This window comes from Podarcis bocagei, assembly GCF_964188305.1.
Source record: "Podarcis bocagei genome assembly, chromosome: 1".
Taxonomy (NCBI): domain Eukaryota; kingdom Metazoa; phylum Chordata; class Lepidosauria; order Squamata; family Lacertidae; genus Podarcis; species Podarcis bocagei.
In genome coordinates this window covers 83,137,468-83,625,791 of record NC_138125.1, presented here as the reverse complement: position 1 = coordinate 83,625,791, position 488,324 = coordinate 83,137,468, and the positions used below count along the sequence as shown (strand labels likewise).

General features: G+C 44.1%; 11 protein-coding genes and 3 long non-coding RNA genes across 36 annotated transcripts; 8 read left to right on the top strand and 6 right to left on the bottom strand.

Moving 5' to 3' along the window:
* Nucleotides 1-3,921: 3,921 nt before the first annotated feature.
* DDB1 (damage specific DNA binding protein 1) lies at nucleotides 3,922-25,837 on the bottom strand. Its single transcript, XM_081200492.1, has 27 exons — nucleotides 25,706-25,837; nucleotides 25,341-25,489; nucleotides 24,048-24,164; nucleotides 22,337-22,558; nucleotides 20,913-21,027; nucleotides 18,618-18,715; nucleotides 17,575-17,733; nucleotides 16,755-16,838; nucleotides 16,433-16,549; nucleotides 15,371-15,473; nucleotides 14,725-14,800; nucleotides 14,519-14,627; nucleotides 14,048-14,226; nucleotides 13,803-13,966; nucleotides 13,609-13,716; nucleotides 12,664-12,871; nucleotides 11,076-11,171; nucleotides 10,779-10,890; nucleotides 9,982-10,105; nucleotides 9,598-9,762; nucleotides 8,423-8,517; nucleotides 8,121-8,291; nucleotides 7,302-7,411; nucleotides 7,016-7,185; nucleotides 6,394-6,496; nucleotides 4,855-4,978; nucleotides 3,922-4,625 (listed from the first exon to the last, which is right to left on the bottom strand). The coding sequence occupies exons 1-27, from the start codon at nucleotides 25,764-25,766 to the stop codon at nucleotides 4,542-4,544; spliced, it is 3,423 nt and encodes a 1,140-aa protein (XP_081056618.1). The 5' UTR covers nucleotides 25,767-25,837; the 3' UTR covers nucleotides 3,922-4,541.
* On the top strand, nucleotides 25,699-41,008 carry TKFC (triokinase and FMN cyclase). Of its 4 annotated transcripts, XM_081200705.1 has the most exons (20): nucleotides 25,699-25,814; nucleotides 26,349-26,446; nucleotides 27,741-27,871; nucleotides 28,807-28,996; nucleotides 29,278-29,388; nucleotides 29,468-29,649; nucleotides 29,980-30,058; nucleotides 30,840-30,929; nucleotides 31,323-31,357; nucleotides 31,429-31,513; nucleotides 31,849-31,938; nucleotides 33,553-33,669; nucleotides 34,187-34,309; nucleotides 35,133-35,270; nucleotides 36,360-36,466; nucleotides 37,751-37,854; nucleotides 38,002-38,035; nucleotides 38,926-39,015; nucleotides 39,748-39,894; nucleotides 40,788-41,008. In XM_081200705.1, exons 5-20 carry the CDS (start codon nucleotides 29,295-29,297, stop codon nucleotides 40,827-40,829), a joined length of 1,557 nt encoding a protein of 518 aa, XP_081056831.1. In that variant the 5' UTR covers nucleotides 25,699-25,814; nucleotides 26,349-26,446; nucleotides 27,741-27,871; nucleotides 28,807-28,996; nucleotides 29,278-29,294; the 3' UTR covers nucleotides 40,830-41,008. The 4 variants fall into 4 exon arrangements, with proteins under 4 accessions (XP_081056831.1, XP_081056829.1, XP_081056832.1 ...); XM_081200703.1 differs by lacking the exon at nucleotides 27,741-27,871; XM_081200704.1 differs by lacking the exon at nucleotides 25,699-25,814 and having other exon boundaries at nucleotides 26,130-26,446.
* A 5,483-nt stretch (nucleotides 41,009-46,491) lies between these two features.
* On the bottom strand, nucleotides 46,492-54,887 carry CYB561A3 (cytochrome b561 family member A3). 8 transcript variants are annotated; one of them, XM_081200911.1, is made up of 6 exons: nucleotides 54,750-54,887; nucleotides 51,227-51,433; nucleotides 50,498-50,706; nucleotides 49,202-49,356; nucleotides 48,389-48,545; nucleotides 46,492-46,859 (listed from the first exon to the last, which is right to left on the bottom strand). In XM_081200911.1, the coding sequence occupies exons 1-6, from the start codon at nucleotides 54,832-54,834 to the stop codon at nucleotides 46,836-46,838; spliced, it is 837 nt and encodes a 278-aa protein (XP_081057037.1). In that variant the 5' UTR covers nucleotides 54,835-54,887; the 3' UTR covers nucleotides 46,492-46,835. The 8 variants fall into 8 exon arrangements, with proteins under 8 accessions (XP_081057037.1, XP_081057040.1, XP_081057043.1 ...); XM_081200914.1 differs by lacking the exon at nucleotides 54,750-54,887 and adding an exon at nucleotides 54,260-54,549; XM_081200917.1 differs by lacking the exon at nucleotides 54,750-54,887 and adding an exon at nucleotides 53,741-53,845.
* A 336-nt stretch (nucleotides 54,888-55,223) lies between these two features.
* TMEM138 (transmembrane protein 138) lies at nucleotides 55,224-63,404 on the top strand. Of its 4 annotated transcripts, none has more exons than XM_081201255.1 (5): nucleotides 55,224-55,247; nucleotides 56,973-57,223; nucleotides 58,575-58,746; nucleotides 62,400-62,475; nucleotides 62,700-63,404. In XM_081201255.1, exons 2-5 carry the CDS (start codon nucleotides 57,096-57,098, stop codon nucleotides 62,810-62,812), a joined length of 489 nt encoding a protein of 162 aa, XP_081057381.1. In that variant the 5' UTR covers nucleotides 55,224-55,247; nucleotides 56,973-57,095; the 3' UTR covers nucleotides 62,813-63,404. The 4 variants fall into 4 exon arrangements, with proteins under 4 accessions (XP_081057381.1, XP_081057380.1, XP_081057379.1 ...); XM_081201254.1 differs by lacking the exon at nucleotides 55,224-55,247 and adding an exon at nucleotides 55,329-55,622; XM_081201253.1 differs by lacking the exon at nucleotides 55,224-55,247 and adding an exon at nucleotides 56,253-56,404.
* A 724-nt stretch (nucleotides 63,405-64,128) lies between these two features.
* On the top strand, nucleotides 64,129-86,340 carry TMEM216 (transmembrane protein 216). Of its 3 annotated transcripts, none has more exons than XR_014009935.1 (6): nucleotides 64,129-64,437; nucleotides 65,509-65,610; nucleotides 65,920-66,012; nucleotides 67,018-67,219; nucleotides 68,345-68,522; nucleotides 84,245-86,340. XR_014009935.1 is itself a non-coding variant. In XM_081201302.1 (5 exons), exons 1-5 carry the CDS (start codon nucleotides 64,425-64,427, stop codon nucleotides 68,358-68,360), a joined length of 426 nt encoding a protein of 141 aa, XP_081057428.1. In that variant the 5' UTR covers nucleotides 64,129-64,424; the 3' UTR covers nucleotides 68,361-68,991. The 3 variants fall into 3 exon arrangements, 1 of the variants encoding a protein (XP_081057428.1); XR_014009936.1 differs by lacking the exon at nucleotides 84,245-86,340 and adding an exon at nucleotides 70,126-70,149; XM_081201302.1 differs by lacking the exon at nucleotides 84,245-86,340 and having other exon boundaries at nucleotides 68,345-68,991.
* Nucleotides 69,345-76,737, bottom strand: LOC308590598 (fascin-like). Of its 2 annotated transcripts, XM_081200793.1 has the most exons (8): nucleotides 76,312-76,737; nucleotides 75,319-75,568; nucleotides 74,619-74,666; nucleotides 73,495-73,776; nucleotides 72,339-72,457; nucleotides 71,313-71,466; nucleotides 70,184-70,357; nucleotides 69,345-69,595 (listed from the first exon to the last, which is right to left on the bottom strand). In XM_081200793.1, the coding sequence occupies exons 1-8, from the start codon at nucleotides 76,615-76,617 to the stop codon at nucleotides 69,396-69,398; spliced, it is 1,533 nt and encodes a 510-aa protein (XP_081056919.1). In that variant the 5' UTR covers nucleotides 76,618-76,737; the 3' UTR covers nucleotides 69,345-69,395. The 2 variants fall into 2 exon arrangements, with proteins under 2 accessions (XP_081056919.1, XP_081056920.1); XM_081200794.1 differs by lacking the exon at nucleotides 74,619-74,666 and having other exon boundaries at nucleotides 76,312-76,734.
* Nucleotides 77,551-100,423, bottom strand: CPSF7 (cleavage and polyadenylation specific factor 7). Of its 3 annotated transcripts, XM_081200815.1 has the most exons (10): nucleotides 100,281-100,423; nucleotides 99,813-99,923; nucleotides 89,950-90,168; nucleotides 88,905-89,008; nucleotides 87,464-87,609; nucleotides 82,972-83,374; nucleotides 82,478-82,596; nucleotides 82,221-82,389; nucleotides 81,860-82,033; nucleotides 77,551-79,522 (listed from the first exon to the last, which is right to left on the bottom strand). In XM_081200815.1, exons 2-9 carry the CDS (start codon nucleotides 99,864-99,866, stop codon nucleotides 81,865-81,867), a joined length of 1,383 nt encoding a protein of 460 aa, XP_081056941.1. In that variant the 5' UTR covers nucleotides 99,867-99,923; nucleotides 100,281-100,423; the 3' UTR covers nucleotides 77,551-79,522; nucleotides 81,860-81,864. The 3 variants fall into 3 exon arrangements, with proteins under 3 accessions (XP_081056941.1, XP_081056943.1, XP_081056942.1); XM_081200817.1 differs by lacking the exon at nucleotides 100,281-100,423 and having other exon boundaries at nucleotides 99,736-99,861; XM_081200816.1 differs by lacking the exons at nucleotides 99,813-99,923; nucleotides 100,281-100,423 and adding an exon at nucleotides 99,650-99,802.
* A 131-nt stretch (nucleotides 100,424-100,554) lies between these two features.
* SDHAF2 (succinate dehydrogenase complex assembly factor 2) lies at nucleotides 100,555-104,262 on the top strand. Its single transcript, XM_081201293.1, has 4 exons — nucleotides 100,555-100,726; nucleotides 101,065-101,270; nucleotides 102,066-102,175; nucleotides 103,973-104,262. The coding sequence occupies exons 1-4, from the start codon at nucleotides 100,706-100,708 to the stop codon at nucleotides 104,101-104,103; spliced, it is 468 nt and encodes a 155-aa protein (XP_081057419.1). The 5' UTR covers nucleotides 100,555-100,705; the 3' UTR covers nucleotides 104,104-104,262.
* A 4,299-nt stretch (nucleotides 104,263-108,561) lies between these two features.
* SAXO4 (stabilizer of axonemal microtubules 4) lies at nucleotides 108,562-128,831 on the top strand. Its single transcript, XM_081200814.1, has 14 exons — nucleotides 108,562-108,705; nucleotides 112,628-112,777; nucleotides 114,369-114,486; nucleotides 115,240-115,393; nucleotides 118,209-118,337; nucleotides 120,673-120,736; nucleotides 124,349-124,437; nucleotides 125,546-125,605; nucleotides 125,774-125,854; nucleotides 126,480-126,596; nucleotides 126,707-126,801; nucleotides 127,490-127,654; nucleotides 127,778-127,865; nucleotides 128,681-128,831. Exons 1-13 carry the CDS (start codon nucleotides 108,630-108,632, stop codon nucleotides 127,863-127,865), a joined length of 1,386 nt encoding a protein of 461 aa, XP_081056940.1. The 5' UTR covers nucleotides 108,562-108,629; the 3' UTR covers nucleotides 128,681-128,831.
* A 5,176-nt stretch (nucleotides 128,832-134,007) lies between these two features.
* On the top strand, nucleotides 134,008-136,889 carry LRRC10B (leucine rich repeat containing 10B). The gene has a single exon (XM_081200997.1). The coding sequence runs from the start codon at nucleotides 134,685-134,687 to the stop codon at nucleotides 135,573-135,575; it is 891 nt and encodes a 296-aa protein (XP_081057123.1). The 5' UTR covers nucleotides 134,008-134,684; the 3' UTR covers nucleotides 135,576-136,889.
* A 1,963-nt stretch (nucleotides 136,890-138,852) lies between these two features.
* Nucleotides 138,853-154,934, top strand: LOC308590964. The gene is made up of 2 exons (XR_014009975.1): nucleotides 138,853-154,650; nucleotides 154,695-154,934. It is a non-coding gene; the product is annotated as an uncharacterized lncRNA (long non-coding RNA).
* A 1,971-nt stretch (nucleotides 154,935-156,905) lies between these two features.
* Nucleotides 156,906-382,715, bottom strand: SYT7 (synaptotagmin 7). Of its 5 annotated transcripts, XM_081200660.1 has the most exons (13): nucleotides 382,239-382,715; nucleotides 264,605-264,708; nucleotides 238,917-238,996; nucleotides 232,947-233,078; nucleotides 231,563-231,778; nucleotides 225,936-226,298; nucleotides 205,294-205,416; nucleotides 197,620-197,755; nucleotides 181,022-181,292; nucleotides 179,248-179,417; nucleotides 178,894-179,008; nucleotides 175,756-175,955; nucleotides 156,906-159,490 (listed from the first exon to the last, which is right to left on the bottom strand). In XM_081200660.1, exons 1-13 carry the CDS (start codon nucleotides 382,264-382,266, stop codon nucleotides 159,386-159,388), a joined length of 2,043 nt encoding a protein of 680 aa, XP_081056786.1. In that variant the 5' UTR covers nucleotides 382,267-382,715; the 3' UTR covers nucleotides 156,906-159,385. The 5 variants fall into 5 exon arrangements, with proteins under 5 accessions (XP_081056786.1, XP_081056787.1, XP_081056788.1 ...); XM_081200661.1 differs by lacking the exons at nucleotides 231,563-231,778; nucleotides 382,239-382,715 and adding an exon at nucleotides 267,473-267,524; XM_081200662.1 differs by lacking the exons at nucleotides 225,936-226,298; nucleotides 231,563-231,778; nucleotides 382,239-382,715 and adding an exon at nucleotides 267,473-267,524.
* A 37,623-nt stretch (nucleotides 382,716-420,338) lies between these two features.
* LOC308590976 lies at nucleotides 420,339-424,760 on the bottom strand. The gene is made up of 2 exons (XR_014009981.1): nucleotides 424,653-424,760; nucleotides 420,339-420,789 (listed from the first exon to the last, which is right to left on the bottom strand). It is a non-coding gene; the product is annotated as an uncharacterized lncRNA (long non-coding RNA).
* A 2,624-nt stretch (nucleotides 424,761-427,384) lies between these two features.
* On the top strand, nucleotides 427,385-438,530 carry LOC308590943. Its single transcript, XR_014009956.1, has 3 exons — nucleotides 427,385-428,064; nucleotides 429,067-429,121; nucleotides 438,036-438,530. It is a non-coding gene; the product is annotated as an uncharacterized lncRNA (long non-coding RNA).
* Nucleotides 438,531-488,324: the final 49,794 nt, after the last annotated feature.

Below are 488,324 nucleotides of genomic sequence, written 5' to 3'. Positions count from 1 at the left end.
GGATCTGAGGGCAATGAAACAATCGTTGAGACGGCTAGAGCGCCGGTGGCGGATAACTCATTCCGAATCTGACCGGACACAGGTTAGAGCTCAACGTCGAGCCTACCAAGTGGCGATAGCGACGGCGAAGAAGAATTTCTTCACCGCCTCTATTGCATCTGCAGAAAACAGCAGCAGGAGACTTTTTCAGGTGGTTCACAATTTAGCGGAACCACCTGCAACATCGGGGCCCAGTACGGGCCACATGTTCTCCTGCAATGATTTTGCAAAGTTTTTTGCAGATAAAATCGCCCAGATTCGGGAAGAAGTAGACTCCACCGTGGGAGCAGGGCCGGGGCGGGAGAGTGCTAGAGTTCTGTCTAGTCAAGTTGAGTGGGATCAATTTCAACCTGTTACCTCCGAGGATGTGGACAGGCTGCTTGGACGAGTGAAACCAACCACCTGTCTCCTGGATCCTTGCCCATCCTGGCTTATAAAAGCTAGCCGGGAAGGACTGGGCGATGGGCTTCGTGGGGTGGTGAATGCTTCCCTCCGTGAGGGAGCCTTCCCAGACCCGCTGAAAGAGGCGGTTATTAAACCGCTTCTTAAAAAACCATCTTTAGATGCGGCCACGATGGCCAACTATCGCCCAGTCTCAAATCTTCCATTCCTGGGCAAGGTGATTGAGCGAGTGGTTGCTGAACAACTCCAGGCACGCCTGGAAGAAGCGGACCATTTGGATCCCTTCCAGTCGGGATTCAGGCCTCATCATGGGACTGAAACTGCCTTGGTCGCACTGGTTGATGATCTCCGGCGGGCTAGGGACAAAGGTGAGAGCTGTTTCCTAGTTCTGCTGGATCTCTCAGCGGCGTTTGATACCATCGACCATAGCATCCTTCTGGACCGTCTTGAGGGGCTGGGAGCTGGGGGCACTGTTATACAGTGGTTCCGCTCCTTCCTCCTGGGCCGTGTTCAGAAAGTGGTGGTGGGGGATGAGTGTTCAGACCCTTGGGCCCTCACTTGTGGGGTGCCTCAGGGTTCTGTCCTCTCCCCCATGCTTTTTAACATCTATATGAAGCCGCTGGGAGAGATCATCAGGAGGTTTGGGCTGGGTGTTCATCAGTATGCGGATGACACCCAGCTCTACCTCTCTTTTAAATCAGAACCAGTGAAGGCGGTGAAGGTCCTGTGTGAGTGTCTGGAGGCGGTTGGAGGATGGATGGCGGCTAACAGATTGAGGTTGAATCCTGACAAGACAGAAGTACTGTTTTTGGGGGACAGGAGGCGGGCAGGTGTGGAGGATTCCCTGGTCCTGAATGGGGTAACTGTGCCCCTGAAGGACCAGGTGCGCAGCCTGGGAGTCATTTTGGACTCACAGCTGTCCATGGAGGCACAGGTCAAATCTGTGTCCAGGGCAGCTGTTTACCAGCTCCATCTGGTACGTAGGCTGAGACCCTATCTGCCTGCGGACTGTCTCGCCAGAGTGGTGCATGCTCTGGTTATCTCCCGCTTGGACTACTGCAATGCGCTCTACGTGGGGCTACCTTTGAAGGTGATGCGGAAACTACAACTAATCCAGAATGCGGCAGCTAGACTGGTGACTGGGAGCGGCCGCCGAGACCATATAACACCGGTCCTGAAAGACCTGCATTGGCTCCCAGTACGTTTCCGAGCACAATTCAAAGTGTTGGTGCTGACCTTTAAAGCCCTAAACGGCCTCGGTCCAGTATACCTGAAGGAGCGTCTCCACCCCCATCAGTCTGCCCGGAGGCTGAGGTCCAGCGCCGAGGGCCTTCTGGCGGTTCCCTCACTGCGAGAAGCAAAGCTACAGGGAACCAGGCAGAGGGCCTTCTCGGTAGTGGCGCCCGCCCTGTGGAACGCCCTTCCAGCAGATGTCAAAGCGATAAACAACTATCTGACATTCAGGAGACATCTTAAGGCAGCCCTGTTCAGGGAAGTTTTTAACGTGTGACATTTTACTGTATTTCTGTTTTTTATGGAAGCCGCCCAGAGTGGCTGGGGAGGCCCAGCCAGATGGGCGGGGTATAAATAATAAATTATTATTATTATTATTATTATTATTACGCTGTTTTACGGGAAGCTTGCAACCTTTGGCACCAGAAGATTTAGCACCTCATCTTAGTAACAGAATTGTACAATGAAACATAAATAATGAGGCTAAATGTCTGCCAGACTGTCAGCAACAGTGTCTTGGCATCTCTTTAGAAGCGATGGGAAGCCAGAGGCCACAATCATCAAGTGCACAAGAATTTGTACAGGGCATGGCTTCCTGCTATCGCAGGTGATGGGAACTGTTCCATTTATAGGCTGTGAGACGTTTAAGAAACATGCTGCCCTCAGCTGGGCAATACAGGGAAGTGAACATCATTTCACCACCTGCAAATGCGAGACCACACACCCCTCCTCCAGAATACAGTACCCTAAGACAAGTGCACAGAATCCTTTGGTAGAGCTGCAAACCCACTGGACAGCAGGGTTCCCCCTGCTCTGTGCTTAGCTTTGTGTGTAGGGGAAAAATAATGAGGCGACTTTGGTCTTCAAGAGTGGCAGACAACACAGCTGAAGCTGAGCAAGGCAGAGACCCAATAGCTAAGGAGACGGTAATGACATTTGCCCCTGTGCAATTGCCTCTTCCCATGGTCATTTATATTTTATTTTAATTATTTGTATATTAATTACAGTATTCAGTTTTCAGAGGATCAACTGCAGATGCCCCCCCCAAAAAAAACCCTAACTCCTATTCCTTTTAGCAGTTGCCAAAATGGAGAGAGCTCTCCTCCCATGTCTGAGAACTGGTGAAACAAAGTCTGGAATTTGGTGTTGAAGGGGGGGGGGGGAAATGCAGAATTGTAGTTTATGGAGGCTTGATAAAATAAATTTCTCAACACCAGGTGGCCCTCCAGACACCCAACTGCACTTTAGATCTTATCAAATTCATAGGTGCTAACTCATTGAAAGCACTTTCTTGCAGTATGGGAATAAAAATGTTACATTCAATTTACGTATACTAGAAATTTCTGTAATTTCCTCCGCTTAACCTTAATGTTAAACACTGTTAGGCTGCCATTTTTGTGTTGTATTTTGTTTTGTCTTTGTGTTATGTACCCTTAATACTACGAATCACAACAATTCATAGAAATTTTATCTAGCTCATTTTTCCAGATTCTTTTTTGCAGCCAGTGCATAGAGGGCCACACTGTGTTGTAAAACTATTACTGTCACTCAAAAGAAACCAAACGTTTTCTGCCAGAGTATTCCTGCTTGCTTGTGTGAATAAAGGTTTCAGAAAGCAGTATCTTGGGTCTCTATATAATGGCAGGCTAACAGATAATGAATGATGTCTTCCACCTGAGGTTGACCGCAAACACGAAGTCTGTCTGCATATGAGACCTTGTTGTATCAGCCATCCAAGACTGCAGTGGGCATCACTTGGAAACACAGCTAAATAAAGGGATTTCTTAAGAAAACTGGCAAGAGTCTGGTCAGGTAACTACCTCTACAGTGGTACCTCGGGTTACATACACTTCAGGTTACAGACTCCGCTAACCCAGAAGTAGTGCTTCAGGTTAAGAACTTTGCTTCAGTATGAGAACAGAAATCGTGCTTCGGTGGCGCGGCGGCAGGCCCCATTAGCTAAAGTGGTGCTTCAGGTTAAGAACGGACCTCCAGAACGAATTAAGTACTTAACCTGAGGTACCACTGTATATCTATAGCTCAGGTACCCTTGCTGAAATGGAATAAAAAATAAATTAAAAAAACAACATTCCACCTTTCTGTGTAAAATGCTCAAGGACAGCTTGCCAGACCTTCCGTGCTCTTGTGTGTAATGCAATGTGTTACAAGCGTGTGAAATGTAAGATTTTCTCCCCCTGGCCTGATAGAGATACTGAAGTAGAGTGGGGGAGATTATGACAGCCAAACTTTTCCTCTTGGACTACTTTTATTTGGTAAAATTCCAAAACCAACAACAGAATTTTTTATTTTATTTTTTTGTTTTCCAGCCCCTTCTCCCTGAATGAGCAGAAAGGCCCAGGGGAAGAGCAGCCTTCGACCCACTTGAGTTCCCTACCCAGACAGGCACAACTCCCATCTCCCTGACACCAGACACAGCCATCTAGCCATACACCATCCAAATAGATGAAGAGGAAAAAAAGACTCCCACTTCAAAACACAAGGAACAACAAAAAGAAAAATCCAAAAAAAGATACTAAAAGACAACGGTGAATGAGCTGTGGGAAGAGTCTAGGTAGGGGGCGCACCTTTGCCAACTGCTAGCCATTACTCAATGGGAACAACTGGCTGAGACCAGTCCTGGGTTGGTGAGTCCAAGCAGAACCTTATGTCATCAACAGCCAACATTGCATCCACAAGTCCCTTAGCGAGATGGCTTCAGTTCAGAGAGATTCCCCACTTTCACCCAGGCGCGTTGCTACTGCCTCTAAAGTGTTACAGGGCAACTGGCTAGGGGACCCCAGCTGCAGGTGGGAAAGACTCCATATGCTAGCACGGAGGAAGGAGCTGCGAAGTATCTCCTCATCCAGCTAGTGGATACGGGTGAGCTCTTCCACAATCTTGATCAGGTCATCCACTGTGGCTTCCCTCTTCATTCCGCTGCCATCATCAATCTGAAATAAAAAGAGGCGTCAGAAACCACCTGTGGAAACAACAGTGAAGGTGTATACCGCTTCTTAGTTTCTTATTGGGGCAATGCTTTGTACGCTAACAAAAACAACGAAGACTCGCCAAGTTTAATGGTATTTGCTCCCACGCTAGTGAGCACAGCATTATGGCCTCTCAACAATGAGAAAGACTGTCCCAAGAACTTCTAACAGGTGATTAATTTTCCCATCCTACCTGTAGATTAGCCACAACTTCTTGCATCTTGGGTCGGCTGATGTCCAAAAAGCTTTCAATTAAGTCTCCATCAATAAATCCTGTAGCTGGCTCTGTCTTGCGTTCTGTATGAAATGATCTCCAGGTACAGTCATGAATCAAGGAAACAAACCATTTGGCAACACCAGCCTTAAAAGAACAAACTCTTACAGATTCTCATGCTCTTCACAAACAAAAATGGCATGAGTAAACACATGACAAAAGTGGTGCAGTGTAACATTAACTGACCTTCCTATAATTAATTGGGACACCTAAAAGATTGTATCACTGCTTAAACACCCAATCGATCACTGTGGTCTGCAGAAAGCTTTCTGTAGCTACCATCTTATTTATTTCATAAAGTTTATACACTGCTTGATTGTAAAAAACAAAAAACCTCAAAGCAGTATACAAAAAGACAGTAAAATCAAGATAAAATTGTAACCCTACTTTAAAAAATACATAATGTCTTTCTATATGTATCTATATGTATTGTTGTTAGCCGCCCTGAGCCCGGCTTCGGCTGGGGAGGGCGGGATATAAATAAAATTTATTATTATTATCTTATTCATTGCACCCCACTCCTCTCTTAGTTAAGGCTTCCTTTTTGTCATTCCTCATCTTTAACGCTGGTTGCTATCTATGCTCGGACTGCCCTGTCATGTGATGTTCACTTTGTTCATCTTCCTTAGATTTTTAGATCTCTCTCTTCGACACACATCTCTTTTAAGTCCTTTCTCCTCTTCCATTCTTATAACCGTGTTGGTCATTTGGGGTTCAAATTACATTCATGCTCCTTCCCTTCCCTTCCTCCCCTCCCCATTCTTTCATTTATTGCTATGTGTTGTAAAGTCTGTAGGCAGGGACCAGCCTTTTAAAAATATCCTTGTACTGCGTCTAGTATGTCAGTTTGCATTTCTTGGTACAGAAATTACTGATCTGGTGTGTAGAGATCTTTTCCTATTCTAATTAATTCAAGAGGGTTCTGGAAGCTTCTGTGTGAAAGAAACAAGCAGAAGGTTCATGATTTTTCGGTTATTTAGAGAAGCCGAGTACAGCTGGCTTAAACTGGTTCTGTTATCTCTTTCTGTCAAGGTCATGCTGACTATGTAATAAGGCCACTAGGCGCCTGGGTTTCACTCTTTTCTATCTCTCTTTCCTTCTGGTGTGATGCTCTGCATATAGCATACTTAGTATTAAGGTTTAGTCTTACTGTAAGTTATTGTAAGTTTAAGTCAAGTCAGCTGCAACTGGATTTCTTATGGACAGGGCCAATCCTGAATGTATTGGATTTGTGACCATTATGCTCATTTACCTTCAGTAGCAGTAAAGCTCTGCTGGATGAAAGATTAATTGCCTCGAGTCTATTTTTGGGGGAATCCTGCAACGTTTTTAAGTTCTTTTACTCTGCTAACCATACGTTGGAATCTGCTCTGGTTCAATATGCGTGGAATTTATGACATAGTATTCTTAAGCATTTTGCACAATGAATAGGACAATGGTGAGACAAAGAAAGGATATAAGGAGTGTTCGATCTTTCCTACACTCTTAATGACTTTGTTAAGTCGGTTCTGCACATCCAGCAGGAGATTATACCAGCTTTCTGACAGCGAAGTCACCAGTCCTATGGAGAAGGACAACTGTTAAAACGATATTTTCAAACTGTATTCAAGAGTTATCATTTCAATCTCCACCTAAGGACTTTGAGGATGCTGCCTAATTTAAAAGCTGAACTGCAAGGGAGGGAGGGAGAAAGATTGGACAATTGAGGGAGCAGGAGAGATCAGACAGGCAGCAGTTTTTCCTTTGTTTGTCTTTTGCTTTTTGGCTACAGCAGTTTGAGACATAAACCAGGGAGGGAGGGGGAGCAGACAAATCACAGATTATAAATGTTCCAATAGGAAATAATGAAAACCATCAGCTTGTTATGCAAGTGAACCATTTCCTGGGAAAGCATTGTGTTCAGATAGCGGGACGTGCATGTATATTCTTCACCCAAGGTCACTATTACTTCAATTCCTTTTACTAAAACTCCAAGTTAGCAGTGTCCCACCCCATCCCCATATTCCATATCAGCAAACAGTGAATGGGACATTTTTCATTACTACATGGATAGAAGGTCCCTGGCTGGCTCTAACCTTACCAATCATTCCATTGACTGTGCCAAAAAGGACCGAGCCCTGTGTTGGTGTGGATGTTTCGCCCAGATTCTGCATGACCAGAGACCCATGACAGAAGACATTGACAAACTCCCCCAGGTGGAACAGCCCAAACTCCTGCAGATGCTGGCGCTCCTCATCAGTTGTGGCAGCACTGCAACACAGAAAATCAGCTAGGAGAAATGACAGGGCAACCACCACATCTCAATTCCCAGGTGTAGTTGCCACATGCATGCTGCTTCAATCCATCCTTTTGGGGAGGCATCTCACCTGTCCTTCTGGCACACAAACAAGTTAAATGCATTCTCTGCCCCTAAGAAGTTGTCATCGTCCAAAATTTCCACAGCACTCATCCAGTTTGGATTAAAGTCACGAGCGATCTAAAAGGGAAGGATAAGTCATTTGCTGTTGAAATTCATTATATTCCTAGCACAATCAAAACTGCACTGTAGCTATAGGATATTTTGTACCCCAAAGGACAACTAATTATAATGGGGTGAGAGGCAGGACAAAGATAGTGGAATGCAGCACAAGAAAGACTTTGTGTGGAAGAAACCAGCCTCAGCAGAATATATATGCATTTATACATGCATGTAAGTATGTGGTTCCAATCTCTGCCTCAGGCAGAAAATTCTAAGCTACTGTTAATCATCTTTAGACAAATATTTATTCATTCCACAAATGTGGCCAATACTGAACTCCAAACAGCCTTGAATATGGGGTGAAATGAAGAGGGCCAGTCAGCCCAAGATACTTGGCTCCTGAGGTGGGAAGTCCATATGATGCCTCCCTTCCAATAATAAGCACACACTGAATTGACAATTTAGTTACCTTTAAAGACTGAAATCCAAACATCTGCAGCCTGAGGGACACATCTTACACTACTCAGTGATAAGGCCAGCCTTGGTCAAGTAGGCTTGACAAGTCAAGTTCAAAACTCCTCCCTTTAACACGCTGTCGTGAGAACACCGTGGCCAAAAGTCATGAAAAGCTGCCCCTGTTCCTGTCAAATGTTATTTTCTTTTCTGAAGCTCTTCATGAGGGCCTCTTGACTGCTGTACACAATAAGGTAACAACCATAATCAATACCTCTTCAAAGTTCCCTTCCATGGGCTTATAGGCAAGCAAAAGGACAGAGCGCATTAGATCTCCAACTAAGATGAAGTCTCCCTTCGTCTTCACATAGAGGGCCATGATGTTGTTGTAATGATTGCATTCAGTGCGAAGCTCCTTCTCTGCTGTCCACTCATATAGCCGCACCTGGCAGAACAGAAAGGTGTATGTCACAGCTGAGACAGAGCCAGGGGACATCACAACAGGGTCAGGTGCACTCCTGCTCAAATAACCCCAGCCCTGAAAGACATGGATGCGAAAGCTCTGGGAAGCCTTACCGTGCTGTTTATGCTAGCTAAGAGTTTTCCATTGAATTCCACCATGGAATAAACAGCTCCTTTCACTTCTTTCTCAGCCAGACTCTGCAATTTACCTAGGATACACATCAATACAACAGCACTTAAAAAGGGCATGTGCTGCCCACATCTCAATGAGGAGCTAGACTTGGCTATAGCCAGAGCATTATTATGGTACTGATAACACCAAGTTACAAGTTAGATCCCCGTATGGGACAGCTGCATATTCCTGCATTGCAGGGGTTTGGATTAGATGATCCTCAGGGTCCCTTCCAACTCTACAGTTCTATGATAGACTGGCCTTGGAAGCGCTGCATGCATGCATGTGCTTAATGTTTCACTATAGGCACAGTTTAGTGGTGAGATTAGGAAGGTCTGTGCCACAAGATGCAGCTTCCTCCATTGCTTATATCAAGTTCTTTCTGTATAAGAAATATGAGGTCTCTGAAGTGGGAAGAGGCCTAGCCCTGTATGGCATTGGTGTTTGTTGGGATGGGAACTGCTATAGTGATTGCTATTTCTCTGCCTCTCTGAATGCTCTATCCCACTCTTGCAACACTAAAATAGCATGTCACTAAGGATTCAGATTCATGATTTTAATATGTTGTCTTTTTTGTGCAACATAACAACTTCACAGTAATTTCATCAACAGCTTTCATTTCTCCGATGAAAAAGAAATCCTTCTGTGGCACAGTTAGCATATAACTATTGTCACTTTATTTGTACACGTGTCGCTCAAAATGATTCTCAACACCACATTAAACTAGTATTACCCATGCAATCTCCCTAAAGTATTCCCTATTGACGATTGGGAGAGACAAGATAGGCCAAGAAGCTGCTCAAAAATGGCAACAAGTTGCAATGAATTCATGTCATTGCAAGAAGCTGTGATTTTAAAAAATGGTTTCCCTGATATTCTTATTTTTTCCCCACTTGAAGCAATTAAGGCAGTTCTTATAACATTGAAAACCGTGTGCAAGACTTTTACAATAGAAGACCCTGGAAGCTAAAACCTCTCCTAAGCAAGAGACAATTCTGCAGGCAAAAACAGCAATATCCAGAGGGCCTTAAAAAGTATGCAGAAGCAGAGATCACAATCAAGCTCATGAAGTCCCTTGGGGGAATGTGAAAATCTGATTCAAACCTCCAACTCTTACCATCAGAATAGTGGAACACCACAATACGCCCCTGCTTTGGTTCGGCCTCATCAGGATACACCATAGCTGTGCCCACAATAAAGTATGTGTTGGGGTCTTTGCCCAGCTTGCAGGAGACGAGGCTTAGTGCATACTCATTCTGCAGAAACTGGTGAGCATGAAGAACTGAAGACAAAAAAGTGAAAAAATGAGAGAAAGCTCAGCTGGAGCATCTAGTTAGACATAGGTAACTATGAAACTAAAAAAAATGTCTGTTCAGCACATTCTCATGCCAGCATGTGCTTCCAAGTTACCCTTCCCAGTCCCAGTCCCAGTTTCACATGATTAAATGCCTCTCAAAAAGCAGACTTCTCATAAGGGAAATTAGTAGCAGAGGAGGATTACCTTCAAATGTATGCTGATCTATGATGAGTAGGTTGTGCACCTCTACCTCTTCACCAAATGAGGTCTCATGTGGGGCTGTGCTGCTAGAGAACAACTTGCTGGAACTCACACTGCTGGAGAGGGCCTGAAACATGAAGGGAAGAATAACTCTTTCAAACTACTTCTGGAGGCCATGGAAACGGAAATAACCTAACCCCAATGAATGAGGCAAGCATATCCTTTCCTTCTGACCATGAACATACATCAGAGATCAAGATACACCAAGCATATGAAGAATAGGACCATATATGGATTGGAGGGGAAGAAGGCAATGGAAAGGGTCAGGGAGAATTAAGTAGCAGATCTGTATTGCCAGGTTTCCTGTTTACTGAAGAGGCACTTGGAAATTAGCCTAGAAGAAGGGTCAAAATCCCCTGGGGATCTGTTCATAAAAAAGAGAAACTTAAGTAAAGTTATGAGCAGATCCCCAGGACATTTTGACACTAGAAAACTAGGAGACAAAGTTTGAATAACTGGAGGTGCCTCAATGTGTTGGGCAGCCCAAAATATTTGTTCCTAGCATAAAACAGAGACATTGAATTCAAAAGCCACACACAACTATCCACTCAAATTATACTATTGTGCAAGGAAAGGACATGACTAGCCTGCTAAAAGCACTCAATCTCACAAAAGCAGGAATGATCAGAATGCTAAGCAAAATAAATTCCCTCTGATGTAGCTGCAAGAAATCATGATACCAATGCCAGCTGCTTGCATGGCATATTGCAGAGAGGTATCTGCAAGGAAGTTCCTTTCACCTGGGTGCTTGCACTGGGTCTCAGTGCAGTGGTGCCTCCACTGGCATCCTGAACTTCAATGCGACTGGAGAGTACGCCAAAACACTGAGATACTTCCTGATAACAGATCTTCCTGCATGACAAAAAGGGACACATAGGTAAGGCAAGAATAAACAAAGCTACAACTACTAATACACTCCTACCTATGCTGCTTTCTACATTGTCACAGGAATGCAGACAGAAATGATATCACTCTATCCCACCCCTAAAACCTCTCTATTAGAGCCCCTGGAGGTACCCTTTTCTCGCTTTGCTCACCTGGGTGACTCATAAAGGGGAACAGTACGGATGTGCAACTTCTGAATTTCATCAATGGTGCCAATGGTCAAAGTGCTGTTGTTGGCTAAAGCCAGGCTGCAAAATAAGGACATATAAGGCATTTCACTTTAAATTTAAAAAATTGTTCTTCCACCACTACACATAGGGCCTCTTGAATCTAGGGTTCCTATCCACATAGCTAACTAAAGCAATAAAATAACCCACAGTTTAAGAAATGCATCAGTGCTGGTATTTATCCTACCAAGACTTGCAGTAAGTTAAAAAGATAAGTATCATAGCAAAAGAAGTAATATGTGTTAAATGAGATTTCTTGCTTTACCAAGGACTTCCTACACAGACATCAGGAACAAATAAAGCATGTGGATAGTAAGAGGCAGGGGAAGGAAGGTTGTGCAGGGAGTGGAATACAATCCTTGCATTGATAACGTAGACTAGGGATGCGGAACCTATGGGACTTCAATTTCCATCACCCCTGACCACTGGTTATGCTAGCTGGTATCATGAATCAAACAAAACCTGAAGGGCCACCAGTTCCCCATGATAGATAAACCTGTTATAGGGGGGATGATTGTGAAAAGGCAGAGTGACTGTGGTATTGACACCAAGTTTGTTTCTTCTCTTCTCCCAACAGTATTCCCCATCAACCTATCTTTTTAGCTTCCGAAACTTCCTTTGGAAAGCCACAGTAAAAGAGAACATATGCACACACAATGTTGAGGCATAAACACCAACCTCATGCCTGTTCTACCTCATCACTGTATTCTCCCCACTCCTGAAGGAAATTAGTTTATGAACTATCAGCCCCACTTCAGAATAAATGATGCAAAACACTAAGGAGTAGCTTACCAGGCACTCTACTTATCCTGGTTACTTATCAACTTGAATGAATACAATGAAAGATTTAAAAAACACCAGAATCAGTCAGTGGTATTATAGGATGAATAATGATTTCAGGTAACATACAGTTAGATGTTGGGACTGAAATATACCATGAAAACGCAGGTGATTTATTCCAATATGGGGTGAACTAAGGTCCCTCTGATGAGCGGGGGGGGGGGGCATATGAATACATAACGTAACAAACAAAACAATAATCCATCCATGACGCCCCCAATAACTGCATAATTTCCAATTGCTTTCTGAAGATTTTAAACTGGCTGTGGGAGGAATCAGAGGCAGTTCATTTAAAAGCAGGGGAACCTATCAGAAGTTTAAAGGAGAAGAGAAGGAACAGGAAATCAAAAAGCCATCTCCTTCACACTCAAGTGAATAACCCTGATGTAAAGGATTACTTTTTGCTCATCATTTAGAAGACTGCTTTGCTATTTTGCTATTGTTTCAATACTGGATTTTGAAAGAAAAAGCTAGCTTTGTGATCTCTATAACGTCTAAGCAGGCAGACCCAGAAGATTGAGTATTGCCAGTGTTCATTGCTACCATATACTCGCTCTGAAACAGCCAGAAGAGAACTGCCATGTCCACATATCAAGTAGGGCTGAGCAGGGAGGCAGCGTTGATGCTCTGTGGAAAATAGGCTTCTTAAAGAGGAGAAACAGAGCACACCCACCTGTCAGGGTACCCATCTGAGTTGAGAGGGCACATGTAGTTCACCTCCTTAAGATTGACATTGGAGAAGACCAGTTTGTGGTTGCTGCTGTATATCACAGTCGGGCGGTCAGAGCAGGCAAACACATTGGTGGTGGAGAGGGAGCGAAAGGTCCTTAAAACAGTGGGCTGGGTTCCCAGTGTCACTTTCTTACGATCACTCAGCAAACCTGTTGTGGGAAAGTATAGCAGGAGGGGTTACCTACCAAGAGAAAGCAAGGGGGGAAATAAACTAGCAGGAGTGTCACTGCTGTTTGTCCACCACATGCAGATTAAGCCACTAAATTCTCTCACTCGGCTAAAGAGTATCAAGACCACTGTATCTTTTCACTTTCCAGAGAAATCCATTCCAGTCAGAAAGCAGAAAGTTTCACTTAAAACAGCTGCCCAGAAGAAGCAGGCAACAGTCTCTCAGTATAGATATCCTGAGTAGATTGCAGTCTTTTGGGGGAGAATCTCCCAAATGTTCTATTCTCAAGGCCAAACCAGATTCTAGGAACAGAACATCTGCAATTAGACACCCACTGTGTTTGTTTTAAGATAAAAGTGTGTGGGAGAGAAGGGGATCTGGGTAAGAGTCAGGGTGTTTTGTGTGTGTTAACCCTTTCCCTGCATGCTGTTTTCCTTGTTTAAACTCTTTCCCCCATTGGGGCCAACATACACATAGTGTATTAGTATTTGCATGCTCTGTGGGGCATGCACCATTTTGGGGATGATTTAATGTACATAACTGAAATGAAGCAAATGGCGTAAAGGGAAATGGTTGAACTGTTTGGCAGCAGCTGTCACCTTCAATAACAATGGCAACATACATCATCACGAATCTCTGGATGTCATATCTAAGTTGGCCCTCAAAATGACTGTTACAGAGAAAGAAAGTTTGAGGAGGAGGAGCCTAAAACCTCACCTGTCTCAATGTTCAGTCCAAAGTAGAAGAGAGCCCCATCTCCCAGGGCACAAAGCAGGTAATGGCTATTCTCAAAAGTGGTCATCAGAATGGAACGTGGGATGATCTCTGCAGAAAGTGGAACAGAGTTCATTCAGATCGCCCTTAGCAGTATTTGCCTTTCCCAATATAGAAAACACACAAGCCGCTCATACCTCCTCCCAACATCTCCTTGTGTAAGAGGTCAAACGAGGGCAGCTTAAGAATACGGGCTGAGATGTCAGTCCAAAGGCCAATAGCGCACAGAGGGGACATGCCACTGGTGTCTCCCAGGGGAGTGATGTCCAGGCAGGCCACTTCATGCTCCATCTCTGTGCAGCTGACAAGGAGGAAACATGTCAGTATTACAGTGAGTCTAAGAGAGTCAGCACAAAATGTCCCAGCTGCAGTTCACATGCACCTTATCTGCTTGAGTTCCTGGGGGTGGATCTCTAGATAGTACAACACTCTCCCCACAGCCACCACCACTTGACTGCTGTTACAGGAAGCCACACTGATGTTCTTCCCATTTGGCTCTTTCCATTCACTTGCAAGGGCTTTGGGCTCCTGAGTGACAAGCCGTACGGAAGCAGATGTTATCTAAAGAAAGAAACAAAAATAGGTATCTCTTCCTGACTCAAAGGAAAGTTGTTTTTAGGCCTCTGTCCATGCATCACAGTCCTGATATTTCACTCCTGATAGTATGCATAATTTAAAAGCAGTGGTGGCTAACTTGTTGCCCTCCAGATGTTGCCCTTCAGGTCCCTTCAGCCCAGCCAGCATGGCCAATGGATAGAGATAATGTGAACTGTAGTCCAGCAACAATCAGAGGGTGAGAAGTTAGCCACTCCTACTTTAAAGGTTTTATCTTCAAGAAACGCTTGCTTGTTACCTGGATTAGCTGCTGATGGGCTACATTGCCACAGAAAAAGGTCTGCTGATCATCCACAAATCCTGTCAATTCGGTCTCCTCTACTTCCTCCCCATTCAGCATCAAAACCCTGCAAAACGTAGGAAGACCTGGTCAAAATTATCAGCAAAGACATACAAATTTTCAACTCCACTTTCAGCCCTACAAAACATCAGCATTTCTCCTACCTGGTTTGACCCACAAAAGACAGCACTAAGGTATTATCAGTTTCACGGTGTGAGTCTGACCTCAGAGGCCACAATCCTGCAGTGCAGAGACATAAAAAGATATTTTACCAAGAGAACACAAAAGACCAAGGGATCTCGTAACTCAGAAGTACCAAGCCAGCACGTTCTCCTGCCTCACTACTTCTAAAGCACCATACAGTGTTTACCCTGTGCCAACTATTCTCAGTTCTAGGCTAGAATAAATTATACAAACCATTATGTAATCTTCTCCCAGTCTAAGATTTTAGCCTCTACAGAATACAGAACAAAGGTAAAGAACATGATACAGAAGGTAAAGAAAGAAGAGTAAAGAAAGGCAACTTGAAAGAAGGAACAGAAAAGCATTGAAATATACAATCTTATCTACCCAAAACCTGCCAGCCTCCTGTGTAAGTCTTCACTAACCACTTGCCCACCATTTTCTAATCTTTTCTGGACACCCATGAGGGCTAGAATCATGTGTTTGCTTTTATTTAGCGTGAAAAGCTCATTCACAAAATTTCCTATGTGACAACAGTGGCATATTGCTCAAAACACTTTGAGCAATATGCATTATCCTCACTTCAGAGCGTGCCACAAATTATTAATTTATATCATGATGACACACCTTTAATCCCTGGGAGATCAATGCTGGCGTGTTCATGAATCCCAATTCCATTCCGGATGATCCTCAGGGAGCCCTCCTTAAAAGCACCAGAGCAAGTAACCAGCTGGGGAAAGCAGAGAACAGCCATTAAAGCACTCTGACATTAATAATGGCCATATTAAATGGGTGACATTGCATTTAATCCAATTCAGTTCTTGAAGATAAGGAAGCTTTTCCTACAATCTACCAGAGGCATTTAAGCAAACCTCTGAAGGGAGACAATATATTACAGCCTCTGTAGGAAATAAAATATATTTCCAGAATGGACCCACTACTTAGGGGGCTAAGTTAAAGTTCTCAGAAATTGTCTCTCTACTTTAGCACACTCATGGCTGGAGAGGAGCAACAATTTTCAATCTATCATCAGATTAACTAGACAGTGCCCTGGGTCACATTTGGAAACCTAAGAAACTGCCATGTGCACACAAGACACCTATTCACAGAAGTAAATCTGGTGATGGTCAGAAATTCCTCACCTACCACCACCATACAAAAAACATACCAAAACCCCTAGATCCTTTAAAACAAAAACAAAAAGAGGCAAAAAAGGAGGCAACCTTTGCCTGCAAGGGGACCCCCCCCAAAAAAAAACATCTTTTTTAATTAAAAACTGGGAAGGGCATGGGGCCTCAGTAGGTGTATGAGCACACTGTGATGCCCATTGGATAGCATGTCATGGTCAAGTCCATTTTTATTGTATATAGCCAAAGGCCTTTACAAAGGACAGAAAATAAAAGGAAAAGTTTCCTCTAAAATCATGCAACGTAAGGATAGCATATCAGACCCTTGTTCAAAGTTCTGTTTAGCCACTGGATGATCATGGGCTAGGTCATGGGCTGTTTATCACCCTAACCCACCATACAGGGTTGTTCTGGGGATAAAATGAGGGAGGACCTCAGTTATTCCTCTGAATAACTTAAGAGGAAAGATGAGATTAAAATGCAGCATTATTTTTTAAAGTACACAAAACACCACTCCTAGTGAGGTCAGACATTTCATAGGGAAGGAAGAACCAAAATTTACCTGCCCTTGGCCTTGCCTTTCAAGATCTACCACACACATGTCCACAATGGGGCCAAGATTGGTGAAGGTTTCCATGGCGACAACATATGATCCTTGCTCATTACTGTCTACGTTGAGCTAGGAATGAAAATAAGATTAAATTTCTCAAGAAAACAAAAATAGAACAGAGCCCGCCAAAAATACTACACAGAGCTCCAAGAGATGATGGAAATAAATTCAGTGGTCACCCGCCCATAGCATTTAAAATTACATCTGGTAGAATATAGCTGAGCAACTATTTACAGGTGAAAAATTCACAGGTTCACTGAGGGCTACATTTTACCTTCACAAGTTGGGAGTCCCCAAGCCGAGAGCCAACAAACACAACGCCATTATCTAAATAAGTCAGGCATTCAGCAATGGATGTCTAGTTGAGAATAAAATACAGAAAAAGTAAGTCTTTTTAAAACATTTATTTACACAGTTAATTACTATTTATTAAAAGTATTTTAAAATTATTGTTCTGTCCCAAGGGGCCCTCAAGGTGGAATACAACTTTAAAAATACTTTGTTAATCTGTTTATATTTTACAACAAATGAAGAGAATTGCCAGTCTTCAGGTTCTGAAACAAGCTAGTGTGGTGCTGCAGACAGAACCTGGAAGTCTTCTAGAGGAAACCAAGATTCAAATCCTCATGACCATATAACTCGGTGAACAGCCTTGGAAAAGCATGGACTCTTTTCTTGGCCTAATCTACCTCACTGGGCTTTTGTGAGATGAACACACTACTCAGAGCTCATTTGAGGAAGACTAGGATACAAATGTTATAATAAATAAAACGAAGAAATGAAAGCACAATTAGTTCTAAGACAAATCCTCTCACAGAGACAGAGAGTCACAACTGAGGGAAATCCTACATTTATTGATTCTCTAAGACAATTCTTTAGGTAACACCTGAACACAGCACTGCTTGGGTTTCTTAGGGCAAGCTGGGTGCAAATGCTTTATGAGACAGCACTGAAAGTTAGTGTTTGGAGAAAGATTCAAGCTGTCAATCTTTGCTAGGGGTTCTTTCTCCACCTTCACTTTAACTGCCCAAATGGCTTTGCCAATTTGTTTCACACCAAATGCCCCAGAAATGGGAGGAAGGAATAAGAACTACCTCTCCAAGAAGCTCCACACGCAAGTCCTTGAGACTGATGCCACCATCCATCTGCTCCTCCTTCTCCAGTAGTAGCATGAAGAGGCGGCCTTCCATGTCCCCCAGAAGGTAACGAGACCCATTTGGATCCACACGGTTGTGACATACGATTGTACTTTGCTGTTTCACAAAAGAGGCATTATTTAGAACTCTTCAGAGAACCAAGATGGCATTTACACTGAACTGCTCTTTGAATACTTTGATTTCCCTCCTAAAAATGGCGTCTAAAGCATTTGGGAAGCTTTAAAGAAAGTGAAAAATCTAAAAGAATCGCTTAACATAAAATATCCTGGTCTTATCCTTCTTGTGTTGCCACAGCTATTATTGGCAGAGAGACTTTAGTTTTAGCAATCTTGACTGATAGGCCATTACATTTTACTTATTGACCGTTGCGTTTACCATATGTTGCTGTGATGAGGTCAACAGAGATACCACCTGATGAGTCTCGCACATGCTGCCCCTTCAAGGTTCTGTAAAGTTGCTTTAAAACTACACAATCTAGACTGTGCCAATTCACCTGTTTTCATTTCTGTGTGGAAAATTGTGCTTTGTTGGAAGGGAAGGGAAATATTTCCCCTTTTCAAAAATGTTCACTGTCATTCATTCCCCTATCTCCTGCTTAGTTAGGAAATGCCTCTACTTTCCTTAATCAGGAATCACATACTGATTGTGACAACATCACATACTATCTAGCCACATGCCCATATCACAGAAGTCAAAGAGAACTGATTTGATTAACAGCAGTGCTTTATGGGCTGATCACTAAATCAGTTTGCTCTCAGAGGGCAAGCAAAGCATTCAGGATAGGCAAATACTTGTACCTTTCTATAGCAAACCTCAGAAATCATGGGAAAGAAGGTTTTCAACACAGGTAGGTTCATAAAAATATCCCCCCATCCAATTTTGAGGTAGCCAATATAGTAAACCATACCACATTCACACACATAGTGGATGGTACTTCCAGCTTTAAACAAAATATATTTCAAAGAGAAACATGTACTCACCTTGATGATGGGTGGGGCTATAGCCAAATATTTATCACCGTTGTGGTAGGTGATGGATTCTTGTCCAATGATTATAGCCCCTCCAAATGGCTCAGGCACTGTAAGGAATGTGTTTGGAACAGGCATGTGATTTTTTATTTTCTTTTTAAGCATCACAAACAGAAGAAAGGAATATTCAGCAAGAAAAGAGATTCTAGTAAATAAATAAATAAATAAATAAAAGATCTCCCTTTCCCCTTTCTTCTTATTCTGTATGGGATCCTCCCATCTCTGCTTTTTGTGCACTTAATTGTATTCTCACCTAACTGCAGTTTGATACACACAGAATCTCCTGTTGACCACAGAAAGACAGCCACCTTTTCAAGGGAACAAAGCAGTTTGTAAGTAGAGTGAACACATACACCAAGGACTAAGAGAGAAGTAACAAACCAAGAGAGGAATTTAAGGAAGTCAACATGCTAAACATATATCTGGTTGCATAATGTTAGTGATATCTATTAGCAGCAACAAGTGCAGCTGTTATTTCACAACGAGTTTTTCATCTTGCAACTGAATTCACTTTTGGACAGCCTTATTACACCACATTAAATATAGGCTGGCAAGAAAATTAATTAAGTTTACATATTCTTTGCAGGCCTCTAATCCCCCATATGCACTATCTGTCTATAAGATGACCCCCCCAAATTTAAACTTGATAAAATAGGGGGGAAATATAGTATTATACACAGAAAAATACAGTATATCCGGAACTAGCCTTAAGACACTTATCAACTTGCCCATCCGGCTGACTCTGTAGCTTTGTCTAGGAAGTTGCCTGATCAAACAAAGGGGTAAACTGGGGGGGGGGGTGGACCAGTGCACATGCACAAATTCCGCCCACAATATCCTAGGGCATGTGGTTTTCTTCAGATCTTTGCACTCAGAGGTATGTTCCTAAGCATTGGTAAATCTGAAGAGCATCCTGAAGACACTGGATGCAGTTTGAGTCTTTATGTACTCTGGTAAACAACCAAACATAGTTTCTAAGTCTCAGGTTTTTCTTTCTAACCCACTCCTCTGTTTCTCTCTCAGAAAGCCATAGAGAGATAGAATCGTAAAGACATTCAAATCCTAAAACAAGCAAGCACCTGAAATATTCAGGAGCTATAGGGACTCCATGCTCCACCATGCTGTGTTAACACACCCACCAGAACGTGCCACTACGTTATGTCTACAAGGAAAACAAGCCATGTGTTACAATTCACAGGTTTGCCCTGTAAGTATACTGGGTAGTGCTGATGCAGCCACACACGGCTCATTTTCTCTTCCCTCTTGTAGCCTCAAAAGCTTAGTTGCTTTTGGACTTCTTGTTAAATGAGAAGCAAATCTGAAAACCATTAAAAACATTTTTTAAAGCAGAGACAGAGAGGGGAGCAGGAGAGGGAGAGAAAGAGAGAGAGAGAAGAAGAAGAGGAGGAGTTTGGATTTGATATCCCGCTTTATCACTACCCGAAGGAGTCTCAAAGCGGCTAACATTCTCTCTCAGTGGGGCTGAGAGACTTCAAAGAAGTGTGACTAGCCCAAGGTCACCCAGCAGCTGCATGTGGAGGAGTGGAGACGCGAACCCGGTTCCCCAGAGAGAAGAGGGAAAGAGAGAGAGAGAGAAAAGCAAAGCCATTACAGTGTCATGGAGCCAGATTTGGAAAGGAGAAGAAATGCAGTGACTAATGCTCCATATGTCATCATTTGCAAAGCTGTACAAGAGGGGAGAACACGATGCTCTTATAAGCCACTTCAATGAATTGCAGGATTTATGCAATTTCATTTGGGCTGAACTATAAAGATGCTACAGCATAATCAAGAAAATTGGAAGCTCTGGTTCACAGAGCTTCCCCATTATATTGTACCTGATGGTTGCTATACAAGAAGCAACTGCTGTTTTTTTTAACCTCTAGGCAGCTGAAATCGTTAAGTCTGAGCAGTGGCTAGAGATAATTTACCAGGGCTGAAACTAGATCCTACTAGGACAGAGATATATGGCTAACTACTGCAAGAAGTTATGGGCACAAAAGGTAACAAATATGGAGAATTAGTGAGTAGGAAAGTAAGGCGTTCCACTGCAACATGAATCCCACCATGAGAATGGGAAGCAGATGCTGCAAGATGACTGCAGGAGAAGATACAGGGAATATTCTTGAGAAGTATACACAGTTGGCTTCTGAAATAAGAAAAAATGCTGCTTTTTCCATACGCAGGAAGCCGCAAGCTTATTTTTAAGCGTCTACAGATAAAGATATTTTATGTAGATGAACTGACCTGCAATCACCATGGAGGCTTCAGCCTCCACATTCTCCTGTTTCCAGGGTCCCTTGTTAAACTCCTTCTCACGTAAAGACACTTCATATGTCTTGACATGCCGGCCCTGGGGATCCTAGAGATGGAAACAACAGGTACTGTCATGAATGGCACAAACAAATCTGTTCCAGAGGGTTCCCCCAACCCTTAGGAGCATATTTGAGGAGGACATAGCCTGGAGGTCCAAAACTGAGTTCTCATTATTTCAACCAAAACCTTCCACTTCTATATAGGTATTGCTGAAAAGGATTAAGTGTATTTTCTATCACTGGTGTGATCTGCATTGTCCTAGTGGTGCAGCAATAAAACTGCTAGCACATTTTCAAAGCTAAACAGGGTCCAGTATGGTTTCAAATTGGATGAGGGACTGTGTGTTGGGATCTCTGCATTGCAGTGGGTTGGACTAGATGATCCTTGGGGTCCCTTCCAACTCTATGATTTTATGTCTATGTTCTATAATAAGAACACTTTTTTAAAAAAAAAAAAAGTGCAGTGGCTTGGATCCACACAACCAGTTCTACCTGTCCAAGGGATCTTTGAAATTGTGTTTACTGAAAAGCATCCATTTCACCCCACCCACTCCTGGCTAACAGAACCTGTAAAGGCTCCCAGTTTGTTTTGGGGGCTGGATCAGGGCTAGCTGGAAGCACCAGATAAGACAAATCAGATGAGGGGAGCCATACACAGCCCTAAAAAAATTCCCATCCCACTTTTGTAAACAATTTTAAATCCCTTATACGAGAATGAAGAGCTAAAACACATGCCTCTCATTACTGTGAAAAACATTGGCTACGCTATATTAAACAGTTTGTTGGCAGACATGTTGCCTAACAACCATTACACAAGAATGCATGGTTCATTGGGAAATAGGGCAGCAACATCGTTATACTAAGCTGGAAATATTAATACTGTCAGATCTTGCTATTTTATGAATAACCCATGTGATGGGAGTTATGTCTCACAGATGGATCTCCCTACCCCCAGATGAATAGAAAGTGCCTGAACAACAATAAAGCAAGCCAACTTGATACAGGAAAAAGAAGTATCATGATTAAAAGCTTTTAAAGCAGGATTGTCACATAAGCAGGCCATTCAGTTGATGATATCATACGACGTAATGCAGAAAACAGATGATATCATATGATGTAATGCAGAAAACAGAATACCGATATAAAAAGGGACAAGTTTTGCAGTCTACAAATAAATAAAAACTGTGAAATATCACAAACACAGACAAAATGTTTTGCTTTTTACAAGTGTGCTTTGACAGATACAAAAACCTAGACATTAGCAATAGCCCTGAATCAAAAAGTGTTCCGAGACTACTGGCCACCACTTGCTCTGCCAGCAATTTCCATTATAACACACAGACCCAATATTGGTACCTGGTAAACGAAACAGATGGTTGGAGGCTGGCACCCATACAGGAACTTGACATCAATGACCTGCAGCTCCTCCAATCGTATGTTAAACGCCTTTAATTCCTTATTTTCCCGTTCCAGAGGAATGACCTTAAAGAGGCCATCATAGAGTCGCAGTCCTATCATCCTGCACTCTGGGTCAATTATACCAATTATACCTGTCTCCGAGGGACGACCAATACGATCCTAGAAGAAAACAGGGAAAACCATTTCAGCAAGCTTCATGTCTGATGTTGCAGTTTGAGTGAAATATGCAGGATGGAGCCCTCTGAAATCTATCAAATTGGCTTTTGTTCACTAGCTAGTAATTTCTTCTACTTCAAGTTTGAAAAAGTTTTTCCTACAACATACGCTGTACCCTGTTTCTACTAGCACTAATATTTTCTCTGTTGGTATTCCTGTGCCTTATAATCAGTGTCAAACAAATATTGCCAGTTTAAATATGTGACAAATGAATGATGGGTTCTGCCTTTCATTGTTAAACTAGATGCTTTATATAGTAAGTTTGTGCATGCTCAGTCCATACTTTCCAATTCTGTATTGTGTTACCCCTGTATTAGCTGTATTTGAAAAAAGTACCAGTCTGCTCTTTGCCCTTTAACACAAGCAGAATCTTCTGCTGTATGACAGCTCCTCATAAAGATTGTCCTCATGCTGTAAAGAAATACTGGGCTGTACTTCTGTGCTGTCTTTCCATTCACAGATGGCTTGTTGACCCAGCAGAGGCATCTTTGACCCAGTAGGAGGCAATTTTCGCTAAGCCCCCTTTCTCATATCGATTTGAAATAGATTTGAGGAGGCTAATGAAGGCTTCCAGTGTTAGAAACTTAGATATGAAAGCTAGAAGCTAAATGACACCTTAAACCTAGGTTATGGGTGCCGCAATGGAATGTATAAGCATGCTTTTTTATAAGAATAAAAAGCTGAAAATGAATGAACTGCAGCTAAAATCTTATATTCATTTTTCACTTGGTCTAGTCCTTATCTGAAGACTGCAAAAAACAAAGTTGTGGTGTGTGTCTAAGCTGCTCCAAATGCCTCCATATCAGAGCATGACAAAACAAGCCCCAGTTCTCCCAGCAGTTGAAAAGGAGTTCAGACAGCCTCAGAAGCACAACACAAGTGTTGGCATGATCCCTGGCCCCCTTCTCCAGCTCCAATGAGTGGCCAACCAGATACATTCAAAAAGTCCACAAGCACGGAATGAAGGTAACAGCCCTACCCCTATTTCCCCTCCTGCACATACTAATCACTGTGCAAATATCAGCTTTCTGCAGGACAGAATTCGGTCATAGAGCACAGGTTCATAATGACTGTTGGGATCAGACAGCAAAATGTATGTTTGATTTTGGACAGCATGAAAAGCTGGATGAGTAAAAAGAGTCAAATAAATATGAACATTATACAAGTGGTGGTGTAAACAAGCAGAGCTACAAGCACATGACAGTCATCGAAAGAAAATACACTGTAACAGTAAATCGGTAGAAGAAGACCAAGACTCAAACCCCAACGGAAAAGTGCTGAGGAGATGGCCTGTTCAGTTATCTACCCAGCAGATTGTTAGATGTAGCACAACAAGAATGGTTACCTGAACAGCATCGTTCCTTAGGTTGAACATGGACTACACAAAATACACAACAATGTTAAGCAGTCCTAAGCCAATCTCCCCGCTTACCTGCACATTGCCATGGGCTCGGGTGATAATGTCAATGCTCTCCCCACTTTGTTTGTATTCAAGGATGCAGGCATTATATTTTGCTGTCAGAATAAAGAGCAAATCCTTGCTCTCCCCCTTAGGAGAAACAATACAATTAGAAAGTCTTGCCAAAAAGGATTCAACTGAAAAAGCCTCCTCAACCACACCTTGGACCAGAGAACATATTTAACCTTTCATTTATTTAGAAGATTTACACTCCACTTTTCCCACAGAAACACAAAGCAGTTTACAATTTATAATACAAATAAAAAACTTGTGATGTAAACTAATGCTTTGAAAACTCTTCATTGTGTGGTTTGCTTTCCATTTAGCATTTCTTCTTTCTATGATGGACAACAGCTGCACTGACTTTAGCCTGAGTACCTCCTGAAATTTAAAGTGTAGTTCTGTCAATTTTATTTGGATGCCAGGTAGATGCATTGTGAATTGGAAAGACCATTAAAAATTCAATCACCATTTCTGAAGGTTCATGGAAAACTTCAGTTAATGGATGACATCCATCTTGCCCCAAATGCTCCACAAGGCATTGCTCTTTTAACAGGAAGTTCCTGGGGCTACCTGGAAGGCTAGGTAGAGTCAGGGTAGTTGCTGAAATCTTTGACAGGCTGGCAGAGCCAGATATATCTCCTCCCTCCAGAGATCAGTCCAAGGTGGAATCAGTTCCCAGGACTGATCTCCTCAGAAGCAACGAAAAGGAAGCCACTTTGGAAATAGCACTCTTCAAAGTCCAATCACAACTATATTAAACATGAATGGACCAAACATGAATGCAGATCAGCTCATGGCAAAGTGGCATTGAGCATATCACCCTTACGTACTAAATTCAGCCTAGTCACTAGTTGTGAGGACACAGTCATACCATAAAAGCAAACATGCTTTTCAAAGGCACCCTCAAAGCAGAACTGAAACAACTCTTCCCACGTATTATTGGAATATAAGAAAAGATGCAGTTCAAACAGCTAGCAGGCAGGGCCCCCTCTGTTTTGGCTATTTTAAATTCTGAATTTTAAGTTGTTGTAGCTAGTAGTAACACTGCACAATGGGGAGGTGCAGAGCCTATTACAAGGTGCTTACTAAGCACCAACTCTGAACAGCTAGTACAAGCCAGCCAAACAAACAGCTGCAAGGAGAAGATCATGTGGACCCCGATGCCGGGACAGCATTTGGTTGCGGCCATCCAGCTCCAGGACACAACCAAAAGACTCTGGGTGCAAAATTCGCCCGCAGCTCGTCCCTAAGAGCAATGCTCACCTTGGGCCGAAAGAGCTCCATGACGGCGATCTTGCCATACATGCCCACCTCCTTGACGGGCCGCAGCCCTTCCGCAGTGACCACATAGATCTCCAGGCGGGTGTTCTTGGCGATGAGCAAGTTCAGGTCCTCCGCGGAGGTGAAGTGTCCTGGGCCGGAGACAAAACATCGCGAAGTTGCCGGGACCGCAGGAGGAGCCGCTCCTCCCGTCGCCGCCGCCGCTCCTCCCCCTCCACGCGGCCCTCCTCGCTTTGGGCTTCCCCTCCACGCACCGCGGGCCGTTAACCGCCCGCTAACCGACTTCTTCCTCCCGCGCCTCCCCTCCCCCCGCTTTTTTTCCACGGCACCCTCCCTCCCGCCATTACCGGTGACGCAGCTGTTGACGGCCGTGGGCTTCTGTGCCGTCACCACGTAGTTGCACGACATGGCGGTATCGGGGAGCGGGGCTGCTGAAGACCCGCGGAAGGCGACGGGGTGAGGAGGAGGAGGACGGGGAGGGGAAGCGCCAGGCAGCACAGTCTCCAAAGGCCACCAACCACCTCCGGCACCAGAGAGAAAGCGCCAGAGCGCCCGCGCGCCGCGCCGGGCACCACGGGAAATTTGACGAGAGGGGCTGCTGAGGCGCGCGCGGCAGTGGCAGCGCCCTCCTCCGGCCAGAGGGGAGTAAACCTTACCACTCTCCTCCGAGAAAAAGAAAAGGGGGCGGGGAGACTTCCCCCACCCCCTCGCGTCTGACTCCGTGCGGAGCGTGACTGGCCCTGCGCGCTACCGCCAACTGCCGGAGCTCGCGCTGCCGTCGGCCAATCGGCTTCTTCCCTGCCGCCTCTTGTCAGGCAGGGCGCGCGTGGCTGATGCTGTGAGCCAGGCGGAGTTTGGATTGCAGGGCGAAGTCTCTCTCGCCTTCGAAAAGGGAGGCGCGTAAAGGCAGTAGTGACAGGACACACGGGAGTCAGAAGCGGCTTCGCCTCTCGCCCCTGAGCAGCCGCTGTCTCTCTCTCTCTCCCTCAGGAGCAGGAGGTGTCCCTCCTCGCCTCGGCCGCAGGCTCTCGGAGCATCCTGCTGAGCTTGGTAGCCCGGAGTCGCAGCTCCAGAGGGGCAGCATGCAGGTGAGACCCAGAAACGTCTGGTCTCCGTGAAGCTGAGGGAAGGGATGTTATTGCATTTCTGTCCAATTCCTCTTAAAATCCCTGTGAGGTAGGCGCTCGCCTGAGCGTGGCCCCAATTGACCCATGAGGCCCATGGCTGAGTTTGGGTCTTGGGCTAGAAAACTTTCAGCTCTGCTGCCCTTGCACTGCTTCTGCCTCAGTCAGAGCAGAGAATTGGTTTTGGTCAGCTGCGGTTGTGCGATCACTGGAAAGCAAGGGAGAGAGTCCCTTCCATTAAGTCTCTGAAGCCCTGCGGATTGAGGGAAAGCATCCGAAACAGGGTAACTTGTGACTTGGGAGTCAAACTTCAGTCTCTTTGTATCGGTCCCTTGCAATCTTTATATTCTGCCTTTGGGTTCACTCAGGAATATTCAGAACAGCTTAGGATACAAAGAAATAATAAAGCAAGTATATACAGTGTTAGAAGCCCAGTCAAATGACTATGAAGCCAATGGAGCTAACAAAAGAGAGGTGTCAGAATGCTTGGGGTGGGGGCCTGAAGGTTTGCAAAAGTAGAAAATATATTGGGGTGGTGGAAAACTGAACAACTCAATAAGGACGGAGGGACTGAGCATGTGATTAGTGGCCACAGAATCCCACTGATGGGGGGAGACAGAAAAAAAAGACGGGGAGATTGAATACCCTGAAAGAAAGCATAGCTGGCTGAAACTCTGAAAAGGGATATTCTACACTGCCACATTTTGTGGCAGCTCCCACTTGTATAGCTCTGAAGGGCACACTGGCTAATAATTATCAATTAATAATGCAGTCAGAAGACTCAGCAGATAATTAAATGCACGGAAGCAGAAAATCAGGACCAGAGTCCAAACTAGGCTACTACCCATGCCAAATGTTTGCTTAAAGTTTAACAACAGGAGTTTGACCTGATGCCTAAAAGTGAGCATGGAGGGAGCCAGACACATCTCCCTGGGCAGCAAATTGTCAATTCCTCATTTTCTTTTGGTGGGTTATGTCTCAGCTGTGACTATTTGAACCTTTTTGCATTACCTGGATGTGGGGGCCCATAGTATATATGATTTCAGAAGATTAAATCTAAGACCCAGGAGTTACAGGGAAATACCTACTTCTACAGGGTCTATTACATAAAAATGCTGTGGAGACTTCATAAAGAAACCCTTTCACCTTCCTTCTGGCCTTAGAAGTGGCTACCAGATATTGTGCTAGAATGAGCCAGCTGCACAAACATGAAGCAACACTAGGAAAGCTGCACACATGGTTTTGTTCTTCTTTCTAGCCCCAAGCTAAAAGAAAAACCAAAAAAGCAAGTGCAGCATCTGTAACATTCTGAAGACTGGACGTGGATATTTCTCAACCATTAAGAGTCTGCAACTCTTTAGGACTAGGAGGGAATATGAGAAGTGTCAGGTGATGTTGTCACAGACTAATACTGTTGCAGCTGCATGACCAGCTCTTGATGACCTGGAATTAGTTATTTGTTGCTACAGGTGACCAAATGACTACTAAATTACAATACTGTTGAATGACTAACATACTGTTACCTACTTCGCCTTCATGTTCTAAAGATCTCCGAAGCACAGTAACTGGTGTGTCTGCCTCTGTTCTGTGGAACAGAATTCCTGTCAGGCTATGACAGACACCTGCTATCTGCATGTTTGGCTGTCTAATTAGTATTGTTTTTAAATTTATCTGTTACATTCTGTGTTTTTAGCTGTTTTTGTTGCATTTGTACACCTGGTGACGTTTGTGGAAGTCAATGTAATAATAATGCTATAGGATGAAGCAGGCTGGAAGACTCAAAAAGTTAAATGGAAAATATATTGGGTACAACTTTAGACAAAGAGTGGACGTGTCAAAATTATGTTTTCATTGTTACATAAAACTCAGTTTTGATTCACAGCTGCTGCTCTTTCTGCTAATGTGGAGGAACAGTTTTTTCGTGGATGGCTAACAAATTCTACCAATGTAATGGTTGTCTGTGGCATGACAGAAAGCATGGAAGGTGAATGACCCAATCTTCATATTTTTTGAAAGCAATATCAGGTGGTATTGCAAATACTAATGGATGGGTGTGCTAGTTACTTTTGTGTTCTGCCTTTTCACTCTGCTGTTCAGAGGTGTTTGACATGGGAAATGCATGGGCTCAAGCATTATACACAGCTTGCATGTGTCTCTTGCAATAATTCTTTTTTCAGATATTACAACAAAATCATGAATCACTGGTACAATTGCTTATAAGCACTTGTAGTATTTGAAGCTGGTTGGACAGTCATGAACTAGAAACTACCTCCATGTGGAAGGCTGTGCGTATGAGAAACTTTTGTGATGTTTTCCTATTCTAGGGTTCAAAGAAGCTAGTGAACACAATTCTGGGTTGTGCAGACGATGCATTGGCTGGAACAGTGGCTTGTAATCCTCATCTCCAGATCCTGCATGGACACAGAGTGGCATTACGTGCTGACTTGGAGAATCTGCGAGGCAAAGTGGCACTTATTTCTGGAGGTGGTTCAGGACATGAGCCTGCACATGCAGGTTAGTGGGATCAAAGTTATGGGAGCTTTGAGTCTGGGGGAGAGGGTTTCAATCTGGTTTCCCTCACTTCACTTAACACTGGCATTTCATGAATACAAAGAGAAGAGGACATCCTGTGATCCCATATTTCTGGACATCATGAACTGAAAACTTTTGTGCCACAGTTCTGGCAGCTGTACGATTCAGTTATTGGAGTTAAGATAAACAGCCACAGAACTAGAGTGTGAGCAAGATGCTCCCAAAGCAGATGCAATACCGCCATGCCTGTCTTCTTTCCTCAGGGTACATCGGGAAGGGAATGCTCACTGGAGTGGTAGCTGGTCCGGTATTCACTTCACCTGCAGTGGGCAGCATTTTAGCAGCAGTTCGGGCTGTGAGGCAAGCTGGTGCAGGTATGGCATCATTTTTGGTAGATGAACATCTCTCTTGAGGGAGGAATATCACAGAATTCAAACCATCTCTCTTCTGTAGTTGGGACACTGCTAATAGTGAAGAACTATACTGGGGACCGTCTGAACTTTGGGCTGGCATTGGAACAAGCACGGGCAGAAGGGGCTTCTGTGGAGATGGTGGTTATTGGTGACGACTGTGCCTTTACCAAACAGAAGAAGGCTGGCAGGAGAGGTCTATGTGGCACAGTGTTAATACACAAGGTAGGAATCATCCATCCCCAAATTCAGAACCAACATTGTCATTGACTTAGGACCCCACTGTACAGTAGTATTACCAAAGTGCAAATAATGCTTTGAGGCCTAAGAATGTTGTAGAGTGTGAGGTGCCCATAGGCATTCCTCCCTGCATATTGTGCCTGAACTCCTAGCCACATAAAAGCATGATTCTTCACACAGCCATTCTTCTCCGTTAGTCCTGACACACCTGGCTTTGTCCCTGTAGTATGAAGTGAAGGAATGTATGCTAATCTTCTGTGATCCTTTTGTTGAGAAATCAAAGCAACATTTTTCCTTACAGTTGTTTATGTTTAGGTAGCTGGGGCTCTGTCTGAGGCAGGTTGTGGTCTGAGTGCAATTGCTCGCAAGGTTACTGCTGTTGCACACTCAATGGGTAAGTGTTTAAGTAGCTCTCTTTGGGAGGTAAGCATCTGGCCAAAGGCTACATTATTCTTTGACACCTGGCAAATCAAGCAGTCTAGCAAGGTCATGCTGGCTAAATTTATTATGCTGTCTTTTATAGGGTTTATGGTTTTGACATGCAGTGAATGTAGTGAAGATTTAAAATTAATGATCCCTGAAAGAAAGAGAACCCCAATTGTGTGGCTGACCCCTTGTTGTTAATGTATAAGATTTGGACTCAGCATTCACCATCGCCTAGTTTAACCTCCCACACAGGATTGTTGTGAGGATTAAATGGGGAGAACCATATACACCACCTTCAGGTCACTGGAGGAAAAGGTGAGGTATAAGAACTTGAGAAGAGCACTGATGGGTCAGATCGAAGACTTATCTGTCCAGCTATGTGGTCCCTAAGTTCCCAACCAGATGCCTTTGGGAATTCCATAAGCAGAACAGAGGTGCAATAAGACACTGCCACTCATGATCTCTAATAACTGGTATTCAGAAACATGCTGCCTCTGATAATGCAGGTAAAATAGCTAGCCATTGATAGCTTGATATAAGTTTAATTAATATGAACAAATAATGTTTCTGTAATTAGCTGGTGATCCTCAAGACTACACCTTTCAATCCAAAACTACATTGCAATATTGTAGTATCATTTAGAGTTGTGCATTGTAACCGGGGGCATAAGCAGAACATACACTTTTGTCTATTTTCTTGTACTGATGCTGAAACATCTGTATGGAAGGTGGCATTTTATTTTTGCACAGGGACCCTTGGAGTTAGTCTAACCCCCTGCAGTGTTCCTGGATCTAGACCTACCTTCCAGCTTGCTGATGATGAACTTGAGCTAGGCTTAGGTGAGGAATGCGTTTCCATCTACTTCTTTAGAATGTCCTCATGAGCATTGTCTCTTTGGGACTGCATGCCATTTGTTTTGGGACTCTGTCCATGCTCTGAATTATTAGTTGTGACCAGTTCCATTCCATCATTGCAGGCATAGGGGTCAGTCTGAGGTGCTATCACCTATGATGCATGGGTATCCATTATCAGTCAGATACTAACAGGGCACAGATATGTTCTTTTACTATTTTTCTTTTGTGTGTAGTTTAAGTTCAATGGCTATATATCACTGACTAGCATGATTAGGATTTCATCAATTAGTGCCCTTAAACTCAGTCATCTTCTGTTTAGAAAGAAGATAGTCATGGCAGGTGCCATAACTGATATTTGATATCTTGCTCTCTCTGTAGGAATCCATGGTGAAGCAGGTGTGCGCAGGATGAAGGTAAGTAGCCTGTCACCTTTTTGCTAATGAAGAAGTACAACCCTGCCCCCTTACACATGTCCTCTTCACAGATAACATCAGCAGATCAGGTTGTCAAAATAATGCTGGATCACATGACCAGTCACTCCAACGCTTCACGTGTGCGACTCAAGTCTGGTGAGTAACAATTTTGAGGCTGGCCTATATATTATTCCTTCTACTCTGAGGAATCTGGGAATATTTTTTTCTGTGGCTATTTTTCTATAGCTGAACTGTAATATATATACAGTACAATATATACAAAAATGCTTGTAAAATCACGTCATGTAGTGAGTTTCTATTACAATTGCTGGAATGGAGATTTACTGTGTGATTGGTCAGTCATTGATCAGTAGATCCAGATGTTAGCCCAGATGGGGAGAAATAGCCATGCAGAAGCTTTTACATCACCTTTTGCATATTAAGTATAGTGTGCAGATTAGTCTTCAATCTTACTTTGTTTTGGCTTTCAGGTTCTTCTGTAGTCTTGATGGTGAACAATTTGGGTGGGTTATCCTACCTTGAATTAAGTGTAGTGGCTGGGTCTGCTGTGCGTTGTCTTGGTAAGTTTCCCTTGTTAGAATATTGGTTGAGATTGTCTAATTCTGCATTGTGTAAAATTAAAAACTATGTAAAATTACATAAATGAGGCCTGTAAAATACCAGATTGCCTAGATACCTATAAGGTGAGAAAAGAATTTGGAGCATGCTTAATTGTGCAAAACTAGCATTTAATGTTCATAGTGATGCCTAGAAGTTTAGAATACTTACGATGTAGATTATATGTAGTGTGATAAAGCTCATCACATTTTACTTATTAGACCAGCTTTAGAAAAACTCATCTTTTCCAACACCCAAGGCGGGATGATTCAGCAGTAGAGCACATGCTGTCCAGACTAGTATGCCACAAGCTAAGAGTAGGTGCAGTGTGTAAAAAAAGAAAGAAAAAGAAAACATATAGAGCAAATGGCTTAAAATGTATATAATGAAATAAATCACACACTATAAAAAAAAAGACAGGGCACCAATCAGCTACTGGGGACAGTAGCTTCACTGCTCCAAATATGACAGCAGAACATTGAAGCTTAATTTGGTGTATCTCCACCAAACATTATATCACTGTGGGACATCAGTATGCCATGTTCTGCAAGACTGGGATATATGGGGAAGAACCTTTGCGTGGGCAGGCGGAGTCCCCAGATCCTGCACGGTCCCCCCGTCATGTGGAATAACGACTCAAGACAACGTGCTATGGGATTAAATTGGCCACAACTTTATTAAATTTCAAATGTGGGTAGACCTTGGCTCAGGCATTGGGCGTTCTCCCTCCCTGGTCCCCAGCCGGGGACCTAGGGAGCATCAGGGTTATCCAGTGTGTGTGGGGGGGATGGGCCAGCTCTGGAGAACATATGTTCAAGCAGAGATGGCCGCCCCCGTAACGCCGCCGCCGCAGGGGAGAGCAATGACAACCTTTCGGTGTACGGCCAAAGCCTCCCTTCAGAAAACCCCTTTAACGGGGAACCCTGGTATCGCCGCCGCAAGAGGAAGATGGACAAAAGGATTCCGCCCAAGGCCTGATACCGCCAAAGTTGTGACGTTTTGCTATGGGAAAGGCGAAACCTGCCAATGCAGGGAAATTCCTTTCCGGCCTTTTAACAGCGACCTTAACGTAGCAGCGCCCGCATACCTGTGAAGAAAAGTTAACCTGCAAAAACCTGTGAAGAAAAGTTAACCTGCAAAATAAGACATTAACTGAGGGTGGGTAGGGTGGGAGAAGCTCTGGAGCCAAGTGAGGATTCCTAGGTGAGATCCTCCCTCTATTGTGTGGGCAGGTAATCCCTCCCCTACCTGGCCTGGTCTCCTTGGCAACGCTTCCCCCAGGTGGGATTGGACAACTGACTGAGGTAGGCGGAGACCTCCAGGTATCACACCTGAGGGAAGGCAAAGCCAAGCCTATGCTGTTGGGGCCGCTCCAGGTCTAGGGGCTGCACGCGCCCACGCAAAGGGCGCCCCCCGTTTTAAGCGGGGAGCGGTCATTATGATATCAGAGGATCACACAGATGTTCAGGGGGGAAATGCACAATACCTTTCATATATCCATCTGGCTCCACCCTGGCAGAGATGTTATGTAATGTTCCTAATCATGCTTCTTAGTTTCTCTTGCTTCATCACTGCAGAGAGCAGGGGCATCCATATTGCCCGAGTTTTTGTTGGCTCCTTTATGACTGCACTGGAAATGGCAGGTGTCTCCCTTACTCTCTTGCTTGTAGATGATGAGCTGTTGACTCTCATTGGTGAGTTCTTGAGATACCAGTTTTCTTCTCAAATTTGCGACTTGAAAATAAGTTGTGACTTAATTGATCAGGTTGGGGGGTGGTATATGTCTTGAAAATATGTATTACGTCCTGGAGGCTCATTTTCTTTCTGATAATGAGTATATTCTCTTTCCAATACAGATAAAATAGATAATACAAATTACATTATTTCCCTTGATCCAAATGGCAGCATTTCCTGACAGTTTGACCAAATGTCTCCAGTTTGCTATAAGCCCAGTGATGAGACACAATAACTCCAAAATAAATAAATTTGAACTTCTCATTAATAATATAAGTCCTGTCTTGTTAGACTGCCCAATTCTTTTAATGTTGGGCTTTGTTATTTGGGGTTCATAACCAGACTTTTGTGGCTTCTGCTAAGAAAAATGCTGATGATTTTTAAGAGTCCGTGTGTTGATGACTTCATGGATATGAACCAATGGTGTTGTGAAACTATCAGCAATTGTATATCACACTCTTGTATTCCAAATTCTAGATTCCGACACTACAGCTGTTGCGTGGTCACAACCTGCCAAGGTGCATGTGTCAGGCCAGAAAAGAGTGAGAGAGTCAGTAGCACCCAAGGAAGAGGAGGAAGAGGAGTCTTTTCCATTTAAAGGTACAGGCTGAAACATCATCTCTCTCTCTGAGAAATTTCTTGCCATACTGTAACCAGTTTCATCCTGTCCACTGAGACTGTGATTCTGGCTTTGTGATGGCAGAATGTCCTTCTCTCAAGGAGCATTGAGAGTGAAAGTAATCTGGAGACACAAGCAGCACCAACAGAAGTCACTGTGTCCTGTTTGAAGGACTGGATGAGCAAAAGGCTGGTCAGGACAGTAAATGCCTTTTTGCCAGAAATGTTGGCTTTTGTTTTGCTTCACTCTTGTTCTCTCATTAGCTGTATGACATATAAAACATATAAAACAAAAATCCTTTCATACCCCAGTTTCTCCATCTGTAAGTTAATGATAATAGATTCCTAGGTAGTATTTGCAGCGTTTCTTTCTGCATATGCAAGCAATTGGATGTGTTTATCTGTGAGCTGGCCTTTCTGTTTCTGCACCAGTTAATCCATGGATATTCATGATGACTTCAGCATAAAGTGATTTATACACATGACTTGGGCCATCATAGATCAAATATCACATGCAGAATGTTTCATATTACTTTATTCATTTCAAATACAGAACTATTAAGCTGAATCATTACAGATTTTCAGCTGTTTCATCAGGTGCTGAGTAAACAAGTGATGAAAAATCCAGCATGAACTGAAATAGCCTACTAATAAAGTGATATGTTTGGATAGAGTTTACCCTTACACTCACACATTATATGAAAGGGAAATGCATAGCAACATCAGTACTTGCTGTGTAAGACAAAATGTGAAACTGGGAGCCTTACCACTATTGAAATGAAATAGCTATTCCCATTTTATTTAGCACCAGCCACCCCCTACATGAGAGCAGTTCTAGAGAAGGTGTGCAACACACTGCTGAACCTACAAGAGGAACTCAATGATCTAGATCGCGCCGCAGGTGATGGAGACTGTGGCAGCACACATGCACGAGCTGCCAGAGGTTAGTGCTCTTCCAACAAACTCCCTTTCTATTTTTGGAGCACATAACCTCAGCTTGTGTTCCATTATAGACTTGGGGTTGTAAGTTAAATGAATAATGACACTGGTGTACTACTTTTCTGAAGAACAGAGAGAATATGAGCTGGATGGGTTATATATGCTGTTTGATGATATGTTGATAAAAAGTGTGTTGGAATCCACAGGGTTCCATCTTATCCCCTATGCTATTTAACATCTATATGAAGCCTCTGGGCCATTTTTGATTGTAGGTTATTTTAAATGTTTTTAATGTTGCACTTTAAATTGTTGTAAATCATCCCAGGGTGTTGAAGGGTGGGCAATAAATTAAAATACCATAATAATAATAATATTGTTAAGCTAAAATGGAGCAAAGAATATGCTGAAAGGTATTAAATTTGTTCCGGTTCAGGAGGGAACACTAGACTTGGTGGCCTACATAAAATGCCTTCCTGAATCTTCCTGCTGCTAAAGGACTCTTCAGAGATGCCATAGACTGAATATGATAAAAAGGTGTTGGTGTGGGAAAACTATGTACTCTGACTGAAAAAGGTTGTTGAGATCTTTTCCCTTGATGCTTCAAATTACCATACTAATTGAGACATATCTGCAGAATTGCTTTATAGGCTTAGTCTTAGTTTTTTTGGGGACCTGTGTTGTTGAAAAATGCAATTGATTGCAAAATTAGTGAGGGCCCCTCCAGACATCCTTTTTATAGTATATTCATGACTATTTGTGTTCTTGATCCTAATAGAGTTGTCCCAAGCTTTGGGATGGTCACACTGCTTCAGTTCCAATCAGTGCATATCCTGTGCTGAAAACCTGTAGCTCTTTTTAACAAATGTTTAAAATGTTCATTTTTGTTCTTCTTTGTTGCATGATAGCCTCTCCAGACATCAGTAATGTGGTAGCATTGGAGAAGCATCACAGCAGAATAAATCCGCCATTTATGCACTATTACCGTGCTTAAAAACATTTTGCAGAATACACCTGCAATGAACACCAGTCGGGGGGGGGGGCCTTAGCCAGATGGGAGATTGTCAATTTTAACCAGTGAGTGTTGTTTCCTCAGCAATCCAGGAATGGGTGGAGTCAAAACCTCTACCACTGTACCCCTCTCAGCTGCTCTCTGCCCTAGCAAAGTTACTGCTGGAGAAGATGGGGGGTTCTTCGGGGGCGGTGAGTGTTAGAAGAATTTGTACAAGTACAAAAAGAAAAAAGTACTTTTTTTCTTTAATTCTTAAACCTTTAATAAATATTTTTTTTTAAAAAAAAGGGTTAGAAGAATTTGGATAACCTGTTTAAGGTTGCTCCTTGCTCTTATGTAAGGGTGATTGGTACTACTAGAATTTGTGTGTGTAGTGGGAGAAGGAGCAACAGTTAGGAAAAAGTAGCAAATAAGCATTTTTACTGCTGACACATATTCTCTAAAAATGTGGCTCATGTTAGGATACGGGGTGGGAGATGATCAGAATATTTTAAACACTTTCACATGGAGAAACTGGGAGCTTCCTAGTTGTGAGACTTAAACTAGCACTACAACAAGCAACTCTTTAGAGTGCAATACTGTTTCCCTTTCTCATCAATAAATGCTCTTTTGGTGAGAAATTAAGTTTTTAAATTATAATATCTAACATACAGAACCGGCAAATTCTCATAACATAAAAATTAAAGCTTTTACTAAATTGGAGCAAACTTGTATGCATGTAGTAGTTCCAAAATACACTGAAACTATTTCCACTGAGAAATTTAAATGTAGTCTATTCATGCAACAGACAGTTGTAGTAGAATAGACTGTACTACTTCGGAGGTGGGGCACATTTTGGAAAGAAGTTCTAGCATAAAAGGAGTATGGTTAGGCTAATTTCTACTTACAAAATGTTTTTAGTTAGAGCATCATGCACAAATGTGATCTCTTGCCTACAGTCAGAAATGCTACAATCCATTTTACTACCTCAGGACTCTAGTCCATCTCATTCTGTTGTGTTTAGAGGTCAAAAGCTATCACAAAGGGAATTCATGAAGCAACGGTGTTGGACAATGGAGACACAGGTTTATATCCCCTTTTGTCTTATACTCAGGGGGTGCCTTTGTGGTTCGTTAGTCTCACAACATGGCAGATATGCAGACAGAAAAGATGTGCCATAGACCTTGGAACTAGGGTGGGCTGTAATAATTTGTTTTGCTAGGGCCACTGAATTCTGATTTTGATCTGATAGCTCTTAGACTACCTTGACTATGGAAACTTTATTAAAAGGTTCTTTGTTAAGACGCTTATTGCTAAAAAGAAGTTCCACTCAGCTTATTTTGTTAGATTTTATTGCGTTTTAAACTATTTTTTGTCTCAAGCTGTAGGAGTAGATAAGGAGAAAATTGTAATATGCTAAAGAGAAATACTGCATTTGATTATTGTATTATTACCCTAGACTTTATCAGAGATGAAACCACTTTGTTTTCTTACAGCTCTATGGACTGTTTCTAACAGCAGCTGCTCAGCCCCTACGGACTGATGATGAATTGGCAACTTGGTCAGCGGCCATGGATGCTGGTATTGATGCCATGATGCGGTGAGTGTGACCCTTACATGACTGCAGCAGAGTAATTATACATGTGTTCTCTTGTTACTTCCATCCTTGCTATATGAGTGAGACTGCCTCTACGGTGGGAGGGATGCACATGTGGAACCTACACTACTAATTGTATTCATCTGACAGGTATGGAGGAGCTTCACCTGGAGACAGAACTATGGTGAGTAATGTGCCCTAGCACTGTCCTTCATTAAGGCCCCTTCCATTCCAGCTATTTGAAGCATATCTGAAGGCGCCCAGGAACTAATTTTAGGGGATATCTACACAATGTCATGCTTGAGTTGTCGCCTTGTTAATTCAGATTTCCTGTTAATACCAGCATAGATGCAAAAATTCCAAAGGTATGACTTTGAATTTTTGGAGACAGTTTGTTTCTGGGGTGTTATAACACTTCTGAGGGTTGCTCCACTGCCATGCTGCCTCACTTGTGGTTTGGCATAGAAGGACACACTTGAGTCATTGTATTTCAAGGAACAGCCATGGAAGGTTGTTACTCTTGCTTTGATGTGAAGTATGGAGAAAGGAGGGTCTGTGCTCGAAGAAAATGGGTACTCTCAGACATGGTGCAGATGGGGTACCATGAATGCAAAAACACAAAATTCAGGAAGGTATGAGAAGTGTCATGCTATACCATAAGAGCGGAATGAGAAGGGAAAGAAATCAGGAGAAGCACCTGAAATTTCTTCTTCTGCCATGGAGCTACCTCAAGGCAAAAGTGACACCACTTATTTTTTTGCTTTACTTAGCAGTCATGGCTTACAGTCTTAATTATGGTTACTTTAGAATGCTTCACACATCTGCACATGCCAGACACTTTACACTAGCAAATTAGTGTAGTGTTAGTTAGCACAATTTATCTAAACAATAGTTACCAACATTAATTTGCCTTGTCCAGAATGTGTGGAATATTTCCCATAACATTCAGTTTCAGCAAACGGTTCCAGGTGTTCAGGGTTCAGATAGGAGACTATCCCTGCCAAGATAATGACTGTCCATAACTAACCCTGATAGAGCTATTGTCCTCTTAATTATTGTTTGTCTCTTTGCTAGCTGGATTCACTCTGTGCTGCTGCTGAGCAGCTCAGAGCTCTGAAGAACCCACAGACTAATCCACTGAAGGTTCTGACCAAAGCTGTAGAAGTGAGTATGTTAACGTACCTACAACCCAAAGTGTAAAAAACAACAACACCCTTTTGCATCATTTAGGAAGATGAGAGCAGGGAACTATAAGCAAGTTTTCTCAGGTTATAGATATGTAGTATACGTATCTGTAGTTCTGTGCATTCTCGTATTGTCCAATCAGCATAAGTCTTATCAGGCACACAGTATCAATTTCACTAGTAGTCCATCTGCAATCTGAATAATAATAATAATTTATTATTTGTACCCCGCCCATCTGGCTGGGTTTCCCCAGCCACTCTGGGCGGCTTCCAACAAAGATGAAAAATACACTAAAATGTCACATATCAAAAACGTCCCTGAACAGGGCTGCCTTCAGATGTCTTCTGAATGTCAGGTAGTTGTTTATCGCTTTGACATCTGATGGGAGGGCGTTCCACAGGGCGGGCACCACTACCGAGAAGGCCCTCTGCCTGGTTCCCTGTAACTTGGCCTCTCGCAGTGAGGGAAAAATTACCAAACACTTAAAATCATTAGGCAAAATCCTAAAGTGGTTTGTTTGCAGCATTAGGACTAAAAGGCATCACATCACAACAGAAATGGGGAGGACTAGTGTCCAGATGAGGGCTTATGGTTTCAAATTTAGAAGCAAATGAAAGCTTTTGGTGGTATCTATCTACTCTTAATTCCTTGCAAATGGTGAGCACATAGGTATCTGTTTCTCCTCTTATAATGTCTTGCTTTTTTCTACAGGAGGCAGAGGCTGCTGCTGAGTCTACAAAACATATGGAAGCAGCTGCAGGCAGGGCCAGTTACATTGGCTCATCCCGCCTAAATCGGCCAGACCCTGGTGCTGTAGCAGCTGCAGCTATTCTTCGTGCAGTGATGGAAGGATTGCAGGTTAAAACAATTTAATTTAGTGGTGATTAATTTATTGTATATATTTATAAAAGTATATACCACTAAATCACAAAACATATCAAAGCGACTTACAACATTTAAAAGATAAAAACTACATTTAAAAAGCAAATATAAAAACTAATTTAAAAGAAAAAGAAGTTAAAAACAAGCATAAATAAACCATGATGGAGGATGAACTCTTAATTGTCTGCATAAGCCTGGCGAAATAAAAAGATTTTCAGCAGGCATTTAGAAGATGGCACAGGAAGGTGCCTGCTGAAACTCTCTTGGCAGAGTATTCCAAAGGACTGGGCCAATGACACAAAAGGTTTGGTTTCTCATTGTTGTCAAATGAGCCTCACCAACTCAGGGAACACTCCTGCTGCTGTTCTCAGAGGGATATAAAGGTTCAGGCGATCCCTGAGGTACCCTGGACCTAAGTTGTAGTGAAGCAGGCTAAGAGATTATTCTGCTGCCTGTATTGTATCCTCGAAGAGCCATGCAGCAGAATTGTTTTGAGTGTTTCAGAGTATGGTTGTACCAGAAGTAGCAGATGGGCCACTGGAACCTTTGGCAGCATGCTATGAGCAATTTGCACAATGATTTGGGGATAAAATCATGCAGCTCTGTAGTGCCTTGGATGTCACTGTTACTGCAACTCTAGTTGAGGTGCTCATTGCAGTACTCTGTGGGGTCAATTTCAATTTATATGGCCTGATGATGTGGACAGAACTCTTATAATGATGTGGACAGCTTCTTGCTCTTGACTGCCCATCCTGACCGGCAAAAGCTGGTTGGGAGGGGTCCTGGGGGCAGTGATACCTCCTTCCTTTGATTCAGCTCATAATTCAAGACTTGCTAAAATGTTGTATCACCATTCCTCTCCTGTGCAGGGCTCTCCATTGAATCGAAGTAGCTTCAGAATGGCAACATGATGTTCTTATAGTACCTTGCTTCTAATACTTCAGGCTCAAGAGCATCCTTGTAGTGAATAGTATCTGGTGTTTCTGTAACCCCATGCATAAGTACAGGTCTATGCTTTATATTCTTAGTTTTGAGATCATTACTTTGTACTTTATGAAATTTGGCTGTAATAAAGAGTCCTATCTTTGGAGTTGCTTGTGTTGTCACTCTGCTGCTTCATAATTTTTGCAGCAATACCTCCCCACTTAGGAGCTGTTCCTGAAGATCTTTGATTAAAGCCATGCATTGATTACATTTAACAAAACAGGAAGTTTGTACATCTGTTACTCAGCTATGCTGACTGAGGTTTTTAGACACCACCCCACTGATGAAGCCAGGGTGGGCTTTTTTCATAACAGAAGAGAGCTGTGATTTAGATAAATCTGTGGAGGATAAGATAATCCATAGCTACTAGTCATGATGACCATAATACCTCCAGTATCCGAGATAGTGCCTCTGAATAGCAGGGGCTGGGGATCACAAGCTGGAAAGTATGGCTGTTCCCAGGTCCACAGCACTGGACTAGATGGGTCTTTAGTCTGATTCAGCAGGCTTTTCTTATGTTAGTATGTTAATGGTGGGTGGGGCTAGAGGCAAAAGTAAGCAGAGCAATGGATTTTGGACACATTTTGTTTACATTATGGACACACAATTGTCAGAGGTTTCTACGCATACACCCTCTCCATCCAGGTAAGCAAGAGACAGCATTATCTTAGTTCAAGAACACACTCCAGCTAGGAAAAGCACTCAAGGAGAGCATGGATCAAGGCTGGTGATGAGACATGGCCAAGGGAGATGCTTCCATTTGGCTCCTGGCCCTGAGGTTCCCTAGCCCTCTATACAAAGAGGATGCTCCTTTGAAACTACGTTTTGTAGACAAAACTGTTTCATGGGAATAGATAAGCTCATATTTGACTTGGGCTAATCACTGCCCGCAATAAACCAGGTTTGTACTAGTGGCAGTAACTAAGGAGAATGATATGTGCACACATATATACCCAAGTAGGAAAACAGAAATATTCAGACCTTAGAAATATCGCATCTTTTCAAATGTTCATTCTTAGCTTGCTTAAATTGCTTCCATGTGTGCAACAGTCCTGATAAGTTTATACAGTGGTACCTCGGGTTACATACGCTTCAGGTTACATACTCCGCTAACCCAGAAATAGTGCTTCAGGTTAAGAACTTTGCTTCAGGATGAGAACAGAAATCGTGGTCCGGCGGCACGGCAGCAGCAGGAGACCCCATTAGCTAAAGTGGTGCTTCAGGTTAAGAACAGTTTCAGGTTAAGAACGGACCTCCAGAACGAATTAAGTACTTAACCCGAAGCACCACTGTACTTCTGTTTCCTGTTGTATCTCAAAAGGGGGAACAGTGGCTTAATATCTAGTTGACAAATACTGGAATAAAGCAACTCAGCCAATTTATTCATAGAAAGCTTAACTGATATTGAATGGCTTGTCTAGGCAAGGAAAAATGGTATTAGAATTATACTTAGGAGCTAATCACTACATTTACAAAGAACATTTGTCAAGAAGCAGATCACTGAATGGAACTTTCTAAACAGCATGAAGGCTTCAATCCTAACCCTGCTTACCTAAGAGTAATCCCTGTTCAGATCTATAGGATTTATTGGTCTGTAGACATGGTTAGGATTGCACTGCAAGACAATATACTGGTCTCAGGTTGCTTCCAAATCACCTCTTTATGGAGCATTCATCCACATCTTTCTGTACAAAGTTTGCAGGGAGGTTACATGATATCCACTGTTCCTGAGCATTTGTTTGCCAGGAGGTTGTACTATGTTGCTCAAGCAAGTGTTACGTTGTAGGACATTTCCTCCTGTTCTTGCCACAAAAATTCCAACTTGGGAGTGGAAGCGTGTTGATATATACAGCAATGTACAAAATATAGTAAACATTAAAAGTGAATTTGGTGCTCTCGCACAATCCCACCCACAAAATAGCAACACTGCTGAAGTGCTATTAGTACTTTTAAGGTAAAAATGCCAAAAAAAGTTTTAGACAAGAGACTGAGTACTCTGCTCTCCCCCCCCCCACTTTCTTTTTGTCTAGGAATAGAAGAGAAGACTAGGCATGCCCCAACCCTTACCTAGCCAAGGTTGCCTCCAGACGACCTGCATATTGAACATTCAATTTCCTTGCACAATGCATCAACCATGTGTTATCCCACCCTTTCCAGTGCTTTTCCCTATTACTTTCATTATCACAAAAGTATGATTGGAGGTGGAAAGGTTTGTGGTCATGCTGTATCAAATCAACTTTAATTGCACAAACCTAGTTTTCAATTCCCCCTGAAGATAGCAACAGCATTCTCTACTGTTTGCCATAAGGTTCATATATAGAGGCAGCATGTACAAAAGTTCTGAAACACATTTGAAACCAAGAGAAGAAGAAATCATTGCTTATTTTAGAAAGGTGGCAAGAATGAGACTTAGGAGGAGCTGTTGATGACTGAAAGAGTATTATGTATGTTTATGGATGGGTCTGGGGTGGTGGGGAGAATTATTTCACCAATCAGTGTATATTAGACTGTGATGGCCTTTTACCAGTTCTAACAGACTGAAATCTACAAAAAAAACAGCAGGCACCACATGCGAGGAATAACTAAGCCAGATACCAGTGCTCTGAATCAGGTGATATCAGTAAGTGTTATTCAAGTGCAAATTTAGCTTCATGCCAAGAAATAGTTCTCCGCCAGGAAGAGACCATTTCCCACTGCTTGTTTCGGTATGGGAGTCTTTATGTGGTTAACTGTGGAGAAAGCAATCTGTCTTTCATAAGCACCCTCAAACACTACTGACATTATAGTACATAGTTTATAGTTCCAAAAATGATAGATGAGGTGACTCAACAAAACAAGATATATATCAGAGAGAGAAAAGTCACAAGTATCCTATAAATGCTTGGCCTTGAACTAGGAGAGCTAATCTCATACCTAGTTACTAGAATGGCAGGATCGAAATCTCTATATAAAAATTTACATAATGACTTGTCAGCTTATGTCAGGCTAGTTGAAGATGAGCTGTTTAGTAAGAATGCTGGAAAACGGGATGTGGTAAAACATAGTTCTAGAATAATTCAAACATCGTCCTGAATATCACTTTCTAATTTGTACCTCTATATATTCCATGTTGCCATGGGGGGGGGGAGTGGCTCCCCTCCCCAAAAGAAGGTTATGTTAATTTGTTACTGGAAAAATAAGCAGATCACTGATCAGAAGGTCGGCGGTTCGAATCCCCGCAATGGGGTGAGCTCCCATTGCTCGGTCCCTGCTCCTGCCAACCTAGCAGTTCGAAAGCATGAAGTACATGTAGATAAATAGGTACCGCTCTGATGGGAAGGTAAACGGCGTTTCCGTGCACTGCTCTGGTTTGACAGAAGTGGCTTAGTCATGCTAGCCACATGACCCGGAAGCTGTACACCGGCTCCCTTGGCCAGTAAAGCGAGATGAGCCCCACAACCCCAGAGTTGTCCGTGACTGGACCTAATGGTCAGGGATCCCTTTACCTTTACTTTACAGGAAGTATTTAGGAGGATATAATAAAAGCATAAACGCGTGACATCTTGAAAAAGCGGTGTGCATTCTGCAGACTAGACAAGGCATCCCAATACATATTGGGTGCTACCAATGTAGAATCACCAAGAAGTAGCCCCATGTGAGAGCAAGGCCAAAGTGTCCCTCGCTTTGACTCTAATGACAGATGAACCAGATGTATTAAGGAACTCTTACTAGGTGGTAGCTGCAACAAAGTAAAGAAAAAAGAAAAAAGGAAGGCATAACACTTTGTGTAGCACCAGTGGAGGTATGAATCAGGGCACTGCCCCACCAGTCCTAGTCTGCCCCCAGTCAGCCCCCAAATGCCTGCCATCCTACTTTAGCATCCAGTCCAGGGATTGGTCCTGGCTGCCTTAGTATCAGTATTGCTTGTACAACTCAGCAGAGAGGAGGGTGGCTCTGGCTCTATCTTTAACTTTCTATCCTACCAGTCACCGCGGTGTACCAGAGTCCTATGGTAGAAATATATATGCTGTTTATGTGTGTCTACCAACAAAATAAACTACAGAGCTAATCTGATGATGAGTGGAAAAAATGAATGGGGTTGATATAATGACTCCAACTAGAAAGATAACAATGGTACATTGAATGGCAATATTGTTGTAAGCCGCTCTGAGCCCAGCTTTGGCTGGGGAGGGCAGGATATAAATAAAAATTTATTATTATTATTGTCCTTGCTTATAGATCATGGCACACACTGGCTGCTTCCCTATGAGGCTTTCAGTATATGTGTTCATTATGCCTTCTCTGAAGCTTTTAATGTGAATTTGGTATGCCTCCGCCATGCAGTGTTACAGGGCATCTGGATGTAAGCCAAGTATAATCCTCCCATGCTTTCCCATTGCTTCTTCCACCTTTTTTCTTACTGTTAAAGAGGGAAAGAGCAGAAGTGCACAGCAATCTCCTTGCAGTTGTGCACAGGAAAAGTCACATCTTAACCACACTGGGAGTTGTTTTCCCTGACACGTTGGAGATGACCGCTCCTTTCTCTAAGGCCTGCCATGTACTTCTGGTTTAAAAATCATTTCATGTCCTGCACCCCAACTCCTTTCTACCAGATTTCAGTCTTAATAAATTGTTCCCTAGAACGAGGTTCCCTACACACTTCAGTTAGCTATTTTATTGGTAAACTGCATTAAGATAAAGTAGTGCTAACTTCCAAGTACCAAGGTGTAGGTTTCAGCAGTAATCTTGCAAGGCCACAATCCTCCAGCCCCTGTGCTACAGACATTTAACAATTGTGCTGTGGTAAAATACTGCAACCAATCAGCAAGGGGACGGGGAATCAATTTAGCATGCTTTCTAGCTGGGTTGTTGAACTGGCTACACTGGATTGTCCAATTAGATCTGGTTGTAAAATTGACTGAACTAGAGATTAGTCATTCTCAAGTGAAATCCACGGGATTTAGAGCCTGATCTCTAATGATGTTTACTTGGAAGTAAGCTGCAAGCACTCTTTTTTACTTTTTTGCAATTGTGCTAATTGTGTAAACACATTCACACAGGAGGGCACACAAAGCAGGGGGTTAAAATGGTGCTAAGAAGCACCCGCTTCAAAATGTGAGGAAAAGGAGACGTGTGACAGCCAACCAACAGGTGAAGAAACAGAAGGATATAACCTTGTCCATACAGTTATGTCATGCCCACCTTGTGGACAAAATATAATAAGATGCAGACACTGCACCAGAGCACCAGAGGCAGGTGGATAATCAGCTGCAATTCTGCTTATAACGGGAGAGTCATGACTGATAGCAGTAGGAGACCCTCATCTGGACATACTAATTGAAACTCCATCTCTTTAAGAAGATGGATGAGGAATGCTAAGGCCGCAGGCACCTTCAGAATTGTGCTGTTTTTCTGTTATTAAACAGAAAATACCTAACAAGAGTAGGTATTAAACAAATACCTAACAAGAGTCACAGGAAAACACAGGAGGACAATACATGGATGTCAGCACTATATGGATGCCCCATTCAAAAGTGAATGCCCGAAGCATGACAATTCCATGCTGAACACCTAGTGTAGAAGCACCTGCAAATCCAACAGCGAAACAACTAGAAGGAATCATTTATTTCATCTGATAATTTAGGTTTCTAATAAGTCCATGAAGTACAAAAATCTGGGAACTTGTCATAATGGCACAACAGCAACTAAGAAATGAATTGTTCAGAGATACCTGGATTTCCAGCAGCTCAACAACTCAGCAAGAGCAAGCCGGGGGTGGGGTGGGGTGGGGTGGGGTGGAGGGAATTAATAAAGTACCCAGAAGGCCAGACAATTCAGTGCCACAATTAAAGTTTCAACTCTTGCACTGAAAACAGAAGCAAGAATGGCTGAAGATCTCAGTGGAGAACAGGCCACCACACAGGTCTGGATCACAATCCTTCCTGTTTGCTGCTTCATTTATCCTCCTGTAGCAAGGGCTGTAGAAAAAGAACAGAAGTAAATAATAAAGCTTGATTCCATAAGCTTTCTATCTCACTCTCAGATATTAAACTCTCTCAGAACATGTTGTCTATTGCTTATGTTATGATGTTCAGTCTAGGCCTCTTGCAGAGAAAATTCAGACCAGGTTTCTAGGATTTAGCTCCCATACTGTTGCTCCTTTTGCCAGGGATAAGTTCCACTACTATACACATGTGTCATTCTATGTCTGTGTTTTCAAAACAAATATTCTGCAATATAAACCCATGGAGGCTATGGGGAAATAGGACAGAGAACTGTTGGAAGCCAGTCAGACTAATAATCCACAAGGAACATTTCTTATCATTAACCGAAAATGAAATCTCAAAAACACGCCCCACTGTTCGGTTCTTTCCTTCGTTAGGGTGGTATGCAATGAACGTATTTGCGTGTGTGTGTGTGTGTGTGTATAATAAAACCAAAAAACCCACAACCCAAAATCTAATGAAGTTTAACGTCTCCTGTCCGTACTATCGGTCAGTTCTTGAAGGGCTATACTCATACTATGTGTTATTGTCCCCCCTCTCCTCAATTAGTACTTCCCCATTAGTACTTTATAGAACCCCTCCCTGACTTAAGGACACCTGCGGTCCATTATGAGCATTTGCACAGGTATTTGCTTACTTGTGTGCACAGCCATTAAAAGAAATATAGATACACGTTTTCTGATATACCAGATTTGCAGAAAACAGCAGATTTTTAAAAGAAAGAAAAAGAAAAAAAGCATATATGAGGTCATACTCAGCCCCACCAGAAGCCCATTGAGAACTGCCTTGTCATCAGAAGTAGAGGTGATTATGAAAACATGACACCCAGCAAAACATCATCACACACGTACATATATGGGTGTCACCCACATAATGTGCTTTAGTACATTCATATTTGGGTAGCATGTGGTTTTATGTTGGATTTTTTTCCCCTTACTGCATTATCTGTGTATCAAATAAATCTGAATTATTGGGAGGTGGTGCAAGTTTCTACTTGAAGGAGGATAAAATCATGTGGATGGCAGGAAAAAAACAACATGTAAACATGGGAGGCACCAAATCTACTTGGAACTCTTGTGTGTACACAGCGAAAATACACTGTTCTCATCCTAACAACAGTTGAACAAGAGTTTCATTTTCTGAAAAATTCTTCCCCCATCCCTCCGCTACTTTGTCCAAGCTAGTACACACTACCATTTAAACTCAACAGACATGAATTACAAGCCACAATACATTGGTGGGTTCGAGCCAGTATGGTGTAGTGACTAGAGTGCTGGACTAGGACCAAGAAGATCCAGGTTCAAATCCCCTCTCAGCCATGTAGCTCAGTGGGTGACTTTGGCCAGTCCCTCTTAGCCTAACCTGCCTCACAGGGTTGTTGTTAGGATAAATGGTAGTGGGGGAGACAGAAAACCTTGTGTGATGCCTTGAAGGATAGGCAGGACATAGTTGTAGTAAAATAAATAAATATTAAAGGCCAATAATAATAATAATAATACCACCTCTTGGGTATCTTGCGAATTCACATCTGGACGCTTCCATACTGGCATGGCAAGGGCAAACAGCACCAGTAGCCCAAAGACCAGGATCAGCATCCCCAATATGTTGGCAAACCATGCCTCTGCAGGAAGCTGAGAGTAGGGTGTGGTTGTGCTTGTTCTAAAAGTACAGACAAAAGGCAAAAATGCTTGATGAAAAGCCAATAGCACCACAAACACCTCCCCAGAGACCCATAAAGAAGGAAATATCTGGATAGTGCCAACAATCTATATTAAGCCACATAATCTCTTTCACCATATGTAGCATTGCTCCAATAGCCATTCTGCTGTCCCAGACACCCAAGTAATGCATTTGGGCTCGAGGCTGGAGCACATCTTATATTCAAGGAAATGTGTACAATGACCTATTGAGCAGAACACTATCTTCACATTGCAAGCCTCCAGACACTAGCTCCACATTCCCATCTGCTTCTGCTACATGTGGTTTAACCGCATTCTCAGGTTCCCCATTGCCTTGTGGACACATTTCCCTTCTGTACTTCTAAAACAGGGATGGGGAACCAGTGGCCTTTCAAATGTTGCTGAACTATATGTTCCTTATTCCTGGTCTCAAAGCTATCATTGCTTTCAAACTTATAATGACTGCTATCGATCTGGACCAGGCTGAGCAGCTGCCTCTTCATCCCTCATTATTTGTACCCCAGAAGACTGCCAACTCTCTCCAGTGTAAATAACCAGCAACATATTCTCCATTGTCTTTTTAGCGCGTGCTATTTCCTCCTCCCATTATCAAGCCCTCTCTGTTTTGCTACTCACAGTTTGAAGAAAAGCTTCTCATTGATGCCGGAGATGCAGGCGGCCACAACTAAAGGGATGATGGCAGAGCCAAAGAAGACATGGATGGGCTTGTACAAGGCTCGGAACCAGGTGGGAGCCCAAGGCAGCAAGAAAGAAGCAAAGCCCATGGCCCACTGGATGGAAGAGATAAGAAATTGGGATATTTTCAGAAACCCATATTGGAGGAAGGGCTCAGCATGGTATCTGCACAGGGACTGAGCACAAGTAATGCAGAAACCAGATTTGCAGAAGTATTTGTTTTATTATATTCATGATCTAAAATCTCAAACTAGCTATGAGAGCTTGGGAGGGGGGGGAGATAGACAGCCACCAGTGAACAATTTAGGTTAGTTTTTTTCAAATATCTACTGCGCTTTTACAGACAACATTTTAAATAAAACAAATAAAATGTTTGAAACAAACTTTTAATACCGCATGTGCACATGGTGAAGGGGTTAAGGGGGGGATTACCCAAGAGGGAGGAAACCTAATATTTATGAAAAGGGTGGCTAGAACAAATTATTCACTCTCACAAAATACAAGAAGTGTCAGGCCGCAGGTTTAAGACAAAAGTATATTTTCTATGCAATGTGGGTGACAACCAGTGCTTTTTTTCTTTAAAAAAATGTTTAGGAGTACTCTCATTTTCCTATTAATATTGAAATATTGCCCCTCAATGAGGCCAAAATTAAATTCACAAAATGTTTAGGGGTATGCGTACACCTGTGTCCCCCAGAAAAAAGCACTGGTGACAACCCACCAAAATACTTTGTTTTTAGAAGTATTACGATGAATTCAAGGAGGTTAGATCTACAAATGGCAACTTTCTCAGTACTGGGATTCATGGGCTGAGATTGTGCTAGGAGGCAACCACCTTATTTAATTCCAAATATGTCTTTTGCACCTAGCTCTGGTTGGTTGCTCTTGGGATTCTTGTGAAGAAAAACAACCAAAGTAGATCCAACAAACCTGAAGATTGTGTATCCCTCCCGAACACTAAAAGCGGCAGTTTCAGACAGGTTTCCCCCTGCTCCGACCCTACATAAAAGTGACTGGGACTGAACCAAGTACCCTCTGCATGTAAAACAGGGGAGGGGGAAATTTGGCCCTCAGATGTTGCAGCACAGCAACTCCCATTTGCCCTAGCAAGCACGGCCAATACTCAGGGATGATGAGAAGTGTAGTTCCGCAACATCTGGAGGGTGAATGTTCCCCACACCCGATGCAAAGTATGTGCTCTGCCACCAAGCTACAGCTTCTTAGGTTCTTACCCACCTGACAGGAGAAGAGCAGCACAGCACCAAGCCCTAGCCAGCTGTGAAGGGAGTACATGTTGGCAATGCCCTGTTTGTTGTGATATTCAAAGACGGCCACCAGTCCCAGGACAATTAGGATGAATGCTGCCAAGGTCAGTCCTGCATGCAGCAGCTTCCATGGCAGTTTGGGCCCCGACCAAGAGAGGGGCATGCGATACACCAGCACCGCTGGAGGAGAAAGAGGGGGAGAAGTCACTAGAGCCAAGATGGCTCAGGCACCCGTCCCACATCCCCGCCAAAATAGCCAAGTCACTGATTCCCAGGTTTGCTTGTTTTGTATACTGCCCTTCAGCCAATGATCTCAGGCTGGTTCACAGCATAAAAACACAAGATAAAAACACAAGATACATAATAAAATAACCCCCCCCCCCCACAAACACACTTAAAAGGATACAGTGGTATCTCAGGTTACAGATGCTTCAGGGTACAGACTCAGCAAACCCAGAAAGAGTACCTCGGGTTAAGAACTTTGCTTCAGGATGAGAACAGAAATCGTGCGGTGGCAGCGGGAGGCCCCATTAGCTAAAGTGGTACTTCAGGTTAAGAACAGTTTCAGGTTAAAAACAGACCTCCAGAACAAATTAAGTTCTTAACCCGAGATACCACTGTATAGGATGTTAATATCGGTTCTGCTACTGGGGCAGGAGGAGGGGAAATCAGAAAAGGATTGGATCCTCTTTTCACTTACCTGCACCAGTCAAGACCAACATGCCTGTCACCATGAAAACTGGATGCCAGTTAAACATCTGAGAAGAACCATCCCAGGCAAAGCCACCAAGCCAGTGTTGGGTCCAGTAGACTGTGAACACCACACACAAGATCCCCAGAATTCCCAGTAGGATTGAGAGCAGCAAGAATGAGACTCTGGGAATCATCCTGTTCACAGGGAGCACACCTGAGAAGGCAAGAGACCAGCTAGCTGTAAAAGCTATCCAACCATCTGCTGGTTCTGGCACCAGCAAGATTTTTGCCTCCTCCCTTTCCTTACTACCTAGTTCTGCTTTCCTCCCTTCAGCAGAGAACTGTTTTTCTGTCACACAGTTTTGTAACCCAAAATAGGGTGGAGTCTCAGACTCTGGGTCAGAAGAACTGATTTCAATAGTATGTCCACCACAGACCATGAAACATCAAAACTTCACAGCTAAGTGGAAGGTAGATCTGGAATTTCCCCAGGCTGGTTAAGGCAATTCACATTCTAACCACTATTCTCGCAAAAGTCAAGGCTGGCAGTTACCAGCAGCTTGTCCAATGGGGTAACACACCTCACAGACTATATCCAACTGTGTCAGCAGGGGCTTCTACTGTCTGCAGCCCCTGTCCACTAAAAGAAGGAGGCTCAATTACTGATGATTCCATACTTCCCAAAGCCAAGTCGCACAGAAACACCAAAGGAGTACACATGTTACTGAAGAGAAAGTTTCCAGAGAAATAAAACAGTCCCACAGTTGTTGATCAGGAACCAGAACCTACACTGAATTGATCATATGATCTGGCAGGATGCAACTCCAATTTAGTTAAATCTAGTTAGGCAGCAGATACCATGTGTTATGTCCAATTCTGATATCCAAGGCTCTTCTGTGAACCAAGGCAAACTTTTGTGTAAGCAACACTGGCATTCATAAAGTGAAGTTAGATTGGCTACTACTGGATCCAACTTGATCTAAGAGCCATAGCTGAGTTTCAGCCAAAAATAAAGGTTACTGCAGCCAATTGCATATGAAAACAGATAGCCTCACATTAGTTTTCAAATTTATTTACGAACTGTCCCCACAGTGAAAGGTGCAAACCACAGACTTTTTCTACCAACCCAGCAGCCCTGCACAGATGCTGCACCTGCAACCACTGGGTCCTGGAGGGAGACAACGGTCACAAGATCATCCCAACTTCTGCTTTCAAGACAGAAGTGAGAAGCTTGCAGAGTGTGTGCATTAAAAGACTATGGCAATGACTGAAACATTGCTCTTCACAGTGCAAAGGTGGGCTGGAAGTTAAGTGAATGACAATCTAGGGTCTTAAAAAAAAAAGTCTCTTGTCTAACTGCAGCCAGACTCTCAGTTTGGATGGCTGGCATCTTCTACTAGCATCTTCTCATGAACTGGAGAGCTCTACTGAAACTTTTGTGCCATTAACTCACCACGTACACCAAGAGGAAAATGTGCTGATGCAAAAGTGAAAGCTGCTGAGCAGCTGTGTCCTGTGTGATTTCTGTGGGGGGCATAGCCCACAAAAAATTGTTTAAAGTTGCCAGTTCAGTTTGGGGTCACACCATTTACATTCAAAGCTCATGGCTTCCTCAAAATAAGCTTGGGAATTGTAGTTTGCCTCTCACCGAGCTACAATTCACAGCACCTACAACTACAATTCCCACAATTATATGGGGGAGTTTTACAGGTCAGGAGGGCCCTGTTTCTACCATTGCTGCCACGCTGGATTCAAACTGTCAGCCCACATTGTGCTGTGACCGCCTTTTCTCCAGAGACTCTGCTTCCCTCCCAAAACTATTTCCCCTCTTGCTTACATCAGTCCACTGCAACTGAAAAATGGCCATTTGTATTACAATCTACCTCTCTAGAAGGAGGAGGGGCTCACACCCCTCTGCTATCCAGCACAGAGTAACTACTGTGTTTTTGTTTGTTACTATGGCATGCATTTTGGTCCTTTTATATTTTAAACCGCCCTGTGATCCTTGGATGAAGGGCAGTATAGAATTGTTGTTGTTGTTGTTGTTGTTAATGTTAATATTCCAGTGGTTCAGTGCTCGGCAGTTTTAACTCCCCAGTCCTTGATTAATTATAACTTTTATTGGACCCAGGAATTTAGAGTGTCTCTCACCCCACAAATTCATAACAACACACACACACAACCCCCCCATCAATAGATTTAGAACAAAGTATTAAAACACCCTTAGGAAAGGAAGTGTAAACATCAAGGGTAAGTAGGTGTAAGATAAGAAAAGAAATACATAGAAACTACAGCCAACTTTGGAAATGTTTAATTCAAAATATGGTTTTGCTAACATGTTTTGACCAGCTACCCGATTAGAATCATTTATCTTTATGATCAACCTTTTTACTTACAGTCTTATAGCTTTACTGCAAAGTATAAGCCGGGTCAAAGAGAAGAGCAGAAAATGGCCACTGTGGCAATAACTAATAAACACTGATGTACTACCATGCCAAAGAGCCCCTTTTGAAAATCGCACCAGGTGGTTGCTGCTTTTGCTTTCCTTTGCTTCCAAAGAGAGGGAGGACTTTAAGCACTTGTGGGTCGATATTTAAATTAGAATAATTTCTGGCATCGACTGGTGAACAGATTTAACTAGTGACAAACTACTCCGTCTTTTAGCCTTGAATTTCACCGTCTCTCGGTTTCACGAACATAACGGCAGCCAATGCAAAAAAAAAACCCAAAACCCTTGGATGGGAGAGAATGCTAAGATGGCACTACTTATAGCTGGCAGTCTCTCGGGGTGACGCTGGAAGTGAAACGCGGCTGCCAACAACTTATCGCAAGGCGCAGAAGTGTGCAAACGTCAGTTCCATATTCAGGCTGCTCCCTCATGCGTGCTGAACAAGGAACCAACTCCAGCCTCATAAAGTTAACAATAAAGCACAAAGTCCCGTGACGTCCAGTGCTCTGCCGCAAGAAAGCTGCTGGCATTTAAGCGATAAATTGGTTTGCTGCGGCAACAGCCTTCGTAAGCAACATACAGTACAGTTACCTTGCACAACTGGGGCACCTGCTGCTCTCCAGATACTGATAGACTACAACTCCCATCACCCAGGCCACCTCCCCCTTGTGGCTGAGGCTGATGGGAGCTGGAGTCCAGAAGCACCTGCAGGGCTGCAGGATCCCCGGTCGCATCTCTGTTCAACTAGCACACGAAACATCTATTGGATCCAGGCTGTCGAGCGAAGCTGAACCCATAGCAGTTCCAGAGAGCAACTTGCAAGCAGTTTCAAGCACTGCGGGTTTTGCTGCCCAGTGCACACCCCCGACCGCGCCATTAAAGCGCATATGAGGAGCAATAAGGAAGTGACACTTGCTAGATAGCATAACGTATAAATGGGTAGCGGGATCGCCCCTTGCAGGGAAGCGCCTGGGAACAGCCGCAAGAGGGATTGCGCGCACACAAGGGTCAAGGTTTGCTTTCGCGACCCAGCTGCGTCCACGCACTCAAAGAACCGAGAAATACAAGCAACAGCTCACACCTCGCTTCTGTCTGAGTCGCGGGGAGCGCCGGGAAAAGTAGTTCCAAAGCTCCAGGTCCCCTTCAGCTCCATCGTCTCTGCTCATGATAGGAGGCACTTCAGACTAGTCTAGGCGCAGTTTATGGCACTGCCCAGCCAACGCCAAGACGGGTTTCTGGGAAATGTCGTTTTCTCAGCAAGATCTGTACAGTACTGTACAGTATATTGCTGGGCATGAACACGGCGGGGAATCGAGCCGGGAAAGTTCTCATTTAAGGAGCTTTACAAGCCTCTTCGTTTGCTTCTGCCTTTGCAATATACCTAGGTGCACCCGTCATTAAAGTTTTCCCTTGCGTCAAAGAGATGAGGGACTTCCTGGATGCCTAAGTGCCCGGCAAATTGAGCTGGTATAGGTATATTGCAGGTATGTAAACAGGTGTATTAACAGGAAACGCGTCACGTGACGAAGTTTTGCCTGTCACACAGCAAGGGCTGAAGGCAAAGGAGGAGCTTTGTCAGGTTGGCAACCTTTTCTATAACTCCCTGTTCCACGCCAGTAAGTTATTATTGTAGACTGGCAGCGGCGTTATGTGCCCCTTAATCTGCTGAAATCGCGCTGCAGGATTTCGCTCTGTAGCTGTGATATCAAAACAAAAATAGATTTCCGGTGGTCTGATTTCACTGGAACGACTGCATTTTTTAAAAATTGAGGCATTAAACACGGATTGATTTCATCAAATGGTGGAATGCCTCTCCAGCAGCTGGAAGTTCCAGTTTAGTGCGCTGAAGGAGACCGAAGGAAGGAAGGAAGGAAGGAAGGGGAGAATTATTTCTTTCGCACCGAAGTGGTAATAATCCACCAGAAAAGCTCAAAAGCCGGATCAGCGGCAAAGGGTAAATAAAGGCAAAAACAAAAAACACGCTCTCCGCACCATGTATCATACAGATAGGGAAAAAGAGCGCCAGCGGTTGTCGTCTGCACGCGGAATTTCAGCTGCTCATAGAAATCAAAGGAGAAATTGAAGATTTTACTTTAGCAATAGTTGGGAAGCAGGTCCCACATAACGAGCAAAAAATAGTAGCAAAGAGAGGAGTCTATAATTTTCTAACTCGGGGTCTTGTATCAGGTGAGAGGCGCGCGCACACCACTGTAAACATTTGCGAGTGTAGCGCGGAGTCTACGGAGTTTAGTGGACGAGGGTGGCATGAAGAGGCAAATGAACTAGACTGCTGTAACCTGGAAATGCAAATGTTCGTGCTACTTCTGACCTGCACCATTAATAGTGTCCTTGCAGGGCTGTTATAAGCAGCTCTCCAAGCCAAAAACCCCAACACACAAATGGTGAAATGTGATCCGACTGTGCTGGGCCATGTTTTAAATGTTTTTGTTGTTGTTGTTTTTAAACTAAGCATCAAAAAAAGTAGTCCCCTCTAAGCCGCTGTAGAATCACGGGTTTCTTCCAGATGCATTCACTTCCGCCCCATGGAAGACTTTATAAATGGCTTCCAGAGGCAGGGCGGAAGTTTCCTATCCGGGCAACGAGATTCTCCGTCCGCTCTGTCATTTACAACTCTGTGACCGTGACCGCAAGGGCGGCAGCTTCCGGCCAGGCTGCCTCCTACGCTCCCCTGAGTGGCTGCGCCGTCTCCATGGGAACGGGCAACTGCCGCGCCAGGTGAGGGCCGGGAGCAAAGAGCGAGCTGGAGCAGCGACGGGCCTATCTTTCGCGACCTGTCGTGCCCCGTTACTTAACACGGGGAGCGTGAGGTCGAGGGCGCTTGGGAGCCCACAGAACGAGATCGCGTGTACCCGGATTGAAATCTTGATCACCAAGGAGATGAGGTCCGTGGCGCTTGATCCGTGTTGCCCAGGAAGAAAAGGCGCCCTTTCCAGCCCCTTGGAGGTGGCTGTGGCCAGTCAGCCCTCGCCACCCACCCTCGTGCTTTGCTTTCCCCTGTGTAGAAATAGGAGAAAAGCCGCGGAGGGGCAGCAAGAGTAAAGTTCTTAGATCACCGAAAAATGTTAAGAACAGTGTTAGGCAGTAGCAGTTAACGGTGCAACCAGTCTTACTTCAACAAAGGGATTCTTATTCATTGTTTGTATTTCTGACTGGTTTATCTTTGCTCTCTAGTGCTTGACTGTGTGTGGTGTGCTCCAGATTTGTGATGCCCCCCTCCCCGCTATTATTGCAAGTGTTGCTCACCTTATTCTCCCTCTTTCCCCCCCACCTGGTGTTTCTGCAGGTTTCAGGTCTCTGCCCAAAGGGAGCTATGAGTGATTGCGCTGGAGGAAAAAGTTTGTATCCCTCTGTTGTGTGAGCATGAGGTGTCCCTCTCATCTGGGATGCAGACACTGAGGCAAGGAAGATGCTCCAAACCAGCAACTATAGCCTGGTGCTTTCCTTGCAGTTCCTACTGCTGTTCTATGACCTCTTTGTCAACTCCTTCTCGGAGCTGCTGCGCATGGCGCCCGTCATCCAGCTTGTGCTTTTCATGTGAGTATGGCACAACAGTGGGTGCTTGTCACTGTCTGGGGTTTTTTTAAAGGGCTTGTATACATTTGTCTCTGAAAAGATGCTCAACAGTGCTATGAGCTCTTAAATAAGCTGTAGGGATCAAAAACGTAGTTACTCTTCAGGTCAGAACTGTAGACTAGTGCTTGAATAAGTGATTTGGAATGGAGAAGAGATGGTTAGTATGTCTACTCAGGAGCAACAGTGAAATCTTATATATTATGTTGACTCTGAAGGAAGTCCCATTGTTTTCAGTCATGCTTACTGTTGTGTAAGTGTGCATAGGATTGCAGCTTAAGCCTTTATGTATACAAGAGGACTTGATCCATAGTAAATGTGCTTAGGATTACAGAGAATTTGCCACATTGAACACAGTGGAACTTTTTTGAGTAAACATGCACAGGAATGCACTTTCTGTTTGTTTCTGCTCTTCTTGGGACACTCTCATTCAGGAAAATGGGAAGAAGAGAGTGCCAGAGAAGAGATGAATGGAGGAATGAAGTAGAATAAAAGATACCAAGAAAATTATTATTCTTTCCCTACTCCTGAAACATCGGCAGTTAGTAGGCTGTATTGTGTTGAATGATATTTTTAAAGGGGTGGTGCTATTATAATCCATTCATTCTATCTTTTCTCTGTGGGTATTAGCAGCTGTTAGCTCAGTTGCCATTACATAAAGTTCTACACTCAGATTATGAAAATGAGTGATAAGCAGGGGGAAATAGAGATAGCTGCAGCAGGTATTATTTCCATTGTAATCTTCTAGAAAGGGTTTCGGGGTTCCCTTTCCTCTGCAATTAGTGGACTAATGTCTCACTTGGCAGCATGGACAGTGAAAACCTCTGCAGCTATGTTAATCTGCTTTTTGTTCTCCAAGTACTAGGCTTGAGCCACAATTGTGGGGAGCCTGTGGCCCTCCAAACGTTGCTGGACCACAACTCCCATTATCTCTGACCATGGGTGGTGGTGGGGAGCTGGTGTCTAGTAGTATTTGGAGAGCCACAAGCAGCGGCATACCTAGGAGTTGGTTAGGTGAGCCCCTGCCAAGAGTGCAGGCTTGGAGAGTGTGCACAAAAATTGTGCCTCTCCACTCTGGCTTGGAGTGGCTAGGGACTTGCTTGCCTGTTCGTGTGCTCCCTGGGCTGCTCCTCCAATACTATGGGTGGCTGGGCAAAGCATGCAGGCTCCTGTGGGTGCTTCGGTGGAGAAATGCAATTGTGCAAGGGACCAGGGTGTGCGTGTGATGCCAAGGATGCAAGGGAACCTAGGTATACCTCTGTGTATAAGGTATCTATCAATCTCTGTCTCATTAAAATGTTTGCCTGCCTTACAGCATTCAGGATATTGCCATCCTCTTCAATGTCATCATCATCTTCCTCATGTTCTTCAATACCTTCGTCTTCCAGGCTGGCCTGGTTAATCTTCTGTTCCAGAAATTTAAAGGGACCATTGTCTTGTCAGCAACATACCTTGGTTTGAGCATATCCTTCCACATCTGGGTCATGGTAAGGCAGGAGAGGATTGTTTATACTGGTTATCAAGGAAGCCCAGATTCTGAATACAGGAGTAATTGTGCAAGCAAAGAAAACACACGTTGAAACAAACTTTATTTTATGCTCCCCCCAGGTTTAGCACTCTGTAGTTTTTAAATATGGAGGTCTGGATGTAACAAAAAAGCAGTATGGTAAATGGAAGAAATGTTGTGCAAGAGCAGGGATGAATAGAAGAAACTTACAGGTTAGGTTACGACAGGGAACTGTGGAAGAGATAGAAGTGCTCTCTATTGAACCCTAGGAATCCCTTGCAAACACCACCTGTGGATTTCCAAATTTGTTTCAACACTCATTATATTTTTAAAAGAAGCTCAGGTTTTTGTACCATCTTCTGTGTGATAAATAATGTGTGCAGAATTTGTAGAACAGTAGCTGTCTCATTGAACTGGTTGAGGAGTTCCCAGGAATAAAGACCTGGGAAGGAGTTGGATTAGATAAACCAAATAGTATTTAAGACATTTAAAAGCTCGTCTGATGAAACAGGATAAACTGGAAGGGGTCCTAGCTGTTGCAACTGTTATAATGCAATATATTATTGTGGCTTGGCATGCTAATTCACCTTCCAACCTTTCAGAATCTTGTTAGTATAAAGCTAGAATTTCCTACTGATAGGGTTAGCTGGATACAGGAGGTCTTACAGTCTTCTTTGACCAGTCCCCCCCCCCCCTTTGGGCAGTTCTGTTTTTCTCAGCTGTCCTTTGTTCTTCACCATCACACCCTGGACTTCTTGCATACATACCAATCACTTCTTTTTCTAAGATCTTTTTGAACAAGCATACTTTTATTTTGCTTTTGATGAGCATAATTTACAGTGTGCTCCATTATTCTTGTTTTCTTCGGACATCTTGTTACACTGACTTCTGCTCACATTAATTTATTCTTTTTAGATATCTGTGTCTGAGATCCATGAAAAATGATTGGCCTTGCAATAATTGCCTAAGCTGTCATTTAAGTGGTCTATTGTACGTTTTGTTAATACTGTATTCATGTGATAGCAAATCACACAAAGCACCCTAAGTTAACGTATTGTATCGTCCATCATAGTTGCCCTCTTATGGTCTTTACTGAGGGCAAGCTTGTTATGTACATGTGATTATGTGTAAGTTGAGTGGTTATTAACATTTGATTGACTTGGTTTACTGGCACTTTTTATGATTTGGAAGCTGTGTAGGCAACAGCTCATCCTTCAGATTCACCCCACCACCCAATTTCCTGGTTTCTCTTGTTGCTTCATGCACCAAAACATTTCACCTTCATGCTGTCTTCACATCTTTTCAATGTAATGTATAGACTTTGTACCCCTTAACACTGCTCAGTATGCTTGTAGCAGAATCTATTCTTAATCTTTTAACTCTCTTTTTTATGAAGCAAAAACAAACAATCCCAACAATAAGGAAGACTGATGTCTTTTTCAAAAGAACCAAGAAGAAAATTTATATTTTGATTCTTATAACAGACTTCCAAACTTTATCTGCAGTTTTGTCAAAGGCAGCCATACATGACTACCCATGCTGATTTGCAGCTGCAGCTATGGACACAAATGGAGTATTGGAATGTGACTCACTAATTTGCTCAGTACTGGCATTAGTGTAGTCCTAGTGAAGTCTGGTTGAAATGTTATATGTTTGCTACGATTTTGTAATATTGTATAAAGGTGGCCTCTCTAATTTATTGATTATTGGCTGTATAAGTAAGTTTCTTGGCTGCAGCGTTGTTCACAGCCCATTATTCCATTGACTCTTGCTATTAGTTGATTGGGGTGAGCCCATTGGATCATTGCAGTCTCATAGAATGAGCAATATATGCTTTGTTCTGGCTCTATTTGCTCGGTTCTGTAGTTATCTCCTAGGTTTGTCTTGTCCTTCTAGGCAGTGTGCCTGGGCATTTGTCCTATATCACATACCTTGAGCTTTAATAACTGTTATATCATTCACCTTTTTTCCTGGACAGATTTGTGAAGTTTAACAGAGGTCACTGTAATTTGGGTAATTAAAGGGAAGGAGGACAGAAGCATTTGGGACAAAAGATTTGTAGGTTTCCATGGTATTTGGAAGCGTCAGGAAGCTGTGCAGAAGTTGTCTTGGAACAGTGGCCAGGAAGTATATTTGGTCTCTGAGCTTTTAGTTGATCAAACTGTATTTTCTGTTTGACACCCTGATCCATTGTAAGCACTCAGCATTTTTGCTGTTGTCGCAATAGGCAATGATCTGTGTGATTTACTTTTCAAATATCAACAGATGTTGTGATTTAAAAACGAGGTCCTTATTCCTGGTTCTTCGTGTGTCTTGCTGTCCAGCTGCCTAACTGAAGGATACATATTTAAATTCAGTCCAAGTTTTGTTCAGTGGAGCAAACAACTACAATGAACAGGTGTCATTGACATGCAATGACTTACCAATGATGATGGGCTATATTGCCAAAGAGTCATAAAAGTTCGTGGTACAGCACCCTTGGCTTCTTGGAACAGAATGTTTAAATTCCAAAGCAGTGCTTGCATTGATATGAATTCACTGCACTGAAGGCAAAAACCTTCTCATATTTACAGCCTCAATAGTCTAGTACCTCCCTATGGATTTCTTTGGCTCTCTTTAGATGAGTGAGGGCTTTACGGAGGCTAACAAAAGATTTATTTCAATCTTACCTCATTTCCAGTTTGAATAACTTAGTGTGCCTATTTTCCTTTTCATTCCCCATCTCTTTTTTTACTCTTTCTTTTAAGATTGCATGCCATTATTTGTAAATGGTAAACCTGCCTAGAATACACTGGACAAAATGGTACATATTGTAGTTAAGTCCCAGTATCTAGGGAATTAATATCTCATCTTTGAAGTTAGATGAAGCAATCTAGCTTGAAAGTTGGGTACTACTGCTTTCCTAAACCTTGCTTGGTGAGGCAGGAGGATTTAAGAGGATTTTCTGTGATCAGTTGTTGAGAGCTAGAATAGGTCTGGTTGTTCTGTATAAATCTGCTGATCCGATTAACCTTTCTTTGCTCCCTGAGCTGCTCCGAGTGCTGGCATCCATTCCATGTGGTGTCTGGTTGCTTAACTGTTAAGAAAGACTTGGAATAGCCTATTATGACTGGGAACATGAGTTTTGGAAACTCTCTAGTAGTGGAACTAACATCATTACTCTTTTTTCCAACAAGCTCAACAAATATTGTGTCTAATTTTAATGTGGGTCAACTTTTGGTTTTTATTTTATCTGTGAAAATATTTTTATAGATACAGTTGCATAACTCCTGGTTTAATATACTTGGAAAAAATGTGGAAGCTTCCTTGAGTGGGATGTAGGAAGGGGACACACCAATCAATGGGATACCACAGGCCTTTGTTGTCCTGGATTGTTGCATGGTTTCTAGAATGTTTATTTGAGATTGTAACAATCTCTGAACTTTCAAGAGAAGGAGTTAGGAATGTTGCTGCTTCCCAAATATATAAATAATTATTGGGAGTAGGAAAATGGGAGCCATGTTTCTGAAGGAATTTGGTAGAAAGATGGGGCACTGAAGAAAGTCTGAAAGGATGGTTGGTATTGTTTTGTGTTGTTCTGGGAGGAACAGTCTATTTCCTGCCTTTAATATTTCATACATTTCTTTCCCACAGAACCTCCGCTGGAAAAATTCCAACTATTTTGTGTGGACAGATGGGCTGCAGACTCTTTTTGTTTTCCAGAGAATGGGTACGAGGCTGTTTCATTTCTCCCCTGTGTTATGACTTCTGAGCAAAGCTTAAAAATTTATCAATGAGGCTGGTTCCATCTGTGCTTCCCACAGAAAGTAGATGGGACAGGGAGCAGGGGGAGTGTAGCTGGGGAGATAATGGTGAAGTTGAATGTAAGAAAATAGTAAAGTTGATACAGGTGTTGACCTTGCTGGCTTGTGACTTATTTCTGATTGGTTGCAGTGGCTGTGCTGTACTACTACTTCTATAAGAGGACGGCTGTGCACTTGGGAGATCCCCGTTTCTACCAGGACTCTCTTTGGCTACGGAAAGAGTTTGCACAAGCACACAGTTGACAGCTGCTTCTGGATCATTTGGAGCAGAGGCCAGCTTGCTAGAATGTCCACAGAGATTTTACCAATATCTTGCAGCAAGTTCCCCTCCTCCCACTACAATTTGTCTCCTACAGTCAAGTTCTAAATCTCATGTGGTCAAATGACTTCATCCCTTTCCTACATTCGTGCACATTAGGCTACTCATCAATGGAACTGCTCTTTTGTGGATACCCTGCTTGCTACTATATGCTTCTCAGTCTCCAAGCACTCCACAGTCCTCCTTTCAGTTCAGCAAACTGCACTCTGGATTTGGCTGAAGCCTTACTGAGGAACGATTTGAAGTGCCAAACAGATTTGGCTGACAACTCCCACTGAGTAGCAATGCTGCATTTTCCTCCTTGAGAATATTTTCTTGCCCTAAGCTCCCCTGTGGCAGAAAAGGATTCCTGCCTTCACTAGTACCTCTGACAGTGCGACAAGAAATAAAGACTATGGTTTGGCTTTGCAGTATTCAGCCTGAGCAAATGTACTCTCATTGACTTGTTAGATTCCCCTTTTGTACTTGCATTTTTATAAATGGTGAGAAAATAAATCGGCTCTTTTTCAGAAACCATAGTGTGGTGATCTTGCTTTATTGTTTTTTCTCTAATGTGTGGTAGTAAAAGGGTGTTCTTTCCATTCCAAGGCTTGATTTATTACCACCAGTTCTCTGTGTTGTGCTGTTGATACTAAAAATAAACCATATAATTTAGCAACATTCCAATACAGAAAACAAATGGATGTTTTCGTTATGCCTGGCATGTGTGTGGTTTAGGGTAAGATAATGAAATTCACAGAAAAAATAAACTGGGAGGGGGAACAGAAGCTTGTTCCTAAAGCGCAATACCCAGGAAATCTTGTACTCTGAAATGTGGGGCAGGACTCCTAACAGTAGAATTAATTGTGGAACGCTGTGGGCCTTTGATAGAATAATAAAAAAGCTTTCGAGGGCAGGAGGGGATGCTGGGTAACTTGTTAAGTGGTGGATTTGGGAGTGGATTTTCGGATATATACGAGCTACGTGCCATTTGGGCCACGTGAACTGAGCAATCCGAGGTGCTTTGTATGATGCGCGTGTGTGTATGTTGTCCCCACTTCCCGGGGAAAAAACTTGTAAAATCTAAAATAAAAATGTGCGTGTGAGGAAAGGGCGGAAGAAAAACGGGGCCGTTACATAACAAGCAAAGAAATAGGTGTCGCTGTTTGGCAGAAGGTGAGAGAACGGAGCCCCTGCGTTTATTTCCTGCCTCCACAACTCGCGCGGGTAGCATTCATGGAGACGAGGCGACGCCGTCCCCGCTCGGAATCTGAGCCTCCGCCCCAAAGAGACGCGGTTCGATATCCGGTATCGCATGGAGCTTTTTGCCTTTCTAACGGGTCTTCCGGCACAAAGAGGCCAGGGATAGAGCGGCTCCGCTCTGCGTCCATTCGGTCTAACGTGCTGGTTGCGAGCTAGGGAGCGAGCGCGCGCCTCGCCAACCCAGACCTTTCTGCCTCCGCGAACGCTGCGCGCCACTCCGCCCTCTCCCGCTTCCGTGCAGTCAGCTTCGCCGGAAGTGGGTTTCCTGCGTAGCGGTTTCCATGGCGATGGAAGATGGCGCCTCGCAGTAAGTCGGGGTCCCGGCAGCGTTCTAGGGGCCCTGGGGGCTGCGAGGTCACGTCACCGCGACTGATCCCCGTGGAAGGCTCGGCTCTTCTTGATTCCCACCCCGCTCGCCCGGCCCGCCGCCCAGGACACCCCGAGCCCTGGAGCAGGGACGGGAACTGGGCTCCGGCTGCAGCCCGGCAGCGACGGCGGGGATCCGACGGCATCCCGCCAAGCGCTCCCCAGGCGGGAGGAATAGCCGGAGCGAAGGGGAAGGAGGCAGAGTGGCCCCCGGGTCCCCAGAGCCTGATGAGGGGCCTCTTGGCTCAGCCTATCGCTGAGCTCCCCCAGAAAAACCATCCTGCCAAAGGAGGGTGGTAGACTCGGGGCCACGTCCTGCGGGAGGCTGCCGCTTCGCAACCCTCTCCTAGCGTAAAGCTGCCCAAATACGGGGTTTTGGACCCTTCCAAGGGGTTCAGATCGGTGGGCTGGGGTTTTTATTCTCTGCTGCTGGTTGGTTTCCCTTTGCCTGAGGTATGTTAGACCATTTGCTGAGGTTCCACGCTAAGCTGGTGAGGCCGCAGCATCCCAGTTTTGAGCTCACGACGTCCAGTGCACCCCCAAATGCAAGAAAGGCAAAATGAAGATTAGCTGCACACAAGGCTTGTGTTCTGTGCCCTTGTCCAGCCCTGTACAAATATTGGCGTCCCCTAATGGCTGTTGTCATCTCAGGGCTTCCATTTTGACAATCTTCACCTCACACCTGTCTCTGTTGACTGAGTTTAGAACAGAACTGAGACTGTCTCATTGGTGCTTGGCTTCTTAGCAGCAGTTTCTGCTTGACTCACACCCTTTGCCCTGCTCCTTTCTGAGGGAAAACCCACCTTGGGATAGATTGGAACAAATGGCAGTCCTGGGAAAACCAGAATTGCCATTGGCTCTGATTCAGCTGGAAAGCAGGGGGACAAGAGGAAGTGTACATAAACTCTAATATAGTCTCTCAAGAAAGTTTGTACTGCTCCTCTTTAAGAGGTGAGAGTGGAACACAAAATGTGTACCCCATAGATAATCATATTCTGGTTTCACCTCCTAGATCGTCAACTATCCTCTACCCCTCTGGAAATTCTCCTGTTCCTGAATGGCTGGTATTACGCAACATATTTTCTGCTGGAGATTTTCATATTTGTCTATAAAGGTGAGTCTTTGAAGGGATGATATGTTTGGGTTGCCTGCAGGCTTTTTTTACGCATTTACCTTGTGGCTCTCACCTGAAGAAAGTGAAAGAACAAAGTGGATAGTGTAATTATTTTTCACCTAGCTGCTTAAGAGTTCACAGCCTTTTTCAGAACCATCCATGTCCCAGTGTTTGTTGTCATTCTAGCTGCTACATTAGATGTTAACCAACATCAGACACTCTTCTTTTATTAAGGAATTCATTAAATGGGAAGAGGCATCTGGCTTTGCTGTTCTCTTAATGCACATGTCCATTTGTGTACCCGCTTAGGACTCCTGTTGCCCTACCCCTCTGCCAATTTGGCTTTGGACCTGATTATGCTTTTTCTCTATCTTGGGATTGAAGTGACCCGGATATTTTTTGGTGAGTATTCAATAAAAATGTTCCCACGAGTAGTGCACTCACCTGCCATTTTGTGAGCATCTTTGATGGCACTTGACCTGAAAAGATGACTCCTAGGGAAACCCAGCCAGATGGGCAGGATATGAATAAAATTTATTGTTGTTGCTGTTGTTAATGTGGTTCACTCATCGATAAATTCCGCTTCTCCAACAGCAAAGGTGTTTGAGAGTAGAGTAGTTGAGCAGAGTGTAAATTGCTGACAGTGCCTTCACTCCATCATTCCAGGCCTTCCTAATTATTCTGCTGAACTGGAATAGGTGCCTCCAATGAAATGAGGCTGAAAAAGGGGCTCTGTGGTACATTCCCTAATTCGGGAGTAGGTAGGAGGCAAGACATCATTATGTGGGTGGAAATATGAGATCCCATTTATCTAGTCTGACTGTCCTTCCTGACCTGAGACTAGCTTATGAACTACAGTACAAATGTTAAATGCAAAATCCCATTCCTTATTCTCTGTTAAATGATTCATGATTCAGGTAGATAGCTGTGTTGGTCTGATGCAGTCGAAATAAAATAAAAGTTTTTTTTTTAAAAAAACGTTATTTTTTAAAAAATTAAAAAAAAATTTTTTTTTAAATTACAAAATTGTTCAGTCGTCAACAGATTTACCATACCCATTGAGTCAATCACCCATCTTCTACTACCCTTCTGAGAAATACCCCACCCCACCTCCCATTATATATAAGGTTCTGGTGACTTCTGTTTCAGTGTATCTGAAGAAGTGTGCATGCACACGAAAGCTTATACCCAGAACAAACTTAGTTGGTCTCGAAGGTGCTACTGGACAATTTTTTGACTTATTTAGTTAAATGAGTTATTTAGTTATTTTTTGACTTATTTAGTTAAATGAGAACTGATCCCTGAAAAGTAGAGCTATTCATTTTGTGCCCTCAGATTCCAAATACTGTGGCTTTTATGCTGAACAGGTCTATGCATTTTCTTTTTAATATTTTCTGTGTATGGCAGGCTCAAAAGGGAACCTCTGTCAACGGAAAGTGCCACTTGCTATCAGTCTGGCTTTAACCTTTCCAGCAGCAGTGATGGCAGCCTATTATCTGCTGCTGCAGACTTATGCTCTGCGGCTGGAGGCCATCCTTAATGCTATCCTCCTCCTCTTCTATGCTGTGGAGCTGTTACTGGGTGTTCTCACTCTGGCTGCCTTCTCCAGGTACTTTACTTGCCTACCATTATGGTATTTTAGGGAAATATTTTTTTATGTGCATTGATTAGATTTTGTTTTTTAAGACACTGACTGTATTTACATGTAATGTTGGGTTTAGTGCTATATGGAAAGGTCTAAGTGAAGTTTCAGGCTCGTGTGTGAGTCCCCATATCCTCTTCCTTTATGGCTGGGAGGACGTGGAAGGATTTACTTTCATTTTTAAATAATCCCTGTTTAGCGTCATGTTGGAACCAAGGATCCTGGTTTAAAACAACAAAAGTCCTGTGGCACATTAAAAAGTATCAAATTAGTTATGGCATAAGTTTTCATGGACTAGCTTAAGCTGTAATAAATGTGTTAGCTTAGCCTTTAATGTCCCCCCAAAACTGGACAATATTCAACCAAATATCCACACTAGTGCAAGGATTAGTATTAGTACAGTGGGACTTCTGTGCTCCATGCCATTCCCAGAGCAGATTTAAGGGGCATGCAGGTGGGGAATATGCTCAATTGCACAAGGAGAAATCTTTCTTCTTAGCGCTGTGTTGAATGCAAGCCTGACTGTTATACTCTCTGGAAATTGGTATACTGTAACTCTGATCAGTTTAAGAAGCCAACTTTGTAACCCATAGTGTGAAGTTGATTTATTATGGCACTTACCAGAGTTTTAAACCAGGATTCCTGATTCAGACATAATGCTAAGCTAGGATTCTTTAAAAATTTAATTAAATAGAGAACACAAAATCCTGCTGAAGTCCTCCTTGGCTGTTGTGGGAGAACATGCAAGTTTGACGTTCTTTTTCTGATTGATTCAGGCTCAATGTTGTAATGCTAAATTGCACAGGTGGCTTATCATATATTTATGTTGGTTGGCTTATTTCTTCAAACAGGGGAATCAATGGAATACAAAGGGATAAAGTACCCATGGGCTCCCCAGATGTTGCTAGACAACTTCCATCATCACTGATTATTGGCTATGTTGGGAGTTGGATTCCAACATCTGGAGGCCTGCAGGTTCCCCATCCTTGGAATAGGTGTTCAGTCTGTTCCACTGTACTTTGGGTAAGAAGGCAGAGGTATTTGCTGTTGCTGTTGCTAAGATCCTCATGTTTCGCTCTATATTTTCTGCAGTTTGGACTCTTACTGAGAACCTTTGTGGGCTGCAATGTATGGAACTGTGTGCTCTTCAGATTGGAGAGAGGCTGCATGAACCCTCCATTTCTGTGGCTGGAACAAGATGAGGTGTGTGTCCAATTCCCCCAATAAGCTGAAAGAAGGCGGCTCAACTTCTCATTTCAAGCTCATTCAGGTGGAGCACCATTAGCAGGGTCTCCAGTGTCTGGAAACAGTTTTCATGAGATGACGGACCCACACACCCTAACTAAGCTTGCAATCCTCCTGGAGGGCGCCAGTTGATCCATTCCAACTTTGTACCTTTGGTAATTGACTCTTGCAAGTCAAAAGACTATGGGCCAGTGAATGCCACCTAATAATCAGACTTTGCCTGCAGCTGGTGTGTCCTTTGAATTCCCCAGCGTGGTACATTCTAACAACGCAAGACTCTAGCATGTGTGCAGTGACTCAGGAGGGCAGTCTTGCTCATCCTCCCTAATTGTTGTGTTACCTCCTGTGCCCTCTTCCTGAATGTGGGTAGGGATAAGGGCAGCAGCCCTTGTGCCCCTTCCCCCCAAATCAGTGTTGTTATTGGTGTGTATTGATAATTTGTGATACTTGGTTTTCTACTGCACCCTTGGAATAAATATTTATTTTTAAACTACTGTAGCTATGTGGAGCTTCAGACAAACATTGGTACATGGGAGAACAGCTGTGCTCCTAGAAGCATGGGGGACCCCTCTTGGGCTGAAGAAAAGTACACATCTTTAAGATAACTGAGGCTTTGCAAATCATCCTAACTGCAGGAAGGTGCTTCAGAAGGGACCTCATGGGCACAGAAAGTTTTTGCATAAGGAAATTCATATGAAAGGGTCCTGGCTTGGGTCTGCTGTAGGTAGCAGAGCTTTCATTTAGAGTTCAAGTATGTCCTGTGTGAGGGAGGATCTACGGAGGAAAGGTCATTTCCAAGAAGTCTAACACATGGGCCAATTGGGCATCAGTTGAGATAAGCATGAAGTAAGCCCACACAGAAAAAGTTTATTGGTGGGAAGAGCAAGGTCAGATGCTCTCAGAAATGGAACAGTGTTGCTCCAGATGCGTCTGAAGCCCCTGCCCATAGTCGGCCTCCTTGCTCAGCCACAAAAAACTTGTTGTTGGGTGCTTTGATGATCAGGCAGCTGGAGGATGCAAACTGGATGGTGAAATTGCTGGGACGGTCACTGTTTACCAAGATTTGTCCATCGTTATCCAGAGCCCAGTACTTGCTGCCTGCAGGTCAAGTGGCAGAATTAGTGGAAGGAAGGGTGAGGGTCAGGGAAGGTAGAGGTGTGGCAAGACCAGCTCTTGGATCTCTCCGACTTTTACGAGGTAAAAGAATCACAGGTAATTAGGATGTGCTTGTCATGGCAATACTAGGTATGGTTTAGAAAGAAACCATGTATAAAGTGAAAACATGACCGACACCTAGAATAATAGAGTCGGAAGGGACCCAAGGGTCATCTAGTCCAACGCCCTGCAACACAGGAATCACAGCTAAATCAACCATGACAGATGGCCATCCAACCTGAACAGTAGTTTATCCTTAATTGGGCCTAGGAAACTATTGTCCAGGGGTCATGGAGCAAAACAAAGGGCAAAGGGGGGGAAATAGTGATGATGCGCTCTCTTGCATTGTTTTGGTTTGGGAAAGCAAGTTTTGGCCCCCTCCTATGGCTACGTATAACCTAGGCTTGTTTTTATAAAAATCCTTTGATGGCAGCTCCCATTTATGAGTAGGTCATGTTTCTCTCGCAACACAGATACTAGGAGACCCCAACCCCTTGGAATATACTTAGTCCCACCTGGAAACATACTAACCAACTTGGAAGTTGTAGTAGCCTTCCTCGGTGAGCGACAGGCTGCTGGCAACATAGCTGACGCAGTTCCCTTCCAACTTCCTCATGTCAGAACACAGACCCACGTAGCCGGCATCACTGTGCAGGACAAGCAGTGGCCGGTTCACCAGCACCAGCAGGAAATCTTCACTCTTCCCTGAAGGTACAAGGGAAACCTTTAGCATTGGCCGCACCTGGCTTTCAAAGAGAACTATTTTGCCACCCTTCCTTTTGCTCTCAAGAGGGAATCAGCTCCCCAGGGAAAGTCAACTTCAGTGCTAAAGATCAGGAGAAATCACCCCACACTGAGAAGCCAGGCTGAGTGTTGTAACAGGGGCCTAGAATTCACAATATCTCCCTCTAGTCTTTCTTACTTGATTCAAGGTGCTGCTTATGGCACAGAAAGCTTTTAATGGCTTGGACTTCAAATACTGTTCTTCCCTTGGGTTTTATCCTGATTTCTACTGTCAGTAGCATTTGCCCCAAAGTTCATTCAAGTAACCACTATGGACAACAACTGCACAGCTGTTTCTGGTGGTGGTTCCCCCCAAACTGGAACTCATTCTCTGACTGCTTCCCAGATCATATTACAGAAGCAATGTCAACCTACTTGGTATGCAGTTCTGGGGGCCAGGATTATATGCACAGAGGGGCAGTGTTTTAGTGAGTCTTAGGGTGTTTTTTCCTCTTTCATCTAGGCTGTATTTGTAGTGATGTTAGCTACTCCAAAGCGTAAGGAAGGGAGTGTTAACAGAACTCATTCCATCTTGCAAGAGCAAGATTATGAAAGTTTTGGTTGCTGGTTTCCAACAAGAAGCCCTTGAGGTGTTGAAAAAGCCATTTCACAGGATGGGCTTAAGGTTGGCTCCCCATGTTCCAATTTTATATCCAGGGACAGCTTGGTTTCTGTGCAAAGACTTTCCCCACATTATTCCTCTAGAGAGCTATCTAGGGAGTTAGTGCAAGGCTGTCGCTTCCATTCCTTTCCCCTAGAACTACCTAAAGCTAATTTGCAGCTGGCAGTGTGCAGTCTCTCTTCCCACCCTAGCTGTGTTCACCTGTCCACACTGATGCCCTGGTGCTTGTAAGAGAAGCTCTCTACCAACTTGTACCTGCAGCTTTGGGAATTGCCAGGAGCTGTCCATTGGGCCGCATGGACACTTGCTTGTCTGCTATGCGGAGACACACCTTTTGGTCTTGGTACTGGATGTCGAACCAGACATTCCTGTCCTGTTTGGTGTTGCTGTTAATACAGTCATTAGGACCCTGCAAAAGACAGGATGCATTTGTTGGAAAGTGCTTTTTGTGTTTTTGGGTTACTTTGACTGATAGAAACCTTCTGTATCAGTCCCTTTATCAGCTACGTTCTGAGATCCATGTTGATATATTTTCAGTGGAAGGTATTTGGTGCTGCATCAAGACTGAGAATTCCATTGTGGTAGGTGACGCAACCCAAGAGTACAGCAATGCATGAGCTTCTCAATACCAGGGAGGTTAGTCCAGCAGTAGTTACCTCCAAAAGGGGAAGGTTTCTAGCATCAGCAAGCTAGGGATGGTGGTGGACCTTGGCTTTATTCAAAGCCACTTTATTGTTGACTTCACACTTCAAGTTGCACTATGTGAACCATAGCCCAGACTGAAGCCAAACTGTAAGATTTCTAAATGGTATGTTAGATGTGCAGTATAGGTTTTGAAGCACAACAAAAATCTGCAAAATTTCTGACTAGGGTTCATAGCAGATAGTGTATGTGCACACCATGAACAATCTGCACCACAATCTGGGCACAGATGTATCCAGTGGAAGCTGATCCACTTGGGCAAAAGGGGCCCTGCCCCACCATCCTCACTCTGCCCTTGATCAGTCCCCCCATTCTCACTTACAACCAGTCGTGGGGTGGGGCTGCCTGTCAGCTTCCTCCCTCCTTAGTCTCAGTATTGCCCATTGTAGAATATAGTCAGAAGGAGGTTGGGAACAAGACTGGAATGAGTGGCTGTGGCTGAAAAAAGCTTGGGGCTTTCTGCATGCAAAGCAGGTGCCCTACCACCTACGAGCTGCCGTCCTTCTCCGTAGTTAGGAAACATAGTTAGGTCCTGCCTGATCGCTGCTGTTCCTCGTAATGCGTGGCAGGCACACTCACCAAGGACATATATGCACCACTGTGGCTACGGAAGCAGACCTTCTTTGTGGTGTCATCAAACAGCACCTGGAAGATCTCGGTGTTGCCGACAGCCATAGCATTGGCGTAGAGATCAGCACCTGCAGGGGGCAGGGAAGAAACACCCTAGGTCAGCATTCCTACATATGCCATTGCCCACTCCTTGCAGGCTGAAATCAGTGCTTCATGGATCGAAAGAGGAAAACATTGTGCAGAGAATGGGGGCATTGTGTGTCAACATTTGAACCTTCCTATCTTCATCTTTGGAGGCAGGCTGGTTTAAATTCAAATCCTCTTTCAGATCTGGATTAATTGTGCACAAGTTAAATGTGCCGTAAGTTGCTGGCTTGCTGTACTTCATTTCTTCCAAAGGAGTGCAGAGTGTGGATTCAAGTAACCTGTCTCACCAGGGGAGTCCTATGGAAGATCTTTGGCTACATGGCTTCTCCCATGGCCCCCCAAATCTGCTCTGCAGGTTCAAGACAACCCCGAACAATGTATGTAGGAAAGGTGAAATCAGTTTATCTGGGAAGCAGAACAATTGCCTTAAAGTGACATTGAATTCCATCCTGGGTTACTCTAGTCAAAGCACTTTGTATGGTTTTCTTCCAGACTTCTTTCCCCAGTTCTATAGCTACACTATTCATTTACTCAGGTTTTTGCTTTTTCAGCTCACAGCTTACTTAGCCCCATTTCGATTGGCCATCTTGTATTCTGGTTAGCCTCCCTAGCACTTCTGTCACACCACTTTTAATAAGAAATGCTGTGGTTTTTTTCAGGGACCGTAATCTTACTGGATCCTTGCTACTTCAATTGTATGTGCCCTTTTTCTGCTTCTTACTTCTGCACCCTCTTCAGCCATCTTGCCTCTGAGGTCCCAGCATCTAAGCTTACCTGCCTTCTAAGAACTCCTCCCAGCCTTCACCCTGCCTCCCGAGTCAGTCTTATCTCAGTTTTACCCAACCAAACTGACAACTGCCCCATTGCTTGCAGAATGTGGACCACCACTGTGCCTCATTTTCTGAGCAGGTGGAATGGTCACAAACATTCCATCTCATCAGACAGGAAAAGCCAATCAGCTGCAGAGGCTTCACAAAGTGCAATGCAATATAGATAGTGCTGTTTTCTCCTGACTTACCTGGCCTGCAGCAAATGAACTTGTTAGTAGAAGAAGAGCGCATAGAGACCTGGGCAGGGCTGGATTCCATGCTGAAGAGTTCCTCCCGTCCAGGTTTGTCCATCTTTACGGTTCTCATGCTACCCTCTCGCCCAGTCAAGTACTTTCCCTCCTCATCCCGCAGAGCGACCAAGCCGCCATGCACCTCCAGGGAGTACAAAGTTTGTGGGGTAACATCTGGTACCAGTGAGCCGTTGGAAGCCAACAGTTTGCCAGCCCCATTCCTCAATCCATACTTCTTTGCTGGAGACAAAGGCGAAAGAGATGAGAGGTTGACAGCAGCTTGATGTTCAGTCCTGGAAAACAATCTCCAAATCAATTGTCTTACAAAGCAGCATCAGGGCTGATGCTTGTTTCACTGCAGAATTGCCACACAGGCCCACCCTGCCTGCAGTTCTAAACACCAACCCTTTAGAGCACGCTAGTCCTGTTCACCCTTAACATTTCCCATTGTATTTCCCTTACCCAGAACCTCATATATCATTTGTACAACAGCCCCCTGTGCTTTGTTCTGATAGGCAAGTTGAGGTTCATTGGGCCTCAGCTTTGTACAGCATTGGTGGTGCTGATACTGCATTTGTTTCCTCGTAGATTACACCCTATTTTTCTTGCATAGTTACTTTGGGGGTTTACATGTTTGCTTGATAAAGCTAGAGGCCATGACGCCCTACCCAGGTATAGTGAGATGTGCCATGGGCACATGCAGGCTGAGATTGGGATTGAAGTCATGTTCTCATCTGCACTAATACACATCTTTATCCACACTACATGTGTGTTTTAAAAACTGGTTGTATTAGATTCTTTAGCCTAGTGTGCAATTTCACTTAAAAGTGTGTGTGAGAGAGTGGGGAACCTCCAACATCAATACGGTCAGGAAAGAGGATTTGCACTTGGAAACTTCTCTGCACAGACAATTCCCTTTCTTGCCTTATTTGGAAAGTTTGCACTGGTGTCTAACTTACCAGAAAGTCTTGCATAGGGCAATTAGTAGTTCTAAGAATTACCCAGGCTAATTAATGATGTCAAGGAAATCAAAATTCCTGCCAGCCACAGTGACTTTTTGGGTAAACAGAATTTGAATTCACCTGGTATGTATGGGGAAAATTGCCTTCTCTCACCATTGGACTCCAGACCTATTGGAGGAGATGCAAATGACTCAAACTGAACTTTTTCACACATCAATAACAGAGGACTATCTTAGAAGGTGCTTGGGTGGCTTTTGGATAGAGATGTGTAAATAAGGCAGTGTCACTCAAACTTTTTGAATTAAGACCTTCCACTTAGAAGCACTTACTGCCTTCCCAGGCCACCCCACCCACCTGTAGCACTTAGAAATCCTCATGTACAGGTAAAATCACAAGCAGACAAACATCTGTAGAATAAAGTAGCAACTTTCTCACTGTGGGAGGAGAAAGCCTGTGACCAGTACAGACTTTCTCCATCTCTCAAATTTCTCAAGTCTTTCCAGGTGTTCAGACTTACCCCAGGTGTCTGCTCCATAGTTGGAGAGGATAACAGAAAACTTTAAACAATCCTTAGTTCAGAAGAAGTAACTTTCTTGTTAGTATGGTAGCTATAAGTCCTCATCTGCAACAGGAATTACTGTAAGTGTGTGTGTGTGTGTGTGTGTGTGTGTGTGTGTGTGTGTGTGTAACCCTACAGCAGAATGTTTTGCTTCTTTAACACGCTCCCCCAACAAAGGGGGGGGGGAGGTGTGTGTTACAGTATTAGAGAGAAAAATGCACATATCAATTGAAAACAAAATAGGAAAATGCCACCACCCACCTCTGAAATCATAGTAGATAGTGATGACTGATTCAGCCCCCCAGGGCATGTCACGGTCACAGCGCAGCACCCCAGTTTTATCATCACACCGCACATAACGCTTCCTGTTGGGGTTGTACATGGCAACATTGGGGTGGACAGCCAGGTGGAGGGTCCATTTTTCAGTTTCGGTGGCAGCCTGGGCAAAGCAAGTGACGTTCTCCTCTGCTCCACCCAGGTAGCGCTTGGACTGTTCATTTTGCAAGGACACCTGCAGGGAGGGAAGGATGTCTGGTCAGCTACATTGCCCAAGACAAGAAAAGCAGGAATACTCTCAATGAGCAAAGAACATGGCAGAATAAAATTCAGGTATCATTACACCAATTACGTTACACCTTTGGGCTTATGGAGTTGCCATGATCACCCAAATTCCATTGTGCAACAGTTGTTTCCAGTTGTGGATGGGAAGTGGCTAGGGCACCTTGAAGGATACACCCGGCAACTCTTAGCACAGGGACTCAAATAAGCTAGTCAGACACATTCTCTCCCCTTCAGCCCATAGTGGCTATCATACTGTTTGGCCACGGGGCAAAGAGCTTCCCAAGGAGACCATTGGGGAGTGGGGAGAGAGTCCAGGGACATTTTGCACTCTTCCTGATGCACTTTACAGCACTGGAGTGCAGGAATCTGCTGCCTGGACTTACCCGTAAGAATCTAGAAAAGACCCTGCTTCTCACCACAGCAAACTAGTCTGCAAATCGAGCTCAACCCTGCCCTCATTTCTGCCTCTTAATTGTAAAAAACATTTGTAAGCAAAACAAGAGGCCCACATTTGGGCAATAGTGGAATAGTTTTGAGGCCCTATTGAGGCAACTTTCAGCATTGTTTTCCTACCTTCTGCCCTCCGTCTCACCCACCCAACCAACCCTCTTTGTCCAGAATTCCAGCCCGATAATATCGAACATAAGCTACACTTGAGAGATAGGATGCTTGTGCCTGGGTGAGAGACAGCACCTTGCCGTCTGGATATTGATGCAAGAGAAAGAAGGTCTGAGGCCCTGGTTTGTCCTGGTCACAGGTGACTTTTCCATTTGCGTCAGCCGCCAAGTAGCGTTTCAGTGCACTGATCAGGTGAAGCTTTTGGCCAGCCCCTTCTCCTGGGCCAGCTGCCCCAGCTCCCTGTGGGCTCACAAACTGCAGTACCCACAACTGGCGAGGCTTCAGTTGCTTGCCTGTGGCTGCCACCTGGAAACGGAAAGGTTCAGCAGTCAGGTACCGGTTGGCCGCATTAACAAGGCCAAATTCTAGTGAGTATGTCATGGTGAGAATGACAAGAGACTTGAATGGTACCCATTCATCAGACCAGTTATCTGGGCTCACTTTAGATTAATCCTGGTCCCTTAGATCACAATCATCACCTAGCAACCAGGTAAACCCACCCACTCAGCATTAAGCCCCTCCCACAGACTGTTCACCACTCAAGCTGCATTCTGAAAGTACTACCACCTCATCCGCCAGTCACAGGCAAATGCCCTTTTATGACAAACCTTCAGGAAGGTGAAACACAAGCCATCTGTGCAAGCCTATGATCCCCAGAAACATTTCACTGAATACCACTAGCAATCAGGACAATATTCTTGTAACTGAACCTTTTCCTGCCATAGAAAGCCCTTATATGCTATTATATTTCCTTGCATCCTTGCCTTCCTTCACGTGAAAGGCACAATCCCCTTTCAAAGTGTTTGAGTTTCATCTGTTTCCATCATGGCTTCATTTCCCCATCTCTGTTCAGCATAATGCTTATGCCTTTTTATGAAACCTGTGATTTCTGTTCATGTTTTCCAGAGCAAATATTTTTTAAAGGAGCTACTTAAAATGATGCTGAGCATCGAATCTTCATTCAGTGTACTGATTTCACACTGGCAGAAATTCTCAAGGGTCTCAAATCTTTCCTTGGCTTGCTACCAGACACTCCCCTTTAAATGGAGATGACTGAGAGATAGAAGCTTTAAAAAAATCATGTTAATATGTGTACATAGTGGGTTTGGAACTAGTTTAGCAATACATAAAACCATGGCTGAACAAGGGCTACTACCCAGCCAAAATATGGCACCTGTCTTATCTATCCACCCTCTTTTCCATATCAAGGTCTCCCCCCTGCCCCCCGCTCATATTCAGCAGAGATTCTAGAAAACAGCTCACCCAGCATTCAAAATAGTTACAAAATGAAAAGAAGCCATACAATGCAGTATAAAAGATTGACAATATCATCAAGTTTATTACACAATTTCCAACCTATCAGAAAAAGACAAACAAATCAAATCACGAAGAACAGGGGTGAGTTTGAGAGGAACCAAGGCTATGTTTCTGTTGTTTCATTTCTTTCTTTTCTTTCTTCCATTATTTCAAAACAAACTAAAAATGTCCATTATGTAAAAAGCAACTTTTCCAATAATCAATTTTTAATATATTTTACAGTTTAAGTTGTCACTCCATTGCTTACACAACTTTCCCCGTTTTATTTTTTAAAAAACCACATTTAGAGCTGAGCACCTCTGTGATCAACAGTACAAAAGGAGGTGCCACATCACACAAGAACATCCTTTGCCAGACACCACCCCCTCCGCCTTAGGCCACAACATTGTTCCGTGAGACAAAACAGGGTCCTTCTACAAGGGAGGCTTCACCATGCAGCTGAACAATCACATTAAGTGTTCGTGAACACAACAGATGCTTGGCCTCACTACCGAGATCCAGTTGCTGGAGACTGCATATTCCAGGGTGTAATGTGTTACCTTGATTTTAAGTAACTGGGTGCTCAGGCTAGGATGGAGCAATGAAAGCTGAAAATGAACACCCGTAGGGTTGCAACTCAAAGATGAGAGCTTAATCAAGAACTCTGCAGGTGCTTTTGTCCCATAATGCTCCAAACACGCAGGTTTTTGCTGCAACTGGTCTCAAAGGGCTGCCTGGTGACTAGAATGGCTCCAGAAACCCTACTTACGATTACATAACACAGCTAAAAATGGTGGTGTGAAGAGACGCCTCCGACTGTCTCTAATCGTCTCCCTAGACTGGCATGCCAGAGATCAGTGAGGTATGGTGCTATCTGAAGCAAACTCATGAGTGAACCACTCCAAAAAGGAATTCCTTTTAAAAGGAGGCAGGGGCCAAGGAAAGCTCTGGACCTTAAATCAACATGTTCAACAAGTACATCACATAGAATTTTAAAAATGCTTAGGGTGTGCTGCATTCGGTAACTTCCAGGTAGCCCCAGCTTGACTTTGCCCCTTTCCATTCTATGGTCTCCGTTCACAGCACTTCCTCTACAACAAGGAAGGCGGCAATCTGGGAGGGGCTGGCCCCAGAAACAAAGGTTTACATCAGAAGTTACAACTGGAGCAGCTATTGCATGAAACAAAGCGAGGAAAAATGGTTAGCAAATCAGTGGAAAGCGGACCTGCAGTAGCCAGATCTATTTTTTAAGGGAGATTCAACGTTGCGAGCCGGTTGACCAACGCAGGCCCCTCTAGAAGAAGCCAGGTAGAAAGGTGACATTTTCCCGCAACTAAAGGAGGAAGGGAGAAGAGGGGTGACCCGAAGAAGCAGCCAGCCTGCCTTCCATCCTAGCAGGGAAATACTGTTTTCTAAGCTGTGTACAACGGTGCTGGAGGGCGAGACTGAAGCTGCTTGGGGAAAAGGATCAGATTTAAGGAGGAATGGATGCCTCGATGCCTAAGAAAACAATGCAATGTGGCCCGTGGACACGAGTTCCGGGGAGAATAGGGTCAGACATCTCATACTGTGCTGAAGCACCAGTTTTTCTTGCAGGAGACGAGCTGGATGGGCTCCTTCCCCAGTGCTCCTAAAAAAGCCACGGAAAGGAAAGAGGCGAGAGACCTCTGTGGAAAGCACCATTCTCTTTGGGTCCAAGAATCCATGGATTGAAGTGGCCCCCTGGTCACGGTGGCTCAGACAACCAACCCCTCCCACCCTCCAAGTCATTCAGTGCTTCTCCATCAAGCAGCAGCGACAGCACACAGGCAGAGCTCAGGTCCCAATACCATGGTGTGCCAGATGGAGTTCTGCAGGCAAAGTCCCTTCCAAGGGGTCCGGAAAGAGCAGAGGGCAGTGGGAAGGAGGGGGTGGAGAAGCCTCCATATTTTAGTCTTGATTAAGGAGAGGAGATCAGAGTCCATAAAAACACTGAATGCTTCCCACGCTCCTAGAAAGAGACAAAACAAAATTGGCAACGCCAGTAAGTTCTATAGCACTTTCAAAGAGGTTTGTTGAGAATTTTGTTCATTAACCCTGGACTGTAACTCCATGGGGAAGTCACAGTTATTTCCACATGCAATAGGGAACCAAAGCTACAGGGTTGTCTTAGCTCATGGTTGAACTGGACTAGACTCAGCACTTTACCCACTGAATAAAACTTACTCTCAAGTCAGACTCATCGCCACCTTAGGTGCTAGTCACATTCATAAAGCAAAGAGGGTGGTGAGATTGCAAGGCTATGTTTTACTTATTTTTGTAGTTTCCACCCCACTTTTTATTCCAGGGCACCCAAGGCAGATTGCCATTGGAAAAAATTGGCTAATTTTCAAGTTAGAGAAGTTATTCTACCAATACTAGTCTGTGATGCTCCTCTTGAAATAAAAGATCTGAACTCTTTTTTTTTTGCAATTTCTCTCCCTTATGCTAGGTCTGAGAATTCAAAGTAATATAAGTCAGCTGGATTTGTTGTTGGGTTTATTGGTTTGCTTTACAAAGAGGCAAACAAGACCAGCAAACATTAACACAGAGATGGTAAAAACTCTTCAAAGAGATAGTTACGTCTGTGAATCATAGCTGGGCTCATCAGGGATTCCATAAATCAAACACACTAATGATGACCGAATCTGAATTTAATGCTTGCAGAGGTACAGCCTCAGACACAATCAACACAGTCAGGAAGGGCAAAAGTAGCTTTCTGCACAAACTTAAAAACAAAACTGCCCAAGCACTCACACTTTCCCATGGCATGGATGGGAGCAATAAGCCATGGAGATTGGCTTGTCATTAACATGCACATTGGAATCACAGCTTGTTTCTCTTGAACAATGGTCGGTAAGTCAAGAACAAACTTTGGATTGCGGATTGTGTCTTGATCAGATTATTGCTGTCATTCATGGCAGGGCAGCAGCAAACTGGCAGCTACTGAGCAGTTTGCATTAGCATGCTACTAGTTCACAGTAACCAGGACTTATTGCAATATATAGACTGGGCTCTTGACACATTTACCAGGGCATCTGATTCTAACCTACAGAAACATCGTAGTTTTGCTCCATAAGACGCACCTAGTTTTTAGAGGAAAACAAGAAAAAAAATATTCTGAATGAAACAGTGGATGTATGATTTTTGTGGTTCATGCTGTGGCCACAGACGTGTGATTTGACGGCGAGTTTGGGGTGACCCAAAGCAAAAATCCTGAGGATCCATGTGGACCTGTGCTTTGTAACCACATTTTTGCGCCATTGCGGCCCCACGCAACAGTGGGTGCGGGATTTTATTTGGTGCAGGCTGTAGCCATGGACATGCTATGTGATCTGATGTGATTTCGGGTGACCCAATGCAAAAATCCTGAGGATCCATGGGCTTTTACCCCCCTCCTCCCAGGCAGCCTCCTTTATCACTAGCGTCCCTTATCTCCCTCCCGATCGCTTGCCAATCAGCTGCTTCCTTTCAACACTCCCTTCCCTCTTGTTTGCCTTAGTGTCTTCCTTAGCTGGAGCAGTTTTTTGCTTATCCTTTTCTTCTAATTTCTCTCCTCAGTGCTTTAGTCTTCCTGTCTCCTCTCCTTCCAAGTTCGCTGTCTTTACCTCCCCCCTCCCAGACAGCCTCCTTTATTGCTAGCGTCCCTCATCTCCCTCCTGATCGGTTGCTGATCAGCGGCTTTGTTTTAACACCCACTTCCCTCTTTCAAAAAAAAAAAAAAAAAAAAGCATGATCTGCTTTTCGCCCTTGGGCAATTCGGCTCCAGGGACCACAGACATCTTCCCTTACTTTTTAGGAAGAAAAAAGTGCATCTTATGGAGCGAAAAATATGGCAATCCACTGGTCACAGTTCAAGGAATAAGGAAAAGTACCCTAACAAAATTGCATAGTTAGCCTGAGACACACAGTTATTCAGAGCCCAGCTGAATATACTAAAAATCTACTAAGTTAGAAAATAAACAGCTCAAGCATGCACTCAAAGTGCAAGCCAATCAGGGAGCAGACAACTCCCTTATTTTTGAAAAATCTTACCTAGCAGAACATACTGCATGGAGAACACAATACAATATGTATTTGCCCTGGTAGCTTAAGATCCATGCATGACCAGTCCACTCACTGGAGGGAAGTGTGAGATTATGCCATGGAAAGTCTTCCAGAGCATAAGGGAAATCAACCTTACCTAGCCAGCATCTACAAGAGGGATGATACTCAACTTGAAGAGAAGGCACTTTTTTTGGAAAGGAAAATACACTGGGTGGGTCTGGAGGGGATGGGAAAGGTAAAGCAACCTGGAAACATCTCTCACTTCTCTCAGTGATGTCGGTCTCTTTCTCTGTCCCTGTCTCTATGTCGCTCATGCTCCCGGCTTCTTTCCTGGAAATAGTCCTCATGCCGATCTTCATTATGGACGATGTCTCGGTGCCTCCTACTGCTCTCACGAGACCGACTGGGTGATCTATCCCGAGACCGGTGCCGTTTTCTGGAAAACAATGAGGTATCTAGTTACTGGCAAGCTGTAACAAGACCCTTTCCCCTACCAAAAGCACTTATTCCTACCTGGCTGTACAAAGCCCAGGAAGGGGACCAGAGCACAACTGAGACTCGCCCATCAGCAACATGAGCGACAGTAGCTGGATGACTTGGCAATAACTGTGCCTGAAGCTCACCTGGAAGAGCTGCTGCTGGTGCCCATGCTGTAAGACTTGGCTTCAATGCCATGAAGACAATCCTTGAGTGAAGAGATAAGGACTCTACACCGCTCATCATTTGCGACACGTGACTGTTTAATCACAGCGATGGCTGTGAGCAGGGTCTCAATGGCATCGCTGTAGTCCCCTGCAATATAACAGAGCAAAGGCGGCATGGTAAGAATGAGGCCAGGAGCGAGAAATGGCAAGAGGTAGCAAAAGCCAGCTCTGGTTACCTGCACTGGCACCAGACACAGCTTTGGAAATGGCACTGCTGGAAATTGCTCGATTCCTGTTCATGATATCCTCAAATTCAGCTTCACTGACAGGAGGCGGCAATGGGCCCAGTTCCCTGCTGTAGTACACAAACACACACAGAGGATAAACAGCTTCAAGCAGAACTATGACACAGTTCCTTATTCATAGACATGGCAATTCAAGGCCTTTCAAAACAGCAATGTGTGGTTGACCAGGTACTGCCCCCCTCCCCAAAGCAGGTATTAAGTAGCATCCTTCAAGAACCAAGTTGTCAGCTGTCGTGCCCTAGAGCTATGCGAGGCATTTTCTACCACCAACGAGAAGGTGGTTTCATGTCTAGTTGAACCATCACTCTTTGCATAAAAACAAAATAACTGAGCCCTTGCTAAACAAGAGGCTTAGCTACTGTTCTTTGCACTGCTTAGTTTTGATTTTTTTCTTCTCAGATTCCCGGGAATGGGCTTGCTCTCACCTGCTGTGGTTGTATGCTGCAGAGGTCTTGTGATAGGTGTCTGGCGGGGGCCCCATTGCTGCATTGGGTGGGGGGAAGAAGGCTGGGTTGAGGTGCAGCGCAGGTGGCACGGCCCCAGGAGGTGGCACAGTGAGGTGTGGAGGAAGTCGAGGGGGAGGGGGCATGAGGTGTTGGTAGTGGATTCCTGGAGGGGGAGGGGGAACCCCAAAGCTTGAGGAAAGAGGAGGGGGTGGTATGGGTGGAGGTGGCAGCCCCATGAGAGGAAGCGCAGAAGGAGGGCGGTTGAAGAAAGGCAACACAGGAGGCTTCTCAATGCGTGGCGGCGGCACAGCATTCTCTGTCGGAGTGGCTCGGCCATCTACTGAGTCGGAGGAATCCCTTGAGTGAGCCCTCGGAGGCACCCCTGTCAGACATCACAGAAGAGGAAAAGCGCTCAACACTGTAGTAGTTGGGTAGGTCAGTTTTCTGACAAAATAACCCTCTCCCCGCTTTCCAGTAAGTACACCCATGTCAACCATCATGCCTCTGAATTACAATAACACCTTGCCCAAATATCAGAACTCTTATCTCATACATGTGAGAAAAGGTGGGTTTCATTGGTATGTGCACACAGATTTTTGGGTTGATTTGGGCAAATGTTGAGGTATCTAGAGAGATACCTTCCTGCTCTGGAACTGGGCATTCCCAGTCTTGGCCAAGAGATCTGTAAGAGCTCTCTTAAGTGTTGTGTGCTGAGTTGACAGAGATAGTTGTAATATGCACTGATTATGAGTCAGATGGACAGGCAGCATAACATGCTAAATCAATGCTTAACTTTAATTGCAATTTACAATAGCAGTGTGTCCAAACTGAACTGAGAACATTTCATTTACGGTCTTAGAATGTCTTGAGTGTATTTTACACTGTTCACTTTCAGTGAAATAAATTTTGCCTGAGCATTCAAGTAATACTTATCATTCATATAGTGCTTATAGTGTGTTCAAAATGCTTTATGTATTAGCACAGTAAACTTGCTAATAATCCTACTTGACAGGTCTTTATCGCAAAGATTGTAGATAGGTGTTTAGGCTGAAAAAGTGTGGCTTACCTAATATTACCTAGTGACTGAGCTTATAGCCAAGGTGAAATCTGAACTGGTGTCTATGTTGTTTACATCTCAGCCATAGTCAGTATGTTATATTATATATAGAGATATATTAAAATCATTTTTAATGTAACTGATTATAACATCACATACTATCAGAGACAAATGTATTGAACTTTCTCATTTAAGGAAAAGCAAAATCAGGAAGCTTCAAGAGAAAAGAACGAAAATGTGACAGACAGCATAAAAAATAATCAAACCATTCTGAATATAAGGGGAATATTTGACTAACCCACTCTTTGGTACAGTGACAACTAAAATAGACAGTGTTGTATCCGATGCTGCATGAGCAGAGTTCAATGTGTTAATGGAAGCCCACTGTGCAAACGTAACACCACAAATGGGTTATCATTTGATGACTATGAACTTGGAATGTTGACTTAATCCAAGTCAGAACATTTACACTTCTGATTCTGTGATCGACACATCTTGTTCAGTATAGTCTACACTGAGTGGCAGTAGCTCTCTGGGACTTCAGAGAAGACTCTTTCCAATCCTACATGGCGATGCCAGGGATTAAATATGGAAACTTCTGCAGACAAAGCAATTGCTCTACCCTCTGAAAACTGCAGGCAACAGTCACAAAACTGTACATGAATGGCCTTCTCACTGATCTAATTCTCTTAACTAATTATGTAAAATGTGTCTGAAATTCTAGCTAACACTATACAAGCACTGGATTATGCAAGAATGGTCTTCAGTAAAATCACTAATTGGCTATAGTGTTATCCCTACTCCTTTCCTATTATAAGTATTCTAATGAGTGGAAAACTGAACATTCTAACACTACACAATTATACAGAATCCTCAAGACCCATAATTTTGGGAGATATGCTTAACTCCCACTCCTCCCCCGTCCCCTGAAATAATAACCTCAGGAACCTACTGCTTAGTGAATACACTCAGCAGAACATTTGGTTATTTTAGTAGAATTCGTCAATAAAGTGAAATATTAAAACCTAATATGCCAATATCAACTACCTTGCAATATATGAGGATACGTTGCTTTATATAAAGGCAAATATCAACAGGCTTATATACATATTGCTGCTTTTAAGTCACTGAACTACTTACTGAACACCTACTGCAAACTGAGGGTTTTCCACTACATCCAGAAAATAATCAACATTTCCATTCTCATAGAATACAAAATGTAGATGCAGAGAAGTCTCTGAACCTTAATCTGTAATACAAACTGCATCTCCTACATAAATAAGCAACTGAAATAAGCAACTATCTGTGGAATGGAAGAAAACTTATGGTCCTTCTGAGAGCAATATAGTTTTAGATACATCAGCAGATCCTGACTAATGAATTAAACTAGATTCAGTTGCCATGAATACTTCTGGCTACAATTAAGAAATCAACATTCTTAATAAATGCAACGTTAGAAAAACAAGGGGACAATACCCAAGTACTGTAAGGCAATTAATACTATCCACCATTGCTCCACCAGGCCAGTTGCTTGGCCTCAAAGTCAGAAAGCTTCCTAAATCTGGAAACGTGACTCCTTTATTCTTCCCAATGAAGAGCTATTGACCCCAGAGAAATAATCAAGCCATGCTGACCAAAGTACTGTACTTAGAGTCAACTTTATTTGACACAAACCAAGATGGCAATAATATGGAAGGGCATTACAGGAAGTATTTACAAAGATTTACAATGTCTGCGTAAAGCAAAAATATATTATTTCAAAAACTCCAGGTTAAAAAAAGCTGTGTCATCTTAATTTAGAATTTCAATGTACAATAAGCTCAACTATAGTATGTTATGAGATTTGATACATTATTTTTTTTTAATTAAGACCTTTATTCAAGATAGAGAATCTCAAACATAATTGAAAGAAATCAATAATCAAAAGAACTAAAAAAAAATAATGGAGAGAATGTTGAGAAGATGGATTTTGAAACATATTGCGATCTTGTCCCAATGTGGCAAAATTAATTAATTGCAAATATAACTGAGAAACATTTCAAAAGAAAAAAACCATGATCATACAATTGCAATGACACACAATAATTAGGGACACAGAAATCTGTTATACCATCACCACATGTGACTTGGTGACAGCAAGTCTGGGATAATCTAATAACATTCATATTTCAAACGCAGCACGTGTCTGAATTACATTAAAAATTCACTTCATGGTCACCGAACGGAAGCCACTTTTAGGTTTCCTTTGTGATAAATAGGAGAGTGCAATAAAGAGAACTTCAAACGTTTAACTTGTGCATGTGTTTTTCTTTATCGTACTGGCTTGTCTGCTTTACAGTTCGCCACTTTGGGGGCTAGAGAGAGGCAGAGTGTAAATAAAATTACTAGAAACAACAAATTTGTATTTCTCAGGCCCTTTGGGCGAGGAATCACAAAGTGGTGGAAGTCATTAACGAAGGCCTTGTCAAAAATGGTGACGTGCCATGGTTATTGTCAGGCGTTGCCATTCACCAGCGCGACCTCCTAGTGAAGATAAGATAAGCCCCTTTAAGCAGTTTTTCACAGGGAAAAGCTTGATGAGGGCTAAAAGCAGCTCTGCTTCATCTTATGATTCAGCAACACTGACTGACCTTCCTACCACAGAGAAATGGACCACAGCACCATGACACCCCGTGGAGATAAGGGACATAGGACCAACATGACTTTCTGCACTGAAATTCAGTCAATTTCTAGGGCACAACATGGAGGCCATTAAAATGCAGCTGTGCTAAAGCTGACAAGGCTGCAACTCTATATTCAGTTGAGACTATGACAGGATCATACAAAACGGTGGATCCTAACTGTCCAGATTAATTCTGCAAACAACAGAGGAAACTGTCCTCTTCTCCACTTACTAAGTCAGATAGTCCATTCAACAGCATACCTTTCACAGAAATTGACAAACAGGGCCATCGATTATGGTCCTCCTTTGCCACCCTGGGCTCCTTTGGGAGAAAGGGTGGGATATGTGTTTTATAAATAATAGTAAATGAGTTATATGACCAAGAGGTAAGGCCCCAGCTGGAGCACTGCATCCAATACAGGGCACCTTACCTCTTCAGGGCTGCACAAATTCTGGAGAAGGTTCAGAGAGGAGCTGGGGTGGTCCTAGCTATGGCAGCTTCAATAGCTTAAGCCCATTCAGTTTGAAGCGTGCCTCAAATCATGCAACATAGAAGGGGATAATAAAATCTACTTGGGCGTCACTCAGCAGCAACAGAAAAAGAAAATATACATGGACACTCCCTGGATATTCACACACATCCAAATTGTTTCTGGCTTAAAGCTCTGCTCAGGTTTCTCTACGACCTAACCAATGCCCTGTATTTCTGCCTTGTTCCCTACTTAGCAAACGCAACCCCCATCTAAACTTACTTTTTCGAGCCTGAGCCTCAAACTGTGCAAGGTTCTGCCGGGTAGCCAACTTCACTTCCACTTTATCTCCATTGAGAATCTTCCCTGGTAGCAGCTCCAGAAGTTTGTGGACGGAGTTCTCAGAGGCAACCACCACTTCTGCGTACCTGGTCACAAAGGAAAAAGAACTGAAGACTGTCAGCAACTTCTAGTAAGGAAAACCATCTAATCCAAGACAAGAAATCTTCCCCCACCCAAGGTCTACAAAATGTCACTGCTATGTAGCATTGGTGGGTGGGACGGGAGGAAAAATTAGACAGGGCCACACCACTCCCGCTCTCACCCCCCCATCCTCATCTGCTCACACATATGAGCTCACATCATTACATTTATCTCTCTCACATACACACAGATGCATTGAGGGAAAAGCCCGCATTTGTTCCTATGTGAGTGCCCCCCTCCTGGCAAATTGCAGGTGTGGGGGCCCAATCCATGTCAGGAACAAGAGGTAAGGGGTTTCATCCCTTTATCTCCCACTGCAGTACTTATCCAGATGAAGTTCCTGTGCCTCCAATCCACTGCACTTCTGTGATAGCTTGGGAGACAGAGAGCTCATTCCACCAGGGTTTGAAATTAGCGGGCACCAGTCACATTTTGCAATTGGCCTTTTGCAACTTGATGGAGATGTCCAAGCACCACTTTTGGTGCCTAACATCTCCATCTGTCTTTGTTTTTTGCTGCTGCCCCGCTGCTAGGTGAACCAGGTGTTTGGCAGGGTAGAGAGGTAGCAAAAGACTTGTCTTTTGCTGCCACACTACACTGCAGACCTCCTGAGTCACCCAGCAGCAATTTTAATTTTTATTGCTGTGGGGCTGCCTTGTCTGGTGAGGGGGGGAGCAATAAAAATGGCCCACTACACATTTTGGTTTGGCACCCACATGGCTCCAGTATTCCTATCCCAGTTTCTAACACTGCCCTCCACAGCCAGCCCAGGAGCCAAGGACAAGAGGCTGTGGAGGCTGGATGGGAATCCTCTGACGGCCAGATGTGGCCCACAGGCCCAAGGTTCTCCCATTCCTAATTTGATTGATTTCTCAGGCCAACCCCGCTGTCCACAAGCACAGTGTCATTAACAGTGCAGAATTTTCAGCTCCATGCCCCCCAAACATAAATCTGTCATTAAGAGTAGCAGCAAATAGCACATTGACAAGGGATCGCTCTGCAGAATTGGACAGAGCCCACCACCTTCATGAATCACATATAACAAGTAGTCATTTAGTTTGAAGGCAGTGGCATCCAAACCGGACAGTAACAGGGACTTCTAAGGCCACCTTAAAAAAATAGCAAGAAAACCAGACTTATGTGCACACCATTATCAACCACACTGGTCCCTAGATCATTCCTCCCACAATTACAGCCCCTCATGATGGGCCCTTTTATGAAGCAGTCTTGGAGTGCTCACCCTTTGGACTGGCCATTGGCTCTGTTCTCAGCAAACTTGAGTTCCACCACATCATAAACACCCACAGAACGGATTATTCGGGTCAGCTGCTGGTCAGTTGTCCACTATGTATGAAGAAGCAGAGAATTACATTATAACCTGAAACCTTTTAGAGAACCCACATCATCTTATATTAGTAAGAGTACTCGTCCTTCTCAAGTTCCTATACTGTTCCTGGTATAGTCTAATGAAGGAACATTCGATTAAACCCCTCCCACTACAGTCACTTTTGGAGTTGCAGATGTGTGAGCGCATACATGTGTGAACATGTATCTTCCTAGAAGATGAAAGTTCTAGACAGACCTAAGTAATTGAAGGAGCAGCAGCAGCAATCCCTTTCCCAACACATACCACAGGTATTCAAGAGAACTGCGTGCACTTAGGGCAGTGATAAGTCTACACACCCTAAATCATGACACAGCAGGCCCAATATCACTTACTCAGGTCCTAAGAGATTAATTCATAGGAGAAAACTCTCATACCTGTATGCCGGCTACAGAAAATTTTGTGAAAATGTCTGTATCATGGCAGTTTAAGGGTCCCAATTCTACTATTATCATATTTTCTGATGTATCTTAAATGTGTTAAATCCTCTTCTCTTAAAAGTTACCCTGCTAATGCAAGAGCATCATATTCTCCAACTCTGAGGTGTGCTGCTTTTTAGTATAGTACGGAATACTTGCTGGAGAAAATTCATCCACAGTTGCTGCAGCTTATTTATTTGAAGCCGTTTTTGAGTCTTTGTGAGAAAAGCAGGATAAAAATGTCCTAAATAAATCAATGTGTCATAACGAACAATGCTTCTAGTTATTTATCCAATGTGTTGTGAGGACTGAAGTTGGCAAGCAGCATAAAACCTACCCACCCACATGGGGCACTACACTCTATTAACATTAAAGAACAGTGCACCTGTAGTAAGATTAAAGTGCAGATGCAGCCTTTCCACACAAATGTTTTATTTTTGTTAGGCCCTTTACTTTCTGCTCCGATTATGGAACGCACTCACCCAAGAGAAGCTGCCTACATAAACAGCAGCCCTCTTATTACGCAGCCCACTGTAGGTATACAGGATAGCAGGTGATTTGCTGTTTGGCTTAGGAGACTGCTCTTGCCGGTTTTCGGGTGGTGGCTCGGAGCTGCTAGGGCAACTTTCAGAAGGTTGTGAGCTGGCAGCTAGCACGTCGTCATATAGATCCATCTGGTCAGCATTACTAAACTCAGAGTCCTAGAAGACACAAGATATCACTGAGCACACGCAGAGGCAAAGCAGGGCCAATCCTCCACATTCGTTCTTTTCGTCACAGAATAGTAGCACACCTATATCAAATAATAAATTCTAGAATTTAAGTAATAACGTAAAACCTGCTTCTCAAAAAGAAGCATGCTCTTTTTGCTAGTTGCAAGGAAGAGCAAAGAGGGCTAGCTATTTCATGTAGCCCCAAGCATCCCATCATTTTCTCTGAGATGAGGAGAATGCATGTTTCACTGCCATCTATTACTGCACAAGACGTTTTGCCTCTCCATTCTTTGTGGAGGACTGGGTAATCGAACGGCATTTTTACATCCTCCCCCTCCCCCCAATCTACACTGTGTGCAGACCCACCTCATTTTCCTCACTGCTCCAATGAGGGGTGTTTCCTTGTTGCATATATGCAGTGAAGGAGACTATCATATATAGCATAACCACCAACCTCTATAAGAGGCCACTCAACTTGGCAGAAAGGCCTCTTGGTTTCTTTCCCTATTTTGGATTATTTGAGCAGTATCATGCTGTAGGCTGTTGATGAAAGGTGATCAGGTTGTGTCAAGGTTTATACCGAACCCCGCTAGAAATCAGCCTCTACATTTTTCTTCAGAGGAGTTAGGTATCATGCAGTATTATTTCATCCTCACAACATTTAAAGAGTCACTATCAGAAGCAAACAATTATATTGGAACTCTAATGATATTTCACTGGTCTTCTGAAAATGCAGTTATAGTCTACTGTGATTCACACTGCAATCCTTTGCTAGCTAAAAAAATGCACCATAAAAGAATTCTAATGCATGAATATGCACCTTATGCACACACATGTATAATTCCTGTCAGCCTAAAGTTATCTAGAAGCTGGAATGCAGTAACAATGGGATATAACACACACACACACACACACACACACACACACACACACACACACACACACACATATATATATATATATATATATATATATATATATATATATGTTATATCCCATTGTTACTGCATATATATATATATATATATATATATATAATATTTGCTTTCGTAGATTTTCACGGGTACAGGAATGCAGGTTTTGGTGTCTTCGGGTATCTTCCCGTGTAAGAGTTGGGGTGTCTAGGCGACGTTTCGACGAGGTCTCACTCGTCATCTTCAGGCTGGTGCTTTCGGCTTCTTGTTACTAGAACAGAGCCCTGTCGAAACGTCGCCTAGACACCCCAACTCTTACACGGGAAGATACCCGAAGACACCAAAACCTGCATATATATAATATATATATATAAATGAAATCCAGTATTATGTAGAGTGGTATATAAACTTTTCATCTTCCCACGCAACATAATCTGACCCAATTTGTATACACAGCAGCAGCTAGAACATAAAGCTTGTACTGCCTTTTAAAACCAGGGTTATTTTTCAGATTTTTTCCTCTTTTCCTTTATGCCAGTTTTAATATGTGTGTCTGTTTATATACTCAAAGTCGCTTTGTGTTCCTCTGATAAAAAAGCAACTAATAGATTGAATAAATAAAACAAATACACATTACTATTACTGTAATTCACAGATTATTGTAAGGTATGGCTTCCCACCTGAAGGATTCTTCAATGTTTTAAACTAGCAAGACTGCAAAAACTCATGCAGGATATAAACAATCAAATTCTGAATTCAACTATTTGGCCTATGTTATCAAGAACATCAGAATTCTGGCATGTACTGGATCATGGTCACTGTCTAATTTCAGATGGAAGTGCTTAACTCCACTGAAATCAGTCGAACTTTTAATCACAGTTAGCCTGTTACAGTTTTCAATGGGCTTTAGCATGAGTATGCTAAATTGGATTAAAGTAAATATATTGGGATGCAGGTCACAACCATTTGTTGGTTTCATAGAACTAGTGATATGCTTGTTACATTCCAATTATCTAGAATAAAAGAAACTTGGGTGTTATTTTAAACATAACCGCAGCTCCTGCTTCAAGCAAACTTTATAAAGTCAAATACTGGGAAGTCTTCAAGTAGAAAGTGGTACATGCTACAAAAAATTACTAGCAGCAGAAACAGTTTTACATAGTAGTACGAGACAAATCTGCAATAATGAATGGATATTACGCATAAGAAAAAGAAAAGTTACTACTAAACAAAATGTTATCAATTAAGAACAGCAGTGATATTAAAGGGTGATAGGAAAATCAAGTCACTTCAACATCTTCAAGCTATCAGCACTTCAAACTATTTTTAGGATACCTCTTAAATCTGCAAAGCAGAAGATTGGAAACTTACTTATTGTTAGCTTCCTGACATCAAGAAAAATATATTTAGATTTCCTCAGTAAAGACCACAGTACAGCTTGTGATACTCACTTTCAACTAAACTAAGACAGTAGGGGCACAAGGCCATTCTAGCCTTGTAGCAAATACTGACTGCCATTGCAAGGCAATGAAAAGCCCACACCATCAGAAGAATGTCCCCAATAGCCTCCAGGAACCTAAGACAGAATCACATAAGCTACAGGGGAAGAGAAAACAGTGCATATCCAGCAACACCACCCACACATATACTACAAAGTAGTTTCCTGATTAGGATCATCAGGAACAAAGGTAGTGGCTGTTGATGATGCTACTGAAACCTTCCAAAGATCATGTTAAATGTGTTTGAAAGCATTCATGTGAGCAAGACCTGCACATTCTTGGTTATCTGGTCATGTCTCACACAGGTAACACCTTTTATTTTATTTGCTGTATTTCTGGGCAGTTATTGAACCATGCAATAGGCCTGACACAAGAGTTCTTCCCTACACACAATACAGTATAGTCTCAATAAATAATACAGACCTATTTCTTTTCAGCAACTTCCCTGCAACACCTAGAGATTCTTTCCACTGGCCACGGTTCCCAAGGAGACAGTGCTACACGTTGTGTCTCTTCAGACTCAAACTGCATTCTTTTGATGCTACAATGCTGATATCCCCTTTTTCAAGGCAAGAGGGAATTCCAGAGTTTATTCATTTCTAATTCCACAAATAGAGAATTGATGATTTACACAGTTTCTCCCTGCATCCTAGATGGCTCTCAGTTTTTTCCTTTTTTGCCAAACAATATTTATTGGAACTTGAAAAAGTGAATCAAGACCATTAAATGCAATTGGTAAACCAGAGACACAACAGCATACAATTTCTTTTTTAGAAGTATAGGAATAGATTTGGGGTTAATTTTTGTTTTACCCCTACCCTAGTACTTCCAGGAGGAGTCTCCTGAGAGTCCCATGGACTGCAAGAAAATCAAACCTCTCCATTCTTAAGGAAATCAGCCCTAAGTGCTCACTGGAAGGACAGATCGTGAAGCTGAGGCTCCAATACTTTGGCCACCTCATGAGAAGACAAGACTCCCTGGAAAAGACCCTGATGTTGGGAAAGATTGAGGGCACAAGGAGAAGGGGACGACAGAGGACGAGATGGTTGGATAGTGTTCTCGAAGCTACCAGCATGAGTTTGACCAAACTGCGGGAGGCAGTGGAAGACAGAAGTGCCTGGCGTGCTCTGGTCCATGGGGTCACAAAGAGTCAGACACGACTAAACAACAGTACTTCCAAGTGAATCAGGAACTGTTAAGACATTTTTCAGAGTGTGTTTTAAAACTTTTGGAGTAAGAAAAAGCTCCGTATAGGAAATATGCAGCTGGAATTTCACCGGCTTCATACTTTGCTTTTCATTACTTTGGACCCTTTTCAAATTTGAAATATGACTATCTTATTTCTTTTTACAATCAGAGTAAAGCTCAATTCCATGGAAAGCCTGACCCTTTTCTTCAAAATTTAAATGCATGAGGCTTCATCAAGAGTTTCCCTTCATTTGTGGAAGGGATGGCTCCTGCTGGAGGGAGGCCGAGATGGCCATTTTTGCTGATTTCCTCCTGCTGCCACCTCCCATGCGGTTCCAAAGGTCTTCCTCAACACCCTCGCCTCAGAGCAGTTTTTCAGGGGGCAGGAAGCATCAGTGGAGATTGCTTTTCCTTTCCTCCAATGGGAGCACAGATTGAGCGAAGTTCTGCCTGCAGGAACTCTGAACCCAAGCCATAGTATGTGCTTCTTTACTTCTGCATGGCACAGAGGCTTTGAATTCTCTACAATGTGTATTTTTCATGAAGCTGCATTTGCAACACATTCTTGTTTGCACTCTGAATCTGAAGAGGAAACAAATAGTTTGCTGAAACTTTGATCAAATCTTTAGCCTACTTCCATACATTGAGATTTCCATTTCCAAAACTTGATCCTAGAACACAGTGCTATATTCTTGGCTCAACTATTAATTTATTGTAAAAACCTATAACCTGCCTTTAACGGGGGGAAATGGAATCAGGGTGGTTTCCAAAACAAAGTTTCATACAATATCTAAAAACACAAAAGAGCAGCAATTCTAAAAAATAGTGGTAATGAGCAATTGTTAACATGCCAGGTCGAAGAATATAAGTAATTCCTGAAAATCACATAAAGGCACATTAAACAAATTAAACTGAGAGTGGGGAGAAGACAGTCAAAAGTCTTCTTAAAGAGTCATGTTTCTGCCTGCTACTTAAAAACAGTGTGAAGGCCTGACTGATCTCACTGGGTAAGGTATTTAATAAGGTGTGTGCCACAACTGAAAAGGCTCTAAGTTGACAAAGGCCTCCATATGAATCCCTACGTACAGTAAGCTCACAGGCTCTTGGTCCAATTGTTCTTGTTATTTAGTCATGTCTTATCTAGTTCTTCAGTGGATTCTCTTATGGACAAGAAAGCTTACAGGCAACTTTTGCATCTCTGGGTCCAAAGGTGTATTCCCACATCCATGTAATACTACTGCACTAATGAAGTTGTGGTGTGCAAATCCTAATGCTGCTAAGATGGAAGAAAAGGAAACTAATGAGGAAAAAAAAATGTTGCTCATTAGCATTCTATCCAAGGACCATGAGTGTACATTGATAACCATCATACTACCTCATAGGAAACACCCTCCACCGTTAGACAAGCATGAATAACCCTCCTGCCAAAACACACAGGGACAGAACTCTGAAATGAAAGGGTTAGCATATAAAGACAACCCATTGAAAAGCTATGGGAACCAAGTTACTCTTAAACGAGGGGAAATAACATGGGCAGCAGCATCCATTACATCAGAACCCACTCCAGAGAGGATCTGGGACTGGGCCATAGCTGAAAGGTAGAGCATCAGCACTGCATGCAAAAGGTCAATCTCTGGCATACCAGATAGGGCTGGGAGATACCCTCGTCTGAAAATTCAGAGAGCCACTGCTAGTCACTGTAGACAATACTGAGCTACAGAGACAAATGGTCTGATTTAGTATAAGGCAGCTTCCCATGTTCCTCAAGCAGAGGTTCAGGTACAGCCCCAACTGAAAAAAAGAGCATAGCTAATCATCATACTCTTGAACAAGCACATGGAATCACAAGGTGCCACACACCAAACATGTAACCAGACTCAGTACATAAACTACTCTGGAATACATGTATTAAAAAATATGAGCTCTATGCACACAACCTGATCAGACTGGTAGGGCAGATCATGAACTGAGAATTCAGCATCTAATGTGAAGACAGTTCCCTGCTGTCCATAGTGGGGAAAACACGTGATAACTGATAAGTTTTGCACCATGGAAAGGAGCCCTACTCCTACACAAATGGAACATTTACACCTGCACATAGCTCACATCTGTCAAAACCATTGTGGTGGTGCAACTCTGCACTTGTGTAGCAGCCATGAGATGTCACAACTATGGCTATGGGTGAGATTCAAATAAGAAAAAGAAAGGAAGAAAGGGCAGGTGTCCAATGTTTACTATGTTTTCAGGCTCTCCAGAAGCAGCCTGCCTCATTGCTCAGTACACAAACAGATAGGAAGTTCAACTCCTGTACTTACAAAAGGAGATGCACACTAGTAAGCAGGTTCCCATGAAAAGTAATCAGTGTGGGGAATAAGCCATACATAGTAGCAAATACGGTAACCCACCACAAAACACCACCATCCAAGTTGAAGTTGCTATCCACAGCCAGAGTACGCCCCCCACCTGCCCCCAGGGAAGCTCCATCCATGTATACAGTGAAGAAATGGGGAGTACATTTTCACTATTATTCTTATCCTGCAACAGATCAAGTGTGGCTGACGACATCATTGGCAATACATGATGAAGAAGCAACTATAGGCCTATAAATACTGTTCTTTCTTTCTCACCATGTACACTGATAAGGTGACATTCAAATCATACATTTAAAGCACTCTTGAGGTGCTGAAAGTTGTTAGGAGACTCCTATTCCCTTCCCATAACTTCAATTCCTAGAGTTCCCTATGAAGAGGGGCTGATTGTTAAACCACTGTGGGAACTGTGGTAGCTCTGTGAGGGGAATGGGGATTTCCTAACAATTCTCAGCATGCTTAATAAACGACAGCTCCCAGAATTCTTTGGGAGATGCCATGACAGTTTAAAGTGGTATCATAGTACTTTAAAAGTATGCTGCGAATGTGGCCTAAATCTATCCACTGGGGAACAAGCCAATATGGGTGAAGACTAGGTAAGCACACATTAAAGAGGAGAGTGGCTGAAGGTATACAGAATGAAGTGTATGGTAGGAAAATACTACAGGAAACAGACATAGCACACACGATAAATGTGCACAAAAGTCATATAAAGTTTTTGAATTATGTACCAAATACCTGAACAAGAGGATTTGGTCCTCATATTTTATGTTTCTCCTCTTGCCACAACTAGGAATTTCAAATAAATATATAAAACATATTTGTCTGAAAGCTATAATGGTGTCATCTACACCAGTGATTTGTTGTAATTAAAACTTTTTCAGGGTAGAACACCTTCACTAGAACAGATTACCAAGTTTACAAGAACAATCTTTTACTCTAGAAAACTATTGTAGAAATATGAAAAACTCTTATAGATAAAATTAATTCATTACATACTCGTGTTATACTTCTTTTACTCTTGATAGGGAACAGAATATTTAAAAATGGGGTACTATAGGCAAAATACAATAAATTTTCCCTGATCAAGTGGAACATTTAACATACACCCCACGCCTTCCAGAGACAAGCATCCATCCATCCAATGCTTCCAGAGATGAAATGTGGTCATTACCTAGAGCCATGCAGTCAGAAAAAAAGTTAGTGCAGCAGCAGAAACCCTGTGTGATGTTGCAACAACTTCACCAGCATTCATATATTCAAAATTACTGAAAACAGCTAAGTGCCTTTGCACTAGTTGTGAATGCAAGATGGCATGTACATGAATACACCTGAATGTACACCTGACATTGGAGGGAATTAGCACTGGGCACCCCAAGTCAACCCAAAAAAGGAAATGTTCCTACACATCCCAAACCAAGATACAGGAAAGCTGAAATACAGGTATTAATTGTCTCTTGTACACCAATCAATCTAGTGCTATAATCACATACAGGGATACATAATGAACATAAACTAGAACCCTTGTGAAATGAAACTTATGCATAGTAGTAAATAAATCAACAGGAAAGAATGGGTGTGACCAGGAATTAATGACGAGACAAAATGGAGATGCTTGGAGGTGGCAAGATCAAACTTGGGACCTTGACAATATAAACTATATGCTTTATCTTTACCTGGAGTAAGGACTATGAGTACTGCACATGTAGGAAGCCTGTGACCCCCCCCCCAGATGTGCTTAACTACAATGCCCATCATTCCTGAGCACTAACCATGCAGTCCAGGACAGAAGGTAGCAGAGGGGCCCTAAAGCATATGGAGCTATATGTTCTTCAGCCCAGGTTTGTAGGAATATTGGGTGCTGGTTTAAGGCAAGTCAGACCACTGTCCATATAGCTTAGTATTTGCTAGACTAACTGGCAAAGGTTCTCCAGGGCTTCAGACAGCAGTCAGTCACTATCTGGAGATGGCAGGGACTGCTCTTGGGACCTCCTGCGTGGTTTGTTGTGCTCTGCCACTGAACAATGCCACTAAAGGAGTTATTATGAACAAACTGGCTGCTGGTTGCCATGTTTCTGTGGTTACAGTATAATTCTGTTCAGTGTAAGTTTGGTTCCAGTCCTACTGCTTATGGAATTGCACGGCCTTCTTAATGTTCTATTTAAAGTAATACATAAACACACACTTGAAACACATGTGGGTGTTTATTTCTATTTATTTATTTATTTATGTATTTATAATCCACACTTTCATCAAAATATACCAAAGTGGTTAACAGCATATAAAAATAAAAGCAGCAAAAAGCATCAATAAAACATCATTAAAGAGAAAAATTGTATTGCAAAGGCCTGTACTGTTTAGGGTTTTGTGAATTAATGTAAGTACCTTGAACCTAGGCAGGTAACAAACAGGCAACCACAACAGCTCCCTCAGCAGCAGTTGTATGTTGCTCCTTTGAGCAGTATGGCCACTGCATTCTGCACAAATTGAAGCTTCCGGACTAGATAAAGGGTAGCCCCACATAAAGTGTGCTACAGTAATCAAGCCTTGAGGATTGAAATCAATAGGGAACAATATACACCACAAACCAAATTTGATTTCTAGTGCAATGCACTCTCACACAAAGTTAGTACATCAGACAGAAAAGGTTATCCTGTCTTCCCACTTCTTTCTCCCATTAAACACAGTCATTTCAATAACTAAGATGACCCAATTTATAATTGTAACAAAAAATATTAGGTATAAGCAGGCATGAAACGTGGGAAGTAGAACTGTAAGGTGGACTAAAGTTGCTGTTACCTACACCCCTAACATCACTTAACTGTTCACTTTTTAGGCTATAAAGAATATGTACTGCAAACAATGTGTGCACAAAACTGAAGGATCTTTTCCTATGAAGGTGCTAGTATTGCCTGTGATGAACTGCGTAATTGCCTGTCAGTTTCCATGTTTAATTTTTTTGTGTCAATGTGGTGCGGCGAATGGGACAGAATACTATGTAACTTGAAATCACATGCAGGAGCTACTGTACCAACCATCTTGGTCTGCTCACTGACCCAGGTTACATATTTCTAAAAGATTCAGCATCCTCAACTGTTATGTTAACTTGATTCCAGGAAGGCGCCTCTCACTTGAGAGACTACGGAGACTAACATGCTATTACTTTCTATTTCTATCATGCTGTAACTTCCTATTTCCTTTTTTTTTAAAAAAAAGGAAGCCTTCATACATTCCAAAACACACACGCACAAATAGTGATTCAACATTTCTTCCAACATGCATTCATTTGGTTCATGAGGTTTTCTTTCCTGTAGAGTAAAACAATTCACACCAATTGGCAAATGTGAGGAGTTTATCAGGAAATCTCCAGTTATAATACTGATTTAACACTATTCACTTCTCACTCAACGAACTTTTCACACAACGGAATTTGCTTCTACAGAGATTTTCGTATTTCTACCGTGCAAGGAAAGGATGCTCCAGCAGCCTAACAACGCACCTGAGGACAAACCTCTCTTTTGAGACCTCAGCACGGGCCGAAGTTTCGGGGCTCGTGGAGAGTTCGCCTCTTCTTCTAGCGCTCACCTGCCGCCCTTCCACATCCCGCCGAGACGGTGGCGCAGCCCTTACGCCCACCCAGCGGGGTCCGCAGCCGCGCTCACCTGGTTAAACTCTTCGTCGGCGTAGATGTCGATGAGGTCCACTCCTTCCGACATATTTCTCCAGGGGAGCCGCCGAGAGAACCGGGGGTGGGGGGAGAAGAAAGAGCCGCACTGCGGGGGTCACAGAGCAAAGAGAAGGGGGAAGGAGACGCAGGTTAGTGAGATCGCCGCCTCACGCGGCCGCCGCCGGCAGAGCCCAGGCCCGTTCCCGCGCAGCCCCGCTCCGCCGAGGATCCCGCGCAGGCGGCCCCGCCCCCCTCGCCGCCTCAGTGCCACTCGGACGGCGGGACCTTTCACCGGCAGCGGAGAACCCGAGAGCCGGGCCGCCGCCGCCTCCCTCCCCGCCTCCCCTCCTCCGCGGGCCGCCATAGCTGCGCGCGCTTGGACGCTCGCGCCCGCCATCGCCTCCTTTTTCCCGCGCTGCGACGGAGACACGCCGCCGCCGCTGCCCACTTCCCCCGCGCTCACCCCAGCCACGAAGCTCCGCCGCCTCCCCGGCGCCGCTCGGGGCCCGTTATACTGCTCAAGGCCTAGCAATCCCAGGCAGGCCCAAAACGCGCGCGCGAACCCCCACCCCCCCTCGTCCTCGGCCGCCTCCTCCTCCTCCTCCTCCCCTCCTCCTCTCACCGCTACAGCCAGCGCCTCCTCCCGTTGCCCCGCCCTTTCCTCCCTGCCGAGCACCGCCCCTTCCGGTTTGTTGCTCTGCCGCCTCGCGCAAGAGTAAACAAAACCAGAAAAGGCCGCTCTCCGTAGGAGGCTTTTCCGAAGCGGGCGCGGGAGGCCGAAAGGTGGCTTTAGGGCGCATGCGTTGTGGAGAAGCTGAGAGGCTTCCGTAGAGGCCTCTGTGTCTATGGTGGGCCGTGAAGGGTAGAGCGGCTGCGGAGGAAACCAGGATGGCGGCGTTGAGCGTTCGCGTGAGTAAAGGGAGATGTGTATTCTGTATCTAGGCATTTGTTGAATTCGTGCCCCCCGCTTCTCCTCCAAGGAGCTCAGGGTGGAGCGCCTAGTCCTCCTGGTTTAATCCCCACAACACCAACCCTGCCAGGCGGGCTAGGTTGAGATTGAGAGGCAGCGACTGGCCCCCAAGGTCACTCTCTGAGCGTCACGGCCTCCCCGAGTCCTAGTCCGACTCCCCAACCGTCGCACCAGCAGCAGCTCCGGCGCGTTCGCGTAGTAACGGAGTGGTGGGTCGGACGCTGCTTCTGCCGCCCTTGGTTGCCTTACGCCGCTTCCCTGCCTGTTTGTCTCGCAGCGCCTCTTTCTGCTCCCCGCCTGCGTCCTCCGCTCGTCGAAGTGCTGCTACCGCGGGGACTCTCCCTCCGACTCCGGGCGGGATCTGCTGGAGATCCCTCTGCCGCCTTGGCAGGCTCGGCCCCACGAAGCCCCGGCAAGGAAGCGCGCGAGGCTGCTGTACGAGAGCCGCAAGAGGGGCATGCTGGAGAACTGCCTCCTGCTCAGGTGAGCCGTCGCCTTCTGTTCTGCCTTTCCTAAACCTCCTCGTTGCTTTCAACTTGGACTTGTTTCCTGGTAACCAAATTAAGAATCGAGTCTTTAAAATTCCCACACTCCAGTATCTCCCCCCCTTTTATTAGAATTTTTCTGTTATTATTATTTCACTTTATAATGTATAATAAAACAGAGATAAGAATGATGAAACTACCGTATGTTCTCTGGGCAGTTTAGACTTATAAAATGCAACTGGAAATTTAGCTGAAAAACAGTGAGTACAAAATCATTGTTGTCTACTTTCTCCATAGTGTGCATCATTTTATAAACCAACATTTTAAAAAAAAAGAAATGTTGCTCTCTCCTTGCACTTGGAAATACCCTTATCCAAGGACAGCACTAGGAAGCATTGTTATGAAATATTGAAAATCAGCTTATAGAGGAAAAAGGAGAAGATTGTCCATTCTGTTTTCTCTTTGTTATCAAGGGTATAGTCAGACACTGGTTTATCTTGAACTGGTAGAGGGGAACCTGGGGTTGAATGTGGTCTCCCCTCTGGGACCCTCTATCCAGCTCCTGGGTCTCTTCTTCAAAGGCCACACCCCTCAGTGGCCCTGCTTCTCAGTGCTTTTGCCTGGAGAGAATTGGACCTTGAACTGTAATAATGCCTTTTGTTTGTCTGAATGGGTGTGCAGAAATTTCTGACACTTGCATAGCCAGAATGTAGTATTTTTATTACATTGTGGTATTATCTTTTTTTCTACCTAGTCTGGTTTTCCCAGTATGCTGTTTTATTGTTTCCCATAGTTTCTTTGCCAAAGAGAATCTGAATCGAATGAATGAGCAACAGCTAGATCTTTATGATCGCCTGATTAATGAGCCCAGCAATGATTGGGATATCTACTACTGGGCAACAGGTAAAGCAAAACACTGTATTTTGGGGTCACTTGCTATTGGCTCTTATGTGACTTGGGGGGCGTGTCTTATGAAGGGCATTTCATAATATAAAAACATAAAAATATATAACATAGTAACAAACAAAAACAACCTCCCTGCACACAGTTAAAAAGGCCAAAGGCCTGGGAGAACGGGAATGTTTTTGACTGATGCCTAAAGATATGTAAATGAAGACATCAGGCAAGCCCCTTTGGAGAGAACATTCCACAAGTGAGGAGCCGTCACAGAAAATGCTTGTTCTCCTGTTACTGCCCTCTGGACCACACATAGCAGTATAGTACATGTAATATTTCGACCTCTGTCCTGAAAAGGTGTGTGATTGTCCTAGAAGGTTGTCACTGACAATCCGAAATACAGTTTTAGCTATGAGCAGGGTCTAAAAATTGTCATGTTCACCATATAAACATTCCAACTCTAGCAGTCAGGTTGATCAAGAGTATAACTAATGTATACTCTACCTTTAAAACATATGTATTTTTATTTGCAGTAAGCCCATTTTGAATTTAGTAGAACTTAACATCCTCCTTAACAAGTATAGTTTTAGGTTGCAGAACTGCTGTATAGTTAATGATAATACAGTGGTACCTCAGGTTAAGACCTTAATTCGTTCTGGAGGTCAGTTCTTAACCTAAAACTGTTCTTAACCTGAAGCACCACTTTAGCTAATGGGGCCTCCTGCTGCTGCTGTGCCGCTGCTGCGCGATTTCTGTTCTCACCCTGAAGCAAAGTTCTTAACCTGAGGTACTATTTCTGGGTTAGCAGCATCTGTAACCTGAAGTGTCTGTAACCCGAGGTACCACTGTATATTACATATTTTATGGCAGGGGTGGGGAACTGGATCTGGCCAGTAAGCCAATACTCTACTTCCCCCTGCTTCCCACGGGCCAACTTTGACAGATGCATGGGACCACCCAACTGTCAGTCACCTGATGGCATAATACATCAAATGACACCTATCAACATTCAAATGGGTTACTATACAACAATCTTCTTTGAAGATGCACTTTCAGCACCAATCAGCTGACAAGCATTACAGGGAACCTTTGAAGTCCATTTGGAGGTAGCAATTAGGATTCAAAGTGTTTGCTCTAAACAGCTAGTTGTTTTTTCTCTACAAAGGGGAAAATGCTCTGTTTGGAGTGCCACTGACTCCCAGCAGGGCTCCCTGTCTGCATTAATCAGCTGATTGGTGCTGACAGAGAACCCTTCTTTCAAAGAAATAATAGAGAACTCACTTTAAACTCCTGATTGTTCTTTTCTTGCCCATACCTGCCCCATTTCACTTACGACGTCTTGTGGGTTGTGGGCAACAGCCTCATGTGACCTGCACCAGCCTAATTAGGGCCATGGGCCGAGACTTCCCGCTGCCATTTTACAAGAAGTTCCAAAAACATTCTTGCTCCCTGTCACATAAAAAATGTCTTTCGCTTGTTTGCAAAGCAAGCATTCCATTTTGTTTCCTTTTCTGTACTTAACACACTAACTGGGATGTCTTTGAAATGGGGCTTGACAAATAATTTTAAGTCCAGTGACAAAAAGATCTTTGAAAACCTACTAGATCTGTAGACTGTAGTTCTGAGCAGGGGTAGCCAATGTGTTTTCATCCAGATTTTGCTGGACTACAACTCTTATCTTTGTTGGCTGGCACTGTTGAGTTGGAATCCAACATCTGGTGGGCACCTCAGTGTACAGAATCTTCAGACATTGGTAGCACAGCTTATACTGTTGTTTCACTTCTTCCTTTTTTCTCCCCAAAGAAGCAAAGCCTGCTCCAGAAATCTTTGAAAATGAAGTCATGGAGATGCTTAGAGAGTTTACCAAAAACAAGAACAGAGAAAAGAGACTGCAACAACCAGATCTTGAGTATCTTGTTGAAGCTTCACACTGATCTTGTGGTTTCTGGAGAAGGCCATACATCCTTGAAACCTAGAAGCACACACTGTGGTATTTAGGCCTCTTGAGTCCCACTCTTGTGAAATATTTCCTGAATGGTCTGTTTTCCATGCTTTGCTTATCTATAATAAAGCTTCAGTGATGCGGTCCTTTAGATACTTGGTTATAGCTCCCATTAAATTCAATGCAACTTACTTCTGAGAAGACAGGTATAGAAGTGTTGACAGAGTAACTTTTCTGACTCAGAATGCACTTCAGCAATCCCACTGGTATAGGACTGCAGGGTGATTGATAACAAAAGGCATTGTTGCGTGTTCTTGTTCATTGAGAAATGCACATGGTTGTTAAATTATACATAACAAATCACAGTTGTACCTCAGCTCCTGAATGCCTTGAGAGTTGGAACGTTTCGGCTCCCGAACGATTGAAAACTGAAAGTGAATCTTCCAGTTTTTGAATGTTCTTTTGGAAGCCAAATGTCTGATGGGGCTTCTGCGGCTTCCAATTGGCTGCAGGAGCTTCCTGAAGCCAGTCAGAAGCTGCGCTTTGGAAGTTGAACGTTTCAGAAGTTGAATGGACTTCTGGAACCAATTCTGTTCAACTTCCAAGGTACGACCCTCCCAGCAGATGTCAAGGCAATAAACAACTATTTTACTTTTAAAAGACAACTGAAGGCGGCCCTGTTTAGGGAAGTTTTTAATGTCTGACGCTGTATTGTTTTTAATATTCAGTTGGAAGCCGGCCAGAGTGGCTGGGGAAATCCAGCCAGATGGGCGGGGTATAAATAATAAATTATCATTATCATTATTCTTATACAACTGTAGTATTATTTTATATTCTGCTCAGTTCCAGGATTCCTGGGCAGATTTCTGTATTGTATGATTCTGTCCAAAAGGTAAACAAATGATTGAGAATCATAGATTTGTGGAAGTCTATAGTACTCTTTATGCTATAAGTGTATTTTCAATAATGAATGGATAGCAACCCCATATAAGTAATTCATTACTGGACATCTTAGATACTGAGGGTACCTTCCTTAAGCCAATTGCTGGAGTTGGTGCAGTGATCTGACTCCATGCAGTACATGACAGCAATGGGGTTGTCTCAGGCCTCCCCACAAGTACTTACCAGTTTTCAGCTGTGTCAGCCTATGCACTGTTGGATGTGCCCATCACTTTCCTTCCATTCTGCTTGATAGGTTGCATTTGCTACTGCCTTTGTCCAATTGCTACAACTCCTGTGTCCCTAGCCTAGAAGACTTTCTTCTTATTCTTAGCCACAAATATTTTTGCAGGAATTTTGAGACATCAGTTGAAGGCTCCACCAGAACTTGTACATATTGGTCCTGTTTGCTAGTACATCTTCAGTAGATCAACGAGGCCAACATTAACAAGCTGCATATGGAAGATTTGGTCCTTGCATATTGCCCTCGTCTATGTCCTTGGCAGTGTGTGTGTGTTTATTATTTATTTAAAGATTTTTTAAATCCCACTCTTCAGCCAAAAAAGGCTCGCAGAGCAGCTTACAAATCATTAAAATCACTATATATGCCCTCAGCCTTACAATCTAAAAATACAGGACACACACAAAAAATGGAGGGAGCTAGGAGGAAATAAGCAAACTCTGGTTCAAATCCATGTTTTCAAGTTGCTTTAATGACCAGCTGGGATGGGAAAATGCAAGGAGAGGAGGTGCCAAAAGTTTCTGATCTCTCAGCTGTCCCAGTGGAGTGACCCTACATTCCTTCTCTTCCATCATTGGCAACAGGCAGATGTAATTACTGCTACTCGGTGACAGTGGATGCACAGAGGGGCCTAATTCCGTCACAGAGTGGACGGCAGCCCCTATTCTGTGGTACCTTATTTCATGTGTTTTTTGTGGGGGGGAAAGAGTCATATGTTGGGAATTGCACCAGGGTCCCCAACTACCTTAATCCAACTTGGGACTCAAGGTTTTAGCTGGCACTTGTCAGTAAAAACCAGTGGCACATGGTTATTGTTTTCCTCCCTGCTGACCCTATCTGTATCGGTGTCTATTCATTTCACTCCTCTTCCCTCATTTGCTACCATCTGATATAGTGGCAGCTGCTGCATTAAATGGATACTGTCTGTCCTTTGTAGTTGTTGTAATTTGATGAGTTTGGCAGTTAGTGAATACTCACACTGTCTCCCCCCACCCCCAGATGTAGAATAATTCCCACCCACTTGCTATACCAAGCAAAGTTTAATATAAGGTAAAAGGTAAAGGTACCCCTGCCCGTACAGGCCAGTTTTGCCAGATTCTAGGGTTGTGCGCTCAACTCACTATAGGCTGGGAGCCAGCGCTGTCCGCAGACACTTCCAGGTCACGTGGCCAGCGTGACGAAGCTGCATCTGGCAAGCCAGCGCAGCACACGGAACGCCGTTTACCTTCCCGCTAGTAAGCGGTCCCTATTTATCTACGTGCACCCGGGGGTGCTTTCGAACTGCTAGGTTGGCAGGCGCTGGGACTGAACGACGGGAGCGCACCCCGCTGCGGGGATTCGAACCGCCGACCATGCGATCGGCAAGTCCTAGGCGCTGAGGTTTTACCCACAGTGCCACCCGCGTCCCAAAGTTTAATATAGAAGTACACAATATAATGTTAAACAATGAATATCTCCAGCTAAACATTTGAAAAAAACTTTCTGGCAGTAAGAGCTGTTTGGCAGTGAAACAGACTCCCGTGAAAGGTGGTGGGCTCTTGTTCCTTGGAGGTTTTTAATCAGATAGGATGGCCATCTATCATGGATGCTTTAGCTGAGATATTTGCATTGTAGGGGGTTGGACTAGATGACCCTTGGGCCCCTTCCAACCCTATGATTGTATGATTTATTGCATTTTTATAGTGCCTTTCATTCAAAGATCACAGGGCAGTTCTGAACATAGACAAAATGAGAACAAAAAATTAGAAGCTGAAAGTAGAATTTAACTTACAAGAACATTATCATTTCCCAGAACACAAAAATGTGTGCCATTTGCTGACAAAACAAGGTTCTTCACTCCAAATTTCTTATTCCAAAGGGGACCACCCTTCCATTTGACAATTTTATGTGAAATACTTAAAAATAAAAAAGCAAATAGATCAGCCTATGTCTCTGTTCATAAATTTTCATAAACATACACTGTTTATTCAGTCTGCTTGTATTTCCTTTTTTCACCCAATCAACTGCTAGCATTCCTAGCTGAATGAACTTTCGCTATTCTATTTTTAGAAGTTGATGGTGCAAAAAGAAGAAAACAGTACTGTGTGACTTGTGTCTAACCCTGTTAGGCTCTTTTCCACTTTTCAGTCAATTACTGAAAGTCAGGTATTTTCAAAACAGGTGTTTGAAATTGTTCTAGGATACATAAATACTTTTTCTTCTGGCCAGCAGTGACTTCTTCAATAATCATATAAGTAACACTTTCAGACACCCAGGGGTTTCTACAGAACATGGTTTATGTCATGTACTTTTTTTTAATTAAAAAAATCCTATTAAAACTTGCTAGCTGTGTGACAATTTGAAATACAGCTTGGCCCTCCTAGAGTTGGTTTCCCCTCCATCCCTTACCACACAGAACTTTAAAAGTCATGCTTAAGGTTACATGTTTCTTTGCAGCCACCTAGTCTATGGCATTACCTTTAAACTACCACATGGTGTCATTATAAGCATGATGATGATGTTTGCTCAGTACTAAATATTCACATGCAGCCTTGATCAAAAGCGATGTGTAACTTACATATCTTTAATTTTGTATGCTCAGAGATTTCTCTTCCGTGTCAGAGTTCAGATTGCAGATTCTGTGTCAAGCAATGCCACATTCAATGACATGAGTAAAATATAACACAAATACACTTATTTTAGTCCCAGGTAAGCAACAGAATCACACAGCCCCAAAACTCAGCTATCTGAAACCCACAACTCATATTGCTAAGACTTTACAATAACATTTCAATATTATTTCGCAGATACAAATGCAGAACATTGGGAGGTGGGATAATGGTGGTGAAGGCTTAAATTCTCGAGAGTTGTGCGCCGGACATCTAAAGTTACACTTGAATTACACTGCACAGCTGCGACTGCAGACATTTCGTAGGCACACAGCCTTACACATGTTCCTTTCTGGCTACTTGGTGCTGTTCTATGTTTTATGGACATGGGAGTGGGGGCAGCACTGATTCTGATGAGTCTACCTTGTTCAACTGCTGTATTCCTCCCCAGCTCCAATCTAGTATCTCAACTTGAATACAATGGTACAATGGCTCAGGAAACACACAGACCTCAACCCCTCAAGGGCTATATTTAGGAATCCAAATAATCAGAACCATCTCATCTACGTATTGGGCATGTGTGCCCGGGGCCCCTGCAGTCGCTTCCAATACCCTCTGAACTATAAGGCCATTGGAAGGAGAGCAATGTTGTCGAGCTGGTTGCTAGGTGCTGGTTGCTAGGCTACATGCTGCTAGACTTCAGCTTTCTGCATTCGTCAAGTTCCCAACTTCAGTTCCTTAAATAAATGAATGGTTCGTTCCTTTTGGACATCTAGTTCTGCTTGCTACCATCAGCCAGCAAGCAGTGCCTCGTTGGTTGGGACAGGTAAGGACAATGTCATACTCACGAGGCGAAATGGGGTTGGTGGCTGCAGGCTGCTGTCCATGGTGGATTTAGCTTCATGTCTCACAAACTTCTCTGCAGTGTCCTTTGATCTCCCTTGCACTGCACTGGCTCAGTACTTTGACTGGAAGTGACTAGCCAAGGATTTCCCCAACTCTGCAAGCTTAAGACCTTTTTGGTTGGAGCTACCAGAGACTGAACTTTAGATCTTTTGGACACAAAACATGTGGTCTGACCCTGAACTATGCTTCTGTACCTAAGTTAAATAGTCCTTCCCCCGCCCCCTTTTCTGTGCTTGGAAGATTAGAAATATTAATTTTTAGAAAAACGACAAGGGGCAACGGCTAATTGCTGTTTTGGGAGAATCTGTTTAGATGTGGTCATGTGGTTTAATACCTGATTTAGGTCTTTCCCCTACACTCTGTGCACAACCCTATGTAAGGACATATGTATGCATTTCATTTCTCTTGCTGGGTTCCCAGACATGTGTATGCACATGGCTGGTGTGTACAGCAATGTTTCCTACAATGATGGCTATTTTCTGAGACCATCAAATTATTCAGGTCAATAGAAACAAAATGGGATTCCAAGTGGAACTGGCTGAATAGGCATTAAAATGGCAAATGCAGTTCATTTATTTATTCCATTTATATCCCATATTTCCATTTAAGGAGCTCAGGATAGTGTACATGGATCAATTCCTCCCCATTTTATCCCCAGCGACCCTGTGTGGTAGGTTAGACTCTGAGGCAGTGGCTTCCAGTCAGCTTAATGGCTGAGCAGGGTTTTCAAGCCTGGGCTCCGAGGTCCTAGTCCAACTCCAAGCACAACAATGACCACCTATGTGTAAAGTGATGCACACTGGGGCAAAAAGATCCTATATGCTGATGGGGTCTGAGCTGATGGCGACCAACCAGGAAACGCTCAGTGCAAATGTTGAGACAGCTGCGTGAAAATATTAATTCAGAGTTTGCATTGTTACGAAAGGAAACATCTTCATACAAATATGTGGTGTGTCCACACTTTAAAATACAGCGTGCAGTTCTGGTTGCCTTGCCCAAAAAAGGATACAGAAGAGTGGGGAAAGGGCAGCCAATACAAGTTTTACAAGGAATGGTCCTAGCATTCCGGGACTCTTAATTCTGAAAGTGGAGTATTTTTCATACTGCGTATGGTTAAACTATGGAATTCACTACCAAAAGACAAAGTGATAGCTGCTCGATTTAATGTTTTTTAAATGGGAATTAAATAAATTAATGGAGGATAAGGCTGTCTTTGGCATCTAGTCATGATGGCTCCATCCTGTCTTCAGGATCAGAGGTAGGATGGTTCTGAATACGAGTGGCTGGGGAATGGTGGCAGGAGGGGGTCTATTGCACACCTGTCCTGCTTCCTGGCTTCCCCTGCCCAGGAGGGAACATGGGAGCCAGCAGACAGACTAGACAGATGGGCAGAATAGTCTGTAACCACTGTTAATAATTTTGCAGTAGTTCTTATGGTAAAAAGGCATGTGTTGTAGACACATAACTTATTAAGAAGGTAAAAATCTTAGCGTCGGTGTCCCTGACAAAAGGGGCAGTGAATGGCAATAAGTAATTTTCTATCCCATCCCCCCCATCAAGACAATACACAAAGTGTACGACCCATGCAAAAGCACAATAAAACTGTGTGTATGCTATACTTCAAAGCAGGAGGCGTCATCTGCAACATTTATTGTTGTTGTCTCCACCTTCTCCCTGCCTTACTCCAAAGAGGAGAGCCTCGCCACGTGGGTGAGATGCTGCAGGACTGGCCAAGTAGTGGAGCTGCTGGTCATGGCTTCCAAATGCAGAAGATGGTTGGAGCTTCCTTCCCCCGCCCAAGTGGCAGCCGTGCTTTGCCACATGCTGGGAGGTTATTTATTTATTTACTTACTTACGAATTACCTATGTGTGTGTGCCAAAATGATTTAGGGTAGATGCACACCATGCATTTAAAGCACATGCCACACACATGGCTTCCCTTAAAGAACCCTGGGAACTGTAGTTTCCATTTCACAGAGCTGCAGTTCACCCATAAAGAACTACAGTTCCCAGGATTCCTTGGGGGAAATAATGAGCTCTAAATGTGTGTTGGATTTCCATAGAGTTGGAAGGAACCCCGAAGGTCTTTTGAGTCCAACCCCTTGCAATGCAGGATATAATAAAAACAGCTAAAAATTGCTTTTAAAACTAACAATGCAAAAAAAAACCTCCTAGAGATAGGTATTCATTCATATTGCTTTTAAATCTGAGGCAGAGAGGCCTCTTCAGCCAGCTGGGAAAGCTTGGTTAAATTGTCTGTGAGAAATTTCCCCAACAAAACAAATATATTTTCAATTGTTTCTGGAATGTGCAAAAAGTGGCCTCTGCCATATCTTGACAGAAATGCTGTTCTACAGAACAGGGGCAGCAACATTGAAAGCCTTCCTCTCAGCTACTGTTAACTGGGATTCTAAGATCTTTGGAACTTGAGGGAGACTCCTGCAGAACACAATAATCTGCTGTATATATAAGGAGTAAGGTGGTCTCTCAACTGACCTATTAACTGGTGCCATTTATTTTGTCAAGACATGTATAGCACTTCAGGTGTGTTGGGAGGGCGGAGAAAATTAAAATGGAAAGTTCTCTGTGGTACTTCACAACAAAGCAGTTGAATTTATGAAGGAAAAATGCTAAAATAATTGGAAATAGCTTCCAGATACTTAATGGGCTTAGGATTGTATTTATGTTAACTGATAAAATAATATGTCTAATACAAGAAGGAGAAGATTTAAAGATGTTAATGTTTAATTTAAAGGGTATTAAAATTGGGATTTGGAAAACCGTTATAAGGATATGCAATGAAATTCAACTAAGGGGAAACGAGGAAGTTATTTTACAAAGTAAATAACTTATTTTCAATAAGGTTATGATTTATGTTTGTTATGTTTTGTTTGTTGTTGATATTATAAAAACTAATAAATTTTTTGCAAAAAAAAATTTATGAAGGAAAAATAAGAAAAAGTGGTTCCTCACAGCTGCTCACCAATGGACACAAAATGGAGGTTTGGAAACGAATATGGAGCATAACAATTTTGATTGAAAACATGTTGATAATAGTGCAGTGCTACAATCACCACAAGCACTCATATATTGACAGCAGAAGAACAGCAAGAAAGATGCAATAGAAGAGTTCTAGAAAAAGGACAGGCAGAAATTGTGGGAGGGGTACAGATTAGCTAGTGCTTTATGTGGAGTGTGCAGAATCCATGTGCTACAGCATGGGGTGGGGACTATCATACGAACTGGTTCCTGATTCATAGAAGGAAGGACACTCACACCCACCCACCCATCCATCCATCCAGTACTGGGAGATCCCTGAACATTTTACTTGATCTTCAGTGTTTCAAATCCTTCTGGAAGCTTTTCTCTAGAAGCCTCTATAAAAAGGAAAAGTGCCACCCTACTCTTGTGTGGTTCCCCTCCATTTCAACAGGGATTTCCCTGAGGGTGTCTTACTTGCCAATTGGAACTGAATAGCAAGGTTGAATATTTTTACAATCTTCAGGTAAAAAGGTATATTCTGGTATCTCCATTTTTGTGGAAGGAGTTGGTTCCATTGCTTCACACAGTGCACCTGCAACCAATAAGGAGCGTTTAAGACCTGACCCTGATGTATTAAGACCACGAATGGCCTGGTTTGTATCATTAGCTCCCTTTAAAAATCCTGAGTCTGTGACATCACAATGCTGTGTGTGTGACCTCACTGTTTCTAAGGAGACATGCACACAATGCAGATGAACAGTTGCTTCAAGAAGGACTGATTTCTTTGTTGAGAGGCTGAGCCGCATTCCTGCTATCCAGAATGATTAGTGGTCAATCATCTTCCATTTCTATTCCTCCAGGGAAACCTTTCATCAGTAAATCCACCTCTGTATCTTCAGAGAAGATGGGTCGTCTCCCCCTAGGGATTGTTTCTCCTTATGTAAAAACTAGCTCTGGTGGATGTATGGACCCCATGAAATTCTACTGTACCAGCTATGGCACAGCTTATGGTAAGGTCATCTTCAATAAGGGAAGGGATTTATCTTATCTGTGGCTAGTTTGGTCATATCAAACAAAGGAAAGTGTTAACTGCCCAAAAGGATGGTAGGCTGTTCAGGCATAATCCCAATCCCAGGCTTGTTGTTGCAATAATAATAATAATAATAATAATAATAATAATAATAATAATAATAATTTATACCCTGCCCTTCCTGGTTCAAAAACTGGGCTCATGGCGGCTAACCACAAATTTAAAACACTTTAAAACACTTAATTATAAAAGCAGTATAAAATACGGTATAAAAACATGAATAACAATAAAATTATGAGATTCAAGCTCCCATCATGTGCAACATTTAGTAACGTTTGAGCCTTGATTGTTGGGAACCCATTCAAAATAAATTGAAAACTTTTGTTAAAAAAACAGAAGCCTTTTTATGAGGTGCCGACATTCCAAAGGAACAGAAAAGACTTTTCATGTATGCGACAAGAGCAGCATGGATGCTACTAGCCCAGAGATGGAAAGAAGAAAGAGTTCCTACCAGAGAGGACTGGCAAACTAAGCTGTGAAACTCTGCTGAAATGGCAAAACTGACCGGGAAACTTAGAGACCAAGAAGACAAGAAATCCAAGAAAGAATGGGAAAAGTTTATAAAACAATGGCAGGGTTTTAACCCCACTTGTAATGTAACAAATATTATGGACAATATGGATAGATATAAAACATAAGACTATGAAATAATATGCAGTTGGGATTTTTGACATTAGGACCCAGCCTCGATTTGAAGCTTAGATATTATCATAGGTCAAAGCACCAAAGATTACAAGAATGTTCTTGGAGAAGCCCCACCCCTTCCCACCTTCTAACACCTTCAGAACTGATTCTTGCAGTGGCTTTTGCAGAGAGAGAAATGGCAGTGAGGCCTCTGTCAGCTTGGCTGGCACCAATTTCCATTTTCCTTTTTCCTACCAGAGTAGCTTCCATCTGGAGCTATCATACCTGGTGCATTAGGGGGAAAGGTGAGGACCCCTTTATCAGCCTAGCTGAGACAAACTACCATTTGGCCCCTGTCCTCCTGGAACAGCCATTATTTGCAGCTGCCCCATGGCATCTCTCTTGATTCGGTTGGGGTCAACTGCCATGTAGCTCCTCCACTCCTCTGCTGTAGTGATCATCCTACCTGAACATTATGTAACACCTCGCTCCAATCATGCAAGAGTTAGTATACTCAAATTCACTTGGTTTTCCTTTTCCTTCCCCATCTTTTTCCTTCTGTGTCATGACAATTAGATAAAAAAATTGTTTTAAAAAAATTGCCCAGTAGCACCTTATAGACCAACGAAGTTTGTTCTGGTGCATGCACACGAAAGCTTATACCAGAACAAACTTAGTTGGTCTATAAGGTGCTACTGGACAATTTATTTTTCCCTGACTGCGTCAGACCAACACGGCTACCTACCTGAATCGACAATTAGTTATTACTTTATATTGTAAACTGTATTGAGTGTGCAGTGGGAAAACAGTGCTTTATAAATGCAGTAAGTAAGTGAAGATATAAATAGGCAATACAAATCTGCCATTGTCTCCCTTTCCTTTGCCAGGTCAAGCAGGGTTTCGTCCTCGGACTAGCATCCACTCTGGAGCAGGATATAAAACCAATTACCGTCCCGTCGTCCACTACAAGCCAAGCCTAGACAAAATAGATAATCCAACTGTGGGGTAGGTATTGGTCGTATACTTTGTGGAAATTAACTGGGATGGATCAGAACAGGGAAACTGTCTTGTGGTTTGCATACCACCCAACCCACTGCCCTCCAGAAGTTTTGGGCTCCAGCTCTTACCACCCTTGGTGATTGGCTGTGCTGGCTCTGGCAGGTGGGAGCTGTAGCCCAGAGCATTTTGGGGGTAGCAGATTGGGGAAAGCTGTGAAACATAATCACATCCTCATAATGCTCATGTCACCTCTGAGTCAGTGACATGCTTGCATTTGCTTTACTTGTACTCCCTCAAAGCACAATAACAGAGTCTATGGCAAGGCAATTGCATTTGGCACTTCACCGTGGTATCCATATGCAGTGTAGATGACTGGAAGGGCCAAAGACAGTGATCTTTTGGGTTGCCTGGACTAACGCATCACTTTAGGAGATAGAAAGCATGGCTGTCTTTAGAGCACAATTCTAACATGCCTAAACATAACCTGATTAAAATCCACTGTGTCTCTTAAGTTCAGATGCTGTGTACAGTATTTAAGGAAGCTTTTAATGTTTAATAGACTATTGTATTTTAATATTATGTTGGAAGCTGCCCAGAGTGGCTGGGGAAACCCAGCCAGATGGGTGGAGTATAAATTGTTGTTGTTGTTGTTGTTGTTGTTGTTGTTGTTGTTGTTGTTGTTGTTGTTATTATTATTATTATTATTATTATTATTATTATTATTACGTCTCTCATGCTTAGTCTTTTCTCTGAAACCAGGAAGCTCCTTCAGGACAATTATGAATCGACAACAACCAAGCACTTCCAGCCTCTTGAGCTCCCAGATGGGAAATATCCTCTTCCCTGGAGTGTGTACCAGCCAGGGAGTGGGTATGTTAGAGAAAAACCTCTTTCTTTCCCCACCACTAAAGAGGTAAGTATCCCAAACCTAGGATTTGCCTCTGTGTGGTGGATTGTTGTGCTATTGAACATGCTTGTAATGTGCCAAAATTATCACCTAGTGCCATTAATAATGGCTTGGGCTATTTCTTCAGTTCAGGAAGGCTGGAGCTTAGAGCTTCAGCAATGAGGCAGCTCAAACTCCGACATCCATCTAGCAAGTGGCAAGGCCTTTATTCGAGCAGCTTCTCCATCCTTCTGAGTCAGCTCTCCAAGAGCCTGCATCCTGGGTCATAGCTTTTTCTCTTAAAGGGGCCATGTGCCTGATAGTTACCATAACTGATAATGCATACATGAATCACCTGCGTTGTGAATTTCAATCCGATGTATCAACACAAAACTGTGGCAGTGCATGTGTGGAAGGAGGATGTTTTGGAAGACTAAATTCTGATCATTTAGGAGTCATTCCATTTCCAGGCTTCTCTCTATATATCCATGAGGTCTAAGAGAATCTACTGTGATGCAGGGCAAAACACAAAAGCCAGGATGTGTAAACTGATGTGATCTGGCAAGTGTATATGAGGATCCAAAACGAACAGAGCTTCAGAAATACAAGATGTGAAGAGGAGTCACGTTTTGATGGTACAAGGAGCCAGACAGAAGTCAGTAGGTGCAGTGCAATCCCATAAATGCTGGTGTTCAGAATTAAGTCACACTCTGTTCAGTTTAAATATGCTTACTAGCCCCATTAAACACAGTAGAACTTGCTTCTGAGTAAATGCCCATAAAGTTGTGCTGTAATGTGATACATTTATAGATAAAGGCACCATGTAAGTAAATTAAGGTTTGGAATATGGATGGTTATGGGGCAGGAGTGCATAAGTGTACATTAGTATTAGTGATCCATTCATAACCTTTGAGAGTCAGAGTGGACATTCCTGAGTCACATATGAGGCTTGCTACATAGACTAGTAATCATGGGTGAAGCTCGATAGCCTAGGGTTTTGTTGAGACAGATTAGTGGGGTTTTCAGAAGCCTATATACTACCAGACTATGCTTTTACTAGACATATCAGTAAAATATTGTCCAGTTGGCAGTTCTGCACCTAAAGCACTGGGACTCATTAATGAATTGTTCTAATTAAGTGCAGGATGGAGCTAAGGAGAGCTGCTGCTGGTGTATGTGTGTGCATGCCAATATGATTGTGACCTGGGTTATATACCAAGTGGAACATGTTGTGGTAGAAAAGAGGCATTTGAACAAGGATTGCTTCCTTTTAAACCCAGACACTGTGTTGAGAACAGTTTAGCTGTGTGAGGGATTGAGACTTGGGAAGTGTGCAGTAGGACTGAGCCCTAGTATCTGCCAAACCCGGTTCCTCTATAATTCTTGCTTTACAGTTGTGTGAATACTAAAAACAAAGTGTCTCTCTTTTGATTTGCCTTCTACATTGTGGGCTTTCAGAAACCCAAACCCCACCCCACCCCCGTAATCATGTTTTTCAAGGCATTCACTGCCACAGGAAAGATTAAAACCTTTATTCTGTTGGAAACACATAAGCTGAAATTCTCATAACAGTGGTGCCTCGCAAGACGAAATTAATTCGTTCTGCAAGTTTTTTCTTCTTGCGAGTTTTTCGTCTTGCGATGCACGGTTTCCCATAGGAATGCATTGAAAATCAATTAATGCGTTCCTAGGGAAACCGACTTCAGACCAGGTCCGGGGACAGTCTGTCCCCCGACCTCTTCTGAAGGCTGGGGGGGGGGGACAAGGGCTTTTCTTCCCACCCCCAGCATTTTAAAATCGCCCCGGGACAGCGGAGGACTTCTCCGCTGTCGGGGCGATTTAAAAGCCCCTGGGAAGGCAGGCAGGGGGGGACAAAGACTTTTGCCCCCCGCCAGCCTTCAGAAGAGGTCCTGGACCTCTTCTGAAGGCTGGCGGGGGCGAAAGTCTTTGCTCCCCCCGCCTGCCTTCAAAAGCTGTCCGGCCAAGGCTTCGCGGACCTCTCCGCCAGCAGCGGCAGCGCTGCCGCTGCTGGCGGAGACTTGCCGGCATGCCGAAGCCTGCGCGCAGCGCGCCCAGGCTTCGCGGACCTCTCCGCCAGCAGCGGCAGCGCTGCCGCTGCTGGCGGAGACTTGCCGGCATGCCGAAGCCTGCGCGCGCTGACATCAGCGCGCCCAGGCTTCGCGGATCTCTCCTGCCTTCAAAAGCCGTCCGGGATAGCGGGAAGCGCTTCCCTGCTATCCCGGACTGCTTTTAAAATGCTGGCGCTGGGGAGCAAAGCCTTTCGGGCCCCGCCAGCCTTCCTGGACCTCTTCTGAAGGCCGGAGGGGGGGGGGAAAGGCTTTGCTCCCCACCGCTAGCATTTAAAAGAGGTCCCCGGAGATTTCCCTATGGGCTTTCGTCTTGCGAAGCAAGCCCATAGGGAAATTCGTTTTGCGAAGCGCCTCCAAAACGGAAAACCCTTTCGTCTAGCGGGTTTTCCGTCTTGCGAGGCGTTCGTCTTGCGTGGTACCACTGTATTTTGTTTGGAGTGTATAGGAAAATGAAGAAATGAATTAGATATGGGAGCATGAAGCCTTGTAGCTTCACTGATTGACCTCACTGGCTTCCTAATGTTTTAATTAGAGCTGTGATCAAGGGCTCAGCCATGAAGAAGATGACTCCCTACCACTTCTGAGAAGGGGACAGATACAAGATGCGTTTTATATATGCATTTTCCTGCTCACTTTTGACTGTTCTTTTCCCTCCTTTCTCAACAATAGCCCTGAACAGTATCACTTCAGTTCTGGTATTTGTGGTATTCATACTTAACTTTCCAAATTGCAAGCTGGGCTTCATTTTGCAGGTCAAGAAAGTCCATTTTGACACAGCAGACCAGGGAGCCCAAGCTATAACAGGGTTGGAGCCTAAACATACCCCTGACCTGCACAAGTTGTATGGAAGAGGTTCTGTCGATGTGGAACATGCCAGACATGTGAGTCAGCTGCTAGTTCAATGGGCCCTTCCTCATTTGACTGTAGCTTAGGCAGTACCTGATCACAGAAGAGGTATAAAGGGGAGTTTTCATTAGAACTCAGGGCCAGAAGGTCTGGCTTCTTCACACAGTGCGTAAGCTATTGAACTTGCTCCTACTGTATAAGATGTAGTGTCGACTGCCAAATTGGACAGCCTCAAAAGGAGATTAGAAAAAGCCATGGAGGATAAGGCTGTTAATGGCTGCTACCAGTCCTGATGGCTTTGTACTACCTCAGTTATCAGAGACAGTATGCCTCTCAATACCATTTGCTGGGAAATACAAATAGAGAGAGTGCTGTTGCACTCAGGTCCTGGTGTTGGGCTTCTCATAGGCATCTGGTTGGCCAGTGTGGAATCCAGGGTCCTAGGTTTGGCTCTTATATCCACCACCAGATGCAGTAAAATAAAAGGGGAGTTTCCATTTTATGCATGACTTTCCCTACTCGTGTCCTCATAATCCGCAATGGGGGGAAATATTTTTAAAATTGTGCTTGCACTGCTGCTCACAGCAAACCTGTTGAAAACCAATATTTTAGCATACAGTGAAAGTATTGGCAGGAAAAGCTTGACTTCCCTGGGTTACTGCAAAACCAAGTACCTTTCCATATAGAAAGTGATCCGATTTTATCCCCATAGTCCTCATTTTCACTCCTGATCTAAAGCTTGATTCACATATGCCTGTCTCCTTGCTTGATGACTTGCACCAGAAGGTGTGAATTGCCTCCATAGAAAAGTATTGTCTGTGGTGATGTGAGCTAATAGGAAAGCTCTAGTCTGCATTCTTTGATCTGTGAAGCTTGTTTCACACCTACAAGTCATCACTCAACATTTCAATCATTGAACTATGAACAAGCGTGATGTCATCCTAAGGTGGTATGTATGGGAGAGGGGGGAAAGTGTGACAGAATAAAATGCAGTCCTAGAACAGTGAATTGACAAGGGATGTTATAGCACACTGGTCCTTTACCTGGTGGGTCGGGACCCATTCATGGGGCACGGCCTGATCAAAAGTGGGTCATAACAGGAGCACTACTACCATGCAAGCATATGTTAGAGATTTAAGAAATGGATCCCCAAATGCAAGTTTGGATTAAAAGGGGGTCCTGGGTACTGAAAAGGTTGAAGATACCTGGCATATTGGTTAACATGTTAGAATTTGGCTGGTGAAACCTGGGTTCACATCCCTGATCGGCCATATAGCATGACTTCAATCCGACACACAGTTACCTGGAGTAAGCTCCATTGAACTCAGCAATTCTTATGCTGGTTGCATAGGTTAAATTTAGGGGTGTTTTGCTGCCTGAAGGGAAACAGGAAGGTGCCACCCTGTCACTGAAACATCCCCTGTCAAAGCCTCTCTTACTTAGGTTGTGCAGTGGTGCCCACAAAGCATCAGAGATGGTGGTGGGTTCCGGTGAGATCTTGTGGTGCTCTTGCGAGATATTGCAGACTGCATGAAATTGATTTTTGTGAGACTGCACAAGATCTTGTCGCTGCTGCTGTTGCTGCCATCACCGCTACACTAGTGGCAGTGGCAGGATGGGTGGGTCACTAGCGCTGTTCAACTTGTAAATGCAATCTTTAGCTTTTATTTAGAAATGCAAAAAAACAAAAAAACAACAACAAAAAAACACACACACCATTTGCTATTCAAACTGCTAGGGCAGCATAGGAACCCGACCAAAGAAAAGTCTCTCCTTGATTATTTTCCTTATCCTCTGACTTCTCCAATGCTAATCCGTCACAAATGGTCGTAAAGCTTGAATCAGAGCAAGAAGGATTGTGTCAATTACCATGGTACTTCATTGGCTGAAAGAGGCTGTGAAGTTTTGTACCCCCAGTTTCCCTACATCACTGCTTAAAATGTAGAAATTGACATATGGGGGCAGAATAGACCATGTGGAGGGAAATGGCGCTACAGGAAAACATGGGAAGAATATGAGATTATTCCAATTGTGCCTACTTAGTCTTAGTTACAGTAGTGTATGGGGAGCAGGGGGTTGTGCCAAATGCTTCCCAGAAAACACAGGCTTTGAGGAAGGGTTTGCAGGAAGTGAGAGAGGTGGGAGTTCCAGGCATAAGGATCAGTAAAGGATAAATGATAAAGTCATGGGAGAGAGCAAGATAACTTTGGAAAGCTGAGAACTGTTACCCCAGGAATAATTGGTCTGCCCTTAAACAGAGAAGCAGGATGGATGTGGAACAGTGCATTAGAAACCCTACTGGCAGGGCAAGTAGGAGACTCCATCTGGAGCATTTGGTCTTACTCTCCACTGCTGTTTGCACATTTGCAGGGACCTCACTACATGTCCACGGAGCACAACTCAAAGTACCGCTTCAACATTCCAGGACAACCAGGTAATTATTCTTCATAGCTGACAGAGCTTCATCCTCATGCACAATATTGATACTTCACTCATAAGAAAGGGAGCTGTCTGCTTCTTCATAACAATCAACCTGCCAATATCGTGGTCATGGATGATGGGAGTTGTCATTCAACAACATTTGGAGGGCCAAAGGTTCCCCACCATTGGTTTAGAAGGGGGTATTTAGGCAGCTAGACATCACATCAAAGTGATAAATGCTTCTTGTGTTTCTTATGTGACATTTTTCAGGGATGTAATGACTGGTGAGTTATGCCCAAGACTAAGCACACATGTATCATCTAAGTAAACAATACACTTACCTGGGGCCCTCCAGATGCCATCAGACTACAATTCACATGAGTCTGACTTTTGGCTATTCTGTCTGGGACTGATGGGAGCTGGAGTCTAACAACTGGAGGACCACAGGTTCTCCATCCTTGCTCTAAGGATACTTGAAGTCCGTGGTTCTGTTAAGAAACCACTTGTGTTTGTTCAGTCTAGATATTTCATTTTGTATCCAGGCACAGTATGGTTTTCAGGAGATAGGCAGTCTTTAAACAAAAAGGGAACACGAGAAACAGATTCAGTTTGATTCATATAAACTGGTCACCATCTACTAGAAAATTAAGTGTTCTTAGATCTGCATTAAATTGTTACTTTACTATTAAAAATAGACCATATATAATATAGTACCACTTTCACAAAGGTAGCATCCTGAGATATATTCTTGTCCAGTTTTCTTATTCTGTATTTATGTAATGCTGCAATATGTCATTCTCACCTCCGTGTTCTTTGAATTTAAAATTCTTTTAAATCCATATTTAGGAAGTTAAAGCAGTAGTCTGGACTAGATCCAAATCACAAATAACTCCCAGCTGAATTCTTTTTTTTTTTTTAACAGCGGCACATATCAATATTGCCACCTACAGTCTTCAGAAATTTTTAGATTAAAATGTAAATTGGGATATTTGTTTTTTGCCTTTTTCCCCTAAAAATGTTCCTGTGGGGACGTTGACATTTAAGTCATCTTCTGCAACTTGGGGGGTGGAGGTTAGAGATTTTATAATGGAAGTCTAACTTGGAATTCTTGGGACAGCTTGTCACATTTCATGTGCAAGATATAAACGCACAAATCACTCTCATGTCTGAAAATAAATTCACATTGAAGGTGGCAGTGAAAAATCGATGCAGCTCTCTGAAAGAATGTTTTTTCTGTACACGTCTGATTTTTGCTTTGGAATTTTGCAGTTCAGAGGCCTTCTTTCTAGTCTGCTGCAGATTTTCATTTTTGTAACAGCTGTGCTGAATCTGACCAAAGCCCTTTCCATTCTAGCCCAGCCTACTAGATGCCAATGGGAAGCTCACAGCCAGAACATAGAATCACAGAACTGCAGAGTTGGAAGGGACCCTGAGGATCATGTAGTCCAACCCCTGCAATGCAGGAATCTTTTGCCCAACATGGGGCTTGAACCCACAAACCTGTCCAACTGGCTGAACTATCATGAGTAGCCCTCTCCCATTTGTGATCCCCAGTAAGTGGTATTCAGCGCCATACTGCCTCTGATATTGGACAAAATATAGGCATCACCATATTTTCTATAGTGGTCATCATCACTTGCTACATTAGATTACTTCATAATATAGGTATGTGCATTTTAGAGACAAGAGTACAGCTGAAATTGTAACTCCACTAACCTGGGAGTAAGCCCCACTGAATTCAAAATGACTTTCTTCTGAGTATTGTGAGATTATATATTGAGTCATTATAAACTATGGAGGATAAGACTCTCAACAGATGATAAGGCTCTCAGTGGTTACTATATTCATGAAGGCTATATATTACCTCCAGGAGCAAAGGAAATGTGTCTCTAAATGCCAGCCACTAGGGAACAGCAGGAGGAAGCTATTTCCCTCATGTCCTGTTTGTGAGCTTTCCAGAGGTTGGCTGCTGTGAGAAACAGATGCTGGACTAGATGGGCCTTTGGGTTGATTCAGCAGGGCTTCCAATCCCACAGCAACGCTGCAACTGCCCACCAGTCACTATGAAATTCACCACTGATGCGACCACGGTACCCATGCATGAAAGGCATCAGTCTACATGCAGCTTGCCTTTCATGCATGGGTAGTGTGGGCGTGTCATTGGCAAATGTCGTAGTGATTGGTGGGTAATAATCAGCGCTATTTTTCTAGAAAGAGGTACTGGAACTCACCATGAGCACCTCCCTTGTTCTCTTAGAATGGCAACGGTGTCCACCTGAGAGGTGCTGGAACTCAGTTCCTGTGAGTTCCAGCTGAAAAAAGCCCTGGTAATGGTAATGATAATGATAATAATTGATCCTACCCTTCCCATCCTACAGTGTTTGTTTTTTTAATATTTTATTTTCATCTTTTAAACAATATTTTGATACATTCACATCATTTTAAATTTCTATGCTTCTGGGATTACTTAGATCCCTCGGACTCCCCCCCTTTCTGACCCCCCTTTTTGCATCTAATTACATTTTTCTACTTCATTTTATCTCCTTTTTTACCTTAAATCATATTACATTATAAGTGTTATAACAATCCTGCTAACTTTTTAAAGCATCTACAGTTGTCTTTAAGATATTCTATAATTCCCCCCCCCTAATTTTTTTATCATCTTGGTGTCTGATCTTCACGGTCATCTTTGCCATTTCGACATAGTCCATCAACAGTGTTGCTGGGGGGAGTGGCTGCCACAATTGCTACATTAGCATTTCTTTCTAATGCTTGGACTTTAGAAAACTGCAGTCAACATACAGTGACAGCAGGAACATCACTGAACCCAGTCCACCCGCTTTGCCACACATAATGTGCAAGGCTCTCTGCGTAGTGGGCTGGAAGTAATTCACAGCCACATCTTTAGCCACATTCCGTAGGGCTCCCTCAGATAGGATCAGATCTTCTAGCACAGCCAGCACCAGCGCACAGCCCTTTTGACATGGGTAAAGTGCAAGATTACACAAAGGGAAATTGCCCCTTCAGTCACAAACAACACTTAGTCACCTCCATTAGCCCAGTGATTACAGTATTGGCATGTAGAACCTGTGAATGACCGACACCCCCCCTCCACTTGCTTCTAATATCAGGGATTCCACTCAGCTTTTATGCAACAAATTTTATTGCATGGATGTGATGCATAAGCTGTATGCGTGGAAAAGGAATAGTTGTGGCCACATGGGCAAGGAAAAACATACACTACAAGAACAGGAGCAGGAATGTATGTGGTGCAGCGGTCTGGCTGGTAGCACAGTTGGAAAGTGCAATATAATGCAGGAAAAGGAGATGTGGGTTCTTCTCTGGAGAGATGGAATTGCTAAATATGTTTCTGCAGGTCAGAGTGTGGAATTATTAGTTTGACACACCTTTTTATGCTTGGAGCTAAATACCGGGTAAAATACAGCTCTCACCTTTTCACCACTTATCTTATCCATGCCCTCTGCCTTCCTCAGCCAACAGCTTGCTGTCTAATTTTTGTACTGTTATGTCGCCACTGCTATTTACAGAAGTCTTCTGCCTTCTTTTTTTCAGTGTGCTCCTTTTCCTCATGTTATCACTTCATCTCTCTTCTCCCCCCATACAGATTTCCTGCAGAAGAAAACAATTGGAGCCAAAGAAGAGACTGGTTTTACTGAAGGCTGCCTGGCAAACCCCATTATGGACAAATCTCAGGTTTCTCCAGTAAACTCTGTATATGCTGCTGTTCTTGCCGAGGGTCACATTAAGCATTAACCTGCAGAGCCCAGTGGAATATGGTGCTTCTGCTCTAGTTGCTTGTTAGTTTGAACAGTGGATCGATCTCTCCTGACCCCTGTGCTCCTCACTTACTAAGGCATTTGCCCCCACGAGAAGTAGCGATGGGCACAAACATGGATGGCTTTAAAAGGCTAGGCAAATTCACAGAGGATGGGGCTATAAGTGGCTACTAACCACAATGGCTTTGTTCTACCTCCGTTGTTGGGGGCAGTATGCCTCTGAATGGCTGTTGCTGGAAATCACTGGTGGGAAGAGTGCTGTTGCACTCATGTCCTTCCTGTGAGCTCCCCACAGGCACCCGGTTGGCCACTGTGAGAACAGGATGTCCTACTAGATGGGCTGTTGACCTGAACCAGCAAGGCTCTTCATATATTCATTCATATGATGTGATAGTGCCTATTCTTATGTAGCCAAAAAGGCACCAAGCACATACCAAAAAGGGGGACTAGCAGGCTTGGAAGAACTTCCAGGTTTTCCAGAAACCTAAAAGCACCAAGAAGACTGTGCGTGCTCAGTGGGCATGGCATGCTTGCTGTTGAGGGTGGGAGGAATGGAATGAAGTTTCCTGGAGAAGGGGATCACTAGCTAGTAAGAACCCAGAACAAGAGCATTCTACCCTGCAATATTTTGTTACAGGTTCCACTTTTCCTGTACCTGAGTCTTGGTCTGTGGGTACTTTGCTTTTAAGAGGTTAAAGGCAAAAGCAAATCTAGTTTCTCTGTATATTTAGCCATGAATGTTCAAGTGCAGCCCATAGGTCCTTGCAGTTTCACTATAGCAGGAATATGATTCCATGCAATTAAGGACAAAATACCACTAGTTCAACCCTTCCCAACCTGGTTCCTTCCAGGTGCTTTGGATAAAAACTCCTACCAGTCCCAACCAGCACAGTATCTTGGAAGGCTGAACTAGTTGCTCCTAAGACAGGCTTGCCTGCTCCCAAGTAGAAGCTGTAATGGAACCGGTGCTTCCTCTTGCCTACTTTCCTCTCTCTGAGTCTCAGTACTTGTCTTCTGCTTTGCAGAGCAGCGCTCCAGGAGTCAGCATTACCAAGACAGATTATCTGCCATCTTCCTTTCCACATGTAAGGAGACCATTTGTAATAGGGTTGTTAGTGGTGGAGACCTGTAAAAACAGTTGAAGGGATGTGCTTTGCCGGCAGGCAAAAGTGCCATTTTCCCCTTCCTGTATTTTCTTTTGTTGGCTGTTTGCATGTGATGTACTCACCGTTAATATGTCCCCCTCCCGACAGGGTGATGAGTTCCTACCAGTCCTGTCAAAGGGTTCTGAGAGGGGATCTGGATTCAGTCGGCAGAATCTTGGCCGTACCCCAGTAAGTGACACTCCCTTATCACCAGAAGACCTGTCCTGCTTCCTTTAGTACATTCCCTCTGCCAACTGCTTTCCCTACTTACACAATCTCCCCTCACTGCTGTCTAGAAGTCTCTGCCACTCTTTCCATGCCAGCACCTCTTATTTCCTTTTATCTATATTTTCATGTATCTTTGCCTGCCGTGACCTATTTTTCTACCTGCCTTTGTTCTTTAGGCCCTTTTCTTGCTTTCTCTGGGATTTGTCTTCCACTGCCAGAGTCCGCAAACAGAAGCCTCTCCTGAGTCTCTGCTTGTTCCTCTTACTACCATCCGGGGCTATCTTACTCACAGAACCTTCCTCATTTTGATACCAGTCTTCCTTGTTGCCTCCCTTTCTTCAGTAACTCCTACAACCTGTGGTGGCTGGGCCATGTTGGGATTGGTGGGGAGGAAGGCCAGGAGGCCAACAGCAGGCAGTAGTCAAGAGCCAATGACAGGCAAGCTGAGACAAAGGAGGAAGAAGCTGACAGTCATTGCCTCCCCATGGACTGATTGTGAGGAGGCAGGCAAGGTTGGTGGGGCCTTAATGGACCAGCCTCCACTGCCCACAATGGTTCCTTCACTCATGACCTTCAATCTCCACAGACGGTTCCACCAGATGTAGAGGCACCAGGTCCCCTGAGCCACTCTCAGTTCCAAGGGCTTCAGCATCAACCTCAGACACAGAACAATCTTCTAGGTCGGGAACAAGTGGGTCACAAGGTATGCCTGAACTACAGTCTTAAGGCCTTACGTCTTCATAATCTGTTGGGCACTTTGCTCTGCTCCTATGGTACTAGACCCTTACTCTTTTCATGGACCTCTCTATGCAGGAACCATCAGGATTCAGCCTCAATAACCTTAAATATGTGACACCTGCACATGATCCAGATCTGCCCAACAGATTCCTGACTAGCTATAACTCCAAGTAAGTTTGACACTGGTTGGCCACCTGTGTTGGGAGAAGTAATATTCCCAGGCTATGTCTTGTTGTTAAGGTACCATTTTCCTATCTCAGGGGTCCCCAAACTAAGGCCCGCAGGCCGGATAAGGCCTGAGGGACTCATTTATCCGGCCCGCGGTGACCCCTGCTGCCCACTCTTACTGGCGCTGTGCTGCGTGGCTGCCCACTTCCGGGTTGGAGCACCAGAAATAACTTGTGCGCATGCGCGTTATTTCCAGAGCACATCCAGGTTGGAGGCCCATGCACATGCACACAAGCTATTTCCGGTGCTCCTCCAACCTGGAAGTGCGCTGGAAATAGCATGTGTGCACGCGTTCCCACGCTTACCGCGTGATCAGCGCTGGAGACACTGGTCCGAGGCACGGTAAGTTTGCTGACCCCTGTCCTATCTGCATAAAAGCCTTGCAGGTCCTTTATCCTTCAGGTATTTTTCATGCGGTGGCTTTAGAGAGTGCATTGTGGGAGTACTGGAACAGCAAAGGTTTGTGCAGCTGTTGGGCCTGTTTGTGTGGATGGCGTGTACTGAAACAGAAACTTGTAGAAGTGCATTGTTTGCAGGATATATACACACCCCTGATTTTGTTTGAGGGAGAACGGAGGCAGCAGGTGAGTTCGACTACACATGGAATAATTCATCCTTTCTCTCAATCAGGTTTTATGAAAACATTCCAAAGGGAGTGGATAGGGAAGGCTGGACACGAGGAGGGATCCAGCCACAACAGCCTGGTGGTTTTGCTACTAACAACCATGCTACTGACTTAGGCACTGACCCCAATGCCACAGAGACCTTGAGGACAATCCATCCTCATGTTGGCAGGTAATCTTGGATTTGTTGTAGCTCTTCTTCTCTGACCTTCCTTTACTGTATGATTCCTCTTTCAATCCCCCGTTTTCCCCAACTGACCTTTCTTTTGTAATTCTTTCTCCTCCTACATTTCAGGACAATTACAACAGTTGATCCATTCTATCGTGATTCTCCCCATGACCGCCGCTTTGCTGCTCTCCATCAGACGACTGTGCCCAACTAAGTAAGTGACATAACCCATTGCATCATTGGACAGTAGGCTGGCAGTATCAAGCACCTGAGAGGTACCTGCAGAGTCAAAAGGGCAATATTGTGTGTTATGCTGTTTTAATTTGGCCACTGTTTGGAAACTGGAGTCTAGAGCTTCTCAGGTTTAATCAAACCAGACGGCCTTTTTATTGGGCACTCATTCTGATTTGTTTGCAGGGAGATTAGTAAACATTAGTTATTTAATGAGCTTTCACTCTGGTGTTCATGGAGAGGTTAGATGACATTGCATCCAAGCAACTGTTATCCCAGTTTCCAGAACATTTTCCCTCATCACTTTTCTTATTGTAAAATGTCTGATCTTTTGGGGAAGCAGGTTTCTTGTGTAAGACCTCCCAATCAACTATATGCATGCAACCTGAATTTTCTGGTATATGATTGGATTCCACCTGAAAATAGTGACAGACTGGAAACACCTACGGTTTTATGGATGAATTCCAGGAATACATACAGACAACTCCAGCGCTTTTTTTCTTCTCTGAAAAGTAAAATTTCATAGAACCAACTGCACTTTTTCCATACACAAAAATGTCCTGGAAATTTGCCATGGGTTAATTTTGCTGGGGAAGACAAATGCGGACATTTTTCACTTCCATTCTCTCTGCCTTTCAACATCAACCTTCCTGTTAAGGCTATTTATTCAACAAAACTGGTATATTGCTTGATTGTAACTAAAACCTCTATGCCGTTTACACACACACACACGTTAGTCTAACATTAAAGCTTAGACTAAGGTTAGTGATTGATTTTAGTCTTTCTGCCTCTTTACAGCCTCTGTTCCAAACTGGACCCCACACTGATATCTTTGGGCCTCAGAACAATATCCCACATGCTAAGGAAGGAGCAACAGTGATAGCGCTGTCACATCATTCATATTTTACTGTTAAAGGTTGTATAGTTTTAAATAAATTCAAACAATATATTGCTGGTATGTTTAATGGAACTGGCGCAGCATCTAAATGGATATAGAAAGACCCCTGGAAGCAGAGATGGATATGACTTTCATGAAGAGTCTGGTGAAGAAACAGAAGGGTTGGGGTGGAATGATCACAGTGAGGCCTCATGTGCAGGTGCCAGATGTAAGGCAGACCAAAACAGATGCATGCTCTGAACCATGAACTACATTTATTCTTCAACTTCTAAACTTCTCTACACTTGTCCTTCCTAGGATTAGTATATGGTATAAATATTCCACTAATACAATGGGTGGATGAATGCTGTGACCTTGAAACACAATGTCTTGTGTTGCAAAAGCACAAATATCTCCTTCATATACAGTGGTACCTCAGGTTACATATGCTTCAGGTTACATACACTTCAGGTTACATACGCTTCAGCTTACAGACTCCGCTAACCCTTAACTTGGGTTAAGAACTTTGCTTCAGGATGAGAACAGAAATCGTGCTCCGGCAGCGTGGCGGCAGGAGGCCCCATTAGCTAAAGTGGTGCTTCAGGTTAAGAACAGTTTCAGGTTAAGAACAGACCTCCAGAACGAATTAAGTACTTAACCCAAGGTACCACTGTACATCTAGGACATCTTTCTGTTGCACTCTTCCAACAACCCTGCTATGTATACACTGGATTTCTTCAGTTCCCAACAACTATAGTGTAATAAAGGTTGTGTGTCACTCTGCTGAGACTGCAATCAGACTCATTTCAGGCCGTATCTGGTACAATGTCCCCATACCAGTACCACTAGCATGTTATTCTCAGTATGCTAGTTAACATTTGCCTTGTGGCAGCAAATATATTTTATCTTTCTGATCGTGGTATAGAGTTAGAAACACACACACAGAACACTGAAACAGTAGGATCTTTTGTCCCCTGCAGGGTGTGATATAACACCATATAGTAAGGGTTCCCATATGTCCTTGTACTGTGAAACACAAATTCACCCACCTACATAGCTAGTAGGGTACAGCTTCTTTCATGCATTGTGCAATAAACATTCACACAGTTGGGGAGCATTGTATGAAGTAGTGGGAGGTGCATGCAGAGCTGGAATTCCCTGTATCCTTTAATTGTGTGACCCATATGAAAAGCCTATTTCTCCTGTGGCCAGGAATAGTAAAGACGACAACACACACACACACACACACACACACACACACACACACACACACACACACACACTGTACCCTCCCCCCTCCCTGTTACATGAACGCAGTCTCCCTTTCCCTTTTCAGCATGGAACTGACACCTTGATTTCTCTTTTCTTTCAGGTGCAATGCACACCATTTCAGCTCTGGTTCTCAGTTTTCTGCCCAGTATTAATAGGAGTCACAGTGTACTGCTTCCCTTTTTCCATTTCTCACATTTCTCTCTGTGGATGAGTTTTCACTCCTAGTCAATGTTTCATGAGCTGGTGGCACAGGCTGCTCCAACACTGAAAAGAAATACTTCTCTCAAATGTACCACACACGTTGCAGCTTTAAGCTCAGCGTAATGATATCTGGCATCAGATCAGTTTCTCATTGTGCCTTGGAATGTGACAGCATGTCTGATCTCTTCTTCAAACTAGGAGGAAACTGAGATGGTTCTGCCACATACACACCTCAGCATGTTGTTGTCCTAGGACCTAGATAGAACTCTCCTTGAGCTTAGTTGGTGCATGGAATGCATTTGTTGCTTGATAATGAAAGAGTTTAATGCAAGCCAAGATGATTCAAAAATGGGGCAAAAGGAATGGCTGGTTTTTGCATGTGTGTATATAAAGAGCTAGCATGGCTATAGCTTTTAGGACAGCTTTTGGGATGGGAAAAGAAAGCAGTAAAAAAGCAATTTAATTTAAATCCTTAGTTCATTAAGGGTACTATCGGGTTCTCTCTGTGGCCTCATGGTGTGACTGTAATATTGCAAGCAAAGGTTTTCATTAGCCTGATGCCTCTGAGTGCCAATAAAATGTTTCCTTACTTTTAACTTTTTGCTCCAAAACTTTCTCCTAGCCATCCATAGTTTAACTTCTTTGAAATTTTTATATTGTTATCTGATGCCACCTCTTTCCTTTCCTAGTGAAGCTATGCGGGGCTAACTCCATTAGAAGCTCGCCTTTAAAAACCATTTCCTTCTGCTATTTGATCATTTCTGGGCTTGGGTTTTGTTTTGCTTTCAACGTCCTCCTCTCACTTGTCAGCCAGCACATGACTAGAAGAGTCCTGTACGCGAGGATCATCTCCTCCCGCTTTCATAACCCTGACATCTTCATTTTTGCGTACACCCTGCAGAACTGCATTCTCTTCTAGGCTGTTCTCTTACATATCTAATGTGCTGCCTGAGCCTCCTTCACTGCTTCCTCCCTCCCACTGAATAACTGTGTTTATATTTCCCCAGATGGATTAGTTGCATTTTCTGAAGATAGTCAGCCCATGCTGTTTCTTGTCTTCAACTTTTGAGTAGGGGGTTCTTGTCCCAAATTGTGTTTTGTTCTACACACTTGTGGGTGGGTGGGTGGGGAGGAGTGTCTTCCACATTTGTAGAAGCCTATATAACATATGCTGCTGCTATGTGTGCATGTGCGCAAGGGGGAGGGGCAGAGGTACAGATCTGGACACACTGGGCCAAAAGGGTTCCCCATTCCACTGTATGTGGTGTACTGGATGACAATGGTGGCAATTTGCTGAAAATCGGGCTACTGCTTCATGGTTAGCTATACATAGGAAATATAGAAGCTGCCTTACACTTGGTCCATCTAGCTCAATAGTGTCTACACGGACTGGTGGCAGCATTCCATGGTTGCAGGTAGAAGTATCTCCCAGCCTCATCTGGAGATGCTGGCAATTTAACCTGGGATCCTTGCCATGCAAAACAGATGCTCTACCACTTAGCCATGGACTCTACTATACTAGAGGGAAGTTTAAAATGGGTATGAATATATGGATCAGATCTGCAACATCAGCTGGTAACTATGTCTGCAGAAGGCAGAGAAGTCTACATATAGCTCTGGAAAAAGAATCCCCATCACCTTTACAACCATCTGGAGTGAGAATAATTCAGAGCGAGTGTCACTCATGACGATGGAGATATAGATATATGACTGAGGGGGAGTTGGTACTGAAATAACAAGCCTACCAATGGGAATACATTAATATAGTTCATGGGGAATAAGGCAGTACTGATCTGACTGTGTGCTAAGCAAACTCTGTGTATAGAACTCTGAGGTTCTGATGTGCCTGCAAATAAAGTTAATGGAAAAACAACTGCTCATTTTTATGGGAGCTAGACCAAGATCTGAAAGAGCCTTATTTTTCTCATCCTCTGAATCTGCATTTATCATAAATGTTAGCCTCTATTTTATGGATGGGATTTGTAATTTATGCATTTTAGGCAGGTGCAGGAATTCTTTTCTACACAATGTGGCTATAGCCACATATTTACTCTATAACTCATGTTTAAACATCCTCTTTAATATTAGGGTTTCTGTATCTTAAAGTTTACTTCAAGAGCAGAAGGCTGATTTAGGGTGTAGATTTAGGGTGCTTTGCTAGTCTATGCACCAGATTAGAAACCAGTGGCATGTAAGGGAGCAAATCTATATTATTATTTTGAAGTCATGCATAGGGATTCTTTTCACATGATAATCAGTTCTATGTGACAGCTTAGAAATTTGAAGTCACCAAGATTCCTGAAGCAAGTTCTCCTAACTTAAATAGCCAGTCTTCAGCTGCCTGAATGTAAATGTTTAGCTCTTGGTTCACAAACTTACTTCTGTGTGTTAACTGAATGAAATCTAGTGTTTTCTATACTAAACACAGATTTTATATAACCAGAGGCCAGAGTCTTCATACAACTATTGTACCTTTTAATGGTTTGCTTCCTAACCTGATACTATATTTGTTGCACTGACTTCCAGCAGCAGATGCGACGAACTGACGTAATACGACAATCAGTGCCAAATGCGCACAAGAAGTCTGTGTGGATTCGCTTTTTATAGATTGTTGAAGTACTCAAAAAGCTACTTTTGCCAGCAGTGCCTTAAAAACCAGCTCATGCGGAGTTCTGCATCTACTCTTGTGGCTTTTGCACCACAACTTCGGCACATGGCACCACAGCAGCAAATCACTGCAGGCTGTGGATACCATCCAGCGAGGAGCTGTGACAATGGGCCCTCAGTTTCTCAGCTGTAAATTGTGAAGAGCAATCTTTCAGTTGTTACAAGGATCAAGCTCTTTAAAAAGGAGTAAGTCTGATAAGTCTGCTTACTCAAAAGTAAGCCTCAGTGGACACAATGGGGCTTGCTCCCATGTGACTGGGGGCTGTTAGTTTCCAACCAACAGATGCCACCCTGCAGTAGTAACACTCGTGTGTACCTTCTCTCTAGGGAATCTGTGGCAGCAACATTACTGGGAAGCCTTTTTGCTTTGCAGTGTGGACTTTGGGTGCTAAGGGGAAATCGACCCGTCGTCCCCACTGTGGTTGTTGCTGCAGCTGCGGCTGCTTCCCACTCCCGCCCTTTTGCAGCCCCTCGTCACATGGGCGTAGCCGGGGGGGGGGCGCGCAGCTGCAGCTGATAATAAAAATATCAATTGCATCGCAGATAACTCTGCTCCCCGCACTAACATAAAGCCTGCACCCCCTAATAAATCCCGGTTACGCCCATGCCTCGTCCTCTCTCACTCGGGACTCTCCTCCCTGGCTTCTGTACCTTCCGGGCGCCACACGCAGAAATGGACCTCGCCCGGAGGGGGGGGGGGCAAATCTCCACGTCCCTGCATCTCCTAGTCGCGGGTGGGGGCGGGGCGGGGATCGAAGCAACGACAACCTGCACCTGTTGAATTGCCACCTGTTAGCGCAGCAGTTTGAAGGGGCGGGAGCCACGTGTGAGGCGGTGCTGCCTATGGCGGAGCCGAGCGGGGCTTGTAGGGCGTGGAGAGGAGAGAGCCGAAGGGGGTGTGTAGCTGGGACGAGGCTGCCGCTGCTGCGGGCGAGCGAGGGAGGGGCGGGGCCGTTAAAGGAGCCCTCGCGCGAACGTCTCCCTCCTCCCCTTCGAAGAGGGAGCCACAAGGGCCGGGGCCACGAGGCGTGGCTTCTCGCCCCCCCCCCCCCCACTGAGCCCTCACAGCTCAGTTAGCCGGATTGGTTTAAAAAAACTCCTCCACTCTTCGCAGGCTGTGTGTCGCGGGAAGGGGGGCGGCGGCGGCGAACGAGAGCGTAGTCCCGCCCCGTCCGAAGCGTCGGGCTCTGCCATAGGCGGGCGATCCCGCGTGGGGGTTTCCATGGCGACGAGTCGCTAGGCGCCGGGCTCGTGTGTGTGGGAGCCGAGCTCAGACCTAGCAGGGAGCCCCGGAGCGAGAAGCCGGGAGGGCCGAGGTCAGCGCCTGTCTGGACGGACGCGCGACGGGGCCACGCGAGCGGGGTCCCTGCTGAGGGCTGGAGCGGCTGCTCTGTCCCGGTTGCCCTCGAGGAGGGAAAGGTGGGCTGCGAGAAGAGGCGGCAAGCAAGCAAGCAGCTCTGGAGCGGGAGTTTCGTCCGCCCCACGCGCCAAGAAGCTCCTCTCCCGCCCTCAAGGTCCCAGGAGCGCAGGGGGCCGCCACCAGACTCCGGAGGAGGCCCAGCTCCGAGGACAGGGAAGGTGTTCTGAGGGAAGAGGAGCAGCAGGAGGTGGCGGCAGCATCAGTTCCAGCCCTGGCAGGGGGAACCATCATCCAGCGAGCCCTGGTCCTAACCCCGGCAGGCCAGCCTGGTGGTGGGCAGGGACCTCGGTGGTTGCCATGTCTCCTTGGAGCCCAGCGGGCAGAGGTGGTGGCCTTAGTCCTGCTAGCAGCAGCCTGCCTTGGCTATGAGGATGGGCAGTGGCGGGTCCTCGGGGAGGGAGGAGCGGCTGCCCTCAGCTGCCGAAGAGCAGCTGAGCGGCGGGGATCAGATGCTGGAGCTCTCGGGGCGCCACTTGAAGAAACTGCCCTTGCCAGTCTGTGCCCTGGGCACCCTGCAGAAGCTGTACATCAGTGGCACGGGGATAACGGAGCTGCCTGAGGAGATCGAAGGGCTGCAGGAGCTGCGTATCCTGGCCCTGGACTTCAACAAGCTGGAGGAAGTGCCCGAGGCCCTGTGTCGCCTGCCCAACCTGACCCGCCTCTATCTGGGCAGCAACCGCCTCTTTGGGCTTCCCGCAGAATTCTGCCAGCTCACCACTCTCCGTTGCCTGTGGATCGAGAGCAACTACTTGTACCACTTCCCTCGGGTTTTGCTTCAGATGCCTTGGTTGCAGTCCCTGCAGATGGGAGACAACCGGCTCAAAACACTGCCCAACGGCCTGCCACGCATGAGGGGACTTCGTGGGCTCTGGCTGTATGGGAACCGCTTTGAGGAGTTCCCCAAGTCTTTGCTTCGCATGACGCAGCTTCACATCCTCGACCTTGACCGCAACAAGCTGACTGAATTCCCTGACCTGAGCCACCTGCGGAGGCTTCGGCTCTTCTCCTACGACCACAATCCAGTGGAAGCGCCACCCAATGTGGCTGACACAGTCCTGGTAGTGGGCGAAGGGGCTCAGGAGTTTCTGGAGGCTAGGGAGGAACGTCTCCAGGCCCTTCGGGAGCAGGAAGAAGAAGAAGAGCAGGAGGAGAATGAGTCTGAAGTTCTGCAGGCCCAGATGAAAAATGACTCCTCCATGTTGGATGATGGAGAGGGAAGTTACTGTGCCCAGGAATGTTCTCCAGAGGAGACATGAAAGGCTACAACAATTAACATGGCTGCAGCTGTAAAAATAAAAATCTGATGGATGTTGGTAGGCTTTTGGCTCTACTGCTTGACAGGGTATTAGGAGCTGGGCATGCACTAGGCTCAGGAGGAGCCACCATCTTTGAGGCAGGTTGATGGGACCTTGGCAATCCCTTGTAAAGAACACATGACAGCAACTCATCAGAAGGCTTGCTGTCTTTTTTCTATGTGGAGCCATGCTTGACCCTAGCCCATATAGCTGTAATGCACTATGGGTAACTTGTAAGCACCCTACCGAGTCCTAGGACACAAGGGATGGGAATAGGAGGTACTGTATAGGAAAAATTATTATCATGATGGATCATTTCCTTGCATCAAATCTTTGAAATGCTAGTCCTTTTGACCCTCGCTCAAGATATGGGCAATGGTCACATCCTGGTGGAAAAGTACAACCTGCCTCTCTCTGGGCAGTAATCACCTCCTTGGGCTTCCTGCAAAATTCTGCCAGCCGAAGACTTGAAGTGACTTTCCTGTGCTGCTCTGAGAGTCTGGTGTATCTTTGGGCGATTCCTTTCTGGTTGTCTGGTATGCTACAATGAGTCTCAACAAGTCAGGATAAAGCCATTTTGTTCTCTCCCCTTCCTACCTATTCTTACCCACCTTGAACTCTGAGCCCTGGAGGGCTACAGAGTTGAGTGTGTGAATGTAACATCTTTTTTCATCCCAGGATTTTTTTATCCTACTACTGGAATTAGACTTGGAGAGAGAAACGTCCTTTGGACTGCTCCGTCCAGCTGTCAGGTTTGAGAAGAAGCTCATGCGAAAGCTTTGTTTGTGCAGAGAGCTCCCGGTCCAGGAAAGAGCTTTGCCTCCAGTCTTTGTATGGTGGGAAAGGAGCCTTGTGCCTTGCCCTGCTGCTTTTCCTGACTTTTTATTCCCTTAAAAGGGCACAGAAGCAAAACTGGTATGACCTGGGCCACTGCAGACTTCTTGTGGGTCTTGGGTGGATGGGTGGCAGCCACAGAACTTTCCCCCCATCTCGGAAGGTGGCAGGTTCATTCTTGTGGGGGCTGTCAGGCTAGATTTGTATTAAATCTAAGCAATAAAAGCATGTCTAAGAAGGGAGTAAGAAAGGAGGAATGTGGGGAGGGCGGCACAAATTCTCAGGGAGGTTTCTCCAAAAGCAGGAGACCAAAGCTCTTGGGCGGCATCAGGGGCTATTTTTAAAGAGTATTGTAAACAAAATTATAACACCTGGTGAAAGGAAGCAATGTTCTCAGGCATTCATGTTGAGATATATATGTATATAAACGTCTTTTTCCTCTGCCTGTTTCAGCGCTCCACTCTTTTTTGCACTTCTCTTTCCGTCTCCCTGATACCTCTTTGCTTCTGACCCCCTCCCGCTGTTCTCCTCCCCTCCATTGCTCTCCACTGTTTTTTTCCTTCCTCTCTCTTCCAGCACACACCTCTTTGTCAGCTGTCTTCAGTCCCTCTCTGGACCAATTCCACTATGTTCAGCCTCAATCTCGATATCTCTGTTGGCATGGCATGGCTATCCAAGCATTGCCAAAGTTAACATCTTTGTCTTGGAATGAATTTCAAAGAAGCAATGGGTGTTTATGCTATGCTTCTAATTTTATTACAGTTTATTTCTCTTCCATTGGCTGACTGCCACAAAACATTGTGCTACGTATGCCATCTCTTTTCTTTCCCTATATACCGCCCCCACACCCAGTTTTGAAGTTTCTGATGGGAGTGGGGGAAGGATTCCTCTTCTGTGGAATGTTGTGCAAAGAGACTGAATGCAAAATATCTGTGTCACTTTGAGGTTGGTTTCAGAGAGGTGATTCATACAAAATGTTTTCACACTCTTTATCAGTTCAGCCACATGATCATCCTAACCCACGCCTTTAAATAAATCTATTACCCTAGATCTGTGGTTACACACCTGGGAATGTCATGTGCAGAGTTTCCACCTGACAGCTAATGTGGTGGTGTTTACAATTGAATGCCACTGAACTACTGGCAATTATTGTCAGAATCCACTTCCATTTTTAGCATCGTACAGTTAACTGCAGCATGCTGATTGTGTGAATAGGCTTCTGCCTGAACTCTTGGTTTGCATAGTGTCTTGACGAACTGCAGAGTTGGCAGGAACCAGTTTGAGCTTTATGCATTCTACTCCAATTAGGTCAGTGTTTCCTAAACTTTTTTGTTTCTCATTAAGAGTCTCAGCAGTTGTCTTGTTTTTATTGGGGTAACACCTTTGATTATTCTCGCTGAGAAATAATTACTAACAAGCCTGCAGTGCTGAATTACCCCCATCACAACATCTGATGGGAAGTGTTTGTGTGGCACAGATGACTTTTGAGAATGAAAGGCCCTGTTGTTAGCTTGATTTTAATGTTATGTCCTTTTAGCTAATAATTTTCCTTTCTAGGATGCTATACAGTATTCTAAAAGACTTGAAATAAGTCCTTAATGTCATATGTCACACAATTTCTTTGGTATTAAGGACAGTCCACCTTTGACAAAGTTATCCTTGGTAGCCAAGCCATAAGGGCTATGGGGAAAGGTGCAACAGCTTTACTAATAATGTGGTGTGGCCCATACAGTGAAGAACAACTGAGTATTTATAGTACAACAAAATGGCAAGAAAGGGATGATATTCTGATGACTAAATGTTATTGGGGTTTATTTGTATGTTTGGTTACATCCATACTAGTTTTATTTAAAGGTGCTGAAGTATTGCCTTTCTGAAATTAGCTGGAAACAGAATTAAAGTGGTAATTATACCTGGTACTAACGATAGCACTATATTAATCGCAATGCCCATCCCTATGATAACGTCCCAAATATCTAAGATATTTACTCAGAAGTAAGTCCTATTACGCAAAGAACCCATGTGACTTTAATTAGAAGCTTCCACTTTGTAGTTTAAATCTCCAGTTGCTTTATGGTTTTTTTTTATGAGCCTTGGCTTTGCTGATGAATGACTCCTTAATCAGTCAGTGCCTTTCCTCCAACAGGCTTGGGGACTTTAATATCTAATTTCCTCTATTCTTTCTTTCTTTCTTTCTTTCTTTCTTTCTTTCTTTCTTTCTTTCTTTCTTTCTGAAATAGAGCTGTTTTGCAATTAAAAAAGTAAAAGAAATATTAAGGGGAGGAAAACAGTATCTAAAATGCCCACTGGTGGGGAGCAGAACTGATTTAATTAAAGGGCAAATGAATCAATAATGCCCAGACCATATTGAACAGTGAGCAATTAGAGGCAAAAGCTGCAATCACCTTCTAAATCCAGCCCGCAGACAGTCTGGGAATCAGCGTGTTTTTACATGAGTAGAATGTGTACTTTTATGTAAAATGCATCTCGGGGCTATTTCTGAGGCCTGTCTGGTGTTTTTACATGAGTAGAATGTGTGCTTTTATTTAAAATCCATCTCTGGGTTATTTGTGAGGCATAGGAATTCGTTCATTATTTCCCCCCCTCAAAATATAGTCCAGCCCCCCACAAGGTCTGAGGGACAGTGGACCGGCCCCCTGCTGAAAAAGTTTGCTGACCTCTGATCTGGATCATTGGTAAAAAGTGAATGAATGAATGATGGCAGTTCCAGACTTAATGGCTAGTGTGCACTTGAGGCACTTAAAAATATTAAACCCTTTAACCCAAGTACAGTTTTTGAAACCATTGTTGCTTACTGTCCCTGGCCACTCAAAGCCAAGTAAAATCAAAATGTTTTACACTGCTTTGAGAGGATGCTTGCTCAGACTCCCTTAAGTCTTCAGGGGTGTTCCACAGACAAAGGGCAACCACTAGGAACACCTCTCTGTGAGTGCTGTGAATGTTAAACTTGAGAGGGTGCTTCCAAATATTATTGGAGCTTACAGTGAAGCAGAGGGATGGAGGCCATTGGTCAGGTATGTTTGGCCCAGTTTGTTTAGGGCTTCATAAGTCCCAACACATTAACAGTGTGATCCTGCACATGCCTACCTGGAAATAAACCCCACTTGAATTCAGTGGAACTTACTCCCTGGAAAGTGTATATAGGGCTGCAGCCTAAATTTAGTCAGTAAGGCAGTAAAGAGCCAGTGCTGATGGTCTATCATGGGTGTCATATGCTTCTTGTGACCTTCAAAAACTGAGAAGTGATGTTTTCTACCAGCTGACATTTCTGTGCTACTTTTGAGGGGCTTACCCACAGAAAACACAGCCACCTAACGTAGAAATGGTTAAGTATTAATTCTGAGCTGATCTTAAAAGAAAAGGCTGCAATAGAGCTTAAGTCAAGGATTCACTTGAGTGTCTAAATTTGGATAAATAAATCCAGGAGCACCTGAAGACAGTGATCCTGATAGTACGGAGTGTGCTCAGAGTGTCAAATTCTGTCCAGGTCACATGATCCTCCAGTCTTTATTACATCAATCATGCCTGGACATAATTACCATCATTTCACCTCTCACCCAGCTCCCTAAATTGAAGAAATTAAAAAGATAGAACTTGTATGCCATCTTTCCAAGAAATGCCCAGGGTGGTGAACTACACCCAACTTTGCTCATAAGGCAAAATCTCTTCAGCCTTGGCAGCAGGTATTCTTGGCAGGGTGGATGTCAGAGCTGGATTATTCGGAGAGCTGGATTGAGAGCTGCGGTGATACGGTAGCCAGAGAGCCTGAGCTAGGAATTGGGTGAAATCACTAGGTGGCCAGAGGCAGGCAAGCTACGTTCTCTCAGCTTAATAATGGGGGGATAATAGCACTACCCCTGTTTTTCAAGGCCATAATAAAAATTACATCATGATGATAATAATACAATAATGAATATATTTATTGTTTATTCCCCCAATGCACAAAGTGCTTACAATAGTGATAAAGAATAATAAAGCACATGTAAATAAAAATACTGCATGACAAGTGCTTTTAACATTTTGACAGTGCTATATCCATTTTAATTGATGCAGTTACTATTCCTTTAATGACCTTGAGAGTCTCTTCAGCCTTGCTGTGCAGCAGTAAGTAGAGGCAATTTCAAAAGTGCTCCAGCGCGAACTTGCATTTCATGTTGTAGAATAACATTGCTTTGGTTACAAACAAAGCTACTGTTTTATATTGCCTTGGGATCTGGAGTTCTTTGTTTGGGATGGAGGTACCACTGAGTCCTTGTGAGAAGCTGTGGCCAAACAATGTTGTGAGCGACTAGAGAAATGTATTCATTTGTTTTCATTTTAAGTTAGTTGGTTTGGGCATTTTAGGGAAGATTTATTCATGAACTGTTTTTCCAGGCTCATTCTTTCACAGAGGCATTTTCTTTGTATCCAGAAATATTGATGCAGCTGCTAGAGATTACCAAATCCCTCCTGCTAACTGCAAAATACTGGTTCCCATTGCTTGATGCCTTGCAGGTACTGAAGTGCTTTTTATTCTGTGGGAATACTGGGAATTGCAGAATTCACAGGGCCTTGAACTCTCAAGTTCATGTTATCTGTGCCTAGCATTCAAGAGTCATTAAGCCAGAAATGGGGCAGTCAAGCCCTCCCCCTGCTCTGTTAGGAGTTTGTGTAATTTTTATTTTTTAAAAAATCAGTGGGAGAATGCTAAAATAACACTTCCTGGCTTTTGCATCCCTAGGTTCACTTTATTTTTAGATCTCCCACTCTCGCCCTTCCTCTTCCTCCTCTTCCTCTCCCCAGTATTTTTCATACTTTTTGGGTGCTTTTTTTCTCCACCCCCAAGCTTAAAGAACCTTTCAAAATCATGCACATTCCAGCTGGTGAGGCATTGGAATGAAAAGCACATATTGGGAAGCTTATTATAAAATCTGAAGTTGGCAGCACTTCTGCTGTGTTTATTCAGTAGAATTCGCACTTAGTTGTGGCTCTTTGAGAGTCCCGGGTTTTGATCTTCGTTGTCTTGACACGGCATTGTTTTGGCAGCCCAAATCTTTTCCTCTAGCTTGTGTGAACCTTTGGAATGCACTGCACTGGATGTTAACGTGACTAAGTAGCTCATGTAGAAGTCTGTAGGAATCCATGTTGGAGTCTCCGCATCTCATTCCAGGATGACTCACTTTTGCTGTCATTATGCCCACCCTCTTTTCTCTCTCTTTCAGCAACATTATCTCTTTTCTTTCTCAATCCTCTATCTTGTCCCTCCTTCTACTAAAGTCTGTCATGATGTACAAAGATTGTTACACCTTTACGATCATGCATGACTAGGTGTTGTACTGCACAGAGTGGCATCCTCAGTATATTCTTCGTCTCAGAGCTGGGCCATCCAGCCACTGTTAAAAGTATTGCTATTGGCTTTCCCTTGTGCCCATGTACCTCTGCTCTGTACTGTGTCTGACTGAGCCATGTTTTCCCTGTCCCTACAGGGTGTACCCATGACTTTTTTTCCAGCCGGAACTCGCCAGAACTTAGTTCCGGCACCTCTCAGGTTGGCGCCATTGCCATTCTAGTAGAACAAGGGAGGCGTTCATGGTGAACTCCAGCGCTTCTTTTTCTAGAAAAATAGTACTGGGTGTACCCCTCTCCCCATTCTGTTTTGTGTAGAAATACCTCAGGGGGAGCCATGAAGATATGACACCTCAGCTATGCATGCTCACTAAAGGTCAGGCTTTATAATGATGTTTAAGACTCTTACAATGACAAGGTATGCATGCTTAGGTATAGTTGAGAGTGTGCTCCATACAAAACCCAAAGAGATAGAGTATGTGTTAAAGGGTGGGGCATAACTGTCTCTTGCAACTTTTGACAGCTATGTTGTTTTCTTTCTGAGTGAAACTGGGGGCCATTTCCCCCACTCCTTGTTCAGAAATGGATAGGGCTGCCATGGGTCCCATAGAATTGCTTTGGTGGCTAGATCTGGCCTCTCTTCTACCACGTGATCATCCTTTGTACTTATGATCACTAATTCTGAGATGAACGTAAAGGGTATGCATTTTACCTCATGAATTTGTTTTTCAAAAACACATGCAGCAGAAGACTGAAGTCTAGATAGATTTCAGAGGCTTTGTTCCAGGATAACTGATCATGTACCCAAGTCCAAAAGGAACTCTGATTAGTTAGATCATAGATAGCTTTGCTACTGTCAGATTGAGGGATTCAGATCTTACCAATCTTAAACTGGTTGTGTATCTGAACATCTTGAACCATCAGCGCTGGCTTTATTGTAAATAATAATAATAATAATAATGAAACAGGGAAATGTTCTTTGATCACTGGCATGATATGCTTTGTATCTTGTTTTAGTATCAATGCATCTGTTTCCATCTGTGCTTTCTGACTGCGCTCCCAAGGCTACCAAGTAGAAAGGAAGTCTTTGAGAAAAAGCATGGTTTGGAAGGGCTGTGGGTAAGCAAGACTACCAAGATGATGGAAAGAGAGGAAGGTATACTCCTCCTTTCAAGAAAACCCTTTTTTTTAGGAGGGGGAAGTTGGCAATGTAAAGAGAGTTGAGTATTTTCAGCTATGCTAAATTAATATAATGATACAAAATGACCATGATGGCTCTTTGCAAGGAAGGAATATAAACAGGAACATCTTTCAGATGCCACAGCTCTGTTGAAGTCAGTGGACCATCTGTGCCCAGCTATCAGAGAAAGGCGCGTAAGCCTCTTGCAGTTCTGTTTCAAAGGCTCATCTAACTTGGAGGTTAAAAGTAGAGGCATCCTATCTTTTATCTGGAGGTGACATTGGGTAGTTGGTCTAGGATGTATTGCCATAGTGATCCACAAATGTCTACATTAAGCTCCATATGATTTTGGCAATATCCTGAATTGATTCACTGTCTCATTTAGCCAGAATTGTCTGTTCTTGACTTTATATTTTTGCTCTCCTGTTTCTTAAGCAGACAACTTTCCCAGCCAAGCTGGAGTTGGGCAAAATGGAGATGAGCAATTGAGCATTGTTACATGTTGTGGTGTGATAGTTTGCATCACCCCTCCTGCACCCAATTTTCCTACTATAATCACTGGTCAAACACATTCAAAAAGTCAGGTTTCCTTGTAAAAAATACTCTTGCTTCTTCAGGGAAGGTATGCAGACGCTCTAGCTCACAGTCAACATGGAACTTATTTTTCCATGTGGACTTTTTTACACATTTGCCCACACAAGGGTGCTTTCATTTGAACTTGTACCTCAATGTTTTCCCATCCATACTGCTGCAAGGTGCTTGATGGCACGCTTTCACACTGTGTTTTTGTCCTCTTTCCTCTCCCTGAGTTTCAGAGACCTGAGGTCCATTGTGGTGTTTGTTTGCCTATGCACATGGCCATTTTTTGCGGGGGGCAGAATACAAGTTTTCAATAAATCAGACTTGCACAAAACAATGGGTTAACACTTTTTAAAAAAATGTAGGTGTATTGTGGCTGGCCCTACCAGCAACCCACTGAGGAGCATCTCCCCAATGGAAATAATAGATGGCACCCAGGAAAACATCACACACCTCTCTCTCTCTCTCTCTCTCTCTCTCTCTCTCTCTCTCTCTCTTCCCTCTCCCTCCACACAGTTCAGTTCATCCACATTTGAGTGACGCGATTTTATGTTGGATCTTTCTTTTCCTTTGATCTTTTCCCCAGCTCTTTCAGGAAAATCTGAATCAAGCAGGTCAAAGTGCAGGCTGTTAGTTGGATGAGTACAATATTGCGTGGGCAGCATGAACATGGTCTGTGCGCACAGCCTTATAGTTTAGATTTTTCATATCAGGTGTATCAGTAGTTACAACCTGGAGACTTCAAGAGAGATTTTACAAGCAAAAAGGAGATATCTTTCAAAGACTTACATTCCAATGCCCCAAGACTTACATTCCAAAAGGAGAGCCTTAAGGAACTTTTTGTCAAAGTATACAGTCATAGGTTCACCACAGTTACATTAACACATCTGTGACTGCTAAGTCTTTCATATTTCTCAGTCTTATTCCAGCTAATCGTCCACTTCATTGATGCCAAACGGTGGGCAAAGGAGTCTGTTCCATAGACTGCAGTTGAGAAGGGTCAGTCATCATAGTGACTCCTCCAGTGGCAGGACTGTTATTTCAGATTCACCATTCTAGCCGGTGCCATAGGACTTCTTTAAAGCCATGTAAAGCAGTCACTGCTTCATCCAGCAGTGTCTTACTCGAAGTGGTTTTGGCTCTTCCAGATCTTAAGCAGTTGTCTTTCTTAGCCCCACTACCTTAAATCCTTTTAACTGGCAATGCCAAGGATTGAATCTGTGACATGCTGTCACCGAAATGTGAGCATTATTCCTTAGCTATGCTTTTGAGGATTATACCAACCATATTCTGTTCTTATGATCAATGAGCAGAGGTAATAAGCTGTTAGTGAACGTAAATGTGATAGGCTAGATGGAAAAGGAGGACATTTCCTGCCATCCATTGCAACATTTTCATGGTTTTCTCTACACACGTATTCTTTCATACAAGAAAAAAACATGACATTGGCTTTTAGACCTATGGTGCTATAATAGGGTTAATTTCCCCCAACCTTAATAATTCCCTTTAAAATAAAGCAAGATTGCAAGGAAACTGCTGTACAATAAAAATAAACAGATATCTTCTGTTATTGGCAGGTACACGCTGATATTTTCAGTTCATATCTGCAGAGTTTCAGGAATTGAGGTTTTAAAATAAGCATGGGGGGGGGGAATATACCTATATGAACATAATGAGACCCCTGGAGATATTCAGCTGGAATATGAACTATTGGTTTCATATTCTCAAGCATTCTTAATGCAAGCTATAAGTCAAATCTTGTTGCCATCAGGATGCTGTTTCACTTCACCTGTGATTAAGTAACCAGTCTGCCCAACTCTGGCTGGGTTAAAAGAAAAATATTTTCGACTATTCTTTTCCTCCTTGGTCCTTTCTGCTCTGAAGCATGTGGTCAGTTGGCAAACTTGCTGGCACCAACTCCTTTTGTTGCCTCTTTCCCCCCTTGCCCACTCTCCTGGATCTGGCCTGCAATTCTGCTGAGAAATACTCTCGGACCCTGCAGTCAGCACCTCCAAATTTGGCACCTGAATCCATATTTACATAAAGTTTCCTGCAACACAATCCTACACATTTCCCCAGAAGCAAAGCCTACTGAGTGCATTAAGGCTCATTCCCAGATAAGGGAGCCTAGTATTGCAGCCTTACCTGCCTACTCTGAATGCTTTTCTTTCGGGGACACCACCCCATCTTCTATTGTCAGCTTCTGCTAAAGGAGAATAGACAAGGTAAATGCAAGCTAGTTGCAACAGGCATATGGGGTTAGAGATACTGAGGGAGGCATGGGAAAGGAAAGGAAGTTCTCTAAATAAACAGCACCTATCCACCCAATGGAAGCCCCTGTGCCCCTTTCTCTCTAGGGCTCTTTCCATTCCTCATGGAGGCACAGTAAGTTTTCATTCACCTGTGCTTTGTTAGAAGACTCTCCTGATATTTTACCTTCCTCATCGAAGCTGTCGGAGCAGATTAATTTTGGCTTAACATGTGCTGCACAGATGTCATAATAAAGCATAATTACCTTGTCATCCTCTTCACTGGCTTTTCATCTATCAACAATAGCTGCACTTCTCTTCTTCCTAACACATTGTTCTATATATTCCACCTGTGCTCCATAAAGCACATGGCTTTGGGTCACATTTCTGGGTGATTAACCACATGTTGAGTCTGCTTAAAACAACTGCATTGTTTTGAAGACCACCCCTTAGGAAATGTTCATCTGTTCTTGACACCACAACACATTCTCGTGTCTTGTGCTAATGACGCTAAAGAGGGAGGGCATTTTTCTTGGAAGATCCTGTCATTTCAATCTGCTCCTCTTGTCTGCAACTGAAGGATCGCCCAAGCAAGAGCTTAAATCAGAGAAGGCCCCATCGTCAGCCAAAGCTTGAGAAGCTTTCATGAGTAAAGTTCAGTTCAGTTACATGTTTGAGAGCGAAGTTTACTTTGCAAATATTTAGTATGTATATGTTTGTGTGAGGTGTGAGCAGGGTTTGCAATGCAGGTGAGTGACAGGAAGGGGAAAGGAACAGTTCTCTCAAGGAAGGAGAGACTGTGCAGTTTGAGCTTGAATTGGTCTTCCCATTTTCCCTAACATGCATGCCCAGAAGCAGAACTGTTTTGCTCCTGTAGCAACATTCCTTATGTGTTCTGAAGGATCTAGTCACCCAAACACCTCTGGCTGGGCTGTGATCATCAAATAACCAGCCCCTAGATTAGATCTGTTCTGCAGAAGTTGCAAAGTCCACAGAGTGGGGTGGACACAGCTGCTGACTACCACTTGACTGAGATGGCTATGTAAATTGTATGAGTGTGAGACTGAATGTGGAAAAGCCTGTGTTTTACCCAGGAATTGCCTTCTAATCCACCCTTAATTTTTAACCAACAGATCAGTTGGGGCTGGAGATGCACAAATCTGTTAACTTTGGTTTCTCTCAGTTTCTCATTTTTCCTATCTTAAATTGTGTTCTTCCTATTTCTGCAGCAATTTGTGATTTTTTTTTTAAGCAAGCAAGAAAATCTATCAGCATTGTAAGGTGAATTTCTCCTAATATATACGTTTTTGTACCCATTGGTTGGGAAACTGCAGTGCAAAATTAGGAGATTCAAGTATTAAGAAGGGTGAATTAGGTTGTTTATCATTAAAATGCAAACAAATTTCTCCCCCATCCCTAGTTCTGCCTATGGATGCTTGAGAAATGAATTATTTCTGAAATCTGATATGAACTGACTTGAGCCACGTCTCCCAGACTAATGTGCAGATTGGACTGTAGAGCTCCTTTGGAATTGTGCACTTCAGCAAATTTTGTGATGGAATCCTCAGTAAAATTATTTAAAAATATGTTTCATATATTAAGAATACATTTAATGCATGGGCAAAGCAGAGGGTAGGGAAGGGAGAACAGAAGACAGAGAATCCACTTTTTCTTGGGTCGTGCTGGGCTCCTACTGGAAAAGTGGACAGTAGTGATAGGGCATTCTTCCCTCCTTTTTTGTATGTATTTTGAAAGTTATTTTTAAGTTTCACAGCATGGATTCAAATGAGAGAATAATAAACTAAACCACTGCCAGTTCCAGGGCTGGCTTATTCTATCTGCTGTGACTGAAACACCTCCTTTCCCCCACTCTTATGTTGGTGCCCCCAAAAGTTGTAGACCCAGCCATAGATCACAGATCTGAGGCAGCTTATGAGGTTGGATCTCCCTCTCCAGGGATGGATTTCTGTATTTGTTCACTTAAGAGGGAGATAATCCAGATTGTGGCAGCTAGACTGGTGACTGGGAGTGGCCGCCAAGACCATATAACACTGGTCCTGAAAGACTTACATTGGCTCCCAGTACGTTTCCAAGCACAATTCAAAGTGTTGGTGCTGACCTTTAAAGCCCTAAATGGCCTCAGCCCAGTATACCTGAAGGAGCGTCTCCACCCTCATCGTTCAGCCCGGACACTGAGGTCCAGCTCCGAGGGCCTTCTGGCGGTTCCCTCACTGTGAGAAGTGAAGCTACAGGGAACCACGCAGAGGACCTTCTTGGTAGTGGTGCCCACCCTGTGGAACGCCCTCCCATCAGATGTCAAGGAAATCTGACTTTTAGAAAAAATCTGAAGGCAGTCCTGTTTAGGGAAGTTTTTAAATGTTTGATGTTTTATTGTGTTTTTAATATTTTGTTGAGAGCCGCCCAGAGTGGCTGGGGAAACCCAGCCAGATGGACGGGGTATAAATAATAAATAATACTGTAATAATAATTATAATATCCCCACCCCACTGTATTGCCCCTGAGATCCTCCCAAGGACCACATTTCAGCCTTAAATATGTTTAGAAATATGAATTTTAAGGCATATCTGTTTAGAGACTGCGAGAAAATACATCTGAAAGTATTTAAAATGTGATTAAAAACAAAAAACCACCCACCCAAAGGTTAATGCAGAAATGGGATTGACTGGGTTTATGAATGAAAGTGACAGGTACTTGAAACAGACAGATCCATCCATCCCTAGTTGTGGCAAGGAACAAAATCCTCTGAATTACAGGTGGTCATTGTGAAAGGACAAGTACATCCCCCCCCCCCACTCTTAAGAGGGAGAGCCAGTTTCTCTATGTATACCAAGAAGCTTGTTTCAGCCTCTACAGCTGCAGACTTTCTGCAAGGGCTTGTTGCTCTTAAGCAAGATATTCTGGATGAGTGTTCCAGTGCTGGCAGGAGGGTTGGGGGTCAGGTCAAGGGAACACCCAGCCACAAATGTTTTTATATTTATTTTATTGGATGTTCACAATGGTCTTGGGTGTGCAGGCTGTTAGAATTGTGCCTTTGTTGGGAATATCCAACAGAGGCTTATGACACAATAGTAATGAGTGTGTTGCCCACCTAACCTTCTGGAAACCATTAGGATGGTATTCTTCTCCCCCACTCCCTTTTTAATGACAGAAAAAGAAAGCCAAGTGTTGACTTATTTTACTATCCTTTATTATTTAGACCAGGAGGCCTCCTCTACAAAACAAGGGGCCTGGTTCTCCAAAAATATGGTTCTGCAAAGAAAACGTTCCTACCTCGTAGACATCAGTGATGATGAAATCACACTGGCTTAGTAGTAATAGTAGTAGCAGTAGTAGTAATATTTTTCCCATCCTTTTTTGGTGTGTTTTATCAGGTTTTATTATAAAATATGTCTGCTCCATGAGTTTTAAACATCTCCAAACACAATAGGAAGGAGGTGGCAGCTGAGTCTAGCTGGACTGCCACCTTCACTTCTAGGAAAGAAGTTGTCTACAGTGTAGTCATATATTTTTTTTCACCTTTTTTCTGTTTGCACACACTATGTTAGATGGTTATCATCACATGAAGAAGAGATACCTGAACAAGATACAGCTAAGAGCTCTAGAATTAAAAATGAATACACAACTCTCCAAATTCCAATTGTACAAAAGAAACCGCTTCTGGTTTGGGGGAGTGGTGGTAGGCGAGGGGGCAGGAAATACTTCACAGGCAGGCTGGCTGGAGCAATGGCTCAGTTTGCCAATGGTGGTAATAATACTTTGCGTGTCAGTTGTAGCACCTCTAATCAAAGGCTATCCTAGCATTAGGGGATCAGTTTGAACTACGTTTACACAGACTGATGAACTTTCTGCCCCATGATATCAGCGGAGACTTCTTGTGCAATGCCGCTTTATTTAACACGTTCAAGGCCCTGATTTTGAAAGCCTCACACCATCCCCTTGTGAGGTAGGGAAGTATTATTATCACCATTGTACAGTAGGTGGGCAAAGTGAGGCCATGAGAAGTTTGCGAACTAACCCAGAAAGTTGCTCCATGACAGAGATAGAAAGAGAATCCAACCATCCTGGTGCTTTGTGTATTTATCTGTATCTCTACACACAAACACACATTGCTTCCTGTCAATTTGTATGGCTCCAGTTCTCTACCAAGCCACTCACCAAAGCACCCCGGTTGTCAGCCAATCAGTGCCACCATTGCTGTCGGCCAGCAATATGAAACGAGGTTACTTCTGTTTCCTGTCGTGTGCTACCAGGTTTATCAATCTTGAACTTGTCTGATTTTTTAAAAAGTGAAGCTAAGAATGTTTTATGGTGATTGATTGGATTTGACAAGATTGTCTGGCACTTGAGATGACTTCCCTCACTGGCGAGCTCTTTTGCATAAAACGTGCACCTATCATCAGTTTACATAGAGCCTGAAGTCTCATCGGCTATCTACTGAGGGCAGAATTGAAGAGCAAGAAGTAACTCTGACGCCATTGCAGGCATTCATTCCCGCCAGATCCACATGAACCGTGAAAGTGAAGCTGCACAATTCATGGAATGCAGGTATGTTGACAAAAAAGGACCCTCTCCATTTGCTGATGAGATGCCACAATGTTACTGGTTTTTCTCTGCTTTCCACCCACCAATGATGTGAAGGCTTAGTGAAATGCACACAGTGACATCCTAACACAGAGTAAGTACATGATACTGAATGCTACTGGGGAGAGGAGAATGGTGCATGTAGCTTTTTGTTCTACTTTGAGGCTGATGTGGTAGAAATGAACAGGTGCCAGACTTCAAAGGTCACTCTTGCTCTTTAATCCAAGAAGCTCACCTCACCTCACGATCATGAACAAAACAAAACAAGAACAATAGTAGGAAAGGACCCTGCGATGCCAGCTTTATTGTTTCTGTTTTGGATATGAAAGTTAATAAGCTTGTGGAGTTCTGGTAACTTCCTGGTGTTTACCTTGCAAGCATGAGGTAAAACTAGAAAGGTATCTGGTGACTCCGCGGCTTTCCCATTCTGGCTTGTGTTTGGATGAAGAGGAGGGAATATAATTTCACTGGAAACCGCAATGTTAGGCTGGGGGCAGAGGCGAAAACAGGATATTGGCACAGGTGCTCAGTACAAGGCTAAAATCTCTTTTTAAAATATTTCTAGTCTGCTAATCATAAAAAGCATCATAGCAGTTTATGGAAGTAAAGCATCAGTCAGTGCCACCAAAGTAGTACAATCAAAGCCAATATAAAATCTGGCTTGTAGAGTAAGTGGATGGGAAGCTTCTCCCAGTATAAAATTATTTGGTTTCTGTGTGATAGGCATAATAACAATCTGGGAGAAGCCAGTGTTACTAGAAAACTGGACTCTTGCATCACAATGGGGAACTATTATATATGTCCTTTCAGATCTGTCACTGCTTATATCAGGCCTGCACTGCCTGAGATCCAGCAGGCCAAATACTAGCAATGGATGCCACACCAGGTGCACACTACATCTCCTGGCTGCTTGGGACTGTAAAAGCAAAGTTGAGAGTTGGTCAGTGGGTTATCTGACACGTCACCTTCAAGGCTACTGAGCTGTGTTCTGCTTGGCAAGTTAAAAGTTGTGCACAACTAATATAGAATTTTTTCCAACCCGTTTTTCAAGAACGAGGAGTGAATTTCTCAGGATTACTCAGCTGCCTAAAATGCCAAGTAAGCTTTTGCTGATATGGAAAGCCAGTCATCCAACCATCTTATCTGCTATTATGGTCATTGTGTGACTTCCTCCCCCATTAATAAAACACTTGCCACCCATAATTGTCAGTGTCCTGTTTCCACTGCTGTTTATACTTTCCAGTGATAATCACAGTGCAGAATCTGTAATGTCACCAAGGATCTGTAATGTCATGACGAACTAGATAATGATGCTTGTGAGCTTCTCGTGATGTGGAAGATCCAAATTCAGTTTGTTGTGATTTGTACAGCCCTGCAATTTGTGACTATTTGGGGCAAGCCAAGTGTACATGAAAACACCAGCAACTCCCAACTGCTTTGTGAATTTTAGACTGGGATAGAGGAGGATTTTCTTCCCGATAAAAGCACTTTAGCGCTTCAATCCAAGAAAGGGAATAATGGTTTGTGATTTTGATGGCCTTTTTCTCACACTAAATAACAAAACACAAAAACTGATGCCCTTTTGTGGATCGCCTGTTAAAACCTTTACAAAAGATGGCATCAAAATTAAATTGGGCACAATTCACTAACAGTAGAAGAAGTCATTAATAAATAATAAACATTATTATTAATAAATAGCTTGATGGACTTAACAATTATTTTACTGAAGACTTATTAGGAAGCAGCTGAGAAAAAGGTTCTCGCATTGTCTTGGAACAGAGAGCTGATAAAATACTGAAATAGGATGTCATGTATTCCCCAGTTTGCTTTGGCATTAAAAACCCCATTGTTTCTGATATCCCACTATTATAATTATTATATTTTTGCATCTGATTGGCTGACAGCTGTACAAGAGGGGGCACAAAAATAAAAAAGCAGGCCCCTCTCATTTCAATACAATTTGGTTTTATTTCTCCATTAAGACATTACCTATTAAACAAACGTCAATTGCTAAATCATGTCTCACTCTCTCTCCTTCTGCCCTCTTCCTCAACAATGGGATAATAAAGAAACATATAAAAACTTCCTTGGGGCTCTTTGATTTTTAAAAAGCCTGCCCAGCTGAGTGGATGCCAAGAAATGCCATGAGGGGAAAAGAAGACGAAAGAAAGCCAAACCCCAACTCATTTTCTATAAGAGCCCTGATTCCCCCCCCCAACTTTCCCCCAACTAACTGGGGTTTTTCTCCTATTCCTGCAAGCCTCCTTTATTTTCAGCAGTGTATTGTTACATGTATAAAAATGTGCCTACCAGAAATATCATTTAGGCATCTGTACATCATATAGAAAAAAAATACTGTAACACACTGACTAACTCAACAAAATAAAACACCCTTAAATTCCACCCCCCCAGCTATTATACATATTATTACAGTCAACCTGCTCAAGGATAGCCTGAGAGAACAGACCCATTGGTTAACTGCTTGGAGGAAGAAGCTGAATGCCCTATTTTATTTTATTTTAAGTGCTGGAAGTTTGGCTCACACTCCACAGGATTAATGACCCACGACAGAAGGAAGGTATTGAATGCCCTATTTGAGCTTTCCTCTGTACAATGGCCTGGCTGGGCGAGGACAAAGCTCTGGAGGAGGAAGGAGCTTTCATAATCTATCCACTGGTGGACAGATCCCTCCTATTTGACTCAAGTAGTATTCAGTGGCAATGTGCTGCCTAAAAAGATGGCTGCGTAAAAGGAAAGAGCTTCAACTAAGCAGGGTTGTGAAGTTCATTATCTGGAGGGCTCGTGGCAAGGGAAGAGCTCGTGAAGACTTTTCGGTAGGACTGTGAAGGTCAGAAGAGGAGGGGAAATTGGTAAGTCAGTCTGTAGCATAACATGTGAGGATCTGAGCAATTGGAGGAGAGTGAAAGAAGGTGGGCAGAGAGTGTGGGTTGGATTCAAGTCCCTACTCAAAGTAGGCCCATTGAACTCAATAAGCCCATGTTATCCTTGTCTCTTAACATCAGGCCTATTCTGCACAGGACCAGCATTGAATACCATGCAAGGAGCATACAGGGCAATAGTGGGAAGCTGGGGTATGTGAGAATTGATGTGAAGGGGCAGCAGAGCATGATAGGTTTTAGGTTGGAGGCATGGACGTCTCCTCATCCCAGTTTTCCAACCAAATATTAGTATGCAAGTGCTACTCATGTCACTGCAATTTTGCATAAAATCCACATTTGGGGGCCTGGCTTATGCCACAGCTGCTATTCCATAGCTTGGGAACCCCAAGAATCCTGCTATCCATTTGCCCACCTGTGTCTGCATTTTCTAGGGGTCCTGCCAATCCAAATGGCCTTTATCCACTCCACTGCCTTTCTACTACCATCCAGTAATCACTTGGAGAATGCACAATTTAGTTTGGGTGGCAAAATAGTCCAGAGCTCCTGACAGTATCAGTCATCCTGAAACATTCCTGTCACTTTGCATATAAGAGTGTTGCGCTGGCTGTTAAACCAGCAGTCACTTGGGTCTTTTATCACTCATGTTGAGCCAGTGATAGCCCAGTGATGCAGTGTTAATAGAACATGAGTGCCACCTAGTGGGTACTTTTAAGCATGCTTGCATCTTCCTGGCTTTTATTTCTCATCTGCCATGGTGCTTGGAGCAGAAGGCTTTACATTATGATTGCTGTCGGTGACAGTCAGCCTCATATATATCATCTCAAGGCTTAGGAGTTCATATCAGATGGGCAATTTTGTGGACTGGGAAACTGCAGCCACCCAACAATCTCTCATTGGGAACTAGATGGAATAATAGCTACCTTTGTGCTAAGCAAGGGATAAGTGAAAGGCCTGTGACCTGGACAGCCAGAGCAAAAAACGAAATAATGCTTGGCTGGTGAAGAGCCCACTTGGCCCTCACGTTGGAAGCAAATAGGGTTGTATCCAGTGCTCATTCTATGCAGAGTAGCCCCACTGAAGTTAATTGGGCTTAAGTTAGCCATGTCCATTAATTTCAATTGATCTATTCTGAGTAGAAATAACACTGGAAACAAGTCAAAATCCTCTGGAAGCAGCTGACAAAACTGACAAGGCCAGGGGAAGAAAAATCTCATTAGGACTCTATCCCAGCAGCATTGATAGAACCTCTTGCATGCAGAGATGGCTTAAGAAATGTTGGCGCTAGGGGCAGAGAATCCAAATGTTACCACCCCTCGTAGTAAAAATACAGTACAGTGGTACCTCGGGTTACAAACCCTTCGGGTTACAAACTCCGCTAACCCGGAAATAGTTGCTCCAGGTTGCGAACTTTGCCCCAGGATAAGAATGAAAATCATGCGGCGGTGGCAGCAGGCCCCATTAGTGAAAGCGCGCCTCAGGTTAAGAACGGTTTCGGGTTAAGAACGGACCTCCAGAATGAATTAAATTCATAACCCGAGGTACCACTGTATTATATTATGTAGCACTTCATATAATATTAGAATAGAATTATATTAAACAACAGTTTCTCCCTGCCTTTAAGGACTGTGTCTTTCAAATAAGTTAATAGGAGTAATTTTGAGTCTAGCTGAACAGGTTGTTTCAACATGCTTCTTATATTAGATACCATTTCCTGCTGGTATTGTTTTTGCTTCAGGGCAGTTCCACAAATAGTGGAAATTATATGCTGTAACTGAGCTGCATTTCCAACAGTCATCATTACTGGTATCATAAATTCTAGCTATTCTAAGTGGGGTTAAATGCCACATTGACCGTAATTCCTCTGAATTGCCTATATATTTCTAGGTGTCTCTTGAGATAGTTACCCCAATCACTGCTTCCCATAACACAATCTATCTTCTCCCATATGAGTAATCATTCGATATATATGAGGTCTTTTCATTTCCATATTCATTTTTCAAAGTTATCTGCCTAAATCTATAAATTCTCAGCTGATTGTTTAAGAAGAATGTGAAAATATCTATATCCACATGAATCCTGTTTTCCTTAAGCTGTCCCTCATTTCAGGCTTTCACTTGATTGTATGAGGCCAGAAAATGTCTCAGTTCCAGCTTTCTGTCAATTAGAGAACAGGCTCGCAATGCCATTTTTGTTAAAACTGTGGATGAAATAAAGTGGAGGCACCTGGGGAGATTGATGGGCAAAGCAGCAGAGATAAAGGAACTCAGAAATGTTTCTTACTACTTTGATGTTCAAATTGAGAGAGAAGAAGATGGCTCTCCAGAACAGTCTGCCAACCAAGGGAGCTGAACGCACACCTTTTGAGCATGGAAGTGTACCAAACATATCACACAAATCTGTGTTTGGCAGCATTGCCTATGCCTATGTACCCATGGAGAACAGGGACAAGTTAAGACTCCAGAGAGGAACAGGCAATTATGTTTGGATATGGTATTGGAGGCAGATATTACAAAGTGATGAACTTGAATACTGGAAAGGTCAGCACAAGACATGCGGTTCATTTTGATGAGCACAGGAAAGCTGACAAGAGATAGATTTTTCTGAGGAGTCAGAGGAAGAAACACAAGCCCACAAGTACTTTCCTCAATTGATGTCCAGATCTGTTTTCTACTGTCACACCACTTAGCACAAATGATGAGCAGCAAGGAGAAGCAGAGGAGTAGAGTCCAAGCAGCAGTGCTCCCACAGGAGAGGAGACTGATGATGAGATGCCTGCACTTGGTGATGAGGAAGATGATGTGACTCCAGAGACAGAGGTCAGGTGCTCATTGAGACCCAAGAAAGCTATTCCAACTCCACAACTGCCCTCCATCACAAGCCGGCATCACCCCATGAAACCTTCCACCTGGGAAGAGATGGAGCAGGTGGCAGCCGCTGAAGCCTGTCTATGGAAGGAAGGTGCATGGAGATGGATGCCCTGCACCAGAACCAAACCTGGACTTTAATCAAGATGCCCCCCAGGAAGAAGACAATTGGAAGCAAGTGGGTATGCAAGGTAAAGCAGGGTACAGAACGGGAAGATGAATGCCACAAAGCAAGACTTGCTGCCAAAGGTTACTCGCAAAAGTATGCAGAGGACTACAATGAGGTTTTTGCATCTGTAGTGAGATGCACCATTAGACTGCTTTTGAAGGTAGCAGCTTCTAAACAAATGGAGGTGAAACATTAAAACTGGCCATTTCCCTACGTTGGAAGACAGGGCTGTTTATGTTACATGACACGTCCTGCCCCCCTTTGCAACTAGCTTGCTGCCTCTGGTATGGTGAAGGACACTGTCCAATCCCTGGTGCTGAATTAAGACTCGGCCGCGGCTAGAGGGAAGTCGAGGGATCTGAGTAATCCCAAAATGTGGATTTAATATTGTGTGGAAATGTTTTATTTTCTATTTTCTCTTTTGTGGTTTATTCTTTTATACTTATGTGATGATAATGTTTAATTGTGAAATATATATATGTGTGTGTGTGTGTGTGTGTGTGTGTGTGTGTGTGTGTGTGTGTATATATATATATATATATATATATATATATATATATATAAAAAATGACTCAGCCACTGGGCTAGCCAGCATCTGGATGTTGAATGCAGGGAGCTGCCATCTTGTGCTAAGCCTCAGGCAACAAAATGTCCTGCGCCAGCCCTGCACACAATCACCTAGGACACCTCCAAGCCAAAATGAATTGTCTTACGAGTGGTTTTTGCTCTGTCGAATAGCTGCCGCAAATATTTCAATATGTGTTCAGACTGAGGCTCCCTCTCCACAAAACCATTCTGCCTTATCTACCCCAGCATCATTTCCCCCTTGCAGCTTGAGCCTTGGAAATGGCAAATGGATTATATGAATGGTTTGTCACATTCACATCACTGCTCACCTCCTACGCACGGAGGGTCTGCAGCGTGGTGCAAGACTGACCTGCACGCTCATACTGAATCATGCAGATGACCCTCTTTGATGGCACATTCTAGCCTTTGGGGTGGGGAGAAGAAAAGCTGTGCAGAGTGCTTGTGAGAAGTGGCCTGGAGAACTGGCTTGACTTGCTTTCGGATTATTGCTTCTCCACAGGATGCAATGGGTTAGGACACCTGTCAATATATTCAAAAGATTAGCCCAAAAGTGTTTCCCAAGTAACTGAAATAAAACATGTTGCCTTTAACACATTCAAAAAGGGTTGTGCAGATTAATCCTTGTTCTCTGTTTGCAGGAAAAATGTGGGAAGACTGAGATAAAGATCCAGAGAAGCACTGGAATCAGACACAAATCTTTCTTGTCAGTGCCCCTTAGTCCCTGCTCTCACCTATGAAGCCTTGAGATGGTCTCTTTGCCATTTTGACCGAATGTCCGGGAGAGTTGACTTTTCCCTGGTACCCTATCAGGCAATGAAGAATAAAAAGCAGAGAAGAGATGAAACATTTCATCAAAGACAAATAGAAACCCAAGATTTAAGTTGGAGTTACTGCGTGGACAAGCCAAGACTTTTAACTAGAGAGCTGGGTTGTTTTGCTATCATAAAGTCAATTCCTCAACGCCACTTCCGGGAAGTACTGGTTTCGCTGAGAAATCACATCCTTCTACATCATGGGCACTAATCTTCTTGATGCAACCTATATTTGGGGTGTGTGAATGCAAATGAGAGAAGTCAGTTTCTAGGCAAACTCTTTTAACATAGCTGCAGAAGGGTACAGAAAGTGGGCGGCTAATTAACTAGAAATTGCACAGTTGTGTGTTTGCTGGTTTCCAAGGGAAGGGCTGCACACTGAGTGAAAACAAGCTTTGGAATCCAAGAGAGACGGTGATGGGTTAGGGTGCATGTGGCTGGCTGAGTGGAGGAGAGAAAATGGGGAGGCATCATTAAAGTAGGATGGTTGCTTGGGGCCATGTGTGACAAGCACATTGGGATGTTGAGAGGGGTCAGTTTGAATGGCTCCCGCCCTGACCCCCCCCCAAAAAAAATTCAGGACTGCTCAGCATGTCTCCTTTGCCTCTGCCAAACAAAAGGGGCAGTTAAAAGCTAGGCTCTCCCTAATGTTACAACCACACACACTCTAGCTTGTGGCATGTGTTTCATGGCTTCCAGCATGGTTAAGAAATGGCCTCCTTGCCTCTCTTTCCTCTCTCCTCTCAATCAAAGCTCCAAAATCTGTTGCTCCCCTCCTTTTCCACATGGCATAAGCTTCCCCTCAATTCCTGCTGGGCAGTGAGTCAAGCCCCTCAGAGAAACAAATTGTCTAGGGCTGAGCGAGAGAAAGAGAACACAAGTGACACACGAATGCCCTGCACGCATAGTTACAACACACAACACACACACACACACACACGGGGGCTAGGGGAGCTCCGTGGCTCCTCTCCCCTTTGCAGAGAGGCCTGGCTAGGAAAAGGTCTAGCCAGCATTATTATTTATATTATTCTTATTACTCTTACAAGTTTTATTGAATGATAACGAAACCACCTCATGGAAACAGAGCAAGGGATCTCCTTGCAGTGCCCCCTCTCAGGCCAGTGCAGCCGCTGGATGGGGTTAGCTTTCTTATGGCGGAGTAGGGTGCCATCCCAATGGGCCTTTGGCTGGAAGAACTCATAGGAAGTCTTGTATGGCAGTAGCGGACCCCTCTCCTCCCATTGTGCCATTGCTACACTGTGAATCCAAACAAATCAGTGCTGAGGCCACCTTCAGCTGGAGGGCTGCTCTGCTCTGGTCTCTCTCTCTCTCTCTCTCTCTCTTTCTCTCTCTCTCGTTCTTTCTACATAAGGAGTCTGATGGAAAGGCTAAAGCAGGAGGTTGGGTATTAATGGTGCTCCTTGTGATGCTCTGCGCTGCTGAGCCAGCACATTGGGCACCGATACCACTTTCCCAGAGTTTAGTACATGTTTCAGGTTCGCTCCCTTAGCCTGTGGTCATTCCCAAGCTTTTCCCCCCTGGGGGAGACCAGGGTGCAGCCGTTGTGCATAAAGTAGTAGTGAGAGTGTGGCCAGTAAATGTTGACTTGGTGCACTGAAACCCAGAGCGAGTCCTCGGCTCCTGCCTCTCAGGCCTTCAGCTGGTGCCACTGTGCCACAGCCTGCCGGGGGTGTGAAATCATATCCTTCCAGTGCTTCACTTCGCCTGGGCCACTCTTCCATGACAGGTAGATCTAGGGGGGAGGAGGAAACAAATCACACAGGTCAGAAAGCAGGAGGAGTGACCTTCGTTCAAGACTTGTCTCCAATGAATGGAAACCTCCTGGTTGCAACTCCTCCATCAAATGCTGGTTCCACTTGACCCTCTGGTCCTCTATCCCCCCCCCCTTTTCGTTTCCCCTCTACCCTTTTAAAGCTTTACCAATCACAACTTCCCCTACCTCCACTTCAACCCTCATTCTTCCCACACCCTCCACATTCCTCCCTTGTCTGTCTTCCACATTTATCTTTGTTCAGCCTGCTCATTTACATCACATCCGATCCCTCCAACCTTAAGGGTTAAACTTGAGCGAGCATTTTTTTTTTATATGTGTCTATGGCCCATTCATATATAAATTGGGCGTGTATGTCCATTTTTTTTACATCATCAAGGATGTATAGGTAAGGAGACCTGAACCCAGCAAGCACCTAACCATCTCAAGATCTGTCACTGCAGCTCCTAGCCCAGTTCCAGTGTTGGAAGTAAGCCAGGCGGAGGGGAATGCATCTGGGGCAATGGACCGTGGGGAGGTAAGAGTAGGAAGGTTTCATCTGACATTAGCATTAGACCCTCACGCATTGCTTTCTACATGAACAAACAGGGCTGCTCTTGCCACATTTTGCTTGGCCCTGTGTCCGACCTGGAGCTGTTTATATTGGCATACAAGGATTCCTAATGTAAAGGGGCACAATGCATGAAGAATGGAGGATAGACAATGAAGAGTGCAGAAGTCACCCAGACCACAAGGGCTGCGTGGAGGTTTACATTTATAGCTACCCAGCAAGGGCCAATTCACTCAGGCATTTCCCTAGATGTTTTACTTTGTGTAATTGCTCTCAAGAGCCCTGTGATCATACTCAGCAGCAATTTCTATAATCACAGCTGCCGTTTTTTGGACCATCCATGATCATAGAAATTGCTTGCTTGTGTGCATTGGTGCCATTTCACACATTTCCTTTCTGTGGTGTGCAGAAACATATTTGGGCGTGTTTGCATGAAGGAAAGTGGGGGTGGGGGTGGGATGCCTGTATAAACGGCCTCTGTGATTCTTTGATATGCAATATTTCAATAGGAGACTCCATGCTTTATCACAGTATTGGTGGCTTGCCATGTATTTTGTGCTGGTGATGGTTGAGAAGGGTACACATCATCAGGGTGTTGCTGTGTACTTAAGGAACCTGGGGCACACACCCATGAAGCAAACACGTGCATTCTGATGTAATTGTCTAGATATCTCTGGGCAAAGTAAGGTGGTGGATAGCTAGGGATTCACCAACACTGTGCGCCCAGCAGCCCTATAAGCAAAGCTTAAAAGGAAGAATTCAATTTCAACAACGGGAGGGAAAGGGATAGAAGAGCAGAGGCTCATTGTGAAAGATACAGGCAGAGGTGGCCCTACCATGAGGCAGAGTGAGGCAGTTGCCTCAGGCAGCAGATACTGATGGGCGGGGAGTGTGCCGCATGTCCTGCCTTGCTGTAGTCTTATTGCGTTCAGGGGCAGTGGAAGGTGCTGTCCCTTAACCAGTGTCTCCTGGTCTGGTTGGCTTTTGTACATGGAATGGGGAGAGGTGCCATCTTGCATTTTGCCTTAGGCAGCAAAATGTCTTGGGCTGGCTCTGAAGCCAGTGCTCCAGCCCCTACACATTACTCCCTTAGCACTGCTCTCTTTTCTCCACAGCTGTCACTATTGCTAGGAACAGGATCTGCCTCACACTAAACAACTGGATGATCCCTCTAGCCCTGGATTGCCACTGATCACTGTCAGTCGTTCTCAGGCCTGCTACTTGGTAACCTTTCCATTACTGGTGCTACTAGAGCCTGAATCCGAGGCCTTTGAAGTGCCTGAGAATGAAGGCTGAGAGAATGAAGGCATGCAAGGTACAGAGAACTGGGTACTCAGAGGGCTGTAAAAGAAGACCTAACACAGGGGTGGGGATACCTGTAACCTTCCAGATGTTCTTAGACTACAGCTCCCATCACTGGTCATGCTGGTTGGGGCTAATGGGAGTCCAACAGCCTTTGGAGGGCCACAGGTTTTCCCACCCCATACCTATTGGTAGGACCACAGAGAACTGATGGGGAACCCCTGTTGAGAAGGCCAGACAGATACATCTGATATCCACTGGGTTTAAGGAGTTAAATTTATCTACTTGCACCCGGGGGTGCTTTCGAACTGCTAGGTTGGCAGGCGTGGGACCGAACGACGGGAACGCACCCCGCCGCGGGGATTCGAACCGCCGACCTGACGATCGGCAAGTCCTAGGCGCTGAGGTTTTACCCACAGCGCCACCCGCGTCCCTTCCCCATACATAGCGCATTGCAATAATCCAGCTGGGAGGCTACTAACACATGGGTAGCTGTAACCAGGCTATCCATGTCCAGAAATGGCCGTAGATTGTTTTTAATAATGTTAATGTCCGGCGACACATTTCAGATAACAGTACAATCCATCTGACTGTGTAATGTAACCCAAGCAGCTACTGAATAGAAAAGCCCCCGTATTCCAACTTGGGCACGAGGTTTCCTGCAGAGAGAGCCATCTCCAGCCACTGACTCCCACTAAACTGCCTTGGGCTTTGCATCTGCCAGTGAGAAACTTACAGCACAGCCCTGTTTGATGGAGCTTTTCACCCACACCAGCTGCCACCCTTCATTCCTCTTCTGCTGAACAAATGTGTTGGAGGTGTCAAAATTAGTTATGTGGCAATGCAAACAAGTGTTAATCCCTCTGTGCAGCTCTGGTTATTTTTATCCCCTAGCTTTCTATATTGCTTCTATGGAGGATGCATGTGTCAGCTTCTCCCCCGCAATGACAGCGAAGTCTTGTCTTCCAGATCCACTAATGGAGCCTCCTGACTCTCACTCAAAAGAAATGTGACTTCATAACTTGATTGGAGGTTGTACAATAATGGCAATTATTCAATCACTCCTTATTATCACGTTGCTGCAGCAGAGGTTGAGGAGGGTGAGTAATTCTGAACTTTGGTCGGCAGTTGCCTGAAATTTCTTGGCAAGTTCTCTTCGAGCCGGTTCCACATTTCAGGGGTTGGGAACCCTTTTGACCCAGTAGGCCAGATTGTTATCTGTCCCCACCCCTGTGGTCCAGCTTTGACAGGTGGGCAGGACAAATTAGGACGTCAAATGGGTTGCCCCATTTGTCTAAGTCCCTTGTGATGTGTTTTCCAAGTTTCCGATAGTCAGCTGGATGCCAGGCGCTTGGGAATTGTAGCACAGGCACTTTGCCAGCAAAGTGTTAAGTGTAAGGCTGGCAAAGTTGTTTTCTGCAGGAATTAGCTGTCTGATTGAGCTCCCCACAGGAATACATCCCTCAGGAGTGGGGCAGGTATATGAGTTATGGGGAAATGGCCTCAGGGGCCAAATTGGGACCTGTGCTGGGTCAGATTTGGCCTGTCGACTGGAGGTTCTCCACCCCTGATGATTTTGCTTGGTGCTGTATTCCATTTAGTGAGCAATTGACTACGTGATCTGCACAAACACCGCTTTCCTCTCTCCCGCAAGAAAGACAAGTAAGATGAAGTAATAGTGCCACTGTATTCTGCTCTGGTCAGACCTCACCTGGAGTACTGTGTCCAGTTCTGGGCACCACAGTTCAAGAAGGACACTGACAAACTGGAACGTGTCCACAGGAGGGCAACCAAAATGGTCAAAGGCCTGGAAACGATGCCTTATGAGGAACGGCTAAGGGAGCTGGGCATGCTTAGCCTGGAGAAGAGGAGGTTAAGGGGTGATAAGATAGCCATGTTCAAATATATAAAAGGATGTCATATAGAGGAGGGAGAAAGGTTGTTTTCTGCTGCTCCAGAGAAGCGGACACGGAGCAATGGATCCAAACTACAAGAAAGAAGATTCCACCTAAACATTAGTAAGAACTTCCTGACAGTAAGAGCTGTTCGACAGTGGAATTTGCTGCCAAGGAGTGTAGTGGAGTCTCCTCCTTTGGAGGTCTTTAAGCAGAGGCTTGACAACCATATGTCAGGAGTGCTCTGATGGGTTTCCTGCTTGGCAGGGGGTTGGACTCGATGGCCCTTGTGGTCCAACTCTATGATTCTATGATTTAATTTCTATACTGCTGTGACCCCATCAGGTTCTGAGCTAAGCTTCTGCCTCCTCTCCTCTCTCCGCAGCTGTTAGATTTCACTGCTGCTGCTGCACTGTGAGTTGGGAAGGCCGCTCCCTTCTCAGGCTGATCCCACCAGGCCCAGGGGGCGGGGCCTAGACTGACTCACCACTGCCACAGCTTAAGAGGCCGCACGAGGCACCGGAACACCACTGCTGCTGCTGCACTGTGAGTTGGGAAGGCCGCTCCCTCCTCAGGCTGATTCCACCAGGCCCAGGGGGCGGGGCCAGACTGACTCACCACTGCCACAGCTTAAGAGGCCGCACGAGGCACCGGAACACCACTGCTGCTGCTGCACTGTGAGTTGGGAAGGCCGCTCCCCCCTCAGGCTGATTCCACCAGGCCCAGGGGGCGGGGCCAGACTGACTCACCACTGCCACAGCTTAAGAGGCCGCACGAGGCACCGGAACACCACTGCTGCTGCTGCACTGTGAGTTGGGAAGGCCGCTCCCTTCTCAGGCTGATCCCACCAGGCCCAGGGGGCGGGGCCAGACTGACTCACCACTGCCACAGCTTAAGAGGCCGCACGAGGCACCGGAACACCACTGCTGCTGCTGCACTGTGAGTTGGGAAGGCCGCTCCCTCCTCAGGCTGATTCCACCAGGCCCAGGGGGCGGGGCCAGACTGACTCACCACTGCCACAGCTTAAGAGGCCGCACGAGGCACCGGAACACCACTGCTGCTGCTGCACTGTGAGTTGGGAAGGCCGCTCCCTCCTCAGGCTGATTCCACCAGGCCCAGGGGGCGGGGCCAGACTGACTCACCACTGCCACAGCTTAAGAGGCCTCATGAGGCACTGGGACACCATTGCTGCGGCTCCACCGTGGGGGTTGAGGAAGGCCGCTCCCTCCTGTAGGCACACTCCTCCAGGCCTAGGGGGCGGGGCCCACACTCGCCACCGCTACTGTTTTAAGGACACTGATGTTGCCGCGGCAAATGCTTAATATGTTTTTATATATTTTAAAATGTTTTATAGGGGTTTTTATTTTTTACTTTGTTGTCCCACCATGAACGGTGGTTTTTATTGATGTATTTCTATTTTGTTCTGTTTTAGTTTGGTTTGGGGTTGGCTATTGAGTGGGGTGGGGATTTGTTGTGTTGGTACAATTGTTTTGGATTTGACTTGTTTCTACTCTGTAAATGGAGGTTGGTTTGAGGCTTGGGATTGCTACCGTAGTGGGGCGAGGGAGGTATGGCGGTGGGGGCAGATGTCATAGGCGAAGGGGATCGAGATATGGATATGCTCGTACCCCTTCCAATCTGCGCCCCATCCCGAGGGACGAAGGTAGGGTGAGCAAGGATTACTCACCTCCGTCACTGGTGTTGTGCAATGCCAGGTCTATAGGCAAAAAAACCGCCACCCTGCGAGACTTCTTCACCTTGCAGGGGGTTGACCTGGCTTGTGTGACGGAGACCTGGGTGCGCGAAGGGGAAACTGTTACCTTACGAGAGATGGCGCCCCCGGGTTTCTCCGTCCTCCACCAGTCGCGGACTGTGGGCCGGGGGGGAGGGGTGGCACTATTAATCCGAGAAGATTGTTCTTTCAGGGCTCTGCCATCGCCATCGATCCCCGGCATTGAATGTGTTGGCCTAGTGTGGGGCTCCGAGGTGAGCTTGGCTGTCTGGCTGGTGTACCGGCCACCTAGCGCACCAGCAGCCACCCTGTCAGGCCTGTTGGAGGCGGTGGCCGGCTGGGCCTTGGAGTTCCCCAACCTATTGGTACTGGGGGACTTCAACATCCATGCTGATGCCACTCCCTCCTCACAGGCTCTGGACCTGGTGTCTTCCATGGCGACACTAGGGCTCTCCCAGTTTGTTTCGGGCCCCACACATCAAGCAGGCCACACGCTGGATTTGATCTTTGGCGCCGGTATAGATGTGATCATGTCTCCCTCGATGAAGGTGCCATGGTCTGATCACTACGCACTGAAAGCCAGGATTGATTTTCCACCCCCACCCCGCTTAGGTGGCGAGCCAATTTGGGCTCGCCCGCGGAGGCTGATGGACCCTGATAGATTCCGTCAGGCCTTGCGGGACCTTGCTCCCCCTGGCGACTCATTGACTGAGCTTGTTGAGGGCTGGAATACCCAGCTCCTGGCAGCCATCGATGAGATCGCACCTAAGCGCCCTCTGCGACCCCGCAGAAACCGGGCCCCCTGGTTTACCGAGGAGCTTCGGAAAATGAAGCGGGACCTCAGACGGCTAGAGCGAGTATGGCGGGGTGCCCGTGACGGAGCCTCAAGAACATCTTATAGGGTTTTTATGAAAACCTATGAGATGGCAGTGAAGGCCGCTAAGAAGTCTTACTTCTCGGCCTCCATTGCATCCGCTAGCTCTCGCCCGGCGCAATTATTTAGTATAATTCGGTCTCTAACGTCCGTTGAAGGACAGCCAAATTTAAATAACAATCTGACACACAGCTGTGAGGCATTTGCGAGCTTTTTTGCGGAGAAGGTCCTGTTGCTCCGCCATGACCTCCCTGCCAATTTGGATACAATAAAGGAACTGGAGGCCCCTCGACTGTCCTCGGGTCCAGTATTGGACCACTTTGACCGGATATCTCCAGCCGATGTGGACAGATCCCTCCAAGCTGGAAAGCCCACCACCTGTCCTCTTGACCCGTGCCCGTCATGGCTGATTAGAGCGTGTCCAGACGAGGTGCGGGCCCCCCTGGGGGATATCATCAATTTGTCCCTTGGCACCGGGATATTCCCAGGGGAACTGAAGGAGGCGGTGGTGCGTCCGCTCTTAAAGAAAACATCGTTAGATCCCTTAGATCTATCCAATTACCGCCCGGTCTCGAATCTTCCATTCCTGGGTAAGGTGATTGAGAGAGCGGTTGCTGAACAGCTTGGTAGGTTTCTGGATGAAACATCTGCTTTGGATCCATTCCAGTCCGGCTTCCGTGCTGGCCATGGGACCGAGACGGCTCTGGTCGCCCTAACAGATGATCTCCGCAGGCAGCTGGATCGAGGCGGGTCGGGGCTGCTGATTCTTCTAGATCTGTCAGCAGCCTTTGACATGGTCGATCACGAACTCCTGGACCACCGCCTTGCCGACATGGGGATCCAGGGCACAGTCCTTCAATGGCTGCGCTCGTTTCTCTCTGATCGGGGACAGAGGGTGGCGCTTGGGGGGGAATTGTCATCGCGTCACTCCTTGGTGTGTGGAGTGCCTCAGGGTGCGATTCTCTCCCCGATGCTTTTTAACATCTTTATGCGCCCCCTCGCCCAGCTTGTCCGGAGTTTTGGGCTGGGTTGCCATCAGTATGCTGATGACACCCAACTCTATCTCTTGATGGATGGCCATCCTAACTCGGCCCCAGACACACTGACCAGATGTCTGGAAGCTGTGGCTGGATGGTTACGTGGGAGCCGGTTGAAGCTAAATCCTTCGAAGACAGAGGTCCTCTGGCTGGGGCGGGACGATATGGGATCGAGGGGGCAACTCCCATCTCTTGCGGGGGTGCAATTAGTGCCAGCACCGTCTGTTAAGAGTTTGGGTGTAATCTTCGATACCTCCCTCTCTATGGAGGCGCAGATTACAGCTATAACAAAGGCGGCATTTTTCCATCTCCGCCAAGCTAAGCAGTTGGCCCCTTATCTCTCTCGCCCTGACCTAGCCACTGTGATCCATGCGACGGTCACCTCCAGACTGGATTATTGCAACTCGCTCTACGTGGGGCTGCCCTTGAGACTGACCCAGAAACTCCAGCGGGTGCAGAATGCCGCAGCGAGACTCCTTACGGGGTCTTCGCTGCGGGATCACATTCATCCGGTGCTATACCAGCTGCACTGGCTCCCGGTGGAGTACAGGATCAGGTTTAAGGTGCTGGTTTTAACCTTTAAAGCCCTATACGGCCTAGGACCCTCGTACCTACGGGACCGCCTCTCCTGGTATGCCCCACAGAGAAACCTACGGTCTACAAATAATAACACCCTCAAGGTCCCAGGCCTCAGAGAGGTTAGGCTGGCCTCAACTAGAGCCAGGGCCTTCTCGGCTGCAGCTCCAACCTGGTGGAATGCTCTGTCACAAGAGACCAGGGCCCTGCGGGACTTGACATCTTTCCGCAGGGCCTGCAAGACAGAGTTGTTCCGCCAGGCCTTTAGTCAGGGCGCAGCCTGACCCCCTCCTCTGGCAACCTGCACAGAATTTTGTTTAATCGGTTGCCACCAATGTGATTTTAACTAATTTTATAATGAAATATTTTTAGAATGTGTTATTATTTGATTGTTTATTTGATTGTTGTTAGCCGCCCTGAGCCCGGCTCAGCTGGGGAGGGCGGGATATAAATAAAATTTATTATTATTATTATTATTATATATATTTATATGTGCATGGGCATATCCTTCTAGGCAGGGGGCATGAAGGTTATACATTTTTGAAAAACAGCTTATTTTCAGTATGTTAATCATTAGTAATTTACTATTGTCCTTTGAGATTTCTCAGGCATTCTAACTCATGGCAGCAGAAGTTGGAAGAGAACTAGGCACACCGTTGATTTTCTTCTAACTGTGGACAAAGCTCTCCAAACAGGAACAATCCATAAAAATTATGAATGGGTGGCAAGTTATTCTGCAGCATGGGCCCTGAGCATAAAAAGTGGCTGCTTTCATTCCTCAGGAAACTGAAGCACCAGGGCCCTGTTGTGGAGTAACCTGGAGAACCTATGGAAAATCTGGTCGCTGAATGGGAGGCTTCTGAATTCTGAGAGATCTGGCTGAGCTTGCTTTTGCTAAACAATTTTGCTGTGTTAACATTTGCATCCTCTTGATGTTGGGTTCACATTATGCTGATTTTAATTTAATACACATTGCTTGTTTTAATACAGTGCTGCATTAGGGAATAATTGACTCTGCAGTGCGCACACATAATAACAAGATCACTGCATCAATTTGTCATCATTATATTAACAGAATTAGAATTATATATATTTAATGTAAATCAGATTTGGAACTGATTAATTTCTTTTAAAGTGCTGTGCATAATATTACACTTCTAAATAAAAGACCAGATCGCCAGCTGGCATGAATTTGTATTTCATATTCCCTAAAAATAATTGAGCCAACTGATATTCACCAAGGAAAAGCCAAATCACAAAGAACTGACCAAGCTGAATGAATCGGTGCAGAATGACATCTGGTAAAGCACTATGATGTGTAGTTTTCTAGTTGCTTCTCCAGACATCCAGCATGAAACTCATCCCATATTTACTGTGCCTTAATACAATTTTGTTTGTTATTATGATATGTATTTCTGTGTTTTTATATTGTAAACCATCATGGGATCCTTGGATGAAGGGTGGTGCAGAAATTCAATTAATAATAATAATAACTAACAACAACTAACTAATAACAACTAACTAATAAAAAAAATAGCAACAAGAAATTTAATTAATAATAATAATAGCTAACAACAACTAACTCACTACAACTAACAACTAACTAACTAACTAATAATCACAACAATAACAACAAGAAATTTAATTAATGATAATAATAAGAACTAATAACTGCTAGAAGGGGACTGAAGCATGACAAGGCATGTGTGGGGTTATGTGGGTGTGTGGCAAAGGAATTACATGATGGTTTCACTGTGTGCCAAGTTCTGCACGGATCCACTCAAGACTGGCAAAGTGAGGCGGCTGCCTCAGGTAACAGATGTTTCTGGTGTGGGGAAGTGGCACCAATATGTTGGAGGATGGACCTGTGTTTGTCATGTGACCTGTCCCTGCACCCACTAAGCTAGCTTGCTATTCTCTGGCTCATGTAAGATGCTGTTCACATCACCAGCGCAGAAGTAAGATACAACTGCCAGCCAGGTCAGCTTCTGAATATGAAACGGTGAAACATCAAATTTTATTTCCCCTCAGGTAGAAATTTTCTCGAGCTGGCCTTGGATCCACTCAGTCCACGTTCTCAACAAATCCATTTGAGGCAGAAGACACAACCCAAGGCCTTTCAATGCCACCACAGTGCACAACTCCAAAAGAGGGTACTGATCTGGAACTTATCAGAAGGGCTCATTGAAGACTGGGTTTGGGCACTGCTTGATCAGGGCAACAATGGATTGTATTAAGTCTGATTCGGGCCTAAATTCTACCCTGACATCCAACAGAATTGTGTGATAAGCCTAACTGCAAGCTGACGAGAAATTTGTGAGTGGAATCATTGTTCACTGGCAGAACACAATGCATTGTATGTTCAAGGCCCGAGCTTCTACCCAAACGCCTCAGGGAGTTGGTAATGTGAAATACCTCTTCCTGAGACCCTGGATACCTGTTGCCAGTCAGCCAACAGAGGGTGTGATGGGCTGAGTTAGCATAAGGCAGCTTAAGCTGTTCAGTGTGAGCCCATGCATATGAGAGAAGCAGGCCCAGAATTATGCGCACAGCTCCAGCAAAGCCTTCAACTGATTAAGAATGGTAAGATTACCAGACCCAAGCCATTATGCATCCTCATGCATCTCTCTCTTCCAGAAGTTTCATTACAAGAACTGTTTCACTACTGCCAAAATACTACAGTGCTCTGCAATTATCCAAGACTTTCATTTCATACCTCACTATAAATAGTGTTTCATTAGATTCAAGTTTATCCTAAGCAAGTTCTGTACTCCAGAGGGATGAGGATAGCAAAAATGTTTTGAAGGAAAGAAAGATTGTGTATACGGCATAGAACTTGTTCCCTGTGCTGGTCTAATTGTTAACTCTGTTGGCATACATTTGGAGCTCAGTGGTTAAGGTGGAGGCCAGCTGCATCTTGAAAGTACCAAGTTGGAACATTTCCCCAAATTTAGGCTGCAATCCTTTGCACGCTCGCTTGGGAATGAGTCCCATTCAAGTCACCGGGACATGCATAGGACTGCACTATTAGAAGATATGTTAAGCTAGAACTGAATGCACAGCAGAATAAACTTTTGTGCAACAGTACAATTAGAAAGACCTCTGTTGAAGATGAAACGGATGCACAGACACAGGGTCAGTTCTAGATTTACATTAATCTGGCACCTCCAATCTACTTGCATTTGAATATTTGCCAGGGAACATGGGAACCTTCATTCATTTACCGTAATTTTCGCTCCAAAACATGCACTTTTTTGCTCCTAGAAAGTAAGGGAAAATGCTTGTGCGTGTTACGGAGCGAATGCACGGATTGGAGCCCTGGCTGCCGTCAGTCAAGCAAAGCAGGAGCCGTTTACACGCTCTATGAGGCTCTGGCTTTGCTTGCTTTAAAGCGACCTGGAGCCGGGGAGGAGGGAGGGAAGGAGAGCCATGGCAGCAAAGCGGACACGGAGGAGGGACAGACGCTAGCAAAGGTCTGCGCTCTCTCTAAACAGAGCAATGAGGCTGCAGAGGGACAGCAGGAAAGATAAAATTTAAGCAACCAGCAGCAAAATAAAACCAACCTCTAGCTCTGAGCCACGCAGTGAAAACCAGGAAGTAAAAAAAAAAAAGGCTGGGGATGAGGGAGAGGGGAAAACTTCACAAATCCCCCGCGTCTCAGCTGATCCTCTGGGACGGAGCAGCTTGTTTTCAGGCAGGATAGATTTGAGCATTGTCTGGGTCCTAGTGCCCCTATCTCTTTTTTGTGCTCCATTCTATTGCTGCTGATGGCTGCTTATCACTCAGGCTGCAAGGAGGAGCGCTTTTACACAGCTAATGGCGAATCCCCTGCAATCCAAGTCCTCCTCACTTGCTCAAATCTATTCTGCCTCAAAACAAGGAGCGGAAGGAAAAGGCTGCAAACTGTTAAATGGAAAAAAACCCAGGCACAGGGCAAATACCTTAAGTATACCTTTAAAGCAACAGTGCTCTTTCCCTCCCTCCTCCCCGCTCAGCTCCCCGAAAAGCTCCTTCTCCACACCCCCATGCTGCTCCTTGTCCCTTGAGTGCTTTTCCTTCCCTCCCCACTTAAAACGTGGTTACAAAGCACAGATCCACATGGATCCTCAGGATTTTTGCACTGGGTCACCCCAAATTCACCATCAGATCACATGTCTGTGGCCACAGCATGAACCACAAAAATCATACATCCACTGTTTCATTTAGAATATTTTGTTCTTGTTTTCCTCCTCTAAAAACTACGTGCGTGTTATGGTTGGGAGCGTGTTATAGAGCGAAAAATACGGTAGTTTTTCCTTAAAACACATGGGAGCAAACTGTGGCCCACATTGGTCCCCTGGAGACCTTCAGTGCAGCTGGAGCCCAAGCCACTCCCCACATGCAAATTGGCATGCATATTCTGCATGTAAATTGCATTTCTCCCCCTCTACTGCCTGCCAAACAATATGCTTCAGCTGTTTGGCAGGATGGGGAAGCATGGTTGTGGGGAAGGTGGAGTACATGGTCATTCCCATGTGCTGTCCACTCCATATAAATTGCACCACCTCAAGATCATCCTGAAACTCCTTATCTGGATAATATTGACATACAAGGCAGATCACCTGTGTTGTGATTTATGTTGGCTGTAAACGAGTCAGAGAACCTGCACAGGAATTATGCAACAAATGACACATATTCATACTCTGGAATTTAACTGATGCTGTACTCTGAGGGGGTAGACAAGAGGACCTGGCTTCTTTATGCAGAATCAGGGAGCAGCTAATTCAGAACTGTCAGGAGTTCAGCTTTATTTATTTTCTGAAAGTACATTTATAGGTCTCATTATCATCATACAATCTATTATTTATAGATTGCATGAAAGACCTAGAAATTGTACAAGTTAAAAAGAAATAAGGAACCTTCCCCTGAAAAGCAGTTGATGCCAGAGAAAGAGCCTGCTGCTGCTGCTACTGCTTCCAAGGCCTAAAGGACAATATTTCCTCTTTACATATCCCTCCCCTGTGATCTCCAATCACTATTTTATCCCAGCACCCTACACTACTCTCCTTTCCGGTAAAAATCCTGCGACCCTTGCAACATTTGCCACAGGAATAAATCTTGCAAAGTAGATACATGACAATGTATTCAATTTGCATAATTTATCATAATCACAGCATCTTGCCTGGATCCATCAATCTATTCTGGATACAGGAGGTCAAATGCATACAGCGAACAACTCTGCCTAGGAAAGCGGAGGGGGAGGCAGCACCAAAAGGGAAAAAAAGAAAGAGAGAGAGCAGCTTTGTCTTAATGATAATTTGGGCAGTTTATTTTGAAAAGACTGAAGGCAGGATTTTTTAATTGAAAAAAGGGCCCAACAGGTTTCAAAATAAATTCTTTATCAGGAAGTACTTTGTGGTTTTCCCCTTCTTTTTCATGAGACTTTCTCTCATAGACTCTTCTGTGTAGGTGTGCCTTGCAAAAAGAACCCTGTCCAGAAGAGTTTTCTCATTCATTTCAAAGAAAGGAGTTGATCTGTATGTTTATTCATTTATCTAGGGGGACCAGCTCTTTCCACTGAAATGAAAATGGGACAGCTTGTGAGACAAGGCAGATCGCTTCTGAGCACTCACAAAGGTCAGGATCAAGGCATTTGAGTTTTCTGACTACTGATTTGGGGTTTTGAGTTCAGACCTTTAGATGCAGCCGAGATTGTGCTGATGATGTATCCACCTATATACTTAGGTGTTTCTTTCTCAGTACTTCATAAGGAACTTGCTATTCCAAGGTAAGGTAGCTGAAACCCTTGACAGAAGAAAACCAGTGGTAATGAAAGCGTAACACCGCCAAAATCATATTGGCAGAAACACATTGATTGATCAGCCACTGTGTTTCACATTCCAGTTTCAAAAGTCAAAGTGAATGTTAGACAAACATCTGTCAGGCACAGTTTAAATACAGTTGGGCTTGCTTTGGGGTAAATTGCATGCCACACACAAAGACATATAATCGAGTCCCCAATTTTATTTTATTTTTCAAAATGAAAAGCCCCCTCAGGAGGCTGCAATTTAGAGCAAAGAAGTGGTGATGGAGTAGGAGGAGAGTACTTACGGTAGCTTTTTCTCTGCTGGCCAGATAGATACAGTGGTACCTCGGGTTACATACACTTCAGGTTACAGATTCCGCCAACCCAGAAATAGGACCTTGGGTTAAGAACTTTGCTTCAGGATGAGAATAGAAATCGTGCTCCTGAGGCGCAGCAGCAGCAGCAGCGGGAGGACCCATTAGCGAAAGTGGTGCTTCAGGTTAAGAACAGTTTCAGGTTAAGAACGGACCTCCGGAATGAATTAAGTACTTAACCCGAGGTACCACTGTGGTGTTATAGGTTTGAGGGGGGGGGTAGGCTCTCCTAAAATATCAGAATTCTGTAAAAGGTTAGAATTTAAGCAAATCCCTAAATTTCAGAACCTAGTGGGGACTGGAGTTTAAACCAATTTTACCATGTCTAATAATTTTATCTAGTAGAAGAACCATCAAGAGATAATAATGGGAATGGCCGAGTCATTAACCCATTTAAGAAGGTCATTAACGGAGACTCTCTGGGCCAGAGAGAAAATGGGGAAAGCCCCTCCCTAAGGTGAAAGATAGCAGAGACTAAAGGTCAGAGTTTAAGGAGGGAGGGCCAGAATTGCAGAGGGTGATGAGATAAGCAGGAAAAAAGTGCCAGTTTTGCAAGCCGGAGACGATGGGGACAGAGTATGAGGCGGGCAGTCTCTTTTATACTGCAGAGAGGGTCAGACACGGTATTTGGGATCTCTTGGAATTGGAAGCTGTAGCAATGAGAGGAACAGGACGCTCTTGGGATGTAAATGCTTTGCACTCTCTCCACGCAGACGCAAGTTGTACATATGTGTAAATAAACCATATATCCTAAAGACACCACAGATTCCGCTGTGGTTTCCAAAAGGAAACACAGGTCCTGGTAAGTGCACCTGGTACCCCTGGAATATCTCACTGCTTGGAGATTGAGGTGGTGTGTAACAATATTTTCATGTGAAGCAGACCTGCCCACTGACTATTACAAAACCACTTTTGGCCCCAGCATTCTGCTCGTGTATGAAATCATCAATTTTTTTAGAATAGTTGAAGCTTAAAGCAAGCGAGAGGCATCTCTCTCCTTGCCATAACTCTCTACCCCAACAGCTACCTTTCTGCCCATATTTCTCATTATATCTTCACCTGCAACTTTCACTCCTCTAAGTCTACCACCTTTAGCAACCTGAAAGCCTCCTGCTTTCTTAAATGACTATGGCCATTCTCCTCTGATGAACTTAATAGGCTATATCCAAAGCAGCACTACATGAACGTTCTGTCAGCCCAAGAACCTCCTCTCCTCCTTTGCTGCACCCACCCAAATTTATTTTAGGGGTTCCCTCAACCTCAGGGAAGATGGGGGGGGCACAGGATGTGTGCGGGGAGAGAAGAGAGGAGGAAAATTTGGTTGTGCAAGGAGAAATCCTTGCGCTAATGGAATGAGTACATTGGACACAACATGCTGCCTAGAACTCTCTCCCAGAACTATGTGGTGCCAATACCTTCACCTTCCCTCCCTCCCTCTCCAGTACGCAAGGCCTTTGGCTTAATGCTCATCCCCAACAGAAATGAAGCCTCAGTAGGTGTTAGCTACATTTGCTCACATTCATCCTTTATTTCTCTTGACTTTCTCATCTCCTTTCTCCTCTTTAAGTACCCCACACTGTTGGCATTTAGATTGTATGGTCCTTGGAGGAAGGGACATGTCTTCTTTAACTAATGCTTTTGCCAATGCTACTATGCATTATGTTGGCATGTTACTGCCGCTGCCTAATTAACAGTACTACTAACAAGACATCTGCACTCATGGGTATCACTGAAGAGGAACCGTGAGGGATGTGAAACTTAAATCCAGATGGGCAAACATGCTCCCCACCCTTGTGGTTTGTACTGATTTCTTATTTCTGTTGACTTTACTAAATGGTTTGAGAACATAGTAGATCCCAGGGGTGGGGGTGGATTTCAATATTCCCTTTCAAGTTTCATTTTTAATCTACTTATATGGACAAATCTGTGAAGAAATAAACACAGGAACAGAAACAAGCTCCAGTCACTGGTGGCCCTCCATACACAGCTGTGCGTGGAACAACCTCCCTGTCCACTGACCTGCTGCCTAAATTCAGCCAACCCCAGCTGGAAAGGCCTTGTCCTGGGCTCCGGGAGCTTCTCGACTGGGAGGACAACTCACCTTTCCAATGACATCATTCCGGCTGAGCTTGTCCTTATCCATGACAGTGATGATAATGGTCGTTTCCCTCAGCTTCTCTGTGGGGATGTCGAAGATGAAGGACTCATTAAAGACTGGGTTCAGGCACCGCTTCATCACTACCGTCTTCTTCTTCTCCACCCGTTTGTCTTTGTACATCAGCCACACCTTCACATAGGGGTCTGGCACAGGAAACAGAGGATAACATCACTGGGACATTAATTTACTGTGGAGGGGAGGTGGAGTTGTAGAGGTACCCAGAAGGAGCACCCCAGTACCCAGGCTCCAGATGTTATAAAACTGGGTAGCAATGGATCATTTGTTTCTTTTTGCCCCAAAGAAGCACCTACATCAGTTTCAAAAATACAGGGTTCAGTTTTATTTACATGGAAAGGTTCCAGCTGTCCCCTTGCCTTCCACGTGGGAAATGAGCCACTTATTAAATTACATGCCCCAGTCTAAACTGCCCTGCAGTTAATGTTCTTTCCAAGCCATTTATGCCAGTTTATTCAAGTAATCTACCCAGTTATTTCTGTCAATGGCCACTTACAATCAGGTTTCCAATTCTGATGCAGAATGGGCTATGCTGTCCTCGGTTCTATGTTTGAGCCAAGACTGGTGTTTTGCGGTCTCTTGGTAACCAGCAGAGCCATGTCAGTCTGTTACAGCCAGCAGCTTTACAGCTGGTGACAACGCTTTCTAGTTTGCTTGCTTCTACAACCAGCCCTTCAGGCTGAGAAGTTTATTCTTAACCGGAGTTCCCACCATTCCTTAACCATCACATTCCAGCGCAGCACTGCTTATGGGATGTTTAAAAAACAAGGTCAAACATTCAGGTTTTCTGCTTCCAGAGCTTTCCAGGACAGAAAGCCTGTCTCCTCACTAGTAAACTCCATTCTTCTCAATGCAGAAGAGAGAAAAATCAAGCAAGCTTTCGCTGCTCATTAGGTACAGTGTAATTAGAGACTGTAGTCTTACGTATGAGATATTTAGTCTGCAGAAGTGAGATAAAATCTAAGAGCAATAAAACAATTCAATCACAGTACCTTGTGATAACATTTTATTACATTGCACAGTGTTACACACTTGTGGAGGCATCCCACCCTAGAACTAAAAAATGTAAAAGAAATCAAGAAAGTAATATGTTTATATTCCCCCCATTACAAGCTGCAAAAAGGATGAAAGCAGTTTGTCCTTCTGGTACAGACCATAATAGGGGAAGTACCGATCCCATTATAGAACAAAGAAACTTCTAGTAGTTTTTAAACCTAATGGTATGTGCACTGCTATTCTGATGTACCTGCTCTTCCAAGGCCACTCCATTGTCTGTCTTTATGCCCACTGTAAGGAAAATATTTGGCAGATTTCCAAATAAAACTTCACTTTTTGTACACTGGCCAGGACTTAACAAAGACATATGCATGCCTGAAGGGGACCTATGTGTATGGCTGAGGGGCAGGGAAGTCAGATGCAAAATTGGGCAAAGCAATGAATACAATTTTTACTTCTGTACAGTACAGTAGTTTCTGTACTTACTCGCACACTCCTATCATCCATCCATCCATCCATCCATCCACCCATTCAAGCAAGAGGCATTATTAAAGATCAAGGGCACATCCCAGCCAGGCAAAAACTCTCAAGGAAAGGTACATAGGAGGACTGGTCTGAGGTGAGGTGGTGGCCTCGAGAGAGTCCCAAGGGCCAGACAAGAGAGGCCTGGAGGGCCACATTCAGGCCCCAGATTACCATCCCACTGCAGCCGTTTGCACTAATATTCCACAATTTTTTTCTCACTGAGTTCTCAGAGAGCCTCCCACCCGTGCCTTGGCCAGGCCCAGAGCTGCTTAGCTTCAGCAAGGTGGCTCCATCACATGGAGCACACAAAAGATAAAGGACTTTTCTGTTTAACATATAGAAATGAAACTGAAATGTGAGTTGCCCTTTCAGCATCAGACAGAAACTCTCTCTTCAGTAGCATGCTCTGTTATTTCCACTGTAGGATCAAGGGTCACTTAAAAGTATACCTCAGTTTAAGAACCACAGCTCTATAAATCTTCTAGCATTGATCAGAAGAAATTCAATGAAGATATTCATCTGCACATTGTCTTGGTTTTTTGTCAAGTAGGCTATGCTAGTTTCCCTACTCAGAAGGTGAGGCAGGTCAGTTTGAAGGCATTTGTTCTTTCACTCTCTGTCAGCTGGGGATGATGGGCATAACACATGACAGGCTCCTTTGGGAGGAGACCCCAAGCAAGCAAACAAGCAAGCAAACAACACCTGAAAATCAAATAGCTTCTGATTCTCGCCAGGTTTACTTGAAACCAGTAAAGTGCACAGAACTCTAAGGAAATGGTCATTGGTGGTTTGCTTTAAGTCTTTTACCTAAAGTGTTGTCCCAGCTACTTTTGGGGATCCCAATACAAATACAAGCATATAAAAGTGATTTAGATAAGATACACTCAAGTTTCTTGAGACATATCCTGTGGCTCCCAAGTTCAATCAAGTATGAGACGATGTGTGCAGAACTAGGTATACACACGATGGAATATTGGATGCGGCCCAGCACTATAAAATACTGGTTGCATTGCCATTTTCGTTGCCAACCTTCAAGTCTGCTTTCTGACTTACATAAGGACTCTTATAAATCCAGATGGTTCCAATTCTTACATAGCAATATTAGATCTGCTGGTATTGACTTGTAACTCTTGTATAATTCAGGTGAGCAATATATTTATTGCAATATTCAAACCAGATTAGGGGTCATTGAAATACAAAGCATTGAATCAGCTGTAAATAAAAATTGCTCCCCCAAGTTCTAGGGATTAAATACAACAGACAACAGGATCACTTATATTTCAAAATTAATAAATCCAGTCCAACGCAGGGCCTTTGTGTTAGCCTGACTGAATGTTTTCCCCTCAGCTTTTGTCAAGGGAAGATACTTAAACATCCCGAGAAACAATAGACATTGAGGATGTAATTTGAATGTGCCAGACCATATGGATGTTTTATGATGGCCCATATTTGTAACGCCTAATAAAGGTTTGGCAAAGTAAGTAAGAGCTTTAAATCTAAGACTATTTGCCACTGCGTAAGAAGAGCTGCTACGGAACCCCATACCTGATGTTCCCCCGATGTCCATGGCTTTAAGATTCCGAGCTTTGATAATGTTCACAACAATGGAGTTAGCTGAAGGGTTGTAGCAAAGCGATAGGAGAAGCTCTCCTCGGCTTCCCTGCAGAGAAGAGTTAGCAGAGATAGAGGAATTATTATGTAACATCACCCCCCCCCCCGATTCCCCACTGTAAACTTTGAATAGAAATCACCCCAAGACTGTTCAGGATCTAGCCAGCTTTCCTCATTCCGCATGGAATTAGGAATCATATATGGCCAGCCCCCAATGCACGCATGCCCTGAGCCAACCTTGGATATTCTGGATCAGCCCCCTGTTTCAAAACAAAGCAAGGATCTTACACTCCCATCACTGCAGGGCTTTAGTTCTTTCCAGAACGTCTGCATCTGGGTCAAGTCCACTTTGTTGAGGGGAATGGACACCTCCCCAATGGGATCGTTACGACTGAACCGATCATAATCCAGAACCTGTAGATAGAGCACCCGCTGAACCACTTTCTCATATGGGAAACCTGCCAAATGCAAAAGGAGTGGAAGAAAAGATGAGAGACGACATGCAGGCAACCACAGTAAAGGGAGCCCCAACGTTAAGCCTAGATGCAAGTGAAAATGGTTATTCTGCTGCATGCACAGGTCTTTTCCACATTAGCACCTATCACTGTATTCAGGTTGCCAATGGAGAAGTGGTCATGACTGGCCCAGGCCATACATGGGTGAAGGAACCCATGCTTCTGGGCAATCTTGCAGCCTTGAATAACATTTGTAGGTATTCCAGATGAGTGAGTAGTAATCCAACTTCATCAATCAAACCTAATGCTTCAGGGAACTGGCTGGCTGCTATAAGGGCCAGGAAGGAATCCCAGCCTTATCCATCACTGCACTTAGATCACTAGTGAAGGCTTTTGGCCTCTCTCTGGTAGCGTAAGGCTCTGGCCATTCCCCTGAGGTCGAGTATTAAATGTGATGGACTAAGGGCATGATCTGATTTGGCAGGAAGCAAGACAGTAGATAAAGCAGAAGAATGATATGTTATGTGGCACAAACTGGCCCCATGGAATAGATAGACCATGGTATGACTTGATGCCATACTTGACAGATCACAATTTTCTTTAGGGTATGTCTGCATCCTCTCATTCTCGTGTGATCTTAAAACAGTGCAAGGAACTGGTGCAGCCTGAAAGTCATCATTTGTCAAAATGACTGTTTGCTTAAAACTGCTTCCTGGTTTATTCATGTGAAAGAGGGCACCTTAAAGATGCATTGAGGAGAGAAAAATGTATTGCAATGCCCCTCATCCTGGGCATTTTCATACTACCTGATAAGAGTGCGCCCACAAGATGCTTTCATGTAAAAAATCACATGCAGGAAGGATTTACTCTTGCAGAGAGAAGAATTTTAAGTTGCTCCCACAGTCTGGGGCATGTCCATGTCCCATTCATACATAGCCACGGATATAATCTCTGCCACATTATAATTTTTGGGAAAGGACCATAGTTTCAGATGCATATACATGAATAAAATGCAACATGGGAAGTGACGCTAATCTGGTATCACTGTAGATGGTGCCTATTCCCAGAATATGTACACGGCTTCATATTACCAGTGGCGATGCCTTCATGTGATGGCGTTTGGAGGTTACTCTTCATATAGACTACCCTGACCAAGTGGAGAATCTTCATGTCAGTACTGTGTTCTTGGTAGCCTCTGTGACATGAGTGTGACGACTCTTTGCATAATGAGTGGCTTTCAAATGTAACAGTCTCTATGTGCAGCTGCAGACGTGCTGAAGTATTTCTAGCCTATTATGTGAAGTGTGATAACTGACCCCAGCTGTTTGCAGGAGAAGACTGGCACTGGATTAAATGGGTTAGTGCTCTGTTATCCTCTTTTCCTATTTGGCTACAAGTACTGTATTCTGCACAACTGCATTTTTGCTCTATGCCACCACCAACATTGCTTGCCCTTGAAATCAGACATTGAAGGAAAACATGACCACATGTAACAGGAACAGAACTGAGGCATGCAGCGGATTTGTTAAGTACGGTAACTTGCCCGAAGCCAAAGCAAATTCTTGGCCTTCATAACCAGCACCCTAAACCTAGACCATTTTACATACCTTCAAAGAGAAAGGTCTCATTCCAATGTGGGTTTAAATTCTTCCTTTTCACCTTTGTCTCCAGCTTATTTTTTTTATCTGGTAGGAGGTAAATTTTGACGAAAGGGTCACTTGTGCCACTGAAATCCTTGGCTGGTAGCTCTTGAGCTTTCAATATTTTGACAGTTAGGGTGGATTCCTGGAAATTGTAGCCAACGCTAAACTGGATCCGGCCCAGGTTTTCTCGGCTGGCACTGTCATGTCCCTCATCATCCTCAGACCCAGGGGAGAGCTGTAGCGCAAAAGGAAAGAGAGAGAGAGGCAGCCATGAGAGTCTGGGACAGAAGGAGGCTCGCTGTCTGCATCTGGACATTTTTAAGCACGAGAAACCCACAGGGATTTTCCAAGCCAGGTCCAGATTAAATCTAGGTAATTGGTGATAATTTTTCATGGTTTATGTATTACCTGTAAAGGATTTATGTTCAATTACTGCTAGAGAACGTTTTCCTTTACAATCCACTTCATCTTAGCCAGTGACTCTGATGGGGAAAAAGAATCTCTGCGCCTCTTTCCCTTCAGAGAGCTCGAGGCCTTTTCAAACTGTCTGCTGTCCTCAGGTGAGAAACGGCACTTGAAAAATCATTTATCCAATGTAAGTGAGCATTTGAAGGGAAAGGGCTTCTGGAAATTACCACAGGGAGAGATGGGGGGGGGAGAGAGAGATATTGTTAGCACAAGGTCTATTTAATCACAGGCCTAACTAGAAGTGTGCCTGAGGGAGAGGAAATATGACTTCTACTGAAAACAGCAGTATATTCTGCTCCTCATTAGTGGAGGGTGCAACCCCCCATCTTGGAAATACTTCACCCCACTGCCATCGGCCACGGCTCCAGCCTCCTTGTTATGCATCTCACCTTCCAGCTTCTACATTGTCCAGGCCTTCACGTAAGCCTCCCCCCCACCCTGCTGCTGAGTCAGGAACTTGCCTGTCTCACCTTCTCTATTTATGAAGGAGGATATAGCGCTTCCCCGTTCTCAAAGGTCCATATATTGGCAGTGTGGCTGGGAAATGCCACATCTCCATGTTTATGTGCTGTGGCCCGTCATAAAAAAAACAAGCAGCTTGCAGCACCGCTGCTACAATTTCAGCTGCTGCTTGCACAGGCTGCTCCTTCCTTCATTTCTCAAGAGGCACGTGGGCTTCAGTCCTCCAGCAGCTCTTTCCCACTCAGTCCACGCTCTTGGCATTCTGTTTTATTGCTAACATTAATTAAGCTTTTCTCAATTTAATAACTTAATTGCATTTAAGCCCTCAGGTCAGTGGTTACATGGAGGCTTTATTCCCACTTTGGCCTTGCATTGGAATCTGTAACTTTCTCCCGTTCAAAATGAAAAGCTTTCTTGCAGCTCAGCATGCAAAGAGGTGGAAGGGGTTTGACAACTGCCCGATAAAGAAATGAAGGCACAAGACGTCAACATTCCGATTAGCCTTACAAATAGTCAATTTAAATGAACGGAAAGTCGGAAATATGATGGTGAACAAACACAGCTCTGACCTGCCTTCCTGCATATAGTCCAAATAAACAAATGTGCTGAGGTCTTCAGAAAATAGGTAGGCACAATGAGTGGATCCCTTAAAATATATGCAACTTGCCTGAAAGAGCCAGGAACTGTTGCCCTCCTCTGTTTTTCCAGACTTCATTGCTGCCAATTCTTTAGCAACAAAATGCATATGCACCAACATATGGATGTTGGATATTCGCCAGCATATCCAGTGTGGAAAGACAAATAGCTATTAAGGCATTTTCAGAGAGGAAATACTATAATACCGGAGCAATCACAGAAACTGCCTGTTTGGGGATCACTGTCCTGTGATATTTTTCAGTATGTGGTACCATAAGTAGAATTTCCCGAGACGATCTGCAGTAAGTGATCTTACAGGTCCATACAAGGGCAGGTGGTCCTAAGCTTGGTCAGAGCTTTATATGTTAACAACAAAAACTTGAATGTGGCCTGGTAGGTGATTGCCAGCCAGTGCAGTTCTCTCAGTGGAGGTGTAATATGTGTGCACCTCCACTCAGCAACCTGGCTGCAGCATTTTGCACCGGTAGCAACTTCCAGATCAATCCCAAGGGAAGCAAGTATTGAGGTTTGCAACTATTTTACAGATGAGAAAATGATTTGCAGAATAAAACCAAATAGCAAGGTCACTTGTGGCAGGATTACATTATTTATTACTCAATAGAAGACCTCTATGTGGTTAATTTGAATTCTGTACCAAGCTGAGTCCTCGATTCTGGATGCCGCAGGACATAGACTCCTAGCTCTTATTAACAACATAGTTTCAGCCTGTATTATTAACTCACTACGACTCAATATGAGAGTTCCAGAAGTATTCATTAGTTTACACCTCTCCCCCCCCCCCGCCGCCTTTGATGTGAACTGTTTTGGGGGACAATTTGATTCTCAAATACTTTATGTTTGCTCAGTTTAACTAAGGGCACATTGAAAGTTACAACATCTTCAGAAGATTGGAATCCACGGTACACAGGGAAACTAAATGTCTGTGTTGACTCCCACAACAAGGTCAATGATTTCCAATTTTAAATCTCACCCCCTTTTGGCAGCTTGCCCTGAATCTTTTCAAGTCTCTGAAAGACTTTAAGAAATCTTCAGCTACTATTGTTTTCAAAGGCTCCTGAATGAATGTGTACTATCCAAAGGCAAGCAAAAGCACGCCCCTGAAGACAGTGTAGACACTTTCAACTATTGGTGCGGAAGTTGAGAGCATATGACACTGATTCTGCACCAACCACCAGTGCATTTCCAGGCCCAGTTCAAAGTTCCCTACATAAAAAGGCTCTTCAAGCTTCAGCAATGGCGGGAAATACTCAAAAGGGATAGACTGCTGCCTAATCAATTCAATGTTTGGAGACGATGGAGTAGGAGTAGATAGGGCAAATACACACCATCTCCCCTGGTGTTGCTGGCTGAGACTGTTGGCAAATGCAGAGGGTTGTCCTGAGAAGCCCCTTGCGGTAGGAAATAAGGAATCATTAGACTTGCCTGCAATCTGCGGCATACTATTTTGTTTTAGTGTTTCAAGGAGGAACAGCTTCCCTCCATTTCAATGGGAGGAAGAAAAATGAAAGATAGCAAAAGCTAAAAATCCACCTAACAGTTACCTCTTTCAAACCACATTTCACCAGCTTCCACATGAGAATATCACGGGGGACTTTGTCAAAAGCCTTACTGAAATCAAGATACACTATGTCCACAGCATTTCCCTGATCCACCAAGTTTGTAATTCCATCAAAAAAAGAAATCAAATTGGTCTGGTATGACTTATTTTTGAGAAACCCATGCTGGGTCTTGGTAATCACAGCATCCTTTTCCTAAACGCTCACAGACTGACTGTTGAATTAGATGTTCCAGGAATGCTTTCCCATCTACAGTGCCATTATAGGTTTGAAAGAACTTCACACTGTCTATCAACAGCAACGCTGCTGTAAATCAATAGTAGCACTCCAGAGGAGTTAAGTCAGCTTCTTGAGAAAAACTGCAAGCTCCGTAGGCTCCAAAAATGGCGGAGCCTGTGAACAAACATTACATCAATATTGACTGAAGAAACCATTGATATGAAGCATACAGTAGCAAAAGTGGCGAGGAGCTCAGGTCCAAAAATCTCACATTATATCTCAAGGATGTGATAGTTTTTTTCAATTAAAGTGATGCAACACCACCACATATTTCTCCACTTCACATTCCACTTCATTAGCTGCCACTTATGGGGAAGGGGGTGGGAAGTACAGACCTGTAATGTCACATGCATTCTCCCCAATATACATAACAGGCGTGCCTATCACCCTTCTTCCTGCAACGTGTACTTTGGGCTGAAGAGAGGGAAGGAAGCTGAGGAGATGCCCGATTATCTAGCTCTAGTAGATTTCCTCAAGGACATACCCATGGTCTGAAGTAAGGAGAAAATGCATATATAGTTAGCAGTGACAACCCCTCTTAGGCTTGCACATTTCACACCTTTCCTAAAGCAGAAGCCCTTTTTAAATTAACCTTTCAAAATGGTCTCAGCCAGAGGGCAAATGGGACAATCGCTTGCTACACTGCGGAAGACCTCAGATCTGAAGGTGTTTTGGGACCATTCTCCTGTTGGTGTTCCGTTATTCCATGTACTTTGCCCTATCAGGTCTCTAGGCTCCTCAGGTGATTGTTTTGTCTTCTCTCCAGAGAACATGTCATGATAGTATAGCAGGAAGCTGAATCCTTTACACATTTTAAGGGAATAAATAGTCTCTCTTGGATTTCTTGCCCAGGGCTTGGTGCATTCCAGGGAGCTGTCAGGAAGGATTAAGCTTCCTCCCATCCCTGATATCTCTCAAATGGCTCCTGGCTCTGATCCACGTGCTTGCTTCAGCAGGATTGGGGAGGGCCAATTTGATAAATCCTTCCTGACAGCCTGCCTGTCACATTACAGAAGCCACTTCCTCCAGAGCCAGGATGACAGTATGGATTGCCTCTCATTCAGCGCAACAGTTCTTGGGACCCTGGGATCTTTGTATCTCCTGTGGATGAGCGTGGGTGGAAATGAGGCCCCAAGAGCAAAGTTAGGGGGACTCAGTTTTAGACAAGAGGGAAGTAGGAATGATGGGTGTCCATTAGATTCCTGGAAGGGTTGCTGATTACTCAGGAGGCAAAAGATCTTCTCCCAGAGTCTTAATCATCAAAACGGAGATTCATGGATCACAAGGAACAAAGACTCCTGGATCCACTTTCTTATTAGAGACTCAGATGCATCAGCTTCAATCTAGAGGGACAGCGGGGGGCGGGTACGGGTACAGAGAGCCACCCCTTCAGAAAACCTGCTTAACTCATTTTCTAACCTTATCTTCCACCCTCTTTTTGAGATGCTGAATAGTTATTAAACCATGACCTGCACTTTTAGAGAGACTTTACATGGACAGTCTACTCAACAATCCACTCAAGAGGCAAAACAAATATCAGAAACAGTTCACATGGTACAGATCAGAGTGTGCAAATTTATCATCTGATGTGACAGGGATAAATCATGCATGTAAATTGCGCAGAAGACAGGAAATGGACTATAAATGCTATAAAAAAATAAGGCATTAAGAAGTGGAAGAAATGGAGGGAGCATCAAAGATGCTCCTTGCCTGTGGTGCCATTTATTTTATGACTGGCCCTGCCATCATCATCATCATCATCATCATCAGATTTATATCCCATCCTTTCCCCTGACAGGGACTCAAGACAGCTTGCAGCTAAAACAGAGACAGCTAAAAACATAGGAAAAAAGCAGTCATTAAAAAAAATAATGTAACACACATACACACAATACATCTATTAAAACGAACAGATCATTACAACAAAAACATCACAGCACCAGCCCTTTCCTTAAAAACAGTTCCTCAAAGCCTGTTGGAACAAGAAAGACTTCACCTGCCAGCAGTAGAACAAGGAGGCCATTAACTTTGGCTTCCACAGGGCTGTCAGTTCAGACTCAGACAGACAGACCTGCAGCTTGAGAGCTCCAAGGCAGAGAAGGAACCCTGACCGCCAGCTAGTAGGGAGCAGTGGTTGTGGTCTGGCTTGGCCGTGGCAGGGTGGGCCAACCTCCTAGCTTTGGTGTGTACAGGCCTCGACAAAGGTTTATCTCTTTGCTTAAAGCTCATTTGCCACTGTTGGAGAAATGAGAACATTTGTATGCATTCAAAGGAATTATTTCATGCAAATGGCCTAACATTTTTAATGCCTTCTGCATTATGAGCAATATGGAAGGTGTGTTGTTCCATATTTGCTTCAAGGAAAAGGAATACTGGCTCTCGCAGAACACCTGGGCGTGAAGGTAGTGGTGTGGTGTGTTATGCTTAGGCTGTGTTAGACTATGAATGTGTCAAATCCACAATAACGTCTCTGTTTTTATCTTGGAGGCTATGGAATTGCGAAAGGGGGGAGACAAGGAGGGGCCAATGCCTCCTCTTGCCCTTCCCCAGTAATGCCTGACGTAAATTTGCTTAGTGCATGGAAATCTGCATGTTTACATTTTTATCCAAGGAGCTCAACAGGGACGCGGACTTATAAAAAATATTGGGGGGCCCCCGGGAAAGCTCATGAATAATAAATAAGCTCATGAATATGCAAATAAAGTGGCGCCTCCTCCTCGTGAGCGAATAGGGGAGAGCGTGCTGCGCCTATTAATCAGCTCCGAAGGAAATTGGGTGGAGCTTTTGCTCGGGAGGGAGGGCAGGAGGCATGCAGCCCGACCCTGTGCATTTTGGGCTGGGGGAGGGGCGGCGATGGCGCTCTGCTGGAGGGGCGCCGGAGATTATTGGGGGGGCGGAGCCCCCCCAAACGAATTTTTGAGGGGGCTCGGGCCCCCTCAAGCCCCATGGAGTCGGCGCCTATGGAGCTCAAGGTGGCCTACAAGGTTCTCCTCCTTCCCGTTTTATCTCCACAACTTCCCTGTGAGGTAGGTTAGGCTAAGAGACAATGATTGGCCCAAGGTCACCCAGTGAGCTTCATAGCTGATTGGGGATTTGAATCCTGGTTTCCCAGGCTCTACTCTAACCATCTTTCTGGCTACAGGAGCTAAGATTTTAAAGTGCAGAACCCCATCACCTGCTGTATATATAAATGGCAGTTTCTCTCCTGGTGATTGTCATGTTTGAAATCTATTAGTGAAGGATCAAGTGCATGGTCCCCTCTCCCCAATGTCCACAGAGCACAAAGAGAATAAAAGAAAGGGGGGGAAATACATTTCCCCCCTGTCTTTCTGCCGCAGCTATTTGAGACAAGTTGTTGAGATGGATACTGTGTTATGTGAACAACACCTCATGTGGGATTCACTACAAAGCCAAACTGAGTTGTGTTGTGCATTGTTTAGCAATGGTACTCTGTGTGCACCTGACAGTGGAGCCTGGAACATTACCATCTACAAGGACTTGAATAATATGAAGATTAAGGATAGAGTGGAAAAAGGAGACAGAGGGCAAGGAGATAAGAATTATATTAACAGGAATGACATTCTGCAGATTGTAAGATGCTATGCCCAGGGAAAAGTCACTCGTTCTGTATAAAACAGGGGTCAAAGTTCTTCAGGAGAAGTGCATAAGGGATTCTGAGGAATTACAGAGGATACTACAAACACAACAATCTGCACATCTCTTGGTGGCAATGAAAGTGAATGCATACCTGCAAGATTCCTCACCATGCAGCCCTGTTTATCTGAAGACAATTTGGAAACTTCTGCTAATCCAAAAATCCTGCACTGCAATATTCCTATCATTGATGAATTATGAAGATTTTATTGGCTGCCTGTTTGTTTCTGTACCAAATACAAGTTGCTAGTGTTGAACTTCAATGCGCTTTATAGTTTGGGGCTTGGATAACTTAGGGCTCATTAGCATGGGTCCAAGACGTTTTCTGCTAGACCCACACTTTCTAGGCACAAGTCCAAGTGGTTTTCCCTTGCCCTGCTCTTTTCCAAGGGAAAACCTGCTCTTTAGCAATAGATTGGAACAAATGGCAGTGGGGGGGGGGATGAATTACTGTTTGCTCCGACCAAGTGCTAAAGAGTGGTTTTTCCCAGGAAAAGAGAAAGTGTGGATAAGACCTTAAATCAGTGGTTTCAACCAGTGTGCTGTGGCACCCTGGGGTGCCTTGAATGATGGTCAGGGGTGCCACGGGCAACACTGGCCTCTGTCCCTCTTTCTTCCCCTTCTGATGGCCTCTCACGTCTCTGCCTCCCAAAGGCTTGCACAGCTGTTTATTACAGCAGCACTAGCTACAAGCTCTGCAGGCAAATGGTGCTTCTGGGAGGCATCTCTCTTGGGGTGGGGGGAGCAGCTCAGGGACCAGGGGCAGCAGAACTAGCTGCCAGAGCACTCCCAAGGAGGGGAGACGAGAGGAGGCTGAGGGAAGACTCCCCAAGGGGGAGTGTTTGAAAAAGGGTGAGAGGCTGCCGGCTCTGCAGGCAAGGGTGGCATAACTGGGCTCCTGAGCCCCACAGGGGTGCATCAGAAAGAAGGTCAAGGGAGACATGGACTCAAAAAGGTTGAAAACCTCTGCCTTAAATGACTTCCTTTCATACTGAACTCCCCGCCCCCTTGCCAGAATTAACTCAATATGTTCTGTGCTGGGAGCCTTCCCTGTTACAGGTGAGGTTGGCACCTTCTGAGTGTGGTGCTTTTTTGTTGTGGCATCCCATCTATGTCATACTCACCCCCATGAGGTCCATGGGGAGATTGTCTTCATAACATAGGTTAAGGCATTTTTATGGCCCTGGGTCTTTGGGGAGTGCGTGTGTATGTTAGCATTCAGGGCTGCTCCAGATGACCTTTTTTGATTGCAGAGGACCTGTTTATTCAGCACTCATCCTTATTTGATTGCAAAAGCATTTGTGGTGATTAGAGTAGATCTGGTCTTTACTAAGCATTCATTCTGATTTTTACAGGTTGGTTATACGACAGTGAGCATTCATCCTGATCTGCTTGTGGGGTGTTCCCGTTAATCCCTGGGTCATCCAGTACTTTAAAATGCATTTCCCCTTCACTTCCCAAATGGGAAAAAGTCCAGGTTTTTAAAAGAAGCAGATTTGCTGCACTAGGGCAGAAGAGAACTTTAATCTGCTTGAATTGTATCAACCTAAAGTATTTGTATGGGCTTGAATCCCTCCCACAAAATTTTGAGCCTGGAGGCACCCTTAGATTTGTGTGTTATTATTTTAGTGGTTTATATAGAATTGCTTGAGAACAAGGGTGGGGAAGCCACGTTCCAAGCACAAGACTCCCAAAGCCGCTCTTTGTAAGGTTTCCTTTGTAAGAGCCCTGCTAGTTCAGGCCAAAGTCCAATCTGGTCCAGTGTCCTGTATTCACACTGGGCAGCCAGATGCCTGTGGAAAGCCTGCAAGCAGGACCTGAGGGCAACAGCACCCTCCCCACTTGTGATTCCCAGCATTCAGAGGCATACTGCCTCTGTCCATGGAGGTAGAACACAGCCATCAATAGCCTTATCTTCCTTTAGGGCTGCATCACATTTTACAAAATCCCTATGGGCAAGAATCCTGTGTATACACCACCATGTGTGACAATCCTGCACCACATGCATCTTAAGGGAATCAAACATTCAGCTAGGTATCACAAGGTTCCTGCTCCTCCCTATAGCAACTGCACCTTGCTTCTATAGCATAGCTCTTCCTAGTTCTACCACAAGAGGGAAGCACATGACACTACATTGCCCATCTTTGATGTGAGGGATGCCTTTTTTTATATAGCCTAATTAAGAACCGCAAAGCAGCGTGCGTACAGCTGTCAAGAGATATACATGCATGTGTGACCCAGCTCTGAGAAACAAACAACTGCACTGGAGTTCTTCTGGATGGCACTGGGTATGTAGTGCAAAGTCAAAGGCTGTCATAATCTCTGCATGTTCCTGAGCAGTCTGCCCCCCCATAGGCCAGGGAACCTGAGTGCACAGGCCGCTGTTCCTGCACCCAGCAAACTCCCTGGCTCCCAGTCCATTCTTGAAGCTAGATCCTGCAGGGAGGGGTCAAGGGAGCCCTATCTAATGCCTCCTCGCACATGTGGCAAACTCACAGCCTTTATTGATTAGCATCCAGGACGATGGAGATCCTGAAAGGGAAAGGTACATAGATGACATTGCCAAGCAGACGCCCAACAAGGTTCCAGTGCCTTGGACTGCGTCTCGGCAGACAGCAGGGTGGCAGATACAGGGTCTCCAAGCCAGAAACACCTTCACCTGTTGCACAACTGTCTGTCAAAGAGCTTGCAAGAGCTTGGAACAGTGCAGGAGCCTGCCTGGGGGAAGTAAGTTAACAACTTCATTATCCCAGTCCTTGCTGTTGGTCATGGGGTATTTCTCCCTCGTGGCCTGCATAGAACGGAGTATGAGATGGATCCTGCATCTGAGAGAGACAGACAGAGAGCATCAAGCAGTAGTCAGCATCTGGAGCTCATAGTCCCTGGTCCTGGATGCACAGGAAGTGCTTGTGAGGGGGTGAGACAGAGGGCACCCTGTAGCCACCTGTGCTCAGGCTCCCTGCCCCGCTCAATATGGGGGATGAAAGGACTGCAATAGCTGCGTGTATCTATCCCTTGTGTGGGTGGCAGAGGAACTTTGTGAGTTGTGATCCTGCAAGTCAATGGTGCTCATCAGCCAAGAGTGGCAATGGTTGGCTTCTGCCAACAAAGAGCTTACCTGTTTGTGGGTTTGAATGCCTCCTGTGAGTGGGAGACATTGTTCCCCACTGTTGAAGGGAAAGAGTGTTACAGCAATATAGTTCAGACAAGACCAAGAATTCACATATACAGTGGTGCCCCGCAAGACGAATGCCTCGCAAGACGGAAAACCCGCTAGACGAAAGGGTTTTCCGTTTTGGAGGTGCTTCGCAAAAAGAATTTCCTATGGGCTTGCTTCGCAAGACGAAAATGTCTTGTGAGTTCCTGCAGGGTTTTTCCCCTCTCCCCCTTTTTCCCAAGCCGCTAAGCCACTTATCAGCTGATCCTAAGCCGCTAAGCCGCTTATCAGCTGATCCGCTAAGACACTTAACAGCTGATCCGCTAAGCCGCTTATCAGCTGATCCGCTAAGCCGCTAAACCGCTTATCAGCTGATCCGCTAAGCCCGCTAAGCCACTAATAGCGCTAATCCGCTAAGGGGCTTGCTTCGCAAGAGGAAAAAACCGCAAGACGAAGAGACTCGCGGAACGGATTCTTTTCGTCTTGCGAGGCACCACTGTAGCAGGGGTTGGGATTAGGGCTTATGGAGCCTTCCAACCTGGCTTGTGGCCTCTCATCCATTTGCCTCCTCCTATTTTGCCCTTCTGTGGTTTCATCTGGCCCATAGCAATCTAAGCACCATGAGGAGAGAGAGAAAGAGAGAAAGTTTGTCCACACTGGAGTTTACTGTGTGTTTGCAGCTGCTTGCCTTCCCATTTAATTTGCACAGGCTGCATGATAATACCCTCAACAACACAAATCTCTGCACATCCCCCGTGTAAATTCAGGGTTACCTGAGAACAGGGATAATAAAATAAACTGGAGTAAAACGGGCTCCAAACTGCTCCACACAATTTACAATTGGTTTCCTTTCTTTTAGGGCCATGCTTGTAACTATTTCTAATGTGCTTCGGAATGGATTTCCCCCCTTTGGATCCCCCATGTTTGCACAAAACCAGAAAGGTGCAAAAGAGAGGTGTGCTGAGAATTTACAATTGCCTGATGTTGGTGCTTTTGTGCACTTCCTGATGGGGGCAGGGATTCTCAAAAACAAAGTGCATGTGCAGCTACCTGTGCACATGCTCTGTCGGTACTTAAGCAGCATAATTGAATCAAAAAATTAGAAGGCAGGGACAAACACAAAAGAGAGCACCTACTAGTATGAATGAGAAAGACAGAAGTTGCTCCTCATATACAAATTCAGATATGTGCTTGAGTGGACTACTCCAATCAAATTCAAATGGGGGGGGGAAGTGGACTAAACAATGCTCAAATGTCAAATTAAAAATTAAAAAATTAAAAGCAGCACCGTATAGATCAACTAAGTTTGTTCTGGTATAAGCTTTTGTGTGCATGCACAAAATGGGTGCAATGGGTATGGTTTGAGCCAATCACCCATCTCCTACTACCCTTTTGAGAAATACCACCCTCCACCCTCCCACTATATATAAGGGTCTGGTGACTTCTGTTTCAGTGTATCTGAAGAAGTGTGCATGCACACGAAAGCTTATAACCAGAACAAACTTAGTTGGTCTATAAGGTGCTACTTTTTATTTTTTATTTTTTTTATTTCAACTGCGTCAGACCAACACGGCTACCTACCTGAATCTAGAATGCTCAAATATGGACAAGGAGAGAGAGAGAGAGAGAGAGGGAGGGAGAGAGAGAGAGAGAGAGAGAGAGAGAGAGAGAGAGGAGAGACTGATTGGCAGGCTGGCAAGCCAACTGATTGCAAGCTTGGATGGTCAACCACAGAGTGTGAGAACCAGAGTACAGGAAGCTTTCCTGTCTGCCTGTTTGATAGTTTCTCTCTTTCCCTCTGGAGAAAACAAAGTAGGAGAATAATGAAGAAACCAATGGGTGAAAGGTGCAGAGAGGGGAATGAATGACTGAAATGTGGGCTGGGGAAGGCCAGCCAAAACAAAAAAGGAGGAGATAATGATGGATAATGGGTTTGGCTAGGAGTGTGAACCAGGAAAGTGCAGAAGTGGGCAACAGAAAAAACTTGATCCTAGGTCAGTCTCTCTCTCTCTCTCTCTCTCTCTGTGTGTGTGTGTGTGTGTGTGTGCGCACAAATGAATGAATGAATGGGCAAGTATATGGATTGGCTGTGTGTATGGATGGATAGTTGGGTGTGGTGTTTGGTTAGATAGTGCATGTTTGTGAGGGATAATAGAAGAGAGAATATATGGATGGTGAATGAATGGGGTGCATGCCTGTATACACAGAAGTGGGTAGGTGGGATTGTTGTGTGAGAGAAATGAATGGATTGTGAAGGGGAGAAATGGACCCACAGAGAGAAAAAGAGATGTCATAAAGAGAGAGAAAGTGGTGTCACCAACAATTTTTTTTTTTTGTCACCCACTAATTTTTCGCCAGTCTACTACCAATAGGTGGGCCACCAACCATTTCCCCTTAAGGCAATGTGGCCCTTGACTGAGAAAGGGTGCGATGGGGAATACACAGGAGACAGATGCAGCAGTTGTACAGTACTTGAAGCATGCTTTCCCTCTTTCCTTGCTTACCTGTGTGGGGTGCTTTGTCCTGACATCTCCAGGTGTAGGAGTGGAGGTAGCTGTTGGGTGTCTATGCCTGGAATCTCAAGTTCTTGTATGAATTTACACTGGTGGCGGTAGGCTGCGAGTGAGCGCCGAGTCCAATCATATTCTGTGCTCTGCCATGGCAATGTGTGTGGAGCATTTGTTGATGGGAGAGCAGTTATTTTACATGCCTTCCCCTGAAATCAGTGGGGAGGAAATTTCTTGCACCAGGTCTGGAGGTGGTGTCATCAATGGAGGCATGGCCACAGGAGTGTAGAATATGGCATAAATGTGTGGTCACCTCCATCTACCTCACAACTCCACCTTGTTTGGGCCAGTTTCCTGACATGCGTTCACCACCACTGCAGACGCACCAGCATAGCATCTGGTGTGTTTGCCAGGGTAGTGATGCATGTGGTGTTTGGCCAGAGTAGCAGCATTTCCTCCAGATTCTCTGTCCCCATCAGCTGGTGTAACTTGAATTGGATTGCTCTGTTATTTGTCTTTTTTTTCTAAGCTAAAAAGCCCTTCTTCCAACTACAGTCAAAGGAAACTATCAGTACGGAAAGACTAATACTAGAACCATTTTCTAACTCCCAACCATTGCCAGGGGTCTGGCAACAAAACCGACCAAAGAAACATTAGGTACAAATAAATAAATAAATAAATAAATACACGTTGGCTGACATATTAAAAATCATCGTACAGATACATTTACTTTCTGTCTAAAGTGGACATGGAGCACAAAGAGAGGCACTTATGAATTAGGCTTGATACATTTATGAAGGCAAAAGTCCAGAAGTTAATGTTCCATGTGTGCGATGGGACCCTCTTTGACTCCTTGCCTCAGGGCCCCCCTCAAATGGCTGCATCCCAGGGATCAACTGTGCCTGTGATTTAATGAACCCAGCAGACAGTTCCACGCCTGCTGTGTTCTCTGCAGACCAGCTCATTAATATTTCCCAGCAAACAGGAACTAGCTGATGGGAAGTGGGTGGAGACTAGAAGAGTGGGAGTGCTAGAAATAAGGAGACCCACTGGGAAGAAGTGGGGTGGATAGTGAGGGACACAGGCAATACATAAAGAAACACTTTCAAGGCATAAAGAGCGTCAGTGGGAGCACACTGGTATCCTGCACTTCCCCAAGCAGCTTGGACTGGTGCACAGAACATTGAATTCACACCATCTTATCTTCACAGCAAGCTAGTGAAGCAGGTTAGGCTGAAAAAACAGGGACTTTGCCTGTCCCAGTAAGCTTCATAGGTGATCACAAGTTTGAACCCTGTCTCTTCCATTTACAAATCTTTCAACTAAGAGTATTCCACACTAGCTTCGGAGTCCTACCACACACAAGGGTGTCTAGAGAAAGGAGAAAAATAGCTGCTATGGTGGCTTAATAACATGTGAAATGATTCCTTCCAAAAACTTGCCAGTCTTACTTTTCTCTGCAGAGTTCTTAAAATGATGACAAAGTCACTAAAAGACCATTTGTAGCAATCCAGAGTGAATTTTTCTTTGACCTTTCAGGCCAAAAGAGGGGTGTAATAGAGAGGCCAAGTGCAATAATTGTAGCTATCATTTGGTCACCTGAATGCATAAAGTATATCATTATGGAACAGTTGATAATAGATCATTGCCTCTTACGTTAGGGAAGTATATATAAATGAAAAACAAGCAGGAAGGTAACAGGCTTTTTCTTTGTTGAAAATCAATACATGAACTCACCTTAATATGTTTGAAATATAGCAGCTTATTGACCACAAATTTCAATAATGGACCTGACGCACAGCTAGCAATGTTCAAAACAGATTTAAATTTGGATTGCTAGTCACTCCACTGCTTTTATCCCCTATGCAAACACATCTGTCTGAACGTTGTATAACCCTGGAAACTTTGTTTCATTATCCCCACCCCCGAATAAATCAATAAGGATACAGTGAAGAGTTCAAGAGAGGGGTTTTTTATTTTTATTATTTTTGAACAGGGCAAACATAAGAACCTGCTCAGCTAATGGTGATGCAAAGCAGTGGGAGCCCCCAAATCTAGGAAATTAAAATATTGGGTAACCCTGGATGAAAACAGAATGGCTAGTGCTGGGAGGGTTCGGACACAAAGCTGGGAGACCCTTCTCATAGATAGCGTCTGTGTTTCATCGGAGTGTATGTCCCCCTATTCAGCAGAGCTAACGGCAGCTTCGGCGGTGAGGTTTAAGTTGTGGGAAATGGTTTGAGGAGAAAGGCATAATATTTTGCGCTGTGCTGCTTCCCCAGTCAGATTTGGAACCCCAACAGCAGTTTAAGGGTAATAAACAACAAAGGGTGATCCAATCACGGATCTCCTGCGTTTCATGCACTTTGGGCCTGAAACTCAAATAGCCTAGCTGCACTTATTCACACTCCAGTAACTTCTTGCTTAGATTACTGTGATGCATTCTACCTGAGGCTCTCTTACAAAACAGACTAAAAACTTGAGGCGTTCCACAATAGGGAAGCAAGATTGTTAACAGGGACTGGCCAATATGTTCCTACTACACCAGTGCTTTGCCATCTGCACTGGCTGCCAGACTGTTTCTGGGTCAACTTGAAAGTGCCAGTATTAACATTTAATGACCTCAATGGCTTGGAGCCAGGTTACCTGAAGGATCATCTCCTCTCAGATATACCTGCCTGGATCCTAAAAGCATCTTCAGAGGCTCTTCTTCAGGTACTCTCCCAAATAAAGTGAGATGGATGACCACTAGGGAGAGGGCCTTTTTCTGAATCAACACCAGGATGGCACTTTGGTTGCACAATGCCTTCCCCAGAGAGGCTTGCCTGGCATCTACATTGCAGTTTTTTGGCAACAGTGGAGACCTTTTCTTAGTTCCGCACTTTTTTATTTTTAAAACCCTGTTTTTATATCTTGGCTAGTGCTATTTCTCTGCTGTTGGTTTTATTCTGATGTAGATTTAATTTGTTTTTTTTTAATTTCATTTATTTATTACATTTATATCCTACCTTCCCTCCAAGGTGTTGCCACCATTTTATCCTCAAAACAACCCTGTGAGTTGGGTTAAGAGGCGGTGACTGGCCCAAGGTCACCCAGTAACCTTTATGGCTGAATTGGGGTTTAAACCCTGGTCCCTAGGCCCTACACTCCAATACTCTAACCACTATGCCACACTGGCTCTTTTGAATGTTGTGTTTTTATATTTTAAAAATTGTACAACAGTCAGATAACTTAGATAACAGTCAGATGGTATAAAAATGTTGCAAATAAAGCAGTAAGTAGTTCCAATTCCAGAGTCATCTGTGTAGGGTAGGACAAGAACTTAAGACTGGATTTAAGTCTCGGCCTCACTGTTCTGGAAGTGGAGGCTGAATTCATTTAGAACACACACATACACACAGTGGGAGGAATTCAGCTAAGCACTACAACAATCATTCTGTCAGTGCATGCTTTTCAGTTTGCTAGACAGAATGATCCCCTCCTTCCCTCTTGTGCACCGTTCTGGGGGTTCTCCTGACCCCCAAGCCAATTTTGGGATGGGTTGCAGGGGAGGAAAGTGGGGGGGGCATTGCACTAGCAGAAGTCCTTGTGCAGGCTAGTGGGACTTGTTAGTTGAATCTTCCTGCCATGTGTGTGTGTGTGTGTGGAGAGAGAGAGAGAGAGAGAGAGAGAGAGAGAGAGAGAGAGAGAGAACACTTCTGAAACACAAAAGGAATACGGTCAGATGTGCCTAATCCAGAATAAAGACCTTGCTTCCTCCAGACTTTATGGGAATATATACTGTGAATTATTATTATACTGAGCAACCCTGATAGCACTCACCATCAGCATCTCACTGGTCAGGGAGTTTACGAGGTCTGAGACGGATGAGCGAGGCTCTGTTTTATGGTCAGGCTCCTCGTGTTGTGTCTGTCCTGGCACAGGAGCTGTGTTTACCGCTTTGCCACCAGAGGGCAATCTGGGAGAGATAGGAGAAGCACATTAGGCATACACTTTGGAGACAACAGAAATACGTACAGGATTCAAGACAAGGAGGAAAAACATAGCTCATGGCAGAACTAGAGAACTGAGGGCTAAACCTCCAGTACTGCTCTGATAACCCATCTCATTTCTGTGATTCCCCCTACAACTTACCCCTGTGGAATCCCAAACCAGCTTTACGTACTTGCTTTTTCAATGTTTATTTCGAGCCTTTGGACTCAGCAACCTTCTCTTCTTCTGTCCCTTCTCTCCTCTCTCCCTGTCCTTTATTGACATTTAAGTTGTTAACCCTGTGAGGAGATGGGCATGTCCCTTTTCTATGTCACACTCTATGAATAAATAAAACACCCACCATATCACTTCATCCTCACTCAGGGTCTTTCCTGGTTCTGGATTTAAGATTATCACACACACACACACCCCTTCCATTTGGATGGACCATCTCCCCACCACCAAAAGACCCCATATGGAACTACATGTCTTTCTCCTTCTGAGTATTTAAATACCATTTCTGTGCTGTGTCAATACATATGGGATTGAGCTGGAAAGGGCATACTGAAGCTTCATGGGCTGTAGGTTGGTCTGTGCTGGTACTTCTTGCAAACTCTCTTCCTGCCTCTCCAGTCCATTAACCTTCTCCAAATACAAACATTCCCTTTCACAAAGAGGCAACCACCTTTGTTTGCTTTCCTTGACAGGCAATTTCTGAAATGACGTACAGCCAGATGGTTTCTCTGCCAGCCTCAGTGTATGCAGAGTTCCCAAGAAACCTGAGAACTGGATGTCTCACAAGGGCCCAGGGAAAGAGCAGAATTGGGGCACTCTGCCTGGGCCAGGTTAGGTCTTTAGTTCAAAACTTGGCAACAGTTCGTTAACTCTGTAACACCTCATCTTTTGCCAGATAGGTTTGGGCAATGCTGTTTTGGCTAGTCATCAATTATGCCTCCCGGTGCCATTTCATATTGGGCATAACGTGGCAGCTGCTTTTCAAATTACTTTTATTTACCACACAGAGGGAAACTGATAAGTGGTAGCACCCTTGGAAATCCCCTCCATTGATTGGTTTCCATTTTGTTCCCACAGCAGCATTGCTACAAATAAGCAATGTGATTAAGGAAGCAACTGTCTTATTGCATACACATACAAATGTGCCCTCTTCCAGGGTCCTGTGAGCAAAACATTCCACTCCTAGCTCCATGGCTGCATTCAAAACATGCCTGATTTTATGCCCCTCCCCTCATTTTTCAGGAAGGCTATTGCAAGCTCTCCAGAAGATCCAAGGATGATATGGGCTGCTTCAGTGGTCTCATCGTGTCAACTGACACTTATGACACAGTCACAAACAAATCAATGATCTCCCTGTGTCAGTGTTTGCAGCACTCACAAGAATGTGGGAGCTCAAATTATCCAGGGCAGGCAAATTGCTACACCTAGGGTAAGGAGGTGGAGCTCTACAGGAAGCCAAGAGAAAGACATGAGCCAGGAGGAAGAGAGAGGAGCTGCCATTAAGCAGAAGGCTGGAAAGGGCACATAGAGGAGGAGAGACATAAACTTGCTCCTTGCCCAAGGAAAGGATATTGCAATGGATGCACAAGGAGACAGCTGGCCAAAATTATAGACTGCTGGACACACAACGCAGGCATAGAAAGGCCCACACACTGAAATATAAAGATACAGAAGAGAGTGTGTATACCACCTGCTTGGATGGGTTCAAGGAAAATGCAGATAATCAAGGGACAACTCCATGTTACATGTACTGAGGGTGCAGGCATGGGAAGCTGGAAATTTGCCATTTTCTGGATGTAGCCAAAATTGTCTAAGTGAAGAAGATGCTGAGCCCAGAAACACCGACAGAATGTACTTTGCTTAGAATATGCAATTGAGCATGATGAGTGGTTGGGCGGTGTGTTTGTTACTAGCTTGAACAGCTGGTGGGCTGTGGTGCAAGTATTTGGGCTCCGAAACCTGCTCTTCCAATGTAGCTCTGTGCAAATTCCATGACAGAGTGACGATCGTCATAGTGGGAGGTGGTTCATGTGCATCCTAGTGTGAACTGAGCTCCTGTAGGCAGCGGCGTAACCAGCCGCTTGGGTGCCTGGTGTGTGGGGGTCTCCTACAGCTGGGGGTGGGGCGATTCCTGCCCGTGGGGTCGTGGCGAGCTGCCCATGGGGGTGTGGCAATCCACACATGAGGGTGTGGCGAGCCTCTCCGATGTCTCCCTCTCAGTTGTAGGGTGGCTGAGGAAGAGGCAGTAGGCAGACGCAAGTCCCACGCTGCCGTTTCAGGCAGTGCAGAACCTGCAGACGCCTAAACCACCACGTCACTCCTAAAAAGTTTTGTAAGCTCAATTTTTTAAAAACTCATTTTGTCACCCCCCCCCCAGTGATGACACCTGGGGTGGACCACATCCCCCGCACCCCCTTCCTCCGCCACTGCCTGTAGGTTACTGGAGGTAGAGCAAGTTTGTTTACACCGTAGCCGTGAGAATGTTGGGGTTGAACGTGGGAGAGCCAGAGTCAAATCCTCACTCCGTCATAAAGCCCAGGGGTAGTGGTGATGGGTCAAGCTATTGTTGAGGAAAGGATAGGAAATCAGCACACAGTCTCACTCCCCACCCCATGCAGCAATGTAACTAATGAAAAGGCCTAAAGAAAAAAGAATTGTCCATAAGCTTGTCGTTCTAGCCTTCTCCGTGCGTGCATATGTGTGTGTGTGCGCGTGTGCACAGCACTGTGGTGACACACTCCTCTCTCAGTCTATGCACATTCATGTTGAAAATTGAAAAGACATAGAAAGCTGACTTATACCACATCAGACTACTCGTCCATCTCTCCCAGCACTGCTTAATCTGACTGGCAGTGGCTCTCTAGGGCCTCAGGCAGAAGACTTCTTCTCATCACCTGCCTCCTGATTCTTTGAACTGGAGCTAGCTGCCAGGGATTGAGTGAGCCTGGAAGCTTTCGTATGCAAAGCAAGGGCTCTCTCACTGAGCTTAACTGCACATGTGGAGGGCTCTCAGCATGCATTCAGGAATGAACTCTGAAAAATGAAGGTTTCCTAAGATGCAGAGAGGAGCCCTCCACGATAAGAATGACACCTGCCAATAATGGACAGTTTCTGGATTAAGTTTGATCAGCTGGACCTCATTCACACAGGTTTTCTATAGGATGTGGGGGCAGGGGGAGGAGGAAAGCCTAAGAAAAATGCAGACAAGCATTGTTCAGAGGCAGACAAATAATATCAAGGAGATGCTGACCAAGATGGAAAACCCAAAGACATTGATTATATACAGATAGCCTCTTGACATGTCACAAAGATGCTATAATAACCACAAAGAGAGAGACGAGCATATGCCAATGGACTTATGTAATGGCTCATTACATGCGCATCTCCAGGCACGCTGACATGCAGACACATCACACACAAGATCCAAACACACTGATACCCATCAATAAATACAGCAATACACATACACATAAATAGATCAACAAGCATCAGGCTCATGCAGAGGGACAGACTCTCGGGTGGGAAATTCTAGATATAAAGATTACACCCTGAGGCAGACCGACACATACAAAGATGCTGGGTGTACAGTGACATACAGACTAGTACATGCATGCACAGATAAAGGAGACCAGAATAGCTGGAGACCAAAAATAGAAAAGAAAAAAAAGTTAAAAATAAAGTGAGATCAAATGTGTGTGTGTATGTGTGTGATTGACTGTCAGAAGGTATGACAAATCCAGAGTTATTTTTGCAACCCCAGAGTACTGGATCAGCTGCAAGGCTGTCTGGGAGTTGGTGAGTGCTGCAGAAGTCACAGGATAGGGAGAGAGATAGAGAAGAGAGAGAGAGAGAGAGAGAGAGAGAGAGAGAGAGAGAGAGAAGAGAGGGTGCCTTTCATCCCAGGATCTGCAGGATGCCTCCTGCTGGAACGGAAAGAGGGTGGAGAAAAGTGTAGCAGGAGAGAAACACACACCCATATGCACACACACACATACATCCACACACACAAACCACAAAGATTCGTAGAGGAGAACAGCCACCACACACAGAGAACAAGGCACTGGACTGGAGCTGCCGAGGTTGACAAGGGGGAAAGTTCAGGCAGCAACAAGAGCAGCAAGGCTAGAAGAAGGAAGAGGAGAAAGTGCAAGGAGGATGAGGGTGAGGATATATTACACTGGGGTATGGGATGGCAGAACATCGTGTGATTACTGCTGAGGAGAGGAGAGACTGAGGTAAAAGGGATTTCAATGCAACCAGAACAACCCCTCCCTCCTTCCCAGCAAGCCCCCAAAGACTGCATCACAAGCCCCTCTGCAATCATTGTACAATCATCAACATTCCATAGGCCAGGCAGGCAGAAAAGGTGGGTGGGGGGGCAGGCAGGTAAATAAAAAGAGGCAAGAGAATGTGGAAGAGAGGCGTAGGGAAACAAAGAAGCGGTATGGCGAGTGTGCAGAGGAAGCAAGGGAGAAGGTGACCACAGGTGGAGAGGAAGAAGCAGAGGCAAGATTCCACAAGGAAGGCAGGGAGGGGAACAGGTTGAAAGACAGAGCTTGAGACAGATGTCCAATTCAGGCATTACTGAGTCTGGTGGTAGCTGCCAAGATCCTCACTGCTCCATCGCAGGAGGCTTTAGTAATGCATTAGGCTCTGATCATAGATGGGTATGCTGATCACATCACTCTTTCCCACACTGTCAGCCTCCAGAGAGAGGGGGAGCAGTGGTTTGGAAAGGAATGGTGTGACCAGTGGAGCAGCTTGCGATCAGAGCTGAATGCATTACCAAGGAGATGGGGGACCAAACTAATACGTGGGAAGTTGTTTTCCTGAATCTCAGTAAAGTATCAAGGGCCTCACAGGAAAACAAGAAAGGCAGGTGGTAACTATGACTTCTTCTGATTCAGAAAGTTGTTTTTTTTTTAAATATCAGATACAGGAACTGAAGACAGGAAGCTCTGAGAGATGCTGAGTTCCTGAGACACAGACAAATGAACAGTTCATATCTCCCTACATCTCCATTGAGTCTGCTATCCTGCATGAGATCTGCACAACATTTGGGAGAGGTTTAGGTTTCCTTGTCTGACCGGGCTTATGGCACCAGAATTTCTCCATTAAGTTATTTGTTCAGACACAACACAAGGACACATTCCAGATTAAACTGACAACATACCCTCCAATCGTCCCTATTTTCCGGTAACATTCCTGGAATTACAAAAGCCATCCTGGCTTCTGATTTGATTCCAGAATGTCCCAGAGATGAGCTGGTGCTGGCATTTGCAGTGGTGCCGCGCTCTCACGCAAGTCAGAACACAACACCCAAAAATGCCTTTTGGTGCTGTGCTCTCACATGAGCCACCTGACTTACGTGGCACCAAAAGATGTGTGGTCCCTATTTTCATCAGGGGAATGTTGGAGGGTTATGTGACAGCCCTATGTGCAAGATTATGATAATAATAATTTCAGTATGAGCTCTGAGTTTTCTGCTCCCACAGTGTAACTGTAAAGAAGTTAATAGAAGCTTGGAAGTCTAGGAAGACAATCGTTGCATGCCTGTACTAAAGCAGGAGTGGGGAGCTGGTAGTCCAGGGGTCAGATGTGAGCTGGGAGCCTCTCCATCTGGCCCATCGCAACGTCCCGCCACTCCTTTGGTGTCAATGGGAGAGTCTCCTAATCTCAACAGTTGCACAGGGAGTGTTTTTTGTGTGGAAGGGTGGCTTGCAGCTGCCTCAACATCCTTTGGACTGCAGTGCCCCTTATAACCCCGCCCCAAATTAAGTTAATTAGGTTTGAAAAGAGCCTTCCATCAGTGCCAGCTAAAGGCCCAGAAAATGATATACAGTGAGGGCCACAGCTTTCAAAAGAAGTGAGAAGAATCTAAACCCCCTGCTTTGGGCAAACTGGAGAGCCTTCATTTCCTCATATTAACCATGAAAGAAGCTTACAAAAGCACAGCTCTTTCTCCGTGGGATTCCCTCCAGACTAACAATGTGAAATGGAAAAGGCTCTTCAGAGCCAATCCCTGCAAAACATCTCTTACACATACAGTGGCCATGTGCCCAACTCCTTCTTGTCTTGAAATTATGGGAATCATTGTGTGATGGATGCCATAAACACATGTAGGTTTCTTATTACTGAAGCTGGTTACAAGGGAGAATGTTCTCATCAAGTTGGGACTGGGGTGGTGGCCTGATTATGTAGGAGGTAGAGGGTTTTCCCAGATGGGATGTGCACAGAATGGGCATGTGCCAGTAGAAGGTACTTCCTCTCCCCCTGAATTGTTATGGCCTAATAGGACTCTTTATTGACCTGCTACTACTTAAAATTGCAGGCTGAAAAAGCAAGGATCAACTATACAATTGGATGATCAAATGGAAAGTGCTAAAATATGTAGTGAAATATAGCCTCAGCAAGGTAAAAATAGTCAGCAGGCGAGAACGGTGCCAGTTAATTAATGCAATGATCATGTGAAATCTGCTCCTTCGCACCTCCTCTCCTTAAAAGATGGAATTTAACATACACGTGGAAGTGTTTGAGGCCTCTGCTTCTAGCTAGGCACTTCCTCTCCGAGAACCTATTTTGTAAGTCACACAATATGACCCTGTTAGATCCCATTAGTCAAGTGAGGGAGTGTATGGGAAGGGGAAAACAAGGAAGGAGAGACTATTCTTGCTTCATAGGGAGCAACCTGCAGGTCCTGAGGGTAGCTCTGAATTAGGAGTGTTAGTGTGCCTATTGCATCTTCAGGAGAAGGATGTGCTGCACCCAGGTAGTTTGGGATAGGCTGTATTATGATCAAGGTCCCCAATGTATTAGTCTTCCTAATGCTAAATTCCAGACCTGCCAAAAGGGCCCAGTCACAATATTGGTAGCCATGGAGTCCAGGGCAAATATCCTATGTACCTGACAGCAGCAGTGATATATTCTACACATGGTTTCTGTTTGCAATCATGAAATTAATTAACATGACTAAGCTAGGTCCATTAGTTGCAATGGGGCCACTTGACCACCACCCTTAATTTATTATTATTGTCTTTTTACTGCCAGGAAGGCAGAGAGGTGCTTGTGGAATCATCTGCTTTGGGTGCCACTCACCACTTTAGCTTGGTGGGGGTGGGTTGGATACTATTTGCCTCAGGGAGCAAAATGTATTGGCCCATCCCTGCACACTCCTCACACACTTACTATTGGACTGGACAGGGAAGAGAGAAGGAACTGGATGGAGCTGAAGAGATGTAAAATGGGGAGGGTTTATATGAGGATACATTCCCACCAGAGTACGAGCTTGTGAAAGGAATTGCCATTTTCCCCCAAAGGGAGCTGACCATCAGGGAGGAAATGAGGTTCCAAGCAGGAGGTAAGAGTATTGCCAGACTGGCTTAGATGTTGCACCAGGCCCAACGCTGGAGCTTCCTTGATTTCCTGCACCAGCTTTCCAACTCTCATGAAGGACAGCCCCTCGTGAGGCTTTCTTTCCTCTTGCCGAAAGCCCCTGTCTCCTACTCATACCTCTTGTCCCCCTGAGAGTTCTGGTTCTGTTGGTTTCCAGTGGTTTGAAGATCAGGTATATTGGCAAAGTCGTCCTGTTCTGAAAGCCCCAAAACAAGGGACAACACCACCATGCGGCCTTCCCTGTCCAGAGGGGATCCAGCCAGGGGAGCGATGAGGCCCCCGGTTCAGTGAGCAGTAGGCAGGTTGAGAAACGACAGACAGACAGAAAAGAGAAAAAGAAGAACAGAGCATAAGAAATGAAACTGGCGAGAAAAGAGCATCGTAGCACTACAATGAAAAGAGATTTTTAAGATCTATCTGCTGTACAAAGCATTAAATCCTCAGGCTTTCTGGGTACAATTCAGAGGCGAGAGAGAGCACTGGAAGCAGATGAATCACCATGATACCGTGTAGGAAGGGCTGCACAAGACTGTGCCCTTGGAGTGTCTAAATGTGCAAATGTCCTGGAGACAAAGCAAGGTTGCCATTATGGCCTCTTTTTTTTGCATAGAACAGCAACTTCATCTGCCTCCAGAGGCATCGATTTATCCATAAACCACATGAATATGAACTTCAAAATAGACCAACATTATGAAGTTAGCCTTCTCCTGAAATTGTGGGTGTCTAACATGGAAAGACAGTGATGTGGATATCTCACCTAACATCACCTCACCTCTGCATTAAGTAGTGATTCCATGTACTACACCCAGGTACTGATCCAAGAAGCTGCTGCTTCTATGAGAGGCATGAGGGTGAGCTAAGATTACACTTCAGAAGATGAGGAGTGCCTAAAGTTTGGTGTAGAAGGCAAGACTGCCTGGTGACTTTGTGATATGCACATAATTAACACCGATTGTGACTCATTGCTGGTAAAGATGGCACAGGTTAGGAACAAGGAATGGAGGTTAGTGATCTCATACTATTTGTTCATGATTATCATTCTTTGAAACCAAAGATGGCTGCAGGAGGTGACATTGTTGTTAGTTTGAAAAAGCAGCATCACACAAATAGCTGAACAATTTGCTGCTGTTTTGCACAGAATGTTAGCTTGCTGCTAGATTGTTGGTATAGCCGTTAGGTGTGGTGGGGTTCTCAGCAACTAACAGCAGGATGGCTTTGCAGCAGGAGACTATCTGAGCTTCTGCTGAATGTGGAAGCTGTTGGAATAGTGCAAAAATGAGTTAGTATGGGATTAGAAACATTGAATGATTGCAGGTGATTGATACTGGGCAACAGTAGCTGTAGAAGACAATGCAAAACAATGGCAGGGCTGTTTTTCTTTTTAAAATTTGCCGCTATATGTATATCGACTGGAGCTTCAATTCTGTAATGTAAGCAGCAAGCTAGAGTGGCTGGCGCATTTATTTAATGCCTGATTTGAAAGTGGATCAGTATTGAACAAGAGGAATCCCTAAGGGAATCAATATACTGTATTTGCTCAAGTCTAATGCCCCATCGAATCTAATGCACGCCTCAATTTTCGGAACCTTGAAACCAAAAAAACTATTTGCTGGCGAACGTAAATGTGCCATTGAATCTAATGCACACCTTAATTTTTGCAACGTAATTTGGCCAAAAAGGGGGAGCATTAGATTTGAATAAATATTTGTTGTTGTTGTTTAGTCGTTTAGTCGTGTCCGACTCTTTGTGACCCCATGGACCAGAGCACGCCAGGCACTCCTGTCTTCCACTGCCTCCCGCAGTTTGGTCAAACTCACGCTGGTAGCTTCCAGAACACTATCTGAATAAATACGGTATATAGCAAATTGAAAATGACTGTTACAACTTTCAGTTCAGGGATTTCCTGGGAGAATTCCATGTTTTCCCATCCACCCTGTAGTACAGGATGGAGAAACATGCTTAAATCCTTGGGATGAATTTAATCTGCGACTGCACTGAGTGATGTCATGGCAGTGTGAAACCCCATCAGCAGGGCACAGGTAGTCACTTTGAAGCATGACCCTTATAAACTTGTGTCAGCTTTGTGCTCATTTCTGCAGAGGGCCTGGGGGATTTTCAGATCTGAACAGGAACAAGCTCCTTCTTCGTCTTTTTTTTTTTTTTTTGCCGTTGTTTGAAAGCAGCTGCCCTATGTGGCCCCAGGCTGTTGAGGGTGGTGCAAACAAGAAACAGTGCCACGACCCCAGTTCAAGTGCTGTGCCTCTCCCAACAAAGTGTGATGTACCCGCTCTCTGACATGCATGCACCGCTACTCATCACGCCTTGTGAAACCTTTCACATCTCTGAATTCAGAATGGGTCAGTGCACTCATAAGACTGGAAAAGGTGCTGGGGAAAGCTCTGGGCAGGGAACCTGTGTAATTAGATTTGAAGCTGTTGAGCTGCATGTATGAGGGGAGATCAGATAAGCACGATGTTTGTGGAGTGAGAGAGAGCAAGAAATAGCAGGAATTGTGACAGGCCAAACAGCATGCTGAAACCAAATATATCCAGGTAGGAGCATCATTATCTGTTCTTTCCTCTTTTCCCTCAGAGATTGAAGGATGTCTAATAAATAGATCATAATATAGTCCCTTTGATAATAATCAGACAAGGTGCCTGGCTTCAATATTAAAATACAAAGCCACCTGAAGCTTGCTGCATTCTGGCTCAAATCTTGCTGCTGGCTTACAGTCTGACCTTGAGGAAAGACTAAGCCTATCTGTGCCTCATTTGATTTGCCCAGTCTGTAAACAGGAAGAAGATTATGTGGAAGCTCCAATATTGAGAGAAATAATCCATGACAGCCAAAATGTTGGAAAGCAGAACTTCTGAAGAACTGAAGAACTGAAGTTGGCCACTTTCCTGCTCTCTACTGCAATCAAAACCCCACCACCCTGGGAGCAGGCCCCACATAATTCAGTAGGGCACCTCTGAGTAGACATGGTTGGGCCTTTTGGACCCAACTCTCCTCAAGCTGTTTCTATCCCAGAACATACCCTGAAATTTCTGGATGGATTGGTTGCAGTCAGCTTGTTACAGCCAGGAAGTCAGATGAATAAATGGAAATGAAATTGAGTATAAGAATTAGTTTTGCTGCGATAATATTGCCATGATTTTTCAGAAGGGCTGAGCCGAGCATGCATAAGAGTAATTTTCATGGGGAGATGAAATCTGTTCCCCCTCCTCTGAAAAGAAGAACATTTCATTTTATGCAAGTTCACTTGATCATACAAACACAGCTGGCATGATGCACTCTGGTCTATTATCTTTGCATTTCACATACTGTGGTCTGAATGATACTAATAGTTGGGAGTATTGGGATTCATAAAATCTGGCTGGACAAGATGACCTTCAGCTTTCACTCAGCATTCCATAGATGTAGCAGCTTAGATTAGTGACTACTCCCAGGACTCTGCCATTGTGGATTCATAGCCAAAGGGTTTAAATTACTGCAACAAATGGATATAATATGGGTTGGGACTCAGAATAATCTCATTTAACACTACCCAGGTATTTAAATGGATGCAACTACACACTTTCACATAAACCCTGGAAGCTGTCAGCACCAGACAGTGACTACACCCTGGGAAAGGCTTTGATTGGCTGGCTAGGCCTCAGGGAGTTAGGGACTTCCCCAGAGGATTGAGCGGACAGATCAATAGTGGGTCCAATGATCAAGAAGGCGGCTTCTGCACATGCTGCAGAGGGAAGTGAGGGGCAGATGGGTCTCATCAACCTGGAAAGATAACCCATCTAGGAATTGAAAGACTCTGGTCCAAACCTCCACTGCCTTGTGGGATATCTTTGGGAGGAGAAAAGATTAAGGAGTAAGCCCTACACAAATACGGAGTGGAGTCCCTAAGACAGTTGTATGCCTCCTTCCACTAACTCCTGCAGCTCAGCTGGTGCCAAATGTATTGCTCTGCTTTCCTTTGGACTACATCACTGAAGCCAAGAGGGGGGTCTTGTTGCCTGGGCAGCATAGTCCCCGCCCTCTACACACTCCTCAGGCTTGTACCTTGGGGAGGTTACTTCAGTGCTGCTAACACAGCGGTTTGACTTCACCCCCAGAGGCGCACGCCATTGTCTCTCAAAACAGACAGATGCCAGCAACAACAACTTTAGCAGCCTAGTCAGGTGTGTGTGTGTGGGGGGGTCATCTTAATTGCAGCTGAGTGCCTTGACTCTTTGCTTGCTCTTTCAAAGACCAAGATGGCAAGCTGGATGCCCAACACCCTTTGCAAACCACCCCAGGTCTGTCATAGATCATCTACCTGAACCATCACTCTTCTTGCATTGAGACCCAGCTCTGGGATGGCCATAAATAGGAGCAGGCTAACTAGCTTTCACACTGGCACTTTGCTGGTAGACTGTGTAGATGGAATTAATGTGCATGTGAATCATACAGATCCCATTTTTGCATGCATACTTTTGTGCACTTTCACAGACACTTGAGCACTTTAAGTTTAAATCTGTCTCAATGTTTCCCCATCCACACTGTTGGCGTTGTTCGAGCCCACTATTTGCACTATATCTGTTGTCCCTTGTCAGCAACTGTGCTGCAGCATTCTGCACTACCTGCAGCTTCCAGATCAGGTGAAAGGAATGCCCCACATTGCACTGCAGGCATCCAACCTTGAAGTCACCAATGCCAACTACTGTGGCCAAGCTCTCCCAGCCCAGGAACAGCCATGTCAAAACTGTCTCCCTTGTCAAAACAGGTAAAAGGTGCTTCTAGCCTCTGAGGCTCCCTGGGCCTCCAGCGACAAAGCTGAATCCCAAAATACTCCTGAACTGCATGACTGCTCCTTCAAGGAGAGTGCACCCCATCCAAGACAGGCAATTGACAAATTTCTCAGACATGGGAACCACTCACCCACAATGCCTCTACCTTGCCTGGATTCAAGCTCAGCTTATTTCCCCTCATCCATCCCATCACTGCATCCAGGCACTGGTCCAGAGCCCACACAGATTCTCCTGATTCAGATATTATGGAGAAACAAAACTGAATGTCATCAGCATACTGATGGCAATTTGCCCCAAAACTCACAATTACTTAATAATCCAGTTCCTAGCAAGCATTCTCCGGCCTTGGTGTTTAGCTGTGCAGCAGCAGCAGGAGCAACAGCTGTAACATTGCTCATCTATAGGATTATTGGTGTATGCCTTGGGAATTTCAAACTCATAAATAGGCTACAAACACCTTATTAATTATTATTATTATTATTATTATTATTATTATTATTATTATTATTTATCATCATCATCAACAACAACAACAACAGATTTCCAGGTGGTTTCTACTGTACTGTTGAATAATGGTTGAAAGCAGCCTAGAGAAAGAAAAAGTTTTGGCTAAAGATGAGACTTCCCGTTTGGCTCTGGGACCACTGTCAACTCCAGTAGAAATGACCTTTACAGGACAGTGTGAGATGCAGAGCAAACTCTCTGCTTTGAACCTTCATTTGTGAAGGTTGAAAGGAAAATGGCAAAGTGTGCTAGCTCCTCATCACATCCGCATTGAGGTTAAATGGTTTTGCAGTCATGCAAGATAACAGTTGGCTTCCTTTCCCATTTATTTTTCTGTTACAGAACCACTCTATTCCACCCCCCTGCCCAGTTAAAGGCGTTTCTTTCTAATGATTTCCAAAGGGGTAGCCATGTTAAGTCTGTTGTGGCACAAAGAGCAGAGACTTGTGACACTGTAAAGACTAGTTATGGCATAAGCTTTTGTGGACTAGAGTCCACTTCAGGAGGTGCTTCAATGAGTTTCACATTCAGAAATACCACGTGGTATAGCCCTACTAACATGGTACCAAATGGTACAGTCCTCCTGAAGGGAGGATCATGCTTCAGCGTTTCCCCTTTGCAAAAAAACAAAAAACCACCAGAAACATCAAAGGGTAAAGGCAAAGCACCAATCCTTCCCCCTTAAGTACACTATATTTAAATGGTATAAGGTTTTGAACATGAGGCCCTTACTTACGCCCAAAGTTTCGAATCTAAAGTGATACTGAGAATGTTATGAAAAGTGAATATGGAGGAAGCAGGATGCAAATGCGGGGGCTATCATGGTCTGTAGTACACTGAGAAGCCTTGCTCACCAAGTCTTGTGTTCCTTGGCTTCAAAATAAAGCCCAGCAATTGTTCACAGATCACTTCACTGACCTCAGCAAAAGCTGTGGAGACCAAGAAAACGTCTGCTATAAATAGCTTAAATGCTGTTCTGTAGGCACTGTTCGCTGCCAGCCAACACGCAGTCATCTCCACCTTCTGTTCTACAAGGACAACAATCACATCTACGTGATGGTGTCACTCTTCAACAGCGTGCCTAGCAAATGTGTGTGTGATGAATTCAGAATGGTGGCCCCTCTATTCTATAAGAGCACCATCATTCCCATCCACAGTGAACCAATTGGCAAGGCTGACTATAATATGCCAACTGGTTTTTGTTTTTGTTTTTTTTGGGGGGGAGTCTCAATCGTGCAGGGAAAGAATGCAGCAGAAAGGCAAAGGTAAGGGCAAAGGACCCCTGGACAGTTAAATCCATTCAAAGGCGACTACAGGGTTGCAGTGCTAATCTTGCTTTCAGGTTGAGGGAGCCGGCGTTTGTCCACAGACAGCTTTTCGGATCATGTGGCCATAATGACTAAACCGCTTCTGGTGCAACCGAACACTGTGACAGAAACCAGAGCGCATGGAAATACCGTTTACCTTTCCACCACAGCGGTACCTATTTATCTACTTGCTCTGCCGTGCTTTCGAACTGCTAGGTTTTTAGGAGCTGGGACAGAGCAACAGGAGCTCATTCTGTTGCAGAGATTTGAACCGCCAGCCTTCAGATTGGCAAGCCCAAGAGGCTCAGTGGTTTAGACCACAGCGCGACCCGTGTCCCTTATGGCAGTAAGGTATTACTCTCTGCCCATGTGAACCTACCATGAAAACCTACCAAAGCAAGAAAGAAGAATCTCAGGAAAACTTGCCCCTGCTGGCCTTGGCATGAAACCTTGTCTAGGGTTGACAAGGGAAGCTACTCTAAACCATTTAGTGACTATTACCTCTGAGTAATCCAAAGAGCTATATCTGCACAACAACCCACTCAGTTCCACTGCATGACGTGGGAGTGGATACAATCCCTATTATTTAAAACCTGTGGTCCTGCCTCAGAAATCTCAAAGTACTGTCTAGACCTCATTAATGCCCTTGAAGCGGCATCTTATCTCTAGCCAGATGTCTGATAGGTGCTGGACAGATAGTTCTGTTTCATCAGTTTCTACTGAAGAAATGAATTGTTATACATGCCACTAGTTTTGCAGTGGACAGACTATGGGTCTGCCCACATGGCAGTTTACAATAGATTCAATGCATCCCAAACATGCATGTTTTTTGCATAGTCCTCATTCAAGTGGTAAAGGTAAAGGGACCCCTGACAATTAAGACCAGTCGTGAACGACTCTGGGGTTGCGGCGCTCATCTCACTTTAAAGGCCAAGGGAACTGGTATTTGTCAGCAGACAGTTTTTCTGGGTCATGTGGCCAGCATGACTAAGCTGCTTCTGGAGAAACCAGAGCAGCGCACAGAAACACCATTTACCTTCCCACCAGAGCGGTACCTATTTATCTACTTGCACTTGGACGTGCTTTCGAACTGCTAGGTTGGCAGGAGTTGGGACCGAGCAACGGGAGCTCACCCCATCATGGGGATTCAAACCGCCAACCTTTCGATCGGCAAGCCCAAGCGCCACAGTGGTTTAACCCACAGTGCCACCTGTGCCCCATTCAAGTAGTAGTCTGTACTTTTTCTCCATTTAATTTGGATTTTCCCAATCCATGGATAACATAGCGGGGGGGGGGGCGGCGGCACACAAACAAAATTGCATGCTATCTGAGCACTGATGCACTGAAGCACACTGTGTGAGTAGTCTGTTTTATTTTTGTTTTTTTAAGTGTGCATGAGAATTTTTGCTGGGCATTGTCTATTGTCATACCCCATACTTCCAGTTGCTCATCATCTGAGCAAAAACTAACTAACAGTTTTGACTCCACGAACCCAAAGGAAAAGATGTGGTGTGCCTATTGCCACCAGTTGTGGCCAAATGCATGTGCATAGTAACTTTTAAGCCAGCTGTTTTGTGCAGAACTGCTTTTGTGCAAAACAGCTGTATAAAAAAGAAAAACTGCATTTGCAGGAACAGGAGGTGGGAAGAGAATGGCAGAAGGAAAAAGAAAAACAATGTCTCAAGATTCCTCTCCCCCAAATTTAAGGCTAAAATGTGTTAAGATAAATTATGGAACTAAATTTGAGAAAGAGGGAAAGAACTTGCTGGAATAATTAATTGAACTAGAATACAAAAAAGGAGGTGTGAGGAAGTCGAGGAAATAAGCAAATGAAAGATAAGGATATGAAAATACGGGGTTCTTTTTATTTTTGTTTGTTCTTTTTTGGGTTTATTAAATGTTTTTGTTTTTTCTTTTTTGCCTTTTTTGTATTGTTGATGTTTTGTATTACTGTATTTATTTTTGTTTCTGAGGTTTTGTAATTGTTTATTGCTTGTATTTCTTTTTTGTTTCTCTTTTCTTTTTCCTCTGTAACGTTTAAACTTTAATAAATATATATATATATATTTAAAAAAGATTCCTCTCCCCCAAATTGCTCTCTCTGTCCTGCCTTGGGTATGAAATGTACTGTTTATGCGCTTCCACGTTTACAATCTCCTGTGAGCTGCATGGTGGCCTTCTGTGTTCGTGGGAACAGTCAGGAGATGCCCTTGACTCTGCCTGCCCAGCCATTCTTTGCACTAGTGAGGCACTCCCCGATAGGCTGATGGCCCTCTGCCTGGGTATGACATATAAACATATATTTTTATTTTTTGAAACTGCAGTTTGCTCAAATCTGGTAAAGAAGTATTTAATTCATATATAAAAAGGGTTGTTTCCCCCCACTGTGAATTATGGTTGAAACTTATCTTTGGTGAAAGTATTCATGGCACCATTCCACAGACAAAACTTTCTTTTTCTTAAAGGGTTTGTGCACAGAGGTAAAGAGAGAACTGTGTGTATGCCCACAATGGACTTTAGGTTTCTGAAAGTTCTGGAGGACAAGGAAGCAGTAACTGAGTGTCTCTCTCTCTCTCTCTCTCTCTCTCTCTCTCTCTCTCTCTCTCTGTGTGTGTGTGTAGGGGGACGACAACAAAATTCAGCACAAATATTTTCCATAAAGAACCACCCATTAGTGTGGATGGGAAAGAAGCACACATGGGAAAATCAAATCTGCACAACTCGCATGTGCATTAGCACCCTGGTGTGTACACAGCCTTAATTCTAAAGTTGGAGTTGCACTGATTGTGGTTTCCCATTGCTTGCCTTTCTTCTATATGCTCCCCCTTTTCTTTTTGTTAACTTTGCAACACTTTAGAATTCTAAACAAAAAGTGGGGGGAAGCTATGATCCTTGCTTCAGACAGTGAACATTTTCACCCATGGAGTCCTCCATGCTACTTTGAACGGATGACACAGCCTCATTATTTCAGCCTCCCACAGGCCCTGGGGTGTGTGTGTGTTAATAAATGCATTTGCATTAAAAGGCAAGGAGTGATGTAAAAACAAGTTTTTACAAGAAAACAAAACAAAACAAAATGTAAAGGACTTTCTGGGGGTAGGGGTAGGGTCAGGGTGATGGAACTAAAAGGAAGTGGCTTCTTGAGAAAGAACAACAATTGGGCTGATTAGCTAGTTCGCATTCTGTGGGTACATTTTTGAACCAATTAAGGATAAAATAAGCAAATGGTGCTGTGCAAACAGAGATGTCCGGAATCCTCTAGAGACGAAATGAGACTCATCTTTAAATCAAGAATCACACAAACCAAGCAATATGAAGCTGCATATGAATATCTTTTCATCTTAAACTAGGGCATATTCTGTGGTGCAGGTGATGTGGCTCAACAGTAAGGTGTATGTGTAAAATTAAAGAAATGTGGCTGTGTATTAGAATTCATAGAACCAGGACCAGTATGCAATGAATTCAGAAGTCAGCTAGTCTAACCTACTATTGATGAGCTTGTTACAGCTGGGACATGTGTGCCCCAGAACTAGGTGATACTTGTGGCTTTGCTCAACAGGTAACAATGCAATGCATATGGGACTGCAGGCACAACACAGAAAGCAGACATTGGTTTAAGTGGGCTGACCTACCTGACTGGAGATTATTTGTATGCATGGAATTGAAAAATGTGAGAACTCTTTTATGTATGATAATGTTTAATTTGCACCTCACTATTTGTCAATACAGTGGTACCTCAGGTTAAGTACTTAATTGGTTCCGGAGGTCTGTACTTAACCTGAAACTGTTCTTAACCTGGGGTACCACTTTAGCTAATGGGGCCTCCTGCTGCTGCCGCATCGCCGGAGCACGATTTCTGTTCTCATCCTGAAGCAAAGTTCTTAACCTGAAGCACTATTTCTAGGTTAGCGGAGTCTGTAACCTGAAGCGTATGTAACCTGAGGTACCACTGTAGTTAACACAGGCACACACCTCACTAGCCTCGGCAAGAACAAAAACCTACTTCTGAGTGGCACTGCTCTACTGATCATTTAATCAACAGCCATTTGCATCTTGTCCAAAGAGCATTACCGCTACTGTTTTGTGCTTGGCACTCAAGTTCCAAGTTGTCCTTATTGGTTCTTGCCCTTTTACCTGTTGCTCCCTAAAGACATTCAGTTGTCTTGAATCAGGAAACCCAAAAAGGTCCCATGCCTCTGGCTGCTTAGCAACACCTTTTGTTAGAGAATCCTGCCCCTCCTCTAACCTCTGTCAGATCCCATCACCTATTATTTCAAGCATCCCTTCCCCTCAGGAATTATTGGTAGGTTCCTGGATGAAACATCTGCTTTGGATCCATTCCAGTCCGGCTTCCGTGCTGGCCATGGGACCGAGACGGCTCTGGTCGCCCTAACAGATGATCTCCGCAGACAGCTGGATCGAGGCGGGTCGGGGCTGCTGATTCTTCTAGATCTGTCAGCAGCCTTTGACATGGTCGATCACGAACTCCTGGACCACCGCCTTGCCGACGTGGGGATCCAGGGCACAGTCCTTCAATGGCTGCGCTCGTTTCTCTCTGATCGGGGACAGAGGGTGGCGCTTGGGGGGGAATTGTCATCGCGTCACTCCTTGGTGTGTGGAGTGCCTCAGGGTGCGATTCTCTCCCCGATGCTTTTTAACATCTTTATGCGCCCCCTCGCCCAGCTTGTCCGGAGTTTTGGGCTGGGTTGCCATCAGTATGCTGATGACACCCAACTCTATCTGTTGATGGATGGCCATCCTAACTCGGCCCCAGACACACTGACCAGATGTCTGGAAGCTGTGGCTGGATGGTTACGTGGGAGCCGGTTGAAGTTAAATCCTTCGAAGACAGAGGTCCTCTGGCTGGGGCGGGACGATATGGGATCGAGGGGGCAACTCCCATCTCTTGCGAGGGTGCAATTAGTGCCAGCACCGTCCGTTAAGAGTTTGGGTGTAATCTTCGATACCTCCCTCTCTATGGAGGCGCAGATTACAGCTATAACAAAGGCGGCATTTTTCCATCTCCGCCAAGCTAAGCAGTTGGCCCCTTATCTCTCTCGCCCTCACCTAGCCACTGTGATCCATGCGACGGTCACCTCCAGACTGGATTATTGTAACTCGCTCTACGTGGGGCTGCCCTTGAGACTGACCCAGAAACTCCAGCGGGTGCAGAATGCCGCGGCGAGACTCCTTATGGGGTCTTCGCTGCGAGATCACATTCATCCGGTACTATACCAGCTGCACTGGCTCCCGGTGGAGTACAGGATCAGGTTTAAGGTGCTGGTTTTAACCTTTAAAGCCCTATACGGCCTAGGACCCTCGTACCTACGGGACCGCCTCTCCTGGTATGCCCCACAGAGAAACCTACGGTCTGCAAATAATAACACCCTCAAGGTCCCAGGCCTCAGAGAGGTTAGGCTGGCCTCAACCAGAGCCAGGGCCTTCTCGGCTGCGGCTCCAACCTGGTGGAACGCTCTGTCACAAGAGACCAGGGCCCTGCGGGACCTGACATCTTTCCGCAGGGCCTGCAAGACAGAGTTGTTCCGCCAGGCCTTTGGTCAGGGTGCAGCCTGACTCCCTCCTCTGGCAACCTGCACAGAATTTTGTTTAATCGGTTGCCATCAATTTGATTTTAACTAATTTTTATAATGAAAATTTTTAGAATGTGTTATTATTTGATTGTTTATTTGATTGTTGTTAGCCGCCCTGAGCCCGGCTTGGCTGGGGAGGGCGGGATATAAATAAAATTTATTATTATTATTATTATTATTGCTGTGTTCAGGCATTCACCTGAACATGTGAACATTCAAACTATGGATTTAATAGTTACTGGGATTTTATCCCTTCCTTTTCTCACATTTTCTTAGTTTCCTTAATATGACCCTTCTTCTGCCTTCCATTTGGACATTCCCCCTTGGTGCATTTAGACCTCCAGTTTAACATGCCAGATTGTGCTTTAAGGAGCAGGGAGTGGTACTAGCAATCATAGGACTCCCTGCCTCCACCTATCTCTGCCACATAAACAAGTGTAAATGATTGATCCAGGCAACATGGGTTTGGGCAGCCTCTGTTAATCACTCTACATTTGAACTAAACATTTTACTCTTTTGTAAATATTGGGTTTGGCACTTGAAGCCCCCAAACCATTTAATGCATTGATCACCATTTAATTCTGTAAACAAAGGAACATTTTTCAATTTTAAACTCATAATTGGGACTCAGTGATTTCTGCTAATTCCCCAAAATAATTAAAAGCAAGTAAAGGTGCAAAGCAATATTCCCCCATTGTGTACAGTGAGAGCTCTGGATTACAGTTCCCAAATATTATGCTTCATGGTCACATGTATAACTCACACATTTGGATAATGCATTTTGAGACAACTGCAGGCAGGGTAGCAAACCTATGTAAAATACAGTGCTATGTCTATAACAGCCCTACCATTGATCAACCACATAATCTGGACCACTGTGTGCTATAGTCAGACAACAGACGCACTGCATAATGTTGCAAATAGGTTCAGATGACCCTAATAAGTGTATTTGATACAGGTCACATATTTACAGAGTAAGACTTTTCAAGACCTATGGAATAGCCTCTCCACACAGGTCGACACCTAACACCTACTCAAATGTACTTTCAGCACCAGGCAAATACCTCCTTGTTGTTTTAGTAATTTTAAATTATGTTGTAGCTTTGAATGCTATCAGGTGGGTGAGGTCACAAGGAGATCGGGTGACCCATACAAAGGCAAAGGGCTCTGAAGGCACTGTTGATCAGCTGGTTGGGGGTACTAGCAAATCTCTGCTTTTTCAAGCGCCACCGTGACCATTTTCTCTTGCAAAGGAACAGGGCTTTGCAGGCACCACCAATCACCTGATAGAACTGCCTGCAAAACCCTTTCAGCAGGGAGGTACACCAGTTTACATACCTTACACCTAATTTCATATGTGATGTCATATGTAGAGCAAGTTGGCATGGCTTTGCCAAAATGGCCTTGCAGAACAAATAGGCAGGCCTGGCTAGCCTAATTAGGCCTACCCTTGCCCTGCTAAGTGGCAGCAGCACTGCAATTGGGAGGGCAGTGCCCCACCACATTGGGTACTCCTGCTGACCTTAACGGATATTGCTTTAATGTTGCATTTTGTCTTATTTGTTTTTTACAGTTTATTTTTTTAGCTGCCCAAATACATTTTTGTTACGGAATGGCCTATAAATAGGCCAAATACGTAAAATAAACAATTACAAGTATAAGCTGGCTGAAAAAAATATGGAAATCTTTTAGAAGCTAGGTGTGAGTAAAAGCCATGCCAGGGAAACTTTATTCGGTGGCAAGTCTAAAAACAATTAGAGAGTTTGCATGTTACATTAATTCATAAAGGTAAAAGTAAAGGTAAAGGGACCCCTGACCATTAGGTCCAGTCGTGGCTGACTCTGGGGTTGCAGTGCTCATCTCGCTTTATTCACTGAGGGAGCCGGGGTACAGCTTCTGGTCATGTGACCAGCATGACTAAGCCGCTTCTGGCAAACCAGAGCAGAGCACGGAAACACCATTTACCTTCCCGCTGAAGCAGTACCTATTTATCTACTTGCACTTTGACGTGCTTTCGAACTGCTAGGTTGGCAGGAGCAGGGACCGAGCAACAGGAGCTCACCCCGTCGCGGGGATTCGAACAGCCAACCTTCTGATCAGCAAGTCTTAAGCTCTGTGGTTTAACCCACAGCGCCACCTGCGTCCCGCTATGAATTATAGTAAACTATAATTCATGTTAAAAATCGTTTGCTTTAAAGTTCCTGCAAAACTCCTTCTCAGCTGCTGGTGCTGCTGCTGCTGCTGCTGCTGCAGTATAGACAAATGAGCCAGAATCTGGCTAATCATCCAAACCTGGGCTCATGCCTCTGGGCCGTCTTAAGAATATCCCGCGTCATGGTACAAAGTCCCTCAGGCGCCCCCTCACCATTTAGCAGAGTATTTTAGGGAGGACGGCGCTGCCAGCAGGGCTGAAGGAGGCGGGCAGCAGCTGGAGGGCAACTCCTCCGGCGGGGAAGAGGCGGAGGCTGGACGCTGCGCCTCCTGGCTCAGCTGGACACTTCATGCCGCGGTGGCCACAGCAGACGGAGGCTCCGGGTGCGGGGCTGCTTCGGCACAGCATAGTGGAGGCGGGCGAGGGTGGCGAGCTGATGCCAGCAGGCGCCACATCCATCCTCCGCCTCTTCCCTGGCGCTCTCCAGAACCTGGCGCCCCGGCGCCCCACACCAATAGCCTCTATGGGTAAGACGCCCCTGTCATGACTTCCGCCCCACCAAACAAACCAAGAACAGAAAGCACGCTGCTTCTTCCCATTAAACCTCGGTTTCTGTCTATAGTTTTATGTGAAATGGAAACTCAGCCACTATAATGATCCTAATTAAATCATGATAATCACTGTACAGATAAATCGTTGTAGTTTGTTCTTTTCAGCTGAAGACTGCAAAATTATTTATATAACCACAAATTAATTAAACATTGCAATCTACTACTGGAGATCTTTGACCAAAGCATTTCATTACAGTCCCATTTACGCAGAGGTCAGTTCAATCCAAAACAGGTTTTCTACTCTCAGCTCAAGTTGGGCTGCAGACACTACTTGCTTTGGTTGCGGAAGCAGAGAAGAGAAGGAGGAAGTTAGAAGTGTGTGTGCAGAAGCAGGGGAGATGCCTCATACAGCTTAAGACCAATGTTTCCTTCCCAAATCTGCTTCTTAGAATTCAGGAATAGACAACATCTGGAGTATGAGAGCTAGTGCCCAGAAACAGGAAGGAAGAATAGTTGCTATTTCTTATTTCAATTAATTGACAAAATTTATATACTGCTTAATTGTAGTGTAAAGGTAAAGGTAAAGGGACCCGTGACCATTAGGTCCGGTTGTGACCGACTCTGGGGTTGCGGCGCTCATCTTGCGTAAAGCTTCTGGGTCATGTGGCCAGCATGACTAAGCCACTTCTGGCAAACCAGAGCAGTGCACAGAAACGGCGTTTACCTTCCCACTGGAGCAGTACCTATTTATCTACTTGCACTTTGACGTGCTTTTGAACTGCTAGGCTGGCAGGAGCAGGGACCGAGCAACGGGAGCTCACCCCGTCACGGGGATTCAAACTGCCGACCTTCTGATCGGCAAGTCCTAGGCTCTGTGGTTTAACCCACAGTGCCACTCGTGTCCCTGTAGTAAGTTGTAGTAAATTGTACTGTAGTAAGTGCTTTCTAAGGATTAGTAAAAATTTCAATGAAAATGGTTAAAATCAATTAAAAACATTAAGGATAATTTAAATAACAGTAAAAGAAATTAAAACATGTCAGCACCTATGGTTCTGGATGGGCCTAAACAAAAATGTTTTGAGCAGGTGCTTGAACAGCAGAGGCACCTGCCTGGTGTCAACAGGCAAGGCGTTCCTTACTTGTAGGTGCTGCCACGCCAAGAGATAATATTTGTACAACTGTGTAACAAGTATTACGTGGCAAGTATACGTAACTGTCGGTTCCACAGAGCCACATAAATAGGGCTGGAAGAAATACTGCCTAGCTCTGGCTTAGCAAAACCTAGCTCTGAGAGGTCTGCACCAAGCTATTCCCTAATAACTTACATGGGGTAAAATTCTACAGCCTTCCTAAGCAGCCCATGTTCCATTGCTCAGCTGCTTTTATAGCTCCGCCAGTGTTTTACTTAAATATTTCCTGGAGCAAATTCTCCTTGTGTATTATCCAATCTTCCCTGAATCTTTTGAGGAACTCCCAGTCTCTTCCGACTTTTGAATAACGTGCCCCCTCTCTCCCTAACATTCCTGTCACTAGGCTATAAATTTATCAGTTGCCTTCAGCCCTTCCTCATACAATTTGCCTTCCAAAACTGTTGTCATCCTTATAGCCATAGCTTTTTTCCTCTGAATTGTTTCTAATTTCTGTGTCACAGAGATGCCGCAGGCTCAACAGCAGTTTGGCAGGCTTTATAGCATCAGCTGAATACCACTACTGTTTATTAACTCTTACTGAGTGTGTCTATATGACCAAAGACTACAGCAGCTAAAAACAACTGATCATGTCCCTGTGAGCTCAGGAAAGTATTATCAAAGTGACTTAACCGCCACTAGTGGTAAGGGAACAGCACCAATATACTAGTGGTTTTATCTAGCATCAACTTTTATAAAGGAGCTGTCACATAAAGGACTTTTGCTTAGTTTTTTATTGATATTTGGACCTCCTGGGCAGCCATGATTTCACTTTTGTTGAGTACACACCTCTTCCCTGCTCCTTTCCTGGAACTTATAATTACTTAAATCCTCCTTATTTTAACCCAGTGCACCTACAAATACAAAAGTGTTGAGGAGCTTTTTTCCAAATGAGATTCTAAGTCCTGCATTGCGAGGTAATTGGGACACTCCTGGCTACAATGTTAAACCAACTGACTCAGGAGCAATTCCCATGGAATTCAATAGGATGTGTACCTCTGTGTGGTTAGGATCATACTGTAAGAGAGTCAACCTGTTATGAACCCAAGGGATCATGTGCACTGGAGATGTTGCTTCTTCAGCTAATTAAAAGGAGGTCCTAGCAAGATCCCAGGTGGTACATTCTAGGAAACTTATGTGCTCTTGTCCTACTTATTTGTCCTTTATTTGGCTTTATTGTGAGCTTAGAGCCATGTTGAATTTTTCTTTGATGCTCTGTCTTAGCACACTTTATCGGAATCATGGACTTTTGAACCAATGGAAAATATTACCCAAGCTTCTTAGCACTGCCGCTCAACAAACTATCTTTTGCAATGTTTTGACTTTCTACATACTTTTATGGTATTTTTAAAATAAAAACTCTAATTTTATTTTACTTTATTCTTCATCCACTAAGTGCAATTTTTAAATAGGTAATATTCATTTGGCTCACCTTATTCCAATGTTACTCATGGTAGCCTTATCATTACTGTGATTTGGTAGGTGCTCTCAAGGAGGGAATGGCCAGGCAAGGAAACACCCCTGAGCAGTAAGTATAGTGTTTTTGCCTGCTTTGGAGCTAGTGATAAAATGATGGCAGCCACACCCATGTGGGTTGAGGAAGTAGCACAAAAATATCATGAGATTAGCCTGATTTTGGCTTCATTTAAAATATCACAGCTAAGAATGCTAAAGTAAAAGAAAAAAAACAATTATTTGTCCATAGTCCCTTTTGTGAGGTCCCTGATCACACACACTGCCTCAGGTAACTATTTGGGTGGCATTCCACTCTATGTAGCTCTATGCAGTTTGTAAACCCATGCGGAAAGCACACACAGCACCAGTGGCATTCAAAATAAACAAAAAATTCCTTCCAGTAGCACCTTAGAGACCAACTAAGTTTGTTATTGGTATGAGCTTTCATGTGCATGCACACTTCTTCAGATACACTGAAACAGAAGTTACCAGACCCTTATATATAGTTAGAGGGTGGGGAGGGGTATTACGCAGAAGGGTGGTTGGAATGGGTGATTGGCTGATAGGTGTGGTAAACCTGTTGACTACTGTTAACGACTACAATTGGTCTTACAGGAAAAAGCAAGGGGTGAGATGGCTAAAAATAGTTTTATCATGTATAATGAGAATAAGAATTCAAGGGTCTGGTGACTTCTGTTTCAGTCTATCTGAAGAAGTGTGCATGCACACAAAAGCTCATAACAATAACAATCTTAATTGGTCTCTAAGGTGCTATTGGAAGGAATTTTTTAATTTTTTGTTTCGACTACGGCAGACCAACATGGCTACCTACCTGTAACTAAAATAAATTAACTTACTGTTAATCATATGTGCTTGTATATATGAGAGTTTGTGGTTGAGCTGGGAATCTTACGATCTACCAAGTCCTCTTGCGGCATTGCCTGGCCCACAGCTATCCTTCTTCCAAATTCTCACCATGGACTTCCTTAGCCGCGCTGAAAAATCCCACCAACTGAAGAGTATAATGCCCTCCCTGAAGCTTAAACACACCACAACTTCAATTCCCTATGTACCATTCAGATGAATGGCTAATTGTAAAAATTACTACAAGCACGGGCAAATATTGGCTCACGTTATGGCAAAGAGAAGCGCAACAATCCCCCTCCTGCAAGGAAGTAAGGGACATTGTCAAATTCCTAGATAAGGTGACAGTGAAGGCTTCAGCTTAACCATTGGCGCCTGGAATTTAGAAGCTGTCACCAACAGGGAAAGTATTTAAGACAGATTAAAAATCACACGCTTCAAGCCGCTCTGACAAAGCTGCCTTTACAGATCACAGCAAGGAGGATCTGAAGGACCGATAGGCAGGGATTTGGTGGATAAAAAGACCAAACCCCTGTTTGTGAAGGGGAACTGAAGAGTCACCTCTTTCTGGGAGGGTTTGTCAGCTTTGCAGTGATGTAAAGAAAACCTCGGTGCAGGAGAACGGGAGAAAATCTCTCCTTAATGTTACAAGGCAGCTTTCTCCCGTAAAGAGGCAACATTTGTGCTGGGGGCTGTGCGCTAGGTTGGGATGTGGGGAAATTGGGTTCAAATCCCTGCTCAAACATGAAACTCCTAAAGTGGCCAAGGGTCCATCATTTGCAAATTCCATTTGAACTTTTGGGGATGGGATGCATTCACCCACTTTGCATACCACATTCCCCGGTTGCTCAGCTTAAGCAGAAACCTGCACTCATGGGCTACAATATTAACATAGCTGTGGAATGGAAGAAATTAGAAGGTCATCTAATCCAGTCCTTATGCTGAGACTGGACCCCTGTATTTAAAGGATCTATTTCCATTACACTGTGCCAAGAGCTAAGAGTACATGGGTCCAGTCTGTGTCATGGCAGAAGTGACCATGGGGCAAAACAAACGTTATAACATCAAATGTTCTTATTTTCAGAAAGGATAACAATTGAACCATTATAATGGTTATATCTATGTTTGTTAAATGAACAGGAGAACAGCTCTCCCCATACGAACTGACCCAGCCCCCCCCCCGCCGCAATTATCATCTGAGGCCTTTCTTCCTGTTCCTCCTCTGTGAGAGGTCCAGAAGGTGACAACATGAGAACAGGTCTTTTCTGCAGTGGCTCCCTGCTTGTGGAATGCTCTCCCTGGTGCCTTTGTTACTTATCTTTAAGTGCCAGGGGAAAATATTCCTCTTCTCCCAGGCCTTTGGCTGATTAAACAATCTGTAACCTTTTAAAATGTGTGTGTGTTGCAGCTGCTGGTGGTATGGTTCTTCTTGGTTACTATGGTGTGTATTTTTGTGTTTTTATATTGTAAACCATCCTATGATCCTTGGATGAAGGGCACTAAATAATAATAATAATAATAATAATAATAATAATAATAATAATAATGGTTGTAGCTGGAGATTCCACTGTATATAATTAGAAAGCTGAGGAACCCAACAAACCAATGGCTACTAGAATAATTCCAACATGGAAGAAGACAGAGGAGGAGACCCTTATATGTTAAGCTAGTCCTTCTCTCCACCTCATATCCGATTAGGAATAGACAAATTTCTCCACTTTGTTTTTTTCACTTTGAATTTTTCCAGTCTTATTATGCCACATTTCCACATCCATTTGTGATTTTTAAAAATGAAGTTCTCCTAAATATTCATCAACATGTTAGTGTGCATTTCTTGTAACATACCCATCTTTGTATCCAATTTTTCCTAATACACACATTTTTAAAGCATTTTTTCAGAATGTCATGCATTTTGCTACTTTCACTAATATATGCATACTTTCTGCACACCTTTCCCCTAATATACACATTTTTGTACACATTTTTGGTGGCAGAATTGCATCAAAAAATCCAGAGAAGTATGAATTCTGAAGGACAGCTGTGTTTCAGGTTGCAAGTGTTCCAAGAAGGGTGAATTGGGTGGCTTCACATTGAAATGTGAACCGATCCAAATAAGAAGATTAGAATTTGGAATGTGAAACTGGGCAGTTTGGGTGGTGTCTAAGGAGAGAAGGAGAATGCTGATCCTTCAGCTGGTGATGAGCTAGCTGCATGACAGTACGAGCTGACTGTCTCTCTCACATTGCTGCCTTCGGGGCGGGGGCGGGGGGTCAACTGCCTGTCTCAACACAGGGCTCAAAACTAACGGAGCAACAAACAAGTGCAAGAACATGCAGAGAGAAAAAGAGAAAGATAACTTACAGGAAAGACTTCATATCCAAGCCTCGATTCCGAATCTGCCCCACCACATGGTCCCAGCTCCCAGGATTGGAGCGGCTACGACCACCACCTGTCCTGTGCTTGGAGCCAGCAGGGGTCCCTTGCCGTGACTGCGCGCTCCGACAGCCCCGGGGATTGCCACTGGTGGAGGTGGTGTGGGACTGCAGGTGGCCCAGGCTCTGGCTGGTGGTGGGCTGGCTGTGGTTGGGTTTCTGGTGCTGGCTGAGTGGCTGTTGGAGACTCTGCTGGCGCATGAGGGTGCGCGGGCGCTGGCATTTCGGGTCTCCTGCTGAGGTGGGGATATACTCAAGGGTAGTGGCTGTGGACATGGTGGAATCCTCAAAACTTAGGGAGGTGAAGGGCGAGGGAAAGGAGAAAAAGGAGAAGAAGGTAAAGGGGCAAAATTGGAGGAAGGAAAAGCAGATAGTTAGAGAGAAGATGCCCCAGCACAGCACTCTCTCTGCCAGGCACCTTCGGAAGCAGCAAGCCGTCATTTGGGGTTGCAGCTGCACCTCAGCTTCTCCAGCAGCATGGAGCCCCCGCCCTGTAGCCATTTTGCGGCCTTCCTTGCTTGTCAGTCCTTGAGCTCAGTGTGAGATTGCTTGCGAAGCGACTTCTCCTTTCCGTGCTCCTTTGCTTGTAAGGAGGCTCAGAACACCAACTCTCATTTCCGAACTAATTAGGCTGCTTTGTGAAGGCAAATCCCCTGGTGCCTGTGCTGCTGCTGCCTGTGACATGCAGTGCACCCAACAACCACTTTCCCCATTGGCTGTGTCTGAATCAGCACACCTCACCCAAGTGGCAGTGGGAATAGGAACTCTCACATGTCCTAGGAATGGTGTCACGGACACTGATGGCCAAACTGGTGGCATGCTCCAGGGCTCAAGTTTTATTTTTTAAATGAGGCTGTAGTAGTTCCCTACTCTCATCTTGAATACAGGTAGCTTTGTCTTCCAGAGCACATAGTTACACTTAATAGGGTTGCCAACTTTTTGCGGACAGAATTCTATGCCTTTAACAGCTGCAAGGTAGTCAGAAATGAAACTGCTGTAGCTTTTCCTGCTACTGTGTGCCAAAGTTGGCATTGGGATTTGCACTTTTGCCTGTTACATAGCAGTGAAAGGCACAGAAACCTGTCCACTGAAAGGTGGCAAACTGAGGGAGTTGTAATAATTACAATAGACATGTCGGGCTTGGATTTGTTAGGCCAGGCGTGGACAACTTCTCAGTATTTATATTCCTAAAAGTTGCCATATTGTCTTCTCTCACATGAAACATTCCAGTGAAATTTGGGGAGCTGTTTGAGAAGGGAACTAAACTTGAAGGTTGCAGGCCTCTGTTTTCAAACATGTGTCACTGTCAGACAGCTGCAACACAATGTGTGTGTGTGATTCCAGAAGAAGAGGTGAGTGGGAGAGGGGTGCTGAAACTTTCCTCCATACACTGTTTTGAGTGATCAGATGCAAAAGAGCAAAAGGCTTCTGTCCTTTTGTGCAGAAGAGGGAATTTCAACAGCTTGTCATAAAAGCTACACCTGCTGAAATTCTCTTTTCTGCAAAACTATGAAAAGAGCAGGAGTCCTGCCATCTTTGGCATCTGCCCATTCCATCACTGCGCCTCCATCTTCCGAGGCCACTTTCCTCCTATCTGAGCTTCATTCTGGTCTCATACCACAGCTGAAAAAAGGAAGCTGGGTTGCATGGTAGCAGGTGGGGAGGGGGAGGGGGTTAGGAGGCAAAAAGTAAGCTCCCACACCTCCACTTGAAATTGCCATCACTTACTTTTTGGCTGTTCAGTGTGACCTGTGTTTGAAGATGCATGCCTTGTTCTGCCCTCAAAATCAGGACTGAAGCACATCACAGTGAGGTGTCCTCCACCTACTGAGAGTGATGCATGATGCATAGTTTGGTATAGCTATGCCTTACTGCAGAGGTAGCTACTTTGGTACCCTCATGATGCTGTTGGGCTATCCATCTTCCATCAGCTCCAGCCAGCTTGGATGGATGACGGGAGTTGTAGTCCAACGGCAACAGGAGGGCACCACATTGGGTATCCCTGATGTACGCCCCTACAGATGTGTGAGAGAGCCTTGTAGGAATGGTCTGTAGCCTGTGGACAGTGAAGCACAGGACAGAACATATGGCTTGAAAGACAACACAAGAAGTGCAGATTGCTGTCAAAAATACATGACAGAGCCCCACAGCTAACCACACAGAACAAGTGGTTGAGCACACATTCAAAAACACAATGCAGATATTAGCTAACCATTCAGCCAAAGACTTGAGAAGAACAGACATAGCTGATCACACTGTTAGATGAAAGGACAGGAGGGAAGGCATGCAGGTACTCACAAAAAAGGCCTCATGGTCAGGGCTGTTCATTTTCTGATGGTCTGCACTTGCAGAATTCCAGGTGGAATTTGATATGAGCAAAAGGATTTAGATTCCTGAACATTTTTTAGGAACATGGGAAGCTGCCTTATACCGAGGTCCCCCTATTGTTTCATCTATTGTTTAGGGTTTCAGATAGGAGCTTCCTCCAACCCTATCTGGAGATGCTGGGGATTGAACCTGAGATATTCGGCACATAAAACATGTGCTTTACCATTGACTTATGCACCTTTTCCTTCATTTATTTAGAAATGCTTTATAAGCCTTTATGTTTGTGGAATTAGAACTAAGAGCTCACTGGCATTACTGGGTGGCAGAGTGTTATGGCATGCATAGCTAGCCATCCTTCTCTTGTGACCTTTAATCATCTTCCTGCTTCTCAGTTACCTGCCACCACATCTGCTCTTGCCCTTGCCCCAAGTTCTAAATTTTAGCAGAAAGCCGAGTTCAAGTACAGATTTGCATCCACCTTACTGAATCGCATAACTTGTTTTGAGTGCTTGATTTGCCTTTCCACAGTAGAGAATTGGCTTTCCTTCCTTTCAAATTTTAAAACACCATTTCTGAACAGCCCTGCCTGCAGTTTAAGCCAAAGCCAGAGTTAGGAGTGGGAAAACAAGTGCACAGGAAAGGGATGTGTACAATAAATGACAAAGCATGTAATACAACAGGATGGCTGAGAAAGCAGGCTGTTGAAGTCATAACGGTTAAGCTCTGAAGGAGTTTGGGTGTGCCCCCGAAGGACATGGCTGGCCTCATGTCTGAGTATCTCACAGAAACGGCCAATCCCTAAGGCAGGTGTGTCAACATGTGACAGGAGAGAGGTGCACAGGCGGCCGATCACCCACCAGTCTTACTGTTTCCCAGCTCTGCTTCTCCCCAAGCCCTCCTGCTTTCTCAGGGTGGAGCATCTGACAGCAGTCACTCTAGAGCAGCCAGATGGGGCTGACTGTGCCAAAATATTTCACAGGCCACTTTGTGTAGAAATTAAAGCCAACCTAGTTCTTAGGTTTAACCAAGGAGGCACAGAAACCAGGACCTCGTGGCAGAAGGGTTTGAGCGTTCCTTACTTGCTGCTGGCCTGACCTGAAAGCCACCTCCACCAAAAACAGCAAAGAAATGCTGATGCCAGGGACGTAATGGCAAAGTGGTGGAATCTTTTTGTGTTGAGAAGAGAAGAGAAGAGAAGAGAAGAGAAGAGAAGAGAAGAGAAGAGAAGAGAAGAGAAGAGTGAGGAGGAAGAGCAAGAGAGAAAGAGAAAAGAAAGAAAAGGAAAGGAAAGGAAAGGAAAGGAAGGACTTGTGAAAACCTATATAAGCAAAGAGCCCAACACCCCCCTTTTCTTGCCTTGGAAAATTATTCAGGTAGCTCTGCATGCATCTGCTACCAGTGAGCTTGTTTGGATCATGTACTGAGCCCCTAAGCCCAACCCCCCCTGCTGCCAGGCATGAGGCAGAAATGGACCTTTCCAGCCACTGCCTTCTTCACATGCAGTGACCTCATTTCAGTTTTCTATCAAATCCTAAATTAGTCCAATTTTCAACCTCTCAGTCACAGGAAACTAAAATTGGCTCTCCTAGGCCTGGAGCCAGCAGACTATATAAATTTCTATCAAGGGTAATTGCGGTGTGGGAAGCAGTCCCAGTGCTGTAGGGACTGTACCATTTACACCTGGCCCTCTGGCATACCTGTGGGTACCTTATCCCACTTCCAGTTCCTATCACAAGGCTATTGTGCAAGCAGACAGGTAGGCTATCTCAGACAGACAGACAAAGCAAAGTAGCGCTCCATCACAAAAACACACATGCCAGATACAGGGACAATCCAGTCACAAAAATCTTCATTATGAGGGATGTATATGACAGATTAGTTTACTCCACAATGAAAACTTTATTTAGTCAGAAAATGCTTCAATGTCTAGGACTAATCTAGATATGAATTAACATTAAGACTTTTGGTCTCCTGCTGAGAACATGGATTCAATAGGATAGCTCCTTAGATGTCAGGAATGAGGCACCTGACAGGACAAATGAACTACCAGTCATTTCCTGAGTCCACATTGGTTTTGAGAAGCCACATAGGAATGCTCATTCAGTAGTGTCAAGAGGAAGATCTGTTTGGAAACCTAATGGAAGATAAGCCCACTAATAAAGACAGTTATGGGATCTTTCTGCTCAAGACACAGGGAGCATCTGTGAGAGATAAAAAGGTCTGGAATGAATCACACTCTGGTCTCACACTTCTGGACAGCTCACACTAGGATCACAGTAAATTTACTCAGAATCATCTAATAGTGCAGGTAATGCTACAGTTGCTATGGTCAGCCCTTTGGCCTGACCTAGCGTGAAGCCCTTATCTACTGATGGGCAGTCCACTGAAAGCTGCTAATAGAGTCATAGCTCTCTTCTCCTGAGCCTTTAACCTCTAATTGGTTAAAGGTAAAGGTACCCCTGACCGTTAGGTCCAGTCGCGGACGACTCTGGGGTTGCGCACTCATCTCGCTCTATAGGCCGAGGGAGCCGCCGTTTGTCCACAGACAGCTTCCGGGTCATGTGGCCAGCATGACTAAGTTGCTTCTGGCGAAACCAGAGCAGCGCATGGAAACGCCGTTTACCTTCCCACGGGAGCGGTACCTATTTATCTACTTGCACTTTGACATGCATTCGAACTACTAGGTTGGCAGGAGCAGGGACTGAGCAACGGGAGCTCACCCCGTCACGGGGATTTGAACCGCAACCTTCTGATCAGCAAGCCCTAGGCTCTGTGGTTTAGACCACAGTGCCACCAGTGTCCCTTCTCTAATTGGTTAGTATTATAAATTAGCCAACTAAGGATTACACAGTGATAACACTTACTAAAAGTGAAATCCTTTTTCATATGGCAAAATTCTGTTTCTTTTATTGATTTGCATATTCTCAAGACTACTTCCATATGAAGCCAAAGTGTGTGTGTGTGTGTGTGTGTGTGTGTGTGTGTGTGTGTAATACAGCCCTCTGCTCCTGCACAACAGAACTGATCCGAGGGCACAGCAGACTGTTCCATCAGGTGTCACAACCATCACCTATGCTTTCCTCTGCTCTGCCTGAATCTAACACCAAGATGGTAGCTGGGTTTGGTTTCTCCCCCTCCCCCTCCCTGCCCCCGCCCTCAGCCCATCCCTAGCTACAAGGACTTCTGCGTCACAAGGCCAGGCCAGGCCTGTAATGTACTCTCACTCACTTGGATAGGCTGAGCTTCCCTGCTGCTAGGTGGCTCTGCACCGTTTGCCATCGACCTCTCCCCGCCTTCCCAATGCTGGGCTCGCTGTGGGCAGACACGCTGCTCTTCATGCCGTCCTCTCGGAGCTGCTGCCTCTCCCCGTGGCGTCCTTCCCGCTCCCCAGCCAATCCTGAGGTGGCTGAAGCAGCCAACTTTGCACCTGACAACAAGGTGCCACTGGGGCACGTCAGGAGAGGAAGGTGGCCGGTGGTAGTGAGAAGGAGGTCACGCAAAGAGGAGGGGGGAAAAGAGAAAGAGAGAGAGAGAAAGAGAGAGACAGAAAGAAAGAGAGAAAGAGAGAGACAGAGACAGACAGACAAGGGACAGACAGACAGACAGAGAGAAAGAGAGACATCAGCACTGCAAAAGAAAGGGCCAAGGAGAGCCTTTGTCCCAGGCAAAGACAGCAGGCAGCCCTGGCTTGGTTGTGAGGTTATGATTGCAGCCAAAAGTTACTTTATTCCATAGACAAAGAAGGGTTGAACAATGGATAAGGCCATTGGGAGAGGCACTGTGCAGGCGAAGGGAGAGAAAAGCCATGTTAGTGAGAGAGCTTACCACTGCCATCACCATCACCACACAGTGCAGATGCAGAGAACACGCTGAGAGGGTGACCAAAACGGGCAACCCCGTCCTGTGCTGCAGAGAAGGTGGAGGGGTGTGAGGGGTAGGAGAGCCAAAGGAACTGGAGGCGGGGGGCAGGGAGGGAAAGGTGCCGGCCTCTCTTAGGGAGCTGCTTAAGGCAGTGGTTCTCAACCCATTGGGAGCACCGTACAAGCCTAGCAAGCCGAACGTCTGAGCCAAGGCCCCTCCAGAACAACAGGACTGCTCTAAGTTTGTGATTGGGCTCTAAGGCCTTGGGCAATGTTGGCCATTGTTTCCATTGTGGTTGGTTTATGTGACTATTGTGTGTATTGGGTTTAAAGCAGAGTACAGAAGCCAACCACTTGGTTGGAAGGCCTACCCTGAGAGTGAATAGTCAGGAGCTTGACCTGATGCCAACGAATCCAGAAGAACACTATATTGCACTGGGACCAGAGAAAAGGGGGAATCCAGGGCATCAACCACACAAGTCTGTCATACCAAGTACCAGTGCAAATGCCAGAAGTTGGGAACCACTGAATTAATGGATGGGAAGGGGGAGGGAGGGAGGGAGGGAGGGAGGGAGGGCAGGAGGGGTTGCTCGTCTCCATGGCCATTTGTCCATGGGGAGGGGGTGGAGTGTGAGGGAAGAGGTAGAAGGGGGAAGAAGGGGAAGGGGAAGGGGAAAGCAGGAAGGGGAGGTTGGAAGAAGGGTGTGCATATACTCACTATATATGATCAAATTAGTTAAAGAGAGACTCACTTGAGGGAAAGTCGTGGATCACCATACGGGGCGTAAGGTGATATGTTTAGTATAAACTCCTTGGGAGGGTAGGAGCTCCATTTCTGCTGCACTGTGTTGTCATTGTTATTCCAAAAGTCTCTGTCTAGATCACTACATCAGCCGGTGATGAGGGGAGAAAAATAAAAATAAAAAAGGGAAATACAAGAGAGAGAATCTAAATTCCTGCGAGGGGAGGAAGGAGAAGAAAAGAAAAAAAAACCCCAAATGAGAGACAGCGAGGTCAGAGTGGTGATTTCTCCTCCTGTGGAAGGTAAGCTCTGTGCCTCACACCCACATGTGTACACACACACACACACAAACACACACACACACACGGAGGGACAGGTGGGAACAGGAGGTAAAGCTGGAGGAAGACAGGAGCAGGCACCTCCAGAATCTGGTGGAAAGAGAGAAAGAGAAAGAAAGAGAGAGAGAGAGATGGCGTGCAGTTAAAGAAGTTTCCCTCAGATGGCCTTACAACTTGCCTTCTCAGGCCCTTCATTTTGCCTCCTGGGAAGGACAAAGTAGTGCCATTTTGCGTGCACTACTCATTTTTCAGTCTTCATCTAATATGGAGCCTTCTAGAGAAGGATTGCAATAGCACCTAGCACAATGGCAGCATCTTTTTTTTTAAAGAAAAAATAAAAATAAAAAATAGTAGTAATTTCTGTCCCAACCCCAAAATATTGGCAGGACCTACTGCTGCTTCTGAGGAGAGAATATAATCTCTTCCAAGTGGTTCTCTGTGCAGAACGCATGCATCAGATTAGAGATAAATGTAACAGAGAAGCAGCAAAGAATCTTGAGTGTCAAGTTAGGGAGAGCAACTCACCAAGATGGTTCCTGTGAGGCACTGAAGTAGAGTGTTATAATTCTATCAAGTGTATAGCAATGTGGCACACTTGAGCGGTATAAAAACCATGGGATTTTGTTCACGTGTACTGAAGTGAAATTCAAGAAAATCACTGGGAGAGAATTAATTTGAGCAAGGCTTTGGCCTCTGAACCCTTTCCCCATGCCTGCCAGGATGTGTGCCTGGAGCATGGGAAGTAATAATAAAGATGACTCTGGATGCTTGTCATCAAGAAGAGGGCCTCACGTAGCCTGAGGGATGTGGCATGTCCTCACATGGATCTTCTGCTCAGTTGTGCAGAAGGAGCCAGGGAGGGCGATCTGTCTTGAATTAGAGGCTGTGCACTGGCAATATTCTCTAAATAGGCCATGACTCCCACTCTATGATCTGATAGAGCCTGACTAAACCATCTACTCCTGATTTTAGAGCTCATCAAATGGCTACCTAGCACTTGTTTCACAGGACTGAGATCTGACAACAATGGTCTTTGAAGTCAAGAGGCTCTTTGGTAAATTTATTGGAGACATCAAAGGTTCCTTCCAGGGTACACTTCTGTGCGCAGTCCATTCGCTGCTCATTAACTGTCCTCCTTTTGGGCTTGAGGATGAAAAGGCTTTCCACTGGCCTCTTGAGACACATAAGAGAAGAAAATGAAAAACCTGGGATAAAGGGTAACTGCATTTCCCCCAGATGACCTGTTTATTCAGCATTTGTCTTGGGCGTTGAGTTCACAGAAAGCGTTTCCCCACACTTTCCAGTGCATTCTTCTTATTTTCTTGCGCAGAACTTCGCAATCAACTATACGCGCAAAACCTGAATTTACCAGGACGTGATTGAATCCCACCCCAAAATAGCAGCAGTCTGCAAGCGCCTGAACTTAAGGCTCATTCGCAGGGAATGGAAACACAAAGAAAAGTGTTACAAGGAAGTGGGGAAAGTGGAGAGGCAAGCCTCTCTCCACTGTGAATCTCTGCTTGCCTTCCTCCTCATCTGTCACTTGCCTTGTTGAGCTTGGGATCAGGGGTGTCATAGAGGCCTCCTGTAATGCTGCAATAGGACTGTGCAAGGGAAACACTTCTGCTGCTGTGCAATGTGAGAGAAGAGTCCCAGGCTTTCAATATTGCTATGTTTAGTGGCGGTTACTGCTGTTGCATCATGGTGATCTTGACCCACTCATAGGCATAGGCATCCAGTGAGAGCAGAATGTACACAGCCTGCCAGGTCCCAAAGACACCAGGGAGACAACAGTGAGTATCACACATTTATGATAAAAGAACCAGACCCCAGATCTCTGTATTCATCACATATGGTTCTGCTAAGGATTTAGCTAATGGAAAGCAGTGCTACTCAAGCTACAGATGGGTCCGTGCATCCAAGGATGCAGCATCTACCTGTATGCAAGTATGTGCACACATACACACTCACTCATGCAAAATATGAGATGTAAGCACACATCTACATACAGTGCGCGCACGCGCACACACACATATATATGAATAATCACACATAAATGCTTGCACAACACAAATGCACACATACTGAAATGTCACCAATCTTTCTGCTTGGGGGTCAAACTAGATGTCACTATAAGGGCACAGCATCGGGAGCAGTCATGAATATGTTTTTTTCTTTATTGGGTCAGCCAATGACTATGGTATGCAGGAAGGTGAGGTATCCCTTCCCTCCACAACCACAGTCCAAGATGAAAATGCACCCTGTATGCAGCTATAAGGCTTAGAATAAAAGCTCCCACTGGCAACAACAGGAATATTCTTTCTAAGCTTGCAGGGAGAGAAGCGTTGGGCTTGGGATTGTGTCTGGAGAAGGAAATAATAAACTTCACCTCTGTGCATGCTGTGGTCCTGATGACAATTGCCCTCCTCACACACTTGTTAAATAAAGGAAAACCATATACATGCAGCTTAATGCTACATATTTAGTTTGTGCAGTTTGGCCCTCCATATCATCACCCCAGTGGGTTTCTTGGCACCAAACAGGAGGAGATACAGGTCAGAAAGTGCCAGATGTTCACACTTTTGAAGGAAGGAACACTCCTTTCACCAGATCCACATAGTTCCATGGGATGTAATCAAGTTCTCTTATTTCACAACATCTCAGAGTCACCACTGAACTCCTTGGAATAAATGCCAGATCTCTGCAGTGTCCTGTACTGCAGAAAATTTGACTTGGCAGTCGCATAGGCAGATGGCAGCAAGGAACTGAGGGTTAGCTTGTATGATCATACTGGAAGGCAAAACACCAGCCATGTTGCAAAACTGATACTTAATCATGCTCTCGGGAAATGTGAGCTTTTAATCATTCCTGAAGATGAGACAAAATATCAGTTTCGCCATATGGGTGTGCATCTACAAGGAATTGTAATCATGGGATAAATTTCACCCCAACATGATGTATCCCTATCATATAAACTCAACTCATCGTAAGTAATTGTTGCAGTGTGAAAGAAAGGGAAGAACTAAATGGAAGAAAGGGAAGAAATAAATGGAGACCCATCTTCAATTGAGCTATGAGTACAGCTGCATTGATGAGTCCAAAGAATAGCCTAGGCACCTTAAAGGTTTTGTTCCACCACATTGCTCAGCACAGCAGCTTCATGTGCTTCTGCAGTACTCAAATACCGTGATATGCTCACCTCTTCCTTGCTTCTAAGGGAAAGTTCTGAGTTAATCACTGGGTAGCTAGGTGAAAATCCTAAACACACTGACTAGGAAGCAAATCCCATTGGAAACAATGGGGCTTACTTCCAAGTAAGCATGCATAGGAATGCACTGTCAGGCTTTAATCCTATGCCATTTACTTAGGAGAAAGACCCACTGAAATCAGTGGCCTTGAGTCCAAGTTAACATGTACAAAGATCAGGTTATAAATCTTTTCTACACAGAACACCCTTTGTTGTATGTTATAGCCCTTAACCCACCACACCCTTCAGGGACAAAAAGAAGGAAGCATCTACTTTGAAGAAGTCCAGCTCAAGGAGCTGAGCAGAATCATCTCCTGCCAACAAACCAGAAACATTGTAAACATTTGGGGGGGGAACAAGTACAGTTTTAACAAGGGTTAGGTTACAAATGTAGATGAAGTATATATAGAAAATGTTATGTGACACACATTACTTTAAAAAAGAGAGTAAGTGTTCTAGGTCTCTCTCCTCTGTTAGCCTTCAAACCAAATGACAGTAGGTCCTCAACAGTATTTATCGTAAAGGTCTCAAGAAAATGCAATGAAAGAAACATTCAAGTAAAAGCAGGGGTTCCTATGCAGCAAAATTGGGAAAACCTATTCTTTATGTACGACAATGAGAAGAAAGAGACCCAGAAGTGTTTATAGAGAAGGGTGGGCCCTATCATATTATCGGAAAGCTGATAAAGGATAAAGCTTAAGAGAACTCGTCCACAGCAGGCCAAGGAAGAGCAGCATATAATTGGTGGGAATGTGGAATTTGGCTTAGTCCCCAGCTTCCTGCTAGAGAATATTTTCATATAACCAGAGGGGCTTAAATCACAGTGACATGGACAAATTTGCTGTTTACAGTTTGTCCCACTGCTGAGTCTGCCACTTTACTACTACGCAACTCATTGCCAAGTCATTTCTTTGTGTGAACACACACAGCCACAAAGGAACCTGGAGTAAGTCCATAGACCACAATGACTTGGAGTTGTTTCAGAGGAAAGGATTTATTTATTTATTCAGGCTAAAGGAAGACTATGCAGCCAGCATTTTGCCTGGAACCAATTGCCACAATTTGAAAATGTGGGGGCATAGTCTTAAGGCTCAGGAATCTACATACGTAGAGAATATCCATAACCACCTTGAAGCTGTTGTTGTTGTTTTTGCAATCAAGCAATAAATAAAATTTATGAGATAAATAATAAATAAAATAATTATCTTCTCACCCCGTGAAAAGGGGCCAGGAAGATTTTACTAACTTTTACACTACAGACACGCCTGAGACTAAGCCCTGGAGAAAGAAAATATCGATGGTTTGCTTTTCCATTAAGGAGATTTATCACGTGCCCAGAAACAGAAGAAAGGCTGAACTCTTATTTGGACTGGTATATATCAAGTGTGGACATATAAGGCAGAACTGCAATTTGGTACTGATCTCTTGGGTAGTCCGAATCTGTTGACGTCACATGTATAGGGAAGGAGAGAGTCTGAAATGTGTTGAAATACAGGCTGTGCCCAGGGGAAATGTCAAAGAAGCAGATAAAATAGTAAATGTGGGGGGTGGGGGAAGGCTTGCAGAAATGTACCGGTAATAGGGATAGAATTGCTTTTTGAGGGATAGCACTTGGAGTTTTGAGCCTTGGGATGTGGAGGTGTGACTACAGGTGTCAGATTGCTATGGTGAGAGGGTAAGAGTGATATAAAGAGAACAGCCTTATTTTCGTAGGGAAAAGTTTCAGGGTAATAAAAGAAGTGGTGCTACTCTGATGAATGTTGGGACGAGAAATATTTACAGGTGTGCCAAGAGCATTGTCTGGTTGGAAAACATAAAGGTGTATGCACAAGAGTGGGGCATTTACAAAAAATACAGGAACAGTTACACAAACTGAAGCAGTATCAGGAGCTGCATGTGTACAACACATGTACAGTGGTGCAGTGGCAGCTGGTGTGGTGGTACTGCGAAGCTGCCCTCCCAATACTGGTGCCACTGCAACTCATCAGGAGAGGTCTGGGGAGAGACAGAGGGGAGGAGAGCTTGGGGCTGTGTGGACACACTGGGAGAGACAATGTGGTGCTTCCGCTGATGGTCTATGCAGCCCTGACCTCACCATCACTCAGTCCTGACCAGGTACGCTGCAGAGATACCAATGTTGGGAGGGTAGCCATGCCCTACTACACTGGCTGCTACTGCAGAGGTGTGACATATATATATTTATATATATGCATGCTTAAGATTAGAGCAATATGGCAGTGGAGGAGACACGTGACGTGTGCTTAGGACTTTTCAGCTACAGGGTTGCCTGAAGGCAAAACAGCCAACACATCCCCAATGAATATCTTCATTGTGCAGTGATTGTGATCCAAGCACCTCCAGTCCATTCACTCCTATAATTCCTCCTGTGACTTACTTAATGGCTTTCTTTTCACTGCGACCTCGGCTGGAATCTGGAGTTCCCACCGTCTCCAAGGAGTTTTTATAGCGTTTGCCCTGAAATGAAATGGAAAAAGAGAAGGTGAGGATAAGGGTTTATCTGGTGGGAGGAACAGCTTTGCTTCTGAAAGGAGAACAGGAAAAGATCTAGGTAGGTCCCTTCCCCTTGTCACACTTGCAGTGGCACTGTATGTGATTAGTGTTCGGAAACACAAAAGGCCAGCTTTGTCCAGTAGACCCTTTGAAAGTAGAAAATTTGCATAAGTGGACTGTAATATGGGGGTGACCTCCGTAGAAGTTTTTGGTAAGAGAAAATGCTCTGCTAGTCGCAGTGAACTAATATATCTGCTACAGCTAAGGCTGAAAACAGAGTATTGTATAAAGATGGTTTTACTTAGTGCTGTAATTCCACATGCATTTCCTCTTTGTAGATAAAATATATCAGCAGCTAAAGAAGCATTTACCAAGTCAAACCAGGAGTGCTAAAATCATAAAACCAGAATTGCATCTATCTGATGACAAAGGAAATCTGTACTAGAAATACAAAAACGTATTGGGCTTTGTCAATGATCAACAGATTCCAAACATGATAGCAGAATGGACAGATCCTATGAGGTGATCACCAATGACAGCTTCATACATCACAAAAATGCCTTGGGCATGATGTAGATTTAGTAGATCCACAGCTGATGAAGAATGGACTTAACTAGAGGAAAAGGTACAAGACTGGTAATTTTAGGTGTTCTTGTACAGCAAACTCAGGCACCCACCATTTAATCCTCAATTTTTAAAGTATTTACTGAAGTGATGACCTGGAAGTCAAAGCCCCTCCTTTTTTTAAAAAAATAATCAAAACAGTTTTATTGAATTACACTGATAATTTAGCAGCATGAGAAAATATTGTTACCTTAGAATTCCTATAACAATATATAACATATACAATATAAAATGCAAAGGGCAGGAGACAAAAAGAAACTGCAGAGTGATCTGGTTACACTGTTTAATTCAGGATTCATCCACATACTTGTGGATTTCTAATCACGGGTCCGACAAGTACTTTTCTGGTCCCACTGTTGTGCTTGGGAAAACCCACTGCTTACTGCTGAATTGGAACAAACGTCAACTGAGTCTTCTGCAGCTATCGGAGCAAACTGAAATGAAATCTCCCTTGCAACTATCTGAAAATAGCTGAGAAGTTGCAGTCCAAGGTTTCCTTTTTGTGCTACTCCTGGAACAGTTCTGTCATATGTGAAAGTGCCAGAATAACTTCTCATGGGGCAGACAAAAGGGGACTTGACACTTTCCCTAATTACACTATTGAGATCTAACCAGATCAGATGCAGATAACACATTCTTTCCTTCTACCTGTTTTCTTCCTTCTCCCCCCACCCCTTTTTATCACAGTGAAGCAGAAATATTCCTACAGTACAGAGTACTGAATGAAATAAAGGAATGGGGATGGTGTTGACTGGGTTGGTGTGTGCAATTATCTCTAGAGCTTTGAACATATTTTCTCTTCTCTGCTAGTGTTTATTTGCATGTCCTTGTATTGGTTCATTTAAAAATAATGAAATCAGAACCATTAGGATAGCTCAGTTGGAGGAGCATGAGATCCTTATTGCCAGGGTCGTGGGTTCAAGCCCCATGTTGGACAAAAAGATTCCTGCATTGCAGGGGGTAGGATTTAGATGACCCTTATGCTTGCTTCCAACTCTACAGTTCTATGATTCTATGATATATAAAGTATATCAAATAAGATATTGGCATTTGTATGCTTTTAATAATTGTCATTCACATGCAACACTAAGCCAAACCAGTTATGAAACAGGTTAGTGCACAGAAAAACTTGGCTGCTTTGCTCCTCCCTCACAACTGTGTGTACTACCAGGAGACTATGATTTAGCTCAGTGGCGTAGCTAGCTGCTCGAGTGTCCGGGACGGCACAAATGTCCTGCACCCGGGGTCAGGGCAAGCCGGGGCAGAGCACACTGTGTGGAACCTCCACGGAGTCCGCAAGCCCCACGTTGCCATTTCAGGCAGCACGGAGCCTGCAGGTGCCCGAGCCACTGCGTAACTCCCCAGGAGAGATGTGTGGCTCAGGCATGCTACAGGCCAGGCCCCACGGTGACCCCCCTCAGTGATGACACCTGGGGCGGCCTGCACCCACTGCATACCACTTCCTACACCACCAATTTAGCTTAGTGTTATGAGTGAAGGTACACTCAAGCTTTGTCTTCCCCAAATAAACCATGAGTTGTAAGCCAGTAACAAACCTTGGTTACAGCTTGTGGCTTGTTTGGAGCAAGACAAACCACTAGCCTAACACATAACACTAAGTCACATCATGGCTTAGTTCTTGGTGGTGCAACAGCAGCAGAATTGGGGAAGGTGAAGTAGACATGATTTTCTAACTACACACCAGTATACTGATTGCTTCACACTAAGCCACAGTTTAGCTTAGTGTTATGTGCAAACCTGGCCATAGTCATTGTTTACTCTAGTATTTCATTTGATGTTATTTAAGTATTTTTATGCAATAAAACTGAATTGGATTAGAGGGGAGAAGATAACTAGAAGCTTCCCAAACTGCATTTTCATTATTGTCAGCTAGAGATCTGGAACACCAGATCTGACAACTTACAACTACATTCAATTCCAGTGTACTTTGCCTTGAAAAAAACTATAGAGTTCTTGCATTGTGCATTGAAGCATCAGAAATATAAAGGCAAGGCAACAGCTAGGTCCCTGGCATTAGGTAATGTAAGGCTATATCGAGGGATCAAAGTTTGGCTTCAGTGGAGATGACTAATCATAGTTCACACTGAAGTCAATGGGAACTGTTGAATGCCTTTCACTTCCAAAGATCAGGCCATTGCAATTTAATTAACTGCCCTCTAGAAGGAACATGTTCTCTTAATATTTTATTGTTGCAACTTCCTCCAAACCCTGTTGGGTATTTCTAACCACACATTTTCCCTCAGCATAGGGTTCCTGTAAAGTGATATTTATTAGCTAAGGGGCGCAATCAGAGGCACCAGGCTGATCAAAGTGTTCTTTTGTAAAAGTGCTTTGCAAAAACTAAAATAAAAATTGAACATTATCTTAGCAATTGGTTCACTGGCACTGACACATTCTTTATAGAGATCTGGATGTTGACTGGGCAATTGTGAAAGCATTTGTCACTTTCTTAAACAAAATAAAGTTATTCCTTTCTCATTGTTGCTGATGTGAATAGAAAATATGTTGAATGATATGCTCAGATTCACATCAGGAGTCCATTGCTTTATTATTCTAATTCTGTCATTTGCCAGTATGACTTATATTTTTGTTTTGTTTTTAAGATTTAATTTTCAGTTGGAGTAGTAATACTGCTAGAAAGTTCAGGAGTAGCCAATTTGCAAGCCAGAGATTTCCCCCATGCTGCTGAACTGGAAAAGGAAACAGCAGCAGTAGTGCCTTCTCTCACCTGTCTTATCTCAGGTCTTTCATCTGCTTCACCTTTGACCGCAGGTGAGAGACCGATAAAAGGACAGGGTGAAAATGGGAGGGAGAAATCACTGTTGCCTGGTCTCTAATTCAGTGGCAATTCATGTCTTGCTTATATGCTTAGAATCACAGAATTGTAGAGCTGAAAGGGACCACAAGGGTCATCTAGTCCAATCCCCTGCAATGCAGAAATCTTTTGCCCAATGTGGGGCTCAAACCCGCAACACTAAAATTAAGAGTCTCATGCTCTACCAGCTGAGTTTCCCACAGATATCCGGCTGGCCACTGTGAGAACAGGTCATGGGCCTGATACAAAAGACTTCTTATGTTCTTGTGTTAATTTTAAAGGCATGGGGAAGTCTCTAGCTTAGAAACTGGCAGCCACAAAACTATATGCATTTTTTCCATTTCATTTTACACCTCCCAAGCAAACAGAGATGTTCATGGGAGTCCCTCTACTTTGGGGGTCTTGAAACTAGGTAGATGCTTTGGTGCTTCTCCATGCTCTTCAAGGTGAACAAAATTCAGCCTTGAAGGCCTACCTTGCCTCCCCTTGATCACAGTCCCAGCAGAGGAGAAACAGCCAGGCCATTTTAGGATTAATTGAACTCTAATTAATTAAGTTCACAGTAACAAAAAAAACAAAACGCATGTCATAAGATAATGAAGTGAGCATTTTGTTCCTAATTGGGTCTCGATAATAAGGCTGCTTGGTTGTGATTTCTGATGGCAGTCTCAATGTGCTTCATGATTCTAGGGCAGGCAAGAGACAATTAATGCTAATTAGTGAACAATTAGCAAATGAAAACACAGGTGTAGAAGGGAGACAGTTTTTGTGCTACTCTTGGTGCAAGTCTGCTGGCGCAGCATAACCCAGAAGGCCTCAGGCATGCAAGTAGTGCATCCTTCTTCCTTAGACTGTGGATTAGATGTGAAAGGGCAATGATTACAACCACAAAGGGCACCAGTACCAACCACAGATGCCGATGCTGCAGCAAAATAAAATTAGGGACTACAGGAGGGAATAATACAAGACAGGCTGAGGGGGGAAATGATTTGAACAGCATAAGACTGGTGAGGAAGTGTGGGGAGACAACTTTCCATTGAGATTTGGAATGAAGTGCTGGGAATCAGAGGCCAATCGAAAATCAGATGTCAAGAATGAGCAGTGTAGAGGCCTTCACACTGAGAGATGGAGTCCAAAAGGGCTGGGAGGTCTAACTCAGTAATTCCATTTGAAACAACACAACTAACTAATTACCTAGGAAAACCACTTTCTAAGAGTCATGGACTTCCTCCATGCAGACTGAAGGTGTAAATAGGTGAATAAACCATATTTCTTAAAATATTACATTCTCTGCCATGTCTTCCATTATCCAAGGGGACACAGACCCTGTGTGTGTGCCTGGGACCCCTGGTAGGGTCGCCATATTTCAAGCAGTGAAAATCTGGACAGAAAAGTTGTTGAGTTTTTTTTTGGCAAAGTTGTTGGACTGCCATATTTGGGTGATGTATGGAAACTCTACCCATGGGCTCTTGTAGGCACCTTCCTTTTGTAACGACACGTTATTAATAATCTAGGCATTGGGTTTGAAACTGTACTTTAAAAAAATTCTGTACAACTCTCCTTTAAAAAAAGCCTCTCTAAAAATATGTTTCTTTTTAAAAAATATTGTCCCAGATTTTTTTTACCTTCCTTGACAAACATATTTTCTCTCTAAATGTTGTGTGATTTAATAGGTATTTAAATAATGGGAAGTAGTTAACACTTGTTTTCCTGACCCCAAAGAGACAGAAAATCGTAAATATTTTTGACAGAATCTAATAAACTTGGGGATCAGAGGGTAAAAAGATTCTAAGGCAAGGATGACAACTTAAAGTTGTTGCTTGTTGCTTAGACAGGCAGAAGTCACAGTCCATCTAACAGAAACGAGGTGTTTCAAGGAGTCTAGGGTGCTAGGATAAATCTATCAGAAGATTTCTGAAATCAGCTATGCATGAACACTGCGGTCCTCTGGATATCTGAGAAGATCCAGAGTCCCATATGGGATGCATTCATATGACTATGCAGTCATTGAAAGCCATGCAGAGTGTGGCAGGATCTGTAGAGATTTCAAGATTCTGAGATGGGCTTCTAGGAAGTTAGAAATCCTGACAAGCTTTGAATGATTTAAAACAATAAAGAACAGACCATAGTGCGGTCATTATGTCCAGCTGTAGTTCAGAACACTTTGGGCTGGGCTGCTGGGCTGTTGTTGTTTTTAACTAAAAGGTGTATGAAATATGAATTTCCATTGGGAGAGAAAGTGGGATATAACATGAACAAATGGATGAAATGAAAGATTCTTAGATTTGAGAAGACCATGCGCTGTAATTGAAATGCTACTGGAGTTACAGTATTTAACTCCCTCAACCACCTGCTAAAGTCAAAGTAGTTGGATTCTGTAATGACATAGCAAATGAGCAATGGAGTAGATTTTAAGTTTCATTTTCCAAAATGGTCACATTCAGAGAAACTGTAATCATTGCCCATAACAACCTACAAAGCATGTAAATAAAGCTCTTTGTATTAGTTGACTCCTGATATAAAAATGTTTTGCAAAAACTCCCTGCACTGCCTACATGTCCATGGGCAGAACTTGCTCTGAAATTCAGACAATGTTTCAATAACTATGGCTCTGCAACAGAAAAAAATAACAGATGTTCAAAGGAAAATGCGAGTAACACAATTGGCTCCTTACCTTGTTTACTGTTGGTCATGTCCTTTTTGAACATTAGCTATGGATGTTCTTCCCTCCATCAGAAAAAAGCAAAACCCAGGAGGTGATATCCAGTGGTGTACATCCACTAATAGAATGGACAGTCTTTGCAGAACAGATTCCCTCTCCCTCCTGCAGCACCCTACATGCTCCCAAATCTGTTACAGAAGATTAGAGGACCCGCAGAAGCAGATGTGAAGGGCCTGCTAGGAGTGGAGAGGAAGGAAAAGTCTTATAAGCAAGCAGAAATCTGCTTGCACCTAGAAGCTCTAATGTGAGGAAGTGGCCAAAACTAACCAAATGAATGTCAGTAGGGACAAATGTAAGGTTCTACACTTAGGCAGGAGAACCAGCTGCACAAATGAAAGATGAGGGACACCTGGATTGCCAGTAGTACAGTGAAAAGGATTGTGGGGTCTTAGTGGACCACAACCTTAACTTGAGTCAACAGTGTGATGAAGAAGCAAAAAAAGTGTGAGTGTCGTAGTTTCTCAATAAACTACCTTTCTCACAGCCCTACCCAGAGATTCTGGAGACTTAGCTGAGAGTTTATGCATGCAGAGCAGATTTTTCTGCCTCTGAGCTACAGCCCTACCCCAAAGTAAGAAAGCGGTAGTATAAACACTCATAGAATTGGGATGTGCGTGGATCTGCACCATCTGGAAACCTTCCTTACTGACATCAATATTGATTTCATATTAGATGGGGACTCGGCCAGGAAGTTTTAAAAAATGTGTACAGTATTTTCAAGGCTATGCCAAATATATTATGTTTTTCACTAACAATTTTGGCAGTCTATAACTATTTAATCACTAAATCTTCAGTTATTTTTTCAGCAGTTTCCTTGAATTTGTGTTTGTTCACAGTGAGGGCAATTAATCCAAGGCGGCAAAGAATTCACTTTATTTGCCCTCAGTGGCATTCTGCTTGGGTGTCATGATGCCATAGCATTCACTTAGTGGTCTGTGGTTGGCTAGGATCTTCCAAGTAATGTGGGAAGATGTGGGAAGAAGCCCAAACTAGGGTGGGGAATGGCAACCAAGCTGCAGGAGGTTACAGAAACAAATGACAATGATAGAAAGGTGAATAATCACATAACACTAGAATTCCTGGATATCCAACAAAGCTGAATGTTGGAAGGTTTAGAACAGATAAAAGAAAGTACTTACAGTGGTACCTTGGGTTAAGAACTTGATTCGTTCTGGAGGTCCGTTCTTAACCTGAAACTGTTCTTAACCTGAGGTACCACTTTAGCTAATGGGGCCTCCCGCTGTCTCCACGCCACCACTGCACGATTTCTGTTCTCATCCTGAAGCAGTACCTGAGGTACTATTTCTGGGTTAGTGGAGTCTGTAACCTGAAGTGTCTGTAACCTGAAGCGCATGTAACCTGAAATGCCTGTAACCCGAGGAACCACTGTATCCACTTAGCGCACAGGTAAACTTGCTCCCATGGGAAGCAGTGATGGCCCCAGACTTGGATGGCTTTAAAAGAGGATTGGACAAATTCATGGAGGATAAGGTTATCAATGGCTAGAAGACACAATGGCTACATTCTGCCTCCATGGTCGAAGTCAGTAATACTTCTGAATTTCAGTTGCTGGGAACCACAGGAATTGAGAGTCCTCTTGGGCTCAAGTCCTGCTTGCCAGTTTTCCACAGGCATCTGTTTGGCCACTTTGAGAACAGGATACTGAACCAGATCTTATGTTTTGTAATCTCCCGATGATGGTGCAACCTCCAGAGTAGTCTTAAGATTATTTTGTTTTAGAAGAAGCAGTGTCTTTCATAGAAATGCCCACGCCCACGATCAAGACTTGAAGCAGGCAAAGTAATCACACTTCTTTCACTGCAGTTCAGAACAACAGTCCACACATTTCTGCAAATCGCAAGAACAGTACAATCCTATAACAAGAAGAAAATTCCATTGAGTTCAGTGGGACATACTTACTCCCAGTTATATGACTGCAGCCTAAACTGGCATTTCCCTCGAGACAAAAAATAGTCCATATAGTGTTGAATAACTGAAGTATCCCTACAAAAGAAGTGCATCCTCAAGCGAAGATGTCTGTACTGCATGCAACAAATGTATAATAGCAGTAGCCCATCTGTTGTGGAAAAAAGAAGTCTGGATAGGTTGTGTCTCTGCAAGTGTATGTGCTGGGGAATAAATGCAGGCAGGACTAGGGGACCATCCATGTGAGGCAGGATAAGAAGGGTGAACAGAGGACAAGTTGCGGAAGAAATTTGGGAAGGGCCAGGGCTTCAGAAAAGACAGATGAATGTTTATGCCCTGCAAAAACAAACTGCATGTCTTGTGCAATCTAGTCAACTCCACTGCAGGCCTGGAGGATTCAGGGAAAGGCAATGAAAGGGAAAGAATCCCTTTGATCCTCTGGGCTGACTCAGTCTCCTTTAGACATGCTGATTCAAAATACAAACACATACTAACTACTCTTAACAATGGAGGTCTCTTGCAGACTCTCTCCAACTGGGTCAGTAACCCAGCCAAATGGTACTCTCAGGCCAGCATGACTCAGGAAGCAAAGAAGCGCAATAGCTATTATGGGCTACACTCAGCAAATACCCAAGCAGAGAAGACCTGTGTTAGTCACCAAAAGACAACATAATCATCTGGGAATTTCTCTAGCATGCAACTGATTGAAATGAATGGGGCTTACATGAGAATCCCTAGAATGTGCTTATGTCATGGAAATTCCACAGCAACTGAAAGTACAGCTTTGAAAATCTTCCCATTCCCTTTCCTTGCCACACCTTGCCCCCTTTAAAATAACTCCCACCTCTCTTCTGTAGTTTCCACATCCTTGAAATGTGCCATATATTATTAAGTAGCATTCTTCTTGATTATGTGGGTAGCTGAAATGCAAAACTTGCCACAGGGTGGCAGAGATCTTCCAGCTGCTCTTCCAGTTGCAACTTCCTCTTATTCACAATGCTTCCCAAGCTACTCCCTTTCTTGTTGACTGAGTCCCTGACAATTTTAATTTTCCTCTCCATAATGCTGCACTAGAAGAATATTTTGCATTGAAGGAGGACTTGAGAGGGACATTGGCAACATGTAATATTAACGATCACCACATTTCCTCATAAGCATTTGGGGAAGGGCTTTCGCACAAAGGCTCCTGAAGATCCAAATATGCAGCATTTGTCAGATTTATGCACTTGTTTGCTCACAGGACAGCTAGGAGAGTATGGAGTGGATCTTCTAGTATGGATTGAGAAAATGCAGCCAGGCTGATGTATCTTCAGGCAGTATTTCAAGCACTCAGGTCCGTGAAAGTACTTGCTGCTGGGACTCAGGGAGCTTGTCACATGCTGTCAGTTGTTGCCTCTTATTTAAATTTTAAAATGGCAGTCCATAAAGAAACTCTCTCTCACACACATACACTGTTCAAAATGTGTTTCCTAAATGTCTTTACTCCATGTCTACAAAAGCTCTTGCTAAATGGGAATGCAGGTGGTTTTCAGGCATGCTCTGTAGTCAAATCTGGACTGTACTATATGGAAGGAAAGAACCTGCCGTCTCACCTGAGAAATAAACAGCAGTTGAACAGGCAGACACTGCTGAGAATAGTGGTCCCTCTGTCCCCAGTCTGTCTAGGAAGCCACTGATGCTGAAGACAAGAGTATGAGCAAGATGGAAGCTGACTAAGGACAAGCTGCTCATGATTCATCTACATTTTGGCAGAAGGTGAGAGGGTTTCACCTTCTTGGGTTTGGTTCTAAATTTAGCTTGATGGAAGAACATAATCATTCATTAAAATTCCATGCTGCCTGCACTCTATCGTGTGTGCATACCAATGGGCTGCAGTGCCTGCAACCTTTCATCTGCTTCAGCCGTCTCTAGACCCCACTGGGAGGCTCCAAGCAGGTGACATATGTGCCAGCTGCTGGATTTAATTCTCTCATTTTGGAAGAGATCCTGTGGTGCTTGGGAACAGATGTGGCCCTGACTTAAAATATAAGAAACAGAACGGGAATGGGAATGGTGAGGTGGATGATGGGAGTTCATCCACAGAGAAACCTACCTTGGATATGAACTTCCTACCTCTTAGCATGACTAAAGGCTTCAGCCAAGTTTAGCATGCTTCCTTGGTTCAAAAAAGTTTTCAGAAGATCACCAAATTTTCATTTGGCAATTGCTTCATGGAAACCTCTAAAGTTTCTGCTCAATTTTTTCATACCCTCCAGATTTTCCTGTAACTGACCAAGAAGATTGCAGAAAACTCCAATAAATGAAGACAGGTTTGAATCAAATAATGGTTAAATGTATATTCTACACAGTATACTTTTATTATTGACCTTGAATCTTGTTCAAATATCACTTTGTGTATGACAATCCCAGGCATGCATGCTCAGAAGTACTGAGATCAAAGGGATTTACTCTGAAGTAAATGTGCATAGGAATGCTGCTTTAGAGAAGACACTACTATCAGCTTCTGCACCTCTCACCATTTGCAAAATAGGGATAATAGAGGGCCACCTTAAAAGTTTATTTTTAAAACAAAACCAGCAAAGCACTGGACAGTCATCCATGAGATCCTTGATGAATGACAGAGGAATTTGGGCTAAATGATATTAATGTCAGGTGGAGCCACAGCTGGTTGAACAACTAAACCCAGCCAGTGCTCATTAATGGCTCTAAGTCAGCTGCCTGGGGGGGAAGACTCAAGTGGAGAACCACAGGGCTCTCTTTTAGGCCCTGTGCTATTCAGCATTGCTATAAATGACTTGAATGAGGGCATAGAGAGGATGCTTATTAAATTTAAAGATGACACACAGCTAGGAGGGATAGCTAACACCATAGAAGACAGAATCAAGATTCAAAACGACTTTGACAGGCTGGAACATTGGGCCGAAACCAACAAGATTAAATTCAACAGAGATAAATGTGAAGTCCTACAATTAGGTCCAAAAATAAAATAAAGATCAAAGGCATAAATATAGGATGGAGGAGACCTTGCTTGAAAGCAGCATATGTGAAAAGGATCTAAACGACTTAGTTTATTACAAGTTGAACATGAGCCAGCAGCACGAAGTGGCTGCTAAAAATGTCCATGCATTCTTAAGTTGCATTAAAGAAGCAATGGGAGGAATTCAACGTCACACTATTATGACCGTTCCGTCAGCACAAGCATTTCAGTTTGCCAGATGTAACAGTCTGTGCTCTCCTCCCCCCACATGCAGTTTTGGGGGGCTCCCCCAACCACCTGGAGATGATTTCAGGGGGCACAGGGGGCAAGGAGAGGGTTGAAGCCCCAAGGCACTAGTGGGACACATTGTACTAGCTCCTGCTAGCACAGCTGTTTAACGGAACCCAGCCTGTAGCGTCCAGATCATGAGAAGCAATAGTTCCACTCTATTCTGTGCTGGTCAGGCCACATCTGCAGTATTGTGTCCAATTCTGGGCACCATACAGTCGTACCTTGGTTCCCAAATGCCCCGGAACTCGTACGTTTCGGCTCCTGAACAATCAAAAACCAGAAGTGAGTGTTCCAGTTTTCAAACATTCTTTTGGAAGCCGAACATCTGACGGGGCCTCTGTGGCTTCTGCTTGGCTGCAGGAGCTTTGGCAGCTGAACATTTCAGAAGTTGAACGGACTTCCGGAATGGATTCTGTTCGACTTCCAAGGTACAGCTGTACTCAGTGAAGGACACTGACAAATTGGAGCGTCTCCTGTGGAGTATAACTAAGACTTTGAGGGGGTTTGGAAATGAGGTTCTATGATGAATGGTTGAGAGAGCTGAGCAAAACAGGGGCTGGGTGACCTTCTGTCAGAAATGTTGTAGTTGTATTCTGCACTGAGCATCAATAATTCTATGTTTGTAGGCCGAGATAATGTATCATGACTTGAGTGAGAACAGTGGGAGCAAGAGATGTTGTGCAGCACACTTAGACTGAAAACATTTTGTTGCATGGCATTCTATGTCAGAAACACAGCTATGCATAATCAACGTTTGCTACTGGGGTCTGGGATGCAATTGCCTCCTTTCCCTGTATCCCTCCCCTCACCAAAGTTGCAAAGCTGCCAGTGTGCCTAGAAAACCTCACACAGAGACTCAGAAATGGCAGCACAGGGCAAGCATGCGTATATTTTCTTTTGTAATTCTTTTCATCCCTCCCACAATCCTGGAGAGCTCCCCCCCTTCTTATATTTCCTCCTTGTCTTCCCTTGAACAGCACACATACAATGAAAGAAAAGCAAAATAAATCATTAGATAAGCCTTTTGGTGGTGGGTAGGCAAGCAGGAATTTAGGAAAATCAAATGATTCTACACAAAAGGGTGTGAGAATATAAGAGATTGTGCAACTCCTACAGAAACCTCACACGTTCTCACGCATCAAGCAAGACTGGCTTTCACTGAAGGAATCTGTTTGCAAACCTGCTCTCCCCAAAGCCACACAAAAAGCCTACAAGATTATCCTTCTCTAGTTGGCTCACGCAGATCCAGCTGACCACCTTGGAGAGCCGCATGCTGCTCTTGCAGCTCAGCCACACCTTCAGTGTGGTTTGTTTGTTTATTTATTGCACTTATATGCCACCTTTTCCTCTAAGAAGCTCAAATAGTGTACATGGCTCTCCTCATCCCCATTTTTTTCCTCACAACAACTCTGTGAGGTAGGTTAGGCTGAGAGTTGGAGACTGGCCCAAGGTCACCCAGTGGGCTTCATGGCTGAGTGGAGATTTGAACCCTGGCCCAGGTGAATGCTCTAACCATTATACCACACTAGCTAGTGCAGTTGATGGGTGTTTAGACAGGTTCAACTCCTCACTAAGCTGTGAAACTCATTAGGTGACCTTGGGCCAGCCACTAGCTCTGAAACTAACCTACCTCTGAGGGTTATTGCAGTGGTGGACCTTGGCACCTCAAATTTCAGGAGTGCCCTGCGCGGCACCAAAATCTGGTTCCCCCTGCCTTCCGTTGGATGTCATAGTTGCGGTGCCCCAGAAGCTCTGCACCCGGTGCAACCAAACTGGCCATGCTTCCCAAGATCCACCTTGGGTTGTTGTGAGAATAAGAAGTGGGGACAGGGCCCAGATACACTGCTTTCAGCTCCTTAAAGACAGGATAAAAATGTAATGGGTTAATTAATAAGCTACCCACACTCTCTGCAAACCAAAATGGAAAACCATGGCAGGATAGAAACAGCAGACAGCAGAAGCACTCTCTTAGCAAGAATGAAGATACCCAAGTCAATTCTGGGGAAGATGGCTGCCTTGTAGCTCCACTACCTGTCAAGAAAGTCATTCAGCCAGCCAGCATCTATTTTCCCCCCAGCCACTTATCCCTATCTACTCCATCTGGCGGAAGCAAAGGAATGGCTTGTCTTTCCTGTCACCATGAGGGCTTTTTTTCCGTGTGGGGCCCCCCGGTGTGCCAGTCACTGGAATGAATCTGAACTAGGCAAGGCTGTTGTCTGTTTATCTCTGATCAGCGAAATCTTCAATTCATCTTGCTCACTCTGTGGCAGCCAGTTTTATTAATTTGGCTCCCAGATGAGCATCTTTACTTATTAATGGGGTGATATTGCTGCTTAACTCATGAACGTATTCCACACACAACCTCCCATCTTCTGTAAGGCACTGGCAAACTAAGCAGTCTGAATCTGGGAAGCTGGACCTTGTTTCTTCTGAGGGAGTGAGATAGTTGCCAGATATAAGCTGGCTGGCAGTCCCAATATAGACAAGAGGGAGAGTGGGGAACGGTGTCAAGAAAGCAAGTGACTGGGCTGTGTGTGGCAAGTTTCCAAGCAGGGCAGATGAAATGTTGCTAATGCTTGCATTAAGATGCAAGATACTGTTTCAAATTAAATACCAGCTATATTTATTTATCCTAATTATTACTGATCCTGGTTCAACATGTTATATTCCTGTGCTCAGGGAGAAGGAAACCACACAGTTTTATTTTTATCAATGCATTTTCAGTGTTGATAACGGTGGGGGGGAGGGGTTGCCATCTTTGGAACACTTGACCCAGTTTTGAATCCCCAGATGAGCCAAGAGAGGTTTCTTTTTGAGAGAAAACAAGCCACAGCACGATGCTGAATGCCAGGCATGTGGGGTGTCTGGAGCAGCTAAAGGATTTTTCATCTGATTATTTTTAAAAATTGAATGTTATTCTTAGCTCCAGAGAAGTCATGCTAGTTCTGATCCAATGCCAGTACTGTAATGGATGGGGTTTAACCTTACTGCAGTGGTAGGTAGGATAGCTTTGCTGTGTGTGTGTGTGAGGGGGGGTATTTACTTTTAAGAATCAGGGCATATTTGGTGTTGCAGAGATTGAGTACATTGCCTTAACAGAACTTGGTAAAAGAATGAAACAATAATTTAAAAAGCAGAAGGGTACAGAATTGCTACCAGGGGGGGGGGGGTGTTCTGTAAAGCAGCTGCATAGTGTTTTTCAGTAGCATGATATCTGTTGAGGCATGTTATTACTATAACTGTTTTCTTCAGATGTGTGCCTATATTCATGCAAAAATGCAGATTTCTATTCACTAAATGCATGTTTGAAACTACCTTAACAGAGGCTGGTGAGAAATATGATGTATGTGGGTGACATGTAGGATGTGAACTCAGTTCTCCTAGAGAGAAGGTAACCATGTTTGCATATATAATTCATTTAAATATATGCAAATATTTAATGGGATCCATCACACTCTCTCCTCTTCTCCTTTCAAACCTGATCAGGTCTCTTTTTCTTAGGGTTGTGCTCTTTTCTTGCCTTCCTTATTGGCTGTCACACCACGAAATCTCATATTCTCTTTCCCTCATTACGCACAAGAATCCACTACTGCTCTCTTGCAGAAATGAAACTTTGACTTCAGCCTGTCCCCTAGTGTTGCCTCAAAGTCACCCACTTTCTTTCTTCAGATTCTTGCCCAAAAAGCTTTCCAAAAGTTCCACAAAATCACTACCCAAACCCTCTGGCAACCTCCCTTCTCTTTCTAAAGCAAGTGGTTCTAGCCAGCATCCATTTTCCTTCTGATGCCACCTTTGTTCCGTTGGTCACATTCCCCCCCCCCCATTCCAGCCAATATCCTCCCTCCTTCCACTCTCACTTTCTCTGACCAATTTTAAAGCAGCTTAGTTTTTCTATGTGTTTCCACACATGATTTTAGAACCAATAGCTTGAATTACTAGTTTTAACTCTTTTACTAGTTTTAAACTCTTAACACTGATTCACATCAAGTTTGCTAATACACTACTCCTGAGGTTTTCAACCTTTTTGAGTCCATGGCTCTCTTGGCCAACTCCATTCTTTCTGCGGCACCCCTATGGGACTCAGGAGCCCAGTTATGTCACCCCTTGCCTGCAGAGCTGGCAGCCCCTCACCCCTTTTTGAACACCCTCCCTTGTGGAGTGTTCCCTCAGCCTCCTCTCCTTGAGAGTCCTCCAGGCAGCCACTGCTGCTGCCCCTGGTCTCTGACCTGCAACACACACACACACCCCGCCCCAAAGAGAGATGCCTCCTCACACTGCCCCACAGGGGCCTGGGCCTTGTCTGTCCATTCCCAGCAATAAGGGCTGGTGAATAGGCTGGCTGGACTCCCCCGCCTGCTTGCTTGCTTATTCCGAGGCCACCTCAGCTCCTGGCAACCTGCACCCCCTGACCAGCCCCAGAGGCACCATTCACCTTGGGAGCTTGTAGCCATGACTGATGAAACAAACAGCTGCACAAGCCTTTGGGAGGCAGAGCCACAAGAAGAGGAGGGAGGTAAAGAAAGAGAGACAGAGGCCAGTGTTGCATGCGGCACCCTTAACCATCATTCAAGGCACCCCAGTGTGCCACAGCAAACTGGCTGAAAACCACTGCACTACCCATATAAGACAATAAAATTCCTTGAGATTTATCTTTCTTGTTCTTGATTACGGTTGCCATATGTCCAGAATTTCCTGAACATAGCCAGAATACAGCAGTCAAAAACAGTATCCAAGCGGAAATCGCTTAAAAATCCGCATAGCAACCCATGTTGCATGTTTTTTCTTTATGAGATTTTGTATCCAGATTTTCACGTTTTGAAATATGGCAACCCTAGGCTATACCAGCCCCTGGGGTGCCAAATTCTGAGGTGCATTCAGGTTCAAGGTCAAAAGATCCTCAAGCGGGTGGCAGGGTAGCATCTGAGAACTGCAGGCCTGTATGAAAACAACACAATCTGTAACAATACTGGTGTCTGTGTGCTGGGAAAAGGAATGTGAGACAGTGTGTTGACTCTTGTTAGGAGTCGCAGCTGGGGCAGGAGAATAACAATACTGGTTTGGTGAAATAGTAAGGTCTGGCTTAAAGGGCAAAGCCAAGTTTAGGGACACTCACCATTCATCGCTCAGGGGCGAAACTAGGCTTTATTTCACCTGGGTCAAAGACCCAGTTTGGCATCTCCTCCACATGTATTTGTGAACATACACACACAGAGAGGGGGGGCTGGGAGCGTCTGGAGGCTTCACCTGGGGCAAAAAACCTGGCTAGCCCCGCTCCCCCAGCTACAGCTCTGCATCACTAATATACAGCATGTCTCACTGTTTTAAAACAAAATACACTGTTTGTGAATGCAGTGGTGACACGGTGACCTCAGGAAACCACAGGAGTCATGGTGGCAGGGGTTGGGGGAGAAATTCCATTATATTCTGCAAATTCATGGCCCTTTTTGGAGCATGGCAGGCTCATAATGTCTTTTAAGAAGCCAGAAACAGGGACATTGGGCTACATGCATGCAATCTGAGGGTTCCAAGTATGAATGATGGGCAGGGAGCATGGCTGGTTGGGTGGGTGGGTTAGAGTTACCTTAGTCATAAAAGAGTACTTCAAATGCATAAAAATATTGAAAGAAGTAAGCAATACAACAATAGGTTGAAGATAAAGGTAAAGGGACCCCTGACCATTAGGTCCAGTCATGAACGACTCTGGGGTTGCGGCACTCATCTCACTTTATTGGCCGAGGGAGCCAGCGTACAGCTTCCGGGTCATGTGGCCAGCATGACTAAGCCGCTTCTGGCGAACCAGGGCAGCGCACAGAAACACCGTTTACCTTCCCGCCGGAGCGGGTATTTATCTACTTGCACTTTGATGTGCTTTCGAACTGCTAGGCTGGCAGGAGCAGGGACTGAGCAACGGGAGCTCACCCCGGCACGGGGATTCGAACTGCTAACCTTCTGATTGGCAAGTCCTAGGCTCTGTGGTTTAACCCACAGCGCCACCTGTGTCCCATTAGGTTGAAGATACTTAAGATCAAAAGAAACTTCTATTTTTATAGTAAAAGGGGGGGGGAATGTTGGCAAAATATAACAACGGCAGTAACAAAATATAATAATAATAATAATAATAATAATAATAATAATAATAATAATAATAATACCTAAACCGTTATTCCCTCCTCCTCCCCTAGGATCTTCACTTGTACACAGATTATTTTGAAAACTTATTTTCATGCTGCACCAACATTTCCAGCAAAACATTCAATTATCACAACCCCTAACAAGCTAAATAATAAAAGCTGAACCAACCATGAAGATGCGTCACTCAGCAGGAGTCTCTCTCACTGGCTGAAACATCTTCATTCACTGACAGGATTCACAATTGGCAAACTCTTTCTCCAACAGAAAGCAAGCATCACCAGCTGTTGCAAACCCTGGATGCTTGCAAAGAGCCCTTATTTTATCTTTCTGGACAACTCTTATACTTTCTCTCCCCCCCCACCCCCTTATACATGCAAAACCCAAACAATGGCCAAAATTGGGGCACACAACAGTACAAGGACCCCAAGCACACTAGCAAATCTACAGCAGAATGGCTGAAAAAGAAAATAATCAAGGTGTTGCAATGGCCCAGTCAAAGTCCAGACCTCAACGCAATTGAAATGCTGTGTGGTACCTTAAAGAGAGCAGTGCATAAACAAATGCCAACAAACCTCGATGAATTGAAGTAACATTGGGCCAAAATTCCTCCACAACGATGTGAGAGACTGATAAAGTCCTACAGAAACTGAGTACAGTGGTACCTCGGGTTACAGACGCTTCAGGTTACAGACTCCGCTAACCCAGGAATAGTACCTCGGGTTAAGAACTTTGCTTCAGGATGAGAACAGAAATTGTGCTCCGGCAGCGTGGCGGCAGCTGGAGGCCCCATTAGCTAAAGTGGTGCTTCAGGTTAAGAACAGTTTCAGGTTAAGAGCGGACCTCCGGAACAAATTAAGTACTTAACCCGAGGAACCACTGTACTTCAAGTTATTGCTGCTTAAGGTGGTTCAACAAGCTATTGAATCATAAAGCGTACTTAGTTTTTCACACATGGCTTTTCCATTTTGGCTTTATTTCTGTTAAGCAAATCATGACACGATGCAGTATGTTATGTCATATTGTTCACCTGAGGTTGTATTTACCTAATTTTAAGACCTGCTAAGGAACAGATGATTGTTATTATGTCTTCATATGTAAAACCACAGAATTCAAAGAGGGTGCACTTTCTTTTCCCCATGTCTGTATGCCTTGAACAACAATCCTTCCTGATTCCTCGCCACATGCCAAGTCCAAGGAATTGGAGGCTACCCACAAACATAATTAGGGAAAAAGCAACAGAGGTATGAAAAAACCCCTCCCAATCAATTCATGCATTTTTCTCTAAGACTAAGCACTGCCTCCAGCTGTAAGCTAATAAGCAAACTAGATGTTTGGTAGCAGGTTCCAGGTCTGGGAACCTTAGCTGTTGCTGAGCACCTGACATGCAGTGGGGCAGGGCTTGATTTGGAGCTGGGAAATGTCAAATAAATGATGGTGGCAACTTCCTTAACCCTTTCCATGCTTGCTACATCTCTCCTGAACCCCTTTCCCTCAGTCAGGGCGAGATGTGTGCTTGTTGCAGTTGAGGGAAGAAGTGGTGCGTGATGGAAAGGTTAAACATCCCCTCCCCTGCCCACCACTTCTCCCTCCCCAAATTGTGCCCAGTCCCAAGTTTTCAGCTGCTGGGCAGTGTGGCCAGGTTCCCAGACAGAGTCTGTTGTCAAATGTACAGTTCAACCCTAACGTATGAATTGGCCAGGCACAGGGATGAGTCATCCAGGCAGGTTGGGAGATCTTTTGGGGATCCTTCATCCCCTCTCTCCTTTAGTTATAGGTTCTCTTTCCACATTATGTGGACATCTCTGACAAAAACATGAATATGAAGGGGTTTCGAATGTAATAGTATAGTTTTCCTTGAAGCTAAACATATGACTTAAGCCTTTCCATTTTACAGTTAAATGAGCTCAGTGAGTACAGCACATGTTTTGCATGCAAAAGATCTCTATTTGAATCCCTGGTGTCCCTGGTTTTTGCCTGGGGCCCTAGAGAAGTTGCTGCCAGTTGGTGTAGAGAATACTGAGCCAGACAAGGCACTTTCCTGCATCCCTGCAATAAATACTTATAAATAAATATACTTGAATGGAAGCAAATCCAACTGAGTTAAATGGGATGTCTTTCCTAGCAAGTTTGCTTAGGACTGCAGCTCTACAGTGCAATTCTATATGTGTTTGTTCGAATGCAAGTTCAACTTGCTTTCTGTTTCTTATTGTATACAGCATTATATTGTATTGCATATTCAATTTCTTACTGCATTTTGTACTTTGCATTTTTATTGTCCTGCAAATTGCTTCAGGGCTTCTTTTGGGTCTGTTAAGTGATATATAAATATAATGAATAGCTAGCTAAATTAATCAGCTTTGAATGATAGTGAATCTTGGCTCCACTTGCTGAAGTATCAAAAGAAACACTACAGCTGTTGATTTATTTATTTTTTTGCTTTTACACAGATAATCTTGCCTATATAGAATCTGCGACAATCCTACTACCCACCTTGTTCCTCCTCTCTCACGTTACTTGTTAACACATTCTGCTGCATTCAGTCCAACTGGTCTCTCTAACAAGCAGAAAACACCTTTCACAGCAATGTTAAAGTGGCTATTCATGCTAGGATTAGTTAATTAGTTAATTGCTGCAATTTCTGGCATTGCACTGGTCTGCAGAGTTATTTCCCCCTCAGGTAAATTTTGTGGCACACAGTTGCTCTGATGCACGAAAGGTGTTCTGCAAAAGGTATTCATGTTACTATTATTGTTTAACATTTAAATAGTGTCAGCAGTGCCTACATTCGTTTGTTGTTTTTTGTGTGTGACAGTAACTGATACATCCCTAACAAGTACCCCCCCCCCAGTTAGGAAAACAATGGCTGCTACTAAATAAGAGATTTTTTGCTAACAGATACCTAGCTATGTGTTTTTTAGGAACATTAGACTTTCCCTTATATCATTTGTCCACATAATCCAGTATTTTCTGCTTTTCAGAAGTGACCCAAATTGAATATTGACCCACCTCTCCTGGATGCATGCTGGTTTAAACCAGCCTCTGCCAACCTAGTGCCCTCCACGTTTGTTTGTTTTTACTAAAACCCCCAGCAGCTCAAGCCAGCAGCACCACTGGCCAAGGATTATGGGAGCAGTGGTCCAAAACATCTGGATGGCCCCAGGTTGGAGAAAGCTGATTCAAAAACGCCTCACCATCGAGTTTGGCCCAGAGGCTCCACATTAATGAAGCAATTGCTTCCATGTGGAAGACCTACAGTTCCTCCGAGAAGAAAATAAGAAAGTGTTTCTTTCCTGATGGTAAAACAGTAGGTTCACACTTCAAGTCCTCATGTACCTATCATTAGGTGACACAAATAGCAACAAAAATATTGTGCCAAAATAATAAATGACTTATTCACAAGTGTATTTTCTGTCCTAAACATGAAATCAGCGCTGAGGACACACTTCCATTTAAAGGCAGAATAGAAAGGAACCCACCCCAGATTTCGGAAGCCAGGTCCCATTTGCACTCTTTCTGTGCTGAGATCTTGGTCAGTCAATGCTGGGGAAGCCATGTGTATTTCCTGAGGCCTTATTCTACTGAATAATAGTCAAAGGCCATTGGCTTTAAAACAGACAAGCAGGGGGGAGACAAACTGAAGCGGAACGTTAAAGTGATGGCTGGAAGTTGTGATCAAAACCTTAGGTCACGGACACCTGAGAGACAATTACCTTATCACAACACAGACACAAGTATTTCTCCAGATGAGCTGCCATGACCTATTGCAAGAGCTGAGAAGGAGGAGGAGGAGAGATGAAGGGAGAAGGAAAAGAAGAGCTGGTTAAAGAATACAGTGGTACCTCGGGTTAAGAACTTAATTCGTTCTCAAGGTCCATTCTTAACCTGAAACTGTTCTTAACCTGAGGTACCACTTTAGCTAATGGGGCCTACCGCTGCTGCCGCGCTGCCACCGGACAATTTCTGTTCTCATCCTGACGCAAAGTTCTTAACCTGAGGTACTATTTTTGGGTTAGCGGAGTCTGTAACCTGAAGCGTCTGTAACCTGAGGTACCACTGTAGATGGGGCTTTTCAGTGACGTAGATGCCATGCACCAGATTAGTCTGCCTGTTGCTCAGTGAGCTACCAAATGGAGCAACTGTATGCATATATTACTTCACTCCATTCAATCCATACTTTATTTTGACAGCAGGCATGGAAATTAGTCAAAGATTTTGCAGTCACAAAAAGATCCAGGCCCTAGTTAACGCTGCCAGTCTCTAGCTTCCGTCTGTCATATTTTGCTTATCTAACCTGTCTGTGTATCAGTAAATTTAAATCCCACAAACATCCAGGTCTTGCAAAGAGTTGTTTGCAAATACGAGTTTCTGAAAAGGTACAAACTTCTCACCTTTTATTGATGATCTTGATCTTTGCTGCTTTTCTTCCTTCACTAGTATTGAAATGGGGCTTTTATGTTGGGACTTGAGAGAGACCAAGCTGCTACAGATGGATTAGTTAGAAGATGAGTGAATGTCTGCCACAACCAGGGAGCCGGTGTGGTGTAGCAGATAAAGGGCTGGATTTAGACTGGAGAGATAGGGGCTAACATTCTCACAGATCTCAAAGCTCACTTGGTGGCTCAGCTTACTTCACAAAGTTGCTATGTGATGCCCTTAGCACCCTGGGAAAAGGCTTGATATAAATATGATGGTAGAAAGGGCAGATGTGGAACTATCTGGACTTTAGAAGCTGAGTTTGTCTGCCTTGCCCCTCCCACCTCACAGCTTTTTGATTCATTGAGAGCTGCTTGGGCCAGAACTGAAACAAAGGAATCACAGGGTCTTGTACAGCTGAGTCCATGGCAAAAGCACAGGGAAGTTGATGCTCTGGCACCAAGACCTGTCCATTCAAAATCATCTTGGTCCTGAGTCTATATGGGGTTGAATGCACTATGTTCTCAGAATCAGAGCGGTTTGGGTGGACAGGCCTTGAAATGGTTGTTTGTGCTTGTTTATTTGTTGCAATTGATGGGAGTGATTTTGTTTTGTTGCACACTGATGTTGTGTTGTCATTATCTTGTAATGCTACATACAAATTAGATCCTTCCATTTTGTTGCTTAGAATTATCGTTTGAATTGCTGTAAGTTAGCAATGTGAATTTTATTGTCTTATTTTGTGATTCCTATGGCTTGCAATTTGACTTGTACAGTAATGTAGAAAGGCGGTACACAGATATTTAAAAAATCATAGCATTTGTACGCAAGTACCTTAAAAATTAAAAAAGCCAGCGTGCATCACATTCTAAACTTATTGGCTGAGAGTGATAAGCTTACTGTGTTGGGATACTGCTGCCCCCCCCCGCTTTTTAATTAAAAATAAATTAGATTAGACATGCCTTCCAGTTTTCTTGGCTGTTTTAACAATGCCTCAGGTCTTACAAAAATGTTACATTTATGAAAAATTTAAAAACTGTTAATAAAATGAACTATATAAAATAAAAAGAAAGTTTGTGAAAAGGTTTGTTATTCGACAGATAACTACTCCCACGCTGGGAGGGCAGCCTCTAGTCTAAGGCATTCAAAAAAGGTCACAAAATTGCATGAGGTTAGAGGGAGAGGAACGGAACCATTCACATTGCAAGATGGAACTTTCCACTATCTTTTTAAAGGCTGGGTGAAAAGAATTGTTATTTCTCAATGTACAGAATAGTCTGAAAAATTAAATTAAAAAAATGTAGCAGAATAATTTTGACAGAAGACAACTGGAGTCCCTGCACAATTGAGGGTAACCTAATCATATATCTACAGGGATTGCCTGGAAAGGAGCTGCCAGCCACAGTGGCAGTGTGCCCTTGTGCCCTGTAAGGCATGGAAGGGAGTACAGTGGTGCCTCGCAAGACGAAAAGAATCCATTCCGCGAGTCTCTTCGTCTTGCGGTTTTTTCGTCTTGCGAAGCAAGCCCATTAGCGGCTTAGCGGATTAGCGCTATTAGCGGCTTAGCGGATCAGCTGATAAGCAGTTTAGCGGCTTAGCGGATCAGCTGATAAGCGGCTTAGCGGATCAGCTGTTAAGCGGCTTAGCGGCTTAGGATCAGCTGATAAGCGGCTTAGCGGCTTGGGAAAAAGGGGGGGGGAGGAAAAAACCCCGCAGGAACTCGCAAGACATTTTCGTCTTGCGAAGCAAGCCCATAGGAAATTCGTTTTGCGAAGCACCTCCAAAACGGAAAACCCTTTCGTCTAGCGGGTTTTCCGTCTTGCGGGGCGCCACTGTATAGTCAGTTTCCTTGCATAGAACTATTCATGTGTATACAGCACTCACAGTTTCAAACCAGAGTGGGACTGTGCTTTTTGCTTCAGCTCCATATTGCTGCACTAGCTCTGCTTCCAACAATCATGCATTAATAGCAGCTGTCTGCAAGAGAAGCCCTGTGAGAGCAGCAGGAACCCTGAACGAACGAGGGCCCTGAACATAGGAAGCCTTAATGTACAACTTCTCATCTGTAAGGATTCTCTTGCAGAAACAGCACTCAATGCACAGTAGCTGGAGAGCAGCCCCACTCCAGATGGATTATATGAGTGCCTTACATGTAAGCTATGCATGAACAGAGCTCATGCGTGCCACAAATCTGAACTGAACTTTAAGCTTCTTCTTTCTTACATTTTTATTTTGAACATTTATATTCTGCCGTTCTTTCTACATGAAGCTCAAGGTGACATACGTAGTGTTCTGAGGCAATCTCCCATGCTGATATTAACCTGCTTAGCTTCAGCAAAGTGGCTGCACCATGTGGCCTTGACCCAACTGCAGCCCTGCTCTATGAGGTCTTGATGAACAAGAAGCCTCTTTTACTTTTCCACACTGAACTGCCTAAAGTTCGCAACAGCCCAGAACTTTTACCCAGAACAGCTATTCCCATGATCATGGATGCTACCACTTTCTGAACTGCAGAGAAATATAATAAACTCATAGACTGTCCAGCATAAGTATCAGAATAAATAGGAAATGTACATCATAGCTGATTTCATTTGTGGGATTACCAAAGTAGAAAAGAGGCATTTGTTTCTGTGAACCAGTATGAATGGAGGAGTGATAGAGCATATGATACATTTCAGCAAGATATTGGGTGTGTGCCTCAAAAAAAAAAGGGGGGGGGGAGATCACCATGAAACGCATTCTGTCAGCCATGCAAAAAACATACCTGAGTCACTCCCCTCTGCAGGGTGTATTTCTGTGTGTATGTTTGCATATGCATGGAGAACGTTTGAAAGTGGTCTGATGTTCCTGAGAAAGTGTCAGCAGAGTCTGGGTAATCAAATCAAGGCACAAACTGATGGTTACATGGTCCATGAAAGAATCTCCCTATCCCGATAAAACCAGGCATAATTCCAAAATATTTTTGCCTACTATAATAAGCACCAGGATTTCAGTCTTTTATCCAATTCAAAATACCCGTCGTTTGTTCTTCACGTGGCATGAATGATGCTGTGAATACTTTTGTTTACTCTGCATCTAGGGCACTCCCACCACTGGTTGGGGAGCCAGGTGTAGCTTGCTACACATGCTATACCTGCTGAAATGCACAGGTATTGGAAGTGAGAAGAGGAGACCTGTCCTCTTTTGCATCTGACCACCTCATCTCCTTTCCATTCCATATTTGAGGTTCAGCAATGATCTACTTTTCTCTGCCATCCACCTGTTTCCCCCCTCCTCATTTCATACTTGTCCCTTTCCACTCCTTCATTTACTTGGTTTAGAGTCTCCCTACATATAGCTTCTGATCTGTTAATTATTGTTGTTGGAACAGAGCTACAGTCCCACGTTAATTGCTGGTGTTATGCCCCAAGCATTTAGCAGGGACTGGGGGCACCGTATAAACACCATTATTATTATCAACCAGCATTGTAATTAAACTCCTGCTTGACTCTCACCCCCCAGAAACATGCTTCTTTGCATCCTGTGCCACAGTCTATTCCAGCCAGAGGGACCCTGAAGCTTTCAAACAGCTGGCTTGCCCAGAGGGGAAAAAAATTCTACCTGTTTCATTTCCCTTTTCAGCATAGCCAATTGCACACGGTTATGACTTACCAGTTTGCGCTGACACCACTGGCAGATCCCACACAGGACAATGGTAACACTAAGGCTGATGGTGATGATGGCTGAGACCAGAATGACATCACGAGAGGGTGCCCCTGAGAAGAGAAACCCACAGGTTAGCTGTACATGTGCCTCCAATAAAAGGAAACAGGAAAAAGCTGACAGGATTATTAACAGTTTTGTGGGGCTATCAAGAGGCTTGCTGAGACTCAGGGGCCTTGTTAGGGGGTGACCCAAGGAGACTGAGCTCTGGTGGGTTTTTTTTTGCAGTTTCTGCTCTTCTTCCCCTTTTAAAACCTCTTTTTGTTTTGCTTGCATGGCAGCTGGTATGATGCAAAGCACAGTGCTGGGATGACCTCAGACATTTACCAGTTTAATTTGCTCAGAGGCCTACACTGTATTTGTACACATACATGAGCATATACAAATTTGGGTCACGGTTCTGTTCCCTGACTTTTAAGTACACAGCAGAGTTGAGGCTCTTGGTTTGTTTCCTTGGTACTGCACTTTCCCCTGGCTTGCCTTGCAGTCTTTTCCCCCCTGGCCTGGGAGGGTGGGGCCCTGATTGACTCCAGCTGCAAAAGGCTGAGGCTGCAAAAGAGGCCAGATACCCTCTTGGCTGCCTCTTAGTGCAGGCCCAGGTCATCAAACCAGAGCATCCACAGCTGGCAGGATTGGCAGCAATGGGAGCAGATATGTTTGATGCTTATGATAATATTTTATTCTCTTGTTACTTATGCTGTTTTAAATGTGCATTTTATCTTTGACTTCCTTAAACAATGTTTTCTTCTGGAATGTCTAAAATAGCATTTTTGTTAATTTTGCTGCATTAAATGTGCATTCTTTAGTTGACCTCCTTTGTTGTGTTTTATTTTGAAATCTTTAAGATAATATTTTAGTTTCCTGTTGACCAGCAATGCTTTATTCTGGATTGTTTTATTTGATGTTTTAATGTGAGATTTTTTTCCTTAAAAATATAAAGTGATATAGAAATGAAATGAACAACCACAACTCCTGCCTCTTCTTCTACCCTTTTACCTTGGTTTCTCCCCTAATAAACCTAAACCATCCATGTCTTGGTTTGTCCCATAGTGAAAGGTAAAAGAAAGAGAGGGTCCAGTTCACCAAATCCTCCAACTCTAGAGAAAGTGTTGGGGGAAAAAGAAACAAAGACTATCAATTCTTGACAGTTTCAATGGCAGGCTAGACCACAGGCAGACAGATCATACCAATACTTCCAGTTCTGCTGTCTCAGCTGGTAATAAAGGGATTCAGCAGCTGTCCCTAACTTTTACAGGGCAAGTCTTATTGCACAGCATCACAGAACCATAGAACATAATTAGTGTGCTTTATGATTTCATAACGCTCCAGCTGCATGACTCTCCATAGAACAATTATCACAGCGCCAGAACGTTGCCTATTTTTTGAAATTATTCCAGCAATTGTTGAGAGCTATTCTCATCACAGCCAGACAAAATGAAGCAAACAAAAACAGATTGTAGTGAATTTAAATCTGTGGTTTATGATATGATAGGCATCTAAAATCAGTGGTCATTTGGTTAGGAACATCTAATGCTTTTAATAATATAGGTTCTTTAGAGCTGAAGGGAACTGATTCTAATTCAGAAAAGGAGGACAACATCAACAGCAGAAACAAGTGTGAAGAGGACCTCAACAAGTGCTAGGAAACAGTGTGTCATAAGGAGATTCTGTAACACAAAATGTCTCAGCTTAAAACCCTTCTTCAGAGGCAATGTCGGTTTTTTTCCTATCACCTAGAGCAGTGGTTCTCCAAAGGTGTGTCAGAAGAAGATGGCAGATTCAAGGACAATCAAAGATTACTGTAGTACAGGAGGTGAGCATTTTTAGGTGTGTCTAATTGATGCATGATCACTGATATGCGGGTCCTTTTGTACCTGGAAGAGGGCAGAATGGGGGCAGGGCAGGGCAGGGTGGGGCAGAATGCAATGGGCTAGGGTGACACTAGAAGTGGCCACTGCCTGTATAGTATAGTATCTTCCTATCTCTCTAAGCAGGATTTGCTTACCACATTTTCAAGTGAGTGAAGAAATGCACATTAACACCTAAAGAGGAGGTTGACCCATAAGACCATCAAGTTCAGAGTCTTAAATTACCTGGCTGTACCACTGGTGATGCTTTTGTGCTTTGATAGGGTTAGAAATCAATAAAAAAAAGGTGAACTGGTGAGATTGGCAGGTGACACACCACTTATTTAGCATTGTACTTTGTACAGTCCACTTGAAGTGCTTTAGGACATTCAGGGGATAAAGCAGCACAACTGACTATGAAAATCATCTGATAGAAATTCAAAGTAATGGACACTGAAAGGAATGTTTTAAACCACTCAGACACAACTCTGTGTTCTAAATTAACAGTAACCTCTCTTGGAAAAAGGTGAAGCATTATCATGAAAAACCTAATGGTTTGGCTTTTCTTTCTGAAGGCACAGCTGGAGGAGAAAAGAAAAAGCAGAAGAGTAAACCAAGAGTAATAAAAATTGTTATAATAACGTGGTTATATACATCAATGATACGGCTCACCTAGAGTTCTGTGTTCAGTTCTGATAATTCACTTAGTTATCTTGCACTGAGCAACAAAATAGCTAGCTATCCTGAGCTGATAGTAAGAGTATCAAGGACTGGGGTTGAATGCTGTATCAAAGCCTGCCATGGAACTGAAAACACATACCTATTTCCACTATGAATACACTAAAGGGAAGCCACATACATTTTGGATCCACAGTACACTTTTAAACAGCACTGTCCCAAAGGCCATACTGAACGTGTTCTGCCGGAGGAGGAGGTATCCTATACAAAACTTCAGACAGTTTCAACCCACCTAATAGTATTGAAACAATCAGAGCTGGCCCAGCCATTAGGCCGGATGAAGCCATTGCCTCAGGAGGCAGAATCCTCCACCTCTGGTATCAGCGCCAATTTCCAGTGAGATCTTGCATGCTGGCCGGAAACAGGCACTGATGTTGGTGGTACAGGCAGTGGCAGAGGGGGAAGGGTGCTACTTCCTGTTTCACCTCAAGCGGCAAGATACGACATGCTACCCCTAGACACAATATTTCCATTATGCTTCTCCCTTGCTAACCAGAAACAGACACACATTATAAAATGGAAAAGAGTAAGTTACAGGGAACAGGTTCCTTCAGTTCCACTTCTTATAAATACAAGTTTAGATAATTGTGCTTCTTTTTTTATATTCCAGAATCTATAAGACTCCCTGTCACAATAACTCCGAGTTCCTCAATGTGACCCTTTCCCACTGCCACTCATCATGATTTTAAAGCCAACCGGTACCTTGGAGACAGACTGAACTATTAACTGAGATTGTTTATTGAAGATATATTCCATACATAAGGGAATACTGATATTTATACTGAGATCCTAAATGTGCTTGATGACAGTTTGTAAGAACTCAAGAAATGCATCTGTTGACACCAGCGTCCAAAAGTCTTTTACCTCAGACCAAATTCCCAAAACCAACCCAGCCAAATTTGTTCAAAACTTGGTCCAGCTACTAGGTACAATTTGCCTCTGTCATCAAGGGGAAAATTCGATATCATGCTCTTCTGATTTTTCCATCAACACAAGGATTTCTGCTTGCCAGACAGAATGATTCCCCCCTCCCCTCCATGTTCTGTTCTGGGGGTTCTCCCAATCTCCCAGAGTGGAATGGGGGAGGGGATCCCCATCACGCCAGTGGGAACTCTTGCATTGGCTTGTGCTAGCACGCTAGGCTAAGTGAATCCTGCCCCAAAGCTCATCCAGTTGTACTTCTGACAACTAGGGCAGTTTAGCTGATTTTTAAAAAGCCTGCTTGTATAACCTTATTCTGGTAAGATCTTTACACAGTTCAACAAAAAGCTCCCTTCTTCTGATCTTCACCAGCACAATTGCAGCAGCAGGAAATAATATTCAAGCCTTGGTTATCCATTTTCATCTCAAATTTCTCTGGCACTGCCTCACATCTCCCTCAAAATTGTCTTCATCAAATGACAGTTACCAGTAACTACTGCTTCTTCACCTTAGAACCCCAGCCAATCAGAACCTGATGTATCCCAGACTAATCAAAATTAATTTACCTGACCCTGGCCCTGTCTTTAAATACTAAAAGTGATTGTCTCTCTTCATTCCCCACTCCACTCTCAGAACCTGTCACCGAGTAGCTACGGCTCAAACAAAGCAACAATATAAGGCCTCTCTTCCAAAGCAGGAAACATAAATAGATAGACATACATGCAGCATTTCTCCACAGAGGTACACATTGCAATGGACAAATATTTGAAACTGCTCCAATTTTAAATATCAAATATGAATATTTGAAATGGGTGAATTCTAGTTTATGCTCTAGTCATATATGGATAAATTACAAATTGTCATCATTAAAAAAAAAGGAGTTCTTCCATTGGTTTCTTGTCCCAAGTCACTGTGCTAATCCAGTCAAATCTGCAAACGAGTCCACTACAGTTTTAAGAATGAAATAAACTTCAGCCCATGCTTCCTCCACCTCAAATTTGCTTTAAACATCCTACATCAGAACTACACCTTTCTGCTTACCAATACTGGTATGGGAAATAATGCCATAATTTGGGTGATTCCATGAATCCAAGCTTCTGTATGTTTCCAATATGATGTGAAGCAGAATTACATGGGAAACCCATTTTTTCAATGTCTACCATGCTGCTGTGGTAACAAATGAATGGGCCCTCTAAGATGAAAGGGTAGGGCCATGGATGCATGCCCAGTTTGCCCATACCTAGGTTGAGTGTCTAAATATTATAGGGAAACTTTGAAGAGACAGGAAACTAGGGTTGACATACTCAAAATCCAGACACAAAAGTTGGCAAAAAAAGGATATTTTGGAGCTATTTTTAAGGAAAATTGGGGGGGGGGGATGACGACGACACTACTGGCATGGATTGCCATACATTATGACAATTTCCACCCGGACACGGTTTCTGACTGCTGTATTCCGGGTATGTCTGGGAAATTCCGGACATATGGGAACCCTAAAGGAAAGGAATGCAGAGAAGGGCAAGAGAATCAGCCATACATATAGCAATCCCTTTTCAAGAGCAGAAACTGAAGGACTATTTTTGTTTCATTCATTTAACTTTTTAAAAAGAGGTTTTGAGTAGAGGTCTGAAAAATAATGTATAGCACAGCCATAGCAAATCAAGTGTTCCCACATTTTGTTGATATGAAAAAGAAGATGCTCAATTAACTTCAAAAGCAACAAGCACACAGATGATGGGAGAAAGTACCTCTCTCTACACAATGTCATTAACCTGTGGAGTAACTCTTGGCAATAAGAGAATACTGAAGGTTTGGATCAGATTCAAACTAGCTTACACATTTTTACAAAAATAATAATACTCAGAGGCTCACAAAAGAACATTTAAGAAAGAGAAGGAAGAGGGGTAAGGGATGGAGAGAGAATTAAATGGAAATTCTTCTCTCATCATGCATTTATTTTTCTACTCTCATTCATGCCCTCTCCCAGTTTGCCATCTATTGGTCCAAAGGATTTAGGCCTGCTGAAATGGACTGGCATCCTGCATAGGTTTGGCTCACAAATGCACTACTAGCACACACACAACACTAAGTTATAGTAAGTTTGGTCCTAGTGTGGTTTGTTTGAACATCTAATCATGGTCTGTTTTCTGGCAACAAACAGCAATATGAAGCTATGGTTGGTTTGTTGGCTTGTATAAAACTATGGTTTGGCATTATATCTGAACCAAGCAGTATGGCTTGGTTTGTCCATCCTATCCTACATGTTCACCAAAGCTCAAGCTTTGGAGAAACAAGTTGTGACGTGTTTGCTCATCAGCAACTGGGTCTTTTTCTGAGTATGGGTGTATCACAAAGAGCCTTGCCAAAGCATCTCCATCAGACTAGCTCTACTATTGCCTCATTATAAGTTAACTTGGATCACAAATGTAATTTGAGATCTTTTCAGACATACTCCCCCTTAAACATGAAATTCTAAAGCAATACCTGGCTGATAATTCTATAATTCCCAGCCAATTCAATTGAATGACGTGAAATAGAACAATTTCCAGTTCCTTAGGGATATATTTTCTGCAGGAGTGGTATCTTTCCTGATTTAAAAACAAACAGAAAATATACATGCTGGAGAGATTACAGAACTAAATGTGTGTGTGTGTGTGTGTGTGTGTGTGTGTGTGTGTGTGTGTCAGTCAGTGTCAGCAGGCACCTTCTGCATCAACTTTTAAATGCCTGCTGAAAACTTTTCTATCCTGCCAGGCCTATGCAGGCAATTAAGAGTACATCCCCCGCAATGGTCTACTGAACAACTTTCTTTTGCTTTTAAATATATATTTTTTAATTATTGTTTGGTTTTATGTTTGTATATTGTTAAAAAGCTTCCCAAGACCAAGAGACAGCAAGTTGTATTGGAGACAGCAAGTTGTGGCATCTTCAGTTATTTAACAAGTACTATCCAAATGGACACACAGAGGCAACTGATGCGATATTTCCCCACCACACAATAATGGTGGGAAACTGCATTACAACTACTGCATTGCATCTGGATCTCTCAAACCACCAGGCATTTATTGAACAATAAACAAATTGTTTAGAAAGGCCCTTGGTACCCTGTTTAAAGGCTTTTTGGAATGAGTAATGTTTGCTTACTCAAGGGCCTGGGTTTCCTAAAGACTTCTATTATCTACCAGGTTGCTCAGCCTTAAAAATATGTGACATATAGCACATGAAAGAAAAGCAAAACAAAAGTGAGGTTTTACATTTGTAAAACTGTTCTTCAGATGAAAACAATCACAATATTAACATAAAAGCTTTTATTTTTAGGGATGGTTAAATTGCTAGGTTAAAGAGGTTAGCCAGCATAAAAGATATTGGAAAAAACCTGTGGAAATCTGCTTGAAATTAAAGTAAATGATTACAGCAATGTAGAGCATTCATCTGAGGGTTGCTTCACAAATTATATTTTGCTTGCGTGCTGCAGGAAAGACGTACACTGTCACTTATTGTGTGCATTGTTGGTGTTCATTGTGCTGGCAAATCCACAGTTTAGGAATCCTAGTTTAGATGGGATAAGGGTGAAAGAATCTGGTTAAGAGGCCTAGGTAGAAAATGTTGGGTGATCTGACATGTATCCCTTTGGTGGCACTCTCAATACATTTCTTAGGGTTTTGGAATATCCACTCCCTACTTTAAATCTCTGAGGGAGAAGTGTGTGTGTGTGTGTGTGTGTGTGTGTGTGTGTGTGTAAAATCATAGCATAACCTTTCAATAACCATCTACATTCAGTAATATTCACTTGTGACACTAGATAAATAACACTCAATATCTGTTAATAATTAATCTGTGCAATAATTGTACATTAATAATTAAAATTGATGTATTTCCCCTCTGCCCAATTCTCTATATGCCTACAGCTGCTTTAGAAGCAGATATGGTAATTCTGTAATTCCCACGCCATACATTTAAAGCACATGGCTTCGTCCAAGAACCCTGGGAACTGTAGTTCACTCATTGTAAAGCTACCATTCCCAGCACCTTTAACAAACTACAGTTTCCAGACTTCTTTGGCAGATCTAGTTGAACCACCCTCCTTCTTACATTCGGATCCAGCCCTGGGGTGACACTCAAGGGACATGGAGACTAGTCATAACTGGAGCAGGAGATGCATGACTGATGCTGAAAGCAGCAGCATTATGCGTAGTGAAATAAAATGTATTGATAATTAAAATGCCACCATTGCACAGAATTTCCCCATACTCATAAGCAGCATCCATGAAGGAGTGCAGTGACATTGCCTCTTACGTTCTGTTTTACTACGTGTTACTGGGGAGAAAGGTGAAGAGGAAACATGAGTTGTTGTCTTAGTGGCAGCCATGTGGCTCTTTTAAAAACACACTGCTGCTTAATCTAGAGCAGAGATACCACTAGGTCTAGTACACCTGTGGGAGGGATCACCGTCTCCCATTCAAACCCCTCTCCCTACTCATATATGTATACAGGCCCTAAGACCAGTGTCTAGGCTTTTGACTTTGGTGGCCTCTTAGGGGCAGGTTCTCCTGCAAGGCTGCACTGTGAAAAGCTCTTCTCATGGAAAGTTTGCTCAGTGGCCTGGACTCAAAGTGGGGGCTGATGGAAAAAAAGTTTGGGTGGGTTTTTTTTTTTAGCATTTTAAATAAATATGCTGTGCTGCTGCTTGATTTGGCCCTTGGCAATTTAATGTTTATGTTATTGATTTTATATGCTTTTATCATTTCAGTGTATGCTACTCTGAATGTTTTATTACAGAAAGGCAGCTGAACAGAAAGGTTATCAATAAAGAATAAATATTTATGTCCCAAAAAGCTACATACTTGCTCAACACAGACTGATCCCAGCTTCAGCGTTCAATCTACTAAAGAAATAATAAAGCTCAGTAGCAGCAGTTGTGGGGGCTGGTCCATGAGTGCAAATGGAGCACTGTCTTGATTCCTGCAACCAGCCCAGAGGGTGTCCCCAGACTGTTTCCTCCTCCTTAGCCTCAGTAGAATTAATTGGCTTCCCCTGTCCTTGGTTCTAGTTCCACCCACTCATGGCCTTCCTACCTTCCATTTTCCCATTCCCAATGGACAGCAGCCGCCACTGGACGAGTGCTTTTAATAATTCAAGGAAAATCAAATAATCTTAAACAAGAGGTGGGGAAAATACTTAAGGAAAAGAGGTCATAACAGATATACAATCCTCTATTCGCTTACCTAGGAGTAAGCTCTACTGAAGTCAATTAGACTTCTGAGTAGACATGTATAGGATTGCACTGTTTGTACTCTAGATTCTTAAATAACAAAAGTTCTTTAGGACGTTTAAAAATACATTTGTAGGCAGGCCTCGTTCTTCAGAACCCAAAACACATACTCCTCACAGCTTCATGGAAGATGGATTCCAAACAATTAATTCCACCACTGTCATCTCTCAAGGAGAAATCACAACCAATTTATGGGAGGAAAATCTTCATTTTCAGGTATTGATTGGTTCAAAACCACTTGAAGGAGATATCACTATCTAAAGTATTTTCAGTTACCACTCCAGACTATACAAAAAGGTTAAATACAAGCCATTATAGGGAAGGAAGGACACTTGCTCAGTAGCAATTTAACAATTGCTAAAAAGTAGCTTCAGGGTATCTGAGTGATGATAACTGGTATCTATTTGTTAAACATGTATTTGTAGAAGGCAAGGTTTGGCAGCCTGAATCTGTGACTTTGGCAGTTTTTCTACTAAAAAATGGTGGCTACACTACTGTCAAAAGGGATAACAGAATGACGTAAGGTGGCCGCCTACGCATCACCAACAAAGAGGATAAATGAGGACAATAATTTGCATTAAATCTGAAAATGCTCATTTATGTGTATAGATGCAAATTTATAAATGGTTGCTACAATTTAAATAGAAATGTATTAGAGCTCACTGTGGTGAGGAAGACACCAGGTGACATGTGAGCCTGCTCGTTCTGCTGGCCAGGTGCATCTAACTGTTGATGAGCAATTTCAAGGCTTTTGCTTCTTCCTCTTATGGTTTTATATGTTTAGACCAGTCTTGGACTGAATAGCCCTCAAACAGAAGACACCTTCAAATAAAGGGCTGTCCACTGACAGGCATTCAAATGAGAGGATTGTCTGTAAAGCATAGCCCCTAGAACAGGCATAGGCAAACTCCGGTCCTCCAGATGTTTGGGACTACAATTCCCATCATCCCTAGCTAACAGGACCAGTGGTCAGGGATGATGGGAATTGTAGTCCCAAACATCTGGAGGGCCGGAGTTTGCCTATGCCTGCCCTAGAATGAAGGTACCAAGGCACATATGTTTCTTCAAAGCTTCCACAAGTTACCAGGCTTCATGAGGAATGTTAGGCCTGGAGCATTTTTTTTTTTAAAAAAATCCCTATTATACATGGATGCCTCTGAAAGGCTTGTAGGATTTGTGTTACTGGCCTCACAATTGCCTGGTCCATTGTTCCCACCTGTATCGGCAGGAAGTGCAAAATGCCTTTTCCTCCACGCTGCAAATTACAGGCTTCATCTCAGAGAAGGAGTAGAATTAGTAGCGATGCAGGAGACGGCTATATAATTTAACTGCCAAGGAGACAGCAGGAAGGGGAAGCCCTTGCTTATTACACTCTGCAGGGGCGGGGGGGGGGGCAAAGGGGAGTCACTTGCATCTCCTGGGTCCAAGCATGAGGCAGTGCGAGATGAGACACAGAGACTAAGGCACAAACACTTGCACAGAGAACTGCTCCTCTGCGGGATTAAAACTAAGCATTTTGGTTAAGTGAGTATATTTCCTCAGCATCTTTGAGTTAGCAAAGACTTTAGAAAGACAACGATAAAGAGAAGGTGAGGGAAAGTGCCTGAAACCTAGCCATGCCCACTAAGGAGACGGATGTAAAGGAGGGCAGGACTCCATTGTTTTTAAAAACTATGTAGATGAGGGGAATATTATTTTTTTTGGCAAGTTCAACTTGTCATGCCGGGCTGAGAAAAGCTGCACTTGCTTATATTTCCTTTTCTACACAATTACAAATATTTAATAGGTAAAGGCACTGGACCAGACCTTGCATCTTGTCATTCTAACATCCACCTGTCCCTTAGAGTCAGACCACCCAATAATTCAGCTCATGAAGACACAGGCTGTTATAAGTGGCCACTCAGTTATTGGCTAGAAGGTACAGATCCTCAGAGTGCTATAAGATATGCACAGTAACACCACCACACCAGAAAGAAGGGAGGCGCAAAGTAATGTGGGTGTGGCTTCCTATGCAATTTGTTTAAAAAGGTAATGCTATAGATGATAGATAGATAGATGATAGATATTTCAAGACATTGTTAGGAGGGTGCCATCTACATGTTTATGTTTGCAGCTACAGAAGGAGCTCCGTATGCTAACAACTGCTTTACATTTTATATGGCACTCATTATACTAGCCCTCCAAATCCACAAGAGTTACTAGCCCACAGATATTTCTTACTCTCTGGGTGATTCATTTCAAAAGATAATATTCCTGATCACTGGGTGAGCGGGTAAGTGGGTGAGTGTGGAATCTTATTTAGCCCATGTGACCAAGCAAGTAGCTATTTACAAGACTGCAGCAGGTCATACTCAAGCTACTTCCCTGTTACTTCCAGTTTAGTGCTGCAATGCTAAATCAATGATGGGGCCTGGGGTTGCATAGTATTTGTTAGATCAGAAGGCTTTCTGAAGCAAAATAAGAGGATGGCTATCAAAAATGTCCCTTCCAACTCTACAATTCTATTGTCCTGTTATTCTCAGCATTTTAATGTTCATGATTTCCCGTCACTACACAAAAAAGAATTTCGAGGTCCTGATTACCTCTGGCTTCAGAACCTACCAGGCCTATACTCAGGAGTAAGCCCTACTGCATTTAATGGGGCTTAAACTGCAATCCTGTGCACACTTGCCTTGAAGTAAGTCCCATTCCTCAGCCTGCAAGAGCCATTTCACCGGACACCTATCATTTAATGTGCTATGCATGTCCACGTTCCCCCTGCAGGGATGTGACAATTCTCTCTTCACATCTGCGATGTGCTGTAATGTTTCCAGCGTATGGTGTTATGTTAGTTGCTATTTTTATTCGGTCCTATTATAATAAAAGCTTACAGTTAAAATTAGTAGAAGACAGCAGGGGGCACATGTGCTGCGCTCTTTGCAAATGATTAGAAATTGCATTACAAAACAACCATCCCTTTGGATCTTTATACAGCTAGTGGAAAGTCCCACAGCTAATTTCTAAAGAGGGCTACGTGCACTTTAACAAAACCTTACGTTTCTGTCATACATTGGAGATCTCCAAGCACTTTACCAACCAATGGGATTGGCACTGGGATTCTGGAAGACTTGTGGCTATAACACTTTGCTCTAAAATTATCTGAACCCAGCTCACATCTTTGCTTCCCTGTGAGCTGCAGACTAAGTATGCTACCTAAGGCAGGTTTTTTTAAAAGCAGGCTGGGGTGGGGGTGGGGTAGGGGTGGGATGGAGAGTTTATTTTAAAAAATATTCTCGATGTAAGACAGTAGTGAGCATTTTATCAATATATGCAAAGAAGCAATTGACAGAGAGTTCATCCAGGAGAAGAGGTAGAAATAAAATGCTCGGGCACAATTTATGGTGCTGTAATCAATGTTATATCCACCTGAACCTCCATTTGTAACCCTTCACCTCTTTAACTGAATTGGCTTGATCAACATCGGCAGCACAGAGATGTGATGGAATCTATTCTGGGTCAGGGAACCAGCGTCTGACAAAGGGAGAAAGCAGTAATGGCTTGTTTGCCTGTTTCCCAGGCTACTTTTTTAGACCGTGTGACCTGATTTTGTTCATAGAGGCCAAATACCTGCTGCTCTGAATGCATTCAGCTTGAGCATTCATGAAAGCCCAGCCGTAACTAGCCTGCCTCCTGCAAAGTGAGAAGTTATAAATAAAAGTCAGGTCTGAATGATCTGAAACCGGGGGGGGGGGGGGGAATCAGGAGGGGAATGTCTCTCCTTTTCCCTTCAAGTCAAGTGTCTTAAAATAGCCAATAGGAATTTTATCAGGTTTTGCACACAGACATAAAAAAAACCAGCTGCTGCCTTCAGGTAAAACTGGAAATATGTCTGCCCAAAGGGTCATTCTTCTTGGCAACCGTGAAGGAAACTGCCTCCTCAGCCATAAGCTGGGTGTCACTCATAAATCACTGGGGCCAAATGGTATTTATCAGTCTTTGGAAGGTTTTCCGGAGCAAAGTAACAGGGCCAGCAACAAGAAGGTGTAATTTATCATTAAAAACAACTGCTTTACTAGGGCACTGGAGGGTGGCCAATGCTGTGTTCCTCTTTTTAGAAAGATGCTATGGGCGATGCCAGCAATTATAGGCTGGAGATTTTAACATCAGTGCTAGGAAGAGAGCAGAGAAAACCATTACAACCAGAGCTGGAGCTAAATCTCACAACAGATTATTTAGACCAGCAATTAGGAAGAGGATGCAGAGGCTTGAATGCCTGTCTTTAGAGGCTAGGTTGTATTATTGTGGGCCCAGGGCTTAAGTTGCCTGAGATACTCATGTGATTAAAATTAAGAAGAGGGGGGGAAGGTGGGCAAAAATCTGTTATTTCTATATGTTTAATGAGAACATACAACTTTCTTTCAGTATAATTTAGCTTTAAAAAAACACAACTTGAGATTTCCCTGCATTATAAAGCAATACATGTTTATATCAAAGCTATGATTAAATTATCTGAATACATGGATGTGATATTTGCAAATGTTTCGCCTTCATCTCTCTTCTGAGTCTCACCAGTGGTAAGTTTTGGCATTTGTGCAATATGTCAAACTTTATTTTATCACATTCTAAAGCTGCATTTTTCATATTTCTTAATCAGACAGTGCAGTAACCAAAGGGAGGAATGGGGAAGAGAAGGAGGAAAGGGGAGAGGAAAAGATATTGGCAGCCGATCCTCAATGCCAAATGCCAAACTTAGGTACAGCATTCTTTTATAGATAACTCTTAAACATTATGCCAGATCTCTGTAGTGCCTATTTTAGTTGCCATCAGCAGAATATTCATTTCACAGAATCTCATTTAATAGACCTAATAAATTAACCAAATGATCAAGTGGTATGTCATACATTATCATTCACTTAATTTTTTTTTATTACTCAGATCCAGTATACCTGAATTTTGGGTATATACTTTTTCTTTTTTTATGCTGTTGAACAAAAACAATAGACCAATTTCATGCCTGTTGGCATACCAAAGCAAAATTTGCCAGTGACAGTGCTGTCTAGTATGATGGCCAATTCTTGTCTTCACAACAGATGCAAAACTTGAGTCCCATGTACACATGATCCTTAGCATGAATTTTTTCTTTTTCACAGCTGCTGCTCACTGGGATGACATCGTCACTATACTATCCACTATAACCCCAAAGTCTGATTTCTGGTCACTCACTGCCAGTCCAGACCCCATGAACATATATATGAAATTAAGGTTTTGTTTTATTTTGTTTGCCCCAATGTGCATCATTTTCTGCTTGCTTACATTGAATTGCACTTGTCATTTTACTGCCTGTTCACTCAGTTTGGTGAGCTCTTCATGCTCCCTTTTTCTTTTAACCACCCCAAGCAATTTAATATGATCTGCAAACTTGGATACCTCTTGCTCACCACTCATTCTAAATCATTTACAAGCAAGTTAAAAAGCCCCAAATAATGATACTTGGGGTGCTCCACTTTCTATACCCCTCTTTTGGAAGAACTGTTCATTTATTCCTGCTCTCTTTTTCTTAACCAGTTACTGAACCAAAAGAGGACTTCTCAACTCAGAAAGGAAGCAATGGCTAGTTAGCCAAAAAACCTGAGACAAATATAAGACAGGGCAGGCAGCAGGAACATACAAACATCCAATATTGAGCAGATCATGTGCCTGTCCAGGCAGGAAAGGAGGTCACTTGGGGAAATATTTGTAGGAAACATAAATCCAGCTGGAGTTTGAGTCTATAAATACAACTGATCAGAAAACAAGAGACGGTCTACAATTCCAGACAGCCTACTGCTGCCAAAAAGCAGTGGAAGAGAAAGGATTGGAATGTTTCCCAGAAGAACCAATGGCACTGGTTGAAGAGCCACATGGGCTTCCAAGGTCTGGCATTCGTTTTTCATAGGAGTAGACTGGCTCCAAGATATGGTGGTAGCCTGTGCCAAGGTTCTGGGGCCATGGCAGCTACCCAAGGATGGTACCTGATAACTCAGTGTGCGTCCTAAAACATGCCCCAGAATCCTCAGGAATGCACTGGGGCTCTGTGCCAAGCAGGCAGTGGTTCCAGATTTGCCTGGTGCGAGAGTGAGATAGCACACACGGTAGCCTTTTTAGTTGTCACTTATGGCAGACTATTTACAATTATGTAAGCAATTACATAGATGTATGTATGGTATGCATGGGTGTAGCCAGGATTTATTTTAGGGGGGCAGGCTTTATGCTGGGCAGAACTGCGATATCTGCAATGCAATTTATTTATTTGCTTTAGGGGGGAACCATCCCCTGCACCCCCTGGTTATGCCCGTAATGGTATGCCCTTCCTATAATAATCAGAATGTGCATCAGTAAAGTATATACGTGTGTTGTGCGCACACAAACATGCCTTGCACAAGTTGAGAAACAATGTCAGGGATGTTTATTAATAGTCTGCAAAAGATGTGAGCAATGAGGTGGCAAATGCTGCTGATGACCCAATGATTTAGGTTAGCAGAAGCAAGAAAAGAACTGTGGCGGAACAGAATGGAACTGGAACAGAACAGAAATTGGACAAGGAAACAGCAAGTGACACACTGGGCAGGCGACAACAAAGAAATGCACATTGCTAAGTACAATTTAAGCTATTCGCATGCGGATAGGCTTTGGAGTTAGTTATAGCCTTCCAAGAAACAGATCCAGGCTTCAGCACAGGCAGCCAAGGACTCTTGCTTAATGCACCAAGGAGGCGGTAGAAAAAAAGGCAAATGATAACGTGTCAGGCACAGCACTGACATGGGCCTGCCGCATAACTGGTGAATATAAAAATATTAGAAAGCAGTTATAAAACACAGCAGCAGGCAAAGCTCCTCTTTTGGTTAAGCACTTTCAGCCCTGGCTTTCTTGTCTCTTCAGTTGTGATATGAAAGAAGAACCGATCCAAAAAAGGCGGGTGAGGAGGGGGATGAAAAATGGAACTGAAGGATTCTGGATTAAAGGGGGGGAGCCTAAGGATTTCTCCTCAGAATGGCCAAGGACATGATTTTACTGGTTTTATTTTTTTCAGTTTTTAAAAACTCATTTGTAAGTTTCTCTGTAAGTCCATGGAGACTGTTAGCAGGGATGGCTAACAGCCGGCCTGATCCAGCCCACCCAAGGATTTTTTTTCTGGCCCTCCAAAGCCTGACTGATTTTGGTGGCAGTAACAAAAGGAATAAAAATTAGACACAGTGCTGGGATGAGCAGGGATGTTGGAATCCCTTGTTGAGAATGCAAACCACATTCTCCCCAGTCACTTGACCAAGGAGGAATAATAACATACCCTCCAACATTTCTCTGATGAAAATAGGGGCGTCCCATTCCATAATGATTACTTCACTATTTATACCCCACACATCTTATTGGGTTGCCCCAGACACTCTGGGCAGCTTCCAACCTAAATAAAAACATAATAGAACATTAACATTTTTTAAAAACTTCCCTATACAGAATTGTCTTCAGACGGCTCAGTGGTCAGATAACTCCATACCCTCCAACATTTCTCCAATGAAAATAGGGACATCCTAAGGAAAAGTAGGACATTCTGGGATCAAATCAGAAACTGGGAAGCTTCTCTAAATCAGAGACGTCCCTGGAAAATAGGGACACATGGAGGGAATGTAATAAACCCCTCCTTCTCAGCTGATCTGAATGGATCAACTGAGGAAGGGAAGCTGTGTGCCCATACATATGTAGGTAGGTATATATACATAAGTAAATGTGTGTGTGTTCTCTCTGTGTTGTGTGTGCATGAGGAGGCCAAACCTACTTCTGGCCACACTCACCCCTATCCTCCAGCTCCCAGAGGGTTGGCCAAGAGTAAATACAGCCCCCAGACCAAAATAGTTTAGCTAGCCCTGTTCTAAACAAATAAACTTCACTACATTTATTTCAATGTGTACTCTGCTTTTTCAAATCAGTGGGGCTTACTTTTGATTAGTCATGCACAGATCTGAGCTGTTAGTAACCTTTTAAATAAATCACACCAACTCTGCATTCTTTATGTTAGCTGCCTCTACCGCAGTGCATTGCTTTCAAGACTGAGCTTTTGCTTTTCCAAGGCTCTCCCTGTGTTTACGACCTGCTCTTGCAATCTCAACCTCTTGGGTACCTGCCTCCCGACTCTTCCATCCTTTCATGACCCAGCCATTGCTTTGGAAGGCCGGGATCTTTGATGTGTACAAAACTGCCCAGTACAAAACTTTACATTCATTCTTCACTCCTCATGAGAAAGTCTTCAATTTCTTTCTTATTCTCTAGGTGCTTTGGGAGGATAGAATGACAGTTGAAAGTATCTCAGAAGTCATCTAGTCCAGTCCCTGAAGGATGCAACTATAGCCAGGATGGGGAACCTCAGGCCAAGGGTCTCAATGTAGCCAGATTCTGGCTCCCCAGGCTGCACCCCTGGCTGGCTCTGCTTTGGACCCGGAGTGTTTTTGCCTGGCTGGAATATGTCACTGAACTCTAATAATGCTTCTTGCTTGTCTGAATAGGGGAGGATGTACAGAAACTGTACATTTGTTGCTCCACCCTCTATTGTCTCTGGCCCCACCCACCACTGGTATGCGGCACTTGGAAGGTTGTCCAGAAGGGAATGTCAGTCATAGCGAGGTTCTGGATATTGCCTTAAGTTTCTAGATCCTTTTGCAGCCCTCCTAGCTCTAATTGAAACTAATAATCAGTTAGTTTGCCCAGGCTCTGAGTCTAGCAAGTCATTCTGCCTGGCCACACTCTTCAGTGTCAATTGCCGCCCCCAAGCACTACCACAATATAAATATTAAATAATGAGAGTTAATATTTAATTCACTCATAGGCCTTCTTATGGAGACAAAACAGTTTAATAGAATTCACAAAAGGGTCAGACATTTATGAGATTCTGCACAGCATTAGCAATGACAGCTGCTACCTCTGAATAAAAATTATTAGCTAAAGACCAGGAATTTCCCCCTAAGGATAGTAACAGTAGATGGGCAATCAATGTGCCATAAAGTTCCTCATACATTTTCCTTGAGCTTATTGGGGTGGATTCAAACAAAAGGCTCTGCAAGGAAAGCTACAAATATATGAACCTTGTATATTTGACATTAACGAAACTGTGAACATTGCTTTTAAAAATGGTTTTAGACATACTCTTTTTAGAATGCAAGTAATTGTTGTAAGCCTTTGAAATGTTAAATCTGTTTTCCTTTTTTCCTTACAGATCTTATTTGGTGCCTAGTGAAACCAGTGTATGCATCAGCTTCCTTTTGTTAATGCCTAACCTAAGGCTCTTACCTGGGAATCTTGAATTCTCTAATGAACTAGTGAACTGCCTGACATACCATAAGGATGACAGGCCCTGAGCAGCTCATGGGACGCCTGGTTCCCCACCACCATTCATCTAGTGCAATTCCACTAGCTAGGATGAGTATTATGAACCCTTCCTACTGCAAGACTACTAAGCAAGGCATGACAACCATCTCCATGGAATTGCTAACACAATACCTGGGTGAGGGCTTAGTAACACAAGATTACTGACGGATGGAGGAGTTTCATACCTGGATAATCCTACCCTATTGCAATTGCTTCTCCTCGACCACATCCTCTTCCCCAGAACATCAGGAATGCCAATGACAGAGGGCCTGGATGGTGGAGGCAGGCACTGCTTCTGGTTGTCTGAATACTTTCCAGCATGGATGAGCCTTATGCACTAGTTAAAGCAAACCTAACAGAATGGTTTAGAAGTGGGAGGATCAGAAAGATCGCCTGAAACAAGCAAGTCTGACGCAGAACAGGCTGCATTGGCCTTACATATGTTGGTGCAAAAAGGAAAACTCAGTAAGGGGCTGGTATATTTTCCTGCAAGTTCCCCCACCTTCAGAGAGCAATGAAACAACAGTGCACTGAGATCAAGCTGCACCTCTTGAACTCTGCTCCTTGTTATGTCACCAAGACACCACATCAACCTTGCAGAACATAATACAATCTGCAATGTTGTTCCAGACAGCATCCCAGTGGGTGGTAATGAGTTGGTAGGCAGAAGCCCAATGTGAGTTTGTAGGTTTCCAATGAAATTTGTGAACTTTAAATTTGCTTGAAAGAAGCTGAGCTCATTTCACTCCTGTGCCTGCTATGATTACCACCTCTCCTCTTTGGGAGCTTTGTAATAGATCATACAAAGCTTGCTTTTTAAACCAGTGTCTCATGACAACGCAGACAATCAAGTTGGCCCTATTCCAGTGGGACTACTTTCTGCTACGGTACAAAAAAGGAAGAAGCTGGTGCTTATTGCAGATAATGTGACAATTCATACTAGGAAATACATTCCCTAATTAATTTATGTCAGGAGGAGCAGACTTATCTACCTGTTTTACTTGCCATTGCTGTATTCCCACTCCCCTTCCTACCATATCAGTGCTGTATATTCAGTGTCACTCCAGTTCTCCTTTGGACCACATGCAAATATTCACTGATGGACTCACTTCCTTATTCATATTTGCTCTATCCTCTCTTGACTCCCTCATGCATCAAAAATGCACCACACACAGGATGATAGTAAGCAGCAGTGATGGTAGATGGTGGGGTTGGGTTCCAGCATTGACACAAGGCACTGGTTATCCATGTAAGCTGGTGCTTGGAGTCTTACACCGAACCCCATGAGCAGCTACCTGAGTACAGTCTGTCATGGGATTAGGCTTTGAATCTTACTGTAGATCCTCTACATCCACACCTGCTTTGCTTCAGCATACATTCAACCTATTCCTCTTCCACCCTTGGTCACCAAAGCCTAAACCAAGTCCTCCTTTGTTCCCAAATCTTTAGCTCATAATATCTACAAGTTTGCACATTTTTTCTTACAAAGGAGTGTTTACTTAGGATCTCTTCACAGGCACAACTGAGGCATCTGTCTTCAGTAACCTGCAACAATCATTCTTAGATCGAAGTATCAGAAGTGTCTTGCTGGTGTGTATCAACCTGGCTCAGCATTCTTTTCTAGAATCTCAGCAATGAACAGGCACTGGGTGGACCATTGGCCAGTTTCTGGTGGATCACAGCCTACTGTTTACCCACCTACTCTTAAAAAACAACAACTCCTCTTCATTACATCAACACCAACTCAATACCATCTTTATTTTGAACTTTTCTGTCTACATTTGGAACACATATGCCTGAAGAAAATTTCTGTGTAACTCAAAAGTTTATACGCAGCACCTTGATCTTTGGTTGCCCAATGAAAGCAACTTCCTCATTTGCTTGGCATTTATTGCAGTGCTTTCTCCACTTACTGCAGAGAGCAAGATGACTGACTACTTTGTGCAGGATTCCTCCCGTAGTCTCAAGAACACACCACTGAGATTGAAAACATTCAGGGATATAGTACTGCTAGTGTTTAGATAAGGCAAACTTCGCTTGCACTCATTGATTCACTACTGGGTGAAATAATTTAGTCTGCTCTGCTTCCCAGCTAAATGGTAACAGGGTAGGTTAGGGTCATCACGGCTAAGGCAGGGATGGGAAGGGATTGCAAATCCACAAAACAATTGGGGCACCCTTCCTTTTGAAAGCTGCCATGGTCTGTTTTGTAAACAGTTTCCTGCTCAGGGCATAATGTCACCTTCTGAACATTATCTCATTGTAAAGCCCTTCAGGGATACTTGGTACATGAGACCTGATTGGCCGTGACATGTGGAGTGCTGCCCATGGCCATCCGCCTCATCCCTTGAGCTTTCTGTAGACTCTGTTCAACTTCGACATTAAATGATATGTCAACACATCTCCAACCAGTGCCCTGAGGGATCAGGCCTCCCAAGGGCCTTCTATATTATTCTAATGACCCCTGTAGCCATGTCCCCAGAACAGAGAAGAGCTGTTCTTAGGCCACAGATGCAGCTTTGATTGTGTTGCTGAGTTGCTGGAGCAAAACAGCATCCCTTGGCTTTTCTATTTTTTCCCCAGGTAGTTATTTCATTTTTTCCTGTTAGAAAACCAGGAAGTGAGATACCCTACAAAGCAACTGTAGGGGGAAGATGCAGCCTCATATCTGCTTGGGGTATGTTGGCCATCCAGATAGCAAATGTCCATCATAACTCAATTCACAATTATAATGATTTAGGAGGATCCTTGAATAGTGCAGAAGGATCTAATGTTGATCTGATATTCACATTATCCCCAACCCAGTCTCATAATAATAATAATAATAATAATAATAATAATAATAATAATAAATTTTATTTATATCCCGCCCTCCCCAGCCGAAACCGGGCTCATAAAGTCCTAGATTAGATTCATCCTCAGGAGAAAATTATTGGAACCAGAGCCAGCTCTGATCCCAAGTACTTCTCTGAGCCCAGCCTAACCTTTATGGTATCATTGCCTGAAGTTGGCATAAATGCTTTTCACAAGTACATTATGTTTTCACTCCTGATCAACTGGTTGCACTGACCATGCCCACACAATTCCCTTCAAGAGAATGCCAGCACATTAGGATAGTGATCACTTGTCTGCTTGACTCCCACTATCAATTGCCATATGGGGGTGTGGGAAATCATACATATGATTTGGATCAAACTGGAAAGGCTGCACAGGGCATGGACAGATAGTATGTCTGCAGGACAGAATGTGTTGCTCACCTGAGATTTGGTAGGGATCTACAAAGCTGGACAGGTTGTTTGAACAACTAACATGCACGGGACATATGGAATTTGGATGCTCTGGACAGAAGGCCACCATAGTCATACCACATAGGAATGAGGGGTGCTTTTTTCCATTCTGCTCTGATAAGCAGGAAGAGGCTTCAGTAGCTGTGCAGAAAAAGAGAAGATGGCTGCCTGGCTGCACGATGGTGGCACGTAGAAGGAAGCAATAAGAATAGCTATTTCATACTGTCACATGGAGAGCTTAAATCTTTAACAGAGCTTTTTGATGAACCGTACATCATTTAAATAAATGAACAGTCCTCTAACAGGGCTGAGAACATCAAAATGAGGACAGCCTCACTTTGTAAGAGCAAGTGGTTGCTCTCCATGGGAAACATGCTGTCAACCTCAAAAGACTTCACTAATTAGCAACGGTTTGGTTTCAGAATTCTATGGTATGTGGTCAACATGTGTGCGCCTTTATGTGGGTGTGACATTCAGGCATGCATTGCACAGAACCAGTGCACAGACCAGAGAGACATGGGCACTCTTGAAGTTTAATGCAGTCTAATACACAGGTGGTGCATGTGTCTGTCTGTATGAAAGAGGGAGACAGAGACAGAAATACAGCCCTTTTAAAAGTGGCGCATCTGCTAACAGGTGCTCTATATAGGACCATTGCTCCCCTACAGAGCTGATCTCTGATGCCACCTGGTTCAAATTCTTTCTCACTGCCATGCATAGCTCTGGTTTCCTCTTCCAGATGATCCTTATGCACAGAGACAGGAAAATGTCCCCAGTGAGCTTTCATGTGGTAACTGAGTTAGTTGCCAGTGCCAAATGAAGACTCAGATTCTGTCTCTACAACAGGGATGAGAAACCTCTGGCCCACCAGAGGTTCAGATCTGGCCCATGAGACTGTTTCCCCCAAAGCATGGCCCCCTGCCCCATATCTAACATCATATGCTTGTGCAATGGCTAGGGGAAGAAGGCTTTGGCTTCCTGCCTATCAGCTGATGGATGGGCAAGCCAAAGGCTGCTAGAATGGCTATGCAAGGCTGTCAATGTGATTTGTGCAGGGGCTCTCAAGCACCCAATGGCTGCTGGTGTTTGGGATTTGAGGCACAAAAAATTCTGCTGGGTGGGTGGGACAACCCATTGGTCAATCATCAGTCAAAGTTGGCCAATGGGGTGAGGGTGCACTCCAGGTAAGGATCTGGCTCACAGAACCATTCAGGTTCCTCACCCCTGATCTACAGTATAACTTGAGCTTAAATATTAGAAGCCCGCTCAACAGTAACTCAAGAGCAGGGTAGTAGTGTGGCTGTTCTCAGTGCCGGATTTACGTATAAGCTAAACAAGCTATAGCTTAGGGCCCCACTCTCTTGGGGGCCCCAAAAAAATTTAAAGGAAAAAACCCTGGATGTACATTTCCAAAATACAAGATAAAAAAACAAATAAAACCTACATACAGCAACAGTGGCAAATGGCATTGGATACCTATTAGGTCCATAAATTACCATATAGCACAGGCTTCCTCAACCTCGGCCCTCCAGATGTTTTGAGACTACAATTCCCATCATCTCTGATCACTGATCCTGCTAGCTAGGGATCATGGGAGCTGTAGGCCAAAAACATCTGGAGGGCCGAGGTTGAGGAAGCCTGATATAGCATATATTCAACACAAAAAACAGTGGCAATTTGTTGTGGACAAAGGACAGCTGGACATATAAAGGGCCCCATTACCTTCAGTAGCTTAGGGCCTCATCAAACCTAAATCCGACCCTGGCTGTTCTGAGGAACAGCATCCCTGTTGAGATATGACAGGCACCTGGTATTTGTACTTTCTGGAAACAACTGAAGACATTTTTGTTTCAACAAGCTTTTTTGCACCTGCTTTAATCCTCTCGCACTTAGGGATCCCGGTGGGAGCTGATATTCTTTTCTGCTCCTGTTTCTGTATACCCATCCTTTCAGGCTGGCATTTGTTACTGGTTAATTCCTCCTCATGAAGCTAAGTGTAAACATCCAGAGGGGAGGCAGGCACATGTTAACTGAGCCATCTATCAGCAAGGCCACAAAAGAGGGAGCTGTCCCTGTCTCTGATTTATGCGTTGTGGGCAGGGGGGAGTGAAGGAGGAGGAGCAGCAGTAGCAGCTCACACAAGGCTCATGGGACAAAAGGCAGGCAGGCACTCGGTGCCTTTGATTTAAGGCAACGGGGCCATCAAAGGGAAATTTGCAACCTGCATCTCCCCTTGCAGAGCATACTTAACTACAAATATCAAACAGGTTGCTAATAAAAGCTCCCAGGGTCTCCTCCGCTTTGCACGCTTGGCTTCTCAGTACCCAGCAGCTGACTGACCCCTACTGGTAACAATGAAGCGATTTATATCCTATTGCCTGTATGAGCTTTCTCATGCGCCACACTGTCCCAGGGTTTATTCCAATTACACATTGCGGGAAGGTCCTAGAGATCGTGTAAATAAGAGTTGGCAATGTATGCGAAATATATTTGCTTGCATCCAGCCGCGGAAAAGTGGGAAAGGGATGGATTTCCCCTGACTAGTCCTTTTGCATGCTTCAGGTGGCAATCCTCTACCCACTCATCCAGGAGTAAGCCCAGCTGGACCCAAAGGGGATTCCTTCTCCCGAGAAGCCATGCACTCAGAGATGGAGCCTTTTTTTAGGATTCAACAATAACAAAAAAAACCCCCGCAGTAACAACTACATCAGTTCATTACAATTGACCATCTTTAACAATAATTTAAAAATTACAGAACATCACTTTAACTTACTCGAGTTTCCATATTTAACTTTTGTCTCTTTACTCTTTATCTCTTTCTTAGCAGGTCAAAAAGAAAAGGACCAAAGAAAGAGGTATAAAGAAAAAAAGGGGGGGGGGAGAGAGCGAAGAAAAAAGAAGGAAAAGTTAAGATTTATTTTTTTAAAAAAAATGAATAGAAAATAAACACATTTGACCTCCGATTAGACTCAGAAAAAGATTCAGGGGAGTGCAACTGGGTTGGTCGAACTGGATGTGAAGCCTTGGAGGTGCCGTTGGGGATGCTACAGCTAAAATTTGGAACAGAGCGAGAGAGGAGGAGGGGCACTGAATTTTGGCACTGGAAAGGGTGCTGGTGAAATTTGAGACCTTCCTTGCGGAACTACTCAACAGAGTAGTGATTCTAAGCCTTGCCAGCAGTTGAGAAGCGGAGGGGTGGTAGTGGTAGCTGTTCCAGATTAATTTGTAACTCTAAGAAGTGTGATCTTCTGAATGTACACTATGCCACTATATTCAGAGTGGGAGTTCAGTACCAGAAAGGAATGGTAGGCTATAAATGTCTTAATGAAATAAATAAATAAATATGTTGGCAAGCCTGCTTAATACAGATTGATTTGTTCCCATTAACTTACTATTAACTATTATTGTGCTTACACAGCCTGTTGAAGAGTTACTTAAAAAGGGAGTGGAAACAGTTATCAGTTATTCACAGGTAACTCCCAGTGATGTGTGTTGTATAAATACGAGAGTAAGTAGGTACAGAATTGTAGTAATGTACAGTCCCCACCAACACCATGGGCTCAAGTTTTATGAATACTCAGCTCACTACGTTTTTACTCCTAACATCTTAAAAGTTTTTGTTGTTGTTTTTTTAAAAAAGCAAAGTTAAAGCAAGTGTGATAAATGCTCCCATTTTGGATGGCCTGATATAACAGGAAAGGTGAAATTTCCCTTTTGATAGCCTTGTATGCCTCCTCCCGGCAACTCCTGCAGCCAAGCTGGTGCCAAATGTATGCTCTGCTTTCCTTTGGAGCACATCAGTAAGGCTGAGTGGGGGAGGGGTGTCTTGTCATATGGGCAGCCCAGGACCTCCATACAATACACGCTGCCCAAGCTTGAGCCCCAAGGAGGTTTGGCTTCACCCCCCGGAAGCACACTCCATTGTCTCTAGAGACAGACAGATGACAACAACAAAAATGTCCTCATAATGCTCCAGATTAAATCATTTTAAAGCAAATTTCTACATTTGAAAGGAAGGGACAAAGCTACTGTTATATCACTCTAATGTCCCTCTGATAGTGTGATTCAAAGAGGTCTAAACAGACCACAGTGTGATTCTATAATAAGTTATTATAGGATTTACTTCTAAATAAGAGTGTATAAGTTAGCAGGCTATGAGACATCAACAGTGCAGCTCTGTGGAAGGAATTCAATGTCATGCTAAGGTGATCGTTCTGTCAGGGCAAGCAGATAGACCGATTTCCCACCTCTCCCCCGCCCCTGCACAGGGCTCTCCTGACCTCCTCCCCCCCCCCGTTAATTTTGGGACTGTGGGAGGCACACAGGAGGAGGGGAGAAGGGAAATCCCCATTGCGCAAGTGGAAGTCCTTGAGCATAGCTTCTGCTGATGGGACTCATTAGTCCCTGCTCCTGCCAACCTAGCAGTTTGAAAGCATGTCAAAGTGCAAGTAGATAAATAGGTACCACTCTGGTGGGAAGGTAAATGGCATTTCCGTGCGCTGATTTGGTTCGCCAGAAGAGGCTTAGTCATGCTGGCCACATGACCCGGAAGCTGTACGCCGGCTCCCTCAGCCAGTAAAGCGAGATGAACACCGCAACCCCAGAGTCGTTCACGACTGGACCTAACAGTCAGGGGTCCCTTTACCTTTTAAGCATGCATAAGACAGCCGTCTAAAGACTGCAGTCCTTTGCTCACTTTCCTTGGAGTAAGCCATATAGCACAATCCTATATATAGTCCCGCTGTTGGACTGTGTATAAGCCTGTACTTTGTGGCTGGGTGCAAGCAGTTAATTCCTAAAACAAGGGGAATAAATTTCCCTATTAGCATTACTATAGTGCTAGCCCCAATAAAGGATTGTTAGTTTGTTAACTATATAAACATAATGTGGGTAGGGGGCGCTGTAGGGTAGGCGGTACTAGAGATTGCATTTGCTTTGTATTTCTGTTTCTCAGTTCCCACTTGCTGTCATTTCCTCAGATCCCACACAAGTCAATGGAGTGGTTAAATTGACTAGCCCAGCCCCCAAGCAATTTCTGGTTTAGTCACAAGGGAAATTTCAACCGTAAAAAATAAGTGCTCTTGAATGTGTTAGAGAGGGGGAGCACATACTGTTCAAAGGAAAATAAAGTTTTTTAAATAAGAAAATAAGAAAACCCTTCTGAAAATGGTAGGTCATGGTTGTGGGAGGTAGATAATCTTGCATTATTTCACCACATTATTTCACTGCATTATTATTAAGGCAACATGAGTTATTATGAAGATGAATATATACATATGTCCTTCACCATGCAAAAACAACTTTTAAACAAAAACAGAACAATTCAGGCTGCAATCATATTCCCAATTAACTGGGAGTGAGTCCCATTGGACTCAATAGGGCTTAGGTCTGAGTTGATGTGTATATGATTGCACATTTTAAAAAATCTTCAAAATTACTTTGCAGAACAACGTCATGGAGAACAAGGGGAATTGAGAATAAGTGTAGTGACTCAGCAATGAAGCTCAATGGTTGAAGCTAGTCACTATCTCTTAACCTCCCCTACCTCACAGGGGTAGGTAAAATGAGGCAGTGGAACCAGCTCCCTGGAAGAAAGGCAGAGTATAAAAATCACACACACACACACACACACACACACACACACACACGGTCATGCTTCTGGAATCTGGTTACAGATTTTTCCAGGTATCACTTGAAGCACCCGGTCAAAAACAGTTTGTTCAGTGGGAAAAGCAAACTAGCATGTGTACTATTGGTAAAGACAATTTGTCTTCCATTCTCAGAGAGGATATCTGTAAATAGCCTAAGTGACCTTGACAATGTGTCCTAATGTAGGCAGAGTAGTGATTCTTATCCACATTAACAATATATCAACTGTGGCTGTGTACACCCTTTACTTTTTAAAGCATGTTCAAAACACATTCTTTCCCTCACAGGATTACCCCTCAGTGTTACAATTCCCAGCAACCCTTAACAAAGTACAGTGCCCATAATTTTCTGAGGGAATGAATGGGTTTCGAAGGTATATTGTGCATGAGCCTCTGTATTAGGGTGTGTTGTTTATTCTGAATTAAACAACCCCAAATGACGGGCATGGTTTTGTGAACGTGTCCCCATCAACAGAAAATGTCTTCTTTTGGTTTTAGGGAGGCGTTTCCACTTCCACAGATAATCTTTGAGAAATCACATGTTCAGCGTGCTCCAACTCCATCAATGCAAAAAAAAATCACTTTGCTTGTTCCTACTGGGACAGTCATACTTTTCAGAAAGGCATGGTACTCAATGCTGCCTCCTCCACCCGCTATCTAGACAAGCTTCCAGTGCCCTCTGCTGGCACCAGGTTCCCTCCAGCCCACTCTCCAGTTATAGATCTCTGGTGCTGAGGCATGGAGCTGCATTTTCCACCTGCATGCTTGGCTGCCATTACTGAACGTAATGGCTTGGTAGTTTTGGAAATGGAACCTTCAGTCTGGGTGACAGATGCCCGAGTCCGCTCCCGCTATTGTTCCATACGGCAGGCAGTGGAGTGAAGAGTGGCAGAAAGAGCCAGTTGTAATGTTCTCTGCCCGGAGCAGTTTTGTGTGTGCATGAGCGCGTGCTTGCGAGGGGAGTGTTCTTCCCCAAAGGCAAGATGTTCCCAAATTGATTTTTTAAAAATGTCTTTGTGCATGCTTCTAAGGGGCAGAAGAAAAGAAAACGAGCGAAAAGAAAGGGAGAGAAGAAAGGCAAGCATGTCTCTGACATTTTGAAATACGGCTCAAATTATGGAAACCAAATGGAGACAATGGCTCCCGTCTGCTCTCCTGATGCCGTTGGCTCCGTCTCAGTGGCAGCCGTACCACCACCGCCCACCCACCCCCCAGCCTAAGTGCAGGGACCTTGCTAACAACGTCAGAAAGAAAAAACAGAAAGGGAGCAGGAAGAACAATGAGAGATGGGTTTCCTTTCTGCCTCTTTTTCCCATGATGAAAAAGCTTCAAGGGAGAACCAATGCTTTGTCAGGTCAGAACTACATTTATTTTCAGTTGGAAGGGATGGTGAATTCATGGCAGAAAAGGTAACTCAGTGCTGCGGAGGAGTGAAGAGCAGCAGGTGCCTAACCTGCCCTTGCAAATTTATTTAATTTGGGGAGGTGCCAACCTTTATTTATTTATCAAACGTATTAGTCACCTGTTATCCAAGAGACTTGCACTGAAAAAATATGTTTACATAAATTCATTATACCACAGAAAAGGGGGAGGGATCAAAAATGCAGTGATATTCCATACAAATATATTGGGGGGAACCACCAGCCCCCCTTAAACATGATAAAAGGCATTGGAAGTATGTAAGCAATAAATAAAATACTCCCATCCACTTAGTAGCAGATAAAAGTGAAAGCTTTTATCGCATACCTAGCCCAACTTTTACCCCATACCAAACCCCTACCTAGCCCAAAAATCATTGACATCAACCTGGGATTTTTTCAGTTTTTTAAACATCTCCCCACTAAGAAGTCCAGCATCAAGGCCGGCTGCTGTAGTGGGTGAGTTCTCCAGGGATGGTCCAGCATCTCTACTCTTCGTTCAGGAGAAGGAGCAACAAAGGCAGAGCAGGAAGATGGTAAAAGTTTTACCTGTTCTACAGCTGTCCCAATTGATGCTCCTCTCCTGTTTCTGATGGGCATGCATGAACCTGATGCCAGAACCATATTGCTCAAAAAAACCCCACCAAAAACAATAACCCCTTGATGGGTTTATCAGTCCACATCTTTACAACATGGTATTGGCTGGCACAAACCATCTGGCCACTAGCGGCAGAGGGAGGATCCAGGAAAGACTTTGGGGTGGCCTGTATAAGGCCTCTCCTCATGTGGCCTGGCCTCATTCTGTGAGTGGCGGCTACCTGGTCGAGTGCTTCAGCTGCCAGCCAGGCTAGAGTGCCTGACTCTGACTTTGTAAACTTCATGGTAAACTCAGCCTATCAGGGAAACACAATAAATAGGATGTGACATCACAACATTATGTAACCAATCCGGTTTGGCAGTGTGATGTCACCGAAGGCAAAGTTTATCCAGAGTGAATATAATGCTTGCTTATTTATTTATTTAACAATTTATATACCATTTTTCTTTATCTGAGATAAACTCAAAGTGGCTCACCAAGTAAAAACAGCAACATATGTTTCTGAATATGTGAAGGCTTTCAAAGTAGTCACTGAAAAATCACTGGAGGGTGTGTGTGCTTGTTGATGCTGTCAAACTGTTCCTGATAACCTGTCAGCCCTATATTAACCAGAAATTGTTGATGTGTTTTTATCTCAAATTTGTGAGAGCTAGAGAACTGCTAATTTTAAAAAGAAAAAATCTAGTTATCAAGATTCTGCACAAAATGCTAGGTTATGTATCAGAAGCACTGATGCATGATTATAGCCATGCATGTAATTAATATCCCACCCATAGAGTTTAGGCCATTCATTTTTGGACTTCCATGAGATTCTGTGCGCTTCAGAGGGCTGGCTACTTCCTTTTCAACTAGGCTGTTTCTTACATTTTTCTTCCAGGTAAAGGCCTCAGGGCAGAGGCTGACTTCCAACCCTGTTTTATAATGCTGTATGCAGCCCTTGATCGAGTCACAAACACTCCTCACCAACATCCTTATGATCTATTATTCTTTTTGCACATTTTGATATGGGTACCATAATTTATATATGAACAGAATGAAGAAGCAATTGATGTCTCTGTAAAAATTACTGGGTTACTCAGTGAGTAAGGCATGGAACACAGTCAAGAATCTCCTCTTTCTTTTTATTCCTTTACAAATCTTACTCCTACTAGGGAAAACACAATCCAGGGTTCAGTTCTGGCTTGAATTAAGTCCTGTGTAATATGGGAGAAGCATTGGTCTTGCTGGGAAAAGGCTGGGTTCATGCTGGAACACACACACTTAATTTCAGAAGCCCCAGAATAAATTAGTGGTGCTTTGTGCTCCCTGCTTGCATTTTGTGACTCATAAGCCACAGGGTGCATGTCTTTCATTATCAATCTTCTCATCATATTCCATGGGTTACAGTTCTCATGTTCTTATTTTAAGTAGCAGGTCTGAAATGAGGCCATACTGATAATACCCCTCTTCCTCCCGCCTGTCCCCCCCCACACCATCTTTCTAAAGTTGCACTTACTGATATCAGTAGCTAATCCTCATGGCTGCCTTTCACTTGACTCTCAGCTGCATAGCTCCATCCCACCCTAATAATTCATCTCTGCATCACTAGCTTCTCAATGGACAGGAAAATGACCACCTTTGTGAACCTAGCATAAATCAGAAGCAAAAACATGCTGCATGTAATTGAAAAAGAAAAGTATTTTAAAGGCACTAAATAGAGGCCGTAAATGGATCTGTCAGCTCCATCAGTACCGGAGGGAAGAGCTGGAGAAAAAGAGTAATCACTAACAGAAAAAACAATGTTAAGATTTGTCTCCGGAGAAGAACTGAGATGCAGTTGCAACCTGGAATGGAACACAAAAGGACTTCCAAACGAACCAGGGCCTATCCCTCTGGCTGGAGCCTTATGCTCTTCAACAGTGCAGGCACCCTGCGAGTCAGGCATACACCTAGTGGATATCAACTCAAATGATCCCCGGGAGATAAGACAAGATGGAAACAGAATACATAAGAACCAGCCATGCTGCTCCTACGCTCATGTATAAGAAGAGTGTCATGGGTTGGTGGGATGATGGGAGAAATAGTAATTAAAGTACAGTGTTGTGTGTTGGAGGTGGTAGTGGTGGAGAATACACAATTTGCCAGAAAGGATAATGAGGCAGAGGAGAGAAAGCAGACAAATGCCTTATTAAGCACTCAAACGCCTCAACATTGTTGATGATGGGCTGTAAGATAGTCTCAGCAGATGTTTTACTATTCCTCCCCCCCCCCAAATGTGGAGTGATGGAAATAACTGCCTGACAAAGGAGCACAGCAAACTACTCCATGGCAATAATTGTACTGCAGGTTGTTGGCATGGCTGATGCCCCAGACATAGATGTCATGCATTTGTCTTCCTAAAGAAACAGCGAAAGAAAGAAAACACACACCAGAAAATACTACTGAATTCAGCAATAAGGAGCCTTTGTATAAAACACACATAGCAACTGTTGCCTAGAAGGGAATTGGGACCATCCTTTAATTTTAAACATTTATAACCTGAAACCAGATAAGTTGCTGTGAGGGCTGTTCACTAAAACTCTCTGCACAGGAGAACCAATAAAACCAGCACAGGAAAATTTCTCTCTCTGTCTCTCTCTCTCTCTGATACCACCCTACCTCCCTCTTCTTCTCTCCATGGTGCTGATCAGAGGCTGCTCTCTAAGGCAGGCAGGACAATGGAAATGAACACCCTCTTCTAATAGGAGAAATGGCAGGACATTGAGCTCTGTCCATGGTCCTGAATTAGAGTTCCCTCCCCCCCCTTTCTTTTTCATGGCAGCGAAGCATCAGGTTCTTCAAATCATAATGAAGAGATTCTTTCTAACCCAAATGCCAAGCTGAGATCAGAAGCAAAATTAATAATGCTGTTCACTGACCTGCCAAGCACTACACACAGAGTTGATGAGCTCCTTTGCTCTGCCTTCCCTGCTTTTGTATTGCAGTCCTCATCAGACCCTAGATTTTTATCAGCCTGAAGACACTCCATGACCTCAACAACTTCCCTGCTTTCCTTGCAAGCCACTTTCATTGCATGGCCACATGATGAGTGCACATTGATATACAAGAGATTACTACTCATGTAAAGATGCCTCAGCAGCAACATAGGGGCTTCAATGAAGATCAGGACCAGCAATGCACACACATGTCATAATCTCAGCATCCAAGAAATCAGAGGCCAAGAAGGATGAAAAGGGGCCTGATTATAACAAAACTGGTAGAGCCAGAGATAAATCCCGGATTTCCCAGAAATCCTGTTCCATTCTCTTAGTGTTGTCATCCTCCCCTTCCCCAGTGTTATCATACATGTTGCCTCCAAGGAACCATTGAAACAGAGAGCAGAACCATCTACTGTATTCACATGGCAGGGTGTGCTCAGGATCACCACATGCAATTCCTTTCCAGAAGATTAAATTGCATCATTGGGAGCTTCAGATCTTATAAAATCCCTCTGTGAGAAAATCTTCTACAAAACCTATTAGCACTAATCAATTGCTTTAAAATTTCTATTTTATTTGTATTATTTACAACAGTCCCTAAGTCCCCAGCTTGAGGTATATCGCGCACAGCAATTGCTGCAATATTGTCCCAGTCCCAAAAGAACATATAATCCATACAGAAACTAAAGACAAAAGGTAGAATGAGAAAGATAGATAGACTTACAAATTGCTAGTTCATAGAATATGAGGAACATAGGCAGTTTCCTTATAGTGAGTCAGATCATTGGTCCAGCTAGCTCAGGACACTAGTCCAGGTAACTCAGTACAGCAGCTGCCTAGGGTTTTGGGCAGGGATCTTTCCAAACCCTAACTGGAGAGGACTGAACCTGGGACTTTCTGCATGCAAAGCATGTGCTCTGCTACTGAACTATGGCCCTTAAGAACTTTCAAGGATCATATAGTGAACCCTCCTATACACAGCCAGGAACAAAAGCAGAATCTATGGATAGAAAGCAAGGTGAGGCATGTAAGGTGCTCAAAGGATAAATAATGTTCAGTAATATCTACTTGGGTGAACAGAGCTGTGAGCCATGTCAATCAAACTGTATCTGATTACGGTAACTTGCTATGAGAACCCACAGGAAGGGTAGATCACTAGAAATGCACAAGAAGCAGTCCTAGTGGCTTCAGTGCAAGTAGGTACAGGCTAATAGTTAATCAAAACCAGAATCCCTTCCAAAATCATCAGTGCAGCCTGGATTTCAGCTGCAGAAGAGGTTACAATCCCCACAGCCTTCACACATCATAGTAGCAGCTAGCTAAATCCGAACTTCAGTATTATGAGTGGACCTGTAGGCTAAAATTCCGCTTATACTGGTTGATTTGGTGGTGGGAAAAAACAGTTTAGGCTCTACAAGACGAAGTTGATTTACATTGAATCCTCCAGGGTGAGCAAGAATGATGTGTCCCATGTTGTCATTCTCTAGAGATCAACACTTTAGCTGATATACTGTCGCACTAAAGCTTAAGTGAAGCCCATTCATAGCAAGTGACATCTGTCTTCTATTTACTTTCGTGACAAAATGCTGCCTCACACGATTTGATATATGTTCTGTTAAATTAATTGGAAATAAAATTATCTAGTTTGTTTGAAGATGGAAAGGTGTTTTCTACGGGCTGAGATTGGCCGAAGGCTTTGTGGCATTTTCCTTCTCTTTGTACCATGTGGCAATACTCCTCATTCCTTTTTCTCCGCAGGCTTCATTGCCATGGTGCATCTCTCTCTCTCCCCCTCTCCTCCTCTTATGGTCTACTTATTGAATACAACTCTATGAATGACATGGGTTAGTCAGCTAGGAACACTGAAGCAGGGATAAAATCCATATTGCCCCTAAAATACCTGTGCTTTCTTGAGGCATTTTTGCACAGCTTATGGATACTTGGCAGAACCTCCTCAAATCGAATCCCAGATTTGCTCGCGGGAAAATGATTCTAGACCTCATAGCAAAAACAATCTGCAGCAACCCATGGTCATTGAATGGTTGAACTGTCATGCATTCTAAGTCCAAAATCAAGCTTTCTTCAAGTATAGATTCAAATTTTTTACATTCAAAGATAGCAGTGTGAAATATTTAAAAAATAGCAAAAACTCTGTGTGCACCCTGCCCTCCAAATGTAGTTCAGACTTAGCCAAGTTTGTGAAATATGAAAAAAATTGTGTCAATTACATTCAAGAAAAGAAGCTACAGCCCTCCGACATGTGATAGATTTTCTCAGAAGTGAACAGAATTTGAACCCTTATAATAGAATGTACTGTTCCCCTAAAGAGAGGATTGGAGACCTTCTTGTGCATATCAGCAGTGCTATTATTTCTATTCTGATATCTGTTACCCAATGGGTCAAGAAAATGGTTCTCTGCTTCATAGGAGTCTTCGTTCTACATATTTTCAAAGACTGCCACAATCAGATACAGGCTATTGCCATACTGGGTGAGAAGATTCAGTTGATGGGCTTTGCTTGTGCTCAGGGTCAGGCTGGTTGCCACATGTGGAATTCAGAAAGGAAGTCTTTGCCAACAAAGGTCCGTATAGTTAAAGCCATGGTTTTCCTGGTAGTGATGTATGGAAGTGAGAGCTGGACCATAAAGAAGGCTGATCGCCGAAGAATTGATGCTTTTGAATTATGGTGCTGGAGGAGACTCTTGAGAATCCCACGGACTGCAAGAAGATCAAACCTATCCATTCTTAAGGAAATCAGCCCTGAGTGCTCACTGGAAGGACAGATCGTGAAGCTGAGACTCCAATACTTTGGCCACCTCATGAGAAGAGAAGACTCCCTGGAAAAGACCCTGATGTTGGGAAAGATGGAGGGCACAAGGAGAAGGGGACAACAGAGGATGAGATGGTTGGACAGTGTTCTCGAAGCTACCAGCATGAGTCTGACCAAACTGCGGGAGGCAGTGGAAGACAGGAGTGCCTGGCGTGCTCTGGTCCATGGGGTCATGAAGAGTCGGACACGACTAAACGACTAAACAACAACAACAAGGTCATATCGGTTGGGATTTTCTTTTTGCCTTCTCCTGCCTGCTTTTCCTGATTCCTTGCATGAGTCATCTGGAGCTACTTTCTCCACAGACACTTGTTGTCCTATGCATGAGGCACCCAGTAGTCTGAACTAATTCACTGGGGAGGCTTATAAGTAAATGATACCAACTGCATCAAGAAAGGGACTAGATGGCTCTTATATTTCCACTCTGTGAATCAAAGCAATAGCTTGCAGTAGACCTATTTTCTCTCTGCAACTTCAGGTTCGACCTGCACTAACCTAATGGTAGCTTCTCAAAACAATTGTTCACTTTAATATTAGGTCCATGCTATTTTTGCAATAAAAATCAGGTCTAATGCTTTGCTAATGCATAACAGCTATCTGTACTTTACTACTGTTAGAAATAGATTATATATATAACATTTTGTCTGAAATAGTCAGGAATGATTTCCCCCCAGTATATTTTTGGCAACAGGGTGGGAGCAACTCCTCTAGCTAGAGAGCAAGCCGGGCGGGGTGGGGAGTTGGGAGTCATCTCAGAAAGCTAATTGTTTTGGAAAACTGTCAGTTGCTAAGAGTGGAAGAGCTCAAAAAGGAAGTGTCATATCAGCCAATAGCTGTGAATGCAAAAATTCCAGCTAACAAACAAAGGTGAAACTGACTTGTAGGCATCAATTTCTTAAGTATATTCCCTGTGTGTGTGCATCTGAGAAAGAGTGCAAGAGAGGGGGAAAGAAATGAGCCCTTGCAAGATCCATGGACTGCAGAAAGGCAGCCAAGCAGCAAACTTCAAATGAAGGATTATCCCTGCTTATGAGGAATGAGTTCCAGGAGACAGCAAGCCATAAGCCTTTGCCTGCCAAGTCACTAGGGCTACAGGCCCTGTTAAATATTCCCCTAGCCACATGGGAGTTCCTTTTCCATGAGTGACTCCTGTATGGCTGGAATAATGAATGGGGCTGCATGAATGCAGGGCCAAACACACTGGCTACAACCATGGAACTGCAACTATGAGGGTACCAATTCCATAGAAGAGATCTGTGCAATATGTTCCCCATACATGTGGCTGGGTCACTGAAATCTTAGCCTATCCACGCAGGAGCCACATACAGAAAATCAGTTCCCATGAATCATTAATAATATCAATGTCAAAGAAAACTGCCATCATGTCTTAGCAAAAGACCTCTCTGGGGTTCATAGGCTATCTTTTGACAAATAAAAAACACACATCACTGCTCTAGGAAAGGTCCATCTAACTCATCTTGGCTCCCTTGTCTAAGACAACCTTGACTCTTCAAGCCAAATCAACATGATGCTGGTAATGATCAAGCACAGCATATGACTGTTATGTAGCAACTCTGACTCTTTAATCACAGCTTCCTATGGATTTCTTCAAGAGTTCAGCTCTTTTTCTTGTGCAAATGCTCTGCTTATTAAGCAAGCGTCACTCTTTTGATGAAGAACATCAGGTATCATTTTGTGTACTGAGAAGAAATCTTGATTCAAAGCCTATTTTTTTATTGTACATCACCTTGAGACAATTGTGTAGAAGGCAATTAACAAATTAATGATGATGACAATAATAATATAATCTAATTACTTTTTGTGTTTGTAGGGAGAGCAGAACAAAAGACTTGGGTGCAGAAGCACCACTTAAAAATAGCAGCACCAGCATTATCTCAATTTAAAAAGCAAAACAAATAAAGCTCCAGCATAAAAACAGATCTAAGAGTTTACATTAAAATACACAACCAAATAAAAATGCATTCACTTGTTGCGGGAGAGGCACCAGAGTTAATGCCTAGTGAGTCCTTGGGTGGAGCATTCCACAGCTGGGACACCATAACAGAAAATCATAGAACTTGAGCATGTTTATAAAGGAGGAGGTCTGCCAGGTACACAGGAACCAAGCAGGCTTTAAACACTGTGATTGTACCTGTGGAAACAATATGGTAGCAAGTGCAATTGTTTCAAGGCAGACAACCAATTTTCACTTTGATCTGTCCCAGTGAGACTCTGAATCCTTCAAGAAATCTCCACTGGGAAGATGCAACAGTGGTGAAGTATTTCTTATTTCCTTCATCATTGGCATAGAGTAAGTTCTTATCAATGCTGGACTAGATTCATTGTGACTTTTCTGCTATCTGCATACTAGTTGTCATGCCATCTGCTTCAATGATTCTGGGGACACTACGGAAGTTTGTTCAAATGGGCATGGGGATAGAAAAACAATGATGCCAAAGGTGCCACTTTTCATGGACTTAAAAATAACCCTGCAAAAAGCTACACCAGAGGTAGCCATTTGCTTGAATAGCTATGTTATAACCCACCCTAAAGTGATGCACTCAATGTGTTGGAACTCAAGTGCGGCGCTATTATCCTGGGCTGAGCTAGATAATAGGCTTGTTCCCAACACTGGAGCTTCTTCATGACAATTTTGGCAAGGCTGGACTGGAATAACAATTACCAAAGTAAAGGCAAATGTGTTGCTTGTGGCTGCCGTGCTTCAACTTGTGCTTAACACAGCAAGAAGGGTAATCACAAATGCGCATTCTTGCAACACATTAGCCAATCATCCAGGACCTGATTTAAAAGGCAAATATCTTCATATAAGGTAAGGCACATCTGGCATAACAGAAATGTCACACTGGATGTTTTAAATTTGTACCACCTGATTTATAGCTTTGTATATAAAAATTGTCCCAGACAATTTCTCTTTGCTCCCTCCCCTGTAAGTGACCGAGAAGAGCTTATTTCTGCACCCAGACATTTCTAGATAGACTTTCTTGAAATTGGTGAGACTTATTCCTCCCCAGACTACTGCCTAACATAATGCTCCTCAGCTTTAAGGCTAAGGTTTGGAGAATACAAATGCTTCTAATTTTGTAACCCTTACTGACATGAGTAATCCTTGGTCAGCTTAGCATTTCATCAATTAATTGGGATGACTTGCACTAACATTTGTCAGAATTCATAAGATTTAAATGGCTGGGCACGTCAGAAATAGATAGCATATTTATGCAGTACCCATTGTGTTGAAGCCATATCCTAGGAAACTGTATGTAGTTCATCTGAATATAAGTATTATTGCAAGAATACTTCCTTCTGTGTTCAAAATAACCGATGTACTCTGCCTATACTGGCGTTAAGTCTGGAACAACACATTGTATGCAACCAGAGGAAGCTGCAGAACATGGCATTCACTCGTTGAATTCTCCTCTTGCCTTCTGTGTTCTACAAGATCAATAGTGCTACTATTCTAACCCTACCTACTTGGGAGTATGCCCCACTGAATTCAACAGGACTTACTTCTGAGTAGACATGGACACTGTTACCCAGTAATGTAAATTAATAATATTATACATTCCTTTGCTCCCACTAGACATGTGAGTACCCTGGAAAAAACGGGGGGAAATGTGTGAGGGTGCTTCCCCCCCCCCATTTTCTCCCCAGGTCCTTGCATCTCTAGCTCCCAGCAGACAATAACATTGTGCATGGATTGTGTAGATGCAAAATATGTTGGTGTCACAATATGGAATAAATGGTTCTACATATTACCAGAGAGAGGAGAATAATATGACACTGGGATACCATGTTCAGCAGCAGCCCTATCCTACCTGTGTATCCTACCTTGTGTGTATCCTACCTGGTCTTATACCCCCTCCCCCAATTTTGGCTTAGTTTTGGGAGGTTAGGTTTGCATTTTATTTACAGCTATGTTTTGTTTTCTTTGTCTGTTATTTGTACTTTGTCTCACGTGAGTCAGTAAGTCTTGTACAGTCAGTGTACAAGCAGCACACATGCAGTGTAATATTACACAGAGTAGAGCACAAATTTTCTCTTTCTCTCTTGAAAAAAGCAAACTTTAAAGGTGGCTAACACAAACTGCAGGAGCCACCTATATGAAATTTGGCAGGGTTAGTACTATGTGAATTTTTTTATATAAAAAATGTTGTTGTTTTGTTTCCCAATGCAAGTGACTGGGGGTACAATATTTGGATTTCTGCATCCAGATCCAGGTCTAGATTGGGTCACAGTCAATCTGAACCACAGCTGGATCTGGATCACCAAATCAGGGCTCAAATCAGATTGAGGGAACTACACAGCCCTATTCATACTCATCACACTTGGCTACTGCAGGTAAAGTAGTACAATCAACATATCAGAGAGCTGTAGATACCACTGCTGTCCACTAGGTGGAGAAATGAGGACATGCACACATACTTTACACACACCTTCTGGAGTGTGTTCACTGGGCAGCCATATCACTTTACATGCTTTATAGTGATCTAACACACACTCAGATGGGACAAGGTGAACTAAAGCTGGGGCCAACACCAAAAAGAAGTCTTACCCACTGAAGAAAATGCAGATATAACTGAGGAGCATCATCATCACACTGAATTCACAAAAATGCATAATAATCTAGGCAATAAATGACAAAATTTGAATTCCAAATAACTGTCTAGAATAAAATCAATTATATGAAGCACATATACCAACAATATATGTTTGACCAACACTGACTGATTTGACTCCATTTAAGGCAGCTTCCTGTGTTCTTGTGCGGTTGATCTACGGTTTCCTGAAAACTTGATCTGGGCACGCCTTGCCTCTCCTCACGAAAGCTATTTCGGTTCGCCTTGCTTGAAACTCAGCTGCGTTTTCTGAAGAGCTTGATCTTATTGAAAATTCTGCCTCAATGGCCCATGAGCACCATTTGGTGGAAAGGCAGGATGCAAATTTAACAAATAAAAACAGTATTGAGCTGGTGGCTCACCTGCCTCCTGGTTGCCAGCCAAGCTAGTCTGTTCTAATAATAAGAGAGGAGCTGCCTCCTCATTTGACTGGAAAGCCATTTAGATTTTTTCCTTCTTTGCCCAGTGAGCGCTCTCCATGGTGCTGATAATTGCCTTCAGTAGGTAGGAATGCATAGGCTTTAAATCTGTGCCCACTGACATGAACTCTGAGCATCAAGCCCACGAATGCAAACTTGCTCAAAGCTTACAGGTGCCATACAAAGTGTGCCACATCTCAGTCTTGCCCTCTGGTTGCAGTTGAGAAATAAAGCACAAGAGCCAGCACAACCAACCGAACCTGGACAGCAAGGAGATGACTCAAGCTGCTCCCCGACTGTGAGAACAGAGGCACTCTCTACAGCTGAGGTAATGAAGTGGGGGGGGGAGGGGGCACAGAACACATGGATCAAAGGATGGATGAAAGGCAGGTGAGAGTTGGATCTGTAACACTACTTTACAGCCAGCTCTCACAGCATCACTCTGATCGAATACAGCCTGGCCTTAAAATTCGAGAATTGCGTTATGGACAAAATGTATTTTCTCAGGCCTGTCCCTCACCGGCTGTAGAATGATCTGAAAAGGCTGCTTCTTCCTTTCTACCTTATTGAGGATCTGGGGTAGAATAAAGATTGTTATGCCTTTTAGCAGCACCAGAAATCAGACTGTCACACTGGGCTCAGTTGGGGGAATGGCTGATTTAAAGCAATTTCTGAAAACAGAGCATTTGTTCATTTGTCTTGTGTGATGTCTTTCAATATTTAAATGCTGGAGGGAGGCGTCTGCAGGCAGTAGCCTCCTCAGCTTTCATGGTGGAGCAGACCAATGTTTGCAAAATTCAGGGATTTAACACTCCAGTGGCTATGGAATCCAAAGTGACACTATATTTCCCCTCACAGTTGCATATTAATGCCTCCCCTTTCTCCCACACACATACATACAAGTTCCCTTACACTCACATGTATTGTACCCACACGCAATCATACATTAAGAAACATAAACATGCACGCCTACACCACACACTGAAATCAGAGGTTGACACCCCCCTGTGTTTGGCTCCACTTTCTTGCTGCAGGTAAGGCGGGGGAGGGGTTTCTGTTGCACAAAGCTTGGACACTGGACTAGTTTTAGATCAGAAATGTCCCTCGTGAATCTCATTGGAAGAAAGAACGCGATTCATTCTTTATTAGATTCTCAGGCAAAAGTTTTGTCTTATAGGTACAGCCCTCTCATCACCACCACCCTTTATAACCTATTCTTCAGTGGCTTTGTGGCTCTGCCTAAGTCCCAATGGGCTTTTGGTCTAGCTGTGATCTCAGCTCAGCAGCCACATGTCAGTCACTTATTATACCACTCGACGTGATTTCTTTCCAAATGAGAAATTAAAAGTAGTCAGTCTTAAAACCTGAACCATCTTAAATATGGGCAGTGAGAAAAATCACACTTGCTGAGTATCTGACTACTTGCTTCCTTGCCCCCAAACTGTGACACTGTCGCATTTCCTGGATCTCCTGCCTTTAGCTCCGTGTGATTCAAAGTAGGAAGCCAATGTCTCACCTGCATAGGGTTGTGCAGTTGCAGGTATGCATGTACATGCATGCAGAAAGGAATGCTCTGAGCTAGCCACCTAGTTCCCAAGACACTTACTGACCACTAGCTGTGTGAAAATGCCTCCTGCAGCCCGCATTAATGAAGCTGTGCTAATTGGCCTTGGATTGCCTCTTGCTCTGCTCATGCTCCCCCACCCAAGCTGTGCCATGAGCTCCAGATGGGTATTAATGGGGCCAAGGCCAGGATGTTCATTAACAGAAAAAATCAATTACAGGGAACGGCAAAGTTCTAATGCAACCCCTGGCTGAAGAGGAGCTGAAGCAAATTAGAGGTCAGCTGGGAGGATATTTGTCTAAACCTAGATGGGTTACTTCCCCTGGTATGGACCGGATTTGTCTTCCTGTTAGAAACAAGGGTCTTATTCTTACTAGAAACAAGGTGAGGAAGATCATTGCAGATATACAAAGAGAGGTATCTCTGCTGTTCTTGATCCCCCGCCCTGCACCAACCCGTCCCAGTTATGAAAGAGCACCAATGTGCACTTTTAAGTGAGAAATCACTACGGGATGTCTCATGGCCAGAAACCCATCTTTATCACTGAAATGGTCTTTTCCAGCTCTCTGGTGAGATGTTTACAAGTTTATTAGCAATCAACATGTTTAGGTATAGATGTTTACACCTACAGCACTATTATATGAAACAGTCCTAAAGCACACGTATTTGGACAGCTCCCTGTTTGTGGTGCAATTGGAGCAAGAGTTCCTGGTTCTTCCATGAGATATGCTCCGTATACAGGAAGGCCAGGCAGGGTACTCAATAGCTTTCGTTGGATTTCTATTGGAACTCCAAGCTAGGAAAAATTCTAAGCAGGAACCTGTGGATAGTGTTTGGTGCCACATTGCACTGTGAGGCACCATAACTCTTGCCCTTGCCTGAGCCAAGTCATAGGCTATAATTTCTCAGCATTGCCTGATACCAGCAAGGTAAGCAAACAGCAAACTGGCTGGCAGAGCTGGGCCTCCCTGCTGGGTGAGTTACATAAGTAGCTGGCAGATTGAGTCACGTTAGTGGTCCATCAATCACTTCCCAAGATTCTCAAGCAAGTATCTGTCCCAATCCTGCTGCCTGATATTCTTCATATTATAAAGATGCTGGGATTGAATGAAAGACCATGTACGTGCAAGATGGTGCTCACTCATTGAGTTATGGGCTTTCCTCTGTGTCATACCTCTCAAACAGTTGAGATTTGAGTGTTTTAATAAATCTCCAGCATCCTAGTGACTCATCCAAGTTAACATAAGTGTGGGATGTGTTACAAGTTACAACCTGGGTCTGCAAATGCCCTACAATTCAATTACTTAACACCAATGAATTACTATGTTTACAAGGCTTTCCACTGCCTTTATTGAGTTATGACCCGGGGGGGGGGGAGGATCTGGATTGCCTGGGAACTTTGTGCAGAAGAGCACTGTAACAATGTGGCAGTACTGGGCTTTTGACCATGATGCGCTGGTTCTTATTCCCACTGGCTGCTGTGAAGTTATAGAACATTTTGCAGGGCATTCACACAACAAATGCAAAGAGCAACCATATAGATAAATATCTTGAAGCAGAAGGCGTTCTATGTAAGGCTGAATAATTCAATTTGTGTGTGTGCATGTGTGGATAAATGCTCACTGCTGGATGCCAGCAGTGTAAAAAATGTGTGTGTGTGTGTGTGTGTGTGTGTGTGTGTGTGTGTGTGTGTGTAGATATTCACAGACAGAAAGTGCAGTAAACTTTTATATATTTACTCTGAAACCTATATATAGACCATCCTGCTACCAACATAAATAGTGGACACAGAAAGGCAATCTACCTCTTAGATTTCCTTGTGATTAAACACTTCTGGTGTCCAGTGATGTTTCTACCTCTGCTTCCTCTTCTGTTCCCTCATGCAAACAAGCAAAGAGAGGCAGAAGCAGGAACTAAAGCAGAGGCAAAGGAAAGTAAGAGAAGGAGATTTTCTGGTCTCTTGGGGAATTCCAGCCTATGGGTAATAGAGAAAAGGAGCTGGAGAAAGAGAGAAGGTGGGATGGATGATCAGGGAGACCTTGTTCCTGCTTTTCACTTCCCTCTTTGTCAGTCTTAGGATCCTCCTGTAATCTTCACTTATCTCAATCTCCTGCTGAGCTTCAGCAGCACCAAAACTAGCAACATATAAAGGCATACATCCAAGGCAAGCATACCTTAACCTGACAGACACCGCACAGGAATGGGGAAACTGTGGTCCTCCAGGTGTGCTGGATTTCAACTCCAGCCATCCCTGGCCATTTGCCAGGATGGCTGGGGCTAATGGAAGCTAGAGCTCAACAGAATCCAGAGGGCCACCCTGATGGAGTAGTTTTCATCCCACCATTTCTCCTTCTGCAGAAGAGGTTTGAAGACATTGTTTTGTTGTACTAGTTCACAGAACTTTTCCCCACAGCGTACTTTAACCCAGATAACTGGCAGTACTTTCAGCTACTGAAGGCTAATTGCCACGTGGTGTTGGGTGTTCACAGCATGTTTATTTGAAGAAGTCTCATGATTTGGGATTTCTTTTTTTAAAAAAAACAACAAATTAGATCAGACTGGCTAGGAGATAACCTTTCTCTCAAGATGATCCCATAAGCGGGATGTTCAGTCTCTGCTGGAAACTGATCATAGGTTAGTCCCCTGCTCTTACCTTTCCCAAAAGGTAGGTTCCAATGGGGTCTCTTCAAAAACACATTCTTGAGTACCAGAAATCACCACCGGAATTTTCTCTGTGGCACTGCAGTCAATGCCCCTGCCCCAGAGAGATCTTGATAAGGGGAGCAGGCCAACTTAAAGCCTGAAGCTGTGAGAATTTTATTTCCATACAAGGTCCTGAAGCTCCACCCTGAGTCTGCCCTCATTAGACTCTGCCCTACTTTCTCACCTTAAGAACACTGAACGGTAGATCATGGAGTGGGGGAGTTATGTTCCAGCCTTTACAATCCTAAATGATTTTTCCAGTCAATTAGCACTAGTTAATTAGCTAGAGAAGATGCTGGTCCCTAGCATCTACCACTGACCCCCATTCCAGTTCTAGAAGAAGCTAAGACCAATATTTTATTTGAAAAGTGGGCGGGATTACAAATAAGTACAGGCCCCATTTGGCAGCAACTTGTGAGCCTACCAGCTGTGCGGCATAACATTTCACAGTATGAATCGAGCACATGAATGATGATGAAAGCACAGACCCTTCTGGCACCAATGGAAAATGGGGCCAACAAGGCACCAAAAAGAGATTACCAGTAAGAAATGTGTGGTGGTAGCATGGAAAATAAATATGGGAAAGTGCCAGTATGTGGGCATGCAAAATGCCAGAGCAGACCAGAGGCAGGGGTAGGGATGAGCACAGAGGGATACAAATCAGAAACTTATTGAGGGCCAGTGTGGTGCATTGCATGGAATATTGAGTATGCGCCTGGGAGACCCAGATCCAGAGTTTGTGAAGTAGCCTTGCAAAAGTCACTACTGTGTAGGGCTGGAATGAAAGCAGAATACACACTATGTGCACTACTACTACTACTACTACTACTACTATCATCACAGAGGCCATTTTGGACCTTGGAATAGGAGCTCAAAAGTACAAAAATAGTGCCCAATATTTTGCTATTCAAGATGGAATCTCCTGGATCCCAGCCTGTGTGGTGACTAGTAGACAGTCCACAATATACCACATGATGTCCAGTGCAAACCTAGTCTACTGGCAACTACCGGTAAATGGCACTGAGTTCAAGGGGAAAGGCTATAGAATTGCAGCAGCATTGTGATGCTTACAAGCCTTAACCTCAGAAGTCATCTCTTTCCTCATGGTTATTCCTTTTACATAAAAAAGCAGTCTCGTGTTGGATGGACGGCAATGGTTCTGCTATAAGAGATGACAAGCATAGGGTTTAATATTTATTTGTATTCTGGTTTACTTTTAAACCACTTTATTTTCAAAGAGATGCACTTACTATACATGGGTAGAATTCAAAGTAGTGCGAAGGAGATTGCTTAGTCTGTGCATTTCTGCTTGCAATGGAATAATCTCCCCTCTCTTTCGTCTGCAAACTTTTCTGGGGGTTGCCCCACCCCACCCCCCAGAACTGATTTGAGGGGGTACATGAGGGAGGGGGAAAAGCCCTGTTGCACTAACAGGTCCTGTTGTGCTGGCTTCCACTAGAGCAACTAGTTGGATCTGGTCCACTGAGTTTATTAAAAACAAACAAAAGATTTTAAGTCAAAACAATCTTTTCTATCTGTAACTTGTTTATCACTTCTTTTGCCAGTCATTCTATTCCAGTAGTGACCAAACGGGGGCCTTTGGGAAGCCTACTAGCTGAACATGAGGGCAACAGTAGGGTCCTGGGGATTAGGGCCCCTAAGGAAGCAAATTGGGGGAGGCAATAGAGTTGTACTGCTGAGCTTCTTCACTGTCCAGCAGTATAAAGAAGAGGGCAAAATGCCTCTTATTTTTTGTGCTGGGTCACCATTACCTATTTAATTTTTGCCCCATGAGTCTTCCAATTTGCTCAGAGCAGCTTGCTTAGATGGCTCTTTCCCCCACATGCCAATTTCATCAGCTCAACAACACTCTGAGGAAGATGAGGCTGACAGATTGTGACTCGCCACGAGTGAACTGTGTGGCTAAGTGGGGATTTGAACCTGGGTCCCTCAGAAGCCCAGTCTGACACCCTAACCACTACACCACACTGGCTCTCAAGTGCACTCGAGTTTGTCTGCATCTCCTGCCTCATGTTTAGAGGAACACTGCTCTTTGTTGCACTAAAAGCTTTCTCAGCTAATGCAACAAACAGGAGCTGTTTTAACTGCTGTGGTTCCTCCTCCCCTTGAGAATTATAGAGGACTCTGCTATTGCTAACATATGTCTCAGCAGCCATACAAAAGTTCAGTTCCCCCCATTCTTGGAAAAGTATGACAGCACAGAACAGTTTTAAATGTATTTTATAGTGTAGACAATACCTTTTATTTCAGTAATGACTATTTGTGATTGTAGTAGGTACATTTATATATCAGGGCTGGAATGGCTGCCAACAATTCCAAGAGGAGGGGAAAGACAGGCATAAAAAGTGTTGCTGTGTTAACACAAATCAAAACCAAAACATAGTGTAATTCACAAAGATGTGACCCTTTCATGACAAGCAGAAGCTCAGCAATAAAAGGGTTTGTCTCCCCACCCACCGTATCTTTCAGGGGAAGAAAACTAGCCACTGCCCGTTGTGTATACATGTGCGGACAAATAAATATTTGTGCAATTTTTCTGTAGGTTTTGTTTTGTTTGTTTTGGTATTGAAGCTGACCTTAAAATGACTTACAAAGTAGGTTGTTAACAACGCTTCTGGGAAGATGATAAGAGGAAAAATAGCCTTGGCCTTAGAAGCCCCAGAGAGAAACAGGTCCCTTTTGAAAAGCTGAGCCACAGAGTAGGCACAGTTCAGATGCTGAATCTTTGGGAACAGAGTGTTGCAAAGGTCTTCACTAGCTGAGAAAGGGCAACATCTGGAAGTGCTCTGGCCAGGGGCAAAATGGGATTTGTGCCAGGGGACAGCTGTTAGCAGAGAGGGGATGCCTCTGTTCTGCTCCTTGTGCAGCCTTGTGACAAAGGACAGACAGTAATGACTTCAAGTCCTAAGCCACAGATTACAGTCACACATGCCATTATAACATCTCACTAGCAAAATGAAAAGTGACATAGCAGCAGACAGCAAAGGAGAACTGGGGCACATGGAGAAAAGGAATATGCATGGAAACAGTACAGTACAGGGAAGGGTACGGGCCAGGGCACTCATCCTCATGTTTGGGTTATTCCTAACAATCTTAAGGCTGCCGAACGATGGCTGCAAGGGCTGATTCACACATGCATGTGCATCAGCCAATGCATGGCAACAAAGCATGCCAACTGATTCTATTGAAAAGTAGTGCATTTGAGGGAATGTTAGAAATGGAATGTTAGAAGCATGTTAGAAATGGAATGTGTAAACCCTTGCTGGGGTGGGGAGTGGAAGAGAAAGGGCTGAAGGGCAGGAGAAGAATGGGAAAGAAGAGGACACAGCGGATCAGTGGGTTAAGGCAATGGACAGAATGTGAATGGAGCACTGAGCGTTTCACTGCATGCTTTTTGTCCTGATAGTCACCTTGAGAGGGCTTTTGCACTTAAAGGCGCCCTAAACATATTTTAAATAAGTATTATTTAAAAGCATATGGCAAAGGGGGACAGAATGGCAGAAAGACAAAGGCTGTGCGGTTCTCAAGCATTCAGGCACTATTGGTGGTGGTGGTGGCTGGTGGGCTCCTGCCCCTTTCCCTGCAGGACTCCCAAAATTCCAGCTCCATCCCTCTCGGCTGGCAGATCATGAGTGTGGTTCAGAGCACCATGCCATGATTCATTTACCAGGCTGATCCTCTCATCAGTTTGGGCTTTTTCGCCCTGGATGGTAATTGCTTCTGGCAGAGGCACTGTGCACGTGGACACATTGAGACGAGCACACATGATAAATAAGGCACTTGTTTATTCTCTCTTCCCTTCCCTCTCTGACTCTCTCAATAAATTTCTTTTATCTGCTGAAGCAGACAGAATCAGAGTGCGAGTGTGAAAGACAGCAGGCTCTGGGAGCTCGCAGAGGCTACCGCATGCCTGGGCACCAGATTTAGTGGTGGCCTGGTGATGTCAAGGCAAAATTAATTTTAATGCGAGACCTTCAAGGCTACCTAGACAGCTGATGAGGACTGTGGAGCCGAGAAGCTACAATCTTCCATTTCCCCCACCCCCTCTCTTCAGATTCATCATTGAACCCTCTTTTGAGTGACTTTCCTCCTTCTGAGGAAGCCAATAATAGCTATCAGCCACAAAGCTTGAATAAATGAAGCTACTTAGATCATACAACATTTTTTAACGGCTCACTCTGCAGATGTCAACCCCCAAGCATAAGCTTAAAATCCTACTCCCCTAGCTGAGATAAAGGCTTACTACATCCAGGCTCTATAGCTGTGGGATCTGAAGCTGTTCTTCCCAGGTTCTGTGCTGCTCTAGTCCTTTTAAACCTTGGTTGTCAGTGCTGGCATACAGCTGAGTGTGGTGCTTTGAAGTCCCAATGATATGTTGATTGACAGCTACGTGGAGCTTTGAAATCCTGATAAATGGGGAGGGGAGTGATAAAGATCTGGCTTGCTGAACAGATCCAGTTCCCAACTCCTGCTTTAAAGAGCACACACACACACACACACACACACACACACACACCTCTCTCTCTCTCTTTGGATTTCTACTAGCCCAGAAAAGTAGCAAATGCTATCATATGCAGATATACAGTAATAGGGAGTTACACATCCCATTATGTTTCTCTAAAGTATACTAAAAGTAAACATGAATGCATATTCATATTGCTATATAATATTTAATGTATAATATAATAATAATAATTTATTATTTATACCCCGCCCATCTGGCTGGGTTTCCCCAGCCACTCTGGGCGGCTTCCAACAAAAGACTAAAATATAATAACCTATTAAACATTAAAAGTTTCCTTAAACAGGGCTGCCTTCAGATGTCTTCTAAAAGTTTGGTAGTCTTTGACATCTGGTGGGAGGGCGTTCCACTACAGAAAAGGCCCTCTGCCTGGTTCCCTGTAACTTAGCTTCTCGCAGCGAGGGAACCGGCAGAAGGCCCTCGGCGCTGGACCTCAGTGTCCGGGCGGAACGATGGAGGTGGAGACGCTCCTTCAGGTATACTGGACTGAGGGCGTGGATCTTAATGGTTAAATAGGAGGTGGAAACCCCAATAAAATCGTTTTAAACCCAAGGAATGAACACTTCACTTTTCTGCTTTTCCAAGGTGCTTATGAGGTTCTCACTAGTCAAGTCCAACGGCAAGGTGACAGGAGCTGGCAGACTCCTGCCTAGATTCCTTGCACAATAAGCTTTGAACTCCTTCAAAGAACCCCCTTTTGCACTAGTCTCTGGCACTGACTCACAGGCAGTGTCCTTGAGTGACCCAAAAGGGTGCTGCTGTTATCCAGAGATCCAAGGAGAGGAGAGGAGAGGAGAGGAGAGGAGAGGAGAGGAGAGGAGAGGGAGCGCGCAAATGAGTGAAAGGCTGGGAGGAACAGAAAGAGGCAGGGGAGCAGCAGAACAGCTGAACAGCATGAGACAGCCATTATTTTTCAGTAGCACTTTCATCAGTATTCAATGCTATTTGGTCTTTTGGTGGAATATAATTCCATTTTTACTGCCTGTTATTGATGACTGGATTACCTGCTTCATTAGTTCTGCAAAAGCTTAGCACTGGATTTGCTAGTCATTGCCACAGTGCATAGCTCACAGTCAACTAGATGCCATTTGAAAAGTGTCTCTCATTCTTCTGTGCTCCTTTAAACAGCATCCTGCATACCTAGACACATCCTTACAGAAATCTTTGCAAGCAGGTGGCTAGGAATGGAGGGGGTGTAGAGAATTGATAATAACTATTTGCTTTAAACTTCTTGTGTCTTCCCAGGCACATTTATTCTTGCTTTCCTATGCATGCAGTTACTGCCGCAGTAAGTACTGTTCGCTTGCAGATTGAAAAGCGCACCAAAACCTTGCCCTCCCCAGCAAACATATGTTACACACATATTCTCTCCTTTAAAAAACTGAAAAATTAAAAGTATGTACCTAGGTAATCCATATTTTATGCAAAAGAAAAGAATATAACCCATGGAAGTTGAAATCTGCAATCTATAAGGCAAGTTAAGAAAATCTCCATATGTTTGTTGATTGTGCCTAATGTATACTACACCTGGCAGCCATGAGGATGGGCAAGAGCTTTGCTTGGTCCCTGGTGGAAGAACTATATGCAGCCCTATTCTGACTTCTGCAATTTCACCAGACAATGTCAAAAAAACAAACAAACAAAACAAAACAAAAGCTAGTTGAAGGATATATGGTATATTATATTTTCCTCTTGGGGCTGGACCAGGTTGAAGTACAGCAGGGTTCTATTTTATATTTCATCCTGTTTCTCCTTGTAGAGGCGCAACACTGGCTGAGAAAGGTACTATCAGGGGCTGGGAGGTTATCCTCTCTCTTTTTTTAGCAGGCGATACCAATGCAGAAGCATCAATATTCCGTTTCACACACTCTGGGGCTTAGCCTTGACTTTGCAAACATGTTCTGGGGCTGATCCAATAAAGCTGTGTTGAGGCATTTTACGTGCCTGACCCCCTATCCTGCTGCTTTGAGAATGATACATGGCAAGAGCAGCATTTCACATGGTGGGCTGTGCATGACTGCAAAGATATGTTTCCAGCTGAGGGAGCACCACTGCAAAGGCCGCATGGCTTTAAGCACACCTATCAGAGGTGAATACGGGTGAGCTTTATTCTCTGTGGAACTGCACCCTTGGGTTACAAGAAAGAGAAGAGTAAAACGACCTGAAAAACTGCCACAAATTAAAATTAAAATTGGCACCAATTCTCTTTGGCAAGTCATGTGAGAAAACACTCCCAGGGAATAAAATTCCAGCTCACTTATACAAAGGCAGACCAGATCTGAAGACAGCCGTGCAGAGGAAGACACCCCCACAAACTTACCCATGAACAACACAACAACATGATTAAAGAAAATCAGATCCTCTGGGGGAAACAATTAAAGAACCTCAGGGAACCCATATAATTACTGGGGCCTTCGGATAAACAGGAGGAAAACATGGTGAGGTGAAGAGAGAAGAAACCGTGCATGAAACATGTTGCTGGGCCAATTTATGCGTTTAGCCTATGCTTTCACTAGATGCTTGGTGAAAGGAACAGATGTCCAGTGGTCAAGGAAAACAAAAACAAAAGAAGAATTTAGCTGCATTTGCCTCCTCCCTCCTCCTTCTGTGCCTTTAGGCTGAACCTATAAAAGTGTAATGTTGTTCTTTGCTTTCTTATTCTTATTCTTGTTATTGATTTATAAAGCTTTCCTCCATGGAAAGAACTTTACAGTTTTCACTAAAGACCTGCAGTTGATGGTTATGATCTAAAGAGCCCTTTTAAAGCTTCATACTGGGTCCGTACCCACACCCTGCCCTCCGAGATCTGGTTTAATATAAACATAACAACACAGAGAGTGTTACCCATGTGGTGATCCACATACCAGGCATCGTGTATAAACTGATTTGGGGGAGCCTATGGCCAAGTTTGGACATAACACAAAGGCCGTCAACTACAGATAAGCACATTAGTCTGCAAACAAATTGCATGCTGGTACACACACTTCACATTCTCCCGCTTCACTCTACCCTTTAGTAGGGAAACAAACCGGAGTGGCTGGCTTAGTGTTACATCTGAGCCAGCACTTAATGACAGTGTGGCTCTGGGAGATTTCACTTTCAGGAAACTGATTACTTCTGAGTTTCGACATCATGGGGAACTGTTGTTGCGTGCCAAGGCAACCATGACCCCATTGCTTCCCAACTGATGAATAACCAGACAAGACAACAACAATACCATAGTGACATAGAATTGTAGAGGTTGAAGGGACCCCAAGGGTCATCTTGTCCAACCCCCTGCAATGCAGGAATAATATATATTGCGTTCAAATGGGCCACAACTTTATTGATTACAGATGTGAATGGGTTGGCAAAGGCATTGGGTATAGCCATCTATTCCACCCCAGCCCGTCTGCTGGGAGTGCATCTAAGGATAACCACACTTGGGGAGGGGCTACGACCTACATCAAATAGGAGTACCCCCGCAAGAAGTCCCAGTTGGAGGAGTCCTATGGCCCTAGCCCCCATCTGGGCTACTCACAGATCCCTTTAATAGGATACCCTTAACCCTGGATAAGGGCAGGCAAAGGCTACAACCTCCCCTCCAGCCAAGACTAAGGTTTACCCAATGCCTAACCTCACAGAGTTGTGACAGGCCTGGGCAGGCCCCAGGAGTAGACCAGGTGATGCCCATTGGCCGATTGGGCCTTCCCCCTGAGCAATTCCTGCACCTAATCCTGCCCATGATTGCTCGATCCGCAGGCAGGTTGCAATTCTCCCCAGTCAGTGTCAGATCACAAACATGGCCATGACCAGGTCGCAACGCCGCCTGACCATTAAAAGGGAGTGGATTTCTAAAGTGAAATCTTTCAATCTCCTCCTCACACCCATATGTGTGTGAGTCTGAGGACCAGCCAGTCTTGCTCCCATAATGCTAAGCCCTGATGTGAACATGACCGCTAAAAGCTAGTGTTTGCAATCACTGCATTTAACAAAAAAGAAAGGCATTGTGAAAAAGAGTTTACACAGCTTCAATGTTCTGTGACGTTCAGCTGAGTTGCATTCTTACTCTTCTGTTTTCTATTTAGATTTGCTGCAGCTTTCTTGAACTAAAGGGCGGGGTATTAATTTTTAAAACACACAATCTCCTTGGATAGGCAGGAGGGTTGTTGTTGTTTTTAATGCATTTTAAGAAAAGGAATGGCTACGTTTCTTCTGTCCCTGTCTCACCTGAAGGTCTCTGTCTCTCACAGTGCCTTCTGTTATTGATTCTCTGTCTTCTGAAACCTTATACCACCAGGCCAAATGGGATAAAATGGAGGCAATGTGGATGTAAAAAAAAACCCCCACTAATTTGTGACAGAGTGTATTATTTTTATCTTTCAAATGCTAGAATGCTGCAGCATTATTTTAGAGGGGGAAAACTAGGGCAAACCTTTCCCCCTAATTCCACTTTGTGGCAATTTTGTATCAACTGCTTATCAAGCATAGACAAATTTAGTCCCATGAGTAATGTGCTAATAAGCATTTGTATGGCAACCATGTGCAAGGTGCTTCATTTTTCAGAGAGGGACCCAATTAGGTTCTCATGTGTTATGTCATTATTGGTCAGAGACTCTATTATTCTTTCCTGGAGGGAATCTACTGCAGTTTGGCTAGATACAACAGCGACCTGTGTGCATATTTCATCAGTATAGATTATTCATTTTACTGTCTCACATGTGGGATCAAGGCAATGTCGTCTTGGATGCTGCACATTAACACAGAACAGTTCCTAAAGGGCCAATGACTGAAAAATGGCTTGTTCACATGTGCATATTTGTGGTAGAAGTACTCACAATTATCCTCAGGAAGGGGCAAAACATACTTTTTAAATGTCTTCGTATTCAGCATGTATGGTAGTGCACTTACATAATTCATAACTTAAATCCCTGACAGTCTTTTCAGGCTTATTTAATTCATCGGAGAGAAACCTTTTGTTATGTCTGAAAAGCCCAGGGATAGATAGACAGACAGATTTAATACATTCAGATATAGATAAAAATAAAATGGGTGTTTGCACATCTTGTAGAGAATTGTAACAAGGACATACTGGTTTATTAATTTACATGGAATCATAGAATTTTAGAGTTGGAAGGGATATCAAGGGTCATCTAGTCCAACCCCCTGAAATGCAGGAGACTCAGCTAAAGAACCCAACCTCTGCTTAAAAACCTCTGAAGAAGGAGAGTCCACAACCTCCTGAGGGAGACCATTCCACTGCCAAACAGCTCTTACTTTCAGAATGTTCTTTATGATGTTTAGTTGGAATCTCCTTTCTTGTAACTTGAATCCATTGGTTTGAGACCTATCCTCCTAAGCAAGAGAAAGCAAGCTTGCTCCATCTTCCATGTGACAGCCCTTGAGATATTTGAAGAGTGCTATCATATCTCTTAAAAAGCAGAGACATCATCTTAAAAAGTAGAGACTATGGTAAGCTATGGTTTTCCCAGTAGTGATGTATGGAAGTGAGAGCTGGACCATAAAGGAACTTTTTTTATGTATGCTACAACAGCAGCAAGAATACTTATTGCAAAGTATTGGAAGACACAAGATCTACCCACTCTGGAAGAATGGCAGATGAAGGTGATGGACTACCGTATTTTTCGCTCTATAGGACGCACTTTTTCCCCTTCAAAAATGAAGGGGAAATGTGTGTGCGTCCTATGCAGCGAAGAAGCCATAGCCCCGTGACCCTCTCCCGGCTGGAGAGGTGGCGCGCGGCTATGGCAGGAGCCTCTTTAGCCGCACACCACTTCTCCAGCTGGGAGAGGGTCGCGGGGGGCTTCTTTAGCTAAACAAGCCCCCCAGACCCTCTCCCGGCTGGAGAGGTGACGCGCGACTATGGCAGGAGCCTCTTTAGCCACGCAACACCTCTCCAGCCGGGAGAGCGCGCACGCGGCTAAACAGGCTCCTGTGGTAGTCGCGCGTCACCTCTCCAGCTGGGAGAGGGTCGCAGGGGGCTGCTTTAGCCGCGCGCGCGCTCTCCCAGCTGGAGAGGTGACGCGCGACTATGGCAGGAGCCTCTATAGCTGCGTGTCACCTCTCCAGCCTGGGGAGCGCGCGGGGGGCTATGGCAGGAGCCTCTCTGCTGCACGCCTTTCCCCGCTCCCCGACCTGCTCTTTGGGGCTGGTGGTGGGCTTCCTCCTGCCAGCCCCAAAGAGCAAGTCGAAAGGAACCTGAAGCCTGGAGAGCGAGAGGGGTCGGTAGGCGCCGACCCCTTTCGCTCTCCAGGCTTCCAAGGTAGCCACCTGAAGGCGACTGAACGCACCTTAAACGGCACCTTGTTTTAGAGGGGGGAAAACAAGAGGGGGGAAATTCTCCCCCTCTCTGCGCAGCGCCTCCTGCCGCTTCGCTGAAGGGGTGCTGGGCAGAGAGGGGGAGAATTTTTTTTTCTTGTTTTCCCCCCTCTAAAACAAGGTGCGTCCTATTGTCCGGTGCGTCCTATAGAGCGAAAAATACGGTACATGAAATTGGCGGAAATGACTGGCAGAATCCGAGACCAGGGAGAAGAGTCGGTGGAAGAAGATTGGAAGAAATTTAAAGACTATTTACAGAAATATTGCAAAATTAATGAATGTTAGAATGATGTCAGAATGAAGTTAAGTGGTTTAAGCAGCAATGTTATAAAGGTGTATGTAAAAATGGATTGTTAACAGGTGAGAATCCAAAGTTATAATATATTATGTTAAAGGACTAAGATAAAAACAAAGAGGGAAAGAAATTGCTGAATTAACTAACTGAATTGGAATACAAAAAAGGGAGGTGTGAGGAGGTATGGGAAACAAGGAAATGAATGTAAGGTATGGAAAGACTGATGTATTTTTTTAAGTGTTTTTTATCTTTTTTGTATTTTCTATTTTTTCTTTTATTTTTACTCTTGTCTTTCTTTTTCTTCTTTTCTTTAATTCATGTAATTCTTTTCTTTGAAACCTTAATAAATATCATTTAAAAAAGAGAGAGAGCTGGACCATAAAGAAGGCCGAAGAATTGATGCCTTTGAATTATGGTGCTGGAGGAGACTCTTGAGAGTCCCATGGACTGCAAGATCAAACCTATCCATTCTTAAGGAAATCAGCCCTGAGTGCTCACTGGAAGGACAGATTGTGAAGCTGAGGCTCCAATACTTTGGCCACCTCATGAGAAGAGAAGACTCCCTGGAAAATACCCTGATGTTGGGAAAGATGGAAGGCACAAGGAGAAGGGGACGGCAGAGGACAAGGTGGTTGGACAGTGTTCTCAAAGCTACCAGCATGAGTTTGACCAAACTGCGGGAGGCAGTGGAAGACAGGAGTGCCTGGCGTGCTCTGGTCCATGGGGTCACGAAGAGTCGGACACGACTAAACGACTAAACAACAACAACATCATATCTCTTCTCCGTCTCCTCTTTTCCAGGCTAAACATACCCAGCTCCTTCAAGAATTCCTCATAAGACTTGGCTTCCAGACCTTTGATCATCCTGGGCACTTCCTCTGCCCCCATTCCAGCTTGTCAATATCCTTCTTAAATTGTAGTGCCCTGAGCTGGAGACAGTATTCCAGGTGTGGTCTGACCAAGGCAGAATACAGCAGTACTGTTACTTCCTTTGATCCTGACAATATACTTCTGTTGATAAAGCCTAGAATAGAATTCATGTATTTTTGCAGCTGCATCACACTGTTGACATGTTCAGCTTGTGGTCTACTAAGACTCCTAGATCTTTTTCACATGTCTAAGTGGCAATCCAGGTGTCCCCCATCTTATATTTGTGCAGCTACTTCTTCCCGTCTAATTGCAGAACCTTACATTTGTCCCTATTGGCATTCATTTTGCTAGTTTTGGCCCAGTTCTCCAGTCTGTTAAGGCCATATTGAATCCCGATTCTGTGGTAGCATTAGCTATCCTTCCCAGTTTGGTTTCATCTGCAAATTTGATGTGGGTTTCCGCATGAAGGCTTATCAGGACACATTGGGCGAACTGTGTGGAGCCCTTTTGGAATGTGTGAACAACAGGATCTTTGCAAAGAGCAAATCAGTACAAATAAATTAACATTGATTTACACTAGTTCAGTGTCTTATAATGCCAGCTCTATATAGACAACCTGATCACCTCATTGTCCTAAATTGGATTCCAAACGGTTTTGTATACAAGCAGTTGTTGTCACATTAGTCCCACAAAATATGAAGAACAGAACAGGTAAAAAGACATATTTTTTAGGGCCAACACTTATATCAAACCAATAAAGCTTTTGGGTCACACAGAAATCTTCATCCAGTGTACTGGAAACATAGCTGAGGCTAGCAGCTAGAAAATACTTTTCACAGAGTTTTAAGTGGTATGATAAAGACATAATTTCCAATAGTGCACACAGTGGATTCTTATGTGCCACTGTCATCCCTGGTCAAACAGATTTTGCAGATTTCTGCAGCATTATAAAAACTTACAAAACCTGTGAATATATATGATAGTAAGATGAATGCTCTGGCTATGATGCCTCTTTAATAGCTCTCTGAGAAAAAAACCAATTGTCTGTGTCCAGCCTGTTAGCAACAATGTTAACAACCAGCAGAATTAGCTGACTGATTAAGAGCTCTATGCAATTTGAGGACTTAAATGCTTCTGCGTCAAGAGAAGCTGGTCCAGTAAAAGGTATCTCCCCCCTGTTTATTTTGCATTTATCAATACCACCTACTAGACAAGAAATTTTCATGCTCTGCGGACCCAACATCCTGTGCCAGACAACAGCTGGATCACTCTCAAATAAACAGTCATTAAGGAAAAACAGCTAGTGTCTTGTTTGTGAGATACAGAGATTTAAACATAGACATTATTTCTGGCCATCATAATATATGCATCAGGGAGCTTTGCATTCTAGTTACAATGCCTATAAAAAGTCAATTAATGCCTATAAAAAAGAAAAAAGGGCTCAGTGTGCCTCCTTTGCCATAAAGAAACCACTAGACTAATACAGCCCTCTGATCAAGCTACTGTGTGAACTATTTGGCAGCCCCTGTTAAACCCCTAAAGGCAAAGGCTGGTTTCTAGTTTGCTCCTATAGAAGCCAAAGGCAGATGGGAGATTCTGTATAATCAGTTCTGCAAACAAGCATTAAGCATACATAGGAAGGATTTTTCCCACTATCAGCTGCAGAGCAGAACTAGGGCAATTCTCCCAGCTAATCGGTATTCTGCTGTCATCTCAGTCAAAGCATCATGGACTCCCAATATCACAAAGCCCCAGAAGACCAAAATTAGACACTGCAAAAACTGAAACTTATCCAGCTCCTATAGCACCTCAGTTTTAGGCCCAGGAACATTATATGTAGTTCCAGAACTTTCCCAAGTGGAATCTAGATGAAACTAAACTTGTGTGGTTTTAGAAGAAAGCTAGACAAAGGGGTCCCCCTGTAGCTTAGGGAGAAAACATACTAGTTCCTTTTTAACCAGGCCTTTGCCTGACGTGATCTACATCCTATACCCTTTTTAAAATGCTAGCTCTTTGGGTTTCTTTTTACTGGGTGGTTGTTTTTGTTTTTATGTGAACCACCCTGAGACCTTCGGGTATAGGGCGTTGTAGAAATTAAATAAATAATAATTAACAGCAACAACAACACTCTTGAAGGGTAAAGGGATTATAACACAATGAAACAGCAGCTAATTCCATTATAAATAATTCCAGTGAAAACCCAAGATGATCAATAGGGCCAGGGTAATGGATATAGACCTCAGAATCTGTGCTAAAATCATATCCTAAAACAGCATCAAAATGAATATGATAAACTCTCCTCTCCTAGATTCTCCTCTCTATCACCACTTATACACATTATGGTTATGATTTCACACAGATCATAATGATTTAAAAAATGCACATTAGGAAAATGTATTTTATTTAAATACTTCAAATTGCACTTTCATATAAAATGTCACAAGGTGGCATACAACCTAAAAACACATTACTGCAAGAAGAATATCAAACACCTCAATAAAATTTGGTTGGAAAAGTATCAAGCTGAAAAGGCCTGAATAACAAAACACAGAAGTCCAGTGTCAGATTTACGTATAAGCTAAACAAGCTATAGGTTAGGGCCCCACTCTCTTGAGCCCCCCCCCAAAAAATTTCACTATTAATATACTTCTTCTTAATTGTACTTCAGTCCAACAATTACTTTGATAAAATACATATTTTGTTATGTGCAAATGGCTTTAGATACCTATTAGGTCCATAAATTACCATATAGCATATATTCAACACAAAAAACAGCGACAATTTGTTGTTGACAAAGGACAGCTGGACTTATCAAGGGCCCTATTACCTTCAGTAGCTTAGGGTCTCATCAAACCTAAATCCAGCCCTGCAGCAGTCAGACGATGTCTGAATGTGAGCAGGGATGACTACTGCTGATCCTCTGTTGGCAAGGAATTCCACAGGGCAGGGCAGGGCCTGGCACACTGAAAGTTTGACTCCTAGTAAAGGCCAGCTAAACCTCAGGGGTATAAGAGATATCAGCAGTCAAGGTGAAGCATAAAGAAGCAGGTGGTCCATAACATATTTAATGGGACCAAGTTGTTTAGGGTTTCATGAATAAACGCAAACTGGAAACCAGTGCAGTTGTCTGGCTGGACAGCACTCCCCCGATACTATGCTCTGGACATGACCCTACAAGTAGGAATGAAGCCACTGGAGCACAGTGCCACCAATACTCATCCCACGGAATCAGCCCAGAAGGGTACCATGGAGAACGGTATTAAAAGGCAGCAATTATCCATGTCTGTCCTCAGTCTTTAGGCAAAATGCACAAGTTCTTTGCTTGATGCACCACAGGAAAACAGAAACTAGGTAGTTCTTGTATTTAAAGGGGCAGGTTTTAATTTTAAGTATTGTACTAGGTTGTTGTTTTTTTAAGGTCTTTTTTAAAAGGTTAATAGAAGCCAAATTGGTAGCTTTACCTTGCAATTGGAGGGAATGTTCCCTCACAGAAAGTCCCTTTGGGGGACTTTTCTTCCTCCAGCTTCTGTTGCCCACCTACCAAGGGACCTGTGTGCATTTCACCTAAGGCAGAAGAGCACACAACGTTTGGTGGAAAGTGGTGGAAAAGAACTATTAAAACAGGAGTCCACAGGACCAACCACAGAAACTGTGTAAGAATGGCTTTACACACCCCTCGCGCTCTCTCCCAACACAGTCAGGTTTGCTTCCTTTCTTCCTCATTACATTCCTGAAACCTTCCACAACTCAGCCGCTCTTTTCATCATGCCGAACCAGCTTTACAGTTTGTTAAAAATTCCCCACTGGTGGAATCACTGCTACTGGCCCCCTGTTGTGTGATGAAGCGGCTGTTTTCTGAGCAGCAGGGAATTTTAAAGGAGTCCACTACAGACAACAGGACAAGCACATTTGCCAGGATAGAAAGCTCAAGGTAATTGTCTCAATTTGCCAGGGGGTTCAATTCCTTCACTTTCTTGTGAGCCATGCTGTTCTGTTGTTCTGCAAAGGTACTCTTTTCAGGTTATTGAAGGGGATAGTGGTCAGTTGGCTGTTCTAGGTATTTGGAATGCATACCTTATGGAACTTCAAGACTGATAGTTTATTGAGCATTCATGCTACTATGCTCAGGCAGAGGTTATATGGCATAGCCAGCCATTTGGTTCTTATGCCACACTTCCCAGTGCAATTTTCTGTCACTTTTCCTATCAGACTTTTTGCAGTTAGAATACTGACAGGATAATTGCATTGGAAAGTGTGGGATAACAACCACGTTTTGTACAAATAAACAACCGGTGTAAGCGCCTTTACTCATCTGTCCAAGTGAGTGGGGAAACCAATTCCACCCCATGTGTATGGAAGAAGTGCTGAAAAGCAGCAATTTTAGAAAATTTGAATATTCAGATGAGGACTGACACTCTAAATATCTGAAACGGCCCATGTACTCATTTCTGTATTTCCATGATACGAGTGAAAATTGTACATTTATAAACCAGCAGAAATATACTGTTAAGTGTCCTGTGCTCTGGGAAATGAGCACAAAACAGTATACAGTGGTACCTCAGGTTAAGTACTTAATTCGTTCCGGAGGTCCGTATTTAACTTGAAACTGTTCTTAACCTGAAGCACCACTTTAGCTAATGGGGCCTCCTGCTGCTGCCGTGCCGCCGGAGCCCGATTTCTGTTCTCATCCTGAAGCAAAGTTCTTAACCTGAAGCACTATTTCTGGGTTAGCGGAGTGTGTAACCTGAGGTACCACTGTATAGTTAATCATTAGGCATCAATCTTAGGCAGACTTACTTAAAAGTAAGTCCCCAGTGGGATTTATTTGCAAGTAAACACGCATGGGATTGTGTTCAGAATCCTATATGTAGTATAAATGCTTAGAACACAGCGTTTGGGGGAATGTGCTGAAAAAGGACTCTTGATGCAGGAGTGTTCAAGATCTTCCACAGACACTCCATTCCACATACATTACCTTTTGACAACAGGATGCATAGAATAAAGGCAGGTCCTCATCAGTAACAGACACTGGGATGACAAACTGGGAGAAAGAAATTTGTGTGTTGGCGGGGGGAGGGGGAGCAGGGAGAAGACACAACTCAATGGAAACTAAGTGAAGGACAATTCTGTAATTGCTGTGACAGGAAAGAGATTAAAACTCGGGGCACTTTCTTCTTCACTTTTCAAAATGTCAAGACATACCAGAACGATTACTGGGCAAAGTGAGCAACCTTCCCTTAGGCAGGAAGGAAGGGGGGGAAATGACCCAAATTCAGGCAGAAGTGACAGAGACATCACCTGACAATATGTGTAACAACAACATGCCATTAGCTTAGAAACAGGCAATCATACCAACGAAAGCATTACAGATCCTTAGCTCATGCAAATAACAAAATATGTAAAGTTGCAATTTGTTTTATAGCACTTGTTGCTGTAGTCAACAAAGTCAAATGAATCAATTTCTCCATCACACTCCCACAAGGCCGACAATTGGACAGCTCAGGCCCTGCAATAATCACTGCATCATTTTCAATCCCCAAATTCTTTCACTATGCAGTTAACACATTTATAGACAAATGGATGCAGTAGTCAAGTCCTTGGCATGGGTTAAATTGCAAGAGGAATGTTTTTCACTGTATGTCCTCAAGGAGCAAGATTTCACTTTAAGGGTCACCAGCATAAATCCGTGCTTGTAATGGAACTAGACAGTAGACAGGAGCAGATAATTTCCCACAGTGCAGAAGATATAACTGATGGAGTCTACTGGGTAGAAGGGAGGTAAGGTTTGTATAGAAATCTTATAAAATAAAAAAGCAAGCAAGCAAGCAAAATGAATGAATGAATGAACGGTGCCTGCTCCTCAGAACTTGGGCTATGTAGATGAATAACTCATAAAATGACAATTATTTGTGTCAATTATTTAGATTAAATCAGATTATAATTTTGGGGTGGGGGTGGGGATGGGGAAAGTAGCAACAGGGGGAAAGGCTACAGCTTCTCCAAAATCTCACACGGGAGCCAGAAGATGCATGCTCTCCTTCCCCAACAATCTCTGCGTCTCTGCATTCAGAAGGGCACAGCAGTGTGTATTCAAACTTATTCAACATACTTTGAGTTGTTGTACATTTATACATCTGTAACACAATTGCATTTGTCTCAATGAACCCCACTTGCACCTTGGCTAGTGGCAATTTAAAATGTGGCCACTCTTCTCATCCTGGGGTACTCCCAAATTTCTCATTGTTTGGGGAGTACACAAGCAAATTCATCAAGAGCACCTAGTACAAGGGTTCTGAAAATGTATCATAATTATCTCCCCATTCAGAACCTCGCCACCACCACCACCACCAAAAACATGCGGAATCTCTCTGGGAGCAAATTTCACAGATCCAGACCAGCTGGTTTCCCCCCTCAGAATGAAAGTGATGGATATCTTCTGTCCCACCTGATAACCAAAGAATGCGAAGCCATAGCAATTTGTGGCTTGCTCTGAATGCTGTGCTGCACCATAAAGGCAAGAGGAGAGGTTGCACTTGCGTCTCCTGAAGGAGGCCAGCTTCTTGCTTTGAGAACTGCCATGCCAGGATAAAATGGGGGTATAGTAGGAATACACAGCTATTCTGTTCCTAGGTTGACAGGCAGACTGGACGAGAGTTTTGGAGTTCAGTTTCTTTAAGCTGTTCTGTTCCTAGTCAGCGGAAATAAGAAAGTGCCCAGCCTAGCCACTGAACTAGGGAGACAAGGGCAAGAAAAGGGCAGTACTGTAAAAGGCATTATTTTATGTTGACATAATATAATGGGCAACAATGACACAGGGCACTCCCAAAGCATACAATCGAAACCTGAGAGTTATTATATGAGTGCCTGTATGTTTTACGCAGAAGTGCAAATAGAAGCTTTGGGGGAGTTTTCATCAAGAAAATAGCATGGAAAAGTGCTACCATCCCTCCAGCTCCAGCCTCATGGTTCTAAACCATATTGCATTCTCCTCCCTCCATCCCCTATGGCTGGTATAAAAGTATTTCAATATTTATGCAAGTTTCTATTTATGGATCTCCCATGTCATGCCTGGTTTGGCTCTTTCCATCAGGACAGAAAATTATTTTGCACACTAAACTATATATATATATATATATATATGCTTTCGTAGATATATATAATATGACATAATAATTGCATGGACTTTTGAAAATGAATGCACTACGAAAGCTACAGCTACCCCAGAGGGCTGAAAGCTATAAGTTCTAGGCCTAGGGTAATGTTTCGGTTTTAAAGGATACAGAGTTCAGCTTCCAGAGATTTTCTTTTGTTGTAAAAAAAGAAGTATCTAGATGTTTCGCTGGTGGCTGAGCAAAGCTTCCGATCATGAGGGGGCAATGATTTGATGCACTGTATAGCTCCTTGTTCACTCCAATGACGAGCAAGAACAAGATAAATTATACAGAACATGGCAATTTGCATAATCTATGCAGGTCACAGGTTTTCTTTTTCTGTCAGATTTAGGTTACCTTATTTAGAGTTTAGTTTTGCTCTCTTTTAACACATAGTAAGACACTTATGATTAGATGCAAATACACCTGAATACTTATTGAGGTTACTTGATGCTACTACCGTATGCTAGCAGCAGAGTCGGCAGGACTGTGCAGTATGTTAAGCTGCCCTGCTTCTTCAGTGTGGGAAATTCAAACAAAATTTTGCTTCAGCCCAGATTTGCCCATTTCTCACTGCTGGCCTTGACTTTGAGCATGTCTTAATGTTGAAAGGCCTTAGAGGCTGCGTGCCAAGTTCTGAGCCTCGAAATGCCTCTCCCTTCTTTGCCAAGCTTGTCCCAATAAATCTGTGTATATTTTTAGGTTTCAGCTGGTGTGCTATGAATTCACATCTTTCACACCTGTGCTAGCTCAGGAGTAACAAAGCGCAGCAGCCAAACTCTGCTCAGCACAGTGTGAAAGGAAACAAAATACTTCTTCTGGGGCTCCTGGCAGCCCTGGAGACTAGTGAAAATGGGGTACGGGGAGACTACTGAAAATAGAGCATAGGCAAAAAAAGAAGTTGTTTGGGAAATAAATTGCTATCATCGACCTTATGTGTCTGTACACGTACCTGATAAACTTGGTGAATATGGGTGCATGCACCTGTGTTTATGTTGTTTTATATGCTCTGTACCAACACACCTAAATAATTTAAAACAACCATCAGCTTTATGCAAGTGCACCCGTATAATCATCACCTCAGGCGGCACCTCTAAGGGCTAGGAAGAAATGACAAGTCTGTGGGCTGGATTCAATTGAACAGTTGTGCTGGCAGGAACCAGTGCAACAAGTCCTGCCAGCACAACAGGTCTTTCCCTCCTCTCCTTCTCCTGCACCCCCAATCAGCTCCAGGTGGTTGAGAGAACCCCCAGAAACAGCATGTGGGGGGAGGACACGGGAGATCATTCTGTCTGGCAATCAAAACTGCTTGTGCTGGTGGAATAGTCATTATAGCCAGGGCTATTTTTATAGGAAAAGAGGTGCCAGAACTCACCATGAACACCTCCCTTGTTCTCTTAGAATGGCAGTGGTGTCCACCTGAGAGGTGCTGGAATTGAGTTTTGGTGAGTTTTGGCTGAAAACCCCCCGATTACAGCACATCATTGAATTCTGTACTCTGTATTTCACATATGCCCCCAGATTCAAAGTGAATCCAAGAATGAATAGGTTCAAAGAAGAAGACGAGGAGGAGGAGGAATTTGGATTTGATACCCCGCTTTATCACTACCCGAAGGAGTCTCAAAGTGGCTAACAATCTCCTTTTCCTTCCTCCCCCACAACAAACACTCTGTGAGGTGAGTGGGGCTGAGAGACCTCAAAGAAGTGTGACTAGCCCAAGGTCACCCAGCAGCTGCATGTGGAGGAGCAGAGACGCGAACCCGGTTCCCCAGATTATGAGTCCACTGCTCTTAAGCACTGCACCACACTGGCTCTCACAGAACTGGGTCTTTGCCTACAGTACAGCAATGCAATGGGCTACATGCCCATAGAAGTATGGGATGGGGTCAGACCTTAATGGGGTAGGCTAAGAAATGTAGCAGTGCTTTGTATTACTATAATGGTTTCTATTGCCTTAGGAACACTGCATGTGCACAATCCAAAACTACAGTAACACTTATTCGAAGAAAAGTATTGAGGAATCATTTACTACAGTGTAGTATAGCAACATTTCCACTTGTAAGAATTTTGGAATATATGTCTGAAGTTAACTGCTGTCCTCTCGCTTCCTGTATCTTAGAGTTATTATATTTCATCTGGTTGCAGGAGAAATGGGTTCAGATTTCTGCCATGCATGTGTTACAGAGCCACTCAGTCTTGCTGTCATTTTAAGTATGCCCGAGCACCTCGGCTCTGAAAATCCCCATATTGCCTGTAAACGGTATAGCAAGCAGTGGCTTGAGGCACTCAGGACCAGAGGGTTGTTGTTTGAAATTGCTGCCTTTGATTTAGATTGATCAAAGACAGCCTCTTTCTAGCTTTGCATAGTTGCACCAGAACTCTGGGAAACACAGAACCCTGCTTTGGTGCCTGAGCTCTAACCTAATCAAGTAATCCCAGGAACATCCTGATTTGACCTGCTCAGAGCCCTGACAGAGGAAGCTCTGTCACCCATGGCAGTAATATCAGGACTCACCGATGTCACTATAGGCAAGGGCAGGGAACTGTGTTGCTGGACTACAGCTCCCATCATTCCTCACAACTGGCCACTCAAACAACCCCAGTGTCCTGTAATGAGGGTGATTCACTGCAAACCCCTGAAGAAAGGTTTCTTCCCACTCCTTCCTTCTCAGAATAAATAATATTTACACTTCTGTTCCTCGCTCTCCTGCAGATATGCATTGCTGCAAAACAGTGTAAATATTAATTAGCCTTTTATTTCCATAACTACTTACATGTTGCTCTCCTGTAATAAAACTGTAAATTCTTTAATTCTAAGCTTTGGTCTCTTGCCTAGTTATTCATTCGACCACGTACAAATGCAATTTATCTTGTGGTGCACCATGGCTCTGAGCTGAAGACTCAACACGTGTTGCTCCTGTTCATAGGTGTTTCCTGAAAATGTGGAAATGGGGACATGTGGGAACCTAGCTCACTGGGTGGCCTTGGGCAAGTTCTCTCATGGTTGATGTGAGTATGCAAAAAGCATTTTAAAACCACTTTTAATAGACACTAGCAAGTACACTATTTCAACCCCAATTTCAACAACTTCTTTTGCAATCTCATTACGTGCATAGGTCATTGAAGTCACTGACTCAATATCTGTTATGGCTGTTTGTTTCTGTTTTAAAGCAGATCTTTTGGTGCAACAGTCTCTCTAAGGAAACTCAGTAGAATCAGTACAAGGTCATAGAATCAAAGAATCTTAGAGTTGGAAGGGTCCCCAAGGGTCATCTAGTCCAACCCCCTGCAATGCAGGGATCTCAGCTAAAGCATCCATGACAGATGGCCCTCCAACCTCTGTTTAAAAACCTCCAAGGAAGGAGAGTCCACCACCTCTCATGGGAGTTTATTCCACTGCCAAACAGTTCTTATTGTCAGAAAGTTTTTCTGAATGTTTAGTCAGAATCTCCTTTCTTGCAACTTGAAGTCATTGGTTCAAGTCCTACCCTCCGGGGCAGGAGAAAACAAGCATGCTCCCTGCTCCATGTGACAGCCCTTAAGATATCTGAAGATATATCTCCTCTCGGTCTCCTCTTTTCCAGGCTAAACATACCCAGTTCCTTCAAGCGCTCCTCATAAGGCTTACCGGTAGTTTCCAGACCCTTGATCATCTTGGTTGCCCTCTTCTGCACACATTCCAGCTTATCATCATCCTTCTTAAACTGTGGTGTCCAGAATTGGACACAATATTCCAGGTGTGGTCTGACCATGGCAGAATAGAGTGGTACCATTACTTCCCTTGATCTGGACACTATACTTCTGTTGATGCAGCCTAGAATAGCATTAGCTTTTTTTTTTTTTTTTTTTTTTTTTTTTTTTTTTGCTGCTGCATCACATTGTTGACTCATGTTAAGCTTGTGGTCCACCAAGACCCCTAGATCCTTTTCACATGTACTGCTAGTAAGCCATGTATTCCCCGTCCTATATTTGTGCATCTGTTTCTTCCTGTCTAAGTGCAGCACCTTACATTTGTCCCTATTGAGATTCATTTTGTTAGCTTGCGCCCAGTTCTCCAATCTGTTACGGTCATTTTGAATTCTGATTCTGTCTTCTGTGGCATTAGCTACCCCTTCCAGTTTGGTGTCATCTGCAAATTTGATCAACATCCCCTCAATTCCTTCATCCGAGTCATTTCTAAAGACATTAAACAACAATGGACCCAGGACAGAACCCTGCGGCACCCCACTTGTCACTTTTTTCCAGGATGACAAGGAACCATTAATGAGTACTCTTTGGGTTGGGTCAGTCAACTAGCTTTAAATCCACCTAACAGTTACCTTGTTCAACCCACATTTTACCAGCTTCCTCACGAGAATATCATGGGGGACTTTGTCAAAAGTCTTACTGAAATCAAGATACACTATGTCCACAGCATTTCCTTGATCCACCAAGTTTGTAATTCCATCAAAAAAAGAAATCAAATTGGTCTGGTATGACTTATTTTTGAGAAACCCATGCTGGGTCTTAGGAATCACAGCTTCCTTTTCTAAATGCTCATAGACCGACTGTTGAATTATCTGTTCTAGGACCTTCCCTGGTATCAATGTCAATCTCACCAGTCAGTAGTTACCTGAGCCTTCCTTTCCCCCCTTTTTGAAGATGGCGACATTTGCCCACCTCCAGTCTGTAGAGACCTCACCTGTTCTCCAAGAATTCTCAAAGATAATAGACAAAGGCTCTGAAATTGTATCCGCAGGTTCCTTTAGTACCCTTGGATGCAGCTTATTAGGCCCTGGAAATTTGAATTCATTTAAAGTAGCTAGGTGTTCCCTTACTAGCTCTTTTCCTACCTTGGGCTGCAGCTCCCTCCTTACATCATTTACTCTGTTATCACCAGGTTGGGCATCACTTTCCTTTTGGGTGAAGACAGAGGCAAAGTAGGTGTTGAGTAGTTCCACCTTTTCTCTGTCACCCAATAGCATTTCTCCGTGTTCCCCACACAGATGACCTACCACTTGCTTGTTCTTCTTCATAATAATAATAATAATAATAACTTTTTAAAAATATGTTTCAAACAGTGTAGCAGTATGACTACAAATCAACCAAAGGTTCAGAAAGCCAGAATTTGGAAGGTGACCTTTAAAACCATTGTTCATGTTATTTATCTGATTTAAAATAAAGGGCCAAGGTGCCATCTATTTTGCACTAAGCCTCTTGCAAAATGACACAATAATTGTATACTGAACTTTGTACACTGGATTGTGTGACGGTCCAATGATGGTACAGATTTAATATAGAAATACCAATTCTAGTTAGGTAAAAGGGTGATGTCTCAGGGATGGGGCTCATGATGCACCACAAACAAGCAAGTTGCATGCTGGGAAAGTGTGTGAGTTATGGCATCCAATGTTCAAATTTCTGCTGCTCAGCCAGAAACTCATTGACTGGGACATTACACAATCTGCTGGTCTCTCATACTTTTCAATCTGGGGATAATACTATACTACTGGCTTACTTTTGCAGGGCAGTTTTAAGGGATTACTGAGATAATGTAAGTCCGTCTTTCCCAACCTGATGCTCTCCAGATGTTTTGGACTAAAATTCCCATCAGCCCCAGCCAGCATGGCCCTGCTGGGTAGGGCTGTCCAAAGACAGCTGGAGGACACCATGTTGGCTAAGACTTATGTCAGTCAAGTGTTTGGAACATTTGGACTGTGATATAATTATTACCGTATTTTTCGCTCCATAAGATGCACTTTTTCCCTCCTAAAAAGTAAGGGGAAATGTCTGTGCGTCTTAGGGCATGAATGTGTGGTCGATCGCTGGCTCCCTTTCCAGCCCCGCCCCCTTGCCCAGGCCTCCATTGTTGAATGTTCTGCAGACGGAGGATATTTGTTTCCCCAGCGACATGTGACTGGTTTAGATTATCTGTCTGGAAACTGTAGAAATGGCTCCCTTTCCTTTCCTAAAGAATCTTCAGAACTGTGAGTTGAACCCCATAAAAACAGGATTTTTTCCCTTTGCAAAGCAAGCTCAACAACTTTGAGCTGATCCTTAAAAAGGGGGCTTTTCCCCTTTGCAAAAGAAACTGCACAACTGTGAGCTGATCCCCCCCAAAAAACAGGGCTTTCCCCCTTTCCTCCTCTAAAAACTAGGTGCGTCTTATAGTCAGGTGCGTCTTGTGGAGCGAAAAATACAGTATATATTTATTTTATATTTACAAATACATTTTTCCCCTGACAGTTTTTGTGGGAGTTTCCAACAGATAATCTTCCTGTTTCTTTTATCTCTATGCACCTGAAAGAATAGCTTAGGGCTTTAGATGACATGTCCACAACTCAATTTTGAGGCAGAAATACAGGTCACTAAGCCTCTTGGATTTCCAGAAAAAGCACTAGAGAGGCCTCTTGGGACAAGAGGAGAGTTTTAAGTGACAAGGGCATCAAGCCATACATAGTACCATCCAGCATAAGGCCATGCAGAGAGTAGCAAGGATCTCTCTCTCTCACACAACCCAAGGATTAGTTTCAGACAAGCAACTTCTCCTTGGCATTGTCTCATTGCCTTTTCATTCACCTGCTTTCCCAGCTCCTGGGTTTGCAAACACAGGGGTAAGTAAAAAGCGTTTTACGTGAGCTCAAGACAAATGGTAGAGGCACAAGCCCTTCCACTCCCTCCCTCCCACAGGGAAACAAGTCTGGGTAAGGCCAGAGATGACAGACACTCTTGTCTCTTTGCTGGTGTATGTTTGCCAGAGGGATAATTAGAACAAGCTCATTTGTGCTTCCTGTTCCATGAGGACATAAAGGGCAGGTGGCTCCTACAGCAGAGTTAACTCTTTAATTGGACACACTGGTGTCTCACTTCTGCCCCTTTAATTGCCACCAGGGATACACATTTACCTCATCCGCCACAAATGCCTCTTTCATCAGCACCACTTATTGTGTTGTAGTCCTGAACCCTGGTTCATTTTGCCCCTCTAAATGCTTCTCTCTACCCTGTGGATTAAAGCTCACATGCAGTCCTTTGCAACGGGACCAAGGCATTACCTAATCACCTCCTGCCCCACTGCCCCAATCCCAAAGGAAATCTTGCACATATTTCTTAGCTCTTGAAGCATAATTGGCCACTTGTCTTCCCAACACTCTTCACTCCCCAAGAAGGTTTCCTGGCATGGCTAATATAAATTATTCCCTCTCTTCTGCAGCTGCATGTCTATTCAATGGCTCCTCAACCAGAATAGCTCCCTCTCTGAAAGAACAGCTGTTCCCATCCTAACAGGTACATAGAAAGCAGTTTTGTGTCTTTTGGTCATGCTTGTGACCTTTGCTCTCAGGCTCACACTGATTTCACTTGCACTGAAAACAAAATTGCTGTTTCTTGTTCTCTCTTTCCTCTATGGCCCTTTCCATAGCAAAGCTTGATAGGAGACGCAATTTGGCCTTGATCTTTTCAAATCTTCTAGAAATCTGGGGGTCTTAGCCACACTTGTGGAGGTCCAGTGGCTAGTGAAGAGGGCAGACACAGAATAAAGTCCCACCTCTGCCATGGATTTGTTTGTGGCACTGGGCAAGTCAGTATTTTTTTAATCTCTGTTCTTGAACTAAGAAATAAGAATCCTGTGACCTGCTTGATAAGGTTGTTGTAAGGAACCTTACTGTTGTTGTTTTAAGCATGATAAATTCACCAAAGTCCTACAGGCACATTAAACATTCTTCAGTTCACTTCCAGCTGAGAAATATTCTTGAGGTTGCCTCTTTTGCTCTGAAGAGCTGGCAGAACTGAAAGAACATCACTTTCTCCTTCTTGCTTCCATTGCTTTGTGGATTTTTGCACAGAGACTGCTTTGTTCCTTGGCCATACCTGCAAAGGGCTCAGGAACTCAAATTTCACTAGGTTGCTTCTCATGAACAATGCCCTCCAAAACTCAGATTAAAGGTTTGGAAGGAATTAAAGTCCTGTTCCTCAGCACTCCGCTCAAGTACGAAAAGAACCGTTTTTGCACAGGATAGGTCGCTGCATAGGGCTCTCCTCTAATTTAGCAGCAATGGAAGAGGGCAGAAAGCCACCCACAAAGGCTCTGCATGCCCACCCCAGATGGATACCTTGCATATTTATGCTAGCTGCACTGTAGACAAGACCTTCCTTTATTGGGGAGAGTAACAAACACAATGGTGATTATCCCACATGCCCTTCCTCTGCCACCTTGCCAGCTGTGGTTAAACAGAGAACAAAAGCAGTCAGCATCTCACAGCAGCCCAGGACATGACTGATCCAGCAGCAAAATGCTACACATGTGGAGCACAGTAAAAATGGCAGCTTTAACAGGCTTTCCCCCCTTTTTCTTCTTGTAAATAAACCAAAGCCCCTGAGGAATTTTCATGGCCAGCTAGCTACATGTCTATTTAGCTAAGGTTCCAGGGTTAATGCCAAACATAGGAACAAAAGTGACCATTAAGAGGGAGGTTCTCCTCGCAGCTACTTCCCTTCTGGGGGGATGTCATCATAATACCTCCAAGCACTAATGCAAGCAAAGAGGAAGCATGCAGATGCCAGGAAAAAGGATGCTATCACCTGAAGCACCAGTACTAATTCTTGAAGCACTCGTGTTTTCCCTGGAGGCCTCCCAAGGGCAGGCTTTCCCTGGTTAAGTAGATGATAAATGACAAGACCACGGCCCAAAGTGAAAAAGCTAGAGGCATGAGATAGTGTCTGGCAAGTTGAAATGAAGGTCACTCTCTGAACATTCTTGGTTTCTGCTGGACAGTTCCACAAGCTGGCAGACCCTTACCTACCTCTACCTGGTGAAAAACAGCTCTCAGGAAGAATGTGGTTTCCAGAGAGAGAGAGAGAGAGAGAGAGAGAGAGAGAGAGAGAGATCACTTAGCCCTGTCCTGAAATCAAGTCTTTAGCAAGAAGGCAGAAGCCTCTTCCTGGGCTCAGGGGAATTGTGGCAGTTTGCAAGTGAGCCAAAGGCCATAGCAATGAAAGGATATGCAAGCAAAATATATCAGCATATGCACAAATAAATACTACACAGCAGAAGAAAAACTGTGAGTCCTGATGTGCTTTATACCACAGCTCAGTGGGAGGATATATGCTTTTCATGTGAAAGGTCTCAGGTTTAATCCCTGGCAACCCCAGCAAGGGTTGGAAAAGACTGAAACCCTGGAGAGCTGCTGGCAGCAGTGGCAGATCGTGCACCCGTGGGTGGGGTGATCAGCAAAGCGGGGCTGATCAGCACGGCTGTGTGATCTACCCTGGGGGCTGATCTAGGCACAGGGAGCACAGCGCCGCCCCCCCCCATGACTCCCAAGCCTACAGCAAGCTGGGGGAAGGGGGAGAGCCGCAGCAGCTGCTTCGTTGCTTTGCCCTCTCGCACTCACCGCTTTGCCGCTTGCTGGGCTTGGGTGAGTCGTGGGCAGGGGGCACCAACTATCACCCCCTTCAGGATGACACCAACAGCGGTCTGCACCCCCGCACCCCCCTTCCTACACTCCTGGCTGGCAGGCAATGCTGGTTTGATGGGCCAAGAATTTAAGTTTACCTTTGCGTAGGCTGATACCTAGGATAGCGTACCAAATGCATATCCAGTGCATGATTTATGTAGAACACAACTTTACAGTAAACCTTTAAGCTTGACACTAAAGTCATACTTAAAAGCATAATTTGCGGCCCTAATTTTAACACCAACTTCAGCTAAAGAAGCTAATTTAATTATCACTTTCTGTACTCCAGATAGTTTAAAAGGTAAGTATGGAATAAATGGAACAATCTCTAAACTGGCATTTCCACTCTCTTTTCCAAACATGCCAGGCCACAAGTTCAACAGCCTTTAATTCCCTTCCAGTATCATGATTCAGAAACTCAAGTCAAATTTACGTAAGCTACTGACTCTTCAAACAAAACATTACAGTAAAAAACAGATTGGTAATGGGAGCTTAACGCAAATATAATCTAGCCAACACCCGCTTAAGTTTGCAATGACACAGGAATCATGTTTGGATTCAAGTTATTGGCTATGTTCAGGTGTTGTGCAAAATCATATTTTACCATAATGGGAACACACAGCAGTGAACTTTGGGTTTGGGTTCTCTCTGCTCTCTCTCTCTCTGGTGTGAGGAGACTACTAGAACCTTTTGCTTCCAATTTCAGGCCACTGGTCCATCAAACTCAGCATTGCCTGCCAGAGCTTTGCTCCTGATGATACTGAAGATCATATTTCAATGCAGAGGCGATTAGTAATATATAGAGAAATCTTTCATTCACAAGAGAATTTTTTTAATACTTTCCATATTCCCAATTCTGATTTTTTAAAAAGTTTAAACAACAAAGATGACTGTTGTGTCAGCAACAAAGTCCAGTTGCCTCTTGTAATAACTGTGAAAGGTGAGAGGGGGAATCACTTCTTAGAAAACCAAATGGCTATAATCTTGAGGTTGCTAGACATACATCTGCCTGGATCTTTTTGGACTGGATAAGTATGGTGTAACTCTGGCAAATATAATTCACCCATGCTCAACTGCAATATCACACCGATCCTGGCATGACTGCAGGACTGCCGATTAGCTTCCAGGACTAATTCAAAGTGCTGGTTTAAACCTATAAAACCTTAAATGGCTCATGGCTGCAATACCTCAAGGACCACCTCTCCCCATATGAACTGATCTGGACCTTGCAGTCATCATCTGAAGCCTTTCTTGTGCCTCCTCTGTAAGAGGTCCGGAGGGCAGCAACATGAGAACGAGACTTTTCTGAAGTGGCTCCCCATTTGTGGAATGCTTTCCTCAGGGAGACTCACCTGGCACCTGCATTACATATCTTTAGCTGCCAGGGGAAAACATTTCTCTTCACCCAGGCCTTTGGCTAATTTAAACAATCTATGGCCTTTTAAACTGTGGGTGGGTGGGCGTGGTATTTTGTTTGTTTGTTACTATGGTATGTATTTTTGTGTTTACTGTATATATTGTAAACCGCCCTTTAATTCTTGGCTTAAGGGCAGTCAATCAATCAATCAATCAATCAATAAAATAGTTTAAGGTCACAAGAGTAGCAAGAATAGAGACATAACAAGTGTGACTTTCTCATGTTAGGAGCCAAATTTCCATTTTGCTTTGAAGCTGCAATAACCGGGTAAGAGAAATCAGCCTGTGAGGTTACAGGGTAATCTCTAAATGGTTAAAGAGATGGAAGGAGATTATTTGGGCCAATATCATATTCCATAAAGTGCCACATTCCTCCTAATAGCACTTTGCAATCCAACCAAGTTTATTTTATGTTGAACAGCACATGGGAAAGCTTCTTTGCCAACTGACCCATCAGTAAACATGGTATTACAAACATACATCCATAGAGTACAAATTAGAAAGTCTGAACCTAAGTAATTAACCTGGCAAAGAGGTGGGCATGGTTTTCCAATAGTCAAGCTTTCAGACAGTGGTTGTATGCTATAATTACCCAAACCAGCTACTGATTACTGTTATATCCTTGACATAGAGCTACCCTTGAATATGGTCCAAAAACTGCTGCTAGTGCAGAATGCTGCTGCTAGATTCTTGGCTGTCAGTTCAGTGTAATGCCATCTAACCTCTATTCTGTTTAGGGTAGATGTTGGCTGGCAGGCTGCCTATATGCTACCAGGCCCAATTTAATATGTTAAGTTTAACTTATAAAGCCCTGAATGACTTGGGACCTAGGTATGTGGCAGAACAGCTGTCCTCGTACTAGCTAGCCTGAGCTCTTAGATCTGCTGAGGGGGCCCTGCTCAATGTCCCACTGGCAAGTGCTGCTCATTGTGTGGGAACATGAGATGAAATGGGGTGCAATTACTGAGAAGGCCCTACCTGTGAAATTTCCTCCCCCAGGAAGAAGTGGTGGCCACATCAATGATGCCCTTACAGAGGTATCTTGGATTACAGATGCTTTGAGTTACATACGCTTCAGGTTACAGACTCTGCTAACCCAGAAATAGTACCTCAGGTTAAGAACTTTGCTTCAGGATGAGAACAGAAATCGCACGGCGGCAGCAGGAGGCCCTATTAGCTAAAGTGGTGCTTCAGGTTAAGAACGGTTTCAGGTTAAGAACGGACCTCCGGAACGAATTAAGTTCTTAACCCAAGGTACCACTGTATATTGTTTAGTATAAACTCATATCTTCTCCCAGCTTTTAAAGCGGGGGTGGATTTATAGAGTCTGCTTGGAGCATGAATACAATACTGAATGTATTTTTGCATCGCTACTGGTTTTAAAGTTTGAACTGATATTTTTTTTATTGTTGTGCTTTTCTTTTTATTGTAAACAGCCTTGGGAACACTTTGGTGGTGAGACTCACTTTGAGGGTTTTTTCAAAGCGGTATATAAATTGTATTAAATAAATTAATAAATAATAAAAAGCAGCCTTTTTTATTTAAAAGCAGAAATAATTTTATTTGCATTTGGAGATTGCATGGTCTTTCAGCTGACCCTGTTACAGTTGGCTAGTCGGTAGAACATGAGATTCTTAATCTCAGGTTTGTGGGTCTGAGCCCCACGTTGAGGGGGGAAACCCTGCATTGCAGGGGGTTGGGCTAGATGACTCTTGTTGTCCCTTCCAACTCTATGAAACTCTATGAAAGGTCTTAATAAGTAATCATTCTGAATTTTTAATTTGCCAAATGGGAACATACCATGCAGTTCAGATCTTTCCATTCTCCTCTTTCCTCATCACAGTTGACAATAACTTTTTAAAATGGCAAAATTAATCACCAATAATCAGTAATTGAACTATTATATCTACAATTCTTACCTACTATATTAAACATCACAAGCAAAAATCACCACTAAATAATTAAAATTTCAGATCTTTCAACCTATCAAAATGAAAATAAACTGCCAACATAAAACTAGAGATAATTAAGACCGATAAGCAGCTGCTAAGAACAACTTAAGCGGTGCCTTCATATATCTTTTTAAAAAATAATAAGAAGAAAGGTTATTCATATATAACAAGACAGCTCTGTCAATAAACTGAGATTAAATAAGAAATAGTTGATTTGCAATCACAGAACCATTTATTGCCCCAATCACAGAGCCATTTATTGCCCACAAGTTCAATATCCAAAGCAATCACAAAGCCTTCATTTATGTTCTGCAACACAGCTCCACCCTTTTCAACCCAAGCAGGTTATTTCTTTTGAGCAGCAAAACCATGAAGCAGCTGGCAGTTAACTATAGAAATATGATTAAGGATGCCATTTATACTCACCAGAAAGTTACTAGAAAGCAGCTTAAGTATTGCTGTGTTGCCTTAAGCCACCTTGCCAGCAGAAAGTTCAGGCAGGCAGGCTGGCACCCACCCACCCTCCAATAAATGTACAGTACGACTCCCCTGTGCACCTTTGTTTTGATTTTGGGAAATTAACCCAAATAATGGGGTGGGGGGAGTTATATCTTTTCCTGAAAAGATATTTCTTGAGGACTTATTTTCTCTGTAAGACACAGATAAGACCTGCTTGACGTGGACTAACTTTTGGTGTAGCACCTACCTAAAACGTGCACCACTGCTATAGGCTAACAGCAGTAGCCAATGTAGTGCCTTCCAAACGTTTTGAACTACAACTCACATCAGCCCCAGCTTCAGATCAATGCTCAGGGATGATATGACTTCAGGTCCAGAACATCTATAGGGCCCCATGTTGACTATCCCTGAACAATAATGTCTATAATGTCTTTCCTAATTAACATCTGAACTATCACAGCTTCAGACATCTAAGATTCAGGCCACAGCTGCTGAATTTAGTGCCAAAACCAGAAGTAAACTTATGAAAAACTATTAGGCAACATAAGGCTATCAACACATAAACAACTGTGTAAAAAAACCAAACCAATGCTATTTATAGACACACTGCCATGAACTGAGATAATAAAGAAGTTCAAAAGTAAGGTAAAGGTAAAAGTACAGAGTTCCTGTCTTGAATTACTAAATTAGCAACAAGAATGGGGGTCTATATGGCCAGCTACTGCAGCTGAATTCCCTGCAGAAATCAGAATCATTACTTCTCACCCACCTTGGGATTTCAGTTGCAAACACCGTGAGGAATACCATAGCCTGTCTTTTTAAAGGAAACCAACACAAGCAGACACACAGCAAAAAGCTATGTAGCTTTAGGACAGTTATGGAAGATTCCTGTGGGTTATTTATAGTAATAATTTCATTTCCTACAGGAGAAATATCATTAACACAGGTAAGCTGGTTTAGGAAGAATAGCAGTCATGATGCTCAAAAGACATTTATCATCAGTAGGTTTTGCTTATTATGACTTGGCACATGAAAGGAACAGTAGCAGCTGAAGGGCAGGTACACGTCAAACAGATGTTTTCCATAGGCTTTACAGCTCCAGGAACAACCCATCAGGGTTGTCTTTGTTCGTTTGCCAGTATTCTTCAACCAGGATGGATAATTGACTGTTAGTTTCAAAGGCAACACCTGTCTTGCCAATATACTTTTGGGTGGTCATAAGATGGGCTACAGAATAAACAAACCACTCGAAATCACATATTTTCACTATTTCTGTTCTTGCACTTTAAAAGTCACTAGGTCTAGAACGGAAAAGCAAGCTGGCCCAGTTAGAACAGACCCTGACTCTATTTCACAACAGGGATGCCTCACTTTTCCCCCCAAGCAGCTTAGCAGTATAGCCTGAACAATACAACAATGGCACAGCTGCACAGAAGTTCCCTTTTCCATCTTTGATGTTATGTGTTCACATTCTAGGTTAAAAACAAAAACAAAAAAAACTTCCATTTAAGTAACAGAAGAGTTACAGATCCACTCATGCACCAAAGGGCACTCACACTGTAAGCTAAAGCACCCTCTTTAACTTCCACAACATGTAAATAGTAAACACATTTTTACAGCTTCTCATAACAAAGCATGGATTCATGTGCTGCTTTCCAGACTTTCACCGAACCGAGGCCCCCTGTGGTGCTGAAAACCATTCACCAGCATTTGCAGCAGAACACACAGCTATAAACACAGCCATTCTGCACCCAATTTCTTTGAATGTTGGTCAGATTATGCCTTTCACCAGGTAGGTTCTCTATGCCAAATTTCACACTAATAGGACGTTACAACACAGAGAATTTTGAAGTGTAATAAAGGTAGCTGCAAAATCCAGGCACTTCAACCACACAGCTGCTGCTGTAACTGTATAATGTGCCTGGATATTGTGTTGATGGGCACTAGGGCTGAATCTCACATAGGCAGCGCAACTGATGTGCTGTTCAGAATGCACAAAAGGAAATAACATGCAGATGAACATAGCAGCCAAAAGGGGTTCCTAGATGCTAATGATTGTGCACAACCCCTGCAGCAGATAATAGGAAATGGAAAACCCTGTCTCTTGACAACTATTCATGATCCCTTGGCTAACATGACAGGACTGATGCAGCTCCAGGATTTTCCATCTTTCGTCTCCAGGGTGCCTGACTCACTGCTTCTCCTGATCCAACAATAACAGTTCAACCCCACTAACATCAATGGATTTTAGGCTGACTTGCTGGTGTAAACAAGCAAGAAGAATCTTGCCCCATGCCAATAATTCTCCTGCTGGTCCATGACACTGTCACTTGTCAGTACATATCTGGAGAACCAGCCAAATGTTGCAGTCACAACATACCCACAGCCGAACTGTCTAGACCTTCTGCCCTCCTAACCCTAGAGGTAACCCTAAGCCTGCCTAGACTTACATTTCTATCTTTCCTTTCAGTGTAAATGCTGGTCACAAATATCTAATGAAACATGGTTTATGTGCTGATTGCCAAGCCATCACTGAGAGCCCCTGTAGAACAGCATACATCAGGCATCCCCAAACTTGGCCCTCCAGCTGTTTTGGGACTGCAACTCCCATCATCCCTATCTAACAGGACCAGTGGTCAGGGATGATGGGAGTTGTAGTCCCAAAACAGCTGGAGGGCCGAGTTTGGGGGTGCCTGGCATACATTCATCAGCATTTGCAGTTGAATACATAGCAAGGAAGAAGGAATGATTGGCAAAAGAGGGATTAAGAAACAAGGTAATGCCATCTTTTGTCTGTACCCACCACACACAGTTTAAATTATGCATGTTACTGGTGTGCTCTGGTCCATGGGGTCACGAAGAGTCGGACATGACTAAACAACAAAAAAAGTCTTCAACCAGCACAACTTGCACAGCTGCTGTGAACAGGCTTGTCTTAGTCATACATTGCTGCAATCTCACCTGGGGAATAGAAACCACTAGGCTCCATGTTGCTTGGTGTTGACTTTACTGAGACACCCAAAAATAAACACACTAATTAAGGCATGGTGCTTTCAGCTGCTTCAGATCACAGGCGATTTTACAGTCAGATGGGTTTAGCTTGTGTACACACCTAAAGCAACCATATACACTGCTACAACCATATATAATAGCACATGGTTAACTCTATGTTGTACGGTATGGGTACACCTAATACAAGTTACCCATTTTTGTGCTGTAGTCATACATACAAACCCAAACAAACTAACACAGACTGTTAGATTTTAGTAAGGGCTAATAATAATTTATTATTCACTGGTGTAATTCACATACACAGCAGCGCAAGGTGTGTGAATGAACCCAGGTGTACTCCTTCCTACACACACTACCAATAATTTTGGGGCTTTTGGCTAGAGTTATAACATGTGTTCATTATGAACGTGGATTTACCCTTAACCTTATGCCCATAAGAGCAATAAAGAAAGACTGGTTTATTACATGAAAGTGACCAAGTATCTAGATGCTTCTTCAGACAGTAAAGTTACAAATATAAGCAGGCAACGAGACACACAGTACATACACACCTTGCTCTAAAGAGCAAAAGAAAGATCCAGTCCCTATTAAAAGCCTAAAGAGAAAGTGAATGTTATATTTGTCACTAAAGCAAAGCAAGAAAGGGAGGGAGTAGGGTATACCTGCCCTGAAGCGAAGCATAGGATCAGGCTGATCCTTGGGACTGTAGAGTGACATGGGGGACCATGTTGAAGCTTTAAGAGCTAGCCAATCATGAAAACCCACAGTTTAAGTATGCTTCGAGCCAATGTTTGGTTATGGAGAAGGGGGGTCTTTTAGATGAGTAATTTGTCATAACACCTATATTCCTTTGGCAGTGGTGGCCAAACTTGGCCCTCCAGCTGTTTTAGGACTACAACTCCCATCATCCCTAGCTAACAGCACCAGTGGTCAGGGTTGATGGGAATTGTAGTCCTGAAACAGCTGGAGGGCAAAGTTTGGCCATCACTACATCTACTGTCTCTTCCTACAAGCTCCTATTTCCCATTTTGTTCACTCTACTTAATTGGGAGTTGAAGGGCTATAACCCTAGTGAGAAATGGCCAAACTGGTTATCTTTGTGTGCTTCCTGAATTCTAAGATTATTTTAGCATAGTCTATCTGGAACACATTCTTTTTACAGGATATGTTAATTAAGCTTGCTGGTAACCAGATTACTGTGCTGATCTTTATATAAAGTACCGTAAATGAGAAGCTCAGGAAGCCTTCCAGGACACTTCAAGATAAAAGCTAGACCAGGGTCAACCAAGAAAGTTCATAATGGGGATCTCCTTTTATGTACTGATGCCGTCATCTTCCATAATGAACCATGTAAAAAGTTAAGATTGACACAAACTATATTGTATGAGGAATTACTGTATATAAAAGGCCTCACCTTAGGCATACATGTTCACGCCAAGAACAAGCTTTCACACCCCCTGTATGCAATGTTATTTTCATCAATGAGCATAAAGAAAGACAGAAGGTATACTCAACTAAAGACACCACAGGCAAACTTAACATTAAAAAGCCCCCAACACCGGTTTTATCAGGGTGCAATCCTATGAACAATTCACCAGGGAATAAGTATCATTGCGAATAAGCATCAGTGGTGCTTCAGGTTAAGAACTTTGCTTCAGGATAAGAACAGAAATCAGGCTCCGGCGGTGCGGTGGCAGCAGGAGGCCCCATTAGCTAAAGTGGTGCTTCAGGTTAAGAACAGTTTCAGGTTAAGTACGGACCTCCAGAATGAATTAAGTACTTAATCCGAGGTACCACTGTACATATGCATAGGGTTGCACTGTTAATTTCTCTCTCTCTCATGCACACGCATATAGTAGTATGTCTACCTATAACAACACAAACCAAATGTTAGAAATAATTTTGCAAATGTACACCTGCTAGAATACATTAATTTACCATCAGAAATACACAGTATGATGGAGGCAGTTTACTTCCAGGCAACTACCTCCCTTGGGGGAACACTTTCCTTGCAGAAAGCTACTCTCACAATGAAGACCTCACCAGAAAACTTGCATGAACTATGACCGTCTCCAGGATTGACACAGCTTATCTTGAGGCACTATGAATGTGGAACCAAGCCTGAATAGTGGGCATGAGTCCGCAAAGATGCTCAGTCAGTCCTATCCCAGTGGCACACGTTTTCTACTTTCTTTTTCAGGATAGTAGTCTTTCATGCATGATGCTGTCCACTTGAATGCACCTTTGCAAAAAAAGGGGGGGGACCAACCACATGCACATTCCAACCCCAGGGGACTAAGCCTGTTGAGGACACAACAGGGAGACAGAAGCTGACAGGGACAGACTCACGGGGGAGAATGGAATCAGCTCACGCTTGTCCGTTTCGGTCAATTTCAAACACCTGTCACTAAAGCTCAGGTAGCTTCAAATACATAGCCAAAGCTGGGGGGGACACTTCAGAAAGAAAGAGCTTTGTTCTACAGCTCTGCATAAGCCATGTGTTCACCAAAGGGAATTGCTGGGACGTGCAGCATTCTCCTGGGGCAGTGGCGTAGCGTGGGGGGTGCAGGGGGGCCGGCCGCACCGGGCGCAACATCTGGGGGTTAGGGTTAGGGGCGCAAATCCACGGGCTAGGGGGCGCAAATTACTTGCCTTGCCCCGGGTGCTGACAACCCACGCTACGCCGCTGTCCTGGGGAGGAATGCAGGCCATCCCCTGCAACAAAGAGTGCTGAACAGGAAGCTCAGCCCCAGGCCACAGCATCCCCACGCAACAGCCACAACACCAGCGAGAGGAGGCTAATTGAAGGTGCGTGCGAAAAGATGGAAGAAAACAACAGGAACAGAGGCAGTGAAGATTGAAGGAGGTACGGTAGATAATGGGTGTGGCAGCCAACACACCAGAGGGAGGGAGGGAGACGGAAGCATGAAAAGTGCATCAAAAAGAAAAAGCAGGACCCAGTACTACAAAAGGGAAGCAAGAGCAGTAGATGAAAAGTGAAAGGGTGGCAGCACTTTTTTTAGTGCTGGGAACTGCACAACAACCTCAGATGGCCATGTGGAAGGCTATACTGGAAGGAAGGAACCAGACAGAGGGCCTTCGCAGTAGTGGTGCCCTCCCTGTGTAACAACCTCCCTTCAGATGTCAAGGAGATAAAAAGCTACACAACTTTTAGAAGACATCTGAAAGCAGCTCTGTATCAGGAAGTTTTTAATGTTTGTGGTTTTATTATGTTTTTATATGTGCTGTAAGCCGCCCAGGGTGACTGGAGAAACCCAGCCAGATGGGAGGGGTATAAATATTATTATTATTATTATTGCTAAATCTGCATATTTTAGTTTTAGGTAGTTAACACAAATCTGCATATTATTTTCATGAGTACAGCAGCTATATTTGGTGAATACTCACATTTAGGCTTGGCGCCTAAATTGTTTAAAAACTCATCTGGCTGAGTTTTCTGCCATTTGGATTCCTTCTCTCCCTAGCATTTTTTAAAAAAAAGTTTTTGGCAAATTTAAAGTTTGTGTAAAACAAATTAATTAACACATTCAAATGAGTAAAGAAAGTAGAAACCGTATTATCATTACCTGCACTTCATTCTCCAGCCTATTCTAAACAGCTCTGAATGGACTATAAACCCTAAACTTTAAAGAAGCAAGCTCTTATTGTTCAGTGTCCTTATTCTGGATCGGTTACCCTCAAACAAGGAATATCTGAGTCATCCCTTGCTAGCATGATTTTTAAAATAATGAGAGTTGAAATAGCTTATGAATTTCGGCTGCTGTTGTTTCTTTACTTCCTTCCAGCCTTTTCATGTTTTTTTCCATCATACTGAAAATAAAAAGTCTAGAAAAACTTAACTTCTTTAAGGATCACAGATGGGATACTTGAAATTATGACAAGTAATGGCGTATTACAAAAAAGCATGTCAAATAAAGAACATATATTGCCAAGGTGAAAGAATGGCAATATAATCAGACCTGAAATCAAGGGGGTGGGGAGGGGGAGAGAGAGAAAGCAAGGGTAGGGGAAGTTTGAAGCATATGTGAGACTGGAGGGTTGCAGCCAAATATTTCATTACATCTCAAATCAATATGTGAGCTGCTCATCACTGTCAAGTGCCTGTCAGGAACTGCCCAGCCTCTCTGTGACAGGCAAGTGAGTGAGCTAATCACTGCCAGAAGTCCTTCAGATGGACCAGCTTTTTTTGTGTGACAGGCAGGTGACTGAACCAATCACTGCCAGAGGCTTCATCACAGCCAACACTATTATCTTCACAAAATCCCATAGTGCAAAGAATGGGCAACATTTTTTTTCTGTCAAGGGCTGCATTCCTTGAAGCAGTAATCCTGTCAGGGGCCATTTGCAGAGGGAAACAGATACATTGATGGGTGGAGCGCAGACCCAGCCTCAAAGGTTGGCCAGCATGGGCACTGACCAAAGGCCCCAGCAGTCTAGATGGGCCCTTCACTGGTCCAACTCAGATGTGCCACCTTACTGACATCCTGACCAGGTCCATAGGCAGCCATTTTAGCACTGGTTTGGCTACAGTGCCACTTCTGACTGGGAGACAAGTTTAGCTTCCACCCACAGTGGCCACCCACCATTTTAATTTACCCAAAATGCAATGCCCAAACCCACAGAATTATGAAAACTAATGTAAGAATTATTATCAAATAAAATACTGGCCCTTCCAATTGTTCTGAAACTAAAAAGAATAAGGAGAAACCCTTTTTAAGAGCCAGGAAAAATAAGAAGCAAATGAACAAGGTGGAAGGAACTGTGGCGGGATGGAAAAATGGGGGTTTGGAAGCCACATAAAGTCATCTGTGCCTTAGTGCCTACCTATGACTGAGTGCATTACAATATAACGTGACTGATGAAAGGATAAAAAGTGGCAGTTTGGTGAGCTACGTACTGGTGCCTATGAAAAGCTAGGTGAAAATGCCTTCTTAGATAGTGGTTTTGGATCCAGCCTTCCAGCCTCAGTTCCCCACCCATAAAATGGAAATACCAGAGCAACTCACAGAGTTACTTTAAGGATAAGCTACATAAATCTGTAAATCATTCAGTACATTTGTGATGCTATCATTGTTCTTGTTTCAGGGTTCTTCCAGCAACCCAAGCTCCCACAGGTTCAAATACTAGGCTATGTCCCTATGAAGAAGATTTTTCCTTTTGCACAGTTAAGAGTCGTGATTTAGCTCTCTGTGAATTGACATTCTCAGATTTTTTTCTCTCCCTGATACTGTGAAATCTGCCAAGACTGTAATTCTCAAAGGGTGTGTGAAAAACACACACACACACACACACACACACACACACACACACACACCATTTCCCCTCCCGTGAGGCTAATAAGTGAGCAATGCATTTCAAGCTAGCATTCCAATGGATCTTGTCTGTGAGCTCTTTCTGTCTCTTGACTGGCCCTCGGCCTAATCCCTCTGTGCTGCACAAGGCAGATAGGTGATGGGAGAACTGCAAGGCAGCTGCATTAGCTGCGGGCAATGCTTCCCCACTGCTTCAGAAAGAGAGAGCGTTCATTAGAACACCTTGTATCTTGCCCACATTGGCCATCAGGAGAGGCCTTGGCATCATGCTTTCCAGGCCACACTGCCACTCCCCTCTCCAGGAACACAGACATATACATGCAGAGCCTTCATTACTTTGTGGTGCCTTTTAGTTTTCACTTAAGAAAACCGCAAAAGGATTTTCAAAGTGCTGCTCGATGCCAGGGGTCACCGCGGAGCCTCTCATCAATGTTCTTGTGAGCTTGGCAGACAGCAGGATGGACAGAGGAGGGGGGAAGGATGGAGCCCAGGATGAGTCAGAAACACAAACCCGTTGCTCTTTGCTTGAAGACTCTTTGCACTGGGGGCTTTGAAGTCTCTGAAGTCAGCCATACTGGGCTGGGAATGGCAACGAAGAGCTAAGACCAGCAAGGCCAGCACACAGCATTGTTCTCATGTCCCTTAGTGGTATATAATTAGACAATAACTGGGCCATACAGCAGCCTCTTACAGCTGCTCCTGTGAAAGAAGCAAATGGAGGGTATTTTCATGCTCCTGCTCCCTAGCACCGCACTTGCCTCTCAACACTCACTGCTTCTGCTTTTCCCAGAGGGTCGCCTCGTTGAAAGCACTCAGTTAAATTCGGTCAAGATTCAAATTTCTTGGGAAACAATGAGGCAACCAAGAAAAGAAAGAAAGAGCTTCTTGGAATCAGAACAGGAACGGGCGCATAAACACTATGGCCACTATGGTGTACTACCAGAGAATTCAACCCCATTCCCCTTCACAGAAGAACTTTTCCCTTTCAGCAACTGTAGCTATTTCCAGATAAGGATCTCACAGCACTTAATGGATGCCCCATAATAAATTGGATAGCGAATTGACTCCTTGCCCTCTACTGGTTAATCAAACATTATACCCCACCCACCACCACAGAGGTATCAGATAAAATTAGCATGTGGTTAAAGAGCAGGCTTTGAAGGTTCAGCTGTTGGTTTGGATAAGATGAAGCTGCTGAAGAGGCCAGAGATCATCTTGGCTGTGAGTCCCAGAAGACCTGCTCCCTGGACTGACTCCAGCTACAAAAGCTGAGGCTGCTGAACAGACTCTTGCATTGGGGTATTGTTCTGCAGGGTGTTGTTGTTTTTGTATCTTTATTTCTAAATCATCTTATGATTTATGTGGAAATTGTTTCATTTGCTTGTGCACTTTTTGATGTTTTTTATTTATTATTTATGACTAGTTTTGTTATAATTGTAATAATTTTTTCCCATGTTGTAAGCTACCTTGAACATGCTTTTAACTATGGAAAGGTGGCATACAAATAAAATGTATGTATGTATGTATGTATGTACTCCTTAGATGAGGATAAGGATGGCAGCTGGCCTCTATAGCTGCAATCCTATCTATACTTACTTGGGAGTAAGCCCTATTGAACTCACAATGGGATTTTCTTCTTAGGCAACAAACATGCATAGGATTGTACTGTGTCTAGCTAGCGAATTGGTACAGGAAAGGAAAGAGCGAATTACTTGCAAATCCTTGCCACCATTGCTGCTTACTTGCTCACTTTTGGAATGTTAAACTGCTAAACATTAAATGCCTAAAATATTAAAAGTTACTTGGTCAACCTTCCACTTATTTAGACCAGAAATATTTCCCACCACCACAATGAGAAATGGCTCAGATCTGAATGTGTACACTGCCAACCGCATAGTGAACAGATACTTCTTTAACCACTCAGGTTGATCTTCACGCATGCCCAGTATATTCCAGAAATTAAACTCTTATTAAGATTCAGTGTCTGTGCGATACACACAGGAGGTAAAACAGCATTACAGATACACACGCATGATCCCAAAGAATCTTCATTAAAATCTGTCAGAGCTATGTATATGGAATGGATTACAGTGTCGCCAAGGGGTGTAATGATAGTGCCAGACTCAGCATATTCACATATCCCATCAGCCAAGAATGTTGCAGCCCATCTCTGCCTAGTCGGAATTCTTTCTAGCTCTCTTTTTTGTTGTGCAACATGATGAAAAGGATAAAATGAAGTCTCTCTCTCTCTCTCTCTCTCTCTCTCTCTCTCTCTCTCTCTCTCTCTTTCTTTCTGCCCCCTTTCCAAAGTCTGTATAAAGAAGGAAATCCATATAAGCAGCATATGATCCTACAATAAAGCTAAACCTTTCTTGGAGCAGGAAGAGCGATGTATGCATAAAGGCATACATATTACACCTGAATCAGATGGGGAAAGAGACAACCTCTGCAGATAAATTAATAAACAGACCCTCCTTCGTCAGCCCTAGGTCTCCAGAGACACAACCCACAAATTTACCCAGACTGCTCAGAGCAGAGCAATAGTGAGATTAAAGGATTTAGAATGTACAAAGATGATTCTGAGTGAGAATAAGGGAGCAACTGAGGAAGGAACAAATAAACTGAGACTATTTAGAAAACAGAAAGCTGATGAGGAGACTGAAAAACAGCCTTAAAATATACCCTGGCCGTGATAAAATGATAGCTGGCTTATTTGTGATCATAGTGTGCAAGTGTGTGAGAGAGAAAGGGTGTCTTCAGAAGGCTAAAACAGTAGGAGGGGGGAAATAGTTTAAAAATCAAGAATTTTGTTAACCATAAAAATATTGGCCTGCGGTTAGGTGACCTAGCATCTTGGGCAGGTTCATCCATTGCACTCAAGGCTCATAAGCCACACAGCTCCCCATACTAGGATTATGGTGGAGCTGGCATGGTTGAAGGGCCTCATTTGAAGTCCACTTCCTGTTGAAGGTAGAACTTCATTTGAACTTCACAAAATCCCATAGAAGATTGCATTCAAGCATAGTGCTAAGTCCCAAAACTTCCTGGTTGTGTACTAAGGCACTAAAACAGAAGCATGCAAAGCTCTCATTGGAGCATGCCAAGGACAAACAAGTAAGATGGCTTCCCCCTTCTTACCCTGCTTAATAAGGTAACTTGCACTCTGCTGGTAGATCTCTGGGCGACTTGCAGCAAACCAGTAAGGATTTCTTACTCTCAACAATGGCAACAACAATAATTCCCCCCCCCCACACACACACAATTACATTGCTGAATTGAATAAAAACTTTTTGGAGGGTGAGGTGAATGGGCCAGGAGTGGATTTATGTAGGACCACAAGCTCCATTCACTTCTGGCACTCAAAATAAATTCCTAGGTGCTCATAATTCTTTAATTCTAAGAATATGTCTTTTGCACCTGGCTCCAATTAGTGAATCACAGGGTTCCACTTAAAAACAAAGTAGATCCTGTGACCCTTTAGTTTGCCCAGTGCTGCCATAAAACATATTCTAGCATCTTAAGGAGCTAAAATGCAGTAATTTTTGACACTACTGTATATGAGCAGGATCTACTGCTTGATCTCATACATAAAATGGCAAGTCAACAATCGAGAATGACACATTCTCCATTAGTTGTAGATATACTTGCAGAGGAGCCAATCAGCCTTCGCCTGACATACCACTGTTATATTGCTGGTGATAATCAGAGCCATTGATCGTGGATATGCTCCCTTTACAGAAGTTAAATACAAAGGTAGCATCAATTCAGTGGTAATTTGTTTTGTATGATAGTACAGTACCATTAGCTCAGAAAATATGTGAGCACCTTCTGGCAGTGGAAACACTCAGTTATAAACTACATTTTAGTTTAAAACCATTGCTACTATTCTACAAGATCATGTGAAATACTCCTTAACAGAATTAATAACATTAGGTGAGATATTTATTTGGTTGCATTTCTGAGTCACACCATGACTGAGGTTTTCTGGGGGACAAATGACTCAAACAAATAAAAATAGCCATAATACCAAAAAACAAAAAATGAAAATGAAATATAATAATTACAGCACAACACTAAAATCCATCAAAACCACAATGCAGAGAATTTAAAAACCTCATAGGGCAAACCCACTAATCATCATTAAAGCAAAGATACGAATAGTTAATAATAATAGAAATGTTAAAATGATATTGACATGCTAAAAAAAATTTAAACACCTGGGAGGATGAAAAGGTATTCACATGTCAAAAAGACATTTATGTGGGTGTCAAGCTTATCTAATGAGAGTATTCCATGGCTGGAGCGGGCACTATCAATAAGATCTGCTCCCATATGGTCACTATCCACACTTCAGAACCACAGAGTACATGGAACTCATTTTCTGTAGATTTTCTTAGGGCTGGAATAGGTATGTAACAGTAGCAAACCTTTAGGTGCTGAGGTCACAAGCTATGCAGGGCTTTATCTATCAAAACCAGCAAATGGGCCTGGAAATGGACCAGAATCTAATGAAGTGGGGAACCAGTGTAATGTGTCCATAATACGAGGTCTGGTAGCCATATTCTGCACAAACTGAAGTCTCCAAACCTTCTTCAAAGACTGTCCCATGTACAACACGTTGCAGTAATCGAAGTAGGAACAACCAGAGCATGGACTACTGAATACAGTACATTTACCTACATCCAAACAGAGTTGCAGTTTGGATGCCAGCCAAAGCTGGTGAAAGGCATTCTGTGTAACTTGAGGCAATTTGTGCCTCTAATGAGAGTGATGGATCAAAAAGCACCCTTAAAGTATGAATGTAATCCTTCAAGTGTAACTTTCTTCAGAACAGGTTGAAAATACCACTTAACTGGACAGAGGAGCCGCCTATAAACAGTGCCTTTGTCTTGTTTGGATTGAGCTTCAGTTTGCTAGCCCTCATACAGTCCATTACTGCAACCAACCACTGGTCTAGCACTCCCACCATCTTACCTGGACTAGATGAAAAAGAGAAATAGAATATCTATCATCCGCATACTGATGGCAATGTGCTACAAATTACTGGATAACCTCATCCAACCATTCCATACAGATGATGAACAGGATACAACAGGGATGTGGAATCTGCTGTTTTCTAGATGTTGTTGGACAACTCCCATCATCCCTGACCACTGGTGGCTGGGGCAGATGGGAGTAGAAATCTAACATCTGCAATACCATCCATACCCAACTCGGACAGCCTCTCCAAAAGGATACCAGAACTGATGGTACCAAGAGCCACTGAGGGGTCAAAAATCAAAAACTGAGGGGTTGCATACTCCAGTATTTCTTCTGACCAGAGATAATCCCACAGGGCAACCAATGTAGTTTCAGTTCCATACCCAGACCTAAATCCTGATTGAAATGGACCCAGAATATCAGTCTCATCCAAGAGTACCTAGACCTGATCGCCAGCCTTGTCTGGTAAGTGGGCATATGCCACTGGCATGTAGTTGTTAAATAGTTTCAGGTCCGGAAAAGGCTTCTTCAGAAGTTGTTGCCCTACTAGCTCTTATAAAGACCGAGGCCACTGCCCCTTTGTTACCTCCTAGCCTCAACTGGATGTCCCCTTCCTGCTGGATGTAATACGCCATGAAGGACAAGGGTCAAGCATTCACATATAAGTTGACCAAATATGATGAAGCACCCTGTCCACATACTAAGGCCCCATAAATAGAAATTCAGCAAACAAATGCAAGACCAAACAGTGCTTTGGACATCTCTGTGGATTGTTCTGAATTAACTGTGGAGTCCAAGGCTAAGCAACAGTTTTATAGCTTCTGCCTACAAATGGCCATATGTATGACACCCATTTCTGCTGGTACTCTCCAAGACAAGAAACAGGAACAATCAGTCTTAATTCCACTTCATCTTTCACACCAATCTACCCACAGTTCCTCTGTTTCTCTTTTCATAATTTGGGACATCTGGGATGCCCTCAATCCTCAAATAAACCTCAAAGAGTTAGGAGTCCATCTAGGATATTGATATAATAACTAGAAATTGAATGCCTCAGTGTATCTCATCACAGAACTCAATGGCAGCAAGGAGCTCCGGCTGGGCTTCTGCTATCCAAAGGCTTTTTTTTTTAACCCAATGCAGCTGCTTGGTTCTCCCTGGGTGCTCTGCTGATGCCTGGCAATATCCCCCAATAGTGTTTGCCTTGCTCTGCTAGCATCAGTCAGCCACTGAAGGTAGGCACCCATTATTGAACTTGGTGTTGCTAAACAGTAGGAGAGAGACCAAGCATACCTCCGAACCTGGAATATAGGATTCTATCTTAAAAACTATTCTGCACTTGAATGTGTCTGAATGTCTAAAGCTGGATATAGCTTTTCTCTAACTGGTGTTTTGCCTCACCCCTTCCCCAGTCTGGCCGACCCAGCTACTTTTCCATGCCAGCAACATCTTCATGCAGTTTGGCCATTGATTTCCAATGCTGCACAATTATTTCATTTGTAACACAGGATGCTGCAGTTCAACCTTTCTGTTAGTATAAGGAGTTCCCATTGCTGCATTCCTGTGGTAAAGAATGAGGCAGGCTAGTACACAGGATTACAATGATGGTCGCCTACTGAACATTTGAGGAGTAAGATGTCCTGCTTACTCGGTCCTATGTTATGGCTCATTCCTCTTTTAATGTAGACTTATGTGCAATCTTCTCTTCTGACCAGTATTAGCCTCTGCCCTAGAAATGGGTTGCCAGCCCCTAGCCCCAATTCAGTTAGGAGAATAACAAAAGGCATATTGGTACTCTATATATATTAGAGATGGAGAAAAAACTCATTTTAAAAGTGAACTGACCTAATTTGCCAGTCCCAACTCACATGCAGATTGGAATCACATTTCACATTTAACTGAATCTTGCTATGCAGTTTCAGTTCAAAAAAGCATATGAAATGTGTATTTTATGGGGAAAATGCACACGAAATGCATATTTTAGAGAAAGAATACATAGAAAACCCATATAATTTACATGCATTTTTGTGTTTTTCTTTAAATATGCAAAACATCAACAACTGGGACAGAATAGATCTATGATTGAGCACACGTGAAACTGACACAGAATGGAAATAGGCTGATCCAGCCATCCCTACTATAGGAATACACAATGAGATTGAAAGCAAATACAGTAGAAATAATCTATAGTACAGCACTCTAATAAGGCATGGTCCCACCCTTTACAAGGAATAGTTACGAATGAGGGCCAGTACATATTCACTCTAATGAGTTGGACAAAGCATTCACTGACCACCAGTTCATCTACTAGATAGGTGGGAAAGGCCATGTTGTTCATATGGTAGATGAAAGAGATTTATCAAGTTATCCAAAACTTATATAAAATAGGTTAGCATGCATTTCTATGTATATGTTTCTCAGTGAGTGCACACAAATAAATGGAAAAGCACACAAAGTATTTAATCAGAAAAATGTACTGGTGAACTTCATGGCTGTGCTTCTTTCGCTTTAGTCATTCTCCAAATCTCTGTTCTGCTAAGTTAACTTTCATTGGACAAGGTCCCTGTCCTTTTAGAGCAATGTTTTACAAGGCAAACTTGACAGCTTCCCTAAAGAAGGTTTTGCAAGACAGAAGAAAGACATATTTTCATTTCATGACTACTGCTTTGCCCATTGATGTCTCATTCTTGAATCTGAAAAATGCCACCTGCCAGATTAGAATACAAGAGCATGCCAAATTAGCTGTTTTCATTATGTTAGGATCTAGAGCCTGCAGTCACATATGGGCCCCCACTATACTCAGTGTTGCATGATTCTGAATGAAAACTTTCTAAGGTGTCTGCAATCCAAAATGACAAAACAAAACCTGTCTACAATTTAGAATCATCACCATGGGGCTTGGCCCTCTCACTGTGAACTTTACACTCATACACATGCATGCACACATACCATGCATATAATTAAATACTTAGATCCTTCCTGAACAACATGTGTTACGATTTTACAAGCCTCACCATTACCCACTTCTGAAAAGCTGTTTTCACCAAAAGGCAGTAAGGTGATGGTTGAGTGGTGAATGGAGTTTGATGCCTTCCACTCTGGACCCAAGCTTTGAGTGTCATGAAATTACATCAGAAGACCTCTGTTTTTATCATGTCACAAAGCATCCTTAAGCTAGCCATCATCTTGAAGAAGTTACTACCCCTTATATTAAAGATCTAGTCTTTCCCTCTGGCTGTCGAAGGTAGGGGTGGGGAGAGGATGTTGTACCTTTCAGAAATGACCACACTTCTTCCCTTTGTGCAGAAAGCCCTAGATTCAGTCCAGTTATCTAAGATCCAGTTAGATAGAAGACCTTAACCAGGTTGGAAAAGACCTCTGACTGAGAGTTCGGAGCCATTACCAGTCTGAAAGGTCTGAATCTGTAGAAGGCATCTTTTTATAGACATCCCTGAATGGACAGAGTGATTGCATGGTAAAATGCAGGTGAATAGTGAAAAGCTTTGATCTGGACAATCATATGCCTTGTTCACATGTGGAAGGAAAAAACCAACTTGGGTCCAGGGTACCTCAGGGATCGCCTGAACCCTTGTATCCCAGCTTGATCACTGAGATTATCTGCAGGAGTGTCACTGGTCATTCCCAGAGTTGGCGGGGCTCATTGACAACAAAAAGAAACCAAGTCTTTCATGTCATTGGCCCTACTGGGCCAACATTTAAATGCCTGCTGAAAACTATTCTTTTCTGCCAGGTCTATTAAGAATGCATATTTCCACAATGGTTAATTGGTGTATATTTTAAACTTTTTATATAGTTTTTATTGTACTGTTTTATTGCTATTAACTGCAATAAATATTTTTAAATGACATAGCGGTATGTATGTATGTGTATATATATATATATATATACACATATATATATACATATACACACACACACACACAGACAGAGAGAGAGAGAGAGAGAGAGTTATAAATAAAAACCAGCCAAATTGCATCCAGACAGCCCACGTCTCACTACCTCAAATGGTCACATAACTCAGCTCCTGGTTCACTGCTTACTGCCCTGTTTCCATCTTTTCTACCTCATACTGCCTGCCTTTTGCCTGCCCCTTTGCCTTTGGTTCAATAATAGCCTGTATACAATAGCCTGTACAAACTTCCTTTTGCAACACTGCTGAGACCAAAAGGCAATTTGAAAATGATGCTTCAGTCTGACCTTGCTGGGGTTTTGAGTGGCTACTAAGGTTGTGTGTAATACATGCATTGTCGGGGATTTTTCTCTAGCCCTTACCAACTCCAAGCACGAAAGCCAGAAGCTGCCTCTTCTTATCTTGGCTGTTCTTTCCTTCCTCTCTGCATGTGACTTTGTTTGGTCTTTAAAAAGCTTCAACAGCAACAGCTATTACCTCAAAGTGACTCTCTGTTCCTAATAAGGGATTTTTAACACCCTCTAAAGAACTGTTGATTAACATTAAATGGAAATGGAAAGTGGTAAATTCAGAACTGATAAAAGAAAATACTTATTCACACAACATATAATTAGTCTGCAGAATTGATTGCTTCATCACCAAAGCCAAAGATTAACAGGATTAAATAAAGGGATTAGACATTCTCTAGGACAAGTATATCTAGCTATCATAGTAAATCACCCCGGCAAAAAAAAACAAAAAACACCCCCAGAATGGGAATATAAACCAGCTGATTTACACAAAGCAATTGCCCTATGTGACTTTTAATAATGAGTAAATCATCTGGGAGGGTAATAACCAGAATTCCTTGATTTTTTATTTTTTTAAAAAAAAAATCACAGGTGTATAACTGAGCAGGGTCTATTGGCCTAGACTTGAGTTTTATTCCTCACTGAAAGTACAGTTATTCATAGCTATATACCTGACAAATTGCCCCACACTAACTATTGAGTGAACTCTGAAAAATACTGTGTGGCATAGAGGAATTATTTCAGGGTAACTGCCTCATGTGAGTTCCTCCTTTCAATAAGGATTCAGAGAAAACTTTTACCTGGGGACTGATTATCTCATAACTGCCTGAACTGTGGCTTCTTCCCTTTTCTTCAATTGCTTCGTATAGCATATCTCCCATTGGGGCAGGATCAGATCGTAAGAGGGGGGCTTGCAAGTACTTAGCATGGAACAGGCCAATGAGGTGGATGACAAGAAAGACTAGTGGAGTTCAGAGCATATAAATAAAGAGCTATGTGGGATTAAGAGACATGGGGCATGTACAGGAAAATTAAGAGTTCATTGAGGGTCTTTCAGAGCTGCTTGGCTTACCTAGATAGGCCAAGGCCAACACTGCCTTAGGGAAGAAGAAACATGTTGCTTTTCTCCTTGGGGTCCACCACCCACATACCCTCCAACATTTTTCCAATGAAAATAGGGACATCCTATACCATTATTGTCCCTTTACCTAAAGTGAGATGAGCGCAGCAACCCCAGAGTCGGACACGACTGGACCTAATGGTCAGGGGTCCCTTACCTTTATTCTATTCGTATTCTTATTCTTATTCTTTATATGCTGCCCATCTGACTAAGTTGCCCCAGCTACTCTGGGTACCTTCCAACATATATAAAACATAACAAAACATTAAACATTAAAAACCTCCAGACAAGGTTGCCTTCAGGTATCTTTTAAAAGTTGTATAGTTGCTTATCTCCTGGCTCAGGGGTCACATAACTCCATATCCTCCAACATTTCTCCAATGAAAACTCGGACGTTCTACAGAAAAGCAGGACGTTTCAGGACTGAGTCAGAAACCAGAAAGCCTTCTGTAAATCTGAGACTGTCCCTGGAAAATAGGGATGCACACACCCTTCCAGCCTCCATTTGCAAGGCCATTCTTAGACCATTTCCTAGGCCACAAGTGACATACAAACACTGATGAAGAGTAGAAAATGAAGATGCAAGCCATTAGAAAATCGGCAATGGGTACCACAGAAACATTGTGTCACAGTCACAATCATAGCATCTCCATAAGCACACAGGAATAGTTTTGCCAACTCTGTGCAACACACATCACCAGCTAAGGCTCTGTAACAGCTAGCAGTCACTACCCTGTCATTAAGAATTTGTATATTCCTGTCTATGTATCTGTGTCAAAAATGCTAGGAAGTTATTGTTTCAAATGAAGGCCCATGATTGGTTCATTTATATTTGCTTGTCCTTTGTTAGGACACTTACATTGAGTCTAAAGCAGGACTGGGGAAACTATGGACCTCCAAGTGTTGCTGAACTACAGTTCCCATCTTCCCCAGCTAACATAGCCAATGGGCACTGATGATGGGAGCTGGAGTCTGGAAACATCTGGAGGCCTCATGTTTCCCATCCCTGGTCTAGGGACCTGAAAAGCAAAGACTTCTCTCCCTCCACACCTTTTGCTATCTAGGAGGAGCTCTTTGAAAGAACACACACTAACTAAGGGCTCATCCAGACTTTTGTGCCATGTTCTAGACACAGGTTTGCACTTTAAAGTGTCCTGTCCTAGCCCTTTTTTTTCCTTTTTCTTTTTGCACTGGCACTTTCACTGCAAAAACACACTCTTTACCACTGAATCAGAACAAACGGCAATCCATGGAAAACCTGAATTTCCATTTGTTCCAATTCAGTGTTAGAGAGTGGGTTTTTGTGGGGAAAGCACCAGATAAGTCCTAACACACATTTCAGTTCTCACGATGATCCCTGCATCCCATCCTGAATTTGGCTGGGGTGCCATGTGTCCTTTGTCTAATGGTGGGGATCCTGCCAAGGGGATCTGCCTGCTGGTAACCACTTTAAATCCTGGAATCACCTCTGGAAAGGTAAGTGAACATGTGTGAGCAAAGCATGCCTTAAACAGGATTAAGTGAAAGAAGCAAAGTGAATTATCTGGAAATGCATTTTAATTTTATTGTGCCTTTCTGCCTAAGCCCTGCAGTGTTCTGATTTTTAATTAAAATAATCATTCTTTAAATGTAAATATTCTACCTGAGATTATTCTGGATTAGGTGTCCTAACCACACTTCCTTATTGCCTTGCATCATGCTATTAGCACAAGCTCACATTTCTGTTCTGGCTTTGAAATAAACAATAAGAACAATGGTTGCTGTTGCATCCCAGTTCTAGAGGCTGCCTGAAATTCACCTTCTTTGTAAATCCCTAATTCTTGGTCTACATTCTGTAAATCCATGGTGGGGAACCTGCAACCCTATAGAGCCATGTGGCCCTTGGGCTTCATTTCAAAAGCCTCTGCAAGCAATCAGTTCAAATCTGTGGAAACAGTTATCTGCCCATCCCTTGGCAGCCCACTGGGCACAAAGAGGGAGGAAAGAGGGGTTATCAGAAAGAGGGAAATAAAGAAAAGGGGGTGATCCATCCACTGCAGATATGTTGGGCCTGCACAGATTATGCCCTCCAAAGGGGATGGGATCCTTGACAGGAAAAGGTTGCCTACCTTGGCTGCAAATTGGCCATAACCCTGATCTGAGTCCTCACTAAGGAGAGAGCATACTCCACATGAGCAAGCAGCCTGGCTCTCTGACATTACACCTGAGTGAATACTCACAATCATTAACCCAAATTTACTTCCCCACTCAGTTCATTAACATGCACTGGAAGAATGGCAAAAATCCAATCTGACTGCAAGTTTGGCAAGATGATTAATGTGTGTTAATGGGTAACCAATCTATACTGAATGATCAGTCACCCACAGTTCTGCACACAGGCAGACAAGTTGTAAGCAGAAATCAGGGTAGCTGTTCAGATAGTTAGCACTGCATGCTTGATTTGCTCATGTTTCATAATACATTATTTTGGAGCTTTATGCAATGTGAATGGAACATTTACATTCATGCAATAGCCAACTGAACACAAATGTTTACATGAATGCAAGAGGAGAGCATGAACACCAAGCCCAGGCCCAGCTGAAGACAGAGACACACAGGAGCTACAAAGAATACTAATTCACTTGTACATCGATTCATAGAATCACAGAATTGTAGAGTTGGAAGGGACTATAGGGGTCATCTAGTCCAATCAATTGCAATGCAGGAATCTCAACTAAAACATTGATGGGTGGCCATCCTACCCCTACTTAAAAACCTCCAAGGAAGGAGAATCTACCACCTTCTGAGGGAGTCTCCTCCATTGTCAAACAACCCTTACCATCAGAAAGTTCTTCCTGATGTTTAGTCGGAATCTCCTTTCTTGCAACTTGAACCCATTTGCCTGGGCCCTACTCTCCATGACAGGCGAAAAGAAGCTTGTTCCATCTTCTTATGTGACAGACAACCCTTTATATATTTGAAGATGGCTATCGTATCTCCTCTTAGTCTCCTCTTATCCAGGTTAAACATACCCAACGCCCTCAACTGTTCCTCATAGGGCTTGGTTTCCAGACCCTTGATCGCCCTCCTCTGAACACGTCTACCTATCTGCTCCACAGAGGGCCAGCTTGTGTAGTGGCTGTACTGCCCAATCCCAGGATCCTTTGCAGCGCAGGATGCTGGTGTTGAGGACACCACTTCAGATATAGGAGCAGGAGCATGAATCCCCACGAGATTTAAAGGTCAGCTCTTGGATATATTCAGATTTCCAAAAATGAGTGTAATTGAAGAGTATTTGTTGAGGCTCCTGTTTATTCAGCATATAAATGTAGAAATGTTTTCATCACAGGTCAAAGAGTGACCTTTTTGGTGTGAAACTCTCTCCAGTTTCTTAGTATTATTACTGTGTTTCATTTTTATACTGCCTTTCTAGCTGAAGGCACCAAAGACTGAACAACAGTTAAAAACAAAATTACTGAACGAAACAAAAAAAATGGCAAAAGGTGTAGGAGCAAAGTACATGTAATGGGAATGAGTAGGACTGCAGAAGCAGCCACTGTCATGTTTCTGGCCTTGATCAACAGCCAGGACATAAACATGAAAGAGGAGCAGGTCACATCCATAGCGCAAAACTAGTCCTGGATGCCAAACCCAAGACTGCCAATCTGGAGCCACTAGGCAGAACTGGCTCACCCATTAGGCAGGGCATAGGCAAACTCGGCCCTCCAGATGTTTTGGGACTACAACTTCCATCATCCCTGACCACTGGTCCTGTTAGCCAGTCCCAAAACATCTGTAGGGCCGAGTTTGCCTATGCCTGCATTAGGAAGAACGAGGCAGCTGCCTCAGGTGGCAGATGCCCCCAAGGCAGAAATTGCATCCCTAATTGTGTGAAATCTTGGGGAGCATGTAAAATCTCACCCCAAAGTGATGCCAATGTCAGTGCTACTTCTCCACCAATGGTGGAAGCAGCAAGGCAGGCAAAGTGGTGGTGGCAGCAGGGCAAGGGGGCAGTTCCTGTTGCACCTCAAGCAGCAAAAAGGGATGTGTTGCCCCTGCTCCCAGTCCCAATGACCCACAAACTAGGACCCAAGGTGGCAGCTCCTTCTGATCCCAATTCCCCCAAGGGACCAGGCCCACTATGTGAGACACCTCTCACTCCCCAGAGCCCATTCATTTGTGCAAGAAGTCATGGGCCTCAGCTATACAGCTGCAAAAAAAATGTTTTAAATTTGTTGTAAAGTGTAATACACAAATGTGACACTAGATGGAGACAGTGAGCTATGCCAAATTCAATGTATTTTTAAAAACGTTTCCTTAAAAAAAACATTTTTTATATGTGTGTGTAGATTCCACCTGGAGAACCAATAATACACTTGACTCCAAGCTTGTCAAGTAGTGACTGGTTCCCATTGAAGGCCCAGAGTCCACCATCAGACAGAGACAGAGTCGCTGGCAGACAGAGCCAACTAATTGAAATATTGCCCCCATCCTCTTCCCTGCTGAGTTCTACAACAGCTAAATTGAAACTCAAGAGGAGGAAGATGGCAGCCAGTGCCACCCAAGGATTGCTTGTAAATAGGAAGAGGTAAATAGGAAGGCAGGCAGAGGTTGGCTGAGGGCTGACTAGGATTTTGGGAAGAGTGCTCCATTTGCCCTAATGGATCAACCTCCAGCGAGGCTGTCTGTTCAAGGACCGCCATTCCTTCAATTAAGAAGATGAAGCCTTGGAGGGGTAGTCAGATCCTAGAGAGAGATGTATTGTGTCTCACCCTTTTGTTTCTCTTGAACTTGGCCTCTGATATGAAGCACTCCTAGGAACGTAACGTATCACTGCTAGCATGTATCACATGGGACCTGATATCCTTATTAATATTAGTTCTCACCATCACTCCAGACTACTAGTTGAGCCTCCCTATCTGTGAGCTATGCTGCCTCACAACAGGACAGTAATATCAGCATATTGTTAAAATCTCACTGCAGTCCCGAGTTAGGGAACTTGCTTGCTTTGTGACTAATAAGTCCTGCAGGAAGCAGCAATGTTATGTGTTCATTCCCATGAGGGAAGGGCTTTTGGTGCTGCCATGGAGCGAGCTATGTGTAAAATCAGTGACCCTAGAGGAGAGAACAGTTTCTCCTACTGTGGTTCCTCCAGCTTTGCTCAGTCAGGGTCTCATTAAACATTTAATGCAGTTCCCTCACCCTCTGTATGTTTCACAGCAGGAGAGAAAGCAAGCGGGAGGGAGGGAGGGAGGGAGGGAGGGAGGGAGGGAGGGAGGGAGGGAAAGGAGGCGGCAGTACCTCAGCCGTGTCCTGTGCAAGCAACATCCCTTCAGGGCTCTTCTGGAGTGAGATCCTTGTCCTTCTGCAGCAACAACCTTCCGAATAGTTTCTGTATTCTGGGACGTGAGATAGGAAACGCCAAAGATTGCTGGTTGCCTTGGACCAGCTTTCACACCTCGGCAGCATTGAAAATCACTTTCCCACTCTGCCTCCAAGGGCTTCAATTATTTATACACATTCATGGTGAGAGAGAGAGAATCATAATCGGAAAGTATGGCACACTTTCTGATTCCTATGCAACCAAAATCTAGCCCAGGATAGGGCTTCAACTTGGAACAAGGCCTCAGCTTCGAAACCTGTTTTGAATGCCAGTACCCATCCTTGGAACACATGGGCCAATAATAGCAATGAAAACACCTCTGAGCAAATGCCAAATGCATTTCCCTCATCCCTCAGCAGCTACAGCCAGCTCCTGCGCATCTGGGATTAGAAAGCAGGGCTTCTAAGTAAAGGACTTGGCTTTCAGACAGGCTTTAGGCCCAACATCTCTCTTTTTAGAAATTAATGAGGAGAAATTTAGAATGAGGAGGTGCTCTCTGTTTCCCTGCTCCCAGTTTATCCAAGCTCACATCCCCCTAAGAAATGGCAGAGAGGTGTGAAGGGAAAAACCAAAGGAAGCAAATACAGCATAACACAATATTAGATAGCCGCACAACAACATTATGCTTACCATGGGAAGTCAGCTATGTGCTGCTAGTTCTGATTGTGGAAATCATACAATATTGATTACACACACACACAAAGAGTGTGTGTGTGTGTGTGTGTTGAAGTCTAATACCAATATGGATCATTCCTCAGGACCAAGAAAAACATACACACCACACACATATTCTCTTTTCTCAGGATTAATTTAGCAGGTTCCTGCACATTTTGCCCCATGTCACTATTATGGAAATGGCTGTTGATGGCTGGGGCTATAGCCTAAGCACTATGAACATGGTCAGGATTTATGTTAGTGGGGCAGACTTCATGTGGGGGGAGTGGGCAGCAGAACCTCAGTTAGTTAATTTAGGAGGGCAGCTGCCCGTGCCACCCCCCCACCCCCCCGGCTATGCCCTTGCTAAGCACAGCCCCATTCAAGCAAGCATTTCTCCACACAATCCTAATCACATGGATAGTTTGCATGAAACAGGTGGGATGGGGGAAGCATCTGTTCAAATGTCTGAATTAACTCTGCATCTTTCTTTGTCCGAGAAGGCAGCACCTTAGGAATGCTGGTATACAAAAAATATTCCAGTCCAACATCCTTTCTGTTTCACTTGTGTTCCGTCATCACCTCTCCCTTCTGTTTTGCGCTGGTATCTTTAGCCACCAATATGACTGGGTTCTGCTCAAATAGTGACTGGTGCTATGGCAACAAAAAAATATCTAGGGAAAACTGGCTAGCAAGCACAACTTTCCTGTGTGCTTGTCTTGTATTGCATGAACTGATTGGCTACTGTGCACAGTAGTGTAGTGGCAAATTCAGAAGTGCAGGGTCCCTTCATGATAGCCACACCCCCTCACAGCCACACCCCCTTCTAAGATTAATAGCCTTCTAAGATTACACAATAATCATATAATTGTGCAATTATTATTATAATAATGATGCGTTGCAATGATCGATGCAGAACTCCATGTGTTTCAGCTAGATCTACTATTTACTATGCACATACAGGGGCAAATGATTTGGAGTGCTCCGAATAGGATATTTCACAGTGACTCAAGCTGAATTTTCACTGAAGTTCCATTGTGCAGAACTTGCACACCATTCTCTTGCAACTAAAGTGCCTTGTGTTTTCAGTACTCCTAAATGCGCAGTTTCGGAGCACACAGAACAACAACTCCTCGCTTTTCTTCCTGTGTGCTTTCTCCAGAGTGATCCCAGGAGCCAATCCTCAATGGCTGACTCACCCTCTTGTCACTATGATTGGCTCCAATCAGCAAAAGGATAAGAAAACTTCTCATTGGCTAAAAAGCTCCTTTTTTATACTGATTGGGCAGCTCTAGGGAGCTACACAATCAGCATAAAATAGTAGGAGCCTTTGATGTAGCCACAGATCTGCAACCCTGGACCATCACACTTACGACTGTGCATAAACACACACAGGACAGGTTCACCTAATATGTGATACTGCATCATCACACCAAATATGTCACGGTGTTGATCCCCCAGACAAGTGCCCAAATCCTAATGGGAATCATATCCAGAAACACTACTCTGAATAAATGCCTGCTCACATCCTGATTCCAGTCAATAGCCAAAAGACCCACTCAGACTTCCCTAGTAGTGGGTTAATTTCACGTGGTTAACCCTCCCCATATTAGAAAGGCATTGTGTCCACCCAGACTGAGGGAAAGCATGTGTAGCTGATGCCGTGCCAATAAGACTGAGGGAAAGAAGGCAATGAATTTTAACCAGACTCTGAACCACTAGGGTTTCACACACCAAATGCAATCAGTTCAGTATTTTCTGTTCCACCAATGTAAAGAACTGAGAGTGGGTGTTATAAATTCACAATAGCTCAGACCTATTGAGTAGAGAACTTTCAGCAAGCCATGAGGATCACTGCTGCGAGCCCTGTTGAAAGGGAGGCTGAAGTAATTGAGGGTATGAACTACTATGTCAAGGACACCGTAGAATAAGAAAAGGTGTGCACTCACTGGCTAGCTACTCCCAAAAGGATGCCCTACTACCATGTGGTTAGGATTTTGATTTGTACATGTTCCTTTACTTACTTCAGATTTGTATCATTTTATAGTTCCTAGGGCTGAGGCTAATTTATTTACTGAAGTCACTGTGTAACAACGAAAGACTAAGAAAAATGCTGGCTCCTATTGAAGTTTGGACAGAATTACATGGAAATAAGATTAAAATGAGGGTCCAAACTATGAAATTACAACCCTTTTGCCACAATAGGTTGGCTACAGCTGGCTGGTGGTCCTGATTATCTTAGAAGTGATGTTCAGGCAGCATTGGGTAGAGTTGCACTCCCCCTGAAGCAAAACATTTACAGCTTGGGGAGTGGAAGGAACTCCTGGATCTAAGTGTGTTTATGGATGCACAACTTGAAGTGGTGGGAAAGATTGCATTTTTCATAATAACGTAAGAAGAGCCTGCTGGATCAGGCCTGTGGCCTATCTAGTCTAGCCTTCTGTTTTCACAGTGGCCAATTGGATGCCTGTGGGAAGCCCGCAAACTAGAGTTGAGCACAAGAGCACAATCCATTTCCAGCAATTGGCATTTAGAAGCATTACAGCCTTCCACTGTGGAGGCAAAACACAGCCATCATGGCTAGTAGTGACTGATACCCAACTACAACTGACTTGCCAGCTGTGTGTCCTTTTCTGGAGAAATTAGATCTAGCCTTGTTCATTCATGCCACAGCCTGGTTGGACTACTGCAATGCATGCTATGCGGGGCTTCTCTTGAAGGCAGTCCAAGTATGCCAAAATTCAACTCTGAGCTCAATTCAAAGTGTTGCCTTTGGTCTGGGAGAGCAGGGGTTCCTCAAAGATCATATCCTGTCATGTGATCTGATCTGTGTTCAGCTTCCAGGGGCCCCTTTGCTAATGAAAACAGTTGACTGGAATGAAAGAGAGACCTCGTTTCAGTTGCAGTGTCTAAGAGATGGAATAGCTTCCTCAAAAGAGGTGTCTCTGACATAAACACACTCTTTGCCTTTTCTTAAATGAGCTATTAAGACCAATTCTATTCCTGTGGGCATTTTTTACTCAGCGTCTCTGACTATGTGTTTTATTTGCTGCTTGCTGAATGTGTTTTATGATGCTGTTACCGCTGCGAATTTGTGTATTTTTATGATGGTGGTGGCATTTTAACTTGTTTTATGTTCTAAATGTCTATTTTGTAAAGCCGCATTGAGTTTGCCTTTCATGGAAAGGCAGGATATAAATGTAAAATGAATGAATGAATGAATCTTATAAGGTCTATACTTTGTTCCATGTGTGTCCCCAGAAAGAGCTTGGAGCATAGCTTGGCCTACCTCTCTCAGATCACACTCATTGTCACATGCAGGACATCTGCATACCATTGTGCCAACACAAAATCAAGGTTCTATACAGCTCAGTTATGAGGGTTTTAAGAACACTGCTTCAGAGTAATTGCCATGCCTTGTGACTCTGCTTCTTCTCACCTAGGTCATCAAACTTTAGGTGTCTTGACAACAACACAATGGGATTTTTTTTCATGTCTGCTCTTCACAATGAATGAATATAATTTCCATATGCTCATAACGTTAATTGGGTACAGTTCTCCACTCTCCTATATAAGCAGCAAGGCCAACCGTCTCTTCCTAGCAAACCTCTTCTGAACCTCTGATATGATTCTCTATCCCTGATCCCAAAGATTGGTTTCCATGCTCTGTAAACTAATGATTGTTCAGTACCAGCTGGACTAAGAAAAATAGAATGTGTACTACTAGCATACCTTCTCTCTACATTTCTGACACAAGATCCTCGGTGGCACTGAAAGAGTTCTTTTGATACTTTATTCCTGCCACTAGTGCAAACCCTTAGTCTGCAGCCCTTCGCACCTTCATCACGTTCCACCAGTTTCAATCAGAATTACATGTATGTAACTAGGAGCAGGGTTGCAGCTTTTCAGAATAGCCATTTTCTGCTTCTGCATATGGACGGAAATAATTGCTCTAGAACTAGCTTAACTAACTAGTGAAATGGCATCCATGGTAATTAAGTTGTACTGCGTGTGTATAAATATTTATTACTATTGGTAAGTGAACACCTTCAGTTTTTGGAAATGCCTTCCCTTGCAACAGAATCATATCATGCAGTAATGAAAACCAATAATACTCCAACTCAGATGTAGCTGCTGTAAAAATAAAACAAAACAACTGGGTGCAATAATGCCTCACAGACTACGAACATTTTCATGTCTATTCCATCATCTCCTCAGACTCCTCCACTAGCCCTGCTTTATCTGCTCTTACGCGATTGGCCACTTTCCACTCAGACTTGATTAACTTAACACAAGGTCACCTCTCCCTCCTGTCTCACATCCTTCTTATTCTGCATTATCAGTGGCAATCTCACCTGGGTACCCGTCTGTCCTGCTTCCTGCAAACCTGAACATGCTGATCACAGATAGGACTCTCAGGAAAGCACAGAGAGGAAGAAACGAAAAGAGGATAAATCAGGACAAAGAGGAAACAGATGGAATGGGGTGAAAGGTTGCTCAGATGCCACCATGATACGTGACGGCATGAGGTTAGACAGCAGATTCATCACTTTAGGAAAAATGAAACCAGCAAGGGAACAAGCATCCTGTCCTGCAATGTAGCATGCAGACTGCTGGTTTTTGGACTAGGGAGACCCAGGTTTAAATCTTTGCTCACCCAAGTTCACAGGTTGACCCTGGCCCAATCACCAACTTTCAGCTTAAACTACAATCACGTGATGATATAATGAGGGAGAAGCTCATGTACACCACCCTGAGCTCCTTGCAGAAAAGCTGAGACACTCATGCATCAAATAAACACCCCCATGGCACAAACACTGCCACTGATCCTCTGCCTAGCATCCTCACCTCTGAAGCAAGGATGACCTAACCCAAGTCTCTCCAAACGTATTTTGGCACAGTACTTTTCCACCACAGACATAGTATTCTGACTCTTCCCATTTTACATGCAGAGTCGTGAGGTTTCAGAACCTTTGAGATCCTGGAACTGAGGGATGAGAATCTTACATTTTTAAAAGGGAAAAAATCCACTTTTCATAGTTACAAAGAGAACATGCCTGCAGCATGTGCCATGGTCATAAACCAAGGAAAAAATAGAACTTCATTTATCTTTAAAAAAGGGGACGTGTGTGACATAAATCTAAATCTCACGGTTTGAAGTAATCTGACTCATGCTTTTTTAAAGTTGGCAGATATGGGGCTGAGTTTAAGGAGAGTCACAGAGACTTAGGTAGAAGCTGTGACAAAGATAAGGACAGCCTGAGTGGAGGCTGCTGTTAGTTGCCCTGATTCCTATAGGGCTTTAAAACATAGCACGGCAGTAAATTTATTAAGCTTAACCCTGAGATGATGGTTAATTGTTTCTATAGCACATTCAAACATTTTTTTTAATGTTATTTAAGCTTGCAACCTACTTAGGTTGCAAGAAACATTTCATCTGTTACTTTACTTAATGTGGAGACAATCTCTGTGCAGGGCTGGGAGATATATTGATATATATAGTCCAAAATTGAAGTTCATATTGTGATAATTGTTTAATAATATTTGAGTTGGCAGTTTTTCCATTGTAGGCATGAAAATATGTGTATTAGCTGGTCAGCCTATGTACCCATAGAAGAGGAAACACCTGAACTATTCTTCATACAAGAGGGATAGCCAGTCAGCAGCCCACAATTTCTCTCTAGCCCCATCTTAATGTTTGCAGCCCATTCCTTCATATCAAACCTGACAGTCACCTCTGCCTTACACACAACTTCCAGTGTGAGCTCTCATTGCCCAGTAGGACACTTGCTATGTTCTTCAGATAGAGAGGGGGAGACAGACTTTACACAGCCCAAATCTTTGGATGTAATGATGTCATAGTGTATGTGGGTGTTCCAACTGTTGAACAGCTTGGCTGGGGAGCACCTGGCTCACAGGCGACAGTGTTACATCATACATGTATCTTCCTTACATGAGGCAATCAGCATATATAGCAGCTCTGCTCAAAGTCACCCAAAGTGAGCTGAATCTGGTTCTCACAGCTCCACATCAGACCCATCACCCATTTTTATGTTGGTATGAGCAGCACCCAATAGGCTGGTAAACTGCTTTCCTTGCACTGCATTATGATTTCCTTCTTGCTGAAAGTTGGGAGTCCAACAGCATCAGGAAGGCCACAGGTCTGTCCATGCCCACCCCACCGCCAATATTGCACAAATGCTTTAATGTCTCTAGTTACTCTCCACCCGATTGCAACTCTGTTGTATATGTACCAGTTTATGCATTTATTAGAGAAACACACAAGATGGTCTATGGTAAGAGGTGGTGAAGATTCTCTAGTGATCCTGGATTTTCTGCACATACCTGAGCAACACACTTGGTGAAGCACTGGTGCTCGAGTTATGGGGGCATATTGATAAAGGAGCAATGCTTTGCTTATGTGTTTTGTCAGCCCCTTATAAATTGTTTTTAGAAGACTACAAGGGCATGACTTGGGTCAAACTGGGTGGCTGCAGAGGGAGACAGGGAATAGTGCTTGTAGATTTCATTTGAGGCCTTCTGTCTCTTGCCCAACTTAATCAAAGTAGCAGGCCTATATTTTGAAACATGTCTTCAGAATGGTGTGCAGCTTCTTCTGACTCTGAACTGGGACAAGAGATGTTGGTGCAAGACTGTGATTATAGAATTTCTAAGGGGGTGGGGACACAAAAATCCTATTCTACATGAGACAGACAGGAGGGCAGGCATAAAGTACAAGCCAGTTGTGATTCTGTGGGATTCTGTATTATTACTAGAGCAGTCAAGTACAACATTTTCCTATTGCCTAGAATGGACACACAGGGGAATGTGGCTCCAGACAGGGAGGACTTCCTGTCATACCTGCTCTAGAACTTCCTCCCCCTGTGTGTGGCCAGGTAGATGGGCATGACCCTAGCTGACCGGATAAAAAGGGCTGGTCACGCAACCATCTCTCTCTTTGACTCTTACTCTGTTACTCAAAGTCTTGGACTCTCCTGACTCTTAGCCAGCACATGGCTACACCTTCAGATAGGATGGAGCACACAGGAAGGAAGTCTGAGATGTAGCTCAGACTCCTTTTCACTGTAACCACAAGATAAAGACTGCCTTCAGATTACTGCTGTGAACTGAATGCGAGTAAAACTTTATTCTTACTTTTAAAGAAGACTGTGCTGTGTTATTGTTATTTTAAGAGGGCAATAAAGGGGAAACTTACCAGGAACAATCCAGACTGGACAAGCCAGACTGGATTGCTTAATTAAAGGATTCTAATGAATCATCAACTTGCTTTCAATAAGTTGCAAAGGGAATAGGCCCTGCTGTTTACTCACTAGTGTGAGTGAGGAGGGATAATATAAAAGCAATATATTCTTTCCTACCTTCCTTAACATCCCCACATTCTCACCTATGGCCTCCTCACCATGTTTGAAGCCATTCATATATGGGGACTATAGATTCCTAGCACATGTCTTAAACTGACCCCACCATCCTTATCTTAAGACCTTAAGGAAGGAGCCCTGCTGGATCTGAACAGCAGCCCATCAAGTCCAGCATTTTCTTTCCCCAACAATGGCCAGGCATCTCTCACTAGCAGGGAGAACGTGGAGATTTCATGTTAGTTTGTTTTTTAACGTACGGAGTAGATGTTCACAAAGCTGGCCATTCGCCTTCTAGATGCGAAGCTTAGCACTTATGCTCTTCCACTTTCCCATAGCTTGCTGCTTTTAAAACACAAACCCTCAAGGGCAACTTTCTTGCCTGCATTTATACCAACCCACCAAAAAAAAAACCCCAAACCACCCTCTTTTGCTGTTAAATACATCGTAAGATATCGTAGCCGAACCCCTTGGGGCTTGAGGGGTGGCAGCAATATTATCAGCATCTGTCTTCCTTTCTCTGGTCGCTTTGCTTCTCTCTAGCAGCTTGAGCGCCAGGTGGGATGAGGCCGTGGGAGCTTCGTCCTGCAGCTCCGTCCTCGAGTTTAAATTTGTCAGGCTGACCTCACCTGCTGCACGGGCTGGAGAGGGGGCGAATGGGTGGGGAGCCACGCCGCGAGAGCTATTCCGGGAGACAGTGAGCACCTGACAGCAGCAGCAGCATCGGAGGAATTTTACAGCCAGTGGGCGGGATCGAGACGAGGGACGAGAAGGGGAAAGGCGGCACTCTCCGTGATGCAACAGTTCTACCCAGGAATATCCGGGTGCAGGCGAGGGGCCTCCTTCTGCCCGGCTCCAGGCAAAAGGATTCCTGCCTGCAAATGTCTTTTTCTCTTGCTTCGGTTAGTTCAGAGAAGCGAGGGGGGGGGGGGGAGGTCGAGCCCAGACCGAACGTGGTGATAAGGCGGAGATCAATGGAGCGGAGCAAGGCGTTGAGTTTAGCAGCCAGGAATTAGAAAGCGGGGAGTAACAATAGCAAGGGGGCGTAGCGGGAGAGCGAGATCTGAGGTCCGCCATCACCAGCTCTACATAACAGCACGAAAGAGATCCGGATTTAACTAGGAAGCAGAGGGAGGGAGTGTGTAGCAAAAGGCGGCGAGGGCTTTTAGCGCTGGGGTCACTCGGAAGCCAGTTTTGAGCAACCGTGTTTGTGCGTCCACACGCGCGGGGCGGGAGGCTATGGGCCGCCGCCGCTAAGGGAGCACGTTGGCCGCGGCTGCTGGGAACGGTAGAGGGCGTGTCGCTCGGCAAGGCCGATCATTCCGCGCCTGCACCGCAGGCTCCGCCTCCGGGTAATTTTGCCCGCGAGTGGAGCAGCGCCACCGGGAGAGGGAGCGTGTGCCGCGCAAGCCCAGCAGCGGCTCCCTCTCTTTCCTCAACCCTTTGGATATTGTTTCATCTCATGTTTAACCAGCCCAACTCCGAGCCTTCAGGCGTCGCCTTCCTCCCCAGCCTCTCGCTTCGAAGTCCCTCGACACTTGCTCATCAAGAACTCGTGCCTTTTCTTCAACCCGAAGACCGAGAGGAAAAGAGGCGCACATCCTGAAGGCGCCGCCGTGCTCATTTATTTCTCTCCTCCTGAGGAGGTATTGCTCTTCGGCTGCCGAGCGAGGGCTTCTCATACAACTCTTGAGGCCGCGAAAGGCGAGCAAGCAGAGCGAGAGGGCAGAGGCTCGCGAGGAACCGCCAGACTCTCTGGGCACACGGGGCTTTGCCACATGGGGAACAGGGTCTGACTCTTCCCTTCCTGGAGCCCATCAGCAATCCCTTGAAGTAGCAGGAGGGTGGCCTTGGCAAGGAATGGCCACAGACTCTCTTAGCCCCGGTAGTAAAAGGAAGTTCACTGAACTGAAAGCAAAAGAGGGGTGAAAGAGAGGGGGTGTCTCTTCCCCTTGGAGGTAGGAGCCTCAGACTCCCATTGCCTGCACCTTTGAGCAGGATCAGGCATACCACAAGATGCCATTTTGCAGTCGTTTTTTCCTCCCTCATCATTTTCTGCAGCTAGCGCAACAATAAGGCCCATCATACACTGTCCTAATAATAATAATAATAATACAGTGGTACCTCTGGTTAGATACTTAATTCGTTCTGGAGGTCTGTTCTTAACCTGAAACTGTTCTTAACCTGAGGTACCACTTTAGCTAATGGGGCTTCCCGCTGCTGCCGCGCCACCATCGCACAATTTCTGTTCTCACCCTGAAGCAAAGTTCTTAACCCGAGGTACTATTTCTGGGTTAGCAGAGTCTGTAACCTGAAGCCTATGTAACCTGAAGTGTATGTAACCCCAGGTACCACTGTAGCTGATATTCGCTCAATCTGCCACAGGCCTATCCCTCTTCTAAGAGTGTGTGTTGCGCAGTGCGAGCCCACTTCTTATTCAGCCTTAATACACACACCTCTGTCCCTGCAGCCTCAAGATCCATGAAGACATTGCCTGCCCTTTAACCACATTTTTGTCCACACAATCAGGGCAGTTCAATGAATACAGAAAACACTTCTGTAATTTACCACATACTGCATATAACTACTTGGGAAGTTGGTCATTAGTGTCACCCTGCTTAGCAGAGAAGTGTTTGACCAGGATTTGGCACCTGATAAAAGATTATGGGGAAGTCAGGAGTGATCAATTTCCCCTCACTTCTCTGAAGGGTAGCACAAAGGACTGAAAAACCAAAGTGGTTACACAACCAACATGGGAAGTTACTATTTGAAAACGCAAAATCTGCCTTCCGCTGGGAAGTGGCTTTTATTTCAAGCCTTTCTAATAAGTGCTGCTCTTGCAGAGCAGTGTTTTCAATTGTATGGAAGAAGTTCTCATTCGATGTGAGTAAGTCTATAATAAACAGTAATCATAACTTTGGGGGCAATAGCTAACTGCTTTTTTGGAGCCCGCATAACCCAGTGGTGAAGGCAAACCAGTCATCTAAACCTGTTGTCTCCAGCCCACTTTGCAACTTGGCATGGCCATGTTGAAACCACTTTAGAAAGCACCCAATGGTTTGCCTAATGGCAACTTGTGTTCAGATGTCTCCTTCCCTGCTTTTCTTGTTCTCCAAAAAGGTCCTTTGGGGATAGCCCTTCTTGATTCAATCACACAGAATATCTGAAAAGCTTCTTTACACTCTAGCCTTTACCTCTCGTTTAACTTCATCTTTCCCCTTACTGCTGGTATCTGTATTAAACTTTGGTTTTTTCTTTAATCATAATTAACAATGCATCACACAGCAAAGTGCCTTTTATCCAGGGGAGACCTAATCAGTTTATAAACCTCACAGGCACCAAAGTGACACCATTTGAAGAAGCCTTGTGAACAATGTTAAATCATGCCACTACCATCTTCACTTTTTCTAACCATTTGTTTTGTGGGGTCTCAGAAACTGAAAGAGGGGTTTTAACTAAATGGTATGTGCTTCAAGCTCCCACTCTCCACATTTTAACACTTTCTACACACACACACACACTGGCCTTTTTCTTTAGGCATGTTAATCTCCTTTTAGCTCCACCCCCTTTTATGCTTTCTTTGAATGGAGCTTCCTAGCTGTCTCCTTTCAAAACTATTGAGAAACAACTCCTCCTTTAAAATCCTTTCTAAATCACACGTCTTTCACATCTTTTTCTGAACTATCATAGACCCACTTTCATGCCGCCCACAAGTAAGTTTGTTGCTGTTTTATTGATATAGTGCAGGTGTGGGGAACCTGGGACTCCTCAAATTAGAACATCCACCGTCCCTGACCATTAGCTATGCTGGCTGAGGCTGATGGGAACTGGAGTCAAACTTTCCAAAGAGACACAGGGTTAGCAAACTCCTGCTACAACAGCACTTCGCTCAAGCCCTCCACCCCCTTTTGAGGAGGAATTGTATCATCATTTTGTTTCACATTGAATCTTCACAAACTGAAGATTCAAATTCTTTCAGAGCCAGAACCCTATTTTGTTGCTTTTCAGAACACACCACAGCATAGTAATCTGGAACTCTCATGCTGCATATGCCACATCAACCATATTTCTCTAGGCAAATGCTTATCCTGCTCTCCTGTACAGTGGTACCTCGGGTTAAGAACTTAATTCCTTCCGGAGGTCCATTCTTAACCTGAAACTGTTCTTAACCTGAGGTACAACTTTAGCTAATGGGGCCTCCCGCTGCCACCGCGCCGCCAGAGCACGATTTCTGTTCTCATCCTGAAGCAAAGTTCTTAACCCAAGGTACTATTTCTGGGTTAGCGGAGTCTGTAACCTGAAGCGTCTGTAACCCGAGGTACCACTGTATACACCAATTACATTGTATTTCCTCCAAAGACCAGTTGGGGGTCTCACTGAATAGGACTGGTCAGCCTACAGGCTTCTGATTTAGCCGTTATTATTGACAGGATGTTTCAGACGATTCCTTTTATTCAGATCACATCATACATACAGTCTTGTACCATGTTTGTGAAGACGGTTTGATCTTAATTTTCACCCACTTCCACTGTGACCCCTAAGCATACCTAGGAGGACATTCCTAAGCAATAAGCATGCTTAGGACCAAAGTGCCATTTCACATAGAGTAAGCTCTGGAACTTCACAAATAGCCACAAGGATGTAGCAAAGAATGATCACATTGGGAATGTTTGCACAACATGGTCATGGAATACAGCAAAATGCACAAAGAGTGAAGATGCTCTGGAGTTTAAGCACAGGAACCTGCCTCATACCCAGTCAGACCAGTAGCCCATCTACCTCAGTATTGTCTACACTAACTGGCAGCAGCTCACCCGTGTTTCAAGCAGAAACTGTGGGTTGAACCCAAGACCTTCTTCATGCAAAGCAGATGCTCTACCCCTGAGCTGCAGTCCTGCCCCACAGAGCCACAGAGTAGGACCCCTCAATAGTCCCAATTAGGTCTGATGAATATCCTGGCACGGAGGGCGCTTTTATGGCACTCCTTTAAAACTAAGTGCAGGAACACTTAGGATAGTGTTATTACTTAGCCAATAGGAGGTGCAGGAGATTCTGGAGGTGTGCCAGATTGTGGGGGGGGTTGCATTCATCTGTTGCTGCTCTATTAGTAGGATGCTGGTAGAGGAAAGGAAGACGTGCGTCAATGAGATGTGGGGAAGTCGCAGAAACTGCCAACATAAAGCCTTTTTAAAAAAATTGGGTAAGTGTATGTCAGTTAGGATGTAGAAGTGATCTCAGCTTTCAAAAGCAGCATATGCGTTGACAACCAAATGCTGAGGACGAACAAACGTAATGCACACGAGCCTCCCTGGAGGTACCTGGCTGGCTGCTGTGAATAGATGGAATGCTGAGAACTGCGTTATGGGCTTAACCCAACACAGCAATTCCTTTGCCAGGCCTCCACGTCTGGTCAATGTCTTGACTCTTAATAAGGAATAGCTGCCCATGCATTTCAACCAAGGTCATAAATGAAGAGAGAGGGACAGCCATGCTAAGAAATTATTGTACGGTGCTTGTTGGTGCTGTGGAATAGCTATGGCAGTGTCCTCCCTTTGTAAGTGGTCACTGGTGGGGGCAGGGTAAGGGCAAACTCTCATTAATGCAGCTGGGTTCAAAAAAGATCACAGAAATGCAAGCAGAGTGGAATGAGACAGTTCATCAGGCTAATTCATTTGATGGGGCTAAACAGAAAGAAAGTGGACAGGTGTGGAGCAATGAAAGTCTGGAATAGTGCTGGAGTGTGACTTTATCAGAGCACAAAACTTTCCCAATCCACATAATAGAGGTGCCCTTTATCATTTATTTATTACATTTATATCTTGCCCTTCCTGCCAGGAGCTCAAGAAAGTGTATACGATTCCCCCCTGCTCCCCAGTTTTATCCTCACAGCAACCCCATAATGGTTGGTCAGGCTGAAAGAGTGTGACTGGCCAAGAGTCACTCTGTAAAGTTCATGGCGTGAAAGCTAATTTGAACCTAGGTCTTACCAGTGCTCTAACCACTACACCACACTGCCTCTGTAATAAAGTATCTACTCAGCAAGAATTTAAGTGCCACAATCTGCAGTAACGGGAGTATCTCAGCAAAGAAACATGAACAGGAGTAGGAAGCTTAATATACATCTCTGCTTCATATACTGTAGATTACAGTACAGCTGTGAAAAATAAACTAGTGACAATAGGATGGTGAATGTGAAAAATATTCTGATGGTACTGTTCTTTAGTGGACTTTCATGCTTTCTTGAAGCACTGCGCGCAATCTTGGCTTTTCTGTTTTCTAATACGAGAGGAAAGTGGATTTAGAGGCCTACAAAAGCTGAGCTGAAAATAATACAGCTGTTTGGAATGGAGGATTGCATGCATTAATGGCATTAACAGTGAATGCGGTAGAGGATGGATGCCATGTGTTCTTCCTACCTACACTTGTACAAAAGTGAAAGAAATAAGACAGCAACTTTCAAAATACTAAGAGAGAGAGAACATTACAAATGCAGTACTGTACAATTAGCTCCTGGTAATGTTTGTCACAGGATATCACTAAGGCTCACCATTGAGTATAATAACTTTTAAATTAGAGCATAAGAGGAGCCTTGTGGGCTCATCTAGCCCAGCAATGTTTTCCAATAGAGATCAGAAATGGGGAACCTTTGCCACCCCCCACCCCCCAGTGTTGCTGGGCTACAGTTCCCATCATCCCTGACCATTGGCCATGCTGGCTGGGGTTGATGGCAGTTGGAGTCCAACAATATCAGGAGGGCCACAGGTTCCCCATCCGAATTGGATACATCTGGGAAACTTATCATCAACCCCCCTCCCATTTGTTCCAAGCACCTGGTATTCAGAGGTGTACTCCCCTGGCACATGGGCATCCCACCTATAGCTGTTGGCAACCTATTATTGCATCTGCATCCTTCCTTTTCTCTGATGTGCCAAGAAGGCGGCATATCTGGCTCACCCTCCATCTCCATTTTTCCCCCATCTGTGAGGCAGAGTAGACGGATTGGCCCAAGATTGGCACAGCAAGTGAGCTCTGTGGGTGGCAGGTAGGGGTTGAACCAGGGTCCCCTAGACCCAGTCTCACATTCTACCTACTATATCATGCAGGCATATCTGTCCACCTGAGCGTATCGGATACACAGGCTTCGGCCACTACACAGAGGAGGTAAGAAATATGTAAGCTTCTTTTAAGTCACAGTGAGATCCTCTGGAGAAGTACCTAGATTCTGGCCACACTGTGGGAGACTTCCATTAAATTGAATGGGACAATAAATACTGCTTTCACAAGTTAAATTAGGTTTCTTGCTTGCTCGCATAAACCTTAGGCTTCTGCTAGATATGTATGTAAGTGGTTGCTTGACACTTTCTCAGAAATCAGGCCAGTGCATTAACATGATCATACAGGCTTAGGAAGGGGAAGAAAATCACTATTCCAGGTCCGGCATCTTCCTGGATCCTAATAAATCATCGCCTGATCTAGCACCGGGGTTCTGAAGGCAATGCCACATCCACAAGGAGCTTATTCAAGGCTGTCACTTGAAGGCAAGACACACACCCTCCCCATACACATGAACTGCAGTTTTTCTCTACACACAAGGCAACAGAAAGTGTAGGCTTTCCACAGTCTTGATGCCACATGTCCCTGCGGGATTGTATCATCTATTGTGAGTACAGGGCCAGAAGCTGATTTGGTAGCAATTCCAGAATATAAAATGCGAGAGAGAGATATATAGTATGTGCTGCGCGCATTTGTGCACACTGTGCTCAGGAAAGCTGCCTGTTTACCGCGTTAGATCAGCAAAACAAACCACTCCGGCTACATTCCCTCCAGAAAAGCAAGTGTTCACGGGCGACAGCAAACGTGTTGATGGAAGGAAGGAGCTGCCGCTGCCGGCCAGAGAAGCCCGCGCGTGTGTCTGGGAGGCAGGCGAGCCTCCTCTCATCCCGCCCGGCCGGGAAGCCGGTGGGCCGCGGTTTCGGTCAGGTTGCAGGGCATTCTCTTGCAGGAACAGCAGGTGCCTCGTCGGTCGCGGCGGCTCCGAGGGGAGCGGCTCGTGACTCATGGCGAAGAAGAGAAGCGGCGACCCGAGATTGACTTTTGGGGGAGAACTAGAGGCAACTGGGAAACTCCGCGAAGTCCAAGGAAGACCGGAAGAAGGGAGCAAGAGGCGGAGGGTAGCAGGAATTAAGTTGTGGGGTGGGGGGCGGAGAAGAAAAGGCGCGAGGCGTGGAAGGAAAGCGAGCAGAGAGCGGGGGCAGCTTCGGCCAAGCTCAGCCTTCGAGGGTCCCACCTCGAATCCCCCTCCCGCTCCCCTCAGGCGCCGCCAGTCCCCGGAAGCGACGCCAGCCGTGGGGCTGGTTCCTCCTCCCCTTAGAGTGCCCGAAGAGCAGGCGGCGACCTCGGGGTTCTCACGGGAAGTTCCCCTCAAGGCTGCGCCCGCCAAAAAAGCCCCGCTGCGCCCTGTCAGTCCCCGCGCAGCCTCCCTCAGCTCCTCGGACCAAAGACCTCGCCGCCTCAGGACTCGCTTCCCGCCACCGCCCTCCGGAGCCGCAGCTGCTAACACGTTCCTGCCCCCCTCCCGCTTTGCCTCCTTGCGAGGTGCCGACCCCCCCTCCCCCCGTTTCCCCGCCCAATCAGCCGCGGGCATTCTTCGCCTTCCTTTCTCCTCCTCCTCCTCCTTCTTCTTCAGGTGCGCGGATCAGCGCCGCGACCTCCGCCTCTTTCACACACAGAGACACATAGGCGCTCACACAAAGACGGCGGTTCTGCCCTCTCGCAACCCGGAGCAAGCGCTCGGTGCTGCCTGCACAAGGCAGGCGGCGGGGCGGCGGCGGTCCTCTTTGCCCCGACCGACGTGCGAGGGAGAGGGGGCTCCTCCGCGCTTACCTTTGGCCGCCTCAGGGTCTAGGTACATCTTCTCAGCGGCGCGTCAGCCCCGCGGGCTCCTCCTGACAAAGTAAATCCCTCCGGGGCCGGTGGGTGTGAGATGGGGCGGGGATGGCTGCCTGGCTTGTAAGTCCCAGATCGTGCGAGGGCGACGGGGCTGCTGCTGATGCTGCTTCCTCCTCGCTCACTGCCCAGCTCCGACTCGCCTCCCCGGAGCAAAGACCATCAGACGCTGCAAGGAGGCGGCGGAGGGAAGAAGCCACAGGCTGCTGGCGGCCCAAGAGTGACCTCCACAAACAGGTTGGAGTCCCAGGCGACGGGCGGCGAAAGAGCGGGAGCCGCCGGCATGAGGAGAGCAGGCGAATGAATGGAGCGAGGGAGGGAGGCGCCTTAGTGGCAGGGGCTCGCCCTCCCGCTCCTGGGCTCGCGGACTGATTCTCGTCCACACAGGAACATGCCAAGCCTCCGGAGCCCTTCCCCTCCCCTCGATGTGTGTGTGTGTGTGTGTGCGCGCGCGCGCGCGCGCTCCGTCTCGCGCGCGCCACGAGCCTGCGAGGCTGATTGCGCGCGCGTCTTGCGCTCGCCTCCCCTCAACTCGCGTCCACTTGCTGCTTGCTGCTGGTGGGAGAGGGAATTGCAAGGCGGGCGGCTGGCAAGGCGCAGCGCGGAGCAGCGGCAAGCCACAGCAAGCGGCGCGAGAGACGGATGCTCCTTTCGATTGCGTGCGCGTCCTCATCCGATGCCGTCGTGCTCCCCGCTCACCCGATGGCACATTCGAAAAGCACTTAGATTAAAAGAAGGGAAGAAAAAGGGTTGGGGGGGGGGCTTGTTTCTGCTGCTACACTGGAAGGGGCTGGGTGAGGGTGTTCTGTAAACCAGTAGCATGCTAAATCCGCCTCGGAGCAGGTGTTCTGCACGCATACACGCCTCCAGCAAAGAAAAGGGCGGGAGCTTCCTCGGAAGCGAGAGTGGGGTGACTCGACTGCGCTAGGAAACGTGGCTCGGGGAGAGTCCGGCCCACCAGAGGTGGTAGAATCCAGGTCTAATACGTCTCGATCGTCCATTTCTAGAGGAGTTGACACCAAAAATGGGTCGCATCCTGTCCAGAAAAAGCTGCTCCAGGAAGCGGTAAGATCCACTTTCTCCTCTGGTCCACGCCACACACACAGTGGCCGACCTTCAAAGATAGTTGTGATCAAGTTTCATCCACACACACACACCCGACACACGCCTAGTTCTCTGCGCACCCAGAACATGTTGCTCCCCGGGAGGTTTGCATTTCCATTTCACGCCCTAACCTAGGGTGGTCCACTCCTGTGGACGTGGATTCCCGATCGAGCCTCCCCTCCCCCTGCGCTTAAGCGGCTGAAACGCGCACTGGAAACGCGAGCTCGCTTTTGAGCCGATAATCTGCTCCAGTGCGCACGCAGCTCCAGTTCAGGGTTTGTTTTTGTTTTATTCTTCTAGTAAATTAAGAGAAAGCATCGTCTCCCAGACTTCATAATAATAAGAGCAGGTTTCCTTGGCTGGCGGAATCTCGGTCAAGACCAGGACTGGATTTTCGCGCCTTGATGTGGATGGATGAATTCTAGCGCTCTCTGTTGGGTTAGCATTGAACACAGTGCCACCATTCCTAGAGCAAAGAAACACACACGCGGCTTCCTCTCTCTTTTACTACTGCTTTGACATTCGCCAAAGGCATTTCAAGTGGGGTGGATGGGGGTGGGGAACAAACGGTCAAAACCAAAAGGAAACCCAGTCTGCAGGCCCTACATCCTATACAAACTGACATGCAAGTTAAAAGTACAATGCCATGAGAGCCGACATAGCAGAGAAGGCGGCCTTGAGGACTGGGGACTTACCCCCATATTCCCTTGGTACTTCTGTTTCAATCCATTCTGAACTTTCTGTTTGGAAGTAAGTCCTCTTATTTCAATTTGTCTTTGATCCATTTGGCTGAGGTTGCAAACTTTTATCTCTAACCTTTTGATCCTTGGTTCACATTTCAAGTATCCTTGGACGTTTAGTGCTCGGTTCACATGCCAGCTTATCCCACGGAAAACTCACCTGGTGGCCTTAAACAAGACACTGTTTGTCAGTCGCAGCCCCACCAATGCTGCCAGCCTGAGACTGGGATAACAATACTGATTACTTGACAGAGTGAGCAAAAGAGCACTGAAATAATGTATGTGAACTTGTGATTTGATCACTGTGTAAACAGTAATTAATAATAATCACATGAGTCACAGTCAGCTCCACATCCTGCAATCAGTCACTGTTTAGCCATCCATGCTTTTCATAAGAAAGTTTTTGTGTTAAAAAGAGGTGTACATAATGTTTTTACCATCCAGGACTAGAATTTCCCCTGGGGAACTGGATATTATTATATCTCAGTGGCCAAATACTGGTGGTGGCATGTGGGCATGCCCAGAATCTGAAATAAACAGGGCTACCACTCCCTTTCCCCCCATTCTCTCACTCTTTCTTCTTCCCTGCCTGGTGAGCTGTTCAGGGTGGGACAGATAACTCTTCACTTATCCTTGATATTTCCACTTCTTCCATTGCTCCATCCATTTTGGTTGTCATCCCCACCCCCCACCCCCCAATTTCCCACCCTTTCCTCTCCTGCCACTCCAGACTCCCCTCCACAGGGATGAAATTGGGCCAAAAGCTACATGATGCAGAGCAGATGGTCTTCAAAAGTTTCCTCCTCCTGAAAAACTTGAAAATTGCTGAGGGTCTTGGCAGACCACTTAATGATTTTTTTCTGCCTGTTGTAGCAATTATAATGCACCTGTGCTGGATGCTGGATGATGTTAATTGTATTTTAATTGCTTCTTTTATTTCTTATACATATTGTATTTTATTGTTTTACATTTTGAACTCCATAGAGCGGCTGGAATGCGCCATCTCCTGCCTTCAACCACAAATCCACTGACACATCATGGACCATCTGCATGAAGCTCACAGGCCACTGGTCATCCACAGTCTGGTAACCCCTACTCCAGAAAAAAGTATATCATGTCTTTCTTTGGCCATTTCCCCACCCACCCTCCACTGCTGGAGCCGTTTTATGAAACACAGACACATCCACTGAATTTGCTCTACTACCATACACCTAATTTAGGACCAGTATTATCCTAATTTCTTTTCACTTTACCATGGCATCTTTTTGTCCCTGGAACCTGGCTACTTCCCCTCACCACTCGTTTTATTTCTGACCACACTGCATCAAATTTATAATGGTTTGTGGGCAAGCATGGGTGCAAATGCACAAATTATTTTCATAGGGAAACCATTAGTTGTGTGGTTCCGGGAGGTGAAAGCCCTGTGTACCAAGAAACAGCAGGGGAGGCAGTGAAAGACATAGCTAAAATGAGATCTGACAAGACTGCTAGTCTGAATGGACCCTTGGGCTGCAATTCTGCACACAGTGGATCTGTTTGAAGTCAATGCAAGCTACTGAAGTCAATTCAAGTTAAGGAACCTGTATGTAGGACTGGACGTATGTAGCCCAGTCCTGTGTATATTTATTCAAAAATCAGTCCCTCTTATCTCCATAGGCTGAGGCTGTGTACACATTACCATGTACTCTGACTCCAGCGTACTCCTGCTGCTGGTGTTTGAAGTCGAGCACACATGACGTTAGCCACATTCCATATCTATTATATAGTTTATTTAGAAATACTCCTGTTTCACATGCTTTCCTTCAAACCAGCTTCCACCCGACTTGAAAATGGAAGCTGCGGTTAAGCTGAGGTGTGTATATTTCAGGCAGTTGTTGCACATGTGCAGACGATAGCTTCAGTAAATTGGGATCTAATGCAGGGAAACAAATCAGGAAATGGTGAAGGCATCTCTGCCCACTCTCTGGTTTGTACAGAAATGTAAGAATGCAACTTGAAACATGGGATGCGGGAGATGAACTTACTGTGTTTCAAACCACTTATGTGTACATAGCTTTATAGCCCAATTCTGTGCACATTAACTGCAAGGGAAACCCATTGAAGTCAGTAGTGTTTTTTCTTTCACGTCCTAAAAGCTGCACATTGTATATTGGTTCTTCTAGGTCAGTGGTGGGCCAAAGGTAGATTGGCAATGATCTCTGACTCCCAACTGCTAAATAATGGCAAAAAAATGACACATATTCCAAAAATGTTACTGCTGAAATGAAGAAAGCTGAGGGGGACAAACCAGAAGTGGATTTCTGTGTGACAGAGTAAGGTAGCTGATCCTCTGGAAGTTGCAGCCAAGGCACTATCTAACTAACTAGCTCTCTGACTAACCAAATCCATAAAGGTTGTTGCAAGGATACAATGAGATAAATGGTCAAGTACATTGCACACCCCAAAATGGCTTAGTGAGCATTCATTCCGATTTGCAAGGAGGTTAGGCAGTGCTGCATCAAGCAAGTGTTATGCTACACTTTCCAGTGAATTTTCCCATCACTCTCCTTACCACAAAAGTCTATATACGGTGGCAGGGGGCAAAGTGTGTTTACTGCACACGAACACTAAAACACATTTTAATCCACCCCCAAATAGAAGCAGCCTAGAAGCTCACATTGTCGGGGGGTGGGGGGAGTTAAATGATAGAAAGTGGACTAGGATGGACTGAGATAAGCTCTTTTCTTAGAAGTAAACATACACACTGTAGAGGTCTTTCTTTCATCTTGTGTTTCCAGTCTGGTATGGAACAAGCATTTGGTGCCCTTTCTGCAGATATTTTATTTTTGTGCTGGCTTGAAACCAGATGATCTGCCTTCCTTCCTCAAATAGGTTTGCCATATGCCAATAAATGGGTGGCAGGCAGGAAGGACTGGAGCAGGCTAGGTTCTGCTACACACAGCAGGTGCCCAAACATGCGCACACAGAGCATTTAATATAACACGAGTTGTTAAACACTGGGCTGGAGTTTCAGCAAACTCAGTATTTTTCAGGAACAACGTATAAACATTTCCAGCAAGTGCACTTAATAGAAGTTTGTTTGCCAATTGATCTTACTTGCTTCCCTGGGGCTATGAGAAAACAGTCTTGTTTAAATGGGGAAGGCAAATGAATAGCTTGCCCAGTCTTTACCCTCCATGTGGTGCCTGCTCACATAGCTGGTGCATGAGTCTTTTTTGTGGGAACCTTTCATTAAACTATTGGTAAGAAAATCAGCGCACCATTCTTTTCACCACATTTTATAAACTGGCTTCACTCCCACACACCTTGCAACAGCCAAATTATACTACATTTCACCCCAGACTCTCCACACAGCTCTTCCGAAATACACATAATTTCCGCTGCTTTGCAACCCATAACATTATTTTCACCATCCAATGTCATTTGCAAGGATCAGTCACATGAGGCTCCTTGTGTGAAGCATTAAAATGCTCTAATTTGTTCTGGATATCAAAGTCCTTTAGCACCTGCATGCACAAAGCAGATGTCAAGATAATTAACCCATGATGACCTAAGGATGCAGCCAGGGTGAAAAACAGTGGCTAACAGCAGCAGGAAGTTCTGCAGGATGAACAGGATAACCTTATGAAGAACTGGTGTAATAAAAACAGGCTTAAATTCAATGGAATCAAGGTTGAAGGTCATACATCTAGGGGCAGAGAAACATTTTTCTTTTATCAGCTGGGAACAAAAAGGAAAGGAGACATGGATCGTGGCTGATTACACAAGATAACTGGCAGCCATTAATAGATGCAACTGCAATGAAGAAGGCAAGCTCTAAGGTATGTTAAATCTAAGAAATGTTAATAGCATCCATTTGCATCATATATTAAGACTTAAAAATAGGTATTTTCTGTTGCGGGTCTATGGTGTTTCTAAGTTCCAAAAAGTGCTGGGAAATGTTTCTTGCTTACGCTAATTAACTTAACCCATGAAGGTGAGCTCTTGTGGGGAGGAAGCTGAGTTTTGTTCAAACTTATATTGTACACAGGTTGTCTTGCTTACCCTGATGCCAGCAATGTTTATTTATTAAAGCTTTAAGGTGCCTGTCATCCAAATAGATTTCAGGGTCGTGTGCAATAATAAACTTGCAATTTAATGCATTGTTTAGAAAAGGCTGGTGAAAAAACACCAGCAACCTAGGTAAAAGCCTGTTGAAACAAAATAAAACCGTAAAGTGCGGATATCCTAAAATGATGAAGAATCAGTTCGCCCTAATATTATGAGAACTGTTACATGAGGAGTCTATTACTAAGACTTTGATTAATGCATGTCTTACTCTCTTGCAAATGATAGCCAGGTTATTATGTGCACAATAGTCTTTGATGGGAAAAGGGGCTCAAACAAGTGAGGTTGCAGTCAAAGTAAGAACAATGCTGAATGTTTACTTCGCATGCCTCCTGACTCAAGAGGTCCACGTGGTCATTCCAGGGCTGCAAAACAAGAATGTGTGTCAGCAAAGTGGTGGTGCAGAGACTTGGGTTGCATTCCAAAACCCACTTATCTGGGGGTAACTTCGCTGAATTCAATGGGACTTACTTCTGAGAAGAGATGCTTTAGCATGAATGAGGCTCAACAGGTTCAAGTTTGATCACTTGGCCTGTTGACAGCTTGGATCTGGGATGGGCTGGAGCACAGCAATATCACTTGAGGGCGGCTGCAAGAAAGCAATCATGACACAAAGACTGCAAGGAAAAATAGGAAGGAGAGAAGCTGGGGGTTGTGAAGGAAGAGGAAGAGTCCAAGAAAGAGCGAGTGGAGTGAGACAGGAATGGAAAGGAGGTAGGGGCTGGGAAGGTGGCTGCTACTTTTAGACTGCATACACACCACATATTTAAAGCGCATGGCTTCCTTCAAATAATTCCCAGCACCCTTAACAAACTACAGTTCCCAGGATTCTTTATGGGAAGTCATATATATGGTGTGTCAGCAGCCAGTGGTGGGGATCAGTCATAGGTAGTGTGGAAGTGACCGGTGGCTTCATATTCCCAGGAGTGGGGTATCTGGAGCAGAAGCACTGAAGCAGAAGCTAGCTAGACTAGAGCTAGGGGTAAGCTCTGGAAAGAGGAGGAGAAGGATCAAAAAAGAGCTGAGTAGGCCAGGAAAGTAGCCCAGTTCTGAGGCATAAGAGGAAACAGAGGCCTGAGTCGGAAACCCTGAGGGGAAGGATTATGGGTGATTTTAGCAGTCAAACTGAACAATGCATATTTGCTAGTTAGTATTCGAAGGGGTTAAGGACCAGAGAGTTGTAATTGCTAGAGTTGGCTCAGTGAGGTCACATCCCCTTTTCTCCTGAGAGGAAGGAATAAAGCCTGTTTCCTCTTCCTCTCTCTTTGCTGCAAGCCATAGAGAAGACGTGCCTCAACTTAACTCCCATATTTTTACTGTATTTCACCTGCATTATTTTATTGCTACTCATAAGGAAAATGTATGTTTGAGACACAGAAACTGTAAGTAAATACTTTTAAACTTACTTTGTAATCTGTGGTCTGTTAATTGAAAAAGGTGTAAAAGGGGGTCAGCTGCTTCATGCAGCTGAAGAGAATAAATAAGGTTTAATAGACTATGTTGTTACACTTCACTAAACTGCTTAATGATGGGAATTAAATTCTGATAGGTCACTTTCTGCCACTGGAGAGACTGCAAAGCCTTGCACCAGCCATTTTTCTTTCTTAACCCACACATGTGGGTATCTAGAAGATTGATTATAATTAATATATACCAGTTCCCATCATAAGGGTGAGGCCCTGCCGGGAGGGAGAGCAACTAACTGTTGTCCTTTCTTGGCCCAGTAACTGTAAATAATAAATTGAGCCAGGAATTCTTTGCCACAATCTCAATATGGGTCTAATTTCTTCAAGCAGGGCACTCACAGCATCTTTTGATGCTCCAGCAAGCCCTGATTGGACAGCCTCGCTGACAGAGTCCCTGGTTTGCAACCATTAACAGCTTAAGCTGTGCAACTACCGACTCCTGGGGTGGGAAAGTAGTCCTTTAGGGCTTGATTTATGAAAAAGAAGGGAAGTCCCTCATCTTTGCCTCTGCCGTGCCCTCTACGTGTGTGCACAGGATCACTGTGTTCCTCTGAGGATAACATCAAGTGTTCTCTGAGTAAAACTGGTCTTATCAAATAATTCTGCTTCCTGCTGATATTGCAGCTGCTTCCAGTTGGTCCATTCTTTGAATACCCACCCCACCCCTGAAAGAAATTCGAGGCAGAAGTGTTGGCCAAGCACCTTGTGAGTAGGATGAAGTGGTTTAACTACACCTGTTGCTTCATTTAAGGAACTTTGTACAATCACAGAAAGTGAGCCAAATTCTAAAAAAATATGGGAAATCTACATCTCTGTAGAAATGGAAGTATGGACAATAGCAGTAACTGAAAAGCCTACTAAACACACGAAAGCTCTGGGAACAAGACACAAATGACTTTATAGAAACTTGTCCCTCCTTCATGACCTGGTCAGCTGATAATCCTACAGTGTGGCATCGTCTGAGGTTTCTAAACAGAGGTTAGATGGCCATCTGTCATGTATGATTTAGTCATGTATGATCTAGTTGAGATTCCTGCATTGCAGGGCGTTGGAACCATCAGGAACCATCTTTCATTAAAAATACTGCCTCATTCCATTTAGGAGGGAGGGAGGGAATGACTATTGGGCTATGTTGTTGTCATTTGTTAATGTACATTTTTTATCTGTACAATGTTGAGAACTAACTAAATAAGAAATATACGGCCAAAAGTCAACAAAATTTTACATGGCGTTAAGGCAACTCTGCTCTGTGCTCTCACTGGATTGTGGTAGAGAAACGAAGGCTGCCACCCTATCACTGATTCTATCAGGGCAGGACTTTGGGGCAGAAGCCCAGAGCTCCACTCAGCAGAAGGGAGGGCTGGCATGGCACATCTTGAAGTGAATGCACACTGCCATCCAAAGACACTGTGTGGGTGACCATAAAGTCTAAGGGTGAGCAGATTTCAGGCTGCAGGGGCCCCACTTTGTTTTTCCTAGAATCCTGAGACCCATCATTCTGGCTTGGGATAGGGGAAAACAGAGAATTAAGGAACAGGCTCAGCCCATCCTCCATTCAGGGATTCATTTTGCAGTATCTGAGCTCAGCTCACAATCCTGCCACACAGAATTTCACTCCTGGTTTCCCTTCAAGCTTTCTTTAGCTAATTTTGAAACGGGAAGTTGAGGGGAGGGGACTTTTTTGTTGTGTCCCTAGCGTTAAAACAGTTGTGAGTCAACAACCCTTGCTTATCTACTGCTAATCACCCAGAGATCTGCCAGTAGATTCTCCATCTGTCTTCCGCTGATAAAGTCTATAGTCTGATAAAGCCTAACAGCACCGCTTGCAGCTTTGCTTCTCAAACACCCCTGCAGCAAAATATGCAAATAAGCCCCACCCAACATCATAGGTTTCCGTGTCTGTCCGTGCAGTCACTTCTGCAGGCAGTGTCGATTTCCCACCACTAGGTGGCTACCCATTCGAGTGCTAGCGTTCCCTAAGGCTCATAGGTGTGAAAGGGCAATTTTCCCCTCCCTCATCTAACAAAGTGACAGCCTTCATTCCAGCCTCAGGGCTAATGTCTGCTTTTTTCCAGTCCATCTCACTGAGTGGCACCTGTCAAGCTGTAAAGCCTTCCGGCCCAAGTGCCAAAGAATGGAAAGAGCCAGCCATCAAGTACTGCTTTCTTTCATTCTCCACCTGTCTCGCTGATGCTGTTTGCCGATCCAAATAATACAAATGCTGAGAGTAAACATACAATGCAGTGATCCAAAAACATTTAGCACTACACGGGAGGGAGATGTAAATGTTGGGTGTATAGCGACATGACGGTCAAACCCTACACATGCTCACCATTTGGAAGCTAGTCCTCCTGAGTTCACTGAGGCTGATTCCCAAACAGTGTGTATAGGACTCCCCTGCAATGTGAAAGATGGAATTGGTTAAGCAAATCTGGAAAATGAAGATAAAACCCAGACCTAATATTCTGGGCTTGGGTGGCAATTCACTGAGCCCTGCTACCAAGCAACACCCATTCATTACAGTGAGGCATACACAGAACTCCATCTCAGTTCCACTGAAATAAATTGAGATTTGGGTGCAATAGTGTCTACAGAATAGTAGCCTTGGATTTTCTTTGTTGGCAGTTCAGTCTTTTACTCACCTCATTGTGTTCAGTGGACTTGCACCTAAGTGTACAGTCTCTACGTTGCCATTTTGTGTTACATAGGAGCACCAGAAGTTGCCTCTCCAACCTGTCTCCTCCAACCTTTGCAAACCTGGCACCCTCCAGAATTTTGGCGCTACTACTCCCATCAACCAGAGCCAGTGTGGTGTAGTGGTTAAGAGCGGTAGTCTTGCAATCTGGGGAACTGGGTTCGCGTCTCCGCTCCTCCACATGCAGCTGCTGGGTGACCTTGGGCCAGTCCCACTTCTCTGAAGTCTCTCAGCCCCACTCTCCTCACAGAGTGTTTGTTGTGGGGGAGGAAGGGAAAGGAGATTGTTAGCCGCTTTGAGACTCCTTAGGGTAGTGATAAAGCGGGATATCAAATCCAAACTCTTCTTCTTCTTCATCAACCCCAGCCACATAGCTATGCTGGCTGGGTATGATTAGAGATATAGCCCAAAATATATGGAAAATGAGAGTTTTGCAAAACCTAGTTATTCTGTACACAAAGTCTTTGTTTTACAAGGGCCATCTCTGGTACAAAAAATAAAATAAAATAACTGAAAGCAAGATAATCACAAAGTAATGAATAATCATCACAAGGTAACTGAAAGCCTTCCACACTAGGTAAAGGTAAAGGTACCCCTGCCTGTACGGGCCAGTCGTGACCTGTTAGGGTTGCGTGCTCATCTCACTTAAGAGGCCGGGAGCCAGCGCTGTCCGGAGACACTTCCAGGTCATGTGGCCAGCGTGACGAAGCTGCTCTGGCGAGCCTGCACCAGCGCAGCGCATGGAAACGCCGTTACCTTCCCGCTATAAAGCGGCACCTATTTATCTACTTGCACTTAGGGGTGCTTTCGAACTGCTACGTGGGCAGGAGCTGGGACCGAACGACGGGAGCTCACCCCGCCGCGGGGATTCGAACCACCGACCATACAATAGGCAAGTCCTAGGCACTGAGGTTTTACCCACAGCGCCACCCGCGTCCCTAGTGTAGCCTTCCACACTACAACAGTGCTAACAGACAACAGAACATTACAAAAAGAAAGCATGTTGCTATATATATTCGTAATTTTACTTGGTTTTTTGAACTCAAAATTGGCAACCAGCTTTTTCTTTTCTTTCCACCCAACTTTTGTTGCTCTAGATTGAACTGGCAGTCAGCCATATGGAATTTGGCCCATTCCTTTTGAATTGACAGGACTGCAACTGGGAAGCTGGCTAGACTGAATATGATCTATAAATCTAAGTTGGCAATAGGAAGACCAATATATTCTCTTCTCTCCAATCCCCAGCTACTTCACTATGAATTTCTATCTTGGGCGACTATACAAACTTTCCAGCAGTACCAGGTATTCCAGGATGTCCATCCTGACGCCAGTGCACCTTCAAGGGAATCCCTTTAAATCACCCTAATGTGACTGCAGAATGAAAGCTGTTCCATCTTGACAGGGTAATTACTCTCCAACACTTTGGATAAGTGTATTGTGTTACTTTTGATGAAGGGAGATCCTAACATCCAGTCTTTGGGTGCTGGGGAGGGGGAATCTTCTTTACAGATTAATCTCTGCCAACTGTTCCTGAAAATCTAAATCCAGATTACCTTGCCTCACCAGTTCTATGGCTTTCTTTTATCTTTGCATTCACAAATATTCAGGTGAAATTCCTATTGGGACTATCAGTGTATGGACAGATTTAACCCAGCCACTTTTGAGGATGCTAGTCAGTTCTAAATCAGACAGTTTCTGACTCTCAATATTTTTTCATTGTCCTATATTGTAAGATTTTTGGCAGAAGGTAACTGAAAACATCAACAGAACTAAATAATTTTTTAAAAAATAAATTGTCCAGTAGCACCTGCAAGACCAACTAAGTTTATTCTGGATATAAGCTTTTGTGTGCATGTACACTTCTTCAGATACCAAGTGTGTACGCACACTAAAGCTTATACCCAGAACAAACTTAGTTGGTCTGTAAGGTGCTACTGGGCAATTTTTTTTAAAAAAAAATTTATTTATTTTGACTGCGTCAGACCAACACAGCTACCTACCTGAATCTAGCATCAACAGAATTGTACGGAACAACCTTACCTTTACAGAGCAAAATATCCTCTTGAATTATATACCCAGCACATGGAACCTTACAAAAGGACAATATGAGTGGACTCTCCGTGCCCTTACAACGACTGATACTGATGAACTGGAAAAACAAAAATGTGGCTCCCTTCCACAATTGGATTGAAGACTTATACAAACTCGCAACATATGAACAACTGCATATAAATGCAGCCTTGCCATGGACATCATTGAATATTTGGAATCCATTCTTACAAATACTGTTATAGGTTAAGATCTGGTAAAGTATAATAACAACCTTGTAAAATATACAGTTTGGGGTTTCTCCCCTCCCCCCTTTGTTTTCCCTTCTGCATGGGTTCTATTTCTCTCTTTCTTTGAGTCTCACCATGTTAAAATAATCTTTTTAAAAAGTTTCTGACTCTCTCCATAGTCAAACAGTAGTCCTCCAGGTCTTCCGGCAGATCTCTCTCTCGTTGCTTGCTACCCGATGCTTTTAACTACCGGTAGATATGCCAGTAGGGGTATACCTAGGGGTTCTTTAGGTTAGCCCCTGCCAAGGGTGCGGATCCAGGAAGGCACAAAATTGCACCTCTCCACTCTGGCTCGGAGTGGCTAGGAGCCTGCCTGCCCATTGGATGGTCAACATCTCCTTGCCAAGGGTGCAAGGGAGCCTGGGTACAGCTCTGTATGCCAGGGAATGGATATTGCAAGGATTGAACTTGGGACCTTCTGGCTTCAAAGTATGTGCTCTACAGCTGAGGTACAACCTGCCACTGTTAGGCTGAGCATATGACTAATAATACAAATAATAAGCACCGAGACTGAACAGCTGGCTCATTGCAATCTGTTTGTGTGGTTGTCACACTTCATGTCACAGAACAGAGTTAAACTGATGGTTGTCAAGGTTAGTATTAACGAAACTATACATTTCCTGACTTTGTACTGCGGCGTGAGTCCCCTTATTTCAGAGTTTTATGTCACTGAATTTGAACACCCACTCCAAACACGTAACATACAAACAAGTTTGATTAACATCAGCGGAAATCATTCACATGCAGCAACTGCAACCCAGCAAGGCAAATCTGAGGGTGCAAACAAAGCTCTCCTGTTGCTGTCTATATGATGTGTGCATGTGCTTGTGAAGGGGTGGGTGCACAGGGGTGGGAAAAGATTAGTTGCTAGCTTTTTGTAGTAAGGCTGTTTTTTAAAAAAATACATATTCTAACAGGAAATGGATTTTCCCTCCCAGCACAAAGGTTACACTATGGCTCACTGAAATTTGTGCCAAAGCAATTGCTAGGTTAAACTGAGCTGAGATTTTGCCCTTGGCATGTATGAATATGAAAAAGAGAGAGACTTACATAAACAATTTTAATTTTAAAAATGTATCCAATGGGCCATTTTTCACTTTTATTATTTTGCCAAAAAGGGTTTGAGCAGTTTAACAGATAAAACCTGTGAAAGATGAAAAGAAGAAAGGGATATTATTACTCTTTTGTCCAGGAGAAGCAGCGGTGAAGAGGGGAGAGCTTTCCAATCAGCTCAGCTCTCTCTGAAGCATCCAGCTCTGAAGTACAGTATCTTGGGTATTCAGCTCCCTGAAAAACTGACCTTTTAGGCTGATACATAAGATCTGGGCATGGCCATAGACGTTGTGACAAAATTATGAGCTTTGGCATCTTATCTTTTCAATATTTCCTCTAAGACTGTTTTCAGATGTAATATGATGTGTTTTTAAATTACATTAAATGAGTTGTAGTAAACCTTGAACTCCTATGCGCCTTCCTGTTTCATCTGGTATAGCTTTTACTTCTGGTTTAACTAGTTATTTGTTTAAATTTTAGTTAGTGTAAGCTGTCCTGGTTTGTTATCTAACTAGACTTTAAACCAAAAGTGGACAACCTCTGCAAGAGATCAGTTCAGACTGCCAACAACAACACTTTATGCCTCCCCTAGCAGTCCCATTGGGTGGGGAAATGGGCAAAAAAGTGTGTGGTGCAGGAAAAGGCCCAACACTTTACCCACAAGGGAATAAAGCTGTTAACTGGAAAAAAAATGTCCTGCACCCCTTGAGCAAACCACAGTGCCCTTAGTTTGGACCTCACAGGGAACTGTGGCTTATTGAAGACTGGAAACAGAAGCTTCCACTCTTCTCTTCTGGTGTGTGAAAGAGTAGGGGCAGGGAGATGCAAGTCTCATTTACAAAGCAGGAAACAAGCGTTTCCCATTACTTCTGAACTGGGCCTAATTCTCTCCCACATAGAATCTCAACACTATATTCAGCTATATTCTGACTCGCTCCCTAACTGTGTCCTGTCTCTTTAGCTATTCAGTTATGATTCATTCTCCTGCTACACCACAGATTCCCCTTCTTTCTTAAACACTGGCTGGTCGAGCATATGGCACTCTTCACCTAAAGCCTGGGTGCACACACACAAAAAGTGCTATGTGAACAGAGTGTGTGAAGTGCCCCCACTCCTCCAGGAATAGTGCAGAAAAAAGGCAACCAAAGTGATCAAAGGGCTGGAGCGACTCCACTAGGAGGAAAGGTTACAATGGCTTTACAGTTTGGAAAAAACAGCATGTAGGGAAGCATGATGGAGCTGTGGATGGGGTGGAGAAAATGGAAAGAGATTTTTCTTTATCATAACAGGGATCATACAGCAAAGCTAAATGTTGGAAGTTTCAGGACAGATAAAAGAGAGAATTTCTTTGTACAGCGATGCACAGTGAAAACTCTGGAATTCGTTCCCACAAGATGTAGTGATGGCTGCCAATTTGAATGGCTTTAAAAGAGTTGCCGTTGTTGGCATCCATCTGTCTCGAGAGACAATGGAGTGCGTCTCAGAGGATGAAGTCAAACCACTGGAAAATCACAGCACCTGCTGTGGCTGCAGAGACCGGTAACTCATAACTGCTGCCTCCCACATTGTTGCTGCTGCATTAGCAGCATTGAAGAGACCTCTTGGTGCAAGCCTGGGCAGTGTGTATGGAGGTCCTGGGCTTCCCAGACTACAAGACCTCCCTCTCGGCCTTACTGCTGTGGTCCAAAGGAAAGCAGAGCAATACTTTTGGCACCAGCTGGGCTGCAGGAGTTGCTGGAAGGAGGTGCCATCCAACCACCTTAGGGATTCTACTCTGGATTTGTTTAGGGTTTACTCCTTAGCCTTTTCTTGTCCCAAATATGTCCCATGAGGCAGTGGGTAGGTTTTTAAAAAAAATGGGACAAATCCAAGGAGGACAAGGCTAATAGTCATGATGGCTAGATATTACCGCGAGCACCAGAGGTGAAGTGTAGCTCTGCTCTGAAAACTAGTTGCTAGGTTGGTTAGGCTGAGTGAGAAAGCAACTGGCCCAATATCACCCAGACAGCATCTCCCATCTGCTCCTCCAGCCTGATCCTGCAGATTTAGGAAGGCATTGCAAGGTATCTTTTCATGAAGAAAACTTCAGGTAGGTCCATAGGGTTTCTATGTATGCTTGTACAATACAATCTAACCCTTTGTACAGGCTAGCCTTGACCCTGGTACTAAGCAAATAAATAATTCTTCTACTAAGTACATTTTTGCTCTGCCTTTAACATACAAAATTTTGCACATGGCAATGATGTGGTAAAACAGTTTGTGTTGATCTTTTGGCTGCGAGAGCCTTGCCTCTGCTCTGCAACGTCTCTGTTCACTGTTTCCTCTAGACCCTTTGAAATGTGGGCTGGGTCCATTGGTTCTCAATTAATCCAAACCAAGCATTTTCAAGGCTGCTGTGTCATACTTTATACTAAGTACAGTGGTACTTCGGGTTACAAACGCTTCAGGTTACAAACGCTTCAGGTTACAGACTCCGCTAACCTGGAAGTAGTACCTCGGGTTAAGAACTTTACCTCAGGATGAGAATAGAAATCACGCGGCGGTAGCAGGAGACCCCATTAGCTAAAATGGTACCTCAGTTTAAGAACAGTTTCAGGTTAAGAATGGACCTCCAGAACGAATTACGTTAACCTGAGGTACAACTGTATATCTAATGGAGCACAGCTGGACTGACTTCTGAGGAAACATACTTAGGGGTGTGCTGTGCTGCACAGGCTCAAAACCAGGTTCACCTTTAACCAGGAAGAAAGTCTACTAATGTCAGGCCCAGTGGACACACAGAAAGTCAAAGAAGGTGCTAGAATGTGGAGATGACAGAGTGGGCTGCATCACTTAAGGCTACAGGTAGATGACATGCCTGATACCCTGAATGGCAATCATAATCACAATACCATTAAAAAAAAACCACCCTGCATATAGAAAACCAGCACAGTAAAACACTGTATTTCCAGGAAGGGTTTTGTTTGTTTATTTTGCATAGAGGAACTGTCAAAATTGGATCCCCCTCACACACTTGCAGCCACTCTTAACAGCTGACTCCCATCTTATGCTCTTGCATGCCTAGACCAGGCACCTGGCTAAATATGTTTAAAATCAGGTTGACAATTGGGGTGTGTGTGCATTTTTAAAAAGCAACAACTGAGGGCTACATGCAGGCTGAGAACAGTCCATTTGATGTTAAGTGAGGGCAAGCAGGGAAAGAGAGATTGGAAAGAGGCAGGAAGCTTCTGACAATTTTTAATGAGTGATAATTACTAAGGGCTCTCTCCCCTCTCTCAGTCAAACAGTCAGATGACTCAGAAATCAGTTATCTGGCCAAGTTTCCTTCAAACTGTACACACTGAAAACCCAACTTCCTTCTGGTTTGAGAACAAGCAGTGGGTATTTCAAAGCAGTAAATTTACAAAGGGAAGGAAAGTTGTCTGAAAACACTTTTTAAAAAACATACTGAAATTTGGAATAATTTACCTGGACGCTATAAACTCCTTTGCATGTGATTAAGTTTTAATTTTAAGAATTAAACTTTCACTTTACTGTTAGGGCAAAGTACACATGTTAAAAAGGCTTAAAAGTTAATTCAGCAAGCCAGATTTTTCCGTTACCAAGTTCAAGGTTGCTTTCCCCCCTTTTAAAGAAAAATAAATTTGGAACTAGCAAACTAAAAACTCATTTTTTAAAGGTAGTTTTCTACCCATTCAGGGAAGAGTTACAACAACATTAACGTTTCAGGCAATTGGATCAAGTGTGCTTCTCCAGAATCTGTAACAATTTAATAGGCTGGAGCGCTTTGAAGCATAAAAGGATGGTATAGAGTAGACTAGAACATAAAGACATCAGTAGTATGGCAAAGGAGTGGACCATGCTGCAGGTTATGCATTGTTTCAGAAGAGTGCTCCTTGTTGCAGAACATTACCACCTCCGAACAGAATCATTATCTTTCATTTTAGAACACCAGCCCCTATTAAACATTATATATGGCACTTAGTTCAGGCATCACAACACCAGGGAATTCCGTATTTTAAAAGAGCTCTCTCTTGGCTGCACTCTCCATACCAGGAAGAGACGTAGCGGCAGAAATTCTGCTTGCTCCTTTATTTTTCTAGGAATTTGCATCGCACCCCACCTTTTGCATTAGTGAATTGGCAAGTAAAAAGTCTTTCAAACATCCTTGCAGCCACCGGTCAGCTTCATTAGCTGGGCTCTGGCTCACAACCAGCACTCAGCTTCATGGAGCAAGAGGACTGTATCTCTCTTAGGATCCTGTGGGCTTCCATTGCCCAAAGCCATTACACGCTGCTGTTGCAATATAACATGGTGAAAAGTGTTGGAAAAGGGTTTCGGGAGAGAGATTCTTTACTCTCTCGTAGCAGAGTTAGCAAAATGGCGATCTCTCCAAGCACGTTAAAACTTGGTTAGGTTTACATCAGCTCTTATCCACCTTTAAACAGTTACAGATAGGTAGCCGTGTTGGTCTGCCATAGTTTCAGAAATAGACTGGAAAGAGAAGCTGCTGAATTGCAACTCATTACCAAACTTAAAACCATGGAGAGACCTGGTCTGAACAGAGACATTGGATTCTTATCTCATTATACATGACTAAGCCATTTCTCACCTTCTCACCCCTTGCCTTTTCCTGTAAGACCTATTACAGTCGTTAAGAGTCGTCAACAGGCTCATCTCAGCTATCTGCCAATCTCCCATTCCCACCACCCTTCTGAGTAATACCCCTCCCCACCTTCTCACTATGTAGAAGGATCTGGCAACTTCTGTTTCAGTGTATCTGAAGAAGTGTGCATGCACACGAAAGCTCATACCAAGAACTAACTTAGTTGGTCTTTAAGGTGCTACTGGAATGAATTTTTTTATTTCCACCTTTAAACAAACATTCCTCACCAAATACTTAGGCTACAATAAATCACAGACAGTTATCTTTGCAAATAAGTGAGCTTCTGAAGTTACAGCAAACAAGTCTCCATCCGTTGGCAGTAAAATGAAGAAGAAAAATGGTTCCAAACGACTTTAAGAAGAAAAGAACTTGGTTTCTTTACAAAAAAGATCATGCAGCCTTGGCGTCAGCAAAGATGCAGGCTGTAAAAAACCTCATTTTAGAGATATTCAAGTCATTTGGGTTTTCTTTGGCTAGGAGCCATGCCACATAGTTCCTTGTTCTGCATAGGAAACAGGAGAGAGAGAGAGAAAGTGGGGGAAGCAAACAGTGCTAGGAACCTGCTAAGCTCCACTCACTGGCAACTTGAGCTCAGGCCCCTTTCATGCATATTTTGTTCTGCTTCCCTCCAAAGCCCAACTCATTTTGGCAGTGATGTCAAAAATAAAAAAGAGGTGGGTAGAGACCAGCACCCTGATGGAGATGCAAACTGCCTCCATCCTAGTCATCAAGGAGTGACAGCACCCCTCTTTTGCTTGGTTGGGGGGCACTGTATGTATGTCTGCTTTTGTGTACCCATTTTGGCCACATCCACCATTGGAGGAATAATAATAAATAAATATTTATTTATACCCCGCCCACCCGGCTGGGTTTCCCCAGCCACTCTGGGCAGCTCCCAACAGATTAAAAACAGAATAAAACATCAAAATGAGGCCCCTAGAAGGTTGCCCAAGCGTGAAAGCAGCCCTCGGGCAAAAAAATGGTTAGCCACTCCTACTTTAGGGCTTTAAGTGTAATAACCGGCATTTTTAATTGAGCCTGGAAGAAAAGGCAGTACAAAGAGGAAATCCATGCTTTGACTAACTTGCCCCAGTCAGAAGTATCACGGTTGGATCTGAAACCAGCCAAAGTTTCTGAATGTCATGTCTGCAGAAGCATCTCAATGCACAGAGGATGCATTAAAATAACCTGATCTTTATATAGCTAAGGAACACGTAGCTTTGGCGCCAGAGCTGGCATTAAAAAGAACTATCCTGTAGTTATGGGAAGAGCGCACCATGTGCACCATTAACTGGGTACAGTGTACAAGGATAATAGCGCATCTTGCAGAGTGACAAGGAAAATGTGAAGAAGCAGAACACGAAGGATTGCAGCAGAGATGTGTCAGGGTGGGCAACTCTCCCCCCCGCCCCTGCCTTGCTTTCTATACCAGCTCATTCACCCTTCTCTTCTGCAGGCCCTAATGACTGCAGCCACATAATGTGTAGCCATTTGCAGAGGTTCATAATTTATCAACATGACTTTCTCGCTGTTCTTTACAGAAGCTTCTTTCCCAGCCAACTCGGTGACCTGGGAGCCAAAGGGGAGACCTCTGAAAGCTTTGTAAGCAATCAGGCTTCCTTGCTCTATAGCCCATGTGGGTTGAATGTTCCTTGGGCAGGAATTAATACAATAGCCACCTACTGCTTATGGACACATTAACATTTGAACGGTGCTTCTGAGATGGAAAGTGCTATTACTTAACAATTATTAAGAGGGGGAGAAATGCGAGCTGTTGGGAGAAGAAAAGGAGAGGAATTTTCGCCACAAATGCAATGTTTTGCCTGCCTCTGATTACCAAAGGGGGCTGGGGAAGCAGAAGAAATGGGTTAGCTCTTTGTTCAGATTCTCTGCTGTGCGGAATCGAGAGCAGCCCGTCCCCCCTCTTCATTACGCCCTCCTGTAGCACACAAGGTAATATTTAGCTTAATTAACTGATGTTGCTGCAGCACTTTTGACATCCTCGCACAGCAGCCCCTGTTGGGTTTTTTCGGCACATTGTAAATCCATGCACTTACAGCGTTCCTTTTATTGGTATTAACTTTTATTATGGTGACACAACCAAATCAGCCAAATTTGTAAGGTGCATGTGCTACATGCCACTCTGATGCGCACGCGGGAAGCCGGCGATAGCCCCTGCTCTGAACAACTTGCAGTCTAAAGAGATACGGCAAAGGAAAGAACTGTTGGCTGCTTCCAATTTCAGATAGGGACTCAGATACAGATAAGGCTTCCTGAGCGCACAATATTTTTCAGAAAGATAATTACCCTGGGATATACTTTTCATTTGCATATCTCGCTATATCTGGGGTTGGGAAATGTTTCCAGGTTTTTTCAGGGGTGGAGGGTGGAGTGTCACATGGCCAGTTTTAAATTGTCTAGTGGGTTGCACTAAATAACACCAACGTGTTGCTTCAGACAGGAGGGTCAATGAATACAGAAGGTGATGGAAAGGATGGAGGAAGGAGCCAGCAGTGGAATGGGTAGAATGAAGGTGAAATGGACAGGAGTGCCAGCTTGGTCCCACAACTGTGGGTGCCTGGGGCTGTGGGTGCCATGCAGCGTGTATGGCCCTGGCACCAAAATATGTGGGTGCCCCGCCCCTTCATGGGGAATTTTGAGGGTGCATGGGCACCCAGAGCCCCAAGAAGTTGGCATCTATGTAGGTGGAGATCGGGAGATATCCACCCCACTCAAAAAGTATAGAGAGGCAGGAAGTCTGTGGTTAGCTTCTTCCAAACCTTTGGTGACGTTCCAGTGCCTCTATTTGCTTAAAGCTAGAATGCTGGACAATCTAAGGACATTTTGCACACATGACTCCAACACTACATTTGAATCTTGTCTGATTCATACTGTTTGTTTGTATGCATGTATGGATACTGTGCACAAACCAAAAAGGTCTGTGACTACTCAGGCAGATTGTGAGAGAGTTTATTTCATTCATGTTTCTGGAATCCTACTACATGGCACTGGATCTTACACTGGTGGCAGGGAGCTGTTCAGTCCAGCTGTGCCAAAGATTTGCTGACATTTGACAGCTTCTGGCTCCCTTTCTGCCTCCCTGTACTTCCTCAGGGAATTGTGCCCAGTGTGGCAGAACACTGTCTAGCCTGTAGGCCATGTAACATCCCATTCCTCCTACCTCTAATGGCTGTGGGAGCATGTACATCACGCAGGGGAGGATAAGCCTGGCTATGGAGTTTCCTACTCTATGGATGGGAATTGAATCATACTTTGTGACAAAGCATTTTGTTTGCTTTTCTGTGCAAACACTCTGCTTGGAGTAGAACCGGTCTGGTGGCTAAATGGAATTAAGTATTGTTTAACTTGTATGATCAGAGGGGTTTGTGTGTGTGTGTGTGTTTGTGTGCGTCTGTCCATCTGTCTGTCTGTCCATCCACTCATTTGTTCATTCGTTCCAGCTGTCTGTCCAGAGCACTGGTTAATTCATGGGTTCAGCATCAACAGTCATATAGATCTTTGAAGAACATTTTTTGCCAGGGCCTAAAGCGAGGAAGCACAGGAGCATATACTGCCCCTGGGAACACAGTCATCTCTGCTTAGTTGATTATCTCAGTTTGCAAAATTCTCTCATCAGCAAGTCTCTCCTTGCTTCTCGCCAACTGAACCTACAGCAATGAAATAGCACATATGTGCTGCCGAAAGCACAACTAGCAACCAATAACTCTTCCAAGAAAGAAAGAAAGCTGGAAGCTAACCCGCAAGCTATCATCTCTAGGTGGGCCCATTGGATCCTGATTCTGCTTGGCAAAGCCTGAGAACAAGAGTGAAAGAGAGATTTAGCTGACAGCCCAACTCCAGACTTTTTCCTTCTTTCAGTGTTTCAGTAGGGGAGCTCCGCCAGATGCACAACCTCAGGTGTCACGATGATATACCAAGTAAAGAAGAAGGAGAGTAAGTAAAATGGAGCCATGGGCATTTCTTGCATTGCAAGCATGGAACACACATTCTCCCCATCACACAAAAAAGCATCTAAAAGCATCTCTGCATCCACATACTCAGAGACCTCCTATAGGAAGTGTGATGATGACCCAAAGCTTACTGAAATCAATGGGAAATGCTTATCTATGCTCTGAGAAAAAAATACATAGAGATGGTAAACCAATGACCTTCCAGGTGTTGTTGGACTCCAACTCCCATCAACCACAGCTGTTAGGGATGACAGGAGTCTGAGTGCAACAATGTCTGTAACACCACAGATTCCCCTTACTTGATCTTGGCCCGTGGTTCCCAATGTGGGGCACGCGCCTCACGGGGGGGGGGCAATTTGATTTTTAAGGGGGCAATTTGGAAGCTTGTTTAGACCAAGTTAATGGCCTTTTAGGCTTCCTCCAGATGAATAGGAATTCACTTTTTGAATAATAAGAATTATATGTCATAGGGCAGGCATCAGGATTTTAGAGATGCTTAGGTGGGACATGGCCAAAGAAAGGTTGGGAACCGCTGATAGGCTCTTGCACCCATTAGGTACAGCTGTCCTTAAAGCGAATAAGCAAGACTCCAGCATTCTCCTCAGCATGGCATTTATGCCAGAACACTGACTTACATGCCAACATCTCATCTGTACGCAGCTCCCTCTTTTCAACCTCCACATCATCACAGAGGTATGCACAGCCGTTAGGAGAAATGTTAGTGTGAACTGGGGAATGGTGGTCTATGGCAGGGGTACCCAATGTAGTGCCCTATCCCTAGCAAGCAGAACTAGTGGTCAAGGTATATGCAAGGTGGACTAGCTCAGTTGGTAGAGCACGCAACTCTTAATCTCCCAATCATGGGTATGAGCTCCACGTTGGGCAAAAGATTAGACCAGATGACCTTTGTGGTCCCTTCCAGTTCTTTGATTCCAAGTTGCTTTCCAACCGTCTTGGCTTCCCCTGCTCTATGGTAAGAGCAGATGGGGGAAATGCAGCAGTCAGAATCCTTGGAAATACCTGCAGCCATCTGTCAATGATTAACAGCAACAACGTGTCCCACTGTGTAAACAGGTTGTAATAGAATATACAAGAAGATCCAGAAATTGTGGTTGGATACTTGGTGTCATTTCCTCACACTCCAAACATATATTCAAGGATGTGGGTGGCCATAAGGGATAAATAAAGGAACTGAAGGTTTCTCTGAGGTCATGGACCATTCATGATGAAAACAAACATTATGACAAGTCACGGAAATCCTCCTAACCAAGCATAGCTTTGGTGTGAGGTATCTTCCTGGAAAGTTAATGACCTCAGCCCTCTGTACATATAGACAACCTGGGTATAGATCTGCTTGTCCCTAGTGTGGAATAGGATGCTTTAAGTCTAGAAAAGGTTGATTGTGGCAATGGAGCAAATTATACCAGTGCTCCTACAGCTACAGTGTTGTGATATTGTCTTACTGAAGACAATATGCCTTCAACATCTGAAACTGAGACATGTGTAGTACACTCGAGGATAACTTTGATGGTTAAGAGATTTAGGTCAAGATGATCAAAGCCCTTAACCTCCAAATTGGGGGTTGCCTGCAGATGGTTTGAAGGCAAGCTTGTACCCTAATGTGGACTAAACAATTTTCCAAAAGGAAATTGAGATTCCATATGCAAAAAGGTTTCCCACTGATATGCAAAGGAATCTTCTGCTGACTGAGCCCCTGGCCACATCCTGGAAGACTCATGTGTGGTTCAGCTTATCCCATAATCAGGAAGGGTCTGTTTATTCTGTGTATGTCCTGGCCAAGAAAGATTAGGGGATGTGCATTGTTAGCTGAAGTCACAACACTAGCTGTCAACAGACTGCAACCACTTATTGTATGGGCTGGTACCACTTTAAACTTCCATCTGATGGCTTTAACCAACACATGTGGTTTAGAATGGCTTGTGGACTTCCGGAGGCGGCGCGAAACAAGTAATGGCGGTCCTCTTTGCGCTGCGAAGAGGGGCTCCGCAGAAAAGGGTCGTTCGCTGCGGCAAAGCGACGACCCATTAAGATAAACCACGAGCAGAACGAGCTCGTGGCCGTGGGATCCGGCGGGCACCTAGAGCGACCCCCAAAACGAAGAAGGGTCCCCGTAAGGGGGTCCGGAAGCGCAGAGGGGAAGCGGTGCTGTGGATTCATCGCTCTTTCTGCGGGAGTGAAGCCGCGCGGCTGTTGCTGATGAGCGCCGACCTTTCTTCCTTAAGAATTGGATTCTAAATCATCTACTCGTGAGTAGGAAGAGTATTAATTTCGGGACTACAAAGTTAAAATTTGGCTGAAAGCGGGAGACGAGAAAAAGGAAGTCCGTCTCCCGGTAGTGCTTAGAGATCAAAGGCAAAGGAACTGACAAGCTGGAAGCAGTGAAAAGGGATTTAAAGACGGGAGCTTCATGCGTCTGGTGGAGTTGGTAACTGAAGGAAAAGGCAAGCTTTTATTTTTCTATCTGTTACTGTTTTGACTTTACTTGAGGATCCTCTACCTTACTGGACTTTTAAAACTTTAAAAACCCCAGTCCCGGGCTTGCAGGGGGTAAAAAGCTTCTTTGCGGATACATATACAAAGTTGAAACGGATACATAGAGGCATCATTGGTGGATACAATTAAATAACTGTATCTTGCATCTCCAGATAAACTATTGGGACAATATTGAAAGGGCTTTGCCAGTGGAAAAAAGTCTTCTTTGAGGTCTATTGCTAATTTACTTAACTGCAGGAACTTTAATGGCGACTGAACTTTCTTTCTTCTCTCCTGAACTGTAACAATACTCCCTCTAGTGGAGTTTGGGATTTACAAATTCCTGAGAACCAACTTTGTTTTGACTCTCTGTGGCTTGGTTATCTACTTTGAGGCCTGTCTTTCTCATGGAACATTTGACAGTTTGACCTTGAATCCAAAGGCAGGTGTGGAATGAGTGGTCCACCGAAAACAAGAGCTGCGTCGAAAGCAGGAAAAGGCCAATTAGTACAAACAACTCTGACTTCCCAGGCCCGCAGATCTTCAGTCCCTGCTGTTTTACAGGGAGCTGTACCCTCAACAACGGCTCCATCTAAGGAAGCTGAACGGCCAACAACTGAGGATATGGCAGCAGGGGGATCTGGATCTCTCTTAGAGGAAATGCTACAACAATTTGCAATTTTGAATAAAAAGGTTGACGATCAAACTGCTAAAATTGACCTAGCTACATCTTCAATTACTAAACTTTCTGAACAGGTGGCTAAGCATTCACAAGATATTGGGAGTTTAAAGGACGCTACATCTGAAAATCGGAAATTGGCCGAGGCTGCGAATGAAAAAGCAGGCCAAGCAATTCAGAAAGCGGATGAATTGAAAGGAGAAGTAAGGCCGCTTTACAAACACGTTAGCGACCAGCAGGCCTACCTGTCTATGGTGGAACTGAGAAACAGGGAAAATAATTTGAGATTACGCTCTATCCCAGAGATTGAGAAAGAGGACTTGACTGGCTTTTTGACAGCAGAATTTTCTAAATTCTGGGGTATACAAGAAGATACAGACTTTAAAATAACAACTGCATTCAGACTGGGAAGAGTTGCCAGGAAGGACAGGCCTAGAGACTGTTTGATCATCCTAAGGACCAAGCAAGAGAGAGACAAACTACTTGACCTACATTTTAATAAAGCACTTGAGATCCAGGACAGAAGAGCTCAAATTTACAAGGATATCCCTAAACAACTACTGGATCTCAGATCAAACTACACTGATCTAGCTGGGCTTTTGAGAAGCAACGGAATACCCTACAGGTGGGAGTTTCCACAAGGCCTATCATTCAACTACACAGGAAAGAAGATTAAAATCAAAACGAAAGAGGATAGCCAGAAGTTTCTGCACGACCACGGAGAAGACCTGCAGAAGGGAATAGCAGGTCCTTGGCCTCCACCTGAGTCTGGGAAAGTGCCAGCACCTTCGGATTTAGACAAGAAAGAAGACACCCCATAAAGAGCAACAACAGATTAATACAGGATGTCTCTACAGCTGTATAGTTGGAACATTAATGGCGCGAATTCCCCGGAAAAACGCAAAAGGATTTTTCATATCTTGAAGAAGGAACATTTGGATATAATTTGTTTGCAAGAGACCCACGTGACCAGGCTCCACAGGAAAGTGTTAATAAACAAAAGACTAGGCCAAGAATTTATCTCGTCAGACAGAGTTAAAAAGAGAGGAGTGGTGATCTATGCAAAAGAGAATTTATCACCAAAATTTTTGTTTAAAGATGAACAAGGAAGAATCCTGGCAATTGAAATACAAATCCAAGGAGAAAAAGTTTTGATATTAGGAATTTACGCACCAAATGAGGGGAAATCAGAATTTTACAAGAAGCTTCATGAGACATTACTGGATTATCTGGACTACTCTAACATCATTATGATGGGAGACATGAATGGGGTGGTCTCTACCTATATGGATAAGTCACAGAACCAGAACCTGACCAAAGATGGAAGACTACCAAAGACTTTTTTTGAACTAACTGACAATATGGATTTGATTGATCTATGGAGGACGAGAAACCCCCTAGGTAAAGAAGGAACTTTCTTTTCTGAGGCCCATCTGTCATGGACAAGAATCGACCAAATCTGGACAACTAGAGGTCTGGCACCTAAGACCACAAGAGTAGAAATCTGCCCAAAGACATGCTCCGACCATAACGCTATGAAAATAGAAATGAGATTTACTACTGCCGATTCCTTCAGATGGAAAATGAATGACAACCTGCTAAGAGATCAAGAGATTGTAAAGAAGGCCCAAAAAACTTTAAAGGACTACTTTGAAATTAACCTCAACACCTCGGTGGAAAAAAGAATAATCTGGGATGCAAGTAAAGCTGTTATGAGAGGGTTTCTGATACAACAAAATACGATCAAGAAAAAACTTTGGAATGGGAAAAAGGATAAGATATTAGAGAAGATAGCAGCCGGAGAGAAAAAATTAAGACTAAATCCAAAATCAAAAGAGACTTTAAGAGAAATTAAATTTCACCAGTCACAATATATGAAACTGATCAACCAAGAAGTGGAATGGAAAATTAAACAAATGAACCAAAGATCTTTTGAATCTGCGAATAAATGTGGGAAGCTGTTAGCTTGGCAGTTGAAAAAGAGACAAAAATTAAACTATGTTACCAATCTAGAAGTGGAAGGAAAAAATATTCAGAAACCAGGAGAAATTAGAAAGTGCTTCCAGAAATATTTCAAAAAACTGTACACCCAAGGGCCTGAGGAAGTGGCTGAGATAGAACAATTTCTGAAAGATAACGGCCTACCAGAATTATCTCAAGAGAAGAGATCAATCTTGAATTGTAAAATAACACAACAGGAAATTGAGGTTGCCATACAGAACATGCAGTTAGGCAAATCCCCAGGCCCTGATGGACTTACCTCCAAGTACTACAGGATGTTAAAGGACTACTTGATACAACCATTAGTGGAGGTTTGCAACCAGATTATGGGGGGAGGGAGGGCACCAGATACGTGGAAAGAAGCATTCATCACTCTGATACCTAAAGTGGAAACTGAAAAGACTCAACTTAAGAATTATCGTCCCATCTCACTCCTGAACGTGGATTACAAAATATTTGCAGACATTTTGGCAAATAGATTTAAAAAGGTCTTAAATGAAGTAATTCATAAGGACCAAGCAGGCTTTCTCCCTGGTAGACATTTGTTTGATAACACCAGGAACATTATTGATATTCTGGAACTTTTACAAACAAACATTAACACTAAAGCAGTGTTAATTTTTATTGATGCGGAGAAAGCCTTTGACAATATTTCTTGGAAATTTATGAAGAGAAACCTGGAAGGGATGGGAGTGGGAAGGGGGTTTGAGAACGGAATAGAAGCAATCTATTCCGAACAAAAAGCTAAGTTGATAGTGAACAATGTGGTGACAGAAGAGCTTCAGATTGAAAAAGGAACACGCCAGGGGTGCCCCCTGTCCCCTTTATTGTTTATTTCAGTCCTGGAGGTTTTGCTGAACATGATAAGGAAAGATCGGCAGGTACAAGGAATACGGGTCGGAGTGAAACAATATAAACTGAAAGCATTTGCAGATGACTTGGTTTTAACATTACAGGAGCCAGAATCTAGTACAAAAAGAGTTTTAGAACTGATACAGAAATTTGGTCGGGTGGCGGGTTTCAAGTTGAACAAACAAAAAACTAAGGTGTTAGGGAAAAATTTGACAGCTACTGAAACAAAAGAGTTTCAGAAGGAAACAGAACTAAACATTGTTAAAAAAGTGAAATACCTGGGGGTTAATCTTTCTTCCAAGAACTTGAACCTATTTAAAGATAATTACGAGAAATGTTGGTTAGAAGTTAAAAAAGATTTAGAAATTTGGTCAAGACTGAAGTTATCCTTGTTAGGCCGAATTGCAGCTATAAAAATGAACGTTTTGCCAAAGATGTTGTTTTTGTTTCAGGCCTTACAGATTGTGGACAGAGTGGAATGTTTTGGAAAGTGGCAGAAGGATATCTCTAAATTTGTCTGGCAGGGCAAAAAGCCCCGAATAAAGTTTAAAATACTAACTGATGCAAAGGAGAGAGGGGGATTTGCCCTGCCGGACTTAAGGATATATTATGAAGCTGCAGCCTTCTGCTGGTTGAGAGATTGGATTTTGTTGGAAAACACTGATGTCCTGGATCTGGAAGGCTTTAATAACTCGTTAGGTTGGCATGCGTATTTGTGGTATGACAAGGCAAAAACACATGGAATGTTTAAAAACCATATTGTCAGGAGAGCAATATTTATGGTCTGGAAAAAATACAAAGACTTACTAGAAAGTAAAACTCCGAGGTGGGTATCACCAATAGAGGCCAAGGCTCGGAAAAAACCCAATATGGAGGCCGGATGGCCGAAATATTGGGAAATAATAGAGAACATTGGAGACAATTGGAGGTTGCAGAGCTTTGAAAGGTTAAAGGGTAAGGTGCAAGATTGGTTTCACTATGCCCAAATTAATGAGGTTTTTAAGCTAGATAAAAAAACAGGATTCCAGGTGGAAAAATCGAAACTTGAGACAGAATTGTTAGAACCAAAGACCAAGCTATTATCGAGAATGTATAACTTGCTGCTTAAATGGAACACACAGGACGAGACAGTTAAATCAGCCATGATAAAATGGGCTCAGGACATTGGTTACAACATCATGTCTGAGGACTGGGAAAGGTTATGGACCACCGGTATGAAGTTTACGGCATGTAATGCCTTGAAAGGAAACATTATGAAAATGGTATACAGGTGGTACATGACCCCAGTCAAGCTTGCTAAGATTTACCATTTGTCCGATAATAAATGCTGGAAATGTAAGGAGGCTGAAGGGACATTCTTTCATCTCTGGTGGACCTGCCCAAGAGTGAAGGCCTTCTGGGAAATGATATATAATGAGTTAAAAAAGGTGTTTAAATACACCTTCCCTAAGAAACCGGAGGCATTCCTCCTGGGCATTGTCGGCCAGAAGGTGTCAAAGAAGGATAGAACTCTTTTCATGTATGCTACTACTGCAGCAAGGATTCTTATCGCTAAACATTGGAAGACTCAAGATTTGCCCACACTGGAGGACTGGCAGACGCAATTGATGAACTACATGGAACTAGCCGAGATGACTGCAAGGATCCGAGATCTGGGAGAAGAAGCTATGGAGGAGGATTGGAAAAAATTTAAGGACTATTTGCAAAAGTATTATAAGTTATATGAAACTTAAGACGCCGTATGATTTGGAATGTTAGCCCCAGCAACAAAAGTGGTTTATATAAGAAATTGGATAACTTTTATGAAAGAATTAAGGTTTAAATGGGTAAAAATGATAATATGCTATATTTTAAGAGTAAATGGAAAACAAGAGATTTAAACTTAAATTGCAATTGAAAGTAAAAAAAAACAACACATGAAACAAGGTTATAACTTGCTGATAAATTTTATTGTTAAGAATGCATTATGCGGGAGATGTGGGGAAGTCCGATAGAATTCTGAAATAAGTCGATGAAATGGTTGAGATTCTCTGTCTTTTTCTTTCTTTTTACTGTTTATGTTCTTTCTTTTCTATCTGTAATTTGGAAAAAAAGCAATAAAAATTATTATAAAAAAAAAAAAATAGAATGGCTTGTGTTCCTTAGTGGCCAGTTTGGTGTGGCAGAGCTGCAGTGCCACCCTCCCAGCACCAGTTTCACTGCAGCTTACCTGGACAGAACTGGGGTGGGATAGAGTGACAGCCAAAGAAACAACGTATTAGCTCCACCAGTGCATCCTTGCAGCTCCAACCTCACTGCCACTCCACCCTGGCCCCATCTAGGTAAGCTGCAGTGGTGTCAGGAGGAAACTCCACCCCACCACACTGAGGCTGCTGCTTGTGCCTGTATGAACCTACCATACCTTAAGATAAGCGCTGACACCTTCCTTGCTAGACCCAGTTTAATATTAATTAACCTTGAAGTCACATACCCTCCAACATTTTGAGTCCCAAAACCGGAACGTGCTCCTGCTCAGATCATGTGACCCATGTGAGATCACGGAGCCCAAAAGATGTGCTTTTTGGGGGCTATGCTTGCATGGTGCCCAAAAATGTGTGGTGCCCAAAAATGTGTGTTTTGGGGCACTGCAAGATTGTGGCACTCACTTTTTTTCAGGGCAAAATCACAGCACCCAAAATGGCTGTCATGCTCTTGCACAAGGAAACAAGATGTTCCATTTTTTCCGGGACACTTGCAGGCTATGTGTCGCCAGGGCCTTCTCAGTAGTGACTCCTGCTCTGTAGAACTTCCTCCCAAGGGATGTATGACTGGCCCTTTCAGAGTTGGCCCATCAAAAAGGAGGTGAAGACCAATGTTCCTAGTGGCTTTTCACTGATGTGATTTTGTTGGCTATATTACTAATTTGTTCTCTTTCTGTGAATGGTTTCTGATAACAATTTTGTTGTATTCTATTTTAAAAGATCCTTATTTTATTTTAAATTCTTTGTAATTTAAAATGTTTAGATGGTTTCAGTTTTGTTGTTTATGCTGTTGTAGACCACCTTGAGAGGATTCTGCCCTGAAAGGTAGCCTAAAAATGCTATAAACACATATAGCAAACAACACCATGTGGTGAGTCAGCAGGCAGTTACGCCCTGATCCATCCTTCCCAAGATTTCTGAGCATCTGCAGGAGCAATGGTCATCTCTTTCCATCTTTTGATAAAGAAGCCAGCCTTTGTTACATTCTTTAACACTTGAGGAATCGTGTTGCTGATGACTGAAAGCTCAGCGTGTATTTTAATTACAAGGGCAGCATCAATCATTCTTGCTGCCGCACCCTTCCAATGGCAGAGACAATCTCTCACTTTGTTTGCCTGAACATGCTCGCGTATTTATAAATGCAATAATTCTGCAAAAAACACACACAGTGGAACAGGGCTGAGAACTTTATTAGAGCCAAGACGAGGCTTCTTCTGATTTATTTATTTTTTTGCCTGGGCATAACTAACAACACCTAACAAAGAGACTGGAAAGTGAACCCGAGCCATAGGAGCTAACTCCTAGAGACTGTGGGGGTTTCGGGCCCCCACAGTAAAATATTTGAGGGGACCAGGCCCCCACAAAGTTGATGGGCATTCCCATTCATATGGTGTGTGTGCCCTGCGTCATGTGATCAGTTATGCAGGGCGGAGCTTACCTGGGCCCCCACAATGTTTTATTCAAGTTGGCACCCCTGCCCCGAGCAACTGCTTTGGCTTAAGGGAACATGCCAAAACACATAGTTGGAGAACACCCCCGATTTCTCAAATGCCAACAGGTGTTCCTTGCATCAATCGAGTCTGAACTTCGGTTTGGATTGCCTTTTTCCTTTCCAGTTCTGATTATTTACGCTAGATATGGGCTGGCTATTTGCGTGGCATCACTTAGATCGGTAGTTAAAAGAAACAATCTTACTTGTGAATGAGGAGCATAAAGATGAGTCAGGTTGCAATGGACACACCTGCACATTGCCTCATCTTGAGTACAGAAGCCTTTATTTCCAGGCCTCCCTGCTACCATGGTGTCCTTCCGTTGTCATATTCATAGTAATATGAAGCTAGCCTTGAGGACAAAACAAATGACATTTCCTGCAGAAGACTGAAAGCTAAGTGAATCAGTATATGACATCCAAATAATTGGCCTCCTGAGACAGGCAAACCTTACAAGATGGCTGCCAGTTTTGCTGTTTGCCCTCTGGATAATTCATAGCTGCTGATCATCCGCATTCATCGTGATTGGCAATTACTGTGGTTTCATATTTCAGGCCAGGCCTCATCCCTTAACACCCCCAGGTGACTCTGATGTCAGTTTTGTGGTACAAATCTCTGGGACTTCCTCCAGTGTAGTCACTTTGACACAGTGAAGGTATCCTTCCAATGATGCCTTGGCAAATATGCCTTTGAGTCTAGCTTCACAGCTGCTGTGGACAACTCAGATGCTGTAAAAAGCATCTAAGTCCCTAATAAAGACCAGCACATTCCACAGGTGTGTGTTCTCCATAAAAGGGTAAACCACCAGCATTTGATGACAGGGTGACTGGCTAAAAAGGACTCTTACACAACCACTGCTGTTAAGTTCCTGGCGATTTGCACAAAAGTGAAACAACATATGCCAGATGAGATTGCTTATCTCTTCCAGAAATCAGTCTCTGTGAACAAGCAGCCACCTGGCAGCTGCTGAAATGCGAAAAGAGACAGATAGACCTTTAACCGAGCTGGTTCAGATCCTCCCGCTTTCTAGTCGCCATCTTTCATCTACAGTCATACAAAATTGTGTGTGTGTGTCATTCTGGGAGTGGCCAGATGAATAATCTCTCCATCCATACTTCAAGGCACTTGGTTTCACAGGCTAAATATCCTAAGAGTGGGATGCGGGTGGCGCTGTGGTCTGAACCACTGAGCCTCTTGGGCTTGCCGATCGAAAGGTTGGCAGTTCGAATCCCCACAACGGGGTGAGCTCCTGTTGCTCTGTCCCAGATCCTGCCAACCTAGCAGTTTGAAAGCACACCAGCGCAAGTAGATAAATAGGGACCGCTGCAGCAGAAAGGTAAGTGGCTTTTCCATGTGTTCTGGTTTCCGTCATGGTGTTCCATTGCACTAGAAGTGGTTTAGTCATGCTGGCCACATGACCTGGAAAGCTGTCTACGGACAAACGCCAGCTCCCTCGGCCTGAAAGTGAGATGAGCGCCGCAACCCCATAGTCGCCTTTGACTGGATTTAGCCATCCAGGGGTCCTTTACCTTTTTTTATCCTAAGAGTATAGTTCCATCAATTAAAAAAATATAAATAAACTCCAAATAAAACATATCTTTCTTTAGAGCTGGCCATAGTTATTGTCCTGAAATCCAGTAACCAAATACTGCTTTATTTTGGTTAAATCCCACTCAATCTAGTCACTGCAACTTTACCACCGCACAACCCCACGACTCTCGCATGATAATCCAGTCAGAATTAAGTGCCTTAACAGCACAATCCTGAACATACGTGCTCATGAAGTAATCTCATTTACTTTAATGGGATTAAGAACATAAGAAGAGCCAGTCGCATCAGGCCAGTGGTTCATCTAGTTCAGCACCCTGTTCTCTCAGTGGTCAACTAGACACCTATGGGAAACCTGCAAGCAGAATTTGAGTACAACAGCACTCACCCTTCCTGTGGTTTCCATCTACAGTTGTATCTTGGAAGCCGAACAGAATCCGTTCGGAAACCAAAGCGTAGCTTCTGATTGGCTGTAGGAAGCTTCTGCAGCCAACTGGAAGCTGGAAGCTACGGAAGCCCCATCAGATGTTCGGCTTCCCAAAATAGTTTGCAAACCAAAACAGTCACTTCTGGGTTTGTGGTGTTCGGGAGCCAAAACGTTCAAGAACTAAGCCATTCGAAAACCAAGGTACGGCTGTACTGCTATTCAGAAGCATTATTGCCTCCAACTGGGGAGGCAGTGCATAGCTAGGGATGCATAACCCCCATCATTTATCCAATGAAAACAGGAACGTCCTAAGGAAAAACTGGACATTCCAGGATCAAACAAGGATGGCTTCTGTAAATCTGGGACTGTCCCTGGAAAATAGGGACACTTGGAGGGTCTGGGGTTGCAAGTATGGAGAACCTGTGACCGTCCAAATGTTGTTGGACTCTAATTCCCATTGGCCCCAGCCTGCCTGGCCAATAGTCAGGGTAATGGGAGTTATAGATCAACAATATGTGTAGGGCCTCAGATTAGCCAGTGCTGCTCCGAGGTGTTTAGGATTGCAGCAGTAGCCACATTTATTCACTATTTCTTATACTTCCAAGGAGATTCGGTGTTCTTTGACATGTTCTTCCTGGGGGCTGCAAGGAAGGGTGCCAATCACCCTTTTAATGGCTCCTCCAGATGGATGTTTTATTGTGGATGTATTCTGCAACATGTTCTTGACATAATGTAGTGCATTCATGATGGGTTTATTCTGCGCTTTTTTCTTCTGTAAGGCTTCTCCTACCACATTATTGCTTTCTGGAGGGGCTACAGTCCAACGAAAGCAGAAATAAACAGGAATGTTTGTCGCATAGAAAGTTATGGGATTTCAGCAGGAAGTTACAGGATATGCACTAACTGAAAATGAAGCAGAGTGGCTGCCCCAAAATGTTTGCAAGTGGAAACAGTATTCAAAGTGGGATAGCATGTGGCTGCCCCGATAGCATCATGAACACAAGTTGCGATGAATGTGCAATAAAAAAGACCTCTGTGGGGGGCAAGTATCCCACTTCCTTTAGCAGACTTTCCATTTTTTCATCCATTAACAAAGTAGAATTATTATTTATTAAATGTATATGGCCACCCATCAATAAATACTTATTTACGAAAATAAGTACAGACCACAATGTTTAAAATACAAATAATTAAAACCCACAAAAACGTAAAAACACATCACGACATTTTCTCCTGAGTGGAATAAAACAATTTACAGCTCACATTAAAAACCACACTGAAACAGTAAGAGCCCACCATTTACTTAAAAGGCCTGGCTGAATCAAAAGGTCCTCACCCCCGGCCTTCATGGCTCCTTCTCCTGCCAGCTCTTTGCGATGCTTCAACGCTGGTCTAAAATGCTGTGTTACATGAAAGCCTCTTTGGACTGGCCAAGCATTCCTCTCAACTTTGTTAGGCAAGCAGCTGTGGAAGGGCTATAGCTCAGTGGCAGAGGGCTGGGAGAGTGACCCCACCTGAAATTCTGGAGAGCTGCTGCTAGTCAGTGTAGACCGTCCTGAGCTAGATAGACCAATGGTCTCTAAATAGAAGGCAGCTTCCTGTGTTCCTAGGCCATGCTTGGCAATGGCTACTGAGACTTAACGCAAGATGAAGCTCTGATATTTCGTAACTGAACCTAAGTGTTCCCAAGTGCAGCTTCAGCCAGTTGTTTCCTTTTTTCTCTTCCCCACCCCGCTTTCATTCTGTCCTCAGCTGGTGAGAATCAATCTCTTTATATGAGCTGGATCTCCTCAGCTGCCTTTTTCCCAGAAGGCCAATATTAAACTGGTTTCCCTTAACCTTTTCTCTGGGGGCTTAGCTCTCTAAACACCCTTTATGATTTTCCTTGCTGTCCTATGACCTCTTTCATCTCTTCTCATTTTTGAACAACAGTGCTAAAAAAATGAAGGCTTCCAACTGTGTCCTTCCTTCCTCAGGAGTGAAACAATCTAGCTGTGCACGTGACTTCCCTGTGAATACAGCCCAATGGGGCGCCTGAGGCTTTTGGGAGTGCATCACATTGTGGGCTCTTCAATTTGTCATCCCTTCCCATCTCTACAGGCTGGCTGCCTCACTAGTGCATCCTATTTTATACATGTGCTGCTTATGGTTATTTCTCCTCACATAAATCATGTTGCGCATGTTCTTGCTGAAGTTGATCTAATTGATCTCAGTCCCTGTCTCTAATTTATCAAAAATTGCTAGCATTTGAGTCCCATCTAAGCACCCCTCCCTTGTGTTTCCATGTACTGATGACTTTGCTCTCATTATAACCATCACAGTTTTCATCACTGGGCACCATATTAATCATCTGTACTACTGCCTTTTTCTTCATATTGCCAGTCATTACATGCCCCCATTCTAAATCAAGACACCTAGTTCAATAGAGCCCCAAGCACATATATTTTTCATCATAGCATGCATCCTCTCTTGGCAGTGCACTGGTAGAGCTGTCCAGTGGTTACCTGGCATGAGAGGGAAATGTAATTCAGAGGCATAAATAAACTGCCAGATGACCTGTAAGCTGAAAAGGTATATAAACAGGCAAGATGAACTGTTGCCACTGCAATCTCCTCCACTAGGTGTTGTTCTACGATATGGAATTGAGTTCCTCCACCTGATAGCAGACTACTTGGGGACCAGATATAATTCCTCCTCCTTCATTTTCAGAGGTAAGTGCTGTTGCTTATGTAACGAAAATAGCACCATCCAGAGGGAAGGGGAACTGAATTGAGTGATCAGAACAAAAGCACTCCATGTGGCAACTTTTTGTTGTAGGTTCCACTTGTAATTATTGTTATTTTTCCTTCATTTGTTTTCTCAAGTCATATGAGGATATTGTTAGATATGATGATCAATTGATGAACTTGGTTGCAAGCTTTCTTCATCCTGCCAGACAGGATGGAGGATAAATATAATAAATACAGATCAATATATGAAGCTGCTGTGGGTTTTGTGATGTACAAGGCCTTGTAAAGTGTAGGGTGGGCTCCCAGACTGACTCATGCTGTGTCTACAGCATATATTGAAAGCACACTTGCAAATACATTATTTTCCTTAAAAAGAATTCAAGGCATTGTAGTTTATACTTCACAAGTTTTCAATTCCCAACAGCCCTGAAAAAACTACAGTTCCCAGAATTCTTTGAGGGGGAGAAATGTGCTCTGAATGTGCTTTAAAGTATAATGTGTACTCAGTCTTTGAGCACAAAGAAGGAGAAAACAGGCATTGCTGAAAGTGATGACAAGGATTAAGTGAACCGTGTTGTGTACAATTATGTAAGCGGAGACATGGTGAAACAATCATGCGACAGCTGCATCATACATTGAATTCTTCACCGATCCACTAAACCTACATTCTCAACACCTCAATGTGGTTGTGGGAATTATCACTTCTTATGAGGTGAAAGGAGGACTAGGGCAGAAACTGGCTATTCCAGATTTCTGATATGGGTCAAAGAGGACCAGGAAGAGAAGATTTCTGCCAAATACCCATATCAAATATACCTTATTTGAATAAGCAAACTGGTTGTACTCAATGATGATAAATAGACTTGGGGAGTGCTCGGTTTGACAATCCAATCTGCTAGGCAGCAAAGCCTAGGCTGTGTTCACACTTCCATATACTGTACTGTGTGCTCACTGCCTTTCCAAACCTGGGGTTTTGATCTAAAATGTATATGTATCCTTTATTTTGTTGTTAAAATACTACCATTTGATGCATTGTTTCTTAAACCAGCTTCACACCGACTGGATCTTAAGCCAATCCTAATTTGTCCTCTGCTGTTATTGCCTTACCTTTTTATGGGACCTTTTTATGAGAGTCTGTGAGAGAGGGGGCTACTGGTTGAGCCTTGTGCTGTAGCCTAGGAACCATCTAAGTGGCACTGTCTCATTGCCATCTGTGCAGCATTGGCTGTCAAATCTTTATTGCAAGAGGATTTCATGGGGCCTAGCCAGCCAGGCTTCCTTCTGGTTGCCAGTTTTTACACTGGCTCCTCCTGGCCTGCGAACATTAAGCAGATGTCCATCAACTGACACCCACGCCAGGTAAAGCGTCATTGAATACTTTTTGCATCTGAAGCTACGGTTAAAGGCACAGGAAGTAAGGTCAGATAAAGTGGCAACTTTACTTGGAGGAGATTGTTTATTTCTTAATACATTTCTAAACCATCTTTTGTCCAAGGAACTCAAGGTGGCATACACAATTCCCCCTCCCCTTGGCTTTTTCTCCTCACAACAACCCTGTGAGGTAGGTTAGGCTGGGAGATTGTGACTGGTTCGGGATCACCCAGTCAGTTTTGCAACTGAGTAGGGATTTGAACTGTGGTCTCACAGGTACTAGTCCATCATTCTAAACACCACCACACTGGCTTTTTTTGACTCGTGGCCATTAGTGGATGGGGTGAAAGGGTGCTACTGTTCACCTGACCTCCAGTAGCTTTTGTCGCTGTTTTGTCACCCTTTATCTGCCTCTTTAATTCCCTTTTCCATTGTGGCTCCTAGTCCAGTATTCATGTTAATTATCACTTTATGATTCTAGTTGGTCTCCTTCTGTTATTTTAATAACATTTGCTGCCTGGGAGGAGGAGAAATAATGAGCTGTTGGGGGTGGGAAGAGAGAGAGAGAGCACTGAGTGGAACCCTGCACATCATGCCCTTGAGCACTCCTGCTACTTAGAAATACTCCACTCAAACCTGGCTGAGCAGAGCATCCAAGGAGCAGAGCGGCTCCAGGGCTTTTTTCCACCTGGGCTGTCTGGGAAATGGGGGAGGCAGCGTGATGGTTTCATGACAGGAATGCTGAAACCTCCCCTCCTCTCCATTCCAGTCAGGTTTGGCTTCCCAGGTGTTAGTTCTATTGTTGCTTTGCCTGAACAGCAACACAATGAAACCTGAAGAAACGCGCAGAAAAACCCAATTAAAGCCCTGTCCTTGGGAGTGTGTTTCATTCCCCTCTGACAGGAACAAAAGGGGAATAATTCTCGACACCTCCCAGAACGAGGGAGTTTAGGGAAAATGAAATATCAATCAAGGCAAAATAATAAGGCCTTTAACTAGAATCTCTTTCAGTGCTACTTGTTGCTCCTATTTCTAATTAGTAAAAAGTCTTACCTCAGGAGTGGGGAATCTTAGGCCCTCCAGTGTTGCTGAACTACAACTCTCATCACCCTAGCCATTGGCAATGCTTGCTGGGGCTGATGGGAGTTGTAGTTCAGTCACATCTGGAGAGCCACAGGTTCCCCACACCTGCCTTACACTTTCTTTCCAAGCAGCACCTTACAGTTTTATTTTGCCTCTCTTGTCCAGCTTCCCTCTCTCTGCTTCTTCTGGGCCATTCACTTCTCACTTCCAAGTTGAGACAGAATCCTCATGAGCAGAATGCCGCAGCCTCAGTTACCCATATCTACCCTTCTCAATTTGGCCAGTGCTCAAATTACAGAGGGGGGCAGAGGGGGCTGGGGCCCATTCTCTGTTGTGAAGCCTCATTCACAACCATTTTAAAAGGCTAACGGGGAGGGGGGAGGCATGATCTGGCTAAAACTGGAAGGAATCGAGGGGTACAGGGTGTGAATGGTTTTAAGAGCTCCCCTACTCCCCCCCCCCCATAATTTGAGTCCTACTTGAGATTGCCTTAGGGGCTACTGTTGTACTGTTCTTTGGAGGTTCTCTAAGGCATACAGTAACCTCTTGTCAATGAGCAGCTGGGAGAATGCTTGAATAACAGCCTTTAAGAGACCCAGCAGTTTATGAAAATGCTAATCAAAATATTTGGGGTGGGAGACCTAGCGACATGGTAGTGGGAATCATATAGGCCATTCCCACAAAACTGAAGGTGTTAGTTTATGGGAAAGACCCTGGTTTCATAATGCTGAGTCATTTAAAAATTCAGTCTCATGGGAGCTGCTCATGGAGAAGTGGCTCCCACACAGCTTCTAAAGGGCATTTCTGCTGCACAAGCTGGCAGAGGCGGAGCTAGCTGCTCTGGCACCCGGAGCGGCGCACATGCTGTGCACACAGGGGCGGGCCAAGCCGCCCACGGGGGAGGCTCTGCGTGTGTCCCACGGGGGCGGTGCTGCCCGCGGTGAGTCTCCTATGGGGGCTGGGCGGCGATGTCAACTCCCCTCAGGGATGACATCCAGGGCGGACCGCATCCCCCGCACTCCCTTCCTCCGCCAGTGCAAGCTGGTGCCATACTCAGCAATCTTGGGTTCTCATTTACTAAAGGTCTTGTTTCTGATATGGAGACCCTTGATCCTTGTACACATACAATAATTATAGCACATTACGGAACCACTGAAAGGTAGGCTACAGGGAAGGACGAGCAGCTCAGCTGATTCCCTTGACAAGTTTCCAGACTGACAGAATGCAACTAGCCTTGAAATCATAGTAATACTTGATATATTACATGACATTACAGGCAGCTGTGCAGTGGGATTTTCTGTCATTGATTACCTAGTTCCAAAGCACAAGAGGGTTTCTTACAGTTACTGTCTGGACCAGTCCATACACACAGCAGAATCAGGCTGTAGGTGGATGGGTTGTATGTTTGAATGCTCAAATACCCCATCCAGTGAACACAGGAAAACAGCATGTCAGGGAGAAGGTTAGGCAAAAATCTTATCCCTGATGTGCTATTTTTCTACATGCAGTTATTTTATAAGAGAATATAGCTGCCCATCCGCTGGTCCTGAAGAGAGAACACACATACAGTGGTGCCTCGCAAGACGAAAAGAATTCATTCCGCGAGTCTTTTCGTCTTGCGAAGCACGGTCCGTCGCAACTGCGCCTCTTCAAGCGGCTTTAAAAAAAAGCGCAAGATGTTTTCGTCTTGCGCAGCAAGCCCATAGGGAAATTCGTCTAGCGAAGCAATGCAAAAACGGAAAACCCTTTCGTCTAGCGAGTTTTTTGTCTTGCGAGGCATTCGTCTTGCGGGGCACCACTGTACCTTGCTCTAAATTACAATCTCTATCATTTACACCCACCCAACCACACCCAAGCTTTACATCTTGGTTCTGTTTCTTGTTTAAACGGGTCTATGATGTGCTTAGCTGCTATCTTCTATTGACTCGCATTGAAAACATTGAAAACATTAATGGCCGCCACTGTCTTGGCAGCAGGCACATCATTTCTGCTCCTGCATTGCCTCGCTGTTCTTTTCCTATTATCTGACTGGCTGCTAACCTGTCTCTCTTTTCCTTAGTTGCACAGCCCTGTTTGCACACCTTTGCTCTTAGGGCAAAATGCATCATTGTCTCTCTGGGAGCAATTTTAACTAAAAATACTTATTGCTGAGATCTTGGCTTTCCTGAAGCCAGCACCTTCTGCAGCGACATTAGCAACCGAATTAAAAGGAAACTGATGTGTAGAGCCATCATTTCTGTCTAGTTCATACCCCCACATGGAAAGCTGATTCACACAACCATTTCTGGGGATTCTTGTCAGTTTGCAGGTGGGAGGAGGTTGCTTGTTTTGTCAGTCCAGATATTAATAGCGTGATGGTGCAGCAAGTACTATACTGTATTATCACCACAGTCACAGATCTGTAGTTAATGTGTACCACCACGAGCACTCTTAGGTCCAAGTCACTCATGCACATACATTGCTTGATTACACACTTGTTTACTTACATGGTGGTGCACTCATATGACTTCATTATCAGAGCCGTCTTTCCCATAGGACTTAGTAGTGTGTTGCACCAAGGCGCTGGCCCCTCAGGGGTGCCCCAGCGAGTGGGGGAGCTGTGCGGCTTTGCTGGAGGCCTCCCCTTTCACTGCATGCCAGCCAGCTATGCCCCGCCAACCATAAGGCTGGCGGGCATGCAACTTCCCTCCCAAGCTTCTGCGGGGATCGCTCTCCTCCCACGGAGACTTGGGAGGGGCGCAACTTCACTCCCAAGCCTCTGTGAGGATCACTCTCCCGCAGCGGAATGGGGGAGAGTCCCCCCCCCCAGGATGACTGGTGGTGCGCAGCTACGGCCACCACAACACTATCCGTGGTAATTTGGGGGCGCTGGGTGGATATTTGCACCCCAGCACCGCATCTGCTAAATATGTTCATTATGCCCATCTTCAGTCCAGAATAACCAAAAACAACAACACTTCCCTATATATAGGCCTCCAAGAAATGGGTTTGGTTCTAATAAACATCTCGGTTCTGTTCAACTGCCTAGTTGTGGAATTACTGCAGAAAGACATCCATTTTTCTTACAAGCCCAACAGAGGACTGGAATGAGTCTGTAAAATACATAAAAAGAAAGCCAGATTAGATTTATATACTGGTACTCTACTGGAGTATAGTAGATCTGAATATATTCCTCTCAAGGAATACAAATTAACAAAAAGCTGGGGGAAATTTAGAACCAATGAGGAATTTATAAGCAGATGGCATGCAGCACTCAACAAGTGTTCCTTGGACTCAATCATTATTTATTATTGATACCTCTCATAGACTTGGACATGACAGTTGAGAGAAAAATACTGTACTGTCAATTGGCAGGAAAATACAAGGGATGCTGGACTTCAACAGGATCATAAATTATCAGACCTGGAAATTAAAGGAATTAAAAGAATTAAAGGAGTTTAGAAGGGAAGCAAATAGCAGAAAAAAATAAAACCCCAATGAGAGAGAATATGTATATATATTAAAAACAGTATACACTTGACATAGAGAAATCTGCCAGTAAAAAATATTTCATTTGCTCTCTCAGGCACTCAACATTTGGATTGGACCGACTGGGATACGTCATAGATAAAAGCAACTTGAGCTGTGTACACACTCATATTTACTCTGCATCTGGTGTGTTTCCACTGCTGGTTTGTGAACATGCCGTTAGCCTGTAGTTTCTTGAAAAATACTGTGTTTTGAGGCACACACACACACACACACACCCGCATAAAAAACCCAGCTTCAATCTGATTTGAAAACATAAGCCAAACGAAGTGACTTGGAAACACTTGGAATGTAAGAGGAGCCTGAAGGATTTGAAATGCAGAAGAAAATACAACAACAGCAACCTTGCTGCACGTTAAGCTGGCAATATGTACACAGTCAAAGACTGTCATAATAGTTCCCCTTTTATCTTTTAAATATATGGTTCAGCAGCCTCTCCCTACCTGCTAGTGTGCAAAAAGCATGTAAAGTCAATGGAAATCAATGTGAGAGAGCCAGTGTGGTGTAGTGGTTAAGAGCGGTAGTCTCGTAATCTAGGGAACTGGGTTCGCATCCCCGCTCCTCCACATGCAGCTGCTGGGTGACCTTGGGCCAGTCACACTTCTCTGAAGTCTCTCAGCCCCACTCACCTCACAGAGTGTTTGTTGTGGGGGAGGAAGGGAAAGGAGAATATTAGCTGCTTGGAGACTCCTTAAAGGGAGTGATAAAGCGGGATATCAAATCCAAACTCTTCTTCTTCTCTTCAATGAGATTTTAAGCTACAACCTATTCAGCAGACAACATATACACATGGAGTGGGGTGTTTTAAATAATAATTGTTGTTTGTCCCACTCTGAAACACAAACCAATATCAATGCTTAGTGTTTTTTTCCAGTTTAGAAGAATCCTTATATTGAAATACCCTCTTAGAAACACTTTGATCCTACAAAGATGCTTTTTTGATCAAAGCCAGCTTTTATTCCACTAGGCCCTGCAACTCTAGCCATCCATTATTTCTGGGAATTAATTTTGAAAGATCTTCAGAAATGGGAACAAAATCCTTCTTAGGTATGAAACAATATAAGCAATTCTGAATGAGATTTCTTACAGAATCTAGCTAATTATACCAGTATAATTATTATGGGGGCTGACAAAGGCAGAGTTGTAGTAATTATGAACAGAAAAGAATTATGTGGCAGAGGTGGAATGACAATTGTGCAATCACACAGCCTGTACCCTTTGTGTAACACCCAATAAAATACAGAAATGATAATAACAATTTATTTCCAAGCCTTCAAAACATATAAACAATACAGTACTCAATAAATACAATATTCAACAACAAAAAATGCCCTGTGATTTTCACAGAAGTATCCAGTCTTGTGTCTTTTTCTTCTTATTATTCATTTAGCCATTAAAGTATAGCCCTGTAGCAATCAGAAATTTGAGTAGCTCTCAAATGAAGAAAAATGAGGCATAAAATACTATCAGTTTTGAATAAGAACTTGCCCCAAATACCACTGTCATACAGGTTGCTTGCTTAGATTAATAAGAATGCTTTCCTCTTGCTAAGGACATCCATTGTTCTAAAATTCTGGGCTTCTCTTTAAGTCCTTTCCACCTCAAATAAATTACATTTCATGATTTTGGTGACTTCATCCAAAACTGCAGAGTTTTTTATAAAATGCATGAAAATGATCTGCTAGTTATTTTTATTGCTTATATGCAGGAGCTCCCCACAACTGGATGCACTTACCCAAATCATAGAAGAGTGTTAGCAAAACCAACCAACCATCCCTGTTAGTCCAGCTGAAGTAACTGACCACAAATGTTTTCATTTTTCAGAACAACTTAATATGGCTGGTAAAGGAAGTGATCATGGGGAATTCATGCTCCCCCGCCCCCCCCCAACCACATTTATGTGGTAGACTTCAGGGACAAATTTGCAAATCTATTTCTATAAATCGACAAGATTTTTATAAAACGGCATAGGAATATAAAAGAACTGGCATTTTTATTTTTTATTTTTACCCTGGGTCAAATCTAGACATGCTAATATGACGTTTGAAATTACATATCATGCCAAGGGAATTCATTTTCTAGATGTTTTAATAGAGAGACTGTAGATAGACAAATGACATCTGTGTATGGGAAACCCATGCATAAGAATATATTCCTGTGCTATGGCAGTCCTCTCGTCCTCAGGAAATAATTTTCTACAAAAACAATTTACAGTATACGTCTCAGGAAGAACTGTTCCAAATGTATCAGATATGAATTCTGAGGGGAAGATAATAATGACTAACAACTTGCTCAGCAGGGGCTAGAAGCTGGCAAATATAGAGAGGACAGCACAAAGGAAAGCAATAAGCCTCTGTGGGGAGGGGATCACGGAGAGCGAAAGAAGGGGGTGGAATTTAATAGGTTTGTGTGTAGCCTGGGTTAATTTAGTTTTGGGGAGCATATAAATAGATACTGTCACATTTTAGGAAGCCTTCTCTTCTGTGGTAAGAGGCCCGTGAGAACCTAAAAGGTAAAGGTACCCCTGCCCGTACGGGCCAGTCTTGCCAGACTCTAGGGTTGTGCGCTTATCTCACTCTATAGGCCGGGGGCCAGCGCTGTCCGCAGACACTTCCGGGTCACATGGCCAGCGTGACGAAGCTGCATCTGGCGAGCCAGCGCAGCACACGGAATGCCGTTTACCTTCCGGCTGGTAAGCGGTCCCTATTTATCTACTTGCACCCGGAGGTGCTTTCGAACTGCTAGGTTGGCAGGTGCTGGGACCGAATGATGGGAGCGCACCCCGCCGTGGGGATTCGAACCGCCGACCATGCGATCGGCAAGTCCTAGGCGCTGAGGTTTTACCCACAGCGCCGCCCGCACTGAGAACCTACAGGAGAACTAATTATGAAGGCTAGTTTAGCATATTCTGATACTTTTCTCTAAATAATAGATTGCACCGACTGACTGGAACAATTCCACCCACCCACTTGGGTGCTCTCTGAGTGGTGCTTTTGTCTATTGCCAATTACCTCACGAGTGAAATCTTTCACCAATCCCACAGGTAGTAAAATATACCGCTTTAAGCATTGCCTCCCTCCCGTTGTAGCGAACCTGTTGTCATTTATGCCATTAGGTGCCCACATAGCTAACTATACATGGGAGGAAAGAAGCAGGCCTCTCAGGATAAGGATCTGAGGCAGTGGCGTAGCGTGGGGGGTGCCAGGGGTGCCGGCCGCACCGGGCGCAACATTTTGGGGGGCGCGTTTGGCCGGCCCCCCTCGAGGAAGCGGGAACCTCTCCAAGGCGCAGCGCGCCGTGGGTGGAGGAAAAGAGCCGCGCAGCAGCAGCAGCAGCAGCAGCAAAGCCGGGAGGAGGAGGAGGTGGAGCGAGCACTCATGCTTGCTTTACAGCCAGGAGGAGGGGGTGGAGCTGAGGAGGAGGGAAGGAGAGCCATGCCAGCAAAGCGGGCAGCAGCCGCTTACACGCGAGGAGGGACAGACGGGAGCCATAGGGACCCGGAAAAAGCGCCGCGTAGCCAGCAACAGCTGCTGCAGCCTCAGCTTGCAAAGGTCCGTGCGCTCTCTAAACGGAGCAATGAGGCTGCAGAGGGACGGCAGGGAACAGGAGGGCTCTGAGCCACGAGCGCAGTGAAAACCAGTAAAAAAGTTTTTTAAAAGGCTGCTGGGGACAGGAGGGCACGGGATGAGGGAGAGGGGGAAATTACAATTCTCCCAGCGTCTCAGCTGATCCGCTGAGCAGGACTTGGGTTGCAGGGGATTTGCCATTAGCTGTGTAAAGCAGCAAAGAGGGAGAGAAGGAGCAAAGCGGGAGTGGAAAGGAGCTGCTTACACTGCTGTAAGTGGCTGCTGTCCGGTTGGCTCCTTTAAAGCAACAGTGCTCTTTCCCTCCCCCCTCCCCGCTCAGCTCTCCGAAAAGCTCCTTCTCCACCCACCCCATGCGAGCTCCTTTTCCCCTTAGACCCCCCTCCTGCATTATTAGCCACATCCTTCTCCACCCACCCCACGCGTGTTCCTTGTCCCCTTAGCAGTGGCGTAGCGTGGGGGGTGCAGGGGGGGCGGCTGTACTGGGCGCAACATCTGGGGGTTAGGGTTAGGGGGCGCAAATCCACGGGTTAGGGGGCGCAAATTGCTTGCCTTGCCCCGGGTGCTGACAACCCACGCTACGCCACTGATCTGAGGAGAAGAGCACAGCACAGCACCCTGATGAGCAAGAAGAGCTTCGTCATCACTTAAAAGGTTTTTCTTTTTCTTTTATGCAAAGGCACTGGATTGAACTTGGGCACAGCGGAAATGTTAAATAAAGAGAGTTAGCCATAGCTATTCAGAAGAGAAGGCTGGGCTTCAAATGCTTCGTGCAGTTGTTCTATTTTTCCTGCTTGTGGGTTACTTTTTCCCTCATTTTTAGCACTAGAAACCCCACAAAAACCTCGGTTCTTTCTTTCCGTGTGAAAGGATAGGCAACCACTAGGCCACACGCACAGTTCGGCCTAGTTCTGTCTTGCTTTTGAGGAGAAAGCGGGAGCCTTGCCTGCTTACCAAAGCATTCACAGTAAATATAAACACATTTGTGGCATTTCTGTCCATTAGTGTTAAGTCCTTCAACTATAACATACTGGGGGGGGGGGGGTTGGTTGGTTGGAGGTTGAAGAAAGGCACTCCAGAGAGCCTCAGGGTTGTTTTCCAGTCATTCTCCTGAATAATCAGTGTCCGCCTGCCTTGCACATTTCCTTAATAAACCCACCCGTTTCTTTATTCCACTCTGCTTTCTCCATTCAACTACTGTATGAATTGCGCTCCCAGCCAATACAAGAACTGCGGAGATCTTTGTAAGAGGCGCTGGCAACTGAGTGCCTAACTATCTCAGACAATCCCCTTTCTTCACACAGATTCAGCTGCCCAATGGTTGCCTTCAGCTTAAAGGCTGCTATTCTGTACACACCTGCTTCCCAACCCTATGTGCATTTCCTTAGAAGTATGTTTCATTTTGATACGGGGACAAATAGAAGAAGATGCCTTCACCCTGGTATGGTTCCCCTTTTGTAACATACACAGCCCAACATGACAACGACAAGAATCCGCCAACATCATACGAATCAATCTAGCTAACCTGATCCAAAAACACACACACAAAACCAAATTTCACTACAGCCAATCGAAGACAACCAACCACACCCTAGGCCACCCCCAACCTCTCTCACCACCAAAGAAATAAAACAAGCGAATAGTAAGAAAACCCACACAAGTGACGCTGACACAAAATCCCACACATACACTAAGTAGAAGAATAGAAGCATTGCCACCCGACTCCACCCCACCCACCATTTCCCCCTCCACCTCTTTCCCCCTTTTCTTTGTAACCTAACACTGTATGTAACACTAATGTATCACAACAAATGAAATTGATCTGTAGAAAAAGCAAACTGAAAAAAGAGACAATGCACATATTTTTTGTAAACTAAGAAATCTTCAATAAAAAAATTAAAGGAGTATGTTTCACTGAGTTAAACAGGTCTTACTCTCCAGGAAGTGTGCATTGCTTTGCAGCTTTGTTTTTGGAAGGCCTGTTATTTCAGAGGGACTTACTCCTGGGTAAACTTGCACATGATACAGCTGTAATTTATACTACCTGAGGAACCGGTTCAATTTTCCTCTCAGTCTGCAGCTGCTGTTAAATTTATTTAGTCAGTTCCAAATACTGGATTTCATAGATCCATAATTTCCCTTCCCAGTAGCTTAGACTTTGTCTGAAATGGATGCAAATGTTGACATTATAGAGAATTCAATAGCAGTCCAATAAAGGGAGAAAGGCTAGGGAGAAAACATGGCGCTAGTTCAAAGGCCAAGGTTTTCTAAGGCAGTGTAGTAAAACAAAAGAACTTCAGCTGATCGCTTGGATAACATAGCTAAGTAGAACAACTGGAGTGGGCTCTTTCAAACCTAAGGACTGAAACCACCATTACACTATCTTTGTTCAGGCATTTGGTGAACCTATGAATGGTGGTGATTGACCAGGAAGGAGATATCGGGGTTGTTATGGATAGGTGGTTGAAAATGTTTACCCAGTGCGCAGCAGCAGTGAAAAGGGAAAAATCCATATTAGGGATCATTAGGAAAAGGATTAAATATAAAACTGCTAATGTCATAATGTCACTATATAAATCTATGGTGTAGAGCTGGAAAAGGTTTAAATATAAAACTACTAATATCATAATGTCACTATATAAATCTATGGTGTAGAGCTGGAAAAGGTTCAGAAGAGGGAAAAGAAAATGATAATGAGGTTGGAGGGATTCCCCTACGAAGAAAGGTTTCAACACTTGGGGCTTTTGCTTTTAGGAAAAAGGTGAGTGAGGAACAGCAGGATGGAGGTGTATAAGACTATGCATAATGAAGAGAAAAATGGGTACGAGAGAGGCTTTTCTCCTTTTCTCATAATAGAATCTGCGGCCATCAAAAAAAGTTAATTTTTGGAAGATTTAGGATAGACAAGAGCATAGCACATAGTTAAACTATGGAATTTGCTATCATAAGATGTAGTGATGCTATTGCTTTTTGTCTTGCTTGGTTTCACAATTTGCTTCTTCACTTTGATTTGGGCTGGGATGTTTCCATTTTTGCTATGGAAACATATGTTTGGTTTGCCACTAGAAGCAGCAAATGCTGCACCAGATGGACCTTTGGCCTCATCTAGCAGGGATCTTCTTGTGTTCCAAAAGTGAAGAATTATGAGTTGGGTCACACCTGTTGACTCTGCCTCTGCTTTCCCTGTGTTTTAGGATCCTGTGTTCATACAGCTTTTCCCATACATCTGGGGGTGGGTGGGCTTCTGTAAGCGTGACTTGGTGCTCTCAAAAGTGAAAGTCACTGGACAGAACATTCAGGATACTGTGCACTTTTGCGTGCAAGACGCCAGTGGCCAATGAAGACACTGATTTGCACCTTGAAGAATAATGCTCTTGATTATGTTGCACTGCAGGGTCCCCATCTAAATATGTTTTAAGTAGAGGGACACACATCAGATAGTGTATTGGGAAGATTTCTGGAGAGCATACTCAAAGCTGGTGTCCCTGTGCTGAAAAAGGTCAACTTTCTGCGTCAAGGCAACTCAAATTCTGCATCAATAAAAACTAATGTCTGTGATTACCGTAGTAATGTAAGGATTTCAAAAGGGGTAGGGGATCTTGGGATCATTTCCTGGCACCTTCAGTTAAAAGGGTCAGACAGCAGGTGATGTGCAAGACCTCCACCTGAGACCCTATAGAGCTAGGGGCAGAATAGACAATTTTGTTGTTTAGTCGTTTAGTCGTGTCCGACTCTTCGTGACCCCATGGACCAGAGCACGCCAGGCAGTCCTGTCTTCCACTCCCTCCCGCAGTTTGGTCAGACTCATGTTTGTAGCTTCGAGAACAATGAAGCCTGGCATAAGGCAACTTCCTATGTTTTAATTTAGACATCGTCGTCATCATCATCAATAACAACAGTTCTGCTTCAGCTGGTTACGGGGAAGTGGCCCTTGGCCACTGTTGATGTTATTCATCAGCCCTTGCCTGCTTTCTGAGATTTTACTAGGCATTACCACTTTCTAGTTTATCCTTTCAGACAAGAGGACTACAATAAACTAGTTTTTTCCTTCTTCAGTGAAAGCTGGGGCTCTTGGGAAGTTGATTTTATGCTTGATACCACATCTTGTGCTTTTCCTGCACCTGCACATAATCACAGCATACCCAGAGTCAAGTACACTCACCATGTTCTGCTGAAAATTCCACACATTTTATTATGTAAACAGAGGGGCATTGGCCAAGTTCCTAGAGGTAAGAAATTTACAGTACCGAGAACCAAACAAATAGGAAAAGCAAGATAGCTATTCTGTCTATACAATGGCACATTTTAACGGTGACACGGATGGGTGGGTGTGGCAGTGTGATGCAGTGTGCAGTTGTGTTTGGTATGCTAGTTGTTATGAGCTCCTCGCATGTAATAAGGCAAGTAGATTTCAGCCTCATCCGCTTCTGAACCTGGTTGTGGCCAGGATAAAGCAAAAGATATGTAACATCTTGTCATGTCTGTCCTGAGCCTTTGAGGCCCCCAAAAGCAGGTAAAGCAGTTAATATATGCGGGAAGAGAATAGATTTTTCAGGCAAGCCCCACCCACCAAACCCTCTGTAATTATTTAATCTCACCCTATGGAAACCTTTTTTATTTTTTTAATTGAACTGTCAATATGTGTTGATGAGGTATCTGTTCTCTTGAGTACCCAGCACTGAGAGATATAAGAGAAAAGCTTGCACAGTTGATTGGCTGAAGCTGAGAAGCAACAAGTGACTGCAGTTATGCAATGCAAGGTTAACAGCCCTGTTGTCATGCAGATCAAAATTAAGAAAGGAAGAAAAGGGGAGCACAGCACATTGTTGCATACATCATGTTAGGAACTAGGAGAAATAAGCAGGAAAAAATGGTGTTTCTCATGCATGAATGCCATTATGGTGTGCTTGGTATTTCAGAGACCTGGTGGGATCTAACGCATTACTGGAATACCTATTATTATTAGTATTAGTATTAGTATTTATATACCGACCTATACCTGGAGATCTCAGGGCAGTTCACAGAATAAAATCAAAATATAAAACCACAAAATACATAATCAAAATAAAAGCAACAACCCAATAACCCCCCCAAACCCCCCACATTTTAAAAGGGCATAGGGTGTCAATCAAATCAACTAAAGGCCTGGTTAAAAAGGAACGTTTTTGTCTGGCACCTAAAGGTGTATAATGAAGGCACCAGGAGCACAGAGCTGTCCATAGAAGGAGTGGCTATCAGCTTGTTGGATCTCTTAAATGTCCAAGGCCAGGGAAATTCATGTAGCAGTAACTATAGGATGGGTTCAATGGGCATAAAGATTCTAGAAAGATTTGTGTTCCCGCAGTGCTGGAACAATTGAAGGCTCCATGGAATAGCTTCTCATGCCATTCGTAGTGATTGCCCTTAGCCTTTAAGTGTAGATGAACTGAGAACTACCCATTCCACTGAGCTAAGGAAAATGATTAGGCATGGCCTTAACCACAGGACTGCCCCTTCCCCCACACTCTAGACTTGATCAGGGACACTGGTGGCGCTGTGGTCTAAACAACTTGGGCTTGCCAATCAGAAGGTCGGCAGCTTGAATCCCCGCAACAGAGTGAGCTCCTGTTACTCTGTCCCAGCTCCTGTCAACCTAGCAGTTTGAAAGCACGCCAGTGCAAGTAGATAAATAGGTACCGCTGTGGCAGGAAGGTAAATGGCGTTTCCGTGTGCTCTGGTTTCCGTCACGGTGTTCCGTTTTACCAGAAGCAGTTTAGTCATGCTAGCCACATGACCCGGAAAGCTGCCTGAGGACCACCGCTGGCTCCCCCAGCCTGAAACCCCATAGTAGCCTTTGACTGGACTTAACCATCCAGGGGTCCTTTACCTTTGCCTTAGTCTTGATCATAGGATCACAGTGCTTTAACTAAGTGGCCAAGCAGCTTGAGAGCCACGTGTTAAAAGTACGTATATTCTATGGAAGGCAGAGTGATTTATTCCATTAGCAAGTCTTCAGGGACCTGTTCAAATGTACTTCACTGACTGGGCATCTGTTTTCCTACCTGCAATATGTGGCTTAAGATGTGCTGCTTTAAAAAATATCACAGGGCATGTCCAGAATAGAGAATAGGAGATTAAGAGACCGTGCAACAGTAGTTTACCTCAGCAGCTTCTGCAAATAAAAAGAGAATTATTTACCAGAGCCACTTTTCATCACTTCTTTGTTTCACTGTGTTGAATTGCTTTACACTCTGTGTCTCACATACCCTCACAACAATTAAGGAGAGGAATGCAGTGCAAACCCAACCGTCACTTTAACAATGCCCAGTCTCCCTAGTTTCTCCATTACCTCCTGGTGGACAAGTCACATCCTTCCCACCTAGTTCTCAATACAGGTGCTGAGGAAAGGCAGCTGCCTCACACATGGCAGTCACTACCTTTTTGTATTTGCCTCTTTACTAGAAGTCATCCGATAGCCCCTGGCTATTTTCCTTACTCCATGCGCACTGGCTGGGAGAGGCTGCACTGAGAGACAGGGGGCCATGATTGGCTGCTGCTTTGGACCCAAGTTGCCGAAGCTATGAGGCAAGCCAATGAGAGACACTCCTGGGGTGTGATGTTCTGCACCCCCACCACTGAAGGCTTCAGGTGCAAAATATGTATAAAATAAACCATATTTCTTAAAGGCACTCATCTCTGCTGTGCCTCATTTGTGTTTCTTTGAACACAAACCTGATTAAGTGCCAAGACCCCTGAAATCTCTTGCTACCTCCTGGCAGAGATTGGGGTGGCCTGTAACGCTACATTTTCCTCCTCTGTGGTATCTACTTCCTACAACTCTGTTCATATCTTTTTGGCTTCATCAGATCAGATTGCTAGTAGCGCTCTGTATGTCTATAAATATTCCCACCACTCGTTTGCAACTTGAAAGAGGATAAGCAAACATTCGAAGGCATATTTGAAACTTAAATGCACATGGGATGCATGCTATTATTCTCCATTCCTGGTGTCCTTTTTCTAGAGTCAGATCCCACAAGCCATTATTCATGTCAGAAAAAGGCTTACAGGATCAAACCTTTGCATTGTAAGGCAGGTTATTTTTGGATCAAGAGCTTACCTTAGGAGATTTAAGTTCACAGACTCTGTTGCCGGGGACATTAAAAGCTTGGAAGAGTCACCGTATGGGTTTACTGACTTTACACTGGCCAACCTTGATCTTCTCTTTGTGCTTCATCCAAAGGTCATTAAAGTCAATGGGGTTTTTCCATTGATTTCAAATAGAATTCAGTCTAATCCCAAACCTCCCCCACCCCTAACCAGAGCTTTAGTGCTTTGGCAGGGGTGGGGTGGGGGGCGGCTTGCCACTAAAGGCGTGTACAAAGCACTGTCCCTTTGTACCCCAACAATGCCAAGGTAAAGGCAATGATTTGTCAGTCGCCACGCTTGCTTTCCCTTTTTCCCAGAAGGGGCTGTCATTTGAATCTCTTGGTCCTGAAAGGTTTGCTTATTCAAAGGCATGAGCGATTTGCTGTTGTTTTCCGATTCCTGTGATTTACAGAACATGGATGATTGTGGGCGTGTGGGAGGGGAGAGGCTTCAGTATGCTACTCGTCTCATCAGACATTTGCAGCCTGCATGTGTTTTGCTCCCCCACCCCCTGCTTCCCAGATCGAAAGACAGCCAGCTTTGGCAGAACAAATGCACGATTAAGCGCCCATGTTGGCAAATTAAGAGAAGCAGTTTGTGCAGACGGGGGAGGTAAATTATGAACAGCAATGATGGGATGGGAGGCAAACATGAAGACAATGCCCCTAGAAGAGTGAAATGGACAGCACTGAGTAGGAAGAGGGAAAGTGTAAGGATTATTACATAGCCCAAGGCCTAGCCAGATTCTCCAATCAGCCACTGGATTGATCTTTTGACTCTTCCCTTCCAACCATCACTGCCCTAGGCCTGAGGGTGGCTGACCTACAGGCCATGGGATGCATAAAGCTCCCACAAAATGTTTTGGTGGCCTCCTCCAAATATGTAATGTCCACTTCAGCAGCACTGGTTTCATGTGGCCCCCAGAGTGTTGACCGTGGGCCCAAGTGTCCCCTGGCACTGAAGGGATTAGCACTACACCTTTTTTTCCTGCTCTTGGTAGTACTAGTACCCAACTTTTAGGACCTTGTATTTTTTTAGCACACTCTCCATGCACAGGGAGTGACTGGGAGAGGAGCACAGTTTTGTTCTCTGGAAGAAAAAGGCCACTTTCTCATCATCCATTTAAAGTCATGACTTGCCCCAAAGAGTTCTGAGACCTGTAGTTTGTAATTGGTGCTGAGAGTTGTTAGGAAGCCCCTCTTCCCCTCTCAGCATGGACATAGCCAATATTTTTGTTGAGGAGGGGGCGTGTTTGTTTATTGATTGGGGCAGGGCAGCTTCATGGCCTCCCAGAGTGACAGTGTCCAGTGACGAGGGATTGATTGCTAAATCACTCGTTAGATTTCTAAGGGAAGCACCCTTAACAAACTACAGCTTCCAGAATTCTCGAGGGGACCCCATGACTGCTTAAAGTGGTATCATAGTACTTTAAATGTATGGTGTGAATGTGGCCTTTGTGATTAGGTCAGGTGATGGTTCAGGAGCTTGCTGGAAGGCAGGACTGTCCTGTCCAGCAATTTAATTCACTAATGTAAGATGTGTTGTGCAATATGCCTGCGTGTTGTTTGCCACCTAGCAAGTGAGCAATGGAGGGGTTGCCTCTGGCTGCTTAAGGCTTAGTTAAAAACTAGAATTGTGATAATCCACTGCCCACAACTTTTGCGCTCTCTCTCTCTCTCTCTCTCTCTGTGTGTGTGTGTGTGTGTGTGTGTGTGTGTGTGACTTATCAGATTGGATCCACATGCTCATACTAGACTATTGTTTGCTAGAATGCTTCTGTGAACAGACATTGACTTGGAGGGTGTAAAGGGCTATACAGGAGCAAACAGTAGAGGCTTGTTAGGCTAGTGCATTTCGAGAGCAGAGGACTTGCTGGGATGAGGCAGGCCAAGCTCTGAGCTTCTTGTGTGTGAGAAAGGAAGAGGGGGGTCAGCTAGCAGAGCAAGTGGCAATGATGGCCCAAGCTACCTAGCAGGAGAGCATGTTCACAGAAGAGGGTATGGAAGTTCTGCAAAAGGCCAGCATATGCACTGCTACTTCTCCTGCCTACTCCTCCCCATGAGGTGAGGAAGAGTGGAGCCTCCATTGAGTCCCTAGTGCTCCCCCTTGTGAAATCTAGTGGGGCTAAAGGCAGCTCTCACATCTTGCTAGCTTCCCAAATTAATTCATATTAATTTTTTCTGCTCCTCCACCTCTCTCTCCCACCCCCTGCAAAATAATTGCATCTTTAAATCATTGGTTGTTTTCACATTTGCAAAAGGCAGTGACTCCTGCATTGTCTGAGGTAGGAAAATCGCTGAAAGGGGCTAAAGGTGAGCCAACTTTGAAAGAGCAAGGTAGATGCCATTAGCCACCTTTTCTTTCAAGATATTTCTAAGCACTTAGTCTAACACAAAGCAGAGAGAGCCGCTGTGTTTCACAAAGGAACTAATTTGTTTTCTAGCTTATTGAAAACCAGGAAAACACGGGAGTCCATCAATGCTTCAACCAGCAAGTGATCTAGTATGTCTGGAAGTGTCTGCTGCCAGAGCTGTTCCAGTTCCACAGGCCAGTAAAAACCCTCAATGACATTATTTCAATTGCTTATTTGCTTCAGTTTTGTTTTTCTTTTGCCTGGTGCATAGTGGCTAAGGACTTTAATATTGTAATAAGACTGAGTTTAGATTAAATGGGATTTTGGGGTGCTCTCCAGTCCCTGTGATTTTATATTTTAGGATTGGATTCTGCAGGGAGGGAGAGGACGTTTAAGAGGTCAAACTGCATTGGCAGGCTGAGCTGGACAGATAACCTTTTTGCTAAGAAACTGGACCTTTGCATAACTAAAGAGATGGCCAAGAAGAGGCACAGAAATAGCTAGAGGGCTTTCTGAAAGGAGGCATGTTGTTCTGCTCACTCTTCTACCATGTCTGGAGGCGATGTCACAGAGACTGCCTGAAAGGGCAGGATCTGTTGCTCATGTATAAGCCGCTCCCCCCCGCCCCGCCCCCATCATATGCTCAGCCTGTCCATAGGTGTAAATCAACTTTAGATCACAAAATGCTATCATTCTCCATTGATCTTCAATCCAAAAGAGCCAGCATGTGCTGGGACCCATGAAACATCATGGTGTTCAGAGATTGAGAAATGCATAACAATATCTAATGTGCAGTCCTACTCATTAAAACCAGTGGGAGATTTGCAATGAATAAAGTGGACAGTGTGTGGCACCCTTTGATATTTATCTGTTTGGTCATCAGAAGCCCAGTGGAGGTTATTTTCTTTCTTAACTTCATTAAAAACTTATTAAAAAGTGTAATCACAACAGAGTATATAAAAATTATTTGCAATGTAGAAAACCTCTTACATACTCATTGATCTCTACCCTTTCGTCATAAAGTCAATGGAAAGGGGAGCATTCAGTTCCAAAAAGCCCTCTAAACACTGACTGTTGTCTCTTTATCAGAATCCATGTTTTAGGCAGCCATTCTTTCAATGAAGGATGAGAAGGTTCACACCAAATTTTTGCAATCAACATTTTTGCTGCGGTTAATAGACTCCTGAATACCTTTATGTTTAATTGTTTCCCTCAAGTGCCTTCTGAAAAGAATGGCCTCGTAATGCCTTGAGGCGATTCCAAAATCCCACGTTTGCGGCACAGGTCTGTTTGCAGGGGAGAAGCGGCTGGCAGGCAGGTGTTGCTCTACACACATTGCCTCAGTCCACCAGTCTCCCCCTTGCAAACTCTCTTCCTTGTCTTCTTCCCCCCCAGCTGAGACTGGAAACTGGAAATAAGCCTGGCTAAGAGGAAAAAATTGCTTAGGGAGCAGGATTGTGGGGATGGGAGATTTAAACACCACTCTCCTGCTAGCCACTTTCCGCTTGTACATTCCCTTCTTAGCCCCACATTCACATTAGGGGCTGCAAAGACAGGGCTGGGACTCCATGCATGCTATGTAACTTCAAAGTCCCAGATTTCTGCCATGGAAGTGAAGAGGCATTTGTTCTGAATCCAGGGCTAGCCCAATACATTTTGCTCTCTGAGGCAAACCAGATACCAGCAAAAACAAAAACAAAACACCCGGGAATCCTGCAAATTGTAGTATGTTCAGGGTTGCTGGGAATTGTAACTTCTGAGGGAATAAACCACAGTACCGAAGATTCTTTGAGGGAAAGAAGGTGCTTTGAATGTGCTTTAAAAGTATAGTGTGCAATATCCCAAGTCTCAAAAATTCACCTCATCTCTACTGCTTGTCATTTTGGACCAGGTAACTACTGTTGGTGCTTCAACCATTCTATTTCTCACATTCTCTTCCTGTTCTCTGATTTCCCTGTCCTTTCTTCTAACCTTGCATGGCCCAAGCCCTGCCATGCAGTGACCCAAGTGGTGTCACACACTAGATCCTCCTGGTTAGATCCTGTAAATCTTCTATACCTCAGTTTTCCCCTTGTGGACATTATCATCACCATGCTTTATATTTATAATCAACAATATGGCAATATGGGGGAGGGAAGGTGGGAGAGTAAATGATACTGTGGTAGACTTTATGGATGGTGTAGGTTGCGGACAGTCAAAAGGCCTTGTGCTTATTTGTATAGGAAGGTCTCTGCATTAGAGCTGTCAATTTGTGTTTGCACAGAATGCAGCAGATTGAGGAACTGGTCTCAACTGGGGCTACCAGGTGCTGCTGTTACCATAATAATTACTGTCTGATTAACTCTCTGATCAGAACAGCTTGTACCAGATCTATGCAGAGAACCCACATAGGGCTTTATAATGTAATGGATGAATCTTTGTTAATTTAAATTAGCCTGAAGAAGATGCCCTGTACAGATGACATAGCTGCATCAATGTTTACTTATGAGTGTGTGATTGTGCCCTGCCCTCCCATGCATTCATGTGACCTTCTCAAAGAATGTATATGCACACAGGCGGTACTGATGGAGGAACCATGTGTGCTATCTATCTATAGTCTGATCTTTCTAAATCATGTGGGAGATATGGACAGTTAAGGCGGCTCCCTGCTGCAAAACTTACATGTGTTTAAGATGTGTGGACTGGGCACTGAGGATTTGACAGAACAACTGGGGACAGGAAGTGTGATTTCCCCTCTCCCACTCATGTGATTGTAACCGGGCGAGTCAGAACACTCAAACAGGGCTAATGCTGCTGCAGAAGTGGGCCAGCATGCAACGGTCACAGCAGTGTAGCACTTTCAAGGGCTAAAAGCCCATGAGCAGGTTCATAGTGCAGTTCTGACCCCAAGTGAAGTTGCTCCAGATGTCTAGAATATAGGCTTTGAATACAATATGTAATGAGACAAGTGGGGGAAATTACTCGCCTCCTGTTCCACTGAATAGCCATCTGGGTGCAGGGCAGAACAATCAAATGACACAATAATTAAATGTCACGACTGAGAGCCTAAACTGTGATCTGGGAAATCCCTGGTTCAAATCTCATCTCGCCCATGAAATAATCAGCAATAGAGGGATAAAGATAGTGGCTTACCTTACAAGGGTGTTTCCATGATGGAACGTGGTGTATTTAGAGGACATCTAGGTCAAATTGTGTATAAATGTTATTACAACTGCTGCATCATATATGCACAGAGTAGCAGGCACTAGACATCCTGTGGGTCAATATTTGGTTAAACAAATTGGCCTCAAGTAATAGGCTGAAATATTAAAATGTCCATGGGCTTCCAGTGGTGGTTGTTGGTGAGTGATTGAACTCCCAAGATGTGGTGTATAAGAAATGAGCCATAGAGCAGTGTTTCCCAACCGGTGTTCCGCGGCACACTACTGTGCCGTGAGACATCGGCTGGTGTGCCGTGGGAGGGAGGCGGGCGAGAGGCGGCGGCGGCGAGGATCCGGCGGGGGTGGGGGGAGCGGGGGCCGTCGCGCGCAACCGAACTCACTTGGCGCGCTGCCGGCTTGTCCTCCTTCAACCCGGGTCGGGCCAGGCCTGCTCACGTCCCCGGATCCCCTAGCAGCAGCCGCACGCTCTCCAAAAGCGCAACGCTGCGCGCAACCGCTCGGCCAGCTGGTGCTCTGCGACTCCGCCCTTTCCCCTCCCAGCGCCGGAGGGTTCGCGCGACCGCAGCTGTTCCCTTTCGCAGCGCGCGGGAAACAATTCCAGGCCGATTGCCTTGTGCCGAAAAGCACCGCCTCTCCTTCCAGCTCAGGCCCGGGCCGTCGGCTCCCCGAATGACGTCACGGGGGCGGGGCTTTAATGGTGGTGTGCCGCGAGATTTTTTTCCGGTAAACAGGTGTGCCGTTGCCCAAAAACGTTTGGGAAACACTGCCATAGAGGCAGAAATAAACTGTGGCAGCTCCAATTCAGAAGAGAAACTATGTAGGGATGGGAAATTCAATAATTTGAAGAGGTGGGTGTAGGGAAAAGCACAGAGGGTCATTAAACACCAAACCAAGAGTCAATTCAGAGTACCTTCTTATTGTGGAAAGGCTCAGAAGCATACAAAAAGGAATGAATATCCATCACAGAGATGATGCCAAAGGCTGTGTTTGCACATCATGTTAAACCATAATTAATGTTTCACTGGAGTTTAATGCAAATTAGTCATGTGCTAATACACGATGCTCAGAAGTCCCCGCTTCACTCCTGGACATGCTGTTCTGGGAACAATGGACCACAAGGCTTGGCTTGTTGTTATGTCTAAACCTAGACTCATGGTTTGTTTCCCCCCACAAACAAACAATGAGGAGTAAGTCAGAATAAATCTCAGTTTATGACTTGTGGTTTGTTTGAAGAGAAACAAACTGCAAGCTTGGTTTTGGACTACATGACAAGCTAAGGCTTGCGTTTTGTTGCAACAAAGCATGGACTTTTGAGAAGCGTGCACCTGCCTAACATAGTCAGATGAAGATATAAGGGGCTCTTTGTGCTAAGTCATATTCAGCTAGGAACATGTCTCCACAATGCCAAAGTTTATATATGCATTATCATGTGGGGCAATGTCCTTCTTCCTTCCAGAGTGTTGACTATGAAATATGTTGCAGCAACACTAACAAGAAAGTTTTTTTAAAAAAATGGTTACCCATTTGTAATGTCCCTTTTAATGATGGAAGAGATGGCCAGCAATGGCTGCTGTTCTTTTCACCATGTGATGGAGGGGCAGCAAATGCAACAGAGGATGCACACTTTCCAAATCCCGCAATAACGTCACATGGGACAGGCAGACACTTACACATTTTTCTGGAGCCCTCCTCTATAGCACACTTAGCATCATGTGCGATCTAGCCTAAGTAACTGAATAAATCAGCCCTCCAGGACATGGATTCTTGAAACTTCATCACATCTCATCTCCCCAGTTAGAGAAGAAAATTATTCAAGCCTCAAGGCAAAACAAAGGCAGGCTGCTCAGTTGGAGATGCTTAGTGACTTGTTTATGCTACAGCTTACTATGGCTCAGATCCACTCTGTTAAGGTCCTAGGGTTTGAACTGCCTGTGCATCTGACCATTCATTCCTTTGCAAAATAAGAAGCGGTGGCAATATTTACATAGCAGTGGGCTGCTGTATGCCAGAAAAGAAGGTGTCCCCAGAGTTTGTCACCCATTCCGTTAGCACTCTGTTGTTTTTTGCTATGACAGAATAACACAGCCTTCCGCCTGAAATCTATTAATGCTGTGTCTTTGTTCTTGTTTTGCCTGTCAGCCTTATAGGAATTCCTTTTAAAACTTGGTATGGCACTCTAAAAATTCATGGAGAAATGCCCAGTTAGACAAATACTGCTGAATTGGGCAACTGCTTGAGAAACAACCAACCAGACGCAAAATCCAGTCCTCTAGTTTCTGTTTGTTGGCCACACTGCACATCAGGTGTACTGTAGGGCAGCCTCCTGTCCTGCAGGGACCCACACACTGGAAACCTTGTGTGAAAACTATACACCAACAAGGGAGCCTTCAAAGACCTGTAGGCCACTAGCCATCACACTACGGCAAGGAGCACACAGGAGCCATGGCAGAGATTTTTCCTTCCTCCTCCCCATAGTCACTCCAAGGTGGCAACAGGGTCACAGCCAGGGCTGGCCCACCCATGAGACAAGGTGAGGTGGTAGCTTCGGGTGGCAGAATCCACAAGGGCAGCAAATCTAGCCTCCAAGGAGCCTCTACTACTGCCGCAGTGGCCAGTGGCAAAGATTCATGCTCTGGCACCGGGGGTGGGTGGGTGGAGAGCAGGTGGTGGCAGGGCTGGCACGCGTCCTGGGGGCGGGGCGCCCAACATGGGCAGGGGGGGCAGTTGCGATGACACCTCACCAGAATCGTGCTGCCAAGGGCGGTGTGCTCCCCCCACACTCCTCTTCCTCTGCCACAGCAACAGCTGTGGCACTCTCCTTGGAGGCCAGAACTGTCACTTCTTTGGCAGGTCCTGCCTTGCAGCCTTTTCGCCAATAGGAGCGCTTCTGGTCTCCTCCCACCCTTGTCCCTAACATAAATCTTTATTCCCCACCCCCCTTGTTCCTGATGTAGATCTTCACTCACACCTTCTTCCTTGGCAGGGGGCAGCAGCACCATTTACCGGTAGTTCACCTCCAGTGCTAAAATGTCTTGAGCTGGCCCTAGGAATAATGAGCCTGCAAGTAGAATATACTGCAATCTGTGCTTGCACACTCATAAAGGCTTTCAGTCAGTAGTGATACAGCTGCTACCACTATGGAAGAGGGATCCCTCACTCTGAGGTGGCAGCAACCATATCTTCACTCGTCTCATGCTAGCAGCAGTGAGTGTTCTTTCTGCGGAGAAAATAGCCAGCCACTTGCGGGCTGGGATGAGGAGGGGTGGGGAGAGCAGGGCACATCTGGCTGGCTTCCTGCTGAAACTGGATGTGCATCTTAGAAGGCAGAGTAGGGGTGGGGAACATCATGCACAGGAGCCAAATTCAATCCTCTAGCCCTCTCTATCTGGCCCACAAAACCCACCCCATTTCCCCTGATCACACCTCTGACTAGTTCTGCTTCATATCCCATATATTTTTTTGCTGGGCTGGAATGTGGATTTAAAAGGCGGATAATGCCTCTTGCTTGTCCAGCTAGAGATTAGAGAGGGGTGTGTAAGTGTTTGTACAAATTACATAGGTAAAATCTGCATTTGTTGTTCCACCTGCTTTTGCCTCTGCCCATGCCCACCTCTAGACCCTTGGAAGGTGTCCAGTTGCACTGACCGTGGATGATTATTCCAGCCGCTGTGAGGAATGCCAACCTCATGGCCAATCCATTACCCACTGCCTGGCATCAGTGGACAATTTTAAGTGAATATATAATCACAGAAGTCTTTTTCCCACTGGAAACTCACCAGTCTGATTTTGGGCCAGAGTTAAGCACTGAATGGGGATGAGGATCGAGATCTATTTACTGGATTTTATCTATTTTGGGGAGTGGGGATTTACACATAATTTACCAGCCTTGAGTCTTCAGGGTAAGCCCAGCAAAAAATCTGGGCAGATGAACAAATGGCACCCCCCCTCAATACAGATAAAATGCTTTTGCACTAATGCTTCTGGTTATAAGGAGTGAGATTTAAAAGGAAGTCCAGCCCAGGAACTTCTTATTCATATGTCTGAGCTCATGAAGCCAAAGCCTTTTTAAAAGAGGCAGACCAGGCACAGAGATGGCATAATGGAATCATTGAGATTGACGTAAATCTGAAGGCCTGTCTGGAATGTACACAAGAGAGGGGTTTTGTGTTTTGTTTTGTTTTAAAAAAAGCAAGTGTGTTTTTTTGGGGGGTGGGGGAGGAATCTATCTTTAGTAAGTCATGGGACTGTGGAGAAAGGCATAGGAGAAAGGGGGAGGAGAAAAAAGAGAGTTCGCTGTAATATATTTGCACTAAGAACTAAATAAGAAATTAGCCGAACCAATTAGCCTGAGCAGAAAATAGCTGTCCACAGAAAAAGCATAGTCAATAATGCAAATGTTCAAGAGAAAGGCTTTTCTCATAGCCAATGGGCTTTATGTTTTTTTAAAAGGCTGGGCCAAAGCCAGCTAATAGCCTTCTTAAAGTAATCACTGATCTTGCTGATAAATGGAATGAAGCACAGAAAGCCTATGTGGATTTCACTTAGGCTATTGTTCCAGTGTCACATTAGAGAGACAACAAAGAGTTGCATGAATATCAAGGGGATAAGAGGCTGCTGCGTTCACTTTTAGCAAAAGGCAGATGAACAGGCTGCCATCAGTGATGTTGGGTGGCATCATGGTGAGGAACCCACAAACCCCTTGCCTTACCCAGCCAAACACAACTTGTGAGCCACCAAATCATAGCCCTGTGGACTGTAAGCTGCTCTGGCTTAGCTTTCCTCCACATGTACAGCAAAGGCATGGAGGAAAGCACAATATTGTTCCCACTAGCTGCACCCTTGATGCCAATATGCCCGCTGGTGATGGCCTCCAGGGGTTGCATGTTTGGAGTTAGTTTGGAGGGGGCCTATGCAAATACAGATTTATGTGCACAGGGTTTTGCCACGTGAGTGGGGACCCTGGACTTGTGTGGAGGAGCCCTACACTCATACCCTTGAGCTGAACATGTGGCTGCTGGGGAAGGTGGCCAGCAGTAACACCAGTGGCATGGGTGGGGCTGGCAGGCACAGTCTTGCTCCTTCCTTCATCCACCCATCCATCCATTCTGCCTGTGTGTACCCATCTCAGTACTGGTGAGGTCCAGCTGCATGCCAGTTACCTAGGGCAGGCCTGAGCAACATGAAGAAGAAGAAGAAGAGTTTGGATTTGATATCCTGCTTTATCACTATCCTAAGGAGTCTCAAAGCGGCTAACAATCTCATTTTCCCTTCCTCCCCCACAACAAACACTCTGTGAGGTGAGTGAGGCTGAGAGACTTCAGAGAAGTGGGACTAGCCCAAGGTCACCCAGCAGCTGCATGTGGAGGAGCAGGGATGCAAACCTGGTTCACCAGATTAAGAGTCCACTGCTCTTAAGCACTACACTACACTGGAAACCTCCCAAGCGAAGTGCAGCTCACTTTCCATGCATGACCACTAGTGGCTGCTTATCCTTCTTCTGTTTTTGCTACCTGCCTGGTATTACAAAAATGAGGCCATGGCAGGGGTTGTCAAGCACCTGGCAGATCTACAGTTGATGTGGCTAGTCAGCTGCATTTGGTTTGGTGAATCAAGAGTAGGGTGGCCACTTCCGTGTCACCAAAAAAGCGAGCACAAAAGGACACCAATTTGCATAGCATTTACACATCCTGATTTATATGCATAGATATAACTGATAGGATTTAAATAGAAACGCAGTGTATCTCAGAATGGTGGTGAAGACTGTGACTAGGCACTGGTGTGTTTGCTCAGTCTGCTGGGTACTCACTGCTTATGGCCAACGTGAAGGCTTTGGCTTTTCTTTCTTGTGGATCCTTATCTTCAAACCACACTTGGACCTGACAGCCATTCCAACAGAGGACTCTCCTCTGACAGCCCTTCAAATAGAGAGCTGTTCTTTGTAAAATGGCAGAACGTAGAGCTGACAGCCCAGGAGAAACAGGCGCTCAAGTTGAACGACCATGTGTGCCTGAGCTCACGACTCTGAGCTGGTTTGCGAGGAATCTAAACAGGCAAAGCCGATGTGCACTGACGTATCAGCTGTAGGCTGATTCAGACTCTGAGCTGTAGGGCCCTTTCCCATCCAGCAAGGTGTAATCTCTCCCCAAGCGGAAAACGACAGCAGAAAACTTCTAGGGCAGATGGGCATTTCTAGACTGATGAGGCAGATTTGTTGTTTTCTGCTTTGGGAGAGCTGTGCCAGAAGAATGGGCTGGGTTTTTCCATGGGGCACAGATGTGTATTCTCTGCAATGTAATCAGGTGTGGGGGTGCAGGTATGGCATAGCTTTGGGGATGGCCGAGTACCCACTGAGCAGTGATAACTGGTAATGAGAGGATTAACGGTTATTAAATGGTAATGACTCTGCAGTTGAGCAATAATGGGAAAACGAGACACTTCAGAGAGCTTTAATAATCCGTTATTACTCAAAGGCGGCAGATGACTGGGCTGAGCTGACCAGCAACGTGTCTCCCAGGCAATGGATGTGTAAGGAGGTGGTTGCGAGGCACCTCATTAAGGGAGTGCTTTGCACCAAGCCTGAGGTTCACCTCCCACCAGTGAACTTCATTGCTGCCACACTTGTTTCTCTGCCAAAGGTCCATTCAGAAAACCTCTAAAGAGTCATAAAACCAAGATTTGCAGCATATCCGCCTATGGAGGAGCACTCCAAAACAGCAGCCTTGTAAATTAAGAGCTTTCTGTTAACTCTGTCACTGGCAATTTCCTCCCAGTAGCTCCCACTTGAGAGACTTCCTTGTTAATCCCCAGCAAGGGCTGCTTTCCCACCCATTCTAGGAAAAATGGTTCAATTTCAGTCCAGAGAATATGATCCTTTGCGCAATGTTGGGTGTCAAAGCAGGGCATCCCATTAGGAACATGAGGTTGAAATCTATGCAGACGTTTTGGTCCATGTAACCATCTGGGAACAACTAGCCTTGTCAGGTCTTGGATGTGACCATTACACAGTAAAAGTCAGTGAGTTTTGCTATGTTACAACCTTAAAAAAAAGTAACATAAAGCCGATGTTGTTCTATGCAAAGCCTTTCTCTTGAACATTTGCATTATTGACTACTCTTCTTCTACTGAGATTAATGGTTTGACTAATTTCTTATTTAGTCAATAATGTAAATATTCATAAGATCACATTTACTCCCTACCCCTCTTCTTTTGTTGTATACGTTTCTCTATTCCACGATTTACTAGAGAAAGGGAAAAGTTTCTTTTAACATGTAAAATGCTCTGCTAATGTAATAAGCATAATTTAAGGGTACTGCCTTAAATATGGAACTGGTGCCCTCCAGATGTTAAGAACATAAGGAAAGCTTGCTGGATCAGGCCAATGGCCCATCTAGTCCAGCATCCTGTCCTCACAGTCGATGACCAGATGCCAGTGGGAAGCCTGCAAGCTGGACATGAGAGCAACAGCAATCTGCCCACCTGCAGTTCCCAGCAACTATTGCTGAACTACAGCTCCCATCAGCCTCTGCTAGCATGGCTTGCACTTGCCATTTCAGGCAATACAAGGCACCTCCTATAGCAGGGTTGAGAAAACTACCTCCCTCTCAGATATCATTGAAGCTAAACCCTCATTGGCCCAATGATCAGGGTTAATGGGAGTTGTAGTCTGACAACATCTGGAAGGTCACAGCTTCTGCATCTCTGCTCAAGGGTAGTTTCAGTAGCCCTTTTCTTCCCAAGGGCTATGCGCCTAGCCTGCTTGCATTGACCCAATGAGAAACCAATGTGCTGGAGACCCACCCACCCCAGGTGTGATAACATGGAGTGGTAGGGCAGGATCACTACAGGAATAACATTTTTATTTTAAAAAACAATGCAAGTTTAAAAGTTATTAGAGACTTGGAGGGAATTGTGTTATCTTGCCAGAAGAGGGAGGAAGAAGCTAGAGCTCCCCCCACAACCCAAAAAACCCTTATTGAAAAGGAAGAATGAGAGGTGCAGCCTGTTTTTTTCTCAGCAATTTTGAAAATTGATTTTATAATACAATAATTGCATATAGATAAAAACTGTAGAGAGTAATACAGTATTACAGAGAGTAATTAGTGAAAGAATAAAGCATAAGAGAAAACCAATAGTGCAATATGGAATCATGAAAATAATTGTCACATAACTAAGTGCAGCAATACATTAAATAAATAATTTTGATGCATCTGGGTGTACAACTAAGGAGGCATTACAAGGCTACAATCAGTGAAACCACAGGGACCCATCAGCAGAAGGAAGAGGATAATCATGGACTGTCCTATTTGTGAAACCAAGTGGCATAAAACTTTCCAGCTTTACATTGCCCCCTGGCTGCCCTGAATTTAGAATAAATCATTTCCAGTAGCATGAACTGTCCCACCAATTGCCCTAAGAGAATGCTTACCAAAATTTCCCAGTCATGGCATGGGCTGCGACTAACAAGTGAGAAAGTAATTCCGTAGTAGTGATGGCTAGGAATTCGGTTGCAAAAAGGTTTGATTGGGCCAACCAAGGGATGGGGTGAACTCGATGGTTTGGTTAGTAATGAAATATATTTTCTGAAAGATTCAAGAATCCTTTTACTTGTAGTAACCATACAGTCCCATCACATGTGTTTGTATATAACCAACTGCCTGACATCCCGGGACATTCAGGAGAGGAGACCAAGGCCACGAAAGAGAGGCATCTTGGGGTTAAATACCAATGGTGGATTAATTTCAAAAACATATCCCTAGTGTGTGCCAATGGAGATTCCATACATCTATTAACACTGCTTTCAGTGATGCAAGCTGAGCTGCAAATTGTTCTTTAAGATTTTCATCTGTAATATCTATCATTCTAGAAGGGATGAGTGCCATCTTGTCTCCTTCCTCACTCTCCTTTCCCGCTTTTTCTCTGTGTCTATCTCTTGGCTTAGAAAACAAAGTAAGGTTGCCCATTTTTGTCTTAAAAGCAGGTACTGTAACCTGTTCAATATTTCTAGGGGAGAGAATGCTCATTGAGCAGAGGTCTCAGGCCATTAGATGGAGCCAATGCTTCAGGGAGCCATCTTGTCTCAAGCCAGGCTATGTCTTCCAATACATCCTGTTTTCTAGGACCCAACAACTGACTGCACCATCTCGCTGGCTATGCCTTGGGAACAGAGCTTTACTATTGAAGAAGTATCTGAGCTCTAATGTGTGGAGAGGAAAGTGAAAGTGAAGAGGTCGAGCCCTGTTTCCAATTCTTATGCCATTTTGTATACTATTCATAGTCATTTTCTTCTTTGGTGATCGCTTGTAGCCAAGTAAGATTGTCTTCCATGAACATGGTCTTAACAGTGTGTATACTATTCTATATGCTATTTATGAATTGAATCTTTGCAGTGCACTTAGAATCCCTTCTGAATTTCATTTTGAATTGAATATCGACCTGCCTGAACCCTCCCGTTGAAAACACTTCCTGGGTCCTTGAATGGTAAATCATATATTCTCAGCAACAAACCTTTTGCATTTTGAAAGTAGGGAAATGAAATATCCCTGCAAAGAAAGAAGGAAGCAACCTGGGTTTTATTTTGCACAACAAATAAAGTAGCAGAGAATTTTATGCATTACAACTGATTATCTGGAAAGGTCAAGAGAGCTTGTGATTTCTAAAGTACCTGTACATGATTGATAATGTTCTGCTCCAAAGCTAGGACATCACCTTGTCCTCTTCAAAAGATTAGTCTGGAAGTCTGTGTGAAAGATTTTCAATCAGCAAAGCAACGGTCAAGATTTCCACCCACCCTCCAATACCGATTTCATCTTTATTTATTTTTTTTATAAAAATTTTTTATTGCGTTTCTTTCCATAGGTTAACAACTTTGTTTACATAGCAACATGCAAGAAACATTTTTTATATATGAAGAAAAATAGAGAAAAAGAAGAAAAAGTTAAGAAACTTTCAAAAGTTAAGAAACTTTTGGACCTCCTCGCATCCTCTCGGCATTGCATTCATTATTCTAGCCAGTTCAGCAATTTGTTATCTTGTTTCCCATCTTATTATACCTTTAAATTTATTATGTTACCAATTTCAAAAATTTGTAATTTAGTTTTAACACTCTTAATAAACATAATATTTTGTTTCTAATTTGTCTCGTTTTTTTCCATCAATACTTACTTTATCATTTACTTAAGTAAATTGCAGAAGCATAACGTTTCTTAATCGTGCGCAATCTTAACATTCAAACAACTTATAATATTTTTGCAAATAGTCCTTAAATTTTTTCCAGTCCTCCTCCATTGTTTCTTCGCTCAGATCTCGAATTCTGCCAGTCATTTCTGCCAACTCCATGTAGTCCATCAGCTGCGTCTGCCAGTCCTCCAGTGTGGGTAAATCTGGTGTCTTCCAGAACTTTGCGATAAGAATCCTAGCTGCTGTGGTTGCAATACCGATTTCATCTTTACAGCAAATATTTCTTCTAGTACAGGGTTTGATAATGATGCAAATACTGGAGAGAAGCAGGAAACCCAAGAGGAAAGAATGAACCTGCATTGATTTGGACTGTGAGCTGAAGTCCACAGAAGGGAATGAAAAAGCTCCCATTGACTTCAGTGAGCTTTGATTCAGTTTCCTAGAGAGAATGAAGCAGCAGGAGGCTTTCACAAAGGTTGTACGCAATCAATGAAAGCATGAGGTTCAGCACATCAGGAGACGAACTAAACACAAATAAGGCAAGAAGCAAGTGGAAACTGCACCTCTCCAGGCACCTGTTTCCCATTCTCCCTACCTCTCTGCTATTGCTTATTTGATCTTATGCATGCATTAGATTACATATCCTTTCCCCAAGAAACTATTCCCACAGGAACTTTATGTGGAATTCCCTCACTGTTTACCAGAGATTTACAGGAAAAGCATTAGGTAAGAGACCTGTGGCCCCGTTTCTTCTACCTTGCCAACTAGAGCATATTTTCTCTGAAAACTCATCTGCTATATGCCTGCCTCCGCTGTGCTTTGTTTGATACTGTCATTTTATTCTGATATTGTGCATTGTATCCAATCAAGTTATACTCTGAGTCATGCTCATTGCCATCACTGGGGCTACTCTGAGCAGGATTAGCATTAGAATAATAGAATTGTAGGAAGGGACCCTGAGGGTCATCTAGTCTTTTCCTTGCAGTGCAGGAATCTCTGCTAAAGCATCCAGGATGGATGGCCATCCAACCTGTGCTTTAAAACCTCCAATGAATGAGTGTCCACCACCTTTCCAAGGGAGTAGACACAACCCTGTCATTTTTAGTTACTGTTAGTCACTTAACAGTGTTAAATGTGTGGGATGCATTTTCTATAAGTATATAAGTATAATGCATAAATACTTCTCTGGAACACCCTCCATTCTAGACCATCTACAGAATATTATATCAAATAATGTGTTCAAAAACTGTCTCCAGAAGTGCACCACTTTTCATGCTCTAAAGCAGAGCTAGAAGCCCACGGTGCACAGTTCTATGCAACATCCTTACCAAGCACTGGGCAACAGGCACCTCTGCTGTATCAGTCAGTCAGTCAGTCAGTCAGTCAGTCAATCAATCACACATTGCTCCTCCACTGCCTACCATCTCCATCTGGGAAAATCTTATCATCTCAGCTCCAAGAGTGGGACTGGGGAATTTTCCTTCCTCTGGGGATGGGATTAGTGAAATGAGGCCCATCTCCAGCATTTGGGGGCGTCCAGTTCCTCCTTGTCACTGTCAATAACAGGATTCTAAATCTGTCTCTCAGATTTGGGGGGTGGGAGGATTTGCGTCAGTGGGTGACTTTTATAGCTGAAGGAGAAGGAAGGGGGAGACTCCTGGAATGCGAAACAGCTGCTGCTTGAGTCACAGATAGAGAAGGTTTCCTTTCTGGCAGGCCAGGGGGATTTGCAGTCAATGTTACCTGGGGCATGAAGAGGAGAGAGGTGGGGGGAGAACTCCATCCAGGTCTTTGCCTTGCTTGTACAGTCCCATTAGCTCTCCTTAGGAGGGAGGGATGCTTTGCCAACCTCACAGCTGGTGAGAAAGAGCTACTTTCCTTCTCTGTACCACTTTCCCCATCTCCATCTCTCTTCATGCATCCCCTGCTCCACCAACTCACCCCTTTATTTATATTCATATAAATCTTATCCCCTACCTTCCATCTTGCTATCTTCTGTCATAAGGGCATAAGTTGTCTTTTCCCTGTAAACAGTTAGCATCTTGTGTCCCAGTGTCACTGCAGGAGGGCGACTGCCATTTTTGTGGCATCTCCGCGTCCACCCACATGGAGTTGCAGAAGAATCCATAAGACCCATGAAATGGAGCTCGATCTGCCAAAGGATTTGCAGGCAGAGGAGGATGGAGTATAATAGAAAGACATGAGGAATATTGACAGCAGTATATCTGAGCTCTCAGAGACACTCCCCCATCTGCACTTTACATTTAAAGCAGCATCGTGCCACTTTAAACAGTCAGAACCTGCTCCAAAGAATCCTTAGATAAGGGTTCTGAGAGTTGTTAGGTGACCCCCTCACAGAGTTACAGTTCCCAGAGTTCCCTGTGAAGTGGGATTGATTGTTAAACCACTCTGGAAATTGTAGCTCTGTGAAGGAAGCAAGAGGTCTCCTAACATCTCCCACCACCCTTAACAGACTACAGTTTCCAGGATTCTTTGAGGGCAGCCATCCTCTCATGAGATGCTACCCATCCCTGTACACTCCATCGTGGCTGCCAGAAACTGCCTCTTTGGGGTTTGGCTGAGGTGCCCTTTGTCCCACCTGTCTGAGGGCTTTACCTTGGACAAGCTTTTAAAAATTATTTTGCACCCACAATTTCTGTTAACCTCAATTATTCATTCATCCCTCTTGCAATAACCTTGAATGCATTTTAGACGGCACTCCTTCAGCTACTTTCTCTCTCAGCCGGTTTTATGCAGAGCTACAATAGGGATGTGGGTAGCGGGAGGGACACGGGTGGTGCTGTGGTCTAAACCACTGAGCCTAGGGCTTGCCGATTGGAAGGCTGGCGGTTCAAATCCCTGCGATGGGATGAGTTCCCATTGCTCGGTCCTTGCTCCTGCCAATCTAGCAGTTCAAAAGCATGTCAAAGTGCAAGTAGATAAATAGGTACCGCTCCAGCGGGAAGGTAAACGGCATTTCTGTGTGCTGCTTTGGTTCGCCAGAAGCGGCTTAGTCATGCTGGCCACATGACCTGGAAGCTGTACGCTGGCTCCCTTGGCCAGTAAAGCGAGATGAGCGCTGCAACCCCAGAGTCGTCCGCAACTGGACCTAACAGTCAGGGGTCCCTTTACCTTTACCTTTACAATAGCAAAGTTATTCATCATAAGAAACATTCTTGAAATCATTCAAGTTGCTCTTCTATAAAAATGCTTCTTTTTTCAAATTATTTTTTCTTCCAAATGTTCAACCCAGACAATGCCCCTGATGAATAATAATAATAATAACAACTACTACTACTTTTATTTGTATCCCGCCCTCACCGGCCAAAACCGGGCTCAGGGCGGCTAACATAAAATATATAACATTGGTATAAAACAATAATTAAATTACCTCCTAAAAACAAGTCAGGATCAAATTAAAATCTAATTAGATGGCTTTCTGCAGGATTAGATGAAGTTTGCCTTCAACCCAAATATGTTGGTGCTTTCATTATTTTATAAGGACTGTGCCATTTAAATAAAGGTTGGTTTTTAAATACCATTTTAAGGACTTCCATTTCCTCTTTTGACTTTTGGTACTGGGTCATTTGCTTCCAGTCCAAATATTACCACCACTGCAGTCTTAACAGGGCCTGGTACAAGATTATTCACCACCATCATAAGCAGAAATGCAGTAACAATGCAAATCCATTTTTGTGTAATTAACCAAAGCCTTCATTTCTATTTTTTCTATTTTTTAACCGAAGCCTTCATTTCTATTTTTTTCCCCAGTTCCCGTATCAAGATAACAAAAGTGCTTAAAATGCAAGCAGTGGCAAACCTTCCATTCTTGAAAATTCTTTCAACGGGTCACAAGGCCATTCAATTCCACCTGAATAACAGAATCTTTATTTGTATCGACAGTGCCTCCCAATTTAGTGTCATCAGCAGATCTCATATCCCTAAGCAACTAATGTGTATTCAATAATATAGGCCCTTATGAGAAATTCCACTTGCTTCATCTCTCTAGAAACTGTGGGTTTGCCTTTCAGCACAAACCTTTGCATCTTCCATTTAACCAGTTCCTTACTCCTTTTTTGCTTTATGGCTTGCATAATAGCCAACATTCCCCATTTCAATAATAATTTCCCACATGGCACTGCATCTAATACTTCACTAAGATCTAAATTGATTAGATCAACTGCATTTCCCTTGGACCAAAGGGTGTGGGGGAGACATCAACCACCTTCTCCAAGAAGGATAGCAGAGTAATCCGGCTTGCCTTGCCTTTGATCAGCATATGCTACATTATATCCAATTTGCCCTTTTCTGTAATAAATTTAATTATTCTTTCCTTTAATATTCATGCTAGACCTGGCATATCATAGTTTAATTTTAAACACTCAGTTATAGAAGTCATTAGGGTTCTTTCGTTTTCTTTTTCTTAAAATATCAGCAGCAAATTTCTGGTTGCCTGGTACCGTCAGAGGGTCATTGGATTTTTAAAAGATTTATTGCAGCTGGACCCGCTCCTTCGTGTGGACCTCTGGTGTTCACATGTCAAGGGTACCTGAACCTCAAAATACAAGACTGCAGTGCCTACTTACTATGGGAGTAAATTCCAATAACTCTAGTTAGCTTTCCAAGCAAGCATGTGCAAGGACACAAGGGAGCCCTGCTCAGTCAGATCAAAGGCCTATAGCCAAGCATTCTGTACCCATAGCAGCTAAGCAAATACATATGGGAAGTCCACAAGCAGGCTATGAGCTCAATAACCCTCTCCTGTTTGTGTTCCCCAGCAACTGCTATTCAGAGACCCACTGCCTCTGACACTGTAGGTAGAGCATAGACATCATGTTTAGTAGCTACTGATAGCCTCATCCTGCATGATTTCTAATATTCTGTATATTTTTATTATTATTTTCCTTTAAACAACATTTCCAACATTACACAAACAAACAAACAAAACCCTTTTTGCTCTGCCAAGCTTACAACTTCCTTCCTTCCCTTCAACAGGTATCCCATATCAAATCCAATCACACAATTTAAATCTTTACTATATGTCCTCATTGTAGGATTTTTTTTCAATCCTGCTAGTGTCTTTAATTTTTTGCAATTATCATTCAAATATACAATGAATTTGCTCCAGTTTCTTTGAAATTACTGATTTTCCTTTTTTATAAGATATTTATTAAGATTTTTTTAAGATATTACAATACAAAATGAAAAAGAAAAAAAAGTACAAAATAAAAATGATTAAAAACCACTCCATTTTTCTATTACTTATTTTCCTTAGCTTGTTTCTCGGACCTCCTCATACCTCCCTTTTTTGTATTCCAGTTCAATTTGTTGGCTCAGCAAATCCTTACCCTCTTTGTTTATTCATTAATTTTACAATATTTCTGTAGATAGTCTTTAAATTTCTTCCAATCTTCTTCCACCGACTCTTCTCCCTGGTCTCGGATTCTGCCAGTCATTTCTACCAGTTCCATATAGTCCATCAGCTTCATCTGCCATTCTTCCGAAATTTCTGATTTTCCTGGTCTCAGATCCTGCAAGTCAGTTTGGCCAACTCTGCAAAGTCCATCATCTTCGTCTGCCACTCAGCAATAGTAGGTACTTCTTGCAATTTCCACATGATTTCTCTCTTGAGGTGCATTAACCTCACCTTATGTACGTTTTCCTTCCAGTATGACCCTTGTCAATTTTTTTTTAAAATGAAAAACTGAGTCCAAAGAATGCATTAATTATTTGTTCCTTGCCTTGGCTGTATCGTGCATCTTCAGTAAGGAGCTGCCTCATGTATTCTGTTTAATGTTTTCCTTTTATTGATGTGACTTCAAAACCTTTCACCTTCTGTAATAGTTTAGGCATCAGTCCAGGTGCTTTTATCTTTCAGCAATTTTTACTTTATTCCTATATTCCTTGACCTGTGCAGTATAACATTCCTTAATTGCCAACTCATTTTTCTATACCTTATCAGTGCTCTGCCTTTAAAAAAATCTACGAAATAAATCAAACCAATCCTTCTTGAAGCTTCCCCCCCCCATTTAGAACAGATATAATTATAACTTATCTAGAAGATTTTCTGCCTTAACCTGGTGCAATGCTTGTCCACTGTAATCAATGTTAGCCCTGCTCAGAGTAGACCCATTGGAATTAATGGGCCTAAGTGAGTTGTGTCCATTAAGCTCTACCCTGAACTAATGCTGAATGCAATCCAATGTATGCAATGCAAAAGTTATAAAGAAACCTATTTTTGTCAGCATTTAAATGCATACAGCCAACATACTTAACAAGCTCCTTATTTTCACAGAAAAATGCCCTATAAGAACTGACACGACATGTAGATGCCCCACCATATCCCATCTCTAATAGTATCTGAACAGAACCATTGTGGTTATTCTTGTTCAAAGTTATTTATTCATGTGTTTATTTAACTATTTATAGCCTGCCTTTTTCTCTGTAATAGGACCCTCAGGGCATCTAACTATCAGTATTTAAAGCATAACAGCCAAGTAAAACAGCATAAAAACCCAATAAAATGCTGAATACAAACATCATAGATCAGAAGCAGTATTATGCCACAATAAAAACATAAGCTACAATCATTTCCTATTACTCCACTGTGTGCTCCAATCAAATGCCACTCTAAACACCGCTTTTTTTAAAAAAAAACTTGCCTCCTTTACTCTGAAAGAGAGGAAAACAGGCCACATCTGAGGCTATATTATCACAATCATCACCACCACCATCAATTATGATACTTCCTTTTTTAAAACGCCCATGATTTCATGGGATTCCAGGGAGGCTTACAAAAATAATCAAATAAGATACAACATAAAATATGGCATATTGTGGAATAATTATTCATATAAAACTACAGCCATAGATAAGTCCAGAGCAGTGCAAACAAAATGCTAACCAATGGGCTCCAGAAAGCAATCATCTCCCCCAAACATGGGAACAAAATTGATAACAGAAAGTTTCAGCAAGGGGGATAGCTGCACAGGAAAGAATGTTCACAACCAGGGAGCCACATCTGAAAAAGCCCTGTCCCATGTCACCACATAGTGAGCTACACCTAGTGTCAAAATTATGGGACAGGTCTTCCCTACAGGTCTCAAGGCAAGGGTCATCAGATATTGGGAGAGGCACTCTTTTAAATTACGGCAAATTCTCTTCATACTCATGCCATAATAATGGAAACAGATCCCACAAAAAAATGGCCAAGTAGTGTTCTAGACACCTCCACCTTCACTATACCTGTTTCAACAATGTCACGTTTGGAGTGAATATGAGCAATGTTGACCCTAAAGTGCTTTGCAAATTTGCACTGCAGGCTTCTTAATGGTTGGCTGTTCTCACTTCCAGATTGGACCTGACTAGTCTGTTCTTAACCCTAAAGAGGTCTGCTGGTCAGTTTCTTGAAATGATGGTAAGAGAAATTCATACAAAAATGCTGATAAACTTTCATGAGGACTTTTTTGACAAAATTGTAAACCGATGTGGAAATGTGGAGATCTGAACTTAGGACTGGAAAACTGAGAAACTGAAATTGACAGAGTTGTCGTTTCCTAGTTTGACCCACCCTGAGATCTTTGGGTAAAAGAGATGGGATATAAAAACTACAAACAAACAAATTTAGGCTTGCATATATGGTTTAAATCATTGTTTAGGCAACTAATGAATTTTTTTTTAAAAGTTACTGTTGATCATTAGATGCACTTCTATTGCTGTTAAGTGAGCCAACCTTTTTTTGTTTGACCAATAAAATAAAATAACCTGAAAGTGCTTTTGAGGGCTTTCCATTCCCATAAAACTATTCTACTAGTTTAAGCCCTTTTCAATAATTTCCGGCACCCCTTTCCAACTTCTGTTCTCTTTCCTACACAGATTGTCTCCTCCACACAGAAGGTCCAGATGGATGGAGGCTGCTCATGTGATGTGTGACCAGGACTCCTTTTTTTAAACTTCTTTCTGCTCAGTTCTACTGTGCAGGGATGAACCAGACAATAGAGTTTTTTGACCCAGAATCTATGTAGGTAGGAACCCTTGCTAGATTGTAAGTGGGGAACTGGTTCTTCTCTGGATGTTGTTGAACTCCAGATCCCATCAGCCCCAGCTATCATAGCCAGTTGTAAGTGATGATGGAAGTTGTAGTCCAGCTGCATCTGGAGGAACACAGGCTCCTCACCCCTCTTCTAGACAAACCTTTGTGCCAAAAGGAAATGGCAGTATCCTGCCTGAAAACACATGGGCCTTTGACTCAACCTCTGTGCTTTTTCTTTCCTTTGCTCCCATGGAACTTAATTTGAAATAGTTTTCTAATTTGCTATGAACTTTATGCACATTGTACAGAATTGCATCTTACCTCTCAGAGAGCTACAATTCCCAGTAACCATAACAAATTACAGTTCTCAGGAAACTAATAATAATAATAATAATAATAATAATAATAATAATAATAATTTAAAAACTGGGCCAGATTGGGAGTGGGGATGAGCATTCAGATTCTCAATGAAATGCACATTCCTATTCTACTCCAAAGAGTCAGTGTTGTACAACTGGATTAGGATGAGGCTTGGCTGCCTCTGTGAAGGGAATGCCTTTTCTCTTCTGCAGACGCTGCATCCTTGCAAACAGTTTTGCATTCTTTCAGAAAGAGAGCATGTGTGCCCATTTTATAGATGAAGGTTATTGTGACTGATCCAACATCACCCAGTGAGCTTCCTGATTGTGGGTAAATTTGAGCCTGGGACACCCCGTTCTTAGTCTGACACGCTGACCACTATATCACGTTGCCTCTATGTAGATCTATAGCTAGGTACGAGTTCTCACTCACTCAAGATCCACCCATCCCAGGGTGCTGATGAGCAGCTTGGAGTGTGGATGGTCTGGAACCAAGTCCCAGCAACCTACAGAGGTCTGGTGGCTCTTATATCTTTCAACTGAGGCAAACAGCTGCTTGTTTCAACACAGTGGACCCAGCCTGAGGAGTTTTCATGTCCTCCTGACAACACATGGAGTGAATAACTGCTGATATCTCCCACTCCACTGCAGTGTGGAAAGTGCAGCCTTTCAAAAGCCACAGAAAAAGCAAAGGTGTGCATGCCTTCAGACCCTCGCTGATGCCATTGTTGCTTTCCATGAGCCAGAACGACAGATGCACAGGACAGATGGGAGAGAAAGGGTGAAGAGCTGGTCGAGTGCAGCAGTGGGAGAGAGCAAGCCACCAATTAGTTGAGGTGGATGTGGAGGGGACCTCTGGTCTGGGGGCTCAATAAGCTGGTGTGCTGTTTTGTTTGCTCCAAGCTGGAGCTTTGAAAACCTGCAAGATCTGTCCAGACAGAGGAAGGGTCATAGTGTAGTTGGAGAGCATCTGTTTTGAATGCAGAAGGGCTTATGTTCAGCACCCAGCATCTCCAGGTAGGGCTGTTGGCGTAGACAATTCTGAGCTAGATGGACCAAGGTTCTGACTCAGTATAAGGCAGCTTCTAGGACGATATTGGGCCAAAGGGGGAAACATTAATGCATTTGCACACCCAGGCAATGATATTCCACCTTCAACACTCATCTCTCTTTATTTTTAAATGTCACAGCATTTGCAAAACCAGGCTTTCCCCCTCATTTTCTGTCCTTGCCCCACCATCTACCACCCCTTTCTCCTTCAGCCAAGTACAAAGTGGCCAGGTGTCTAAATGCATGCATACAGGCAGATTTAGAGTACCTGATCTTTCTAATTTAAAGCACACCCTCCTTATGTGCCTGTTTTCTTCCTAGTGAAGTGCAAAGGCTCCATATGATACCTGCTGGAAGGGAAAGAAAATAACCTGAGGCTAGGAGCACAAGTTGGGAGGGGCATCCTTTCATTCTTTTGCCAGTTCTTGATTCCAGCTGGATCGTCTAGTCCATGGGCAGGCAAACTAAGGCCTGGGGGCCGGATCTGGCCCAATCGCTTTCTAAATCCAGCCCGCGGACATCAGCATGGGAATCAGCCTGTTTTTACATGAGTAGAATGTGTCCTTTTATTTAAAATGCATCTCTGGGTTATTTGTGGGGCATAGGAATTCATTTATTCTCTCCCCCCCCCAAAAAAAGAGTCCGGCCCCCCACAAGGTCTGAGGGACAGTGGACTGGCCCCCTGCTGAAAATGTTTCCTGACCCCTGCTCTAGTCTTTGCTACAATACAGAAATAAGACAGGCCCACTAAAAATTAACGAGGTGGATAAGTGTACGACAGCTGCTGAGATAGGGTAGGATGGGTTTAAAGAGTCCAAATGAGCCTCGCTCGGGGTGGGGGTAGGGAATAAGCAGAAGGCTCCACTAAAGGCAGCTTACATTTTCTTGGTGCTGAGAAATGTTCTATGTTCATTTAAAGCAAGTCTCTGTATATCTTTCAACACAAGGATTTCAGCGTATGTTCCTGGGCTGTATGTGCTCAATGGAGGGATGAGAAATCAAAATTCTGCCTCAAGGAGATCTCAGTTCTGCAATCAGAAGGTCCATAACTCAAGAACAGAGCATCTGCTTTGCATACAGAAGGTCCCAGGCTCAATCCCCAGCATCTCCAGATAGGCTGGGAGAGCTTCCCTGTCTGAAACCCTGGAGAGCTGCTGCCAGTCAATGTAGACAGTACTAAAATAGATGGACCAATGATAGAAGGCAGCCTTTTCTCTTAGTAGAACTTATGCAAATTAAGGGGCATTGCGCAAGGAAAGGACATGGAGCCTGGGACTGCTTTCAGACAACCTGTTTATTGAGCATTCATTCTGATTGGCTAGCAGGGAAATTAGACAACTTCTGTTACTTACTCCTTCTGATGGGTTTGCAGGGAGGTTAGATGATGTTGCATCAAGCAATCCTTATCCCCTACTTTCTGATACATTTCCCCTTCACTCTCCTTATCACAAAAGGTATGATTTGGGAGTGGGTTTGTTGCACAACAGCTTCAAACTAGGCTTTATTTTGCCTGGGTCAAGGACCCAATTTGGCAAAAAAAAAAAAAAAACACCCCAAAAAACCACCACCTACACACACAAACAGACTTGGAGCCTCAATGGCACCCCTCTGGAGGCTTCACCCAGGGCAAAAAACCCAGCTAGTCCTCCTGTAGCAATGCTCTGAATAGGGGGGTGTTTTATTAAACTCTTGCACTAGTACAAGGATAAGCACTAGTGCAATGGAATCCCCACCCTCTTCTCCACCAAGCATAGCCTGTGCTGTCCCCAAATCTGTTCAAAATACCTCCCAAGGCAGTGCTTCTCAGAGGAGGCTTGCCCCCTGCAGGTTGAACCCTCACTACAGCTTCCTGGATTCTGGTAGAAAAAGGAAGAGCTGGGAAAGGATGGGAAATTCTGAGTCACACGTTTTCCTCCCCAGCATGCCAGACATACCTTGGGGCACGCTACCCAAGTGAACATTGCAGGGAACCTACATAGGCAAATTCCAGGAAAGTGCCTCCTGCCCACACCCAGCAAAGGTGACAAGTCCACCCACCGAACCCTTCATTGTGTCCAAAATTGACTACAATAAATGCCGCCTGCTCCCCATCTCCAAACTACTAGTGAGGAGGCCCTCCTTAGCCCATGACTCAAGCACCAGCTGTTTCACATTCCAGGAGTCTCCCCCTTTCCAGTCTCTCAGCTATAAAAGTCACCCACTGACGCAAATCCTCCCACCCCACAAAAGTCAGAGACAGATTTAGAATCTAGTTATTGACAGTGGCAGGGAGGGCTTGGACACCCCCAGGTACTAAAAGACGGGCTGATGTCTCATTCCAGTAATCCGTTTCCTTCAAGAGCTTTGACAGAGGAGGAGACGCCCTCCAAGAAAACGATTCCATCTTCTTAAAGATGCTAGTGGAGCACTGGGAGGAAGGTGGGGTGGGAGAGTGAGCCAACTAAAATGGTGGATCTAGGACCAAGTCATTTGTCAGTTTTTGATGTGGTAAAGTACCAGGAGATGGTTTAACTTGTACCACATCCGTATCACTTGGTGAATATTGCCATTTGATCGTGCCCTCATGTGTATTTAATGTGCCCCGCAGAACCAATAAACACTCATATTTATGAAATTCCATCTTTAAAATATTCCTGTCCTACTTTCCCATTACTAATGCTCAAAGTGTATTGCAAGTTTTAAAATGCAACAGCAAACTATAAACAACTATTCACAAATGCTTGGGGGGGGAAGCAGCAGAAGTACTGAAGCTCCATGCAGTGACAACGGGTCATCCTTTTTATTATCCTCATGGGAAAAGCCTGCACCATCTCATAGTGCTATGAGAGGGATCCTGCAGGGGGGAAATGGGGGTGCTTGAGAGAATTCTGTCAGGACTCAAACTAGGAGCCTTCATATCAGTGTGTGGCTGCCCCACACCCAGTGAGCCAGAAAGTTGAAGCAGTTTCCTAGGCAACTAGGTACCCTCAAGCCTTTGACTTGCCCCGCCTGTACAGGCTGGCCATTGGACCTGCTTGAACAGGAAGAACTATAAAAGAGGCTTTCATGAGAACAAGGTCTTCCTGAGCACTGGTGTGTTTCTGTCAGTCCTTTGGTGCAGGCTTCAGGATTGCGCCTTGATGCTAATTCCTGTTTTGTCCTCAGCTTTGATACCTGATTACCGGTAGTTCCTTGTCTTTGACCTCCTGGCTCATCTTCAATCACTGTCTGCAGCTCTTCCAGGACGGATGTTTAGCAGCTGAAAGATTTGTTTTTGTGTATAGAAGATACTAAGATCTGAAGGTCATTTAGTGTAGGGAGGTTTTTGGGCCTACTGTATTCCCCAGACATTAGACCCGAAGCCAGAATTTAGACCTTTGACACTTAGCCTGCAATTATTACCGAGGAGCATGGCCTCACTGTCATTTAATGTATACCCTTTGCACCTTGACTGTGAAATCTCCCAAGTGGTTTGGAAAAGTTTGCAAAGCGAGAGCTTTGCCCTGCAAGGCAAGAAAGCTGCTGGGTGTTTCTGACCTGTGCTTACATGAATCTATAAGAAGGCACTCTTGCCAATTATACATAGCAGTATAAGACCTCTAGAAAATGCAAATGACTTCCTCTGTACCTGATCTCTCACAGAATCAATCCATCCAAGGCACATCCTTAATCGGCTTACTTTGGGCCCTGCCTGAGGCACTGGTATACCTACTCACACTCCAGCAATGTAACTAGCTGCAATGTAACTAGCATGCACTAGCTACCCGGGGTAGTGCATGCCCTGCGCATAGGGGGCTGGGCAAGGTAACCGTGGGGTGGGGCAGGGCACGCCAGAATCCCAGTGCCTGAGCCACATTCCCCTCTGGCGCTCTGCAGGCCTGCGTTGCTTTTTTGAGCAATGAGGAGCCTTCAGGGAGTCCACCTGCTGCCTCCCCTTCAGCTGTAGGGCAACTGAGGGAGAGACAGTGGGCCTTTTGGGCAGTGTGGAGCCTGCAGGCGCCCGAGCCATCGCGTCACTCCCAGAAGACACGTGGCTCAGGTGTGCTGTAGGCCCTGTGTTATGTGCCACCCAGTGCCCCCCCCCCCGGCGCTACGCCTTTGTGACACTCACTAGCATCCATCAGAGTTAGGAACTTACACTCCAACTATGCACATGGAGGAGTCTTTGCACAGCATACCCTTTTGTACTCAGCATCTATGGCAGGGAGATTTGGATCCTGCTGGTACTCTAGGTACCTTGTTTCTGGGGGGAACCCCTCCACTGTGGTCACCAAACTCATAAGCTATGTCCACTTCTGAATCCTGGTCTGCACAAGGCTAGTCTCAGGTCAGACTAGGTTCTATTCCTAGCTTTGTCTCCCTTCTTACTTCCTCTGTCTCAATGTTCCTGACCAACTCATAAGGCTTGGAACTCTACAATTCCATGATTCTATGATTCTGTTATATTGTTTCAAGCAAATATCCCTCCCACTTTCCAATGAATTTCTGCATCACTTTCCATATCACAAGAAGTATGATATTCTGGTGAAGTGGGTTTCATTGCATAACCTGATTCTGGCAGAGTGTTATTGAATCCCACCCAAAAATAGTGAAACTCTGGAAATGCCCTGTGTTAATACTTGCCAGTATCCTAATACATCTAAGACTTCATTTGTTTTCTGTGCAACTGTAACAAATTGGTAGCTCACAATAACTTTAAAATTGACTGTGAAGTGCACACTGGATAAAATACTTGAGGACTGACTGTAAAATCAATCATGAAGTTTGGAAGTATTCCTCTAATTTTATTTTGGCCCTACCAGTGAAATTTCAACAAATGCACTTGGAAGAAGAAATAAAGGAGTTCTATATAGCTCCATATGCTCTTCTTGCCATTGTCAGCTTTTTTACACCATTGACTTTCATGATGCTGACCTATGTGAGCTCTTGACAAATGCCAGTGATGACTGGAATGGACATCTGCAGTATCAGATCTAGAAGCTCTTACTTGTACATTCAGGTCAGAGGATTTGAGCTGTTGGTCAGAAAGTGGAAGAGGTTTTAATCTTTTCCATCTGAATGACCATTCACTCAAGGTGAATCTAGAGTCTCCATTCCAATTAAAGCATTTTATTTTTAGAAATATGTTTTCCCCACAAACTTATCCATTTGTTTTATTAATAAATATGGTAAATACTGAAGATAAACACTCTGAGTGTATGAGGGAGAAATCACAGCGAAGGAAGCAACAGAAAGATCTGGACCTTCTTGCTAGGGCAGGGATAGCCAACATGGCGCCCTCCTGAGTTAGTGCAGTTATTTCCATTTTACAATAGTCTAGAATAGACTGTGTGTTTCCCCAGGCACACGATCTGCATAACACTAAGGATTTGTTAAAGCTGAAGTGTTGTTTTTTTCTTGTAGACATGACTTTGGTCATGAAGGCTGCAGCACAATAACGTTATCAAATGCACTTGACCTAAGGGCATTGCCCCTCGGGAGGACAGTGACTCAAATGAGACGGACACTTTTACAATGCACATGAAGTCTCTAAGTGAGGATGGGAGCCTATCTTACCTAAGTTAGAATTCTGATCTGTATGTTTTTGTTCATACTAATAAAAGTAGATAATGAGAACTTAAAATACGGTACATTGAACATAGTATTTGGCAGCAGCGAAACTAGGCTTCCCCCCTACCTGGGTCAAAACCCAGTTTGGCACACACACACCCCGACACATTTGTGTACACACACACACACACACACACACACACACAGGCTGCAAGCCTCCATGGTGCCCCTCTGGAGGCTTCACCAGGGGCAGAAAAACATGGCTAGCCTCCCTGTAGCTTTGTATTTGTTTTAAAGACAGACACAAAGTCACTCAGTGAGTGTTCTGTCTGTATGGGGCTTAAACAAGAGTTTCCTCAACTCAAGGCCAACACACTACTCATTATGCCACATGGCTCTCTGTTTGTAGACTTAACTACATATCACAGCGTCCAGAGATTTAAGGGTCCCTCTTGCAGAATCACCTACCACCATGGGCCCTTTTTTAGGCAGGCAGTGATGCAATCAGGCAATTCAGACTGGATTTAAGGGTCTTCCTTTCCCTCCTCCCTCTTTATATGGTAATGTACATTGCTTCCCTTACTTAAAATGTGATGAACTGGCCCTGCTGTGCTTGGGGGGCCCTCCTGCTCATTTTTCTGACTGGGGCTCCGGCTTTCTGTCCCACAACTCCTACCCCACAGGCACCACCCATAGGCAGAAGCTACCTATTAAGGCTGCTGCTGCAGCAGCAGCTACTCTCCCGAGAGCTACTTTTTCTCTGTTCCAGCTCAAAACTGCCCGCTAATCCTGTGAATCACGCGGCCCCGCCCCCTTTAATCAGCTTCTCCCCCACCCCGCCCACCTCGCTTTTCCTCGCCAATGTTTGTTGTCAGCCAAGCCTGTGTTTTGGCCATGACAGCCCTGCGACTCGAGGCATGTGGGGCTGCAGGAGGCCGGGGGCGGGTGGGGGCGGGGCTTTCAGCCTCCTCTCTGACAGGGCAGATTATATGCTTCCTGCTCACTTTAGGGTAGAAAAGGAGCTGGTGACAAAGGTAATTAGCGCCCCGTTCCCTCCGCCTGCCAAGTTGCTCTCAAGTGCCGGGAAGCACCATTGCCCAAGGAGCAGATTCCCCCACGCACTGCAAAAGCGACAACAAGCTGCGGGGCTCAGACAGCCCTCCACTGCCCCTTTCCCTACACGGCTTCCGTGGGGCTGGAGGGAAGGGTTTGTTTGTTTGTTTTTAAGTGAAGGGGAGATCGTAGGCGGAAGTGTCGCGGATCCCATGCCTCACATTTGCAAAAACGAGTCCCTCTCTCGAGCTTCCCTATCAGTCCGCAGCCTGCTTCCTCTCGGCTATTATTTTTCCCAGACGAGATGCAAAGAGACCCGTTTCTCTTCCTCTGTGTAGGGCTCTGGGGCAGAAGTCCAATGAGCAGGGGGGCCCTGGGGCGCAGCCAGCCAGAATCACCACATTTCAAAGGAAGTCCAGTACTGTAATGCACACGACCGTCTAAAGCCGGCGTGGAAAACCACTAAATCCAGAGTTTCACGTTTACCGTCAAGCGCACTATTCCTAGTGAATCTTAAGCCCTTTTCGAGCGCTCTGTAAACGAGTTAACTAAACCAGTGGGAGAAGACTGCGGGGGCGAGCCCGTAAGCTCCGCCCCCCGTCGTCACTCCTCTTGCCCTCCACGGGCTGCTGTTTGAAGCTGGGCGTTTCCCTGCGTCCTTTTTGGAACGTTGATTTCTCCAGGGTTCCAAAACGCGTGCTGAAACATGAAACCCCAAAATATATATGGGGGTGGGGTGCGGTGGGGTGGGGAACCCAAGCAACCAGTGAAGAAATGCCAAAGCAGCTCTCTAAGCTGAGTGAATGGGCAGCAGATGAGGTTCAATGTAAGCGTAAAGCGATGCGTTCTGGAAAGCCTTCACATATGCAGTGGCAGGTCCTGAACTGGCAGTGATTTTCCAAGGAAAGATCTTGCGGTCATGGTTGCTCGCTCAATGAAAGCATTTACATCAAAGCTGAATGCACACCATTAAAGCACATTTAATGCTACAGTTCCCGACGCTCTTAACAAACATCAACTCCCAAGATTCTTGGGAGGGGGGAAAAGTGCTTAAAATGTGTTTTAAGTGCGTGATGTGGGCACAGTCTCAGTGTGCACACGGCGGGGGGGGGAGAGGCAAATTTAATGAGAAGGCTGTTAAAGAGAACTGGAAAAGGTGTAGGAAGGTATACACAACAATAATACAGGTTTAGAAGAAGAAGATATGAATAGCATATAAGACTACTTAATAAAATGTGTTGTGTGAAGAAAAGCATGTATAGAGAGAATCATCTCCTTCACAGGACTCATAATTTGATTAAGTTATGTCATAAGAATTCAGGGTTACCTGTGGAAATTGTCCAGCAATAGATTCAAGAAATATTATTTATTTATTTATTTTTATTTATTTTTATTATATTTATATACCGCCCTATACCCTGAGGTCTCAGGGCCATAAGGTACTTCTGGAACAATTAAACCTATGGAATTCACACTCCTACAAGGTGTGGTGACAGCCATTAGGTTAGATGCCTTTAAAATGTAATTAGACAGACTCCTGTAGGATTGGTAGGTCTATCAAGGACTTTTAGGCTCGATTGGGGGAGTTTAACTAAATATTGTACAAGCTGCTCAAAAGTGGAACAGATCAGCTCAAAAGGTGGTCAACTTTCTGCACAGGTTTTTTGTTCTTGTTTTTGTTTTTTGGGCAGAGGCTGGATACTGTAGCAGCAGTTTACTGCATGGGGGTTTGACTAGATGACATTTGAAGTACTTCCTGGCTCTATGGGTCTATGTTCAGAGGCAAAATAGCTCTGAGAATCAATTGCTAGGGTTGCTAAATTATGACTGTAGACTTCATGCACTGTGTGTGGGCTAAGCAAAAGTTTCTGGGTGTCTACTGTTTGAAGCAGGTTACTAGAGTAGATCCATTTTCACCTATCTGGTGTCCTCCTGCTGTTTTGGGTTACAACTTCCATCAGCTCCACCCAGCACAGCTGAGCTGATGGGAATTGTAGTCCAAAACATCTGGAAAGCACCATATTGGCAAAGCCTAGGCTGGATGGAGCCTGATCAGCATTGCTCTTCTTTTGTTTTAGTTCACACTGAGCCTCATTCCAAGTTTAGGAAATATGATTTTAGAAAGGTATGCCCTCACACAGGCTGAAAAATACAGCACTGGCCTACAAGCAAGGAATAAACTATTGGAAAGAAACCAGTTACTTTGGCTATTTTGGTTGCCTGTTCTATCTCCAGACATTGTCAGTTTACCCGTTTTTTAAAAAATGGGCAATACATCCCATAAGATCTGACCTTGTCTTTGCAAACAGCTACAGCTGGACTCTTTCTCAACAAGTTTGTATCTTCAATTTGCAGCAAAAAGGTGGAGATGGTTCCTTTCTCATGGCCTGGCCTATCTCTGCTCGGTTAAATTGTGAATGGCTGACGTTGCTGTCCCATAATCCTGCTGCTTAGGAATGGCTGCTCTGCCTCCTGCTGAAACTGGCCACATCTATCATCCTAGAAGGGGAAACAGCACCTGGAAATATTGTGGCATAAACAGGAGGGAAAGCTGGAAGAGAGAAAATGGAGGTGGTTTGATGGACTGGTAGGAGTGGGGCAACAGGCCTGATGTGTCTATGACTCTCCTTTTTGGTCGCCAAAGAGACATTCTGCTGCTGATGTCTTAAGGCAATCTTTTTGTGGACAGTTGGAGCCCCTGAAGTCCTGAACGCATGTTAATGATAGTGTGTGCTGATCTTTATATGTGAACACAGCTGGGTGTATTTTGCTTCCCTTTGTCTAAGCAAACAAGGAAACTGTTATGAGAAATACAGTGCTTCTAACAGCGTGTTGCAAACACTCCTACTTTCATAAGAGGCATATGGCAGATAGTCTTTCTTCTGACTAAACTGTGGAGCCACAGCCTCTTTTCTCTCTCTTTCTTTCTTTCTTTCTGACTAAACTGTGGAGCCACAGCCTCTTTTCTCTTTCTTTCTTTCTTTCTTTCTTTCTTTCTTTCTTTCTTTCTTGGTGTGGCTTTTGGCATAGCTGCTGCTTTAAGGGCTCTTCAAATCACAGGCCAAAGAAGATGACATATGAGAGCTGTAGCTGTGCCTTTCTGAACACAAATTGCTAACTTGGTGGTCTTGGGGCAGTTTCAGACCCTAGATTGGGGGTCAGGTTTTTTATTATTATTTTAAAAAATGGTTCCAATTCAGACTGGGCTTCTTGCACTGACAACTTGTATAGGAAGAAAGCTCCCATTAAAATGAATGGGAAGCTCTCCCTCCCCCCCCCCCCCCGTGCAAATTGCTAGTGCTGGGTGGGGCAACAATCCAAATTGGGATCACCAGCAAGGCAAAGTCCCCTACCCCCATGCTAGGGTCCCACTCTGTAGTGCCCCTTCCAGTGCTCATAATTTGCTCATACTGGAGGTTTCTGCGATTGAAGGGCTCAAGGTGCCACTTTTAAAAAAGTAATTGCGTTTTTTAAATGCCCAGTTGGCTCTCCTATGTCACAACTGTCTTCATCCTGCCCCTTTGCATTGATTAGAAGTCCTTCACTACACACACACACACACACACACACACACACGTGTCCTTTTCTGCTCTCCCCTTTGTAGGATATTAAAAATCATTTGCACCATCCAGAGGGAAATATTGCTAATGTGAACATATTAATTTATTTAAATTCATGCCAACTGAAAATGAAATGATTGCTTTATTTTGCAGCCCAGCCTCAATATGCTCACCTGCTAGGAAAACATATTTAATCCGATATTGCCATAATAAGAGCTGGTGCCAAATGTTTCCATCCCTGGGAATGGAGGAGAGAGTGCAGTGGCAGTAGCACCCCCAGACTCTTCTGTTTTCCCTCCATGGGCCAGCTCAGAATGGATTTCCCATAGACATTTCCAGCAAGAATTTAAGGTCTTGGATATTCCATTTAAATCAGTCGGAAGACATTTTAAACCAGGAAGGTTGCAAGTTCAATACACGCTTGTTTGGTTGGTTGTTTTTAGGCCAGTTTGAGTCTGATATGCTACTGTAAGGAGGAATGAAAAAGAACCCATTAGAGATGGCCATTTCTTCTGACCGCGAGTGGTAAGTTTTTGTTTCTTTCTAATTTAACTTGCATTTCCTCCGTTATCTCAGAAAGGCACCTCTGTTGAGGTTTCAGCCATCTGCACATTTATTTACATTTAATTGATTAATTAAATCAATTAATTGGCTAAATTAATTAAAGCAGTCTTTTAACTGTCTGACAGGCCTTATACACATAAGTCTAATATTCATTTTATCCTTAGTCATCTGTCTGCGCTTCTACTTTCCCAAATCTCTTACAAATATGCCTGGCCTTTCCAGGCATATTGCTCACACAGGGACAACATCCGCTGGGTAAGTGCAAAGTGCTATGTTGGAATAAAAGCTCCGACATCTCCCATTTCTCATGCTTCAAGCTCTGCCCTGTCTAGAGGTTATTCATTCAAAGAAAATTATTTTTCAGGAAACCTACTTTTCATAATCTCCCCAGCAACATTGCCCCACCCCCACCAAAATTGGTGTTGGGAACTCAGCTCTCTCTAACAGAGCTGTGACAACATCATGATGAAAACACAACTTTGTAGGGAGCTAAAGAAAGGAGAGGGGAAGACACCCAAAGTGCAGCCTTGTCTCCCAAGAAGGACCATGCCTTCTTCTCTCTGCTAGTGGCAATGTATTAGTGAGACAGTCCAGAGGCTGGTACAGCAGAGAGAGACTTGCCATACATTGAACATCTTATTCACTATGGAAAGGATGTGCAAAATGGCAGTGCATTTGGGTGATTGTTTGAAGGAGGGCTTAGGAAGGAGGACTTCAGGGTGGCTTTTGTGGGATGGGTGCTTCTCAAGCATGCAAATGTTTCATGCCAGGGGTTGGACCATGGCATGGTGGGTGGGAAGCAGTCCTGCAAACCGAGCAACAGAGCTGGAGAAGATGGGTATGCTTGACTCTGCCCAAACATGATATTTCGTGACCTTTGATCTGTTGAGTTCCTGAGCATACAGCATGGTGCGTGACATGCTGAAGCCGGGAGATGTACATGGCTCAAACTGGCTCAGTTTTCAACACAGTAATACGCAAACCTGGGTCCAGCCTTTTCAATATAATCAAGTCAGGCCAAGAGAGGCTTGTGCTCAAAATCAGTGGAGGAATAGTGAACACAAAATAAAGGCAATGGCGTCCAGTGGCTGTCTTGAGTCCTGCCTCTTTTGCATTAGACTCCATGGTAAACAAAGGAAATGGCGAGCCACAGCAGGTAGGAAAATGCAACTTGGAATCATAATTTCTTCCCTGTCAAACTTTCCTTTTCTACTCTAGGGCACTGTTGTAAATGAAACCCCTGGGGAAACAGGTTAAATAAATTGGTGGGTTTAATAATGCCCCCAAACTCTCCTACTTAGTGGGAAGCAGCAGCAGCAGCCGCTTGCAGTATACTGATGTGTCTGACCAAGCACTAGGAGCAATCTAAACGCTCCCCCTGCTGGACATTTTGGGGAACTTCTCAAGGAGTCATGGACTTTTGAATCAATCCTTTCAAGTGATCCTGGCTGTTCACAGAACAGTAATTTTTTGGATATTTACACTGCGACTGAAAATCTGAAATAGAGTACCTGTGGATGTGTTTTGCAGTGAATGAGCAGATCCAGCACCATTATCAGATTCAATTGTAATAGAAGGGAAATGTAATATAGTGCCAAAAAATTGTTCTTTAGAAGGACTGTGTGACCTCGACAATTCCAGGTGCAAAATGTTTGGTACTGGGCACGGAATTTATCATATTGAGAATGTGTCAACTTCAGCTGTTATAATAAAGCCCACATGGCTGGAAAACAACATAGCAACAATGACAGCCACGCCCATAGTGAGTGTGTCCACTTCCTAAGCAGTTCATGACATTGGGTGCAAACAACGTCCTCATGGTATCGCTCAGAGAAGAAGCCAGTCAGCCTATGGCAATGACGTGGGTGCCATAATGATGTCACAGAACTCAGCCCAGGCCCTTTCCCACACACAATAAACAAGCACCCTGCCAAGGAGGACCCAGAGTGCCTCATTGGTTCAAGGCTTCTGTGTCTTATTTGTTAGGAGGGCAACAACAGATAAGTTGACAGTAGGAAGGAGAAGCTGGTGTGGTCTGAAGAGGTTGTGCCTGCTGATGGGACTTTTACCCTCACCTAATTATCAGGTGGGCTTTGGGTGTCTGCATATGTTTGGCTATATGGATTGCTGGATCTCTCCTTACATACACAATAGGGGTAGGGTTTTTTTTGGGGGGGGTGCATATCAGTGCAAATGTACTCAGAGAAAAAACAAGAAGGGTTAGTAGATATGGTGTGGGCCAGGGCAAGGTAGAGATCCTGAAAATTGAGATGTATGGAGAGTAGCATCTCTGGGTCACCTTGCGGCCATTGCTGGATTCTGCATTCAGGACATCTGCCCTGGAGAAACCCTTTGAATTTCTCCTGGAAATGGAGCATTACCGTAATGACACGGGCCGTCCACTCTCTTCCACTGCTGAGTCACCTGGCAAAGCAGGGAGGGCTACACAATGCACGTCGTGCAAACTGCAGCAAGATGTGACATGGCGCTGTATCTCCCTGCAGTAGCTCCTGCGGGCAGTTTTCATGAGCAGCTTAGACCCAGGACGCTCTCTGGGCCTGCAGGAGAAATTCAAAGGGTGCCACTCTGCAAGCAGGCTGCTGGAGAGACGGATGCCACAGAGATTAGAAGGGGGATCTATCTTAAAAAAAACCCCACATTTCAATGGACTCTGTTGGCAATGGGCAGTTTCCAATGCCTTTGTTTTGTTGGCGCAACGTAATTACACCCACCGGTTCCTCTCTTGCACCTTCCCCAAATCTGCTCCTGAGGGTTGGGGGAATCATTGTGCTCGTGGAAAAAGAGACATACTGCTACTTTGGATGAACACTCTAGGATTTGGACCATCAGTGATCGTCTGAGCCAGCAAACCTCTGGGATGACCTAGTAAAACAGATGACACTTCCTGGAATGATAAGCTAGAAGGGCAGCAGGTGTAAGAAAGCATAATAGAAAGTCTACACTAATACCTCCGTAGATTGTCACAGTGTTTTCTGCGTGCTCAGGCGGAGACCCCCAACCCCAAGAGCCACCTGGAAGAAATGAATGACTCATGACAACGTGTTATGGGATTAAATTGGCCACAACTTTATTTAAACTTTCAGATTTAGGAAGACCTTGGCTTAGGCATTGGGTGTGTATCCCTCCCAGTCCCCAGCTGGGGATCTGGAGCACATCAGGGTAATCAGGTCTGTCTGAGAAGTGGGCTGGCTCTGGAAGACATTTGTTTACGCAGAGCGTCTGCCCCCATTTCACCGCAACACTGGGGAGTGCACTGACAACCTTTCAGCGTATGACCAGTGACTCCCCTCCGACTCAGCCTCTTTAACGGGGAACCCTGGGATCGCTGTCCGGGGGGGCATCACTTCTTCAAACCCCCCCCCCCATTTAGAGAAGATAGACTAAAGGATTCCACCCAAGGCCTAAAACCGCCAAAGTTGTGACATCTGCTACAAGGAAGGCGAAACTTGCCAATGCAGGGAATTTCCTTCCCGGTCCCTTAACAGCAACCATCTTAAGACCGTAGCAGCTCCTGAATACCTGTAAAAAAAGTTAACGTGTAATAAAAGAGCATTAAACAAAGGAAGGGTAGGGAGGGTGAAGCTCTGGAGCCGACTGTGCGCTCTCAGGTAGGCTCTGCCCCTTTTAACTACACAAAGAACTCCACCTCCCAGTTCTGGCAGCGGGGGGGGGGGAGCAGGCGGGGGGCTCTCAGGGATGGGGTGCTGAGCACAGCCATGCAAAGGGCACCCTCCGGTTGATGGGAGAGCGGTCAATCCCACCCCCTAAAGTAGAGTGGGGGGCACCTCAGGCTTGGGGGCCAGATGTGTCCATCCAAGTTTTTGTAGCTCCATATAACTCTCCTCCCCCCTGCTCAGCTGTGCTTTACACCCTTGTTGCGTTTGCTTGGCTAGAATGTGTCCTTGAACTCTAATAATGCCTCTTGGTTGCCTCTTGGGTGGAAGCTAGAGAGGGGTGTGGGTGAGTGTGTACAGAAGCTAGCCTACTCGACAAAGGTAATATTCATATTATTGCTCCAATGAATGTGCATATTCATTGCTCCAACTGTCCACCTCTAGCATGCGGCCCCCAGAAGGTTGCCCAGAAGGGCTTGTGGCTCTTGGGATTAAAATAGCCTCCCACTCTGGTCCCAATGAGTGGATGCCTTCAGAAAATGGTGTTTCGAAGCCCTGCTGCCCTCAGTAGCCCCTCAGTAAGATAGCCTTCCCTTCCTTTCACTGTCCCTGGTTCTTGGTGGACGCCAGCCTGAACCAGATCTGTCAATTTTGCATAATTAATTTGAGAATTAGGTTGCCAAGGCTGGGAGGGGGGGAATGGGCCATTTGCAACCCTGAGGATCAAGGCCAGTTTGACTGTTTCACCCCTCAGATGCATCCTTAGCGTGACAAGCAGCCCTGGCCCCCACAGGCTCCAGCTGTGCCCAAGGCATGATTTCAGCCTCCTTGCTCATTCCGCACAGAGCCCTTCCTTGCTCCCTGCTCTCCTGGTGACCTGAGGAAGATGAGGCCTGGAGCAGCCCCTTCTTTTATGCTGATTCATCTCCATATTCATGCTTTTGCCCCCAAGTCTGCATTTTTTAATCCATCTGATTAATGAGAGCAGATATTCAGCGTTTGATTTGATTACCCTCTTTTGAGTCCCATAGCATCAGACATCAAGAGACACCCCTGGCACGGCCCATTTCCATAATGGGTGCTTCTGTCTGCCTGCACTTCCCACTCTGCCCTTGGCTTCAGGAAAGGGGTCTGATGTGAGGGATCAGTTGTCCTGGATGTCCCCTGTGAAAGCAAAAGGGGAAGGTATGCTGTAAATCTGGTCTCCTTATTGTTGTACAGTGTGTGAGATAATCCCATATGACATGAGACACATGGAGCATGAAAGAATGAGGACAACTTCCTTCAATGCCCAAATTGCCCAATTACATTGTGACGGATCAGCGGGGGAAAGGGAGGAGACTTTCCCTACTGGCAGACCTCTTCTATTTTTGCAAATGTTTCCTAAAAAAAGAATCACAATGCACTGTCACCACTGCCTAAACCTACCTGGGGGGGGTGGAAATTCCCAGCTGCATGGGGTATTTCTAAGCCCTACTGAAGCCCCTTCCCTCCAGCCCAGCTCTAGGAAAATATTTAAAAGATGCTTTTGATTTATTTCACCAAAGCCCATGGCATAAACATAAAACCCTACAGGAACTTTAAACACATCCTTAGAACATAAAGGGGCAAGTTCTGTGTGCACTCTTAGAACACGGGAAAGATATTAGTGAGAAATTTTGTTTTAAACCCAGGAAGGCAAATATCCCAAGTATTAAAGAAGAAGAACTTTGTTTGGTAAAAGGGAGAAAAGGAGGAAAAATAGAAAAGGCAACTATCAGACATACATACTTGCAAATGAAAATTTTAAAGTCTTTCTAACTTAACTAGAAGCTTGCTACCTGCTTGAACAGAGTCCTGGATTTCAGAGCATGTGCAGAGATTACTGCAGATTTCTTAGCGAAGGCATATTTGGTTACTTGGCGGGATGGTTCCAAAATACAAAGATTACAGGTGAATTCTAACATTTTTGTGAATCTGAGACAAGTAAAAGCTAGCTTCTTTGTGGAGATGGACTGTTGCTTGCTCTATCTGTGATGTTGATGGTCTTTGTGGCCAAAACAGAAATGTATTTAGAGTCTAGATCTACATTTCTTCAGATAATGATGCTTCAGATGTTGAGAGGAAGAGTGGAATCAAAGAAGCATCCCAAAGAAAGAATGTTGCAGTGATGGGGACTTCAATTACCCTGACATAGACTGGTGACATATGTGCATCGCTTATGACAAAGAGGTAAATTTCCTAGATGTCCTCCAAGACTGTGCTCTAGAACAGCCGGTCATCAAATGGAACCACCTCCCTGGATTTAACTTCAAGTGGCATCCAGGACCTCGTGCGAGATGCAAGGGTTGTTGAATCAACTGGGTGCAATGACCACGGTGCTATTAAATTAAAAATACATGTAAACAGCCGCTTGCCAAGAAAATCCAACATGGTCACATTGGATTTCAGAAGAGGAAACTTCCCCCCAAACAAGAAGATTGGTAAAAAGGAAGTTCAAAGGTGAAGTCAAAGAGCAGGGTGTGTGTGTGTGTGTGTGTGTGTGTGTGTGTGTGTGTGTGTGTGTGTATTTTAAATAAATAAAAATAAAAAGTGTGTTCCATCAGGTCTGTTACAAGCTGATTAGCATTTTGCCACAGAAACTTCAGTTTTAGTTGGCAAATATCATTTTTAGAGGCATAGAGCTACCTGTCTTGAGTGGGTGAACCCAGTGGATGCAAGGGGGACAGATCCCTTTTCTTGTTGGCTCTGTGCTGCATGTTGCCACTGTGTGAAGAGTCTGCCTCCATTTTTGAGAATATAACTACCAAACCAGCTGGTAGAGATAATATCTGAGAGAGAGAGAGAGAGAGAGAGAGAGACCGTCACGCCAGTGCTGGCTCTTGCAACCCCAATTGCCCTGCCATGTGTAATCTGATAGGTGGTGCAGAGAGACCAACAGATCTGCGAGCTGCAATTGACTTATGGCTGCAGGCATCTCTATAAACAGCTTCCATCTCTGCCCCAAAATAACCCCACGTGAATTGCGTCACAAGGCTAAGGTTTCTGGCTGCTTGCAGGGAGACATTAAGTCAATGCATGGAGTCTGATTTTCAGTCGCAGTTGGGCGGCAAGGGGGGGGGAGGCTGGAACTGTGCGTACAAAAACCACTTCTGCTGGTAGCAGCAATTTTGTTCCCGTTGGCACAAGCTGATTAAAAAACTCCAAAATCTGAAAGTTGAACAATTAGTGCCGCCAGGGCTGAGCTCAGTTACATTTCAGAACTTTGCTTCGACGTGCCAGGAAAATCAAGCACTCTGTCGTGCAAGGACATGCAGGTGGCTGTGGCTCTGTAGCCTGCCGGGTGACCTTCATTCAGGGGCAGGGCCTGCTCCATTATGGCTTGTCTCTTTCCTGCTCAGTGATACCCAGTTGCCCCTTTGAGAGAATCTAGGGGAAGATCAAACTGCAAGAGTCAGAGCATGACCAGGTGCCCAGCTGCATCACTCACCCATTTGCACAATTTTACTCCCATTCCTTGGTGATGGAGAGCAGATGAAGGCAGTGAGATACTACAAGTTCCATCCACGTTGTCAAGCGAGTTCCACAGTGGAGCCAGGTTGGTCAAGTGGATGAGCCTGGCAGGTCAGGAGGCAGGACTTGGGAGAGCCTGGTAGGTCAGTAGGCAGAGCCCACAGAAAATGCTCAGTTCCTCTGGTGTACTGCATGTGCTTACATGTCCCTTTGCCGCCAACTAACACAATCCACACATATTGCACCTCGCTCCCTGATCAAGACTATCCAAATATTGCCTGTGCCTAGGATTAGGGGAGAAGTTTGGCTCAGTTTGCATTTGAAGGTGAACTTATTCAATACATGCATTCTGAAACAATATGCAACTGTCCTTCAAAATTTGCATTTCTCTGAATTTTGCAGTGCACCTTTCCAACCAAGCAATGTGTCCATTTACTAGCGTAAAATGGGCCTTAGAAATGCATATGTTGGTAACAATAATATACCCAAAAATTAATTACATTCAGGAAAATTGCTGGCGAAAATGTGCATGTTAGGCAAAGTTGCATACAAATATAAGTATATTAAAAGAAATTCACCCAAAATGCTGGTGAATTTGCATGAGGACTTTAAAAATCATCATCATCAAACTGATGTGGAAATGTGGAGAACCAAATTTAAGACTGGGAAAATGAGAAATTGAGAGAAACTGAAAAGAACAGATTCGCCCATCCTTACATGTGTCACTGTCAGAAAGCAAGAAATTGACTATGAACAGAGCAGGAACATCCTGAAAAGAAGACTACGGTTTGTGTCACACATGCTATGTCTTATATGCCCAAGGAATAAAGGGTATGTCCTGCTTTTGTTGTGCTATAGCTCAAGGTTGCCCCTCCAGACAGCAACAGTGCATCAAAGCTGGGGAAGTAGCGCAGAAGAACTAATAAAGCAGAATGATGTGTAGATGCTCTAACGTAAATCTACCGCTAATGAAGTTTTATTGCACCAGTGGCATGTTGCAGTCTGCAGGAGCCCCTTCTGTTCCCACCCGTTTGTCATGATGTGTCATCCTCCGATTGGCTGTTGTTCTGTGAGTTTTTGTTTACAAGCCAGCCAGACTGATATAGAGCTGCATAGGAAAGAGGCAGCTGGGAGGAAACAGGTGGCAGAAGCAGCAGCGAACACTTCCATTGATTATAGCATCTTTGGCTATAAAGCATCCTGAAGATGTGTCAGCAGCAGAAAGTTCCTTGAGCAACTAACAGGGGAATCCTAACCAAGAAAGAGCAGAGTGGTGCATCTGCCACCACCTCCCAAGCCCTGTCTTCTCTCACCAGCCAGGGCAAAATAAGGGGAGGCAGCCCACTCTTTGCTACACCAGTTCCAGGCTGGCATATCTAAGGGGCTCGAGGAATGAATACCCCACTCCATCCCATGTGGGGACTTCCTGCTTCCTACTGCTGGCGGAAGAACTTCTAACAGTAGCTGCCAACTTGCCTGGGTGCAAGTGGGGCCTCTTCCATAGTAGAGCCCACTCCCTCCAGTAATGGTCCTTTCAATTCGTGGGGGCTGGCAGAGAAGCAACATTGTGCCATCCTCCACCAACACAGCAGTAGGATTGCGCTCTAAAGGGTGAAAGCAAGTAGCACCTGAGCATGTGCAAAAATGGAAGTGTTCCGAGGGGAGTGTCCTGAGACTCTGGCCCCATTTGTCTCCCTGGGCCTGAGATTCTCATTTGCTCTGCTAGACTTAATGTAGCATTTCCTGCCAGAACCAAGTTTTGAGAACAAACGGAGGCTGCTCTACTGATCACTCTCGCTTAAAAGAGTGTCAAGTACACTGCAGAACAAGTTTAATTTATATCCTATAGTATCTAAATGTGTCAGATAAGCCAGATGAAGATGTCTGAATGTGTCAGTTGAGGGAATTAGCAGGCACAAGGCACTATTACCCTGTGAGGCAGGAAATAGTGGGCAATATTACCCAATTCCTGCCTGAGTTGGCACATCCAGTCATCTTTATCTGGCTTAATGAACTGCTGTGCAGGCAGCGTCTCAAGGAAGAGCGCTGAAGACATCTCCCTGTCCTGCTTTGCTCCGTGCGTAACAACAGATATAGCACACACAAGGAAAAATCAATACCAAATCTTAAAAGCAGCAGCAGCAAGTTTCTTTTTATAGAACACTGTCCCATTTGCAGTCTTCTTTTGTCCTGACCTAAAGCATCTTGTCTCCAGTTAAATTTCAAAGAGGACTGTTTGGACTAATACTTTTTAAAAGCAGAGGAGAAATGCAGAAATGGTAAAAGCAGCTGGTGGTCTGTGGTGTGTGTGCGCGCGCGCATGCACGCAAACACACACACACTGGTGAGCACTGGGATATTTCAGGGCGACATCAATCCCCACTCAATAAAATCTCTGCAAAATGAGGGCTACCCCACCTACCAGGAGACGATGCCAGATAAATCATACCTAGAGTGAAGGAGAGACTCTCCTTCCATTGTTTGTCTCTTTTAGGCTGCAACTGTATACCCACTTAGCAGGAAGCGAGCTCCGTTGAATTCAACAAAATGTACTTTTTGTAGATCTGTGTAGGACTGCGCTTTTAGGCATTTCATTTGCCCTGCTCTACCCTTTCCCAACTCCTAAGGAAAATTAGGCTGCATATGCACCATGCATTTAAAGCGCACACACCCAAATAATCCTGAGAACTTCACTTTGTTATGGGTGCTGGGAATTGTAGCTATGTGAATGGGTAAACTACGGTTCCTAGGATTTTTTATTTTTATTTTTTGGGGGAGGGGTTTGCTCTAAATAGATGGTGTGTATACACAGCCTAAGTATGTAGGAAGAGAGATAAGGAGATATAAACAAGAAAGGGAGAAAGGCAGCCAGAAGCTTCTCTTTCAGGATGTGTGACTTGTGCCTCCTCCAGCATGGCCTTGCAGGCAGAATAGTCAAGAAGCTGTGCTGCTCACCCACGGTGGGGCTGCCCTCATGGGTGAATTTCTCTAGCCTGGATCTTAGTCACTGAATGTCACCACCCTCCAGAAGTCTGAAGGTTGATTTACTGAGATAAGGAGGATTATACCTCTACAGCGATTGCTTTGAGAGATCTGGACCTGTTGTCATTTCACAATGGATGATTAAGAACACCTTTAAACACTGTGGACATTGTTACTGCATGGCAGCAGATGAAAACAGAGCCAGTTTTGAATTCCATTTGTATTATGAACATGGGAAGAAGGCGGGGAGATGGCAGTTTAAGCACAAATTATATAAAGGGCTTCTACTGGGCTGTAAACCCCAGCAGAAGTCACAAGGGGGCAGCAACAGCAGAGAAAGGGATTAAGATTGGTGGCAGGCAGTTGACTGTAAGAGAAATCTCCCACCTAGAGATATATTACAGGGAAAGCCTAACTGTCTGTTCAGAAGCAAGTCAGTGGGGATTGCTCCCAGGTAAATGGGGTTAGGATTGTACCGTTAGTAAGACTCCTTGGCAAAAGGAGGCAAGGGAAAGCATTGAAAGCCTACTGAATCTTCCTCTTGGGGTTACTATGAAGCATCGCAGGGAGGGAGAAACAAAAGTTCAAGTCAAAAGCTTCATAAGATGACAGCAGTCACAGTAGCTTGGGTAAGATAATTTATTATTATTATTATTAACATTATTATTATGCTGCTCTACAAGACTGACCAATCTGGAAGCTTCTGACAAAATGTGAATATGTTCACACTTTCATTTCTTTGAATCAAAAGGTAGAGACAGCATAAAATATTTTTGAATGTGGCTTTGACTCTCCTTTAAAGTGGAAATGCGAATTTCTCATTTTCAATAAAATGTAACACACACATACACCCTCCCCGCTTCACCTTCAGCTCTCAATGAAAATTGAGGTTTACTAGAAATGTTTAAATATAAGAACACTTTTTAAAGCAGCAACAACAACATCAAGCCTGCCATTCTTTCCCCACTGATTGTCCACCATAAATGCACAATTTCTGTTCTTTGTCAGACAGGCAGAGGTTCCAATCTCTATTAGGTAATTTGAGGGAAATGTCCTCGTGAACAGTAGATGAAAAGTAAAATAAAGCACTAGTGTAAACAAGCCAGCATTTTTAGGCCACAAAAAGACAATAGCTGATCTAGCGTTGGTGTTAATTGTATCATCTGTTACCCAAATACCTATTTATTCATTATTTAGAGCATTTCTTTTTCCTGAAAAGACTCCCAGAGAGGGACTTTAATAATAAGACAGTCCCTGCCTTCAGGTTCCCCACCTTTGCTTTACAACTTCAACAATATCGAGGGCATGTACAGGTTTGCCCAAAATGGACTGGAGAACTAACCTCTGAGGCTTCGCAGGCTTAATTAGACCCGTGGACTGTAGGTTCCCCATCACTGCTGTAAATCCTACAAAGAAAGCGTCTCATCAGCCACATAGCTACAGGGAACCTAATTATTAGAGCTGGGGGATTATGTATTTTCAGACAAAAAAAACCTTTGTGGCCTTCCTGTTCCGTACCCTTCCCTTGAAATCATTTTGTGCCACCAGCCAATGTCTCTGCCACCTGCTGATGTCTGGTAAGAAGAAAAATGTGATTTCTTCTGCCAGAAATAAGCTGACATGGGGCTCCTGAGCTTTCTAGCTGGGAAGATGAAGAAGCCTGATGGGGAAAGTAACCACAGAGTTGGTGTGTGTGTGTGTGTGCGTGTGTGTGCATGTGTGCGCGCACAAAAGACATGATCAAATTACTGGCAGATATGATCTGAAGTAAAACTGGCAGTTGGAGTGTTTCGGAGAGTGAGTCAGTCAGTGTCACTGGTAATGTGGCCCCAGTGGCCAGGCAAGAGCTATTTCAATGTGCTTTTGCTTCAGCTCCAGTTTCCACTGAATAATGCAGTAGGCACACATCCGTTTGAGCTAGCTGGGTTGTCCTAAGGAAGCCTGGAGGGTTCGTGCCCCTCCCACTCCCTCCTCATGACAGCTTTAGACGTGACTGGAAGGAGGATGACTGGCAAGCAGGCTCCTCCTTAAGTGAAGGTCAGTGCAGGCTAAAGAATGCTCCCGGGAAGGATCAGAGAGCAAGCCGCGTGCTTGTGCTGCCCTTCAAATGGATGTCAACGTGTTGTCAGGACATATCGCAAATGCAGCCTTGCCTCTTAGCACAGAAACCTGGCGAAGGTGGCATTTTCAGCAGTGACACCCAGAATGCCTTATAGGCTGCAATACTTCAGCATGCTTACTTGAGAGTAAGCTCCATTGAACTCAATAGGATTTACCTGTAATGCACAGAATTGGGCTGCATGCATTGTGTATTGGCGCCATCACTTGTGGGTGTTATTAATGTGATGTTAAAGGGGAAAGGAGCATTTCAAAGCAAAAGGTAGAAAGCGGAGGAGGGAATATAAAAGGCAAAATAAAAATACAGGTGATTTCTTATAGAGGGTGACACTTTGTTTGGCAGGAGGGGAGACATTTCAAAAAGCTCTCCAATTTGTTGTGTGTGTGTGTGCATCCATTTTGTTTTTGAATGTATTTTCCTGTCTCAGTATGAGGAACAATTCAAATTGGACCAAGAGTGCAAAGAAGCTTGGGAAGCAGGAGGTCGCTGGGTTGTAACTACTGTGTCAATGCATAGAAAAAGGACCCCCACCATAGGTCCAGTCGATGGCTGAGTACACCACAAAATTCTACCATAGTCTCTGTATTATGCTGTTACATAGTATGATACACACAGCCTTGTAAATAAGGCCACAAAACTTACTATCCTGCTGGGGACTGGCAGAGGAATGATAGCATGTTCCTCCCCTCCTGCAGTAATCCACTGTATTTCTATACCTGAAGGAGCGTCTCCACCCGCATCATTCAGCCCAGACACTGAGGAGGTCCAGCTCCGAGGGCCTTCTGGCGGTTCCCTCACTGCGAGAAGTGAAGTTACAGGGAAGTAGGCAGAGGGCCTTTTCAGTAGTGGCGACCACCCTGTGGAATGCCCTCCCATCAGATGTCAAGGAAATAAACAACTATCTGACTTTTAGAAGACATCTGAAGGCAGCCCTGTTTTGGGAAGTTTTTAATGTCTGATGTTTTATTGTATTTTTAATATTTTTTTGGAAGCCGCCCAGAGTGGCTGGGGAAACCCAGCCAGATGGGCGGTGTCTAAATAATAAATATATTATTATTATTATTATTATTATTATTATTATTATTATTATTATTATACTGGGTACAAAGTAGGGTGTCTTCCCTCCCCTAGCAACCCACTTGGTTCTGTGCTGGGCCCAGAGGAGAAACAGAATGATCTCTCCTACTTCTACCAGCCGCTTCACTTTCTTGCATGCAATTTCTTGTCACCTATGGTTACCAGGCTAGTGCTTAAATACAAGGCTGGCGTAATATCTGTGAAACAGGAATAAAAGCCACAACCAATGTCAGACATATGCAAAAGGGGGAAAGGGGTATCAGCACCTGCTCCTGTGAAATTTAAGAGCTGGTCTTCTAGTTGCTTAGACTATCAAGCTAGCCTGTTCTGAAAACCTTTTTGGGAGTCAGTATCATCTGGTTTGCTGTAGCTTTCTAAAGGAAGGCGGTTTCCTCTGTTGATTAGGCTGTTCTTCCTCCAGTTTCCTCCCTTCGTCAGAGCTAGGTGGTGATGTACAAGCAGAATATCTCCACCTGACACCATCAGTTCAAGACCCATTACAGTGGTACCTCGGGTTACATACACTTCAGGTTACAGACTCCACTAACCCAGAAATAGTACCTCAGGTTAAGAACTTTGCTTCAGGATGAGAACAGAAATCGTGCTCCGGCGGCGCGGTGGCAGCGGTAGGCCCCATTGGCTAAAGTGGTACTTCAGGTTAAGAACAGTTTCAGGTTAAGAACGGACCTCCGGAACGAATTAAGTATTTAACCCGAGGTACCAACGTATAGGTTCAAGAACCGAAAATGCAGAAAATTTTCAAGAACGGAACATTTTATATGTTACTGTGCCTTTATTATAACTTTCCAACCAGCTAATATTTAAGAAATCAAATGACTGTTCTAGTCAATATAGCATTTTCATTTGCTATGAAGTATGCAAAAAAAACTATTGTGTTGCTAGCGAAAATGGCCATGACTCCATTCAATTGACAAGCAACATTGCAGTCTTGTGACTGCCTCACATTCCGCTGTGAAAATGACCAGCCAGCACTGAGAGGAATTCTGGGAGCTTTATGTTAAACAAGGCCTCATTTATTAGGTATGCATAATCAGTCCTATTTCCATATTTGTTTCCTTTAAGATGATGCTGTGCTAGTAGTCAGATGAGCTGATCTTCATATGCGTGACAAATTGATAACAACACAGCATTTGTACAGGATTTTTTTGGGGGGGTGTTATTTGCAGCACTTTACATATAATATATGGGGGTAATTCTTGCATCAGCTGTGTAAGTGTTGCAAATTGTGGTCTGTGTTGCAAATTGAGAGAGTTTAAGAGACAGAAGGTGGGAGAGAGAGAGAGAGTAAGAGAGTAAAGCTAACCCAAGACCACCTAATTTGGCACATGTGAAATTGACTTGAAACATACATGCACTTCCTTTTTCCTAACACTATACACAACAGAGAGTTTAGGACTGCCCCTGTTCACATAGATAAGGGTTTCAATATTAAACCTTCAGTATCTTCTAGGAATAAATAGTAAAATACCGTATTTTTCGCCCTATAGGACGCACCGGCCCATAGGACGCACCTAGTTTTCAGGGGGGGGGGAATCAAGGAAAAAAATATGATCCCCCCCCCCGCAGCTCTGGGAGCAGCGGGCAGGCTGCACGCAGCCTGTGTGCTACTCCAAGACCTTCTCCCTGCTTTTGCGGGAGGTGGCGGAATTCCCCCACCTCCTGCAAAAGCCCACAGGAGCCCCACGTGACTCCTGCTGGCTTTTCGACCAGGAGGGAGAAGGGACTGAAACGGCCAGTCAGTCCCTTCTCCCTCCTTGGGGAAAAGCCCCCAAGAGCCGCTTGCTCTTTAAAGGGTGCACGGCTCCTGCCGGCTTTTCTAGGAGGTGGGGGAATCCCCCCCTCGTAGAAAAGCCAGCAGAAGCCGCGGAGCCCCTTTAAAGAGCGCACGGCTTTTGCCTGCTTTTGCGGGAGGTGGGGGAATTCCCCCATCTCCCGCAAAAGCCCAAAGGAGGGTTGGAGAGTAGCGGGAAGGCGTCGCGCACCTTCCTGCTACCCCCCATCCTCTGGGGCTGGCGATGGGGGAAGCACTGCTTTCCCCACCGCCAGCCTCGAAGCCGGGTTGGAGAGTAGCGGCAAGGCGTCGTGCGCCTTCCCGCTGCCCCCCATCCTCTGGGGCTGGCGATGGGGGAAGCGCTGCTTTCCCCCACCACCAGCCTCAAAGAGCAGACTCTCCTGGCTTCAGCGGAAGCAACGCGAAGCCTCCGGAGCGCAGGCTTCGGAGGCTTTGTGTTGCTATCGCTGAAGCCAAGGAGTCTGCATTCGCCCCATAAGACGCACACACATTTCCCCTTCATTTTTGGAGGGGGAAAAGTGCGTCTTTTAGGGCGAAAAATACGGTAATATTTCATTTCATTTGTTATTTATTTGTATAATAATGTATTATTGTACAAATAAATAACAAATGTATTTTTTTTTGTGTGTGTGTGTTTACTATTTCACAGGATCTAAATCAGGAGCCAGGTATAATATGCAAATACAACGTGATGACAGGACCTCCCTCCTGTTAGCAATTGTGCTGCAGCGTTCTGCAATAACTGCAGTTTCTGGACCAAGCATCAGGGCAGCAATCCAGTCTTGAAATCACGGGTGCCAAGACTACTGTGATCAAGCTATCCTAGTCCAGGAAGAGTCAATGCTCTTGTACCATCCAAAGTTAGTAATAGGTAGCCCTAACCCAGGGGTTGTCAACCTGGTCCCTACCGCCCACTAGTGGGCGTTTCAGGATTCTAGGTGGGTGGTAGGGGGTTCTACGGCACAAACTGAATCGCTCCCACCACCGAGCACTGGTGGGCAGTAAGGAAATTTTACCATCAAGAAAGATTCATTAGTGGGCGGTAGGTATAAAATGGTTGACTACTCCTAATCTAGCCATTAAGGCCACCTGGGCCTCCAGTTACAATGCTAGATCCCAAAGCACCCGCAGATGGCATATCTGCTTCTGCAACCCCATCCAAGGCAGGCAATGTCTTAAGTTATCAGTCACAGGACTCTCCCCCCCCCCCCAGCACTTTCATCTTCCTTGGGTTCAGGCTTATTTTCTCTCATCCATCCCACTGCACAGTGTCTCCTGATTCAGATGTTGTGGAGAAGCAGAGCTGAGTATCATCAGCATACAGTAAGGACCCTGCCCCAGATTTCCATGTTGTTGTTGTTTGGATAACATTTTATTAATTTCCCCCAAATAACAAAAAACAAATAAATTCACTTTTAACAATTTCTTTTTAAAAAAAAAAAAATATTTATTGGATTTTCACAAATTATAAAAACACACACGATACACAATACAAACATACACACACAAAAAACAAACATGTATAATTTCGAATCCTTTTTTTCTTAAAACTTACTTCACCAACTTCCCCATACCTCCCCTTTCTGCATTCCAATTCCCAAATTCATTTCAGCAAATCCTCCCCCTTAATTTTGTCTAATTTTTCCTTTTCTTTTCTTTTACTTAGTCTTTTACAGCTGTAATCCCTTACTTTCGATTACCACAACATTTTAGCACTCATTAATTTTACAATATTTCTTAAGATAAATTTTAAATTTCTTCCAATCTTCTTCCGCCG

Excerpts from the sequence above, each read along its gene's own strand:
- TMEM216 (XM_081201302.1), top strand. Across the intron at positions 65,611-65,919 it reads TTTCATATTTGTCTATAAAG|GACTCCTGTTGCCCTACCCC; the intron begins GTGAGTCTTTGA and ends GTACCCGCTTAG. Across the intron at positions 66,013-67,017 it reads AGTGACCCGGATATTTTTTG|GCTCAAAAGGGAACCTCTGT; the intron begins GTGAGTATTCAA and ends TGTGTATGGCAG.
- DDB1 (XM_081200492.1), bottom strand. The coding sequence starts at position 25,766 with ATGTCGTGCAACTACGTGGTGACGGCACAGAAGCCCACGGCCGTCAAC. Across the intron at positions 24,165-25,340 it reads TGGAGCTCTTTCGGCCCAAG|GGGGAGAGCAAGGATTTGCT; the intron begins GTGAGCATTGCT and ends GTTTCTCCTAAG. Across the intron at positions 4,626-4,854 it reads AAGTTGTGGCTAATCTACAG|ATTGATGATGGCAGCGGAAT; the intron begins GTAGGATGGGAA and ends TTTTTATTTCAG.
- TKFC (XM_081200703.1), top strand. Across the intron at positions 29,389-29,467 it reads TGTGAGGCAAGCTGGTGCAG|TTGGGACACTGCTAATAGTG; the intron begins GTATGGCATCAT and ends TCTCTTCTGTAG. Across the intron at positions 31,939-33,552 it reads GTCTGCTGTGCGTTGTCTTG|AGAGCAGGGGCATCCATATT; the intron begins GTAAGTTTCCCT and ends TCATCACTGCAG.
- LRRC10B (XM_081200997.1), top strand. The coding sequence starts at position 134,685 with ATGAGGATGGGCAGTGGCGGGTCCTCGGGGAGGGAGGAGCGGCTGCCC.
- SAXO4 (XM_081200814.1), top strand. The coding sequence starts at position 108,630 with ATGGTTCGTTCCTTTTGGACATCTAGTTCTGCTTGCTACCATCAGCCA. Across the intron at positions 112,778-114,368 it reads CAGCTATGGCACAGCTTATG|GTCAAGCAGGGTTTCGTCCT; the intron begins GTAAGGTCATCT and ends TTCCTTTGCCAG. Across the intron at positions 124,438-125,545 it reads CCATTATGGACAAATCTCAG|AGCAGCGCTCCAGGAGTCAG; the intron begins GTTTCTCCAGTA and ends TCTGCTTTGCAG.
- SYT7 (XM_081200660.1), bottom strand. The coding sequence starts at position 382,266 with ATGTACCTAGACCCTGAGGCGGCCAAAG. Across the intron at positions 205,417-225,935 it reads TTGGATATGAAGTCTTTCCT|GGAAGGCCGCATGGTGGTGT; the intron begins GTAAGTTATCTT and ends CCCTCTGGACAG. Across the intron at positions 175,956-178,893 it reads GGACATCGGGGGAACATCAG|ACCCCTATGTGAAGGTGTGG; the intron begins GTATGGGGTTCC and ends TTCCTGTGCCAG.
- LOC308590598 (XM_081200793.1), bottom strand. The coding sequence starts at position 76,617 with ATGACATACTCACTAGAATTTGGCCTTGTTAATGCGGCCAACCGGTAC. Across the intron at positions 72,458-73,494 it reads GTTCATTTGCTGCAGGCCAG|GTGCTGATCTCTACGCCAAT; the intron begins GTAAGTCAGGAG and ends TGCCCCCTGCAG. Across the intron at positions 69,596-70,183 it reads CTACTACAACTTCCAAGTTG|GCAGCAAGTACTGGGCTCTG; the intron begins GTTAGTATGTTT and ends CTTGACCTGCAG.
- CYB561A3 (XM_081200910.1), bottom strand. The coding sequence starts at position 51,659 with ATGGTCTGTGGTGGACATACTATTGAAATCAGTTCTTCTGACCCAGAG. Across the intron at positions 50,707-51,226 it reads GTTGGTCTTGACTGGTGCAG|CGGTGCTGGTGTATCGCATG; the intron begins GTAAGTGAAAAG and ends TTTCTCCTCCAG. Across the intron at positions 46,860-48,388 it reads ATTCGCAAGATACCCAAGAG|CCCTTGCTACAGGAGGATAA; the intron begins GTGGTATTATTA and ends CTTTTTCTACAG.
- CPSF7 (XM_081200815.1), bottom strand. The coding sequence starts at position 99,866 with ATGTCGGAAGGAGTGGACCTCATCGACATCTACGCCGACGAAGAGTTT. Across the intron at positions 89,009-89,949 it reads ATGTAGGCAGCTTCTCTTGG|TGGACAACTGACCAGCAGCT; the intron begins GTGAGTGCGTTC and ends CTTCATACATAG. Across the intron at positions 82,597-82,971 it reads GCAGCATACAACCACAGCAG|CAGGGAACTGGGCCCATTGC; the intron begins GTGAGAGCAAGC and ends TGTGTACTACAG.
- SDHAF2 (XM_081201293.1), top strand. The coding sequence starts at position 100,706 with ATGGCGGCGTTGAGCGTTCGC. Across the intron at positions 100,727-101,064 it reads TGGCGGCGTTGAGCGTTCGC|CGCCTCTTTCTGCTCCCCGC; the intron begins GTGAGTAAAGGG and ends TTTGTCTCGCAG. Across the intron at positions 101,271-102,065 it reads GAGAACTGCCTCCTGCTCAG|TTTCTTTGCCAAAGAGAATC; the intron begins GTGAGCCGTCGC and ends TGTTTCCCATAG.
- TMEM138 (XM_081201255.1), top strand. The coding sequence starts at position 57,096 with ATGCTCCAAACCAGCAACTATAGCCTGGTGCTTTCCTTGCAGTTCCTA. Across the intron at positions 57,224-58,574 it reads ATCCAGCTTGTGCTTTTCAT|CATTCAGGATATTGCCATCC; the intron begins GTGAGTATGGCA and ends CCTGCCTTACAG. Across the intron at positions 58,747-62,399 it reads CCTTCCACATCTGGGTCATG|AACCTCCGCTGGAAAAATTC; the intron begins GTAAGGCAGGAG and ends TCTTTCCCACAG.